This window comes from Phalacrocorax carbo, chromosome 10, assembly GCF_963921805.1.
Source record: "Phalacrocorax carbo chromosome 10, bPhaCar2.1, whole genome shotgun sequence".
NCBI classification, from domain to species: domain Eukaryota; kingdom Metazoa; phylum Chordata; class Aves; order Suliformes; family Phalacrocoracidae; genus Phalacrocorax; species Phalacrocorax carbo.
Window position 1 is genome coordinate 24,326,485 of NC_087522.1, and position 480,297 is coordinate 24,806,781.

The 480,297-nt window shown below is 47.4% G+C and overlaps 12 protein-coding genes and 1 long non-coding RNA gene across 26 annotated transcripts; 7 read left to right on the forward strand and 6 right to left on the reverse strand.

Annotated features, from left to right (window-relative positions):
* Window positions 1–701: 701 nt before the first annotated feature.
* SPINT1 (serine peptidase inhibitor, Kunitz type 1) lies at window positions 702–20,617 on the reverse strand. Its single transcript, XM_064462532.1, has 10 exons — window positions 20,150–20,617; window positions 11,279–11,430; window positions 9,627–9,765; window positions 8,327–8,497; window positions 7,593–7,619; window positions 6,498–6,623; window positions 5,565–5,615; window positions 4,582–4,752; window positions 3,833–3,889; window positions 702–2,689 (listed from the first exon to the last, which is right to left on the reverse strand). The coding sequence occupies exons 1-10, from the start codon at window positions 20,577–20,579 to the stop codon at window positions 2,493–2,495; spliced, it is 1,521 nt and encodes a 506-aa protein (XP_064318602.1). The 5' UTR covers window positions 20,580–20,617; the 3' UTR covers window positions 702–2,492.
* Window positions 20,618–22,574: 1,957 nt separating this feature from the next.
* PPP1R14D (protein phosphatase 1 regulatory inhibitor subunit 14D) lies at window positions 22,575–38,163 on the forward strand. 3 transcript variants are annotated; one of them, XM_064462534.1, is made up of 6 exons: window positions 22,575–25,786; window positions 29,257–29,409; window positions 30,193–30,674; window positions 34,932–35,027; window positions 35,240–35,272; window positions 37,658–38,163. In XM_064462534.1, exons 3-6 carry the CDS (start codon window positions 30,492–30,494, stop codon window positions 37,895–37,897), a joined length of 552 nt encoding a protein of 183 aa, XP_064318604.1. In that variant the 5' UTR covers window positions 22,575–25,786; window positions 29,257–29,409; window positions 30,193–30,491; the 3' UTR covers window positions 37,898–38,163. The 3 variants fall into 3 exon arrangements, with proteins under 3 accessions (XP_064318604.1, XP_064318606.1, XP_064318605.1); XM_064462536.1 differs by having other exon boundaries at window positions 37,321–37,782; XM_064462535.1 differs by having other exon boundaries at window positions 22,575–29,409.
* A 4,306-nt stretch (window positions 38,164–42,469) lies between these two features.
* Window positions 42,470–53,980, reverse strand: ZFYVE19 (zinc finger FYVE-type containing 19). The gene is made up of 11 exons (XM_064462533.1): window positions 53,704–53,980; window positions 53,054–53,175; window positions 51,171–51,224; window positions 50,465–50,625; window positions 49,223–49,368; window positions 48,170–48,284; window positions 47,397–47,606; window positions 46,807–46,886; window positions 45,979–46,089; window positions 44,406–44,548; window positions 42,470–42,991 (listed from the first exon to the last, which is right to left on the reverse strand). The coding sequence occupies exons 1-11, from the start codon at window positions 53,755–53,757 to the stop codon at window positions 42,925–42,927; spliced, it is 1,263 nt and encodes a 420-aa protein (XP_064318603.1). The 5' UTR covers window positions 53,758–53,980; the 3' UTR covers window positions 42,470–42,924.
* A 3,874-nt stretch (window positions 53,981–57,854) lies between these two features.
* LOC135315276 (uncharacterized) lies at window positions 57,855–63,689 on the forward strand. The gene is made up of 2 exons (XR_010374716.1): window positions 57,855–57,927; window positions 63,398–63,689. It is a non-coding gene; the product is annotated as an uncharacterized LOC135315276 (long non-coding RNA).
* On the reverse strand, window positions 60,582–79,116 carry LOC104040875 (embryonic protein UVS.2-like). The gene is made up of 11 exons (XM_064462537.1): window positions 79,048–79,116; window positions 78,867–78,891; window positions 77,805–77,942; window positions 75,672–75,789; window positions 74,952–75,130; window positions 69,472–69,553; window positions 65,256–65,383; window positions 63,368–63,483; window positions 62,705–62,930; window positions 61,480–61,598; window positions 60,582–60,905 (listed from the first exon to the last, which is right to left on the reverse strand). Exons 1-11 carry the CDS (start codon window positions 79,114–79,116, stop codon window positions 60,675–60,677), a joined length of 1,431 nt encoding a protein of 476 aa, XP_064318607.1. The 3' UTR covers window positions 60,582–60,674.
* Window positions 79,117–100,447: 21,331 nt separating this feature from the next.
* Window positions 100,448–314,167, forward strand: LOC135315277 (transmembrane protein 263-like). Of its 3 annotated transcripts, none has more exons than XM_064462539.1 (5): window positions 100,448–100,632; window positions 113,949–114,039; window positions 309,294–309,854; window positions 310,149–310,303; window positions 313,613–314,167. In XM_064462539.1, the coding sequence occupies exons 1-3, from the start codon at window positions 100,468–100,470 to the stop codon at window positions 309,578–309,580; spliced, it is 543 nt and encodes a 180-aa protein (XP_064318609.1). In that variant the 5' UTR covers window positions 100,448–100,467; the 3' UTR covers window positions 309,581–309,854; window positions 310,149–310,303; window positions 313,613–314,167. The 3 variants fall into 3 exon arrangements, with proteins under 3 accessions (XP_064318609.1, XP_064318608.1, XP_064318610.1); XM_064462540.1 differs by adding an exon at window positions 101,074–101,147 and having other exon boundaries at window positions 100,504–100,632; window positions 310,149–314,167; XM_064462538.1 differs by having other exon boundaries at window positions 310,149–314,167.
* A 2,477-nt stretch (window positions 314,168–316,644) lies between these two features.
* Window positions 316,645–326,027, reverse strand: CHST1 (carbohydrate sulfotransferase 1). Its single transcript, XM_064462541.1, has 2 exons — window positions 325,885–326,027; window positions 316,645–318,661 (listed from the first exon to the last, which is right to left on the reverse strand). Exon 2 carries the CDS (start codon window positions 318,615–318,617, stop codon window positions 317,358–317,360), a length of 1,260 nt encoding a protein of 419 aa, XP_064318611.1. The 5' UTR covers window positions 318,618–318,661; window positions 325,885–326,027; the 3' UTR covers window positions 316,645–317,357.
* A 62,952-nt stretch (window positions 326,028–388,979) lies between these two features.
* SLC35C1 (solute carrier family 35 member C1) lies at window positions 388,980–393,555 on the forward strand. Its single transcript, XM_009507772.2, has 2 exons — window positions 388,980–389,668; window positions 391,442–393,555. The coding sequence occupies exons 1-2, from the start codon at window positions 389,119–389,121 to the stop codon at window positions 391,999–392,001; spliced, it is 1,110 nt and encodes a 369-aa protein (XP_009506067.2). The 5' UTR covers window positions 388,980–389,118; the 3' UTR covers window positions 392,002–393,555.
* On the forward strand, window positions 391,463–416,832 carry CRY2 (cryptochrome circadian regulator 2). Of its 2 annotated transcripts, none has more exons than XM_064462543.1 (12): window positions 391,463–391,498; window positions 397,071–397,179; window positions 400,686–400,828; window positions 407,955–408,139; window positions 409,468–409,556; window positions 410,602–410,742; window positions 411,239–411,550; window positions 412,601–412,752; window positions 412,904–413,106; window positions 413,582–413,671; window positions 414,196–414,337; window positions 414,789–416,832. In XM_064462543.1, the coding sequence occupies exons 1-11, from the start codon at window positions 391,491–391,493 to the stop codon at window positions 414,333–414,335; spliced, it is 1,572 nt and encodes a 523-aa protein (XP_064318613.1). In that variant the 5' UTR covers window positions 391,463–391,490; the 3' UTR covers window positions 414,336–414,337; window positions 414,789–416,832. The 2 variants fall into 2 exon arrangements, with proteins under 2 accessions (XP_064318613.1, XP_064318612.1); XM_064462542.1 differs by lacking the exon at window positions 391,463–391,498 and adding an exon at window positions 393,711–393,955.
* Window positions 416,833–422,009: 5,177 nt separating this feature from the next.
* MAPK8IP1 (mitogen-activated protein kinase 8 interacting protein 1) lies at window positions 422,010–445,955 on the forward strand. The gene is made up of 12 exons (XM_064462544.1): window positions 422,010–422,137; window positions 429,104–429,209; window positions 435,828–436,061; window positions 439,718–439,799; window positions 440,020–440,901; window positions 441,552–441,627; window positions 442,090–442,262; window positions 442,554–442,663; window positions 442,807–442,926; window positions 443,934–444,004; window positions 444,366–444,464; window positions 444,914–445,955. Exons 1-12 carry the CDS (start codon window positions 422,052–422,054, stop codon window positions 444,984–444,986), a joined length of 2,112 nt encoding a protein of 703 aa, XP_064318614.1. The 5' UTR covers window positions 422,010–422,051; the 3' UTR covers window positions 444,987–445,955.
* Window positions 445,956–446,065: 110 nt separating this feature from the next.
* FREY1 (Frey regulator of sperm-oocyte fusion 1) lies at window positions 446,066–446,890 on the reverse strand. Its single transcript, XM_009508510.2, has 3 exons — window positions 446,823–446,890; window positions 446,532–446,599; window positions 446,066–446,408 (listed from the first exon to the last, which is right to left on the reverse strand). Exons 1-3 carry the CDS (start codon window positions 446,888–446,890, stop codon window positions 446,272–446,274), a joined length of 273 nt encoding a protein of 90 aa, XP_009506805.2. The 3' UTR covers window positions 446,066–446,271.
* A 1,322-nt stretch (window positions 446,891–448,212) lies between these two features.
* Window positions 448,213–454,516, reverse strand: PEX16 (peroxisomal biogenesis factor 16). 3 transcript variants are annotated; one of them, XM_064462546.1, is made up of 11 exons: window positions 454,316–454,516; window positions 454,108–454,143; window positions 453,836–453,912; window positions 452,450–452,583; window positions 452,039–452,145; window positions 451,460–451,540; window positions 450,854–451,006; window positions 450,443–450,515; window positions 450,020–450,139; window positions 449,746–449,810; window positions 448,213–448,615 (listed from the first exon to the last, which is right to left on the reverse strand). In XM_064462546.1, exons 1-11 carry the CDS (start codon window positions 454,491–454,493, stop codon window positions 448,557–448,559), a joined length of 1,083 nt encoding a protein of 360 aa, XP_064318616.1. In that variant the 5' UTR covers window positions 454,494–454,516; the 3' UTR covers window positions 448,213–448,556. The 3 variants fall into 3 exon arrangements, with proteins under 3 accessions (XP_064318616.1, XP_064318615.1, XP_064318617.1); XM_064462545.1 differs by having other exon boundaries at window positions 454,084–454,143; XM_064462547.1 differs by lacking the exons at window positions 448,213–448,615; window positions 449,746–449,810 and having other exon boundaries at window positions 450,408–450,515; window positions 454,084–454,143.
* A 50-nt stretch (window positions 454,517–454,566) lies between these two features.
* Window positions 454,567–479,522, forward strand: LARGE2 (LARGE xylosyl- and glucuronyltransferase 2). Of its 7 annotated transcripts, XM_064462549.1 has the most exons (17): window positions 454,567–454,696; window positions 458,360–458,458; window positions 460,267–460,427; window positions 472,604–472,777; window positions 473,052–473,308; window positions 473,706–473,788; window positions 474,063–474,179; window positions 474,701–474,879; window positions 475,032–475,136; window positions 475,405–475,517; window positions 475,632–475,757; window positions 475,911–476,066; window positions 476,184–476,347; window positions 476,622–476,900; window positions 477,233–477,379; window positions 477,545–477,740; window positions 477,862–479,522. In XM_064462549.1, the coding sequence occupies exons 4-17, from the start codon at window positions 472,678–472,680 to the stop codon at window positions 478,057–478,059; spliced, it is 2,220 nt and encodes a 739-aa protein (XP_064318619.1). In that variant the 5' UTR covers window positions 454,567–454,696; window positions 458,360–458,458; window positions 460,267–460,427; window positions 472,604–472,677; the 3' UTR covers window positions 478,060–479,522. The 7 variants fall into 7 exon arrangements, with proteins under 7 accessions (XP_064318619.1, XP_064318618.1, XP_064318624.1 ...); XM_064462548.1 differs by lacking the exon at window positions 458,360–458,458; XM_064462554.1 differs by lacking the exon at window positions 458,360–458,458 and having other exon boundaries at window positions 476,283–476,347.
* The last annotated feature ends 775 nt before the right edge of the window (window positions 479,523–480,297 follow it).

Below are 480,297 nucleotides of genomic sequence, written 5' to 3' on the forward strand. Positions count from 1 at the left end.
AGCCGAGCGTGGCCCAGCAGAGACCTGCTCCTGGGGCAGCTCTTCGGGGGGATGGAGGATAACGTGGACGTAAGTAGCTGGAATCAGCAGGATGGGAGAGCTGGTGTAGAGTGGGGGAAGAGAGGTGGAAAACAGAGCAAACCCCGCAGTCCAGAGCAGAGCACAGGGGGAAAGCCTTCCCACTGTGGAGCAGCATTTGGAGACCAGCGCTGCCAGGTCTGTGATGCAGGGGCAGGTTTGCCTGGTTCCCATACATATCCATTGCTGATTAGCCAAATTTACATTTAGCTAACTTTACATTGCAGTGCCTGAGCGATCACCAGCCTGGAGACACAGCTAACTCCTGTTTGAAGAAGAGTGTCTGCTTTTGGTTTCAGACCCAAACCCCAAACCCGTCTGACTAGCTGGAACCCAGTTTCAGGTTACACCCTGCCTTGCTCTCTGGGTGACTTAGTGGGTGATGATCTCACTCCCAGCACACCTCACACGGTAGTTGCCTCTCCAGGTATCCACACACGTTGCATCCCCCATCCCCACACCCTCCCCAAGCCACGGGACTGCTGCTGCAGCAGCAACACCCGAGTGCCCTCCCCTGAGCTACCACAGTCTGGGCAGATGAAAGGGTGCAAGATAGCAGGCATGGGAATGGTACCTGCCCCCTCTGCAGGCCATTGCTTCTCAGACATCACTCCCACATCAGATAAGACAAACAATTCCTTTATTATCAGAGTGAGCGCACAAAAAAAAAAATAAATCAAGATGTTAGGTTTATTGTATAGGACATGACAGGCTGGGGGAAAAACAAAGAGATGGAAGAAATTATGTGAGACAGATCATGAAAAGCTGTAGAGGAATCTGACCAGCCCCAGGGACACCGAGGCAGATGCCCGTGATGTGAGCGGTCAGATTGGCAACAGGCTGCGGGCCATGGTTTCTTCCCTTCCAGCCCAGGCATCAGCCCAATGAGGCAGCTCTCCTGGGGCTGCAATTGAGAGGAGGACCTCAGCCATGCCCTGAGCTGGACAGAAGGCTTCACCAGAGCCTTCCCGAGCCACTCTGCCCTCAGTCCTGAAGGGGCCCAAGCGTTTGAAGTCTGTACGTAGATTTATGCTTCTTACACACACACGCCTGCACGCACACATGCAAACACACACGCACCGATTTCCTCTCTACTCACAGCAAGTTCTCCAAGAGCAGCAGGCGCTGGAAGTGTGGGGATTGGTGCCAATCTCGCAGCTGACAAAACGTACCAGGCACTTCAGAAATAGTAGCTTCTGCCTCAACAGAAGTCCTCAGCTCCCAGAGGCACGAGCCTGGACAACAGAGATGCAGCAGTACAGATCTGGGAAACACCTCACTGCAAACAGCCTGCGGGGAAGCAGGCAGGACCTTGCCGAAGCGGGGATGTCACAGGCTGCCACGGGGCCAGGGATGAGCTCTGGACCTCCTAGGGACTGGGCTCATCTTGCACTGGGGGTACGGGACAGCAGGAACGAGGGAGTCCAGGGACATTAGCTGGTGGGATCCAGCCCTCTCCTGCGTTCTGGGAGATGCCAGGGACTCGGGTCAGGCTGCGTGCTCGGAGGAGAGCGCAATAAAATCAAAGCTGCAGCAAAGGTCCAACTGCGAGGGGGCTCAGTCCTTCCACCCTCCCCTCAACATCAGCAGGAAAAGCAGGGACATTTCCTTTCACTTCATGTGAGAATAAATAGATATTTTCTCAGTGTGTTTCGCTTCAGACTGAAGACTGGAAAATCAAACAGACCAACTCACTGAGAGAAAATGGTAGACACGTACTGTACATAGGAGGCTGTAATATGACAGCCAGGCAGAAAAAAATCTAGGTGTGCTTTTCTGTTAAAAAGCAAAGCCTAGTGATTAAAGCAGGTATTTCTGTTTCCTTCCATCTCAAAAACAGGAACCACTGGAGAGTGTCACAGAGCCCATGGAACAGGTCTGGACAGTTATGTGAATCTCACAGCCCTAAAGAGGCTCACCATGCTGGGGGGGACTGCTGGGAGGCAGGGCCACCTTGCAGAGGACTAGGGGAAAGGGAGGAAAGTATGAGGTTGGGTGGAAGAACATGGCACTGCAAACAAAAATTTGCTGGCTTTGGTGAGCTTGCACCATTCACCGACATGAATGCTACACAGATCCAGTCCCAGGGTCCTTCAGTAAGTTGTGTGGAGTTGTGCTCCGGGTTTGAGCAGGAAGAAAGATGTAATTCAAGGTTTCACTGGATTGTTTGAGGTTAGAAAGGGATAGACATCAGAGAGCATCAAAATGCTCCCAGATCCTCACTTTCCAGAGCAGCCATTTAGCCAAGACAATCACAAACACTAGTACTGCCAAATCATGGCTAGATCTTGGCCTGATGCTACAAATGTCTTCAAAGAGAAGAGTCCTTCATGCACAGGCCTGTATCTAAAAACAGAACCCTGGAAGTTTTGGGGGGTGCCCCAGTGCTGGGCTGGAGAGAGAGAGGCTGTAGGTCAGACTGGTTTGGTGGCACTGCTGTAAAACAGATGCTCAGTGTCTTCTGTGGTGGAGAGGGTTGAGTTGGTAGCAGTGGTCGGCTGACACTGGCGGCTGTTTTTCTTCCTGTTCTTCAGGAAGAAGTAGCCGATGATCGCCAGGACAACCATGATGCAGATCCCGAGAAGCACAGCAATCACTACCTCAAAGGCACCTGTGGGGGATACAGAAACAGGTTAGAAGGGCTGCTCCATGAGCTCTGATGTGCCTGGGGCAGTCAGGAAGAAGCAAGCACAAAAGCCACTGCAGAAGCTCGCTGGCAAAGACAAGAGGTGGGCAATAGCTGGCTTGATAGCAGGGTGCTCACTGCACAACTGGGCAAAGAAGGCGGCAACCACATGGCATAAGGGTATAGCCAGGGTATAGCCAGCCTGTCTCTCCCAAATTACGGTTCCCATAATTTCCCAGATGCACCACGCCATCTAAAGGCTATTCGGTAACTTCAGCAGGCTTGGCCATTTGACCCATGAATATCAAGCCCTTCTGCAATGTTGGCCTTGCTACATGTGTCAACAGGGAGGCCACCAAGGGGTGGTCGAGAAAGCACCTCCTGGTTGGCATAACACTGTCAATGAGCTGTCGTGGATAGGCTGAATTTGAGAGGAAAGAGCTCGTAGCAGTGCTGTGAGCAGGTGGCCTTCTACAGCCAACCAAACTCCTGCATCATCAGTGGAGACAGTCAAACATGATGCATTTGAGAGCTGGTGTGAATATGAACATAAAATCAATCTCTAGAGTGGAAGAACAGAAGCGTATAATTTCAGTTGTCTACTGAAGAAAGAGGCCTTATAGCTCTGTGGCGAAAGGACACCAACTTAACGTGATATTCTTTTAAGAACTCGTAATTCAGTGGCTTTGGTGTACTTCACAATTGTAGAGAGGGTATGTAGGGTCATCAGATTTCCCCACAGTCTAGCACCTAATGTTAATCACATGCCCCCTTGGGCCTTCTTTCTTGCAGAAGTTAGTGGTCCATATGTGAACTTGGCTCTTAGGAAGAATTTTACTTGCCGTTTTCTGATGCTGAACAGCGGAGAATTCATGCAAGTTGATGAAAAGAAAATCAGTAGCCTCTGATATGAACTACTGAGCCACAGACACAGGAGAAATTGGACCACAGATGCACAGTGCACAGAAGCATCTCTTGCCACTGCAAGCATCCCACAAATCCCACATCGCTCCCTCAGCTTCAAAAAGAGGGTGAAAGAGAAGGTTATTATTTGCAAGGAAAGACAAAATATTTTTCAGGACAGTGTAAAAGCAACAAGCAAGATCTGTAGGAAAAACTGTCACTCACTCAAGATAGCACTCTGGGACTCAAATGATTCCCATCTCCGGCCAATGGCATCTGCTTCTGAATTGGGAGCAGAGAGGGAGGGAAAAAAGTTTACAAAGAAGGTTGGGAGCAATGGATAAGGCACATTTCTGAGGAGCATATTTCCAGTGCTCTGAAATGACTGAATGCATATAACGTCCCTCTTGATAGCCATGGTACTGAGCTCTCGGAGCAGGCTGTGAGGCACGATGTGGCTGAGGGTGGCACTTCAGAGAAGCAGTAACAGATACGGCTTGTTTCAGCTGTTGGCCTCCACAGCAACACGTACAAAACTCTACAGTGTAATTCTTTCCCTCTTGTTTGTTTAAAATTTCTGCCTAATATGTGCCATTGAGGATTTCTTAACTTCTTCCCTCCCACTTGGGAAGAACTGGAGCCAAGCTAGAAAGTTAGATTCTCTTTAGAGAGGCCATACCATATCTCTAGTTAGTGTTGACATCCTCTTCTGTCCCTTTTTCACCATCAGCACCCAAAATGCTTTCCAGCTCTGAGAAATGACAGCCTGCATTGCAGAAAGATGCTGCATACACACACAGTTCCCCTTAAGCCATTGGTCACGCTGAAGAACACTGTAAGGCATGGCCAGGGTTTGAGAGCAGAGCTGCTTTGACTGAAAGCTCCCAAGTCACTGTTTCTTTTGGACTACAGGATTTAATCTGGAGTAACTTTCATAGTTTGATCAGTAAAACTCCAGCCTTCACTATACTTACTTGTGATGCCTGAACATGATTTCATGCACTCTTCCTCTTTTTCAAAGTTGTTGTTGTTGCCGCCACAGCCCCCGTAGGTGAAGGGGTCACATTTCTCAGAGAATGGGTTATAGTACCAGCGGGGGATGCTCTCAGTGCACTGTCCAGTATCAGGCAAGTCCACACAGTGACCTGGCAAAGAAAGGGAGAGGTGCTCTAGCCCAGGCGGTGTGTTCCCAGAGCAACAACATTTTCTGCTTACAACAGAAGAGCACAAGTACCATGGCAGAGGGGATCCACGACCAGAGCAGTGGCTCTCAGGTTCCCACTGCCCAGTTGCCAGCTGCTCAAGTTGGCATTGCCAAGGTGAGCTGTCACCTGCCCATAAACCAGACTAGCAGGGAGGAACAAGGAACATCAGAGTGTGCAGTCATGCTAAACCTTGGGTTCAATCCCCTGCAGAAACCACCTGTCCTCCTTGGGAGGCAGAAGGGAACGTGAAGAGCCTGGACACACAGAAACCACGTTTCGGCTCAGGTCTCTACAAGCAAGCTGCGTTGAAAGCTGACTTTGGATAATCGCTTTTAGCCCAGCGATAGTGCCACTGTCTACAGCCGTACAAACATGGCAATGGCACGTGATCGAGCACAGGCATATGATTACTCGTATTATGCCACGGTTGTGTCCCCCACACTGCTTTGGTTTGCACTATTTCCAGAAAAGGGCTGTAGGGTTTCGTACAGGCCAGGTACTGCACCCATCAGGTAATATGCATGAGACCTGCTTGAGTGGAAAAAGTTTAGGCAGGAGAGTGAAAGCCTCCTATAAACAGCTGTTCTCAAGGTCAGAGAACAGGCCCTTGCTCATTTTTAGCACAGGGACATCCCAGACGCTACACCCGTTTTTGGAATTATACAGGGAAGCAGTTTTACCATGGAACAACGGACTGAAGGAAAAACCAGAAGCTGGTAGATGTCAGCTAGGGTGGTCTGGACGGTACCCACCTTGCTTATGTGTGACATTGATTGCCTGCAGTCTGTTGAACTCAAGAGCATCTGCAAAAGAAACATTTCACGTTAAAGCTTTTCTCACCAGTTGAATACAAAAGAAATGCCTCCGTCCCTGTAGACATGGGCCAACAGGGCTTTCCTGCGCATTGCTTCGCTATCACATGCCAGGGAAAGGGAGACATAATTTGACGTTCTTAAATATCTCAAGCTATGAGAGGAACATGGGAAAAATAAAATGTAATATGAGAAACTATTCCAAATTTCTGTTTCATAAATACAGAGGCAAAACTAAGGAAAACAAAGGCTGCTTTCTTAGGTTTTTCCTCCACCAAGAAGTACGGGGAAACTGCTATCACTCCAGGTTTTAAGAAGTGTGAAAGAGCACTCGTGTAGGGTATAAGAGAGGACAAGAAGGATGGATCACATGCCTGCAACCTAAAAAGGCAAAAAACCACCCACATATAGGAAAGAGATTATGGGAATTCTGTCAGAAGAGGAAGGGAGGAGGGATTAGACTTGGGTGACTCGCCAGTGTGCATTTATATTAGCATAATGAGAGGATGTTACGGGAACTGTGACACAGGACAGACCGGGAGAAATCATGGTTTCATTTCCTTTCTCCCAACTCTAGGAGAGCAGGTACGGTCATTCAGTGAGAAAAATATTGGAAGTGGAGAGGAGGAAAGGCTCTGAAGTCTTACAGACAGGTGCAGAGAGTCGAAGAGTATTTACGAGGCAGGAAACATCTCAGAGGGAAGATCTGCAGAGACACAGGAGATGGCAGAACCTGCAAATATAATACGGCAGAAAGAGGTAATGCAGGGTCAGGAGATAAGAACAGAAGGCACTGAAAAGCCCCTGTAACTTAGATAGCACTTTTCCCTGGGCAGATACTAAGCTGTCTAAGCCAGAATTTGAAGTACTTACATTGTTCACAGTACATCTCGTCCGATCCATCAGCACAGTCGAGAGTTTCATCGCACTCCAGATAAGCATCAATGCAGCAGCCATCCTTGCATCTGAAGAAGGGGGACTGACAGTTCCCATTGCACACTGCATCAGAAACAGTTCAGATCGCTCATTAAAATTCATTCTTTCTCCCTGCCACACAGATGCTTTACGAAGGAAGCTGCTTAAGAGCTGCTGATAGGGCTGGCAAACAAGAAACAAGGCATATTGTTTAAGGTCTATCTTGCTGCCTTGGACTCAAAAAAAAAAAAAAAAGAAAAAAAAAAAAGATTTCCTGTTTATGAATGAAACATTGCTCTGGGAACAGCCATGCTTCCTCTCAAAAAAAGAAGTACACAGAAGGTGGAAGCAAGAATGAGCCACTCAGGAAGAATATGGAGACATTGCCCAAGCATGGGGGATTAAATTAGGAAAGCCAAACTGAACCCTGCACACCAGGCCGTGAGAGCAAACGGAGAAGAGTGGTTATTCTGCTCTGCTCCAGAGATGGTCCCAAATGCTGAGTACTGTGCCCAGTTCTGAGCTCCCTAGCGCACAGGAGACATTGGCATAGTGGAGTGAATTCAGCAGGGACTCAGCAAGGGGCTGAAGCACAAGACCTAGCATGAGGTTACGGAAAAGACAGACTCATTTTGGAGGCGCATAGCAATAGGGTGAGCAGCAACAGACACAAGTGGCAACGAGGGAATCTGATTTGGCGTAAGGGGAAAAAATTATAACGAGGGTCATAAAACACTGGCACAGGTTGTCCAGAGAAAGTGTAAAATCTCTTTCATCAGAGATACCCAAAAACTGGACTGGATGCAGTCCTGAGCAACCCAACGTGACTCAGTGTGGCCCTGCTTTGAGTAGTGGGTTGGACCAAATGACCTCCAGAGGCAATTCCCAACCTGAATTATCCTATGACACGGAAGTGAAAGGCTTAATGAAGAAATTAGTCTCCAGTGCCCCACTTCCCACACTGACTGAGTGCTAACCAAAAGCCACAGGAATGGACGTGAGGCACCGAGCCTGAGCTCACAGCAGGATTACACAGGGGTACAGGAGGCTCACCTGGCTGTTGTCGCCCACCAACAGAACCTGAAGAGACAAGGGGAAAACTAAAATAAATTTACCATCGCATCATTTTGTCAGCTCAAGACCAGCTTTATATTGCCTTCGTATCTCACCTAGGAAGCGCATATTTTCTGGAAGCAAGCACTGTAGGGTTTAGGGAGGGGAAACACAGGTATCCACCACCCAGAGACCCCAGATGAGTAGTACGCATGTGAGACAGGCCTGGAGGAGCACAGGGGAACTTCCCACCACTAGCTAGACTGTGCTCAAACAGGCTTTCTTTTCCAAGGCTTTTGCCTCCTCCTTAAGCTGTGGACCGCGAAGGGCCTGGCAGCGGCTCAGCCCATTTATCTGAGGTGGAGCTAAATCATTCTCAGACCTGGCTAAGAGTGCCAAGGGAGAAGGTTAACTGCATTTTGTGAGTGAAGCACTTCTGGCTCCCCCACAGCACAATGCTAACCCTCTGAATTTAGGTTTCAGATGTGACATGAAGATCTGGTGACGGTTTCTGTAGCCAGAGACACACCAGGGACGCTGACAAGGGGAACTGCGCCCCAGGAGCTGGGTCAGATATGTTGGCAGTGTAAGACTAGGACTCCCTGTCCATAATTACCTGGTCTCTTCAGCTTTCTGGGCTCTAACTAGCTGCCGGCCAAGAAGCTGCAGTACCTGCCCGCAGGGTCATCCCAATCCTATGAGAAAGAGGGGGCTGATTTTTGAAGCAGGCTCACCTCTAACATTCTTGCAGGCGAGTTTACACTCCTCTTCCCGTAAGTAGTTGTTCTTGTTGGGTTTGCAGCCACCAAAAATGAACTCCTCACACTGCTGAAGGTTCGGGTTGTAAAACCAACGTGGAAAAGATCCCCGACACCAACCCACCTTCTTAGGAGTCAGACAATGCTCTATCGAGAAAGTCAACATAAAAGACTCTTAGCTTGCTTTGCTTTCACATATACAAAGGAGAAAATCTTCCAAAGGGAAGTTCATCAACAGTGTGGACATCTGTCTGACAGATTTATAAAATCTTGGGTGGCATGGAGAACCTTCTCCCTACTCCCATGGAGTAGGGAGTCAGGGTATATATTTTCTTATATGAACGTCAGGGTCACAAAATCGAATTAGAAGGTGCCACATCCATAAAACGAAAGGAGCTGCTTCTCCACACAGCACATAGTTAAGCTGTGAAACTCCTTGTTTCAGGATGTTGCTGCTGTGCAAAGATTACATGAGGTCAAAACAGATTCATCCATGGCTATTAAACACAAGGACGCCACCTTCTGCTTAAAAAAAAAAATCTCCCAGCTGCAAATTCCTTGGGGACTAGCCAAACATAGTAGGGATTTACTGATAGCATGTCATGTTCTTGTACTCTTTGCAACTCTGGACACTGTTGGATGCCGTGTACCGGATTTTGGACAGACCATTAGAGTCACCCGACATGGTTGGTCTTATATTTTTATGGTGCCTGTGATGGGAGGAGAAATTCCCCGCTTAGCTACTACTCAGCCATTTGCCCAAGAACCCCTTGCTCCTAATGCACTTGTAATGCTGAACATTTTGATCACTAAACAAGGCCATTAAAGTAAAACATATAAATAAACCCAGGGACACTTTGAATGTCGTGCAGATGGCTCCACCTATCCTGCGGCTTAAGGCAATTAGGGCCTTCACAGCAAAACCATGGCGTCAACAAGACCTTTGAGGTGCTCCTGTCTTATACCCTCAGCTGCACCCTGGGCTTCAGCCACTCTGGCATCACCCCGCAGCGGGCAATGGCATGCAGAGAGGATGGGGTTACTGCGGGTCACTTCTTCTGCAAGAGGATGCAAAAACCCTAACACAGACCACTATGAATGCGGAGACCTTCAGCTACTTGTCAGGTGCAGGCTTTTACTGGGAAAATTTGACATGCAAGTCCAGTCTCTTGACTGTGCTCTTTTCCTATCTACCCCTCTGAGAAGAGCACCAGTAATGCCAGAGTAGCACCCAGGCTGGGGGACTCCAGCTGGACATCCGTGGGCTCAGGCTCACCTTCAGTCTGCTCAGAGTTCAGCACCATGATGGTGATGTTGGCGAAGTCTTGCTGTTGTGCAGTGTCCGTGACAGTAAGCTGGAAGACGTAAGTCCCCATCTGTAGGTTGGAGATTTCTACCTGATCTTCTTCATGCTTCTGAGAATGCGAAAGAAAGGCTTATGCAGAAGAAAATACCTCTAATGAAGGAGTGAGTGAAACCATGCCCATTTTCCTGCATTAGGAAGAAAGAAGCTTGGCTGAAACCCCCCAGCACCCCCAACCCCCCTGGCATGAAAGATGTCTCAGTGCTATACAATCTCCCCAGATCCATGGGCTGGTACCCAGCTGGAACAGCAGAGAGAAAGAATACCACAGGCATAATTAGATATTTCATATTTTGGGACATTATGAAGGCACAAGGGGAATAAAAATCTTTGGAGAGCTGAAATACCTGAAGTTTTTATTTTACTTTTTTAAAAATAAGCCCCACTATGAATCATTTACTTGGTACACAAGGAATAAGTTAGGTGTGTTTAAGAAATATATACTCTCTTATTTTGAATAGGACACGTATATTTAGTTTTAGAGATGGAAACAAGTGCCTCCTTCTTTGCCTGCTGAGAGGTTTCTAAAAGACAGTGAATTATTTTGTCAAAATGGAAAGCTGTGATATTATTGGACAAAATTTTTCCCTATATTTGCTAACAAATTGGACCTCCGTTTCCAAGCTATCTCCCTTTTTCATTAGGTTTCAAGAGAACACAGTGTCGGCATATATCATCTTAATGTAGTTAACGCAGCATAATACTGGAGGACTCTTTTTTTTTTTTTCCTTTTCTTCCCCTGAAAGTTGCTTTGGTTGGGCTTGGGGGAAGGGAAAAGGAAGGAAGCACTTCCAGATATCCACAGTCCCCTCAGCACCCTAGAGCCAGCCACATTTCTGGTCTTCAAAATCGGCTGTAGGCCTGATGCTCTTGTTTGCTAATTCTTCCAAAAGGTGCCATGAGGACTTCATTTGAGCTCCAAGGCTTTCCAGAGCATTTTGCAGAAGTTTAGCAGTAATCATTTGCTCTTCTAAAGCCACAATTCACATTTAACTTCTATAAGATAGGCGGTGTTCACACCCCAGAGATCTTGAAGCCAGTCAGGAGACATGACTTCTGCTCCAGCTCAGATAAAATAGGAGTAACCTATGGTCTAAAGAGAGGCAAAGTTCAGGAAAAGCCCCAGAACAGAAGCAGAGCCTAAGACTGGATTATTCAGAGCCAGAGGTGGAGAAGCACCAAAGTGAAGCAGAGAAAAACTAAAGGCAAGCCCCTCACTTAACTACAGGAGCTTGGGAGCAGAGGCAGGTCTTGCACCGAAGCTGCTGCCCTCATGAGTACCTCCACCCAGGCAGACCAGGTGTTGCTCAGGAAGGCTTGAGATGACATCCTGGTGCAGGGAACCCGAGACATGATGAGGCCAAGAGATGCCACGTCCCAGTAGTGTGCAAGAGAGTGGGGGCAACCATGAGGAGTGCTCCGTAGCTTTTGGGAACAGGCTCATGGGTGGACTGCCTCAAGGAGGGAATGACAAGGTGGCCTCTAGGTCAATGACTGTGGGAGCTCAACCTAGTGCAGACTATAGGTGACACTGAGCAAGCTGCTTGCTTTCTGCAGCTCCCTACCTTCATCTCCACAGAGGGGTCGCCGAGGACCTGCTTCCATTCATAGCTGACTATCCCTCGGTCATCCATGCTCTCTGTGCCTCTCAGCATCACTGACTCCCCTGGCTGTACCCTCATGTCCATGCCAGTGCGGGCTATTGGAGGATGGTCATCTACAGAAGAAAAGCAGAAGAAGGCTTGGGTAAGAGGCTGAAGGGTCCAGTCCTTGTCTCCATAATAGGAAGACAAGGGAGGGGGATTCTTCCAGGCTAAATCAATACAGACTTCAACCACTGAAAGGAAAACACTTTTATACATCTGTGCTTCTTGCAGCCTGAGCAAGCAACAGGTAATCAATACCATTATTACTGCCCTCACTAATTTAGTAACTCCGCAACCCACGCTAGCAGTGCCTTTGAGCCCGTTGACTCTCAGGCCACTCGCTGCCCACAAGAACCATCGTAAGAGGGTGTCCTTGTGGCTACAGTCATTGTGCTTCTGACCATCGGACCACATCCTCGCAGAACAGCACAGAGCAATCTCCACCCTCCACTTAGGGAGATGACCTGATGTGGGCGTTGAAGAATGTGGAACCGACTCTCATCATTCCTACAACCACCTGTAAGCACTATGTTAGCACACTTAACCAGAGCTACACAACGCGGGATTTGGATGGAAAATATCGCTCCTCCACCTCCTCTTCCACCCTACTCTCTGACACGCATGCCTTAAAAAAGGCACACAAATGCCATTCATGAGATCATCATTTTTGTGCCATTCCATGGAGTAGCTTACTAGCAGCCTCCATGATCCACTAAACACTTTTCCAGGCTGTAAGTGTAAGAGATGAAAACTGATCCCTGCCTGTGCCAGCGAGAACAGTCTAAACAATGACACAATTGAGCCCGACCCATAACCCCTTCCGGCCCAAACGCCTCTGATCGCAGGCTTCCTGCGGAGCTCGGCCCATAAAACTCCACCTGGTAGTGCCTGTACCAAGTCCAAGGCTCAATGTTCAAGTTCAGACTCCGTCTTTTGTAATGGCATCGATTGTCATTTATAAGCTAGATATAAATCACTCTACCATTACACTGTTCTATCGACTGTGACTGAAGAAGGGGATTAGTGCCCAAACCCCTTAGAAAATTACTCCATCAGCTAATTACTTGCACTGTTGTAGACGTCTAGCACTGCTGACACTTGCTAGAGCCTACTGAAGGGACCTGCAATATAAGGCGTATATACCAACAAACCTGACATTCAAAACAAGATGCTTTTTGGTTCTTTCATCACTAAATTCAGTAGGACAGAGGGTTTTGCAACATGTACTCCAAATCAGCTACCACAAATCTACCCAGAATCTTCTATTTTCTAGTATCTTTGACCAAACGAAGACATATTCATTCTGTCCTGGTCTTACAAATGCTGCTGCCACCAGAAAGTCAGAGGAGAAACAAACCTCCCTTGTTCACACATTCAAGCATCGTACTCAGCCGGTCTGGCTGCAGAATCGGGAAGGGTATGTGTGCACCAGCCCGCTGCGGTTCCCCCTGCAGCTGACCTCCCCCACCACGGGGCTGACGGGGCTGTAGTTTTACTATACGAGAAGAGGTCGGCCGCTTCCAGCTTGTGCAGCTGCAGGGCTTATGGTTACATTTATTGCACCAGACTGCGTGCTCTCTGCAGTCTGTCACTGCTTCGGGACGTGGTTTAGGAGGCCTGGGGGTGTTGGGCTGACAGTTGGGCTTGATGATCCCAGAGGTCTTCTCCAACCTTAATGATTCTATGGCTTTATCTTTTATTCCAGCTTTTCATGTAGGTATTGGGTGGAAACAATAAGGGATCAAGCTTACATTGTTGAGCTTGATCCAGCCACTAACACAGGCAGAGGATACCCAGCTGGACTGAAAGAGGCCAGGAGGACACCACCTGCATCACAAGCAGGGATCCCACCTGGTGTCCCTTCTGCTTTGGGTGAGGCATACCTCCCTGCTGCTTCTTCCTCAGGGCTGCATCCCACAGTGACAGGTCCCGTCTCAATCAGGCACAATGATTCCTTGCTGAAAGACACCAAGCAGGGCCAAGAGAGCCCGGCACCTCTTGGTTTTGAGCAGGGCCAGCAGAACAAATAAATGGAGTTTTGTTTTATTTTCAAGCAGTCTTGCTGCAAGAATATTCATAGGAGAAAGCAATGACTGGGGCTGGCAACACCTTCCAAACTCAACACGGAAAAACAGCCCCACGACCACCTTACACACAGCACTACAAGCCCTAGAAAGGGAGCACATTCCTGCCAGTGCTCCCAGGCAAACACCGCGACCCTGGCGGCAAGAAGGGCAGCCTGCAGCCTGCCACCCCCCCGCCAGGGCGCGCCCAGCAGGTGGATGCGATTGCACAAGGGAAAGACCAGTTCTTCAGCACCGCTGAGGCTCGTCATTAACTCATGACAACTCTAAATCGTGTTTTTTCTTTGTCATTTTTAAGCACGTACACTTTAAAAAAAAATAAATCGCGGGCCACATATTTCTCCACAGGTCAGCTTAGTTACTCTGGGTTGTGGATTGCACAGTGAAGTAAAACGTTGGTTCTGATTAATGGGTCAGCAACCTTTCTGGATCCCATTTCTGGTTAGCCAAATTCCCCAACCCTCCTCACCTCTTTAGCAGCCGCTCCCACTAGAAAGGAAGGATTTCATTTTCAAGTCTCTCCCTTTTCTCCTTAGGAGGCCGGAAAGCTCAGTGACTTTGGAGTATTTCTGCTACTCTGACTACAGGAAGCCTTCCGTGGCGAGGTGACTGTTCTCCACCCAAGCTTCATAACCAAGGGCTGACTGAGCCAGCACGACCGTCAACAAACTGCTCCTAGAATGGAGATTCTCCATTCAGTTCGTTTTGCTCTGAAAGCCTGCTTGAAAAACAAAAGTAACCTTTGCTATAGTGCTCTTTTGACTATGGAAAGTTCCTGCTGTAAAACTCTGTAATTAACAGGGAGAGTAAAGCTTTATGATGCTGTTTGGTGTCGTGCTCTTTACCGTGGAACACGCACTCCTGGAGTCACATCATTAAGTCCTGGAGTCACATTATTAAGTGAAAACTTCCACTTCCATCTATAAAATTCATCAGAAGGTGAAACATCTTTCCTTTATGATCTTGGAGAACAGCTTGATAGAAAAAAATCCAAAATGCTTAAAAACAAATTTACATGGCTCACGGTGTATTCATGCCTCAGTCCCTGTTTTTTGCTTTTTTTAAAATTTAATCTAGTTTTAAGACTTATGCAGTCAGTGGTTTGTCTGGTTTCACCTCCAGCAATGAGTAAACTTGAACCAAAGCTGACGGGGGGGAACAGGAATCTAAAAGACATTAAATTCCTACAAGGGCTGCAAAAGTAAGCATCTAGGAGGGACGAGAGAGCCCACTAGGGACCACTACCCGAACATGCAGGCACCAGTGAAATCCCACAGCAGAAAGCACTTGCAAGGCTCCCAGGTGGGAGATCTTTCTTGTGGAGCTCAAGTATCAGCCCTTGCCCTCGAGACACAGATTCACAGAAAACCAGATTTCCTCCATTCCAGTGCTCATGCAGATGCACCCTGGGTACTTGAGACTATAAAGCAATGCTTGAAAATACCTCAGAATGATTGGAGGTTGCCACTAGAAAGAGCTGGAAAGCTTTTTCGCGGCCTCTGAGGGGCTCTTACAGCCTCCTGCCATTGCAGGAGCAGCGTACAAATGAGACGAGCGTGGCTTGCACTAGGGACGCTGAGGCACTGCAAAGGGAAGGACCTCACTGGGGACAAAAGCCACTGCTGAAAGCCACTGGGCGGCCCAGTAGCAGAGACAGGAGCAGAAATGAGGCCACCCAAATTCCAGCCCCCATGAGACACGCAACCTCAGAGATTTCAAGCGTCAGAAGCCACCTGAGCCTGCCTGCTGCAAAAGCAGGTGGGCAGAGGTGGGCAGCAGCACAGCTCTCCCTGCAAATGCTAAAGCTCTGCTCTCGCGTTGCTTCCAGGGAAGTCATTCAAAAGCGAACAGCTTTCACTGAGGCTTCATTCAAATCTTGCCCATCGACACTAGAAAACTCTCCCTTGTAACAGGCAAAGGTAATGAAGGATGCTGCTGCTGCCACAGCGTTAATTTGCCTGAGGAGGGGGAGAGGGAGAAGGGAACAAGGCAATGCAACATAGTGCCTGGAGGAAGAGAAATACACGCTCTTTCTGTAGGGATTCATCCTGGCTGGGCAGCAAACAGAGTCATGATAAAGCCATATAGCTTTCCAACAACTCATGCAGACTGAAGCAGCTCTCAGCATGAATTTCTAGACGTTTCTATAGTGGTTTGTAAGTGGTTTGCACACAGCAGGTCAATTTAGCCTCTCTAAAATGGTATGGCATGACTGAACGGACTATATTTTCAGAATAATGCAATCTGCTGCTGCCACCAGGCTCCTTCTATCCTTCCTCAGGGTGTGGAAAAGCAGTCTGATCTGCTTTAGCAGGCAGAGGCAAAGACAGTCCCACACGTCTTGGTGCCATTTCAGTAAAGATCGCATTGTTCCTCCAGTCTCCTTAAATAACTCCAGAGACAAGACCTGAGGTAGCCACAAAACGCGGCACATCAGTAAATCCTGTGTGACAAACAGTAATTTTGCAGCGAGTGGAGTGGAAGCTGCTCATCACCTCCCCTGCGCAGGGAGCTGAACTGGCTGGTCTCTGGGGGCCTTTCCAGTATACGTTAGCCTCTGAATCTGCGGTGTGGGTGCTGAACACGCAATTCCCCCTCTGCCGGCCTCAGCTGGACGCTGGAGGATGAGCAGCTGGCTCAGGGCTCAGCAGCATCAGCCAAGGGCAGAGCAGCGACTGGACCTGCCTCAGCCCCAGCCGGGATCCCAGTACCGCTCATGGCAGCTGCGCTGCGCCCGCACAACGGAGACCAGCACGGCAGCAAACGTTTGAAGGGGGATGAACTTCAAACGCGGGGAGCTCTCCTTTTTGAATGCATTACCAAAGTTTTAACCTGCAAATCCCCCTCCACGGTGAGGCAGGGGCAGGCGCATCCCGAACCCTGCAGCTCCCCAGTGCTTCCCGTCTCCCGCTCTCAACATGGAGCAGGAAAGTGTCACCGAGCGTTTCACAACCACTACAAAAGGTTCAGTTCAAGAAACGGACAAAGGTTCAGGGAGGTTATTTTCCAGTTTCACACCCAGAACTGGTTTGCCTAGACCAGAATAAGCTCAGGGTAGTTACTTAAACACTAGGCTCCATTATTACCAATAAAGTGCATGGTGAGCCTGCCCCTCCCAAATGAGCCAGGCAGAAAACTCGCACCAAAGTTCAGGCTGGGGAATCATTTAAGAGGATAGTGCCATTTAACATTAACATCAGAGACTTTGGGCTGTACGTTAGCTGGAACAGGCATGAGACAGAGCCAAGCCGTTGTCACCAGCTTATAAAGGACTCAGAAGCTCTTGTTCTCCTAATTACAGAAAATATGCTTTGATGATCTGCAGAAGCTAGATTTCAGCTGTATTCTCTGTTGCCTTCACCCACAGGTTTTTCTGAAGTCGTAACACTGTAAGTGCAGCCGCAGTGGGTTAGAGCAAGGGTGCCTCTGTCCCTGTGTTCAGTTGCCAGCAGTCTTGCTGGGGATGCTCGAGCAAGAGCAAGAACAGGGAAAGCATACACAGTGCTTCCCCCATAATACTCTCCAAGCTCTCAGCTACTTCCCTCAGGCTCCAGAAACACTCCAAGATTACATTTCCCTATTCAGCAGCCCCCAGCTGTGCTCTCTCTTTCAAGAGTTATCTAGTCCCATCCTGAACACATCTAAACCTCTTAATTCAACAGGTCTGCTCCCTGTAGCAGCAGTGTAGGTCTTGCAACGTGTGTCTTTTTTGTTTAGTGTCACCCACAGGAATCACTAAATATGTATTTCACTGTTCACAGAAAAAGCATGCTTTTAGTCCTCATAATTGCAGAGGATGTCTCAAGATTGCCACATGGGCATACCCTAAAGGCTCCTAGGACACCTGACAGCAGCACATAAAGGAAAGGGATGGATGATAAAGCATCATACAACTTTCCTGCAGACCTTTAGATCCAGTCTCAGGGGGTTGAAGATAACCTGGGCTCCAGAGCAGCCAGAGAGTTTCACATTTTAACAGCGATACCGCACAACAGCAGGAAAACTAGACAATTTTGTTTCCAGTCCAAAACCTGGGCCAAGGTTTTTTCCCTATAAACATTTGGGAGGAAAACCTGACATGCTGAAAACAGCTTCCTTAACATTTGTTTCACCTGGCCTCTTCAGGCATCCTCAAAAGGTCCAGAAGGAAGAATGCTGTAGCGCTTCCTTATGCTGCCAGGTGGACGTGCTCAGTGCCCAGAGGCTCTTTCATTTGGCCTCCTGCACCTTCGCACCCTTCCCCTCTACCCCTTGGTGGCAGCCAGGCACCCGCCTTCCTGCCTAGACTGGCCCCTTCCTCCTGTGTAGACCCAATTCCGGCATCACAGCTGGAGGGGCTTGGGGTTTAGTTTTGGATTTTTTTGTTCGGATCTGAACCAAAATCAAGATCTGCATTCTTAAGTGCCTCATCAACTGCTGTGGAGAGGAGAACCCACTCGTATGGTCTGATTTAGCCCCTGTTACTGTTGGCTATTTCTCCTGTAAAATAACTCCTTCTCAGCTCTGGATTAATAACTTGTGATAGTCCCTCATCTCTCTTCCTGCCAGCCCTTCAATGTCATTCAAGGTGATTCAGAAAGCTTTTGGTATCAGCCAAAGACAATACCTAGATATTCCAGGAGAGGAGGGAAAAGCGTTTCCCATCGAAGCACAGCATGAACGTTGCAGCCTAATCCAAACACGAAGCAGCGAGCTTCCCAGTGTCTTGTCGCCACAGCTGGAGACCTGCCCAGCACCCGGCACCCTCCGAGAGAGCAAACACAGGGTGTGGAAGGGACTGAGCCCTTCCTACACCCGCAGCGGTATCGTGGCAAAGCCCCGTGTAAGCGAGGAGGGGCATGACCGTCTTGGCAGGCAGAGTACCCCTAGCAGCATTTCTGACATGTTTTTCACTTCTCACTGATAAGCCCTCCTGCGTCCTCCTGCTCCACCACAACCATCCCAGCATCTGTGAAAGCAGCATTAGGGATGGTATGCAAGGCAGCGCCTGCGTATCAGTGGCTGGGATGCTCCAGCTGGGTGCCATGGATTGGCAAACACATCACTGCTGGTGGCCGAGACAGCTCAGTGAATCAGGGACGCTTCCTAGAGACCCACACACGCCCGATGCCAGGCCCTGGGAGCAGCCCAGGAAGGAGGGGGTTGCAGTCTCTTCATATGGGGCACTCATCACAGAGGGGAAGAGACTGAATTTCTCAACAGTGCGTTGTATTTTGATCTAATCTTGTGAAATAAGGATGTACTGGAGATGATGCATTCCCTTCTCCTCCTACAATAAAGCGTGGAGGAGTTCAGACAGCTGCCAGCATGCCAACTCCAGCCCTGGTGATGTGGGCTTCCATGGAAAGGACTTTGAGCCTGGACTGGAGATGCATGACAACTACTGCAACACTGAGATAGAGATTTACCAGAAGGCCCTAAAATGCAGTGGGAAGCAACTAGGAGGGACAGAGGACAGGAGGACCACTTCAGCCACATCACTGCCTAAACCAGTGACATCCAAGGGATGCTCCAGAGGAGGTGTGCCCTACTCCAAAAGCCCTGCACCGCTACTTAGGATGGACAAAAGCGGTCAGCGTGGGGTTTGGTGCCATTTCACACCTCCAGCACCTACAAGGCTCACCGGCTGGCACATCCCAGCAGACGATCAACGACCTATTCAGCTCACGTCATCGAGCACAAGCCCATGCGCCCACCTGGACGCTCCCCTTGTCATCTTCACAGCTCCTTTACTTCCCTGCCACGGGTGGGCTGGGAGGGGGTGTGAGGAGGATTACCCTTTGAGTTATCCCCTAACAGCCCTGCCCAGACATCAACATATAATAAACTGGTTAAGGTTGCCAAAGACCCACGCAGACTAGAGATGTCCCAGCCTTATTAGGCTTCCTCCAAAACATGGCAAAGGAGGCAAAATAAGGAATTGCCATGTTTTCAGTATTTCTTAACACACTGCACTTCTTTGGAGACAGCAGAACATGTGGCAGGCAGCCAGCTCCAGATTAGTTTGTTTTCCACCTGGTTTTCTGGGTCCAGGTGCGATCTTTCAGAGCAGGGAACCAGGGACTGGGGGAGAAAAACCCAAGTCCAAAGGGGGAGTTTTCTAATCAGCCTCCCCCAGCTGCTCCTGCTCCCTTCCCCAGCAGCAAGGACCAGCCCCAGAAAGCAGAGGGATACCAAGACACCTCACCATCCAGGCTGCCGCTCGCAAGATTCAGGCTGTAGCAAAATGAAAGGTAAGTAAGTGGATTTCATCCTGCCTCCAGCCCCTGAGCAATTAAAAGATTAATGGAGCCCTTTAAAACATGGTGATGTGTAGATTTTCAGAGGATTTCACTTTCCAACCTCGAAGGCCGGGGGGGGGGGGGGGGGAAGGAGAAGGAAAACAGTATCTTTTTCTCTATATTGTCAGGTATCAAAAACTGAGCCTGCGTTTGGTAAACACTCGCTGCACCCACTTCAAATAGGTTAAAGAATTATTCCCTCTCCGTTTACTAATAGGTAAACTGAGGCACAGGTCTTAAGTGAGTTTACCAAAGTTAGGGAAAACCTTTGCGGCAGAGGGACATGTAGAAAACCCATCTTTAAAACGGCCTTATCCTGACCATTCGGCAGCACGGCTCACAAATGACGGCCGGAGAGGCTGGCACCAGTGGCCACTGGGGCTCTTCCAGCCCCTCTTTGCACAGATCCGTTCCGGGCACCTTACCACTAGATCCATGATCCTGCATTGCCAAGTAGGAATCGTACACGTCCTTCCTTAAGAAGTTAAGAAAGCCGCTCTTCCTGGCAAACCTGCAGACGAAAGCCTGCTCGTAGAGGCAGTTGAGGAGAAAGCAGCCCTGGATCTGGTCTTCCTCCATGCCCGGGACCTGCTCTACGAGAGCCAGGTTACAAGCGGGGTCCTTGCAGCAGGCTCTCACGCAGTCCCTACTCCGACGGACCGTGGGGGACGACAAGAAGGTGGCTCCATTCTGGACAGAGGCATCCGTATCCAGCACCAAATCCGGCATCCCTGCCGTGAAGTCCCCCAGGCACGCTTCGCCGAAGGGTCTGTCCTCCTGCCCCTCGCCGCCGTCCGCCACCAGCGCGGCGCAGACACAGAGCGCGAACCACGGGGCCGGGCTCCCTCTGGCCATCCCGGCACCCCGATCCTCACCGCCTGGAGACCGTGATCCTCTCCCTAAAGGAGGGGGGAAGATAGATGAAGCGACGAGGGCCGGCGTGCGGGCCGAGCGGGGCCGCGCTCCGGCTGCCCGCTCCCCCTGGGGCGGCCGGTGTGCGTGTGTCCCCCCACCCCGCGACTCAGCCCCCCGACGCAGCCCCCCCACCTGGGCGGTGTCCGGCGAAAGCGCTGCTGGGAGCGGGGCGCCCCCCTCGTTCCCCTGCGCGTCCCCCCCCGCCCCACGGTGCGCCTTCGGCCGCCTCCCGCGGAGACAAAGGCACGGGGAGCGCAGGAAGTGAAACCCAGCCCGGGGGGGCCGCGCGTCCCTGCCCTGCGCGCTGGGCTGCGTGGGAGGGAGGGGAGGGGAGGGGAGGGGAGGGGAGGGGAGGGGAGGGGAGGGGAGCGGGGCTGAGTCACCCCCGCGGCCGGACCCGCAGCGCCTGGGGGGGGGGGCGGGGGCGGGGCGGGGGTGCGGGTGCGGGGGGGGCGCGGGGGGGGCGGGCGCGGGTGCGGGGGGGGCGGGTGCGGGTGCGGGGGGTGCGGGTGCGGGGTGCGGGGGGGGTGCGGGTGCGGGGGGGGCGCGGGGGGTGCGGGTGCGGGGGGGGCGCGGGTGCGGGGGGGGGCGCGGGGGGGGCGGGGTGCGGGGGGGGCGGGGGGGTGCGGGTGCGGGGGGGGCGCGGGGGGGGCGGGGTGCGGGGGGGGCGGGTGCGGGGGGTGCGGGTGCGGGGTGCGGGGGGGTGGCGGGTGCGGGTGCGGGGGGGGCGGGGTGCGGGGGGGGCGGGTGCGGGGGGGGCGCGGGGGGGCGGGGTGCGGGGGGGGCGCGGGGGGGCGGGGTGCGGGGGGTGCGGGTGCGGGGGGTGCGGGTGCGGGGTGCGGGGGGGGGCGGGTGCGGGGTGCGGGGCGCGCTCAGTGCGGCTGTCCCGAAGTGGGGACCGCGCCGGCTCCTAGGACGCAGCGTTGCGCTGGAGTGAAAGCCCGCGGTGGCGTGCCCGCAGGCTGACCGTGCGGCGGCGGTGAGAGCGCTCGGTGACCGCCCCAGGCTGATGAGCAGCGTTGCACTGCTCCGCTCAAGCCCGTGTAGCTCAGCCGCGGCCCGCCGAGAGCCCCCGCCCCGCAGGCCGGGGCCGCTCGGGGCCGCGGGAGCACAAAGGCTGCCTGCCGTAGCTCCCGTGTATTTTCTCCCTTCCTGCTTGCAGAGCCCTGATGAAATTCCCGTGCTCGGCGCGTACGGCGGTGTCACCCAGCCCCTCTGCCTGTCACAGTCCTAACGCCCCTGGGTAAACTCCTTATCCCTCTGCCGTCGCCCTTAGCTAAAGCAGGGAGAGCTTGTTAATTCGCTCAAACGTTATTTGCAATGAAATATCGCATCGCTTAAAAGAACAGCAGCAAATGTAAGACGATGTTGAGTGGCGTACCTCTGACGAGGGATGGTGAGCAGCAGCTGTGTATCGAGCAGCAGCCGGCTTTCTGGTTTTGGGGACCGTTCTGGTGTCCAGCATTTCAATTCTTGCTGCTTCTCTCTGTATCCTCATGGGATTTATTGAGAAATGTTAGAGACATGTTTCGTCCCTCGGGCTGTCACAGACAAACGCTATGGGAACACAGTGTTGTGGGAATATTATTTTTCAATACCTGTCACGACATTCTATGGCCTCATGCTGACATTTGTGTATAGTAGTGACTTCTGTTTGCAGAAGGGAATTGCTTTGATCTGGCTATGGTAGGGTATAAAAAAAAAAAATACAGGCAAAGCCTAAACCATGAAAATAGGTGTATAGGGCAGTAGGAAACATGCCTGTCTGCAGAGCAGAGATGTTAGTTTTCCTTATCGCCTCTATGAATCTTTTTCAGCAGAGGCATGGGTGTCTCCCACTCCACACTCAGACCCCAGCTCTATACCAGGTCTTTAGGACCCACCTGTGGCTCACGCGAGCAGTAAAGGCAGAGCTGACCTTGCTGTCCTGCACATCTTCTAAATACGTGCAGGAGAAATAAAAACAACAAGGTTGCCTCCTTCTTTTATTCTGCACTGCCTGAGACACTCTGCTGGGGGCTCCCTCTTGTATTTAACCTGGAGGAGACTTTTTCCCGTATAAATATTTAAAGCCTTCAGTCCAGAGCCAGGTGGGACTCAGTGCAGTCCCCTGACCCAGCGTGCTGCTCAGGGAGCGGCTGGCCCCTTACCCTGGGGCCAAACACTGGTTTGCAAAAACCAGCGACCGGGCTTGGATAGCCACACTGGCAGAACTGCCCCTAAACAGTCTGTTTTGGTATTTTTGACTAACTGGCAACAATCTGATCTGCCTCAGAAGCAGGGTTGTGTTACAAAACCTCTGTCAAGGGTTCCTGCAAACCTGAAGGACATGACGTCTCCTCTGCTGTGCCAGGTAACGTAACTCCTACAAATGCAGAGCTGGGAGGACTCCTTGATTGGCACCTTTAGCCCCGTTTTGGCTTTTGGGGTGTTTTTTGGTTTGTTTTGTTTTTTTTTTTTTTAAATATTTATGAAGGGATGAGCCCTGTCATAAGCTGATCAAGCCTAGCCTTTAGAGTAGGTTGTCCTGCTGCAAGATTTTCTGCTGCTCACCCTAAATGTATTTATAGTTACTTTATATTCCAGTATTCTCAAGCACTATTATCCTTTCAGTTGAAAAAAATCTTATCTCCTTTTGTCTTTTCAGCTGTATTTATTTTAGTGAAATCGTACCCTAACTCAGCCTAATGCAAGCAAGCCAGGATCTTTCAACCACTTCTTTTATGGTACAGTCTCCATTTCCCCTCTCTTGTCCTAACGGCTTTTTTTCTGCACGTTTTCCAAGTTCAGATTTTTTATTATTAAACATCTGTTAGAGAATTCTATGCCACAGTCTAAAGAATGGATCACCGTTGTGAAGTATTTAATCTTCTTTCTCTGTCTGCTGAAGTATGTTGCTGAATAGGTCTTAAGATCATATTGGTATCATTCATAGGCTGACTGCAGAGCCGTCTTATGAACCATATATGTTCTATGGATCTTGTTCTCGCTGCCATTTTCAACTGATCAGCCCCCAGCTGAATTTTTTGGTGACAATTTCCTAAGTGTGTGATCTTACTTTTTATATGCTCTGTGTTCTTAAATTTGATCCATTTTTTTTACTGCTTAGCAGATGGGTCTGGCTTGTTTATTTGACCTTTAAAGGTTACATTTTTGGTCCTCCACTGTGGGAGGGATGCATCCCACCTCTGTGCCAGTAGCACAGTTTCTAAATACGCACAGTTTCTTCTGGAGAGGTTTAGTAATTAAAATTTTAATTGAGATTAGTCCCAAGATCAAGGACTCTTCTAGGAACCTCTTTCTGTTGCAGCAGCTTTCCTTCCAACTTAGTAACTTACTCTTTGCCTTCCCAGCCTAGAAATCCCATCAGAACCCTCATCTTCTGCCAAACAAATAATTTCCCACGACTTCAGCGGAGCCGTGTGTTATTCATATTAGAAGGGCAAGGAGGGTGTGTGATTTTATCACTCAGGAGTGTTTTTAAGGGGTCCTGAAACAGTGAGTCACCGTTGACTCTTGTCCGTCTTTGAGAAATGTCTGTTCTCAGTCTGGCAATAACTATTCAGGAGATGACTTGGGAGGATAAGCCACACCATAGTTTAATATTTGACTAAGATTATATTAGACACGCATGGCTTGTAACAAACGGCGCAGCAGCCTGTGCCACCAGCCTTCTTGTGATTGCTATGGAGACCCCAGCACCCACTGGCAGGAAGGTGCCCACCTTCCAGAAGGAAACGATCCCAACAGGCAGAAAAATAAGGAAGCCTTGGTCCAGGTCCCCTTTGCCCCATGGCATCACCGTCTGCAGTGACTTCCTGACAGCAGCTTGTTCCGCTGGCTTCTGCAGACGAATCCATTCTGCTGAGCTTCACCTGGGAACCGCTCCAATGTATAACTAACACTTGGGAGACAGGTTTGCTTGCTTGCTTGTTTTGTTGTATGTGCCTCAGGTTAAACCTCCTGGGACGGTTTAGGGGTGAGACCCGGATGCAAGTGATGTGGCAAGGGAAGGAGACAGGGAGGGACCTCATAAGGCTGTGACTAACCACTGGTCTGGCAGAACAAAGCAAGGGAAAGGATGACAGGCTGCTGAGTCCTCTTGAGCGCCATTTCCATTGCATCGAGGGTAGCTTTGGGGAAGGGAGTAACAATGAGGGTATATTGTTTCTTTGGGGAAGTTCTTGTCTACAGTCCTGCGTGGCACTGGCTTTTACTTTAATGTTGCTGGTCAAGGTAAACCCCTAAGGGCAGGAGCACTGGGAAAGTAAGAAGGGAAAACAGCGTCAGGACTAGCTACACCGAGAAAGTATCTTCATTTTTGTCTTGTTTGTTCTAGGCTTTTGCAGGGAGACGTGTATGGGAATGTGAAGCAAAGAACCTTCAATTTGCAGGAACTAGAATAAACATTTCCCACTGAAGTCCCCATAGGCAACCTGAGCTGTTTTTTACAGCACCAGTGAGTGGAACAGGGTTGGCCGTGGGGTTCCCCATGGCCTCTCCTTCTCCATCGCTTCCTACAGTGATGGCATCCCTGGGAACCTTCTGACTTTCAACACCTTCAGGCCAGCTGCTAGTGCCTCTGGTGAAAGGCTGCTCTCCCCTGTGTTTGTAGCTGGTGATTTCCCTGCAGCTGTGAGCAGTACAGTCCCCACAAGTGTAATTGCAGCCTTTCAAGGGGATCGTTTCACAATGAACTTCTTGGTGCAAGAACTACACAGGTGGCCTCTGCGAGCCTGAAACGTTGAAGGCAGGCTGGAAAACAAGGAAGATTCCCTTCATCTATTCAGCCAGTGCTTCTCTTGTCTCCAATTCTACCATTCAAGGAGTTGCTGAAACCTCTGTGCTACATGAAAACACTGATAACGCTCTCAGTGCCGCAGGCCCCTTTCTGTAGGGAAACAGCAAAGCAATACAAGAGGGAGGGCAACAAAACAATATGGACAGGTTTTCAAAGATCCCTAAATAATCCATTTGGCATCTAATTCATGTTATCAGCTTCACCTAAGTATTCAAGGCGGGGGGGGGGGCTTTGTGCTCAGTGGAGATACTTACACATCCCACTAGCTATCGGATGTCGAGGACGGACACGGATAGTCAGAATTGCCTAAAGAAGGAGTTTGCTACTCCCCTGGTGTGCCAAAGCAGTAAGTACAACTATTTCTCATTTACCCTTCTCAACTGCTGATAAGCCATTAGCCTTTACCCTTCACTTGACTGTCGGCAGGCAGGCTAGCTTGCGTGGGCTCTTATCTTTATTGCTGAGACCCATCTATTTTCTGAGGTGGTGCCAAATAGTGCAATTTTGGGTTGATCGGTCAAATACTAAGTTGGGCAATGTTTTCCTCTTTCTCTTGGCATTCTTCCTTCTCACTGCCCTCTCAGTGCCTTATGAAAGGTGAGACTGTCAGGGGAAGAGGAGTATGACTGATTACTGATCCCGTGTCTGAATAATATATAGGCTGCTCTCCGCATGCTGGTGGGAAGGCAGCAGTACTGCTCAGATGAGAGGTGGGGACTGTGTGAGCTGGAAAACCCTGGCTGCTTCCTTAAGTCTCCAGGAGTTGAAGACAAAAGCTCTGGGGCAACAGTCCAGCCTTTTCTGTTTCCACACTCCTGTGGAGACACTAGAGGATGAGGGAAGTGGATGATGGGTGTCAAGATGCTGGGTGTACTGGGGCTGCTCACTTGGGGCTCTGGGGTTTTTTTAAGTCGCCACGTCTGGCTACATTTTCTGACCTGCACAACTCTTTTCTATGCCTGTTCCTGCTCCCGGGAGGGTGCAGAACCTCTTTACCTTGTGGTGTCAATGTAGTATTGATACAGTCACCTCTGCTGTCTTCCCTGGTTTAATTTGTGTTAACCATCATGTTCGCAAACACAGGGAAAGTGATTATTTTCTAAAACAGGTGGAGAGTGGCTTCTGGCTGTCTTGAGGGGAAATGTTCCTCTCTAGGCTGGGACTCAAGGGAAAGGGGCCGACCTGGTTCTCTGGAAAGACGAGCTGGGGCCCTGCTGAATTATTGAGCGTGCACCCCAGTCGTCAGCTCGGAGAGAAAGAGAAGCACCAGCTTAGATCACAGGTGTGGGATGGAGGTTGTTAGCTTCAAGAACAGAGGCATGTAACTAGATCTGCCTCGTGCATTTGGTTGCTCTGCTCCCTGGATCAGTGTCACAGCTGCTTGGTACTGCGACGCAGATGCTCAGCTTGGTTTGGTGGCCCTCTCTGGGGCCATAGACAGTCACAAAAGCCCAACTCCACAGTATCAAATACCCCCTTCTTTCAGAGGCAAAGCCTCACTCTTAGGGCAGGCATGGAGGAGCAGCACCTGCAGGTCACACACATGGAAACTGAAGTGTTTCAGTCTAACACTCAAATGTGTTGGCCGCATTTAAACCCCTTTTATTCACCAACATAAATGATACGCAGATTTGCAGAGGACACGATCACCAGCAACTGCAGAAGGAAGTCCACTGGAGCTTACGTGTGCGCAGCACTTGTGAAAAAACAGGTTGCCTGGTTAGATGTCTTAGTTGCCAAAGCGTGTGAGTTCACTTCTGAAATTTTGGTCCAGGTTGTATGCCCAAGGCTATACGGAGAGGTAACTAGGTTGAAAATAAGATCTCATCTCCCAGCAATGCCTGAGGTCTCTGAGATCCCCCCGCTGTCCATGTCCAAATGAAATGGTGAATGTCCTCCTGTCCCTTCGGCCACCTGAATCTGCTGTGAGGTGAGGGAAGGACAGGACGAGGTGCAGCGTTGCGGGAAGAATCACACAGCTGCTTCTTGTCTGGTGGCAGCTGGCGCTTGTCAGTGCTGGCAGGCGGCTGGTGCACCCGGAGGAGATGCTGCCTTGTTCAAATGGGACAATATCACTTACCCTGTGTAAAGGCACTCAATCCTGTGCCTGCAGGAACTTCTAGCACAGCCTCCAGAGTGTTACTGCACACAGTCTTTTTGCTTCTTCCTCTTGCTTTAATGATAGATTAAAATAGTTTATTACCGGAGGAGGCCTACTTTATCTGTAAATATTTATTTCTATATTGCCACCTCCTCATTACAAAGAATTCATGACTAAGCCATATAAGCCAAAGCAGTATGATGACCATCCTGCAATCTGGCTCATTTTGGCTTACGGCTTTCCTAAGAGGGCCTCTGACATCACCCATGAATCTCTTATTCCATTGTAGGGTGACACTGATAGAGCAGCACGAGGCCAGCAGGGTCTGCTTATTACTTTGTCGATAAGAGTATGGACGGTGGGGTGAGCCTGCCTGTGGACCTTTTTCAGATGCGGTATTTCAGGGCATTTCTCATGCTCAAGTGAGGTTACAAGTCAACAGCAGCTCAAGGCATTTGAAGAGCCATTAGGACACGTTACATTCCCCTATTCCTCATCCTCACACCTATCCTGTGACCTACACATCCTGTGCTTCATAAATTCAACTATGCTCACAAAAAATTAACAGGGCAAACCCCACCTTTCATGTAGAGTTGAACTGAACTGCTCAATGAAGAGCACCAGAGTCAGCACAGGAGATGGAGGAAGGGGGCAACTTCCTTGCCGGCCTCTCGGCCGCTGCAGATTTTTGCACTGACTCAGGGATGCCCGGTAGCTTCTCTCATGAGCCTGGTCCTCTTTCTCTGGTCTTAATGCCAGCCTGTCTGGAGTTCCTCGGGACCAAAGAAAATACAGGTTGTTTGCCCCTGTTAAAAAATGTCAGCCCTTGAACGCTAAAATAGAGCACTTCTGTTTGGAGACAGGAACTTGACACCTGGCAGCGTGTCTCCTTTGTTCCAGTTACCCTGTGAAAAATCCGCCTGTGTTGGGCCAGCATATTAACCTTTGAAAAGTCAGTAGTTGCAAACGCATTATAGGATGTTCAATGGGTTTTGCAAGGTTTCTAACAGTTAAGAATCTCTGAAGAACCTGCACTCACTGAACCTCTTACAACAAGGATTTTTCTGGGAAATTTTGGTCTAGATAAGACAATTTTTAGAAGTGAGATTAGAGGGAGGATACAGCAATGCAGTGAGGAAAAATGGGTAACGCTGCTTAAATTAAATGGCTGACAGCTGTCTTCTGAAGAGAAATTTTAGGCTGCCTGAAAAGTAGAGGAGGTGATATCCATTTCAGGTATACTTTAATACCTTAGCCCTCACTGATGTGGAAGCAAGTTTCAGGATCAGCATTTTGTGGAATTTTCCATCAGAAAACGCTTTTATTTTTTTTTGTTCAAATTCAGGATGAAAAGAAGGGCTCTGCCCGTTTTTCTATCGTGCCGTGTACAGGATGTTGCTGGCTGGCTGTACCACCAGGCTGTATCACCTGTGCTCTGGGTACAGGGATGTGTCTTTGGCAGGGGGACTGGGTACAACACCCAGAGGAGACCAGCCCCTGTGCAGACTGCCCCGCGCAGCCCTGCGGCAGCTATTAGTGGGAGAAGGGCTGGTGGCTTTCCCTTCACTTCGTCTAGCTCCTGGTCTCCCAGCGGGAAGTACCTTGGCTGCCAGGAGCAGCAGAGACTGACTTGCTTTCTCCATGTAAATCATAAGACTGGGATTGTTGGACCCGCTTCACGATGGAGGGGCTCAGCCGGTTTGTCCGTTCCACAGGGCATCTCCATTGGCAGGTCACCAGAGGGCTCTGGAGCGTATGAATAAAGAGGTGTGATACAGCGTCTAGAGGGAATGCAGGTGTCCCAGCGCCCTGGCACCCCTTAAACCCAGCCAGCCTGATTTCTGTTCCTCTTAACTGCGCTGCTACATGTATCCTTCTAAATGGCATAGGGCAATAATGCTGCAGACCTTTAACCTGCCTTCCAGTAAGAAAGAGATTGTAAGCCAAGCAATGATAATATATAATATAAAATATGATAGCAGTTTATGATGCTTCAGCAGGTGAACCTGTTTACCGTTGTTCAGTGGGAAAGAGAGAGTGTTACATCCCTAGACAGGCCTTGCCCTGCAGTGTCACTATGTCAAATACTGTGCTTTTTATTTTTTTTAACTAAAAGCACAGATATTTTGTTTTCTCTCAGAAGCACCTTGCTCAAATGATGTCAGATTCAGGCCACTGGGATTTCTACAGAAATTTTTTGAGAAAGTTGGAATAAATTTACAGATTGAAGAACAATGTAAATGGGGCTGTTAAGACCAAGTTTGGCTTGCAGTGTCACTGAGCTGGTATTCTCACTCTTGCAAGATAGTGGATGTAGCCACCCGGCTCCAGACCACTTCTTATCTGCGCTGGGTCCAGTGCTTTAGCTGGAAAATGCCAAATACACATTTCACCAGGAGCAAAACCCTGTAGCTGCAGGCACAGTAGTTTACAGAGGCTCCTGGAGCTTGAACGCAGCAGGATGCAATGCATTATGTATGGGTCGGCCCTCCGGAATTGCACATGCACGTAAGTTATGCCTGTAGGAAAACAGTCATTTAAAACCACCCTTTTCCCCACCTCTTGGAGCCGACTTCTGTTAAATATTAACCAACTTGGTTCGTCAATTCCTTGGTTTGCTTGGCTTCTTTTAACAACAAATGTTATTGCAGCAACTCCTCTGCCTGCCTCCCGGCTCCTCTCAGCGCAGCCGATGGTGAAACCCAAGAATCTGCCGCTGTAACTCTGCCTGCAGGGCCTGGCTGCTGCCCCGGCCGTGTGGTGGTCTCCACCTCCCGCCCTGGCACCGCCGATGCTGCCTGCCCTTGGCACCTGGCAGCACCTCGCGCTGTGAGCCACTAGTTGCAGAGAGGCGTTGGTTAAAGGAAACAGAGAAAAGGAGCGAGGGAGCCTGCAGGAAGGCGAGTTCCCGCTGTTGGAGGAGGAGGAAGCCGAGGAGGAAGCCGTGAGCATGGCCAGCAACTCCAGTGCGCTGCCCCGGGTGACCTTCCAGACACCAGAGAAACCTGGGGAGGAACCATCACCCAGGAAACTGGGCAAGTTAACCATAAAGTACAACCGCAAAGACCTACAGCGCTGGCTAGACCTGGAGGAATGGATCAACACCCAGCTGCAGGAGCTGTACCAATGCCAGGTGAGTAGCTGGGGCAAACGAGCCCCTCGCTCATCAGGTGAATGGGACCAGAGGCCCTGTGTGCAGGGACAGAAGTTTGCTTGCTCTGCCTTACTGGAAATAGCTTGTCATCTTCAGCCTTCGTTAGGTGTCTTATTACCACCTGCTACAGCACTCTCTCTCTGGTGTGTGCTGTCAGAGATGCTTGCACCAATAGGATCCAACTAGCTTTAAACTGCCTGGTCTTGCACCCGCTGGGAGGGCTGTAGCTATTGCTCACCGCGAGCTGCAGAACCTGGAGAGATGTACAAACCCAGGATGCTTCTTACTGCAGAGCCCCATGTGGTGAGTGGCTTTGCTGCAAGCAGTATCTAAGCCAGCTGGGTTGGAGATATCAGTGTATCCTTGTTCCTTTTGGTCACAGGAGTGTAGCTATAGATGCTGTTTGAATGAGATGCTCCGGATAATGCTGTACCTGTAGCTGCAGGGTCTGGACACGCCACTGGCAGCAGGGGAAAAAAGAGAAAAAACCAAACATGCTCAAATGTAGAGATCTTACGCCTTCATCTTCACAAATCCCCAGAGCTGTCTTCCGTGCCTGAGATTCCCCTCGCACCAGGAGCAGTCCCTCTTCAATTCCTCCTGCCTGAGAGCTGTCCCACTAAGAAAGATCCAGGAGTGCCTAGGCCCAGCATGTGAATGGCACCAGGCTTCACTCGAGCTGTTGCAGGGTGCATGACGCTTTTTCTGCAGGGTGGTGTGACATTTAAATCAAGTTCCAGCACTGGCTGGGTACACTGAAATTTTAACCTGGTAGTATTGCTTCGGTTCATATTTTGTGCTTAGATGGATGGCACTTACACTGGGAGCCTTTGGAAGGGTTAGTGCCCTTCCATGCTTGAGATAACTCCTTTGGAGTGTGGTACAGAAAAAGGCGAAAGGATTTCCCACATTGTACATCATCGTCTTAAAGCCATTTAAATAGATTGACTAAGGGTTTTGCTTTTAACTGTAGGACAATGGCTGGTGCAGTAAAGAGAACATAGCTTTCCTGACGCGCAACCCAGTACATCTTCAACAGAAGACATAGACGGGTTTAACAAATTGTGTAAAACGGCTTATTCATGTCCTGGATGTGGACGGACTAAATGAGCTGTCATGCCCTTTCTGCCCTGTTTTATTTGCACCCCAGCACAGTGTTAAGCACATTTTTGAGATACAAGGGAAAAAGAGCTGATGATTGCTTAGAATCTTCCACTCGGAGCATCAGCAGCTTCAAATTGCAATCAGCAGTGGAAGTGGACATATTTAAACAGTCCAGGAAAGGCAATTTTTGTGCTATATGCCATGATGCTACAGAGAAACTCTTGTCTGCCCAGGCTGATTTTCTGCACCTGAGAGCCACAGAATGATGTCAGCTCCACAGCTGACGAGCCAGACTTCAGGAACTGTCTCTGAGGGTGTCTGTATTATTTCTGTTGTTGTTTATTATTATTATCGTAATAATTTTCTATGTGACTGTTTCCTATTTGATATTTGTGGGAACGTACCAGGCTCTCGTGCCATGTTGGGAGAAAAAAATAGTTAATTTCTGGTTTAATTTATGCAGCAGAAAACAAGTATGGAGAAAAAGGTCCTTCTGTTGCAAATGCATGGCTCCTCTGAAAATGAGCATATTACTGCTCCTGTTCTGTTAATTAACATTCTTTGACTTTCCAAACAATTTTATAGCTTGCGTAGTAAAAATGAGAAAGGATAAAGCTCATAATCTCTTCAAGACTTAATTATGAATTTCCAGTTATTTTCTATTGTTTCTCAATTATAGTAATAAATTCTCAGCTGTATCTAAGGCTTCTCGATAATGCATTATGAAACATTATATGGAGCACATAGGAGCAGATGTTATCGCTAGATCGAGTCAGACAGACAAAATGCAGCCCGCCTGCAAAGAGCTGGAGTGGTGGTCCCAGTGAGCGAAGGCTGTCCAGAAGAACAGTGACAGTGACGGTGTCGCTTGCCAACCACGTCTGCACTGGCATTTAGGGGACTGTCCCCGGCCTTGGTAGCTCAGCCTGACTGCTGAGATTTGCCAGAGATGAGCAAGCAGAATGGCTGCTGCTTTGAGTAACAGAGTGTCTTGCCCTTTGGGGAATTATTGCCGTTTTAAAGGGAAGGTTTGGGAAGGTTTTGGTTGTGGATCTGGTGGTTTTTGGTTTTTTTTTTTTTTTTTTTTTTCCCTCAAGACAGATGAGAGGCACTTGGTAGCAGCAGTAACATGACCCAGGATGAGGCTCCCTGTGTGCTACCCTTACTTGCCCAAGTCTACAGATGTACACTTGTAAAGGTGTCAGAAAAACAAGTCAGGTTACATTATCACTTCTGGGTTTCTGAGAATTAGCTGTTTACTGTTATCAGACTGCCTGCCCAAAGGAGATATTTTTTTTTCTCTACTACAAAATCCCAGCAGGCACAAATGAGAAATCCAGCCATGCCCTTACAGGAACAGACTGCCGGTGGATTGACTTTGCTAGCACCTCTCCAGCACAACAGGTTTCCCAATTTCCTGGGCCAACCTAAGAGATTTGCTACCAGGAACTACGTAACATGATGCTGTGCCAGTCTCTGATGAGACTTTTAATAGGATACAACAGGGGGTTAAATAGGATCTTTTCAAATAAATACATGTGCCACAGTAAATTACTTGTAATCACCCAGGTGTCCAGCAGGTCCTCCTGCTCTCTTCTGTGCATCGTAGCAAGACTATTTAGTTAGCCCTGCTAGTCTGGGCTTCCTTGGGTCCATCGACTTCTGTCACATTGTCTCTTTGTCAGCTTCTTCCTTTGCTCCACCTGCCCTTGGCAGCGCAGTGTCCCTCAGTGACTTCCAGAAACCTGTGTGACAGAGTCAGAGCAAGCAGCACTGCAGATTCAAATGCCAGCCAGGTTAGTTCAGACGTCGCCACATGATACAGATAATGTGAATGCTGTGCTATTTACCGTCATTAAGATTTTTGCAACAAAACTAAGACTCAGGTGACAATTTTGATTTTCAGGACGATTCCCTGCACATGGAAGCCAGAACACCATCCATACTAGGACCAGAAAGCCATAGGGAATTCCTACCCTGGCTCATTCTCCTGGCCTATTTAGCTTCCTAGCCAGAGACAGTCAGGATGGATCAACACTTGTTGTCTAAACAGTCACAGGAAAACTATTACTTTTAAGAATAAATGCTGTGTGGGTCACAGTACAATATAGTTAAGCCTGTTTTATTATTGTCAAGTCATCTGCGTAACAAAGCCACACAAAGGTTTCTGTTTCCTCTCTGGCTTGGTATCAGAGGCTGCTCAGGACAAGTTTCTTTTTTTCCTGTAAGTATTGCCTTTATTGTTTAACATTTTACTTACACATCCATAAACGCTACCCAGCAGTCAGGTACTGCACTGTTTACTCAGTATACTTATTCTGCTGATTTTTATGTTAAAATATCACTAGTGTTGTGTTGTCAAAGAGTCATTTTACAAATACGCTGGAAACCGCATCCTGCTTTCCTTACAGTCTTGTAGAGACATGCGGGGCTGAAGTGTGTTTGTGATCAAGTTTACATATGTTTCCAGCTAACACCCCCATGCATTACAAGATTATTACTGCGATCACCAAAGCTTGAGGTGTCCCTCATGTTAAAGGAGACTATTATAACTCTCTCATGTCTGTTAGAAAGCTGGAAAAATAGTTGGGCCTTTCAAAAGCATAACTGTTTTTCTCTCCAATAATGCAAAAAGCCTTGCCGTAAATACCAACTATGTGAATGTCTTTAGCCTAAAAGCCTAAAATCTCCTTGTATTAGTTGTGCCTCTGTAAGATTAAGCCTGCTGGATTTCTGTTTGGTGAATGCTTGCGCACGCTCTTCATAGATGAGCATTGTCCCAGGCTGGCTTACGTTGTATTGCAGTTGGCAGTTGTAGCTGGATACTCTCGAAGGGGTCTTCCCGTGGTGGATGATGATCCCTGAGCAGTGGTATCAAGTGTTGAGGTGGGAAAAGATGAAGAATGTGTACATCAGGGTGTGTGGCTGTAGCAGACACCACAAAGGGGCTGGAATCCTTACCCTCTTTATAAGAACTTCTTTATTTTGAGGTGATTTGTATTTTGACCTCAACTTCACAGCGTAGTTCTATTTAACTAGTTCATTCCCAGCTGCTTAGTTCTTAAAGATGGCCTTTAGAGTTCTTAGAAGTTTGAAGGTTTATTAACTCTGTATTTTTTTTTTACTTTTTAGCTAAGAGAGGAAACAGAGGCAGCAGCTCCTGAACCACACATTGATCTTGAAGATCTTCTGGACGTCCCTAATGAAGAACAGAAATTAAAACTACAGGTCAGAGAGAGGGACTTGGTGACTATAACTTAGGGACTTCCTTCTTAAAGAGAAGTAGTGGCGTGTGGAGTATAGAATATGCGTACACAGTGTTGCACGATGCTTCCCTGTGCCTTAGCCTGTCAAATGTAGTAAGATTATATGCCCTTTTTGTAGGCGGGGGGAGAACAGGTCAACTCATAATACTAAAATGACTCCTCCTTGGTTTTTAGGAAATACTCCATGAGTGCTCCAGCCCAACAGAGGTGAGTGAAGCACCACCAGTGTGCGTGTATATATACGTATCCCTTATACTGTGCTCTAGAGAGTGTGTCTTTGTTGCTGCTTGGCTGAATAGCTAAGATATTACTGTGCCTGCCATGATGCTGCAGATTTGTTTAATTCCCAGTGGGAGGTGTTTGCCACTTTATTCTGCTGTGTTAGAAAAATACACATAAATCCACATGGGTGAGCTGAAGGCAGAGCAGCGGAGCAAAGAAAGGAATTATGCTTTACAACCAAAGAAAGTTCATTCCATGTTTTGGACATCCTAAGTTGACCAGGCTGAGTTGCTATTTGATTCTCAGTGTAGAAAAGCCATAGACAGTGATGTGGCTCACATAAACCATCCTGCACACTGCTAACTAAATGCACTCTTAGCTTAAACCACGCTAGCGTTATGAGTGACAAGGATGTAGGATGGCCCTCAGATGGGATTAGGCAGATAACTGTTGAGCAGTGGCCACCTAAGTTAGTTTTACACGTTTGTTTTTCCATGTGACCTTTACAAGTACTGGTTTTGAGTTAGAGAGTTAAAGATACCGCACAAGCTGTCACAAAGCCCGAAGGAGTGGAGCCCAGTACTTTGCAGTGTAGTGCAGGCACCACACAGCAACTGCCTTCACTGCACAGCCCACCTGTGCACAATGGGGTCCCCCATCACTGCTTCAGTCACATGCATTGCATGTGAACGTTGTGCTTGGACATCATTCATCACTCTCCACCTCTTGCTGAGCCTATGTAGCTGTGCAGTGGTGAACATACAGAAAATGAGGTGGATGCACAACCACCATCGAAATGAAACTCAGCTGTAGCAATCGTTACAGATACTCTCCTAGCAGGGTTCAGCAGACAAGGCTGGCAATAGGGAAATAGTTTTCAGAGTGTCTGAATTTCAGATCTCAGGCAAGAACCCCACATTCCCAGGGAGATAACTGAAAAGAGTTTGCTCTACTGATTCAGGAGCCATGAAAGTGTCTTGCAGACAGCATGGTACTTGCTACCTACAGATACTGCTGCCCCATTGGCAAAAACATGTACTTTCACCCTGGTGATCCTGAATACAGTCCCTTCGAAAGATCACAGCAGCCTCTTTGCAGACAGCAAAGGAAACAAACTGGTTTCCTCTGAAGGGACTGACTTGAAAAGGTATGTATGATCCTAGGCATTCACTTCCAGAGCAAGCTGTGGCAGGCAACCTCTGATCCCCAAAGTGATCCCCAAAGCACAAATGGTAGCAAGCTGCAATACTTCCAGTGACTTTGCCTAATTACAAGGACATGTAGCTACCTCTTTGGGTGAAGAAAGGTTGCACACTCCTTTATGGTGATGTTACTTGTCATGTAGAGGGTAAAGTTTGCACTAGTCACATTGGCTTCTGCTTGGAATAACCAGATGGTCCAGTTTAGTTCATAGTCCTTGGCTGTGTCAGCAAAGTAGTCGGGTTTATCTCCATTAACTGCTCATCTATCTGCTCTGCCTCAACCCCGGCACCAGTTTATCATTAGTCCTGCATGTGTTTTGCTCCACCTCTTCTCTGCCAGCCACTTCCTTGTAGAATTGTCACAGCTCCAAGATGGTTTGCAATCTACAACATGGAGCTTTACAGGTTCAACAAGAGGGACAGCTTGCTTTGCCCTAGATTGTGAGGGCAGCAGAATTGGGCAGGAGGTTATGGTGGCAACAGGAAGCAGTGGAACCTAACAGAGGACAGCAGCATCCTGAGGTCATCTCAAGGTGGAAAAAGCAGGTATCTGGGATGAAGAGGGGCAGACTGGCTCCTGGGGAGAAAGTCAACGTGGCTGCTCCAGAGGAAGACAGGGGAAGGGAAGTAGAGAGGCTTTTAGACCCTTCTCATCCATCAGAAGATCTCCTTTCCTAAGCTAAGAGATAGATTTGCTCAATACGTGTCAAAATTCTGGCTTCTGCTTAACACGAAGGCAAATGTGGGAATAATGCAAGCGCCATAGTACTCTTTGGGCTGGAAAGCACTGGAATTAACATGACATCCTTCTTCGACCAATTCTCATTATAGGACTTCATTACGGAATTGCTTAGTCGATTGAAAGGCCTCCGGAGAGTCACCAATCCTCAGAAGAAATGATCTTGCCTACATGGAACTTTGGTCTCAAGGAAATGTGTATCTTCCCCACATAAACCAGGATCAGCAACATCACTTCAGACTATGTTTAAGACTTGCTATTATTGGGAAACATCAGCAAGTTTGTGAACTTTGTACCAGTGGTTTGAAGTCTTGACTCCGTCCAGGTCTACACATACAGCAGAGAACTAGATCGTACATTTTCCTGATTCTTAAAGGGCATGTTAACCTGGGGAACAGGACAAGATGTCCTTCCTTTTGTTTCTTCTAGGAATTTCCATGCTGGCTGAGGACCACTGAATACAACTCCCAGGAGCTCATCACGACTTCTTTCTTTCTGTCCACTGCAAGGAAAACAAGGCATTGGTTATCACTCATGCATCAACATGGAAGATCAGTTACTGTTAAGCTACATGCTGTTTCACTCTGTCTGGGACCCAGCTGCGATCGCCTGCCTGTTACTGCTGTACCTGACTCTACAGCATTGCATGTACTTCGTAAGTCGTATTAACCCTCTGTTATTCATGAAGGTTGGACAGAAAATATACAGTAGGACGGAAGGAAAATGTTCGAGTGCATCTGGTCTACTTAAGGGGAAGTTAGTGAAACAGCTGCTAAGGCTGATGGAAGAGAGATTGGTTTTCCTTTTTTGTGGAATTTAGGACTTAATGATTTAGAAGTGTCTTCTAAAGGAGCAAGGTCTGGGAATGATTTTTCTCATCGTTTAAAAGCATGTTGGAAAAATGCTTATTTTGTGTATTAAAACAGAGAAAACCAGATGTGCGCTGCTTGCTTTTGCTCTCTTTTTAGACACTAAAGAAAAACTGATGTGAAAAAATACCTGCTCCCAATTTCCCTGCAGGGAGCATCTTGGAGCGAGTCTTTTACAGACAGGTAAGTCTCACAAATAAGAAGTGTAGTAGGACACATTGTTTTGCTGCACAAACTTTTCTGGCTACAACTAACTTGCGGCTGGAAAAATACAGAGGAAACTACATCCAGCCTCTCGGCACGTCAGTAACTTGACACATGTGGCTAGGAAATAAGCAAATAGAGGCTGATTGCTTAGGCAGAGCAGACTCTCACACTATATCCTGCCCCTATGCTCTCATGCCTGCCACTCAGACATGAAGGGATGAGTTGCTGAGTCACATCCAGAGGGTCTCCTATCTACCAGGATGTTCAAGGCTAGCTTTTGAGTATGTGTTCTGTCAGACAGAGACAGAAGGGGCCAACTCTGGAACAAAAGGGACACGCAGGTTAGCTAACAAAGACAAGCAAGAACTCTTGGGCTGGACCAATAATATCTTATATATTAGTGTTTTCATCTTTATCAGTAACAGGGTGACAACCATTACCTTTTGCTTCCTCCTATTTTCCAGTAGAGGTGTCAGTGAACTGTGGTCTGTGCACATCTCTGAGAGGACAAAATCCAAGCTGCAGGAACAACTATGGTGTAAGGGCTTGCTTACCTTCACATGCTGTTCTTGTATGCGACAGCCACCTGCAAGTTAGCAAGCCATGCAGCACATACCGCATCCTAAGGCTGCTCCAAGAGGGTCTAAGCCTCACCCAGTAGGTTGGAGAAATGGTCTTTCTTTAACAGGTCCATATATATTTATGGTAGCCCTAGGGATATGCCATTTTTGGCTTAGGAAGGGGCTAATAGGACACGCCTGCCCTCCTGAAAGCTCAACTTTGTAAGTAAAATAACAGCAAAATTAAATCCAGCGCTGCACTGGCTGTAGATCTGGTATTGCTCATGGATTCACACCTGCTAGGACTTGTGTATCACCCCCACGAGAAAGGAGAGCAGCACACCGACAAAGAACTCGCAGCAGTGTTAAAAAAACAGACTAGGTTCAAACAGAATTTCAGGTGGAAGCTCTAGGTGGACAGGCCATGAGCTAAGCATCCTAAACTAGAGCTGTAATTAGCTGCAGTACAGTAGTGCACAGGAGTCCAGATTAATTATGTACCCTACCAGGAGGGTTTGTTTTATTCAGCTGAGCTGCGACAGCATAAAGACCTGAGACGCCTCTCCTCTGGCCTGAGAGAGAGATTTTCTCCACCCTGGGCATTGTTCTGTATTCCCTCAGTATGGAGTGATGCAAAGAGAATTTTTGTCTACATTTTAAGGCAGATGTTGTTAGAACCCAGGAAAAAGCAGGTTCTCGAAACTCTGCTTGACCGAGTTGTCTTTGTGCTTATTCTGGAAGCAGCAGAAGGCTAAGCTGCAGCCCCTATGACGTGCAGTTGATTCTGATACATAAGGACGTCGCTACCCATATGAGAGCACTTCAAATGAGCACAGTGTGATCATGGGGGCAAGGCAAGATGTAGCCAGTGCTAGATGATTTCTCAACTCACTGGTGCACTCAGAGAACTTCTTTTAGAGAACTTCGTTTTGTTTAGTACTTAATAGTAAATCATACTTGCTTTTATTTACTTTTTGGCTGTTCTCAGCCTAAACCATAAGGCTAGACTAAATTTTTCATTTTGGCTTTTTACAAACAGCTTCCAGTAAACTTTGCTGTTTCTTAACACTGTCACTAGCATAAAGCTGTAATGTTTGGTACGCAGATACATGTAAGAATGTTTCTTCAAAGGAACTTTGCCCTCTTGATTATACCAAGATAACTCAGAATGTATGAAAGTTCACGTGCTTTTCTAACTGAAGGTTTACGAAGGTATATAAAATAACCTTTACTGCATTTTTCCCTTAGTTATGATCAACATTTACACTGCCTTTAAAAATATTCTGGCTGCTACATTTGGACACATGACCATATTACAGGATTTGACAACGTGCATGCTCATGCAGTTTAACTAAGCTGAGACCTTTTTTTGTAAGCTAATCTGAGTTCAGTCTTGTGTTATCGTGATTTCGAATTCTTGTTGGGGTGGAACCTACATTTGACAGTTCACATGCAAAACGTTTTGAGAGGGAAAGAAAATCTTCTTGTGCCTTCATGGCATGCTACAAAGACAGAAGCAAATAAGCTGATTTCTCTCTCTCGAAGGGACCAAGCTCTCCTCAGTCCTTGAATGGCTACGGCTGAAGTTGATCTGGCCTGTCAGGAGCTGATTGTTTACCAGCACCTTTTCAAAGACGAGGACAGGGAGTAAGCAACACGGCTAAAAGCGCACTGCCCAATTAAAGGTCACACAGCATTCCTCTTTCATAACAACAGATTCAGCTAGGTTTGCTTCCTACAGACAGCTGATCTAGATACCCCTTCTACCCCTCCTGCATAGAAGTCACTGAGGCAACAGCTACAGTGGGAATGGCTTTTCAGGAGAAAGTGATTGGGCTGCCACTAAAATGGCCAATTACATGCAGAAAGCTCTGCAGCCACAAAAATGTCCATTAGTGGCGCAGGGAAAGCATCAGCGTGTGTGTGTGTATGACTGAAGAGGCTTCCATGTATGACTAAGTTCAATTTCAGGTATTGGGTTGGGTGCATTTCTGGATTCCTTGGGATGACCCCACAGAAACCAATCTGGGAAACTAAAACCGCTTCCGGCTGTAACCTGTTCCTTTACTACTGATGTGATGTGAACAGGGCAGGGCTTGCAAGACGTAGGCTGCCTAACTGCACAAGGAGCTCAAGGTTTGTTTGTGGCTGATGAAGCATTCAAAATGTTGCAAGTAGCACACCAGCTCACACTAAAATATTTAAAAAGGAAAAAGAAACCAGCTGTAAAGCAAGGATTAAAATGCCTACTAACTGCTTGGAAAGGGCACAGGCTGAAGCCCAAAAGAGTGGCTCAATGTTAGAAAATACATAAGAACAGGTATTTGCATCTTCTGTACATACAAAACACAAAGGATTTAACTTAAGACAGAATTGCCCAGACTAATTACCTGGGTCCAATAGGAATGAAAAAGCGTCATTCCTACAATCACACAGAACCAGAACAGCATTTTGTTTCATTTTTAAGACTGCAAGCTTCTCAGGGCAGTAATTCTCTACTTAAATTTTGTGTAACACAGGGCTCATTGTGAGCTCTTTCATCAGAACAACTCAAGTAGTTTTCCTATCTGCCTGTCCCAAAGAGACAGGCAGTGGTGAAGCAAGGACTGCCAGGAGAAAGAAGATCCTCCACAAAAGTCAGGTTTTGCCACCCTTACCTAACAAAGGGTTTTGATGGCACTGCTGGATACACTTACAATTTTTAGTGTGTTAACCTGCAGTATTACTCTTCTACATTGTCTGATACAGGTTTGTGTTGAAGGGCCTGGTCCAGTCCAGCATCTTAGCACAAACCTGTCTTCAGCTGTAGTTTAATTTATTTGCTGTGCTCTGCCCAGGGGTGGCTGAGGTGCAGGCAAACACTATATTATCAACTCACCTACAGAGGCAGTGACCTTAAGCACAGGGGCAGGGCAGGCAGCTGGGAGTGGCAGTGTCAAACCAGACAGGCAAGATTCATTGGAAACTCCCTGTCAAAGGCAAATCCTTGATTTTTTTGCCATTGGAATTTGTCAACCTTAGAGAGCTGTCTCAGAAGTCACACTATAATCCTGGGAAGAGCTCATCCTGATGGGATTTTAGAGCCAATTTAGGGCAAGTTTAGTGGGGTATTTGAAGCAACTCTAGGTGCTTCGGTCACTGGCAAGTGCCACTTGTGTATGGACTGTCTCCAGGGAGTCATATGACTGTATTAAACTGAGCTTCTCTCATAGCCAGATAAAGAGCATCACACAGGTAACATTTTTATCCTACCAGCAGAGCGAATAATAAACAGCCAAACCCTGCTTTCGGACTAACACACAACTCTTCCAGACTAACACGCTGCTCTTACAGACCACATGGAACCTCAGCACAGCACTGCAGATCACAGCGCTGTGCATCAGTAGCATCACAAAGCATCCTTCGTTTCAAGTACGTGAGCAGTACTGTCGTCATGGCAGAATAGCCCCTGCAGCTTTTCCAGCCACCCCACAGAAACACTTTTGATGACTCATGAACCTTCATTTCTTTCCCTAAGCCACTTACCACTAGACTGATATCATTATAAGAGGGCAACACTTTTAAAGGGTTATCAGGCATTTCCAGGAGAGAATTTAACCGCAGGCCTCCATAAATATTTTTATTACGCTTTGGAAGTTCTCATCATACACATGATCACGACATAGACAGTTTTCTTAGCGCAAAGTGCTTTGCTGCCTGTTGTAAGCTGTTAGCAAAAGCGGGGAGTTACTTATCAGCCAATCAGTACTGCCTTAAACACACATCTTCACTGCTGCCCACATTGCCTTACCGTCTGTATTTACAGACTCATATTCACCTCCTCATATCAAGTCCTCATTTATCCCCAAGCATGCACAGCAAACCCTGCATTTCTGTGGTTGTATTTGTGAGGGCAAAGTCACACGCCCTCCAAGCCTCTCTCAGATTACAGCACATCCTTTAACTGTCCAAAACATCACCCATTTTGGCTGCAAATCCACTCGGACTCTTCCCATATGGCCAACTCCTCTCTTTTCCCATTCTCCATCTTCTTTTCTGCCCATGAAGAGTGTGATCACTTCTACTTGCAAGGAAGATGATAGTGGGAGGTGTGGTGGTCCTTCAGGTCAAACTCATCGTGGCCTTCCCTGAGGAGCAAACACAAAGTGCATTTAGAAGGAAACACCCAGGCAGGGAACTCACCCTTAACCACAGCACAAGATGTCTCTCAGCAGCCCTTAACCAGAAATCTATCCCAAGGGTTAGCTGTAAGGACCCAACTGGCAGCCACATGGACTGACTATTTAAGATATTTACTTGTAACAGAAACCTCTGAGATGCTTTCTGGAAAGGTCTGCTCATCCTCGCCTGCTTGAATGGGAAATCAGAATAGGTCCTTCTGTCTCTTTCCCTCTTTGAGAGATTCATGTAACTTATGGCTCATTTTCAGCACCATGTCTGGGATTCCCAGGCACATTAGCAACTCCTATGACAGCAGTAAAAATGACAGCCTGCTCCACACAACTCTGAAAAAATAACCATTGTGGCTAAAATGCAATGTTTTGGCAGCTGTCTTAACCATGCTTAGGAGCAGGTAATGTTGAGTAAGGCACATGCTTGCATCTGCAGCATGCAACTGACACACACACTCACCTGCCAGACTGCTGCTTCTGCTTTTACTGATGTTTGCTGTCTGATACTTTTGTTTGTTTTGGTTTTAATCATCTAAAGTTGCCATTCATACGTTTTCTTACCATTTTCATATGTTCTCCCCCACTCCATTTCCACCTCTCTACAAAAGCATTTGCAGAAAATGAGAGAATACACACAAAAGCATCTCTTATTATCCCAAGCAGATTCTTAGCATCCTGTTGTCTAAATGTCATCTAGCACTAACCTGAGAACCCAGCTAACTACCCAATACTTTTGAGGCATGAAAAAGAGATGCCACACAAGCTGTGAAGAATATTTTTGTATTCAAAGGAACTAACCCTCCAAATCTGAGACATGCAACTTTTTTGTCAAAAAAAAATCAAGGTACAGATGTTTAAGAACCAAGACTAAAGCTGCTGCAAGGCCTTCCTGAGGAAAAAATGTTTACCCGTACATGTTTCAAAGATTTTTTTTTTTAATATGGCTTAAGACTGCAGAGTCTCAACCTAAGGAAAGCCTCTGGAATTTATACTATCTGATCTCCCCTCTTACGGGAATCCAGCCCAGACCATCCCTCCATGTCATTAACAAGCCAAGTCACTGAACAATGGTCTTGCTTATCCCATCCCACGCAATGCAGCACATCAGCTGCTCCAGAGAACACTGAGACAGTGTGCCCACACATGCACTGGAGCAGTACAGACAGAACATTTCTGCCTAGGACCAGTTTAGTCCCTGAAGCCTGGGGTAAGTACTGATTGCACAAAGTATTTCCATAACAACTCAGACCTGGGTTCTTCAAATCTTCCCTTCTACTGCCTGCTTTTCTGCCCAACAGCAAGAACAAACAAAAGCAGCCAAGCTTACCTGTGATCCGCCTCTCAGACCAAGAGGAATTGCAAAACTTACTGAAAACAGCGCTGGCAGTAGAGGTCCCCATCGCAGCCGTGGCAGCGCAAAGTGGCATCTTCATTGCAGATACAGCACCAGGGTAACTCATCCTCATCGCTGTCGTCTGCCCTGGCAAGAGGTATGCTGGTTGGAGTCTGGCTCTAATTCACAGAGAAAACAGAGACACAGAATTCAAATCCCAGCAGAGACAATCTAGGACTTTCATCATAATGCATCATGGCCACAATGACGTGTCACACGGTTCGTAGTTCACCCTCTGTTGATCCTAAGTCTGTGAGGTTAACTTGCCCAGAGCCCAAGGATAGCCTCCATATGTATCCAGATTGTTAAATAGAAACCCAAGGTACTCCCTATCATTCGCTCGTGAATCTATGTTGCTCGGAAGGTAAACAGGTATTCACCCTCATTTAGTGTCGATAGCAATATACACCAACGTTGTCCATACTGTCTTAAGGGGATGAAGCCCACAGCTTCTGGCAGGCACCAAAACAATACCAAGTGACTGACAATCCCTGCTGCAAAGGCGAGCGATCAAGCAGTTTTACCGAAAGCAGTTATGTGGGAAGGGAAACCGATGTGGAGGTGCAGGGGTTGTTTTCTCCTTGTTACCAAAAAAAAAAAAACTGGGGGACAAAGGAAGTGGTTTGCCAAAAGGCCCCTACTATTGATTTGTACCTGAGCTTGAGCCAAAAAGATATTTTGAAATCATAATCTAAAATCTATCCAAAAAGCCATCTATAGTCTCCTCTTGCTTTACAGAGAACTCTTGTGGAACTTAACAGCCATATACACACTGGGACACTGTGCCCGGACACTGGTAAAGGCAGCTTCCCTAACACAACAGCAGTAAGATGGCACTATCTTTTACACCAGTAATCCCAGAAACGCAAGGTGGCATACCTATGAGATGGATGTTTTCAATAGTGCTTACAATTAAATAATTTCTTCCACTGGGGACAGGCCTGTCAGGTGTCTGTGAGTCACAGGTCCATTTAATTCTCATAATATACATTAGAGAAGGTGTACGTATTTCCATAGTAGGCTGGAATCCATTCTGAGCATAGGATATCTTGTTACTAATTCCTTCCTCTGTCATTATGTGACAACACAGACAGTCAATTACTATCTTGAGGTTCTATTCTGAATGCTGAAAGCAATGGCGAGCCTCCCACTTACTCTGGTTCAGGGTGTATGGTACCAGACTGTGGCCTTCTTGGTCTAATTATATTGGTGAGTTAAAAATCCCTTCTCTAATATCCATCTTGTGAGGTCTACACTAACTTCTCCTGGTTTAGAGGACACCATCCCATTCAGCAGAAAGCCAGCCTGAAAGGAATTGTATTCCAGGGAGCAATTCCTTTTAAAACTACAAGGGTGACACTCAGCTGTGCTCAGGCTTGGTCAGCCTTGCATAAGCCACACAGCTTGTCTGCTCTAGAGAAGCTGGTTGTTTGGTTTTTTTTTTTTCCCCCTGCATCAAGCCTAGGCTACACCAAACTTGCTGCAGAACTGTACTCTCCCAAGACTCTGGAACATGTTCATTTCAAGAGATCCTGAGCAGCTCACTCACCTTTTGCTTTTCTTTCTTAGGCAGGTTCTGTTGTGAGGGTCCTGGCTGGGTGGTCTGATCTGGAGAAATGTTGAATCCAGTTGCTTCATCCAAGGCTGCTTCCTCTGTGAGCTGGTAACAACAGAAAGCAAGACGTCTCTAGTTTCAAACACAGCTGGGAGCTTTATCCTAGGTTCTCAACCTCCTGCCCTTCTCCTCGCTCTTGTGCAGTAACAGGAGAGGACAAGCCTGAATACATCTGGTGTTATCCAGACAGGTGTGAGCTTGCTCTGTCTGCACTCTGAACGCTGCATGTACGTTGTGAACAGCCAGTGTAGCAGCAGGGGCCTTCAGATACCACACTCTGCTTTGCAGCACAGCTATCAGCAGACCCTCAACATCACGCTAATCACGCGCGTGTGATCTGTAATCAGGCAGAAGCTTAAGCACAGAAAGCTTGTGTCTGCCTGCAAGACAATTCATAGACATTTTAGAGAGAAATCTAGGCGCAAGCTGCGCTAAACAGCACACATCTCATCATCTATGTTCTAGCTGAGTGGGGGAAAAAAAATGAAACAAGAAGTAAGGGAGTACCAACAGAGTGGGGCTGGAGAGGAGACACACACCATTAGGCATGAATGAGAAAGCCATGTGACAGAGTAGAAGTAATGTTGTCAATTGCCTGTAGCTGAAAGGCCCATGGGAGCTCCTGTTGGAAAAGCACTCGGAAGGGAAGGAATGAAACTCTACCCAGGAACAACAACACATCATTTGCATGCTCACCAGGTAACACGCATACCGGCAATAACTGAAAGGAAGATAAACAAGACCACAGCTGCCACTTCTGACCTGTTTTAGCACTCTGCGAATGGCTTCCTCCTCAGCCACTTCCTCATCACTGTCAGGGAATTCATAGGTTTCCAGTGTCACTGCAGGAGCAAGAGACGGGAGACTGTAACCCACGCCTGCCTCAAACCTTGTCCCCACTTACGTGCCAGAGACAACCCTTTGTGGAGTGAGCTGGCTTTGAAATTCTGGCTCTGGCACAGACAGATCCTCTTCAGAGGGGGGCCCCTCAGAAAGGGCATTACTGTTTGTTTTTAATATTGGAAGAGGGAAGGAAAAAAATCCCCACCAAAACCAGAGCTTTGCTTTTAAAAGCTTTGTTAACCTCACCAGAGCATGCTAGAATTATCTCAGATAATGGTGCAAGACAAAGCAGTCTGACCTTACAGCTCCGGCATTTACCCTCAACCAAGATCTTTCACACTGATTTCATGGTGAACCAACCCATACGCCTTTAGAGACATAACACAAAATCTCAGTCTGTTTCTTTCAGAACAGAGGAATTAAATGGATTAATGCCTCTCGGAAAAGAAATTAATCTATCACAGGAACTTGGTTCCTCTCTTGGCACTGTACTCTTGTCTGCTACCCACCTTTCTCTGGGTCCTCGCCTCTGAGCACTGCCAGTCTCTTGGCAACTTGTAGGACCTTTTCCTGCCTAGTGTTCTCTTCCCGCAGCTCAGCAGCAGCTTCTGCCAGAAGTTTATTCTTCTCCTCCTCTAGCTGTTTTGGGTCCAGATTTGTAGGGCAAACAGAATCTTCACTTTCCCTATTGAGATCATTCAACCTTTGGCTACTAAGAGCTGCAAACAGACACACAGAACATGCTGGTGACTCAGCAGCAATGTTCCTTGGTCACAGACAACATGACTAAAGCAATGGTACGAGAGCAGCTTGCTGCTCTCCATTAATCTGGAAAATAATGGGAGAAGGCATGCCACAGTAGGATCTGGACTCTTCATGTAGAGAAGAAAGTGAGCTGATCTGTGGTATACAGTGAGATGACAGAGAAAGCACCACAGCTAGTAAGATAATGGTATCCCAGATTCTGATGTTTTGAAAAAGCGCAGGTGTGTTAGGAGTAGCAACAGCTCCTCCCCAGGGAAGGGTCACCTTAGAGAAACAGAGAGGACCAATCTGAATAATACAACCCTGAGAAGAAGGAACCATCTCCCAGGCAAAGACAATGAGACCCAGTATGGAGTCAGATGGCTGCTCTTGGTCAATCTGGGAGTCATAGGGGGACATAAGGACAAACTGGACACCTAGCTCACCTGTAAGCTAGACAGGGAGGCACATATTCCCTTCTCACTATAGCACGTACATTATTAGACAGAAACAGGTCTTTCAAAGCCAAAATAGATACCGTGAGGCTGGACTCTTGGTCTGTAATGTGCATCAATGGCAGCTTCCTCAGACAGTTGAGTTAACAGGTCATCTGTCTGCTGGACCAGACTTCTGGTATCGGGAGGTTGGTGTACCTGAGAAACAAGGAGGGCATGGGAATAGGCAAATGAGAGGGAAGTGGCACACTCAATCAAAGGAAAAGTTTGGTAACCAAGATCACCCTAGGTGGGAGCAGCATAAAATGATGCATCCACTGATCTTGAGAGTCTCATCTTACCATTACCTAGTATCAGACTTTCAGGGCCTTTCTCAGAGGTGCTGAATGTGCACAACTCTAAAAGCAGTCACCCAAACAAGGCAAAGGGGTGCTGAATGTACAGGAGTACATGCTGCTGGTTCCCAACCCCAGCTCTGTCACAACCTCCTATGTAAACAAAGTGCTATTCTCAACAGTGCCAGCCAGTTTCTCTTGTCAGGTGTCACAATCATGATCTTGTCACCTTCCTCAGCCCCGCTGAGGTCTCTGATAACAGCTGGGTGTGCAGCACTGCTGAAAAAGGAGCATGAGGAAATGATTTCTCCGGCACAAGATCACTCATACAGGCTTTGAAGGCATACATCCAACTCATTCCTCTGCAATCTCAGACTAACCACTCTGTGCTTCCATTTCTGGAATAATTAACAGGATTTTGCCCAGCTGGGATGCAGTAACAACTACAAGATACAATTAGAAGGTAGAGCTGATAAGCCCCAAACACAGACAAACAGCTCTGAAAAAATTATCAGACCACTTAGGTATACAAATGGCTTGAGAGGAAAAAACAGAGCATCCATTGTTAAAAATAAATACATTAACTACATTTGACACAAAGGAACATACTGCATTCAGATTGAAGCAGTGAACTGGTAAAGGCTGGCCATTTGCTGCTGGAGCAATGCACTAACAGGAAATGGAAGTTTCTGCAGAGAGGCACCTGGCCGCAAAAAGGCTGAGGAAAAGCTAACATGCTGCAACACCAGTTACTGCGTCGGCTCAGAATACACTGCTGGCTAAAGAGCTGAGGGAGCTTACAGGTCTGGGAACGTGGGAAGCAGGATCTCTCCCCTGCAGGACAGCCAACCGGTCCTCTATTTCCTGTGTGGATGGAACGGGTCTCCAGCATTCCTCCTTCAGGGCAGCCAGCCTAGATTCGATCTCAGCCTGAGTAGGGATGGACTCTGCAATTCAGAATAACCCAAGGGAGGAGATCACTCTGTTATTGAAAACAAAGGCTTCAAAATTTTTTTTCTTAAAATTTTATTTTTCTGGGATCAGACTCCAAATACCTGAGCATAAAACCTCCCTCGGCCCCTGACTTGAGATACTAGGGTCAGGCAGAGAAATAAGTGTCATTTAGGCAGTATGGTCCATTGCTCCCACACCTCCTAATGTAATCCTAGGCATATCAGACTGAAACTGTCCCTGTCACATAACAGGATGAGAGGAAACTGCCTCAAGTTGCACAGGGGAGGTTTAGATTGGATATTAGGGAAAATTTACTCACTGTAAGAGTTATCAAGCACTCGAACAGGCTGCCAGGGAACTGGTTGAATCACCATCCTTGGAGGTATTTAAAAGACGTGTAGATGCAGCACTTAGGGACATGGTCTAGTGGTGGACTTGGCAGTGTTAGGTTTACGGTTGGACCTGATGATCTTGAAGGGCTTTTCCAACCCAAATGATTCTATGATAATTAGGTCACCGCTTTGCAGTGTGTTTTTTCCATTTCAGAGACCACATATCATTTTCTAAATAGTTTATTCTCCCACAGGCACCACAAGGCTGTCCCAAAACCTGACAACTGTGGACTGGGATAAGAGTCCTTTTTTTCTCTGTGAGGCAAGGCTGACCAGAAATTAATCCCACAGAGGCTGGCACTGCTGCTGCCCAGGACAATGACACACAGGAAACCTTCTGCAAAGGTTTGGCCAAAGACCCTTATTTCATTCTGCTTCTATTGGGTTTGACACAGGCTTTTACGCCAAACAATGGAAAATGAGAGTGATTTTACAGGTAAGATACTGCCCCAAAAACTGAGCAGCACTTTCAAGGGAAACCACAAGAAGCAAAAAGAAACTGGAATATTAATCTAAAATCATTGTAGAATCTTGCCATTGTGGCAGCAGGACATGGATGCTCTGTCCAATTTTACCCCTCCAATTCCCTAAAAAGGCAGGCTCTGAAAGCCCAGCACTTCCCTCTCCCTCTAGGTTCCATGTTTCCCAAGTAGCAGTATTCCCACCCAAGGTATCTCTGCTGTCCTCCAAAACTCACTTGGTTTCCTTTCTTCCCTGAGCCTCTCCAGTCTCTCTGCAATAGCTCTATCCTCTTTTGAGAGCCCCTGGTATCTGGAGTCTGCTTGACCTGGGAGTTTTGCAGCTGCCTTCTGTTGTTCTTTCAGCTGGTTTTGCTTAGCTTCAAAAGCTGCCACACGCCTGTGACACGGATGGAAAAAAAGACATGACGGCTGAGAACAGAGTTTTAAACCCTGAGATAAGAAAACAACCTCTGTGAACTCAACAAGGCTATTTGAAGGATGTCAGTGTAGAACAGAACAAAAACCACTCCCTCCTGTATCAGGCTCCCCCATATCAGCACAATGATGTACTCATAAGGGTGATGAAAACCTTAGCTCACAGAAGCAGCACATCTGGCATCATTTGCAAGGAAACAAGGAACATTTCACCACCAGGTTCCTGCTTCCAGGCAACCCTGATCAGTCACAGATAAATGTAGGCATGTGGCTCTTCAGGAGCCTGTTCAAAAGAGCAGACACCCCAAACCCAGCCCCCCCCACCCCCCCAAACAAATGAAAAACCCAAACAACAAAACAAAATCCCCATCCTTAATCTAGCTCTGAACAGGCAAATACCCACATCACAACCCCCGCTTTTGCTGGTCTCTATAGGGGAAGAGGAATGAGGGCCCTAAAGGCTACTCTGCAGCAGAAACAACCGTCTGATTGGCAAGCGCAACTCACTTTTTGTAGTTTTCTGGTGGTGACCATTTTGCCGAACTGCTTTGAGACAGCTCTCTGGAAGACAAAACCAGTGATTTCTCTGAACTCAGCCTGAAATGCTGCAATCATCTAGTCTCTCAACTCAAGAGGAATCAGTACACGTTTCTTGACCTCCTGGTACAGCCCCTTTCATAACCTCATTAATATGGAGAGCGATTGTCTTATGGAAGGGATTAAGACAATATAGCTGCCTGGGACAGCAGGGGACTTCATTTCTAGTCCTTCGGTCCAGTTGTTTTGCACCTGGACAAAACGTGATTTAATATGGTCACCGGTGATCCAAAGGAGGAGGGGCTGAATACCATTGCCTTCCACAGCCTGCACCTCTCCGTTCAGAGAACGGATAGAAAGTAGTTAGGTAAGACTCCCAGTGTAATTAGCTGCCATGCAGCAGAACGCTCTGAAAGGAGCTGCGGCATGCAACAAACACAGAACTACACAATGCACAAGCTAAACAAAACGTTACCAAAATTATTATATAACCACTGGTATCGTAACAAGAATCTTCTAGCACACCTGAACACAGCACAGCACAAACACAACCTGTGTAACTATCCTCTACTTTGCTGTATTCAGGTTGAGCTGCTAAACTGCACACTTACGCAAGGTAGTTTTATTCATAAAATATTAATTTTATTCATTCTTACAAGTCACAGCTACAAGCACATCTGTGCTGTGCTAAGGCCTTTATAGTAATGAAAAAATGCAACATTGTTGGACCACTTTCCGGTTCTAAAGTTTCAGTTCTGAAAGCTATTTGCATGAAGAACAACACCACATGCAGCTTACAGAGCTGCAGCCTACATGTATTAACCACCTGCTATCCAGTCAGGGAGGTTTTTTTTTTTTCTGCTGGAACTCTATAGTACTGATATTAAAGAGATGAGAAAAAACCCCAAAAGAAACATGGAGAAAGGCTGCCCTGTTTTCTTAATGTCTTTGGAATTATAAAGAGAAATCAGAAAATTTCAAAATGGAAAGACTGAATACTGTATTTTCACCGTCAATTGCTCACACTGTTTTCATGAGCCACTGCTTCTGGAATGAAGACCTCTGTTAACAAGAGGCCCTTCTCCTTTAGACACCTGCAGAGGCAGAAAATTCCCCACTCGCTGGTAAAAAATCCTTGCTATAGGAGAGAAGTGAGGAAGAGAGGTAAGAGGAATGCAAGAGAAGGAAAAGGACACAGAAGAATTGGCTGAGAAAGGTTCTGGCATACACTTGTGTTACTTGTTCACGTGTATAACCCATATTGCTACTAATTCTGTTTTTTTGTTTTCAACAGGCAATCTACAGGTTATGTTTGCAATTTTTTTTTTTAAAGCAAACTCGTTTTATGCTACAAAATTTTATGTCTTCAGGATACACATAGCAGAGATCCCTCCTCAGCGAGGGTTTGTGTTGCTGTTTGCCCTCAGAGGCAATAACACTTCAAACACCTTATTCTCAGGCCGTTCAACTACTGCACATCTGAAAAGCCTGCCAGCGCTTTCAAACGGGTGTAGGTTTATGGGCAATAACAGAGGGGCTTAACCTGGTCTCATCTAGCTAAGATATCCACAGGCATTCAGTGTCCATCCGTGAAGATTTAAACCTGGTTCTTCCAGACTACTCTGTCACCATAGAGAACAGCCCCACAAATCCCGATTCCTTTCTTTGGACCGAACTGCTGCTGCGTGAGCTGTGCGGTAACAGCCCAGCTTGACACTCCAGGGTACGGGCAGCACGCGTGCACAGGCGCAAGGCACAGCTCTCATGCAGAAATCTGCAACACAACATGAGGACGCAAAATGAAGAAAGCAAGCAGGGCGCTGTTTTGGGGCAAAGAAACGCTCCCATCTTACCCGGTTAGTTTTCCGTGACACTGCTTGCACACCTTCTGCTGAGCGCTTCCACGGCGGGGAACGGCAGCGCTGAATCTAAGGCAGCCTGAGCAGAACAACCGCCCGCAGCTCCTGCACCCGTGCTGCGAGAGACAGCAGAGAGGGGCACGTCAGGGCTTCCCCCAGGGGCTGCGCAGGCCTCGCCGCTGCTGCTGGCCGCGGGGTCCTCCGGGCAGCGGGAACCACGCCGTGCCAAGGCGCAAGGGGTAACGCTGCGGCTACGCCGGTTTTTTAAGAGAACTGCATCCTTAGCTGCTGCTGAAGATGCGGAGCCTCTCGAGAGCCTTTGAGCACCAACACATAACCCCTGCTAGAAGCAGAGACACCATTTTGTTCTGTAGTATAATAAAGTACAATAAAGTGTGTGTGGGCGGAATTCTCCGAGACAACGACCGAATATTCGATTAGAGAGATGGGATCTAATGAGGACTTTCCTTCTCGCAGTGATGGCACAGATTTAAAAGGCGGAGTCCCCACGAGAGCCCCGGGAGCCGGTACCACAGTGCTGGCGGCGAAGCGTGCCCCGGCGCCGAGCGGGGCAGGACTCCCGGTTCCCTGCTCCGGCCCTGCGGGCTCCGCAGCCGCCCCCGGCCCCCCTCAGCCGGACTTGCCTCTTTCTTGAAGACAGAGAACTTGGACGCGCACCCACAACACCGGCTGTCCATGGCGCTCCCTGAGCCCGACGGCCGCCGGGGCCCTGCCCGGCGCTCAGGCACGGCGCTGCGCCCGGCCTATGCCGAGCCCCATAGGCGTGTGTGTGTGTCCCCCGCTTTCCTCAAGGTCATTCTTAGACCTGGGCGCGGCAGCGAGCCAGGACTAACGGGGAGGCCGCAAAACCGCCCGCTCGCCCCTCACGCCCCGAGCCGGTATGGCACGACGCCCGCACGGCCGCGGCGCACGGCCCGAAGGGAGCTGTAGTCCCCCGCGCGGCCCTCCTCCCGCCCGGCCCCCCGGCGGCCCCCCGGCGGCCCTCCTCCCGCCCGGCCCCCCGGCGGCCCTCCTCCCGCCCGGCCCCCCGGCGGCCCTCCGGCGGCCCTCCTCCCGCCCGGCCCCCCGGCGGCCCCCTGGCGGCCCTCCGGCGGCCCTCCTCCCGCCCGGCCCCCAGGCGGCCCTCCTCCCGCCCGGCCCCCCGGCGGCCCTCCTCCCGCCCGGCCCCCCGGCGGCCCTCCTCCCGCCCGGCCCCCCGGCGGCCCCCTGGCGGCCCTCCTCCCGCCCGGCCCCCCGGCGGCCCTCCTCCCGCCCGGCCCCCCGGCGGCCCTCCTCCCGCCCGGCCCCCCGGCGGCCCTCCTCCCGCCCGGCCCCCCGGCGGCCCTCCGGCGGCCCTCCTCCCGCCCGGCCCCCAGGCGGCCCTCCTCCCGCCCATAAACTACAGTACCCAGGGCTCCGCGCAGCACCCGGCGCCGGGCCGGCCGCGGTGCCTGCTCGGGAACGCGGAACAGCCGGCTCTGCCGCGCGGTGCATCGCGGTACGTGTAGTCCGGTGCCGGGGTCCTGCCCGGGCGGGGGCTGGGGAAGGCTCCGGGCGGGTACGGTTACGGGCGGGGCTCCCCGGGGCTCAGTGCTGGGGCCGGTCTTGTTTAATAACTTTATCACTGATCTGGATGAGGGGATCGAGGGCACCCTCAGTAAGTTTGCAGGTGACACCAAGTTGGGCGGGAGTGTCGATCTGCTGGAGGGCAGGAAGGCTCTGCAGAGGGACCTGGACAGGCTGGATCGATGGGCCAAGGCCAATTGTGTGAGGTTTAACAAGGTCCAGTGCCGGGTCCTGCCCTTGGGTCACACCAACCCCAGGCAGCGCCCCAGGCCTGGGGCAGGAGTGGCTGGAGAGCTGCCCAGTGGAGAAGGCCCTGGGGGTGTTGGTTGACAGATGGCTGAACACGAGCCAGCAGTGCCCAGGTGGCCAAGGCCAACAGCATCCTGGCTTGTATCAGGACTAGTGTGGCCAGCAGGAGCAGGGAGGTGATTGTGCCCCTGTACTCGGCACTGGTGAGGCCCCACCTCGAATATTGTGTTCAGCTTTGGGCCCCTCAGGACAAGAAGGACACTGAGGGGCTGGAGCGTGTCCAGAGAAGGGCAAAGCTGGTGAAGGGTCTGGAGAACAAGTCTGATGAGGAGCGGCTGAGGGGGCTGGGGGGGTTTAGCCTGGAGAAGAGGAGGCTGAGGGGAGCCCTTATCGCTCTCTGCACTACCTGAAAGGAGGCTGTAGTGAGGTGGGTGTTGGTCTCTCCTCCCAGGTCACTAGCGATAGAACAAGAAGAAACAGCTTCAAGCTGCATCAGGAGAGGTTTAGATTGGATATTAGGCAAAATGTCTTTCCTGAGAGAGTGGTCAGGCGTTGGAACAAGCTTCCCAGAGAGGTGGTGGAGTCACCATCCCTGGAGGTATTTAAAGGACGTGTAGATGTGGCACTTCAGGGCATGGTTTAGGAGGCCTGGGGGTGTTGGGTTGGCAGTTGGACTTAATGATTCTAGAGGTCTTTTCCAAGCTTAATGATTCTATAAGACTCCATTTCCTGGCAGGCAGCATGCTGGGCATGCAGGCCGGGAGCCCGGTGGCAGCAGGGCTGAGGTGATGGTCAGCTTCTGGCGGTGGCAGTTGGTCCTGTACCCTGCAGTGGGTCAGGGATGGGGGGTGGCCTGGCAGTGTCTCTCCCCTGCACCCCTCCTCGCCAGAAGGGCACACAGGGCGGCCGGCCCAACACCACAGGGAGGGCACACCTCAACCTTCCCGCCCCTCAGGAGGCACCTTGACCCAGCCTTACTCTTTCTTGGACGTTCACTGTCCCACAGTAATGAAAGGCTTTGGCTCTGTCAAGGTGGGAGAGGGAGGACTAGCAGGCTGTGTACTTTGTTGGTTTCTTGTGATGTAGTTTAGCAATTGCTTACAGCAGTTGCCGTATGACATCACTGCCTGATACACTGATGTGTGCCATGCTCCCAGTACAGCAGACGTTGTTAGCAGGGAGTCACATTTTTGCCCATTAACTGTCGTTGGGTGTTAATAAGGCAAAAAGTGTATTCTCTAATGCTGACAGGGTTGCGCTTGAATTATTCTGGTTGTTTTTGTCTTACACCTTTGATGAGATCCTGGCAGATCTGAAGAGCATGAAAGCAGCTGAACATCAAAACTGCAGTTATCCCCAGCCAATATTTCTGCCAGTGTTTGTTTGCATTCTTTCAGAAGTCAATGTCCTACAGGGCTCATAACAAAAAGTTACTAAGTGTAGTTCTAAGTACCATTTGTTCCCGTGACTGTTAATTCTGTGGGTTTGCAATTACATTTTGCATTCTTCCCACTTTAATAGAAAAGTCCTACATAGATAAAGACCTACATAGTTATATTAGGGAACTGACTGATCTATTCAAGGAACTAATACTCATTAATATTTGAACAAAGCTAAATTCAAACAAAAAAAATTGGGGGTTCCCCTCTCAAGCTTTCAGGTTTCTTTAATGGTAAAGAACATTAGCTAAAGAACTGTATAAATCTTGGAAGCTAAACTTTGCATCTGTCCAGCAATTGTATTAGAGACCACCTGGAAATTCCAGGTACTGCGGGCATAAAGCAGGGAATCGAGACAAATATGAAACAGAATTTATTCAAATGAAAGACTTCATTTGATGTTGTCTTTGCTATTGAGCTGGTCAATGGGAAAATAGGAGCAAGAAATTTTAATCTGACTGTTACTGATTGAGGGGTGTACTTCAGAATGCTGCTCTTTAACACAAAATACGGGCAGAGACCCAAAGAACCTTCCTATCCAGAGCGCACCACCAACAGAGGTGCACGGAAGGGAGCAAGGCAGTTAAAGAAATTGAACTTACCTGTTTAGAAATGCCTTGGTTGAACTTGCCAGAAGGAACTGAGAGTCATGATCAGGGCAGGCGAAGACCTCGCTCTCCCGTGACTGGGGAAGAGGAACAAGGTACATTCACATTCCCCTGCTGGTATCCACCAGAGGGGGCCCGGCTCCCACAGTTCTTCCAACTCCTGCACCAGAAGGCCATCTGCCAGCTGAACAGTAGCAGCTTTTGACTTTTTTCCTCTTGCCTGCAGATATTTCCCATGATAAAGGGAACGCCGATTATTAAGATCCTATGTGATGACTTAGCCCATAAGGTTTTCAATTTCTGTTTAAGTGTAGGAGAGATTAAATGGTCTTTGGTTCATATGTCCTCTCCTCGCCCAACTCAGTTGTTACACAGTAAATTGTCTGTTCTCTGTCCTACATAGAGCTACAAACACTGTGTTCTTCTCTAACTTGCTGTAAAACTGTGCCCCAGTGTATTAGACTTGGCATTGATAGTCTTTGGGCTTGATTATTATAATGGAATGCATCTAGAAGTAAAACTTTTGGTTTGAAAAAGTTCAAGTTAATTCAAAATGGGCCTACTAAGTCTCCCAGGCTGTAATGTTTCTCCTTGCAGTTCAGTGTGATAAAAAGGGCAGATTATCACCACAGTGAAATTGAAAACTGAGTTTCAGTACTGTCTTGCTGTTTCAGTAGGCTCATTTTCTTCCTCTAGACAAGGAACCAACTGTACTATCAGCATGCCAAAAGCTGTCCTTATTTTCTCTCAGGCACTGGGATTCTGGTCATGCAAGCAAGTGTGGTCTCAACCACAGTTATTTACTTATGTAACAGAAATGTGGTTTAAATTAAACACAGAAAAGAGCTATGAGTAGTACATTTTTTGTGTGTGTTTCTGTAGTGTTGTTTTTCCCCTACAGCAGTAATTGACAGATCTCTGTTCCGGTTCTTACAGATTACAAAAGCATACCACTCAAAGGCCCTGATTTGCCTCCCAGACAGGAACCTGGACAGTCCCAAAGCAGGTAAGATTGAAATACATGGACACAAACACTCTTGTCTCTTCCACATAAGCATGCTTCTGGAAGTGTCTCTCTTATCACATATATGTTTTTATAAACAATTAAGGTAATACCTGTTTGTGTCATGAGGTATGTACGTATATGGGAAGACACATATCTATTCATGACTGCTAGATGCCTCTGTTTTTTAAGGTTAAATCCTTACATGTTGGATTTCAAAGATGCGTTAAGTGAATGCCGAACTGTCATTAGAACCTCTCAAAATCCTCCTGCAGTGGTATTGGAATCCTAAACTTGGCTATACTGTCCACTTTGTCTACTGACTGGTCACTCTTAATTTATATATCTCAGAATATGAATGTTATTAGCAAGCTTGTAAATAATTTCTATATATGGGCAATGCTTGTCTGTTAGATGCGAGACCCCTTACATTGTGCAGTTGGGTACACCTAAGCTCTTGCCAGGGTTTGTGAATTCTACAGCTTCTCCATTCAAGATTTGCAACTAACTGTGGGTGAAAATGAGCAGCAGTCATTATAAGAAGGATGCCATTCACCAGGATGTTTTGTATGTGGCATTTTCCTGTTTGGTGGGCCATAGATTTATAGATGAGTAATGTATTACTGAAGTGGAGACTGTTGGCAGGAAACCAGAGATTTTAGCAATAATTAGAGGAAAGCTGAAGGTTTTGATATCTGCAGAGGGTCAGGAGATGATTTGGAGCATATGTGGAAGCTCCAGCTAATGTGCATGTCCCTCAAGGAAAGCGGTTAACAAGGACCCCTACCAGAACTCATGAAAAGCAGAACCTTTAGATCTCAGGCTGAAAAGCCTTTCCTATTAAAGAGTTATCTTATTCATCACATTATATTTCAGCCTGTCCATACATTCAGGAATCTACATCATTACTGTTGAATTCATGTTTTCAAAACAAATGAGATGAGTCTTCAGCCAGGCTGTGTGCCCTTAGGGCTTATGACTTGCCTGCAGGAAGGGCTTGCTTACAAGTAAAGTACCTTGATCAAGTCACATTGCCACGTCTCCGACTCCTACTTAAAACCATATTTCTAATGACAAATTGCAAGACTAATATTCCTAGATGTAGTACATTGCTGTTTCAGCGTGTTGTTCATGCTCCTTTACCAAATACAGGTGAACGTCTAAAGCATCAGACCTATGTAGAGCCCCACATCAGGCAATGGGAACTAAAGGGAAACTAAAGTAGTAAGTTACAAAGCAGTTCAGCACTGCGTATTTATAATAAGGATCCATTCTACTTTGTATACATTAACAGTTGTCACGCAGTTATTACTTTTGCACCTCCATGAAAGTCCTCAGATTTGGAGAGAAGAATTAGCTTTTGTACAGTCTGAAGTTGAGGTTAAAAATAGAAATAGACTTTAATTTTCTCTCATGCTGCTGAAATTATTACATCCTCCAAAAAAGGTGCCAGTCTAAATAGTGAGCCAAAATAAATGAAGGAATACTTTTTATAGCCAGAAGACAGGAGCTTGTAGGAACCACAAATATTTGCATGCACTTTCCCACCATGATGCAAGCAAGCTCTAGACCCTGATATTCACATCTTACCAAATATCGTTCTTCTGAGGATGAAAATTAACCAGTGCTTTAAAAGGAAAACATTAGAGATCCTTAAAAAGCCCCCAAAAGTGACAGCATAATTTAAAATTTCCTTGGCTGCCTTCCTAGCACCAGGAAAGCAAATTGGCATTTTCTACGTGCTTTTCTTCACAAAGGCATAACTGCAGCAAGAACCTTTATTATTTATTAAATTTTGGCATCTTCCAGTTTAGCGCTGGCAGTCAGTTCTGAATACATCAAGTCAAGGCAAAGTGTTAGCTGTCTACAGTGGTGATTTCTTTCTCTTCAGATGTCTCCTCAGAGGTGGAAGATTTCTCTATACAGGCAAGGTACTTCACACCTAATATGTTCTCCAAGGTTATTGGCTCCATTTACATTCGGTGCACTTTGCATTATGTTTTCAGGCATCATTTTTAAAAAATATTTTGGTAATACCCCACGGACAATTTCAGTACCTGACTCGGGCATCAGCAAAGTGGTAACAACCACTTTGTGGTTTCACTCCATTCCCTCTCCCCTCACTGCTTTTTCCTGCCACTCCTAATAATTTCTTCAGTTAAATATGTTCTCTGACCTGGTTCATCTCACAGAAGAGTAGTGCAATTCTTTGAGTTGAGATGCTGTACCTGGTGATTTCCAGGCTAAGCTAAGTTGCCTATACGAACTGTATGAGTGAGCTTGACTTCAAAGCATAAATAAACATGTGTCTGAAGTTTTTTCTGTATGCATACTGGTATGTACATTATGGTTGGATGATAACATTTGCCAGAATACAGATTAAAGTTGCTACATAGCTATATTCTGAAATTTTTATGGGTACAATTTCTAACACTAGAAGTTCTTGAAAATCTGCTTACACAGTTTTTAGTTTTGCAATTTTATTTTTCCATGCAACACCAGCAATGAGAATACTATAACAAAAAGCTTACAGTTTCAGACAAGCTTCCCGTGGGCAGGAACATTTTTGTCCATAATTCACCATGCAACTTACACCACTGTAGATGTAAGACCAAGAGATCAAGCTTCTAGCTTGTTAAAGGTATCAGGGAGCTATATTTTTGCTGAAATTGGTAGCATCTGGACCTTCTCCCATGGCTAGCTAGTCTCTTACTTTTATTCTGTGTTTTCCAACTCCCATACGTATAGTACTACCTACCAAATGTATAACTCATCACGAATCCGGGCAACTCCCAAACTATATCACTGTGAAATTCAACCAGCACGAAGTTCCCAGTGGAAGTAAAGTCTGCAACCTTCTCTGTCCCACAATAAGGGCCAACTGCAGGTGATGTAGGTCGGCTTCCATCGTGTATAAGCAAGTGGTCATAGATGCATTTGTCACTATCTTCCAGCTCAAAGGATAACATTTTGAGAGATATCTGAAGAAAATACAACCAAAGCACTTTGCTTCCAGGTTATACGCCTTTCTCTTACCCTTTGTATGTAGCAAGCACATATACTCTGAAATCCTTATGTGCAGGCACCTTTTTTTATTCTGTGTTTGCACCACATCCTGATCCCGTATTGTAATGTAAATTAGTAGCAAATTATTTGCTCAGTTCATCAGCATTTGGATTGGAAGGAGAAGCAAGGGACAAGATTGATCTTGTACACTCTAATTTCTCTTCTCTAGAGAAATATTAAAAGAGCATCTGTGCAATGTTTTAGTTTTCTAATGGGAACTCTTACCTGGGGGTTATTCTGAACAAAGCCTGATGGTACAAGCTAAATTCATATGAGTTCACATGCAGGTGTAAAGGTTTTCCCTTGCTGAACACCTCAGATACCAAGATCCAGCACAAGTTCTTAAACTGGATTTTTGTGTCCAGATTTTTACTCTGAGAATGCCTGCTCAAAAAGTGACATTACAGCTGTTATTCTCCAAGGCAAGAGAAAAAAGATTCAATTGAAGAACACTGATGAAACCCACAAGTGAGTTCATCTGTGCCTTACCTTGTATCCTACTGGAGAACTGATGACCCAGAAGCATGCTTGGTTTTTGGGGTATTTATTGGGATAGTTTGGAGAGGTGATGACTCCATTTGAGTCTGTGAAAGTATCTCCACAATTCACTGAAGAGTAAAGGAAAAAAACAGAGAAGGGCATATTAACAAGAGTATTTTGGCAGAAGTGAGCTTGCTTACTGTATTCTTTCTTCAAGCCAAGAAAAAATGTGCTACCATGAAAATCTACTGCTGAAATATTTTCTTTCCTTGCTTAGTATTTGTAACAGCAGCTGTACTGAAAGAACTAAAAACATTGCTCCTAATTAACATTTGGAGGACAGGAAAGACCTGCATCTAAAGCTATATCTGTCTTTACAATTGAGTGTTACCATATTGGCATAGCATTCTAATGGTACTAATGTACTGTACTTTCAGAATAGAATTAGCTCAAGTATTCAGGATTGCATTATCAAGCTAGATCTAATGCTATCTAGAAATTACTCCATGAAAACTAATGCAAAAAGAGTAAAAATGACACATTTCTAAGACCTCCTCAATTCATGCTTTAGAAAACTCAGCATTTTGAGTTGAAATCAGGCAATAACAAGTTATTTGGGCTACTGCCTTCTAACTAGAAGCATGTTGCAGCACAACAGAATTTTATCCAGCAGTCCATAATGCATTTGTATGTTTGTAAAAGACACCCCTCAAGCGACTACAGTAAGCTCTGTGTTTCATGTAACATAACAGAAGCCTTTAATTCAGAAAGCGTAAGTTACCCAAGGTTAGTATCTCCCCTGTTGTGTAAAAAGACACAAAACCTTGAATAACATATTGCCTAGATACTGGCTTAACAAGAAATCTCAACAAATGAGATGTAGAGTTCTGCAGTCTTTGTGCTCTTTGGCTGCACTGCTCCTATTAGTTACTGTCGTTGCATTATTTTTAAAGAAATTGTTCTAAAGGTGTGAAGAAGCCTAGAAGAGGCTCTCAGAAGAATGCGAGTGGGTTCTCAGGATTGCTAACATGAGACCCATGCAACATTCCATCTTCTGTTTCCTGCTAACCTTCAGCCCCATCATTGCCTAGCCTTCCTGCATTAGCAAGTGCTATGGAAGTGTAAAGAATAACACAGGAAAAACCTACGCTGGAGTACAGGTTCAAAATTTTCACTTCTTCCAAACAAATACTATTAATGCTATTCTCCAAGCTGTGCAAAGGAGTGATCATACCCCTGTTGTAGGAGGCTTTGAATCCAGTGGCTGTAATGCTCTCATCACTTGCAAACTCTACCAGCATTGTTGATCCAGATGCCACTAAGGAGGGCAGTGGCCCCTTCCCACAGTATCTGTCCAGCAAGATGGGGGAATTCCTGCTGTTTCCGTTGTAAATTTTTATATAGTCAGAAGTACAGTCTGAGGAGGTTTGGAGATCAAAAGTCTCAAACTGCAGGAAAATCTTGAGAAACAAGAAAACAGACATTGTGTTTAATGCTATACACAGGGAAAGATTCAAACCATCTAATTGTTATGAAGTGAACTAAGATTTCATATTCATTTTACTATCCGTGTATCACTGAAATTTTACTCTCTGTATAAAAAGAGCATAAAATTTCACCTAGCTACCCTGTTACTGAGCCCAGTGATTGATGTTTGACTATTGCTTGCCTTTGAAAAGTCATCCAATCTTGACTGGATAAAAATCAAGTTAAATAATGCATCTGATAGTCTTAATAAGTCTTATGAAAATTGTTGAGAACAGTCTTTTCATTCACTGTGTAACGAAATAAATGTCTTGGTCCATGAAAATCACTCCCAGAGGGTAGTCATAATAATGAAATAATGCTGTGTAGCCTTGACACTGTGGTTCAAACCTTTTTTTCCTAATAAAATTACCTTACTTCGACGGATGCGGATCAACCACAGGCAGTTGCTATTGTTCGGGTATGGGGATGGATAATTGACAGAGGAGAATGAGCCTTTGGATTTAGGCAACACAGAGCTACAGCAGTCTGAAGGGAAGAACCAACAACAGTGTTGAAGATAATGAAAACTGCACAAAAATCTTCCAGAAACACCTAACAAGTCTCTCCAACCATTTGCATCAAGTCAAGCTTGTAAAAAAGAAATGAACTATAATGCTTACAATTGCGGTGATGTTGCTAGTCTAAAAGTTATTCAAAACCTGCAAGTGAAATAAAGCTACTTATCTGCTTCAGCTACTGATGTTTTCTTTAAAGACACTAGGGCTTCACTCACATAGTTTAGTTTACTAAAAAAGGCCTGGATCTCTCATGAACTTCCTTAGCCTCAATCACAGAAGTAGTTTCAATGACATCTGAATGTCAATTCCCATCAGCAAATGTGTGTGTATTCCTAAGTGTATGCAAAAATCAAGCTTGAAAACTAGATTCTGTCAAAGCAAAGCAGGGTAGTCACTGTGGGAAAACAGAGAGCACTGAAGTCAAGCTACAGACCTAGTGAGTGGTATACAAACTCTGTTCTGATCTCATCTGCCTTTCGTGTTTCCACATGTAGTCTTCATTTATTGCACTGTGTGTAGCTCCCCAAATTACCAAATATGAATATATGACATCTGAACGTATAATTTTATGATATTTTCCTCTTTCTCCCTACTTTCCCTGAGACAACCAGACTTTTTGTCCTCTTTTTTTTAGTCCATGAGTTTTTCTCCTTTTTTAATTTAGCCCTTTTCCTCAAAAACATACAGATCTAATTATGAAATGACACAATAATGGTACTGAAATGTGATTCATTCCCAGCCCCACTATCAAGACTAAATATTATTAAATACTTGTTATCGCTATATTTGAGACCATGACAGATATTTAAATTGTAAACTTGTGTTATCTGAAGTTAAGAATTTGGGAGGAACCACTCTCAGCAATGATTTCTCTACCTATCCAACTGAAGGAATGCTGATTCCCACTAATTACTGATGTTTATTTAATTAAATTCTAACACAACTCAGAGCAGAATTTGGTTCACTAATGTTTAGGCCATTTTAATGTTTCTTGCTGTTTTGGTGGAAACCAATTGAGTTAGCATCTCAGAAATCAAATACCATATAAACCAATCAGCCTATGTACTGGGAGTTGAGGCAAAAACTGTGTATTGCAGGAGCACACCTGGTGTTTTACCTGTATTTTGCACATCTTAACTGAAGAGTTCCTGCTACAGAAGAATGCTAAATATTTCTAGACCTTAAGATACCACAGTGATGAGTTAAGAAATGGATGGGGCAAGGAAGTAGGTAACTCTACAAAAAGCCCAGGGAATTCCCCTCAAAGAGATGTTCTGATCAGCCTAAATGGCACCCATATTTACAGCCCTGCAGTCGTTTTCTAATTGAAAGAAATCACAAACCTGCTGGCACTACTGATGCACATGACTCTCAGCTATATTTACTCATGGCTAAGGATAGCTTCCATGCTTTGCAACCTTCAGAGCTTTCCTGAAATAAGAAGTTGACAGAGGTAGCAACCGTGATCTTTCTGATGGCTTTCGCTTATGTGAAAGAGCAGGGACTAGGTGAGAATAACTCAGAATGACAGTGAATTACTGAAAGTAAATTGTCCTTTCCAAGAAGGCAGCAGCTTGGCACAGGGACAGGTCTGTTGCCACACACATACCAGCCCTCTTGTAGGGTGAGGGAGATATGTGTTGAAAGGACTGTGGGCTGAGTTTCTTTGGGGAATGTCTGACAATGTCTACAGACCTCAGTTGTATAAGGATTCACATGCCTTCTATATACAGCACTTACTGCACTTGTAAAGCTTGTTGATTTTAGCTACATCCAAGTTACTCAGCCCTTCTCTCTGCCCAATGGGTATAGAGGGGTCAGGAACTGGTACAATAGTTGGTTTCCCTGGAGTGCTGGCGAAATCATACCTGTAGAAACAAGGAAACCACATTTCTAGACCACTTCTCTTAAACAGTAAAGTTCTCTAACTGCATAATCATATTCATAGAATCGTAGAATCGTTAAGGTTGGAAAAGACCCTTAAGATCATCGAGTCCAACCGCTAACCTATCACTGCCAAGTCCACCACTAAGCCATATCCTCAAGGACCACATATACCCTTCTTTTAAATACCTCCAGGGATGGAGACTCCACCACCTCCCTGGGCAGCCTGTTCCAGTGTTTGACAACCCTTTCGGTGAAGACGTTTTTCCTAAAATCCATCTGAAACCTCCCCCAGCGCAGCTTGAGGCCATTTCCTCTCATCCTATCGGTTGTCACCAGGGACAAGAGACCGACCCGCACCTCAAAACCTCCTTTCAGGTAGTGCAGAGAGCAATAACGTCTCCCCTCAGCCTCCTCTTCTCCAGGCTAAACCCCCCCAGCTCCCTCAGCCGCTCCTCATCAGACTTGTTCTCCAGACCCTTCACCAGCTTCGTTGCCCTTCTCTGGACACGCTCCAGCACCTCAGTGTCCTTCTTGTACTGAGGGGCCCAAAGCTGAACACAATATTCAAGGTGCGGCCTCACCAGTGCTGAGTACAGGGGCACAATCACCTCCCTGCTCCTGCTGGCCACACTAGTCCTGATACAAGCCAGGATGCTGTTGGCCTTCTTGGCCACCTGGGCACTGCTGGCTCACGTTCAGCCGGCTGTCAACCAACACCCCCAGGTCCTTCTCCACTGGGCAGCTCTCCAGCCCCTCCTGCCCAAGCCTGGAGCGTTGCAAGGGGTTGTTGTGACCCAAGGGCAGGACCTGGCACTTGGCCTTGTTGAATCTCATACCGTTGGCTCCAGCCCATCGATCCAGCCTGTCCAGGTCCCTCTGTGGGGCCTTCCTGCCCTCCAGCAGATCGACACTCCCGCCCAACTTGGTGTTGTCTGCAAACTTACTGAGGGTGCACTCAATCCCCTCATCCAGATCATCAGTGAAGATATTGAACTGGACCGGCCCCAGCACTGAGCCCTGGGGAACACCACTCGTGACTGGCCACCAACTGGATGTGACTCCATTCACCACCACTCTCTGGGCTCGGCCGCCCAGCCAGCTTTTAACCCAGCACAGAATGCACTTGTCCAAGCCGTGAGCAGCCAGCTTCTCCAGGAGAAAGCTGTGGCAGACAGTGTCAAAGGCCTTACTAAAGTCCAAGTAGATAACGTCCACAGCCTTCCCCTCATCCACTAAGCGGGTCACATTATCATAGAAGGAGACCAGGTTAGTGAGGCAGGACCTCTCTTTCATAAACCCATGCTGGCTGAGCCCAATCCCCTGGTTGTCTCACACGTGCCGCGCAATGGCATTCAAGATGATCTGCTCCATGACCCTTCCCGGCACCGAGGTCAGGCTGACAGGCCCATAGTTCCCCAGAACTTCCTTCCAAGGTTCTTGTAGAGGGGCATCACATTTGCTAGCTTCCAGTCATCTGGGACCTCCCCAGTTAACCAGAACTGCTGATAAATGATGGAGAGTGGCTCAGCGAGCTCCTCTGCCAGCTCCCTCAGTGTCCTTGGTGGATCCCATCCAGCCCCATGGACTTGTGAACATCGAGGTGAAGGAGCAGGTCGGTGACCGCCACCTCTTCAGCAGCTGGGACTTCATTCTGCATAGTAGCTCCATCTCCCAGCACAGGGGCCTGACAACCCCAAGGACGACCAGTCTGACTATTAAAGACTGAGGCAAAGAAAGCATTAAGTACCTCAGCCTTCTCCTCATCTTTCATGGCAAGGTTACCTTCCACATCCAGCAAAGGAGGGAGGTTCTCCCTGGCCCTCCTTTTGTCACAGATGTATTTATAAAAACATTTTTTGTTATCTTTAACAGCAGCGGCCAGTTTGAGTTCCAGCTGGGCCTTCGCCTTCCTAATCTTTTCCCTGCATAACCTCACAACATCCTTGTAGTCCTCCTGAGTCACCTGCCCCTTCTTCCAAAGGCAGTAAGCTCTCCTTTTTTTCTTGAGTCCCAGCCAAAGCTCCCTATTCAGCCAAGCCGTCCTTCTCCCCCGCCTGCTCGACTTACGGCCCATGGGGACGGCCTGCTCCACCACCTTTGAGACTTCCTTCTTTAATAACATCCAGCCTTCCTGGACTCCTTTGCCCTTCAGGACTGCCTCCCAAGGGACACTGTTAACCAGACTCCTTAACAATCCAAAGCCTGCCCTTCTGAAGTTCAGGGTAGCCATTTTGCTGACCCTCTTCCTCACTTCTCCAAGAATCAAGAACTCTGTCATGTCATGGTCGCTGAGCCCTCGACAGCCTCGACCACCCACCTCACCCACCAGGCCGTCTCTGTTCGTAAACAGCAGGTCCAGCGGGGCCCCTCCCCTGGTTGGGTCGCTCACCAGCTGCGTCAGGAAGTTCTCTCCCACACACTCCAGGAACCTCCGAGACTGCTTTCTCTCTGCTGTGATGTATTTCCAGCAGATACATGGCAAGTTGAAGTCTCCCATGAGAACTAGGGCTAGAGATTGTGAGACTTCAGCCAACTGCTGGTAGAGTACTTCGTCTGTCTCCTCATCCTGGCTGGGGGGTCTATAACAGACTCCCACCAGGATGTCTGCCTTACTGGCCTTCCCCCTGATCCTCACCCATAAGCACTCAACCTTATCATTACCGTCGTTGAGTTCTAGACAGCCAAAACACTCTCTAACATACAAGGCTACCCCTCCACCTCTCCTTCCTTGCCTGTCCCTTCTAAAGAGCTTGTAGCCATCCATTGCAGTGCTCCAGCTGTGCGAGACATCCCACCATGTTTCCATGATGGCGACCACATCATAGTTTCCCTGGCACGCAATGGCTTCCAGCTCCTCCTGTTTATCGCCCATGCTGCGTGCATTGGTATAAATGCACTTCAGTTGAGCTATTGATCTCTTCTCCAACACGGGCATGCCACCCCCAGGTTCACTCCTAGCAAGCCTGGTTTTATCCCCTTCCCCCTTCGTATCTAGTTTCAAGACCTCTCAACGAGGCCTGCTAACTCCTGAGCCAGAATCCTTTTCCCCCTTTGCGACAGGTGAGCCCCATCTCTCCATCAGGCCTGGGGCCATGTAAACTGCCCCATGATCAAAAAACCCAAAATTCCACCACTGGCACCAGCCTCTGAGCCATGTGTTAATGAGATGGGAGTTGCTGTTCCTTTCCATATGTCTCCCAGCTACTGATGGGATGGAGGAAAACACTACCTGTACCTGTACCACATGCACAGAATTTCAATGGAAAAGGGCAAGAAGCTTCTCAGGGACCAGTTAGTCTTCCCTGAAGAGGACCAGTATGGTGTGCAGCAGGTGAAAGCATGAGAGCACAAAACAAGAAAAAGTGGCACTGTTCTGAGTGAAGACATCTTTCGCCAATGTCCTGGCAAAATTGCCTGAATCCCACCTTCATTGGTCCAGAGGCAGAGGCACAGGAGTAGTTCTGTATCAGTTACTAATTGTTTATTTGCTATATGCAATTTCCTGCCTCCTACTAGACAAGTTTTATTTCACAGTTTTGTTCAGAAGTTGTTGCTTGCTAGTGGAAATAAAGGAGAAGGTACATGATATGATCTTGTACATTATGGACTAAAATGCAACCTTAGACAGTGTTCCCAGATGAATATGAAGCAGCACACAACATCTTAATGGTATAAAAAAATTCCATCTTTCTTCTCTCTGCACGTAAATATTGTTGTCTCTGATCAGCTGTTACTACATTAAAAAAATCATTCAGACTTCAGAACTGGTTTAGATCAGTGACTCAGTAGAGTTAGACTTTGGACCATAGCCATGTCAAAGGCCTCTAGCAAGAGACAGGAGTACAGTGAAAGAAAACATCCTAATTTTTTCTTCTATCCATATCAACTCTGCTTTCCCGGAATCCTGCTGACAAAGGAAGTGTGCTCACCCTTAATTATGCCCATTCGCTGAATTTTAAGTGAACAGCAAAAGTAATATCCTGCACAGATCAATCCCTTCTTCCTAACCTGAGCAGAAGATCTGAAAGCTGTTTTCTCCTTTGAAAAGACATCTCAGAAAACAACTTACGCGCCATAGTGCATCACAGAAGAGTAGTCATAGGGAAGGCCCAGATTTTTGGAATTCACTTTTGCAAAGTTTCCTTGTTCCCCTGTAAGGTAGGAAAGCAACATTTCAGTCAGAACAATTGTTGCTGCTCTAATAGTACACTGTCTGCTGTCATAATCCTAAGAGTAACTTAGGATACAAATACTTCTTTTCATGAAATCTTGGATCTATCAAAACCACCAGAGCCTTTTGAAGCTCATGGGAACTCATTTTCACTCAGTCTAGTAGGTTTCAGAATATAAACCTAATCAAACAAGTAAAAGTTTTGATACAATCAATGAATCCATTCCACTCTTCAAGTAAAAGTATTCACATGTCCATTTTCATTCGGGTGTCTCCAAATACATTTCAGTGCATTATCTTGAACATTATAAGCATTCAGCCTATGTCCCCAAAGCTGCATCCATACCTTGAAAGGGAAATTTGGCTGGCCAGCTAGATCAAAAATTCAGAGGTATGTGTAGGTGACCACCAACCTGTCTTGCTGAATCCTTTCACCAAAGGATTATAAGACCATAGAAGAAAGGGATACAATTTGCTTGTTACTTGCACCAAAGGACTCGTTATCAGCCCTGTTCTGGCTTTGTCTCTGGTCAAACCTATCAGCAGGGACTACAGTGAAGTGATATGACTTGCATGAAGCAAGGGCACTCAGGAAGATCAGCTAGAAACATTATGTCTGAATATAGCTGCTGAGCATCTCATCACTTTTCAACTGTTTAGCCCTAAAAAGCCCATATGAGGTAAGAAAGCATTACACGATACAGAGCCCAGAGACGCAGACTGGAATTCATGTCATCTAGCTTTAGTTAGGCACTGAAGCTATTCATCAAGGTTCCCAGGACAGACAGAGGAGAGGGAGAGACACAGATGGAGGGAGTTTCATCTGAAGGCACCTATTTCTCTCCATTGACTGGAGAGCATGAGGACAAATTGCACACTGGGTCTTTTGTCCATGGTAAGACAGGCAAGTAAGCAATATCAGAGCAGGGAGCTGAGTGCAGTCAGCCTGGCCTTGAGGCTGATGCCCTAACCACGGAGCACTCCTTTCCAGTTCAACATCTGTACCTTCAAAACTAGTGGTTTGTAAACCACAAACCATCTGGACAAGAGTTCAGCATTGGACGCTTGTCAGAAAAATCTCTGGAGTCTGCACATCTTGGCTGGCAGGCTTGCAATCAGAGCCAGTCTATTCCAGTAATGTCCTTCAGCACTGGTCTAGGGCTAGGAAATGCAAAGAGAAGCTTCAAAATAATGAATTTTAGAAAGTTTGGGGATAAACCTGACTTTGGAGTTTTTCATAGCTTAAAAACTCAGTTAAGGCTCAAACTGGTTCTCAACAGCATTAGCTTTCCTGACTCTGTTAGGTTTTTATCTCAGTTCCTCTTATCTGCTATGCTGACTTGAGAAAGAATTATCAGCAAGTGCACAGCTTCTTTTGAGGGGATGAACAGAGAACACAGTTCAAATGCAGTGAAACATTTAAGCATATGACTACTGTTTGGCACATAAGTGCTTTGCTGAATTGGTTTGCTAAAAAGAAAAAGTCACAGCAGCCTGGCTGGACAGAGGCACTGCCAGAAAACTAGTATCTGCCTCATCACATGCCAGAGAGATTTGGCTGTCTAGACCTGCACACATATGGGGACCTTAACCCATCTTTTCCACTCTTAAAAAAAAAAATCTACCTCTGTCAGAATCTAAGTGTAATGACTCAGAAGAGCTGAAAAGGAAGCTTTGGCTGAAGACTCTGAATACAGTTTTTTTTTCCCCCAAAAGTTTGGGAAAAACAAGCTGAGTTTCAAGTAGCTAAGTGGACAGCAACTGATCAGGCTGCATTTTGTCAAAACAAAGAAGTAGGATGGCTTCCAAGGTAAATTTCTGGGTAAAAACAAAACCCAGCAAACATCCACAGTACTGCAGCCCTGACAAGAGAAAATCAGCTTGTGTGGGAGAGCTGGGAAGTTGCAAAAGGTCTTGAGGTCTGGTTCTGCACCACTGAGGTTGGGGGAGCTCTGCCATCATGCCTGTTAACAGCAGCGTGTTTTTACAGGAGGTGTACACTAAAAATCCTCATGAACATATCTGTGTTTCTTAATTTCATTTTCCCTATGTACATTTGCGTTTTTTCCCTACACTGCTTGCATTGGACACACTTTGCATTCTAACTCCCTTGTCACGCCAAGCTTCTCAGCCTCCACTCTTGGTGAATGCTGTTAATACACTGAAGATATACCCCACCTCCTTTTGCATAGCCTTGTCTTCTTCACTGCATCCCCCTCTTTTATCCTTTCATGATACTGTGCCTGAGTCGGAGCTTGGTTACATCTGTATCTTTTAGGAATGATGACATCTGAACCTGTGGACTTCCCCCTGCAAAACTAGTGTAAGATTTTATGTTTGTCTAGTATCTTTGGTTTCATGTTCTGGCTTCATGTTTTCAATTTCTCCTTCCTAGCACGTCCTTTGCTAGCATTTCAAATATGGCACACCCTTGTACAATGGCAAACAATTCATAGCAAAATTGCACCTTAACTCTACAGCTGAAACCTCAATAAAGAACAGCACAAATGGAATGTACTTAGGCTATCATGGGAATAGCTGAAAAAAGTTTGGAGAACAGTGTGTTAGGAATTTACAATAAAAACAATCAGGTTCCATCTGGAGAAAAAGATATATTTTCAGCTGTGCATGACATTGAAGAGTTGAATATCTTATTTGTTGAAGACCCTTATTAGAATTTGGTATTCAATTGTCCCACATAATTTAGTATTATTTTCTCTAATGAACAAAGTACACTCTTATCTTTTTACAATTGTTGTGGGTTGTCTAGCTCTCATAGCTGTCAGACAAATGATTCCTTGCATCCTTTCTACCCCTACTTGCCTTCTACATACCACTTTCTCACTTTCCCTGGAACCTCCTTCCATTCTCTCTACCCTCCCCTTCCCAGAGCCTGGAGCTCTCTATATGCTCCCGTGTTCCCGCACACAGATCAAGGGCACATGCCCAAACGATTCATATCACAGAATCACAGAATGGCAGGGGTCGGAAGGGACCTCTGGAGATCATCTTGTCCAAACCCCCTGCTTGAGCAGGCACACCCAGAGCAGGGGCACAGGAACACGTCCAGGTGGATTTTTAATGTCTCCAGGGAAGGGACCCCACAGCCTCCCTGGGCAGCCTGTGCCCCTGCTCTGGCACCTGCACAGTAAAGATGTTTTTTCTCATGTTTAGCTGGAACTTCCTGTGTTTCAGTTTGTACCCATTGCCCCTTGGCCTGTCATTGGGCACTACTGAAAAGAGCCTAGTCCCATCGTCCTGACACCCACCCTTTAGATATTTATAGGTATTGATGAAATCCCCCTCAGCCTTCTCTTCTCCAGGCTGAACAAACCCAAGCCTTTCAGCCTTTCCTCATAAGGGAGATGCTCCAGTCCCTCAATCATCTTGGTAGCTCTCCGCTGGACTTGCTCAAGGAGTTCCACACCCTTCTCAAACTGGGGGGCCCAAAACTGGACACAATACTCCAAATGCAGTCTCACTAGGGCAGAGTAGAGGGGGAGGATAACCTCTCTCGACCTGCTGGCCACGCTCCTTTTAATACACCCCAGGATAAAGTTGGACTTCTTGGCCACAAGGGCACATTGCTGGCTCAGGGTCAGCTTGCTGCCCACTAGCACTCCAACGTCCTTCTCAACAGAGCCACTTTCCACTAGTTCAGCCCCCAGCCTGTACCGGTGCATGGGGTTGTTCCTCCCCAGGGGCAGGACCCTGCACTTGCTCTTGTTGAATCCCATGAGGTTCCCCTCGGCCCAGCTCTCCAGCCTGCCCAGGTCCCGCTGGATGGCAGCACAGCCTTCCAGCATATCAGCCGCTCCTCCCAGCTTGGTATCACCAGCCAACTTGCTGAGGTTACGCTCTATCCCATCATCCAGGTCATCGATGAATATATTGAACAGGGCTGGGCCCAGCACAGACGCCTGGGGAACAGCACTAGTTACGGGCCTCCATCCAGACTCTGCCCCGTTGATCACGACCCTCTGAGTTCTGTTGTTGAGCCAGTTCTCTATCCCTCACACTGTCCACTCCTCCAACCCACACTTCCTTAGCTTGTCCATGAGGATGCTATGGGAGACAGAGCCAAATGCCTTGCTGAAGTCGAGATAGACAACACCCACTGCTCTCCCTTTGTCAACCCAGCCAGTCACACCATCGTAGAAGGCTCTCAGGTTGGCTAAGCATGATCTTCCCTTGGTGAATCCATGCTGACTACTTCTGATAGCCTTCTTGTCCTCTACATGCCTAGAGATGACCTCCAGGATGAACTGCTCCATCACCTTTCCAAGGATGGAGGTGAGGCTGACTGGCCTATAGCTTCCCAGGTCCTCCTTCTTGCCCCTTTTTGAAGTTTGGAGTGACATTTGCTTTCCTCCAGTCCTCAGGCACCTCTCCTGTCCTCCACCACCTCTCCTCCACAACCCTTCTTGCTGAGAGTGGCTCAGCAAGAACATCTGCCAGCTCCCTCAGCACTCGTGGGTGCATCCCATCAGGGCCCATGGATTTGCAAGGGTCCAGGTGATCTCTGACGCAATCCTTCTCATCTGACGGTAAGTCTTCCTTTCTCCAGATTTTTTCTCTCTCTTCTGGGGGCTGAGATGCCCGATGGCCAGCCGTAGCAGTAAAGACCAAAGCAAAGGTGGCGTTCAGTAACTCTGCCTTCTCTGCATTCTGCGTTCCTTTCCCTAAATAACATTCACTTGTTTTCCCCCTACAGCTTCACCAGTCCTGATTGTTCCCCATTGCTCCTTCTTTTCATGGCAGTGTATAGTATTCTCTCCTCAAGGAAGAAATAATTGCAGTCTTTCCTCTTACATCATGCCAGGTCCCAGAATTTTGCCCAGCCTAGTGGTTGTATGCGCTTCCATTCTCTCCGCATTGAGTCCCTAGTTCATCTAAATTTTAGGCTATGTGCATTTCATTCACTGCCTACCTGCTGCCTTCCCTATTTCCATGGTTTTCCCCCTGACAGAGTTGCTGTGCAATTCCCCACCATGATCTCTGAATATCATGTTTCTCCCCACCTCAGCTATAAGTCTCACAGTCTTCCCTCCTGGCCAAGACTTTGCTACAACATTTTGCATTCCTGATGAACTTGGTATTTTGGATATAAGGCGAGCCTGGGCTCAAGGTTGCAATAAAAATAAGAACACAGAGCTACTTTTAGGCTGCATCTGTCTTGGAGGACCACACTGACGTTGATGTAGCCACAGAAATTCCCCTAGTACAAACACTGAACAAGAATTTCCATCGTGCTGAATGTGCTGCTGCTGCAATTCAGCCAGCATTAATCATGATTCTTATTTGCATTGCTCTTCACAGAAGAACCATTCTCCTTTATCTGAAAGTATATGTTTTCTCTTAAGATTTAGCAGACATACCTGCCACAATGTGTTCCCACATAATCTTGACAAACCTGTCCCGATCACTCCGTGCCTGTTCATGGATGAAACCCAGTGCGTGGTTGATTTCATGCTGAATCGCTCCTTTATCCATGCAACCATTTTTCACCAGGCCTACTGCTTGACGTCCTCCAATTTTTCCAAAGTAAGACCAGCAGCTAAGAATAGGTGATCAATAACCAAAATGATCACATTCAGCAAATACAAAGAAATAGATGTACTGATTATGCCACCAAGGGCCTCCAGATGTGCAGCCACAGAAGGGGACATGCAAATGGTCACTGGCATGAGATATCTAGGCTTCCAAAAGCTGCCAAACTACATAGAGGGAGAAATAAAGCCTTCATGACGTGGCAAATTTTAAAACAGTAAAATGGCTACATCAAACTAAGATGAAGTTTAAGTAGTTAAGCAAAGAACCTGAAACAATTATACTTCTTCAAATTTTTACAACAATGATGGAAGATATCTCATTTTGAATTATACCCCATTATCTTTAAGTCCACACACACGTTTATTCCTTCAGCCCACTAACTGATGTAACTACCAGTATATCTGAAGAAAAATGAAAAATTGCACCTGCTCTCTGAATCTTGATTCCTAGGATAAAAAAGGGCAATTATTTAAATCCAGATCAAAACAGTAAAGAAGCTGAAAGACCTTTTGAGTGCTTCCGCTCCCAGGAGACAGGAATCTTACCTCTGCCCACGTTCAACATACACATAGTCTGTTTCTGTAGTGCGATTTACAAACTGCACACAAGTCAGCGTGGAGATCTCTTGCAGAGCATCGGCAATCCAAGTCCTCTCTGTCACTGCTAGAAAAAGAAAAGGGCCAGGGGAAATCTTCCTTGGTTAATCAAAACCAAGGCGCATTGATGGGGTGCATTCCTTTAAAACTTCACAGCACTCATTAGCTTTTTATCATACAAGTACAATTAAAAAAGGGCACAAAATCTTCAGAGATCTTCAAGTTGACTGGGCTTTCAAGGGGAGATGTAAAAATTATAGCTGGCCCTTATGCATATTCCATAGGACACAGCTGTTGGGAAGCAAGACTGGCATTGTTTCTTCCATTGGATAGAACAGAAAAAATGAAACAGTTTCAGATATGAATAATTGGATTGAAGTACCCCATACGAGCCACCTGACTGTAGCTAAGCACCAAAACCCTATTTTGTTTATCAGGGATAACAAATATCTGCCATCCCCTTGGGATCACTTGAGACAGCCAGCATTCAGAAGCTCTGAAGATCACAGTGTTTCTATTCAGGTACCAAACAAAGATTGGAGTGTTTATCTACTTCTGAAGATTTTGGCCTAATTTGGCTTCCTTAGTTATGAATCATCTACAACTGATTTGTATCTCAATTTCCTCATCTTTAAAGTTTGGAGGGAGGGAGGTAGATGGAATAACCCTCACATAACCACAAGAGGTCACGCTGCAGTTCTGGAAGCACATGGGCGGGAGGAGCAGCCTCAGTAATGCAAAGACTGGGCTTTCCTCAGGTCAAATGATAACACATATTCCCATTCGCCAGGAAGAGGAATCAGGAACAGGCTGTATTTCACTTCCATTCCATTTTCTCTCAAGGTAAGATCTTTTAAGAGGGGTCTGTATGGAAGCCTCAGACCAGAGAAACCTCAGCAGGAGAGAGATGGAAGATCTGCACAGCCCATATGAAATGTTCTGGAACAAAATTTTTTAGATTAAGTCATTGGTCTTGCAGCCTTTTGCACAGGACAGAGCTGTTGACTGAGGAGAGGGAAATGATAAGGGAAGAAAAATCTCCTAGGATTTTTCCTCCATTTTTGCCTCTACAGGATTTATAGTGCGGGAATATTTCTATGAGAGATTTGAAAGAAAATTATAGTGTTCAAAAAAGTACTCCTAGTGGGAATTTTGACAAAAATACATTCATAATGTGAACAAATTCTATTTCTTCTTCTGTACTTGCTAAATATCAAAGTGCATTTTAGCTAGCAGGAAGGAGCTAATATTTGTAATTAAAATTAATTAGCTGGTATTTATATAAAACTACCGCCCAGGTGTCCTGGTTTCACCTGGGATAGAGTTAAATTTCTTTGTAGTAGCTAGTATCGGGCTACATTTTGGATTTTCACTGGAAACAGCAGTGATAATGCGGGGGTGTTTTGGCTGTTGCTAAGTCGCGCTTACACTGGTCAAGGACTCTCTCAGCTCCCCGTGCTCTGCCGGGGGCACAAGAGGCTGGGAGGGGGCACAGCCGTGACAGCTGACCCCAACTGACCCACGGGATATCCCATACCATATGATGCCATGCTCAGTATATAAAGCTGGGGAAGAAGGAGGAAGGGGGGACGTTTGGAGTGATGGCGTTTGTCTTCCCAAGTCACCGTTACGCGTGATGGAGCCCTGCTCTCCTGGGGATGGCTGAGCACCCGCCTGCCCGTGGGAAGGGGTGAATGAATGCCTTGTTTTGCTTTGCTTCTGTGCGCAGCTTTTGCTTTACCTGTTAAACTGTCTTTGTCTCAACCCATGAGTTGCCTCACGTTTACTCTTCGATTCTCTCCCCCATCCCACCAGGGGGGAGTGAGCGAGCAGCTGCGTGGGGCTGGGTTGCTGACTGGGGCTAAACCACCACACCAAGTAACCCCATATTTTAGTGTCTGTAACTGAAATGTTTGGAGTATCATCCAAACTATCAAACAGATCAGCAAGAGAGACATGTAAATAAATTCTCATTTGGACAAAGATGGCTTTTGCTGCATGCCACAGAAACATAAAATAACAGACAGTATAGGGACTGGAAGATCAATGCTAACTTTACAGCATCCATTTGCATACACTCACAGAAATCAGAAGAGATGTTAACTGGAACCTTGACTAGTCCATCTTGTGACTTGGGCCATAAACAACTCTCACAGTTAATTGCACTGCGTCGTCCTCTTCTCAAGACTATGTCTCCTTCATACACAGCGATTTCACTACCTGGCAGATGAAGACAATAAAGAACATACATAGCACTGACAAGGTGAATAGATGTGCAAAAGGGAGAGGAGAGGTATACACTAACCAAGCTTTTGTACCTTTGAAAATTTCTTTCACTAAATTTAATTTCCTAATAATGAGAAAAAGGATTAGTAAATTAAGATTGAATGAAACTAGCATTCACATTATGCTAAGACTGGTTAGGTCTGCCTTGCTTCCTGGATAGAAAAGATTAATATTAATATAGATGTCATGGTGCAGTGGTAATCAAAGTTATGACTAAATATAGTTTAGCTCAAGAAGCTTTGGGAGTCTTCAGAGTGGAAGTCTAAGTATTATAAGTCATTGTTCTCTTCATTAGAGCTTGTGGAATTAAAGAAAAATCATAACTGACCTCTGTAAAAATGGGGTGAATCATAGAAAAGAAATTACTGTTTTTACCATGCATATTGACCGCATGCAAGCTATTCATTTCCAGGTTAACTGTTAATGAGACATAAGACATTGTGGCATACTCCTCAGTCCTGACTCCAAAATACTTGGAATACATTTCTCCTAGACAAGAGCTATCGGTTATTATGCCAAAAATGTACAATAGTCTTGGGTACAGCAGGCAGGGGAGTGCCTTATATGACAGAGGAAAGAAATCAAAGTGAAAAGTATTCTGATTTGCCGAGGCTACATATGGAAAAGAACATTCCACATAGCAATGGCTCAATAGGTCTTCTTAATTTCTTTATCATGACAGCATAAATAATCACACTGAATGCAACTTTAAAACACATCTGAATTCTGTGAATTGTTTTCCACGATGCTGGAAAATATTTTCAAAGAGAAAAATATAGCAAATAATGAGAACGAGGTATAGAGAAGCAGCCCCACCAAAATCTACAGTTATTTATATAACGATTACAATCAACTCACCTAAGTCACTGTTTCTTGTAACTTTCTGGAAAAAAAAAAGCGTATCTTTTAATACACACTTATCTCCATGGCAGAAAACTTCTATCATGTAAAATCACAGCAGTAAAAGTTTGCAACTAATTTTAAGATAGTCAGAGCAACTCAGCAGCAGCAATGTAAATTCTAAACATCTGAGACACACCTGGACAGGCTTACTTAGTGCAAAGCTATAGAGAAATGCTAAATGAGTTGGCAGAAGAAGGTACTTCATCGTCAAGCTTCTGAGATGATCTGCTCTGCAGCTTAGTTCTCAAAGCTGTGGTTAGTTTACTTGGGGCAAGTTTTATGGGAAAGCTGTGCTGTTGCTAACAAGTGCAACAAAATTAGATAACAAGAAGTATTTTCACAAAACAAAGAAGCTGCAGGACCTCTCAAGAGAATTTCCAGGCTCTCATTTCTTATTTATCTTCAGAAAACAGAGGAAGTGGAGCAATAGGAAAGAAAATCCAGCAACCTTAAAGTGACTCATCTTTAATTCTCAGAAGAACCCATGAGCTGCTGCAGGTCTCCTCGCTACTGACCTGCAGGATATCTGGTAGCCGTCTGTTTACAGCAAAACTCAATGTCAAGGAACTCTTTGATCCATCCACACTTTACTTGTCCTAGAAACTCCTTAGCTTGCTGCCAGGAGCCACCCTGTCCTGCAAAGCCCATCTGTCAGCCTGTCCACTCTGTGCGCAGCTCTCAGCCAGGCATTGCTGGCCGGGAGCACTGGAAATCTGTTGGAGCCAAAGATGAATCTGATTGTTGGTTGAAATTGTTTTCCTAATACCATATCTTGCAATATAATAATCACTGGCAGTGATTGTGTGTCCCTCTGGAGCCTACAAATAAATAAAACCACCACTCCCAGAGTTTTGGCTTCCCACCTTCTGGGAAGCCCTCTTTCCTTTGGTGTCTGTGAATAGAAACAAGCCTAGAAAGGCAGGCTGAATCCTAGAAACCCCACACTGTAGGAGTAAGCCACACAATGGGAATATTCATGTTGAAGCCACATGAACACCACCATAGGCAGGCAGATGTTGCTTTCTCCCCCCAGCTGCAGCCCCTGCACAGATACCTAGGTGTTGTAGAAAATCCTAGGGAATTGCTGCATCAGATCTTTAAGAAACGAGTAAGAAAACCTTTGGAATTGCCTGCAAAGGCAAAATTCAGAGCAATCTATGTGGTTCACAGCAGATCAAGATGGCAGAGGGTGCCTCTCCAGATAAATGCGTGGGCTGGTCCTTTGTTTTTAAGGAGTACTTTGCTAGGAAAATTTTAGTTGATGTATGTAAAGCTTTGCTACTAATATTTTCGTTTTACCTTACTAATAGTTTGTTCCTAAACTTTCTAAAATATTCCACATTTCTATGACTTTCACAATTCATCTACAGTTACAATTTCCTTGTAGATTATACTGCAATAAGAAGGCATAGACATAAAGGACCCCTTTTGCTTTGGACAGTAAGAGGATGAAGTTCTGAAGTCCTCATTAGTTCATTACACCGATAACCAGAGGTCCTACTGCACAGTTCTGAGCAACCTGTTCAAGGTCAGGTTCAAAAGAGAGACAGAGGGAGTCACAGGAGCACATCACAAAATGACAGGGGAGAGAGCAGAACTTATTAGACAAAAAAAGCAAGAGAATAAGACCAGATCACTGTGCAGAGCCTGGCGCTGGGTCACCCCAGGAGTACAGCAAGGAGGGACTGCAGGGCCTTCTGAAGTTGTGCCATGGAGATTTGCATATCCATTCTGCGGAAGGCTGTAATACCTTACTGACTCCAGTTGCAGACCACAGACCAGAGTAACCCTTGAGTCAGGAGATTCATCCCATTGTTTAATTAATTTTCCTGACTGCCAGAACGAATTGGTGATTTTTCAAGGCTAATTAATAGATTAGTCTTATATCACCTGATAACACATTATCAGAAGTTGTCTCGCAGACGCAAATTTCCTTTTTGGTGCTGCTTGTCTACATTCTGCTAGAATATCAAAGCAGACAATGATGTTCAGGTCTCTCTATCCAAATAATTTGATCACACAGCTGTTACTTTCATTCTTTCTCTGTACGCCTTCTCTTATACTGTCTTTTGGCATTTCTCATTCTTAGCCACACTGCCCTTGATCTGCCAGATATTTTATCACTACTGTTTGTTAGTAATTTTAATATGATGTTTACAACATTCTTAGTAATGCTTACTTAGTTTCACCTTCATTCCATGGCAGAGAATGAGCACCTCTTTCACCATTCAATCCAAGTCCCTCTTTGCACAATATTAAATGACAAAGTTAGAAAAACCAAACACCTGTTGGTGTTTAAGCACAGGTTTTTCCTAGCTCTGTATCAGTAACAGGTATCATCAAAGCAACAGGAACAGTAAGTCAAATGATCTTTCCATAACGGGAAAGCACAGAGGGCACTTTCCCTGGCTAAAGCACTAGAGTGTAGGAACCTGTCCGGGTTTCAGCTGGGGTAGAATTAAATTTCTTCATGTAGCTAGCACGGGGCTGTGTTTTAGATTTTTGCTGGAAACAGCGGTGATAATGCGGAGGTGTTTTGGCTGTTGCTAAGTCGCGCTTACACTGGTCAAGGACTCTCTCAGCTCCCCGTGCTCTGCCGGGGGCACAAGAAGCTGGGAGGGGGCACAGCCGGGACAGCTGACCCCAACTGACCCACGGGATATCCCGTACCATATGCCATCATGCTCAGTATATAAAGCTGGGTGAAGAAGAAGGAAGGGGGGACGTTTGGAGTGATGGCGTTTGTCTTCCCAAGTCACCGTTACGCGTGATGGAGCCCTGCTCTCCTGGGGATGGCTGAGCACCCGCCTGCCCGTGGGAAGGGGTGAATGAATGCCTTGGTTTGCTTTGCTTCTGTGCGCAGCTTTTGCTTTACCTGTTAAACTGTCTTTGTCTCAACCCATGAGCTGCCTCACGTTTACTCTTCCGATTCTCTCCCGTCCCACCAGGGGGGAGTGAGCGAGCGGCTGTGTGGGGCTGGGTTGCTGACTGGGGCTAAACCATGACAGAACGTCAAGGGAAACAAAATTCAGGAGTGAAAGGCCACGTGGTTGTCTAAGGAGCCAGTGTAATTAATAAAACTGAGAATAACTCACTTTCCCAGCTATGCACACCAAAGGTTATGCACACAATTGCTGGTGAACAAGCAGTTGGCTTAACTAAGCTTTGTGTTTCTCCTTAAGGAGCTTATTACTTTTCAGGAGGCTTCATGGTATCTCTATATGTTTAAACAGGTCAGTTGTTCTTACTACCTTAAGAGTCCTAATTTTTTATTTAAGTCACAATCATAGAAAGTATTGCCCTTACTAGATGACAATTTTTTAAACCTGTTTTGTGTGACACTGCACTTGGACAGAAATCAGATTCTGCTGACAAGCACTTTTAAATAGCATAATAGTTTCATTTAATGGATACAAAGCTACGACAGGCTAAAAAGAGTTAATCACAAAAACATGCACAAAACTTCCTTTGTGTCCTTCAGGATGCTAGGATTAGTGAAAGCATGCATTCATGTCTCATTATTTACTGATTAGGAGAAGAAAATGAGACTTCCTGCTTTTCAGTTGCCAGTCAGTTAATCAGTTTAGAATAATTAAATCATTGACCTTGATTGAATGCAAAAAAAATGTTTTGGCTTTTGTAGAAAAGGTCACAATCATGACACTAAGATTTTGTAAATCTGGTCCATGGTGCCTAGTCCTTACTTTGTCCCAGTTATCAGCCAGCAAAAGTAAACCTTTCATAGAAAAGGTTACTATAGAGCATAGTATATGCTTGACACAAACACCTGAAAGCTAGTTTTAATAAAATTAGTCAGTGTTAGTGTAGGTCAGTTTCTTATGCCATAGCATATATTGACATATTTCCCCATTTTAGAAACATTTTTATTCAAATGAAAGATTTATTCTTTAAAAGAAAAAAACCTCCAGTGTAAATGCTGAGATGTGTTGAAATTAGTTTGAAACCAATGTGTGTTCAGACTCTGTTCCTCCTAAAACACTCCCACAGCAGTGTGATCTCTGCTATTTTACCACCATTTATCTTCTACCTTTCCAGTGTCAGAATGATACCACGATGTTGGAAAGGAGAGGCACACATCCAAAGGCACAGCACTGGCTCAGCTGTAGGTGTCGGTGAGCCTTGACCTGAGATGACAGCTAGAGACAAGAATCAGATGAAACCGTTACAGCTAACTTGTGGGGTTTTTTATGGTTTGCAGGTAGCTGTAGGCTGAAAAGAACTTTACTATCATTTTTGAACTTGATGCATGGGCAAAGCTGGGATCCTGGAGACAAGCTACAAAGGCTGATTTCAGTATTTGACTATCTAAGTACCCAAGGGCTGAGCCAGATGGAACTGGCTGGCCTGTAGCTTCCCCGGTTCTGATAAAATCTCATCTGAAACAAGCATCCAACTGCAAACATCACCCTAATGCTTTGTTTTATTCACTACTTGTCCAGGCACATAACAGAAGTCCTGATCTAATGCTGCTCTCTAGCGGTTTGTCATTTGTGCAAGTGGAACATGCTTCCAGAAAGTCAGGAACTCCCCATCACCACTCACAGCCCGCTCACTCCTTTGATCCCTGTCTGCAGAGTACCAAATAGTACCTGCTTCCTGCAGAAAATGCTCACAAGCATGAAGAGTCTGTCCTGAAACCCATGCTGAGAAGCGATGCATCAATATTAGCCCAAGCAATCTCAAAACTTTGTTCTAGCATCCACTTCCCTATTCACCCTCTCCAGATACTTACAGATTATACATACAGGTGCCACAATGGATCTCCGAGATGCTCTGGTGGCCCATTAGGAGAATAAGCCATTTACCTGCACCATCTTCCCTAAAGGACTTCTAAATCTTAATATGTATTTTATTGATGAGTCCTCCTAAAAGCTTTTAGAAAGCTTATACTGAAGAACCCAAATGCTCTTCTGGCTCTACCCTAGCTCCACTTTGACTTCACAACATAGGTCACTGCCTCATTCCTTGGTTTGCCCTGAAAGGGGACCAAGACAAATTGGGCAAAGCAGAACAGCAAGGAAGGGGCTGCTCCCTCAGAGCGCGAGTACAGTACCTCAGCACAGCCTGTTGACAAGGTGTTGAATCGTACCCAGAAGCTGAAGGCAGAGACGAGGCTAACAGCAAGGATAAACCACAGGTCCAGCAAGGAGATCAAGACCAGCCTAAGCAGGGAGTAAAGGCTAGGACCAGGGCTTATATGGAGCCCCTGGGCCAATAGACAGAGGCTGTGGGCGGAGGCCCCAGGTGAGGCCAGTTAAAGCCATTAAGGCCTGTTGGCACCCTCCACCCCTAAATGCTACGTGTTCCAACAGCCTTCTTCCCTTCCTATACCCCAGTGTGGACTGCCCAGTGAACACAACTGCAGCTTAGATAACTATATCCACTTGATCACCGACTGGATCATCGCTGCCTTCTTCAGTGACCTCTAGGAGATCGCATTTCAGACTCTGTGAGTGCTATGTTGACTCAGCCCCAACACGATATTTATCCCTGAGTCTACTGCTTCCATTTTTATTACATATTTCTTCCAACCCTGACTACAGAAGAAATACAATCACTCATCCTGGATCTTTTTTAAAGCTTGATTGCACTTTCCCATAGCTCTGGCACTGCGGTGATTTAAGCAGTACTTTGTGAGTTTGCTCAGTGGCTGAGCTGCCTCTGAACTCCTGGGTGAGCGTCACCTGCTCCTAGCGAGATGTTAGTGTCCATTGCACTGATTTGTGCTAAAACCGTTCTTCTAAGCAATGACACTTTCTCTGAGACATTCTTCCTGAACCTGAGATTCCCTCAGATTCAACCCCTGTCAGGAATGATCTGACCAGGAACTTCCTCGTCCCGCTCTGTAGCACAGGTCAAACTAAGAAATGCGCAGTTTTTCTGAAATAACCTTTTCTTCCCTCTTTTATATCTTGCTTATCTACTGATTCCACCAACTCTGATAGACTTCCAATTTAAAAAAAAAATTACCTTTTTACCTGTGATATGTTTCCACTTGTCAGAATTTACACTGCCCTTTATTTTCACCATTCAGATGTGACTACCGCTCTTTATTTCTACTGCTCCACACATCTAAGCATGATTGTTGCCTTCTCACAAAGTCTAGTATACATTTTATTTCTACCTCGGATAATGTTATTTTCTTGCCTTTTCCAAGTTTTTATCCTTTTTATCTAAATTTTTTGCTTTTAGGGAGTTACACTTGTCAGAGCGTTATGTTACAACCGTGCATTTTTCAGCTCTTTCTGTGCAACCAGAACATTGACTTTATACAAACATGTGAACATATGTACTTGTACGTATGCATTTCTACAGCAGCTTTCAGGGAAAGAAACCTGAAGCCTTGCTAAGAAACAAAACTGGTTCCATACACAAGAGACCGCTTTCAGATTAAATTTCTTAATAGCTAAACATCAGGCAACGGGGCAGGAATAAACATTTCTGTCATAAATTGTCAGGATGAAGCTTCAGAAATAGAATAGGTTCAGTTTCTCTGCATGTTTGTAGGGACGGCACATGTCTTGGGAAAATACACCGCTAGGCTAAAATATGACATGAAAAATATACAAGCAGGTAATAACGTTCAGTACTTTCTCAACAAGTCTCATTCGGAGTATTTTGAAAATAAGTTGAAATAGAGTACTGAGAAATGGGATGTTTAGCCACATTTCACAAGTAAAGAAATCCAGATGCAGACTCATGAAAAAGCTTATCCAGCATCTCCCAGTAGCAGAATGAGAACTGGGAGCCAGGAGTCCTACGTAATCTCTCCCTATCTGGATTGCTACACTTTCCTGACAAGTAATATTTGGCAAAGCAACAGAGCCTCCAGCCATCAAGCATTCTCCTGCCAGCGCTTACAAAGTAGCTGGGTGCTGTTACTTCTGTTCTAGACAAGCAATTAGGATCAGGCTTTCAAAGCCGATTGCTAAAGAGAAGCACATTCAGCCACATTTAGGATTTGAAACAGGTGTGCGGGTTCTCAGAAGCACTTAATACCAGTAGCAGTACAGAATTCAGGGACCTACCTTTGGAAAGGTTGTACTGAAGAAGCTATCTAGCTTTATGCAGGAGAAGCTTTCTTAGAGATGGTGTTTCTATGGTTAATCATACTTACTGACGAAGTACTTTGCTTTGAATCCTAAGGATTGCAGGTAGTAGTTGCTGTGGTGCTGGATGGCATACAGCTGACAGCAGGATTTTCCCATGTGATTGGAGAGGGTTGTGCCACCACTGTAAGTGACTAAATAATTTTCATTTTAGTACTGAAAATTCTGTCACGGTGCATGCTTGATGGTATCATGAGTATGATGAAGGCATGAATAAAAGACTACAAGGACTCTTCAAGGCTGCTTAGTCCAGCTCCTGCTAGTCCAGGTATTAATGTCATACGATAGCTTTTGTTTAACTTAAAATTGATTCCAAGGAAACATTACTAATGACCCAAACTATCCTTTGATGTAAAGATTTGTCATGAAGATGGACTCTAATGGGAAGTTCAGCCTGGGGTTAGGTGAGTAGCATATCATTACTACTAAAATAGCTGTATTCTGGTCACCATTGCTGACTTTTAGAGCACTGGTTTACCTGAGGGGATACAACTTTACAATCCTACAGGTCTAAGGTGTTCTTTTCTGAAGTAAGAAAAAAAAAAGTTGAGGGTACTGAGCTGTGAAAGACAGTGTTGAAGAGAGCAGCCCAGACTGTCTTAGGCAAAATTTTTGGCTTTTCAGTTAGAAAATATCAGCTTGTAAGGCCTTTTTTTATGGTCTCTAAGTATTCCTATCTTCCACCTTCCATGGGAAAGTTAAGCCACTTAAATAGAGAGGAGATATGCAGGAAAAAGATGAATAGGCATAAATGGTCAAAGAGCAAAGTGATCTGTGCAAGAGGGATGGGTATTTTCAGGTGTGCTGGAGGAACAGGGAAGTACGGAGACAGAAGACAGTTCATTTGCCCATGGGTAAATTATGACATTCTTTGCAAAAGCAAAGAGGAGAAACTTGGGAATTAGTATAACCATATTATTCTTCCTCAGTTTTGGGATATGCTTTCGACAGCTTAAGACCTGACGTCACATGTTTAAAAAATGTGCTAGGAGAGCTTTCATTAAAATAAATATTTGAGTTCCTAATTTTATCTCTCATCTGAGATGTGGAGTTTCCAGCCAAAAAGTAGTTCAAACACCAAGCTGTGAGTATCAGCTGGTTATAATCCCCAGAAGAAAAAGCAATAAATTCAGAAATCAGCACAGTTTCTTCTATTTATCTTGACTACCTGAAAATGCTTTTATGCAGGTGTTTTCCAGGTTTTTGTTTGCTTTTGAAACCTGGTGGCCTTATAGCACATGCAGCTGATACGCATGTAATAACCTTAATTCTGGAGACTCTCAAGTGTTAGACATGCAGCAGTTCGACTGAGTTTGGCTTATTGTCCTACTGGGATTTGATTTGATACTAGCAGCAATTCAAAGATTAGATTTTTATTATCTCGGACATCTCCAAACTGTGATGTTTTCAGCTGCATGTTATTGGTGAGCCATTCAAAAGCAGTTTCCATGCTGGGGCTGTGTCATGCAAGCAGCCCTATAGCTTGTGCTAGTGGAGAGGAGAATCTCCAGTTGCAGTTTGGAGTCATACTGGATTCAACCTGTACATCTACTGCTACCTGATTTCCTAATAGGTTGCTGGGATTTTTAAAGAGGTTTCATTCTTCCTAGTGTGTTATCCGTGCCTAGATTTCCTCTGCTTTGCCTCTCTGATGTTTATGAACAGCAGCTGATTTCTAGGCTCCTTCTTATCAGTGGAATAGATGAAGTAGGTGGTGGTGGGGAAATAATTGAGGAGGCAAATCTTGAGAGTCTACTGTGGTATCTTAGTGCTGGGTGATATTAAAGTCAGGTATTTCAGATCCCAACATTCTGCAGGAGGGGGAAAAAATATTTCAGTTGGTCACTGCCTTTCATGTGGAGATGGAAAAGGGGCTGAAACAGGTATATAAGGGTACATGGCTGTCTCCATCAGCTGAAGAACTGGATACCTCATCAGCAGGCACATTAAAGCAGTGAAGGGAGGGGAAAAAAAAGAAGCTGACAGTGCTTTGGGAAGGCTGTCTGCCAGAAGTGGGATAACCACGGCATCTTTCGCAGTTCTGCTATGCAACGTTAGTACTTTCCCTGGATGCAGTGGAGAACTGAGGCATTACACCTTAAGCATTTTGCTTTTTAAACAGTTAATGTATTTTTCAACAGTTACTAGATCCATATAGCTTGCCTGTGCCAGAGCTATGCTAATATCCTGACTCCGTGGCAGCTCTACAGCTGGTATGCCCAGCTCACCTTTTTTCTTTCTAGAGCTATAATTATCCAGGCACAACCCATTAGTGGAGAATAATATGAAGTGTATGAAGGAGGTGAAAGTTCCCTTTCTTGGCAGTAGTGATCCTACCACATTTCACTAGAATTAGAAAAAGGAGTAATTGTACATGCTAATCCCCATATGCATGCATAAAAGCATAAGTGCATGCATAAAAGCATAAGTGCATGCATAAAAGCATAAGTGCATGCATAAAAGCATAAGTGCATGCATAAATGCAGAAGCCCAGAGTTTTGCATATGGGCACTGTTAACAAATATTTGCTCTGCAAGGGATTTCTAAGAGTGTATAAGTTCTGTAACAGGCATTTAAACAGTCTGTGCGAAATACTCCTGTGTGTTTGTGTGGTGGTGATAAGGCAGGAATCTCCTTCCCCCATCCCTCCCCCAATTTGCTGCTGTGGATTGGGTCTGAGAGGGAACTGTATTTCTATCAAAAAAGTGGTTATGTATTATATCATCAGCTCTGGGGCATTGCCACCCACTTTGCGTGCAACTTCAATTAATTATTCATAAATATAAAAAGGCACATCCTTTGACTGATGTACTGCCAGGCATTTTTTTAATATGCATGCCGCCATCATTCCTGTTCATGCAGCATCCCCAGTGCACGGTTCAATTCATGGTGAATTATTCCCTCTTTCATGCAGCTTTTGCTCAATGTCGTTATCTGGGGGTCTCTGTTCTCACTAAAGTGAGACCAGCACCTACAGAATAGAGGAAGATCCTCTAGAGTTCATTTATCAAAGACTGGAGCTGGCTCCGAACTTAATCTATAAAAGGGAGTCAGTCACCTATGGCAGCTAGCAATATCTGTTTTGACCATAAACTGCAAAAGCTACATATGGATTGCGTATTACACCGAAAAAGGGAACACATATCCCTGGGATTACAAATAGTTGGTTTGAACCATTCAACACCCTCTGGGACTAGACACCATTCCCGGTGCTGACATCTACCCTAGCCTGAAATAATAGGCAGCTTGATTTTTAGAAATCAAGGCAGACCTGATTTTTAGAAAAATTTTGTCTAGTGATTGCCCTTTCCCATCAATATGTATTGTCAGCTGCTCTCAGTGGTAACTTGTTTTGAGCAGAAGCTGTTGAATGTAGGTAATAATAAAGCTGCACAAAGTGTGCCTGTGTGATGAGCGAAGCATCTCTCCCAGCTATCATAACAACACAGTGACACTGACGTTTCTCTTTTCACTGTTGATTGCCAGGTAGCTGATCTCTGCCTGTTTCACTAAGCAGTTCAACAACACTGCCGCTATTCTAGTGGGTGTGTTGGACCATTAATACAGATCTTATCCAGAGCAGTGGATGCTTTGTGGATCGGTGGTCAGGTTGGAAAGAAGACCGGGGAGAGGTAGTGCGAGGGCACTACTTCAGGACAGGGGTGTGTAGCTAAAGCTGCAGTGGACAAGCAGATCTGGAATTAGCTTACAGCCCCAAGTATACCTGTAGAGATTAGAAGAGTTACCACAGGACCTGGCAGAGAAACAAGATTAGCTTGTTAACTGCTGTTAATCTCTCCTCTCCAGGAGTACCAATTTTTACGCAACTAATTTACTGATCAAAGAGTAATGGGATCAGTGCGTTGGAACCTCCCTGTCATTAGAAGAAGTACTTATGCAGTCCTTTCCTGTTGTGCAGTCTAAAAACCAGATACAAGACAAGATGTCATACTGTGGGATGGTCCCACCAAGCCTAATGCCTTTTTCCTAATGACCTGTGAGAAGAACCCACGGAGAGCACTGCTAACAGCAAATGAATCTCCTCTTTTTGCAGCAGGTACTTGAGGACACCAGTCTACTTTTGCAACAAAGGTTACATAAAGCCATGTGACTGCGCTTAATAAAGATGCATGTTTGCAAATATTAACAAGCACCTTATATGGAGCGGTAGGCACCTATGTGGGTAAGGCCCTCTGTTGGGATGCAATTCAACCCAGCGGAACTGGACTGCAAGACAAAATCCTTGGAATCTCAGGGCACAGATCCTTGATGCAGAAGGAGCTACAGAGGTGGTTACAGAAGCAGCAAAGCTCCACCAACCTTATGTGGAAGCCACACCTAACGTTCCAAGTCTCTCCACTGCCGTGATTCATGATAGTATTTCCTTTGGCTCCCACTACTTAGAGCAAGTAGAGGGAGTGACGCTCCAGTTAATGATTTATAAATGTCCAGTACTGTTTAGCTGTGCACAGGCATCCCTGCAGAGCATGGGCCTGAGACTCGGCAGAGGAACTCTTACCAGTGCAAGGGCACTGGAGAGAGCCTGAGGAATGTCAGTGTATCATCCTTCACTTCTTAACCGCTAGAAAGCTGGGCACATTAGGAAGGCATGTTGGTTGGGCAGCAGCACCCCCTCAGCTACACTATAGGGATGGTTCCAGAGTCCAAATATTCATGTGAGAGCAGGCATGATGAATTCCTGGACTGAATGTCAAGAACAGTATGTGTTGAGAAGGCAAAACAAATGAAGGAGAAAATCCCCTTTCTGCATATTTACCAATGCCAGGAGATAAACTGGGAGAAGGTCTTCTTTAGGAGGTCTCCAAAGGTTCCTGATAGACACGAGCAGGGTGGTATGTGTGATCTAAAAATACTGCATGCTTCATGTCTTATCTACATTTAACCTACTGCTGGCTGGATTGAGGGGCTTTTTTCTCCTTCACTGTGTCAACAATCTCTGTTTTAACAACTGGAAAAGAGGATTTTTGACTCCTATTTTCTTCTCTGTCTTATGGGACAGATTATCCACCTTTTCCCATCTGTCCCCTAGGACAATTTAATTCAGAGAGCTATACATATGCAGATGTGTGCGCAGTGGTAGCAAGATGGGAGAAAGAGCTGAGTGTTTCACAGAAAAGAGGAGAAGGGAAAATTCCACCTACTCCAAAAGCACCTCAAACTCTGCAGAATGTTAACCTGGCCAATATTTAATTCAGCCTTAGTACTGTAAGGTACAATTTATGCTGGAATAAAACTCTATCTTAGTTCAGTGCCACTAATACTCTTTCTGAACCACATATCCTGAGCTTGGAGGCTGCTAGCTGACTTCTCATCCCGGTGTTGTCAATGCTGAGAATAAACTTTACCGTAGGGAAGGGGAGATCACAAAACGGGTGATAGATTCCTTGGAGAATTTTGGCCAGAACAACTGGTTTAAGGAAACACCATAACTTTGCAAGCATTATCATGTCAATGTCTCCTTCCTGTAAAAGAATTTACTGCCTCTGTAGGTGGAAAAAAAATACTTAAGATGAAAAGGTCAAAAATACCCTGAAAAGAGAGACACCCCCATACGAATTCTGTTGTTCGTAATAGGGATTAAATATTATCTAGAGCCTTGTTCTGGCATCTTGAGAACAAATAACTGGCGATTTCAAATGCCAGCAGAACCTACTAGCAGAGCTTTGCTGTCTGTACAGTTCAGAGTCTTTGGCATGAGTTCAAAGTAAAAATGAATTAAAAATTTCTGAAGTCTGGGAAGTCCATATGTGAACCCGGTTACATATCCTGGCATTTTGGCAGAGCCAGTTTTCTACTGCAAGACTTTGAAGCCTCCATAAAAAAATAAATTGCCTTTGTGCTCAATAACTAAAGGCATAGGAAATACAGCAGCTTTTGTTTAAGTGAACCCAAAAGTTCAAACCCACTTATTTTCACTTTTTCCTCATTAAAATGATCAAAACCTGCTTTCATTGCCAAATACAGATCTTTTTATGAAATGCAGCTTCCAGGTGCTTTTAAGGCTGGTGAATATCTGTAGATTTTTCAATTAATCTCATCTGAGTTTTAATTTTGGAACCATATAAGATTAGATGCTTTCACAGTTTATTTGGTATGAGGCCCTTTCAAATCTTGTCAGTTTATTTTTCTCAGTGATGCAAAGCTAGCCATATATTACATGAACAAACTGACTACCTTTATTTAATTTGAAAGTTAAACTAAAGTAGTATCTTCTTCATTCTCAAAGAAGGCAAATTCTAATAAAAAAGAGCAAAAATATGAACTTTGGACAAAATACAATTCTTGACCAGTTTGAGAATTAAACATGCAGGATACCTAACTGAAGGCTATCAAACTGAAGCAAAATACTAGCCCTATGGAAATTAATGGGAATTTTGTACAACTTCAGTGAACGAAAGGATTTTATCCCCTGAATGCTTCTATATCTGTTACCTAATGAGTGGGAGATGCAACTATTATAGTTACGCTTCTCTAATGGCTATTGCTTTGTCATTTATGCCATCCTTCCAGCTGGTGTCATATTCTATCAAGTCTGCACTGTGCTTGCAGGGACGTGCATGATACAAGATGCATTGCAGGTGAAAAGTCAGGATCTAAGCATCCTTGGTTGCCAACAATATGCTCTATCTTATACAACCCATTTTGTAATAATCTCTCTAGAAGATGCCATCATCTGTTGGTGGAAGTGCCTTGGACATATAATCTAAGCACCATGAAATACTGCCTGCCATCGTGTAATAGAAAATCATTCTTTCTTGCTGCTGTGAGAACAAGCAGACCATAGTCATAGTTCAGTGTCTCTTCATATCATCTTTGATATATTTATTTTCTTGCCATGGGACGGTTTGTGAAAGGCTCTGTCACAGGCATTAAACAGCTAGCCTCATTTAACAGTACTCTTTCAAACAACTATAAAGAAACACAACAAAGAACCAAAAATAATGACACAATAAGCCAGGCTGATATTTGGAGTTCAGGATTTTACACAACTGCGCACAAAACATTTGCATTCAGGCAAGTGGGCAGACTGATTACAGTACAGCGTGAGAAGGTAATGGGTAGGTGTTGTATCCCTGGGCAAAAGGGTCTTTAAAAAAGAGATTTGGAATGGATTTTGTATAAGAACTTTCCCAATAAGAGAGGAAAAAAACCCCAGGCTAAAGCTGAAGTACTATTTGTAATCCGAAGCAGCAATATGTACTGAGTTCTTTTCATATATCTACTTGATAGCTAGATGATTTCAGCTTAGTAAGAGGACTGATATATTTTTCTTTCTATTACTGCCATTTTTCAGTATTGTATAAATCACATCTTTATAGGCTTGCTTAGAGCTCCCCTGTAAGAATAATACTTTTACATTTAACATGCCCAAGCCTGTTAGTAATATAACAACACCGAATGAGGGGGAAAGGGGAATTAAAAACATTATGAAAGCAAAGGTCAATCCCAAGTAGTTTTCCACCTTGTTTGTAGCACTTATGGTAAGAAAAGAGAATGTAGTTTTATAGTCATAAATAGTAAAAATTAATTACAAGACACAAATCTGTCAATGGCTTTGCTATTTTGCTCTCCCATCAGCAGGAAGCTTACAGTGACCTGAAGCTGAGATGCAGAATAGGAGAATTAGGTCTATCAAGTCCTGAAGGCTTGCCAGCGGCAGAGTCTACTACCCTGTTCTGCAAATACCTTTTAAACTGTCTTGATACTTCACAGTGGAGCTGCTGCACTGTCTCTTCATGCATGCATTCAGTGTGCCTATAAACAAAAAACTGGGAGAAACAATGAACCCTAGACCAAAAATGACAGATCTCTCAAGCTGTGCCACATCCATGAAGAGAATAGCTTTGAGAGTGCAAACAATTTATTCTTAACAGTTGCTATCTGCAAGGTGGAAAGAAGTTTACTATTTTATGAACATCTTTGAGTGTCTCATCTTTCTACTTTGCCTTTCAGTTCAGATGGTGAAAACAGCTAGTTAAACCTGTGTTTCCCTTGCCAACTTTTCATTCTGTTCTCAGTAAGGCTTAAGACATGCAGATATACCAGGGACGTCATTTGGGCTGTACAGTCCCCATCCTCCCTAATATTACCAAATGACACAGCACCAGTGTTCAGTCATGTTTTAATGCACATTACCCCTACCCTTGTTATGAAGTGTTTTATTAAACAGATCTGTTCTATAGCATAGATATTGAAAAGACATTGGTATAAAAGTATTTCCTTATTTTTAGATTTCAAATCCTCTCAAATCTTGCTGTTGCTTGCAGTAATTTGTGCAGCAGTACTGTTTAAGTATCCATTTTTAATACTCTATGGTCACCAAACCTGCTTTAAACGTAAGGGATGTAATAGATTATTGAGAAATGTTAAAATCTCTTCCTTTCCATCTGCAAGACTCAGAAGTCATATGCACAAAGCTAGGCAATAATTATCAAATCCAGCTATAACTAATTCTAAAAACTATTAATAAATCTCCTATTGTTACCATACGGTATAGTTACCCCTAAAGAGGCATTCAAGAATATGCTGGTCACTTGGCTATACCTGATTCTATTCCCCTTCTTCATACCCCTTGTCTTTCCTGATGAAAAGGACTTCCCTCTACCCAGGGGGAACCATGGCTTACCTTTATTTCATGCAACACCGAGCCACTCTTTTGCTTTTAAACTTACCTCTACACCTTGCACCTAACACTAAAATGCACGTGAAACACTGAAATCCTCACAGAGGAAAAACCCCTATCATATGTGAGCTTTTGGCATTCCAAATTCTTCAGCTTTGGTGCCAGAGGCTCCTCTCAGGAGAGGGCAGGTAGACACCTGTGGACCTCTGAATGCTCCTTTCTACCACTATAGATCGTGGCCTCCAACGACACAGCCGAATCTCCGTATTGTCTGTGCTTTTTTGTTATACCATTAGGATTTATTGATGTTTTAAAATTAATAGGGACAAGTATTTAAAAGGAATCAGTTCATGAATTAGGCTGTTACCAGTCCAGGCTGTAGGAGTCGAAATGATGCTCCTTGCTCCACCACAAATGTTTTCTGTGGCATCTGATACCTTGTTCAGATTCCAATGTACGGTGGTGTTTAGGCAACTGACTGCTGCAGGTATGTAACTTCCCTTGGTTTAGTCACCTTTATGCCTTCAGAAATCAAACCTTCATTCTCAGAGTTTTATGAATTCTTTGCTGGAGTTGGAGTGTTCTCCGATATCCAGTTACCCAAGTACCTCCCTACCCTTCAGGGATGTAGTAAGTGTGAAGTTAGGAAAGAAAGCATCAAATGCTGCTATACTGACAGCTCTATCAGCTTATAAAACATACAGATTCAGAGTAGTTATCTCAATACACAAGTCCTTCACCAAGATAAGTATGAGGAAAGGCTACTGCTTACATTTTGTGTAGCAAAGTTGTGGCTAATTTGTTTGGTGGGTGTTCTTGGGATGCTTGATAAGGCCAGTGGCCAATTTACTTTCTCAAGTAAGGGAGACTTTTTGGATCCAGAACAGAGAGGTCTGGAGGACTTGTAAATGCTACAGTCACTACTAATCAGCAGCTTCATTGTCTGGAGATAATTGCCTTTCTACCAGAACCCTTTAGCACGAGCCAACTACTGCCACCATATTGCGACTACCTGTGACAATGAATTGTTACTGTTGATTGTTTTCCCATCTTATATCACAATGTATTTGCATTCCTTTTATGACGCCTTATCCTTTTTAAGAGCAGGCAATGCGAAGGCTGTTCAAATGTCATGCAGGGCAAGCAGGCAACATAGGAAACTAGGGCTGAAAAGATCATGGAGGCAAACAGGGGTAACAAGACAGGGCAAATCTGCTTTATGATGCCAGTCATAAATGCATGATCCATGCAGGTAGCTAGTATGGAAAGGTGAAGGAGAACCTTGCAGCAGTCTAATCTGGTATCAGTTATCTCTATTTTAATGCTTCAGTCCACCTGAATGCTTCACAATGATCCTTAATTATCTCAATATGTTAGAATATGTCTAAGGGAAAGCTCTGTCATCATAGGGGTGAGATCTGGAATCTCAGTTGTTGATTAGACTCTTATCTCTGAGCCAGTGTCTGGTCATCAGCATAGGCAAAAAGTGCTGGCATCTCATCTCCTAAAGTCAGCACACATTACAGGCAGATGCCGTTATGCCATACTGTACCTGAGGAGTGTGCTTTTTAGTCTACACAGCAAAAATTATGTCCGAATATCACTCTTGCACACACATACTCACCCCTCCACAAAGAATGATAACTTTTATGAAACCATATTTCTTTTTCTTGTAAAAAGTTGTTTAGGAATGTACTGTGACTGTGTCATAGAATCATAGAATCATTAAGGTTGGAAAAGACCTCTAGGATCATCAAGTCCAACTCCCAGCCCAACACCCCCAGGCCTCCTAAACCATGCCCTGAAGTGCCACATCTACACGTTTTTTTGAACACCTCCAGGGATGGTGACTCCCCCACCTCTCTGGGCAGCCTGTTCCAACGCCTGACCACTCTTTCAGGAAAGACATTTTGCCTAATATCCAATCTAAACCTCCCCTGATGCAGCTTGAAGCTGTTACCTCTCATTCTATCGCTAGTGACCTGGGAGGAGAGACCAACACCCACCTCACTACAGCCTCCTTTCAGGCAGCTGCAGAGAGCAATAAGGGCTCCCCTCAGCCTCCTCCAGGCTAAACCCCCCCAGCCCCCTCAGCCGCTCCTCATCAGACTTGTTCTCCAGGCCCTTCACCAGCTTCGTTGCCCTTCTCTGGACACGCTCCAGCCCCTCAGTGTCCTTGTCCTGAGGGGCCCAAAGCTGAACACAATATTCAAGGTGGGGCCTCACCAGTGCCGAGTACAGGGGCACAATCACTGCCCTGCTCCTGCTGGCCACACTAGTCCTGATACAAGCCAGGATGCTGTTGGCCTTCTTGGCCACCTGGGCACTGCTGGCTCATGTTCAGCCATCTGTCACCGGCTGAATCTGAAGGTCAAAATATGAAGGTCAAAATCTTTTTTCACTGGTGAAACCTTGAAGGAAATTATAAGTGAACCATGCTTTAGTCATTTAAGATGTCTGAGATCCTCCGCCTTCACTGAAAATTCCGGGTGGGTAAATCTCTTAGAGGGGTCCATGCTTCAGGAAGGTTGGGACTGGATTTTCTGGCTTGTAAAGACAACACTTAATTTACAAACAATGGAGTTTAACTTTGGAAACATCTACACTAGCCTTTTTGCTTCAATAAAAACACATTTTTGAGGTGCATCTCACCAGAGTAGGCTTGGAGTATGTTAACTGCATTAAATCCTTTTGGATGAAACTAGATTGGAAAGCCTTATTCCAGATGCACGGTTGTTACAGCTGTTATTCAGTCTGAAGTATTAATATATATGTATGAATATAAAATATTTAGTCTAAAGTATTAGAGCTTGTTCAAAGTGATCACCCCCTGCAATATGTATAATAAGGATCTAGCGTCCTTAGCACCAGCTGCGTAACTGAACAAAGTCATACCCTGTGAGCTGCACTACCTGCTAGTGTGTATGTAGCCTGTGTTGTTTAAAGTTTTGTTAGGGAATATTTTTAGTACCTGCTGAAATAGTTTCAGGAATAAAGGACTTTCTGTGCCTAGCATAAAGTAAACAACTTATCATTTCCTATGCTTCCCCCCACCCCATTCGTCTATCATCCAGAATGTTCTGATTTTTCAGCTGGAATATTCTTTGAATGTTCTATAGACATAGCAAACATGACAACTTAATGTTAACTTGGTTAAAATATTGCGCATATTTTATTTTAGGGGTTTAGGAACTTTCTGAGAAATCATGTTATGTTCATCTATAATTTTGAGTTTTAAATGTAGAAAGCTGCATTATTTTGAACTTTGCTAGAATGTCTCATTTTACCTTGATGAAGGAAAAGATAGTTTACTTTTTAACCCTTTATAATTTAGGCAATATTATTTTATTGGGAATCAGGCTATAATTTACATGTTAAACTCGACGCAAACATGATATGAACTTCTTTCTATTCACCATCTGACTAGAACATAAATATGGATTTCTATTATGCAATTAAAAATCTAATTCAATCTATTTCTACAAATACTATTGACTAGATTATTTTACATAAATTTTGTTATATAGTGTGTTCAGGAGAGCATTTATATTTTGGTTGTGTTATTACGGTTAGTATTATATATATAATACATAGGGTAATATCTCATACACACATAGTAGGTGTGCTTATATATGCATACATATATATGTGCTTGTTCGTAGGAATTAGTGTGGTCTGTGAAACCTTCCCTGAATTCATTGGCTTCCACTACTAGTCTTCTGAGAAGATTCACGTGCTTGAAGTGAAGTATGCATATAAGTGCAGAAGAAATTGTAAATTCTGCTATGAGAATCTGTGCCAGGAAAGGGTTACAGGATACTTTCTCTGAGAAGCGATCCAGATAATGATTTAAGGTATGGCTGTGTTTTGAGAAGCAAAAAAAAAAGGGGTCTCTGTAGTTGTCTTCCATGTGGGGCGAGGGAATTACTTTGGTGTCTTTCAAGAGTTCCCTATTTAACTGAAAAATGAATATTAGTCTTGGGGTACCACTCTACCTCTGTTGTCCAAGGACATTCTGCAGATTAGAAAAGACAGAATGAAACAAAAACAAAAATCAGCTGCTTTTCCTCCACTGTGCACCAAGAGAAGGCATTTTCAGCTGTTAAGCTAGCACATTTTTCCTTTTGGGGTTTCTGACTAAATAGGGTCCACTGAACTGAAGAATGATTTAGAAGATATAATTGCCTGCTGTGGGCATATCCTTTGGAGAAAAAAATGCAAAGTTTCTCAGTCAAGGGGTAAAAAAGGGAACAAAAGCAATCTTTCCTCTTTCGGATTCTACCACTTGTCGAGTTGTAGTTAGGTTCTCCACATAATATACTAGCTCAATATTCACCTGTGGAATAATATTAAATCAGAGAAAATTGAACTCTCATCACCATCATTTGCCTAATGTTATCTCCCAGTTCCAGAATCACAGACTGGCAGGGGTTGGAAGGGACCTCTGGAGATCATCTCGTCCAACCCCCCTGCTTGAGCAGGGACACCCAGAGCAGGGGCACAGGACCGCATCCAGGCAGGGTGTGAATGTCTCCAGGGAAGGAGACTCCAACCTCCCTGGGCAGCCTGTGCCCCTGCTCTGGCACCCGCACAGTAAAGAAGCTTTTTCTCATGTTTAGCTGGAACTTCCTGTGTTTCAGTTTGTGCCCATTGCCCCTTGTCCTGTCATTGGGCACTACTGAAAAGAGCCTAGTCCCATCGTCCTGACACCCACCCTTTAGATATTTATAGGTATTGATGAGATTCCCCCCTCAGCCTTCTCTTCTCCAGGCTGAACAAACCCAAGTCTCTCAGCCTTTCCTCATAAGGGAGATGCTCCAGTCCCTCAATCATCTTGGTAGCTCTCCGCTGGACTTGCTCAAGGAGTTCCACACCCTTCTTAAACTGGGGGGCCCAAAACTGGACACAGTACTCCAGATGTGGCCTCACTGGGGCAGAATCATTACTTCAGCCCACCCTTCTTTTTGTTTTGCTTTGTCTGGCTTCCCTCATTGCATTAAACATTTGCTAGCAGATAACACCTTTCTATTCATGTGTGTGATTGTGCCCGATTATACTTTTAAAGCTACACATGAGAAAGAAGCCTTTACATGCCAGGCTATTTCCAAACTCTCTCATATTCACCACCAAGCATGACACCCTCATGTGAAGCAGCAGCCATGGGCAAAGCCCCACCTGCAAGCTGGAGACATGGATAATGTGAGAGAGCCCCAACCTCTCATAGCCACTCAGCACTTGACTAGCAGCAGTTAAGATTGTTACCTGTAATTTAAAATAACTCCCAAAACACACGAAGTACATTTAGAGAGGAGACATTGTTTTATTCTGCAGAGGGTGTCAGCAAGCAGAGCAAAGCCAAAGTCTAGAAACAGGCTCCTCGCCTTAACCAAACACCATTTCGTTGTTTGACTATGTCTGGGTAAATTTATATCCCTTTGCTGCATTCCCATCGGGTATACAATGGAAATTTGAGGTGGTGAATATAATTTTTTAAACACTTTAACATCAAACATCAGGAGGGAGTTTTTTTCACAGCACAGCTGGCAGGGTTTCTTGGCAAATGCTGCCTGGAGGCCTGGCTTTGTTGGAACTTCTGGGCTCTGAGTCTCTCAGAACACTACTGGAAGCCCCGCGCAAGCTCCCTCGGCCGCCTTCCCCGACAAGAGGAGGCCTCGCCGCCACGATCTACCGCAGGGAGAAGAAACGGGAGATGGGAACCGGCTGCCTCCCGCCAAAATGGCGGCCCCGGCGCCTCGCGCTTCCTCTTCCGGCCGGGGTTGCCATGGCGCTGCCCTCCCGGCGCACCCTCCCGCCTGAAGTAAACACACAGCGCGGGAGGAGCCGGAGCCCCAGCGCCGGGGGAGACGGGGACGCTGCCCGCGGCCGCCCGCCCTCCTTCCCTCCCTCCATCCCCGCCGGGCTGTGGTCCGGGAGACGCGGCATGAAGGTGATGCTGGCGGTTGTCACCGGGGTGAAGGCGGCGGGGGGCGATGGGCCGGGGCCGAGGCGGTAACCAGCGGCGGGAGGTGGTGGCCGCTTGCTCTCTTAACGAAGTACAACTTCCAGAAGCTTCTAACTTCGTGGGGATGTGGTGCCGCTTCTTGGAAACATCTTCCGAGAAAGATTTATCCCTCTCACACCGCGTCTCTCCATTAAAACCCGATTGTTCCAGCGGCGCCGTGACGGGCAGGGGCAGCGTGGGAGCCGGGGAAGGCCCGCTCTGGGCTTGGGTCTCTGCAGAGAAATCGTCCTGCTTTCCCTGGCTTTCTTTCCTCATGCTCTTCTAGTCCTGTAGGCGGTTTTACTCCCCCAGCAGCCGTGGGGTTTCGTGCTTTTGGTATGCCACCGGGAGTAGCTCCGGCGCTCACCTGTGCTGCTTCTCTCGCAGGCCCTTCCGAGACCGTGGAGGAGATGGGCACCTTTCTCCTTGGTTCGCTGGATGTGGAAAATTTTGGAAATGTGGTAAACTATTAGGGTAGAAATGGGCTAACCCGAGCCGGCTGGCAGCTTCGGCCGTGGGAGAGGTGGATGCCTCTATGGGCTATAAAAGTAGTAACACACCAGCTCTCAGTTGAGAGGTTGTCTCTTCAGTTGTGTTGGCTAGGAGTCAGCAGTGCTGTGCTATTGGTTTTTTCCCCATTATGTTCTGTTGTATCTGTTTAATTTGCAGGTGTATGACTTTTTTAAAGGGCTCCCTGTCATTACTCAGCCTGAAACGTGAGGTACACCAGGCATTCCCTGTCTCCTCAATTTGTTTAGCAGTAAAAAAATATATTGATCAGCTAGATTGTAAGCTCTTTGAGGCAGAAACTATGGTCTGTACCTATCCTGATGGAGAAATTTGGCGTGGGCCTTCTTCCAAGCCTCTGAGACAAGTAAGTATGTGTTAGAAGTTGCCCAGCTTGTGCAGGTTTTGGGTTCTGGGCAGGGCGCCTGCGTCGGTCTCTCAGGTTAACCATCGACTCCATGCACAAGAGACTCTCAACTGTCAGTGTCTGTGCAGCTAACAGAGGAAAGAAAAGGGGCTGTTTCCAAGTACATGAAATAAATATATACAAAAGAAAGTTTCCTTCTGTGCAGTGCTCTTTATTTGTTTTGCGTTTGTTCAAAACCTCATAGTAAAGAGTAATATTTTTTCTTTCTCTGTGAATGCTGGTTAGTTCAAATAGTGTGGGGTAACAAAAAGAAAAAAATATAAGGCAGTTATTGGTAAACAGTGCTATTGCCCTGGGTGAGTTGTTAACTCATACTGCAAAACAAAAACCTCAGAGAGCTGGCTGAACAGTACATCCAGCTTGAGACCAAAAATGGAAAGATTTCCTTCAGTTTCTGTTTTATTGCATGCAGAGTAAACATCTGATTATTCCTGCTAAGCCCATTGCTTGTGCTAAATTCTTCTTTTGCCCCACTGGAGTGGGAAAGGCTCATGGCTGTTTTAGATGGTCTCATTCAAAGTACAGCAAGATGTGAGCGGAGTCATGTTCTGATTGTAAGGAAAATGTGTGTGTTTGGGGGAGAGTTTTTTATTTTTTTTACCAATCAGTTATAAGCACTTAAGCACTGTCTAGAGCTTTTCCATATAACAGGGTTCAGTTTTCTCTCTGAGTGGGTAATTTCTTTCAGTGTGTGTTTCTTACCATATGTACCACCTTCTGCTGTAGCAGTTGCCAGTTTCCTGTAAGATCATTGCAGATGCATATTTTAAAGTCTTAAGCGAGGGGGGGAGGATAATTATGTTTTTAACTAACAAGTGGAGTGCATCAAAGTGTTTGTGCACAGTCTTTTTACCCCTTAAAAGGGAGAGGAAAGGAGAAGCCGGGTGGAGGGGTGTCTGTGCGGTGTGAGAATGAGATCCGAATCCCTTTTACAGACCTGCTCACACGTACCTCAGTGTGACTTTAAAACAAATCAGAGTTTTAAGTTGTTGATCACTGCAGGGAATACATCAGAGGCAAGCTTTCTGAAAAGTAATCTTGTGCCTGTTTCTCCCCTAATTATTGTTATGTTTTGGGAAATAAATTTGAGTTTGTGTATTTTTAGCAGTATTGGTTTTGAGCCTTTCGCATTGATGCTGGTTAGCAGGCTGCTGAGAAAGCAGGGCTGTCAAAGTAAACCAAGTTAATGCCAGTATGTATAATATAAAGATGGTCTGCCTACTTACAGGAGGGAAGAAGCAGGTGAAGAAAAGTAAGTGGTAACAGGAGGGGAATTCTGCTGTGGAAGGGATCTTTTCAGGATCCATCACTAATGGCTGACTACTGAGGAAGCTGAAGCTTGATGTATTTTTATTTTATGTAACTCAAATAATGTAAGTATCCTATTAAAAAGGTATAGTGAAATAAAGTAGTGTGGCAACGTCATACTTTAAAGCTTGAGGTGTTGAAGCTGGACTGATTTCAAGGTAGTCGATGTACTTTGCTTCTGTTCCTATGTCTTTCAAGCAATGGCAGTGCCAAAAGATGGTATCCCTGGGCCCTTTCAGGCTATGCAAAATATAAAACTGGTTAAGGCCCCTACTTCCTGCACAACAGGACAGGAATGAGAGGCAGTCAGCTTGAAAGTGGACCGTTGCTACATGTAGAAACATTTAAATGATACGTGATTAAAGTGTTTGCTTCCTTCAGGGGGAGAGCATCTTGACGGTATGGAAATAGACTTTTTCAGGCTGCATTAGGAGGCTGGGTACCAGGTCTGTCAGGTGGGGAGGGCAGTTTCATTCATTAAGGAAGTGGAGAATTGTGGGGAGATGACCAAACCTTCACCTGTACATCACACTGTCAGAAAAATAATGTTTTCAGTATTATTCTGTGTGGGTAAGCGCTGGATTTCTCACGACCTAGGCAGCACTGGAGAATGTGCTTGTGCCCTTGTTAACAGAACCTCTTCATGCCTTATCTTCAACCAGTGAATGAATCGAGGTGTTAGGATAGTCCCTGACGGCTACCTGGTACAGTTCCTGCTGCAGTGACTGCATCTAACATTGCTTCTGTCACTGCTCAAACTTAAATCCAAGGTCAGGGGAATGAAAGGCATTGAGAGTGTCAGGTCGTACTGAAGTTCTTGTTTGGGAAGGCAAGCTCAAGATGTGATTTCACTTAAGTAGCTGCTCCACTTTTTATTGAAGTGATTCTCCAAAGTATAATGAGAGCTTGTGGTGCTTTCGCACGTGCTTGCATTTAAGTTATGTATTTTGGGATAAGACAGGTGTCATAAATGTGACATTTTACTTCGAGAAATTTATAGCTATATGTAAGGGAATGAATGGGGAATTACTGCCTGTAATTGTTCTGGTTTTCTGACTGCCTGTGATACTTGATGTTGGCAGATGAATCCTAGAGATCAGATAAAGGCAAGGTATTTGAAGATGAAGCACCAAAAGTTATGGAAAGCCTGAGTAAAAATTTTTCTTGCTTATATTTACAGACAGCTCTGTTCCTGAAGGATGTCATGGATTGTCCTGTCAAAACTTGATGTATATTTAACTTTTTTTTTAACGTGTCTCTGATGCTGTTTAGCAGGGTTCTTGACATTTGAAATGAAAAGTACTTGGGAAAGGAACAGCTTAGAAAGCAATACCTTTCGTCTCTTCTTTTTATATGGAGTATATAGTAATCTTTTTTTTCCTGGCATGTAGTCCTAAATCTGTTATAGGAAGCAGGAGGAGAGTGGAATGTAAGTGATAGAGTAAAAGGGAACATGAACTGCATATTCAGTAGATAATTCTGACTTAACATTTGCCTACACATCCTATTTTCTTTATTGGTGAAGTACCTTACAAACTTCCTGGGGGTTTTCCTTTCCCAGTGTTCCAGCTGAATTTCAGAGAGATGGGATGAGGTTACATGCCTTCAAAGTTCTGGGCAAGACACATGCTTACGTTGGTGAGGGCAGGTGTAGAGGTCTTAAGCAGTTTCTTCAAAAGAAATGTTCCTGCTGGTTGAACTTACTGGAAGTCACAAAAGTGGTTTGTGCTTGTGTTAGCAAATCTTACAGTCTTACCACTTCTGCAGAGCTGCCTAAAGGTCTAGTGCGATTCTTGGGCTTCCTTTCAATCTAAAAAATCATTTTTGGAGAGAGTCTGTGCGCCTTCCAGATCCTCAAACGTAAAGGGCAGCCGTTACCAAAAGCTGTTGCTGCCAGATGAATTTTTACTTTTGTGTTGGTTGCCTTCATAATGATCAAATGTTTTCTCCATCTGATGGCTGTTTAGTTCCTGAGCGAAGTAACTCTGGTTGAAATCCTGTATGCGGCAACTTGTGATCTTACTTACGCTTCTTGCAGTTAGTTTGGAAGAAAATGAGATCTCTATGAAGCCTGAAATAGAAAGGGCATTACTGCTGGCAGTACTTCTGGCTATCAAGTTTAAGGCATGTGGGCTTGAAATTTGAGAGCTTGATAATACCAGATGATGTAGTGTTTGTTCTGTAAAGTAAATATTGTGTTTGAAATCTAGCCTTTAAAACACTACAACAATAAACTCATAGAACAACAAGCAACACTGAGCTCAAAGAGCTCTGATCTGAGTTCAGGACTCATTTGTAAGGAAGGAAATAGACTTTACCTAGCCATCAACAAAATAAATTCAAAAATCGTGTGATAAATACATCATATTATTATGTCCCAGCTGATTTAGAAATGTTTGATGTTTTGCAGAAAATGCATTTTGAATTCCAGATGAAATAAGGAAAGAGAAATAAGTTCTGGATTGAATAAAGTATTTTTAACCTTGATTTCTAGCATTTAAAATGACTTTTGGTCCGTTTGGAACAACTTCTTAACTTCATATGGATTTGCAGCATTATTATTTTTATTGCCTAATTTAAAAAAAAAAATTAAGATTTTGGCAAGACGACTTGTGTTTCAAACTGTTCCGGTGATGCTTCTTGTGACTCTTGGGGGGGAGTGCTTGTATTTTTCCAGTTGGGTACATGCTTATGTACTTTGAATTAAAACTTTATTGTAGAAATTACTATGTTCTAGGTGTAAGATCCCTTGAACAAATTAGTTAAATTTCAACTCATTCAAGCTAAAACAGTAGTTGTGCACTTTTAAGGAAATGAATGCATGATATTCAGGTAATTCAAGCTGGCCATATGAAACCACTGTTATAGAATATTGCTCTAATGCATCCTTCTATGAGTGTTGGTTTTTTGTTTTGCTTTTAAACTGCGACCCTACTGAGGCTAATGGAAAGGATACTATTTTTTTAAGTCTTTAGCATGCTTAAGAAAATCTTAATGACCATCATATAGGCCTATATTATTAAGCAAAGGGCTTCTCATTTTTACTTAAGATAAACTTCTCATGCTGTCTGCAGCTTTCTAGAGTGGTAGTTCCACATCTCATCAGGAAATATTCTTTCTGCAGCATGCATTATCTCCGTTCTTTAGTCTGAGTAAAACTGGCATTAATCGTTAAATCCACCTGTCGAGGATCAGGCTGGAGAAATTACATGTATACATTTATACTACTTTTGTTAATTATAGTTACGTAGAAAGTGCAATAAAACTGTAGGTCATCAAGTCGTCTTATTGCCTGCTTTTGGTTCACCAGCTCAACTGAGTGAATTTTTTTTCCCCTGAAGTCTTTGTTGACAGACAGTGAGTGACTGACAGGATGTAGGAAGGCTTCTTCCCACTGAAATTACCTAAATCAGTGCATGGTCAATTATCAATGTGAGTTAATTGATTTTTTTTTTTGAGATATCGTTATTGATAATTATTTGATTGGTTTGCTCTGATGCAAGGGTCATGCACTGGTCCTGCATCATTCCGTATCGTACTCCTCTCTCAGAGCCTGTCTGGTGTTTCTATAATGAATGTTTTTCATATGTATTAGACTGCTAATATTTGAGTTGTGCTGTGCAATGCCACTTGGCCTTCATGTAACTTTTTTCCAAACAAATGCAATTCAGCACAGTCAGTTTTTGAATATAAATAGTGTTCTGGACAAGGCATACCATTCCTTGTGGAGGTAGTAGTTTAAACTAGCATTGACAGCAAATCGTGCAGCCTCTCTCAGGCTAACTTTTCAGCCTTTACACGGCTATCCGGTATCCTTTTGATAATCACATTGGTGAACCTGCTCAGAGTGAGGAGTGGTCTCTTTGGGCCAGGTCAGTACATGATCGAATGAAGCGTGGTTTGTTTGGTTTGGTTTTAGAAAAACAATCTTAACTTTCTTTCAGTGCTAACATTGCTTTAATAGGTAAAATTCAGATGGAAAATAAATGGTCCATCAAGACAAAATTCAATACAATAATTGGTTCAAAATCCAGAACTGCCTGAACTACCACTGAGCAGACTGTATTGTCTTTTTGCTGTATAAATGGTGTTATCTGCCCCATATAAAGTGTGAATGTAAAAAGTGTAAACCAGGCTGTTTACTGGCTTGCTGAATAGATTGTGGTGTCATTAGTGCTGTTGAAAAGTTATTTATGCCAAGTAAACCCTAATTAGGATTACTCGCAGTACAAAGTTGTTTTATTGCTGTAGAAATAGGATTTGACTTTTCTGCTGAGACCAATAGAACTTGATCTTGGTTTGGAATTTGCAACATTAAAACTTGCTCTCATTGCCTCTCTCCTCCAGTCCTGTTGTCAAGACAAAATTAAGTGTTGTTAAAGTTGTAGCCTCCCTAATGTGTTTGTCCAGATGCAGGGAAGAGTAAGTGATCTAAGCAACTTTTCTAGTTCTTTCTTACAGCGTACTTTGTTCAAAGTGCTATAATTTTACGCGACTGTCATCCTCAGCATTTCTGTTTCTGCACTTTCCTTCAGTGTTCTAGGGGATTTAAAACTGTAACTCAAATTTCCCTTGGGCTGAAACCTGGCACAGAAGCTCTCATTATGAGTGAACCTTGTTTTGCAAAATTAATAGCAAAGAATCCATTAAGAGGCTTTCTTAAACCTACAGGAAAGTGGGGGGAAAAAGTGTTCATGGTTGCAGATAATTTTTTTTTCTCTCTGCAGGAAGCCCAGCTGACTTTAGAAACCCCTAAGGTGTGGGTGTGCAATCAGTAGTGATGACAGAATTCAGTGGAACATTCCTATTACATTTTAAATTTTAAATTAAACTCTTAATTCCCCAATATGCTGAAAATTCATTGCTGAAGTAAAAGCTGCAGTTGCAACAGGCACTTGCCTAACAAAGGTACAGGGATAGTTTTAAACTTGTTTCCAGTGTCTGAGGGTAGTTATCTGAGCAGTAGTGTATAAGGACATGGCTGGGTAGGTATGTGCTTCAGCTGAAGTTAAGTATCTGTAGACCTTCAGCTCCCTGGAAAAGCGAGTCGTCATGTTGAACTACCTACGCAGTGTCTGCTTGTTTAAAATCCTTTTTTTTTTTTTTTTCTTAAAATAAGCAAAGCCTTTGTTTTCTGTAGGAATTGAGGCTTTTATTTAGTTGTGTAGAAGCAGGAAGGACATTCTGAGCAACAAGCCACCTTCAAATACAGAAGATGGAATAATGTAATTTGATTAAACATGAAATATTGAAGATAAGTTCTGAGGAACTTTGTAACAGTGATTGGATAGAAGAGCGATCCCAAATTAACAATGTCATTAATGATGTCATCATAGGGAAGCCTAATGAAGGTCAGCTTCATTATTACTGGATCTGATAAGCCCTTTGGCATCTGCACACATTCAGCCCAGTCTGTGTGTGTATCATCTCTCACCCGTTTGGAGGAAGTGAACCTGGGATGAGAAGAGGTGGGGTTTTTGTGGTTTCAGTAAACTATGCAAATGTGCAGGAAACTATGGGGGTTTTTTTTTGTCCTGTGGGCATGCAATAAGCGTTCTTTAAACATGGTGCAAAAATAGTCAATGCTTTCACTATGATACTTTAAAAATATCACTGTAGTTTCTCAAAGCACTTAAAACTGTCCTATACTTGGGGACTACATCACTTATTTCTTTCCACAGACCCACTGAGCCTTGTAATTCTTTAGGGGTGCACCTGGCCTTTCTAGTTATCAGTTGAGATGTATTTGATGCTATATAAAACAGGTGTTGGACACGTGCTGGGAAAGCTTACGAGAGGAATCACAGATGTGGAGGGGTAAGCCTGTGCTGCCACTAATTTTCCTCTGCTAAATTACTTTATTGGAATTGTGCCTACATAGAATACCAGGTCTGAAAGTCAGTGTCAGGCAGGATGGAGGACGTGATATAGGCTGGCAGTTGAAGATTTGTGTAGAATGAAGTGGGTCTGACCTTGTGGGCTCTTAAGGAGAGGCTTTATGAGGAATGAGGCAGTTTTGAACAGTGAAAGAAGTGAGATTCTAGGCTCAAGTCCAGAATGGAAATAAATGTAAAGATGAATGTCAGAAAGGAAAAACTGGAGTAAAGTGTTCAGGAGCAAGAATGGAAATATGAAGATCTAGGTCAGGAAATAAATAACGTTTTCACCTGAAAACGTGCAGGGAAAGAAATAACTAAAGCTGCAGATTTTAGAATAACTTTCAAAGGGTAGCCTCGGAACTGAGACACTAAACTGCTGCTGAAGTCATGACTGGGCTTTACATTCATTCCTCCAGCTTCTGTTCTGCAAGGGGGAAATGATTACTAATAAAATTCAGTATAATGGAGAAGAGTATTCATGTTGTAGGGTTTTTTTTTGTTGTTTTGTTTGTGTGGTTTGTGTTTTGTGTTTAAGAATACTGTGTTTCTAGGGGTTGAGTAGAAATGGCAAGAAGGAACAGAACTGTAGGGTATGTGCTTCTTGGTTGGGAACAGCAGTAAAATGTCTTTCTATTAGTAATCATAAACTGAAGGAAACTTGAATTTTTTTGGCCCAAACTCATTCAATTTCAGTAATAATTATTCACAGGATGGATTCTTCTTTTTAATCTTTTATTACCTCTGTTTCCCTCCCCACCATTGGCCTCTGTTTTGGGGTTTTATTTTTTGCTGTTCATTAGCCTAATCCTGGCTCAGTGACCAGTCAATTGACAGACTTCAGTTTAAGATTATGTACAGTAATTAATGTAATGTTAAGTACAAAAGTAGAGTCTAAAAGGCCTAAAAGCAGTGGTGGTGGAGGGTAGGGTGTTTTTGGTTGTTTCAAGATGGTCTGTAGGGACTTTTTAGAATGCTTGGCCATTTCCACTGCTGGCTTACCTGTTAGGGCATTTGCAGCGACGGTCTCATGTTGTTATTGACTTACATGAAAAATGGGCTGATAATGGTTGTCTGGTGTTGGGATTGCTCCTGAACTATGTGGGTTTTTTGGTTACTTACTCTGCGGAGAGTGAGATGGTATAGGCAGTCCTTATGATTGACCATACTGAAATAACTTGTTAATACAGATGTAGTGATAAATGCAGCTCTTGGTTTCAGTGTCATAAACGTACCTCAGTCCTTTGTGGAAAATACTGACCTTCTTTCTGTCATGCATGGATTTATCACAGCACTTGTAAAATATACACTCTTTAAATATCCTGAAAATATGAGCAGATCCCGAATTCCTGATCAGAATTATTCTCAAAAGTGTTGTATCCCATGGAAAAGCGTGAGGTGTAGGCTGAAATGCTTGCAGGTGAATTGTCACACTTGTTTAGTTCAGTACTGGAAGTCCTCTCCATCCGTAAAGACATAGCCTTCTATGAAACACAGTATAAGACAGCGAATGAACACTAATTAACCGGGTCACAGCAGCTCATAATATTTGAGTTAAACTGTGCTATACAGCCAGTAGTCACACAGTGTGATCAGAATATAGGATAATATGTTCCTTGGGCAGTTTCTGTGAGAATCCTGGTAGGTTTTTTCTCTTGATCTTTACTATTTGCTGAGTTTATACAAAGCTTTTCAGCTTCCTTGTAGTTCATTGAAACCTTTGGGAGGGTCAGACTGAGCTACCTTTGAATTGGCACATCCATAACTTCAGTTCGGAAGGGTGGGTATTGACTCTGCTTGTGCTGACTTGTGCTGACTTGTTTCTTGTTTTAAAATATAACCTATAAAAATTCCACTAAATCTTAATAGTGCTCATAGTCAGAAACTCGTCAGTTGCTGAAAGGAACTGTAGGATGTGCTTGCTTGTGAGAGCAGGGACCATCTCTGGAGAGCCAAGAGGTTTTTCTTAGTTACATGTTCTTAGGCTCCACACCCTAGTTATCCCTGTAATAATACCTGTTTAAATCTGTGCTTCTCCAATGGCGCTAGTGAGGAATGGAACCACACTGACAATTAAAAAGGCTGTATAAACCCTAAATAATTGAAAGACTATTGTGCAGTTAATAATCTACTGATGTTTCTGAACTGTTGATACATCTTCCAGCATCCTAGATGCTGCTAGAGGGGAGCATCAAAGCAAAAGCAAAACCTGTGCGTTACTTCTGCCATGGCTGCAGCTCAAGACAATTATTCTAGAATTGCTGGACTTTTCATGGCTACTTCTCTGCAAGCCACTAACTTTATACAGTTGAGTGCATCCCATTCCCGTACTCGTCTGTCAAGGATCCTTAAGAATAAAAAAACCCACAAATGTAAGTGATACCTCATTCTTGAAGTAGGAGTGTTATAAAGTTGTTGGTCTCAATTTTTTTTTTAACTTAGTTATAAATTTTTGATTGTTGTGGATTACCGTGCTGCCAGAACTGCAGATATCTTAACTATTGATTGTCAAGCTTGCAGTAGACCTGGCGAATTGAACTTGGCAGATGTAACCAAAAAAGCAGAGGACATGCTAATTTAAGATACAAAGCCATTGTAAAGGGACTTTGTAATCTTGTTAGTAACATCTGTCAGTGTTGGAGCCTTAAGTATTACTTCTAGATTTGGATACAAGAACCTAGGATCTCATCTACTGTTAACTGTTTTACATTCTAATTACTTAGTGAAATTCAGTACCAATACTGTGCACACTTATTCACTGGTCTCGATTAAACTGATATGCTGAAGTCTGATAAACGTAGAAGTTTACGAGACTAATTCTTCTAGAGGCTCCCTATATTATAGGTGATTATATATAGTGATAAGATAGCAATGAGATAAGAACTTGGGTTACTCTTTGAAAACATTTCTAACTTCTTTTTAGGAACTAGGAAATCTCAAGATTTCAAGGTTTCTTGCAAAAAAATTATTGGAAAAGTTAAGTTTATGATTACTTGGCATGCCATGCTTCAGTCTCGACTGTTTTCAATTTTTAATGTTGAATTTCGAAATAAAAAAATTTGTAAATCAGTTGTTTCAGTGTTCTTGGAAGATTCTCAAAAAAATACAGGAAATGTGTACCAAATACAGTTAAAAATATGCTGTGTTGTGATTGTTTCTGAGTAGTGAGAAAAGAAGTCTTCAAAAATTCTGGCCATTTCTGTTAGATATTAAGAATATTCTATAAAAGCAGTAATCTTGGCTTGTGTATTGTTCTTGTTTGGGATTCCAGCAGCAAATGTTATGGTTTTGAATTGGAGGGAAGTAGGTGATGGCAAACAGCATCTCAGCCATGGGCTTCATGGTTGTCTGTAGTGGGCTTTCTTTTCCTCACAGCTGCATTTGTTAATGCTAGCTTAGGGCTAAGGTTGACTTTCAGCTAAGATAAACCTTTATTTCAGGGCAAGTATTGTCAGTGATAACCACCATACTGGAGAGCTGTGTTGTTAATGAACATGGAGAAGTAGTTCATGCATAAGGGGAAAAAAAACCATAATGCCACCACTCGCTTCTGATAGCACTTTACATCCTCTTTGTATTTATGTAGATGACAAAACTGTAACCCAAACGAGTGTCACTGTCATGGACTGTTGTTGGGAGAAGCCACTGAGCAGGTTTGGCTTATGGTAGCAAAGTGAGAATGCTGACTATTTTGAAGAAGGAAAGAATGTTGTTCTTACTGGCTTTCCCTTAGTCCCTAGAGGTCAGATTGTCTCCTTGGGCATCATATAGTTAATAAGGACTTAAACTTTGCCTTGTGCAGATGGTTCTGTTTTATTTTTTCATTTTTCAAAAAAGGTTTTTGGTGTTGCAAACTGGAAAGTGCAGGTAAAGGATTCAAAACAACTCTTAGTTTGGGAGTTCTTGTAGTTGTGGTTCAGAATGTTTGCAAGGCAAATATTGGTACCTCATGTCCCACATGTCTACATCTCTTATATGAAAACAAACATTCTGATTTGTTGTACTAATGTAGCCTTGTCTTCTCCTTTCTCTCTCTGATGCATTAATGGGTAGGAAAGAAACGTATATAAATATATTGCCTGTGGTTGATGTAAAAACTTATTCAAATACATACTCCATAAGCAATTTGTTGCTCCTATCCAGAATTGTTTAGACATTCTTAAAATCTAGATCACCTTATTTAGGTGAAGTGAGGAGATGGTTAGACTTCAGTCTGGATAACTGACTACTGGGTTTGATTTTTAATTGGACTAAGTCAGGCAATTTACTACTTTCTCATGTATACCCTGTGGTAAAATTTTTTTTCCTCTTTTCCATGGTAGCTCCTATAAGCCATCACTTAATGATTGAAGTCTTCATTGACCAAAGCTGGGCAGTATTGATACCGGGTGTTTTTAAATGAGGAGAAATAGGTATATAGCTTAGGTAAAGCTTGCCTAGTCATGGATGGCACAAATCAAGGTTGTGACAGCGACACTAACACAAGAGACTTGTACACTTCACCTGGGCATTCTGTTTTTCCCTGCTGTCAGACTCTCGAAAACAGTGTGGTGGCACTTTTTGTTTCCACGTCCATTTTGTTGAAAAAAATGGGGAACGGATGAAAATGTAAGCTACTATGCAAAGGGAGAAATTTTAAAAGTGTGTTAGTCTTTGCAATGTGCAAAATCAGGAGGTATGAGACCATTTATATAGCCCATATTGATCTCCTTGTGTATTGAACAGGCCACAGACATTTCAGAATCTAATCTTGGTAAGACAAATCAAAGATTGGGTTTTTTCCTGAAAATTCCAAATGATGGTGAACCCTTAGTAAATGGGGATTTGAATTTATTATTGCATTGTGTGTTTTAGAAATAGTAATTTAGAAATTGTGCTTCACTGTTCAGTTCCTGGTTTTTAGTCTACTCAGACCCTTGTAACTTTGCTTGCTAGCTTGCGGAGTCCTTCCTTTTTGTTTTTCTTCCCCCCTTCCTGTAAGTAATTTGACTGCAAACAAATATCCCAGCAGCTTTCTTTTTCATCAGCTAACGTGAGCTCTTTGTGTCCTTACTGTCTGGCGTATTATCTAATCCTGTAATTATTTCTGTGGTTCCTTTCTGAACTTTCTCCAATTTACCTCCTCTTGCTGTTCTGTTCTGCAGGGACCTAGCTTAGAAACGCAGATGGTGGAAGATGAAACTGAGACAACAAATGAAGAACTGCCTCCTCATCTGCGGGAACAGCCTCCCGAAGGTACAGTACTAGCAGTCAATATAAACCTTGTGCATTAAATTGGGGAAGACGTTCTGTCCAAGGAAGTCTTGTCCTGTCTGTCTGTCTATCTGACTTGAGAGCCTACCTCTGCCTGTTTTCTGAGAGGGATAAACCTTTGTCGATGCTGACAGCTGAGCTAACCTCCCAGCCAAAGGTCTAGCCTTTTGCATTTGAAGAAAGCTGCAGCCACAGGGGTGCAGACATTGTGCTGCATTCCCTTTAACAATGCGATTTCTGACTAAAATTGTCCTGCTTGATCATCCTGCCTGGAGGCTTAGGAATAAACGGCCTCCTCTACTGTCTTGTTTGTGATGTTTTGCTCCTCCATTAGGGAAGACTTCCAAAGTAGTCATCTATTCTTTTCTTACCTCTCTGCAGCATCCTGCTATTGAAATTGTCCCCAGCAGAGACTTGTCAAAGTTAGGTATTCTAGCAATTTTGTTTCTTTCTGCCATCACTCTTGGAAGCCAGTTTAGCCATCTGAGGAGGAGGCAGTGAGACACTGTAAGTCAGTAGGAAGCTCAAAAATGCCAATTTTAATTAAAAACATTGTTTGCAATGGCATGCACTGGATTTATACAGGGAACAGATTTTTCCCACTTTGTAAACGTTGCAGACATTGTATATATGGAACAAAATAGGCATTGCTTTCTTTTGTATAGAAGCTGCTAACATTGCTGCAAGTGATGATAAGTTTTGAGCTTTGTCTCTGTTTCATTGACATTTAAAACACACTCACTCATAATTGTTGTGGATGGCTTAACCCAGAGAGTGCTGGGGTTCTTATTAGCAACCTACTGTTAAAATACCATGACGTGTCTCTGGGAAACATAAATGTGTTTTATATTTTTCCTTTAAAAGAATAAGATGCTGATACAGCATTTATACTGACAGCCATTCTTAAAAGGAATATGAACCAAGTAGATGGTTTTAGGAATTTGCTGCTCCATCCCTTCTTGTTGAGCATTCTGTTATAGTTTTCTCAATAAATTTAATTTCTTGTTCCGCCGTTTCGTATACTCTGCGTTGGCAATGACAGTATGTAGAGGTAAGTGAAAGACAGGTTTCTTTTTGCAACTCCTATAAAGCTAGAAGGAAATAAATGTGGAAGATGTTGTGATTACTTACATATATACACACAGAGGATATAATCTTGATTTTTTTTTTTTTTTTTGCCCCCTCTTCTTTGTAAGTAATGCCAAGTCAGCAAGTAATGACAGTGCATTGTTGAAGTAAGAATTCTGGTCACTAGCCTGAACTGGTGATTACATGAGCCTAGAGACTGTATCCTGAAGCATGAAACACAGGAGATAATTTATCTCATCAGTTTATCAGGAATGGCCTTAGATTTTAGACTATGGCTTTGAATTGTGTAATCAGAAGGGTTTTTTGATGTGGCTAAGTATTTTTTGCAAGCCAGGTTTTAGTAATTGAAAGTGTTTGCTTCTGCCTGCATCCCTGCTGGTTTGAGTGATTTTTTGAAAAACATCAGTATTAATATTCCACTTTGACTTCTTGGGTGGTCTGGGAGAAGTATGTGCTCTGGGAATGCCTGCTTGGCTAGGATGAGGAAAAAGAACTGTAACAGTTGAGCTGATTTGGTTAAGCAGCGGTACAGTAGATCCTGTGAGTTCTTTTAAAGCCTGAGCTCGGTATGGACTTTTTAAATTTACAATGACCTTAAGTAGCAAAATAGGAGGGACATTGTGAGCACAACTGAAACTAAAGACTGCTTGGGAGAAGAGGTAGAAAAACTGCTCCTGAAAGAGAACCATCAGGATTATGCTGAAATTATATCTGGCTCTGTGTATTAGTGGAGCTGAGTACCAGGGGTCTTGCCTGAAAGCTGCTGTCTACCAACATAGACCAATCAGAACTACTGTGAAGACCATGTAGTTGCAGGAGTGATTACAAATACTCTGTGGAAGAAATAGATCTCTGAAGTTCTTTTAACATTAAGTGCCATTAAGCACTGTCTTCTTGTTGCTCTTCTGATTTCTGGTTCCTTCTGCTAGCACTTTCCTAGTTAAATCAAATGCTATGCAGTAAGTGAATAAACCAACCGCGTTGTCATGGCTGCTGCACTCCTGTTTCCTGGGATCTACGAGTTGGAGCCTGTGTCTGCTTGCCTTCTGATAATGAGCACATAAGGGATGGAAAGCTCTCCAGAGTCCAGAAGGACATTCTAGCACAATCCATTATTTCACCAGATTGCATCATAGTGACTTTGTTTTCTAGCTTGCACTGCATATTTACTCCCCTCCTGAAACGAGGGGAACTGAAAGCACTGTGCTATATCAATATTGCCGTAAAATAAACGATTACCCTTCAGGGATTGTCATGTTTCTGAACAGTGTTGCAGTATGGCCTTCTGCAAATAAAGGGATGATTTTACCAGTCCATCATGTACATAAGTGTCTTGAATAAGCGTGTGGGTGGGTAACAAGTAGGGTGGTACAGCAAATGTTGCTTTCTGCTGCTGTGTGGCAGCAGCTTGTATTTCAGACAAGAGGAATTTTGTGGTTTAAAAAGGATATTGACCAGGAAATCCCTGAAAGATAACAATCAGAGGTTAGTATTTGTGTGTAACCTGAATCTTTTTTTTTTTTTAAATCTGTCAAAGTTAACTTTTTTGCAGTTAAAACGAGCCAGGGGAGTAAATGAGTAAAAACCACAGTTGGCACAAGATCCTGTAAGCAATATTAGATATCAAAAAGGTCTTTTTGTTTTAGAATGAAGATGTGTTATCATTAATGGCGTTGATACACTGTGCCCTGTCTTGAAATGAAGAGGAGAAAGGAAGATCTGGTCAGTGAGGCCAAGGCTATAGCCACATATGATGAGGTTTTCATGCCTGCGGGATGAAATCTGGTGGGCAGCTGGGAGGGGGTATGCCCGGGGGCGGGCAACATTTCAGAGATCTCTTGCACACATTCCAGTGAACAAGAGAAAGCGTTTAAACCTATTAACTCCTTTCCCATAAGCTACTTTGTGATATTACAGGGGTAGCTTTCCACACTTTCTGCCTCAAGAAGGCTGTTTATCCCCTAATCATATTTTACCTCTTGACTTCATGATCCGTCTGCCCAATTCACATTTCTAATTTTTATTCCACCTTCATCTTGCCTTTCTCTTCGATCTTGTTAACAATTCTTTCCCCCTCAGTTAAAAGGCAAGTGCGGGGGAGCAGTATTAATTAGCATTTGGAGTGCTGCGCAGGCTAGTGTGTTAAACACTTCACAGGGAAGGCTAGGAGTATGGGAGGAGGACTTAGTTTCTGTCACCAAACAGTGAAGGGCAGCAAGCTCTGGAGGGGAGTGAGTTTGTTTTAAATGGTATGAAAAGGCGTTCCTCTTTGCAGGGATTCAGAATGGCTGATCTGTTTTGCCACATGTTTGAGCACTGAGGTACTTTCAGGTAGATTCTGTGTGATCTTCAATGTTTGGTGTTAAATGGCGGTCTGATCATAGTTGAGAGAGCCAGATTTGGTTACCCAAGTACAGCAACACCTGGTTATACCTGTTGCTTCTTTATCCACCATTTCAGAGTTCTGTTGCTGATCACTTAATACTGTGCACTGTTAATTGTTATCATTGCCTTGCTTTTCTGTCTTTTTCCATTAAATTACCCAAGGAAGGTGATGGCCATGAAAACTGATGGTGATTAAATCTTCTGTAACGTGATGAATTTTGAAACAGCAGCCTCTCCTTTGCTGGGTGACTAGGATCTCGATCTCTTCTGTTGATGAATCAGTGACCCTGACCTTATTCCTGCTTCTCCGTGCTGTTCCAAGATTGAGGGAAGTGATACTTCCCTTTTATTCAGCACCGATGAGGCCACACCTGGAGTACTGTGTCCAGTTCTGGGCTCCACGGTACGAGAGAGATGTGAACATATTGGGAAGAGCCCAACAAAGGGACACAAATATGATTAAGGGACTGGAACATCTCTCCTATGAGGAAAGGCTGAGAGAGCTTGGACTGTTCAGCCTGGAGAACAATCGGGGGGAACTTATCAACGTGTACAAATACCTGAAGGGAGGGTGTAAAAAAAGACAGAGCCAGGCTCTTTTCAGTGATGCCCAGTGACAGGATAGGAGGCAGTGGACACAAAGCGAAACATGACTGAACAAAAGGAAACACTTCTCCACTGGGAGGGTGACCAAGCACTGGAATGGGTTACTGAGAGAGGTTGTGGAGTCTCCCACCTTGGAGATATGAACCAGCTGTCTGGATGTGGTCCTGTGCTGTTCTAAGTGACCTTTCTTGAGTGGGGGGTTGGACCAGGTGATCTCCAGAGGTCTTTCCAAACCTCAACCATCCTGTGATGTTCTACCTCGTACACACTATCTCTGTGTGTTCTAAGTCTCTTTCTGAAGTTCCTGCATATACCCCCCATCTATTTTGCTAATTCTTATGGGAAAAGTAGCTTTACTCTGTCAAACTGCTGAATGTTACACATTTTGGGAATGCATCCTTGGTAGCTCCTGCGGTATGGCTGCTGTTTCTTTTGGCCCTACATTGCTAGCTAGTGCTGAGTATAGTAAAGCTTAGCGCAAGGTGGTGTGGTCTGATTGAAAAGAGGTTCCATTAGTTAACAGCAGTAGCCCCTCTTGGGAGTTTATAAACCAGTTCTCTCTTCCATGATCTTGAAATGTTAAGCATTAAAATTTTATCAGCCAACTTACTATGACCAATTTGGCAATTAGCATGAGTCTTGTGTCTGAACTGTCCGCTATCTCTTCTGCAGTTTTCAGGCCTAGCAGAGATGTTCCTTCTTTCTTTCAGACAGATTGGGCCTTGTGGAGTAAAGCTTTATTAAAAGCAATGGGTCTTAGCAGTTATACAGTATGTAACAAATCTTGGGAAATTTACTTTCCAAATAACTGTGGTGTTCCTAATTCAAATTATTTTACACTTTCTGTGGGTAAAGAGTGCACACACATAGTTACTGTAAATCAGATGATTTGCACCAATTTAGAACATAGGATCTTGTGTGAGCCTTATAATCTGTCTCTGTGGAGGTATATAGCCTTTTCTGCTGTTTTTATATCTTCCGCAAGGTAAAAGTATATTGCCTACTTCTGTGAGAAGCTTTAGGACTCCTTATCCACAGTTTGGGCATCTCTGATTCAAAGTACCTGGGAGTTCTGTGGATAACTCATCCAGGATTATCTTTGGATGGAAGTATTTTACATAGCTGTTATCTGTACAGATCTAACTATTTGAAAAAAAAAAAAAGGTTGGTTGTGTTTCAACTGAGGTATTGCCACACATTTGAAACTTCTAAAATTAATTTGACTTTTAACTTTGTACTGGGGTAATGTTGGGGTATTTTCTTAGGAGAAGACAGCAATTTCTTGAAACCGGTAGATGCCAGAAGAACATAGGTGTTCAGGCATCTCATCTGAGATACAAGACATTGAGTCAGGTCCATGATGAAGGTACTTTGAAAAGGTACATTCCTATAAACAGAATTTTCATGAATGTGTGGCACTTTTCCAATTAGTTTGCTTAAAGTATTCTTTACAGAGAATAGTCTTCATCAGAGACAGAGTTTTATTGTTGTAACCAAATGTTTGCTGCAGTAAACGCCATTCCAAGATTTAAGTGCTGCAGACTTGAGCTGCACTGTTTTTTGCATCCTCTTGTTGCAAGTAATGTTTAGTACGTCTCCAAACTGCCTATATCCAAACAACTGCAAAGAAGTCACCTTGGAGAATGGCGTATTAAATAACAACTCTGTTTCCTTTCAGTGTTAAGCTCTGTACTGAAAACTCTTGCTATTTCTGGTTTAAAGTAACTATATTAAGTTGCCTGTGGCACTTAGTGTCATCTGTTATATACATACATATGTATACGTACATATGTATAAGTTCTGTGAAGCTGGCAGTGCATAATTAGGCCATCTGCTGAGGGTCTTCTGCTTTCCCAAGTCAAATCACTCCCTTAGGTGTGCTACCTCTTGAGGTCCAGCAGTCAAATCAGTCTACAGAGGAGCTCTGTAAAGGATCTGCTTTTTTTTCCTTTAATGGCCAGTTGACAACATTCTCAGCTTGGATTCACCTCTGCAGTTCTGTGCTTATATCTAAAGCAAAAGACTGGGAACTGGGACAGCTCTAATCTATTCCTAGCTCTACTGGAGACTTACTCTGCGGCACTAGTCAAGTGGTTTGGCCTTCCTTGAACCATGGTACTCTTTGCGTATGAAACAGAAATGACTGTTCTTACTTATAAATGAGGATGGTGAAAAAACAAATTGTAACTTTTTAAGCTTTTAGAGGTAGAAGATACTTGAATGTTGAAACAGAAAATGTGATCATAATGTATAGATAATACAAAACTTTGCCTGATATATAACTTGTCAGGCTTTTTTTTTTTTGAGTCTTCAAAGAGGTGATTGGACTTGGCAGTTAACTTCAAGTAGAAAGGCAGGTTTCTTAAAAAGCAGAGAAGGAAATTAGCAGTGAGGCTGTCTGTTCTTTGGAGCTGGGACTTTATGTACCTGGCGTGTCCTTTCATCTATAAAAACATTTCCTGAGCTACTTCTGTAAATGGCCTGAGGCTGAAGAGCAACATTTCAGTATCATCTGTTTCCTTTCAAGGCATAGATTCTGTGCAGCCATACTTCTCTGTTGGCCAAAACAGTTCTTGTTTCTGCAAAAAGAAATGACCCGGGGTGTCAGCTCTGTCTTCCACGCAAAGTCTACCTTAGTATTTCTGGTAGAGCTGTAAAACACTTTCACATCTATCCAAGTTTTAATACTGTGTTTGTTTATTTTATTATCATCATTGTTTTAGTAAAAGCTGAAATTCTTCTTTGTTTAAATTCTCCGGTGGCTATATTGGCTTCCTTATGCTTTATTTAATTTTGTGCTCTGTGGGAAATCAGCAGTCTGAAATGGGAATAACACTCAACCAGTGTCTGTGCATACCTCTTTTTTATTTTTTTCTTTCACCCCAACCCTTTTTTTTCCTCTTTCACCTCAACCCTTCTGTATTAGTGCTGCCGTATACCTGCTACTGACAACGGGCGTCTTCCATTCAGCAGCTATGTTACATGGTCTCCTAGAAACAGCAAGAAAGCTATTTAAATTGTTTTTATTGCACTTCTCCCTCTGCCCTATTCTTTTCCTCTTCATGATATTCATACGATCTAATGAGATGTTAGTTTGACAGCTCAACATCCCTTTTCTCTAGCCTTCTCCATGCCCTGCAAATCATTCTGTCACTAAGTGGTGTATGTGTGCACAGCATATGCTGTTAATGGCAGCATAAATAGCCTTCAAGTGCCTGTCGGATTTCAGAAGAAAGGTTATCCTAACTTAAGTGTGGAAAACCTCTTAGCAGTGGATCTTGTGAATACAATAATGTTGTGAAGTGAGTCAATAACCATCTGGTTTTCCCTGAGGGTGTTTGCACATAGGATGGGGCAACAATAGTTTTGCCGTTTGCTTTGGCACAGTAACTGTAAGTAATGTGCATCATCCAAATGTGAAGATATTTCAGGGTGAAGGGCCAGTGGGAAGCCTCTGTCAGAAAATATGTCTTTATGAACTATTAGTGAATATGTTTTATTCTAGCAATAGGGTTTTGAACTGCAGGAGTGACAGAAATCTGTTTAATGAGTGAAAGCAATGTATCTTATTACCTGGCTGAAGTGGCAGACATTTGCCACTGTTTATGTACTAGTTAGAGACGTATGAAATTAAGAATGCAGGAGTATATTCTTTTACAATGTATTTTTCATTCTGAGGGACAAAGTTATTAATATAGAAATGCAGCTAATTGTTTTTCAATAAATCTTTTGGACTTGTGGTTATCAGTCCTGTTCTAAAGGTGAAAAAGAAAGCAGTTCTTGTTCCTAATGGACTAAAAAAATGGGCAAGCAAGTCTCACCTATTCCTACAGTCTGAAGTACTAAATAAGAATGAGCAATGCAGTAAATCCAGATCAGGAGTGAAATTGAGTCGGTGTATCAGTGTGTTAACGATGATATCTTAAACTGCTAAACTATCAGAGTATTATAGCAGGCAATGAAATCATAAGGTTAGTACATGAGGCTGTTAATTTTGCCTCAGAACTGAGTGAAATGCCCAGTTAACGTTTCATAAACATCTGTAGTCTCAACCTGGGTGCATGTCTTGATTTCATCTGTTTGAACAATTTGAGCCACTGCTTTGATTACTAGTATGATTGTACAATTGCACCAATCTGGCCTCTCTGGGACTGATCGTTTTGGATCACAGAAACAATCTTATTCTGAGGAACAGGTTTCTTTTCAAAGCTGTTTATGAACTTGATGGACGAGCTGTAAAAGTGAGGAGTTTTGTGTCAATTTTCTTGCCCTCTGGGATAGTATTCCAGAAAAAAAAATCATCTTCCATCTACTTTGAAATTGGGTAGGACTCCAGAGTAATTTTTATAGAGAGCAGTCTTGCACTAGTATGTGTGTGTGGAATTCTGTCTCTTTTATTTTATTTTTTGATCACAGGGAAGACAAATGCATGTTCCTTATTAATGTGGAGGATTCTCAAGCCATTGTAATATACTTTGTCTGCATACAAAGGGGGTTATGTCCTCTTTCTGTCCAGCTGACACTTGGGTGGTCAGAAGTTTAGCTAAGGTGAATTTTTATTTTTACTCTTGACTTCTTTATTATGCCCTCTCTGTACCACTAACATATTACTGTGTTCATTTTTTTGCCAGAATTCTGCAACATTCAGTAGGATACACATGCTGCAAAAAATTTGAAGTGGCTTTATATTTTTGGGTCTTGTGTTATGAAAAAGTAATGTTTTTTCAGATCATATCAGAAAGGAAATAATAAATATTCTTCACATAAGATACTAAATCCAGTTTGCAAGTAATGCTAAAAAATTGGCCATGATATTTCTGTGTATTGTGAGAGGGTGTTAGTATCTGGGATTGTCAAAAGAATATCTTCAATCAACTTACTTCCCCTGGCTCCGATCCAAGTATCATTAATACGATATGAAATGTTTTGTTGGTATTTGATTAACTGGGAGGCTTGTTCTTGTTTTGTGTGACACATTGTAAGTTAACCACCCGGCATGCTGACATGTGCGATTAAAAACAAGCACTTAAAATTAAATTGAGAAGCCGACTGCCAAGTGTACCGTGGGGAGGAGCCTGAGCAGCCTGAGGGCCTCAGCCGGGGTAGGCCGCACCCACTCGTGTACGGGGCCAGCTTCCGAGTTCAGTACTGTATTCACAGCGGTTCGTTTTTAAACATTTTCTTCAACTGTCTTCTGCACTTAAAACACACTTGACAGAAGCTGGAAATGGCAAATTGGAGTTGTGTGGTTCAAGCGGGCACTGATCGTGACAGCAGGTGTGAGCTGCTCTTCTTTGCTACCTCCCAGCGGCGGGATGCTCCTGCCACCCGGGGTGCAAAGGCTCCTTTATATCCTGATATCTTTATATCCTCCTCCTCAAAAAAGGGATTTTCCACTCTTCTGCCTGCTGGGGGCTGTGATGGCTGTGGTGCTGCTGCAGGCAGCCCAGCAGAGGGCTGCCGAGGCTAGCCGAGACCTCTGCTGCAGCTTCTGGTGACAGGTAGGATAGGAGTAACAGGGCTGCCTTTTTTTAGTACATCACAAGCTTACGTTTGTTCTTTCCATGAGTTTAAATTCCAGGGTATCAAGAATGCGTTTGGGCTTTCTTATTTCATAATTAATTAATTTCACAAATAAAACTTGAAGAGTTAGCAAAGGTTCTTTTCTCTCTAGTTCCCTTCTCATTCTCCTCTTTTACAGTACGATTTTTTTTTTAACCCTCCCTCTTTTGTTGGTGTCCTTGGTGTGGAAACTGTTCCACATTTTTCCAGTCAGCAGCAGGTTGTCTTTAAAGGAAGCGTTACCCAGACAGGGAACTAGGTTTATGGGTAAATATCCAAAGGAGTGAAATCTGTAGCGTGCACAATAGCTGTTGAAGTCTTGGTAACCCTTTGCTTTATTTTCAGACCTGGAAATTTTTCACATTTTCACAGCCTAACAAGAAACCTTTGGCTGATTCAGTGGGAACTTTCAATTCCACTTGAAGCAAAATGTGCCCTCTGACCTGTTTCCAGGCAGATGTGCAATGCTTGTAAAAATACGCAAATCCTTTTGTGTGGAACTGCTGATCTGCATCATGCTGGGTGGCCTCAGAGGGCCTCTGCCCGCTCCTCCTTGAAGGGAGAGCCATGGCGAATGGGTGCTCCTCAGCCCCCTGACGGGGCGAGCCATCGTTGCTCTAGCACTCAGCTCCTGTGGCTGTAGCGGGGCTGTTCTTATTTTGTCAGCTCCTCAGCTGAATGCTTTTTCTGCCAGTTGCCTGCTGATTTATTCCTGAAGGAGAGCAGTTCCTTGATTGATTACTGACTCTGTGAGAATCTGTTAGAAAGTATTCTGGGGAAGGTAAACAGGCACCGTATAAAGCTATCTTGTTCTTTTTGAACACCAGTATCTGCTTTCTTCTCCTTTAAGGCAGGTGCAGGGTGGGGAAAAAAAAGTCTTTACATGTACCTGCTAATTCCCAAGTTGAGATTTTAGTCCCTTTGTCTGGAATGATTTTTTTTTTTTTCCCCAGGGGATCAAATTTTATGCTTGCAGATCATGGACTGTGACTAAAGTAGAGAGAAAGCAGCAGCAGCAAGTGAGCTACTGGGAGGGGACACACACACACATTTTTCTGCTGCTGTCATGAATTACAGTCAGAAAAAAACCTGTAAAGACACTCACAGTATGGGACAGATAAGAGTGTTTCCAAATAGGTTGAGTCTCCATGATGTATCAGCAGTTCTTTTAAATGACCTGTGAATTTATAGTAGCTTCTGGCTAAAAAGTGTTTTCAGAGTAAAAGAACAGAGTGTTTTTTTCACCTGACTTCTCTTCTCCCTGCAGTACAAAACAATTCAGGACTCCAAGTAGAGATAAGGAGAGTCCTGCGAGGACAGCTTGGAAAAAAATATTCTGACAGCCTCCCAGAAGGACCTGCTTGGAGTCCATTAGTAGTCATAGGTTTGATTTGAGATCATAAGAAAGCTTTTAGTTCAGAGATGCCAACCATCCCCTGCCCTCATTTTGTCCTGAACAAGCTTTTGTTCTCAGATAGTCACTTGAGCTAAATTACATCTCTCTGCCACAATGGAAAACGGATCTGTGAGTAATGAGTTGACAGAAAAACAATCTTCAACCCTACTTGGAGCACCTAGGATATATTTGGGCTGTTACAACTGATAAATACGGGAAGGACCGTCTTTGAATTGCACAACAACTTTTAACTGCAGATTTAGCACTTGCTTCTAAAAACTGTGGCCAGATTTTTTCCTTTTACATGTCCAGCCCTTCAGATGTAGGAATCAGTCTCTTGTTGGACTTTTGCACTGTTTAAAGGGTGGGTTTGAGGGGTGAGCCTCATCCCCTGTGTTTTTTCCATTTCCAGTGCTAACTCTGGAAAGGACACTATTTGAACTTCAAGCTGTCTTCATTGTAACATGGCAAGATATCCTACTATGCTAGAGAAAACAATGTGATATTAAAAAGTAAAGCGGTAAATACATGCAAAGCTGAGTGACTTTAGGGAAAGGAGGGATGAAATACAAGAAGGGAAGAAGGATGTAGGTAAACTGACTCTGATCAAGATTTTGACAAGAATATAATAACCTTAAATGAGGTTTGTTCCCAGCAGACACTGAAGACATCCTGACCTTTTTTAACTCTGATTTATTCATCATGGGAATGGATTTTGTACCTCATCCATTCTGTGACGGATAGGCAGGAGTAATTTCTCTCTCAGCACAGATGAGTACACTGTGGTAGACTCCGTTTGCCACACTGACAGTAGCAGAGTGCCATCACCCACAGAGCTAGCTGAAGAAGTATTTTCCTTTTCAGTCTTGTACTCTAATGTGTGCGTGATCTATGTGTAACAGTGGGATGGGGGGAAGGTTACTGGATTGTATGAAACTTGAGTAATGCATTTACTGCCTGAAATTTTCTCAGATCACAAAGAAAAAGGAGTAACTGTGGCTTTGCTTGAAAGAACTTAAAGGGGAGGGGCAGGGGGGAAGCAGTGAAGAGTATTCTCCTCCCACCAATCCCACTCATGCTCTTTTTCCTGTAACACAACTGTATGGATCTTTTGCTTGCAGATACGTTCCTTCTATCTGTAGCTTCTTCAGCTGTCATGATCCTTATATGCTGAATTCGTTTTGTACGACTGTCTTGTCACATAGATGTCCTTGAAGGACTAACAGCCAGTCCTTTAGAAGGAGCAGTTATATTCAGCTTTTGTTTCAAATATAGCAGCCAGATCAGTTTTCACAATCACTCTTTCCTCATGGATGGCTTTGGGGTGAGAGTGGGACTATTCCAGGGTCATCCATTGTGAGCTGTGCTCTCTGTTGGAGCATATAGGCAGGTTTCATGTCAGGACAGATGGTGACACTGCTTCTTTTCTGCAGTTTTTTGCTACTGACCAAAAATGATCTCAGGAAATAACCAAATTATGTGTCAGATATCATAGTGATGGCAGAGCATCCATCAATAAAGGAGGAGAGAAAGGTGAGAAGGACGAGTGAGGATGCTGGCCTCAGTAGAGCAACATGATTTTCCATGCTAACCTTATCACTTACATGCTGAACTGCAGTTCCGGCACACAAATGCTTTGGAAGCTGTCACCCAACCATTTCTGCCAATGCAATCTTGCTGTTCAAGCATTTCTTTCTGCTAGTAGGTGAAGCCCATGTAAAGGTGGGTAGCTGCTATTAGATGCTCTAGGGTTCTTTAGAGGATCCTCTGAAATTCAATGTAATGAAATCCCAGTGAACGGAAAGAGTCTCTAAAACATGGATTCTTTTGCTGGATGAACATTGTTGTGGGCTTTCCAGAGAACTAGTAGCTCAGCTGAGGTAGACTCTGCATCTTTGTGTTGTTTTTATCCAGCTTTATTCAGTAGTGAAGTCCACTACTATGTCTCTTTCTAGATCTTGATCTGTTGAAGATGTTAATTGATGTTAGCTATCAATAGCAGACTGAAGCAAACATTAAATGGTAGAGTATGGGATACCTATTTACTTTATGAGATTCAGGAGCCTGGCTGGAATGTCATTCAAACAAATACCGTGGGGCAGAAAGCTTCAGGAGTTGAGGGGTTTTTAAGAGGCTTGCATAGCTGGGCAGAGAGTCATCGCTTCAGTGATACACTTTGAGTTCTGTTGCTGCCTCATTTGGGATTTGCTTGGTAGCTCAGCTTCTTCATTCAGGAGTCTGTAAAACAGGCAGGTGTAAACCTGTTACACAAAACCTGTGGTATCTGCCAAAGATTGCCTGCTCTTTCTGGAAGGTTGACAAAGTAGAGGCATGTTGATGGTGGTTTAAGAAGCTGAAATAAATAATACGCTGATTTTTTTTTTTTTGGCCTTTTCCAAGGTGGCAAATGGTGATGTCACAGGCCTCTGGCCTGGTTGGTTGCAGAGGAGAGAGACCTCAGTGATCACAATAATATAAGTCAGCGCGGACAAACTGATCAAGTCCTCAGGCAGCTCGAAATAAAATCTGTGTGTTGCCTTTCTCATGTCTAGGGATTTTTCACTAATAACTTATATTTTAAATGTAGCTAGTAATCTCTTTGAAAAAGACCCATCTTGTTGCTCTATTTATCTCACCAAATCAAAACTGGTTTTATGTTAATTTCACAGGACCCCCTAAGTTTCAAATGCATCTTCTGAGACTGGCTGCTCCTATTATTAAAACCAGAAAACTTTAGCATGCTAGGAAATGAATATGGGACATCAAATGACATCAAATATACTGGACTTCGTATCAAAATTAATGGAGTGATTTTTTGGGTAATTTGTATTTAATTAATTATTAATTAAATATTATTAATTATGAGACCTTCCCTTTATTTGTGTAAATATACTGTTACAGAATATGAAGAATCTACCACTGAATTTTGCACTTCCCTATTCCATGATAAACAATATCTTGGTATTTGACAGCTGCATGATAACAGCTTTGGTATTTGCAGGAGAAGAATGAGGATGCTTGGCAGGGTAGGATGGCTTAATTTCATCGCACCACTTGCTGCTACTGGAATTCTGACATTTTTTTCCCCCTTTATCTTCAGTGATTCTTTCCTTCTTTCACTTTCAAAAGGTAATCTACAACTGCCTTTTTGCTTTCATGACTGTTTCCTGCTGACCTTTAACAAGCCCTGCAAATGTTACACTAGGTTGTAGGGTTTGTATACTTTCTAAGAAATAAGGAAGCTATAGAGCTGGTAAATGTTCCAATATCAGTGAAGCTTTTTTAATTGTGTAAAACCAAAAAAGAATGGCTCTAAAGGGACAAAAGGGATAGCCATTACAGACATGTCCTTTGCTGAAGCACTGTTGCCTTGGGTTTCCCTGTAATACCAGTTCTACTTCTCATTTCCCTTTTTCCCCATGAAGTGATGGCTGATATGCTTCATGAACTAGAAAAACTGTGGCACTTTGAATCATTTCCACCAGCTTTAGTCTCCAGACCAGAACTGTTGATCTGGTTTGCATTGATTGCTCTCCCCCATCCATTCACCTTCTTACTCCTGTCTGTATGGAACTCATGATAAAGCTGAGATGTCCTGTGAGATTATAGCCTTCTCTCTCTCTTTTTAATGTTTAGTACATTTGGGTGTTTAATTTCAAGCCTGACACTAAATTTAATAAGTTGAATAATTCTTTAAAGAAATGTCCTTAATTACACAGTTTCACATTGCTATTCAAATGCAGCTTTTCAGTCTCTCTCTGAAGTGTAGCAATGCTGCTTCTTAGCTTGTGTGTTAAAGCCATGATGACCTGTGTGACAGAACAGTTGGACTTGATGATCTTAAAGGTCTTTTCCAACCTAAGTGATTCTATGATTCTATGCTGTGATGTTGCCAAAGCTTAAGATTCATTTCAGTTTGGACTGAATGTTACCCCCCTTCCTCTTCTTTCGCCCAGCTCTATATGCTGAGCATGACGACATATGGTGTGGGACATCCCTTGGGTCAGTTGGGGTCAGCTGTCCCAGCCATGTCCCCTCCCAACTCCTTGTGCGGCCCCAGCCCACTCGCTGGTGGGGTGGGGTGAGAGAGAGAAAAGGCCTTGACTCTGTGTCAGCACTGCTCAGCAGAAACTAAAACATCGCTGTATTAGCAACACTGTTCCCAGCACAAATCCAGAACATCGCCCCACACCAGCTACTAGGAAGAAACATAGCTCTATCCCAGCCAAAACCAGCTCAGAAGGTGAAAATCTGCTTGTAATCAAATGAGTCATTCTGATATTAACAGATGCCAAGTGCTGTAGTATTTCCAGCTGATGGTGGATAAGAAGTGCATTGTTAAGGGAATACTGACACCTCTTCCATGCTTTTCCTTCTCAGAGTGCTTAAATAATCTTTTGAAATCACCTTGGGAATTTTAATCCTTAATAACCGCAGTGTTTCTTTCTTTGGTTTGCCTCTTTCTGCTAACTCTACAGTATGTCTTAGGCATTGCTGCATCAGAGATCATGGCATCTAGATGCCTGAAAGTAATAACCTGGTATTGTTTCTCATTAAAAGAGAAAAAAATCTTGTCTGTGGGGTTCTACAAAAAAACCCCTAAGCACTGGCAGGTACATGAGGGATCCAGCTCAAAAAGACAACTAAAAAGAATTCTTTTTTTATTTTTTTCCCCCTTTTAAAGTGAATGTGCTTAATCTGATGTCTCCTGTAGCCTAAATATTTTGTGGCTTATCTTGTCAAACTGGCTAAAAATTTACCCTTGTAAGAACTGCTTGTCTATGTAGATTAGTTTCCAACCTACCTACCACATTTAAGGAAATGCAAAATAGGTTTTATTGTGTAATGCTTAATGTTTTTAAAGGATTGCTGAAGAGCAACCTCAGTGAAATGAAGGCTTCCTGCTTGCAGCTGATCAGTCAGAACTTTTAACTGGGATATAATGGGCTGGGTCACAGCTGCAGTTTTTGGTGTGGGTGTGTGTTTGCATCACTGGACAGACAGCTTAATTTCCGTTTCTGCCATTCATTCTTCCAGTACCAAACTGCCTCTCTGAATGACCACCTCCTTACGGTAGTGGGCCTGACATTCTTAAACTGGCTTATGCTAAAAAAGAATTATCTAGCTTAATTCTTAACTTGTCAAAGAAATAATCTGGGGGGTTTTATTGTTTTAAATATCTCATAGTTCCCATCAAGCTGTTAGGTTTAAGAGAGGAGCATGTTTAGGTTGATTATAATCTAAAAGATCGTATTTCTAACATGGGCAGCCTGCCCAGTCCTAGAGATAGCAATGTTCATAATTTAACAACCAATCAAAGCCCCAATAATTTTCTGTTATTTAGTAGCCAGTATGCAGTGCAAGTATGTAATAAGTTTTGTATCTTACCTTGTATTATAGAATTTTCTAGTAGGCAAAACTAGTCTAAGAATGTATTAGTCAATAACAAACTCAAAAGGGTAGGTCTAGGTAGGGAAATGTGGACCTTCTAATACATCTGGACACACTGTCTACAGCAGGTCTTTAACTTCCATTTATGAATTTTTATTGCACTTGTAACCTAGTGGGACTGTTTTGATGCAGTCCTTTAATTTTGCCATAAATCATAAGCGGGAAAGTGACTGGAAAAGTTTTCTTTGGCATGTGCTCTTTACTACTGTACCCATCCAGCCTTTTCTGATCCTCCTCAAGAACTCTTGGTATTTCTTGGTTTTGGAAGATGATGTGCTTTCTTACTCTTCGGTGGCAATAAGCAGGTTTAATCTCAAACTGGTCTCATTTCTCCCATGAAAGGTGTGAAATTGTCCTGAGACGATTTTACAACTGATGTTGGAAAGAGGAATTTCTACTTGAGCAATGTGGTTTTTCTGGTGGAGCCCAAGAGGTGTGAATTCTATGGTCAAGGTTGTTTGTCTAATTAGAAAGGTAGTGAACCGGAAGCCTAAGATGCATGACTGTGGTATCTGACCTGAATTTGATCCATGTTTTAGTGTTCTGTGTATGCTCTTTCAGTGTCTGCAACTTTTGATTTAGTAAATGTAACCTAGTGCATATTAAAAAAAAAAACCAAACCACAACCAAACACAAAAAACCCAAAACAACAAAAAACCAAAACAAACCACAAAGCAAACTACTGTGTTGATGTTATATTTTAATTGGACTATTGTATAGCTTAGAGGATGGGCCACAAGGGAACAGCCAATTAGTCTGTGTATCTGTCTGAAAGCCTTTTCATTATAGAATACTGACTAAGATTGTATAGCTTCATATTGTTTCACGGTATTGATTTCCACCGACCCCACGTCGATGGTCTCATTAATTGACAATTACCTTTTTTTCCCTATGGTTCAGAAAACTGACATGAGCAACCTGAGGTGTTAAGTTCAATTTGAACTAGGTATCAGTGCATCTGTTTAATCTTTAACAAGACCCATTAGAGTCCCTGTTTTAATTTTACACAGGCCATAAAAGCATGTCCACAGGGAGGCTATGACCCTCTTGGTATAAGGAGAACAAAGATAGTCTTTAAAGAAATAATAGGGATATCTGTGGTAGGGCTTTTTGCCCATCTGTGCTGACAGGATGAAATTGATATCTTACCTGTCACAGATGCTGGGGTAAAGTTTGGGGCCATTGACATGTACCAGCTTACTTGAGTTGTACCTTTTAATTTGTTTCACTGTACGTGCCTTGCTGGAGTTCTTGCGTACAAGAAGTGAAATCTTTGTCTTGCGTGTCAGAGGTGAGAATGTTTGAAAGCTGAAGCACAGAACTAATTCTTTTGGAGGGAGGAAACTCATGTATAAAATGTGAAGCTGGGGTTTTTGCTTTGTTAAGTAAAGATTGCCTTTGTCTGGGACACTAACTTCCAAAAAATACTTGCTCACGCATCTTATGGAAGGCAGTCAGCCTTTGATTAATGGTATGTTACACCTATCCTTCTAGCAGCTTCCTCTAGCTCTGCTAGCTGCAACTAGGTAGTCCTCCAAATTCCATGTCCCACTAGACATGACAGCACTGTTCTTTAATTTCAGTCATCGTGGAAGTGGCAGTACAGAGCTGGGGGACATCAGCATGCTGATAGTGCAGCCCCATCTTTTCAGGAACTTTCCCAACAGTCCGCAACCACAATGAGCAATGAGGTCCTTTTATATCTTCAGAGGAGATGCGTCAGGGCAAAGAAGCAATTGGCACAGCAGTCCTTTGTGTTTAATCAGAGAAGAAGCAAAAATGGAGCTATTTGAGAGCAGCTCTACCTAGCCCAGCTAAGCAATGTCAGTAGGACTTTATTATAATAAGTGGCATCAAAGGTTTCCTCATTGTACATACTGTTTGTTCAAGCAAAGAGCAAAAACTAACAATGCCACAGTGCTTGATTTTAGTTGGTGTTTCTTGGTCTCATGCAGTGGCACAGGGCTATGAAGATAATCGTATGCAAGGGTTACAAATTTACAGGTCCTCAAACAAATTGTTGTTTCCACAGTCCCTGTCCTCTTGTGCACTTCTGCATCCCACTGTACTCCACTTGCATGCTCTTGAGAAAAGCATAATGAATTGCATTTGTCTCAGAAAGGTTTGTCTTCTGGCTGTCATCTAGACACTGCTGTTTCCCTAACTGCCACACACTGGCAAGAGTAAGCGGGTCCCGCAACCACTCATCAGTGTGAGGTGGAAGGAAACTTCCATGCCAATGTAAATGAACTCGTGTGCAGCATGCAGTGTCATATGCCTGTCATTGCTTTGAAATCTCCTACCTGCTACTGGGCAAATTCAGAAGGCAAAGAGTAACCTACACTTACTTTTGCAAGGCCAAAGGTCAAGTACTTGACTCCAAGTGTAGAAAGAGATGAAAAATCCCATATCATTATTTTCAAAGATTTACCGGGAACTTCGTGCAATTTCTAGTCAGAGACAGCCTCCCAGGGCCCACCCTGACCATTACCACTGTGTGTTGTTTCGCAGATCTTATCTTTCTGCTTTTTCATTGTAGTTCTGTTTCACTGGGTAACCTCAGTGACTCAAAATTAGATGATGATCTTGAGAGAGTTTCTTAGGAAGCTTGTGTTAATTTAGATTAAAGTAGTCTTCAGAATGTCTTGGGTTCTTTCCAAGTAGAGACTATAATCCCTCTTTCCCAAAGGTTATTAATTCATTGATTATTAATTGTATCAATGTTATCCTTGGAGTCCTTGGGACCTAGTCACAAGTTCTTAAGTTCTAGAGTGGTTCCTCTTTGTTCTTCATGCTTACTTCCCATTTTTTTCCTGATGTGGATTTTAATGAAAAATCATTATAATTTTACTTTGAAATAATATTTTGTTATGCTACCGCTAAGTCTGTAACTGTAAATATCTACTGTTCTGTTTTGTTCGGTCAGTGTCTCTAAAGAACAACAGAGATTTATTGTTCAATTACAGACACTTCGGTCTTTAATGAGTTGTGATAGAAGAGATGGTAGCAATCTTCAGTGAGCCAGAATTTGTTACCACACTTTTCCGAAGAAACAGTTGCAGCATTTATTATGCTGATGAGTTTAAATATTCATTTTAGGTCCTCTTCAGGTTAAATAGTGGATCCATTTGGAGTTGATTTTAAAACTTCTGCTGACCTGAAAGGCATCAGAATTTTACCCTCCATTTCCTCTTTCCCATCTTACAGAAACATTACTTCCCCCTCCCTCCCCGCCCCCCCTTTTTTTTTTTTCCATGAGGCAAAAGTATGTTTTTGAAAGAGATTACGGTACCTGCATTGCATACATGCAGTAATATGCCCACGTTGGTTTCCTACAGCATCACTTTTCTTTCTTGTGTTGACCCATTTTAGGGTCGAATCTCTCCTGTGTTTCATTTCAGGATGAGATAATATCAAGGAAGAGGTGGTTGTTTGGGGTTTTTGTTTGTTTGGGAGTTTTAGTGGGTGGCTTGCTTTTGTTTGTTTGGTTTATATATTTTTTTAGAGGGGAAGGATCACTTTTAAAACCCCCTTTTTTTATTTGGTTCCACTTTCTTAGTGGGTTTGGAAGGCTAAAAGGTACAATAAACCTCAAACTTTTTGAGGTTCTAACTGAAAGGATTTGAAGCTTGGTATGCTTGCCTTTTTTTTTTTTTCTTTAAGCCATTGGTACAGGCTGAGTTGATGTGAAGCCTCAGGCCTTCTGCTGCTGAATTTGTCTGGAGCATGAAGAATCTCATTATTACAGAGTGCGCTTGAAGTTTAGAGAGTATGATGACTACGTTGATGGTTAACTTCTGCACTCTGTGAGTCAGTGTCATCTGTGCATTTAATGTCTAGGTTTTTGCCAGCACTCACATGCTTGAGTGATGGCAGATGATAATGACTCATGCTTCATTTACGGGTGTCCTATCACTTTTTCTCTGGCTTCATGGACCTTTTGTTGAAACTCAAAGAGCAATTACTGGGAAAGAATGAAGTATGAATAAGGGTCAGAGAATTCAGAGGGACTCTGAACATTGTTCTACCAAAGCAAACAGAATGTTTTTCTTTAGTTTTCCTGAAATATTGGTTTGTGTCATGTCTTTGGCTTTTATCAGAGTAGTTTTAAGATCCTTTGTTGTAGGTTGAGCCACAGAAATTCAGGTAAAGTGGCTGGGCTCATTTGTCCACTTCTTAACTGAATAGTAGATAAGGTTGCTGTAGTTCAAAATAAACAGAAGCTGTGATGTTTAAATACATTGGACCAAAAGCAGTTCCACGATTTCCATCTATATTGGGAAAATACAGTATTGTACTAGAAAAGAGGTTTTAAGCTCATTATTACTTAGATAATGCTTTAATAAATTAATTTATGAATTATTTATTAATTATATTCAAGACATTTAAATCAGCCTAGAGAAGACTTCTGTCAGATGTCCGGCACTTACCTTCCTTCTTCCTCTCTCTTTCCTGTTGTCTTTCCTGGCAGAAACAATGCAGAAAGGTGTTGTTGGTGGCAGAGCCATGTGAATGTAAAGCAGCCAAACCAGTGCCTGCTCTAAAGCTGCTTCTTGTTGCAACATCACATGGTCTGAAAATCCCAAAGAAGTTGACCACCTTGATGTATTTCTCAATGGGATGTAAAATAAGAGGCATCCACAGCAGTAGAATATGGAAGCTTGCAAAAAGGAAGTTTTAGGTCAGATTCAGAGATCAGAAAATATTTGCTGGCATGACCAGTCAAACATGTGTAAGAGATCTGAGATTTTTGTTTTACTCAAGCCAGATGTGCAGTGTTATGCAAAATCTGTTGTGTGTATGAACAACTGAAATTGTTTTCCCATTTGTGGGACTAAGAACTGTAAACACAGTTATCTGCATGTGGAAGTAAAAAGACGTATTAGAAAATGTTGGTCAGTAGCAGATTTTCAAGGAAACCTAGAGATGTTTTTGTTGCCTGCAGGTCCCTTTCTTCCTCCAATTGAGAAAGAAACTTAGGCCAAAGCAACTTAGAAGGTCTAATGCATGCACTGTAAGGTAGCCTTGCATACAGCCTCAAAACACTTGCAGAGTGGTGGCTGCAGTTCTTCAAAAATAAAGAAGCTGATATAAATAATAGTTCTCAAGCAGTTCTTTTCCCTGTAGAGATATAGGAAAGGAAGGCTTGAGAAACAGCTCCCTGCCACAGCAGCCGAGAACTCCTGCTGTTTTTTACAGAACAAGGATGAAGCTGTACGAGATAGTTGGATCTTATTCTGACCATGAAACTGCTGATATTCCTCAACTGAAGAGTTGAAATCTCTGTTCTAGATGTTGTGCCATATGCTACATATGTTTGCAGTACTGCTAAGGGAATGGTGTGTGTTTATAGCTGATTCAAAAATCCCAGATGAGTAGCTGTACGCATTAGCTGACCGCTCCTGCACAAGGCAGTTTGCCAGTACAGACAGGTGCTTCTAAGGTGGTGCAATGTTTGAAGCATCACAATCCCCGGTACTACTGATAACTTGCTCCAACACCTTGTGATTTAGGGGGAAGTGGTTTGAAATCTGTCCTTTTTAAAATAAAATTTTGGATCAGAACTTAATTACAGCCTAGCAGGTAATGATACCGACTGGTGCAGGAAGACAGTAGCATACCCTTATGCAAGCCTGGGAGATACACTCATGGTATTTCTTAAAGACTAGAGAAATAGATAGGTCAGGTGTAAGCTGGATATGCAATCTTAACTCTGCAGCAAAATAATTGTGTTTTTTCAGTATCTAGGCTACTCAACTGCACTGAGAAGGTAGGAGCTCTGCTCACCACCATTAGGGCTGTGTCCTGACTGAATGCACACAGATGTACTGGGCTCTCTTTCAGACAGTATTTCTAATTCTGCGTGTTGCCTTTGGAACAAGGTACACTTCTTTTTCTCTGACTTTGTTATTTTATACTTTTAGCCATCAATCTTTCTTTGATTTGAAAAAATTATAAGCAATTAAAATTTTAATAAAAGACTGAACATCAGATAAACTTGCTACCCATTAACAAAATCACCGGAAGACAGTGCTTCCTACAGGGAGTTAGAGGGGATGTAAAGAGAGCAGGGTTGGAGTTTCTTCCCTGAATTATCATTATGCTGTGTAATGAAGCAGAAGCTTACACAGCCATGAACTAATTTGTTATGGCTCCTCATGAGGTCTGCAGCCAGCTGGAGAGAGGTAAAGAGATGAGAGTAGTTTGTTAGGAAAGGGAAGGAAGAAGCTTTCTTTAATAACTTATTTGAAATTGTGGATTTTCTAATGCCATCTTTGTTCAAAAGCCATTTGGATTAAATCAGTTATGTCTGATCTATAAATTGCTAGTGCTTACCTTTGGTTTTTTTTTCCCCCCTCTTTCTTTGAACATTGTGAGTGCAAAAGAGAAGGTGACTAAATACTGACAAGTGATCCTGTTCATACACTGTAGCCATCTCTTACCAGCTTTAATGGTAGGATGCTGTTTTGGATCTGTTTAAATGAGAAATATGTTTATCACAATGGTGCTGAGCTGTGCTTCCTTTTTGATTCCTTAATTTTTAATGTGTAGTGATTCTGCTGAAAGCACTTCTCTTCCCATTTTTCTTATGGCACTGCAATGTTCATTAATAAGAGCAGCACTGTTGTAAGGTGCACTGTGTTGCTGCTATATTAAATAATATATATTTGAAAACTGCATTTAAAATGATGTTTTGAAGGTGTGTTTCCCATGAGCAAAACAGAGGAACTGCTACTTTGTCCGTAATTCACCTTGTTACATTACAGACCGCAAGAAATACAAGACCAGAAACAGTTGGAGAAAGTTCTGTTCTGCTTATATTATTCATCCTGTAGCTCAGAAATCTGTTAAACTTTTTTTCTGGAAACGTGAGTAAGGGTTTCATCTTTGAAGCTAACAGCCTGGATGTGGAAGACAGGTCTTTTAAGGTCTTTACACAAGTTTGATTCACCAGCTATGTGAAGTTAGGTTTCCTGCTTGATGGCTCACCATTCTGGTAGATGAGGTCTGTGTGTATATCCCTTTAACAAATGCAATATTTAGCTTTTTACACAGGAAAAGGGTATCTTTATTTTGTTTGTCTTACTCTAAAAGAGAGAGTTCCTTCTTTAGGATTATGGAGTCCTTGACTGAGATTTCAACACCAAAAGAAGCATATGTGGTAGTATGAATCACAATTGCTACCAGCTTTGTTTGCAAGTGGTCCCACAGCGCAGCTCTGTCTCTTACAATCTGGCTTTTCTGGCATCGGGCTCATCTGCTTTCCCTTGATACGCAACAGGGATTTTTCCTGAAGCCCTTCAGCACTCAACACCTTTCCCTCCCCTGCACGAAGTGCAGCAGACCCAAGAGCACAGAGCCAAAGGCTGTCATTTCTCCTTAGCTTCCCAAGGACTTTTTGGAGGGGAAAAAAAAAGCCAGTTCCTGCATTGCAACAAAGGGGATGATATCTGCATGTCTCTGCCAGCCATTCTAGCTCTTAAAATGCCAGTGATACTTAGAAACAGCAGTGGAATACTCCCAACTTTTAGCTATTTTTTGTGTAGCTGGAGAGGGCCACAGAGTTCCTTTGGATGTTCTAGACAACCAGTGTCCTCTTGCTGGAAATAAGTATGCAGAGCATCTGTACTTCCATTTTGATCTCGAGTTTGTCAGAATGAGCTTGGACAAGCTGGCAGCTATGGGATATTTAAACAAGCTATGGGATATTTAAACAGTGGAGCTTTCAACAGAGACACTTGTGAAAAGCCATACGACGTTTGTATGATTTGAATCTGCTGGTGTTCCTTGCCCCTTGCTTATGGGAAAAGATGGTGAAGGACTCTCCTATTTGTGCTGTCTGGGAGGTGTTTAATGCTTAGAGTATATTAGCCAGTGGTTCCAAAAAACTGTGGGATTTTGGGTCATGACCAAAAAAAAAATGCATTCATGTTTCTTCAAGTAAAAAGGCAGTCTCCAAACTGCTGAAGCTGGGCACTGGCAGGAAGACTCTGAATTGATAATTATGAGAAAAATGTAACTAACTTGTGAGATTGCTCACTATGGTGGGTATCCCTTCTTGAGTTTTATAAATTTGGTTGTTCTGAAAGATGGTATTGAGGAGTAGCAGGAAAGAAATGTAATTTGTGAGGAAACCTCTTCTCTACAGTGGACTGCCTTTCTGCTTCACTGGTCCTGTATGAGTGTGTAGACCTTGTATAAGAAGACTCTGTATGCACTGCTAACTACAGATACGTATATTAAAAAAGCGCACATACAGAGTGGTGGAAATAAATGCTTTGCTCAACTAAAATAAAAAATGATCTCATAAGCAAACAAATTATACTAAATGTACATAAAAACAAAGGGTAACAACCATTGCACAGGCAAACGGAAGTGATCTATTTCATTGCCTAAAACTATAATATATGTGGCTGGCAAAAAGGAGAAGGGAAAACCTTTTCCTTCTCTCAAACAATAGCAACCCAGAACAATGATTCTTTTGTATGATTATCTCTGAATGTTGATGCCAGGTTCAAAAGTGGATCCATGTTGTTCCAAGTTGGTAGATATTGCCCCTCCTTGTGCTGTTGGCTGAATGAAATTTCCTCCCTGAGAGCTTGTTTGATAGCTCCTTTGATCACTCCGCATAACAAGGAGGATTCATCTCACGATGTCTGTTTGGTGTTAACATACCATTTTGATTTTAGAGTAGTAAAACAATATGCTATTGGTCAAGCATTGCTAGGCCATTAATATGTACCTTGGATGTGTGAGAAGGGACCTCTTCTTAATTTAAAAGTAAAACTGCACCATGGCTCAGATGTGTTGGACGATAATGGATACAGGCAATGTTTTAATGGCGTTCCAAAGACCATTTTGAGTTATTTTGTTCAGTGTGTGTAAAGTACAGTTTAAATATGTAACTTTTGATTTCTTCCCTTCCAATCAGCCTTCTCAGTGATGCTTATAGAGCAACTCCCTTTAAAATCTAAGCAGGCAGCTGTTAAACTGCCTATTTTAGGCAATTTGCTTAAACTTTAACTAAAGGTTAGGATCTGATGCATTTAGGAACAGCATTTAGAACCAGTTACAGTCATCTGTTTTGCTGTAAGCGACTATCTCTATAGTCCATAACAGAGGGAAGTGCATCCTTTGCTTAGTTGCTTCAGACCAGTCTACTTTGCTGTCTTAAGCTGCAGAAAAAGGTGGGTTTGAGCTGGATTCTGAAATTAAGGTACACACACCAGCTTGGCTCTGTAATGGAGGTTGTGACCTCTGAAAGTGATAACGTTCCCACATCTATTTTCCTGAAGATTTTTTTTTTTTGAAGGTGCAGCACTGCTTTCATAAGTCACCTCATTTGTAGTGTGGCTTTGGGTCGTGGAGTGCGAGGGTCAACTTTAGTAGCCTAAAGACAGGAGGATGTTGGCACACCACTATGTTCTCAAGATAATGCTCTCGAAGATGCATAGCTGAAGGAGTGCGGTATATCAAAAACCTTGCTTTTCTTCACTGATTTGTTAACGGATTTGAAAACTATATTGAAACCTGCTTTCAGGCGATGTTCTTTCTGTTGTGTTAAGGATTCTATTTACGTAGTTAAGCGGGCTCATTGACTGCTTGGCTGCAGTAAGATGCGCGTGTGTATGTGGGTTGTTCTGAAAACTCACAGAATGTTCATCTTCACAGTTCTCAAAACATTACAGTGTAGTCATGGAGCTGTACATTACACTGCAGTTTGGCACCTTCTTCCTCCATAAGGTTTCTTTTGTGAAAGCAACAGATAACAAACTTACATAAATAAATACAATTTATAAGTAATAAATCATATAGTCAGAGTCTCTTGCTTCAATTCTGTTTGTAGCTTGTCCCCAGCCAGCTGTCATGCTAGGGCTCTGCTGACTTGACAGCTGTACTAACTTTTTAACTTCAAATAATATGAAAATACAGCCTGCCGACCCTGCGTTTAAAACCAACCAGTGCAAACAAGAGACACTTGTAATAAGGCAATGTGAGAGCTCTGATGCTTATCTGCCACTTTCTTCCTAACATCTGTCACTTGGCAGTTTCTGTAATTCTGAAGTTTTCTGGAGTTGAATTCTAACACTGTAAGACTTTGTTATGTTGTATTTTGTTTGACTTTATATAGGCTGAAGTAGGGCCTTTTTTCACTGTACTCTGTTGCCTTTCCTCAGACAGCTATTGATACTGAAATCTTGCCCCACTGTGAGAGCAGGAGCGTTGACTGTTTTCCTGTATTATGAGACAGCCAAGCTGAAATCTTTGGTAAAGAGTACTTTATCCTAGCTCATGCTGATTCCGCAGTGCAGGTACTGAATCTGCTCCTTGCTTTGCCAGCTGACATTCTGATCTTTTTTCTTTCTCGTCTCAATCCCCCCTCCAATTTTGAGAAATACTGAGTCAGAACAGCATTTTTCTTCACACTTCTTATCTTTAATGCTGATGAGATAGGTACACTGTATATGTACCATGCACAAAGGCAGATCATGCTGTACAGTTACACTGTGGTCAGTGAACTGAAGTTCCAGATGGAAAGCTTCCAAAGGATGAGCAGCTTTTGCAATTGCTTTCACCACAGCAAGAAGCTTGGGTGTGTTTGGGTCTTCGTTCCAGGGACCATTTGTAACGCTAGTGAATCTGTATGACTGTCTGCAGGGTATGCCATATCTTGGAGTTCAACAACCCTAAACAAGCTTAGTCTGTATTCTTTTTTCCCCTCGAGGCTGTGTTGTTAGATATCACAGGCAGCATATAATTTTAGAAAGTTACCTGTTTTGGCTTTGTTATTGAGTCAAGAAGTATCTGAACTCTTTCATGCTAATATTGAAGATTTTGGGGACTTCCTGAAATTCTTTATATATAGAAACAGTATGTCTGTGATGTTAAGCCATTCACTCGTAGGCAGCTATACAGCTATAGGTGGAGAATTTAGGAGTCACGTTATTTTTCTGCTGCTTTTACAAGTTACCCCTGTCTCTGGAGAAGCATACTATTGATCACACAATCAGTGACATATGTAACAAAACTAGAACATACTCTGGTAGCACAGATACAATAATTAAGATAGTATAGTTTAAAGGGCAGGTCTAAGTAATGTGTAAAGTGGGATAGTTAATATGAGAACAACTGAAAATAGCCTTGGGAGAGGAAAAGTTTGACCAGTAATGGAGGCTGGTTGTACTTTTCTTGTTCTGGTTATCATAAGGTCAAGTTCTGGGAGAATACCAGTGCAGGAAGGCAGTAGCTGTAGTCCATGTTGGGAGAAGAGCATTATTTCTGTTTCCCCTTCATGAATTTTCCTGCTCTCCACAGATTTTGATCTACCTAGGAACCTGTAACTCTCTTTGGGGGACTTTACCTAGGCTGGAAGCTGCAGTACGAAGTGATGGTGAGATGCTCCCTCGCCCTTACCTTCTCAAGGCAGGGAAACCCATTACGTTGGTGTGATTTCCCTCATGCCTTTTCAGGATCAGCAGATACTGCCACCACCCCTTCCCTTGCTCCCCAACCAACCAACAAAACAAACAAAACTGCAACCCAAACCCTCAACAAGTAACTGCTTTCATCTGACATCTGGTGAGGAAGAACTTGGCACCAGCTGGCACTAGAGTATACAGGCTGCAGAGAGGCCAAGGTACTGGTCCAGCAGGCTGTGGAGAAACACAGAAAAGGTGAAAGTGTGAGAGTGTACTAGTACCGATTCCTAGTGTTTTGGGTTTTGTTTGGTTGTGTGTATCTTCAGAGTAACAATATTAATGTTAACTGGTCAAGAAGAAAGTTGAAATAGTGCAACTCCAATTTTGCATGGAGTGAAATTTTTGCATGGAGCGGAATCCTGGCCCTAGTACAGCATTTCATGCTGCATGGTAGTAATTCACTGTACACTTTTCAGCCAAACCTTCCTAACTTCTGAATCTTAAGATGTTCCAGTGTCTCTTCAATAAAGACTGGTTGGACCACTTCTCTGATGCGTTTCCCATATTGCTTTGTTAGAAACTCTTTTGTTTCAGGGAGGTGGACATGACGCTTCAGGAATTCTAGGATGGGGTCGACCTTAACTTAGAGTTGCACTAGGGATGTGCTGCTATGCTTCAGATGCGTTCTGCTCACTGTATTTTAATTTTGGGAAAGTAATTCGTAAATCTGGTTATATAATAGTGAAGCATAACCAACGTGATTTCCTTGCCACCTCATCTTATGACATTGTCTGTGACTAAGTATATGCTTTGAAAGGCAAACAGTCCCCATGACAAGGGAATATGTATCTTACAGACAGATTTAATGCAAGTGGTAACCTGTGCTGGTTTTGGCTGAGAAGGGGTTAATTCTCTTCACTGTAGTGCCTGTGGTGGTCAGGGACCTTTCCAGCTTCCTGTGCTCTGCCACATGGGCAGGAGGCTGGGAGGGGCGGGGCCACGGCCGGGGCAGCTGACCCCGACTGGCCAATGGGACGTTCATTCCATACCATGTGACACCACGACCAGTATATATATTAACAGTGACAATTGGCACACAGGGGGCAGTTGTGGCTCGGGGACTGGCGGCGTTGGGTCGGCGGGTGGTGAGCGGCTGCGTCACGTGCAGTTTGTTTTGGTGGTTCATTCCCCTTCCCCCACCCCCACCCCCACCCCTGGCTTTTGCACCTCTCATTGTTTTCCTTTCCATTGCATTTTTGTTGTTGTTGTTTTACTTCAATTATTAGACCGTTCTTAACCGTGAGCGTTACCCTTCTGATTCTCCTGATTCTCTCCCCGATCTCACCGGTGGGGGAGTGCGTGAGCGGCTGTGTGGGGCTCATTTGCCGGCTAAACCACAGCAGTATTTTTTTGGCACCCAGTGTGGGGCACGAGGGTTGGAGATAATAACAGCTGCTGGTCACAGCACCATGTTCTCGTTTTTGCAGTTGGTGTTAAAGATTGGTGTTGGTTTGATTAGTCTGCTGTGTTCTGCTGTGATAAGTAACGTTTTGCCTAAGAGATCTGTTATGCAAACACTGGTTTTCAGTTTTACCTGGTATTTGGGGTTTTTGCTGAAACCGTAATTGTTGAGGCAATTAGCAATTATACCTCCTCTGAGAGATTTTATATGGAGGAAATACAGAATGGTATTTTTGCAACTTACTTCTATGATATCTCTGCCTTTATTACAACAACCTTTTTGTATCTTGAACATCCTTGGGTGGTTAAGGTGCACTTATTGTTAGTTTTTGGGCATGTTGTTTTGGTTTTGACTAGGCAACTTGAGAATATCACCCAGAACTCTACCCCAAGGCTTGATAGTTACGAGTGGCAGGGCATGTGGGATAGCACGGGCGAATACCTAGGGCAGTGGGCACCCCCAGTGTTTTGGAGTTTCACTCCTGAACAAGTGCAGAATCCTGAAAAACTACTAGAATATGTGGAGAAAGTATGTTGTTATGCTGGGAACTCCAGAGAGACACAGATAACTGCAACATGTTGGGGCCTGGCCCATCCCTATCGAGCCCTGCTCAACAGGATTCAGTGCTCCCAAGGGGACGAGAAGGTCTCTGGATTGAAAGGCAAAATGACAGGCACTGCAGCCACTCAAACCCCCATGACAGGTACTGGAGCTGACTCAGACAATCAACCCATGCCAGTATCAGTTGCCCCCATACACAAGAAGAAATACTGGAAGAGAAACTCAACTTATTTAGAACGGCATGATGAAGAAGCAGGGCCATCACAAGGAGAGGAAGAAGTAGTAATAAATGAAACAGAGACTACCCAATCCCTGTCCTTGAGTGAATTGCGGGATATAGGAAAAGATTTTGGCAGTCGTTCAGGTGAGCACATTATCACCTGGCTGCTCCGATGCTGGGATAACGGGGCCAGTAGCCTGGATTTAGAGGGAAAAGAAGCCAAACAACTGCGATCCCTTTCTGGGGAAGGGGACATAGACAAAGCAATTGGAAAAAGAACAAAAGCCCTCAGCCTCTGGAGGCGACTCCTGCCCGGAGTGAAGGAATGGTATCCCTTCAAAGAAGATACTGTATTTTGCCTAGGGAAATGGATGACCGTGGAGAAAGGTATCTGGTATCTAAGGGAACTAGCCATGCTTGAGGTGATTTATGGTGACCTGGACGATCAACAGTCATCCAAAGATCCAGATGAAGCTGAGTGCACATGACCCATGTGGAGGCAGTTTGTACAGAGCGCACCATCCTTGTATGCAAACTCATTGGCAGTGATGTCCTGGAGAGAGGCCGAGGCACCAACAGTGGCGGAGGTGATTGATAGACTCTGGGATTATGAACCAAGTCTCTCTTCCTCGCTCATCTCTGCTGTGGAGAAACTATCCCAAGAGGTCCAGCAACTCAAGGAAGATAGGTCCTGCTCCCCACCTGTAAGGAGTGGTGTCTCAGCCATTAGGAGTAAGCGTCCCTTTGCCCAAGAGAAAGGATACACATGACTGGCCACCCTGTGGTTCTACCCCGTGACCATGGATTGGACATGAGGAGGTGGCATGGCAAGCCTACCTCGACCCTAGAGGCATGGGTACGGGACCTGCAAGGGAAAACAATTGCTCAGGGGAGTTTCTCCAGTAGAGCTGCTACTCCAGTTTCCTGTAAGCAATTCCCCAGACAGAGGAGCAGAAGCATTGATTTTCTTCCTGATATTAATAGAGACACTTGTGATTCATATGTAAAGGAAGTGAGTGATGAATACTATGATCAGGACTAGAGGGGCCCTGCCTCCAGCCAGGTGGAGGAAAGGGATGACCAGGTTTATTGGACTCTGGATCTGATGGCCTGGCACATCCAACCCACAGGAGTATAAAGCTTTCGTGGACACTGGTGCACAGTGCACCTTGATGCCATCGAACTATATAGGGGCAGAACCCATCAGCATTGCTGGAGTGACAGGGGGATCCCAAGAGCTAACTGTATTGGAGACCGAAGTGAGCCTAACTGGGAAGGAGTGGCAGAAGCACCCCATTGTGACTGGCCCAGAGGCTCCGTGCATCCTTGGCATAGACTATCTCAGGAGAGGGTATTTTACGGACCCAAAAGGGTACAGGTGGGCTTTTGGAGTATCTGCCTTGGAGACAGAGGAAATTAAACAGCTGTCTACCTTGCCTGTCCTCCTGAAGGACTCTTCTGTGGGGTTGCTGAGTGTCAAAGAACAACAGGTGCCGATCGCCGCCACAACAGTGCACCAACTGGCGGCAATATCGCACCAACCGAGACTCCCTGATTCCCATCCATGAGCTCATTTGTGAACTGGAGAGCCAGGGAGTCATCAGTAAGACCCACTCACCCTTTAACAGTCCCATATGACCAGTGCAGAAGTCTAATGGAGAGTGGAGGCTAACGGTAGACTATTGTGGCTTGAATAGAAGTCACTCCGCCACTGAGTGCTGCTGTGCCAGACATGCTAGAACTTCAATACGAACTGGAGTCAAAGGCAGCCAAGTGGTATGCCACAACTGATATTGCTAATGCAGTCTTCTCAATCCCTCTGGCAGCAGAGTGCAGGCCAGAGTTTGCTTTTACTTGGAGGGACGCCCGGTACACCTGGATTTAACTGCCCCAGGAGTGGAAACACAGTGCTACCATTTGCCATGGACTGATTCAGACTGTACTGGAACAGAGGGAAGCTCCCGAACATCTTCAGTACATCGATGACATCATCATGTGGGGCAACACAGCGGAAGAAGTTTTTGAGAAAGGAAAGAAAATAGTCCAAATCCTTCTGAAGGCCGGTTTTGCCATAAACCAAAGTAAAGTTAAGGGACCCGCACAAGAAATCCAGTTCTTAGGAATCAAATGGCAAGATGGTTGTCGTCAGATCCCGATAGATGTGATCAACAAAATAGCAGCCATGTCTCCACCAACTAGGAAAAAGGAAACACAAGCGTTTTTGGGCATTGTGGGTTTTTGGAGAATGCATATTCCAAATTACAGTCTGATCGTAAGCCCTCTCTATCAAGTGACCTTGAAGGAGAATGATTTCAAATGGGGCCCTGAGCAGCAACAAGCCTTTGAACAGATTAAACAGGAGATAGTTCATGCAGTAGCTCTTGGGCAGGACAAGATGTAAAAAATGGGCTCTACACCGTGTCTGGGGAGAGCGGTCCTACCTGGAGCCTCTGGCAGAAAGCACCAGGGGAGACCCGAGGCCGACCCCTAGGGTTCTGGAGTTGGGGATACAGAGGGTCTGAAGCCCCCTATACTCCAACTGAGAAAGAGATATTGGCAGCATATGAAGGGGTTCGAGCTGCTTCAGAAGTGGTTGGTACTGAAGCACAGCTGCTCCTGGCTCCCCGACTGCCAGTGCTGGGCTGGATGTTCAAAGGAAACATCCCCTCTACACACCATGCAACTGATGCTACGTGGAGTAAATGGGTTGCACTGATCACCCAGCGGGCTCGAGTAGGAAACCCCAGTCGCCCAGGAATCTTGGAATTGATTATGGACTGGCCAGAAGGCAAAGGCTTCGGAATATCACCAGAGGAGGAGGTGACACGTGCTGAAGAAGCAAGGGGTGGACTTGACCATGGATGCTATTGCGCAGGTTACCCAAAAATGTGAAATGTGCACTGCAATCAAGCAAGCGAAGCGGGTAAGGCCTCTGTGGTGTGGGGGACGATGGCTGAAATATAAATATGGGGAGGCCTGGCAGATTGACTATATCACACTCCCACAGACCCGCCAAGGCAAGCACCACGTGCTTACAATGGTGGAAGCAACCACCGGCTGGCTGGAAACTTATCCTGTCCCCCATGCCACTCTCCAGAACACTATCCTGGGTCTCGAAAAACAAGTCCTGTGGCGACATGGCACCCCAGAGAGAACTGAGTCAGACAACGGGACTCATTTCCGAAACTCATAGACACCTGGGCCAAAGAACACAGCATTGAGTGGGTGTATCATGTCCCCTATCAAGCACCAGCCTCTGGGAAAATCGAAAGATACGATCAACTATTAAAGACTACACTGGGAGCAATGCGGGGTGGAACATCCAAGCACTGGGACACACATTTAGCAAAGGCCACCTGGTTAGTCAACACGAGGGGATCTGCCAGGCGAGCTGGCCCTGCCCAGTCAGAGCCCTTACGTACTGTGGACGGGGATAGAGTCCCTGTAGTGCACGTGAAAAATATGTTGGGGAAAACTGTCTGGGTACTTCCTGCCTTCGGTAAAGGCAAACCCATTCATGGGATTGCTTTTGCTCGAGGACCTGGGTACACTTGGTGGGTGATGCGGGAGGATGGAGGAGTCCAGTGTATACCTCAAGGAGATTTGATTTTGGGTGAAAACAGCCCGTGAACTGAACAGCATAATGCAAAATGCTATATAATATTGTATGTCGTCTCTATGTTGTATCAATGATATCATAGTACAAACCTCCCAATCCACGGAAGATGAACTTTGACCCAAGCCAAGTGCAGCAGTGACGGAACGATGACTGATTTGGTATGCAGCAACCCAATGCCACACACACACCATCTCCCCTGCCCTGAAAGACTGATATGACAGAGGGAGCCCAGAGTCATGGACCGGGTGAACTCAATGGACATTTTTATGGACATTTTACAGTGAAGGTCCGTAGACTAAGGGAATGATGTCTGTGTATTATGTTAAAGGATGGGAAGGGGAGCGGTGGTGGTTGGTGAAGTTGTCTTGGATCGTACGGGACCTGGGCATGGTGTAAATGGTATGGAATAAGGGATCGAGAATGTGCTGGTTTTGGCTGAGAAGGGGTTAATTCTCTTCACTGTAGTGCCTGTGGTGGTCAGGGACCTTTCCAGCTTCCTGTGCTCTGCCACATGGGCAGGAGGCTGGGAGGGGCGGGGCCACGGCCGGGGCAGCTGACCCCGACTGGCCAATGGGACGTTCATTCCATACCATGTGACACCACGACCAGTATATATATTAACAGTGACAATTGGCACACAGGGGGCAGTTGTGGCTCGGGGACTGGCGGCGTTGGGTCGGCGGGTGGTGAGCGGCTGCGTCACGTGCAGTTTGTTTTGGTGGTTCATTCCCCTTCCCCCACCCCCACCCCCGGCTTTTGCACCTCTCATTGTTTTCCTTTCCATTGCATTTTTGTTGTTGTTTTACTTCAATTATTAGACCGTTCTTAACCGTGAGCGTTACCCTTCTGATTCTCCTGATTCTCTCCCCGATCCCACCGGTGGGGGAGTGCGTGAGCGGCTGTGTGGGGCTCATTTGCCGGCTAAACCACAACACAACCTCACAGAGCTAGTTTGCAAGTCCAAGGCTGCTGTTTGATTCTGTAACTTTATTAAAAGAGGGTTAAAGGTGGAAATGACCTAGAAGTCATACTGTCCATCCCTCAGTTGATGCTTGGTCATGAAGCATTAGACCCTTGTGGCATTCATTAATGCAGCAGCATGAGATTGTCCAGACTGATTTGTTCATCCACCTATCATCATCTTGGCTTAGAAAATATTGTCAGATATGATCCTCATTCTTGTGCTTTGCACTGGCAAATTATTATTGCTGGTTTCAGCTACCGTTGCATCAGGCAAAGAAAATAGACCTTTTCCTCCCTCTCAAATTCAATTACAGCTTTGGTTGTGGATATCAAATACATTCATGATATTTCATAGTATCAAAGAACGAAAATAGTCCAAAGATGTTTGTCATAGCCATAGGCTGCAATATTATACTGACTCATTTCTGTGTACAGTAAAGTAATAGGGAGGGAGGAAAAGGGGGAGATGAAGCAGTGTGCAGATGCTGTGCAAGGCCATGTAATGAGTAGTTTCTGTGGGGCCAGGCCTTTTCTCATAGGAAACCTTGAATTTACAGATTTGTTCAAAGTGATTTGATCTGTACCATTTCCTGTCGCACAATGTGCTGTGTTCAGATATTGCAATGCATCTGTTATGACAGATATGGAAGATTTGGGGAGTCATATGAACAGAGAAGTGAGGAAGCAGAGCTATTCATAATTCTCTTTCAGGATGGCTACCAGAACACAGCCACTTAATTTTGGGGTTGGTGTCTATTAACTCAGTTTATCTATTAAGCAGAAAAGAAGTACTGTAGCACTCTGTATGTTAACCTTTGCTGAAAACTCGCCTAGTATTGTTGCTGCTGCTCTCCGTTGTCTTTCTGTCTGGGTCGTTATTGCTTTTTTGTTGTACTGTATCTGTAAATGTTTTCTGTGTTCCTTGAGACAGGAAGCATGGCTGTCTCTTTCGGTCAACTTTTAGAGGCTTTTTGAGTGCTTCTTCAGGAAGAAAAGGTGAAATAAAAATGTGCCTGCCAACTAGCAGAGAGGCTGCTTCCCTGTTTATCGATACCCTGTGCAAACGGGAATGGATCGGGGGAGAACTCTGTGTAAAATTCCTCCTTTGCCACACCTCTTGCTGCTGTACAGACCTTGTTAGAGTAAGCCATGACTGAATTAGCATTTCTGAGATGGTGCAGTGTCTCAGATGGTTTTTGGTTTTGTATTTTGTGTGTAGGTTTTCTTTCCCTCCTACCCTTCTCCTGTTAATTAGTCAGTGTCGTGGAAAATCTGATCTGCTTGCTGATTGTTGTCTTCGTTATTGAGTTGTAGCACTAAAGCAGTGTCATTATCCCATGAAACTACTTTTATGTCTTTAATAAATTCACTCTTACTACTTTATAACAGGGTGTTAGATTGATGGAAAAAGCTCAAGATGAGAGAGCAAGTTCCCTCAGTGTGTTGCGCTAATGTTCTGTCTCCTTTGAGCTGCTGATCCTTGAGCCATAAGCATGAGGAGCACAATCATTTAAATCGTGGCTTTTCAGTGAAAAGATGGCAGTGTGTTACAGTGGGTACCTCATCATTGCAGAGTGGAATGAATGTGTTCATTATAATCATAAAGCTTGATAAATACACAGATGGATTTTTTCTCCTTGAAATGATGTGTATTTATGTTCATGTTGTACGTGTATGTGTTCCCAGTGTCAGAAATAAAATGGGAGAGTTCCTTCCCCAAAGGCTTTTCTCTCTTTCTTTCGTTTCTAGTTGTCATGCAATCTGATTATGCCTTTGTGCATTGAATGGCTTCTACCACTAGGAGAAAATAAATAAAGGCCTTGGAAGACTTTCTTAAAATAGTCTAGAAAGTAAAAGCTGAAGTTGAAAGAAGTCTTGTATATTAATTTTCTCTTTTTTTAAACCTTACTTCTCAATCTTAGCGCACAGTCTTAAACTGAATCACAGCTTGGCCAATACAGTAAGTTTAGCGAGTGAGTTGCTGCTTGTTTCCAGTTCTATTTAGACCACACATAGTAGAAATTAATTTCCTGAGTAGTTGGGCTCTAGGGCAAACCTTACTTGCGTGCTCACAGTAAGAATGACCACTCAATCCAGAATGACAGAGCAGCAAAACTAGTGGTGAGTGTGTAAGGTTGTGCCATCAGAAGAGCGAGCTGTGTGCCTGTTCTGACAAAACAGGGATACAATATTAATGTTTATCCGTCTGCTGGACATTAAACCTGCATAACCCTGGGTACCTCATACCTCACTGATATTGTGTGATAGAGTTTGGACCCCCATCTTCATGTTTATTACGTGTTTCAGCATGGGCACAGGCAGAACAGTGGCAGCTAACCTGGCATAATTGTGTTCTCTTAAAGCATTGCATTGTTTATCAGGATTAGCAGACTGTTTTCTTTTGTAGCTATACTGCTTGACTACCTCTATCCTTCATGAGACCACTTCCTTCTCAGTGAAAGATGGCTATTTTTGTCTAAGTAAAACCGATAACTTGTGATTACTCATGTGGAGGATGAACTTCCGTAAGTGAGAAAGACTTGTAAAATCCTTTCCTCAGGTATAAGTATTGTGATTCTTCCTTGTGACAGGTGACCTCATCTGTTCAAGTACACGCTGCCTAAGTAAGGGCATGCCCTTCAAAGCCCATCTTTCATCTCCTTTTCAAACCAGAATTTATTTCTGGCATGTCAGTCACCTCCATGGATCGTGTCATTGTCACTATAGGTTTAATTGGATTATTAATTTATTAATCTTTCTAGAGTAACATTTGGGCATATATTCAGAATTAATATAGCTATAGAAATCTGTAGTAGATGGAGTTGCATATAGGCAGAAAAGCTGCTGTATTTTGGCTGAAGCTGTTTAGAACAGCAATGTCTCTAGTGGTACGAGCAAAGTGGAAGCAGGAACAAGTTGGTTGGCTGCTTCTCTCAAGTAATTGTCTAATTTTCCTTCCTTTGGCATCCTCTATGAACTTAGCAGACTGTGTGGAGATCTTAAGACTGACACAAAGGAAATGTTCACAGTATAAAGATGGACCTGTGTCAGCGACAAGGTACCCTGTAGATTGTCTTATCAGCCACAGCGGATGGGGAAGTTGCCGTGGCATGTTAGTTGTTTGTTTTTGAATAAACTCTCCATTTACAAACTCTTAAGGGTAGAGTTAAATTCATTCTTTTTCCTGGTAATAAACTTCCCATGGAGAATTCTGGAAACTGTGTGTAGTGAAACTGACACTTCTGATGGCAAGAGCCGAGGTGTTAGCTTCTTCCTGTGCGCAGCAGAGCGACGCGGGGTACGGCTGTCACAGTTCTTTGTGTCCCACCTCTCCCTTCCTCCTGCTTAGTCTAAAGCACACAAGCTGAAGGAGGAAGAGTCTTTAGAAGAAGGAAGATATGGCCATTTCTCTCTGCTTTGCTAAAGCGTCATTGCAAGTCTTCACTGAGTATTGATTCATGTGACTTTTGAGAAGGGAAATGCAGTTAATCCTACTTCATGGGTGAGGAGACTGAATAAAAAGCTTAGAGATGTCCAAAACTACACACCAAGAGAGTGGAGAAGGCAGGGAATTCCTGATACTCTACTCGCCTACTTTGACAACTTACTCTCTCACTGGCCACAGCAGCATTTATAACCTTAAAATTGTGAAGCATGCGTTCTGCTTTGCATGAAGTATGGCTTCACTCAGCTCCCTAGGTTAGACTAAATAAGGGTTGTAGCCCATTTTTGTTAATGGCTTTGCTTATTTCCCAGTGTGCTGCAGTGCTTCTAGTACACACTCGAGTCCTGTTGGGTGCGCAAGCGGAGTGGCACCACTCTGCCTCCTGCTGAGAGCAGCCTTTATGAAGCAGTGAAAGTTTGAAGCAGAAGGCTTGGGGTGGTGGGGTAAATCAGCACTTTAAAAGGAGCGCAGTGCAGTTGTGGTGGGATTTGTATTCTCAGGTTTATCATAGCTTTGCCACTGTTGTTCAGAATAAACAGTAGCTCTGATTTACTGTTGAAAATAAGTTTTGTTTTGGAGATTGTTCTCATGGAATGGGCTCTTTAATGTTTTTTCTGTTCCTGCAAGGACACAGGAGTAGCTTTTCTGTCTAATGAAGGAGAACTCTTTATTAAGTGGCAAATTAATGCAGGGTATTTAAAGCTCTCAAGTGACTCTCTGGCTATGGTGAAAGTACTTTTTCTCTTAATGCTTTACTGTGGGCGTTGTATTTTTTTTCCTCTAAACTTTAGTAATGATCCTTGCAAGCTAAGCTGTTCCTCCCATGTGCTGCTTTTGTGAGAAAGCTTAGCCTTGTATAGTTACAGGTACATCTTGAATGTAACTTACTGTATCGTCTCTTTACAGTCTTCATAGAAGACCTTGTCTGAAGATGGAAGTATCAACCAGCAGGACTGCTATGTAGTACTTTTGGCTCAGCCTTTCCGTTAGAGATCTCCTCTGTGAGTGGCTTATCCTCTAGCTCAGATGTTTGAAGTGCTTTCAGGCTGAAACTAAATGTATGAGTTCTCTGCCTAGAAGCAATCCCCACCCTAACGTTCCCTTAAAAGCAGGTTAGCTGCAGAGAGTGTAATGTAATCCTCTCTGCCTTCAGCTCTTTCCAGCTGAAAGTGTCTAAACACTTTCTAAACATTAAATTAATACTGGGAGCACTTCTGTCAAATCAGTGGCTTGATGCTAAGGATAAGTGAATCAATTTTATACATATGAAAACAGAAGCAAAGCGCAGAATTGCATACAGAAGGTCATGATTGCAGAGCTGGGAATACTAGAGCCTAGTGCCACAGATTCCAGCCTGTTTTAAGAATGAGAGTCCTCAAAACAGCTAATGAGTTGTTATTTTGTTTCTTTTGTCTAATTCTGTGTGGCAGTGCTAAGTCTAGTTTTTTAATGTAGTTATATGGCTCTTCACTAACCCAGTCAACCTCTTGATAGGGGTTTATAAAAATAGCCTTAGTAAAATAATAAATGATATTAAGATTCTGTAACAAATTATCTAATTATGTAGCACCATAAGAGGAAATAGTGCTTTAGAGCTTCCCAGCACCTGCTTTCAAAAACTTTTAAAATGGGTTGCATACAGGGGTGTATACTTCAGTTGAGCAAAATAAAGATAAACATTACCTTGCATTTATGCTAAGAAACATCACACTGAGGGTGGACTCTTTTGTTTAAACTTGACAGAATTATGCAAGTTTCCCTCAGGGAGACAAAAGCCTGTGCTGTCAGTGCTGCTGTACTTGTAGGGTGCAGCATGATTGTTGGAATACATTTTAGTAATAGTTTAACTAAAGAAGGAAACTTATAATCTATGTAAATTGGATGGATAAGTTTTTTGCTTTGGTTTCTGCCCTTTCCCCCTTTCTCTGTATTCTTCTCTTTCATTTTTGTACCTGCCAAAACTAAAAAATAAGATTTTGATTTGACCTTTGGATGTGATGTGAGTTGTCTCTATCTTCTCAGCAAGTATGCCCTCATGACATGTCTTAGCCTCAGTGATTTCCTCAGGCTGTTGTTCTTATTTACTTGCCTCTGGACAGTAGTTGGCCTCTTCATTGTTTGAATGCTCTTCCAAAAATGTCTTCCTGAAGCAGTTGGTCACTGTATATATCTCTAGCTATTTCCTAGTCCAACGACCTAGTCAAAAACTAGCAACTGTGAAGTCAGCTGTTTGGCATGGATATCTGGTGAACTGTGGGAGGCCTGGGTGTACAGAAGCCTTGACAGATGCTTGAGGCAGTCATCTTGCTTGTCTAACTGGAAATCTCTCATTTGGGAGAAGAAGTTATATTACAGCATGAAACAAGCCATTTTCCAAAATGTTTAAATGGATAAAAGAAAGGAATGGTGAGTTTAGGCTTCTGCACAGTCTTTGACTCAGCCTCTTGCGTCTACCTGTTAAACAACTCTTCGCTATGCAGCAACACAAATAACTGAGTTTCTATGCTGTCTTTGCTTTAAGACCAAATGGCAGCATTTATATATTTGTGTTTAATAATATAGAATTGAGTACAATTCTTTAGTTCCCTGCAGAGACAGAAGTTGAAACCTGTGAAGTCTACACAAAGGAATCAAGGATTTAAAGATTGACTTACTTTATGAATTCCAGTAGGTCTCTGTTTGCTATTGCATGCTAATAGGAAGATGAAGGAGGGAGGTGATAAAGACACAGCGTGTGTGGAAGTAGAGATTCCATTAACCTGAGACCCTGTTGCCTCTGATGCTTGAGCCTCACTCAGGGTGCATCAGCTCTCCAGACCTAGTTACTTCAGGGCACAACTTTATGTGTACTGACTAAGGGATCCAAAGGTGATTTTCCATGTCTGTGTAGGGACAGATGATTGCAGTGACTTGAGCAATTGCATAATGGCCTCCCACATCTCACGCTTGTTGCTGTGACTTAAATAGGGAGGTTACCAAAAGCCCAAGGAGATCTGAAGTAAAGAGTTTAAAGGAGGCAGTATAACCAGAGATGGTACTGCTGAAGACTGGGGAGGGTGCAGAGAGGGAGAAAGAAAACAAGCTGTCCAACAACTGTTTCAAGTTCAAAACGCACTGGGAAAGTAATCTGTAGGATTTTGATTTATGTGCTGCATTTTAATTTTTCTTCCTCCATGAACAAGCAAATTAGGGACAGCTTTCAAAGGAGAGTTTACAATCTTTTCTTCTCCTGTAATCTGCAGCTCTGTTTCTCTTGTAGAATTATCTGCATTCATGTAGCCTCTAGATCATTGTTGCTGCTAGCTGTAGGAACTCACATTAAAAAAAAAAAAAAAATCTGTATACTGGGTGCAGCCTTCCTCTTCACACCTGTTTCCAGAGGTGCTTACCCACAAGCGAAGGCTGTACACAGGTGACACTGTGCTCCATTGCTCTGGCTTATCCATGAAGTGCTGGTGAGCGTCAGGTGATACTTAAGTCCTGTGGAACACATTGCAACCAAACTGTATTTGTTGCATCGCAGCATTTTAGTCAGTAGACTGAACCTAGAGAAGCCTTTTTTCTTTTTTCTTTTTTTTTTTTAAATTTTGTAAAAACAAGTGTTTTTCTTCAAAGTCAAAAATATGTGATTTTGATGCTTTTGCTGAACAGCCTTGTTGGGTCTCTTGAAGTCTCTGGCACATGTTGGGGCAGATGTATGATTCAGTGATGAGTACATATAAATTTTAATTTGTATCCCTTTTAAAAATTCCCTTGACATAGAACCTGCTGTGAGCTGAACTAGAGCGGATTAGCTTCCTGTGCCCCAGCTCTCTGCAGGGGCAAGGCTGCAGCCACCTGACAGGGCTCTATTAAAAACTCTTTATGTAGTTCTGCTTTATGAGATCGTGTGCATGTGAGTACCTGTAAAAGCATTTTCTGCAGTTGTCTTGAAGAGTAGCGGGTCATAGCAATACCTAGCACAACAGTTGACACTGGCTTTTGTATTGCATATAGGCTTACAGATTTGCTTTACTGCATTGTTAGAAATCAAAAATAGAAGTTCATGGTTGTATTTATTTTTCTTTTATAAACTGTAATTTGTTCCTTGCTTACATATTATTCTTGCTTCCCTTACTGATACCTGTAAGAGCTTTAGCAAACATTCAAGGCTCTACTTCTCGCTTTGCATCCTACCATGAAGTGTGTCCTCATTTGCTTATCTGCTACCTGTGCTCATCTGAACATTGGGTTGGCTTTTTTGGGGGGGGGGGGTGTGTACCTAGACTGAAGGACATCATGCTACCATATTGACACAATACTGTAGTGTTGGGAGATCTGTGAGTAGGGGAAAGGAAAACACATTATAATCAGTCTGTTGATGTTATTCATTCTGACTTTTATGCAGATAATTGTTCATTAATTTTTTCGAATTAGCCACAAAAATAGGTAGCTGCCAGTTACAATACCGAGCATTGGTTCACCAGTCAGATTCAAGTTATTGCTCCTGGCAGCCAAACCACAGAACGGGATAGTATCTTTGTGGTCAAATATGAAAGACCTTTCACCCAAGAGGTAGTCCAAGCTCCTCCCATAGGAGGAATATCAGATGCAATGGTAAACTTTGATTCTGAATGTCACTGCTTCTCTGTAAGTAGCAAATCACTGAACCAGGAGAATATGGCCAAGTACACACTGACTTTTCACAGCTACTTGATGCTTCTATGTGCCGTGCTGTTCTCTGGAGACTTGTCATGACAGCATGGTCTCTGGCTGCCAAAATATAAGGTTGTCCTCCCTACTGAGGAAAGTCCACGTGTTCTGAGCAGCTGTGATGCAGGTAAAAATGAACAAATTAATTAAAGATGGGAAAACAAAGGCTTCCTTTGTCTTAGTTTTGCCTAACTCCTCAAGCTGTGGCCCCCTCTAATTTATATGTGTTGTTACACAGGGGTGTCTCTCAAATTCTACCAATGTATGCCTATCCTGATGTTTTGGTATTTGGCAAGGAAGTGATTTAAGATATAACTTTATCTTCTTAAGTAACAAATCAGTGTTCTTGTCTTTGTGCTACCTTATTTCCTTTGACTCTGTACAGTCAGTGGAGGGAGAGGGGATGGTTTTCTCAAGGGATGTAACTGTTCTGGACTCTGTCTCCTAGAAGACTCTTCATCTCCATGTGTTGACGACATAGGGATGTTGTACTGCTGCAGATCTACAACCTACAGTTATGCATTATCAACAGTCCCCAGTATTTTTAACCAGTGTTCACAGAAGTGGTTTGATTTAGTAAGCTCATGAATGTTGGTTTCATAATGATACCACTTATAAACTAGATGGTCTCACTAAGGGTTAACTTGTAATGATCTTGATAACATTAAAAGTAGATTTGATATTGTCTTCCTTTGCTCAAAGGCTACAATCTACACTTGTGAGTTTTCAGTCTTTTGTTACTGACTGAAGTTCCCAAGAGCTTTTTTGCCATCTTCCTTTCCCCTGATCTGGGAGTCTCTATTGCATAGGATCTCTTGATGTTCAGTTACATGTATACTCAGATTCTAAAGTTCTTCAAGTTGTGTCTTATCTGAAAATCAACCTTACCAACAGTGGTACATTTCTATCAAAATTAAGTCTTATCTGGACTCTTGCAGAAGCAGTGATTAAATAACCCAATTTAAAATCAATGGTTTTCAGGGGAAAAAATCTTTTTTACCTTTTCCAAGATTCCAACTGCATGCAGGTGTCCAGTCACAACCTGATCTTTAGTCACGTAATGCTTTCTCTGTAATAAGCATCAATACAAAGCAAGAATGTATTGTATTGTCACTCTGCAGGTAGGATATAAATAGAGTTTTAACGGATTCCATATAGCTTGCAAGGTTCCTGCTGCTCACTGGTGGTGGTGATGCCTTGAGATGTTCATTAGAATGACTTGAAGTGTTGTTTAAGCAGTGTCTCGTGCAGTCAGCTAAGTTGGCTGCTGTTTTCAATTTACAGTATCAATCAGGACTTCAAGTCTCTACATTTTAATTTCTTTTGTGTCAGAATCAACTTCGGCTCATTTGTGCACCTCAGTTGCATAAATTGCCTCCTCAGCTGTCAAAAGTAGGTAATGGACTGCTTTTGTAAAGAGCCCACACTCTGAGGATTCTGGAAAGTGTTTTTAGAGTTCAAACTTATGAAAAACAGTCTTCCGAAGTTTAAATATTACAACATAGGCACTGCCTAGTATTTTTAATAGCTGATGGTTCAGCGATAGAACCTACTACCTGCTAAATGCTGACATGCACTGTTAAACACTGAACGTGTAGATGTTTGGCAGGATTTTAGGATTCTGACCAAGCACACAGAAGAGTGCTGATGAGTGTCCAGAGCTCAAGTGATTTTTTTTTTTTTTTTCTTTAAACCTGAAATACTGAAAATCTAGGCTTTTGCCTTCCAGATTAATTCTCTCTCTGCCTTAGGGAAGCAGTAGGAAAGAGAATTTTGAAAGCAGTGGTGCTGGCCTACCATAACTATGAACTTTCACTTAGTAGCTCTTGCATTTGATACAGACACTTTGTTTTAACTCATCTGTAATATTCCCATTGTAAAACCATAAAATTGATGAATGTCTTAGTATTTTTACAATCTGAAACTTGTGAACAGCCTTCAGAAGAAGCCTTGCTTCTTCTAGCTCTTCCTAAAAATGCATATGGCTGAGTTTTTGTCCTGTATCTCTATCCTGTGTCATAACGTGCAAGTCTGGTACCTTGTTTGTATCACGCAGGGCCTTTTAACCTTCTATATAAAATGATGAGAGGGCCTCTTGAGGCTAGTTAAATTATTGGTCCTTGGAGTAAGCATTTCCTCTTGCAGTTAGAAATGTCTTAACCCCTTTTCTAAAAGGGCAGTAAAGCATGTCAGCAGTTCGGATCCTTGAGACTGTAAAGAGATTAGTCACAACTTTATTCTCAAGCTTCAGGACTGGCCCTCTTTGATGAATGCAATCCCTGGCTTAGGTGCTAAAAATTAAAACATTGTATATTTTGTTTGCATATTCTCTCTCTTTTTTTCTTCTGTGACCAGTGGATTTATATAGTAATCGAAATCCTATTGTTTTCCTCTTCCTCAGTATAATCAGTGTTTGATGAAATGATTATTTTGTGATTTCAAGCTTCTGTTTTCTTATTAGAAAATATTCTGGCTCTGTTACTTTTGTCATAGCCTTGGAAAAGCAAGCTGTCAGGATAACTCTTTGGGGACAGTCAGTTCTATCTCTGTTTTCCCTTAAGATGAGACTGAAGTGAGCTTGGCAGTTGTTGGAATTTGAATTTCTGATGACTGTCAGAAGAAAAGGGTCTCTGCGTTAATGACTATTCATGATACTTTAAAAATTCCCACAAACTTTCAGTGGCTATATCCAAGCTTAAAGGGTAGCAATTGTGGATAGTGACACGCTGGTAGTAGATGGTAATTTGAAATTTTTTTTGTGGAAAAACTCCCGTGCCTGAGTATTTTAGCTAATAATAATAAAACAAGTCTTTAAATAGTTGAAATATGCGCTAGTGTGAGACTAAGTAGGTCAGTGTTCTGTAGAAGTCGGTTACAATCTTCATTGTCCGACATTTGATCCTGCAGAAGAGCTGTTGGAGTAGCTCATTGTATTAACTACCTTATTTCAGCTTGGTTGGGGCAGAAAATGGTCTAGCGATACGGCAAGAATCCTCAGCCCAAACCATGGCAGGATGTGTTGCATCTAAGAAAAACGGCAACGTATTTCACACTGAGCCACAAGATCAGTGCAGCTGGCCGTGAGTTTACAGCAGCAACAAGAATACTGTGGGTCTGAAAAGTTCACATCCATGGTATTTGTTTTGTAATTGTCCTGAAACTGTGTTCCTCTAGTAACAGCAGAAATTTGAACCCCAAACTACGGTGAAGTTATGTCCAGTTTATGCATGCGTGCACCCCCACCCTCAAATTTTCACTTTCTTGTAGCCATTTTCTCAGCAGTGTGTTAGAAGTGCAGCATCCGCTATGAAATGCTTTTTTTTTTTTCCCCCAACTGAAATGCAATTGGTGATTCTAGATGAGGTCTTAATTGCTTTTGGTTGACAACATACTCTGTGTTGCTAGGTTGTATGTAGCTCAGCACTACATCAGTCTGCTGAAATGAGTCTCAGGAGAGGAATAACAGGATTGGGGAGCTTGCAAATTAGCTGTGATGTACAATGTCAAAGAAGTAGTGGAGGAGTGGACTAGAATTGGCCTTCAATGCCTTTTCCTAAAACAAGGAAATGCCTAGTCCAAAAATAAGAGGAACTGGCACAGGGATACATTTAACCCAGTGGGTCAGAACTGCAGTAGCTGTTTGGGCTGCAGGTCAGAGCTGAGGGATGCATCAGACCTCTGAAGGTTTTAACAGCATCTGCCTTCTCTCTGCTTGACTTGTAGTATATGAGCTTGCTTTCATGGGTGCTAAAATACGCTTGTATAAAAATATCCATTGTATACTATGTGTAAAGGCTTTCTATAGATTACTCAAGAGAAGTGAGAAGAATATAGACTCTTCTTGCCTTGTGTGTTTGGAGATGGCAAGTCAGCTTTGTTAGCTCTGATGGTTTCCTTGAAAGGGCATGCTCTAAAGACAGTGAAGAACAAAGCACTGAGAAGAGAAAGTTATAAAAAGGGCACATACTAGATGCATAAATTGCTGACAGCCCCATTGTATTTATAATAATCCATCACAAAAAGAAAAACTTCTAGTGCACAGACTTGAATTTATTTTAAATCTATCATGTTTTGCAGTCCTGGCACTGTCTCCAATTCAGATTTTTTGTAGTCTTCATCTCTCAGGTAAATTAAATACTATTGAAGCAGCTGTGTGTTGCCTCTGAGAGCATTCCTTCGGTGTCAAAGACAGCAGTTTTCCATAGGACAGAAATTAGATAGGTTCCTCTGGGGACAAATATTTGTAAGTCTAAATGCCAGCCAGTTGAGTACAGCACCCGTATTCTTACAGAATCACAGAATCATTAAGGTTGGAAAAGACCTCTAGGATCATTAAGTCCAACCGCCAACCCAACACCCCCAGGCCTCCTAAACCATGCCCTGAAAGTGCCACGTCTACACGTCCATTAAATACCTCCAGGGATGGTGACTCCCCCACCTCTCTGAGAAGCTTGTTCCAATGCCTGACCACTCTTTCAGGAAAGACATTTTGCCTAATATCCAATCTAAACCTCCCCTGATGCAGCTTGAAGCTGTTTCCTCTTGTTCTATCGCTAGTGACCTGGGAGGAGAGACCAACACCCACCTCACTACAGCCTCCTTTCAGGCAGCTGCAGAGAGCGATAAGGGCTCCCCTCAGCCTCCTCTTCTCCAGGCTAAACCCTCCCAGCCCCCTCAGCCGCTCCTCATCAGACTTGTTCTCCAGACCCTTCACCAGCTTCGTTGCCCTTCTCTGGACACGCTCCAGCCCCTCAGTGTCCTTCTTGTCCTGAGGGGCCCAAAGCTGAACACAGGACTCGAGGTGGGGCCTCACCAGTGCTGAGTACAGGGGCACAATCACCACCCTGCTCCTGCTGGCCACACTAGTCCTGATACAAGCCAGGATGCTGTTGGCCTTCTTGGCCACCTGGGCACTGCTGGCTCGTGTTCAGCCATCTGTCGACCAACACCCCCAGGTCCTTCTCCACTGGGCAGCTCTCCAGCCCCTCCTGCCCAAGCCTGTAGCGTTGCCTGGGGTTGGTGCGACCCAAGGGCAGGACCCGGCACTTGGCCGTGTTAAACCTCACACAGTTGGCCTCAGCCCATCGATCCAGCCTGCCCAGGTCCCTCTGCAGAGCCCTCCTGCCCTCCAGCAGATCAACACTCCCGCCCAACTCGGTGTTGTCTGCAAATTTAGGGTGCACTCAATCCCCTCATCCAAATCATTGATAAAGATATTAAACAAGACTGGCCCCAGCACTGAGCCCTGGGGAACCCCGCTTGTGACCAGCTGCCAACTGGATTTAGCTCCGTTCCCCACAGCTCTCTGGGCTCGGCCGTCCAGCCGGGTTTTTTATCTAGTGAAGAGTCCACCCATCCAAGCCATGAGCCACCAGCTTCTGTAGGAGGGTACTGTGGGAGACAGTATCAAAGGCTTTACTCATGTTTTTCAGTGTTGATCTCTGCTTTTACTGCTGAAAAGGTGTCCCAATACAACACAGGCAAGGGAGAAAACTGTTTTTCCTCATATAAGTGTGCTTCTGTTACAGAACTACACGGAGACTCTGTCCCAGTGACACTGCTAAGGCTATCTCTGAGCCTATAGAAAACAGAGGCCCAACTGAGGTTGGGGGAGAACATATGCAAATATGTCTTCATAAAATGGATGTTCCGTGGCAGGCTATATGGAGGTAATGATAAACCTCTTTTGCAGGATTTCCTTTCCTTTTTCTGTTGCCCAATATCATGTGTGACAAGGTAGTTCCTGTGTAGTCCAGTTTTGTTCCTTTTCTGCCAGGGGAGTTATTGCATTGATATTTTTGGCACATAGGAAGGAGCAGTTGTAATGTAGAAGTCTGAAATGCTCTGTTTAGTTATCCTTAGGTTAAATTAATTTTTCTTTGAAGTAATGGAAAAGTGTTGTCTTTCCATCTTGGATAAAATTGTTGGAAGGAGTTAGATTTTTATGTTCTGATGTGCTAGAATATCTTTTTGGTAAATAAAATTGATGTTCTATACTATATCTGCATGCAGAAAAAGTTAGGTTTTTTCTATATTTAACCCCTCTTATGTCACTAGCTCCCAACTGAGTTTATTCAAACACTTGAGATTATTTAAAAAAAAAAAAAAAATCAAATGGGTACTCAAGTGATGCAGGCAGATAATTCTAAATTCAAAAATTTTTGAGGTGTAAAAAAAGTGCATCAAAGTGCTCTGTCCAAGGGTAGAAGAGTGCTGCATAAACAAACGGAACCGGACAGCCCTCACTTCCCATTCAGTAGGAGCCAGAAAAGAATGTGAAGTCAGCTGGGAGTTGTGTAGTTGTCTTTATGGTGAGATTCGTAGGCTGAGTCCCAAACGCATGGCACCAATCTTGCGTGCTTTTAACATGAGAATTAGCTCAGAAGTCTGTAGCTGTTGTGTGCTGAAGCACAGGATGCGTGAGTTTACTTGCCAGGCTTTAGATTTTTAGCTGGAGTTTTGCTCAAACTGGAAAATCAAGGTCTTGTGTAAAACCAGCCAGATTGGCAAGAACAGACAGACATGAAAAGTATTGAGTTGGAACAGACCCATCTGCACTGCTGAATGCATAAGAGAGCTTCAGGTCAACTGATCAGGACCAGTATATAACACTGTGAAATGTATTAGGAGCCCTTTTGCCCTAAGAAACTACAGTATTTTAAAGGTGCCTTGTCTCCACCAGCACAAAGCTGTGCTAGCTGAAGCCGGTTGTTTACAACACTGACTTCAGCAGTGCATGCAGCCTCTGGGCATCCTTTGTGAAATGTACCTTTGCCAGTTTACAGCTAAGGCAGATCTCTGAGAAACTGTTTTTTCTTCTTTTCTATTTTATAGTATAATCCTCTCTAAAGGAAAGGCAGTGCCACCAAGGAACAGACTGTAGCTGCAGACAGTTGCTTCTGTAGTTCCCGTTTTGATCCAGAAATACAACAAAGTTAATGCTAGTTTAGAATTTCCAAAGTGACTCTTTGGAGGGGTGAGGGTGGTGTGTGAATGAGTATGAAAGGGAGGGTGTGAAAGGTTCTTAATGGTAGGATAAAAGAAAAGTTCGGTCATAACCTAAACATTAAACAAAGTGACAAAGCTCATATTCAGATTGAGAATCTGGGACACTGGCTGCTGTTCAGATTGGTAACATGTGGCATGTCCAGTGTCTCTTGGGCAACTTGAGGAGACCAAGGTCTGGAACCAAAGTTTTTCATGCTTCTGTGAGCGACTTGCTGTCTGAACCATCCTTTCCCAGATCTAGTTACGAATTACTGGGGTCACCCAGCATTAGTCATCCAGCTTGTTAACAGCACCACCTGCAGCAGGGCTATATGAGAAAGTAAGCTGAATTTTAGTCCTGAAGTACTGTTCTTTGTTTACTACCTAAGGTTAGCATAGCTCCTGTCCATATTGCATCTCATCTGTGGATAAACAGAGGACATGTTTTAGAGCCATCTGACCTTTTACTGATCCAGGGAGGTTTTTTTGTATTGGTGCTGGAATAATTCCAAAGATGTCTCTACTTCAGCTCTGGTTAGATTTTTTTTCCCAGATTAATTCAATCATAGATATAAGAAGTTGTGAAGGCATGGCCTGTCATCTACTCTCTCCTGAGTCCCTGTGGTATGCAAGGTTGTCCCTACTGAATATTTATGCAGGCTTATCTCTCTCATTTCTGAATATTTACCCAAGAGTAGGTGCTTGAAGTATTGCCTTGAAGAGCACGCCATATTCTCATTCTTCCGACTGTGGATGCTTCTCATAGTGGCAAGACTCTCTTATCTCTGGAGTTACGTTCTTGCCAACATCTTGAATAGTGTATTTTACTGACTCTCCAAAGACACTTTGAAGGTATTGGCAGGCCTATCTTGGCATCTAATATCTTTTACCTTCAAAACTACAAATGTTTTTCTGTCTTCATGTGTCTGTTTCTGTGTGGTTTTTATGTTATTCATGGCTGCTTCTTTCCATTTTGCTTCCTTTTATCTGAAGTTTTACGACTTTGGGGAAAGGGTTATTTAGGCCATTACATGCTGAGCCAGCAGATGCATTAATGGAACAATTTAGGGAGCCTGTATTGCCTACGGCACTGATTCCTCCCTCTCACCCACCTTCAGTTGACTAACTCAATTGATTTCCACCTGGTGAGGTCTCAGGGGTATCATTTATAGTTGGAGTAGATAGATGGAATTTAGACACATTTTGTTAGCCGTTGGGATTTGGGCTTGGTTTGGGGTTTTTTTTTTGTTTTGTTTTTTAAGTCTTCATGGTAACCAAGCATTGCCATGCTGGTAGCTGGTACTGATCCCTTGTGCCTTTGCATCACACAGACCATGTATATTGTAGAGGCAGAGGATTTGGTGCTAGAGCATGAGCAGAATATAGATGATGTTCGTGGTTCCAGTTGGGAGGTTGTGATTTGGGCACCAGAGTGAGGTTTGAGGACTTGTTCTCAAAACCCCTCTCTGTCATTAGGTTTTGGACAAGTATATCCAAGTATATTTCTTACCTCTGCTATTCTACCTTTCAATTAAAAAAAAAAAAACACAACACAAAAAAACCCAAAAAAACTGCCACCACCAAAAAACCCAAAACACCCTAGCTGCCTAAATTCCGTAAGACATTACAGAGTTTTCCCATGCATTTATAAACGTAAGTTGCAATGAACATGAAAAGCGCTGTACGTTGTTAATTGTAACTTCACAGCATGCGCTTTCATTTTCATGACAAAGGATTGGCTTTGACCATTGAAATGGGTCAGGTTTCTCTGAGGCCTTTGAAAAGAAATACTAGCTAGTGCAGCTTCTAGTGAAAGGTGTTTGCATGCTTTCCTCACGAGTACTGTTTTTTTTGTAAAGGAACCCAGGCTTTCTCCCGAGTTACTGATTTCAGCCAAAGACTTTGCCTGCTGTTCCTGTGGAAGGACGGAGATGTCTTCTAGCTGCCTGCAGAAAGGAGGGGTCCTGGGGAGCTGTTGTGGTTCAGTCTCAGTCGGCAACTGAACACCACGCAGCCGCTCGCTCACCCCCCCACCCCTGTGGGATGGGGAAGAGAATTGGAAGAGCAAAAGACCTTGTGTGTTGACATAAGCACAGTTTAATAATTACCATAAAAATAATAATGGTTATAATGATAATGACAATAACGATAATAAAATGGAAAAGGAAAAAAACCAGAAACACAAACGACACAACTGCTCACCACCTGCCAACTGATGCTGCCCATCCCCGAGCTGCGATTGCTGCCTCCCTACCCTGCCAGCCCCTCCCAGTTAACACACTGGGCATGACGTTACATGATATAGAATATCCCTTTGGTCAGTTTGATTCTGCTCTCTTGGCTGTGCCCCCTCCCCTCCCGGCTTCTTGTGCCCCCGGCAGAGCCTGGGAAGCTGGAAATGTCCTTGACTAGTGTAAGCACTGCCCAGCAACAGCCCAAACATCTGTGTGTTATCTCAACTTTGTTTTCATGCTAAGTCCAAAGCACAGCACTGTGCCAGCTGTAGTGAAGAAAATTAACTCTATCCCAGCTAAAACCATGACAGGAGCTTCCAGGCAGCTGTACAAACCACATTTTTTAGTTCCCAGGGGAAGAGCGTAAGACCCTCTCAGGCAATGCTTCTGTAAAGCAGTGCTTTACAGGAAGAAGAGGAGAGAGGAGGAATGATCCAGAAGGCTTCCTCAAAGGCGTGCTGTGCAGATAACGACCCATGGCTTGTTAAAGCTAAGCTATCCCTATTGTGTAAGTCATAAAAATCTTCACTGGTTGGAAACACCATGTTTAAGTGAAAGCTGGGAAAAGTAGTAAATAGGAAATTAAATGTCATTTCTGTATCTATTTCTTAACTGAATTCTCCAGTGCTTCCTGTAAAATTGTTCCAGTTCAGTCATTGATGTGGATATTCAGTTCCCATTTGGACAACACAGGGAAATGGTCAGCTGCCGTCTGCTAACAGAAGTACCAGCCCTCCCTGCAGTGTACGCAGATGTGGCTGGAAGATCCCGCTAAACAGCCAGATATTGCATGTGTGAACTTGAAATAAAATTGGTGAGTGCCCTGGGAGCGTTGCTTTCTGGGAGTCATGCCTGTCACCAAGCTGATTGCATCCATGTGCTTCAGTGCTGTATGGCTTTTGAAAGAAATCTGAAGGATTGCTTTTGAATATCTCTAATAGAGGAGGATGTGACTTGAAAGGCACTTCTAAAACTATCTAGGTAAAAATAAGTTAAATATGCTGAATAATGAAAAGCCTTTGAACTCCAGTGATGTCTTGAGAGTGGTAATGTTCCCTGCTTGTTTTTATCATCTTATGAAATGTATAGTAGCACTTAAATTGTTTTGCATTAACACCTCTACATAGCACATGCTGTAAAAAAGAAGGGTTGACTTCACAGTAGCTGTTAGCAAGGGACTCTCAAGTCACACAGCATTATCACTGTTGTTTTATATTCGTATGAGTATACAGCTAGGAGGGACCGTTGGGTCATTGAGTGTGCTCCTCCATAACAGCAACAACTGTGTTAAGCTTAGAAGTAATCACCAGATTTGAAGTCCATGTATTATGGGTGACGGTGTGCTTCTTAACAATGTAGTATGGTTTGATAGCCTGTAATAAAAGATCAGATGGCACAACTATAATGTGCCGTAAAGCCCAGCAGGGGCGTTTGAGGGTATCACTAGTGTCTTAGGCCTACGCATTTGCATAGTATTTATTAGATAAAATTTGTAGATTATAATGATGTATACAGACTAATTCCTAGGTTAAAGGATGGCAAAAACCAAAGCAAAAAACCCCTCCTGCCATTCCGACTGGCATATGAGGCAGTGGCACGGTATAGAGTTTCCTTCCACTCCAAATTTTCATAAATGATTTAACATAAAACACAAGCAGGTCACATCACTTTGGCTGCTGCCCATATAATTACACTAAGAACAGCAACACATCGTACACAAATTTCTGCCCAACTGTGGCCACTCTCTAGGGCTTTGAAAGAGAAGAAAGCATGGACTGGGAGGAGGAAGGCTTCTGTTTTGAGTTTTCCAAATGACTCGTGAAGATCTGAACCTGGTATTTGTAGAAAATAAAAACACTGGAAAAAAACCTGGTCCAGTCCTGTTTCAAGCCTTCTTTGGAGAGCCAGTCACTTACAATGTTTCTTCCATCAGTGTTTCAGGATGTCTTCAAACACCACAAGTGATTATTGCTCCCTCTCCACCTCCTGAATATGGGAAAACTGTTCTAGAGCTTCATTCTAGATTCTACGTTCGTTCTGACTTCCAGCCTGATGCAACCATTTTATAACTACTTGGTTCCCCGCTGAAACATTGTCCTTTGACTGAAACAGTTCGTAGTTCTTCCTTGCCTGCTTCTCCATCTGCCTACCCTTCCCATATTTGAAAAGAGTAATTGTAATTTCTTGTGATTTCTCTCTCTTTAAAAGACTCGATTTCTCTAATCATTCTTGTAACCTTTCTTTGCAACTCTCCCAGCTGAAGCTCCTCTTTGTTGAACGTGGATGACTGGGGTGGTGGTACAATATTTCAAATGAGGCTTTACAGTTGCCCGGAACAATATTCGCAAATGATTGGCTGCAATACATAAGGCATTTGAGAGCTGGGAAGTGAGAAGCCAGCAGTTCCCCTGGAGCACTTGCCCAAGCTCTCTCCCTGCGGGGAGGCCAGTCTGTAAGGGACACTTTCCCTAGTGCCTTGCAGCCTCATCTGCACCGTTACTCTACACACGTGCTCAAGCTCACGCCCTCCTGCTCCCTGGGAGGAAGGGGAGGCCGGAACAGAAAACAGAATTTTATCTTACTCTCAAACAGGTTCGCTTTCAAAAACAAGAGGACATTTGGAAAAGTGGTTGGCAGTGGTCCTTTTTCAGTCCCAGGTTTGAAAGGGTCAGCGAATTTAGGCTGGAGTTGTCTGTCCTCAGCTCCCACCATTCCTGAGCTCTTACAGCCAGCTAGTCTCTATCTCTCTCTGCAGCTGTTTGAGTAACTTTTCTTAACTGATTTGCTCATATCTTTTTGCTGCTTTTGTACTGCATATCTGCCCTGAAAACAGGCTGGTGTCTTACCTTCCCATCTTCTTGCTTTAGTAATCAGCGTGTAGTCGGTGGTGAGCAGAGAGCGAGAGTCCGGAGTGGGAGGCTTGTGATGACAGCAAATCAAGTCCTCTCACACACTGGAGTAAATGCGAGGTCGTTTTTGCTTGGGGTCTGCATAGGTGCTACCAAGGTCAAAACGCTGTTCATTTGCAAATCTGTCCTGAAGCACACACGGATGCTACTGAGCACCCAAATCATATGGAGCTGAAATGGAAACAAATCTGCTTCGTAGCTTCTCAAACTTAAAATTAGCAGATGCGTGTTTGTTTCTTCCTCACGCTGCAAAATCCCTTATGTTAGTGCTCAGGACAGAGTTACAGGTATTTGCTGTCTTTTGAAATTGGTCTTTGTTTCCTCCTTGCTTTCGAACTGATTCTGTGTTGGTATTTTTCACCTACTGCATGAGAAAGGGACAAGAAAAGTTATTTTCTTCATCTTTGTCTTAGAAGTGTGACAGATGGGGTTCTTGAGCCTATAACCAGCTGCACCATTGCTGAATTATGATACATTATTGCTTCCATTTCCTTGCTTTCTCATTCCGCCACTGGAAGTATAGGGAGGTTAGGAGGAAACAAAGGAGCAGATTGCTTTCAGAGGTGGGAAACCTGAGGAAGGAAGACCGTAAGAATCAGCAGTAAGAAAAAGGACACATTGTGAAGGAAAAGGAAGGGGTGCCTAGCAGAGGTTAGGTATGGGGGTGTGGAGCAGCAGTCGAAGCAGTGGGAGTGTAAACTCTAAAGCAGCGCTGGAAGGACGGTTAGGATATGTTTGGAGCTTATCCTGGAGGCACAGGCTAGCTTACAAATCATGTTGAAGTGGTCACGCAGCAGGGACAAGTTTAACCTTGGCACATACTGAAGCATTTTCTTAAAGCGTTCAGATTTCAAACTGATGTCCATTTACTGCGTAGAGAACAACATGTGTGTACAATAAACCTCTTCCAAGCCAGAGAGCTGACACGTAAATATTTTGTTCTTTTACCTTTGGTGGTATGGAGGCATTTGCCACGACTTCCATAAAGCTGCGGGACGTGTGATCTTCTCACTGGCGGCCCCATGTGTGGTGGGGTTTCTCAGCACCTGATACCGATGGAGGCTGTGCGGGCGTGCTGCCTTATGCCTGCTCCCCCAGCTCGAGTTCTCAGTCGTGACTGAAACAAATGGTTGGATGTCTTGCTAATACACATGCTTTTTCCAGGCTGTGGAATTTAAACGAAGCTAATGGTAAAGCCTAATGGTAAATGCCAGGATAATAAATAACAAATGATTGACTCTCTATAAAAATTTTTTTAAAGTCTTATATCTATATAAAGAGAAGGCGTTATCGTCATGGGGAAGGGGGCGGTCGTAATGTACTTTATTTTTTTTCTGCTGGAAATTAGGCTAAGAGTTTTGCTGTAACTTTTCTGAGCAGGAGCAGCTGTTGATTGATTGTTTTTCTAATTAGGCTCAGTAACAGGTACATGCGGTGGATGCACATCTCTGAAAACTTTGCCCTAAATGAACTCAGTAGTAGAAAGACTTTTTTTTTTAGTTCAGTTAACAAAACCAACAAAACCCCAAAGAGAAAAATGCCCTTAACCCTCTTTCATTTGTGGACAATTTAATTCTGATTTTAGCAATGTTACTTAAATTCTAATCTCATCTTCTGGTGTGGTATATAAGCACCTTTTAATTGTTGGGTCACCTCAGCAATGATTTAGGAAAGCAGACCTGCTAACTGGATGCTTCAGACAGCCTTTAAATCCAGTTAAAGTTGGGGCATCTTGGGCACATGTTGTTTGTAAGGCATGAATTTGACTGCTTTGCTGAATAAGAGTTGAGCATGGGCTTTAGAGTACCCATTATTCCTCAGTGAAGCAGAAAAGGCAACAACACACTTACTTTAGTTGAATAAGGTATTAAAAACAGAACACTTACCTTAGTTGAATAAGGTATTAAGTTGTTTACTGAACCTTTTGGAAATTATTTTCACTCTTTTCAACACTGGAAAATAAAAAAGGTGACTTATTTTCATTTTGGAGAGATTTATAGTTTTAATAATGCAGCACTCCCCCAATAATACTGCCTTCCTATTTTATTCCCTCCAAAGATGATTTGGAAATTAAAACATAAATCTCTATTTTTTAAAATAAATCTGATGATGCTAAATTGAACAGCAGTAGTTTTAACACGAGCTGTGGTATAGCCCATTAAAGTAGACATGAAGAGGTTTTTTGAGTATTTTTTTCTTTCATCTTTCTTCAGAGATGAAGAAGTTAAAGCTTGTCAAGCTGTGGAATTCGTGTCTGAATTTAAAGAAGTAGGCTAAAAATTGGAGAACATTCTGCAGAAGATATTTTAAATGTAAATAATTACTTCAAGATTTTACATTAAAATTATGCTGAAAAACTGAAGCTTTGAGCTTTCGGGGCAGCTGTAGCTCTCAGGCTGTCAGCTTACATGTTCTTTGCCTTCCTTATGGTAATAACAGTGAGGAGGAGTGGCTGTTGAGATGGGGGTGATCTTGCAGGATGCTGGGTGAGTTTCTTATTTGAACCTGTCTAGCAAGCCAGTCTGGAAGCTTGCATGTGGTTTGTCAGATGGTGTGTTAGTATCCATAACATTTTGCTTATGATGAATTGACTTCAAATTTAGACGGTCCTAAAACCTAGTCCTTTATATTTGTATTGGGTGTAAACAGAGCAAGGGATGTGTTGGTAATGGAGAGAGAATAGCTTTCAGTGACTGTTTAGGTTTATGAGAACCTGCTGTGTTTAACAGTGGCACTGGATAGAGTCTTTCAGAATTTGAATATTTTATTAGTTTGGGAAAACAATAAGTGGTTTGTTTTTCTGCTTTTATGACCTGCAGTTAAAATGGAAAGGTGTAATCCCTCTCCCTCTTCCTGACCCTGCCCTTTGACAGAAAGGTCAATATATGTTTGTGATCTCCTGTGTAATTTTTATCTAAACTCAGCTGGCCTACTCTGTTGACCTGTTGTAAATTCGTAATGCATCACAAGTTCGTAAATGACAACTGCAGCACAACATGGGGTAGAGACCTAAATGCAAAGGGATTTTGCGATGACAGCTTTATTAACATGTAAGCTTCTCTATTATATTTCTGGTAACTTATATTGCATCTCTTCCCAATTTTTCGATTCTCATCGACAGGAAGTGTAGCTTGTGACTTTTATCTGATTAAGTATTTTGATTATAAATGATGAAACAATTAATTTCTAGTGACTGTTACGGGGGAAGTCATATTTCCAATGTATTGGACCTTGAAAGCAAAAGCCCCTTCCTTGATGGTTCCAGTTTTATTAGTTGGTTAAAAACAAACTTCTACAATATACAATTCTCCTTTAGAAAAGTTATTTTTCACCTAGATGTAGCTTGTGGAGGTAGACAGAAGGCTTTGAGATGGTGGATTAAAGATTATTTGGAGACCTGACTCAATGTATTCTAACTTTCTGAGATGTAAAACTCTTTCAAGAATAGAAAATAAATGACTTTTCAGAGGTTGAATGGGAACTAATTCCATATGTTGCTCTGGGTAGTAAACATTGATTTCCTCTTTGATTCAAGAAGCTTAGAATGAGTGAAATCCTCTTTAAGGCAAAGAGCTCCCAGTGCATCAGTAGGGCCAGATTTTGCTGCAGTGAACTGCAGTTTACTGCAATGCTTATACTGTTGTGAATTTAGCAAGGACTTTCTTTTAGTTTTTCTCAGTACATAAATTTGCAGAGACTAAGCTGGGAAGCAAAAGGTCTTCCTTGTGATACACTTGTGGAAGGTGTTCTGCTTATGGCTATTTTCCAATTTTATTCTTAACTTTAAAATCAATAGAAGCTTATGGCCATAAACTTCGCTTGTAAAAAGATTAATTGATGGTCAGTTACTGAGAGCAAATTACAGCAATACTGTATTGGGTTTCTAAGGGATAGGTGTCCGTCTAATATTTTTATTGCCATTCTATTTTAGCAGATGTCTCTTCTTCCTCTGTCTGTCACTATACTGAAAAATATATAGGGTTAGTAATTCTAAATGAGCTAGATGCATTCCTGAGTTTAAAAACAAAAAATTTTATAAGTTTTAGAATTCCAGAACAAATAAAATGACTTTTTTCCTTCATAACAGTGTGACCTAAAGTCTTAACTTTAACTGCAGTTGGTATCCCAAGTTCTCTGTTTGGTTCTGCCATTGGCAGTCACCAAACTGTCTGCTTTAGCAGAATTTACCAAGGAATTGCCTCACTAAAGCACTATCATTCGTTAATATACTTCCATTTTCTCAATTTCTCTAAAGTCAGATAATATCAAAACAGGAGCTGTAGTAATGATGGATGCATGTATAATATTTATTTGACATTTCTTTGATGAAGCCTCACAAAATACTTAATCTCTATGGACGTAATCAAATGCCTGGGTTCACCTGAGGCATAGAGAAACCAAAGCCAAGCTTGTCCTCCTCTCTCAAGGAACGGAAAAGTTAATGTACAATGAACATAGTGCAATTGTATTCATAATCGCTGGTTTTGCAGGTTATAGAAAGATTAAAGCACTGGATTTTTTGCTGTCTGTCAAAATTTCCAACACTTGCATTTGTTAATAGCATGTTCATTTTAACTGCCTTGTATGTGAGGATGCATCTGCTCATATATAAACATACATTCTCAGATAAAGCTTGAGACAGGTCCTCCGGTGAGAAGTTGGTAGATTACTCCACTTGTCTCTGCCAATATAAATTTCAATAACATGTTTAATAGTATCTGGGTATTATTTTGGGAGCGGTTTGAGTGTCTGTTATAGATCTGTTTTGGGAAATAAAATAGAAGATTCTTGATGTAGTATTTATACCTAGAAGAGAGCTGAGCCTCCAGTATGAAGAGTGCAAAAGAGGTCCACTGGCTGTACTTGTTGGCTGACACTTAGATGGGGGGAGACAGCAATCTGCAAGGTCAGTTCTGCACCAGTAACACTCAGCGCTTTCTTTAGTGCTCTCCATTCTCTTATCTGGATTATAGTTATTAAATTTGCAAATGATACGAAATTGGGAGGGACTGCAAATATGTTGAAGGACACAGTCAGAATTGAGTATAATCTTGACAGGTTGGAGAAGTGGTTTGGGAGGAAGGTGGAATGGCACCGTGTAAGGAAATGTGCAGTTTCCTAGGCTTTGGGATAATAAGGTGGATAAAATGCATGAAAACAGAGTTGAGAATACTTGGCTAGTCGGTAGTTTTGTAGAAAAAAGATCTGATGTTAGTGTTTAGCCTGTGATCCGCCTAAGTCAAAGTGTTAGACTTACAAAAAAGGATGTCAGAGGGTTTATACAAAAAGGCTCATTGAACAGTCACTAAGACCGTAACTGGAGTACGGTGGTTGGTTCTGGGCATGTTCCAGGGAGGAGGTGAAGAAGTGCAGGAGAGTGCAGAGGAGAGCAACGAGGATGATCAGCCTTGGATAACTTGGTGTTTGAAGGAGAACTGAAAGATCTGGGCTGGTTAATCTAAAGAGGAGAAGATGGGAGAGGGGATTTTAAGAATCATCTTCAAACATTTAAAAGGCTTCTGAAGAAAGAAAAGGAACATGAACTCTGTACACATAGTGGCCAGAAGAAGTGGTAAAGAGCTCTAAACTGCTCTATTAAGGTAGACTCGAGTTGGTATTAAGGTAGACTTCTAACAGGAAGAACTCTCAAGTAGTAGACTAGGTTGGGATCCTATGGAGTCTTCATTGCTGGATGTCTTTCACACATGTTGTTGGGGTTTTTTCAGGAAGTCCATAACCCTTGATTCTTCTGTGGACAATGGGTGGACTAGATGACTCTTTAAGATTCCTTGTAGCCCTTTGGAGTTTTTTATTTCCTTTTTGTAATTTATATTGGACTGCAGATGTTTCTCAAGTGCTTTTAAAGATGAGACATCCTGTAAACAGTATATGTCTTTTCAACTCAATAAACTAGTATAAATTGTCCTACTGGTTCTAAATTTCTCTCTACAATTCTGTACAAGACCTAGTAGCAAAAATACTCTTACAAAGTGTACCAACTTTTAGAGGCTATCAAAAATGGGTAATTTTCCTCTGTGATGATTTGAGAATTATGGCTTGGGGTCACATCAAAAACTGCAAGCAAATTTGAGAGTGAAATTGTTTCATTGTCCCTCTTCCTTTCCATTTTATCAAACTGACAATAATGGAAAGGAGTTTTAATTTTTCATATTTTACTTTTAAATTTGATCTATTAAATGAATTTTAAATACAACTAGCTTCTTGCACTTTCTTTAAGACCCTTTTACAATCTGAATATCTCGGCACATTTAATGTAAGCGGAAAACTGTATAGAAATTGCCTTAACATCTATTCTATGTTGCTTTTTACTGCCAACCTCATCATTCAAATGCACATAGCACATGCCCAGCTGGTATAACTTAATTACGTTCAATTTATGTAACTTAATTATTAAAGACCAGTTTTTAGAGAGTTGATTTTGCTTCATCCAGCACTGTTGCTGGGTTAAAGGAACAGCTGTATAGAAAAACACATTATCAAGAAGACAAGCTTTAAAAATTACACATTTATTTTTACTATCTTTTTCCCTCTTTCAGGAATCCTGTTCTTTCCAAATTTCAATTAGGTCAGTAAAGTACTACTTTAAAAACAAAACAACCTAACTTATGCAGTCAGGTACTGAAGCTAAAGGTGTAGTTTGTCTAAAATTAATTTGAAATAGTGTCAGAAATTAGATCTTGAGTTGGTTAGGAAATCTGACAATATAATAGCAGGACAATTTTTTTTTCCTGCTTCTCAGCAGAGACTGTATTGAATGGTTGTCTGAACATAGCATTGTGAGTGTCAGGCTGAAAAGTTCGCTGCTAACACGGGAAGATCACAGATCGCCTGTTGTATGGCTCAATGGACAAGAAGTTTTGTGGGATGGAGTTAGGTTGCCTGGAAGAGAAAGGGAGCTGGAGAACTGAGTGGCCTGTACATGTAGACATCGCTCTGATGTAAACCTCCATCATTCTGTGCCTTCTGCAGTCAGTGAGGCATTTCATGAGGGTGATTTGGAACTTGGGGTGAATCATCTTTTGGAGCTCTTGTTTGTGTAGGAAGATTAGGAAAACTGGGCCTTTCATTTAGGGCTGGAGTCAGCTACTTAAAACTAGGCTGGATGGATCTGAGCCAAGGTCTCTGCATCTTTGAAAAGTAAAAATTAAAGAACAAATGAGAAATCCTATTAGTATTAGCTGCTTCAGTCTGTTAAATGTGCTTCATTCAGAGATGACCTTTTAAGCATGAGTTATCAGCGTACTGAGACCCCTGTCCCATTCTGCTTGCGCTCTTGGCAATGGCATGGCCTTGTTCCAGGCTTTAGGTGGGCATACCAGTTTGCACATGAGAACCTAGAATGGTTCAGAAGTCCCAGCTGTGACACTGATTCACAGTAAGTCTTACTATAATAAAATAAATAAATGCACACACACACTCTGTTTCTGGAATTTCACCGGGGACAGGAGAACCATTCTCCCACTCTTGGAGCAGGAGAACAGTTCTGACCATCACTGTGGTATGTTACGAGGCCATAAATTTTGTACCATGGTGGCAGAGTTGGTTTGGACCAAATAAAGTGTCCCTAAAACCCTGTGATGTGAGCCTCATTAAGTTCACCAAACTTCTTAATGTAGACACTAGGATTGTCCACATACTAAATTTGGTGACTGAACTGAAAACAAACAGAATTAACCAAAACCATTTCGTTTGACACAGAAAATGGTTTTGAGCCAGTATTTTTTAATATTTATTTTTAGACCATGTGCCATTTTAAAGCAAAGAGGCCACAGTGAAAATTTTGATAATTTTTGTAAAATTGTTTTGCTGAGCAGTTGGTTTTATTCCAGGAGGAAAGATCATTTCAGATGTTGGGTTTTTTTTTTTCTATCCATTCATGAACCAAAGCAAAAATATTTGCCCTGCTTTGCTAGGTGTGTCCGTTTGGACTGCATCTTATGGGCTGTGTTTGGACTAAATTTAGAGGGAGCTTCACCATTTGTTGCAGCCCTCTAATTATAACTGCAACAGCCATGAAATTGATCCAAACTAAATTAAAAACCAAACTGCTGCTGTTGCTCTGAACGTTCGGATCACCTGAATTTTAATTCAGCTAGTGATACTACTGAAATTGGAGAGGTTTTTGGTTTTTGAAGAAGGCGGAAAAAAATAGCCCAGCTGAGCTTTGACATCAGACACTTCTCTTGGCCCAATTTCTGACGATTTTTAAAATTTTCTTTAAAAGCGGCTCATGAACCCCCGTGGCAAAGTGCACTAGCCCTGCTGAAGATGTCAATAATTCAGATCGCATTATGCTGGCAATTCAATCAAATACAGAGTTACCTACGTTTCAGAAACATTTAGAATTCCTAGGTATGTTGGAAGTTAATTTGAAAAACCAGCTGAATGCTTCCTGGAAAATGCTGAGAATTTCTCTTTAGTACCCATTCTGCTTGCTTGCTGTTATCGTATATTTTCTGCATTTCTCTAACCTTGTTCTTGATGACAAAAGACATTTGCATGAAAACAGGATCTTTGTTTCTTAAGTGTTCATCTGTTCCTGCTGTTTATGTCCCACCTAAAGTCATAATCCTCTGTTTGTGGCATCACAATTGGTTGCAGTGGAAATTATTATGTCGTCACGAACGGAGGATTATGACTTCAGGTGGGGAGATAAGCAGCAGGAACAGATGAACTCTTAAAAGCAAAAATGCTGTTTCATGTAAATGTCCTTGGTAATAAAGAAGAAAGGGAAGCAAAATACAGAGAAACAGAAAATTGGTATGAGCAGACTTGTGCCTGAACAGTAGGGCAGCAGATTTTCCTTCAGGCAGGAGCAGCTATTTTAAATTAGGGACACATCCATCTAGAATTTATGCTTTTAAATATTTTTTCCCCTCAATTAAAAATAAATATAAATACTGATGTTGCTACTCAGTTCGGGGCGGAATTTTTCATCTTTGTCAAGCATTCTTTTATTCCTTTGTGTATGTGTTTGTCAAGTCACTTTTAATCTTAAGGGACTTTCCCTTTTTGTGCCTTCTGATCGCTTTTTCAAGCTCAAACCCCACCATTTGGAATGGAGCATCTGCCCTGTGTAAAGCAGGATGACCGTGCTGGAAGCTCCTCTAAACCACACTGCTGAGCCAATCAGCCGAATGCTTTTCACAGACTGCTTCCATTTAAAACCACAAGCAGCAAGCTGACATTTCTCTTCAGCATCATAAGATGGAAAGCTCTGATATACCCAGTAGCAATCTCAGCTTGTGCCTTATTTGGGTTTTATCCGAGTTCCCTGCCCCCCCACCATGTTGCAGCTGCTGTGTTCTTTAGCAACAGGCAGTTAAAAAAAATTATGGGTGCAAACCAAAAGGTTTATAAGAACAGAAACTAAAATCCTGAATAGAAATGAGGGTAGGGAAATTACAAAGCCTATTGTGTGCTTCCTGTGGTAGCAGCCAATCTGACATGCTCTCATTAAAATTCTCCTTGTTAGCACGGGTGATGTGTTGGGGTGATGGACTATTTGATGTCTGTGAAGTAGTGAGAAGTTAGCTGTCTAATGATGGACTAATTAGAAAGCCCATCCTAGCAGGATCCATGGAAATTGATTTGCACAGTGCCATTTTTGCTAATGAGAGCCATGAATACATGTTTGCAATCCTTTACTCTTCCTACCCACAGCTAATGAAAGAGAAGCAATCATTAAGAGCTCAGCTACAATCTATCCAGCATTTCCTTTGCCTTGTAGGAATAGCTATACTTTTAAGAACTTCAGTGTTAAATACTAATCTTCATGGAGAAGCAAGGTCCACATGTCTGCCTCCTGTAAAATGAGTGTGTTTTCTAATGCATCTCTTCTCAAGAGTTACCGTCACTGAATAGGGAGTCCCCATCTTCTCTGTGCAGTTTACAGAACATTACCATTACAGCATTGCTGGAAGAAACCATAAATATGTAGTCTGAGTAAAATTAAAATTAATGAGGTGATTTTTTCATACAAGGCAATAACATGTCCATCCACAACTAGGTCAAACATTCTTAATAGTTATGTATCTAAGGCAAGCAAAAAACGTGTAGTATCTCATCCTATGATTTTATTTGAATTCACATTTAGCCATTTGCTTTCAGATGCCTTTAATCTGCCGAGGGAATATATGCCCAGCCAGGCCCATATGGCCCAGAGGAGAATATCCACAAAATTAGATTTTTTTGCAAAAAGATCTCCTAAATAAAATATGGTGTTGGTCAATGCAGTGTAGCTACCCGTAAGCACGTCCTCCATTGTCCCTAGGGCTCAAGCCTCCTGTCATCTCCCAAGCTTCTCAAGGCCTTCTCTGGCTAATAATGATCTGGCACTGCATTGCTTTTCTCTTTCACCTGCATATGTTCCTGTGAATTCTACCGTAAAGAAAACTATAGCCCTATTCAGTTATCCCTTAGCTCTTTTAGATGCGTTTTGACTGATGTAACCAATAGCTGGGGATATATCATTAGGCTCTAGGAGCCAGCTGTAGTGCAGTTCTAATATACTTTCGGTGAAGTAGATGTCTTATAAATGCCACCAGGCAAAGGTGGAGTTGAAGACACAGAAGCTAAAAGTGTAAGCTGACAGGCAACTGCGGGTTGAAAGTAAGAGGGCGAGCAAGGGAATGGTGAACAGTCTTTGTAGGCAGCAACGAAGGAGTCGGAGCCTGAGGTTGTGTAGGGAAGACTCGTAACAAGGGGAATGGTTTGCTTGAAGCTATTATTACCTGGATGGATTAGAAGAAGGGATAGCAGAGGAATCTGAGTTATCGGAAGGGAAAATAAGACTGGAAAAGGAAGGAGGAAGGTTCGAGGGACTGTATCTGAGTTTTGTAGGTTTCTTCTTAGTTAAAAGGTAAAGAAAGGAAAAAGGAATTCTTAAGGACTCAGAGATAGCAAGCAGGTGGGGAAACTTTCAAATCTTCACAGAGGTTCTAGGAACAGGACAGTAATTTGCTCCTGAACAGGAAGATTATGTGTAGATAGTATCACAAAATAACGTGATATTGGGGTCGAACTCTGATTTAAATGTGTATGAGGCAAGTCCAATTTATTGTAATGAAACTGAGTTACCTTGACATAACCAGGAAGAAAAAGATCTTCCATCTTGCCGCAAAGGAATTTAGGTGAGGTCAGCACTTTGCCTCTGAGGTTGAGCCTACCCAGTTTATCTTGTGTTTGCCTTCACTGTTCTACTTCGAGGAAGTTCCTGTGCATTAGTTCCCTGAAGTAAAAGCCTTTCCTGATTTTAGAAGTGAAAACAACTGTAAGTGTATTCATCTAATGTCTTGCTTTTTCCCCTGAAAGAAGAGATTTTCTAATTAAAAATTTACTTGTAACTCCTCCGTTCATGTTTTGTGATGTAGCATCTGTAAAACATACATGCATGTGTATATTCCATATGTATATATGAAAAGCATCTAGATAAGGTAGGTACAAGATTTTTAATTTCTTTGCTGTTCCATGTTACCTCCCAGCGTTAGCCACTTGTTAGTTTTGTGGAGTTTTTAATATGTATTCCTTTTTGTTCTTGTGGAACCTACATAAGAGATTGAGAAGAAATGTCAAACCCTTATGTACTTTCTGCACTGTTATTGGAGTGGGTTTTCAGTCATATTATAATGCATACCATTCAAGATCTAAATGTGCTAAGATGTGAAGAGAAAAAAAATATAACACTTTCTTTAAATTAATCTTTTTGGACTTTTTTTGGTGTGCAAAATCTATTTTAAAATGAAAATGAACCTGCAAAAGCACTTGGATGGATGCATAACTCAGATAAAGATATTCCAAGACTACAATCAAGGAAGATGATGCAGGACAGCAGACTAGAGAAGGTTTATTTGCAGGCCATATTAAGTCCTTCAGAACTAATATTTCTTTAGAAAAATAAATAATGAAAGTATGGGTTTACACTAGCATCATGTAACATACAATATTGATGACTGATTATCTTTCTGAAGAAATGTTGCTTTATACGGCTCAAATATTTGGGTTTAATGTAAAGTTCAGGTCATATAACTGTTTATTTATAAATAAATAGTCAGATTAATGACTTGGTTTTGTCCCCAGCAGACCAACAAGATGTTGACATGGGAAAGTGGTTTGTAGTGTCATTTACTCTTGTATGATTCTGATAAATGTATTAATTAACTGTAGTATGTTGTATAACACAAATAGAAATACTGGGTGATAGGATTTTTCTAAGACGACATTAAGGTTGGTCAGGTAGCTAAGGATCCAGGCACTGCACTGAAGTCTGCTGTGTTCTTTCTGTACAGAAAACATCCATGCACCAGAAGATCTGCTGTCTTCTAGCAGATTTGATAGCTGTTAAAAATAAATGTAATGGTGAGTAGGCAGCCACTGGACAGTGAATTCACTGCAGTAATTATGGAACACTCTATGAAAAAGCTTTTACCCTTCCAGCGTTGAGGTCAGAGGCGTAGTCTTCATAGGCACAGAACAACTTGGCTGCAGTGAACCAAAACAATAAAGGAAAGGCTACATTAATGAAAAAGCAATGAGTGATGTTAGAAACCTAAGACACTGTTAGAAAACCAGTAATGGTCTACCTAGCTGGTATCTGGTGTCCTGTAGTGTAAAAAGAAATCACCTACACAGCTCTGTTCTCACCTAGATGCAGCCTTAGTCTCCCCCTTCACTAGTGTTTCCCAACTTTCTTCCCTTAGTGTGCCCTTTCCATTTCATTTTCCCAGTGGAATTGCCCTCCCTCCTATGCAGGCTCCTTTTCCTGCTGTGGAGAACTTCATATCCTTTCTTCCCTTTCTTCCTTGGTATATTGTATTTACTTGCCACTAGAATTCGCTTTTCTGAGCTACAGTATTCTTGCTTTGCTTCAACTGTATCTTAAGAGGGGAAGAATTTGGTTTCATTTTATGGTTGTCAGTCTTGCAGGGTGGATGCGTACCACGGAACTTGGGTAGCTCTCCGCGGGGAGTTTTCCTTAAGCAGAGCCAGTGGCCTTGCGAAGCACAAAGGTTAGATGATCGCTGTCACTTCTCCTTGCTTAAGTTGGAGATCGTTGCAGTCCTCCTGCTGAAATGCCCAAAGATATCTTGCTTTTTGTATCATGCTTTATTGGGCAACTGTTTTTACAAGGTGTTTGGATTCACTTTTTTAAATTTAAAAATATTTTTATTGTCCTTGTCATCTTCCGTTCACTTCAGTTTACTGTAGTCACAGAGTAGTGGCAAAAGCCTAGACAACAAGCTAGCTTTGGGTAAACTTTAATGCCAGGAGCTCCTCCTGGGCTGCCACTGCTTGTATTATGAATCTTTTCTGAGTTTTGCTCCAGGTTTTACTTTCCTTTAAGATGGTGTTAAAATGTAGCACTTCACAACCAGGGAAATCAAAGCAGTTGGTAAACGTTTACATTTTGGAAAGTCTGTCCTGGATTTCATAATTTATTTAAGACTGGTGAAGTACTGGAAGTATCTTCATTGTTTGCTGAAGTGTAGTTGGAGGAAGCATTTACAGAAAGTCTTTTGTGCGTTTTCAGTGGGATGGTTAGGAGTCCTAGTCCGGGAACAGAGAAAGCCTTTGGAATTAAGGTGATGAATCACAACGTTAAAGTTCAGCAGCAATGATTATTAGAATATTTTTTGAGGAACTTACTGACTGAATTATGTTTTTAATAGTAATACTTCATGTTACACACTTAAAAAATTGAAACCTTCAGAATTTTTGTAGTGTAAGGGATCCATATAAAGAATAGATAAGCTATCTTGGTTTATGGACTGTAGTCACCTATTTAGAAGACAGATGAGTAAATGACTTACCTGTTCATGAGTCATGTAAATTTGCTGCATAGTCTGATTTCATCAGAGAGAAGTTTGTTTATCCCTGGGGAATTGGAACAACGAGCTTGTGAAACATCCTGCACTTGGGTAGCCCTCCTGATCTACCCTGATCTAACCTGTCCTAGCAAACCCAAAACCTAACCTGCTTTGCACTGTTCCCTACCACCCCCCATGTATCCTCGACTGAGTGGAGTCTGTTGTCTCTGGGGTTTAATAAACCAGGTGAGGTGAGGAAGAGGACCCCACCAGATTTTCTTGCTCACTGCGTTGAGGAGCAGCTTGGCTTATGCACATTGCCTACCCATAGCTGTGATTTGATTTTCCTCTTTTATTCCCTTCACAGCTGGGTAGCATCATTTATAAAAAAAAAAAAAACCAAAATCCTCACAACAACTTTGAAAATCTGCAATAAACAACAGGGTCCATAGCTTTATTCAAAACTTGAGACAGAATTAAAAAGGCTTGTTTATAGGAATCTCTACTGACGTTTTTCAGTCCATGCTAAAAAGAAATAATGACACTTGCCTAGAGAAACATCTTGGAGAAAAGAGTCAGGGAAAAAAATGGTTTTGTTAACTAATTTTTTTATTCATTTCCTAGTTTCTGCATCTACCCTACAGCCTGAAGTTCCCCAGAGTATTATCATTGCATAGAAGTGGTCATGGGTCATAGAATACCGGGTTTTTCAGTGTATTTTTGATAGGATTAAGTCTTTGTTTCACGAACTCCCAGAAGTTCAATACCCCAAAAGATCAGTGTATGAAAGCCAAAGAACAGATGCAATAATGTGATGATCAGTGAAAGCATCGTTGAGTATTACACTTTGCTCCTGTACTCGCGCTCGCTTTGTCCAAACGGCTGAACAGCACAAAAAGAGGAATTCTGAAAACTGCAGCTCGGATATGAAACATCTGTTAACACCAAACAATTAATTAATGTAGCAACAATTGTGGTTGGTTTCCCATGGTTAATATGCACTACTTATACAGGCATTGTAGGCATTGTCTTTGCAGTGTAAGAATTTAATTCTTAAAGGTAGGCACGATTCCATTTAATTTTGACACATACATTTTCATCCAAATTTCGTTGTGCAGAGTAGCCCCTTAATTGAAAGGAATTTAATTTTGAAAGTCTTAGCCCTACCTAAGAGACCCACTGCAGGTATTTTCCCCAGGACCTCACCTGTCTGGAGTTCCAGTACACAAATTCTAGGCCACTGGCACAGCAGACAAAGCAGTGCTGTAGCATTTGCTTACTCTCCAGAAAACGTGCTTATCACCTTGCAGACACTGGCTGTTATTGACACACTGTGCGAGTATGTAGGCAGTTTGCTTGTTTCTGAGACTTCAGTGAAGGAACTGATGCTTGTACCCTTGTCCCAGCTGCTCCTGCGCCTGCCAGTAGCTTATTCCAATTTACCACGTGACTTAAAAATTTTTCCAAACACGCTGGCTTTCATGAAAGCCAGGTTTCATTCCCACGTGTCTAAAAACTGGGACACTCTCCTAAAGCTATAGAACATCTCTGGGCTGCAACGAATTGTGACAAAACGAGAAGAGGAGCACACAGTAATTGTTACTGAACACGGCATCCAGCTTGCTATGACAGGCAAAATTTTTAGTTAGCACAGGTATGTTTTCCACTGTATTATGGATGCAAAGAAAGATATGGGTGTAGAGAGAACAGTCGAAATACATTATTGTATTTTGCATCTGCTTGAAATATTTAGAAGTTGTTAGAACTGGGTAGCATGCTTGCAGAATTGTATGGTTTGGCCAATATTCAAAGCAACAGGTGCATTCAAACTAGGTCAATGCATTTCTCTCTAAATAAATTTTTAAAATGAGGCTATTTCGCCCTTTTGCCCTGTAATTATGTATTTCTAACATGTAAGGGGTATCTTCTCGGTTCAGTACTTCTCAAACTATTCTCTGCAGGTCAGTCATTCCTGGAGTAAGACCATTTTCTGTCACTGGAAGAAGAGAGTAACAGATTTATATTGACTGACTAATGGCCCATCCAATGGTTAAAGTTGCTGGTTCTTCTGAAATTATTGGCTACTAGCAGGAGAAACCAAAAGTGAGAGGAAGTGAAGGACTAAGCTAGGAGAAATACCTCTGTTGACAGTAAAAATATAGACGTAATATTCTCACTTTACTAATGGATTTTTTTTAATTTTAATTTCTCTTTGTGAGAAGGGCCAGGCAGTAGACATCCATGCCTGATGCTATTGCAAAAATATGTTTTCATTTATATTAATTTATTGATAATATTGATTTATATTCGTGTAAGCAAGTAGAATGGGGATAGTCTACTTTATTGACTTGGAACGATATACTGCAATATTATTTTCACCTGTCTGCTATGTTAGACAGCAGGCCAAGTGTGAGACAATCAAGAATATACCATGAAGTATTTTTATTAGACAGCTTTACTCACAGGTGCATGTTGGGATGTAGCATGATATACAGTGTTGTAACTCTCAGAGTATTTGGGTGCACGTGATGCTACTTCAAATCTGCAGAGAACAGTAGGGAGAGGGAAGGGGGGATGAATGTCTGTCCTTCAAGTTCTTCTGTCAAGAATTTTAGCTGTACTTTTATATCAAGAGATTCTGGAATTATGCATAGATGTGTTCAGAACGAAGTCGTGTGTACTTTAATTTAATAAGCTGGCTTTGTTGCAGCAGTGTTAAGCTAATCTTGTGAAAAAAGTCTGCCTTCACAAGATTTTAGGTCTGTCTCTGCAAGCCTAGAGACCTATGAAAGAGACCAGGGGAAAAATGGAGACTTACATGGGCTAAAGCTCCAAATATTTGAGTTTTTCGTAGGTAGAAATGGAAGGATCAATAAGGTGAGGGTTCAGAGCAAGATTCTTTACTGCTGTGTTGTGAGTCAGAGCAATGTGAGAAATGCTTATTCTTTCCAACAGTAGAAGTAGGTGAAGTAGTTAGGTGAAATAGCAAGGAATCGTTAATGGCAGGTGTTATGTTGGTGCACAGTCTCAACCTGAAAGTATTGGGGTGGAAAAATTAGATGAGAAGAAACACTTCACAATATTGCTTCCATTGGAGCTCTGTAGAGGTGGATAGGTAGCTGGGACCACAATGAAGAAGTGTCAGATGAAATGAAGAGCTGTAAACCAGCATCTGCTGCAGACAGTGGTGAGAATAGAGATTACTGAACACATCAGCAGAGCTCTCTAGTAGATCTGCTGCTGAGGACTAAGGCCTTCTTATGAAGACAGGCTGTAAAAAGTGCCGTGGTTTTAGCAGAGTGAGCCTTAGGGCTACAGTACACAGTCTAATCAAGGTAGGCAGCTTTGGAGCAGAGATGTCCCTCCCTTTCTGGATGTGTCTCAAAAGGCCACCAGTAGCCTGTGCAATTTGCGGAAGCGCTTACTTCTCTCAAGTGACTAATTACCATCATTGACACCCAGGGTGTCGCACCTAGGATGTCTGTCAGGCACTGGAGAGAATATAGGCAGGTGGATCGATCCAGGTTCACCCATCCTCCCCCAAGGGACTTTACAACAAGGTTTTTTTCAGATAGAAAAAGGATAAATACTAACAAATTGCTCTTAGGTATATTACATTTGAACATAAGGTAATAAGTTATACTCACTGGTGAAATTAAGAAAATCCTGGCTGAAGTTAACGGCCGTCAAAATTGACCTTAGGAAGAACTGGGCAGAAAGAAGTTTGCTGAGGCTCAGGTCCTTGTAATAAGATTTGAGACAAGGCTTTCTATTTTTTATGAATATAAATAGTATTCAAAATTGCCACTAAATAGGCTTCAAATACCAAAGTTCGTGGTAGGAATGTTAGTTACTGTTAGGAGAGGAACAGAGAATACAACTGAAGACATCATTATAGCACTGAATAACTTAATGGAGCATCCACATCTCCAATTTTTTGTGTGATTTGGGTTCCTTCGTCCCTCACATCATCACTCCCTCCACCTCAGAGAAAAAAAAAAAGATGGAAAGACTGGAAAAGATGCAGAGAAGGGTGGCAAATATAATTCAACGTTTACAACATTTTCCGTATTGAGGAACGACTGTAGACTGGATCTCTACACTGTGGGAGAGAAACCACAGGGATGAAATCTGGGATACAGGCCTCTTAAATCATGAATATCAAAACAGGGAATAGTTGTTCACTGTTTCTCCTTGTACAAGAACTGGAGATCATTAATGAAGTTGTTAGCTGGCAGGCTCAAAACAAATGAAAGTCAATATTTCTTTTCACAGCGCCTGTAAACTGGGATCTTAGTGCCTCGGGTTGTTTTGGTGCAAAAGTTTACATGGGTTTCAAAGTAAGAGGAGAAAAATTTGACGAAGAAAAATCCATCAGGACCTTTTAAACACAAGGTTACTAGGTATAGCTGAGTTCAAATGCCTTAGCTGTAAATAGCTGGAAAGTAGGAAAGCATATAGAGGAAGGAAGTATTCATTATAAATTTGCCTTGTTCTTCCCTTCTTTTGTGCCCAGGTGTTGTTACCAAGAGAGGCGGCTACTGAGCATGCTGGGGTTTTGATCTGATACGGTTTTCAGTGATCCTTACTTTAAAAAAAAAAAATAAATAAGTAAAATCCAAGGTTCTTGCTTTGATGTTTCCGTTAGGCTAGTTAATTCCTGTATGTGCTTTTCAGAATCTGCCTGTGGAAGATCTGACGGTCATTGCTGTGAGAAGTAGTCACGCTGAATCGTACCCGTTGTCCGTTTCAGCCGGTGTATTGTATCTCACTGTGCCTATGCATTCCGATATAAGTTTATTTTTTTAATATAGAATACTTCATAGCTGTGGTGTTCAGTGCAGCTGTGGGAGGTGATGGAATTATTAAAAGGACACTGTGAATTCTGAAATCATACAGGTGCTTAGAGACACTGGCGATATGGTAATTAGGCATACTTTACTGATAGTGTTTAGATTCTTCTATCTTTTCTTTACTGACACCTTTAATGTAATATTGAAATCTAGAGCTACAAATGTTACGTTAGTGTTACCTAATGCCTTATGTTGACTACGAAAGTTCAGATCCTAACCCCACGTTTGCTCTCTTTGTACTACTCAGGAAGATCAAATGAAGCACAAATACAAATACACCCAAGCATGGGAACACCTCCAAGGACATGTACCAGCACATCTGTATTTTGGTCGTAAAAACAGCAGCCGTGTATTGTACATGCGGCAAGTAACAACATGTACAAGCCCGCTTTGAACTCCAGCTGCTGTGGGCATCCTACAGTCAAACCAGCTAGCTTAAAGATGTCCCTTCAGATGGCCCTAAGCAGATCTGCGCTACGTCCTGCAGACCTCTCTCTGTCTAGCATTTCCACCGCCCCAGCTGTTAGGTAGCCTGTAGGAGAAGATGCCAGCCTGCTGATTTACATCATCCTCAGGTTGCTTTGAGTTACTGATGTTTCATGGTCTCTTATTATTCAGTGTAAAGCATTTTACAGAACTGTAGGTAAGCAGGTACTCAGTTAAAGGAGATTCTTCTGCCTTCCCCTGCTGCCTCCGCTTACATGCACCTCCTTAACCTCGGTTACGATACGGTAAGCAATCTCCTTGCGTAGCTCTCTACTCCCTAGTGTCTGGCTGCATGGAATAGAGTATCTAAGTCCCTGTCGCGGACTGTTTTGCACGCATGGGTGCAAAAAGGCAGGTTGGTGGGAGGTACGCGGAATTGGTGACATACGGAATTACTGAACAAATATTGGTTGCTTCAAGGCTGCAGAAGGCAACACGTACACATGTTAATTCACGATGTTGACATGAATGCCCTCCTCTTCAGAGAAGCCTTGGGATGCCCTTAGCCATGTGGTTGTCATGTAACAACACATGGCCCTTTTAATCTTCTTCATTAGTACTACAGTTAATTTGCAGAGTTGGAGAATACCTTGCTTGAGTTTCAGACATGTATTCCTTTCCTCTGTTTTTCATTTAAATAGTTTCTGACTGTCTCACTAAGACCATTCCTGATAATGTAGTTCTTGCTTTTGTGATTTTTAATCCCTTTGTAGAAGTTGCCACAATGAGACTTTTGTTCTGTCATTGGAGAATTTCTTATTATCATAGTAACTAAATATGAGTAATGCAGCTATTAGTATTTTGAGATACAGATGGGTAACTGTCACAGTTGAAGGAAAACTAATGCTTTTCACCACAATTTGAGGGACAACATATTTGGTAAGATGGTATTCATCTCGTCATCTGTTTGGAAAGGGAAAGGAGAGTTTGTTTTTTCAAAACTGAAATGAGTTGGTTATGTCTTAGCCTGATCCGCACCAGGTAGTCTGCTAGGTGATGAAACCTAGAGTTTTTGGAGTCAGAGGAGGGGAGATGAGATCGGTGGCATCTAGGACAACAGTGAGTACCTACTGCTACTGGAGAGCAGATAGTGTTGCCAACAAGGACCAGTGGAGAGCAGCATGGATGGCCCAGGCCAGCCCAAGGATATTGAGGTGGTTGTTTGGCAAGGACAGAGGGGCGTTGGCATGCTGGGCTATACTTGCCTTGGGTCAGTCTTACTGCCTTCTTTACTTGAGCTCAGATTTAGCTCTAAATTTGTCTATATTTAAAAACAAAATGCAGAACTGCTTAGCTTATTGTTTATTTTAACATGGCTATCTTTGTTGCTCTTCTTTTCTGAAAGTGAACAAAACCGGGTGTGGTTAAAATTGAGTTGCTAGCTTACTTATTTGGGATTGTTCTTTTCATTGCAAGCTCAGGGGAGAAAAAAAAAAGGCATGTTTGGAAACTGTTCTGAGCTGTCAGCTCAGATCGAGTATGGTCTGTGCAGCTCAGTGCAGCATGCAGTGTTTACTGCAGACAAAAGAGAGGGAAGTATTGTTAATTCTTGCTACACTGTTTTCTGTGAAACCTGAAGAGAATGCTGGGAGGATTTTGATTTTGTTTCTGTTTTGGTAAAAGACATTTCATGTTTCCCAGGGTGATGTTCACAGGAAGTCAGATGTCCGCAGAACCCAGACTAGACTCAGCCCTGCTTTCCCCAACACCTTGCAGTGCACTAGGAGCCTGGCAGGAAAGTCTCAGTCATCCATCCTTATCCCATCCTATTTTGCCTAAACAGTAACCCAGCAAAGTCCTGCCCCATGCTGGTCTCGGCTGCAGGCTTTTCAGTCAGCACCAATAATTAGACTTTGAGACAAGCCATCTGCTTGCTGGCCCCCGGTGGTCTGTGGGCTTGGCACCGAGCTGGAGAAGCCAGCAACAGGTCTGCTGCAGGAGAGGCCTGGCAGTGACACAGCAGCTGCTCACCGAGATACTGAGCGCTCTTGCAATTGAGCATCTACGTGCTGGGGGTTTTAAAATGTCACTGGCCAGGAGAAGCAAACAGCACTCCCATAAACAGCATTTTCTGTCTCTCCGAAGCATTGGAGAGTAAAGGGAAGGGAATGGTCTGCACTAATGAAGGAAAGTCAGGGTGGGAGGGCAAGGAGGGCTGAATTCAGTAACAAATTCATTATTTCATTGTGCTTTTGAGCATCTGGGCAGGGAAGGGAAGGCATGTTTTGCCCAAGTTAATTCTAGCTGATTATAAATGGAGGGCAGGGAAAAACCTGTCTCTTAGATGTTGTTTGTTCTGTGGTTTTGGCAGTCTTGTCCCTGTCATACAGATCAGCAATACATGAAGCTGTGTTTGCAATGGGATAGGTAGCTCAAATTAACATCTTATTAGAGGTTTAAAAGTATTATACATCTATATCGGGCTCTATACTGTGATTGAGAGACCTGCTTACCCCTACACTCACTTCCAGTTCTTCCTTTTGTTTCTTTTCTCACCCCATCATTTGGCTAGAAATCCCTTCCTTATTGCAGGCTCCTTTCTGCTATGACTGACATTGGAGTACAAAAGCTTCATCATCATTATTATTATTCATTATTATTAAAGCCCCAATCTAGTCCAGTTCTTATTGGTGAACAAATAGGCTGGTTTTTAACTTTTTCCTGTTGTGCAGCAAGCATCTTGTGTGAACAGAGGGGGATAAATGTTTGGTTTCTCTCCATTTCTTCTTTCTTTCCAAAAGTGAGTGGAAGCTTAGCTCAAATCAGTCTCTTTCCGCCTGGCTAGATTAACAGCAGGATAGCTGCAATTTTTGTTTTATTAGGCAGGAAACTACTTACTTATAGCAGTAATCCCATGAATTCCAGCTCTGTGGGTCCGCTGGCTCCAAGGACATACTAGAGGGTGTAATGGCCTCATTCTGGACCTAGGAAGAAATGGACAGAAGCTTAAATCCTAGTATTTCCATTTACTTTTCCAGTGATGAGGTAAAATTGTCAACAATTGCAAAGAGTGCCCACCTCTCCCTTCAAAAAAAGGAAACCGAAGCATTGGTATTTTAATTACTTGAGAGGTACTTCCAGTTGTGCAGTGATGGAAGCTGTGAGAATGCCCGCGTTCAATAGCAGATGCAGCAGGGACTGCCAGATGCAGCGTGGGGGCAGTGTGGCGTGAGCAAGTGCCGATCCATTGATTTAATTACAGCTGGGGCCTGATATCCCAGGCAGCAGCTTGCCTTTCTGCCTTCCCTGCTGGATGAGATGACACTGGTAGGAAGAGAGGAGAGAGGGACTTGGGAATAAGCAAAGGATAACAGGGCAAAGAAAAAGAATGGTTTATCAGTGGAAACCACATCAGATTAACAAACTTTAATTACATTTCGTTTCAATCCTTAACATTTATCTAAAAGGTGATTGAGGGAAGGTTTATTAGGATTCTGTATCCCTATAGCCCTACTTTGAAAGAACACTGAACAAGATGATTGCTTGTGTCTCTAATTAGAAGTTTTTCCCCTCTTGATCACCTAAAGTTAAATTCATTTACTCTGCTTGAAACAAGGATTTAATTTATTTTTTTTTTCATTCAAAGATGTCTCAAACTTGATACAGAACCACAGCCTGCTAATCAAGACAGAACCCATTACCAGCCCAGTTTTATGAATATTCACATCAGAGGGCAGCACCAGCCTCATTAGGAAGGGTGTTGCAATCATTATTAAACCCTTGGAGTCCATTATGATTCAGAGTGCTCTAATGATGACTGATACCGACTGAGGGCAGCTGAGAAGAATACCAGAACATAATGACCTCACTTCTTTTTACATAAGCCTATAGGGCTTTTAAAGGCTTTCAGCTTATTTAGTTTGTATTATTTTCATCAAGTGCGTGAAAGTGGTCTCACTATCCCTGATTCTCTTGCATAAGTGGTGTGAAGAGGAGCACAGGAGCAATTAGGGAACCTGGAGGTTATGTTTGGGTGATGTGGTGAGTCAGTAATACCACTAATTCTTTCAGATATTAGGTCTCCATTAATGAATTGTTTCTCGTCAGTTAGACCACAAGCTCAAAATTTGTCAGCTGGATCAAGCCCTTTCTGTTCCTTCCGTGTAAAGTGAGAAGATGGTACTGCTGTTAAACCTGAGCTTGGTCATTCGGGCAGCAGAACTACTGTAGTTAATGGACTATCAGTACTGTCAGCATAAACCCTTTCTCCACTCTCCTGCTTTCCTGCTCTGAGAATAAAATCCACTTGAGGTTAAACGTTACTACAAACAATTTGCTACCCCTGTCTTGCTTTCTTTGGATCCCTGCTTTATTCAGGCACAGTGAAAGGAGGTTAGCCTGATCTCTCCAGCTCCAATTCCAATCCTGCCTTGGTTATATTAACATAAATTAATTTTCTGGAAATTAGCAAAGTATTGGTCAAGATTTTGGTTGGTTTTTTTTTTTTTTTCCATTGACAATAATCTGAAGGATGGGTGTAGCTGTTAGTATACATTTTGAGCTCAGAAAGAGGCTTCTTATCTCAGCCTTCACGTAATGATGAAGTAACTATACCTAGCCAAAGAAATTTGTATGATTCTTGCAGTCCCCAGTAGCTGAGAGAGAAGCTTTATTGTGTCCTCAAGACAATTTGCTGTCTTCTTTCAGTGATTCTCCTCTGTTCTCCGTGCATCCTAGAGATCATCTTTCAACCCAGAAAGAAGCTTTTTTCAGAGTCCTTTGAGATCTCTCTTTTTTCAGCACCCTTCACGGCTGAGCAAGTTGTGGAGGCTGCATGTGCCACCTCCATTTCTCCTGCAGGTTGGGACTGGAACCTGGCTGCCTGTTGTAGCACTGTGGTCTCAGTGCATCTGTTCTAATGTGGTTTTAGTTGATGTTTCGTGCTACAATGTTCTTTTTATAAACTTGCAAGAGACTGGTAATGCAACTAGTGAGGCCGATTGTAAATTATTCTGTGATAATGACGCTATAAAAAGCAGGCGTTATGGGAAACTAACTGTAGAGTTCAAGCAGGACAGCAATGTGCCACCGAAGAGCATCTCTTTCTTTGTTCTTCCAACTTGGCTTTGGCACTAACTTGTGTGAGATCGCTCTAACTTGAGAGCTCTCGCTTCTTCGGCTACCGTCTTGTGAAATGTGAGCGAACGTGTCCCAGCTGGTTGAAGCATAATTGTTATAGCTGTTCACAGCAGAAGTAACATTGGCCTTTGTAGGATAGAAATGGAAGGAGCTTCAACCAACTACAGTGTTAATTAAATGTAGTGAGGGGAGTGGAAATATAAGGGGTCTTGTAATAAGCAGGGCAGAATCCGTCTTTGATTAATGATATTGCCAAGTGGATTAATTAGAAGATTAACTCAAATACTACCTAGAGGGGTCCGTGGAGAAGAATGTCTAGCATTTCAACACGGGAAACTGCAGTAGGCATCTTAAATATTGGGACACATCTCCTTTACAGTCATTTGGCAGAAATACCAAGTTGTGAAGCAGCCTGCCTCTGGCAGCAGAGAACATTTCCTAATTAGACTGTTCGCACAACACTTGTTGGCAGGAGAGCATATCTTATTTAGGATCTTTGGGGACATCCCTCAAGTAAACCTTTCCAACATGAGTATTTAGACTAAGCCATTACATTTTCGTTATATCCTGATTCACCCTGGTTTCTAGATTTTATTGCTGGTAGCATCTAGTGTTTTCCAGTAACACTTAGGTTCAGCAAGGTGGTCTCTGTTCTGAAGTAAACGTGGACCTTGTGGGAGGCAGATTTTTGGCAAACCATCACTGAATGACACAACGATTGTCACTGCTTCCCATGTGAAACTTCATAATTTGTTGAATGATGCAAGGTCACTTTCTCAGGTTGATGTATTCCTTCATTATATGTGGCAATAAGCAACAAGTTCAGGCCTTCCATTTATTTTATAAATAGTTACAATTTACTTCTAAAACAAGTGTGGAAGGCTCATCAGAACATGGTTTGAGAAACAACAGATTCTTTAAACAGGGAATTTCCCTTGCCCTGGATTACATTGCATGTGTCCTTTTAAACAGCTCTATTTCAAATAAGTCTATCTTAATTGATCTCCTGAGAGCCTCTGAGAGGTTCCCTGCTGCACCAGCTCTTGCTCATTAATGCATTTTACTATTAATGAGGATATGTAAATACCAAGTTGTTAAAAAAGGGCTTCACCTCCATTACTGCACAATAGGCCTGCCATTGTGAACAACAATGCCTGTTCTTAACGATCTTCTTGCCCTGCAAAATAACTTGGGATGCTTTGTGTGGAACTGAATGAGAAGCAATAAATCATCTCTGGTAGCGATATCCAGTGCATCAAGGGAAAACTGAGCTCGCTGTTCCCTCAAGGCTCAAATTTTCAGAAGACGTGAAAGATCCTAGCTTCCTACCTGCATTGACTTTTGATAGTATTTGAGTACCTGACTCTCATTTTCCTTTAAAAATCTCCACTTAGGCGATTTGCGCAATCCTGAAATTGTTAGAGAAATTTTGTCCTTATACACCTCTGAAACTTGAATTACTGACCTTTTCTGGTCACTCTGAGTACAGCTGTCATTTATAGTGCTCATTTTGTTTGGCCATTGACAGAACCATATAAACCCCTAGCCAGAAGAGTGAGGAAAGGTAGAGGAAATGCGCCTACCTTCTGAGAGATTATAATTGTATGCAAGACAAATGATAGAAGGGTCTTTGAAAGCAGGGGGAATTAAAGCACTGACACAGTAAGTAGAAAGACTGAAACAGCTTTGTTAACATCCATTCGGTTTCCATCACAATGGTCCTTCTTGCAGCTTGTCCAGTTTTCTCTTTGTTAGGCATCAGAGGTTGACTAATAGGCTCCTATTCAGAAAAATGAGGCTTTTATTGGCAGTAGTCATATTATGCTATTTTTAAATAATAACGTGTATTTTGCACATAAAACTGTGCTGATTTCACTGTACCTTTTTTATTATTTTCCACAGAAAGAACAGTAGCCTTATTCCTCCTCTGACTGTTGGTTTTAAGTTATTGTTGCTCCACTGATATCTATTTTTCAGGAGCATGAGACATCCATTTCTCATACTGGTTTTAGTGGGATCTATTCTGTGCTTGTGAGGAATGGACCGCTTTAGGTGTCCAAACGTATAGCATGGAGCTCAGCTTTTGGCACCTAGCTTTGGCGGTTGTTACGATCTCCTGAAACTTACGGCGAAAAGTTTGTCCGTACTTAAACAAACAACTATTTAGCCGGGAATTTTCAAGGGGCTTGGTTATTTCCAAAAACTGCGGGGGTGATGGGAGTGCCACTCTGCCTGTCCCCTTCAACCGATCGCAAGGATTCTGTGACAGCTGGGATTTGGGACCATGTGTCCCTGAAGCACTCAGAAAAAACATCCAGTGCATTGCCCATCTCCTGTTTCCCCTACCGAAGAAATGAATCTTCTTTGGGATTTCACAAGCAGGTGTTCAGAAAATGGACTCTAGAAATGGGCCGTGTTTTCCTTTGCTTCTCTCTATGAAGTGGCCACACTTTCAGCTCGTGTGTAAACCCGGCTGAGTAGGAGGAGGCGGTTTTGTGGTATCCTCTCATGTTTACAGGCTCTTCAAGTGATTTGTCACTGGACAATTACTTTTGGACAGGTATTGGCTTTTCGGTGTTGCCTTAGATTGAAACAGTAGTTTTTACATGTGCAACTTCAACATAACTGCTGGAAAATCTGTTTCTGACATGTTCTTTTTGATAAATCCCTTCATATTAATTGTCTTCGGGGGTAGGACACGTTCCCCACATATAATTAGCCTGTCTCACTTCAGGCTTCACAAGAAGACAAAATGAATACTTTTCCATCATATTGAAGTCATCCTCTTGCTTCCAACCCACACTCCAATTTCATATGTCAGGCTTCCTCTGTGAAGCCAAAGCTGTTCTCAGAGAATAGAAAGGAAGCGCGTAATGAATCAAGAATAGGTTCATTTTATATTGTCTTATGTTGAAATGCACAGCTGGGTGTGTTGTTTTAGTACTTGTGTGTATATGTTTAATGTTTGTGTTACGTGTAACAGCCTCCCCTCTGTTGAGCAGTGTCTGAATCCTTTACCAGAGTGAAGATCTCTAAGGCATGGCACAGAGGAAACTTCAACCGGCTGGAACTGAGTACGTTCCTACCTGTGAAAAGGGGAATGGCACTCGTTTTTGCCTATCTGTTATATGGATCTTTACATGTGCATATTTGACATACACATGTGGTGTCAGTTCCTTTAGGATCTAAGTTACCTAAGCGTTCTCAGTTTAATAACCTGCTTAATTTTGCTTACATTGTTGGCCTTGGCATCAAATTCTTGGGCTTCCTCTCCACCAAAGGTAGATATTTCTGAGAAATCTCAAGGGGACTTCTCTGAGGATAAGAGGGGTGAATTAAATGTCTGAAGACAGTGTATAGGGTCTTTCAAAGCTATGTAGTATCAGTAGGATTCCACGAGTAAGAAGCTGAAATTTATCATGGAAGCAATTCCATGACAAGAAGCGATTTTGCATCCTCCGATGAAGACTGGCCTGGTGTTTACAATAAGACTCCTTGAAGAACTTTTACCTGTTTTATTGTATGACCTCTGCAAGAAAAGGTGTCCAGCTTTGAAAAAACATGCAAGACAAATACTTTTGGTTTGTAGTCTTTACAGTTCAGTAGAAAAAGGGCCCTCTGGACCTTGGTGTTATATATGGAGTTTTCTTTCTAGCACTTCGTTCTACGGTCTGAGCATGGAATGTGAAAAAAAGCCCAAGAATGCTGTTCTCCACACATATTTATGCTCAAAATTCAGGCAATAACAGCACTAGTGCTGCATACACAGCCTTATTTCTTTTTCTTTATGTGAGTGTGCTTATGCATACTATAATCTAATAGCCGTGTTGATAATGCCTCTCAGACATGTGCATTCTTGTACAAGCCTTAGATGCCTTGGACAGTACCTTTTACAGTCCTTTAATCTTGTCTGTTTTCTGCTCCTCTCACTATTGTTATGGTTTAGAATCTTTATAGGCTTTGGTTTGTTTGGGTTTTTTTGTCTGTGACTCATCTTGGCACCAAATTCACTATATGCAGAAAGGGTGACATGTAGAGAGTAGTAATTAAGTGAACGTGATTCTTCAGAGGCACAAGTATTTGCCCAAGTGGTTACAACTGTGTAGGGTTGGGCATTTGGACCATAAGTAGGAGTTGCATGCTTCTTTTTGACATAATAAACTTACCTTCATTAGGTAATTTTCAAAATTACAAGGGCTACAAAAAGGCAGTTTTATTGGAAAAATAATGTTGCCAGAATACACACATTTGCTTCTAATCCTGGAAAGTGCCAACATATCTGGAATTCTAATAAACCACCATTTTTATATGTTTAAGAACTATTTTGGGGATGTTACAGGTTTTGAAATATAGCAGTTATAATTTCCCTTTGCTTCTAGGGCATGCACAGTTGGACTTAGAGTATTAAGGTGACCTGGTTTATTGGCCATATGGAAAATAGTATCAATAAAATACCTCAGAACTCTTTAAAACAGCCTAAAATAGAGCAGCATGGTGGATAGTATGAAAATTTTATTTCTATTCTGTTTGAGATGACCAGTATAATTCGTTTGCCACCTATTTAAGTCTTTTCATCCTACCACACTACCTTGTATTTGTTTGGTTCAAAACTTAGAAATTCCTGGCTTGAATGCAAGCACTAGATAGTAAAGAGAGATTATGGGTAATGAATGGATTGAGAGCAGCCCTGCGGAGAAGGACTTGGGGATGTTGGTAGGTGAAAAATTATATATGAGCCAGCAATGTGCACTTGCAGCCCAGAAACCTGATCGTATCCCGTGCTGCGTCAAGAGGAGCATGGCCAGGAGGTCAAGAGAGGTGATTCTGCCACTCTGCTCTCGTAAGACCCCACCTGGAGTGCTGCATCCAGCTCTGGGGTCCCAACATAAGAAGGACATGGAAATGTTGGAGGAGGTCCAGAGGAGGGCCATGAAAATGAGCTGAAGGCTGGAGCACCTCTCCTAGGAAAAAGGCTGAGAGAGTTGGAGTTGTTCAGCCTAGAGAACAGATGGCTGCGGGGAGACCTTATTGAGGCTTTTCAGTACTTAAAGGGGGCTTATAAGAAAGACGGAGAGAGACTTTTTACCAAGGTCTGTAGTGACGGGACAAGAGGCAACAGTTTCAAACTGGGAGAGAGTAGATTTGATTAGGTATAAAGAAGAAATTCTTTACAATGAAGGTGGTGAGGCGCTGGAGCAGGTTGCCCAGAGAAGTTGGGGATGCCCCATCCCTGGAAGTGTTCAAAGTCAAGTTGCACAGGGCTTTCAGCTACCTGATCTAGTGAAAGATGTTCCTGCCCATGGCAGGAGGGGTAGACTAAATGATCTTTGAAGGTCCCTTCCCACCCAAACCTTGCTGTGATTACACCCAGGGCTCCACCATGCGATTAGTTAAACATCATCTGCATTCACTGAAGACAGAGAAGGGGCAGCCGGGCAGTTAGGACTGCTATTCTTGGGAGCTGTGCTTTTTAAGATTAAAGTCTTTCAGAGACATTGCGTCACGGTGAGATATGTACCTTTAGGGATTGTCTTATAGATTATTCAGTTTAGTTACAACTGGCTGGAGTAACTGCCTGGAGAGCAGCTCTGTGGAAAGGGGCCTGGTGGACAGAAAGCTCAACATGAGCGAGCAGTGGCTGCTGCGGCCAAGAAGGCCAACAGGGTGCTGGGTTGCATTAAAAAGGGCATCGCCAGCAGAGAGAAAGAAGTCATCATCCCGCTCTACTCAGCACTTGTCAGGCCACCCCTGGAGCGCTGTGTGCAGTTCTGGTCCCCGCTGTACAAAAAGGATGTGGCCAGGCTGGAAGGGGTCCAGAGAAGGGCCACCAGGATGGTCAGAGGACTGGGAAGCTGCCATACGAGGATAGGCTGGGAGAGCTGGGTTTGTTCAGCCTTGAGAAAAGGAGGCTCAGAGGGGATCTCATCTCCGTGTACCAGTACTTAAGGGGTAGCTACAAAGATGATGGAGACTCCCTTTTTACACGGAGTCCCATGGAGAGGACAAGGGGGATGGACACAAGTTGCTCTTGGGGAGATTCCGATTGGACATGAGAGGGAAGTGTTTCACAGTGAGGACAGTCACCGTTGGAATAATCTCCCCAGGGAAGGGGTTGACTCAGCCACGCTGGACACCTTCAAGAGTCGCCTGGACAGGGCGCTGGGCCATCTTGTCTAGGCTGGGCTCTTCCCAGAAAGGTTGGACTAGATGATCCCTGAGGTCCCTTCCAACCTGGGATTCTGTGATTCTGTGAGTAATGCCTGAGTTGGGATAATGCAAGCAATGGTGACACAGTGCCCTTCTGGAGTAGTGTGACGTGACAGGAGAACAGCCAGCTGTTGGATAGGTGTTTCTAACTGATGTGTACCTCAATAGCAAAAACTTCTCAGTCCCTTCAATGAAGGGTAAGCCCTGATGATGAGCTCATATATTTTGTTTGTGAAGAGGGGAAAATCTGAAAACAGTTCAAATCTTGTTTAATATTGACAGTGAAGGAAAACCATGCTAGTGCCAAACACAACCTAAAATTCCACCAATTTAAAAAATAAAGGTATCGTTTCCTCACGTGGTTTTTCACTCCTCTTTTTACTAGAGAATATAGGGGAGGTGGAAGGTGCCAGGTTTTAGCTGACACATTGGCCATCATCTAATACACTCAGTTGCAGTGAGAGAAACGTTGAGCTGACTGGGAACCTGTCTTTTGCATCATTAAATGTACGCAGGTGTGTGCGTGGGAGGTTATGGCTCTTATTATTTGCTCTATTAGTAAAGCTCCAACAGTCCAGTTGGTTTTGCATCTCATAATTCGGGCACTAAACTGATTTCCAGTAGTAGTGGGATTTCAAATTAGAACATGAGCAAGTGAAAGGGACAAGTCATTAGGCTTTTATGTAGTTGAATAGCTTAGCTTCTCTTGCAGAGCACTTCTGCTGGGGCAATCTGTCTAGTAGATGTATACCCACAGAAGTGTCCTGTGTAAGGTTATAAAAGGATGTGTGAGCCTGCTATGACACATCTGGTTTTGTTTTCTTTAACTCAAGTGTTGTGCGGATAGTTTAGTCAGCTGGAGAAGATGAATCTAAAGAGGCCACTTACCTCAGTAAGACCAGTTATCTCAGGAACAGAGGGTTCATGTGAAAAACTCATATTTATTGTGCATGTTAACCTGAAAAGAATGAGATATAAAGGTAACTTTTCCAACAAATCTTGAAGTCCCAGTCTAAAATAATGGATCAGATTAGCAAACATGGCTGCCCATACAGTAACTAAAATAAGCGGGTGTGAAGGGTGACAAATTGGATTAAAATGCAGAAAATTTTAAGTGTAACTGATAACCTTATTGGTACACACGCCCTTGCACTTCATGCAGATAACGGGAAGCCTAATTGTCATTCAGAGTGGGAATTTGCATGGGGAGAGAAAGGCTGGCAGATGGTTTGGGATTTTTTAAAGGAATACACCAGAAGGATGCGTGTCTACCAAGTGCCTATCTGTTTCTAGCGGATTTTGTAGAAACCCAGTGTGCTACATCAAAGATGACTGGACGGGTGGCCTGGAGAGGTTGTCTTCCTGGTAGTGCTGGCTTTTTATGACATTTAGCTACAGCAAAAAACAGATCACAGAGCAGAGAGGAAACAGCCTAATGAGAGTATTCGGAGGTGTTGAAATAAAGATAATATTGTCTAGGTGGTGACATAAAAGACAACTTTGTGTCTAGAATAGTAATGAGGATGCTCCCACCTTTTGGGCTCCTGACAGACTTTGAAGTAATGAGGGGAAGAAATAACAGAGGAAAAGGAAGAGTCAGTGGTGGCCAGAAGATAGGGTTGGAGAGATCATAAAATGCTGGCAGAGAGAGCTACCAGCAAATGCTGGAAATGCACCCATCCTGTGCCTTGCCATATATTGTAAAAAATAATAAATGGTAAAGCCACAGTTCTACCATCTGGCTGGTGTTATTCCTAAATGAGTGTAGTCTAAATAAAGATCTTAAAGAAACAGGCTACAGAAAGCCTTTTATCAACACCCCTGGCAGACCTTTCCCAGCACTGTTGCAGTGGATCTGCGAGCACCGTCACGTGCACTGTGATGTTTGTAGTTCTCTACAGGCATTTCCACCCTGGGTCCCAGTGCCTGCTGAGAATTTGGCCAGCAGCAGGGCAGGTTTTGTCCTCCCCTGAGATCCTGCCCATCTGACCTCTCCTGCCTTGATGACTTATCTCACCATCTTGCAGTGCTTCACTTGCAGCCTTCCATGTCTCTCCCTTGCAGCCATCTTTTGAACATGCCCTTCTATACGGTAAGTTTGCAAAAGCTGTGGTTGACTCATAGCACACGATTGATTGGAAGCTGTGGTAAATCCCCTCTTTTGGTTAGCAGAATGAAACCTGGTAGCTTGACCTAGAAATTCAAAGAAAAGAGACAGAAGGAAAAGGAGAGTTTATGGATTAACTTCACAAAGTAGCTTAGATAAAGGCTCCGTGTTTCATTCTGCTCCTGTTTCAACAAAGAGACGGTTTTCTTTCAGTGTCTGCTTTAACCCATGTGGATGGGTCTCTGCTAGTTGGTGACCCAGGAGAGCAAAGAACATTCATCTGTACCAAAGAAGTACACAGGTCCTTTTTCTTCACTTAGAAACACATTTCAAAAATACAGTTCTGTTTTATTTAGTCAGAATAATGAAATGCAGAAGGTGAGAGGTTAAGAAGACAGAGGTGAACAACAGGGAAAATGTTTTCTGGTTAGCCTAATGGAGAACATACTTGGAATAGATGTTGCACATGCCAGGGGCTGCGAGGGGAGACGCCTCTGCACCGTAGAAAAAACTGATGCCCAATGAGCTATTGAATGACCCAATCTTAAAGATATCTTTTTGGAATAAAAAGTACAATTATTACTTGGATTCTGAAGGTACTTGAGGCTTCTGTGTATTCTGTGGGAGGCTTGTGTTTGGGTCATGAGTGGTCTAATCTCCATATTATTCTGAAGTATTTGAAATAAATAAATAAATACCACCCCCACCCCCCCCCACCCCCCCAGTATTTATTTACAGCCTTGCAGGTGGCAATGGTCAGCAAATTTCCTCCAGACAAGCCTGTCTCCTATTAAGAAGATGCTGATCATTGACATTTAACATCTGTGCCCAATAGAGAGCACATAGTTCTCTGAGGGAACTTAGGTTTGGGAAGGAGGCAGGGATCTAAAATTTGTTTGGGCTCCACTGAGACATTCATATTTACTGATGTCTGAGAGATGCTTAAAGGGGTTGCCTGATAAATTATTCTACTGTCTTGCTTGACTCTGTGGCTGAATATTGGAAAGATAGCATTTTGCTGTTAAATGAAAAATACAAGACAAAAGGGACAAGAAGATGCCCATCTCCTTGGTCTGCCTATGTGATGGCTTCGCTGGCTCCATCCATCTTGCAAAGCAGCATACTTGTTTGTGACCTAAGAGATAAACCCTGTGCCACAGAGTGTACCCTGCTCCTGTCCAGCTGTAAAATGGTCACTAACAGAGCTCTGACATTTCGGCTTCTTTCTTTATGTTGTGTATGCTGTGGTCTAACAGCAGTAAAGTAACAGCCGTGGAGTCGGGAGCTTCCCAAATGATTTTTTTTCCCCTTCATTGAGAAACACCACTCCCCTGCCAAGAAGCTCACAAGACAGTTTGTAATACGCTTTACTTACAATTCTGTATTCCTTAAAAATTCAGCAGTTTCTCTTTGCTAGTGTTTTGACACATTCAGATCCATGAGATATGGTTATTTTTTATTAATCTTTTTTTCCTTTTACTTCCAGAAATTTAAAACTGTAATTTGGTTATTTTGCAACATACAAACATGGAATTATTTTTTTTTAGAACCTTTTTATTCTACCTGTATATTTTTACTTTTTTCATGTCAAAGGGCGGTTCAGATACCTGCTTTTTCTTTGCATTTAAGTGCTGTTTGAGGTGCAGATCTGCTATTTATCAGAGAGCTGAGATGTGGCACCCCAGCTACTTGGCCCTGCAAGTAATACTGATTACCTAGACTCAGATGTTTTAGCTCCCTTGCCTCCCTTAGCAAGCATTTCAGTGAGGGTCTTCCACTTACGGTTTCATTTCTGAATCGAGGAGGGTCATCCTGGCTGTCATCCTGGAGTGGGCGCCCTTACATTGTCAATGACCAGTTAACAGAAGGTTTTTACATTTCAATAATCTTCTATTTGCAGAAATGCACATTAGGTAAAGAGCTACATTATCATCCATCCATCCATCCATCCATCCATCCATCCATCCATACATTATCGTCTATGCAGCTAAACAGATCACCTAGTAAGGGATGATCGTAGGAGGAATACAAAGGGAAGAAGTGCCGCCTGAAAGAGGGTGCAAACGAGTCGTACATTCAAAACCGGAGGTTTTAGCCTGACACATGTATGGAGATGATCTTCAGGACTGTGGGTGATTCTTTATCTGTACACTGGCAGATTTTCCAAGTCATGACCTAGCTTAAGCTGGGACTTTTCATTTTTCTTGTGCCACAATGTGTTGCACTACACTTGTCAAGCAGAATATAAAAACTCAGAATATTAGAGTACAGACGTGGAGAAATTAAATAATACATTTATAATCTTATCCCATGTCGTAATACCCAGTGTCCGTATTGCACGCTTTGAGATAGGCTTATGACTGAAAAATAAATTTCGCAGTTCAGTTGGCCGATGATGCATGCTTCTTGATCCTGAAGTAAGAGGGAAGGCTTGAGGCAAAATATATCTGTTTTGTAATAGTATTTAAAATACATATACACCTAAAGAACTTCAGTCACGCATTTGAGACCCTCACTTTTGGTCTGTGGACAGGACAGAGTCTCACCATGAAAAGAAATGAGATTCAGGAATGTCAGACCCCAGACATGGGTGGGAATGAAATCTATTTGTTGTAGGCTTTGCACACATATTCTGAGGTTGCCATAATAATGAGATGATACAATTGCAAATCTTACATAAATATTAAAAAATAAGAATGTATATCATTTACAGTTTTGTTCTTAATGATCACACACTCAAGCTGTTTGCTTATTTATACTCCAGATGACATTCTCCTCTCATCGCTTAACTCTGGGAGCTTAAGCTTTATTCATAATGTTAATATTGCAAGCTTTGTGACAAGATTCAAAATATTGGCAATGTTACAGGTAGAAAATTAAGTTGCTTCAGATTATAAACGTAATGAATTTGCAAGACCTGTGGTGGTTTTCAAGTAATCTTTTGTTGTTCTGGTTTATTGACGGAGGTGTATGAAAATGAACTGAGAGCAAACAGCATGGAGAATGGCACAGGAGGGAGTTTTTCATTACTGTTGTATTTATCACTTAGCACAACCCCGAGCTCCGTCAGAATTAAATGGCAAGCTCATTGTTAATTTCAAAGTTCAAAGTGTTCTTTAATCTTTCTCTTATTTTGCTCGCTCATAAATAGCATTATGGTTTTCAGTGCCTGATTCCTGGGTTCTCACCAGTATTATCAGGTTGTCATTGATAGGTGGGAAAATCTGTCTCGCTAGAGGAGCCATGATTCAAGAGGTCAGAGCATTGTCTGTCTCTGGAAACAAAGCCCATAAAATACTGCTTAACAAAGGGTCTATTTGAAATGTTGAGCCTCAACATATATCTGGTAAGTGCCTGGACATCAGAGCTGAACAAAGGAAGAAATGAAAATAAAGAAAATAAATACCTAGCACTACTAAACACTTGCCAGTACACTGAGGAGAAGAAAGCAAGCCGTAAAAGGAGCCACTTTTTATTAAGGAGTTTTCTTAACGAGGATTATATCTTACTTTTTGAAATGTGCTCATGGTGTTTTCACTTTCTAGCTAAATGGAAAGAGGAACATTTTGAGAGAGGCTCTTGCATTCATCCCTCCTTCCCCTACAGCTTTCATGCTAACAAGCTGCACAGATCCCAGAAGCAGTTTTCTGTGTGGCTGTGGCAGGTCTGTTAGTAGATTAAATGGTCAAGGTGGGTTTACAAAGGGATTTAGTATGTTTGGAGATTTTGAGTTTAAAGCCCACTAAGGTTGATTATTCCCAGGAGAGATAAAGGTTTGGCAAAAATGAAGATTTCCCTTTCTAAACTACCCATCTTGATCCCTCAAAATCTAATACAGGTGGAATAGAAAGGTAATAATGACCTTTCCAATCCTGAAAATGCAATCAGGTTGGCTAGCTTTGGTGATAATTCAGCAATTCTGCCTAGGAAGTATGTCTAGAGCCCCGACTCCACGTAGACCTATGAATGTTTCACTGGATTCCAGTCTAAATTGTATTCAGATTGGTAAACTAGAAATAAAAATTTCCATTGCTAATATGCTGAGCTGGCCAGCTCCCTTTATTATATTGTTTAATGGTGTGCTGCCCTATTGACCAAGTCCATGTCAAACTTGAATGAATGCTCACAAAAGATGTTATGTCACCCTCTTCTTAGAAGCCGCTGGGATTTCGTGATGCGTGTCTGTCTTACAACTGATATTCTTACTCTGCCACACAGACATTTGCAGTGTATAATCTCTTTGTCCTTGTACTAAAAAAAATATTGAAGTAGTTTTAATGATTTTCTGCTTCGTGTTGTTTGTATGAGACACGCATTTTATACATGGGGACCATAGAACTGAAACTCTATTGTCTTCTTCATGGGATCTGTATAGGTTGCTATTGTTGGAGCTCTCTCACAAATGCATTTTTTGTGAACTTTGGTTTATTTTTTGTTAATGCACAGTACCAAAATGTAAAGGTAGCTCCTCAGCAGTAGATAATTCTAACTTTTAAGGGCACAGGGAAGATAATACTGAGCACAGTCATTGTGCTCCTCTTCAGCAGTGGTGGTTCAGTTCCCTGCTACTCAGAACCGTGCCTCCTGAAGGCAGGAGAACCAAATAAACCCACGTATTGTGGACTTGCCACCACTGGGGCAGAATGTCAGCCTCGGAAGACCGTTGATCAAATAACTGATTTAATCCATCAGTTATTCAGTTATTCAATCAGTATTTAAACTGATTTAATTACCAGTTATTCGGCAAGGAACGCCGAATTATTGATTCCCATCGAAAGTTGTCTATTCTGCCTTTACATGAGCAGCGACAATCAGCAGCATAACAGCTTGTTTAAAAGAGGCAATGTTAGAAAAGTGAGATTCCCCTGACAATGCATCTGTGGCAGGGTCACATGTACTGGAAGGCACAGTGGGGCTGAAGAGATCTTCTCAACCTTCTGAAAGATGAAACAGCATTAATTTAGTCTGTTGTTATGTATGATGTACCACTCTATGTAAGCAGATGCAGGTAGAGTCACTGCTGAAGATAATCACTGATAAAACACTCAGCATTTTTTCATGTGTCAAAATTGTTTTTTGCAAATGGCATTTACTTCCCGTGTCCATGTGGCCTGGCCCATATTCCCAGGCTCATAGGGCCATTTAAGGCCACTTTCCTCAGAGCCTTTGTGCTTTAGGAGTCCCAGGGAATGGAACAGCTCTTTTAGCCGTTTATCTTTCTGCTGTATCAGCAGCTTTTCAGCCCACTTGTATCCCAGCTCCCTCACCTGTTTTGTGCTGCCCACCTGCATGGTACAGCACAGGGGGGAACGCAATGGGAACCAAGGGGAAAGGGGGCAAGCAAACAGGTTCCATCAGGAAAGTGCAGAAGAAGGCATGGTACTTTTGATGGAGTAAAACAACACTTTCCACAAAAGAATTGCTAAATTAGGTAGGTTTTTTATTAAGTGGTTGACATTTAAGGAGCCTGTGGGGCCACACAGAGTTCTCAGGAGCACTGTTTGGTCTCTGCAGAAGGTTGGCCTTGGGGCAGTTAGACTGGTTTGCCGCTTTTAGGCTGTCTTTTTGTTGATAAAGCCTATGTGGTTTTTTTCCTAATCCTGTGATTCTACAGAAGATCGTTCGTCTCATCTATGTATGTAGCTGGCTTCTACTTTGATTAATTGTCCTTTGAGGAGGGGGCTGAATTGTTACCCTCTGGAGGTCCCTTCCACCCTGAGCGACTGTCTGGTTCCATGGTTCCGTGGTGCAGGCTGCCAGTTCAGCTCCAGCCTTGCCTCTCCTTGCAGTCAGCAGCGTTAACTTGCTTGTGCTGTCTGGGGGCACCTGCTGGAGTAATTTGGAAACACTGTCTTTATGAAATAAGTCACGAGGTGGTTTGTTTCTTAGCATGAATTTAGTTTTCGGGGCAGTGGCCATTTCCAAAATGATGTCAGTTTGTCTTTCACAGAGAATTCTCCTTCGCCTGAGACTTCATATGCTTTACGAAGATTATTTCTGGGTTTGGAAGTTACAGTTCTATCAGTTCTTCAGGGCAACGCTAGCTTTGCTCTTGCATAAATTTTGTGGTGCTTTTTGTTTGTCTGTTTGAAAGAAATTTTCCTAAATTCTTGGGCTTCCATGTTGTGACAAAATATAATTGTTTTCAAAAGCACATATTATATCGTGGAAAAGAAGCCAATTCCTGAGAATGCTTTTAGTTGAAAGTCAATTCATACTGCCGCCTGTAATCTTGTCTTGATTTACATAAGGTTGCTGATCTATCAGTACATGCTGCAGTACCCTCCCACAAACTCAGATGATTTAGTTTATATGAAATGGAGCAGGTTTTATTTGTTATTGTTGATGGGTTTGGGGCTTTTGCATTTTTGTTTGTGGCTTTGTTTTAAGTAAACACATCATACAGACGGCAAACTGGGTTTACAGTGTTTTCTTACTAAGGACAGCTATACTGCCGTCTGTTCTCAGCTCTTATGTTAAATACACTGACAAATGTGAAGCAGATTCCCTTTTTCCAGGAGGGTGAAGCTCAGCTGTGGGCTGTACTAGAACCGGCCTGGTTAGGACTACTATGTAAGTATGTAATTATACGTATACAGTTATGCATGTGCATTGCTGTTTATAACCAGAACAGGTCTCATATGAGGAAAGGTTTGCTGATGCAACTGCTTTCAGAAGGAGCCCAAAGAATTTCTGCTTTCTGTGATAACGCAATTCCTAAACTTCACCCAGTATTTTAGCAGTGATTTGACTCCAGTAAGATAATGTCTCCCATCAGCTTTGCCTCTGACAGAAGTAATTTCTGCCCCCAGCCATTTGTTCCCTCACTCATCTCTTTTGTCAGCGTAAACATTTGTGCAGCTTTATGCTAAATCAGACTGGGGAGCTGACATGGGGTTTTTAGCTGGGGCAGCCTAAAGGTGATAAGAAGAGGCTGGGGCAGGAAGGGTAGGACTGCTTTCAGCAGCAACGTCAGCTTATGGCAGCTTTACCCATTAGTGATACTGGGGCCTCTGGGAATTGTTTAGAAAGGAAGCATTAGTTGTTTCCTGAAATCAAGTTTTGCAAACCAGTATAGACTCAATGTGATGTGTGTTGGATAACAAAACTTATCCAAATCCAAGGAAACAGTTTCCACTTGATAATACCCTGGATGGATTAAATGCATGTTTGACCTTTTAAATTGTCCTGTGCGCGTTTGCCTTTGGTGTGTGTGTGCGCCTGCTTCAACACCAAGAGATTATAAACTTAGCTCATTTCAGGCTCCTTAGTTCTGCTCTGAATCATGTCATCCATGAACGTGACAGAGCTGTGATTCAGTTGCTGGGTGAAGAATATCGAGCCGTTTGCTCAGGGAGAGTCCCCACATTTACTAGTCAGCTGTCAGGTAACCCATCTGGGAGGGACTGGGGAACCATGTCCTGGCAATTGCTTGTTACGAGGATAATGATTGTGTTTGAGAGAATAAAATGTACGTAAAATGACAGAGAGAGAACTCTTTCAGCTTAACTTGTAAAGTTGTTGGGTTGCAGCTGGAAGTAAGTGATAAGGAACATAGCAGAACTGGAAATGAGCAGTGACCCTCTTGCCTTCTTTCAAGTGTGTTGTGCCTCTTGGGATATCAGGGAGCTTTCTGGTTTGTAAAGGCCAGTAAATGGCTAATTAGTGAACAGAAAGGAGCTGTAAATCCTTCCAAAAACATACTGTGCATTTTTATTAAGTAAAAAGTCCCAATGAATGATGTATGATCAAATGTTTTTGTATTTCCTATCAACTAAGCTAATTGATACAACAACTCACTGTACAGAAAAGCTTCTCTCCTGCATTTCATTGCTTCATCTTAGTCTATATTAGCTAGAAAACAGATCCTTCTTATAGAGACTGGCAGTGACCTTCAGGGCCAATAAATGAGGTAAGTTTTTAAGCAGAAATAAGTGTGTCATTTCGTTCTCTGCCCTTTTCCCACAGCAGATCTAGATGCCCTCTAGTGCTGCCCACCAATATAGCGTGGTGCATTTACTTGTTCAGTGTTTTTGAAGTGCAGAAAGCCTTAAAAAGCCAGCTTAGTTTCATTCTGTGCGAGCTGTCAATACAATCATGAACAAGGTCACCAAAAATAGTGAGTATAGCAGAAACAGGGCGCAGCCGTAGATGACCACCAGTGCCTTCACAACAGCTCTTTGTGCTATCAGCTTAGTTTGAGGTGGGGGAATAAACTGGACTGGAATTCCAGTGCTACCAGGGGAACCTGAAGCAAAATCTGTGGAGAAGTGGCCCTGACTGACTGCGGGACTGTGCTGACCTGCCCTTCCTCTTCTTCACTGTGAATGGTTTTGACAACCTTCCCCATCTTCAAGCAAAATAATGTAACCAGCTAAAGAGCAATCAGTCTGGATCCAGGCTTTCCTTACATGGTTGCCTTAACAAAATGTATATTTTCATTAATCAAATTACAGTTGTAATTAATTTTATTTAATAACTTCAGTTGAAATAAAGACAGGCTTGTGGGGAAAATACATGGCACTAATGAACCTGATTTTTTAAGCATCTGGAGTTGAGGTAATTTTTAGTTTCAGTGCATAGAACAAAAATAATTTGAGTTCACTTAATTTTCTGTTTTCCAGACTGTACCTTTAAAATTCTTAGCAGCTGGTAAAAGAGAAGAATACTTGATGGCCTCATCTTTCCTTTTGCTTTCTCTGCTTTAGCTGAATTTGGGAGAGCGAGGCTTGCTCCAGTGGGAAGTGATTAGCTTGTCCCTGTGCTTTTTTTTATCATTACTCGCCTGTCGTTTTCAATCCTCTTCCCTAATTCTTCTCTATATAACATCTCATCTGCATTTCTGTCATCTGGGCATCCTATGTCTCTCCTCCTCTTTGCTTACCAATTCCTTTGCTTTTCTTTCGAGTGTGCTTATTATTAGCCTGTGCTGACTGGAGTCATAAGTGTTTGTATTGCTTAGTTTTCCATGGCTTAGAGAGACTTGGCTAGTACCTTATTAAATAGTCTGTGACTATGCCTTGCAGACAGACCACATACCTGTGTAAACCTGAGCTGCTCTTTAAACTGAATCACTGAATCACAGCAAATGGTTTTTGCTGTGCCAAAAAGCTGTGTATCTAGGTCTTGTTTTGGTTTTTTTTTCCCCCCTTTTTTCAATCCATGGCACAGCAGGTAGGATACCCTATTTGCTTTACTTTCTCAAGACAGAAGTATGTGCAACCAACCCCCTGAGACAAGATGCTAGATCCTACATTGCTTTGGAGTAATCCTTATTTTCAGTTTCAAAAGCACCAGGGCTGTAAATCTAATAACCAGCACTGCTCTGTTATACCAACTGTGCTCTTCCCCAAAGAAAAGGAGAAGAGAATGGAGGCAAGGGAAGGGAAGCCATAGACCTTTCCAGCAATAAAATGATACTGTTCATCTTGGGTTTAATGCTCTGTTAAAGAAAAGATCTGATGATAGTGCTGCTTTTGGAGATTTGAATCTGGTAGTCCCTAGGACAGATGAAGCTTCACTTGCATTTTTTGGCAGCATGCTTCAGATGTGACGCATCTGTTTCTTTGATGAACAGACAAGAATAATCACCGGAAAGGGAGTAAGAAAATGGAGAATGTTATTTGGAAGGGCGATATACAAGGTGCAGAAGAGGACCACAACTCCGTGATTCAGTAGAAATGCATCATTAAGCAATGTATCTGTGTCATCAGACAGGATCTTCACCGGGTACTGGAGATTATTGATAATTTTACTTTGCTGTGTTGAGGTTGACTAGAACTTACGAAAAGCCCTTTACTGAAGAGAGCTGATATAGCATTTCAGTGTGATTTGTACCATGTGATATTCTCTTTTCGGTCCCAGGAAATCCCCAAAAGGTTATAAGACTCAAGGAGATATTTTATTTCACTGAACTTTCACAAGTCTGAGATTATAGGAACTCTTGCAGTAGGCTGCTGAGGCAGTGGAAAATCTCATTTACCTTAATACAGGTAAGAAACCCCTCCCTTTTCCTTCCTTCTGCTAAGGTTTGGAAGAAAAGGATGAGCTACAGTGAGGGGTGTTGCATTCAGAAAGTTTATTCTTAGAATATGTTGTGTTATATCTGTTTAAGCATTTACAGAAAACACGGTTAAAGCTTCTGTGTGTGTTTTGCATACCTTCACTGCAGGGCTAGAGTGCTGTGGTACTACAACCATAGGTAACGGCCTTGAGTGTGGATATTAGCCCTGAAAATTTGTCCTGTCAAAGTGGTGTGGTTGGAGTGGTTTGGGCTGGGGAAGCTTAATACATGTGAGACCGAGGGTGAGAATGAGCCTGGCCCTGGGCGCAGGCAGAAAGTCTGAGACTCAAACCTCAGGTTCTTGATAAGATCTATGAAGTGTGTTTCTCCAGTAATAATTTTTATAGACTGCCCGTGCAGCTGAGTGGAAAATCAGAGCACGAGTGCCAGGCGTTAGTTCTGGAGGATTTTGTTACAGGAGAAAAACAGCGTGGTTCAGGTGGCATCTCATCTGTTTCTTCTGCTGACTGAGAAGGAAATAGTTTCCGAGATGGATCCACTCAGTTGTTCTCTACACATTTTAAAGTCTCTCTCAGGCTCTTGTCAGCAAACTCCAATAGGGAGAGCTACTTTAATACAGAATCAGAATGACAACGCCTTGCAGGGGTTTGGTTAATAATAAAAAATAAATTTAGTATGTCAGAATTCCTTAAATACTTCAGTGTTGTCTTTATTCTGGATATGCACGGATGTCCATTTGTAAGAAGAAATAAATCAATGAGGTAATTTTTTTTGCATCCTCTAGATTTCTCTGTATTTGCTTGAGGTACTTTAGACTTGACCTGGAAAGAGGGAGTGAAACCATTTGATCCCATGTCTGTTCCAGTTTTGGTCTTTTTGCTGACACAGCTAAGAGGAGAGAGTTGGGAATTGGCTGCTGAGGCTTCATAAATTGGAAGTCAAAGACACACTATGAAGAGATTATGTTACAATGTCCTGGTATGTACCGAAGAGGTGGTCCTGCCGTACATTACTTCCTCTTTTAGAGTGCTGCCTGGGTTGTGGGCAAGAACCTGTAATCTCCGGCAGTCAATTCTTTATCTTAAAGACTGTGGGGCACAGTGCAACCAGAAAACAGGCCTAGTGAACGGAGCACGGGACTTCTTGTCAAGCGATCTAATCCCATTTCCAGCTCTGCTACTGATTCTTTGTACACTTTGGCACATCACTTAATTTTTGTGCCTCAGATTTAAATGCCACCGGTCCCTAGAAACAACTCTGGAATAAAAATGTTTACTGCTTTCTCACAAGGGAATCTCCAGGTCATAGCTGTATGAGACCTAGTTTTTATGGCTGCTACACATCTGTATGAGAGCCCCTGCATTACAGAAACTAAATTTAACAACTGCTGAGTGCTCCTTTGGAGGTCATCCTGTCCTAAATATTCACCGGGTTCTGTTACATTTTATGTCTGTCAAGAAATCTCCTGACTCCTATTGCTCTGTAACCAGCATTCTGAGAACTAGAGGGTTTTTTTTTAAGTGCTCAGCCTCCTGTGCTACCTGGTCTCCCTCTCCATGCACTTCAGATTCCTGTCTCCCTTGCTCTTGGCCTCTGTGCATCTGGTATTACTAGCTGCATCTTGCACAGCCTTCTCTTCATCCCTTCTAACTCTTATTAAATGCAGTTTATCTGTCTGCTATTAAGTAGTCTATTGATTCACTTTAGGGTTTATTAGATTATCGCTGTCTGGGTTTTGAAATTTTTTTAAGTGGTTTTTCAGACGCGTGTGTGTGCACGTATGAAAATAAATCAATGAGCAGGGACAACGCACAATTATTTACATGACTATAGCCGCCGCTCTAATGTAATATTACCATTTAAATGCTTGCCGAGTATTCAGACAGTGAAGGTCTGTACTGCATGCTCTGCAGTGCTGGAGCCCTGGGGTAATGTTTTTCATAGCTGTTTATTCCTAAATACTCTTGATGGAAATACAAATGCCACCAAAGCTCAATATGCGGTTTCAAGTACTGGGAAAAGGAGGAATGGAGGGGTCTGTATTGTTTCAAAAATGGCACTGAAACTTTAAAACGCATCTGAAAGAGAAACCGAGACGCAGTGGGTCTGTTTGAGAGGAAGAGAGTGATAAAACCAAGTAGAAAATTGATCTGCAAACGCTGCAAGTTTACTTGTAAAATTCCCCTCCAGCAGAAGCTTAGACACTTGAATGAAAATATGCTGCCAGTGCTGACATTAACCCTTAGCAGCCCGGAATAGTTTTCATCATCTGTGCCTTCCTAGGGAGACCTTTACTGTTACCTTTGCAGGATTTCTCTGGCCAGTGAAGGCAAACAATTTATCTCAGCACTGCCTTACAGATGTACCTCTGAAATGGTTTGCATTTGTTTCAATTTACAAGTGCACTGCGCTGTTTTTATATTGTGCTGGAGCTGAGTCATGCCCAGCTGTGTTATATTTGTCATTGTGCTGGCAGGGATCAGACTTCCTCTGCTGGATGGGTTTCAGTTGCACCAGCTGGTGGGAATAGCGACAGGAGTTTGGGGATTACAGATGCTCATGCAGCCAAAAAGGAAACAAGCCAAGTTTAAAGGGACATTGTTAAGTTCTATCCCAGGGGCCTGGCTTTTATTTTCCTGAAGATATTAAGACCTCAAAATACTTTTTAGTGTCATAGTTCATCACTCCCCCCGTTCTTGGTAATCTATCCTCCATTAGGAAAGTGTTAATCTAAAAATCTTGAGCTCACCAAAAGGACATAGTTGCACCAGAAAAGACTCCATCTTTTCATGTAAAACCTGCAGTTTGCTGTGGATGCGTTTGTACAGGCACAAGCCTCAATTTAGCAGAACCCGTAAACACATACCAAAACCCTGCTGATGCTGATTGAACAACAAAGTGCTTTACACTGGGGGTCACACTCTGTATGGAGAAAAATACATCAGTCTACGCGTATGCTCGAAAGAAGAGATTTCTTACCTAGTGTTAAAACTGACCCAGAGCCACTGATGTGGGCTCATAGTTTATTTGTAAGGTAAAGTCTCTTTCAAAGAGCTTTTTGTTTGTCACCTTATTTTTTAACTGATTTTTCTTTCTTCACTGAACTATTCCTTTTTCAGTTCCCATTTCAGTAGGGTTTTTTCTTTCTGTGGCACAGCCATTGGTGAGGTGCCTCTGTTCCATTCTTCTGCTAAAGGCTACTTCCAGCCTGGCTTTATTTTATCCTCAAAGGCTGCTGAAAAGAAACTCTGTTGTTTTCCTGCTTATTTTAGACAAGCTCCACTGTAAAGTTAACATTAGCTGAGTTGGAGGAAAAAACACCTAGGCCCATTCTATACCAGATTTTCTCTACTGCCATATATACCAGTGTGTATTGTTTTATTTTAGTATGGTTCTGCAGCTAGCGGTCTCCCACACAGCCTCAGGTTTTCATTTCATTCTCTCTTGTCTGTGATTTTGTTGATATAAAACCAAGGGCAAATTGCTGATGTTATCCAAAATAGATTGCCTTGCTGGAGGTGCGCGGGTTTAATTTTGGGTGTTAAGAATTCCTATTCCATGTGCCACGTGTCTTTCTGCTGCTCCCCTTTTCTGCACCTGCTTTGCTGGTGTAGTTTCCATAGCAATAACCTCTTCAAGTTTTCCAGAAGTGTTACAGGAATTATTTTCTATTTCCTCCTCCTCAACAGCTCAGGAAAATGGAGCTTATTAGAGATACTTTCTTGTCCTCTGTGCCTTGATGGGAGCCCAGCAGGGCCACTCTGCAATCCCAGGTCCCATGTAAAGCTGTCTGCATGGTACAACTGCTCTTCCGTGATGAGGACCCCAGCCAGGTTGCCCACTGCTGCAATTTGCTTGACCTAATATAGGCTGTCTTCCCTTCTCTCTTGACTCAGGCAACAGTATTTTTATGCCGCTCCGACTTCTAAGAAGAACAAGCAGGACAAATATAAAAGAATAAAGTATTCTGAAAATGAGGGAAAACTATTTTATATCCTGAAGACTGAGAGCCAATAATTCAAGTTTCCATCACGTTTCTTTCTTCTGACAGGCATGTGAGGTACTACACAACAGTTCGACTTGCAGCTCAGTAGCATATGGGAGAATATAAATCCCTGGAGAAGGAAAGCATTAAGCAGCTGCCTGGAAACCCTCAGGATCCTGACAAAAGGGGAGGTGAATGTTAGCATGGGACAGTTGTTATCTTAAAAAAGTAATGCATTCAGGAGCAGAGACGACGTTGTGGTTTGAAAGTGAGATGTAGGTGATGGGATCTGTAGCAACGTGGCAAATCCTTACTTGGTGACATACGAGCCCGGAGCAGAATGACCTGATGAATGCAGGTGTCCATGCTAATGATGGCCAAGCAGCGGTCCTGCGATACGGCCTGGACGTACGGCGCCAGGGCTGGGCATTAGGATACTATCATTTCCCAATTGATGAGCAAGGTACTGCACCAAAAATGTTATCAGTTAGAAATATGTTGAAAGCAGTTTTTAGACAAAGCTACGAAGTCTTCTAGGGTGACACATGCAAAAATAGCTCCCAAGCATGACAGGGCTGAGTTCATTTAAAACTAGGTTTGCCTGACAGGGACCTTGGAAACAGCTGACTTTGTCTGAAGCAGTGTCTGAGACAAGAGTCTGTATGGCTCATTCTTCACGTTCACACATGGAATTGAAATAGTAGGACATAAATTAGCTTTATTCTTGCATTCTCCCTCCGGATTTGTGACCAGACAGCAGCAAAGTTGTGAAATTCATGGGAAAAGCCACTTTCTTTGGACACAGGAGATAAGCCCCATCCTAATGTTAAGATCCTTTATGATCTCCCTGTACCCTTCGGGTTTTACTCCATATCTGAAGTCTGCCAGACCCCTCACTGTGTAAGCTTTCTGTTTCACCATTTGTTTCAACCTTGAAAAGACCTTTTTGAATATTTTAAAATAACCATGTTGCCATTTCTTAGTCAAAAAAGAGCTTTTCTTCCCTCTGTTTTTCCCCCCTTCAACCTCAGTTATTCAGACTTTTTAATAATTCATATCCCTTTTGACTTCACACACTTGCTTGAGCTACCTGTGGTGCTCAGCGAGAAACGTGCTTTTTGCAGAGCTTGAAAGATCGACTGAGAAATTAGTTAAAATGAAGTAGGTGGAGGGTTCTGTTTCACCTACTAATTGAAGTACTAAACCGACAGGTGTTAGGGCTCCTGCAGCAGCCTGGCCAAAATGAGAGTGCTAAGTTTATCAGTGGCTGGTTTCTCCCACAAGCGTGGATGCTGGCTTCATAGAAGTGAGTTGTTGCTGAAGAAACCGTATATTGGAAATTCCCTCTCTCTGTGCGTTACGTTTCTGCTGCAACATTGTGCTGTTGTGTTTTGCACACAGTTACATGCACAGACCGGCAGAGGAAAGGTTGAAGAACTTTACTAGTCTTTCATCCCTTTTGCAGTTTCTTTAAACTTCCTTTCCTTGGAAATCCCAGGTGTTGTGCTCTCCTGCTGACTTAAACAATATCATTTTGACAACCTAATCTTGCAAAAAGACAAAGTCAGGAGTCTTTCTTCAGGAAAATGTCGTAGCCACATACATACAAGATTTGGTTTTTAGTTATTGCTACACCCTCTAGCTATAATAAAAGACCTGTCAGTGTATTCATGCTGTCCGTATTCATATTCAGAGGGTTCGAAAGTAGAGGTTTAGATTCATTCTGGATTGAGGTTAGACAAGCAAGGATTTTTCTTTGGCATAATGACTTTCAACTCAGTTTGGTGACTGATCAGTTCAGTTGTCTGAATTTTGTATGCGCAAAGGAGGCTGGGTTGTGCTTTTGCATACATTCAGTTTTCATATTTATAAATCAGAATCTGCCTCCAATTGGAAAATGAAGTGTCATTGCCTTCAGCGTATAAAAAGCAGCTGCCACCGCCATTAAAACTTCGAAATGTTCCCTTGAGAACTCTGAGAGTGCATCTGCCTGAGCCTCGTAGTGGTCTGAGCTTACAAGTGGGAGCAAAGTGTCCCTTATTACTCGAGAGTTTGGACAATAGATCAAAGACTTGAGGTTTAAGCACCTATCTTTCTTGGATGAGCCTGTCTGCAAGGGTAGTGGCAAAGTTCCAGTTGAAAAGGATAGTCTTGCTGCTGCCAAACTTAGGCAGAGCTCTGCTGTTGACTTCTTTAGAAGTAACACTGGGTCCTAAGCTAGCAAAACACTTCACTGGTGTAAGAAAGACCTCTGGCAGCTTTTGGCAGAAAGCTATTTTGCACTGATCCAATGGCCTGACTTCAGGAGCTCTGCAGGTCTGGGCTTTTGCTTTGCTTCAGAGGTGGTCTGCAGAGTAAAACTCTCCTAAATATTTCAAAGAGCGCATCCACACCTTATGATATGAAAACTTGTGAGGTGTCTGTGGGTGGGTTTGCTCCAAAACTGGAAGCAATTGAGCTACAGCGGCATAGTGTGGGTGAGACACAGGGCTGATGAGCTCAGGCTCATCTCACTGACATGGCTGTGCTCCTGTCAGGACTTATGCTGGTATTTCCATATGGCGTTGCACTGCACAGGCTGGGGTTTATGAGGGAAAGGAGGAAATGTAAGAGGTCATTGCTGTGTCCGTTGGGCTTAGCATCCTTAGCTTGCTCCTACATGACTTTGGCACCACGGGTGTTGCTACGCTGTGGCTGCAGTGGTGCCGGCAGCGCGAGGGGTGAGCGGGAGGGGGAAAAAGCTAAGGTCTCTTCCCAGGGCCTGTGGTCTGTTGGGACTGTGCTGTCTCTAAAGCAGTCTGGGCGTGCCAGAATGCGTTTGCCTCCCCATGGTTGTTGGCAAAGCTCTGCCGTGGCCATGCTGCAATGCAGAGGCTGCTTTCTGAGCACCTTTTCCCACCAGGTCTCTGCTGTGCACATCGCCCAAGGAGGAAGCCTTAGCTCTGCTCACACAGACATTGTTTGCCATGGCTGCGCTGTTAAGGACACAGCTGTGCACTTGGAACTAGCTTGGAAGCACTACACTCACCCTTAAATATTCAGCAAATCAGTAAGAAGTGTAGTTCCATACAGTAATATCACTATGTGGCAGTTTCTGCAACTCTGAAATGGTGCCCACACATCAGGGATCTTCAAAAAGTAATTTGTAACTACGTCTTCCTTAGCTTTGCTACATCTTACTGTTGCCTTTATCTCTTGTCTTGCGGGTCCCTGTCACAAACACCCTCTTGTGCTCCAGGTTTGAGTTAATCAAATTAGTTCTAAAGGCGTCTTCCTCTGGGCTTTGTGCGCAGAATATAAGAAGGACTAGAAGAGCTAAAGTTGTCTACTTGTGTAATTGATGTCTTTTGGCTTTCTGGGTTTCACATCTAATTTATGAACTCCCTTGGCATCTCTGTAGGTTGTACAGCTCTGAGCTCATAATTGGCACCTTCCAAATGATGACTGTAAAATGTTCTGAAGAAAGTGGTAGGGGTTGGGTGTGTTTGGGTTTTTTTACAAGCAAGGTCATCTAGATTTTCTTCCTTCTTACATCTTTTTCTCATTCTTTTGTTTCTTTCCTTCTTTACTTTTGAAGGTCTTCTCAAAGAGTAGCATGTGACAAAGAAACATGGCGAGTGTCGGTGCTTCCTCTGCACCAGGCATTTGGCCCTCATGGAGCGGTACAGCCCTTGTGTTGAGCCATTTTAGCTTAGGAATAGGGTTACCGTTGTGCAGTTTGACCCCCAGTGCCAGAGAATGATCAGTGACACTTACCTGAGCCCACACTCTCATTTCGTCTCTGAATCATGCCAGCTAAAGCAGGACAGTATTGTTAAGTGGGTAGGTTTTGGCCTTCCATGCCACAGTTACTCTTGTGAGGCTGGCGGCTTCACGTACAGTAAACAGCTCGACTTAATACTATGTGTTTGGCCGGATAAGTAGGATATAAAATAAGCGTAAGCTCAGACTGAGAGTTTTGGCCGTGACATCAGCTGATTTCACCTTGTGGATTGATGAATGTTATCTGGAGCTTGGCAGCCGAGGTGAGGTGATGGCCGCACTGCCTGCGTATGAGCTCCAAGCTCCTTGCGCAGCAGTGTCCCAGAGGCTGAGGGAGGACAGAGCAGCCCACAGGGCATGCACGAAGATGTTTTGACTCAGGGGATCAGTGTCAAGCCTGCAGACCTTCCAAGTTCAAGTGTTTGACTGCACTTGAATTCTCTTCCCCCAGGGGAGAAGAAAAAGCTTTAATTTATGAAGTGTCGCAACACATTACAGCACATCACATCCCAACACGTCGCTGCACGGAGCTCACATTTGTTTGCTTTAATTCCTCAAAATAGCTTTTATTTAGAGCAAATGTTCCCTGTTAATTCAAACAGTTCTCATTTTCCTGTGCTCAGTACTTGCCAGTTCCCATGGGGACAGTTGCTCCTGCAGTGTTTTGCCCTGTGTTGGTGAGCTCTCAGGCCTTGTCAAGGGTTGAGTTATTTTTCTTGTTAGTAATGGAGAACAACTCTGTTACCTCTCAACCCAAATACTCACTAGACAGGGTGCAGTGATGCTTATATTTTTTAATTTTAGTACTCTGACATACTAAGTGCTTTGCAATCCTGCAAGGAACAGGGGTGTTTTTTGGCAGCGGAGCAGGCTCCAGGTGTTTGCTAGTCACCTTACGGGCTGAGGCAATGGAAGCCAACATGGGGCCCAAGCGCTGTTGTAGATGAGCTTGCTGTAGGGGCTGGCTGTGGCAGAAGCCACCTACAGAAGGTCTGTCTGCAGACTCGGGGTGCTGTGGAAGCTGCTTTGCTTGCCAGGCAACAGCTACTTCCCCGAAGGAGGATACAGCTTCCCCGAGGTCAGCCAGCACATCGGCCTGAGCGGCACTCCTGTCATGCAGGGCAGCCTCCTGCCGAGCTCCCTAGGATGAATGGGCGGTTTGCTCTCCTCAAGCTGTCATTTGATGGGGCTCTGACAAGCTGAAGTTTGTCAGCAAAAAAGCGAAGCCTCAGGCCTAATTAGGATCGATATACTGTTGTGGTGGCACACCCGAGGCACCTTCACCTGTAGTGAAAAACTAGAGAAGATTGCAACTTGTGTATTGAGCAAGAAGTTTTCACCTGTTTTGTGTACATGTTTTGTGGGAGGGTGGTGAGTTGTTCCTCCCTGAGAACAGCACGTACTGCATGTCGTGTGAAAGGCTGAAAAGAAATGAGAAGGGAAGTTCAGCCACCTATATCCTAGTGTGCAGTACATCTTTTGCCTCCTGTGTGAGCAACGTCTTTAGAGGTACAATATTCCAAATCTCTGGGATTTGTCATTTAATGAATTCTGGAATGGCCAATTTAACACTTATACCACATCTAACTTTACCTAGAGGTTCATTGTGACTTTTGCTTTCCAAGTGATGGAAAGACCAAGGTGGTGACCAAAAGATGGGCAATACCTATTTTGGATGTGTTTCTCTTCTTCAGGAAGATACTTACCTAGTCTATTTGGCAATTAGTTGCTGGACCGTTTTCACAGGTGTATGTGGACTCTTTTTAACAATTTGTAATATTTGGGAAAGTTCTTGGAGCAGGAATGTTCTTCCATCTTTCTTTAATTTGAATAAGCAGTCAGGTCAGGTGATTGTCAATGGTATTGCTGTTTGTTTTCTTGAAATCTTTTTCCTTTTCACCCAGTCTCCTTCACTGTCCTCCATCTTGCTGTATCTCATGTGAGGAGAGAGCCAGAGCTGCCTGGGCTTAACAAGGATTTCTGCGGTGACTTCTCCAAGTGATTCAATGCACTAGCAAATCCCAGGTCTATGCTACACCAAGCCTTATGTCACACTGCTTCTACTGGAAACTGCTGCTGTCAGAAAGCGTAACTACAAGTAAGGCGAGAAGGACACTAAATAAGCAGTGGAAAGCACTAAAATTTGTGATCCTTCCTGCTCTGTGTGCATTCCTGGAAACTTTTCTGCTGTTTTCTTTCTTGATACTCTACTTGGAGCCATACTCACCTCTAGCTAGGTACTGCAAAAGCAAAATGGAAACATTTCATTATAACCAGTAAGTTTCAATGGGTAAGCATAATACATGAAAGAGTCTCCATGAAGAGCTTGTGTCTCTGGTTCCTCCTTAGATTACTGTATCCTGGGCTTTGGAAATCACAAATAAATTAGCCCTTCTGCAAACCACGCATCCTGCAAACAAATCTGCCTTGACGACTTCTGACCATATTTGAATAGTCTTCTTTGGATGGAGCAGTGGCTTGGGCATTTGGGAAAAGCAAGAACTTAAGAATAAAGTCAAAACTGGTTTATTTTCAGAAACATTTTCCCTTATGGTTGAAAAAGCTACATGAGTAAGGAAGGCTGTTTTGGAAGAGAGAATGAGTGGGGGAACGCTGTGAAGCAGGAGGGAATAAGTGATCAGGCAAGTTGGTCTCTTGATAGGGTAGTCTCAGCACAATCAAAAGCACTGTTTATGTAATTTAATATCAGAGTGTGCCTCTTCCTTTCCTTTTCCTCACCTCAAAATTGCTTTATTCTATTATGTTGTAAAGTAACCTGCATACAGTTAATCGCAGGTGACTGTGATTTTTGTTTCCCGTAGTGTCTCCAGATGTCTATGTAGGACTTGGCTTCACTCCTGAAGTGAAGAACAAGGCTGCAAGGAGACTCTGAAGCGTGGTGGCCTGAGCTTTGAGCATTTGGAGCAGTCCTTTCTGTAGCTGAGGGATCAGCTAGAGCTACTGTCGCTCTAAAGTTATCAAAACGGCAATGAATGCTCACGGTGGGTAGAAGGCCCAGTTGCATCAGGTGTCTTCCTCCCAGGCGCTAACATCACAATGGTAGAGTGCCTTTAAGTAGAGGCTAAGGGATTGTTCAGATACAAATACCTATAAAACTTATGTGTGGTATTTTTTCCCCCTACATAGAATCATAGACTATTTAAGGTTGGAAAAGACCTCTAGGATCATCAAGTCCAGCCGCCAATCCAACACCCCCAGGCCTCCTAAACCATGCCCTGAAGTGCAACATCTACACGTCCTTTACATACCCCCAGGGATGGTGACTCCCCCACCTCTCTGGGCAGCCTGTTCCAACGCCTGACCACTCTTTCAGGAAAGACATTTTGCCTAATATCCAATCTAAACCTCTCCTGGTGCAGCTTGAAGCTGTTTCCACTTGTTCTGTCGCTAGTGACCTGGGAGAAGAGACCAACACCCACCTCACTACGACCTCATTTCAGGCAGCTGCAGAGAGCAATAATGTCTCCCCTCAGCCTCCTCCTCTCCAGGCTAAACAGCACATTACTTCATTGCTTCATAACAGCATATTATTTCCCCACTGTCTGTCAGCATTTCTGTGGAGCTGCTCTTGTTCAACCAAATAGCATCCTCTTTCTCTGGGCAGAAACCCAACTCGCTTTCCTCCTTCCCCTTTCCTTTGTTTCTGTCCCTCAATATTCTTAATATCCAGTGGTAGATAAATAATAACTTCTATAGGAACCGCAACTGCCCAGTTTATTCCATGCTGCTTTGTGCTTTCTTTTCTTCTCATCATGGTGGTATTTTTTTCTGGATTATTATTTATGAGTTAAAACTCAGCAGAAAGCTTTTCCAAGTGCAAAGAATGGCAGACTTTTCCCTGCTTTGGGCATGGAAGCTTTGAAAAGTTTTAACAAATTTAATTTAGTACACAAAAAACCCTCCTCTCAGTTCATGGGAAACAGTTACTATTCTGTATCTGGGAGACCACTGTGTTACTGATTCTCCCAAACCCAAGAGCCATGGGGTGAACCTCAAACAGTGTTGATTTTCTGTCTGCAAGGATTGTGTGTGAAACTGCTTTTGACCATGGTGTTCCTTGGCTGAGACACATGTTCCCTTGAAGAAATTTGACCCTTCTGTCCCATGCCTTCCTTGCTTTCCTTGTGTAATTTAAGGTGTTGGCTTTAACCTTTAAAGCTTGACATAGGATGAATGGTGTGTGGTATAGCTCAGGTGCATCTGCTGATTTCCCATCGCGCTGACAGTTGGTTTAAGGAATCACAGAATCCCGGGTTGGAAGGGACCTCAGGGATCGTCTAGTCCAACCTTTCTAGGAAGAGCACAGTCTAGACAAGATGGCCCAGCACCCTGTCCAGGCGACTCTTGAAGGTGTCCGACGTGGCCGAGTCAACCATGTCCCTGGGGAGATTGTTCCAGTGGTGACTGTCCTCACTGTGAAAAATTTCCCTCTGGTGTCCAGTTGGAGTCTCCCCAAGAGCAACTTGTGTCCATCCCCCCTTGTCCTCTCCATGGGACTCCGTGTAAAAAGGGAGTCTCCATCATCTTTGTAGCTGCCCCTTAAGTAATGGTACATGGGGATGAGATCCCCTCTGTGCCTCCTTTTCTCAAGGCTGAACAAACCCAGCTCTCCCAGCCTGTCCTCATATGGCAGCTTCCCAGTCCTCTGACCATCCTGGTGGCCCCTCTCTGGACCCCTTCCAGCCTGGCCACATCCTGTTTGTACAGCGGGGACCAGAACTGCACACAGTGCTCCAGGTGTGGCCTGACCAGCGCTGAGTAGAGCGGGATGATGACTTCTTTCTCTCTGCTGGCGATGCCCTTTTTGATGCAACCCAGCACCCTGTTGGCCTTCTTGGCCGCAGCAGCCACTGTTCGCTCATGTTGAGCTTTCTGTCCACCAGGCCCCCCAGGTCCCTTTCCACAGAGCTGCTCTCCAGGCTGGTGGATCCCAGTCTGTGCTGCACTCCCAGATTATGTTTTCCCAGGTGCAGGACCTTACACTTCCCCTTGTTGAACTTCATAAGGTTCTTGCTGGCCCACTCCTCCAGCCTATCCAGATCTCCCTGCAGAGCAGCTCTCCCTTCTGGAGTGCCTACTTCCTCACTCAACTTGGTGTCATCTGCAAACTTCATCAGGCTATACTGGATGCCACTATCCAGATCACTTACAAAGATGTTGAATAACATTGGCCCAATATCGATCCCTGGGGGACCCCACTAGTGACAGGTTGCCACTTGGAAAAGGAGCTATTTACCACCCCCCTTTGGGTGCGGCCTGTCAGCCAGTTCCCCACCCACTGTACAGAGCACTTGTCTAGGCCATAACGCATCAATTTCTCCAGGAGGAGGCTGTGGGGGACCGTATCAAAGGCCTTGGAGAAGTCCAGGTAGACAATGTCCACTGCCTGCCCCACGTCAACCAGGCAAGTCACTTTGTCATAGGAGGCCACCAGGTTTGTCAAGCACGATCTGCCTTTAGTGAAGCCATGTTGGCTTTTCCCAATCATGTGCTTCATTTGACTTGTGATGGCCCCCAGGAGGATTCGTTCCAAAACTTTCCCAGGGATTGAAGTAAGGCTGATGGGCCTATAGTTACCCGGATCCTCCCTCGAGCCCTTCTTGTAGATAGGGGTAACATTTGCCTTCCTCCCGTCCTCTGGGACATCCCTTGTTCTCCACGACTTCTCGAAGATTACGGAGAGTGCCCTTGCAATGATGTCAGCCAGCTCTCTCACCGCCCTCGGGTCGATGCCGTCAGGGCCCATCGATTTGTGGGGGTCAAGCTCCTGCAGTAATTCATGTACTAACTCTTCCTTCACCGATGGTGGGTCGGTGTCTGGATCAATCAGCAATTTTGCTCCCAAAGCCTGGGACCTGGGAGTGTTGATAAAGACAGAGGTGAGGAGGGTGTTAAGGATCTCTGCCTTTTCAGCATCATTGGTGATTGACTCTCCTTTTCCATTTAACGGTGGGCCTATGTTTACCTTCTTTTTCTGCTTATGGTTGACATGTCTGAAGAAACCTTTCTTGTTATTTTTCACGTCTACAGCCAGTTTCAATTCAAGTTAGGCTTTTGCTTTTCTACCTGCGTCTCTGCACTCTCTGGCAATGCCCTTGTAGCTCTCAGCAGATAATCCTCCACTTCTCCATCTCTGGTGTGCTTCCCTTTTGGATTTGAGTAGACCCAGGAGGTCATGGTTGAGCCATGGGGGCCTCTTGCTCTGCTTAATTCCCTTTCCTTTGTAGGGGATAAATTGGCTTTGTGCTTCCAGTAGAGAGTTCTTGAAGAACTCCCAGCTCTCACCAGCTCCTTTGTCTTCCATGGAAGCTTCCCATCAAATCCCTCCCAGCTGAGCCCTGAGTGCACTGAAGTTTGCTCTTCTAAAATCCAGAACCCTTGTCTTAGAGCTGACCTTCAGCACACTCAGCAGGATCCCGAACTCCACAACATTGTGGTCACTGCAGCCAAGGCTGTCACTAACCGAGATATTACAAAGCAGGCTTTCTCGGTTTGTGAACAGCAAGTCCAGCAGCGCCTCATTCCTGGCTGGCACATCTAACGTGTGCATCAGGAAACAGTCCTCTACGCCCTCCAGGAACTTGGTGGATGACATGCCAGCTGCCGTGTTGTTCTTCCAGCAGATGTCTGGGTAGTTCAAGTCACCCATCAGGACCAGGTTCCGTTGGCCAGAAGCTTGCTTTAGTGCCCCAAATATCGCTTCGTTGGCTTTGTCACCGTGGTTAGGAGGTCGATAGCAGATGCCCACTGTGAGGTCCCGCTTGGAGACGACCCCTTTGACTTTAACCCAGAGGCATTCGATAGAGCAGTCGCAGTCACCATAGCTGACTTTGATACGTTCAAGGTGTTCCTTAATGCAGAGTGCAACTCCTCCACCTCTTCTACCCTGCCTGCCCCTACGAAAGAGCCTGTACCCGTCCATTGTGATCCCCCAGCCATTTGAGGTGTCCCACCGTGTTTCAGTTACTCCTATGATGTCGTGCCCTTCTGGGTGGGCACGGAGCTCCAGCTCCTCCTGTTTGTTACCTAGGCTGCGTGCATTCGTGTACATACACTTGAGGTGATTGCTCCTCTGTTTCACCTCTTGGGAGACGGCTAAGGAACCTTTGTCACCACACTGCTTGGCCTGACTTACTCCCCCGTTGGATGTGCTGGTGTGAGCGTTTTTGCCACGGATCCCACCCCCCAAGTCCTTCAGTTTAAAGCCCACCTCACCAAGTCAGCCAGCCTACTGCTGAAGATTCCCTCACCCGTTAGACAGATGGATTCCATCCCTCCCTAGCATGCTGTCGTCATGGAAGAACTCCCCATTGTCATAAAAGCCAAACCCCCCACAAGTGACACCAGCCACGTAGCCAGGAGTTGATATACATTATACGCCTGTTTCTGGCTGCTCCCTTCCCTCAAACTAGAGGGACAGTTTAACTTGAGGCCTTTGGTTCTCTGACACCTTTCATGTGTTGTCTTGCCAGTGTCTGTATGTGTCATGCTTTAAGGTGAACGATGGATTCTCCTGTGTGTTGGGTGTGGAAGACAAAGGAGCGTTGGCTGGGGTCCCTTATTCCACAGAGCCCTCTGGGAATGTGTAGGTGCAGGCATTCTGTGTACGTGTCTCCTGATGTTATACAGCATAAGATAAGCAAAATCGTAAAAGCTGTGAAATAAATTAGTAAAATTGAGGATGAAGGGAAAAATGTATGGAATCTTCCTCTGACAGGTCAAATGAACACGCCCTGGTCATGGTGAAGCATACGATGCTTTGTGCAGCTGCCTCTCCCTTTCCTATTTTCACTTTCGCAGGAAAGGGTTGGAGCCAGACAGCAGGTTCCCTTGGCTGCTGAGCTCAAGGTCAGTTAGTCAGAGCCCATGGATTCACTTAATTTTGTATCCTCTGACCTGTTCCAGGATCTGTACTTCATTCTGTCCTACCCCTTGCTACCTATTGTAAGGGATAATGTGAACTTTCTGGGAAGCTTTCTCTTTAAGTGACATTTATTTGTATTGCCTAGTGCCTTAATGCATTGCTTTGCCTTCAGTGAAAGGAAAAGGTACTTGAATGAAAAGAAAGGGGTAATAGCAGTGAGAGAAGAGGGTTGTTATATATCATAATGTTAGCATTCTTTGGAGAGATGCTACTGTAGTTGAGGAACTAATCTTTGCTTGCATAAGTAGGCAGAAACGCTGGCAATTTACAGCATCTGCTCATACCCGGATGTCAACTCACATTTCCAAAGAGAATCATCAAGTCAGGAGATAAACGGCTGGTACAGGCAAAAGGAAAATAAGCTTGTAAGTGTTTAAAGAAAAAAAAAGTGTTAATTTTTTATGAGTGTAGTGTGCTGGCATCTAAACAAATGAAAGTTAACAGCCAAAAGCAGGGAAGTGAAAGGGCTTCTTTTTGTTTTGAACATCTGAGAATTAAAGTCTCGGTTCCTCCCATGGCAGCTTCAGAGCACCTCTGTGTTTTTGTATGAAGTTCCTTCTAGTACAGCTTCATGTATGCCAGTGACAAAGACAGCTAGCGTTGATGGGGGTTCGGACATTCGCACAGCCCTGTCTTCATGTGCTTTAGACTGGTCCAAGCATCAGAGTATGGCCACACGTGCCTCTAATTTTAGATTTTAACCTGACACACACATGTCTCGCGATCGGAGAGGCTGCCTCAGTGGCTTCAGGGGCACTGATGGCCAAGAGGCAAGGTAGGCCTTGGAGACAAGGTTTGGATGGCAGATATAGTGTGCTCATAACTAGAGTCCCGTTCTTCCAGAGAAGTGAGGCATTTGCCTAAACCTGTAAGTATTAATCTCTAGATAATTATTAAAGAGTTATTTGTAAAATCAAAGAGTTTCTGTGGTCAACAGGCATAGAATCATATCTGCAGGGAAAGTCTGCTGGGATTATTGCTGAAAGAGCATCTAATAGAGAATGCTGACTTGCAGCATCCTTTGCAGGGAATGAGAAACAGCAGGTCTGCTGCTGGCCTGCGGATGTCTTTCTGTACAGGCAGGAGACAGGTTTGCATCCTAGTTGGGTTGATAACAAAGCAGAGGAAACAAGTCTTAAAAAGAAAAAACAAAACCAAACTAAAAACCAAACTATAAATTCTCTCCTCCTTGAAGAAAGATAAAGTGCAGACTATTTATTGTCTTCCTCCCTCCCTCCCTCCTGTTCTTTCTCAATCCAGTCTTCTAATGCTCACAGGGCCTAGCAGGGTTTTATGTGGAAATCATTGGGATTATCTCCCAATTTTTTCTCAGATAATTCAGTTGAGAGGTTATACAGAGCTGAACAGTTTGGAGACTGGGAATCACTAAGCTGGAGGCTTTAAGATGCTTGCAGGCTCCTAGCTGGACAGAACAGTTCGATATTTATTGGATGTGCTACTAATTGGCTGAAAAATCCATCTTTCCTACTTTTTTTTTTTCTTCTCAAGGTCATTTTCTGAGGTTTGGGAAGGACAGGAGGGTAGGTAAGCGTCCCAGCTTTCTGGGATCTCAACCCAGCAGAGTGTACTGAAAATTGCTATGGCAACTTGCGATTTATACTACGTGTTTCCATGTGGTGCTTCCCAAGTGAATGGGCTTGCTGGCAATCTGCATACTGTCCTGGGATGGGAATCCTGTGGTGTTGCTTAGCCCATGCAGTGCCTCCGAGTCGGTTGTCTATCAGAGTAGGTGACAGTGCATGCAGAAAGCCAGCCAACACAGCTTGGAGAGCAGACCCAGAGACGTATGTATGTGTGTGTGTTATTTGGAGGTCTCCTGGTTAACAGGCACAAAAGGTGCTAGTACAGCTTCCCTGCTGTAGCTCACCCCCAACATCCGTGCCTACGGCAGCAGACCCCTGCAGCACTTCCATCCCCCCCCCTCCTCCAGTAACAGAACCTGCAGCTGCCAGCCCTCCCCTACACTGGTATTCGAAACAAATAAATTGTAATGAGATAAGCTGTCTTAGCAGTTACAGTATTTACAGGATAAATAGTTTCCACTTCACAGCCATCAATACCTCCACCCTTTAAATCCATTAACTTCCTGACTGCTATATGGTGCCTTAGTAATGGGCTGACACTTGATTTAAGGCTAGAAAAACCCAGTTTAGAGCTCTGCATTAGGGAGGGTGAATGTAAATTGTGACCACACCATTTGGCCTGGGACTAAATATGTCTGCAAAACTGACACATTTCAAACAGGGCATTGGGTTGAAACAGCAGTGGTGCAGAATGTTCTTTTAGTCTTAGTTGGTGGATTAGCAGGAAACATGGAAATTAGAAGTGCCGGCTTTTCTGAGAGTCTGTAATCTTAAAACTAGAGAAATATGGCTGGTGTGGACTGCTCTGTAGCCTCATCTAAAACCTAGCTCTACCGGGGACCATCATGCTTGCAGATGTTGGTGATGCTGACTCCCAGCACCAGTGACAGTCTTCCAGAAAGATAAATACTTTGTTTGAGCCATGTTCAGTTTCTCTCTTGGACCTGTCATGGTAGCATCAAATGGTTACTACTTTTAATCTTTTGTAGCTGATTGTTTTAGAGCAATTGAAGCAGACTTCACTTACTTATTGATGGCTGGAAACGAATACCCTTCAGCCTCCCTCTTGCATTCCTAGTGTGACCGAGAGAGAAGAGGTGTAGAATTGGAATAGAAGATCTATCAAATTCAGCCTGCAAGGCTATTATTTGAGCTGTCTCAGAAATGTTTTAAGTTTTTTGCTGTTGTGTTAAAGCATTGGCAGTTGGATTTTGTTAAAGATGACACAAGTGGAGAGGTTTTATTTGAATCCCACCCACATGATCTTCAGGGATTTATATGCAACAGAATATGAAGCTCCTCATTTTTATATATCGCAGATTGGCCTTCTTATCTTGTGATGCAGGGAGTGTATGTATTTCAGAGCCTGGGAGGGAGAAGAGGAGAAGGAAAAAGAAAAAAAAGGAGAGGTGTGTCCTTTTTATCTTCCCCTGGTATATTTTAGGCATGTTGATTAGAGCCTCTACAGCCAGATCCAGCTGGACATTGAGCGATGTAGGCTGTGCAAGGACAGTTCAGCTGTGTACAGGCTAGTGATAGGATGCCATTTCAAACCCTCGCTGGTCTCTCCACAGCGAGAGATTCTGTGTCATGCTATATCCATGGGCAGCGATTTTGCAGGTGGAAGCGTATAACCCCGAACAGCTCTACTGGCTTCATCCCGCATGAGCAATCAGCACTGAGCCTGTCTTCTCCAAAGGCACAAACCTCATGTAATTTTGCTGTTGATGTCTTTCTCATGAACCTTTCCGCTCCTGCTTAGATTGTTTTGGCCGAGGATATTGGACAGGCAGTGAGAATACGATTTCTGGCGCTGTATCCTGCAGTACACAGTGAGGACCAGTCCGAGTGTCTTTTTTTCAACTTGTTTCCTTCCCTTTATAGTCCTGATAGGTGATTGCCAGTCTCCATCAGAAATAAGCCTCCTGATGCCATTTGAGGGAGGACTGTGCAGAGGAAAGGTATGGCAAGAACTCGTGAGACGCAGCCTGCCACTTCCAGGAGGTGAAGAATAAGAGGGCAGGTTGCCCTGCAATCTGCCACCAAGTTCATTTGTGTGTGTGCTTCCAGAGTGAACGAGGGGAGGAGGTTTCCTATGGGGCTATTTGTGCATAAAGCAGCCGAGCGGCATTGAGCATCTGTTTCATTATTAAACCATTATCATTAGCTAATTTCTCAAAGCCCAGTCAGAGGAAGAGGGAAGCATCGCGCTTTTCGCTGTCTGTGTATACCTGCAGGTTACTTGATTTTCTTTTTGGATATGATTAGTCTATTTGATGGTCATTAGCTGAAAAACAGTAAAGTCATTAAAGGGCCATAGGTGCCCTCTGGAGCCACTTGCTGTATGTTGCTAAGGGAAAATGGCAGTGTAATGTAAAATATAATCTGATCACCGCATCTAATTACAGACAAGAGTAAGCTGCTAAAGAATGGTTCTTTAAGAATATTATAATTGTGTTCATACAGCATTTCCAACTTGAAAGCTGTGAGCAAATATCGACTAATCCTCTCAACAGGCCCTGAGGGTGGGAAGGTAAATCTATTACTGTTTATTAAGTACTTGTTTCAATTAACTTTAACCACTGTTAAAATAACAATGAATTGCTGAAAAAAATTAACAGCACTTGCCTTGCAACAATTTTGATTGTCTTGGATGTCCCAATACTGAGCAGCATTTCTGGTATCTCAAGTAGAAGGGCATCATTTGACTGGAGTTAATGTTTGGAAGCATCAGAAAAATGACTACTACTTTTTATTTCCATTAATTTTTAGTATCTTATTAAATGCTAAATATCTTTGTTTGGTAAATATTTAACAAGCTCTCTGGGGCTTTGCAGAATTTATTGTTTTCAATAAACTTACACAGCACCGTATTACTATTATTATTACTATTATTATAATTTGAGGAGATATTTTTCTGTGCAGCATAAAAGTGTAGATGCAACTACTAAAGTCTCTTTCTACACTGCGATTTTGCTTCTTTAACTGGTAACATTCTCTTCCAGCCCCAGGCTAGGGGACTGGGGTGGGAATTATACATAAAATCACTAAGCGTAGCCTAGGCACCTGCATAGCACGAAATGGACAAAACGTTGTTTTGGCTGCTTCTGGTTTTGGTGTTCGAGATGGTAGTGGTCAGCACTGATCATCTGGCTGATGGCCCCTACAGATTTCCACGGCTGTCACGTTGAGCTATGGGTGCTCAAACCTTCTACTAGAGGAGTGGCATTTCCTATGAAAGGCTGCTCTTGGAAATGCAGTAGTCTTAAACTTTTTCCTCATCTTAGAGACCAAAGAATCCATGTTTGGTTTTATAATGTGCGTGTCTCAATGGCAGGTCAAAGATGGGGAGTCATTCCATAACCTTTGCTTAAGTTTTTGTTGGCTTTTTTTGGCAATGGTTGAAGCTTTATTCCGGATCTATACCTAGGCTAAAAAGTTGAATACTCTCTGCTTGCAGGGTAAAATGGAACATTTTCATTAGTTGCATGAGAACTTGGCTGAGCTTAAGCCTGCCAGGCTTCTGATGATTTATGCCCTGGGCAATCTCTCTCAAAAAAAAAAAAAAAAAAAAGAAAAAGAAGCCATAGTTTGGCTTTTTTATTATTTATGTATATTATCATGCATCTTTATCATCTTTTTGGAACTATCCCCTCCATGCAGAAACATGCTGCAAAGCGGTAGAGTGTGTATTGTGCAGCTTTCTCAGTGAATGTTTTCTGTGTCATTTTTTTATATAAAACTCCTGGATTTGACTCAATGCTTAAATAGTTGTCAGGTGCTTGCAATAGATGGCTGAGTGCCTCATGCCCCCTTTTTTGCTCATGTATGCTGAACGAAAAGCTGCTGTTTGTCGCTTGTTTGGCAGACTCTCAGTGCCCATACGTGGCCTGCATTAATGTTAATGGGAGCTGTATACACACTAAAGAGCCACGTTCCTCCTTAATCTACACTGTCAGATAGTGAATACCTTGTCATAGTAGCCAAGGTGGCCTTTTGCTGCCCTGAAACTCAGTCTACCGTGCCCTTATTGCTTAAACTGCATCTAGAAGCTAATCGGATTCCTCCCAGTTCTGACAGGTGAAATATGGGGTAGTGCAGGAAAGACAAAGCTTGAACGAGCAGTAACAATCGAGTAGGCAAATGGTGCGTGCAGGAGATCACTAGATCTTTCTTCTGCTGGCACTGGAAATCACTGGATTCGAGTAGGTACTGGGAAAACATCAACCTGGTGCAGTTTTTGGGAAGCCTTCCTTCTTGTTTGTTCCTCTTCAAATGTAGCTCCTCGCCCTTCTGCTTTTGTCTGTAGCTGCTGTGCTGGCTACCTGGCACCTGCAGCAAACAGTCTGTCCAGGGAGGCTTAATGAGAGAAGATCAAAGGTGAAGGGTGAGCAAGCAGCTGATTCTTCAGCAGCACTGTGCTTTCCTGAACTTCTCTCGCTTTCTCGCTTCTTGATCTTCTCTTCTTTCAAGGTCCCCTATTACTGTACATCTGATAGTTAAGAATTGCCTTTTCTTCTTCCATGTCTCGCAATAAAATGCCAGGAATTGGGACTAGGTAGACATTCTACCAGAAGCTGCTTGGAAGCAGAGTCAGCGCTTCTCACCTGAGTGGTTCTTTTCCAATTGTGTTTCCCCTACCAGCTTCCCTCTGAAACATCCCCTCCCGCCTCGATGCAGTACAGTGTTTTGAAGTTTGGTCATTTTTGTACTTCTCCTGGATTTCCTTTTTATGACAATAGCAGCTCTCAAGAGCAAATTAAAGCAATTGGGCTTTTTGGTGGCTTTTATTTTTTATTACTTTGTCTTTTGAGGCATTGATTGAGACTCCCAGCTGAGACTCTAGGCATGCTTTGTGTGCTGCCTGCTCCTATTCTTTTCTTGTGTTGATGTGTTCTTGCTGCTCTCGAATGCCTGAGCAGCCCTAGGGTTGCTTTTTCCTTAGCCAGAGTGGATTACAGTGATTTTGAGACAGGAGAGTCTATTTTATTGCCCCTCAGCCAGCCTGACCGTAGTCCTCCCAGCAGAGCTGCTGACCTGCTTTGCATGGACTGGGTGGCCGGGGCAGCAGCTGTGGGTCTTCATTGGTTGTCATGCACATTTTACAGATGAACCTCTGCTCTCTTCCTATGACATTATTTTTGTAGGCATGTTGACAAGCTGCTTTAATAATGAGTGGGTGTGTATTAACTGGGAAACTGCTTTGGCTCACCTTCGCTCCTTGTACGAGCCAATTAGGCAGCTGCCTTCCTGTTGTAACTGGAATCTGCGTGAATAAAGCCGATGGTTAACTATAGGTGGCAGCAGCTTTCTAATGCTGTTATTACGTGCGCATGTTGTTCAGTTTCTCCAGGGCGAAGGTGATGCTTCATTCAGACCTCGGCTCCTATTCTTCATTGTTTAGCTGAAGCTTTTTTAGCTTAAGCTTTCATAGGAAAAAAACCTAGCTAGCTCAACAAATCATTACTATTCTGAGAATTTTCCATCTGCAGAACGGGATGTGCTCTAATTGTCACACTCCTTGATATTTATTAATTTGTAACTTATACCTGTTTCCAGAACTGCAATTCCGGAACTACAATGTTTAAGATTTCTGGCTGCCTTCTCTGCCATGCTCTCACAGTTTTTCTTGAACTCAGTAGAGATGTATAGCTTCCTACACTGGCATCATCCTCGTGTTGCGTTCGCTGTAGTCATCCCTTGAACGGCCTTGCTATGGCAGAGCAGCAGCTTCCAAGCTGCAATCAGCAGGCCCTTGGGGACCTGTGTGCTACTTCAGGGGTAGGGGGATCTGTTAAAAGCAACTGAGAAAAATCAGTTGTCTATTGACTTAGGCTTGCTTACAAGGTTCTGCACCCTCCCTGGAAAATGCCTTCAGGGGTCTGTAAATTGCAAAAGGCTGAAAAACACTGAGTAATACACTGTAAAGAAAAACAAATCTGTGCACTAGGAAGCACCGTTAAATCTGTCAGTATTAATGCTATAAATAGGGACATTTTGGGCAGTGAAGCACAAGCACTTCTCTTAACTGTGCTGTAATACATTGGATTGTGAGAGTTGTGGCAAATGTGGTGATAGATATTCTGCTGAAACAGAAGAAACATGCATCTCTTAAATCCCTTGAATTGAAAACCAAATTAACTTCCAGTTTTATTTCCTAGATCAAAACTTGGCCTTGTCCTCACACCTGATTTTTCTTAGGCTTGCTGCAGGCTGCTTCTCAGTCTGGCAGGCAGGATTCCCCAAGCAATGTGGCACTGAGAGTGAAACAGGGACTGCAGCAGGACACTTCAAAAGTCTCATACCTGAGGCTACCTGAAGGCATTTTGAGGAAAACTAAATACTTAGGAAATGACGGTTTGTCAAAAGAGAATGGTTTGGAGTATGGAAACCTTCGTGGGAAAAGTATCCTGTTTCCAGGAAGGTATTTCAAGTGAAACTCGAGAAGGTGCCTTCCATGTTCAGTACTGTTACTTGAGATGTAAGAGATCGGACTTCAGCTTCTTCCTCTCCTTCAATTAAGGCCAGGGCTTGAACTTCATTTTTCCCACATGAGGTGAGAGTCCTGGCTGATGACTTGGCAGCTCTTAGATGCAGGCTTACTCCCTTGGTCTCTCTCGGAGCAAAGTCTGAAAAGCCTCTTGGTTTCATTGAGAGAGGGAACGGGAGAACATATGAAGTCGTGGAGTGGCATGAGATGAATAAACCATTGCCACTCACTTGTAGATGTGACACGTGTTGCCACCTGGACATCTGTTGACTTCTGTAGGCTTTCCTTCAGTATTCTGGCGGGTGAGCATATGCTTGTTCTGCACAGTGAATAGGCAAATTTCCCCATAAGGACCTTGGTGTTAAATATAGCTGCACAGCTCTTAATATGTAGGATAACTGGTTAAAGCTAGTTGAGCTGTCACCTCTGCATAGTACCGATTGGGGTACTGAGAAATTAAATCAAACCATTCTTGTACAGCTGAGAGGGTAATGCTTCCCATGCCAAGGGGCTGCGTCTTTCCTTGAGTTCCCAACAACACTTTCCTATCCCTTTAAGGCCCATATTGCTCTTTTCACACCCAGTGAACTGATCTTCGTCCTGCGGTCAATTAAAAAAGAAGAGTACTTGGTTTCCTGAGAGTTCAGTGTGTTCATGCAAAAGCCCTTTAGCATTAGTCTGTGAATGAAACCATCGGGCGGTAGATGTGTCTCTCTTGCCCTTAGGCATGTACTCTGCAGCTGTCCACCAACCAGGAAAAAGCAGCAGCAGCTCTCACCCATAATACTTCCAGTTGCTGCTGTTGCCTAATGAAATGCTTCAAAAATAATGTTTTGGTTTGTAGTCCAGGCTCAGGAAGTGGTGGCTGTGACTGAGACTGAGTTCATAAGCTAATAATTTTGTCTACTGGAAGAAATTACAAAGCTCCAGAACTGCTCATTTATTTTTTGCAGTTGTTCCCTCTTTCTGTTTGTTTGCTATGTACTTTTGAGTGGAGACCGTAGTTGGACAGTGGATGAATGTAACCATTAAATTTTGCTGGAAATGATGAAATGAAAGTGCATATTATATTCATACCCAGTGCATCATTCTCCCGCCTCTACCTTCCGGCCCATCACATTCCAGTCTATTTCAGAGACTTAGATGCATTTATGTCAGATATCCCATTCCAGAATACAATCTACATCCAATTATCAACCCTTAGGGATACATTAGATGTATCGCTATTACATCTTCTTCTGTCAATAAAATTATAATAACGGAATGCACAAATGTCCTACTTTGGTTTCTAAAAGCATCATGGAAAAGAATGAGATTAAATGAAAGGGTCGTTATGCTGCATCTTACACATGCTTATGTGCAGAAGATTGCCAAAATCTCGAGCTGAGGTATGTATCTCCTCTCTCTGTCTGCTGCTGACAAATACTCAGCCCTGAACAAGCAAGTGCCTGCGTGAGATCTGACAAAATCAGACGCAAAGATGAATTGGGTTTTTCCTCCATTTGTTCATGTGCCATGTCCAGGTGAATCACGAGGGCCTGAGTGACTTGTAGAGCCTCAGTCAGGACCATCACATGCAGATTTTACAGGCCTGTCTACACAGAAATACTCAGTTAAGTGAAACCAAGTTGATGAAAGCGATGAATTTCAGATATATTAGAGCTCACTAAACCCCTTCAACGCTCTCCTCAAGAAATAAATTGCTCTGACTTCTCATTAGCTTGCTCAGACCCTTTTTACTTCTCACTGAAAACATCTGTACAGGGATTCCTTAGTTAATGCACCTTAAACTTACACCTGTACTTAATTTGGCTTAACTTGCCTAAGTTTCTTTTAATTGCAGATATACCCTACGTGAAACAAGCCATATTTAATTAGCTCAGCCGTGTCTAGAGAGCAGTAGTCACTCTTTATCAGATAAAAGTCCTGTTCTCCCTTTCAGGCAGGCATGGTTAGTTACCTGTGCTCATGAAACAATCATCTCTGATTGTAAAGAAAGAATGTAATCTCCTTAAGAAAACTGCACCACTTGAACTTAAAGAATTTATTCTGTGTGCAGATTATTCTGTAATAGTCTGCCCCAGTGTGGTTTTGCACCTTTATTTAAAATTTCAGGTATTGACTACTGTTAGAGATGGAAGAGACGGCTAGATGATCCTCTGCTGATTTAGGAACACGGGAATTCCCATACTCTGAGCTAAGCCCCTGTGGCAGGGCTGCAGGCAGGACTAACAGCATCTCTTTCAGCCAGTGCATGAAACAGAATTTCATTTTCTAATACTTCTAACCTAAACATTTCAACAGCCAAAAATACTAATTTGAAATACTGGTATCTGGCAATTCGATTTTAATTCTCAGTTTTTAAGCTGGAGCTGTTACCTGAATGCCAAGAAAATGGGAAAAGGAGGATGTCCTAAACTGCAGAAATACCTGAAGGCACAATGGCTTGGTTAAGGATTTGGCAATCACTACCAGTAAAGGAAAAATACATGGGCTGAGTTTAAAAACAACACCAACCAAACAAAACAAAACCAACCAAACCAAACAAAACAGCAACGAAACACAAAGTTCCGTTTCCCTGGAAAGTGATAAAGGTTTGGGCACCCCCCCACCCTCCAAGAGGAAAGCTCTCTTGTCCATGTATCAACTTAACAGCTCACACCTTGGCACAAGTGAAAGGAGGTGATAACAGTTGCTCTACTGTGTAATATCCAGGAGAAAAGTTGACCTAGATTCAGAAACATATTGGGCTGCCGGTGGGATCTCTGCAATAGCTCATGCATAGGCTGAGTGGAAGAGATGAGATTTTAGGAGGGATCGGGAGTACAAATGTGGTGGTTAACGTTTTAGGAGCATAGACTTTAGTGGGTAGTCAGATCTTCAGTTCAGTTTTCCCATGGGATTATGTTCGCCAGAAATTTTGCTGAGAGGTATCATGGTGAGCACGTGTAACTCGGACGTCTTTTGATACAATCAACAAACTCGCAAGGATTGAGCAATACTAAATTTCATCCTTGTCTGTTGTATCTTAAAGGCTTTGTTATGGGTAAACCAGGTACAGATTAGGACTAGACAGAGGAAGTTTTAAGATGAGGAGACTTCCATCTTTTGTTTTTCCAAATTGTCCTGTTGCTGTCCACTATGGCCATATTGAAGTGGAGGACCTATCGCTATCAGGAACTGGGTGCATATCCTTCCAGTTTACACCATTACACCCTTTGAAGGTACTGCTGTTTCTAAATCACCAACATTTCTGTAAGATGAAGGTTAGTTGTGTGTTTACTTAAAACTTCCTTGTAGAAATTGTTTTCCCTTGTCTGTGTATACATGCACGTGCATGCGTGTCCGCACACCGGTATGTTATATAAAATAACTGGCTGCCTTGGAAGGGCACTCTTTTTTTATCCTTTTTCTTTTCTGTGACTCTAATTTACTGTGTACTATGGGCTGTTTGTGCTTGAGTAGATGACTGCAATATAATTTCAGGAAGAAAACAAATGAGACTTGGACACAGCAAAACACATCCGGTTGCAGGAGGATGGGTAACAAAGGAAATGTGCTGAAAAAATACTCTCCTGCTTTCCGCCCTTGGAGGTCTATATAATTTATAACTGTTCTCTCCAAAGTGTCTGAGTCAGTGCCAGGTGGTGGGGAGTTAAATTAACCCCTGCGGCATGTAGTTATCGGCAGAGGCCAGGCCTGTGGATCAATACCTTGGTGCATTGAGTCACCGTGTCAGCTGGGGAAAGAGAATCTGTAAGCTCCTTATTTCTCCATTCTTTTAATCGCGGGGCTGTGTCTGGCAGTGATGAAGATGGAGCAGACACAAATGTCTGATGCTTGAAGCTCTTTGATTTCTGAGTTGATGGGGTGAAGCCAATGAAAAGCTGTGAAAGACTTAGAGAGCTGATGGTGTATTGCCTTTTTCCAAGCCTCGTCAGTCCCCGTTCTCCTTTTTCTTCCCTCCTTCCCCACAGATCTGGTTACATTTAGTAGCTGCGTGGTCTGTGCTTTGCTTGACCAATAGAGATAATTTCTAGCATCGCTACTTAAGCCTATTTTTTATTATCATTAATAGTAAAGGCTGTTTTAGTCTCACTTAAATGGATTAGCCTTGCTCCTGCCTTCTTTGTAATTGTTTTTGCTGCTGGGGGCTCACTTTTCCTGTGAGAGTTCTTGCAGAAAGAGTTATTGACAAGCTGGTCCATCAGTGAGGCATACCTAATATGGATCAGTCTGGGGGCAAGTGTAATTGGGTTTTCGGAGGGCTACCACACCAGAAGAACATGTCTCACTCCAAGAATGAGAATTTTCTTTGTAGCTATGGAAGATACTTGCACAGCAGCTGAGTCGGCCGCCTCCATTCATGTGCCCTCAAAGCTTGTAGGCACACCAATTTTCTGCATGCAACCCCCTGAATTTGTGCCTGTTGACAGCTGAGTCTTCATGCTTCTCTGAAGACCGTGTGTGTCTTCCAAATCTATTACCACCCCCTCCACCTCCCTCTTTAAAAAAAAAAATTAAAATAAATAAGTTACATTCTTCTCTGTAAATTTTTTCTAAACTCAGAGTTACCCATTAGTTGCCTGTGTAGAGTGCACTGGTAAATCAAGTGACGTGTTGCTCTTCCCTAGCTGTACCCACTCACTAGAGGATTGGAAGTTTGGCGTCTGTAGCCATCACCTAACAGAAAAATAAACGGGATCGAACATCTGCAACGAGTTTCTTACAAAGCCAAGTGTAACATGCCCATCAAAACCAACTCCCCTTTCTTCCTCTCACAATAAGTGAATTATTTTTGCCTTTTGAACAATGACAGGGGTCACTGGCCTTAAAGCTGAGACATGAAGCAGTTACAGGATAAGCTAGCCTTTTAGTTGAACGGCGGTAGCTGTGGGTCGGCACATTGGGTGATTGGTTTCCATGATTAATGAAGGCTGAATTTACAGTGGCTCCACAGCTTAACAGCTGAGCTTTCTCGCTATTGTTCTAAATATTCTGCTGTCCCTCAGCTTACGTTCTGACTTCTAACCTTGCTTTCTAGTTCAGTTCCTGTCCTTGTTCTGCATCCAGTTGCAGACATTGATCCTAACCATTGTGCATAACTGTTCATGCCCTGGTCTCTCTGTTAAAAAGTCATCTGAGCCAGGACTGAGCTTTCCGGGTTTCCTGCTGCCTTATTCTCAATCCATTGTCATCCTTTCCCAGCCGTGGAGAGTAAATACATATGTGCATTTTTCTGCATCACTGTTCCTAGCATAGCCGGGGACATTCCTGCATATCAATGGGAGGTATTATTTATCTCGCTGTGCAGACCGTGTTGTCCCTATCTGTCTTCTCCCCAGCTTCTTGCACACGGTCAATTCTTTATCCCTCAGCTGTCTTCCTTTTTATCATATATGAAGGCACATTTTAATACTTAATTCAAGTCAAATAAAAAACCGGCTCTTATGCTGAAATAAGAATGTCTAGAGAGGGATTTTCACCCCTTAGAACATCGGACGAGGCCTTCACTAGGCAAGTACGTGTTGGTTTTAGATATTTTGATTGGAAAATGTCTGTATGAGATTGAACAGAAATAACCACTTTTAATTCTTACAAATTTTACTTCAGTGCAAGTTTGTTTACGGTCCCAAGACACTGGGTGAGGCTCATGTGAAAGACTCTCAGGGTGAGTTTGTGGGTCGTTGAGCTCTGATGACGCCACCATGCTTCATCTCAGCCCTAACAGAAAAGTAACTGTGATCATAAGAATTGTGTCAGCCACAGGCAAGGGCTAATGTTGCAGCAGAACTACATTAAAGATGTTTTCTTTGGCTCACTGGCACTTGAGGAGGGATTGTAAACAAGCCACTGCAAGGAAGCCAGTGCACAAACAGGTAGACAGTATCTGATATTGTCTGGATCCTGCAGATGAGAAGTTAGTGGTTTTACTGCTGTACTTCTGACTTGGAACTCATTATGCTTTGTGCATCAGCACAAAGATTCTTGCAGAGGAGGAGTGACTGAGACTGAAAAGGTATTGATATGAAATAACGGGAGCAGAATCAGGTGCAGAAAAGGGGGAGGAAGGATCAGTGTTCCTTTTCTTCATTCCAGCATGATCTGTGTTTGGAGGACTGTCAGGACAGCTTCCACAGACTGACTCCAACTGGTTAGGTGAGGTCACTGGGCTTTTGAAATATTTGAGGTAGTGGTTTTAAACAAGTGACTACCTCAACACAAACAGGAATAAAACAATCTTGTATAGTCTTGGTCATACAGTGACCACTTTGTTCTGCCTTCACTCCTCACAGTGAAATGACTTGGCTCATTAAATTGGGGACTTTGCATCCCTTCCCGGTCATCTACCCCCGTCTGAAGTCTGCCTGAGTCTGCATTGCAGATACTCTGTGCTTCTGCTCTTCCAGAACTGAATTCATATTTTCTGTTCTTAAAGTATTGAAGCTGTGGTGAAAATAAATAGCTGGAATCGGAAAATTCTTTTGATTTAACCCTGACCCTGCCAGCATGGATCCAATACAGGTGACTGAGGGCAAACTCCCCGCATCCCAGTTGATGCAGAACGAGCCAGCAGCTGGGGAGCTTGCTGAAACTGGATGCCTTGTGGTAGCACTGCCATGGTTACAGCTATACGCTGGAAGGAGTTTTAATTGGGGCGTATTTTTTCCCTTCTGAAAGAAGGTGGCTAGCTAGGGACAGAATACACACAGATTTAGTTCTTGTGTCCTCAAATGTTTCTCTGTAATTGCTGGTTGGCTCTTTTTGTTATAAAAGTTTAATATGAAGTCACTGAGTTTGGGTTAAGGCTGAATTATGTATTTCTTGGCAGTCCTGGTTCTCATTGTTGACCAGAGAACTTAAAAAGATGCATTGCTTACGCCTGTGAGGATCCCTCAGAAGTGCGTCTTGAGTAAATTGGCCATAGTGTATATATTTTTAATTTTTTTTAATGCTGGACTTAGGATCATCTTTTGTTTGTGTGCATTGTACATAAGCCTAAGTGCTGGAGGGTTGGGAACAGACAAGATTGAATGGGTCAGTTGTATGACTTGGCAGACACAAGATTTCCTCCTTCACACTCTATGCTTCTCTGTTAAATGTTTTGCTATAACAAAGAAAGATTAAATGTTTGGTCTCTGTGGTGTGTGGACGCTTTCTCAGAGGCTAAGCTCTTCAAATAAGTAAACAAAGCAGAAGTTTCAAGTACAGGCCTTACTTGTGAAACCGAATGATGCTACACACGGATATAAAACAAGCCTGCAAAACCAAGGAAACGAAAAGCTGAGTCCTTGTTAGGTGGGTAAATAGTACCTTTCCAATAGTGGATCAGAGCCCTTTGCCATCACTGTATTCCTGGTGGATTATACTGGAGGTGGGGTACACTCACTGAATCCAACTGTTTCAAAACAGGTTTGGGTTTTCTTTTTTCGTTGTAACAGGAGCAAAAAGGGGGAAACCCCATCTTTTACCAACTCTTTCATGCAAAGAACTGCCTGAAAGTTTCAAACATTGCTTTCATTTTCCCCTCTTTCTGATCTCTCCCTTCCTGCTTCATATTTGACTTGCAGAGAGGCAGGGTCAGTCAGAGCCATCGCTTTCCCCCCAAGAAATATGGTATCTCTGTGGTGCAGAGGTGAGCTGCTTGAGCAAGGGGAAAGCTGTGGCCCCAGCTCTGCATGCCCATTTCTGTCTGTCAACAAGCTCCAAGAGGAGGGCGTTAGTCATACTTCTGCCAGGAATACATGCTTTTTCCCTTGGGGACCATGCCCTGAATCACCACAACAGCTCCACACTGCCCTAGACCTGCCTCAGAAGGATACCGCTGCGCTTTGGAGCAAGGCCACAGTCTTGCTGGCTTTGTGCGAGCTGAGTTTCCCACTGCTGAAGTATAGCTGCCTTTCAAGAGGAACACAGCAGCTGTTTTATGATAGTACTATTCGACAATACTACTTTTGCTAACGGTGAAGGATTGCGTTTCAGCGTAGTGTTAGTATTTCTTCCCAAAAATGAAATGGAAGTACAGACTATATATCTCCTTGGTACTAATGAGAGAATAACTCACATGGACTAACTTTCTGCACTGAAGAACACTGGCAACGGGTTGTGAAATAAAGGCAGTTTTGGGGTTGTGCAGCTCAAAGTAATGTACTTCGTAGTAGGGCGCATAGTGTCTCTGGGAGTTGTGCAGCACTGCATGGACCAAAAGTATATTCACGGACACCTTGTGGGCAGCATCATTCCTTCCACATCATGCACTGTTCTGTCTTCCCCCTGCAAATAAGCTTTTTAGCCTTCATGGCTTTGAGTATGAGGTAGTTTGAGATTACTTATCTGCAGCTGGCACTGTTTTGTTGGCAACCTACATCAGGCATCTTGTCAGAGAGCAGCTGTTCTTTTCTCCCCTCGCCATCCTATCCCAACCCACTTGCATGTCAACTGCAGTGTACTGTTGTCTTATCAATCATCTTGGAGAAGGGGCCGTTTGAATTATTTCCACAAGGAGCATTGTGCCTGCTACAGTTTTCAGTGAGAAAAATGTTCGTAATTCCCTCATAGATGGAAAAAGGTGCTGCCTTCTCCCTTGCAATGTCCAGTAGCAGCAAAACACTTCAGATTATATTTTCTCTACCCTTCCACCTCAGAGGCTGGCTGGCTGATTTGTCGAGTTGTGTAAAAAGACAAGGTGATCACCAGGTGCCTGCACTGTTCTCTCCTGACTGTTTCCATTCCTTTTGTTCTAAGGACTGAATTTGCATACAGCTCGGCATGCAGGTTATTTCCTGCTTCCCGCAGGCGTGAGCCCAGCAGAATAATATGCATGACCCAGGTGCCTGGATACCCTGGTAACAGGACCTAGACGGGTGGGTTGTATGCTGGATGTCCCAAAATTTCACATAGCTGATCTGGTAATTTGTGAAATGCCCATGACTCCTGAGTCTGTGAGACGTGAGCTTTATGAGGTGATAGTGTTCACCAGCGAGTAGCTTACAAAAGGATGAGAGCTTTCTCTGAGAGAAGACATTGGGAAAGGAGCGTGTGCAGTATCTTATCATGCTCAGTAGGAGCACAGATTTTCTGGACATTTGAGCTAAGTAGAGCTAGAAGTCAGTTGTGTTAAGTCATCCAAACAGGGTTATGCCACCTGGTTGGGGATCTTAAGATAAGCTGAGCCACATGGATTTTTTTTAACTCATCACAAGGATCAGGACTTACACTTTAATAAATAACTTGCCAATTTCTTGCTTTTTATTACAGGTGTTACTTTTTCCCACCTTTGAGGTCAGCAGGGGCTAGGAAGAAAAGGGTATAAAATGGAGGGACTTGGAGCAGTAGATTGAGTCAAACATAACATAGGTAGGTAGTGTGCCATATTTAGAAATCAGGGTGTTCTTAAGCCGCAGACCACAGCAGTCCCCCTATTGCCAGTTCTAGGCTTCTCTTGAACATACTGCCGGATAATCAGTTAATGCCAGCAGAGAGCTTAGAGCCTGACTTGAGGGCTGAACACTGTGATGAGGCTGGTATGCATCATGCTGTCTGCTGGTAGGAAGACATTATGGTGTAGAGTGATCCCAATTACTCCTCCTCCCTTGCTGCCCTACTTCTCCAATTAAAGGCTGCTTCTCTAATCCGCAGTTCACTCTGATTCTTCTCCATGTGGATTTCAGGGCATTCACGTATAATTGTAAAGTAAGGTTTTATCTCATGCCAGCCGCCTGCATTATCCCACTGAAATGTGAGCATCACCAGTGAAAACCACCAGTTGGACAAAACCTCAGCAGACAGCGGCACTCCTGCCGCTCTGTTCAGGCAAGCCCAGGGAGCGCACAGGCGGGAATGTCATCTGCCATCATCATCTTCGCTCTTGTTTCTCATGACGCTGTTAGTTATGGGGCTATGCAGCAACGCTGAATCCCTCAGGAAAACCAGAAGTTTTTAGACAAGTTTTCAGTGGAATGATAGAGGTTTGACTCAGCTGGTATTCAAATGGCTTGTCCTCCTTCCCTTGCACCTCAAGGGTTTCCTTGCTTTGTGATATGAGACAGCTGGGCTTGCAGTTAATCCCAGGGTCTGGGGCTTTGAGGGCTTTTTCTTCCCCTGGCAAACTTGTGAGGAAAGATTCTTCAGAAATATTACCCATTGGCTGTCACTTGTTAGAAACGATAACACTTGGTGGTGGTAATAGCATTGGTTTGAAACTAGCAGGGAAACACAGGTCTAGCATACGGACTGCTAAAATCCATGGAGTGATGGAGCTGAGGAACACGAGATGTTCAACTAGCTTTTGAGTTGAAGGCTGGACTTTCAGGTTTTACAGCATCAAGCTGTCTCGGAATTTGGCTGCAGTAAGCAGTTAGTGCTTCAATGGAGAAATTTCCAGCTAATCTTTTTTCTTGCGTTTGCTGGGCAGACTGCACTGAGTCAGCTCAGCCCGGTCCCCGCTGTGCAGTGGCTGCAGCCAGTCTCACTCCATCACTTTTAATGAAACTGAGTCTCTGTGGTTTTCACTAATTTACTCATACGCAAGAGAAATGAGGAAGTATTTTCCTGTCTGTCTCCAGTAATGAATGAGATATGAAAGAGCTTCATGGCCAGTAAGCACCCTGGAGGGACTTGAGTTTGTCAAAACGTGCAAGGCATCTTCATCAAAGTAACAAAATAATTTTCTTTCCCCCTGCTCTATGAAGTGAAAATTCACATGGCAGCAGCCAGAAACGTACCCAGTTTTGCTTAGACAATGGAATTGACTTTGAAAAACCAAACATGTGGCAAAACTGACAACATCTTTTGCATCAGTATTTTTCAGAGCTGTATCATGCAATAATAAATGGTTGCCTGAGGCAGACTTTAATGTGGGGCTTCTGCTGTAGTCTGGCTTAGTGTCTGCACCGTGAGCCCCCGCTTGCCCAGTACAGTGTGTTCCTCTTGGAGCACAGTGTGGGCAATAAATATGTTTCCTTCAAGGGATGTGTTGAATTTTATTTACCAAGAATTCCCATTTCTGTTTGCTGCCCTCCTCGAATGTACTTTGTATGCATCAGAAGGACAGACATAAGAGTTTACAGAAGATTAAGCAGGCACAATCACATTAAGAGAGACAGTAAGGGATGTAAATTGTTAAACAAAAATATTAAAGTCCACTTCAGATGTCTTCAGGGCTTTTCAGTACCCAAGCTTAATAAAATTAACCAACTATTGCAGCTTAGCTCCTGTGCTTAGCATTGCTATCAGAAGCAATCAATAGGAAATCTAGCTTTATATGGTATGGTTTTGGGGTACAAATTGTAGGTTCTGCTCTGAAATGGAGAACAACTGCCCACGAATATTGTGAGCTGTGCAATTTCAACAAGGTAACTTGTCACAGTGCTCTTTAGTGCATTCCTGTCCTTCAGCCCTTTTTAAAACGCAGTCCCCTTTGAACTGTTACTCCAGTTTCATATGTAAAACAGACAGTGCTTGTAGGAAACACAGACCTTGAAAAGTCAGCTGAACACTTGTTAGTCCAAGGATTAAATTAGCTGGCCAAGAGAGAATTATCGCCTACAAACCTCCAGTTGAAATCTAGAGGGGTACAAATGTTTTTTGCCATTTCGTCTGAGCATATGGTTATTCAGTGGTGGCAAATATTCACTGAATCTAGTATTTAAATAATATTGCATATTAGTTTAATATAGTGTCTGTAGCTTGCAATTTGAGCGTCGCTCAGTAGTCCTCTCTCTTGTATTTGCTACTTCACCTTGATTTCAGCATTTCCTGGGCTCTTTAGCATTTGTCATGTATCACTTCCCTTGGAGTTCCCAACTTTTCATCCCCGCAAGGAGCCTATGCATGTTTGACTGTGGTGGAAAAGGGGAATATCTTGGTCCTGAGGTCTTTTTGTTCTGGGTGTATGCTCGATGCTGATTGGGTGTGATAGTATTTCAGATTTGTCCAATTTTTGTGATTTTATTGCTTGTATCAGGTAGAACCTGGAGGCTCCAAGACATTCAGGAGCCTGTTGTGGTGCATGCTTTGTGCACTTATGACTAGGCACAGTTTCTGGTCCAAAGAGCTTGTTTGTGTTCTAAGATGAAACCCATCAAGTGGATGCAACAAGGAAGCAGAGGAGAAAAATCAAGATAAACCTGACAGAAACACCTCAGTATGCGGATTGTCTTCCTGCATTTTTTGCCAGTTCAAAATCCATTTTTTAAATGATTAAACTATTAATAACATTCAACCCTGTTAGCAAAGAGGAGAGTGTCTCCAATGCCTTCTGTATGTGCAACAATTAGTGTCACAGCAATTAGCGTCCCGCAGCCTGTGGCTTGTCCCTCTAGGACGGAGTGTACAGCGCAAGCTTTTCTGAGGAGAACTGAGTAACGCCGGGTAACACGAAGGAAGCTCCATTGCTCCTGCAATTTATTAGCGTTCACCTTAACCTAGATTCATCCTAAAATGCAGGTCTGAGGAAGTGGCTCCTTTGAGGCCATTTGGGCTCTTGTGTGCTGAGTTGTGGTTGTGCCGGCACATCTCCCCGGCTGATGGCTTTTGTGAGGGATGGCTGAACAGCAGGAGGATTTATCGCAACAGCCCCCTGCCAGCACAGCATGATCCCTGCTGTTGCTGAAGGCAACTCTAAGGCGCTCTGAGGAAAGACATGGGCTGGCACATACATATATATGACCTTCTTCTGGACGGACCCAAGTGTGGGGGAGGCTTTTGGCCTGCATTGACAGCCTGATGCTCCCTGGACATCTGTGCCCTATCAGTACACATCAGCAGACTGAACAGACTTGCAGCTGGTGACCTTTAAGAAGTGGTCTCTGAGGTGGTATTTCCCTCACAGCCAGATCCCAAGCAATAGCCCTGCGATACCTGTTGCAAAGCTGTGTCGGTAAGAGTTTGGATTTCAGGCGTTCCAGTGCTCTACACAATATCTCTAATTCATTGCTCCCTGTAAGGAAAAGTTTGCACAGTTCTTGTGCCGACTGAAATTCTGTGTTAATCAGGAGCATGAAATATATCTCACCTATCGAGAGAGAAGCTCCTCCAGATAAGTATTCAAGTCATTAAGAATGCATTACATGGAGCAGAAGCTTGAAACACAGTTTCCACTGCTGTGGGTCCTTTACCAGCAGAAAGAATGATTCTAAAAATCTATTTAAAATTAACAAAAAGAATCATTAAGCAGAGTAAGATTTTTAAAAATGCACTTTCAAGCTGGGAAACCACCTCATTTAGTATAATGAGCGAGCAGATCCTTGGGCCCTGAAGAGAAGCAAATTGAAACAAAATGGCTCCAACACTGACTTGCATAATGATGGACTGAGCACGTGTCCTGGCATGTAATGATCCCATCTTTCCCACGGGGCTTCAGAAAACAACATTTATTGTGACAGAAGGCTCTAGCTGGAACACTGTTTCCATCAGGAAAAAGAAAAGGGCCAGTAACAGTATGAATATGGAGTGAAAGAAGAGGAGGAGAAAAGTTAGTGAAATTTAAGGTCACAAGCATTGGAGAAGAGAATAGCAATAATGTTCACATAAGTAGAGTAGGAGGCAAGAAAAGGGGTAGGACTCGAGGGACAGCACATTTGGGAGGAAAGATGAGTTGGGGCGGTTGAAAGATGCTTCCAAAGAGCTGCTGGTTAACTGGGTTAAGAATGAATGAGCAATCCCTGGTGGGATAACTCTCACATGATCCCTTGCCGGTCCTAAAAACTTCTCACCATCTCATCTTTCCAAAGCCGCACAAGGGTTTTTTGAGAGAGAAGGAACCGACCTGCCAAAAGTGTAGAGGTGCAGCACCGATAGCAGCAGTGCACCCAGCAGGTGCAGGTACTTGTACCAGCCCCGTGCTCTCCTGCCTTTCCTGCGTAGTGAAGGGTTTCCTCAAGCAGGAGAAAGAGTAGGCCCATTTCATCTCTGGCCCTTCTCCTGAAATGTCAGCTAAAAGAGTGTTGGATGACCACGTGAGATAAAGAGTGATGAGATGTGGATGCCATCTCCTGAGAACTGGACTGGATCTCTCAACCGCTATATCATATTTCTATGCTACTTCATGAAGTTACTGGGCAGCTGTGAAACGTAAATGGAGCAGTGGATCTTGGTGACAGACGCTAGGATTTTCCTCTGCCACCCCCGAAGTCCTTGGAGGTCTTGCTCCATTTGTAAGTTATTGCTACTTACTCTGTTCTGGCTAAGCAGGTGTAGTGGGTCACTGGGATGAACATTGCCCTGCAGCAAAATCCCTTGTTCGCTTTGCAGGTGCAGTCTGGAGGGTGGAAGATCCTTAAGTAATGACCCACTTTGTGAGGGAGGCCGTGGGATTTCTTCCTCCAGAACGTCAGCCGGCCTAAATGACATAGCAGTCACAGCATAGATAATCTAAAGCTAGATTGCCACCCTTACAGTAGCATCAGAAAAAGTGCAACTGTCCTCATCTGTGCTAGCTAAGAATTCAGGAAAATCATGGGACTGATGTAGCAACTGCATGCGTACTCCTCAAAAGTTGGTAGTCCCAGCGGAACGAGGCTGTGCACTGTCTGTTCTGCCTGCAGCCTGCCTGCTGCCTGATCCGTCACCCATTCGCTTCCACCCGTCATTGCGCATGGGAAGCAGGGAGGCTCTTGCTCCTCTGTCTGTGGCTTCTGCCATTTTTTATTATTGCACACTGTCAAAATGGTGTCTCTCCCCACACCTCCCTTTTGCCTGTCTCTCTTTGGAATTTGTGCTGAGCGATGAAATCAAAACCATCTTTTCTTGGCTACCAAAAAGGCAGAAGGTTCATTCTGACGTGTGCGTGGCCTGTGGAGACAGAGATCACGCTGGGGATGAAGAGGAGACCGTTTGGGTGGAGAGAGGCCATCTGTTTCTCTGGCTAGAGCACAGCCTACCTTCTTGTGGGCTCTGGGAGGTTTACTTACTGAAAAAGCACCTATCGTCTTGTTTACCTAAGCCTCAACTCTGCCACTTGAATGCATCTGTGATCCAGTCCAGCACAATATCACCAGGCACCACCTCAACTTCATCTGTAGATAAGGACACCTAGATCTGTTTCATACTCCTGCGAATCTCCACTGACTTCAAGCCTGTCCTGCCCCCTAGCTAAAGCCTTTCCTAGGAAGGCAGGCACGCATGAGTGTCTGCCCCTGCATTTGCACTGAGTGCAGCGTTTAGAGCCAGCTTTCTTTACAGAGTCTCATTTCCGATGCAGAGGCTCCTCCAAAATCAAAGAGGAGGTGGGGCTGTGGTGTTCGGGGTGAGGGCCCCTGGAAGAACCAACAGGCTCTTCAGCTGTTTGAGGGTAATGCTGGGAACTGCAAGAGAAACTGCGGTCTCTGGAAATATTGCTCTTTCTGGCAACTTTGCAAATTAACAAGATTTTGGGTGGGCAGTTGTCTTCATCTCTGATCCAAAATGAGATTTTTGTGTCCCCTCACACGTGCCACCAACCCTGCTGCCCTAAGCAAGAGCTGTGTTGATGAAGAACTTGTTAAGAAATAAAATCTCTAATGTGACCTTTGAAATCTGGCCATGCTCCCTTGGCCTTTTTCCTTTTTCCTTGTCTTTTTTTTTTTTTCTTTTTAAACTCTCTGCCTTGTTTATATTTTCAGTAATTGTTAGAAAACTTGTGTCCCTCCATGTTTAAATACATTAGGCTGGGCTGTGAGGGAAGGGACTGAAATAGCATTAGTGCCACATTGATGTTGCAAAGCACCTGAATGTAGTAGATACGGTTTCAGCTTTCCAGCACTCTTCTGCCGCCGCGAGCTTTGCTACTGGAGAGGGATATATAGCTGTGGCTTCAGATGTAAGGATATTGCTAGAAGTCCAGTGTTACTATTTGGGATTCCTCGTGCCTCTACATCCAAACCTAATAATCCTAAATCATCCTAAATCTGGTTGAATCCTGAGGTCCTCTCAGACATTCAGGTCTCTTTTCAAAAAAGCTGAACTGTCAAAACCTGGCGCTTTGGCTGGATTCAGCGCGTGCAGTTCAGAGAGCATGTACCTCTGCGGCTTCAGCTGGATTCTCTCATCTTTGCTTCCTTTCTTAGATGTCGTGTAATGGTGTTATGTCTGTTCCCTCACACATCAGAGACCGCTGGAATTTAGGGTTTATAAATTGCTCTTTTTTTCGAGTACTGACTGTATTCATTGCAGTTCAGATTTTGTCATTTGAATGTCTTTAGAAGGCCGTTACATTTGTGGGGAGGAGGGTTTTATAGTCAGTTCTTAGTTACTCCAGTACCATTAGCATAAGTCATGGAAAGTATTGATGTCCCAAAGATTCGCTGCAGCCTTAGGAAGAGAACAATAACCATCCCACCATGCATGTCCGAGCGGTTCATCTGCAGTGTAAACTGTCGGCAGCCCACAGTGTGATCCCAGGCCAGCCCCAACGCTGACCTCCTGCAAAAAAGGTTGCTGGCAGCCAGCGTAGCAGGGCGGAATTAGAAGAGGAGGAGTGGATTATGTGAGTATAGGCTAAAGGTCATTGATAAGCAGCAACAAAATGCCTGAGCTTGGAGGAAGGGTGAGCAGTTCTAAAACAGTTTTCCCTGTTTCCTTAGCAGGTATGGATCTTCAGTTATTCTGCAGGCATACTCCTGGCTCCCATTTAAAGACAGTGAGATATTCTGTTTGTTATCCTTGCTATTTGGGAAATCAAAGGTTTATCACTGTCCTTGAAAGTAAGAATTAATGCAGTTGCTTCTATGGCACCAATTAAATCCTCTGTTTAATTCTGGGAGCCAGCTGGAGATATTTGTGACTACAACCTTAGATGTACTCGTCTTAATGCATCTATCTCAGGTGCTGTTGGTGTTTTCCCTCTTTCTGGTGCCTTATATCCCAGGACAGCTGCTGCTGAGGATGTTAGCACTTCCTAATCCCCCATGTTCGTGGCCTTGTTTTTCAACCCCTCTCATTGATCGTGGACCAAAAACTCCATTTAGTTGTCTAAATATCATGAAGCCCAGGGTGGTCTCATCCTTACATATGGAGGTGAACAGTTAAGAGCTAGTTTAAAACTACCCAACTGAACAGAAAGTTAACTCTGGTTGAAAGAGGGTTACTGTTTCTTCAAGCAAATCATATTTTGTGTGCAGGGGCAACAGTTAGATGTGAGAGTTGTTTGTTAGTCTAGGAATTCTGTATGTTGCCTGATGCTTCTTGTAAAGCTTGCTGTTCCACACAAGGCTTCTGATGCGATTGCTGGTCTGGGATCTGCCCTTTCCCTGCATCGGTAGTCTTGTCAAGCTTTAAGGAAAGCCTTTGGCCAGTGATGGGGTGGGGAGAGCTACTAGCGTTTGGGTTTCTTCATTTAATGCAAATTATGTTTTTTCCTGCTGCAGGAGCATCTTTCCTGCTTCTTGCCACAGCAGCAGGCCAGGACAGGTGGGCAAAGGCTAGCATCCAGGGAGCAACGTTAAAGTCAAACCAAGGGCTCTGATTCATGATCTCAAGCTCATTTGTGTCCACCAAACTGGAGTAGCTTCTTATATGTGTATTCTTATCCAACATGAGGTAATTTGATTGATTTCACTTTCCAGTGAAAGAGGAGGATTACCAGATTTGTGTTACCTCACTTTGCTTTTTCCGCTGATAACCAGCGCCCACAAAGCAGACTTCGATAGTCACTGGTTACTGAACCACGGTACCTTGTGAGTCTGCAATACCGTATGTTTACAAATCTTGAAACTTTGCAATGACCAAATGATAATTTAGCAAATGAGGGTGATTTTTTTTATTCCTTTCTCTCTAAGTTAATCTCTGTTTAAAACTTAGTGAGCCTTTTCTGTCTGTAGCTTTGAAGAGCTTTGCAGACTTAGTTAACTGTTACTGTATTCAGGAATATTGTTATGATGACAGCTCATTCCTTGAGCAATGTGATTTTCATCCGGCTGCTTGCTCTTCTTGCAGAGCTCCAAGGTGATCCGTAGCTGTGAGTGCAGAAGCCTCATCAGTGACACTTTCCAAAGAACCCATCCAGGACTGTCTGGACAGAACCGAATGCCCTTTATTTAGCACTTTGCATAGCAACAGAAAAAATGCATAAAAGGAAAGCTAGTCCTGGCATGTTCTCTGGCAGTCAGCTGAGTCAGAGTAGCCTGCACTGTCAGCGCACATCATGGAGCAGCGAGAAGTTAGCTCTCTCTAATCACTTGACTAGTGTTCAGACTTCCACTTTTCACTTAGACTTGACTCATTGGATTACTTGCCAGCTGGCCTAGCTAGCTTGTCATGTTATCTCTGTGTCTCTTCGACCGTTCTGTCTCCTTTGCATGAATGACAACTCTTTAATTAGGATATTATACGAGGATGGACCTGGCTGCAGGTCTCTAGAAGCATCACCACCCATTCTCAAGATGAACAGCTGCATTGCCTTATTTCCCAAGAGCTCCTGTAACAGGAGATAACTTTTCCAATGAGACTTTTATTTTTTTATGAAGAAAACAATCTTTTCTTTTTTTTCTTTTATTTCCCCCCCCGGGGTTATTCAGCTGTCTGTCTCATTTCTTAACATGCAATTTGTCAGGAAGTGAGTTTCCATTAAATTCTTGATAATTAGCATACTTGGACTTTGATAGACATTTTTCTTTTTTGCAACAATATTTTTTTTCTTAGCTCATTATCTGCATGCAAGATCAGTCAGCTAAATTCCTGTCTATCAGACATCTCTGTCTTGGCTCATTTTTAACCAGTTTGAGGTCCGTAAGTGTTGCAATGAATTACTGCACTGGATCTCTGATTTCACGTGGGTCACAGGTGAAATGAGTTAGGAAAACTCCACCTAGAACATGCTAAATGCTTTTTCCTTCCATGCTACCTATTTTGAAATTACACTTTTTCCTGTTTTCTGTGCTAAAAAGGGGAGCAGGAATTGAGGATGGGTCAGCAGTGGCGGGGTGTCTAGAGAGCCCTAACCCTTTAAAACGAGGTATTTAGTATTCCCTAACCCTTCTGGAAGGGACTGGTGGGACTTAAGGCAGCCTCTCTATGTTCGTTATGCTTAGGTCTAGCTAGGCTTATTGAGCTCATCACTATCACAGGCACTGGATTCAACTAATCTTGTATTATTCATCACAATGTGTTCTTTGACTAAATTGAGTTTTCCATTGCTGTTGCAGCTGCTTTCTCAAAAGAGCTGGTTATAAATGCACAGTCTCTTTTTCTGAGCATACTGCTTAAGAAGCACATGGACATGGTTGTATTAACATAAAAATCTCTTCTTGCTTAGTTACTCATCCATTGGCCTTTTCTCCTGTGGGTGGCTGTTGTAAAAGAGCTCTTGAAAGTGCAACACTGCTGCAAGTTCTCAAGTAGTTCTGTCCAGCAGCTTGTCAAGATGTCAGAGGAGAAGGAAGACAGCTGCAGCAAAAATCCAAGCCTTTACCCCAGATGACATTCATGGCAATGTACAGTAAATTTTGCCCAAGGGAAATGCTAAAGTAAACTATATTTTAAAAATGAGGTAGGGAAAGTAGCAAAGAGGTAACTAATCCCACTAAGCCATCGGCTGGAGGAAGCTTTCGGCCACGAGCAGGGAGTGAATCAATCACAGCTGGCCACAATGGGGTGTCCGGTCACATTAACTTCAAAGGGGTTCTCAGCAGCTATGGGTTCTCTTAGGCATACTAATACCATCCAGAAGCAGAGAGAGCAGGAAAGGACACTCAAGGGGGACAGACTGCGTTGCCCACTTGACAGTTAGTAGAAGGAGATTAAGGGAAAAGTAGGAATTGTCATGGTTCTGCATAAACACATTCCTCCGTGAAAGGGCATGGAGGCTCTGGGGTGCTCTCACATTGAGGCAGGAAGCATGAAGAGCAAATGACATGAAAAGCTCTTCTAAAATTATTTTTCTAATCAGTCCTCCCTGTGCATGTGTGCTGTGGTCCCAGTGCTTGGTGTCAGATTCTGTGTAGCTCCCACCTTGAAACCAGGGCAGACAGGGAAATGGCATATGGAAAGTGAGCCAGGCTCTGCATGGCCTGCTTTCCATCCCTTCAGTCTGGAGTGCAGATGGAAGCATGAGCCACCTCTTCGGACTTTCCTGCCCCGGAGCAGCATGGCTGTTGATGGGCCTCAGGACCCCTATTTGTAACTGATTTGAATCTTGTGCAATTCAAAAGTACTGCCTGCAAAAGATAATCCCTAGCTATGCATCAGCCCATGGCTTCTGGCAGTCTGACCTTAATAGAGGTAGAGCAAACTTGGAAAATAATACCAGCAGATTTTAGTTCCTATCCCTCTTTCCTATACCGAAACCCTGCTCATACCGCTGCCTAGTTGGTGTTGAGAGAAACAAAGCATATGGAAATCAATCTAGAAGTTGAATGTAAGCTAAAAAACAGATTCACACCATGACCTGACCATAATTCCAGGACTCCCCCTCCTTTGGGAGCCCCTATTCTCCTGTATGGGCTATTTGGACAACAGGGCAAGGAGAAGAACATAGATTAACATGGTTTGAGCGTTTGCTGTTGAATTATTCTCTTTGATACAAATATTGGAGCAGGACAGTGGCTGAGGCTGTTGGACTTCTGGTTCAGGTTAGGTGAGTCACTTAAAAGCTACGTGACTGCAGCACAGACCGGGACCCACCTGGCTGGAGAGCAGCTCTGTGGGAAGGGACCTGGGGGTCCTGGTGGACAGAAAGCTCAGTATGAGCGAACAGTGGCTGCTGCGGCCAAGAAGGCCAACAGGATGCTGGGTTGCATCAAAAAGGGCATCGCCAGCAGAGAGAAAGAAGTCATTATCCCACTCTACTCAGCGCTTGTCAGGCTGCACCTGGAGCGCTGTGTGCAGTTCTGGTCCCCACTGTACAAAAAGGATGTGGCCAGGCTGGAAGGGGTCCAGAGAAGGGCCACCAGGATGGTCAGAGGACTGGGAAGCTGCCATACGAGGACAGGCTGGGAGAGCTGGGTTTGTTCAGACTTGAGAAAAGGAGGCTCAGAGGGGATCTCATCCCCATGTACCAGTACTTGAGGGGCAGCTACAAAGGAGATGGAGACTCCCTTTTTACACGGAGTCCCATGGAGAGGACAAGGGGGAATGGACACAGGTTGCTCTTGGGGAGATTCCGACTGGACATGAGAGGGAAGTGTTTCACAGTGAGGACAGTCACCATTGGAATAATCTCCCCAGGGAAGGGGTTGACTCGGCCACATTGGACACCTTCAAGAGTCGCCTGGACAGGGCGCTGGGCCATCTTGTCTAAACTGTGCTCTTCCTAGAAAGGTTGGACTAGATGATCCCTGAGGTCCCTTCCAACCTGGGATTCTGTGAAAACCATGACGTGCATTCAGGCTTATGGCTTCCCTGGAATCCCTTATTTCAGAGTTTAGCTGTCAGTCTGCTCCTATCCTGCTCACCAGCATCAGATGTTTATTCCTGTATACAGAGCTACCCATTGTGGTCCAGTCACATGGCTTGTAAATAATCTTGATGCATCTTTTTTGGTATTGGGTCCAATAAGCAAGCTCGATTGTTGCACATTATGAGGCAACACGAAACGTCTTTTGTATCTATATCTGTTTATAGGTTCATAGTGAAAACTCCATGCAGAGAAGCAGCAGTGATGATTAAAGAGTGTGTGGGAGTGACTTAGAAGAGTAGACACTGAAAAACTAAATAGGTGTAATTTGACTACAAAGCAATTTATAAGACTGTATGAATTTATGTTATGTATGTATGTAACTATTTAGAGCTTGAAAGTAACAGGAAGAGGGGTGATTGTTTAGGGTGATCTAACAGGGTTTCACTTAAAGTGAAGGATAAGTATCAGAATTCTTTGTGATAGAGATATATAAAATCTTCACTCTGACTAAAAAGAGACTCTATCACCTTCCTTGTACAAAGCAGAAAGTAGTCTTAATGTATAGAACAACCCTCCATAACACAAGAGGTGTGTTTAACCCTTATAAATTGGGTATTGTTCTTGACACTGAGTTGTGAAGCAACTTCAATTTCTAGAAGTCCAAGCTCCAAAGGACGACTCCGGAGCACGCCAAGGGTTCTTATTGTGACTAATAATTTTCAAAAGAATCTGAAGGAGCTAAACAGCAAACTCTTACTGAAACTTAGTACGCAACTTGGGAAAGCCAGAATTTTAAGCAGTATGGTTTGTATTGGAATGAAGGTTGACATGAATCTGAGAACTCTTTATCTTCAGTTACCTGACAGTGGCCTGAAGCAACACAGTATGAAAAGAGGAGAATAGTAAAGGTCCATAAAAATTTGCTATTCTTAAGACCACATGCATTACTGTAGTGGGCCAGTCCTGCGCGGGAGCGTCTCTCTTCACTGAGAGCCGTGAGACCAGAAAAGTCAATCCATGTGAAAATAAGTAACACAGTTTGGAGGCAGCCTGCATTTCTAGAGGTGAAACCTTGAAAAGCCAAGGATCGCATAAAATGTCTTCATCATGTATTCATTCTCTTCATCTGGAAGAAGGAAAAGTTTCATAGCTGAGAGCTAGACTAGGGAATCCAATCCCTCTAGCTACTACAGAGAGAGAAGGCTGTGGAATATCAATGCATTTTGAAATTGGTATCCTGGTAGACCCTGGTGTATTTGTGATGATTTGCAAGTAACCTGACAGTGCATGAAATAATTGTCTTTGTAGATATGAAACAACATTGACATCGACTTTGAAATTTAAATGAAACACAGTAGAATTCTTTTAGATGCATAACCTTGGTGCATTGACTTATTTTTTTCTTTATAATAGGTTAATTAGTTGAACAGGTATTCATTAAAGAGATTTCTATTTTATTATGAAGCAGAAACAACCATGTAAGGATCTGTGTTATTGAACAGTTACAGTATATTACTCCCCACCCTGTATATAAATATGACCCAGAACAAAGTGATTTAATTGTCTGGGAGTAAATCATTGTTATTCAGGAAATACTTTGTTTGGCCTGTCCTGTTGCCACTGTGAAATGCAGCACACAAAGCAAATAGCAATGTAGTCTCCTTTGTTTGTGTGCTGCGTGTGGTACACACAGCAAACGCACAAGCAGCAGCTTTGATAGCCAGTTTGCAAGCTCCACTGGTGTCCAGTGTCTTTAATGTAAGTTCTTAGCAACAAGTGATTGCATTTGAGCAGAAGCGTTCATTGAATAGTTTGTCCTTTTCAGCATCTCGGGTTCGCTATTGTAGGGCATCTGCAGATGAGTAGGGAGTTAATATTAATATGTTTATTTTATCGGGTAAAGTGTTTATTAAAGAGAGTTCCCTAGTATATGATAAAATCTTTATTCAAAGCTATGAAATAGTGATAGAATTTTATGATCTTTCTAATACATTCAGTACAAAACCATTTTACATTTCCAACAAAGACCATTGCTGCCCTAATTACAAACTGTTACACTCTAAATAGTAGAATTTAATCTTGTCCAGTCTCAATATCAGCATTTGCTTTATCAGTCTTGTCAGGTGGCATTTATGGGGGGCATTCAATTTCATGCCATTTTAAGCAATTTCACTGGTAAAGCACATAGATTAACAATGTGTTTAAATGGAAAATGGAAATTCTCAGTAAAAACTTGTTAAAATCTCATCTGTGTTAGTGTATAGTCCTCTGTGGGACCTGAGTCAGCGTATCATCCTAGCCCTTTCTGTAGTAGCGTCCTTCAGCACTCTCTTCTGAGTTGCTTTGTGGAAGAATATTGAGTTTAGTTTCACATTCAGCACCCAAGTTCCTCATTTTATAATGGAAGTGAATTCATGGTGTAAATACACAAAACTGAGAACGTCAAGGCAAACCTGGGTGCCAGGTGAGCTCTAGCTGTTAGCTGGAGCTAATGAGCAGTGCGCTGTGTTGCAGGTAGTTTAAAATCTGTTGTTTTCCAGAAATCCAATACAACAGTGCCACAGTCGGGGTGATTTTTTGCGGAGGCAGAGGACCAGTTGCATTGCATTCCAGGGCTTTGCCTAGATCAGGATGTGTGCAGAATCCAAGTGCTGGCCAGGGAAAAAATATTTTCAAGGCTTGACAACAGTGTATGTGTGAGCATATGCATGATGGAGTAAATTAGCTCTTCTACTATAAAACGTGGTAGGTTCCCACTGGAGGAATGCGCTCTGGTAGGAGATTGAGCGGTACAGAGAGGTATTTCTCCCATGAGCCCAAATTTTCAGGTAATCTGCCTGCTTTCCTTTTGTTCTTAAAGCCAGCTGACCACAGCTGTGGCAAACGTGTTTGGTATTCTCCGTGATGCAGATGTGATGAGTGCATGTGAGCTGTGGAGGGATATTTGCTTACCAGGATTTCTTACTTTCCCTCCCTTCCTTCTGTTTCTTTCCCCACCTGCAGCATAAGGAATCAGTAATAAGGGAGAAAATACTCCTTGGGTTTATTGTTTAATTCCCTCAGTGCTTGGTTTCTGGAGAACATAGGTTTAGTTTAAAGCAGTCCTTAAGCAACAAGCTGGCTATAATGCATGCCTCCTTTTCTTACCAAGATGTAGGAAGCCCTAAGCCTTCACAGAAGTGCCTCTTTCTGAGATAGAGACTATATCCTTGTTGCTGTGTGCCCAGGAGGTTTTGTCATCCTGGACAATATTCACCTCTTGCTAATGGGAACCTGACTTCCAGAAAAATCACATTTGGCTTGAAGTCGGTCTTTTGGGCCAGTTGGTTTTTTTTTTAAGTTATCAATGTGAGGGCCATGTCCAGCTCTCACTGAGAGTCTGGCTATTTCTCTTCAGTGCCTCCATGGGAAATAAAATATTTTGAAAATCTGGCTCCAGCCTGTGCTTGATGAGCAGGCAGAACATACTTCTGAGATTGCTGTTCAGACATCTCATTTCATGTCTTACTGTAGAAATCACTGAAATCAGGAGAGGCAGGAATGCAGCTGGTAATTTGCGCTAGCCAGTCTTTTTAGCTCTCTGGACTTGATGAAAGCACCATCTCAATTTGGTAATACTAACAGCCAGGCCTGGTTTCATTACTGCTTGCACAGACTTTTGTGTAAAAGAGATCAGAAAAATAGCTGGAATCATAACTGCGCACCAGCAAAGGAAGTCAGAGCAGGAAATGGGCTTGTCATGTCCCATCATTTGCCAGTGCATCTTAGTCCTCCATTACTGTAAACTTCATATTCTATTTCTGTTTATCCATCCTTTTCTCCAAGGCTGCAAACTCAGAATAGCTTTGCTTGTGATATCCCCATCTGTCCCAGCTGTGTGCTATTTCTGAGCAGATGATGCCATTTGCAGCGTGTTGCCATACTGTGTAACTTTTGCAATGGGCAAATATCCACCAAGGGCTGTGTGGGCAGCACCTAAATTTATTACCCTGGTGACCTCGCTCAGCTCTCCACGGGTTGAAGGGTAGTGCTTTAGTTTATGGTATCGGTCTACCTTCTGCTGCGGTACTGTTTCAAAATACCTTCTGCGTTTCAGGGAATGGTTTGAGTTCAGTACATTTAAATCACTTTTTTATGATTTTAGGTTCAATAAGGTAAATTTCTTGCCAATATAAAATGTCTTTAAGTATTTCGGGAAAAAGGGTGTGTTTGAACTGTTCATTATGGGAATATTAATGGGGCCACTGATCCCGTTAATTTGTTACTGACCCTTAACTTCCTGTAATAGGTCAGGCATCCCTACTTTTAGCGTCAGGACAAGTTTACCCAGTGAGCAAATTCTCATCTTGTACAATATCTTTCTTCAGAAAAGTTCCATTCATCTTTAGCATCTGGTTTTAATAGGGTCCCTGCTTTATATCCAGTCCTACATCTGTGCAACCTGAGCTGCAGAGACAGGTTACACAACTTGGGCAGGGTCCCGCAGCACATCCTGGTGCCTCCCCAGTACTGTAATGTAACTGCAAAGAGATCTGCACTTGTGGAGTCATAGATAACACCTTTTTCAAAATGAATCCGTCTTGGGTCATAGCTTTTCTAGTCCATCTGTACATCTGGAGACATATATGAAATATTTTTCAGAATCTTTCAGAACAGCCCAGCCTGCCTCCATGAAAGACAGACCCAAGGAGAGATAGCATTTCTCTAGAAGTGCTTGTGTCATGGAAACACCAGAAGTCAAGCTCAGTCGGTGGCACGCGCAGAGGTGCAACTCGCTTCAGCCCACGGTGAAAATGGGTTACGCTGTGTTTGTAGCAGTTAAAGCTGCTGTGCCGGCACCGGCGTCTCATTAAACTGCAGCAACAGAATTGGGAATATAAGCCCTTAAACATGTAGTTCTGGCAGCAGTCTCACTGTGAAAGGGAGGTGTTTCTGTTCAGGTGTTGTGACAATAAAAGAATTGCTTGGTTTTCAGTAATGCATTTCTTCACCTTTCTGGTTTCTGTGTCCTCCTGTGACAAGCAGACCCTGCATGTCTTCCCTTATGAGAGAAGCTTTTCAGGAAGAACCTCTTCTGACAGCTGAGAAGAGCTCTGGGTGCTGCAACAGTGCCATGTCAATCAGGGTGGCTTTTTGTCGGGTGTCCGCTGTCTCCGCAGGCAGTTTTTCAGTCTGTCTGGCCTCTCTGGTTGTCAGCGTGGCAGCCAGAGCGCTGGTGAGAGGGACAGTACGGCTGTGCTTCTCCATGTCTGGTTGTAACATTCCCAGCCCAGGGTACAGTGTCTCGTCACCTCTGCCACAATGGAGAGAGTATCAGAATTTGGAGGGAGGGAAGAAGTGAGTGAGGAAATAAATGGATTTTTTTTTTCTTAAAGCTTTATGATAATTTGTCTTTAATCTCCAGACAAACTGTGCCCTTCCTTGATGACTGGTGCATCTTCAGGAAGTCGTGGGTGTCAATCATGAGCCTGGTTCAGAGTGGGAACCTGAGCTATCTTCTCCCCCACCTCCCTGAAAGCACGGTAGGTTTCCTGCAGTGTCCTGCCCAAGGCTGAGGCGCAGTCCCACAAAAGCAGGTGCTGTACGACAGCCAAGGTACAACAGCCTACTTCCCTGGTTTTGTGAATAAAAGCAAAGGGTGCCTTCATGCACACTCCCCCATAGATCTGTCATCCCTTTACCAGACATTTTGTGCGCCCCATCTGTGCACCCTACCAGCGTACTGCATCCCCCCATGCTCTCTTGTCTGCAGGCCCCGCAGGCAGGCAACGCTGTGCTTGTGTTCAACAGCTCAGTGCTGGCTTCTGTTCTTGGTGGTTTGTTGAACTGCTGCTGTCCCATCACGCAAAGTGCCTTCTGTCTTGATTCTCCTCTTGTCAGACTGGAACGTTATCTGCTATGTGGGAAACGTTGCCACCCTCATCTGGCTGTTGGTCTTTTGGTCTTTTGCCATGCTAGTTACACTTCTAAAGGCCCAGGATTTCTATTAAGCTCTTTTTCTAATAAATTAATCTCTAAGTTTGTGTTTTCTCATGGGCCTTTTTTATTAAGGAATGTTATTTATACACAAACATACAGTAAAAATATGAGAAAGATGTACCTTGCTGAAAGCATACTGACTGGAACCTAAAAGGCTTTTTTTAAGCCTCTATTCTAGTCTCTGTATGTTTTTTATCTCTTGCACTACAGAGAACAATTTCTTCTGATGCCTTCTGCTTTGAGGAAGTCCTCTAATGTAACTTCTGGTTTCCAACATCCTCCTGTGTCTTTTATCTCATGTCTCATAATTTTAAAGTATTTCGTTAGCCACTTTAAGGACATTGCTTTACATAGTATCTACCTTACTCTGTAAAGCCTTTTAAAAATTTTTTAAAGCCCAGTATTTCTTATGCTGGCTTTTATAAGAGCTGTATTTGGCACTTGAACCAAAAATACTAGCCTTGCCAGAGTCAACATCTTCCCTATGACTCTTTGAGTGAAAAGTATTTGCAGGGTTTCCAGGTTTCACCTAGGTCTCTTTTCTGAGCACCTTCACAGCTCCTTCACTCATACCCACAGGTCTGGACCTCCTCTCTTGCCCATGCTCTCCAGGGAGCTCTTGCCATGCTCCCTGTGCCATGCTCTCTTTGGAGTCTGGCCCCAGGCCTGATGGAGAGATGGGGCTCACCTGTCGCAAAGGGGGAAAAGGATTCTGGCTCAGGAGTTAGCAGGCCTCGTTGAGAGGTCTTGAAACTAGATACGAAGGGGGAAGGGGATAAAACCAGGCTTGCTAGGAGTGAACCTGGGGGTGGCATGCCCGTGTTGGAGAAGAGATCAATAGCTCAACTGAAGTGCATTTATACCAATGCACGCAGCATGGGCAATAAACAGGAGGAGCTGGAAGCCATTGCGTGCCAGGGAAACTATGATGTGGTCGCCATCACGGAAACATGGTGGGATGTCTCGCACAGCTGGAGCACTGCAATGGATGGCTACAGGCTCTTTAGAAGGGACAGGCAAGGAAGGAGAGGTGGAGGGGTAGCCTTGTATGTTAGAGAGTGTTTTGGCTGTCTAGAACTCAACGACGGTAATGATAAGGTTGAGTGCTTATGGGTGAGGATCAGGGGGAAGGCCAGTAAGGCAGACATCCTGGTGGGAGTCTGTTATAGACCCCCCAGCCAGGATGAGGAGACAGACGAAGTACTCTACCAGCAGTTGGCTGAAGTCTCACAATCTCTAGCCCTAGTTCTCATGGGAGACTTCAACTTGCCATGTATCTGCTGGAAATACATCACAGCAGAGAGAAAGCAGTCTCGGAGGTTCCTGGAGTGTGTGGGAGAGAACTTCCTGACGCAGCTGGTGAGCGACCCAACCAGGGGAGGGGCCCCGCTGGACCTGCTGTTTACGAACAGAGACGGCCTGGTGGGTGAGGTGGGTGGTCGAGGCTGTCGAGGGCTCAGCGACCATGACATGACAGAGTTCTTGATTCTTGGAGAAGTGAGGAAGAGGGTCAGCAAAACGGCTACCCTGAACTTCAGAAGGGCAGGCTTTGGATTGTTAAGGAGCCTGGTTAACAGAGTCCCTTGGGAGGCAGTCCTGAAGGGCAAAGGAGTCCAGGAAGGCTGGATGTTATTAAAGAAGGAAGTCTCAAAGGTGGTGGAGCAGGCCGTCCCCATGGGCCGTAAGTCGAGCAGGCGGGGGAGAAGGCCGGCTTGGCTGAATAGGGAGCTTTGGCTGGGACTCAAGAAAAAAAGGAGAGCTTACTGCCTTTGGAAGAAGGGGCAGGTGACTCAGGAGGACTACAAGGGTGTTGTGAGGTTATGCAGGGAAAAGATTAGGAAGACAAAGGCCCAGATGGAACTTAAACTGGCCACCACCATTAAAGATAACAAAAAATGTTTTTATAAATATATCAGTGACAAAAGGAGGGCCAGCGAGAATCTCCCTCCTTTGCTGGATGTGGAAGGTAACCTTGCCATGAAAGATGAGGAGAAGGCTGAGGTACTTAGTGCTTTCTTTGCCTCAGTCTTCAATAGTCAGACTGGTCATCCTTGGGGTTGTCAGGCCCCTGTGCTGGGAGATGGAGCTACTATGCAGAATGAAGTCCCAGCTGCTGAAGAGGTGGCGGTCACTGACCTGCTCCTTCACCTCGATGCTCACAAGTCCATGGGGCTGGATGGGATCCACCAAGGACACTGAGGGAGCTGGCAGAGGAGCTCGCTGAGTCACTCTCCATCATTTATCAGCAGCCCTGGTCAACTGGGGAGGTCCCAGATGACTGGAAGCTAGCGAATGTGACGCCCATCTACAAGGAGGGTCGGAAGGAGGATCCGGGGAACTACGGGCCTGTCAGCCTGACCTCGGTGCCGGGAAGGGTCATGGAGCAGATCATCTTGAATGCCATTACGCGGCACAGGCGGGACAACCAGGGGATCGGGCTCAGCCAGCATGGGTTTATGAAAGGGAGGTCCTGCCTCACTAACCTGGTCTCCTATGATAACGTGACCCGCTTAGTGGATGAGGGGAAGGCTGTGGACGTTGTCTGCTTGGACTTTAGTAAGGCCTTTGACACTGTCTGCCACAGCTTTCTCCTGGAGAAGCTGGCTGCTCACGGCTTGGACAAGTGCACTCTGCGCTGGGTTAAAAGCTGGCTGGGCGGCCGAGCCCAGAGAGTGGTGGTGAATGGAGTCACATCCAGTTGGTGGCCGGTCACGAGTGGTGTTCCCCAGGGCTCAGTGCTGGGGCCGGTCCTGTTCAATATCTTCGTTGATGATCTGGATGAGGGGATCGAGGGCACCCTCAGTAAGTTTGCAGAGGACACCAAGTTGGGCGGGAGTGTCGATCTGCTGCAGGGCAGGAAGGCCCCACAGAGGGACCTGGACAGGCTGGATCGATGGGCTGGAGGCTGAAAGGTTAGCCAAGGATAAGAACAAGCTACTTTCACCCCTGAGGTGGCTGCAAGCCACCATACATAGGCGTAAGGTTTCAGGCAACTTGTAGGTGTGCTGCTGAGGGAGCTGACTCACAGCTGCTAGCTCATCAAAGTCAACGCCCCTCCCTTCTCTCCTTCAGAAGGGTACCCTGTCCTCATTTTAAGCTGCTGCAAGCTGAGTGGCTGCTTTTAATAGAGTGTGCGCAGAAGACGGTTGTAGGCAATTGAATTAGGGTTGCGTTATTAGTCCATCTGCGCAATATGCTCTGTTTATTGACAATCTGGTTAGAGTGGCTGGAGCTTGTGAAAGGTAAAGTGTTTCCTATTGTTGAATTTTGGGAGTTGTCCGCCTGTTAAGAGAAAGCAGCACTGGAGCAAGGGGTCTCTCTAGACTGAAAAGGGGCTTGGTGTGAACTGTCTGGAAGCTTCTTTGCTGTTTTTTCTGGCTTTCTGGAAGGGAGAAGGGTTGCATGGGAAAAGACCATCAGATAGTAGCAGGATTTTGCTCTGCAGTTCGTTGTGATGTGCACACTCCCATCCATCCACTTGCGGCAAGGGGCAGCTGTTGGCATGTGGGATTGTATGCAGGGCTCTGGGGAGAGCTCTCCTTTGCTCACATTTCTAAAGGTTGCCTGGTAGGATCTGATCTGCGGCAACCATAAGCCAAAGTCAGTCTCTGAATGTCATCTGTCCGTGAGGTATCTTTGTGAATGAAAGTTGTGTGCATCAGAGGGGAGAAGCGTGTGCTGCATCGTTGGTTGAGGAAGGTGTGGCACGCCGTTTTGCAGCAGCTTTTATGTGCATGTGTTAAGCACTTGCCTGTAACAGTAGCCTGAGATCGAAAACTTATGTTTAAAGATGACCATTAGGAGCGTAGGGAACAAATACAGCAATTGCTTATGCAACAAGTACATTGCTTTTTGAAGACAGCAGGTGCTTACTGTTGCCTGGGAAAAATGGCCAGAATCATAACTCTTTACCAAAACAAGTCAAATGAAGCCCGTGACTGGGAAAAGCCAACATGGCTTCACTAAGGGCAGATCGTGCTTGACTAACCTGGTGGCCTTCTATGACAAAGTGACTTGCCTGGTTGACATGGGGCGGGCGGTGGACATTGTCTACCTGGACTTCTCCAAGGCCTTTGATACGGTCCCCCACAGCCTCCTCCTGGAGAAATTGATGCGTTATGGCCTAGACAAGGGGTCTGTGCAGTGGGTGGGGAACTGGCTGACAGGCCGCACCCAAAGGGGGGTGGTAAATAGCTCCTTTTCCAAGTGGCAACCTGTCACTAGTGGGGTCCCCCAGGGATCGATATTGGGCCCAATGTTATTCAACATCTTTGTAAGTGATCTGGATAGCAGCATCAGGTGTAGCCTGATGAAGTTTGCAGATGACACCAAGTTGAGTGGGGAAGTAGACACTCCAGAAGGGAGAGCTGCTCTGCAGGGAGATCTGGACAGGCTGGAAGAGTGGGCCAGCAAGACCCTTATGAAGGTCAACAAGGGGAAGTGTAAGGTCATGCACCTGGGAAAACAATCCGGGAGCCAACGGTATGAGATTCAACAAGGCCAAGTGCCAAGTCCTGCACTTGGGTCACAGCAACCCCAGGCAACGCTACAGGCTTGGGGAAGAGTGACTGGAAAGCTGCCCAGTGGAGAAGGACCTGGGGGTGTTGGTTGACAGATGGCTGAACACGAGCCAGCAGTGCCCAGGTGGCCAAGGCGGCCAACAGCATCCTGGCTTGTATCAGGACTAGTGTGGCCAGCAGGAGCAGGGCAGTGATTGTGCCCCTGTACTGGGCACTGGTGAGGCCGCACCTTGCATCCTGTGTTCAGCTTTGGGCCCCTCAGGACAAGAAGGACACTGAGGTGCTGGAGCGTGTCCAGAGAAGGGCAACAAAGCTGGTGAAGGGTCTGGAGAACAAGTCTGATGAGGAGCGGCTGAGGGAGCTGGGGGGGTTTAGCCTGGAGAGGAGGAGGCGGAGGGGAGACCTTATCGCTGTCTGCAACTACCTGAAAGGAGGTTGTAGCGAGGCGGGGGTCAGTCTCTTCTCCCTAGTAACAAGCGATAGGACGAGAGGAAATGTCCTCAAGCTGCGCCAGGGGAAGTTTAGTTTGGACATTAGAAAAAACTTCTTCACCGAAAGGGCTGTCAGGCCCTGGCACAGGCTGCCCAGGGCAGTGGCTGAGTCTCCATCCCTGGAGGTATTTAAAAGAAGGGTAGACGTGGTGCTTGAGGATATGGTTTAGTGGTGGACTTGGCAGTGATAGGTTAGCGGTTGGACTCGATGATCTTAAGGGTCTTTTCCAACCTTAACGATTCTATGATTCTGAAAAGGAGAAGATGGTCCCAGCTGGGGGCTTCTCCGTCGTGTTGTCTGGGTTTCTTCTGCCTCTTAGCTGGAATCGCTACCTCCAAAGCAAATACAGTTACAGGACCAAATTTTCCAGGTGTCTTCTTTCTAAATTTAGGATCTTCTGTTCCTGCGTAACTTCTCCAGAAGCTATGCTTTCACTAATACTGCTTAACTGCAGATTAATAATGATCTCCTAGCCCCATGCTTCTTATTAAATATTTATATTATGGCAGCACATAAAGGCTGTATATGGGATCTAATTGTGTTGATTTATTCAGACCAGTTCTGAGACCTTTGCTACCACTAACTCTGCAGCTAACAACCCTCCTACATGTCCTTGTCCTTCACTGTCATTTTCATTGGTCAGGTCAGCACACGAAATGGATCCCTGATTCCCTGGTGTGGAAACTGAACGGCCAAAAACTGCAGTGCGCTGACAGCTCTGTGCACTTGTGCTCTCTTCATCCCTTCTTTGATTTATTCTTGGATATTTCAAAAAGAAGGGGACAGGGGAGCCTGTCTTCTGAATTCCCCTGCAAATTTTTGCCCTCATCAGTGTATCCTTTATATGTCTGTTGATTATAAAGATCGTGAGGCAGCCCAGGTGCCTCATTCCAGAAGCCTTCTTCCCTCACACACATAATGCAGATTGCTTCTCAGCTCAAACTACATAACTCAGCTGCTGCTGATGCCTTACACATGTTGAAAAATCTTAATATCTTTCCCATTTCTTAAAAATTAATCTCCTTTAATCCTGGCAGCACTGTAAGGTTCAAAGATGTTTTACATTATGTACAGGTAGGATTATGGCTTATTCGTTAGTAGAAGGGAAAGATTGATTTTTTTTTTCATTGCATCACTGGTAGTTTTTTCTTTGCTGAAATCCTAGTTGATGCTTTTTTTTTCTCTGCTCAGCCTGACTCTGCAGAAGGTGAAGATACAACCTTCAATATGAAAAGGAAAAACCATGAGTCCCATTGAAAGCAGCAAACTAGCGTCACTCTTTCCGTGACAGAGATGTAGTATTCTGAATTAAGTTACACAAGGTGGTCTGCCCTTACACCCTCCACTCTCCTGTTAGCCACTGTGTTATCATCTTCAGTTTTCATTGTTTTAATGGTTGCTCTGGTCTGGAATGAAGAGAATTTCGGATCCACAGGAAGACACAAGCTTATCAATAAATATCCCCTTCCCGCTTTAGGATTTCCTGAAACTCATAGGTCCAGTTGTCAATGCAAATCTGTCGTATCTTAGGCAGAAAATCCCTGTAAGGCAAAGCAGAAGAAATTCTCAGCTTGAAGTGCCCCCAAACCCTTCTTATAGCAACAGGGACACTGCAAGATGTGTTTCGCCTCTTCTCCCTGGGTGATTGAAAATGGAGCTTTGCTGACAAGCCACAGACCAGTTGTTTATTTTAAGAAACTGGGACAGAATACATTGGTGTGTTACAGAGCAAAGTCATCTAGAAGAAGTAATGAAGGCAATTCTGAAATAACATGGTTGTTTTTAACTTTACCTTTTTTCTTTCTTTCTTTTTTTGTCTTCATCATAGCTGGAGGTCTTTATTAGGACTGTGCTGAAGGTTGGAATCTTTCGTTCATGTCCGCATGTCTTGTAAGCGCTAAGCAGCACAAAAGACAAGTGAGCTTTGAAGTAACAGGTCCTTATAGGTCCAGTGATTTCTTTTGCACAGGTTCATAATCAGTTGTACAACTCTATTTCTGTATATCAAAGATGCCTTTAGGGATAAAAATCATTTGGCTCCCAGTCACAGCTCACTTAAGTCCTGTTTAAAGAACACGATTGCTAAGATCTGAGATGGGACCAAGAGTTTCAAGAATTGAAGGGGTTCGTTCTAGATTCTAAAGGGGATGTAAACTATTGGTATAAGGAGAACACAGAGCCGAATCTGGATGCTCGAAAATTTGGAAAAGACACATATAGGAGGCCTGGTGCAACAATTAAGATCTCCAGAATGTACACAATTAGTATGGTAAATGGGGAATTATGAACATGAGAAAAGAGTAAGCAGTACAAAAATAAACCTTTCAGCAGTTCAGTCTGGGAAGACCTCTGGCATGATTCAGTGACTAGTGATTAATAAACAAGAAAGATCTGGAGAAAGACAGGAAATCTTAAAAAAAAAAAAAAAAGCTAATAAACACTAAATAAATTAAATTATGAGGATTCTCCATCCAGAAAGAGGATTTAATGAAACCTCCGATGTAACCAAAAACTGAGTTTGAAAATGGGGTATACTAAGATTAGGACATGGTCATAGAGGTCTCAGCTATTCTGAGTCTCGCTTTATGCAGCATCTGGAGTTCACAAAAACAGTCTGTGTAACACAAAAGCATCTGCAGAATGAGGTGGAGGTTGTGCCTGGGCTGAGCAGGAGTACTTGTGGCTTGTGCTGGATGCCTCCAAATAGCTCTGCCTTGTGCTGTGGGTGATCCAAATGTTGTAAAACTTAGTTCCTGGTGTCCTGTTTTTAGACTGACTGCTAGAATGCCCCACAAAGCCACTATTGACACTGATGCCAGCCCAACATTGAAGTTTACAAGAAGGAGCAGAAGGGACACAGGCCAGTTACCTAAGCTGTAGCCACAAATATGAAAGATGGGGATTTCAGACTCCTAAAGTAAACTGGAGGAACATTCTTTTCCTTTCTGAAGAATTCCCATCGGTTAGGTATGAGGTAAGCTTCTGTTCTGGCCATTATCATGTTCGTGCCCTCAATACCTTACTCCTAAAGACTTTCATGACAGCTTTGTACAGTTAAACAGTTCTGCTTTGTAACTGTGATCAAGTGCATTGTTCATCAAACAAACCAGTCTAAAATGCACAGAGTGCTTTTCGTGCCAGTGGGTTTTATCCAAGTTGTGCAGGAACCAAAGACTGAGATGATCGTTCCGTCCTCCATGTGTCTCTGGTGAGACTGCCAAGAATAAGGCACCCAATTAGCATCTGCAGTATTTAGATTTTAATTGTGGAGAGTCTTGCCTAACGAGGAGCTGGTCTCAATAAAGCCAATTCCAGGTAAAGCTCTGAAGTTTTGTATCTTCCTCCTGTTTTCCTGAGCCATTCAGTTTCCCTTTACACATTATTTCAAATAAAGAACCTGTTAAGTAAGAAATGTACAGAGAGCCAAAAGGACCCATGCAGCCAGGGTCTGCGGAGGTGAGACAGCCGTGCCACTTCAAGAAGGGGGAACGCAAAGTCTTGCTTCCCACTCTCCCCCAGTCTTTTCTAGGCTGCCACCTTCTTTCCCCTACGTACAGTATCTGCTGTCTGTGTGAGTGTAATTTAGTGCTAATTAAGAAGTGAGTGGGAGCCATAAGCTCATTTCATTTAGAACCTGGAAATGGCCTCCTGAGAGCCCAGAGAGGGTACCGGCTGCTTTCTCGCCACAAAAGCTTCTCCACCCCATTGCTGTAATTCTAACCACCAAGCTCCAGATCTCAAAATTCAACGCCAGCTCAGATTTATGGAGCATTAAGCGACTGAATTAAATCCTCAGCATTCACTCGGCGTCAGCCTGACTGAGTAAAGGATTTCATGGGCTGGGGTGCTCTGCAAGGCCATAATTTATAACATTATGCAGAAGCTGCTCCTCTGAGTTTTGTTTTGGCTTGCCGCAATTTCTTTTTATTAAGGCCCCGATAGTATTTGTTGTTTTTCTGTTTGCTTTGATGTGGGAGTTTTAGATTAAATCTAAATAAGTAAACGAGGTTTAAAATTAAATTAGGTTTCATTTGCATGAGTTGGGGAGTGAAGTGCATCTTTCTTTCACCATATAAAACCTAACAGACCGATTGCCAGTCACAGAGCCCTCAGTTGCTCCTGAAGAAAAAATGACATTTCCCTCTGTGTAGAAAATACTTAAAAGTCCCAAGAATAGATTTATAGGAATATTTTAACCTTTTCTTTGATCCTTGAAATGTCATTGTTCTGTAGGATACATTGCAAAACGTGACCTTTTATAGGAACCATGGGATGGATTTGATCTTTGGAAGACGTTCTAGAGATAATGCGCTACAGGGTGCAAAGAACGTTCATTCCTGAAACGGAGCTGAAAATGGTTTTGTCTGTGGATATTTGTGTTTGTGGTATACCTGGAGGACAAAAAGGTTGTTTATCGTGATGCTTGTACTCCAGGGACAACAATGAAGGAAATAATAAAAGAGCACGGAATCTTCTTTTGTTTTAATGCGCAACAGTTTTATTTGCATTACGTTTAAAAGAAGAGTTTAAGTCACAGAAATTGTTCACATGGGAGATGCAGTGAACATGTTTGAAACGTAAGTTTTTTGTAAGCGCTAGCTGTTTGATTTTCAGAGTGCACCTTGACTTGTTGACTGGCAAAACTCAAAGCTGAGCAGGTCAGGAAGGAAAAGGAAAAGAGCCGACCCTCTGCTTCAGATTTATGTTTGCTCTGTAGTGTCCCCTTTCACGGTTCTGCAGCCCGTCTCTCTCGAGCCATTTCTCTAGCTGTCTTACACCCAGCATTCTCCATGCCACCCACAGCATGAATTCTCCAGCAAGAGATCTCGGTGTGAAAACACCTCACCTGTTTTGACGTCTGCATGACGACTGCGAAAAGCTTGTGAGCCAAGGCAGATGCAAGTCCGTGGATTCACACTGTGTGAGCGCTCTCTCTTTGCTTTGCTGGTAACTGTTCGAAATCAGATCTTTCTGAAAGATGCCACAGCTCTTATCACCAAATATTGTAAGGTTGTACCTAATTCTGTACCTCTTGCGTGTGCAGATTTTTCACAGAAACCTATTGTTGCTGGCAAAATGTATTAGATTTTCCCCAGAATGTAAGAGATGTCGTTTCTGTCCCAATAGAGATTGCAGTCCACGCAGAGGGGAAACCTATCCAGTGAGAATGCAGTGAGGAAGAGAGTGGGTGAGAGAACAAGGATCATTGTAGGTTGGCATCCTAATTGTTGTTTATCCAAGTTTAGGATGAAGTAAAAAGTGCAAAAGCACCAGACAAATTCTGAGCCACGTCAATATTCAAAGAGTTCCTGGCACGGGCTCTTCAGGTTTCTGGCTGCTGAACTGCTTGCCCCCTGGTGAGACTGTGCTGGATCCCAATCACTCTGGAGCTTGAAATGCAGATATATACCCAAGAATTTACCAATACCCTAAGAAATCAGAGAGTAGAACACTGAAGGGTAGGAAAGAGTTACTGGCCTGGAGGAGATGAGGCTCTAGATGGCAATGAACCTGCCTTGTAGAGACTGAGAACTGTGACGTGGCACAGAGTCCTAGGGGCTTTTCAGGGAAGTCATGGAGACTTGAACAACATTGCCTTTGTAGACACTGGGCCTGAAAGGATTTTATACATACCTAATGTGCCGGAAAAAAAATTAGTGTCTGGGAGTCGTTGGCCTTTTTCAGTGTGACATGACTATCGGGAAGTGATAGCTGGTGACATTTTGAATGTAGGAAGTGAAATGAGCAAAATAAGGCTATCTCAATGGCAAGTTGTAGCAGGAAATGATGCACATGTTGTACCTTAAGTAAAAATATAGTAGGTAAGACCCAGTTTCCTCGCTTTGCTCAAATAATTGAGCTGTTACTCTGATGCTTTACACAGATGACTTTTTATGGGGTTGCCCCTCCATTGGACAAGCAGGGCTTAAACAGGTTCTGCATGGGACAGAAACCCCATTTCTTAAACTGCCTTGTGTCTTCTCTGTGTATCATGTTTGGTCTCTGTGTGCTGCCAGAGCTGAGCTGAAAATCAGAAGTGTGATAAGATGTTACATGAACTTTTTTCTGAATCTATGATAGTAGTGGTGAAACACTTAAGTGTAATGGTCAACCCCAAAATGCTTTGAACAGCTGAGAAAAACTTCCAGATGAGCATGGGATGTTGCACTTGTAGGGCAGGAAAATGGTGATTATGTATAAACCTACTGTTGTCAAATGAGGCATCAGCAATATTGATGTGATATGTAGCATCTGGTTGCATCTTGCACCCTGTTAGAGGCGTGGTTGTCTCTGACACCCAAAGGTCAATTAGTCCTCAGATGAATTTAGGGTTGTTTCCTTTGCCTTCTTCCCGTATGTCACTTAACTCTGGACGCAGGAAAGTCTATTTACCTGTATTGAAGAGTGGGTGAGGAGTAGGGAAGGCAATATCAGATGTCTTTGATATCATCTGGTGTCCTTGCCCTGAGAGAAAACCAATTCTAGGCATTTAGCGAGACTGTACTTTTAAGTAATTATTTGAATACATGGGACACTGTATCGCATTGTGAATTCAAGCCCTCCGTCCCCATGCCCAGGAAGCATCTCCGACTCAGTTCTCCGAAATAATACTCAATAGTGAAATGTCACTGGACTTGTCCTCCGCACCTTAATGTGAAAGGAAGCATTGGATGGAATCCAGAGTAGAAACTCGGAACTGAGTTTCAAGTAGATATTAATTCACTTTGTTATTGTCCTCATTTCCCCAAAAGACTGAGAGTCATCACACAAAACAGACACTCCCAAGATTCAAGGAGGTGATGAAAGTCTACAGCAGAGCTCCATCAGAAATACTGCACCTGTTTTTCTTCTCAATTGTATAATCCAAATAATTGCCTTTGTTCTGTAATACAGTAAAATTGATTTATCCTCTCCTTAAATCTCTGTTAGGTGACACTCTCAAGGTGATCTGTGATACTAAGCATGCCATTCCACAGGCCCCGATGAATCTGCCTGGGGTCGTGGTCACCCCTGCCTTCTGAGTGAGACATTTTTGAAGCTTTTAAGTGTTAGCATGTGCTCCCCACTCCACTGCTAGAGCAGGTCTGGGGTGATTCTTCCCCAGTATATCTCTCTAGCTTCTAGCAGTCTGCGTTTTAGGCACTTCCTGAGCCAAAGACTCCATCTGAACCATCATGTTTGATGGCCACTGATAGACCTGTCTTCCGTGAATTTATCTAACCACTTCTGGAGCCATTTATACTTTTGACCTCCACAGAAACCCATGGCAGTTTAATTTCACAATTCAAGTGTGTGTTATCTGAAAAATTCGTTTCTATCATTTGTTTTAAACCTGCTGCTTGATCATTTTACTGGCTGCCTCCTAGTTTGTGTGGTATAAAAAATAATGAATAATCATCCCCTATTCAAATTCTGTATGCCATTCATGGTTTATAGATTTTTATCATATTCATCCTTAGTCATATCTTTTCCAAGCTGCAGACATCTAAAATATTTCTTTCTTTCTCTTCTGGAAGCTGCTTAATACCTCTCAACCATCAGCACTGCAACATTATTGACATTGTCTCTAGTTCTATTATGTCCTTTTCAAGGTGGAAAAACTATAATTGTGCCTAGTATTCTAGATGTGCACTCTCCATTGATTTATACAGTAGCATAATTAGGACTTCTTAATTCCTTCTTGATCATAGTTCCTTCATGATAGCTACATCCCTGGTTTAATTTCACAGCAGAAGAATACAGAGGGATGTAATTAGAAAGTTGTGGTCTAACACAATCCGTGTTCCCCAGAATTGCAGATCTATAGCTCAAATCATGATTTATCATTTTGTTTGCTACAGTCTCCATCCATCACCCTTCATTTCACATTCTAATGCTCTCGTTTCTTCAGTCTCATGAATTGCTCATCTAGAAAACTTACTAATGGAAGGTGTCAGAAATGTAGGTGGATTCTGCTTCTCTGTTACTTACAGAAATTAACTCCTGGGTGCCTTGCATTTCTGAGCTGTTTCACTTAGGATGCTGTGTTTTCAAAGTTATTGCTTAATAATACTAAGTTGCTCTAAGATAGAAGGCCAAGTGCCTAGGATTTGCTTTATCATATGAATTTAGTGCAATCCCCATCTCCTCATAAAAGACCACTTTCCTCCCTTTTTAAGATGTACCAAGCAGGGAGCATGAGAAAAATTCCATTCCTGCGTTATTGTGTGGCATGAGCCACATGGCATGAGCGCACATTCTAATTCAAATGCAATTTTGTCATTCCCATTAGCACTTGGAGGGTTTCAGAGCACTCAAGCTTTGCCAGCCCTCCAACCCACAAGAGGTAATGTTTGAGTTGAATGTTCGAGGAGCGTGAGTTTTGAACTGTGCATTGAATTGCTAAGTTCAGAATGTTATTCATTTTCATATTGGAAATTGCATCTACATCCAAAACCTTTTTTTTTGTCTGCCACTTCCTCCCCCACCCCAAACTCCACGTCCTGCTGAACTGGTTGATAATCACCTGTGCCACTGCTCTCAGCTTGGGAAAACATCATCTTGGGGAATGTCTTCTGAAGAAGACGTCGTTGGGAACCTGCTGCAGAAGCACAGCAGGAGAGATGTGCGTGCGAGGGGGTGGGTGTGTCAGGGGCAGCCCAAGGACTGCACAGTTGCAGCTGTTTAAGTCTTAAACTCCAGCTAACAGAAAAGTGAACTCAGAAAACAGAAAGTAAAGCTTCCCGGAAAAGCAAAGACAAGGTGCTGTGTCTTGGACAATTATTATTATGGTTGAATCTTGTTCTGGAGCTATTGCAAGAAGTTGTGGCCCAGTTCTGCTACTCCTGAAAGCCATGAGTTCCTTTTTCTCTTCTCTGTGCTATCTGCCTTCCTCCCACAGACCTCTTCATGCCAGCTCTGTTTCTCCATCCCTGTTCCCAAACCAGCCCCATCTTTTCACTGCATCCCCCTTCTGCTGCCAGTGACTCTAGAGATGCACAGTCACAAGACAAATGACCCATCCTTCTCTGCAGGGATACAGTCTGAAACCCACCACACTGGCACAGTGCTTGCATGTAGAGCAAGAACAGGATGTGGAAAGCATTCACAACTACTTTAAAGTAGGTCAAGATTTTTTCAACCAGCCTCCTCACAACTTGTACTTGGAGGAAAAAGGAGGAAAACCAGATGTATCAAATTATGGGCTGAAAGTTCTTTGCATAGGTCTGCTCAAGATTTGCTGTCACCCAGTGCAAAGACATGATGCCTGGCCGGGGATCACAACAGTGGGTCTGCAGGATGTTTTTAGTCCTCGGTGGTGTAATGTCATCTGCAGCGCTGAAAGAAAACCTGGCTGCCTGTGTAAAGAGACAGCTGAACTTTTTGTCACCTTGAATACTGTGCTTATACTATCCTTTCTCTTCCCTCCTGAGCCCTCCTCTGTGCTGAGGTTCTTAGAGCAACACTTTTTCCAGGGGTTTGGGAAAGCGTTTTGACCCAAGGACCTGTATGTGCTGTTGTACAATATAGCTCTATGATGCATGTGTTAGAATATCTCCACCTTCTTCACTTCACAAGGCCCAAATGCATTAACTCTTTGCACTTACTTTCTTCCTCTCCCCCTCCTAATGCTGACGGCAATGCACAAGTGATGCATTAGCAATGCTTCTGCACTCTTGAGTCGTGGCTGTCTGAGATCTCAGCCCTTATGAGAGACAACAGACCGTGGAAGCCACAATTTTTTATTGTGCCCTAAGGTTGTTGCAAGTGAATCATCGAAACAGTATGATTCACTTGTAGCCATAATGTCATTTTTTCTCTGGTGCCATGGGTGTGGAAATGCAGAATTGATATGCTCAGAGTTCTGGTCGCAGGTGCTGCCTCATCCCTTTAATGCACAAACTATAATGGTTCTTATTTCTAGTGGATCTAATCCCTAGTACATGACTCTTCTTCTCAGGCTAGGCTTAATTTGGGGACATAGTAGTATAAGGATTTTGCTCGTCTGTCTGGGTCTGTCTCTTATTCAGATGCTCCTCTCCCCCATGCCCCCATGCTTTTCTAGATCTTTCCTATCAGAACACATATGAAGCCTAATGCAGAAGCATTGGGAAGTCTGTATTGCCATGTCACGCAGCTGTCTCTGACACAGATACAACCAAATGCATTCAGACAGCCCATGCTGCAGGATTTTTGCTTGTCTTGTTTCAAAATTACTATCACCTGTGCTTCACCAGTGTGGGCCCCACGACTGCAACCACATAAACAAACTGCGGCAGGGAAGAGGAGGTGCCTGACACAGGTGCTGGTTAAGATGAAGGACTAGGCGGTTCTGAAAACTTCATTTCTTGGTGTAGCTCAGGTTAGGTTTGTCAGATTGTCAATCTGCATAGCGTGATTCACTCATGAGATGTTAATCCTGTGTCTGGCTCACAGGCTAACGGCGTACTTGCCTCAGTTCTTACCATGATGACAAACTATCTTCCCTTCCTGTTCCTACTTATAAAATGTGTTGAACTTGTCAAATTATGGAATTAAACCCTCCATTTCAAACCAGACAGTAGCTACAAAAAACCTGAGGAAACGTCTATGGGGAATTTTTTTTCCCCTTCTGGATTTTCTTTATGTGGTTTCTTTTTTCTTTCTTCCTTGCTCCCTTCTCCTTTGTAACTTCTGAGAGCAAGACAGTACCTCTGTGGGCATGTTTCAAACCAGTGAAGAGGCTTCTTCTCAGGGCTCCTGTGCTTTCCACACAGTTCTGGATTCTTGTCTTCAGACCTGGGCTTACACAATAATTGTATGAACCTTCTGCTCTGCGCCTCCTGCCATGAATCAGCTTTAGTACTGTTCATTATTTCTGTGACTGTCAGAAAGCTAGGTGGAAGTCAACTCTTCTCTTTCCCTCTCCCAGTATTGGACATGACAAATAAATGAAGATCTCTGGTCTAGAAAGTTTACGGGTGGCCAGAGGAAGTGAGATGCTGTGCAAGGCGATAATTTCCATGATTTAGCTGGCTAGAGGGCTCATTCTTTCCCTTTCTTTAGGTGGTGGTGTATTGGGCAGGAATTGCCCACAGTACCCATGGGAGCAGGTCTTCATGGAGAGCTGTCATGGAGCAGGGACAGGTGAAATGAAGCAGGAGGTAGAGCAAAAGGAGAGAAAATCTTCAGAGTAAACTCTGGGAAAAGCTGAAGATAGAAATGGCATTAGCAAGTCTCCAGCATATGGGTTTGTTCAACTAGCTCTTGCTTACCATCTCTCCATCGCTTCCCTGAAGTCATACAGCTAGAGAGCAAGGGTAGGACCGTGTAGACCTTGACAGCCATGTAACTGATGGGGGAAGTAGAATCATTTGTCTGCTGTCCACTGATTTCCAAATGTCATTAAAGAACCTTCATTTTTCTTCTACATTTCATGGTTCTTGCCCTTCCTGCTACTCCTTTACAAAGAAGTAACCAGACAAAATCCCATTTTTTACCGAAGTCTGTATAAAATCCTCTATGAGTTGCTTGATATTGTAGTGCATTTTTCATAGTGCTCCCACTCCTTAATGCCCAACTTTTGTGTTTGGTCTTACATCATTCCTTTCAAAAACATCCTGAGGACAAAATCTAATGGCCGGCTTCTTCTAAAAGATTGCTCTAAGCCTGGCAGGACCGCAGCTCATGGAGTAGAATAGCACATCAGTGTAACACAATGTTATCGTGGAGGTGCACAAAGTCAAATTAGACAGGTGATGTAACCTAAAATAAGATCCGTTCTAACCAAAAGTGCTCTGATACTCCAACGAACATTTGTAAGCCACAGGTCCAGGATGGGAAAGGGAATTAATACTATACAACTGACTTAAGAATTCTTAAGCTTTAGAATGATGACTCAAGATGCTCAATCACTCACCTAATAAGGTTGAGGGCACTCAACCTTGAGGAGTTACCTTGGGCAGCATCCCAACCCAACGGGAGAGTCCCCAACAGCAGACCCGCTGCTCCAAGGAGGACTGACTCCATTCACCCCCCGGCAGGACCCCATTTATAACCTAGCTGAACCTGACCTGTGGTCATAGATGGCCATATCAGTTCCTATTGCCCGAGGGCTCAATCTACCAGCAACTGTATATGTGCCAACAGTCACAGTAAGGGTGTGAGAGTGCGAAAAGTAAAAGGGTGCAAAAAGAATTAGTAGTCGCTATGTTTCAATGGTCAGAAGGTCCTGGTCTTTATCAGGGCAGGTGTACCTGCCACAAATGCCTGGGCAGTACTTACAGGGCAAGCAATTAAAATACAACAACAGTGACCCCTGAAATGCAATATCCTGGTGTACAGTAAATGGTTTTATGTTAAAGGTTTGTATTGCTTCCTTAGGAACTGGTTTAGGAGTTTTTTCACATCAGAGTCTGGATGTACTTGGTGCATGCTGCAGATTTATTCCTGACAGTTCAAATAACCAGTATATTTTGTTGCTAAATTGAGTGGGGCTTTTATTTTCTCAAATTATATTTCTATCAAATATTCATTTGTCTGTTTCACGGTCCGCAGAGGATTTGGACCGTTTGGTGCTTGCAGCACCATTGGATTTACGCAGTGGGTTTGCTCTTCCTCAGGCTGCTTCTTTAGCCAACAGCTGTTGCCAGTGGAGGAGTGGTTTGAGTGTAGGCATTAGTGTTTCATTCATCTAGCCGTAGCTTTTCCTCCCTGGGATGAAAATGCATTAGGAACCATAGAATCATAGAATGGTTTGGGTTGGAAGGGACCTTAAAGATCATCTAGTTCCAACCCTCCTGCCATGGGCAAGGACAGCTTCCACTAGACCAGGTTGCTCAAAGCCCCATCCAGCCTGACCCTGAACACTTCCAGGGATGGGGCATCCGCAGCTTCTCTGGGCAAGCTGTTCCACTGGCTCACCACCCTCATAGTGAAGAAAATAGCCATCTCAGCAGATGGCTTGGAAGCTCTTAATATTGTAGCAGTCTGGGGTCTAGCAGCAGTTCCTTTATTTGCTGTGTTTTCAAAGAGTTGTAGGCTTCTGGTGTGAGCAGTTTAGATTGAACTTGAACTTGGTAGGCTGTGTCTTACCATGGGTCAATAGAGAGTGCAGGACTGTATACAGCTGAAGAGGAATTATCCTCTAGGAGAACTTTAAGGATGCAAGGGGAGGTGTGCAAAAATAAGAAAATGTGTATCATCGGTTTTCGCAGAGAAATCCTACCTCTGCTTTTTGCTGCATTTGCATTACAATATTATGTTGAATAATACTATGACAATAGTTCTCAAATAATGCACTGTAATGGGATGTGATAATTTGTATGCAAGTTTAGAAACATTCATAGGATTTTAATTTTCTTGCTCTAGGTTTCCCTGTTTTCATTATCACAGTGCATCTGAATTAGACCTCTTAGAGACGTTCTCAGTAAATCATTTACACCAATAATTTTGCAAATAACCTTATTAGACATGTTCTTTCCTGGAGCTGAGGCAGCTAATGATGAACCTGACTTGACCATTTGTACATATGCCGAATGCAGTACTCCTTAGCTGTAATTTAGGGACTAAGGTAAATAAATAGGGATCTAAATTATCTGCAATCTTGCATTAATCCTATGTGTGATTCCACTGTCCCTCTTCCCTGGGAAATAAAGTGGAGCTGTGGTCTGTTAAGGTCAGTCTCCTTATACTAAAATTATTCTTTAACTGCAGTTACTTTTCATACATAGTTGAGCTTGGCAACATTTTTTATAATGTAAATATGTTTGGGGAGAGGGATGGGTGATAATTACTTAACCATTTGCTTTTAAACCCACGTTTTCTAGTAAGTCAGTGAGGAAGGGGGGAGGGCAGAGATATCAAAAGAAATTATCATCTTGATCATATCCTACCTATCTAAGACTCTAGCTTAAGCACTCATGGAGAAAACAGGAGAAACAGATGCAAATCTGTCCTTTCAGGTCAAAAGGCTTTCCATCCCTTAAGAAAGCTCCTTTTCCAAAAAGCTCGAGTGTGTTTTGAGGCCGATGTTCTTAGTTGTGCTTCTCGCAGTCTTCTGAAGGTCCTGATGGAAATCCTGAGCCTGATGTGAGAATGCTGAGCTGGCAGGGAGACTGCTTTAACTCCACTTCTCGCTCCACTGCATGGTTAATTATTTTTGCATAGAAGAAAACACTAAAAGAAGTCCATCCCAAAATACAGAATAGCCTGTGTATGCAGTACTCTGCAAGCAATTTGGAGGTAAAAATTTGAATCTTTAGGGCCATTGAACCTAGGTTTTCTATCCTTGGTGAATGCTCTCACCGCTGAGCTGTTACATAAAGGCAAAATGAACCACCAGTTTTGTGAATCCAACCATTCATTTTCATAACTTTTTTTTCTCTTCTAACAAGCACTATAAAGGGCATGTGTTATTCTGGATAAACTAGAATGTTTCCTGTTGAGCAAAGCGATGGTTTCTGGTTGCCTCTTCTCTGTGCTGAAGAATTGTAAATTGAGTTTGATTTGAAGCAGATCTTTATCTCAGTTTAATATGTTCTCATTAAATGTCCATTTCAACACACTTGGGGGTGGGTGGTGTTGTCATCATTGTTGTTATTATTATTATCATGGATTTGACTGAATAGTTTGGGACCAGTTCTACTACATGTCCTGGCCCAGTGCCTTTCAGCCTGTGACACCAGAACAGTTGGGAGACTCTGGATTACTTTGGATGGGTTGTGGGTTAAGACAACTATAGTAAATCTGCAACATTTCTGAGAGATCAGGATCTCTGTAAGACAGCCATTCTGGGACCACAGATTGAATTCATGGAAAACCACAGCTCAAGTCTGATCCAGCAAAGCACATAGGCACTTGCTTAATTTTAAGGAATATGCAGAGTCCTGTGGACTTTTATGAGTCTCATGGTTTTATGAAGCATTTTTCAGGACTGAGGTAGAACATTTGGTGCAAGACAAAATCAACTCCTTAATGAGCTTACCAGAAAACCCCCCAGGCATACTCAGCATGTGCTTTTTAAACATGTATAATTGGGTCAAATGAAAACTAATTCCCATTGGAGTCAGGCCATGCCCAAGGAACCCTTCCGGGATTATTCTTCAAAATCCTTCAGGCAGAAATATTTCTGTGCCAATTTTGACTTCAAAACCTTTTGACTGTAGAGCTGTTCAAGAATAGGCTCACAAGAATTCTTCTATGAGAATTTTTCCTATTCTCCACATCCCTGCCCTACTATTCTTCTCCCTCTTGCTTTCCCCACTGCATCTCAGCATACTAGAAAAGGTTAGAAGCAATTTGATCAAATGTCCTAAGAAACAACTGTCTTTGAAGAGAGTGCAGGCCTATGGAATTTGAATGTGAGAGGTTAATATTTTGAGGAATTGTTAGGTCCTGGAAATAGAGCTTTATAATATATAGAGCTTTGAACCTTACATCTAGCTATTTTAGTTAAAGAAAAATAAGTCTTTTCATCAGGGAAGAAGAGGCTTCCTACCAAAGGTATCTTCTCCCACCCTTTGCTGCCTAGGAAATATATTTGGGCTGCTTTTTCATCCCTTGATACATACTCTGCAGACACCGTGAAATCTAGGGAAGAAACAAATGAATTAACAGACCCGGAGGGCTGTCAAAATGCAAAAAGTTATAAATTAAAGACAGATTTAGCCTAAGTTGGTGCGTCTGAATTCGCGAATGAAATGGCACATGGCTGTTCTTGTTTTCTGAAGCAAGACCTGCTGAATCTCTACAGCTACTAACCTTACCCTGCCTTACCTGTTTTTTTTTTCTTTAATTGTGCATAATAGATGCAGTATTGCTGTTAAAGTGTACCTCATTCTTATCCGCTGGTAAGACTTGCAAAGCTGTTTGGCTGTTTGCTTATCGATATAACCTGAGACTTCACTGCTTCCCTCGCGCATATTAACATATGATTTCTCCTTGATATCCCAGTTGGATTTGTCTACATTGGAGACTGAGCATCTTTACTTCTGCTATAGCTCACTTAAAAATGTGCAGGATGTCAAGCTGCAAAGCAACTAGTTAGCTTTGTAAGTGGAGGGGAAGCTTACGCATCCCAGCGCTGTACCTTAAATCTGGAAGTGAGCCATTCTGACTTGGCTTATGCATTTCACTGTCAGGTGTTGGCCTTTTCAGAAGCAGCAGCATTCCTCCTCTTAGCTGAGAGATGCAAGCTGAGAAACCCTCCAGCACTTAGAGATAGGCTTTAACTCCAAGTGTTGGTGCATTTCATTTTGATCTTGTCTCTCTGATTTCCAAAAGTTCCACTTTACTTTGAGATCTTTCAGTTGTTTAAGAGCTGACACAGGATGTGATACTTCTCGTAGAAAATTAGGGAGCACTTACCAGAGCACGATGTCAACCCTCTCCAGTATGAGTGCTTTAATGTGTAGTCTCTGCTAAATGGATTCTCTGATCTTCTATGGGATGCTTTTCAGTCTTGGCAGTGAAAACAGAAAATCTGTTGGGAACAAAGGGGAATCATTTCTCACTTTTTGGAAGGGACGTCTGTCTTCAGTTTAGGACTGATGTGCAGAACAGCTCACCTCTGGCTGAACTCCTGTCTTCACACTCCTGTAGGGATACCTGCAGGCAAGGAGGGTTTAACTTCCAGCCATTGACAGGAGAGGAGCTAATGTCATAAACCTTCTCTAGCTGTAGCTTCTCTCTTCTCCCTTCCTCATGTAATATATAGCTTCCTCTTCGTCTACACCGGACTGTGCCAGCAGGGGACTGCTAATAACGTCCAGCAAAGGGTACAAAAATGATGATACCATCTTTATTTTGAATGAAGTAGTTTAGGCTTTCTGGATTGCCTGTTGTTTTGGTTGGTTTTTTTTTCACGTAGGAGAATATTTTACTGCTTCTGTAAGGAAAAATAAGTGCTCAGGGTGGCAGCTGCAGGGAGCGGATCAGTCCCCATGCTCCAAGCAACCCCTTGGAGCTGAATTCTGCCGCAGGGGCAGGCTCCTGCTCGTGCAGAGCCCATTAGCAGGGAGCGGGGCCTCCCGAGCTGGCATAGCCAGGGGCAGGGTTTGGCCCGCAGCACGCAAGCAGGCTGCTGGGGAGTGCAGATCTTGGGATTTTCCCATCAGGCAGCAGCCCCGATGTCTGGTGGATTTGTAGGTGAGGTAGACTGAGGTTTAGCCTAATGCACGCTGGTGCTTTAGAGGTTTGCTGCATTTAAACAAATTAACATAGACGTGGTAGCAAATGGCTGTGATTTTCCCTGAAGATGAACAAACTGTGGGTCTAATGGGGACCTGCTATTTCTCAGAAATTTCACAACGCTGCTTCCCTAAATGAGACCAGGGAGGATTTTTCGTACTCAAACTGGCCTCAGTTCAGGCGCTGCGGAAAGGTCAGCCCTCCAATCCTTTTTTTAGATTTTTTTCTTGTCACAGTGAATAAGTCTTATCCCAGACAACTAGTAACACCTAAGAATGATGGTTTTTCTGCTTGTTATCCAGCACAGCTAAACTGGAAGTCAGCCCTGGGAGATCTGTATGTACCTGGTGTAGTGTTTGTGGAGTTCATCAGAACAAACCAGAATTGACGACATCTTTAGGGAGGGAAAAAAAGAAAAAAGGAAATCAATTGGTGCCGGTGTCAGAGCTGATCAGATGTAGAAAGAAGGAAAGCATTGCCAGACAGTATCTGGAGCTGGGTAATTCACATCAAAATACTCCCTGTGTCAGAATCAAATAGTCTCTGTGATAAGAAAATAATTTTTCCCCCAGTTCAGAGGATATTGAGTATCAAGAGTTTTACATCCTCTTAGAAACGTGAAAACAGCCTTTTTGTCCTTATCAGTGCTGGTTGTTTTTTTTTTTTCTGCTGGAAAAACATTGATTTTTCTTGCTGCCAAGCTCTGCATTTCTAATGGAGCTTGAAATTAACATGATTTTTTTTGTGGTTGTTGTTGTTTACCTCCTTGTTTGCGCACCAACAACCTAAACGATGTTGGCACAGCTTGAAGACGGAGGTTTCTTAAAGTTTTAGTTGAATGCAGCAGGGAAAGCACAATGCATCTTTTTCTCCAGTCACTACACAAGTAATGACCACCACATGGTATCAAGGGGTGTTTTATGTATCTGTGACACTGATGGAAAGGCTTGGGAAAGTTTGCATTTGTTTAAGATATTTGGAATCCAGAGGGCATTTTTTATCATACTCTGCGGGGATGATGATTTCAGTGTGCTGCACACACAGCCTTGAGGTAGCCGCTGATGCGGTGGCCTGTAATTTTGCTCCAGAGGTGCAGAAAGTTTTCCTGTGTTTTGGAGAAACCTTTTGCGAGGTCTGCAAATTAATCAGAGATATCTTGACTCAGAGAAAGTGGCCATTAAGAGGAGAGAAAAACAATGTTCCTAAAACCTTACATATCAGAATCCACTGTCCTGCCTGACCTTATAAATTGGGATGCTGAATTGGGGTGCTACCCTTGTACAAAGCCTCAGTCAACGTGATAATCTGCTCTTGTCTGGCTAACTTTAGCAGTTTCCACTGGCTATAAATTACAGCATGCACCTTTTACCATCATTTGAAAATCTAAATGTCTGAGTGCTCTTTGGAAACTTTGCAGCTATCCTTTGGTCCCAGTGCCAGTTCCCCTTAATCCTATCAAATACGCTTGGAAGAATCCCTGTAGTCAGAGATAATGGTCTTACGATATGGCTGAATTTCCTTGCTGTAGGTATGAATAGATAATAAAAACAACAGATTTCTCCTTTCCTTTGATGTTTGCGCAACAGGTTAAAAAAAAAGGAAAATTTTAAAGCCCTGTAATTAGAAATAACTAAAGATAAGATACTCCTGAGTCCTTGCACTCAGGACCTTTTGGTAATGCAGTGGTTTGAGAGCTTTTTACCTCTCCATGATGAGAAGGGCTATGATTAAATCCCAACTCTGCTCTCAGTAATTTGGATCCATATGGGCCTACTCTCATTTTCCCAACCATCTGCCAAGAATAAGATGTGATCTTTGGCAGGAGTTCACGCTCCTGTGTATTGAGAGCAGGAGATATATACCACAGAACCATTCCGTATCAAACCTGACTGGCACAGTGTCCTGAATATTAGGCCAGCAATTTTCCATCAAATTGCTATCAGTTATTGTTGATGCAGAATGAAGGTCATTAATTAAGCAGGAAGGATTTGGGCAGTTCAGTGTCAAGACTTGAGCAGCTCTTGTTCAGTGAATAAGAGCCTGATATCAATGTCCTTGTTAGCTATTGCAGCTGGAAATTCTTTTAAAATTAATGTGTTAATGTACTGTTCTACTTAGGAAAACGACCGAGTGGGAATGTGATGCTGTGCGTGTTGTATTTATTTTCACTCGCTGAGTTACAAACGAAAATCTGTTCACTTTCCAGCTCCAGCAATGATTTTTCTTTCTGCCAGAGGCACAGACTTCACCTGGTATCTTGAAAAATGACTCTATGTCATCTTTATCAACAGTGATGATGTATGGAGCAGACATAAGGCAGGACTCAAGGCACATGTCCTAGAAGTGCGGAGCATCCTTGTTGGTGCTGCGCTCCAGTCTCCATCGCTCTCTTTCTCCTTCTTGGCTCTGCGAAACCGAGAGTTGAAAATTCATGCACGCTGGTCAAGTCATTAGTTTAAAAAGTGAGGAGGGGCAGGGAGCAGAGACGGTGGATAAGGTCACCACTGCTCAGCACTCCCTCTTCTTACTAATTCCACTCAGTTTTGTCTGTACAAAGCCCCCAGGAATGAAGTGCACCAGGATAGCACCACTGTCATGTGGGAGAAAGCCGTGAGATTTGTACTTTAGCACTGAATGTTTGGAGGAACTCATCTGGGGGTAAGTCAGCAGCCCTCCATCAGTGAGATAAAGGTGTTAATGAACCAGGACCTTTGTTCAGTCAGGCTTATTGCAAGCCATGATTAGAAACTTTCTTTCAAGGTCTTTTGCATTGCTTGGCTGTGATGCTGTGGGGCTTGACTCAGCAGCATTCAGTAGCGTTCCCTGCTCTGTGTTTTACTCTTGTTTGTTTCTGCTCTTAAGATTGAAATATCGTATTAGATTAGGAGCCTTGTAGACGTCAACAGTGTGAAAGGCTTCCCTTTCACTTTAGCAGGAGTGGGGACTGTGGTACGGCGTTGCTGAGGGCAGCTGAATGAGTTTTGCTAATAAGATCTGATTTCATGAGGTTTGTGTCCTGTTTAATGCAAGTAGGGCTCAGGCCTGTGAGCACGATAGAAAAGTACAAACACAATAGAAAGGCTGTTATGAATATTAATAGGCCATGAAACAATACAAGGCGAAAATGGTGATGAGGTGGGGGGGTAAGGAACTGCTATCTGATGTAGCACGATGGCCTCCCTTTCACCTTGCTTCCCCCGCCATCTGCCTGCGGTCTGTCACTCAAAAATCCTGATGGATTCAGGGATGCAGCTCAGGAATCTGATAGCTTCCCTGAACTGGATTTAGCTCCTCAGCATGGGGCCTCTGTGTAGGTACGAGTGTAACCGAAGTATCTGATCCCTGTGCACCAGTTGTCAAGCTTCCCTAGCAGCCCTGCCCAGGTGGAAGCCAAGATCAGCCCTCCAAATGTCCAGAGAGTTGTTTTTATAAAGGTAGCTTGACTTATCCTTAATAATCCCCTTCATGGGTGAGATATCATCCATGTCAATGATCTATATGCATCTTTAACCTCAGTATAAAACATCAGCCAGTAAAGCTCCTGTATTTCCCTGCAGTTCTAGGATCGGCTCATGGCCATGGCTCTGGCTCCATCCTCGTGGATCACTTCGTCTGCTGTAGCTCAGGAAATTGCTGGCCATGTTTTGCATGATCTGTCCTATGATGCACCAGCTTTGGTGCTTTCCTGCAGTACTTTCATGGAGGAGTCATCAATTCATGCCTGTCTGTTATCATCCACTGTAGTTTTCTCTTCTTACCTGCCTAGCAAACAGTTGCCCTCCTCTGTGCATCTTGTGCTTTTGAAATTATATGCAAACATAAACTATCCCAGCATCCCACAACGGACCTGCCCTTAGCCCCATTTTATGGACCGAGAAACAGAAGCAAAGGAAATTAACATCAACAAACAGGTTGGCCAAGTTGGGATTAAATCTTCTGCTTCCATAAGTGCGCTCCCGTGAGCGGCCTTTCGGCACACCCCCGCGCAGCCGCCGCCAGCTCCTCTTTCTTCGTGCAGCACGTGCGAGTTGCCAGGCCCCTGGACTCCAGGAATTCATGGCATGTACTGGTCTTCTGGTTTGTTCGCATTTCATTTCTTACAGTGCTCAACTCTCTACAGAAGTGTTCGAAGATCCCCAAGACTGTCTTTCTTTACACACATTTCTTTATTAATCGAATTATCTAATAAAGAGGTATGTTCATATTTTATAATTTGAGGCGTAATCCCACTCCTTTTCCCTTAGTACTTGCTTGAAGAAAACATTTCCTTCTGTCTTGCTTTGGTTTGTTTTCCTTTCATTCATCCCTGAACCTCTAAGCACTTCATTGCTTTTTTTTTTTGGTGGGAGGAAACTGAGTCATGGAGGTTTAAGTGATTTGCTGCCATTCATAGAAGGGAGCAGCAGTCGGTGAGAAACAACATCTAGATATCACGCCTGGTAGTCTGGTGCCGGCCACACGGAAATGATATCGGGCAACGCATGGGCCAGTAGTGCTGTCCTTCCATTTGTTAGCAAACTGCCCATGGCGGAGCTTTTTTTTAAGCAGGCCCTACCTAAAGTGGTATTTCCAGTTGGTCAGTAATGGTTTCACGGTTTGAATTAATTTTCCTCACTGTTTTCTTTCATTGTCTTTGCTGTTGCGTTTAGTTGCTTTCTGCCTTGGTTTCCCATCTGTTAGCTGGGGCTAGCTGCATCAGCTCGTTTCACAGCAAAGGTGGATACGTCAGAGCCTTAAAGGGTTCCGACACCGTGAGAACTGTAGAAGCCGGTAAACCAAGGTAGCCCTCTTCAGGAATACGGCTTTGTGTTAATAGCCTGGAGAAAAGCTCCCTAGGAAAATGGGGCCTGGGAGGGTTTGACTGAGGCACCTAAAGCTTGTTAAAGAAGTGAGTAATGGTAACTTAATTACACTGCCCTCCTCTTTGTTTTTCTGCTCTTTGGCAGAGAAGCGAGGAGCCAAGTCCCACTGCTGTGCTGTTGTCTCTGCCCCTGGTTGGTGAGAGAGGTGTTTTATGCTTGGCCTCTTCAGGGAAAGGCTGCTTGTTTGCATTGTATTTGTGGCATAATTACTAATGGTACAGATCATTTTTATTAGCCAAGCTGTCTGCATTAAAATGATAGATTTTTTTGTATTATTAAGAACATCCAAGGGAGTCTCTGCAGCAGCAGAAGAAAGATGATAATTTTTCGTTTAGCTTAAAAGCAGATGGTTACAGAAACATTCTACGTAAATAAATTAAGGAGAAGCCACCCTCACTAATAGTTAAGTAAACAGGTTTGGAAACAGCCGGCTCCGGACCAGACTTTTCTGTTCTCTTCCATTCCCACAAGAGCTTCGTTCTGCTCTTCGGCATACAGCCCCATATGGATAGGGTGTTAATTAAACCAATTTGCTTTTGGCCCAAAGTCATCTACAACAACTTGAGTCCTGCTAGAGCAAGACTCACAGGCAGCTTTCGTGAGCACTAGAGAGTGCTTACCTAGCCTAAGCATCTGGGCTGTAATCAATGTTATTGATAAGCATTTCCAAACATCTTTTGTTGTGGTAGCGAGGCAGCGAGCGATCTGAGAGAGGTATTACTAACGGCGTTGTATTTTATAGCTGCATTCTGCAGTCTCTGATGAGCGCTGTAGTCACAATGCCATGCTGCCCTCGAGAATTCCGACTCAACAAAACAAGTAAATTAGAAGTGGAGAAATGAGAGGTAATTAGGGGAGGGAAGTCAGATTCTGTGGCACAAGGGCTGCAAAAGCCTCAGCTGTGGTAGCTGAAGGAGAAAGTAGTGCTTCTCTTCCTACCATCCAAAAGTGAGCAAGAGATGTCAGAAAGAGGAAATTGTGAAAGCCTAGTCCTCAATGGGTTCACGAAATGAAAAGCTGCAAGAGCCTTGAGGACAGAGAAAGTTATGCTTCATCTTCTTTGAGCGGTTCTCTCCTGCCCACCTGAGTTAGAACAGGAAGGTAGGCTGGTACACAAGAAAACGCTCTTGCACAGGACAGTCCCCTCTTCTGTCCTCGCAACCGGATCAGTGCAAAAATACCACCTGGGTGACTGGCTTCTTCCCAAGGTCGCCAGCCACACAGCCAGGATTCAGCACGCTTGCAAGAGGGTTTGGAGTCTCAGGCAGTAGCAGAGCGTGATCTGTGCCGTGTATCAGGAGGAGATCAAATGCAGATCAAGTGGTGCTTTTCTCAGTTGATGGTGGCTGGAGCTGAAGGAGAACCATTCCTCTTCCTAGTCTGAACAGATACTTGCCTGGGATGACTTGAGCAGTTTCTAGATTCCAGCGTAGATTTTCTGTTGCGGGTGGACATATGAAAAAGCATGATACGAAGCAATTAGCGGATTACTATTACTGGTAGCAATGCTTGGATATCGTATGGCAAAAACTGATGACCAATGAGCAGAATGGTATCTATGTAACAATTCTTAACAGTACCAAAAAAAAGACTATGCACCTGATAACGAGAATGTCTGGTGTAAGCTGAGAGCTCATTAGGGGGCGGAGGGAAGAGGAGGGTTAGAGTATGTTAGTTAATGAAAGGGATTACTGTACCCTATCGAGATACTGAAAACCAAATGCCATGCTACAGCAAGCTGTCCCTTCACGGAGGAGGTAGTGTACATGGCTTTGTCAGTTCTCTGCACACTACCAAACACCCATGTGCAAAAAAAAAGAGACATGAGGCTGGCATACAGGTAGAGAGAAAGGCTTCTGGGGTGATAGGGCCAATGGAGAATCCATCACACACATGAGGACTAGGAGCGTGTGGCTTATTTACTCTAGCAAAACAGAGGCTGGGAGGAGATATGGATGCCCTCTATAAATCCATCAGAGGAGCAAACACCAGGGAGGGAGAAGAGCAATTTAAACTAAAAGACAACATTGGCACAAGAGAAAATGGGTATAAATGCCCCATGAATAAATTTAGGCTGCAAATTAAGTTTCTAAGCAAAAGACCAGTAAGATTTTAGATGTCCAAGTAAGAGTACTAGGGCAAATAACCTATCTGTTTCTAAGATGGGATTTGGTTACTCATATGAGAATTAAATAATGTGCTTAGATGGGGTAAGCTGTGGCACCACCTTAGCTAACAGTGGAGGACTATGATTATCCTCTTGTTTTATATTCATACCCAGGGAAAGATGATCCTGGAAAAAGCAGTCTCCATATTTGATATCTCCAGAGTCTACCATATGTGTAGCCTGTGTGCTTCATGATTATTTCTGCTACTTAATTCTTCATTATTAAAAGGAGTTCCTAAGTAAATGGCCAGCCTCTCAGAAATACGAACTTAAAGTAAAACTTGTATTTGCCTAATCACCTATGATAGGGTCCTAATTTATGAGAGCAGCCGGTTTTCTCAGGGCCTAGGACTGCTTAAAAGCTTGGAAATGCTCAGACGCAGGCGTTAACAGCTCTAACGTCAAGACTGAAATTGTCATGAGTGCACAGTGAAAAATTCCCAGCCAACCTTAACTGCTGCTGATGCTTCACCACCCAAAGACAGTGACAGGCCTCTTCTCAAGTAACCTATATCTTCACTGCATCAGTGACTCTGGAAATTGAGAAGTGATCTGTGTGTGGTCTACCTTTCTCTTGTTTGATAGACCAATATTTTTTTCTCCCCTACTGTAGCATTTAAACCCAAGTCTGTGTGTCTCAAAGCAGCAAGCTACTTTAAAAGAAGTAGTTTGCAGTGAGGAAAATTCTGTTGTTCGCTAGAAGTAGCCACACCATGAACTCCATTGACCAGAATAAAAAGTATGTATGGTTTTGGTATATGCCATACACTTCAGTGGATGACAGAAGTATGAACTCAGGTGATGTTTATGCCAACAAGAGTGTTTTGTCTACACAAACAACATTCATATACTACAGATTTAAGATTTTAACGGCTGCAGACAGGTAATGCCTTACATTTCTTCTCTAAGCCTCCTTTGTAACAAGTCCTTATCCAAGCGTTGTAGGGTAGGAACGAAGGCAGAAGGTTGTAAGGAGGTGGAGCAGAGTAAAATTAAGAAGCCTTTCAAAGCTTCCTATTCCTTGGCTTTCTAGCGTGTAGGGCAGTTGGGAATTAAGTGACTGAGCTGCGAATTTGCAGCCTTTTCCTGGCTGGATTTGCAGAACTGAAGGTTTTTTTGCTTTGATTAACAGGATAATTACAGTTGTATTGTAAGCATAAGCTTCACTGAGCTTTGCAAGTACTCATTTCTTACCTTGACCTCAGAGACTCACCACGACCCTTAATGCTGTGCAGAGCAGACCCAGGGTGTCTATTTAAAGACCTCCTGTGCACTTCGCCAGTGCCTCTTTTTCTGCCCTGCGTTAAGCTCCCCTTTGGCAACGGTGCAGTTTCATAGCTCCTGGCTGTTTTTTTTCCCAGGTTGCTGTCAGTCAGCTTAAAAAAATCTCACTGAGGTCATTAATGCAGTGAAATCATGTGAGCTGTGAGGGCCAGGGTCAGGAAGCCGTGAGCCTCCCTGGCACCGGGGGACAGAGTAGAGGAGACCGACAGCATTACAATGGGGCTGCTTGGATGCTGCTCCCTGTGCTGATCTGACGTCAGTCCCGTATCTTTATCTTCCTGTTCCCTCTGCTCCTCCTCTCACAGTGGAAATCAGTCCCACCAAGCGAGTCTAACTTGCAATAAAGTCTTCATAGTTAAGCTGCTGACTCCAGGGAAAAACAGAAATCCTCATCAATCATTTTGCCTATATATATTTCTCTCAATAGGCAGATTTTCTGCTGGCAGCATCCACTGTTGTTACTCTTGAATCTTTTTGCAAAGTGCCCATTTGGTAGCTCCAACGTATACACTAAACGTGAGAGAATTCGGAGTCTCACGTCAGGCATCTGTGCCGTTCTGAGTTTCCAAACTAAATGAAGTACTGCATAAGTAACAAACTGATCAACCGTGATCCTTGAGCAGGAAAGGTGGGCCCAGGAGGTGTTGGACTTTGCTAGCTAAGTAGCTAAGCAGGCTCAGACGTGAACTGGAGGATCTCCCAGAAAATTAAATAGGTGGCACAACACAGCTTGTTTAGCCTAAATCAATGTTAAATCAGCCAACATGAAATCAGTGCTGATTCTGCTTTTGCAGGTCCTGCATTGTAATTAAACATGAACTTAAGATGCTGAACCTGAAAGTTTACAACTGGTGTTGAGATGTTAAAGTAACGGACGCCTTCTGAAGTTTGTCAGGATATATGACATTTCATCCAGGTGGTTCTGCCTGCTCAGAGAGAACTGAGTATGTTGAAAACTTACAATGTTTTCTGAGATCAGGCTCAGTCTTTCTAGCTAAATTTTAGTATTTCCAGACCTAACCACTGCTTTTCCATTTCCCACTCTTTATGGATGGAAAGTTTGGTGTTCCAGAATCTATCATCTCAATGGAAGTTAATTCCCAGACAAGCTTCATTTTCCATGGAGACCCTCAATGGGTTGTGGGGCAGAGGAGGCAGGTGAAGGTAGAAGCAAGTGGATTCCAGTGCTGCGTCTGTGCAGTGGTTCAGTGGCTTTCCTGGGAATCAAGACCAGCTGGACTGAATACCTAGAAGTGCTCTTCCACACACGCCAGCTCTGTCTCAGTGCACTGGCTCCTGGGAAGCTCTGGTATGCAGAATCCAACCGTCATCGGGGCTTGCCGTAAGGATAAATTTGCAAGCGGACCATTTTTGGCTCTTGCTGTAGCAGTCTGTGAAAAGAGCCCTTCTTTCTGTCTTTCCTCCACCTCCCTTCCAGAGACATGACCAATGTTTTCCACAAATGGAGAAGTTTACAGTTCCCCACACATCACAGTCCCTGCCAGAAATTTTGTTTTAGTTGCCACAGCAACAACCTAACGAATTTTTAAAGCCCCTGCCGCTGGCCGTGCCTCTGCCCTGTTTGTTTTTCCTGTGCATTTCCCCAGCACTGCGTGAGGCTGCAGAGGCAGTGACTGAGAGCTCTAATAACCCCAGTAATGGATCCAATTATGGCCTTTAGTGCTCCTGTTGAGAATATGTGAATAAGTAAATCTGTGCTTAAGGATGAAAGAGTGTGTTTTTAAAGCAGCCTGAGTAGCCTCTCGGAGTAGTGGCCACGTCACTCTTGCCAAGTCCTGGTGGAGGACGGCAGCTGAGGGCTCAGCAGCTGCTCAGCTCCCCTCCAGGCCTTGCAGCCCCCCATGCTCCCTGTGTGGGTTATGTGGTCACTAGCTGGTGGCCGTTGGCTTACAGGCATGGCCTCACACCACAAGCGTGCGTTTGTGCGTGTGGCAGTTGCACTTCAGGTGCCTCTGTGGGGCAGCTGGGTGTCTGCTGACAGAGCCTCTCTGTTGATGGCAGCCACATACACAATGAATAGCGCTCCACTTTCATTAGAAAGTTTCACCATGTTCGCATGGGTATGGGGGTTGTGGCTGGGAAGGGACTGGGCAGGACAGAAAAAGCACAGGCAAACTTTTGCAGGAAATGTTCCACTCTTTGAGTGCTGTTCCATCAATGCAGGATGGTCCTTGCATCCTCTCCACGCCACCAGAAAATCTGTTACTTCCCCTGACTATCACTGGGTCTGCCTTCACCACGTACTAATAGCACAGAGGCATCCATCCTCACCTGGCTCTCACCCATGGTGGCACACATGTGTGGTCTTCTGTCATCCAGCTGTTGATCAGACGGGGAAAGGTGCCCTCTTTTGTCCCTGATGGTTTCCTTCCTTGTCTGCCTTTTCCTAGCTGATGGGGTGGTAGGAGAATAAATGTATTTTGGACAGCATATGGCAGATTTTGAGGAGGGGGTTGTGAATGTCAGATGTCCCACTGCTGGCTCCTCAGATGTCGGAAGGGAGCTGGAGGGGCAGGCATCTGAGCAGGAGAGGTTGGCTGCAGAAGACCTTCCAGCAAGCAGTGCCCTGTTCCTTCCCCTGTTCCCTGCATATCTGTGGCAGCAGGAGACAGCCACACTCCAAGATTCAGGCAGTGAGCTCATTGCACTCGAAGTCCTTTGTAGGCATCAACTCCTAACATGCATAACCAATCAGTAATCCTTATGCTCGTTCGAGCCGCTCTTCCCCGTCCCGTGTCACTGTCCGTTTGTCCCAGAACCCCACGGTTGCGCAGCTACACTGCCTTGGTTTATTTTTCTGGTGCTCTCAGGGTGTCTCTGTTGGACTGAGACAGACAGGCTGCCCAAGACCATGGTGTTAATTCCCCAAAACCGGACTCCGTGCTTTATGAAGTAGGGGTTGGTGAATCTCTTGAGAAAATTATGTCCTATAAGATACCTAGTGGCCCTCGTGAGCCTGTGAGCGCAAGGCTGATGGTGTCCCATTAGCATTCAGAAGACAAGGAAGAGCTGTGAAAGGGAAGCAGCATTAGGTTTTTCTGAATTGAAACTACTATCCTCAGATGAGTTGTTGGAGGGCTCCTTCACAAATGAACCTGCAAGGAGTAGACTGGGAAAGGCTGACAATACGTCTGTTCTTGGACATAGATGTCCCCTTGAAACCCGAGATTCATTTCTGCACACTGCATGCCGCATCTATATAGCCTTTCTTTCTGACGTGAGCTCTCATTTTCCTGCCCTACAAGGGTTTGCAGGATTGGCCTGCTCTTGTAAATGGCTGGAAACCTGAAATGCTAGGGTAGGAATTACAGTTTGGAAAAGGTCCCTGAAAGCAGTTTCCCCCTGAAAGCAGTTTCCGGAGAGTAAGACCGTTTTACGTGTAGATCTGCCCACATGATCTGGGTCCCAAGAAAAGTTTAAAGTACTCTGCAAAATAAGATGTTCTTTGTCATCTTCCAGACATCAGGGGAGGCTGAGAAGTGAGTTAAGGGAAGGCTCGTCTCCTCCCTGCTCAGCTGATACCTCCAGGAAAAAGGAGTGATTCTTTTCCCCCTCACCTGGCCTCACCTAGCTGTGTCACAGGAGAGTTCTTTTCTGTTATGCAACATTAATCTGAGTTTCTAATAGCAGTAAAAGACTCTGAACTTGGCCGACAGAGAAGTTAACAACCAGTTTGCTGGAGTCCTAACGGTTGATCACTTAGCCTTGGTTATTAACTGCAGGCAAAGACGAGTTTCTGAGAGATAATTGGGGTCATAAACAATAGCTGTATAATGGAGACTATGCCTTAGTAGAGGGACTAAACATATTCAGCTGCAAGAAAGTTAGTGCCTTTGGATGGCATCCAGGTGCTGCCATCAGCCAGCTAGAGTTCAGACAGCCAAGTTGTTTCTGCAGGGGAAGAGAGGCCTTCAGCACTCGGCAGACAGCATCTATCTGTGCTCAGGGTGGCGCCTAGCTGGAAAGGTGCTTGAATGCTACCACGGGAGGCTTGATAAAACTTCTTAAGCAGAAATCTGGAAGGTGCAGATCGGAGGGCATGTGTCTTTGAGTCCGTTTCAGAAACAGGGCTCAGCATTTAGGAATGGTAAGTTCTGCAGCCTAGGTTAGGGTTGGTGGTGTCAGCTGGATTTTCCAAGTTGAAGGCATCTGAGGGTTGAAGTGGCCCCCTTACGTTGTTCTGGCTGAATGGTGAGCAGGACCACAAATGTCCTGCTGCCACAGCTTTCGCCTGAACAGATGTGTGCTTGTGCACAGCAGGCATGAAATGTGCGTGCAGGGTCTCCTAGGCCATTTGGGCTCAGCTGTAGCATTGTTGGAGGATTAAGATTTGTCTCCCTGGAATTCCTTAATACAGAGTTGGTTTGTTGCTAGGAAAAAAAAAGTCCAGAAAAGCACCATTAAGAGCTAGGAGAGTATTTAAGTAGAAAGGATTTTTGTTTGTGCTTTCCAAAATAAAACCTAGTTTCTAACTACCGAGCCCATTAAGAATCCCTGCTGGGGACACAATGTAGACAGGGGTTCTCCAGGCCATGACAAGTTGTTTTGTTTCAGTGGAGGGCCTGTTGGGACTAGAAGATAGCTTGATGGGATTTCTGATGTGGCATCAGCCTCTGATTAGATTCATGTCACTCCAGTCATTCCCTGTATGTATCTGATTGGAAGCAAAGGGAGGAAAATAAAGGTGCAAATGAGTTTCTATAATGATTACACTAGCCAAGCTAGACTGTGGCACGTTGGGATCTGGCGTTTCTGAAGGTTTTGTCCTGTCAAGAATGAGGGTGGCATGTGCATGCATGTGGACCACAAGCTCAGCTGGGCACCCTGATGTGAAAACTGGGAAGGTACCTGCCACACTGATCCTGCAGCTCTGTACTGTGGTACTTGAAAGCATCCTTGGATACTTCCTTATTTCTAAAGGAACCAATCGTTCTGCCCTGTTGCCTCCCATGTGTACAAAACTGCAGGAGACAATTTAAGGGGACTCTGTGGAGGAGGGTAATGTTGCACTTCGTTTCTCACTAGCAGAAGTATGACAGCATTGCCAGGCTGGGCTACATTACAGAATCAAGACAGTAAATGTTGTCTTAATGTGGAGACCTGAAAGGCTGCTGTAGGTGTGCAGCTGAATTTTTCCACTGAGCCCTTTGCTCTGACAGCAAAGTCTGGCTTTGCTTGGCTTTGATTCAAAACAGGTGGGTAGTGGAAAGGACAGTGATTCCAGAGGGGTCTCAGGTTCTCCAGGCTCTCAGCCTTCCCAAGCATATCACTATCTCAGCCAGGCATATGGGAGGATTTTCAGCAGCTGGTAAAATGAATGAGAGAAGAAGTATTAGCCATATTTCTGATACTGTTCTCACATGAAATCCTGGATGGGAACTGGGATCACCAGGCTGAAGGGACGTCTTTGATTTAAGGAAGGTCCTGCTGAAACTGGTGGGAGGTTGTTTGATGTCTCTCCTCCTGGTGCCACAGAGATGCACTGCAGGCCAGAAGCTCCTCCGGAGAACTAGAAACAGAGCAGGGACGGAATCAGGCTCTCTGCCTGCACGCACTACAATTCTGGTGCTTTGTGGTCAGCCGGTCTCCTCCAGGCAGTGGCAGGGGACACCCCGAGCTGGAGTCAAGACTAACTCAGGAGAAAGCCAAGAAGTGATGGGGACTCCTCCCTTTCAGATAAAGCAGAGCCTTTTTATCACTGCTTGCCAGTGGGGGAAAGACTTCCCAAGACCTCCCGAGAGAAGCTGAGAGTGTAGGGCTGAACTGGTGGCTGCACCGAGGAGGTGGGCAGGAGTCTCTGTTATTCCAGATATTCCTCCAACTATGTGAAGCACTAATCTTAAAGGGGGGCATAGATATCTCAGCATTTCTGAGAGCCAAACTAGACCCTGGCTCCATGGCAGTCCTGCCTCAGTGTCAAAGGAGAAATCCAGTTCACCTGCAGCACCAGGCAGAGCCCTTCAGTAACCACTGGGAATCCGACTGGGAATCCTTGCTGTGCCATGCTGAAATCTGCCCCGGAAAGAGCAAAAGCATGAACATGGAAGGAAGCAAAGGGAACTGTCACACTCGCAGCTTCACGTTCCTAAGCAGCAGCTCTTTGTGCAGCAGAGGGGGAGGTTTGATGTCTCCTTGGGCAGTGTCAATTCTACCTCTAATTTATGCATTCAGGGCTGAGATTTCCAGGTGGCAGGCTCACTAGGAACACAACGGGTAGGACTGGCTGGCTCACTTCAGAGTGACAGAGGCGAGGGGACATGAGAGAGGTTTGGGCATAGAGCTGGGGTGTGATTTTTGCACTGGAATAGATCTGATCGTCTGAGGGACCGATGGGTCCTGTCGTTCCCAGGCAGGCTGGTTGTGGGGGAGGGATGCTTTGCCTGTTCATCTGCTCCCAGAGTCAGCATACCTGCCCACTCATGACTGCAGCACTCTCCCCTTGACAGCTGAGATGGGAAACAAGTTTTTGAGACTGTGCCATTGAACACCTACCACTAGCAGAATAACAAAAGCCCTATCCTGCACGTTGCTGGCATGCTGAAGTGTGAGCAGGCAAGCATATTCATGCCTCCCCAGTAAATCCCCAGCTCAGCTGCTTCTGTAGCACACAGCTTTTAGCTTAACTGCCTTGTTATCCTTTAGACAGACAGAAAGACTCCTGGATAGCCTCTGGGATGAATGGGTCATTTCTCTGCGTTAAAAAATCTTCACTCAGACTATAGGTCAGTTAAAATTTGTGGCTTTGCCTTTTGAGCTGCCATCCATTTTTTCTTCAGTTCCTCCATGTGCCTTGGCAAGGGGTGGGGAGAACATAATCAGAAAAAATGGGGAATTTCTGGATTTCTCACTGGTGCCAGCCACCCTTCTGGAAAACATCAGCATCCCTTGCTCAGCTGCTCCAGGAGTGGGAAGAGGAAATGCCTGAACCTGGGTCCTCCCCTATTAGCAAGGCAGGATATGTTCCCAACTTCACTGGAAGTATTTTTGGACAAATTCTTGGATACCTCAGCTGTAAAACGCTTGAGCAACAACTGTGTTTCCATAAGGTAGAGAGATTTAGCCTTTAGTATTAAGGTGGCAAAGTACACAAAATTTTCAGGACAGCTGATGAACAAGCAGGGCAGACACTTGATGTCTGATCTTGGCAGCTTGGAGCACCTTCCTACTGGTTAGATCTGACGGTCTTTCACTCCCATGCCCCTTCCCAAACTGCTGCTGGGACCAAACTTCAGGCACTTTTTGATAAACTGTGAGTTAGCCATATTGTCGTGAGAAGGACTTCCAGCCTCACCGGACAGAGGAGGCTTAGCTGAGTCTGCCCTTGTTTAAAATCCACTGGGTAGCACCAGAGCATGGAAGAAAAGTAATTTCTTACGTAAGCTTGGATTATGTTATTTACTCTCCAGTGTTTGTAAGGGCCTCATAGAACTATGAAAATGACCTTTATTTTTCTGTGGATTTTGTCCTTGTTCATTTTACAAATATTGATTATTTTTTTCTCCTCTGTCTTTATCAGAGCTCAATTAACAAGGCTGTTTAGCAGAAGACTTATTCATTTGGGGTCTTTTTGTGCCAGGTACTATCACAAGCAGCTGAAAGCAGCTCCGTGAAGAATGTGCAACCACTGTTACAGAATTGACAGAGTAGGTGATGTGCCCTGACAAGAGCTGAGCTAGCATGGGTCAAAGAGCAGGCTTAAAAACATGGTCTCTGCAGCCTGGGCACAAATGCTAGGAAGGGGTTTTTGTAAGGAATAAAATTTTATGTCTGAAAGCTCTCCTCCTCAGACCATTAAAGCTTGAGGAAAATCGTTGAGTCTATGGGATTGTTCCAGCTCCACCCACAGATCCCCAACTGAGATCAAGAGCCCATATTCACAGCAAAAGGTTATTCCAGTCCTATTTTGTGATCCAAAATCTCAGTGTCTCAGAGACCCCAATAGGAAAAGAAGCCATTGGTGCAGCTTTATTTGCTCTTTCTTGCCAGGCTTTTAAGCAAGCCTCTTGACGGATCCAAGAGCTTATAGGTGGAGCAAAGAGTGGAAGCCGAAGGCAGGCAGGGACATAAAGTTCAAATAAACTAAGTCTCATAGCCACTTTTGATGCTTTTAACACAAGTGAAAGGGAAGGTATCGCCCAGCTGATAGCCGTCCCTTGCTGTTTGTACCTACCATGATGCGCCATCGTGGTTTCTCGCGCAGGACCCAGAGGTTGGTGAGGTTGGGGATGAAGCAGCCGCTGCATACAGTTGTCTGGGGCAAGCTGAAATCTCATGCCTTTTGGGATCATCTCTGCACTCCGTCCGTGGCCTTGAGACATCCTACAGGGATTTTAGTGCCCTGTCTGGCCAGTAGCAGAAGCCTGACCTTCTGCATATATTCCACATTAAGAAAAAGAGATGTTGCGGTGGAAATAGAAATGGTATGTCCAGATTTCTTTCTTCCCAGGTAGGCAATGCCACTGTAGCTTTGCTCTAGGACTCTCCTGTGGGCTTTTCTTTCTTACAACCTATGCACTGTTGTGGGAGATGACATTTGCTTCAAACAAGGCAAGGGTCTCCTTAAGCCAGCTATTGTATAAGCCTATAAAAAGGGCAAGTCCTCCTCCTTAAACACTTACGATCTATATCAGAGGATGGCAACCTTTCAAGGGGTTTGTCCCAGTGTGCACTTTTTTCTCTCTGAGATGAGAGGTTAAGTATGCCAGAGGGAGCTGGGAGATTGCCTCTAAGAAGCACCATGAGGCCAATCAGTTAATGCTCATTAGTTTCCCCTCTGCAAAGGGTGGACTCCTGCCTTTCCCAGCTAGCTGGGCTTGGCAGAGCTGGGAGTCACTCCTGCCTCCCAGCCTGCGCCAGCCCGCTCTGCTGCAGGCTGTGTGGGATCCCCAGCATGCTGCCTGGGCAGTCACACCACCTGTGGCTGAAACAGGCTGGTGGGGTGGAGGGGAAGCTGAGGAGATGTAGTCATTGCCCAACAGGTCATCAATAATGCTGAGAACAGAGCTGGATCTCCAGGCTCCTGCCTGATCCATGTCCTTTCTAGTAGACAATGCTGTCTGTCCTGCAACTCACGTCTTTCTAGAGCAGAAGGAGCATTACCTCTGGGCTGTGGGCCCTCCTGGTCTTTAGCATCGTTAAAGACCATGTCTACACGACCAGAGTAGCTGAAGTCTTGTAAACCTAGAGAGGAAATAAAGAATTAAGAATCAAAAGTGTCCCAGGCAATCCTGTTTGAAGGGGACTCTGGCCATTCCTTGCAGGCCATTACAGCTGTATAAAAGAGATATTTCTGAAGCAAGAAAACTGTCATCTTCTGCAGGAGAGCAAAGCAAAGGAACTGCTCATTTTTTTCAAGAATAAGAGACCTGTCTCAGGATAGATCTTGGCTCTGAAATTGAAGGCCTTTGGGAAAGTGAGAGGACAAGTTTATATTCCTCCTCCAATTAATATCCAATAAAAAGTGAAACAATTTAACAAAAAGAGTGAAAATGGGATTCAGCTGCTGCGTGGGCCATTAAGTGGGGGGTGTGAGGCTGGAGAGCATCCTTGGGCAGACTCAAGGCTGGTCAAATGTTTTAACCACTGGGTTGTTGGCTGCTTTGAGGCTCATCTCCCTGAATTCTCTTTTTGGTGGAAGTTTCAACTATACCACCATGTCTTTACAAACAATTTCTGTTTTGGTGACACGAAACGGAACTTTTTGTTGCTTCCCAACAAAAAGTGTCAGAAAACTCCCTACCAACTCTTAAGCCTCACACTTCCAGAGTCAGAGATTTGGCTGCTTCTCCCCGGAGGCTCAGCCGGGGAAAACAAGCCACTGTGTATCACTGTTCATTTACTCTCCTGAACCCTGTCTCTCAGTGCTTCAAGGTAGATGCTTCAGCAGTTAATACTGCTCCTGGGGCATGTGCAAGGAACAATTAAAGCTCATCGTGCCAGTGAAGAGCCCTGGGGAGAGCAGGGCTGTGGTGACAGCTGCCCTTGTTCTGCTGCGTGCAGCAGCTTCCTGAGCTGCCCTGCTGCAGAGAGAGGCGAGTATGTCTTGCTGATTGCAGAGCTAAAGTTTAAAACTCAAGGGCTAAACTCCGTGTGGCATTTCTAGGCTCTTTGCTGGTGGCAACCGTCTTGGTTTGTAGCATCCAGCGCCTGGGCAAAGCAGGGCAGGTGCTGAGCCTGGGAAGCCACTTCCAACCAGAGGCAGCATGGGACTGCTGGCAGGAGTGAAGCATGAGTGTTTAAAGAACAAATGTTTTGTAGTGCTCCCTTTAACGCTTTGCTTGTGATGCTGCAGGATCTAGATCTGATCCTAAAATGATAGAAAGGACATGAACAGCAGTCCCTTCATCTCAGGCATAAATGCTCGGTACAGCTGTGCCCCGCAAGGGTCAGCTAAGCCTTGTCCAGCTGCATGCAGGAGGCTTGGAAGAAGGCAGTGTCGCCATTCCCTGGATAAGGGCTCTGCTACAAGGTGTACAGCAAGATTTCATTTGTGCCCAGCAGTCAGAGTGGTCTCTACCTATTTCAGCTGCTTGTGCTGGGAGAGGAGTGTATTGCCCAAATGGAAACTCTCAGCTACAGGATAAACTTGCGCGGCTCCGCGACAGCAGGCTGGTGTGCATGAGGAGGAGGCAAGCTTTTGTCTTGCCTTTGTGACTTGTCTGGGAACTGGAAACCTCTCCAGAGATAAATTGGAAGTTGTCATTGGCATCTCTACTGAGAATGTCAACAGGAATCTGTCAGCGCCAGTCATGATGATACAAACACAATTTCCCCGTTTAAAGCACCGCACCAACTGTACCTAATTAACCTTCATGACAGCACAGCAATACAAGGAAATAGGGATCATTAACTTCAGCTTCGCTTTACAGAAGGGGAAGGGAAGCGTCAGTGCCAGCCCCACACGTTTCAAATTGAGGCAGGCTTGGAAAAATCACAAGGTTAAAAATAACAATAATCCATTTGGGGTTCGCAGAGCCTTAAGAGTACACTTGAATCAAACTTTCAGGTTTTTCTTCAGGAAATCAGGACAGGAAACTTCTCTCCCGTGCATGCTTTTTTGTGACTCAACAACCAAGGCTTTTAGAAAATCACACATTCTCAATCATGGTGCAGAGGCAATAAAGGTCAGACTGATTTGCTCAGCATTGCATAAAAATCAGCTGGGCGAAGCTGGGACTAGACTGCGTGAGTAGCTGACCCTCCACCCCTTGCTTGTTCCTCCAGACCAAACATTTTTCCAGTTAGGGGAACCTGCCTAAATCCACCAGTGGTGGCTTAATAGCTGCCAGAGGCATAATTCAGGCTTGAACTAGTGACTTCATCCCTTCCTCTCACGTCTGCTGAGGGACAGACTGATGACATTGGCTGTTTACATTTTGGTCTCTGAGCCAGCCCAGCTCCTTCGCCTGGGGCCCAGCAGGGATGGAAGTGTCCTGAAGATGCAAAACCATACATGCCACTCCCTGACATGGCTTTCCTGGCTTGGGGCTGTTTCTATAAGGCAGTAGGAAGGAGCAACTTGTACAAGTCTTTCCTAAAGTAGAGAGTCCTCCCTGCCTGTTGTGTCACCTGCTGGCAGGGGCTGAGGGGAAGAATAATGCCATTAGTAGTGGGCACCAGCGGAGGCTTGCCCTGGAGAGAGAGGTTTTCTCTCACCAATAAACACAATGGAAAGCCCTGAGGAGTCACCACGGCAGCTTTGAAAGTTTTATCTGTTATTACTAACAACCCAATCTTACTTCTGCCCCGAGTCATAGAAGCTGTCAGGATCAGAGGAGAAAACGCAGGTTTGTCTGGAGCCCCTGGAGGCAGGACCCCTACCCCGGAGAGAAGCCGGTGGGGACTGCGGAGGACTGTGGCCAAAAAGGAGGGTGCCAACCGCGGCCCAGAGAGCCGGCGTTCATACAGGAGTGCATTTCATTCATCTCTTTTTTCTCCTTCTGTTTTAAGCTGCCGTAGGGTTAAGTGAAGCTGAAGGGACCCTTGAAAAGGCCAGGTCATTGATGGAAAGGAAAAAGGGCTTGGCAGATGGTGAAGAGCTTTCATGAGCAGCTTGGGCTGCAGCAGGGTCCAGGGAACAGAATTGTTCCCCTGCTCAGGCTGTGCGTCTGTCTCTCTGATTATTTTGTGTATTTCATCTCTGCTGTCTGTCTCACCCTTAATATGCACTCCTCTGTGCCAACAAAATGCTTAGCTCACTCCATTGTCTGAGAGACTAATTTGCTCTGTAAATCTGATGCTTATCTTACATGACAGCTTACTGTGGGGTATATTGCAGTCCTGAAGACAAACTAACCTGGGATGGCTAGAAAGCTTTCAACACCTCATCTGGAATGTGGAACAAATACGACCTATTTCAGCTTGCTGCCAGGTTAGGATGTGGCCCCTTGTGGTTGGGGTCACAAGGGATTTCTTTCTCTTTTCAGATCTATTCAAACCTGAGTTTGCTTGGCCTTTTTTTATGGTACAGCTTCTGTTCTGTGCTGGAGCTGTTGGAATACTTCTGGAACAGCCTCCCACCCTCCTAGGGCCAGGTCCTCCATCACTCCTCCCTGCTACCTGTGGAGTTTTAAGGACCATGAGGGTGGCTGCAGACTGGGTGCAGGCCACATGCGGGCATTGGTGCTCCAGTGTGCTTGCAGCTTCATTGTCTCTGCATAGCTTAATCAGATAGAACCTTTGTCCTCATCTTTCTTCATTAGTATTTCCTGACACTTTCTCCAATGTTTTCGCTCTTTGCTGGCAGAGTTACATCCCCTCTCAATGTCATCTGCAGTTGCTTCCTTCCCTCTGCTCCCTGGGCTATCCACCTGCATCCAGCTATCATCCAAGAGATTTTCACGCTAGGGGTTGTTCAGATAGCTGGGCAGCTCCAGCGGCCTCAGGTCAATTGAAATGCGGGCAGAGGCCTAAATCTTCCTAGAGAGGGTTCCAGGTAGCCTCAGACACAGTTTTACCTGGGAAAAGGCAGGAAGATTATTGCTGCATTGATACAGCTTTTGGTTCTGCAGCTGAGCATCGTGGTAGGTGTTTAATGCCCTGAGCTTCTGCATTGCAGTCTTCTGATGGGACACAAAGGATCCTGCTTCCCCGGACAGGGGAGCAGGAGCACAAGACCTGCCATCCTCTGAGGATGGGGTTCGTTTGGAGGACTGGTCTGATTTTTGCTGAGTAGAGTCCTGCTTTAAAGTCTCATGAATTTCTGGATCCCTCTGTTCTTCCCACCCTCGGTCTGAAGGCAAAACGCTCAAAAGGCTGTATGGGATGAGCTGTGTACAGCAGCTGGGAGGCTGGCAGCTGAACTGGAGATGGAGCCAAGGGGTCTCAGTAGCATTAATGGAGAGGAAAAAGATAAACACATAGAGAAACTGTTGAGGAATAGGCAAGCAATATGTTACAGAACTGTAGCTGCTTAGGCTAGGCTACACCAGAAACTCTGTACTGGCCCCTCTCAGACTCCATTTTGCTGCCCAGATTATCAGACAGGTGTGTAACCTAAGGCTTATTCCAAGTCATCAGAGCTGGTGAACACCAGACTTCTCACAGGTTCTGTCCTGACACCTGCCCGAGGGAGAGCTCTGTAGTCTGCTACAGGCAGGCTTGAGCCTGGGTCAAGCTTGGGGAACCTAGACCTGCCTAGTCTAGGTTAGGGTACTGCATGCAGCCTCCTCTGAAGAATCCCTCTTCTCTTCCCTCGCTAGAAGTGGAGCCAGAGGAATGAAATCCCCCAACTTAAACTCCTATGTTAAGTGCCTAAAAGTTAGCAATTTAAATCTGAAGACATCTTAATCTGTTTCCTAAGAGTCCTGGAAAATCCCCCTTTCCCACAGATGACACAGTGCAATCCAATAGTCCCTGGTGTGACCAACTGGCCTCCCGTCCGCCCAAGTGCTTGTAGCGCAGGCAGCAGCTCTGATCCATTTGGCAAGGTCGGGTTGTCCCTTCACCTGTGTGCATCCAGCACGCCAGGGCAGCTGGTGCTTCCAGGGATAAAATCCATGCCCTGCTGCTGCTGCTGAGTGGTTTCTGTCAGGCTTCTGGTTGGTTTGTTTAAAAAAATGAAAAAAAGAAAAGAAAAAGGCTTGGTTTTGAGCAGCACTTGGAGACCCTACTGTGTTGTATGACACATGGACAATGGGAAGACGGTCTCTGCTCCGAAGGATTCACAGGAGAACTTGGCAGAAGTACACTCCATAGCAGATGCAGTGAAGACACAGCATGAGTCAAGTGAGTAGCAGTAAGACGAAGATGTTTGCTTACACTGACTAGGTCTGACATCTCCATCAACCAGGGCGTGCAGCATGCAAAGGCCCCACAACTTGATGAGCGGTTGGGCCAGCCTCCCAGCACTCCCAAGGTCTTTTCTTGCTGGCAAAGGAAATCCACTGCCTACATCAGTGTTGGCTCTAATCTGCCTGGAAATGAAAGTGGGTGGAGACCTCCAAGGGGGATTTCCAGGTGGAGTTTTCTGCTGCCTGCAATGTCATTAACAATCAAGGGAAGAAGCTGCTGCCTGGCTGGAAAAACAAGGGGACGTTCTTCTTGGGGAGCATTAGAGAAAGGGCGTAAGGGGACCTGAGAGCGCTGGATAGTGCAGTGGAAGGGCTGGGATCTCAAAAGAGAAAGTGTATTCAGCCAGCAATTCTCGCCTACCTGCCATTAGCTGTATTAAGCTTGTCCACCTGCCTAGGTTAGTGGTGAGTCCATTTATGCAGCCCAGACCGGGCAGGTGACTGAACTGGGATGCTGCAGCCAGGGTGTCTCCCTCTTTGGTCCCAGGGACAGATCCAGGCCTGTCCCCACACCCGTGCCGGCTCCTTTCTTGGCATGCTGGTGGAGCCTCAGTAGGCTGGTGCTGACACGGCCCCTGTCCATGTTTTTATGCAGGCTTTCAGAAAGCCACTTCCATCCCTGTCATTTCCCCACTTTTCAGGAAATGGGGCGCCCATTTAGCAGGGGGCTAAAGACCTCCCGCTGCATCAGCCTCTCTTCTGAGTAGGTAATGGGTCAGAAGGGCTGCTGCTGCTCCAGGGATCCTGCATGCCCAGCTGGCACTTGTGGGTTTTTTCCTGCCAGGATTGCTTTATTTTATTTTTGCAATTATTAGTAACTCAACTTGCGTACAGAACTGGCAGTGAATCAGAATTCAGAGTATCCAAACTATCTCACCCCACAAAAAGAGCAGCTCCTCCTTTGCTGCCTGCGTGCAGCATTGTTAGCTGACGCAAAGGGAGAGGATTGTGTGGAGGCCGGCAGGAAAGCTGTCAGGTTTGAATCCCGTGAGTAGCAGCTCCGAGTCAGCCCTTTCCTGAGAAGTGGTGAGCTGTGAACATTAACGTCTGCAGTGTTGTGGGCAGGTGCGATGGCAGCTTGGGATGGTATATCATGCTGGCCTTAATCCAGTTGGCACAGGTAAACCAGCAGTGACATAGTGTAGCAACTTAAGCACTGTCTTAACACTATTAAATACGTAGCTGAGATCTCTGGAGAGCTTATACAACCTGAAGTGTCGTCCATGTCACTGTATCTTTACTGCAGTTTGCTATCTATGCTAGCTCAATTACAGTTCTCGCAGATAGGTCTGTGCTGTGCCTCAGACCTGCATCTGACATTAGCGCAGACCTGCCTCCAAACAGATGCTTCTGGGGACCTGCAGGCCATGCAAATGTGGGCCGTTGCTGTCTGCAATTCATGCCTCCTATGCTGGCATTAGTCTTTGTGATTTACTGGTGTCAACCCACACGCAGAGGAGGGGAATTACATCTCCCATTAGTGGGATTTGGTTCACGTTGCAGCACTGAGGCTGAGTTTGGGGCTGTAGCTGAGCCACCTTCTTCCCTTCTGTGTCACATGGGCAACTCTGCTCCCACTCCCTACCTTCCCAAAGTCCTCTCCTGCCATGCTAGAAGCCTGGGATTGCCCTGGTTCCTCCCTCAGGCCCCAAGAAGAGTGGGACTGCAAGGCACTGCACATACGGGAGGGTGTGCCGTGGTGGACAGCCCTCCTGGGCTGGAAGAGGTGCCCAGGAATAACATCTTCAGTGTGGACACTTCTGACTTTCCCTTTCTCTGTCTCCCCACAGATGCCAGCAAGGACCATCCACAGCAGCAGGCAGGAGTGATCTGGAGAGTGACGGGCGGCCTGTTCAGTATCACCCGGGGAGCTGTGGGGGCCACGCTGGGAGGAGTTGCCTGGGTGGGCAGCAAGAGCCTGGAGCTCACCAAAACAGCTGTGACCAGCGTCCCTGCTGCTGGCGTTGGACTGGTGAAGGGCAGCGTCTCAGCAGTGACCGGCGGTGTCGGAGCTGTGGGCAGTGCGGTCGCCAGCAAAGTCCCTTTCACTGCAAAGAAGAAGGACAAGGCTGACTAATCCCCATTACAGCTCCTTTCCAGAAGATAAATCTGCCCATACTCTCCCCCTACACAGCACCTCTTTGAGTTGGAACCAGGCGCTTCAGGGAGGGTCGAGCACCCGAGCAGACTCTGGCTGCAGCCTGCTCAGCACTGCCTGCCTGGCTCAGAGTTCACAGAGCCGCTGTTAATGCCTTTCACTCTCATCACCCACCGGGAACCATCTCTATTCCGAGGGCTTTAAAGGCACCATTGTCTCTGTCTTGCAGTTCCCTTCCTCCCTTCTTGCTCTTGTAAGCGCAGAGGGGTGGGAGCAGGTGTCAGGCTCCATCTCCCTGGAGGTGGGGCAAGTAAGAGGGGAGGGGGAGGAAATAGTTCCTTGCCTGAAGTGTCGGTTATGTAGTCAAATTCAACCTAAGCTGGGAACACAGGCTCTGAAACACCCGTTCCCTTGGCTCTGGGAGGTGCTTTTGGGGGGTCTGCCTGGGGGAGGACCGTAGAAGAAAGTCCCACTGACAAAAAGGAGAGATACTGTGAAGAGGGAGAAGCCTTCCTCCTGCCTTGCACCTCTTGCCTTTTCTTTGCAGGGCCCATCCCACAAGCTGCTCCCAATCACTTACTCCCTGGCTGAATTGCACCCTTCAGAGAAGGAACCCCCAAGCTCAGCAGAGCATCTCCAGGAATGATGCCACACAAGAGTACCTTACGTCCTGGGCCATCAACTTCTGCACTGATTTTCTTGGTGAGAGGCAAGAGGAAGAAAGCTGATGTATGTTCCCGTTCCCAGCTGACAGTGGCATCTGCCACTATATCTGTGATATAGCAAGCACAGGTAGTGGTGGTCCACAGGGATACAAACTGGGGCCTTGGGTTTGACCCTTGAAATCCTGGCAGCATCCCCATCTGCAAAAGGGGCATTCTGACTCTAGGCCGCACTCTCACTCCACAGACACCATTAGTAACCACAAGCAAGCGTGTTCCCAAATGCCACCCAAGTTCTGCTGCAGGGTGGGAGGGGAGGCTCTCTCTGTGACCCCGGGGGCAGTGGCCTGGCTGGAAGTGGGCTGCACTGCGTTAGAGAATGCTTCCCCAAGGGGCTCCAGCAGCAGCTAGCCTGCGTGGGGCACCAGCAACTCCTCCTTCACATGCTGCTCCTGGGGCTCCAGCCCAGCTCCTCTAAATGACCATGTTGCACTAAACAGCCCACCCACACTCGTAGTGCTGCAGAAACCCAGACACCTGCATTCCTCTGGGAGTCACAGCTATCCTCAGCCTGGCCCATGATGCTGAAGGGGCCATGTGGCATCCTGCACATACACACACGCACGCACACTCACTCCAAGGTCCCCTGTAATTCTCGATGAGGAAAGCCACAGGTTCCACAATTAACTCTGCCACTCCTGGCTTTGGCAGGTGGTTAGCCTAGGTCGTTAGGTGTTGGATGCATAGGCAAGTGAAGCAGTGCTTGTGCTGTATTTTATCAATATGCATCTGTGTTAGCATCTGTGTACGTGTCAGTCCACAGGCATGTCTTCAGCCAGGTAAACAAAACTGTGCCACTGCTGCGGAGGAGTTTACGTAGTCATCTCCGGCACTTCCAGCGTATAGTTTTTAGATAGGGTCCTGGTCAAAATAAAAATCACGTTTTAGAGGATATTTCCCACTCTGTTGCCCAAAAGCATAGTTTATTGAAACCAAAGGAATGTGAAAAATCCCCTTTCTGCTGTCTATGTGGTTTACTTTCTGCCCTATCTTTTGGACACTGAAGCCAGCTTCCTTGATCTTCATTTCCCATTGGAGTTTGCTGCACTTCCTGGCTGCTTTCTTGTGCTTAGGACTTGGGCATCAGGGAATATTTAAGTACAACCCCCTGCCACCATTTTAGCTGAATGTTCATGGGCTTGTGAAACAGTTTTCATTCAGACCTTTATTAAATCCATGTTCTGGGCCTGGCTTAAGTTGCTGTGTCCCGCTGCTAGTCATGCTGATGTTAGTCTCCCTCCATACCCTTTGCTGGGTAGTCCCTGCTGTTTGCAGGGGCAAGAAGTTGCTGATCTCCACAGTGTGTTACCCTTGATAGCATGAGAGTGGTTTAACCTACATCTTTGGTTTTGAAGAGGAAACAGCCTTTGGTATGTGTGTGCATTTCCTCACTTTGTCTCCTTTGTTCTGGTGAAGGCCAAGTTGACCCAGACGTGTTGGTTTTGTCTCTGAAGGCAGCGGCTTCACAGAAAGATCAGGCCTTGATGTGTGCCTGCACTTTGTTGGGATGCTCATGGCAGTTGGCAAGGCCAGAATAAGTCTTGTCTGTTCTTCCTTTGTCTCAAATGCCCTGCAAAGCAGGAGGGCAGGTTGCACTGCATGGATCTCTGCTCACCGCTCTCCCTGAGCACATCTCATTTCTTATTGCAGATCACAGACTACTCCTGAAGCCAGCTTTAACCCCAAAGCTAAAAGCTGCTTGTGCAGAACTAGCTGTGCTGTCACCAACCCTCTTAGAAAGATACAGCTTCTTGCCAATTGGGCAGAATACAGTCTTCTTCCTAACTGCCTCCCTGAGGCCTTGGACGGGAGAAGATAGTATCTAAGGAGCTTTACTTACCAGCCACCCCTGGGCAGGTGATGGGAAGCTCATCATGCTTTTGGCTAACCGGTATCCCACATGGGCTGTTGCTGGAGGAAGCAGTAGGTCCTTCCCAAGCCGTTGTCTGCAGGCACCATGTGTGCAGAGCAGTCATGGAACATGGGATAAAGGTGTGTTAAGGAAGGCCTTAGGGGTCCTGAGGGTTTCCCATCTTTTGATTTCTGCTCTTCTGTGCGTCCTTGCAGTAAACAGAGTAGAGGTCTCCATTTGTCTGGAACTGCCATTTGCTTGTGGGATGGCCTGGGGAAGAGGTGTGAGGGGAACTCACAGCCTAAATTGCTGTTCTTGGAGCTCAGCTAACAGAGAACTCATGGACCATAAATAGCAGACAAAGGTAAACTAGCAGGTATGGCTAGAAGATTAAATCTGCTCCACAGCCAGGGCCTCACACCACTTAATGGGCATTTAGGAATATATAACTCTGCAGGACGCAGAAGGCCTCTGGAAAGTATGTCTCTGCTAGCGTGCTGGGCCTGCTCAGTTCACCCATGTGACCCAGCCCCAGGCTGCTTTTTGGGGCACTCTCAGTGCCAGAGCAGAAGGAAAACGGTCGGTGTTCCCAGCCTGAGAGCAAAGGCACCTCCTGACAGCTTTGGTTGCAGAACAGTAGGATCTGGATTGGATGGGGAAGCTCTTGGCTCATGACGGATGCCCCGTCTTTCCTCTTCCCCCACTACAGAGACTTCAGCCTGCTCAGAGTCCACCTTGGTCACTGGTACAGCCCTTCTCCCACTGCCCCTTCATGATAAGCGGGGCAAAAACTACATTGAGCATGAATCCCATTGATACTGGGGGGGGACTCGGTACAAAATGGGGAGCACCACCGAGGGAAGGACGAAGGGAGCTAGTACAAGGATCACCAGTTTTTGGGTGACAGTAAGAAGATGAGGAGGGACTGGTGACAGGAGGAGGTGAGGGGAGAGTAGGAGTAAGGGGGCGAGACAAGGGGGAGCGTGGGGGGAATTTGTGTCTTATGACAGGCTCTGAATCAGAGGAGAAACGTGATGGAGTTCATCCTAGGGAAGAGCGTGGAAAGGAAAGTGGACAAATGTGGCTTTTGGTGTGTGGTGGTGGTCCACACCTGGCTGGCGCCCTGCTTCCGTAGTAGTGATGATAGGTGTTTCCATTTAGCTAGATCAATGTGCCCAACGGATGGTCCAAGTGCCAGATCCGCTCCCTCCTTCTCCCCTGCCTTCCCAGATTTCCCCCAGGCTGTCACCGTGATCTCCTCATGGTGGAGGTGGGATGTGGCCCTCCATGCAGCCCTGTGCCCCAGCACAGCTGGGTGTTCCTCATGCCCAAGGAATGTGCCCCAGCTGAGAGGAGAGCCCACAGGGGCATCCTCTTCTCCCTTTTCCCTTTAGCTCATCTCATAATGCTTTGCTTTCTTTTTTATCCCTCCCTTAGCTTTTTGTCTTGCCCCTGGCTAGAGCTCTCCGAAGCTCTCATCGAGACCCTCATTAAACACCCACGCTCGTATTGGCTGGGAAGGCAGAGAGGGTGACTCTGCCCCACAGCTCCCCTGGCTGGGAGAGAAGTGCATGTCTTCCACCCCTCTCTGTCCCCTTGTATTTTGTGTATTTTCCTTTGGGTTCTCTTGTTGGCTCTTATCCCTGTGGGTGGGTCATTTCTATGTCTCCATTGCACTCATCCTTGTAAAAACAACAGCGTGAGTGGGGACATGGAGATGGCTAGAGAGCCACAGAGCTGCTAGGATGGATGCCAGGGCCCGACTCTGCTTCTCTAGGAGCCGAGGAGCCCTTTGGCAACCCAAAACCATCGCTGTGGCCACGCAGTCCTGTGCACGGCACTGGGCTCCAGAGAGCACTGCTGTTCCTTTATCATTTCATTGTCTGTAATTGGTTTCCTACTGAATTTGTTTGCTTGGTTTGTTTTGCAGTGTGTTTCTGGGAATATTCTGCATCTCTGTATTTTAAATACAGTAAAATTTGAGGATAAAAACCTTGGTTATGCTGGCTCTTGTTTCCAGTGGGGGGAAATGAGAAGAGAAAGAGCAGTTGGAGGAAGATGTTAGAGATTCCTTGGGAAATCAGATTTCTCCCCTAAGGGCTCTACATGAGGCACCAAGCAGGGCTGAACCTCTGTCCCTGCTTAAACTAGGACATGGCTTTCAACCACGAGTCAGAAGCCATTTTGCTGCAGGCACATTTCCTGATTGGAATGGTAAGAACAGCTTAGATAAGGCTTTTTAAATTCAATTTCTTGTGTTGGTTTAAAGACCAGTGCACAAGAGGACTTTCGGGCTAGGGATAGCAGGCCTAGCCCCGAAAGTGGGATCTCAGCAGCCGAGGATGAGAAATTTTGCCTCTACAGCCACTGTTCCTTCCTGCAGGTTTGCATACCCACTTTTCCCAGCTGAGGCAGCAAGGGAAACTCCTCATTCCCCCTGCAGCAGCCTGCCCTTTTTTGCAGGAGAAGGTGGTTTGACATCCGTCCCAGATCTGCAGGGGAGCCCTGTGGGGCAGCCAGACCCTCTCCCTTTGCTCGGCTGCTGGCCAGCAGCATGGGCGCTGGGGAGGGCACAGCCAGCCACGCTAGCCGCCTCCCCTGCTCCACAGTGGGCACTTACCCAGGGCAGAGCCTCCTGATGCTCCCGGGGATGCACAGCCCTCATGCAGGGGGGGCTGCAGCTTGGCAGCGGGGCTGTGCTGGGTCGGGCCCCAGACAGGGTGTCCCTTTGCTCAGTCGAGGCCAGGAGCCAACAGCTCGGCATTTGTTAAGTGCTGACAAAAGGATTAATTTATTAACTAATAACAGGGCAATCAAGCCGTTTACTTCGTTGACGTTTTCCTGCCAGCTGTTCAATAAGAGCAGCGAGCTGATGAGGCTGGCTGCAGCCACCTCTGCTCCCTCCTCCATCCTCGCCTGCAGACACAGTCAGGCCAGCAGGACTTGGGAGGCACTGGGCCAGCGGCAGGAGCAGGTTTGGCGGTAGAGGTGACAGAGTGAAGGCGCTCATTGCTCCTGCCCCCACGTGAAGGCTCCTGGGGCGGGGGGGTTCTCCTAGGAGATGGAAGAAGCCCATCCCGCAGCACATGCACACCATTCCCCGATTCTTCCTCATCGGGCTGGGTCCTGCCACGTCACCTTGCAGACAGCACAGCTGAAGTACAAGTGCTCCATCTGCAAGCCCTGAGGAGAGGCCATCAGATACATCACCCCTGCTCAGCTTTTCTGCAGCCTAGCTGGAGCAGGTTATCATGTTAAGCCAGGTTGCAAAACGCCACTAACAAGCTGCCCCTGCAGAGGACTTTAAAGGGGGGGAAGGACACTGGAAAATCACATATAGTAACAGCTTCCCCCTGCCTTACCCCAGCAGTGGGTGTGCAGGCAGCGTGTCCTTGCTCCCGGTGTATAACTGCGGCACAGTCTCACCCTCTCCCAAGTAAGCGCTCAGCCTGGGACCTGGTGGGTAGCAGATGTCTGAAGACACCTTCTGAGAGGGGCCCTACCCAGGTAGGTGGGCTGTGGGTGGCTCAAATGTGCCTGTACCAGAAGCGGGGCCAGCACTGGGAGTGTGTAGCTGTAGGTGGATGTGACCAGCTGCGGTCACAGCTCTCTGTGGGTCCCTGCCCTGCCTGGCTCCATGAGCAACAGAGACGGGAAACTGCTGGGTGTTGTTGTCCTCTGTCTGCTGGGGACCGGCCATGGTGGCTTCCCATCTGCAGCTGTCTGTGGTCTGTGGGACGTGCCTTGAGGGCTGGGCTGTTTGGAGGACCCTGTCCCAGCGGGGACAAAGGAGCTGGTCAGCTGTTCCAGCAGGCAGAGATCAAAATAGACCAGCAATGTCTTGGGTCAGGCTCTCAGGCCAGTGCTGTATTGCCCCCACCTGTTGTGCCTGGCTTCCCCATCCAGCTACCTGCTGCCCTTGAGGGCCCTGCCTCCGCAGGCAGGGCATGAAGAACAACTCGTGGCTTGCCAGAACCATCTCCTTGTTCGCTCAGGTTCGTTCTGGCGGTTTTATGACTTGAACTCAAGCACTTTTCCCTGGTCCCAGGGCAGGGCATGCCAACACTGGCATCAACAGTGACAGACGTGGGCGGTGGGCGAGGGGCAGCCTGATGGTGCCAAGCTCACCGCGCTGGTGCTGTGAGCACTCTGTGGCCAGGCACTGCGGCAAGTCCTGTGCCCCCAGGCAGGCCAACAAGCTCTCAGCTCTGTAAATAACCACAGGTTCTCACTTTTTGGCTTAACTACTTGCATTTTGACACACTTCGGATGCAAACGTTCACATGCCAAAGGAGGTGACTGCAGTTCCCTGCCACCCTGGGCAGCTGTGGTGCAGCTCCCCCCAGCCTTGCCCCCACCTGCTTCCTGCCTTGTAGCAGCTGGGCGGACCAGGAGATGCTGCTCTTCGCTTGTTAGCGCACCTACCCCAGCTCAGTCACTGAGGTCTTTCAGTTGAAGTTCACCCCAGGTCAGTTTTATTGCACTTTTATTTACAGAAAACACAGAAATAAAGCATTAAATGTGTTGGGCTTTTACCAAACTACCTAATCACCTTTCCGCCCCCCCCCCCCCCCGCCCCCCCCCATTTTTCCCTTTAGTGAGTTTTTGGCACAAAGAAGTATCACAGGTGTTACCAAACAACCATGTATGAGCAGCTCACCCACTGCCGAGCCCAGAACCAGGACTTAAATAGACAGACATGTTGCACTGAGATCAAAAATGAGGAGGTTGTTCCACATTCAGCTTCCAGTCTAACCAGCTCATCGGGGCAAGGGGAGTTATTCTGGAGGGGACAACACCATTCATAAATTATATTTATATTTACCTCTTACATTGTAAAAGTAAACAGTGCAAAAGTACAGTACCCCAGGTACCCTTCGGTTTGGAAAGCTTGAAGGTTGCTTTACATATTTTGTGTGTTTTGTAAACATTGTTACCCATCCACAGTTCTAGCTCTTGCTTGGAGAGACCCGACTTCTCTTGCGTCCGAAACGTGTTGAGGGGCAGCAATTGCTTCCCCTTGGACTCTGTTGAGATTCCCACTCAAGGTTTAGTGCAAATTTTGGAGATAAAAAGACAAGAGAGAGAAAGAGGGGGGAAACAAAACAAAACAAAACAAAAAACCCATAAGGCAACAGTTAGAAACAGTCTGTATCAAAACCAGGCCCCCCCCGGGGCTTCCTTAGGAGAAGGGCAGGAAGTCTCTCTCCTCCACCAAGCTCATGGAGAGATTCTTCAGCTCCTCCTCAGAGCCGGCGGTTTTGTAGCCGAGCTGCGCCAGCACCTGCTGGCAGGCGTGCTGGGTGAACGCCACGATTTCGTAGGACAACCGGAACCGCCACTTCTCCGCCGTCGCTGCCGAGTTGCGCACCGTCCCGTACTTGTGTTTGGAGGAGGACCTGTCTCCTCGGGTGTTGTTCTGTATCCAGCGCTCAACATTGCTGTCCATGGGGATGCCCAGGAAATCGTAGATCTCCTCGGTCTTTTTCATGGGATTCCTGGCCAGGTCTTCGTACCGCACCAGCATGTACTTGCCCTTGAGCCATGGTGGCCGGTTGAGGCCAGTGGACACGGAGTTCCAGAAGTCCTCGCACACCGTAGTGAGCTGGGTCACGTCCAGGTTGTATGGCTTCCTGCCAGTGCCATCCCAGATTCTCCACAGCCGGTAGGTGTCCCGGAAAGTCTCACTCCGGGATGCCAGGATCCCCCGCGGGTCCCTCACCAGCTGGATAACCTTCAAGTTCAGCCGTGGATCCTCCACCAGGGCCCGGAGGTCGCTAACCTCGGGCACCCGCACGGTTTTGATGGCCACATGCCCATGCTCTTTGCAGGACTCAGTGGCCAGTGTCAGGTTCAAGGTACCGCACTTCTTCACACAGTCTCCCTCCTCCAGGTGGAGGTCAATGGCTCCCAGGGACTCGCAAACAGGCGGCGAGCACAGGGCCTTGCTGGCTCCCCTGCGGAAGAGGCGGTCGGTGGTGTGGTTGACTGGCTGCGGTTTGATGTAGTTCTCCAAGAAGTAGAGGTCGCAGTCATAGAGGCTCCTCAGCAGGTCTCGGCTGGCCCCCAGCATGACCCGCCTGTCTGTTGTACTCTTGCTCTGGGTCAGCTTTGGGATCAGGGTGTACTGGACATGGTAGAGGGGCTCAAATAAATAGAAGACATCAAAGTGCTGGTTAAACAGCTGCCCAACAAATGAGGAGCCACTGCGGGTTGTAGCGAGGATGAGGACATGTGTCTTCCTGGAGAGGTTATACGCAAAAGTGGGGCTCTCGTCACACAGCCTGTCGGCCGCATCGCTGTCCTGGCTCAGGCTGCAGTTCATGGGGTTGGGGATGGGGCAGCTGTGGAAGGACTTGGCGGTGAAGGTCCGGATTGCCGTGTACTGGATCGCAATGGATGCCAAGGCTAGTAGGAGGACAGCCTTCCAGGAACATTGCATGGCTGGTCACCTTCATGGAGTGTCTTCACAGATCGTCTCAGTATCTGCAACCCAACAGAGAAGTCATGGGTTGAGCAAGGACTGCTAAGGAGGACCCAATTACCCTACTGCTGGGTGTACCAGCAAGCACCCTCCCACAGCGCCTGTACTTCAGCCATAACCACGTGGACCCCAGTCATGTGCTGCAGAGCCCCATTTCAGAAGAAAGGAGGACCAGCCAGAGGCTGGCAAGCCTGGAGAGACACTTCCAGCCAGGACTTAAGCCCCAGGGACTGCTTCCTTCCAGGCTGGGGGTGTATGCAAATCCTGTGCCCCACAGATCACCCCAGACCCTGTGACCCAGGCAAGGGGGTGTTAGAGCCCAGTGGCCACCCAGTCTGTGTATCTCCAACCAGCTGCTGCAAACCCTCCTCCCCAGCTGCCCTGGGAGTCACTTGTCACCCCATCAGCCAGTGCCTTCGACACCCAGTGCAGGGAAGGGGCAGGGGATGGTGCCTGGAGAGGCTCGTCTCCAGCCTTCCCAGCCAGCTGGCAGGACAAGGCATGGCCCATCCAGGCCAACAACCTCCTGCTTGGGAGAACAGCAATGGCTCTCCTGGAGCTGCAAACCGCTTTGCTTACAGGTCCACCAGCCAGGCCAGCTCAGTCAGCCACCCTCCAGGGATGAGCAGCAGCCTGAGCTCTGCAGCTGGAGTCAGAGCTACGTCCCAGCTGCCAGCCCCGTGTGCCCTCAGCGCTGAGCTCTGGTGCTGGCCAAATCCTGCTCAGCTCTGGGATTCAGCCCCCTCCCTGCTGTTCTGAGCACCAGTTAGTAACACTACAAAGGAGGAGGCATGAGAAACTGCATCCTCTCCGTGTTCTGTTGGCAACGGTGCCGTGGCAGGAGCCCTGGGCAGCAGAGATGGGTGCAGGGAAGAGCAGGGCTGCAACTGCACACGCCAGCTTTAGTCTAGTGGTGCTAACCCCGGCCTTTCTGCTGCCCGCACGTGAGTGAGGGTAGGGAATGCTCGGATGGGGTGCTCAGGGACGGTTACGTGAAGAGCCCCCCTGCCATGCCTAGGGAGCTGCGGCATTGCTGGGAGGGGATATAACCATGCTGGTGCTTCAACATCTACCCCCGTTCACTAACCAAATACCATTCACAGGCTACCCTGCTGCTCTCCAAAGCACAGGGCTTCACATCCATGTGCTATTGCTCCCCAAGGCCAGTGGGGCGGGGAGGGGGGGGGGAAAGCAGGAGATAGCAGACTCATCCCAGAAACCCCAAACGAGCCAAAACCCCTGTGCAGGGAAGACACCCCAGTATTAGCAATGACTTTGAAGCTCCCCTACACTCACGTTCCCTTGCCCATCTTCCTCCATGTCCCCTACCCTGGTGTGGTGCATTCACCTGTACACGCCTCTCCAGCCACCTGCCCACCCTCCTCAGGCAAAACCAAGGGCACAGACACAAATATCTCTGCTTCGCACCCAGCAAAGCCCTTCCCAGAGCATCATCGCCACCGTTGCTTCTTCTTCTCCACTCCTCTCACACTCCCTGTGTGTCCCCAGGAGAGCACCAAGCCAGCCCCAAGGCGGCTGCGGGTGGGACCAGCAGAGCCGCTGCTGAGGTCTCTGAAGGGGCCAAAGGACCAGCAATGGATTTCAGCACGTGAGGCCTGTTCAAGCCCAGACCACACTGAAATCCCTGTCAGGCCTGGGATGGTGCAACTCTCCTGGCGTGCACTCCCTGCAGAGCCCGTGACAGCTGGCACGGCATGTTGTTCCCGTCTCCTCAAATAGCCCTGCTCCCCAGAGAGACCCTGGCACCCCGTGAGTGATGCTGGGAGCCAGGAGGGCTGCTCAGACCTGCAAGTGAGTTGAAAAACCTCCTTCCTTTTTTTTTTTGTTATTATTATTTTTATTATTTACCAGTTGCCCCAGCTGCTCAGTGCAGGCAGGAGGCTGCAGGGACTACCAACTCCAGGGACCAATTGCCAGGAACGGGGTTTTTTCCACCCCACTATTCAGAGCAGGACCTCAGCATGGGGCCTCTGGCACAGCTGCTGCGGGCCACCTCCCGCCAGCCAGTGCCATGTCTGTGCACGAAAAGCCATGTTTTAGACCCAAAATGGTGCTTCGATTAAGGCTTGCTTTCCCCTGGGCTGCCGCCTGCCAGGGATGCGGCACGTGGCTAGGGACAGAGGTTGCAGATGCTTGGCTATTGCTGCTCCTGACCCAGGGCTACCTACCCTGCAGCAGGGAGACCTGGCCCCAGTGTCCACATGGGATGTTCTATCCCTTGGATAAAGTGTTTTTTACAGGTCTGTTAAGTCAGGGCAGGGCAGAGGGTCCCCGCTGGCCCAGGTGGCTCAGGTATGCTCTCTGGGTGGGAGCCGCAGTGGGAACGCTTTCCTGCTCTCTAGTGATGACCAGCCACACTGCATCATTCACACACAACCTCAACTTCTATTCCTTGCTTGCTGGACACTGGAGCAGATGTGACTTGGATCGTCCCAGGATGTGGCAGAAACCCGCTGCCGGCTCGCCTGCAGAAGGTGACCAGAGCCAGTGTGCCTCCTTGCTCCCAATTCCTGCCGCATCGCTGGCTGTGAGAATTTCAGGTTCTCCACCCACCCAGACCTGCTCCCCTTTGCAACGCACCAAGCTGCGGAGGGGAGGAAATGGGGTGTTGATTCACCTCCTTGTCAGAGCAGGTGCAAAACTAGAGCCCAGCTTCGGCCTCGGCTGACCCTCATCACCCTTCACATGTGCCCTGCCTGTCTGCTGAGCGCAGCCAGGGAGGGGCAGGTTTTGGGCGAAGGCTTCCCTCCCTGATGTCTCATCCATGGCCTTTAAAGCCAGCCAGAGCCTCCCCTCGACCCCCACCTGGCTCTCCCACCTCCTCCCATCACTGCCTGTCTCCCAGGGGACACGGTTCCCACTCAGCCCAGCCCTGGGCTAGAGAGGCAGCAGCGACTGGCAGCTGGGTGCTCTCAGGGGGCTCCTGGGGCAGCGCAAGTGCACGGCCCCCCGGAGCTGCCGGCACAGCTGAGGATTACTTTGTCTCACACTCCCCCTTTCTCATCGTTTGGACACAGCCAGGCTGGTGTGAAACACCTGCCGAGGAGAAGCTGCGTGTGGCTCCGCACGGCTCGGGGCAGGCTGGCTGAGCAGCGGCTGCAGTGGACGCGCTGCAGGAGGATGTCTCCCATGCACACGCACAGCAGGGTAGCTGCTTGCTCTCCCATCCCTCCTTCTTAAATTGGCCTGTTCCTCTTCAGGAACCGATACTGGGGCCAGCAGTCCAGCTCAGCAGCTGGAATGAGGGCCATGCCCATGTGGGGCTGTGTGTGAGAGCCCTGTGTGAGGCATGTACTGGTTTGGCTACTCAGCCCTAGACTGTGGGATGCTGCGACCACAGGAGTCATCCGAAATGCTGGCCTCGCAGCTGTTTCCATGCTATAAAGTGTTCCCAGCCGAAATCGCCCTCTGCCCTCACTCCAGCTCAGCTCCACCAAAGACGAGAAAATGCAGCTGAGGGTGGGAGCTGCATCTAGTAGGTCAGCCCCAGGCAGCTGGGGCTACGCAATGGAGAGCTGGGGTAGAGGTAAATCACTGGTAACTTCCAGCTCCCAGCACTGCTGGCACTGCAAAGGGCCTGCAAGAAGGCATGTGGGCTCTTTTTTCGGCACTGTACTGGGATGAGCACTGCCCCTTCCCTGACCCTAACCCCTCGCTGGTCACAGCATGCCAGACTGCGCTCCACTGCCTTGTCCGCATCTCTGTCCGGCTGCCTGCAGTTGCATCAGGACGAGGCTGTCCACGAGGGATGCACGGCATCCAGCAACCGGCTCTGAGCGCTGCAGGAGGCTGCCTTGTGCCTGGCACGGGGACAGGAACATTGTCTGTGGGAAGAGGAAGGTGCCGAGCCTTTCCTCTCCCCTGCCCCGTTTCCTGCAGCCTTGAGCCCGGAGGAAGGGAGAGGATGGGTGCAGGCAGTACAGCCTCCCCCACCCCACACACCCACGAAATGGCAGTGGGTGCATAATCACCTGCCTTCCTCCTCCTCCTCCTCCCCTGACTCCCAGCACCACTCCAGGGAGGATGAGCGGGCAAGAAGCCAGCAAGACAGCCCAGGAGCACCAGGAAGAACGGAGGCAATGAATTAAGCTGAATGGCATTCATGAGTCACCGGCACAGGGAGCAGCGAGCGTGGCCGGCCAGCTGCAGCACAGCAGAGGCCCAGGAGGAGATGCTGAGCAGCGGACTCCTGCTTCGGGGATGGCCTTCCCAGGCTTGATGGGAATGACCTGCTTTTAGAGCCACGCAGCAGGACCACGGCACCAGAGGCTGCGCTGGCAGCTGAGCTCAGGCACTAGGCAGGCTGGACTCGGCGGGTCTGCTGCAGGGATTGGTGCGACTCCATGTCTTCTCCCCTCCAAAAGCTGCCAGGTGCTACACAGGGTAGTGCCCTGGACTTGCCAAAGCTTGTTCTCATGGGGGGCTCCCACAGCACCTCAAGGAGCGCGGCTGCCCTGCCTCCTGCACCCAGCCTTCCTTGCAGATTTCCCTTGCTGCTCCCTGGAGGTGACCGTGTTTGGGCAACCTGGGGGTGATGGCAGCTTTAGGCAGGAAACCTTGCAGTAGCTGATACTGTCACTGCTCTGTTTCCAAGGCTCTCTCACAGGGCAGTCAAAAAACCCCTGCTCTTTTCAGCTGCCTTCCAGGCTGTCCCCCTCCCTCGACAGCTCCCCAGAAGTTGTGCCCTCAGCCCAGCTGGGCTCATCCTGGGCACCCTCACCACTGCTAGGGAAACCCCTCTGCGTTTCCCCATGGCAGGGAGGAAGGAAAAAGGGAGTGGAAGGTGTCAGGGTCTGTGCAATGCAGGTGCCTGCCCCAGCCCCGGCACAAGCCCAGCGAAGCAGTGCCTGTGCCCCACAAGCCCTCCCCGGGGCCTGCCTGGTCTCAGGTCCCGCAACCGGCACCCTCTACCCCAACACCAATTCCCGCCAGCAAGGCTGTTTCCATGGAAACGGCAGAGTGACTCAGGACTTTAGGACCAGCTGGAAAACAGAACTGCGAGCGACAAATGATCGGGGAGGTGGCGGGGTCTCGGTGGGAGGGTGGGTGAGCGTACGGACCAGGCAGGGCTGCCTGCGAGCTGGGGCACGCTTGCGCCGGTGCAGCGGGGCGTGCGGGCACACCCCGCGCGAGGGGGTGAAGCCCACGACGGGAGTTGTAAGGCAAAACCCCTCTCTTGACACAAGTGCGACTGCAGCACTTGGAAGGCATCACTGCAGCATGCTTGTTGAGGGACACATCCCAAAAATGTGCTTCATCGCAGACAGCCCCGCAGCCGCCCGCAGGAGAAAGACCCACCCGTGCACAGTCACCCACAGCACCAACTTCAGCAGCCGCTCAGCCCCACACCCCTGTCCCCCACCCGGCAAGCAACACCCCTGGGTGCCCAGGAGGCTGGTCAGGGAGCAAGGAGCTGCAGCCAGCGGCCGCCGGTGCCTCCCTGCCCAGCCAGCCTGGCTCCTGCCGCCCCGCTACCCCCCCACCTCGCCGCCCAGGCACAGAAATTAAGTCGCAGGATTGTAAAACAACTCTCAGCCAGGGACCCACTGGCACGGGCCCTGCCGCTTCCCAGTGTCCTCCCACCGAGCAAAGAGTTTATCTCTTAAAACAACACGTTGTAGCCGCTGAGGCGGGGAAGACAGGCTCCTGTCAGGGTTTCACGATGAGCATCCCACTTGGTCGCCGTGGCTTAGTCATGCTGGTGGCTCTGCAAATCCAGGCAGGCGCTGGATCCACGCCTGTGGCCCTGCCACCCCGAGCACAGGAAAAGCAGCACCCCGCTGCTCCCCAGGGGGAAGGAGGACCACGGAGAAAAGCAGCGCCGAGAAGCCCCCTTTCCCCCTCACCACAGGTGCTACCTGATTTTGGGTACCGCAACAGACAGGAGAGCAGGGCCAGTTCCTGTCCCCAAGCCTCTGCCCCAGCAAGGCCCACCAACATGAGATCCTGCCACAGTAGGAGCGAGCCTTCAGCCTCGCCTCCTCTTCAGCCACACAGCACTAGAGCTTCCTTACAGCTTTGAATGCCAGCTGGGGACTCATGCCCGCCACCCTCCTCGGGTTAGCACCACACCATACACCAAGTGGAGGTGCTTTGTGCCTGTAAAGACCCAGACTTGCTCTGCTCTCCGGTGTATCACCTCCTGGGGCACTTTTCTAATGATACGGCCAGGAGACCAGCGCCCAAAGCCAGTCCTGGCATTGCTCTCCCGTTCCCCTATCTCTGCATTTCAGAGGGTCTGAGAGATCCTTTGCCACCAGAAGATTACTGCCCACTTTAACCAGCACTTGAATTATCACAGAGCATTCAATGGGTATTTCAGTTTTTCTCTACTGACACTCAGCATACACATTTTGAGTTACTTAATCACTATGAAGTAATGCCAGCCCCTGTCGCTCCCAGAGTTCTCTTAACACAACATCCACCTGTGCCTGTTTATCCCTTATCTGCCGAACTGCATCTGTCTCTTCCCGAGGATGCCTGCGTAAAGCCAAGACAAATTTTTTTTGTGCCCTCCACCTTCCACTGAACCATCCACCAGCCTGTTTGTGTGCGTTCACTCCCTCCTGGAGCACTCCCCTGCCAGGAGCTGGGAGGCTTTTTCGGGATGAAGGCGCTCATTCACCACCTCAAACCACTCTCTTTGCAACATACCCAGCCCACGGCCGCGTCAGGAGTCCAAACCTTGAACCATGCAGCTTTCCTGTAGGACTGCTCCATGCCATGGCATGCTTCGACCCTGCTCTGAGGAGTCTTCTCGCCAGCCTGCATCCTCACGGCAGGTTTTTCAGCCCACTTTAAGGTCTGACAGCAAATGCTGGGGCATTTGCTCCGCCGGCTGGCAGGGCTCACGCAACCGGACGAGGCATCTGGCCTCCCCTGTGCCACCGGGGACTCACTCACTTGTTCCAGCCGGCAGCTCCTCACCCAACAGTAGCCCAAGTTTCACCGCAGCTCCTTCCCCCGCACCGGGTCTCGGGGTGCAGGGCTGCCGCCCTCCGCTCAGGCAGCCCCGGGCCGGGGCTGAGCCAGGCTCCCGCAGCCCGGGACGTGCTCCCCACCGCACCGGCGCTGGCAGCCGGCGAGGAAAAGTCCCTCCCGTCGCTGCGGGGGGGTGTCTCGCTTCCCTGGAAAGTTGGTGGCGCGGAAAGGGTTACGGGAAAGCCCCGACACCCCCTCCCCCCCGCCCCCAAGCGCCCCTTACCTGGCGGAGCGCCGCGGCGGGGTCCACCCCGCATCCCCGCCGCGGCTCCTGGGGCGGGAGACGCCGAGCCCGGCCCAGCCCAGCCCGGCCCGGCCCAGCCCAGCTCGGCTGGCGGCGGCGCTCAGCGGGCCCCGCCGCGGGGGCTCATCCCTGCCCCGTCCGCCCTGCCTGCACGCCGGCGGCGCGGGGAGGGCGGGCAGGGGAGGGGGCTGCGGCCGCTCTCCCCTCCCTCCTTCCCTCCCGCCCGGCAGCCCGCACAGGCAGAGCCTCCGCCCCGCACCGCCCCGCACCGCCCCGCGCCGCCCGCCCGCTGCGCTCCTCGCTCTTCCCCAGCAGAAAACTCTCCCTTCTTTCCTTTAGTATTTTTTTTCCTCGCCGGCCCGAGCGGGCAGAGCGCCTCCTGTCGCGGGGGGACGCCCCGGTGGGGCTCCCCCCCGCCTCGGTCCGTGTCGTCGTCGTGTCCCTCCCCCCTCCACTCCCTCCCCGCTGGGTGCTGGCAGGGGACACGGGAATCCCTGGGAACCGGGTCAGGCCACCCTCCAGAGGGGTTCCGCCCACCCTCCCCACGCCCCAGTGCTGGGGTGCGAGCAGCCTCCCACCCCAGGGCCCACCCGGGTTTGGTAGCAATGGCAGTGTGCATTTATTCCCTCATTTTCCGGTGGCCTTTGCTCACCAGGAAAAATATTGTCATAATATAAAATAAAACTGGTTTTCCAGTGCCAGGAATCATCCCTGTGCTGCCGCCACGGCCAGGGCTCGCCACCACGGGCAGGGACCAAAGCCATCCTCGGTAGTGTGGGAATACTGACGGATGAGGTGGGAAGGTGCCACCCTGACTGCCTGGGAAAGTGGGATGGGGCAGAAGGGAACAAAACACAGGAGACCATCGGGGCTGTTGAGGCAGCTGCGGTCTGATGGCCATGTTCCTCTTGGGTTCTGCTTCTGTTCAGCCCCTCAAAACAGGTCAGACATTTACTTTTGAACGTTTCTCTTTTGTCCAGCACTTGCCAACTAAGCTGCATTTTTAGCACTTTAACTGCACCTCTGCTGAAATGGCAGCTGCCAGCGAGAGCCAGCTTATGATTCTGGAGACGCTACAATGGCTATTCATTTTTTATACCCCTATTTTACTTTGTCCATGTTTGGTGCTGCCTGGGCAGCGTAAGGAATCACAGCAGTCTTTTTACGTTCCTGTGAGCAACATCCAGCTCCTGACAATCCCCTGAGCTCTGCAAGGCCTCCCCAGCTCAGGGATTTCCAAATCTTCAGCTCCAACTCTAGGATTCGCAAACTGTAACTGCGGGGTCACGGTACCGGCCTGTTCAGCAGCAGCTCGGAACAGCTTTGCTCAGCGGCGAGCAGGCTGTGAGAAACAGCAGAACCCGGGTCCCTGCGCTGCAACTGTGGCGAAAGAAAAAGAAATCCCTGGGAACGCTGGTCTTGCCTCCGCTCTCAGAAGCCTGCCAAGCTGCGACAGCAAGTTCAGGGCTATGAGGTTGCCTTTAAATCTCAGGAAGCACAACAGCAGAGTCGACACTTTTGATATTTAGCATTTTGGACTTGCACTTGCCATTTTAGGAGTCCCCAGATCTTGTGTGTCCAAAAATACTGGTATTTCTCAAGTCTTTTACAATATCCTGACAGGCCTAGCCCCCTGAATCTAATTTTAGAAAAGTTTGTAGGGATTATATATTTATAAACAGTTGGTGCTTAAATATTATTTCCCTCACCATAGCAACAGCTCTCCATCGTAGCATTCATTATACAGTGCTATTGCATTGGTGTATCCCTGTTTTGAGTGAGAAAGCCCTTAAGCCACTCTCTCTCATGCCTGTTTTCCTACACCTTGCGAAGGACAAGGACTGAGGCTCCTGCCCGTCCTGACTCTCTTACCGGAGCTGGGGAAGAGCCGTACTGCTGGCTGGGAATGCCCTGGTGGCCCTGGGGTTTCCGTCATGGGTGCTCCTCGGGTGATGTGCCCACCCAGGCCATCCCCTTCCATGGACATAAGCTGCTGGCTCATCTGCTGTGGATTAGCCGACCTCGGACCTACGGACCTGTAGTACCTCTGCAATAGCCCCAGGTGCCACCCGCATATGGCACACAGGCTTTCAGTGGCTCTGGGTGTCAATGATGCGCACCTGACGTATGCTCTCACTCGCTCAGCACCTCCAGCAAGCAGTGGGGAGGAGCTGGGAGTGGGCATCCAGCTGGCCTGCAGCCATGGCCATGCTCCACTCCCACTGGGGGCCAAGGCACTGGAAGTGCGGGAATGGCAGGATTTCAAGGAGTTTGGCCAAGCGGGGCATAAACTGGGCCAGCGACTGGTGCCAGGAGGAAATCAAGGGGCTCATGGTAAGAATACGAGAGCAGACGGGGACCTGCATGCTTCCCAGTCTTTCCAAAAATTCATTCCTCTCTTATACACCAGCCCAGAAAGAGTCTGGGCCCTGAGACACCTCCAAAGTCCATCCGCAAAAATCCAGGGTGTCCCAGAACTTGGAGCAACCCTGGAGCTACTTGGACACATACCTCCTGGTGCTGGGGTCTCTCTCCCCGCCTGCAGGACCGGCGGGGGTGCCTGGAGAACTTCCAAACACCAGCAATGCGCATTGAATGTCTGTGCAACACCTGGGCTTAAAATGGTGATGTTGAACCCAGGGCAGTCAAGGTAACGTGGCCGTAGAGGCTGTCTCGAGCAAAGGAAAGAACTTTGAGAGAACAATGCAAAAAAAGAAGAATAAAAGCGGGGTTGAAGGACAACCAGATGCTTCTGACAATTTCATCTGGGCATGATCACATTTTCTGATGCTCCCTGGTATTTTAAGCGTTAATCTAGATGCTGTTGGTTTGAAAGTTTACATATTATAGCTCTGTATCTCTGACTGGTGAGTATTAAAATATTAATTAGGCTCCGTGGTGTGTGTTTGTGGTCAGTGTGCCTTTCAGAGGGAAGGACTGCTGTGGCTGTGCCTCGCCCTCATCAAGAAAATTTGCCTCTGTTTAAAAGGCATAGCTTTTCCCTTGCGTGGCTCTAGGCGGGAGAGAAGAGAGGCTGCTGGTGACTTGGAAAGTCAAAAAAGCTCACCTTTCAAAATTTTTATCTGAGCCTAAATGCAGTTTGAAAGCATCCGATTTCCACGCTCTCCAGCAACAGATTTCTGTGAAGGCTTTGTATTTTCTCCCCTTGAGTTATGGTTCAAAAAATCTGCCTTAACAATATAATCTGCTTGGGAATATATGTAATAAAATACCAAGGTGGCTGTTAAGGTGATATGAAGGTTACTGTTCTAATCACTCAAAATGCAGTCGGGAGCAAAGTTACGATTCTCACCGTAATCTGGCCACGTTACATCTTGTGAAACACCGTTAACATAAAGAGCAATGTATTAAGGCACATAAATTTAAAGGCAAATTAATAGAAAATACTGTTTGTGTGGTTAAACGCAGCACTTCGAAAGCCTGTGTCGGGTCGTACTGTAGCATTTGTAAACCCGCCTGCACGCTGTGTTTTTTTCTGCTGGAGGAGAGGAGGCTCTCCCCGGGCTGCAGTGCTGGCGTGCTGCTCCGGCTGGCTCCCCATGGCAGCGGCGGTCCCCTCCCTGCCTGGCCCAGACCTTCCGTGCTGTGAGGAAGCACCGCTCAAGGGCCAAGGTGATAAAAACTTGGCGGCTGCCCCACAGGCCAAGTATGCGCAGAGGATCGCGAGGTATGTCGCAGAGAAAGAGCTGCTGTTCGTCTCGCTGGCGGCTGCTCAGCAGCAGCTCGGCTATGGTAGAGGCATTGCAGCGGGGGGGGCTGTGCCGAAGGGGGGGCCGCCGCCACCTCTCCCCTGCCCCGTGGATCCCTCTGCAGGGTTGTGGGGTGTAAGGAGTTTCTAAAGTCTGATGGAGCTGGCTGGTGCACAGGGCTGGCAAGATTGCAGAAATCATTCCTAAACCCTGTAGGAGTGCCGGACGAGATCTCTCACAGAGTGATTTTTGGATACCTTGACCTTAAGGGACAGAGTCTGGAGTGTTATGGGGATGCTTGATTTTCAGCAAATGTTCTCGCTTTCATTGGCCGTCATGTAGAAGCTTTAACAAAAGACTTTAGACTTGACGTCCTTCTGTAGTTCAGAAGCAGTGATAAACAGCTCATGCTATAATCCCTTCTCGAGGAGCTTATAAACTCCCTGTGTGCAAGACTGGTAACATAGCCAAGGATGTGTTTATTTACCCCAGCCTTTCACTCTTTTTCGGTTTTCCTTCCAATAAGCCACAACAATATAACGCATAATATAAATGAAATTAATGAGGGCAAAAGTAGCCATCTCAATGTTACGCTGTTACTTTGATATACTTACTGCATCGTGGCTACAGATTAGTTTTAAATCACAGGGGCAGAAGGGAGATTGTCCTCCTCTATACAAAAATAAACACGATCAGCTATCTGTTTGTAAAATCCCAGATTTTAAGGGGCAAATAGTCCTTGCAACTGTTCAGCCTTGCCCCTGTAGGTGACAGGCTACCTACCGCCTTGTACCCAATAATTCCTGCATCAGAGCCAACGGCGGGGCGCAGGAGAGATGCCATCACTGCTGTGGGTGAGTTGTTCCAGAGCTTGATGCACCTGATGGTGAAACATGCCCCTTATTTCTAGTCTGGAGGCATCAAGTTTTGGCTTCCAGCCACTGGATTGCATTATGCCTTTGCCTATTAGATTAAAGAGCTATCTACTACCTGAACTATTTCTCCTGTGTACGCATTAATAGATCATGATCAAGGCACCTCTTAACCTTCTCTCTAAGAAGTTAAGTAGACTAAACTTCTTTGTCTCTCACAACAAAGCAGGGGTTTCTGGGCTTTTCATCATCCTTGCCAGTCTCTCTGGCCTGCCCAATGTCTGCTTGGAAACATAGACCCACAAGTCAGAGAACATCCCAGGACTACCACAGGAGGTCGTACCTTGGCTCAGCACACCTACGAGCAATTAGCCCACCATGCTCCCCACACCCTTGTCACCAGCCTGGGCTGATGGCTATCTTAGCATCCTGCCTTACTCCCGAGAAAACCCCCAGGAAAAGGTCAAACCTTGCAAGATCCTGGGGTCTGTGTTACTCCCAGCACAGAAAACAACATAAATTGAGATGCAGTGCAGTTCTCCTCCAGTCTTGCTGCTCAACCTCCAGGCATGTTCTTCCCTCCCAGGCTCATTTCCACCACCCCTGAGGTGAGGCCTCAGGAAAATCACCTGCTGATGGAGACCCAAAGCCAGTATCAAAAGCCATACGGGACTTTCACATATCATTGTACTTTTGTTTTCTTCTCTAAAGGTGTACATCAGGCTTCACGGTGTTAAACGTGCCCCATAAATCACACTGTAGCCAAGTCATCACTTTTATGCGGCCTTTATCTTTCATAGTCCCATTTTCTTGGGAGTTCAAAATACAGGAGTAACTTTAACACTGACTCTGGTATTTTTAATAAAAATCATTCACATATTGTGAATTTACAGAGCGGTTGGGTGGATAATTACTAAAAGATTCCATGATTCAGTGGAGTGAAAAAAGGGAGGTTTGTGAAAGTGCCAGTAAAAAAATGGAGATTAAAAGTCTGGTTAAATAGCAGTCTGCCTTTGGGGCAACCCCTTGACAAGTCCCGTGCCACTGCCTGCCCTGCCGGTCCCAGCCAGCCACCCCAGCTGGCTCAGGCAGGCTGGAAAACCCTCAGGAAACTATTTCTCAGGGCTGCTTGGTGTCATCAGGTACGTGGTTGCTTTGATCCCATAATGAATGACAGGGCCATCAGAGCCTGCCATGTGCGCCACCTCCGTGCCGTGCCATGCCAGGGTAAGGCGCTCTGTGTTCATACACCTGTGTGTCTTGAAAACTTCTGTAAGTGCCTGAAGAGTGGGGTTTTTATAACCATGGTGTAGCAAAGTGAGATCTTGGGGAAGGGGAAGGTGACTTTATTGTACAAAATCTGTAAGGAAGTTGGTTTTACCCATTCATGCTCCCATATGTGCAAACACCAAGATGCATGTCCCCCAGGGATCTCCGGGATCTCTCTCCCATGACCCACAGGACAGGAGATGCTGGTCACTGGATCCTCTCTGTGTCTCCTGTGTTCCTCTTTCTGGGCAAGGGTGAATTAGGTTTTTTTGACTGATCTTTTCTGTCTGTTTGAAGTCATCTTTTGCAGCTATGTTCCTGCTGGGTTAACAGAAAGTAATAGCACTTTGGTGTCTTCTGCTAACACTGCATCTGTGCTGGGGCTTATCAGACCTGGGATTGGTGGTGCTCAGCTTCATTAACTAGAAACACATCCTTAGTTATGAATACAGCCCTTCTTTTAGCCCCCGTTCTGCTGTCCCCCCCAGTGCATACACACATGAGCTTGCATTTGTCCATCATTCATACCAGTCTTAATATTTTCATTAAAAGCCTCTGAAAGGGCTTAGGGGGGAGCAGCCTGCCACCTGCTAGGCCTGGATGCCAGGGGTCCTGCCTGTAGGGGGAAATGAGAACCCCTTCTCGCTAGCTGCCCAAGGCTGGGATCACAGGCACAGAGGCACAGGCTCTGCTGGGCCTCAGAGCAGGTCTGTCCCAGTACCCTGGGGTTTTGGGTCAAGTTAATTTCCCATTTTGGAAAAAGAAGGATGCAAGGTGTTAATGTTTGTGTGGTGCTGTTACTTGCAAAGTTCTGGGGTTTTTTTTAAGTTGTTCTGTGTTCAGCCACCACATCTGATTGGGATCCCCTCAGAGCAGGGGGACCCTGGGAGGAACTGGCCAGTCCCCAGGGAAGATGGGGAGGCTGCTGGATCACGTTTGCAGTGCTTGAGACTAGATAAAACTCTGTCCAGAGGGCTGTAGTGCTGTCCCAAAATAGCTGTCTCTACCCCAACACACAGCGAGGGGCATGGCTGCCAAAGGGGTGTCAGGGAGCGGGGGGCTCGCACAGGAAGGGGTCACCTGCCTGGCCACGGAGTGTCAGGAGGCAACAGAACCCGCTATGCCTCCAGTCCTGACCCAAATAGGCAAAAGCTGCGGTGGGGGGCCCAGGGCAGTGGTCCTCTGGAGCCGTGCCTCTGCTGGAGAGCCAGGCGTGACCCACACCAATGGCAAGCACAGCACCCGCTGCGCCTCCCCAGCCCTTTTGATGTGGGCGTTATGCTTCTGTGGTGCCTCGAATTAGCCCTCATTAAGTCCCTAAGGAAGCAGGAGGCATTAGTGGAGTCTCTCATTTCATCTTAAATTGCCCAAAGTTCATGAGGTCTCCACAGGAGCCCGCAAGCACCCGGGATGTATGTGAGTTAGTGCCATTCACACTGCACGCCCAGAAAGCATCCCAAACCACCACAGTGGCCATTAGATGGGGAAATGGCTGCCCCACGGCGGGCACACACCCCTCCTTGCCAGTGTTCAGGGCCACCCCGGGAGGGAAGGGGGTGAGCCTACTTCCCACCAGGTCTGTGCTGGCAAGGGTGAGGAGCTCCTGCTTCATCCTGCCCACACTGCATGAGGTTGGCAAAAACCTCCTGGCTCCATGGTTGGGAGAGAAAAGGTTGTTCGCTGTCTCACAGGTTACACTGCCAGGTCACTAAGGAAGTAGTTTTATCTTTTATGCACCTCTTGGGTGCTGTGGGCCAGAAGAGGTTGGGAGGCTTTGCCTCCAGCACACCGCTGTCCCTTGCAGGGTAGGGCCCAGCCTGGGGTGGCTGGCCCTGCACAGCTGCAGCTGCTGGCTGCTCTCACCAGGTGTCTTGGGGCCAGCTTCCCCAGCCAGGCATCCTTCCTTCCTCTGTTTGCCTGTTTACTGGTGGCTGTGGGAGCTTAATTTGGAGGGCCAGGCAGTGCTGGAGTCCTGCCACTGCTCCCTTCCCAGCTGGGCTGGGTCCCGTTCAGCTCTGTCCCAAGGACAGGGAGAGCAGAGAGCACAGAAAGTGCCCAGCAGCTGCTTTGAGGAGGATTGGGGTGGTTGTGGCCATCCTGAGCAGAGCTGCGGCATTGTGCCAAGAGGCTGGGGCGGGGCTTGCATGAGAAAGTCAGGTTTGGGGAGCCCAAACACATGCAAGGCTGTGCCGGGGCGATGAGGCAGGGTGAGAAGTGGGTAAGAGGGTAAGTGCAGAGGTCTTTCATTTTTGGGGAGCTCCAGAAGCGCATGCGGAGTCCCTCATCCTCCTGCCGCTCCTGGCTGTGGGCAGCGTTACAAACCAGGCTTTTCATGGGGACCTGGGAGGTCAGGGCTGCCAGCGGCCAGGCGTGGGGCACCCGCTGCCCTCAATGCTGCCTGTGTCCCTGCCTCCGCTGCTGCCAACAATGAGCCTTTTCAGGGAGCCAGGAGCAGCGCAGCCATGGCAGCCCTGCCTGCTAGCACAGGCAGCGGGGATAAGCGGGCTGCAGGCAGCCTGCTCCGGGTCCCTGGGAGTCATGGTCCCCTCCTACAAACCTGGGGGCATCTCCCACCTGGGCCCTGCCAGCTCGGTGTTGCACCTCCCTCCTGGGCATGCAGGTTGCTCGGTATCCGTGGCCTTCCCCTGCAAACCGGGCTGGGGAGGAGCGTGGAGGGTGAGGGCTTTGGCTGAAATGCCAGTAGGGAGTCCAAGATAGTCCCGTGGGCACATGAGGGCCGTGTGAGAGCTGGAGGTAGGCACCAGGCAACTGAAGAGCCCACAGCACCGTGGCGTGGGGCTGAGGCACGCCAGCTGGGGTGCACTGGGTACCTGTGGCTGCTGCTATTGGTATCTGGGCATCAAAATCCCGGATTGGCTCTGTGACACAGATTCAACAGATGCCTTCCAAGGTCAACCAGCTCCCTGATCACTCCTGCCCAACTTCTGCTTCCCCGGCCCCTGCTCAGGGCTTGCCCACACTTCTGCCTGCAGCTTTTCAGCCTCCAGCACTGGCTGCTCTGACAGCCCTGCGAGAGAGAGGACAGGGGAGCAGCCCTTGTCCCTATGGGGCACCTTTTCTGCTGAGCCTGCATGTCGGTGCTGCTTCTCCTTCAGGCGTAATGCTGGAGCTGATCCCCAGGCTGCTGATCCAGCATGCGGACAGGAGCAGGCAAGGACACTGGCTGGGGCAGGGATGCTGGCTGGTCTCCCCAGAGGAGAGCGAGAAGATGCCCTGGAGCCTCTCAGGCCAGAAGCAGTGAGCAGGCAGGGTCTCCAGGCCAGGACCCTTGCACTCCACACAGGCACTACCTGGCTCCCCTGCGAGATGGCCACTGGAAGGGTTCATGGGCTGCACAGAGTGAATGCTGGTATAGATTCGTGTTTGTGCACTGTTCGCACAGCACCCAGCTGCACATCTTGGGACTGTCTCAGGACACACTTCCCTGAGGAGTATGGTTAGGTGTAACGCAGTGGAGCCAGAAAGAAGAGAGGGTCACAGATGGAGAAGGGGTTGGCGTTGCGAGAGGTCAGCTGGGGCACCGGGGGCCTTGCTGGCTCCCCAGAGAGGCTTGGACTCTGCATCAGAACACCATGCAGACTTGATACTGGAAGCTTTGTGTCTTGAGCTCTTTTGTAGCCCCACATATTTCAGGCTCTGATGCTATCCTTGTTCTTCCTCAGTGGCTTCTCCTGCCGTCCCAGGCAGCTGTCAAGCTCCTTGCTTGCACCTTCTGGTTTGATTTTGGTGGGCCACTTGCTTTTTCCTCTTGTTCTTTTGTCGTGCCTGTTTTAGAGCTGTATTGATATCTCTTTTTGCATGATTTCCACAAAAGCCACTCTTTGCTTTCAGCCAGGGATGCTGCTTTTTGCCATCCCTTTGCTTTCCTTTGAAAGCTCTCGCCCTGCTAACCCCTGCAAGCAAGTAGACACCTCAAACCCCTGAGTACAGACAGATGAAAGCCTGGAGGTAGTCCCCAGTGTAAACTACAGCACTTCTTGGCCTGTTGTAGTTTAAACAGCATCCTCTGAGCTCCCTTATCTACAATCCACCCCCTTCCCACTAGAGCTGCTCCAGAACTGGCAGCAATTTCCTGGGAGCCGAGTGGGTGATGTTTTGGGTTTGATGAAACCGCCCTTTCCCAAAGAGTGCACTGGATGGCGTCCTGTTCTGCTATAGCTTTTACCTGCCCATGTGCTACTGTGGGACCAGAGACCCTCCTGCAACCTCCTGGGGATGGAATTGGAGACCACCATGGTGCCTGCAGAGTCAGTGTTTCTGCTGACCTCCTGTAGCCTTCCGGGGAGGCAGAAGGGAGCCAGGCATGGATTTGATTTCAGGCACTCACAGGGACGGACTGTAGCCACCATTTTTGCCAGACAAAGAGGTGGAACTGGAAGCCGACGCACTCTGCGAAGGATCGTGCCTGTGGCTCCCAAGGGAAAGGACAGAACCAGGTGTCTGGCTGGAGATGCCAGTGCTGCAGAAGAGCATGTGGATTGCCCAGTGCCCACGGGAAACACGTCCCCTCTTACTCCTCCCATGAAGGAGAAGCCCCCTGAAGCCCTGGGGGTGGCAGGCAAGAAAACTTAGTGCTTTCCCCCCGAGCTGAGGCAGCCTGAGCCTCCTGACAGGGGGGTTTCATCCAACATGCACAGGCATCATCTGCTCCAGTGCAACGTCATCTGTCCATGCTGCCCCTCCGCTCTTCCCTCTCCTTCCTGCGCTGCCTCCTCCAGCAGCGCTCCAAGCAGAGCAAACAAGCCCGGCACGTTAAAAGCTTAATGCAAAACTAATTTGTCAGACGTAAGCAAGTGGCAAAGGCTTTAGTGCATTTTCCACCCATTTTATTCGGCTCCCCTGGCGGAGGGTATGTGCCTCCCCTCTCTGCCGAACGAGTTCTGGCTCATCAGCACCATGATCAGAGCGTGGCTCTGGTGGGGCAAGAGGGGCTTCCCCGTCGAGGTGGTAAGGGGGAAGGTTGGGCGGGGGGGTCTGCAATGGAGGGCGCCCCTGCACACACCCCATGAGCGGGCCAAGGCATGCAAGAGGGAGGCTGGCACAAGTGGCTGCTTCTGACTGTGAGAGGAAACCTTCAAAGAATATGCCCCCACCAACCTGAGCCCAGGCAGAGTTTGGCTCAGGAAAGGCCTGGGGCCACCCCCAAAGTGCGTGTGTAGAGCAGGGGGTCAGGGCGACAGGAAAACTCGGGCTGGAGGAGGCACCTCAGGGGGTCTTTAGTCCAATCTCCTGCTTAAAGCAGGGTCAGATGTGGAGTCAGACCATGTTGCCCAGGACTTTATCCAGTCAGGTCTTGCAAAACTGCAGGGACGGAGGATGCCACAACATCTCTGGGCTTTTTCTTTTCTAATAGTGCCACCAGGCCCAGTTCCCAGGACTGTGAACTGTGTAGGGAAAGTGGGCCTCTTGCTGCCAAAGGAAGAGTAGGATGAGGCATGGGAAGGGACAAGCATGGTGGTGGCCATGTTTCATGTCTTGCTCGGGAGCAGGGTTAGAAGGATAGTGGGTCCCTACAGCTGCACGTTGAAACTGAGAGCAGGATTTAAGCTTGGTCATGTCCTTGGTGTGGCTGAGGTAATGGATGGGCAATATGTGCCTCTGGAGAGCCCCGCCAGTATCCTGTGGCACTGCATCCAGCCTAGGGTGGGTTTCCAGAGAGACTAGGCCAGCTGGTAGAAAAACATGACAACAGGCTGGAAAGCTTGTGTGTGAAGTAAGACTAAAAGAGCCTCATGCCTGGCTTGGCTAGATGGAGACAGGGAGGCAGAGTGCAAATACCCAGGGCAGCAGGAGGAAGAGGGGTGAAGCTAGAAAGGGGTGGAAGTGGGTGGGAAGCTGCCTCATAATCCCAGGTCTGAGGCTGCAGAGTTGTCCCTAGGAAGGAAGTAGAAAGCTTTCACATCAGCCTGGGCAAAGCTCCTGGGGGAATCAAGTGCCAGCAAGCTGCTGGGGAGCTGCATGCCGCAGGTGGGGGACGTGGTGTGGCCTCTCCCCAGGCTGCTGCGGGCAAAGCAGCAGAAAGGACCGGGTAACATCTCTAGAGGACTCTGCTCTTCACATGACACCAGTGACTCACACCTCGGAGCCAAGTGGCAGCCAGGACATACTGGCTGAGAGGGCTGTCCCCAGAAGAGCGCTGTTCAGAGGGGATGTGGGTGAGCCAGTCCCTTGGGAGGCACCACAGGGGCAGCAGAGCTCCACTCCCGCTCTGCTCAGCCCTGGGGAGCAGATGAGAGCCTTCTGCACTGGTGGATGGTGTCAAGTCACCCCAAAAAGCATCATCTGAGAGCCAAGACTGTTTATCCTTTCCTGCTCTTCCAAAAGAGCAGGACCCACGAACAGGAGCCTGCAGGGCCTGACCGCCACTTAGCCCTCTGGTCATCAGATGCTTCTTCAAAAATACTGCTTTAGGGGAATTTAAAGCTCTAGAACAGCATTGACATCTGAATATCTGCTTATATGTACACAGTCAACATGCAGATGCACATTTAATATTAGCATGCACATAGAAATGCAGCAATTCATTATAAACTAAATACCGACGCGTTATACTAAGTGTGTATTAGTCCAAAGTGCTTCGTATTTCTGCATAGCTATGTACTGAGTGTGTGGTGAGGTATTTAAATTTGTAGCACCTATTACTACTGGCTCATGTTAAACAATATATTTATCAGAATTGGGTTTTTGACATATGTAATACACCACAAGAAGCCTTCCAAAATCTTTTTTCCCCTAGTTAACAACCCGTGATACCACGTCAGCATGGGTCAAATGTTTAGCATGTCCTGTGCCTGCACTGAACACCCAAAGAGAAGACCTTTATTTTTGGCATGGTGTCAGATTAGGGCCACTTGATAACAGTCGTCAAAAGAGCAAGGATGGATGTCACTGACACGGGTGAGGTTCTGAAATAGCAATGCCACCTCCTCCCCCCGGGCACATCCTTTCCACAGCACTGGCACAGGAGGTGTTCTCATGGAAATCTCAGAGGTGGAAGTACTGGGATTTCCCTGCTGTCATTTTTATGCTGGATCAATCAGAGTAAATGCTGTTGTAATTATTTCTTTACTGTACTCATGTGGCAGAACAGCGTGTGTTTGCCTGCTTCTCCCCCCAGAGCATGCATCTATCAACACAGGGGACAGCAGGGACTAGAGCTGCTCTGGGGGATCTGGTGGCTGGGGAAGGAGGGATTGGTGAGTGGGGCTGCAGGCACAGGGGCTCGGGAGGGCAGCTCCAGCACTGACCTCGCTGCAGGAGGTCTGTACAGCAAAGCCATGCCTTGCCTGGCTGCCAGGCAGGGTTTGCAGGGGACCAGCACTGGGAGCGCAGGTAGTGCCGAGCCTCATTGCCCCAGGGGCTGCAGGGATCCTGTGGGTGAAAGTCCCTGTCTCAAGGAATGGAAACAAGGAGTCAGAGAGAAACTCAAAAGAAGTAGCATCTGGGAAAAGTCCCAGAGTAAGGAATAGGCTTCAACCTCAAAAACTTTATGGTCTTGGGCAAAACCACTCAAGTGCTGGGCAAAAAATATCCCCATCCCCTCTTACACGCCTGTGCACCTGTGCCAGGCTGCTGGGCACTCCCAGCCTCCCTGTTGCCCTTGAGCAAATATGGGGCACCACACTTCCTCCTGGCACTTTTTAACCCATACTGCAGCCCTGGGGGTGCAGGCCAGGGCACCGCCACGAGGATGGATTTAGCTGCCTGTGGTCCAGCATGGTGGTATTCAGACTGTACCATCTGCCACAGCTTTTATCCCCAAGGATCCCAGGTGGTGCTCGCAATGCAAGGCAGCTCCGCAGACCTTGTCGGTCTTAGGGAAGTGTGAATCAGCAAAGCTCTAGCCCCACAGCGCAGTCACGCAGAGCCAAGGTGTGAGCACATCTGGGATTCAGCAGAGTAACTGCTTTGTCCCAGCTGCCTTCCTCAACTGCTGTCTGGGGAAGTGAAGGATAATGTACTCAGGCAGTCGGTGATGGATGGCAGGGCGAGTCCCACGATGAGGAGATGGATGGTACGCTTGCAGGAGGAGCAGGAGGGAGGCTGAAGGGCAGGGGCAGCCCATGGTCATTGGAGCCACGCAGAACTGCTGACGTGGGGGTTCCAGGCACTTGGCATTGCAGCAAGGTCCCAGGAGGCTGGAGTGCAGGGGAGAGGCATGGCTATGGGGTGGGGAGGAGGTGGAGAGGCAGAGCTGCTTGGGTTAAGTTGCCTTTGCACCTTCCACCCTGTCCTGAGAGGGCAGGATGGGGTGGGAGAGGAAACAATACAACTGTCCTGTCCCTGGGAGCAGTAGAAATATCTGAGAGGCTGCTTAGACCCCACTCCCAGTATCTTCTCGCTGCAGGTGCTGGATGTATGGGAGACACAGGGGTCAGGGTCTCCCACAGTGCTGAGCTGCTCTGGCATTCCCCATTTCAGCTGCAGAGAGCAACCTCCTGCCACCGAAGGGCCTCCCCACCAGGCTACAGAAACACCACTGGCTTTGAAACAGGGGGAGAAAAAGGGAAGAGGTGGGAGCCTGAACCACCTTCTTGGGCAAGCAGCAACTAAAGCCTGTCCCAGGAGGGCAGGGAGAGGCTTTATGTAGCTTCCCATGTAGCACACCTTTAGTTGTGAGTGGGGCCTTGCTTTTATTTTGATGGGAAAAAAAAGGAGCAGCATCTTTCCAAAGTGTGCAGGCAGCTCCTGAGCCTGCCTCCCACCTGCAAGCTCTCCCTTTTCCACAGCCTTACAAATCAGACAGTGCTTGTCTGCTCGTAGGGTGCAAAGAGAGACAGCAAGTCCATTACTGTCCACAGGGCACCTGCTGTGTCTGTCATTTCTAGCCACCCCCGTGAGAGAAGTGAGGGGGAGAGTCTCATTTCTGCAGTAATCCCTGTTTCCCAACAGCAAAGACAAATGCAGGTGTATCCAAAAAAATGGCAGGGGAAAAAGCCCAATGTGTCTGTCTAGCTAAGGGCTGTGCTATATCTCAAAGCAACTCCCTTCTCAGCCGTGGGGGATCTGTGAAAGGAGACGGGATGCCCAAAATATGCCCAAACCCACCCAAGAGCAAACTGCTATCCTCCCCTCTCTGGTTCAACAAGGAGGGAGGAAAGCCCTGTGCTGGGACCTGGAGTTTCCATTAGCCACATCCTCTACTAGAGAGTCACAGCTGAAGTTTTAGTCTGGCAAAGTGGGGAGAGGCAGCCCCTGGGAGTGACAGCAGCCAGCACACCTTCTCAGGTTAAACACAAATCCACCTAAGACAGCAAGTGGGTCAGGGTGGTCTCCACTCGGCTCACTAACAGGTTAATTTGATTCCTCATTTAGTGGGAGCAGAAGGAAACTGTGGGTTCCATTTCTCACCCTTTCCTTTGATCTGTCATGACTGCTGCAGGTGCTTGCTTCTTTCCACAAGGACTGGATTCAGAGCCCCAAAAAGCTGCTGGTTGTTTGCAAGACGAAATTCCGGAGCAGGGCAAGAGGCAGTTTGGGGAAGGGCCTGGGAGATCCCCTTCCCTTGGTGGGAGACGAATCCCATTTTTGTGAGCAAGCAGGGCATCCTTGCCCACCTGACTCCCATTCAGCTTGTCTCTCCCTCCCCAAAAGTCTCATCAAGGCCAAAGGACCAGCTTGTTTTGCATGCCACCCCTGATAGCCTTGCAGCAACTCCTCTCTAGGGTTCACTGTCAAGGGCACATTGCCACTTCTGCCCTCCCTGCAAAGTGCTGTGATGGATCCAGGTCTCCCTCTCCCTCAGAAAGCAGAAGCACCATGAAGGTCAGTGCTAAAATAACCTGTTCCCATCTCCGCTTCCAGCAGTGAGCATCAAGGCAGGGGCTGGGGAAGAGGAAAGAAAAGACATCCCTCCATGGACTGACGGAAAGGGGTCTCTCCTGCCTACCTGGAGCCCAGGAAAGGTTGAGCAAAGACCAGCATGGTGCTGGCAGGTGGCACCAGTGCCTTTGCAGCCCAAGAGCTGTGCGTTTGTCCCCCAGCTGTCCTCAACCTGGCCGATCCCAAAGTAGGCACCGTAGCCTGGCTGCAGCTTTTGCCACTGCAGGTCATGGCTGCACAGGAGCTGTGGCGTTCACCTGCCCAAGCACTGGGCAGCATGGGTCCACCTGTCCATCTGTCCTGCTGCCTTCAGAGCCTTGCTGCACATGCTTTGGGGGGGGTGGGGGGTGGCCATCTGAGTGTTGTTGCTTTACTTTGCAGGCAATGATGATAATTTTCTGCCTGCTGCACACTCTTTAATTAACAGCTCAGAGGATGTGGGACAAGAGGTGTAATGAACACTCCGTTTGCATATCAAAAGGCAGCATCATTAATATCCCTGTGCTCACAAGAGCTCTCAGAAGGCGGGCGGATCGCAGGCAGGGACGCCGGTGGTGGCTGACAGCTCTGTTCAGTGTGCGAGGGGCCCCTGTGCTGGTGGGCACTTGGGCTGTGTGGGTGGGTGGAGGGCAGGGAGCAGGCAGCCACAGCCTCCTGTCCTGGGGTGGCAAGCAGAAGGGTTTTGCCAAGGGGGCTGCATAACAGGCCAGTTTCTAGGTATGGGGGGAGCTCGCTGAGTATTTTTAGCCAAGTTGCCCACATCCAGCAAAATCCCGGGCCGCTCTGCAGCAGCTCCTTTTCTTCGCTCTCTTGCTGGGCTGGAGGAGTTGTCCCCAGGTGACCCCTTGCTGGCTGGTGTCAGTGGCCCTGGAAGGCTGCACTGAAGTGGCTGATTGTTCAGATAAAGCTTATCCTGTTACCCAGGCTGTTTGTCGTTGTACGGCATTTGCACAGAGAAGTCCCTGTAGATCTCAATTTGGCCATGCTCAGTCAGCAGGATTAAATGTTCCTTTGCTTCTGTCTCCTGCATGGAGGAAATCAGCTACCCGGGTGATGGTTTACTCCTACAAATGCACTCCTCTTTCTTTCCTTAACTCTCTTCAACATAAAAGTTTCCCAGGGGAATGGGCGAGACAGCACGCCAGGCAAAGCCATCTTTGACTCCCCCTGCAAGTCCAGCCGTAGCGTGCTCCCCTGGCAGTCCACCCTTGCCAGGCTCCCAAGGCTTTTTGTCAGCAACAGGCTTGTTTTGGGCACTCAGGTTAGCTCATCCACTTGCCCGCAGCCGGAGGCTGAGCAGGCAGGCACAGGTGGGACTGGTCTAGCAGGCACTTGGTTTCCCCAGAGCAAAGCTGGGGGAAGCCTCTGTGGGCTTTGCAAAGTCCTGGGATGAGGAATGTGATGCCCAGGATTTCTTCCGCTCTGCTCCTGCTTTCTCTCAGCTGCTTCTGCTTTTGCGCAGGCCATGTTTGTGTGGGTAGCTTCACCCAGGTGCCCTCAAGGAGACAACAATTTGCAGCCTCTGGAGGAAGGGGCTGAAAGACATTCCAGAGCCTGATTTTCTTCCTTAGCATCCAGTTAGACAGGGCATGCCAGACACTGAGAGATACTGTAAGGAGCAGGTTTTGTAGGGGACAGGAGTGCTGGTTTGGTGCAGAGCACATCAACAAAGGTGCTCTTCCCCCCAAGTTCATTAGCCATGCTGCAAATTCAACAGAATACACTGATTTCTGTGTTCTGCCTCACAAATCTAGTACAAAGGCCAACCGAGCAAATGAACGCTTAAGTCAAGCACGTTGCAGGGCAAATTTACTACCAGATTCCTCTAAGCCAGTTAGAGGTTGAACAACACAATGATCAAATTAAGGGCACAATTAAGAATAAATTGATAGGTCTGAATGTTCAAGTGCCAAGTGAACACAGCAGGTAATCACATCAAACACTGAGGCTGATATTAGAAAGAATGACATGGTATTCATCTTCCTTGCGCCATGAGAGTCAGAGGAACAGCTGAATCATTTTCAGGAGGGTCTCCAGCCAGTATTGCATGGAGACAGAGCCAGGGAAGGAGCTGTGGGACACACAGGTACCTAAGATCAAGGACCCGCTGCTAAGGGAAATCCTGGTACCAGTCCTTCTTGAAGCCCTGGCTACCCAGGGTGGGGTGGCACAGTGGTGCCATCAGACCATGTGCCTCTTGGGTTTGGCTGTTGAAAGGACACACATAGGAGAGCAAAATTAAGGTTAAATGAGTATGAGTTTGAAGAGTTGTTGATTGGGGCCACAAAACACTTCCTTGGATTGACAGGTCTTTACAACGTGTTGTGTACTGACATTGCACACTTGAATTTTAGCGTTTTCATCCTGTCTAGCGAGCCAGATACATACTTCCTGGCACACTGCCTTCCTCGTTTGCCTGGGATCGGGGAAAAAGCCCATGTAAACAAACTTTCCTGTCACCCCAAAAGATCTCACTTCCCTCTCTAGAGGGTTTGTTTGGGTTCTTCTGTTTCTTTTTGGTTTGTTTCTTCCAGCAACGCTTCTCTGTCCGTAGCTCTTTTTCTTGGGAAGGAAAAGAGCTGCTGCCCATAAACCACCACAGGAAGGATGCATAGCTTGCACAGGGCCTGCGGTAGTTTGTGATTCACAGCATGCATTGCTTTGGTGAGCAGATGTCTGGGAGGACGAGGAGGCCAGGCGCTTCCTTCACTTGAATAGCAAGGTCTTGGTACACCTCCTGTTTTGGAGATCGCCTTCCTGAGGAGCACTTGGCAACATGTTTGTGCAGCAGGAGTAAGGATTAACCATGAGCATCATCACTGGCGTGTCTGACCAAAACCGAGGGACTCTCAATATTCAAACTCAAAAGGAGGAGCCATTACAGTGTGTGTCCCCACACGGATCTGGGTGCTCCTTAGTGCTGTCCCTCATCGTTATTTACCTCTGCTGCTGCAGTACCCTGTTCCCTCTCCAGTCCCCACTTTCCCATGGGAGTCAAGGGCAGCCAGCCATGCCCGTCAGCAGTGGCTGGCACACACACGCATGGCATTAGGTAGGAGAAGAGGCTCCTTCCCCAGACAGAGGGGACACAGCTCCATGGCATGCCCGCAGGTGACATGGCAGCCCAGGCATTGCACACCCAGTGGTCAGGGCAGCCAGCACAGCATCGTTGTTCGGGGAGAAATCCTGACCATCCTTGGTTTTTTGCCAGAACAGTTTAATTGAGTTTCCTAGGGGAGAAGCGTTTCCATCTAATTCAGCTTGCTCTTGACCCCATGCACCCCCAAAGAGGCTCTGCAACCACTTGTAAATTAAATATGAAAAGCATTATTTATCTAGGAATAGCAGCCTAATGGCTGCAGCACTGACGTTTATAGTTGCTAATGATGATGGATCTGGAAGACAGAAGTTGGGAAGAGAGTAGGGGGGAAGAGTTGCTTCTCTCTTAAAAGATAGACACAGATGTGTAGGGGCCATGTTCCGGGGGCATAAGTGGACTCTTTCTTCCATCGATTAAAAATGAATGCAAAAGCAGCCCAGGGAGGCTGGAGGAGTGTATTCCCAGTGTTGTAATAACCTGCATCCTGTACTGTGTTTGGCAAGGTGAGCTGTGGGGCTAGTGTTGCTAGGCTTGTGGGAAAAAGTTGAATCCACTTGCTGCAATGGGAAATAATTTTCTGGCTGATAGGAGCCAAAGAGAAATGCTAGCAGCCTTTCGACCTTTCCCAAGGAAAGGGGGAAGAGTGAAGGGGCCAAGGGCTGATGCTCTCACCTCTCACCCCTGCTAGCCCATCTCCGAGCCTGGGTTTCACCCCCGGCAGGGCGACTGCAGGGTTCACTTGTTTAATGCAAGCTCTGTTTATCAGCATCAAAAAAACCCCACGTCCACGAGCAGAGCCACCTCCCAGGTAGCTCAGAGAGAGAGAAGAACCAGGAGAGCAGCAGGTCAGGGCTGGGACGTGTGTGGGTTGGCTGGGGAGCAGCCGGCACAGCTGAGGGGCTGGGGTGCCAGGGCTGCTTGTGAGCTGGCTGCGGCTGGAGCAGCCCTGGGAGCCTCTGGCTTGGCGTTTCCTTAAAGATTTCCACTTCCTATTTTGTCTCAGCTTGAAGGTTTTGTCCCATTCCATGAAGCTGCCAGCCTTTTTAGCACGCACGAGGGCTGAAGCCAGCTGCCTGCCTTCTCACGCGGGGAGGTTTCCTCCCAGCACAGATGGAGGATATTCCCAGTGTGGCATTCCCCCGGGGCTCAGCATGACTGGCGCTGCCAGGAGCACTGGCAGGTACGCAGCCGTCACTCGACCCTGGATGGAGGTGGGATAGTGCGGATGCGGTGACACAGGCAAAGTTTGGGGCAGTTTCCCTGCTATGGGATGCTCTGTGCTGAGAAGACTCTCGAAGGTTTGCAGGCACAGAGTGCCATGGAGGAGAGTTTCTGCTCCTAAGAGCTTTTGTCATGCCTCACTCCCATCAGGCATTTACCAACCTGTTCAGCAGAGCAAAATTAACTCTTGCTAGCAAGGCCCAGACAGGTAGGAACAGCCTCTACTGCCTCTGGGTGGATGCAGTCCCCCCCTGCAGGAGCTGGAGCAGGGTAAGGGGCAAGGCACAGCAGGCACGGGGTGACCCCCCGGGGGTCTGGCAGACATGGGATAGCCAGAGCCCCCAGAACAAGGTTTCCCATCCCCATCACAAAACGCTATCAGTAATAGTGATGCTCTGGGTTTTGTTGATATCTGTGTGTATATCTAATCCAGCATTGAATCTCATTGAGTTTCTGGTCTCAAACAGCTATTTCCTGGGGGAAAACCACCATCATTTAATCTCACGTCGGGTGAAGTGGTGTTTTCCTGCCTTGTCCCTCCATCTTACTGACCAGTCTCCTGCTCTCCTGCTAGGCAACCTCTCTGCCACTGTTATTTTCTAAGTCTTCATTGTGCCTCCCCTCCCCAGCGGTTATGGTTGCCGTCCCTTGGGCTCCCAGCTTGTTTTGGTGGCCCCCTGCAACCCAGCCACACTTTCCCTGCGGCATCGTGCTCGTCCCTGCACTACTCACCATGCATTGCCCAATCCATCTTGGCTGCATAGAGGCTTCACCAGTCACTGCTGCACCTCAGGCAGGGAGTGTGGACCAAGCTGTTCCCAGGGCAGCCCTGGCCCTCTCTGGGGATGGTACAGAAACCCTCCCAGGTTTACTAAAATTGCACGTTTTATGCTGCAAAGTGCATTTCTTTGCATTTATCAGCATCAATATAATTTGTCACTCAGTACCCATCCATTCAGTACCTTTGGGACTCTCTGAAGTTCCTTGCTGTTTTCCATGCTCATGAATCACCTGAATAAGTTTGCACTTGCTCCTGTCTCCTGCTTCTGCTCCTCCATCCAGACCATTAATAATATCCCTGCACAGCAGGAGGCCTAGCATGCATCCCGACTTCACTGCTGCTAATCTTTTGCTATTATAAACCCCAACTATTAATCCTCTCTGCTTTGGGACTCCTTGCCAGTTGCCCATGCAGGAAGAGATGGTGCCTTTTGGCCCCCAACTAATTTGCTTTTTTAGCAGCTGTCTGGACAATCTTTTGTCAGAGCAACTCTAAATAAATAGCCACTTCGTTGTTCTGCATCCACTGCTGGGCTGATATGTTCAAGGAAATCTGGGACATTAGTGAGACATGATTTTCCTCCAAGACATGTACATTGGGCTGTATTATGAGATGTTCTGTTTTTAATTATCATTCCAATCAATTTGGTGCACACAGATGTGCAATTTACTGATCTGTAATTCCCCAAATTACCCCTGGAGGCTTCATTTTTATTGTCAGTGTAACATTTGCTACCAACTATCTGTTGTTTGTTTTTTGGGGGAAGGTTTTCTTCTTGTTGTTTTTTGTTTTTTTACGCCTTTAGCCATCTGCTCTCCAGAAATCCATTTTGGCTCATTTTTTCCTTTCTTGTTACCTGTTGTAATTTCTTGTTGCCAGGCGAGGTTTCGATTTCCCCATTTGGGGAGTACCCCTCTGTGCTACAACCAAGCTGCAGGAGCCTGGACTGTTCCGGGCTCTGCAGTGATTTGCTTTGTGGTCAAAACCTTTCTGCTGTAACCCCATCTGGGTTTCCCTGCCATAGCAGGCAGACGCAGATCCCACTGCAGCTCCAGGTATACAGCTTAATTAATTAGTGCTTGTAGAGCACAGTCAGGAGGTGCTGGGGAAGATGAACATCTCATAAGTGCCCTCTTTACAGAGATAGGCAATCAACCCTTTTGAGGAGCTGCCAGCATGGGGTGGAGGCAGCTCGCAGGGCTCGAACAGTGAGACCTTCTGCAGGGAGGATGGCAGGTCGGCAGCATCTCCTCGAAGAGACAGTTTCCTTTTGGGAAATGGGAGAGTAAAGCCAAGAAACACAGCAGGATGGGGGAGTTTACATCCAGCCAGAGAGCCTGCTCTGCCACCTGGGGCACATCCCCTAAGGGGCTGGGTCCCAGCCTGGCCGACCCCTCTCCTGTCCATCCCTGGACCTAGCCGCCCCCCAGGAAAGGCCTCTCTGTGTCCCAGCTCTGCATCTGTGTCCCCAGGGCATCCCGCCCCAGGGCGCTCTCCCTGTAGCCCACCGCTGCGTGGCTCACTGGCCACACGGTCAGCGCTGCTGTCCTCCAGGATGTGCTGCATCGCGCGTTCCTGGGATGCCCCGGGTCCCACAGGGTGCTGCAATCCAACTCTGCTTTACTCTGTGGGAGATAATCATTAAAAACAAATCCTTCCAGCCCCACTCTGACGTACGGAGTGGCAAATAAGCCCCTTGGGTCCTCCTTATGGGGCCAAGGCGAGGGATGGCGGGGGCCTTTAAATCCAGTCCTTGTGATGATGCGGGACCGGGGCTGCCAGCACTGCTAGGGGTTGCCAGAGAGGGAGATTTAACAAGCACAGCGACCTGGCCCTGGCAGTGCATGCGAGCCTGGAGATAATTTCCATTTACTTCTTTTCCTGATAATCCAGTCTTGGATGTGGTCCCATGCTCCCTGACCCCTTAATCCTATTGCCACGGAGCCTATCTAATGGGGAATATGGTGTGGGCTCCCATGAAATGGCTTGGGGCATCCCCTGGCCCCTGGCTCTTTGTCTACCCTTCTTGCCTCCCCCATTCCTGCCTGGCATGGATCTGGCACTGAAATTCCTCATTTCTCCCTGTGTGGCCCCTTCCCAGCTCTCCTTCCTCCCGTCTGGCTGAGTGAGACCCTCAGCTGCCCATCAATGGGGAGCAGGCAGGGAAGGGGGATCCAGCTGACAGACACGCTTACCGGGCAGCTGTGAGGTGATCTATCTGGCAACACAAGCTAGATGCCGGTTTTTCAAGCCTTGCTCTGCATTGGAAAGCAGCAGCCGCAACGGGCACAGTGGGGAGCGGGAGAGCAGAGCAGCCCTCCCTCACACCCCAGCTTTTGGGTGGGAAGCTGGCGCACAGGGAAGCACCTGGACAGCAATGGTAAGGAAAATGCTGGGAGGAAATTGGTGTTATAAAACTTAAAGTAAGATCTGATGGAAGGGGAGGTGGTTTTATAACACGGAATCTCTTAGCAGTTGATTTGCCATGCTCGGCCTCCCCAACTCTCAGACACCCCAGGATGGGTCCCTAGGTGATCCCCAGGGTCCATATGGAGGATAGGGGATGCTAGACACCGAGCCCTTGTGTGTCCGGGGTTTCTCTGGATGAGTGATTAAAGCCAGTTTTCAGACAGATCTTTTCTCTCTGTTAGGAGTAGTCTCTTGCTTTTACCTTCCTGTAGGGCAAACAGAAACTGTGCTGCAACTCTGCTACCATCCTCCCTGCTAGCAAGCAAGTCACCTGTCCTGGGGCCAGAGCAGAGCACGGCCACCTCAGCTGGGTCCTCCCCTCTTTGGTTAACTGGAAATTCAACCATCCCTCCAGCCCTTCCTCGCAGTTCCTGCTGGTGCTTACACACGTGTTTGAATTTGTATTTCCAGGGGAGCAGGTTTAGAAACATTGACCCTGAGGGTGCAGATACACGTTCATGCTACTGAGGGTTGCTTGAACAGTTTCCCTGGGTGCCCAGTGAGCTCTCTGCAGCTCGAAACTTTCCTCAGGGATGGGTTATTTCTGTGTGAGGGATTTGCATTAGGTCGACTGGGCAGTGCTGGCCGTGTCTCCCGGTGACTTGCCAGGGCTCGCTGGGTCACTGCCAGCACGTGGAGGACTCTGATCCTCCTTTGCGGCCATAAAAGCTATTTGATCAAGAACAAGTTGCCCCTGGGAGGCACGCAGTGAAGCAGTGTGGTCTCAGGGCGACCCATGCCAGACTGACAGCCTGCACTCCCTTGTTGGCTTCCCACCATCCTCCTCTGAAAGGCCAGTGGGGCTTGGATGCTGCTGTGCCCCACAGGTTCCCAGCAGGGGCATTTACCCCCTGCTGAATTTGGGAGTGAAGGTGCAGATGTTCAGCTCCTTGGAGTCAGACAACAGGGAAACAACCTGTTCCTGTTCCTCTTCATGCTTTACTGAGCTGACACTAAGGGCAGATTCAATCGTTTTGGGCCTGGGTAGGAAGCAAAAAGGTTAAGTGTCATGAATTGCCTGGGAAGAGCCATGCCTTTTCTGCATTGCTGATTACCCTGCGTCCCATGCTGCGTGGGCGCAAGACCATAGAGGAGTCGGGGCCACAGAGCAGTGGGTTCAGTGCAGGCTCTGAGTGGCTCCTGAGATGCTTTTTTCTCATCGGCTTTTCCTGCAGTGCCTCTCCTCAGTTTTCCAGCAGCACCTGCAGAGCTGGAGCCCTACAGAGTTGGTGGGTGGCTCTGCATCTTTTGAACCTGAAGTTTTGCAGGGAGACACTTCATCTGTCACTCTTTCGCTCTCGCATGCATATTCAGCCAGAGAAGGTGCTGTTCCCCTAAGGTAAAATGCTAGGATATTAATTTTCTGAAGTTCTCGATAAGCTATTGAAGATTAATTTTAGGGAAAGCCGGAGGATATGATGGGCTGGAGCCCAAGCCTGCTTAAATATGCAATATTAAAAATTGATCATCGTCCCTCCTTGTCATACACCCTGCCCTGGTGTCTGGGGCAATCCCACAGTCTGACAAAAAGCCAGGAAAACGCTCAATAAGCCCTGTGCCAAGCTAAGTGCAGATTTTAATAACTTGGGTTGCCATTATTATTTCTAAGATCACTTTTATGAGTTTCTCTTTTGTTTAGTGCCTGGCTCTGATGTGTGGATTGGCAGCCGGGAGCTTGGGAATCCTCCTCCACCTGTCAGGCTGAGAGATACCACTGTCCAGCACAAGCTGCTTCCCTGCCCTCCCTGCCGTGGGAATGACCCTCCAGGGGGCCGTAGCCCCATGGCGAGGGCAGGCTGGGCTGGGGAGGCTTGGCCAGGGATGCCAGCAGATGCAGCGAGCTGGTTCAGCCTGCAAGGCATCCAGACACCATGCAACGTTGTTCGTGCTTTAGAGGCTTGCCCTGACCTTGACTGCAGTGGGCAGCACTCGGCGCACAGAGAAGTTGCACCTCTTGGTTTCACCTTGTTCCGCAGCGGCTCTGGGGTGATGAAACCCTTTGCTTCAACACAGCATTGCAAGCATTGCCTCTGATGTTTTTCACTTGCAGAGAGACAAAATCTTGCCAAAATGTTGAGTTCATCAAAGCAGTGATGAACTCTTACCGGTATTTTTGAGGCTGGCTGCGAAGTTAGGGTCCCTCTGCAGTGTAAGACCCAAGATGACTCTATCAGGGCACTTAGCAAGGAGAAAACTCTGTGGGATTTCTCTTTGTACCTGTCTGGCCGAGGGGAGTCCAGGCAAAGTCCACCTGATCCACTCTGGTCAGAAAGCTGCTGACATTTTTTTCCTCCTTGCAGTTAATTCCTGCAGGAGCAGGGATTTGCTGGTATTTGCACTTCACAGTGAGCTGCGAGGGGAGAAAGCGGGTCCCCCAGAGAGTGCAGGGAGAACAGGAGGCTTGGTGTAATCTGGCATCAGGCTTTTCTAGCCAAGTTCTCTTTTCTACTAGATATGCAGCGCAGTGATACTGAGATACTGCAGTGACTGATGGGACGTAATGATCTTCAGGGCCAGTTTGACCACTGGCCACTCCTTTGCTGTCCGTTGGTGCAGCTGGACTGCAGAGGCGTGTGTGCAGGGCTTTAAGGGGTGTCAGTGTGACCCCTTTTGCTGTGCATCCCCTGTGACGGGGTTAGCACAAGGAGCCACAGTTGAAAACAGAAGAGTAGCACACTTGAGCAAAAAGCTATTATTTGCCAAAGGTCCAATCTTCCCTGATTTGCGCTTGGGCTGTAGTAGCACTTGTCCTAATGATTCATCCATGCTCTTCATTGCAGCAGATTGACAGTGAGGAATGAGTGTGTTTTTGCAGCTCCCAGGGGTCTGCAGGCTGTGCTGAGTGCTGTGCCCCTCATTAACAGCCCCTGCAAAGGGATGTGTCCAAAACAGCTGCCTGGCCAGTCTGAAATTGATGCCACCTGGACTCCACGGCTGTGCTGAGTGGTGGCCACCCCATCCACCTCCAGAGAACCAGGAATGGGGAGACCCAGTAGAAAGCCACAACCAGGGGAAGAGCATACCAGCAGCAAGCCCTAGCTTGAATGGGCAATCAAAAAAAATTATCACAGGTGGTGACACACTGGCCTCTGTGCAAGGGAACAGTGACATGTTCCCTGCTACTGACACCTGCTGGGATGTGACGGTGCAGGTGGCTCACACGGTCACCGCTGTTGGTTTTGCCACACTCTACTTGAAGCTTGGGGTACCATGGTGGTGGCCGCATCTGCAGCGTGTAACCCACAGTGATGCTCGCTGCTGGTTTTGCTAGGTCCAAGATGTGTGACCCAGAGGAGCGGGCGGGATCTGAGTATTTCTCAAAACCCTTTGAGAGGGACTTACAGATGCCCAAATGCGCAAGGACCACCTCCTGCCCTCACCAAGGTCTTCTCAGAGAGTTTTGGAGACCTATTGGCATGCCTGTGCACCACACATGTGGGTCAGCTACCTGTACAGGACTGGTTAGTCCCCACACAAATCTGAATTTGCACCCAAAATGTGCCAGCTGCCTTGAAGCAAGTACTGAAGAACAGTGCTAGGCACAGGTGTTACAGGGGCAGTGGTTCCAGGTCACTTTGGATGCTACTAGTTCAGGAAACAGCATTTTTATTATTACATTTAATGACATAACAGAGCACAATGCTCTGCAGTGTGACCTCCTCGCTAACCAGCAAGTTGGGCAGGTGTGCTAATAATATGCCCTTGCACAGATAAAACCACCTGCGAGCAATCCTGCAGAAATATCAACTCCATCCTCCCATTAGCAGCCATGGGACTGACTGCAATGCTGCTTCCCACTGTTGGCAAGGCTAGGGAAAGGAAGAAAGACAAGAGGAAGGGGTGAGGAGTGGGGTTGGTTTTTTTTTCTCCACCAAATGCGGTTTTATTTCTGCATTAAAAATTTATGGAGCCCTTCATTTAATATTTATACAGTGAGTGTCTTGGTGATAAATTACTAAGGAACACAACAGGTCAGCCTTCCTGTGCATGTAGGAGTGCCTGATGGGGACTGGGAGCTCCCCCTGGATCCAGTCTGCCTGTGCCCTTCGTCCAGCATCCGTAGGTGTAGCTGGGTTTGTGGGTCTGATAGGGCTGCAGGGCTGCGAAGGAGGCTCCCCACTTCCCCCAGCCAAACTTCAGGGAGCCTGGACTGAGCTGGTGTCTGAGCTGGGCATCTCCAAATGGGATTGAACTGGGAGTCCACAGAGTGACACCTGAAAGGGCTGCATGCCAGATGGCACTAACAAACTTGGTACCAAAAAGGGGATGCAGCAAGAAAGGGAGCCTGTGGCTTCCAGGTCCCAGCCCTCGCCTCGGTGCAGTGGTGCTGGGCTGGAAGCAGCCTCTGGATATCCTGTATGCAAACTAAATGCCAGTAATGATCCTGCTCCCTCAGCTGGCTGCCCTAGTCAGTGGAGGCTCTCACTAGTCAGGTAACCTGCCTCCTGGGCTTTGGCATCTCTGCAGATGGGAATCAACCTTGGGCTCCACGCTCAGGGTCTCGTTGCTGAGACCTAGAGTTCAGCAGCATGAGATTGTGTCATCGCTGGCTACAATGTCCTGCATGGAAATGCTGCTACAGACCAGCACCTGCCATCTCCAGTACAGACCCTGCTTTCTCCCCTCCATTCACAGCCATCAGAGAGGGGCTGACCTCTCACTGTCCACTGTGAGCCACGAAGTGCTGTGAGAGACCCCGGACTGGGATTGCAAGGGCTTTGCAGGCATTCTGCAGCACCTGCTGGGGACAGGGAAAGTAGGGGTCCAGGTGAGACTGGAGAGCAATCATGAGGGGCTCTGGCTGGAGAGAGTCTGGGCTGCCGTGGGCTAAAACAATTAGCATTTCAAGGTGACCCAAGCATCCTTTGAAAACTGGGCTGGATCAATGCAGTTGATCCGTCTAATCATTTCCTCTCTGTTAAAGCATGGAGCAAAAGCCCTGAGCTCACAGGCAGCCCATTGGTCTCATGCCACAGTGTCCCAGGGAAGAGCCAGGAGCCCAGGGACGTCCATTTGAGATAAGGGAGCCCTTCCCAACGGATGGAGACCTCTGGGTCCCCTCTGCCTCCTTGCTGGTGTGCCAGAGCTTGCATCCCAGGGGGAAGGGGCACAGGGCAATGTGGGGTGGCTTCTCTTGGCATTGAGGAAAGCACATCCCTTCCCCCATCCCCCAGATGGGTTTCCTAGCCTGGGTTTCCTGGCAGGGGAAGGCAGTGGCCATGATATGTTACCTGAGTTCTGTCCCAGACCTCACACATTGCAGCCTCCCATCCCTAAATTTTCATCCTGCTCCTGCAGGGGTAACACCCCCAGCCAGCGCAATGGTGAAAGCACCGGTGTAGGCAAAATATCAGAAACTACCTGCATTTCAGCTATATAGTCGATGGCTGTTCTGGACAGGGTTAAATGACACTTCCCCAGGGCGTTTCAGGATCATTTGCTCCCTCGCTCAAGCTCCCTAACTAGGCCCAAGGAGGCAGCGAAGGAGCGGACAAGGTGGCCAAAAGCAATTTCAGCCCTTCGAAAGAAATAACTGGCATGTAACAGTGACAGGAAATTGTGCAATTAGTACAACAGGGCAATGTCAACAAGCTCTTAACGCCAGTTGTTATGGCAACACCAGGGAAAGCGATGTCGGTGCTGGGAAAAAACGAGAGACTGAGAAATAACAACAGCAACAGCAACAGCCAGGATGGCTCTGGCTTTTCTTGCGTGGGTCTGGGGCACAGCAGCATCCCAGCAGTGCTGCAGGGCCACAGCCACCGCCTCGTGGCCAGCCCCAGCCCCGTGCTGGGGAGGGGATGGGCAAAGGTAGGGGACCTGGTCCAGCAAGCAAGAAACAGGAGCTATCGGGAGGAACCGGGAAATGCTTTCCCACCTGGAGCCCCACAGAGCTCTTCCTGGCGGCACTGCCCTGCAGGAATGGCAGCCGGGGCAGCCTGCGTCATCCCTGGACACGGCGTAGAGCATCAAATGGCTGTGAGCTGGCAGCCCCGGCTCTGCTTGTCATGCTAATAAAGTAGCATTGAGTGAATTGCAGGAAAGAGAACATTGAGCGGTTTTGTGCTAGCAAAATTATGGTGCTTTGTGTCTGGCACTGTTTTCACTAATCCTGGGCAAACATATGGATCGGCATGTTGACAAGGTGGGTCTCATGTGGCTTTGCAGGCAGCTGGCTCCTTAGCATACGCGCTGGGCATGGCTGGGCCTTTGTAGTCCCCCCACATGCCCCCACTTCAGCTGGCCACTTCGCCGGCCGTGGCCATGGCACTGGCACAGGGGAGAGGATGGAGGCAGAGGGCTGCCCGGGAAGCAGCTCAGCCCTCACTCCCTGTCCAAGCTGTGCCAGCCTATGCACCCTGACCCACTGGCTTGACTTTCCAGCTTGAGCCTGGACTTACCTGGTGATGGCTGGGCTGAGGTTGTCCCCACTTGGTGTCACTGGCCTGGCTCTGAGCCCCTGGCTCATCTATGGTGGAGTGCTCAGCCATCTGGAGGGGCTGTGATTTCTGGGGTGCACATGGAGGGGGTCTGTGGTACCGTGAGAGCCATTAATACTGGAGCTCACAGCATATGCAAGCCTCTGCAATGCTCACCAGTAGAAAGATGGGGAATTTCTCGACACGTACAAAATGTGCCTCTTGTACCCTGTCCCAAATATGTCAAAATGGAAAGGGTTTGACTTCAGCTTTCTGAGGTGTACAGTAGCTCCCGCTCTCCCTGTGCTCCTGCCTGCCAGGGCGAGTCCCTGCAGCAGCGCTCCCCCAAGAGGCATCCAGAATCCTCTATGGTTGTGTTCTCTGGTTTACCCCAGCATATTCTCCCTTCTCAGCATCAGTATAGCCCTCTTGGTACCAAATTTGGTGCCTACAAAGCTAAGCAAAGGATTCAGGTTACTCTGAGCTCCCTTTTGTGTAACGTTAGATCTTTTCTGGGAAAAAAAAAGCCTTTGCAGTAGGAGCAGGAGAGACCGTGCAATGCTTTCAGAGAAAGCCATGGCTCCCAGAGTCACAGGGAGCATCACCCCTTGCAGCTCGGCTGTGTTGTTACAGGGCTCACAGGTCTGCTCCAAGGCTTCAGAAGCCAGAGGGGCAACAGAGACCCTGACAGAGTAGAAGGATGCTGATCCAGGAGAAGCTGCTGCAGCATACCCATGAAAGCTAAAAGCATATGGCTTCAAAGAGAGAAACATCCTGAGCCCCTTGGAAAGAGCTGAGTGATGGGAGGATCAAAGTACTAGAGAGAATTGTGTTTTGTTTAAACCTGAGGTCTTACGGCAGCTTTTGAGTGAATCTTAAGGAAATGTAATGGGATCTCTTAGAAAACAGCGATGCGAGCTTTGCAGCTGGTATAATGAAGAAGAGCGAAGACCTCTGTGTGTTATTCACAAAATGTTATTGCCCTTGTAGCAATAGTTGAGTTAGTCGTTCAAGTAAGTTAGGATGTTGGTGACTGAGTTTTTGAATGTAAGGGGGTGCTTTTCTGCCAGCTGAGTGCTCTGTGTTGTGCTTCCATCTGGCAAGATGGTAACACCTTTCCTCATTCCACAAAGCATCTTGCCACGGGAATGCTCTTATTGATTTTGCTGGAGCAGTTTGCAGAGCAAACACTGTAACATGTCTGTAAGCAGGCACAACTGAGTCTGCAGTGAGGAGGAAGCTTCTGTAAAGCTAATGAGCTCCTAATGAATGTGGCTGATTACCTGATGCTCTTGCCTATAAATGTAATAACAGCATGTGTGCAACAGTAAATGCCTATAGCATCGCTTTGGAAAACCTCTAGCATTAATCCTTCCCAAAGACGGCAGAACCATCAGGTCTCCACACTTCTGGGCCTGGTGGGTACAGCATGGTCCATTGGTCCACTGTGCAAGTTAGAGCCAGGTGATGGAGCATGATGGTACAGTGCAGGCAGGTGGGGAAGGAGTTGTGCTGCCTCTGCGCCTCTCTGCAGCTGCCTTGTGCATTTCAGAAAGAAGAAACAATCCCAGGGAGGTAATGGGGAGCTTTGATGGGCCGATTTCCCACCCCATCCCACCTGCTAGGAAACATCGGGAGAGCTGCGGCATGACTTTCCCTCCTGCCTGGCTGGCTGATTCCTTGCTGGGGACCAGAGTGAGCATCCCATGTTACCTGTGGCTGTTTGGTCTCTCACTGGTCTCTTGCCTGGGATCAGAAGCGAGGCAGAAGTGATCCCATGTCTCACCCTGACCCCCAGCTCCATCTCATCTTTGCCTTCTTCTTTCTCTTCATCTGTTTGCACCTTGATCCTGAGTTATCTGCTGGGGTTATTTAGCACTGAGAGAGGGAGGCTTTCCATCCCTCCCGGTGAGCGGCGCCACTCTCCAGCCAATGCTGGGCAGCAGTGGGCAGGAGACTCTGCAGCCACTCCAGGAGAGGAGATCCAGCCTGTTAACCCATTTTTCTCATCCTCAATCCTAGTGAGGCACTGAGGAGAGCAAGTCTCTGATGCTGTAAGCTGCCCTGGCAGACCTAGCCCAACCTGTGGGAAATAGGTCCCACCATCTTCCTCCTGAGGACACCAGGAATGTCTTGCTTCCTTACATCTGTACCAACTCTCTAGTCCACATAAATAGTGTAAAGAAACTGGCGGTTCTAGAGCATAGCTTGTCTGACTTTCTGAGATGTCTACCTTGGGGTGACCTCAGGCTTCTCTGGTGGGAATAAAGTAAGATGAGTGGGCTGGAGAACATGCATGACAGAAACGTGGGCAGGAGGATGGCACAACGCAGGAGGCAGGAGTTCTCCAGCAGTGATCACAAGTTCACCTAGCTGCTGGCACGCTTGGGCTCACTGCAGAAAGGAAAGGAGAAAAAACATTTATCAAGGTGGTTAATAAGAATTAACCCCCAAAAAAACCCCTGGCTTCTGTTGCCTTGCCTGCATTCCTCCTCTCAAAGAGAGAAACTCAGTCAGTTCTCTTAGTGTGCTGCGGGGACACACGGATGCTGAAGGTGAGTGTGGCACAAGGCTTGGCTCAAACATCTGATGCCTCTTTGTGTTTGAGTCTAAGCCCGGGGGAGGTCAGAAGCATGGGGAACCTGGAACATCGGAAAGGACTTGCTTTTCTGGCAGAAAAATCTCAGCAAGAGCTTTGGAATATGAACAGTTACTGTTTGGACAGAGGACGAATGTACAGAGAGCACCAGAAATAGGATATAAGGCAGGGCTGGTTGCCCTGGGTATTTTGCAGGGTGATTTTGCACCCTTGTGTGAAGCTGTCCAGAGGCTGCAGTAAATCTGCGGATCGGGGGAATGATGTCCCTGAATCACTGTCTTCTCAAGGGCAAGGTTTCTGATGTCCTGGCTTCCCCTCTTGCTTCCAGCTCAGTTATCCAAGTCCTTTCATCAGCCATGGCTGACCTCACCTCTTCCTCCTTTCTTTGGGTTACCTGGATGATACCTGCAGGCAGCAGAGAGAAGGCATGCCTTCCCCCAGCCCTGTTCCTGAGCGGTGTAAGTTTAGCTCCCTTGGCTTCCCCTTGCAGTCTTCTTGCTTCCTGGACATACTGAATATGTAGCATTTCTGTCCTTTGATTTCTACAGGGGAAGCCTTTGCCAGCAGTGAATGTGTCTGATTTTTCTCACTCCACTGCAGCAGCTTTGGAGCCGTCAAGATCCCTGGAGACTCAGTGAGTCTTCAGTCAGAGGAGCTGACACCCAGTCTCCCGAGACATCTGAGTACAGCGCAGCATCAGCTTTTTAATACAATGCTATGAAGACATTTCTCTGTATTTCCTTTTTTGCAAATCAATAGAATGGAGCTGGCTTCCTTCCTGCTGTTGTTGGGGGCTGTTGGAGAAGGAGGTGTTTTCATTTCAGCTCTTGAGTCAAAGAATAAAGGAGGAGGAGAAGGTGGGGGAGAGGAGGCAGGAAAGAAGTATCAGAGAGGACAATAAGGGAGAGCTCGTGGCTCACAGCTTTCCATAGGGCTGGCTCTCTGGACTGCAGGAGGAGGCAATCAAAGGGTGTTTGCCTGACAAATGAGCTGGTGCTGGGATGCAAAGGCTGACTGCCTGGAGGTGAGCAATAGAGAACAGGAGGTGAAGAGAGGGGGCAGAGGGGCTGCAGGGGGCTGCGACACACTAGGGAGCTGAGTGGGGGCCTTTGTGCCAACGGACAGCAGGCCTGGGCAGGATGGGGCTGAAGGAGCTGGCTGGCTTTGCCAAGCTGCCAGCCCGATGCCTTCACCCTTCAGCCAATAAATTGGTTGTGGCACAATGAGTAAGTAAAAAAAACAACTGATTTCCACCTTCCACCAATGCAGGTGAGGTACTGGCTTTTCCCCCCTCCCAGCTCTGGTGGGGGGCACACCTTGCTGCACTTGTAATGCCATGCAAAGCCACCTGCAGAGTTTCTCACCAGGCTACAGGCTCCTGACTTGGGGTCCCGTGCTCTGTCCTGCCACCCCAGCCCACCTGCTGGGGACCCCTGCTCCCTTGGCATGGGGAGCCACCTCTTCCCAGGTCCCATCCCTGCTCCTGCCCTGGAGTGCTCTCCACTCAAGACTGCCATGGGGATCGAATCATTCAGAAATGGGGATGCTCTAGGTTGTCTGAACGAACACATGCATTGGCCCCAGATAGTACCTGCCAAGCAGTTGGGCCTGGAGCAGGGTCTAGCCCCATGCTGCCTTGAGTTACAAGGCCAATGTATTATTCCTAATCACCATCGAGCTCTTTCTTTGGGTTTGGCCTGTGATCATTAGTATAAAAAATACCCTTGGCACACAGTACCCTCGGCAGAAATAATTCTTCCCCCCCCACTTGGTCCAGCTCCGAGCTGCTGCCCCACCAGAAGTCCCAGAGCCTTCTGCAGGAATCTGGTTTGTCCCAGTTCTGCTTTGCTTGATGTAATCTCTGCCCCAATAAAAGCACCTTGAAATCAGAGCCTTGCTGAAGCCCTCCAGGGGTACTTTGTGTCCATACAGGCACTCCCTATTTGCTCCCCTGGCGTGTCCTTGGACACCAGTGGGACACAGGATTTTCAGCCCGTCTGCTGCTGATCCTGTGGGGCACCTGAGCAGGGACCTCACCTTCTCTTGCAGCTGTCTGGAAATATGGTGCTACCCATAACGGGTCCTCAAAGACTTGCTGTGTGCAGGGTGCATGTCTATGCTGCCCATACCTCTTCCCTGCTTCTGTATGCATACTTGGGGTCCCAGACCCTCCTGCTTCATCCCCCCATGTGAGGGAAGAGAGTGATGAAGGATGCTGGTGCTTCCCTTCCCACCCCTCTGCACTTGATCCCAGCATCTTGGGAGCAGATCTCTCCCTCACTTTCCCCACAGAGGGTCTAAGAGGCTTTTAAGCCCCCACTCACGCATGCACACACTCAACTCTCCACTAATCTGTGGTGCCATTTAATAGCAGACCTAGCGAGGGCTGGGCGAAACCTTGAGTTATTAATTCAGCTGGAAGGATGAGCTAATGAGAGGAACCTTGCAAAGCTTCCCTCCCCACTCCTGGTTGCTTGGTGCATATTAATCTTCCCCAGCGCATGTGCCAGCACCATCCCCCCCCAGCAGCTGAGCACACTGCTGCATGTTTGCTTTATGGGCCGTTGTTCCCTGTGCCCAAGACCTCTGCTTGACTTGCTATAGTTCTTCCCAGTGAATTTGTTCCAAACCAGATGATTTAGTGGCACACGGGAGGTTTGGAGATGGCAGGGGGAGGCCGTGCACATTAATGACTAACAAAATAGTACTCACGTGCTGTCACCTGGGCAGGGGCACAGCTAAGTACTCAACTCCTCTTTTCCTGGTGGGACTGCACGCGGTCCTTCCTGCAGATGGTGAGGGGCTCTGGGGTAGGGATTTGTCCAGCCGGGCTGGAAGATGGCAATTCAGCTCCTATGGGGCAATGCTAGCATCGCTGAAATGTAATTAATTCTGTGCACTACCCAGGGGATGAAAGGGAGTTTGAATATAGAGGCTGTAAAACTCTCCCAGGTGAATGCATCCATCCTGGTTTGAGCTTCGTGAGCTTTCCCTGTTGCATACCTCCTAAAAATATTCCCATGGAGCCACAAATTCCTGTAGAGTAACTGTAAGATTGCTGGCAAGAGGCTCACTTTTCTTAGTTATGCTTAGAAATAGCCCACGGCACCCCCGGGATTCATTGACCCCTGCTGTAAACCACTGACCTGCAGCTTGTAGAGGAGAAAAATGAAAGGGCAGTGCCATGATTTCCACCCAGACAAAGCCATGCACACTGAAGGTGCCAGGGCAGTCTATTAGTTTAAAAACTACTGCCTGCTGTTATAAACCTGGCACCATCAGGCCAAGTGATGCCTGGTCTCTGGGATACAGAGAGCATCCTAAGGGGGAAGAGGCAGCTGTCCCATCCCCATCGGGCTCCAGCATGGGATGAGGCTCTTCATGTGGTGTGTTACACATGCACATTGTCTACAGCATGGTTTTCAGTTTATCTTCTCACTGTAAATGTTTGATTTCTCTTTAAAGTAAAATTTCAGAGGGCTCGGCCAGTGGCTGTCGCTGCTGGAAGGACAATTGCTGGGTTGCAGCCTGGGCCAGGGGGCAGAAGTGAGTGCAGTTTGATGCCGCCAAGCAGCAACCCAGTTTTAGGTTTGAGCGTGGGAGGACTCTCCTTCTTCCTCAAGCTCAGATGGCTGCTGTTGCCTGAACCCTAGAAGCAGGATATATTTAAATATTACTGCTAATTGAGAGTATTTTAGGTCTGTATTTCTCCTAAAACTTAACTCTCTTGATTTGATACTTGAAGTCGAGGCATAAAATTAGTGTAGGTTGGTAAACCCCATGTAAATGTAAGTACTCACAAAACGCATGTTTGTTGCTCAAAAGTTAATGCTAAGCCAATAACTCAGGAGGCACCCAAAATCTGGAATGAAATGCAAAACCAGAATTTGGCAACAGCAATGGGCTCTGTAAGTCCGGTGGAAGGACCGTCTTTGGCTCAAGGATGAGCTCGGTCAAATCTGAGAAGCTGCAAACCCCAAAAAGCAGAAAGGCTCATTTTCCACCCTTGTCCTAGCAGCGACATCTGCAAGGCTGAAATCTATACCGCTGAAAATCCTCAAGGACCCCAGAGCCAGAAACCAAGCTGAATTTATTAACTACCTCTAATACTGCCTTTAATATATTGTGTGGCTTTTAAATACAAATGTATTTTGAGGCCTTTTTTGTCCTGTATCTAGGACAGGTAAGGCAGGCTCATAAAACCAAGTGTAGGCTCTGAGTTTGCACATGTTTCAGTTAATGACTATCCAAATTAAAGCTTATTCAACTGATGAATTAAAAAAAAAAATCAGCTAGTGAATAAATGTAATATTAAGCCTTTCAACACAAAATGAAAAAAAATCCAAATAAATGCTAATTACATAATAGCTCTGAAAGGCTGGTTTAACTACAATGGAAGGTGGTGAAAAACAAGTAGTGGGTTTTGCAGACCAGCGCTAGTCTGCTTGCTTTAGGAAAACAGCAATATAGTTCAAATGTGCTACATTTTGTGCATTTTTTGATGAAACAAGATTAGAGTGGATTATTTAAAGGCCTCCTGTTTACAGATTTAGTCAACTTGATTTGAAATCAATTCATCCTTCCTGCCTGGAAGGAGTTTGCTCAGGAAGATGATGATGGCAGCGGATCAGGGATTGTGGCAGGTGTGATCCCCCTTATTCCCTCTTCATCTCTCTCCGTAGAGCAGTGTTTCACATAGTTTATATTAAAACAAACAAACAAAAAAACCCCAGACTATGAGATGAGTGGATCATCTATCAGAATTTCTGTGAAGGAGAGATTATTTAGCAGGGCACTTCCATTTAACGGAGGAAGCCATAGCAGCTGGATCATGCCACAGAGCCACATCGCTGGTGGTACCCTTTCACCGGGGATGCTGGGTGGGTGAAGGTGGTCACCTCCTTCACAGGGAGGGAAGCAGGGTACTGGGCATGCCACTGTCCCTGTGTGCACCAAAGCAAAGCAGCGAGACCCTCGTACCTCTGCATGCCCAGCCAGGTAAGAGCCCCCTCCTCGCTGCCCCGCCTCGCAGCACTGCTGCAGATGGGGCTGGTTTGACGGACAAATCCCCGGTGCCCTGGCCATGCCAGATGCCTGGCACATCAGTGTTGCTAAGCGAGAAGTTTTAACGCTTTGATTAATGCCCTGACTCTGGGTGAGTAATTAGAATTAATGTGGGATATCAAATCAGGAAATCAGGCATTATTAGGAGGAGTTAGTGATTTATTTTCATTTTATGCCTGGCTCACCCCAATCCCCCACCACAGACGGGGGATTTGGCAAGAGACAAAGCTCCTTACTTACAGCACGAGGAGGGAGAAGTGGAGATGGGAGGAAGAGGAAGGAAGGGGAGAGCACAGTTCCTGCATGATTAATCACAAAGTTGCATCGCAGCCTGCAATTGCTGTGAGTGAGGTGCAGAGAGCAGCAGCAGCTGCCCCTCCGCGTTCCAGATGGCCATGGCTGGAGGGACAGCACAAGCCCAGCAGCCACTTAAGCAGGTAAGTGCCATCCTGGCACAAACCCTGGTTTGCTGGAAGTGCCCTCCTGGTACAAACCCTGCCACTTCCCTGCTGTGATTTGCTTTTGCTTATATAGACCATGGATGGGAAGAATGTGCCAGCGGAAAATCCACTCACCTACAACAGGGACATGGCAGCAGGGCAAGACAAGGGTGACTCTCACTGGTGCTAATGCTGGAGGAGGTCTTGCTCCTCAGAGGGGTCCTGCTCTGGCACAGCAATGGGGACAGAGCAGTTTCAAGCCACGCCAGGCTGCCAAGCCTTTGCCGAAGCAGCCTGACACATCACAGCTGGTTGCTCCAAGGCAGCCGTCAGAGTGTGGTTGCAAGCCAGCACGTGTGGTTGACAAATGGTTTGCGGCAGACAGCTTCCCAAGCCACCATGGGGTGAGGGTAGGCTGGAAATCCTGAGCCTGCCGCCTGCCTTTACTGGTGCAAGGGAAACAAAAGGGCAAGGGGAGTGAAACAGTGTAATTTGGGACCCTGGTGTCCAAGAGGCTTGAGAGCAGTTGCTCTGAAAGGGGGGAAGCGGACCAAAGGATGGAGTTAAAGGACCCCATTGGACCCCACAGCCAGCCTGCGTCAGCCCACCATACAGTGGCTACTGGGACTGCCATGGCAGCACCCCTGCTGGGAGGGCAGTTATTGCGAGGGCACCCTGGAGGCAGAGACAGGGTGGGAGCCCTCCCAGACACAATGGGTTCTTCAATCACACAAATAAGAAGATGGTGTTTCTCCGTGGCTCATTGGTTGTGTTTGAGAATTAATTTTAATTACACTGCCCAGCCTCAGTAAATCACAGGGGCAATTAAAACCACCATTTGCACTGACTAATTGCTCCAGAGCATGGATTGTGGTAAGATGTTAAGCTGCTTAGCCATGGTACAAGGCAGAGATGCAAAGGAGCAGGGTGGATTTGAAAGGGAGCAGGGAAGGGGGATGTGGGCAGAGGTAATGGAGCCAACTCATCTTCCTCAGTCCCCATCCCACATTCTTGGCTGGCTGTGCAATTTGATGGCCAGTTAGAAAAAAAAAAACAACAAGGAAACCTCTGCAGGTGGCAGGGCCTTTGATGTGCTTGGCTCATGTGTACTGGCAATATAAACCCAGTGCCCTGGGGCACCTTCTGCCCACACCTCTCTGTACATCCCTTGCAGCTCCAGCAAGCTCATCCCTTCTCCTGGGAGTTTGGCGCAAGTTGCCCCAGCCACTGGCTGGCTGGCAGAGGTGTGTGCTCCCTCCTGCCTGGCTTACTGCTCTCCCCCTGCACCAGCAGCACCACTCTCCCAGCCCTGGCATGGAGAGGAGAGTGCGAGGCAGGGGAAGGGGCTCACCAGGGGTCATTGCTGCTGAGACCCAGCTGCTGTGTAGGCTGGGAGCAGGGGAAACAGGCAACAGTTTTGCACCGCCAGAAAGGACAGTGAGACCTTGGGAGAGAGGACCCTCCTGAGCAACGCTCCTGTGCAGGACCCCGAGCCCATGGGTTTGCTGCTGGCCAAGCCCAGGAAGCCATGGAGGAATTCACAAGGTTGCATGGGAATGCAAAGGCAACAGTTCCTGCAGAACTCAGCGTATGATGTTTAGTGCTCTGCCCCATGTGTCATTACAGCAGATGAAGCTCTGATTTGCTGTAGCCCTGTAGGGTGCCTCCCTCCAAGGAGCTTAAGGAGGTCTTGGCCCGGTAAGGATGTAAAATGGCCTTTGTTTTGCTATGATGGGGAGGTGGGAGGGACCCGGGGAGCAGGGAAACACACAACCTCCCAGATTGCACAGAGGGCCTGTGTCATAGCTGGGACATGCCAACACAGCCTCCTAGGAGCAGGACATGGCCTGGAGCAGGACATGCTTCCTTGGCAGAGCAGCAATGACACTGTCTCAGATGGCTTCAGCATCTCCAAATGGGGGTCCCTTTCCAGTTTGCGTGACCTCAGGGTTTAACTGCAGTTAAACCTCATTTAATGGGGACCTAACTGGGCTGCTCCTGTTGCAGAAACCAAGGTAAAGCTTCATTACAGGTTTGGCTCATGGTCCCTCTGCCTGTGCCCCGTGGGTGGGAGGTGAGGTGGCTGTACTGGCTCCGTTCTTGCCCTGCCCTGGCAAATCTCTCCAGGAGCTGTGAAGATCAGCACTGCTGTTACACCCAGGAGCATCTTCCATGTGTCTCTCTCCTCCTAGATGCCTTCTGCTGCAGAGCCACTGCCGCAACAGGTTGAGCCCCAGATGGAGAAGCCAGCACATGGCTCATGATCAAAACCTCCAAGATGGTGCAGACAGATGGAAACTTCCCCCAGTTCCTCATTGCTGGGGAAAAAACAGGGTAAAAGGAAGAAAAGTCTTTCTCTCCCAGGATGGGGGTTATGGGCCCGACACCTCAATACAGCAACACAGCCACTAAGGATGATCATCCCTCTTGCGCTTTTGCATCTTAGTGCTGGTTTGAGGGAGGGCAGAAGGCCCGGTGGGCTGGTAGCAGCAGCCAGCTCAGCCTTTCTTCGCATGGAAGATTGGGGACCCAGCCAGAGAGGACGTGGGTTCAATGCCTGGGAAAGCTGAGCGCTGCACTGGAGCCTAGGCAAGGGGCACAGCCAAGGGCAGCGGCTCTGGCCGTGGAGGGCTTTCCCACCCTGGCATTCCCCCACAACACCCTCAGCACAGCCCTTCTTGCTTGTCCTCAGGGAGTGCCTGGGCAAAGCCAGAGTCCTTCGTGCCCAGGGCTGTATGGCATGGAAAAGGATGGAGGTGAGCAAGCAGGATGAATCCACAGCTGTTCAAGCCCTCCACATCTTTGCAGGGACATGTAGTGGAACACAGGCTGCAAGGCCAGGGGAAGTGCACTGAGCACCATCACCTTGGCCCACCAAGGGCTGCAATGGGCACAGAGCTAACAAAGTACAGTGATGGGAGTGATGGAGTGACCGGGAATGCTTGGAGTGGCGTGGCAGGAGGTAAGGAGCTAGCTGCTGTCCTCCGCCACAGGGGGCTGAGCAGGGATGAGCAGCAGCAGCAGCACTCCACCAGCCTTTCATTGTCCAAGCTCTGTATTTGTAGGGAGAGTTTAAATGCTAACAAGCCCCAAGCTGGTGGTGGAGTAGGAGACCCAGGCCAGTGCTGGAGGAGGCCCAGTGGGAAGGGAAGAAGATTGGAGTGTCCTCAGGTGGCAGTGCCCCAAAGACCTCCCCTTTGTGATCAGACCTATTTGCAAATTCATCTTCTCAGGCAGGAATTTTAAGCAGCATTTTTTTCACTCTTTTTTTCCCCAAAATGAAAATGTCATTGGTATAGTTCATAGTACCCCCTATAACATCTCAGCCTCAAAGTAATCTCAATTACTTTGAGTCTATAAACTCTCTCTCTCTCCTTTCTGTTCATTCACCAGAGAAGAGAGGAAAGCAAATAAGCATAATAAGAGACGCAGAGACTGGGTGGCACAGTCATGCTATGTAGTGCAAAAAATGGGTGCTGTTCTGGAGTGCCTGGGCACAGCTCAGCTTTTACCTCGTACGAGGGGTTTTTGTCCCAGCTGAAGAGGAAGTCGATCTCCTGCTCTCAGACAAGGCAAAAGCAAGTCTCAGTCAATGAGATGCCCAGAGAAACCAGCCTCTGCCCTGGCACACAGTCCTGCGTAGAGAGACAAGGAGGAAGAGCTGTGTTTGGCAGCGTATGAAGACAGCAAGAGTGCTGTCTTCCAAGCAGGAGGGCTTGGGAGGTTTCAGCCCCCATTAAGGTTCTTTGACCATGGAGCCGACGCTCTCTGGGGAGGCATAAGAGACTGCAGAGCTGACTGCTAAAATGCAGCCTGCTGTGAAGCATCACACAGATTTACATGTAGATTTTCATCAGAATTGAGATGTATTTGTTTAATTAGCACCACTGTAACACAAGCTTGGCTGGAAAAGCTTCACTGGGGCGTCAGGTTAATGCAGAGCTGGACTCCAGGCACCCCAGGAGAACAGGCTGCAGCCAAAGACACTGCTACACTGGGACGGCTTGATCGCTCCTGCACAAGCAGCCAGGAGAGGATTTCCAATGTTGTACCTAGCAGGGCAAGCAGCTCTTGGCTTGGATAGAAGATGCTTTAGCCTGAGGAAGAAAAGCTAAGGGCCATTGTGGCAGTCTGCAATCCCAGCTCAAGTGTGGCAGAAAACAGAGGGTTTTTACCAAAAGCAACATATGTCACTCATTTGAGTTAAAATAGGATTAAAAAAAAAAAAAACAACTCAAAGAGAAAAGAACAACATGTCTTAAGACTAGTCTGCTCTCCCAGATGGTGTCTGGGACGTTTCACCTCTGCCTGAAGACACCCCAGCCAAACCAGGAGCAGGAGCAAAGGGGTGAGTGCCCTGGCGTTGATGTGCCAGCCGTCACCCGCCAGCCCGAGCACCATGGAATACCCTCCAGAGCGAAACCAGGACCTGCCACACTCCATCTGAAGGGGCAGGGTCATCCAGCTGGGGTTGCAACATGCTTCCAGCAGCTCTGAAGCGGCACAGACAGCCCCGTTACGCAGTCGCACTTGTCAGCCATACCACCAACAAACGGACATGAAGATACCATAAAAAACTCACAGATGCCTGCGTGTAAATATTTACCACATCAGGTGTTTCCAGCCTTGCAGAAGGAAAGAGGGCATCTGCTCTGACCTGCTGGCAGAGCAGTGGGATGCCTGGGGCCTGGGCACAGCTGGTGAGGGACACTGGTGGCAAGGAGCACAGCCAAGGCTGGGGAAAGGGAGGGAGGCAGTCCCATATGGAGGGGAAAGCCCAGCGCGGGAGGATGTGAAAGGACCGGTGGGACAGGGTGGAGGGCAAAGAACAGCAGTGCTCTCCTGGCTGGTGGGTGCTAGTCCTGGCTCTGGGACAGGCACCGAGTCCTCCTCCAGCCGTTTACAGGGAACAGCAGGGGGGCAGTGACTTTCCCTCGCTACCTGGGAGGGAGGACTTGGGTTTCTGCAGGTGCTTGGCTTTGGTGCTGACTCCTCTAAAGGGCAGGAGCATGCAGCAGACAGGTTGTCTTGCCCTGAGGGTTTTAAGTAATGAGGCAAGATACGGCCTGTGAACTCCGTGATGGATAGAGAGTGGCATTAAATGGGACTCGGTGCCTGTGTCTTGTCTCTAGCCATCACGAAGAGGGGTGAGCTAAATGCTGAGCACTGAGGCTTTGGGAGCTGCTTCCTTCTGCTGGCCTGGGGGCAGGCAGCACCAGCAGCAGAGCACAGGAGGGGTGGGTGTGTCGCAGATCCTACAGCCCTCTTTGTTCCACGGTGCTCTGGATGCTTCCTCCTGAAATGAAATTTATTTGGCAGTCTTGTTTGCTCAGGCTTGCTAAAGTCTGAATCACGGGTCTTCCTATGCACACCCAGAATCCATCAAAAATTCAAAAGAATTTGTGGAAGCACAAGGCAAATCAAACCTGGCTTCTTTTATCTGAGGTATTCTACCTCATTACATGGGACTAAAAGAGGTGTCACCTGCCACTAATGTCCCCGTGACCCCCTCCCTATGGTGCTCTCAGCCCCGATGCCATGGGGATGGGCTTGGCTTACCCTGTCTGGGGCAGTAGCTCCTCTCGGGGCAGTAGCTCCTCTCAGGGCAGCACTCCAGGCGGACCCCAGCATGGCAGAGGGTGGACAGGGCAACCTCCAGTGTAATCCTAAATGCCAGCCCTAATGCTGGGCTCTGCAAAGCTCATCTTGGGGGCTGCCATCCCGCCTGGCCCTTAGGCTGCCGTGCTGCCTGCCACTGTGCCCCTCTGCTCCTCCTCGTCCGGGTGCTGGGATGGATTTGCCTGCTGTCAGACACCAGTGCCCCTCTCCTCTTGTGTCCTGGGACCTGCAGGGCACACTTCTGCAAGCCCAAAGCAGGGGCCTGCTGAAACGAAGCCCTAAGGAAAGGAGCAGCAAACACCATGAGGGGACAAGTGAGGGACTAGCACAAGCACAGAGGTCCCCGGCGGGATCCCAATGCCTTGCTGCTCCCCCAGCCCCAGGATGGAGCCCTACACCAGCTCCCTCCTGTGCCAGCACGGCGGGGGACAAGGCACCGCAGCACTCTGGCCGCAGGCAGGAGGCTGCAGGCAGGCTTTGGCACCGGCAGTGGCAGGCACGCAGACAAGGCTGGGCTCCACTGTGGCAGATTGATAGGTGTCGGGCAGAAAACGTCCTGCTGATAGCCCGAGAACAAAACGCAAACAGGGAGAAATGACAGCTGTTCCTGTAGCTTTTCCATCATCTCAGCTGATAGCAGCCGCGGTGCCTGCAGCTCCGCGATTGATGCATCTCTGGGGACACTGGGACCGTGGATGCCACAATCGGGAAGAATAAAAGAATTGCTGCTGGAACCCAGAGGAGACTTCGGATCCTTAGCAGGAACAAAAAGGATATCAATCTGGTGCCAGCACAGGCCTGTCAGACATAACCGCACACTCAGCAGCCAGCTGGCAAGGCACAGCTGTCACCTTTGGGCCCTCCTCCCCACCCAGGGTAGCTCTGTTTCACCCAGGCAGTGCCAGGCACTGCCAGGCAACAGCCTTGCCCGGGGCTGTGGCATGGAAACCCAGCCACTGCTTGCCCAAGAAGTGGCCAAGAAAATCCTTGGCAGGAAAGATGTGGAAAATAGAGCAGGAGATGAGCCTCTTTGGGGTCCCGGCTTGCTCTGGCACAGCTGGTCCTGCAGCCTCACACAGCTCAAGAGCCTAGCTGGCTACTCTGCCTTCCTGCACCAGGTGAGCCCCAGCCTAAGCTGCCATGTCTCGTGGTTGGTCCCCTGCTATCTGGCCCACTGCAATTCCAGTACCCAAAATATATGGGACTACTCTATACAGCACTGGCAGACATAAGCACCAACCCCCTTGGAGACAGAAGAAGCCGGTATTTCCCTTCTTCTTGACGTGCAAGGGGTAGGGATGAGGCACATAGTGCTGCTGGTTGGAAAGCACCTGGGTGCTTGCGTAAACTGGTCTTCTGGGGCTTCCAGCCAAACGTGGCTGCGGGAAGCCCAGCTGCTGCACCTCTGACCTGTGTGGGGGCCTGGTACTCACACATTACAGCAAATGCACGCAGCCCCCTTTCAGCTGCTGCCCTCTCCAGCTTCTTCTGGGGCAGAGCACACCAGCCACTTGACAACCACTCTGCTCCAAACATGTAGAGGTTAAAGACAGCCTCACAGCATGGTCTGTCCCCTCGGCATGGCCAGGTCCCAGGCTGGCACAGGTACCTCTGACATGGGTGGCCAGGACCGCTGGGCTTGTGGGAACTGGTGATGGCCACAGGATGGGGGCTGCCAGCACTGTCTCTAAGGGTGCTTTCTGCAGCATCTGTGCCTCCGGCAGAGATCTCCCATCCCCAGAGCCAGGCATGGAGCTTCTCTGCTTGCCGGTGGGCCATGACAGGGCTGAGGAGAGCACAGGTGCTTGCAGGGCCATGCAGAGGCCCATCACCCACTGTCCTCTGCCTTGAAGGAGGTGCATGCCACCAGGACCACCATCCCCATAAAGCCAAGGAGAGTGGACAGGCATCGCCATTCAAAGAGTTATTGCCTAATGGTCCTATGACAGCTTTCTGTGAAAATGAAGCTGTTTCTTAAAGTGTTCCCTGCCTGGCAGGGGGACTAGAAAAACACGTCAGCAGCCTGCTCTCAGCTGCTCCCCAGCCTGCAGGCTGGCTCAGGGACCATGAAATGCTGCAGCATAGGATGTGCAGGTACTGCAAACTTCTTATTTAAAGTTTGCTGGTCATGGCAATCAGTAGCAAAATCGTAAGACTTGGATAGCAATAAGGACCTCTGATTTTTAGCAACAAAGGTGTTTTGTTTGGCTCCGTGGACATGCATACGTACACACAGTCTTCATGCATGCATGCACAGCTGATCGAGTTAAGTGTGGCAAGACCCTGCTACAGTGCAGAGCAAATACTAATGCCTTGTAAAGAGCTCTAATTAGTTTAGAAGTGAAGCTTGGTAAGTTTTCAGCATCTTGAGGAAACTGCATTGTGGCTGTTTAAACCTCCACAGCTGCTGCCCTCTGGAGAAGGCTGGCAATGTTTCTCCCTCTCCTAGAATAATATTTGTGTCTGTGACTCTATTTTCTGTGACTACTTCAGCTGACGCAGGGCTACTTGAGAGCTGAGCTCCAGGCAAAGAAGGGTTTTCGGGCTGGGCTTGGTGTGCTGCAGCTCACGCAGGGCCACACAGGGCAAGTCACAGTGGGGAAGGAAGGCTGTAGGAGATATTTGGAGGATTTTGGGACAAGACCTCGAGGCTTGCAGCAAAATGGGGACCTGCAAAGGGTGGGTCTGGCCAGAGCTGACGTCTTACATGTATGCGTACCCCCAGTGCTGGCCTTTCTCAGGACTTGCTGTTGCTACTGCAAGCCCAGCTCCTGATGGCAGGAGATGCTTGGCTTGCTTTTCTCTCTCCTCCACCTCCCTTCACTTTTAAATAAGAGTCTATCCCTCACTGCTCAAAGGAACACTTTGAACACCTGATGCCACTGCACCCTAAAAGCTCAGAAAGCAGCAAGTAAATAAAAAGAGCGCTTTCTCTTCTGACTTAAAAAAAAATCACATTTAAGAAAAAAACCCAACAATCTCCTAACCCTTTTTGCCCTGATTCAGGGGAAAAATTTTTCCTCTCTTCTTTTCAGGCTGGTACCTCTGGAAGATTTAGGATTGCAGTGCTAGCGGAGAAGAAGGCACTGTGGCCCCTGTGCTCCTTCTTGAGAGTGCTGGGTTGCTCCCAGCGGCTGGCTTGTGCTGTCACCCACCACCCAGTGCTTGGTGGTTGGTGGGGGACCATAGCACTGCTCTCACTGGCGTCCTTTCCTGATGGAGAGCTTCACCATGAGCATGGGACACAGCCACAGAAGCTGTGCCTGTGCCATGGGCCTTGCCACCCTTCTCTCAGGGTGAGTTTTTTCCTTGGAGCCATTAGCCAGGGGCTAATGCACTCACCTTGAGCTTTACAGTGGCCAGCTGGTCCCAGTCCTAATGCTGGGTGCCTGTCCTGGGCATGCAGGTGTGTCTGGCAGAGAGGGCATCCAGCCCTCAGGGCATCCAGCATCCAGGCAAGGCAGAATGAAGGTGCCCTCCATGTCTGCTCCCCACTATGCTCATCAGCTGTAAATGCTGGCAAGAGGGCTGTAAGCCACTGGCAGGTAATTGCTAGAGCAAGCAGGGCTGCATTAATTGAGATGACAGCAGCCAGCAATGTGCTCTTGGTTAGTCTTGGCTCTGCAGCAGCTGGTGGGGAAGCAGAAAACCCAGGGGGATGGGAGTCAGCATCCGTTTTCCTACAGTGATGCTCCAGGCAAGGCCCTGTGAGGGGGCAGGAGGGAAACCTGCCTTTCCCCTCACCAGTGCTCTGAGCACTCATACCTCTGCCATTCACTGGGGCTCCGCACCCCCACACAGGCTTTGCCGTGTCCAGCACTGGAACTGGTTTTGCAGATGTGAGCTGGGGGATCCCTGCCCTGTGGACTGTCCTGCCAAAGAGATGCAAGAGCCTGACGCAGCCGCAGGGTGGGAGGCAGGCAGCCATCTGTTACAGGCATGTGCATGCCCAGCAGGGAGGTGGGAAAGGAGCTGCAGCCCCCCCTTTTCACCCCCTCTCTTCCCACCCGTGCTAGAATCTTGCCTGGGGGTACTGCAGGCCCTGGAGCGGTATGCAGCACCCTGCCCCCAAACAGCTCATTGCTGCAAAGGGAAGATGTTACTTGGGCAACCCATAAGAGTCGGAGAAGAGCGGGGTGATGCAGGCAAGGAGTGAGGGGCATTAGCGGAGATGAGCAGGGAGCCCTGGAGCTGCCAAGGCAGAAACCTGGCCCTCCGGAGCTGGGGGGGCTACAGACCTGGCTAGCTAAAGGCACAGCGTGACGGAGGAGTGCAGAACAGCTAGATGTGGTCCAGGTCCTGCTTTCTGTCACTTCACAGACTTCTCCCTGTGACCCCAGATCCTGCCTGGAGCTAGCCAGGCAAGCTGCAAGAGCAGGGACAATGCCACTCCCTTCACCATCTCAAGCCACCACTGGTAAGCTTGGGCTTGCCAGCTCAGACACCCAAGCCTGCCAGGGCAGGATTCAAAGTGTAGTCCAAGACTGCTCAGCTGCTGGGGAGGAACCAGGAGCTGCGGCCACAGCAGCTGCTGGCTGCAAATTGGAACAAAACAGGTTAGTTGCCGTGGTTTGCCTGCAGCAGCAATGAGATGGGCAGGGCTGCTGCAGGGTGCCCAGAGGGTGGGCAGCAGCGAGCAACCACCTGTATCACCCTCCCTGCCGGGTGTCATGGGCTAGGGTGCCCTGGAGGTGGGTGCACAGAGCAAGTGCACCACTGCCCAGGGAAGGCTGGCACTGAGGCAAGGGACCCTGACCTCTGTGGGGACCAGAAAATAGTCCGGCTATCCAACACTGGAAGCCACAGAGATCAAAGCCACCCTAAATTGTAGATGTTCCTTTGAGTTCAGCCACGATGCTGCCCACTGAGCTGTAGGGGAATTGTTGAGTCAAGGGCTTTAGGATAAATGGTGCAGAAAGCCACCTGGTGTCATCACCATGGGGCTTGAGGGCCAGGGACAAGGGCAGAGCCCCTCTTATGTGTAAGCAAGGGGCTTGCAGGCAGCAACATGGCCCAGAGATGCTCTTCTAGCCCGCTACCTCTTCCACACCCCACACATATGGGCACAAAGAGGTATTCCAACCACCTGCAGGAGTACAGGCACCTCCTCTGGCCCTGACCGTGGGAGGCTTAGGGACCCCAAAAGCAGAACCCCACTGCATCCTGCAGTGGGGCAGCCAGCAGGGAGAAGGGAGGAGTCAGATATGGCTGTTATGGCAACAGAAGCTCTCAAGATGAAGGGAAGGGAAAAGGCACTCTTTAAAGCATGTTTCCATGGCAACAAGCATCTTCAAAGGCCTCTATAAAAAAATGACATTTAAAAAAAAAAGAGGAAGTTTCCATAGAGGGGGGCACTTCTGTGAGCTGAGCTGCCGCAGGTGCTTTAGGAGTTAAACGAAGAGCCTGGGCCCTCCTGGGAGGGGATGGGGCCAGCCCTGCAAGGCAGGAGTGTGGGGAGCAGAGTTTTGCAGCTCAGGGGCTGTGTCATGCTTCCTTCCTCTCCCACATAATTTTTTTTGCCAGCTGAGCCTTTGCTGCATAAGGTGGCCAAGTCCAGAAAAGAGGGCAGGGAACAATAGCCTAGTGGCAGCCAAAGGGCAAAGAAATGCCTGTGCTCTTGTTCTGGCTCTTCCAGACTTGCTTTCCCTATGAAAGGGAGGACAGCCCTGCAACATCCCTACTGCAAGGGCTTGTCAGTCCCACACCTCCTAGGGATGGGAGGCTGTAGGCAATGAGCTCTGGGTCATTGCCACAGCTGGGAGCGTGCAGCATGACTGCCTGCTGGGGACAGGGATGTAGCAGCATGGCCATGGCTGATGTGACAGCAAAGGGCCAGGTGCCCGTGGGAGCAGCAGCAACAGCCTGTTCTGCCTGGGAGTGGTGTGGGATGGGATGGGACAGAGCCAGCATGGTCAGGCACCAGCTCCATCCTGCTTCATGCTGAATCTGCTCTGGGCCACACGTGCTCTGGTGTTACAGGATCTCTGCAAGGATGATCCAAAAGGCTTTTCTTTCTTCTCAGCACATGCCCCTTGACTAGAGAAGCATCATATGTTGCTGGAGGGGCACAAGATGCTGACAAAGGCTGTGGTCAGCACTGGCCCCAGCTGCATTTTGTGCCGGGGGTATGGGCTAAGCTGGACTGGGCACCACAGCAAAATGCTCTCAGAAGGGGGCTTCAGCCTGCTTTGCCTTCTTTCCCCCCTCTCCCCACCTTTCTCCACTGTGCGATCACAAGCCTTGGGCTCACTTACCTCCTTCCCCGGGGGTGCTGCGTGGTCTGCAGCAGGGGCTGACTCACTGCCACATGCAGAAAGAGGCATCGCACGGGGCTTCACGAGTCGTGAAGCTCATTAGAAGACACTGAGCTGCAGCCCTTCTCTCTGCTTTTACATGGTCTAGAGCTCTAACCACTGCCCTCACAACCTCATTACTAGGGATGCCAGGCATCACTTGGCTGTCCCACCCTAAAAATGAAGCCTCGTTTGGCTCACTCAGCGATGGTGAGCACTGACTTTTCTTTACTTTGGGATGGGGGGGCAGAAGGGTGGTGGGTAGCAGAAGTGCCCTGATGCTGAACAGATCTTGGCTGGAGGAGTTTTTGAGACTGTGGAAAACCACCAGGGAGCCAAATCTCTAACAGGTGTTCAATAAAACAGATTAAAATACTCATTCCAGATGGCCTATCCATCCTGGATATCTTCAGTGTCAGATACACCTAATTTTAGTTTATATGATTTCATCTGCAGGCATTCTTTGCTTCGAACAAAAGAGCTCACAATTAAAAGGAGGGACAATGCTAGTTGCCAGAGCCCCGGCCCTGTGACTGTTACTGGTTTTTATCGGAGTACTCCCTGAGAGGTGATCAACCACCCTACAGTGCCTGGCTCCACATCAGCGGGGGGCTTGATTGCTCTGCTCCCCCAGCCCCAGTCCAGCCCCTTCTCTGCAGAGATCTGGACTTCCGTGCCTTATTTTAAGGCTGCTGCTCAGCTTGATGACTAACAAACTCTACACTCAAATGATTCTGCTGCAGAGTAATGCTCCTGATCCTTTGTATGCTGGAGAACAAGCACTTCCCCAAACCCACGGGCCCTGCGATCACATACCTCCAGGTTATGCCTGATGCAATAACCCTGCATCTGCCCTGGTCTCCTGTTTTATCAATGGATTTTGAGACGTAACCTTACCTGGAGAATCCTTTGAGTGGCTTCTCTATCTAATTGTCTGCAACAACACATATTGTTGGCAAGTGGTGCAGGACAGTTTAGCCTCACACAGCATAACTGGCTACAGGTAAATTGAAAAGGACAAATAATAAAGCAGAAGTGCATTAAAGGGCCTCCTTCAAGTGTATGAGTGAAAGAAGGATTCTCCATGACCAAAAAGATGCAGGTTAAAGGACTGTATGAGCTGGCTGGATACAGCAGGGCTGTGCGGCAGAGCATTTCCCTAGATCAGAGGCGGGAGTATGGGTGCAACCCAGAGCACGGCACTGACTGCCCAGGAGCCCTGGACATCAGAGCAAGGGCAGGAGGCACCACAGCTGCACTTCAGCACCGTTATCTCCCACCACCAGCTCCATGTAGTAACACCAGGGTAAGCCAGAGGCTTCAATTACATTTATCAGGCAATCAGAGTCACAGCAGCCCTGTTAGCACAAAACGAGCACTGGGGGACCATGTGCTGGGGAATGCGGAGCTCAGCCTTTGGGGGTGTGTAACAAGGGGCACAGCTGGAGATGCTGCAGGGGTTCAGGTGATGCCATTCCCTATGCACTGGGAAACCCTGGCAGGGGATGAGCAGGGGACAACATCAACAGGCGTTGTTCCTCTCCCTCCTGGCCCACAGCCACCTGCAGCAGGACCAGTTAATGTGGAACATGTTATTGCAGGACCGGCTGTGCCCGTGAGATGATTCCCCTTCAGTCTTTGGTATTTGCTTTTCTCCAGCCTGTCTGCCCCATCTGGCAACCTGGGGGCTCAGAGTGAACTGAGGTGGGGGCTCAGGGCAGAAGTTATGCGAGTGCTTGTGTCCAGTGAGCTGCTGGGAAGGAATACCTGCTTGTTATACCCTGTGAGGAATAAGTGGAAGCAAGGAAGGGATGCCTGCTGAGGAGGGGGAGTTCTTCTTACCAGAAAGGACACATGTATAGGTTTTTTTAAAGAAAAAGAACACTTGGTTCTGACTATAGGGACCCTGTGCTAACCCACGCAGAACAGGGCAGCAGGGATGCGATGCCCCAAGATGTGCCTCGGCCGTCACCAGGGCTGCTCCAAGGAGCCCTGCAGCTCCTGGGTTATGTTACAGCAGGCAACAGCTCCTCTGTGAGGCATAACCTGGCCATTCTCTGCTGTCCTCCATGGCATGGTTTGCAGGGTACAACCTGCTCCATGCATTGGAGCTCTGCCAGCAGCCCTCTTGCTGCTTGGATTCTGCATTGTTGATCGCCACAGCAAGATGAAAGGGATTGCCTTGATTGCTCCGCAGAAGGAGCAGTGAGGCACATTCCCAGCCCCATGCCTGGCCTGAGCCTGCTTCTCAGCCTTGCACGTGCTTCTCCTCCTTGGCTGCCCCAGGCTCACGTTTGGACGCAGAGCAGCAGCTCCCGGCTGTGAGCAGGCTTCACCTGTTTTTTGGGAGGTCAGGGCTCCCCATCCCATTTCCTCCTGCTCATTCACAGGTGCCAGGCTTCTGTGTGTCCTGCAATCCCCTTGTTAATCCTCCAGGTATGAGAGCATTCAGCATCGTGCAAACAGGAGCCAGAGGCTAAGAAGTACAAATATAATTATGGTGATAATGCTCCTGTGCAGCCAGTTGGAATGGCAGGGGAGGAGGTGGCTAGAGAGGGCTTTGCTGTCAGCCTCCTTTCTGCCCTGGCCTCCTCTGACGGGGTATTTTTCGTCTCTGCTTCGGGTAATGCCTCCTCAGTACCAAGATCCCAGACCACAGGGAGGCTGAGGCCAAAACTTATTAGTTTTGGGAGACACGACTCACAAGAACATTTATTCCCCCATGCTCCATGCCAGCTCCCGTCCCCGCTCCATCGCTTACATCCTTTAGGTGCAACAAAGTTGGGTGCTGGCTTAAAAGTACCCACTCTTGCGTTTGCAATGTGGTCTTCATGTTAACCATATTCGTTTAATAATAGCCAAGGTCCCGTGTATTCCCTGGCAAGCTTGACCTAAATTCGGCAGCAAGGTTTATTCTGCAGCTTGCGCTGCAGTGGATAGGAGAGTCAGCAGCAGCTGGGGGAAAAAAAACAAACCTCAAAATGGGGAAGCTTGGATTGAATTAAATCTGAATCAGATCACAGCCATCTCCACTGTGTTTCTTTAATTGGAAGTTCAAATTCAGTTTATTGTTCCCAGCCTCATCATTTTTAGTTTCCAATGTGCTGCAGGATTTGCGATCTCAAATGGCTGTGATTGTTGTGCAGGGAAATTTTGGCTGCTGTGGTTGCTAGAAATTAGGCAAGGGCTGTGGTGTAGTTTGGATGATGGTTTATTAGGTTTCAGAGTTAGTTCTGAGTGGAAGGTAATGCCTCTCTGGGAGGCATTACTGGCTGTTTCCTTCATCACCTGTGGAAGGTATTCACTGGGCTGATTTATTTTGTGTTATTACAATGACACTCAGGCATAAAGGGCCTAAAGATGTAGCTTCAGCAAACTCCCTTCTTGGGGAACAAGAAAATACCCAGGGCTGGATAATGACAAACTAAACAGGTCTCATGCAGGTGCCTTTAACCACTGTAACCTCAGGAGGATTAGAGAAACGATATGCTTAATTCTGGCTGTTTGGCCAACTCTTAACTTTGTTAGTCAGCTCCCTGGAGGAGAGACAAAGCTGCTCACGTATGTACAGCTCTAAGCCATTGGCCATGCTCCAGAAAACAGTCCTCTCTGCTGCTGGAGAAGGATCCTTACCAAAGCTTTGCTTGTGTTCATTCAGGCACATCCCCTGAAGGGATTAACGCTCAGCAGACGCCACCTGAAACACGCAGAGAAAGGGAAATGCCCCTTTTCCCTGGAGACTGGCAACAGGTACACTGTTGGCTTCAGGTGTGGACAGGTACCAATGCTGGGAGCCTTCTGGTACTGGCTGGTGCTCCTGGGCAAGCCTGGGCTCTGGCACCTTCCTCAGCAAGGTCTAAGGCCCTCCTCCATCACCTGCCCAAGCAGGCAGCTCAGCACTGTTGTTACGAGACTGGGAATGAAGCTAGATGGAGGAGGATGAGGAGGATGGCTGGTCTCATATTGCCTGATCAGAGCTTTGCCCCAGCCTCAGTGTAGGTGTTTTGTCACCATCCTGTCACAACCCTCCTGCTCAGCCTTTGGGAAATGCCTCTTCCGTGAGGGACACACTGCTCCTGCTCCACCACCCCTGCCTCACCACGCTGCCCGATCCCTGGCAGCAACGACTGCACACTGTTGGCTTAAAAAACCCAAAGCCATCAATCCCCATTAGGCAGCCCCCTGCTTTGCCATCCAGTGCCTCACACCAGCCGAACACTGAAGAGCTGAGCCCCAACTGCACCACAAGCACCCGGGACCTGGCGCCTTGGGCTGCTGGGTCACCCCGCTTCAGTGTGCGGGATGGGGGACCTGCACCTCCCACTGCCCCAAGGATGGCTCCAAACATCCTCCCTTCTTCCTGGGCATCACTCGGAGTGCTTTGGGAGAATGGGCTTTTTTTGTTTCATTCGCATCGCCAGGAAGGAGGAGGGATATGCAGCTCCTCTGCTCTTCTCTGAGCCCAGGTGAGTTAGCCTCCTTGCCTCCCATTATCCTCCCAAGGGGTAGGGGTTAACGCCCTGCTCCTCACAGGGACAAGGGCAGGTCCTATGGAGGTTTGGACCCTTCGTCTTCATCAGGAGGGAGGACAGACAGCACTGGGGACCCTCTGCTCCCCACCAATGCAGCCCAGATGTGCCCTGGGCCCTGACAGGCTGTAGGAAATGGCACCTCTGGTAGGGAAAATTGGATCCTCCTCCATAAATAACCTGTGTTTTGGCTGGAGAGGCAGAAAGGGCAGGATGGCCTGGCATGATGCTGTGAGGGGGGCAGTGGGTGCTGGATGGAGGCTTCCCGCTATGGTGGCAGCCCTGTCCCAGGGAAGCCAGCTGCTCCTGCACTTGTAGGCCGCAGTGGGGAGGGAGGGAGCATGCTGATGGGGCATTCAACAGAGGTACCCCAGCTAGACCTCCCCAAAAGCACATCAGGGCAAACCGAGCACCTTGAGGAGCCAGGTGGGGGGCTTCAGAGCCTGTTTGGGGCTGACACTCTGCCCACTTGGCCACCAAAACAGGGGGACATCCCTGCCACACCAGATCCATCTCTTGCCGGAAAAGCCAACTTCAGCCCAATCACGGAGAGGAAGCCAGAGCAAAGTGAAAGAAGTCACCCTTTGGTTTCTCCACCTGACCTAGCCTTAAAAACTCAATTTGAAGGTGGCGTTAGGGAAGTAAGATATCGTTTATCAGGAGCAACATATCCAATCTATAAATTAACATGCTCAGCCTGGGAGTCAGGAGGCAGAGATATCCATCAATTCCTCCCCAGCAGGCTGACACAGGCACACAAATTTGGCCAATTCCCCAGAGGAACATCTGGTCTCCAGCAGGTCTGAGGACCCAGAAATCCTGTGGGGACAGAGCCAGCAACGGTGAAATTATATGGGAGATCCCTGGAAAAAAAAAAAAAGCTCCCACCTCTACCCTGCCCTGTCCTCTGTGGCATGGGGACAAGAGGGCCCTCCAGAAAATGGGGTTCTCGTCTCAGTCCAATGGTATAATATATTTTTAATTGCACCATCAAGGCATTCAATATACGACAAGTTGTAAATGGCTGCAGTTCTTTAGGGAAAAGCTGGCATTTTAAAATACATCTACACAGTTTGCCTCCACCCTCCAAAAAGAAAGAATAAATCATGGAAATAGTATTTGCTTTTTACGTCAGACATACACAAACATAACTTTACATGTATACAAACTACTGGCTCTGTACTTACTAAATCTGGGGTCTTAAGGCTGCTCACCTCCCAGCCCTGGGAGGTGCCAGGTGACTTTTGGTGATGTCTGGCATGACTCTGCTGTAAAGGACAAGCAAACAAGGACATTCGCAAGCTTGTCACAAGATGTTTGTCTCGCTGAATCCCTTTTCTACATAAAACCAGAGAGGCTGGGCCAAATGGTGGAAATGGGTTCAATCAGGACCCCCGGCACGGCCTCGCTCCCACCCCAGGTAGCCGGGTCTCTGCATCAGCTGCTCCCCATGGGGAGGAATGGCTGAGGGGATAGCTCCCTCTGAGGGACATGGAAATGAAATGATCAGGGGGCTCAGACGGTGCAGCCAGGAAGCCTGTTAAAGGCATCGTAAATAAGAGTCCATGTAGACAGCAGGTACTGCGGGGCTTTATAGGCCTATAAAACACCCTGAGCTGCCACCGAGGCTGGAAGGGATGGGTAGGGAATCTAATTTCACAGGATTTAAAGCAGGTGAGAGAGATATAAATGTGTGTTTTTAATAGTAATTAATGCTGCCATTCAGAAGCACTTAAGCACTGGGTTCGAAGAGTTTCCAAGGGCTTGTCTCATAAATCACAGCCCGCTACCTGCCCGCCCTGCTCCTGCGAAGCTGGGCTGCTGCTCCCTTCCCTGACCCGGCCACAGCAGCAGGGCCATTTCCAGCCCCAGGTAGAGAGCTCAGCATCGCTGCAGCCAAGCTGCTCCCAAGCCATGGCAAGCAGAGCCATCCCCAGCCATCTCTCTGAACTGGGGGCCACCCTGAGATGGGCACAGGAATGCCTTCCGTCAAGTTATCCCCTTTTCTGCAGAGCCAGAGGGACTAAGCAGCAGCTTCCCCGCGTCTAGCTAACTGCTCACTTCTCTGCCACGGGCTGCTAGTTTTCACCCTGCCTTCTTGAGTCCTTTCTGCTGTGCAGGTGGTCAGGTCCCAGCCAGCTCCCTCTGCCTGGCGTGGGTGGGGAGCAGAGGCTGCCACAGCCCACAAGGATGAGGTGGACAGTTGGGGATGCATGGGAAATGCACTGGAACCACGCAGTGGTTATATTATATATTATATATAATTATATATATATATTATATATTATATATATTATATATATATATTATATATAATCCGTGCTGTTCTGTGTGCTGCTGTGATTTCTAAACTGCCGCCAGGACCCTCGGGGTCTAATTTCATATGATTTCTGGATGGTGACAGAGGCCAAGTGCTTAGCAGAGAAGCCCAGCATGGGCAGCTGAAGATGCACCCCATGCCTTAGCATCCCCACGCACCCCAGAAAGCTGTTGCAGAGCTCATGGCCTTTGCTGCACGGTGTGCACCCACTCCTGCCTCTCACGGCTGCAAGCGGGCAGGTGAAATGGGACAGCAGGCCAGGGCTCCCCCTCCACCCCCGCCCCAGTCCTGCCCTAGCCTCACCCCACTCCTGTCCACCTCTACCCCAGTCTCCCACCAGTCCAGCCCCAGACTTGCCCCAGCCCTGCCTGGGAAGGTTCCAACCGTGTGCCAGCCCTGCCCTCTAGTGTCATTTCTGCCACAACCACACTTTATAATGCAGCTCATTCCCCTGGCACCTCTGGTGCAGATGTTCAGTCCGGTCTAAGGTGTGACTGTTCCAGGCAGAGCTTGACTTTCAGGCCAGGGGATCAGGGCAGGGGAACGATCCATGCTCAGAGATTTGCCAGATAGTGATGCTGTAATCTGGGGGTCGAAGGAACTTCCTGCTGCCTTCACCACGGGTCTCTGCCCACGGTCAAAGCAGGTCCCTGCCATTTCCCCGGTCAAGGCAGGAGTCCTAAGGAAGCCAGGAAAGAACAAGAAGCTGGGATAAACCTTCATTAATTATTTCCTACACATTATTCTTCCACATAAATGCAGTCAGATTATCCAGGTTGGGGATTAAGCATGCCCCAGATGCAGAGACAATCTGAGATGTGGCCAAGTTTAATAGCTAATGGGGCACCTGTACTGCTTTCAGAAACAGCTTGGGTCTTCAAATCCCACAGCTGCTTTGTCATGGCACAGAGCCCATGTAGAGGTCCTGCTGAACCCCATTGCCTTCATAAAGAGCTGAGTCAGCATGACTGCACCAGGGCCCTGGCACCAGATATGCAGAGGCTGAAGAGCCCAGGCAGTGCTGGTTTTGATCCAGTTACAGAGCTGGTTTGGATCCAAATGGGAGTTAGCTCCTTCTGGGCTGAGCTCCAGAAGACTCTGCACAAGTCCCCCATGTCCCAGAGTCCAGGAAGGTGTCTGAGCTTGGTGCAGCTGGATCCAAGCACTCTCCAGCTGGTGCCACCAAGCTGCTGGAGGATGGCATGTGGGGCAGGCACTGAAGCATCTTTGCAGCAGTTGCCTGGGCCAACAAGGCTGGCACAAATCCACAGCTAATAAATCCACCTGGACCAAATCTGTTCCCATTTTGCAGTGACACGAGGCTGCCTCTGCACTGGACTCCCCAGGTGCTCCATGAGACTGCAGAGACATCTATTATCTTGCATGACAAAGAGCTATGGCAGCACTACCCTGCCACGGCCATTTCTCCTATGAACCACAGAGAGTCTGGAAAGATGCTGTATTGTAATGGGAAACGCTGATGCTAGAAACAGGTGTTGTTGGGGGTGATACTAAAAGGTTTTCTGTTTTCCCACCCTGATTCATACTTACCACCTAGCAGAGAAAGACCCGATCTGGCTGTTCTGACCTGATAAACCAGGCTTGGATTTTGCACTGGCCTCCTTCTTCTGTATTAACTGTCAGCAAATACAAAATAACGGTGTGACAGCTGAGACCTGTTGTTACCAGGCAATATCTTCAGTTCACGCTTGAAACCTTGAAGGCTCAAGCTAATTTTGCTGAGGTACAGAGCAACCCAGAGGAATTATCAGTAGGTCCGGTAAAGTAATATTTCTGTCATGTGTGAACCCTGCTGGGTTGTTGGTCCCTGCTTGGATGCCATTGTGGGTGTCACACTGGCTATATACAGGCTGAGCATACACACACACACACATATATGTACAGGTATACATATGTTTACATATATGTTTGTATATACATGTGTACCTCTGTTAATACATATATAAAACTAGATTGATGCCTTGACTTGTTAGCCCCACGCGTTATAAACATCTGCATCAGGGATGCTGGAAATCAGCTCCCCGTACACACAGGAACAATAAATCCTTAAATACACTCAAATGACCTCACTGCTGAGCTGGTTTCTTCCCATTTTCCATTCCAGGTAGTGGAGTAAGCCCTATTTATAACCTGAAAGGGGTCTTCCTGAAGAACCAGAAATACTAAAAACTGGTGGTGCTTTCTGCTGCTTTGTTTGCTACTCTACATGACTTACAAAGGGCCTATTCCCACACTACCATGCTGGTCAGTACGTCCAGGTTTCCTGTGTGACCAGGAAATGCAATTTATGCTGTCTCACCACTGGGTTTGACCTACATCCCAAAGCCTATCGCTATTTTATCAGCCAGGCCGCTGGTTATCAGCTGATTTGCTTGCTTTCAAGTAGGTCACATAATCTAAGGAGAAAGGGGAGCGCTCCCCTCAGGTGAGAGGAGATATTTTAAAAGGTTTTCTGTTCACATAGGAAAGGTTGAAATAATATGCAGGAGTGCATGCATGTGTGTGTGCATGCCAGCAGGCAGGCAGGCATGCCAGCCACCAGCAGAAGCACAGGCATCTTGCAGGACCTGGGAACAAGGACACTACCAAGGCAGCCAGATTTACAAACATGCAGAAACCACCAAAGCTGCTTATTTTCCAGCCTCAGACCTCCACTAGCGATAATTGTTTATTTTGAAAGCACTCAGGGAACATGAAGTGGCACACTCTGAAGACAGAAATAATCCTGTACTGGCTCTTCATATATGTGCTATCATGTTATATAGAACCAGGAAGCAGGGCAGGAAAATATCTAGGTCTTGTCTGCATAAGGAAGTGAATTGCTGCTGCTATGGCATAATAAACATATTCTGTAAGGAAGTTAAATGTATTTATCTTCTCAAAAACTAGGTTAAAGAGGTAACCTCATCTGCCTGTAAGTGCTTGCTTGTAAAAAAAAAATTAGCAAAGCTGTAACAAGATCCAGAGGTTGAAATCTTGAACCAGGCAATTCCAAGCATGAAAGAGTGCACATTATTTAGTGGGATATAATCAGCCATCATAATAATGTTGCTAGTGTCCTGCTGAATTCAGTATCACTGGAAGTATTTTTACTCGATTTTTTTTTTTCCCTAAAAGATCAGCTTTAATTCAAGCAGGAATCAATTCAGGTAAGCCCAAGGCTGGTGCTATGCAGGAGACCAGGCTACATTGTCACAATGGCTCCGATGAGCATTATAACCTGTTCATTACCACCTTTGCTCTGAAATTTCTAAATCACCTACAACTTTAGGTCACCTTCCCCCCAAAACAGAGCATCCCCATGAGGCAGGTAGGGAGGCACGGCTATGGCAGAGTAAGACTGACGGCCAGTTTTTGCACCTGGGCAAGCCTTTATTCAAAGCATTTGTCAGAACCATTGCCATGCTGTAGATAAGCTCTGCCTAAGGAGATTGACCAGCACAACTATCACAGAACTACTTGATTATTCAAGAATAAATCACTTGTATTTTGGAATACACTGTCAACACTGGGGAGTTATATTGGCAGAGCTGAGAGAGCTATTCTGGTCAATCCTCCCATGCAGACGTGCCATACATGTGTGATAAGACTGGAGAATAAACTCCCAGGAGGAGCAATGAACATTTTATTGATTGGGATATTTCAAACTTGTGCAGGACAAAGCTATCTCTGTGGGCTGAATGAGTGGGCAAGTTGGAACTGAGGGTTGGGGTTTTTTCCATCTCTAATTTCTGTGTTTAGTTTAAAGAAGACATTTTGACCAACACTAGCATGTGGCGGGGGGGGGTGGGGTGGGTGGTGAGATCTTTGTCTGGCTGTGATTCTGCCAGAGACGCTGTCATACTTGTAACATTACTGGTAGGATAAGTCACTTTCTTGAAATTCAAGACAAACGTGTGATGCTGAAGCCACAGGTATGTGTAACAGGCCACGGGCACCTCTAGAACCAACCTAGTACCCCGCACCCAGGCTGTTTTCTTTTTCTTACCTGACCTATGCCATTTATGGGAGAAGCACTGGGCCAGGCACTGGAAGGAGGTGGATGGGAAGGTATGCAGGATAGGAAGCTTGCAATGAGTGAGTGCTACCTGCACTTCTAGCAGCATGATCAAAGCATGACTGAGCTAGAAGAGACACCAGTCGGTGATTTCCAGCACATCAATAGCAAATTTCCCTGCCTTGATGCCAGGCCCTCTGCAGAGTCATGATCTCTGCTGTTTCCAGGCTGCATCTGCCTGCTTTCACACCCCACATGTGCTCAGCCGAACACCATGCACCACTGCAGCTCTCCCAGTGGCCCACACAGGCAGGCAGAGTGGGGAGGTCAGTGAGGCAAGGAGGCAAAATTCACTTGGGGTTCCAAGGGCTCTACCAGGCTGGCGAGGTGCCTGATGGCCCATCACAAGGCACAGGGGTGAGAGCTGGTGCTCGGCACATACCCAGAGCTCTCCATCACCCTGTGGGGCGCTTGGGCAGTCCAGAGCAAACACCCAGGCACCAACTTTCTCTGTCCAGAGGGAACACGATTTCCACCAGCACCCAGGTGCTGTTTACGGGTGAAGGGCTTTGAGGAAAGGCGACATCTTTTACTAAACCAACTGATGCAGCTGGGGGGAAAAAAAACATCAAGTGCAATTTCAGAGATTTGAGAAAAGCACATTATGTCTGAAACATTTACCAGCTGCATCAACTGGTCTAATGAAATACATCATTTCTCTCCCCACAACCCCTGCTACGCTTCTGTCCTTCACAACTGCAAGAGCATAGCTGCTATGAGGGCAATTAGCACAACTGGCCTTGCCTCCAAAATCCCCTTAATTGTGTCCTCTGAGAATTGCTGGGCCCCAGGACATTGCAGAGCAGATATTTTGCAGCAGTCTCAACTGAAATAAGGAGTGCGGGATCACACTGAGCGATGACACTGAGCTCAATTCTGCCTCCCCCGCCATGTGGAATCTGGTGTAAATCTTAATTTATTTCATCCTGTCTAGCAGTTTGAATTCACAACGTGCTGGACTTTGGTATTGAAAAGGCTCCTTTGTTATAAAGCACCATTAAGAGAAGGTGGGACCTTTTGGCATGTGAGTATGGGCAGATGGGTCTTTTATACCTGGAATGATGATTTGGGACTGTGGGATAACTGCTTTAGGAGAAGAGCGTGCGCAGCTTACCCCAACACCCAGGCTACCTTGAAAGTAGTTAGCTCCTGTATTGCTTGCTATGTAGCAGGGTGGTGCAGAGTCCAGCACAGGCTGCACATCAGTACCAGAGTAGTTAATGGCATCGGCAGCGATATTCTCCTGGTTAGATTTCAAAGCTAATGTTGCAGGAAGGGGACTGTTGTGGTTTAGACCCAGTCAGCATCTAAGCACCACGCAGCTCACTCCCCCCACCCCAGTGGGATGGGGGAGAGAATTGGAAGGGCAAAAGCATGAAACCTTGTGGGTTGAGATAAAAACAGTTTAATAATTAAAATAAAATAGTAATAGTGATAATGGTAATGATGGTAATAATAATAAAGTGAAAAGGAAAATAAGAAGAGAGAAATGCAACCCGGGGGAAAAAAAACCCCAAGTGATGCAACCACTCACCACCCGCCAACCAACGCTGCCGGTCCCCGAGCTGCGATCGCTGCTTCCCCGGGCCAGCTCCCCCGTTATTATACTGGGCACGACGTTACACGATATGGAATATCCCTGTGGCCAGTCCGGATCAGCTGTCTTGGCTGTGCCCCCTCCCCTCCCGGCTTCTTGTGCCGCCGGCAGAGCCTGGGAAGCTGGAAATGTCCTTTACTAGTGTAAGCACTGCCCAGCAACAGCTAAAATATCAGTGTGTTATCAATATTATTTTCATACTAAATCCAAAGCACAGCACTATAGCAGCTACAGTGAAGAAAATTAACTCTATCCCAGCTAAAACCATGAGTATGGCAGCCAACACTTCCCCATACTGTCTCCATGAGCTCTTTGCAGGCGTCACCATGTCTACTTCATTCAGGCCGTATCGGGAAGGTTTTATTTACATCTGCAAAAGCACAAACTTTATTTCTGTAAATAAGGCCCAGGCAGCAGAGCACAGGCCTGTGCTTCATGGCGGGCTGGGGCAAAATCCCTGTTAGAAAACCACTGGCTGTACAAGAGCCGGATCACATTTGCTCCAACCAGCACATAAAGGACACCGGTACGAGCGGGCGGAGCGGGTGTCGTTCGTGACACGGGGGCTGAACCGGTCGCCTCCCTCACACCCCGGCCCTGCGGCCCACGGCCACAGCGCCAGCCACCGCCTACAGGTGTGAACGACCATGAACTCCCGCAACGCCGCAGCGCTTCCCCAGCGGCACCCGCAGCACGCCTTTCATTTCTGGCTGCAGGGGGGTGGGCGAGGAAGAGTGTTTACCGAGCCTTCCTCGCTACTTCACCCCGGCCGTTAATCCCCGCGCTGCCCCGCCAGCCGCGGCCGGGCCCGGGGCGGGGCCACGGGGCTGGGCCGGGCCCTCCCCCGACATGGCGGCGCGGCCCGGGGAGGCGCCCGCGGGGCGTGAATAAAGGGCGGCGGGGCGGGGAGGGACGAGGCGGCGGCGCTCCGGGAAGCGGCGGTGCTCCGGGGAGCGGGGCCGGCGGCGGGGGAACCGGGCCGCCGCCGCCATGACCAGGGCGCAGCTGACTCGGACGGGGATCCTGCGGATGGCGCTGGGCGGTGATGGCGGCGCCGCCGACCCGCTGCTGCCGGCGGAGGGCGGCGGGGTCCGGCGGGCCCCCTTTCTGCTGCGGGCCTTGCGCATCGCCGTGGTGGTTTGCCTCTACTGGTTCACCTCCATCGCCATGGTCTTCCTCAACAAGTACTTGCTGGACAGCCCCTCGCTGCGTCTCGATGCCCCGGTCTTCGTCACCTTCTTCCAGTGTGCCCTTACGGCCGCCCTCTGCCTTGGCCTCAGCCTGGGGGCCGCCTGCGGGTCCCCCTGCCCCGGCCTGCCAGCCCTCCGCCTCGACCTCAAGGTGTGCCGCAGCGTCCTGCCCCTCTCTGCTGTCTTCATTGGCATGGTCACCTCCAACAACCTCTGCCTCAAGCATGTCGGTGTGGCTTTCTACAACGTGGGGCGCTCCCTCACCACTGTCTTCAATGTGCTGCTCTCCTACCTGCTCCTCAAGCAGACTACCTCCATCTACGCCCTCCTGGCTTGTGGAGTCATCATAGGTGAGGGGGAGTGGGAGGTGGCTGCTCCCACCCCGTGGCTGGCCCTGTAACCTTGGGGAGCCAGAGGTGGGGTGTCTTCCCCTTGCGATATCATCTCCGCCTGCACGGCAGCTCCATGGTGAGGTGGGGTAGCTCAGGGCTTGTGCCTTGCTTCACCTTGGGCAACCTGCTTTGCATGGCTGGAGCACGTAGGTAACCGTTTTAAGAAAGGAAGTTACTCTTACTTGACCCTTTTTCCTAAAGTCTGTCTATTCTCTAATGAAGCTTAACTCGCCTTACCTTGCCTCTGCCCTCCATCCCCAAAGGGCATAAAACAGCAGGTGGCTTTCTCCCTGTTCTCACGTGCTTGTTGATTATTAACTTTGGTAACAATAACAGTATTTATGTCAGCACCATTGGGACCGCACAATGGAACTAGCCAATTCAGACAGGCTGAATGCATGTGATGAAGGGTTAGCCGATCAAGCCAAGCATAAAACACCGCCAGCAGATCTGGTTATGTGGTTATGATGTAGGGCAGGGCATTGACTGGCTTAACAGGAATTGATTAAAGCCTTTCATTCCAAAGGCATTGGTAATGCCAAAGGCTACCTTCCACTCGAACGCCATTTAGATGCCAAGAATGGTAAAAAGTTGACTTTGGTCTGGTTTCAGTTGGATGTGTGTTCACTTTGGTGCTTAGACAAGCAGATGGACTCAGATGAAAATGAGACAAGCAATGGAAGAGGTGAACAGGAACAGAACTACTGTTTTTTCCACCCAAGTGATGCAAGTGATAGCCTTCAGCTAGCCTTGTGTTTGGATATTGCCCAGGGCTATGGCGTCTGCCAGCCTTGCAGGGTTTCTCTTAAGACTTTTTCCCCCTGGGCTCCATCTTCTTTTGCTGTGGGAGCATTGCCTGTACACCTGTAGCAGTGTAGCTGAGCATCCTCTGTGGAGTGGTGCAAAGCCTTTCCTGTCTGTGCGTTGAAGCCATTTGTATTTTACCTTAGTTTAAAGCACATTAACCGCTTTGCAGGCAACTTCCTGTTGGCCTCCAACATGAAGCAGCTAATGGAGAGGCGGTGCAGTGCTTCTTCCGTAGCTCATCTCCCCTTTTATGTTTTGTTTATGAGCTGGATGGGGAGAGGTCTCCCTCTCTGCCCTGGAGACGCAAAGCCTGTAGCTCCTGTTCTAGAGGTGATTAAAGAGTGCATTTTACCCATCAAAGAAGTTTAACGTGTTGAAGATACTGCACTCCGTTTCTGCCTTGTGATCTCTTTTGATCAAGCTTCTTAATATTACATCCATGTGTTTACTATCTTTTATCTTCTTTTCTGGCCTATCTTTCCCTTCCTGTTAACAGTGCAGCAAAGCCTGTGAGGCTTTTTTCTTTAAACCTTGAGGAATATTTCTTGCTACCTGTGTGTCAGTTTGCTGTCTCTTCAAATAAAAAAGTCATATGATCTCCTGAAAATGACCTATACAAAAAGAGTCACTTCAACTTCAGTTCATGGCTCCCTGGAATAATAATTTCTAAACTCATGCTGCCTGCTCAGTGTGGGAATCTATCATCTGAGATTGAATGATAGCACAGTGAAATACCTGCACTCCCAAAATAAATCTTCCCAGAACGCTAGTCATGACACTTTGTGGGTTCACTTAATAGAAAGGGGAAGCCCTGAAGCCTGTCTGTACCTTAGACTGAACAACCACAAGCAGAGATGAATTGCTGATTGTATGTTTTGAGTCTTTCAGCAGTTGGTCAATGATGTCCAATCTGTTTGGTTGCAGGTGGCTTCTGGCTGGGTGTTGACCAGGAAGGAGCAGAGGGCACTCTGTCATGGACAGGTATATTCTTTGGGATATTAGCAAGCCTGTGTGTCTCGCTCAATGCCATCTACACCAAGAAGGTGCTGCCTGTGGTGGATGGTAGCATCTGGCGCCTGACCTTCTACAACAACGTCAATGCTTGTGTCCTGTTCTTCCCGCTCATGATGCTGCTGGGCGAGTTCCGCACCCTCTACCACTTTGACAAGCTGGGAAGCCCCAGTTTTTGGGGTATGATGACCCTGGGGGGAGTGTTTGGCTTTGCCATTGGGTATGTGGCTGGACTTCAGATTAAGTTCACTAGCCCACTCACCCACAATGTGTCTGGGACAGCCAAGGCCTGTGCTCAAACAGTGCTAGCTGTTATCTACTTTGAGGAGACAAAGAGCTTCTTGTGGTGGACGAGTAACTTGATGGTTCTGGGGGGCTCCTTTGCCTACACATGGGTGAAAGGGCTGGAGATGAGAAAGGTGCAAGAGGATCCTAATGTCAAAAGCAGCGAAAGAAACGAGACTGGTGTGTAGGCAGCTCCTGCCCCTCTGTTTCTGTGCCTGGGGAGTTAGCCTTCAGTGCGCCTTTCCTCCTGGGGAGAAGAAGAGCAAGAAGCAGGAAAAATTTCACCTGCAAAGTATATGGGGAACTGTCAGTAACCAGAGCCAAAGACCTGACTGGATTGTGTTTTATCCACTGGATCTCACCCTGTATTGGAGTTGAGGAGAGCATGTGTTATGGAGAGCGATAATTTTTTTTGTCACCGTTTTTTAAAATGGATGTTGATATTGACCTAATGTGAGCAATTTGCATCTCTGTGGGGGTGGGCTCGTAGCAAACAGACTGGGATGGGAGCTTTGTGTAGTTAGGGATCTGGAATTAACTGAATGAACGCAATCTGAAGTTATAAAATCCTGAACCTCCATGTAAGGAAGGGGCAGGTAGCCAGGCTGTTGGGGACAGACTCCAGTAAACTGTTCTGCTGTAAAAGGCTTGGCAACAGCCATTCTTTCTATTGCCCTGTTCAATGCAAAGGATGGAAAATTCCCTCCCTTCTGGTTCTGCTTAAGCCTAAGCAGCAGCAGTGCCTCCAAATCTCCTTTCTGAGTCAGTATCGCATCCTGCTGAGGTCTCTTTTCTATTTTTCTCCACCTGGTTTGGGAAAATAATGCCAAGAAGCAGGAATGAAACTTCTCATTCCCTCTGTGCGGTGTCCTGCGGAGGGAGAGCATGTGCTCTCAAGTGGCCTTTCTCAGGGAGGTGTGAGCTTGGCCTCCGCCTCCCTTGGCGATGAGCAGGAGGGAAGAGTTACTCTGAAGCGCTTGCTTCTGTAGGGTGGAGATCCCAGTTCATGGGGTTCACAGCACGTGTCCTTTTTACCCTCTGCATAGGTAGTTTGCATTTGAAAGTGGGATTCTTGCTAGTTAGGCTTGTTTGGGGGGGACTTATTCCACACCTACTATGCATCTCCTGTGGTGTTTGCAGTTTGTCTTTTGGTTTGTTCCTTTTAAACACTCCACTGTGGCCAGCTCAGTGACTCCTTTACACATACCCCTGAAATCCTAGTTTTGCTTAGCTGCATCAATCCCTTTACCTGAAACTTGCTGCTGAACAGTTAGTTCTGTAGAAATCTCTGCCCCTCCATCTGCTCTCATGCAAATGCCACTTGAGGGTGCTCTACAGCTGTGACTTCTGATTCCAGGGGTCAGGAGCAACACGCTGTAGTGCGCTGTGATGTTGCACCAGCTTTCTAAACCCCTGGCCCCTTTAAAGGGTCGGTTGAAGAGATGCTGGGCGGTTGATGTGATGGCTTTGTACCCTGACCCACCGGTCCTATGTGATGTACCCTGCTCCCATGTGTGATGTCTGGACGCTCCATTTCTGCCTGAAATATGTTCCTATCTAATTTTGGGGGCTCCTGCTCCAGGTTTCACGACCACAGGTACCTTTTCCCCTTTTCAGTGCAGGGTGCCACCTGGCGTCCCTGAATTATTTTTTTTTTTTTTTAAATGGGAACTGACGTTTTTAATGCCGCACTTACTGACTTGTAACGGCCAAATCTGCTGAATAAAGTCGGGAGGTGGCTATCTGGGTCTGATGGGAGGTGGGAGCGGCGGGGGGGGTGGGACGCGGCGGCGCTCCCGCTGCGCCCAGCTCCGGGCGCCGTCGCTGGGGGGCGGTAGAGCGCCTTTGGCTCCGCGCGCCTCCCGCCCCGCCGCGCTGATTGGCTGCCGCCGTGTACGCGGCGGGGCGGAAGCGGGGGCAGTTCGCGGCGGTGATGGCGGCGGCGGCGGGCGCGATGGCGGCGGCCCCGGCCCCGGCCCCGCTTTCGCTTTGCCGCTCGGTGCATTGGTTCCGCCGCGGGTTGCGTCTCCACGACAATCCGGCTCTACAGGAAGCGTTACGTGATGCCGTGTCAGTCCGTTGTATCTATATCCTGGACCCCTGGTTCGCCGCCTCCTCCGCCGTGGGTATCAACCGCTGGCGGTGAGTGCGCTGAGGAGGCGCCGGGGAGCGGGCAGGCCTCGGGACGCGCTCGGTGCGGGCGGGAGCGAGGGGACCGGCGGTGGGGGGGGGCTCTCGGGGCGCCGCAGCCCCCGGAGCGGCACATGCCGTCTCGTCCCGCCCGGTCCCCTCCGTGCAGGAGGGAGGTCGCCTTCCCGGGTTGATCTCGCCACAGTTTTCACAGCGGTGTTGCCCTGTGACCGTGTGGGAGGGAGCCTCCAACTTTATGTAACGTCATTAGACTTTCTCCTTACCAGCTTTCCAAATGAATGAGAGCAGCGACCGCTGGGCGTTTCGCTTTAGGTAACACTCTTTTTTTCCCTGAATTCAGAGACATTCAGCACAAAGAACCCTCAGCTGCATGACCACACCACGCCTTCCCTCTTTCTTCGCCTGCCGAGTGCGCACAGGGATGTGCGCACACCTGCCTTCTTCCCACCTCCCAAATTTTTATGGAAATAAACCTTGGCTGCTGCTAGGAAGGTAGAAATTAACCTATGTGGGCTTTTCCCTGGGTGAGTCATGTCCATGCAGAGAGCGAGACCTTATGTACCCATAGCCGGTAACATTACATAATGCTATTCTGTCAGATCTCAGCTGCCTGAACATTTGGAAACCCCATCCAGGTAGGGATTCTTCTCTGCAAGACTCCCCTGCATACAAGTGAAGCAGGTCTCCTGCCCTCACACTATGCCATCAAGGAGGTTCTGGACAGGACAGCTACTTGGGCAAAAATCCTTTAAGTGCTCTTTGAAATGTCACGTGGCTGTGTGTAAGGTTTGGGAAACTCTTGCTGCAACCTATGGCCTCTGCTGTGCACCATGGCTTCATCATAGAGGAACGGGCTAGTGTGGGTGATTCCTAAGCATTTCTAGAGCCCACATCAGAGGATGGCTTAAACAGCGTAAATGTGCAGAAATTACCCCAGTATCAATGTTCAAGTTACAAAAAAAAAAGTGGATTCTGTTACTGCTTAATATTTTAGGAGCCTGAAGAGATCTTTCCATAGACCAGACTTTCTACAGGCAGCAGCCGACAGAAATGCTTTTCACGTGCTGCTGTTGTTACTAACTGTCCTCATTTGGAAGAACAAATGCAGTGCCCCCAAAAGATTAATTCCTGATCCATTTAATCCTTGTTTGTTTCTGCCAACATTGTGGAGGGAGGGAAGCAGGTAGTGGTTTTATTGATGTTGTAGTCATGGAATATATGAGCAGGTGAAGCTTTTAAAAATAATGTTTTCTTGGCAGTGTGTAGCTGCTGAGAGGAAATGACCTCAAGCTGCATCAGGGGAGGTTTAGATTGGGTATTAGGGAAAATTTCTTTCCTGAAGGAGTGGTCAGGCACTGGAACAGGCTGCCCAGGGAGGTGGTGGTGTCACCATCCCTGGGGGTGTTTAAAACACATGTAGACATGGCACCTGGGGACATGGTTTAGGAGGCACAGTGGTTTTGGGTTGGTGGTTGAACTTGATGATCCTAAAGGTCTTTTCCAACCTTAATGCTTCTATGTGATTCTCTGATACTGCAGATGTCAGAAATTAACACCACTGGCTGTTAGGCAAAAATGTATTAGGAAGTTACGTGTACTTACCGGAGTTCCATTGGTTCCCACTGGGAGCCTTGGCTTTGTTTTGCTGGGTTGGGTTTTTTGGGTTTTTTTTTGTGTACGATTATTTGTATTCAGAGTTCTGTGCTCCAAAAGCAAATGTTTGTGTTTTTACCTAGCTGCCAGAAATTTATTGTGTTGAAAAATTCTTATTGGTTAACTGCACAGCATGGGTGAGCTATATAGGACTAACTCTTGTTTAATTTTTAGAACAGCTTGGAAAGTTGATATTCCTATTTAATAGAGGGGAAGTGGGCTGTGGGTAGGGGAGTGGTTTGTTTAGGTTACGCAGACCTGGGTCCAGGTCTTCTGTATTGTGATGCTTGGCCCTTGTTTCCATGAATCCTGGGTCCCTTTCTCCCTCAGGAAGTGCAGAGGGAGCTTGTTCTATCTCAAAGCTTGCAGTTCACATTATGGGCAGTGCAACTGGGGAGAGAGGAAGTACCCTGTTTGCCAGGCAATTGTAGCTTAGCTTTCCTATTAGCTGTGTGTGATCTTAAGGGAGCTGGTGCATGTCTTGCAGGTCACGCTGCAGGGTGGGCGTGTAGGAATGAGGGAGAGGTAGAGGTTGGTAGACTTGCTTACAAAGGGCTATGAGCTTGCCAGCAGTGCTGTGTGCTGTTGCAGAGTTTAAAGTTTTAAAGCTTGTGTCTTTTTGAGATGAAGTTATGATGTCAATGGGGTGATGTGTGGCTGTGAAAGCAAAGAGGGTACGTTTGATGTTTTATAACATAGTGGGGGATCAGTAAGACACACCATTAAATGCAAAAAGCATGTAAATGCTTTTTTACACTTTTGGGGTGGGAAGAAATAGATAAATGTCTTGGCGTGCTCTAATCTTTATGTTTTTGTGGTGGAAGATAAATTGCAGTTCTGTTTTCAACTATTCTAAGTACAGCTAATTCTTGCCTTGGAAGATCTTGGTGCTCAGTGTCATGCTACTGATGAGCTAGGAATGTACATTTCTCTGCTGTGACATTGCCTGTTTGTATCCAGAACTGTAAAATTTGCACAGTTCTTGTAGTAATTCATTACTTTCCTTGGAGTAGTATGTCGATATCTTTCTATTTCATATGCAAAATCCCTCCTGCCCCTAGACCCATGAAAGAATATACTGTAGTGAATTACATGGTTTATGCTTTTTTCCATGTTGTAATGTGGAGAGAGCCAGCTGGCAGGGGGGTGCTGCCAGCTCTGAGAGAGAACATGGGAAGGGAGTTGCAGGAAGAAAAAAAATCCTGGAAACCTCTTGCATTTGGACGTGCAGAACATGCATATGAATGGCTGGGAGCTGGCTGGTGCTGCAGTCTCATAGCGGTTGGTAGACAGACCAGGGATGAATGTGAATTCTTGTTTTCTGGTTTTCGTCCTAACTTTCAGTTTGATTTGGTGACGCAGGTTTGCTGGAGTTCTGTGGAAATTCCCCTGGTTTGCCTTTTAGCTGTAACTGGACTGACTGACAGTAACTGCTGTTGTTTCTTCTCTGCAGATTTCTGCTCCAATCTCTGGAAGATCTGGACAACAGTTTAAGGAAACTCAACTCTCGCTTGTTTGTTGTGCGAGGGCAGCCAACAGATGTCTTCCCAAGACTCTTTAAAGTAAGAGAATAAAGTAATTTTCTGGACCATAGTGAAGAAAAACTGATGTCTTAGTGCTATCCTTGTTCTCACTCACTAATCTGCTAGTTGTTGGAGATCCCCTCAGCTTCTCTGTAACTATAACTAATTCTTCACTATAACAAACTCTTCTCTTTACAACTAACTTTAACTACTCTCCATAAGGGCCAGCTTGGGAGCCAAATACTCTTGAGCCCAGCCTTGCAAAGCAATGTAGTAGTAGGATGTAACCTAGTACCAGGATGCTTGAGCTTCTCTTTTTGCGTGGTGGTCTTTGCCTTTGTTTCTGTAAGTCAGGTCTCGCAGGTTTGCACTGCAACATGCTGCATCCTCTGTGTTGAGATCTTTTCCCCTACTGGCCATTTTCTTCCAGCAGCTTTTACTTGGGAAGACTTCTATGTCTATACAGCTTTATAGATAACTGAAAAAGCATATTGATCTGTGTGTGAATTGCTAAGAGGTCTTTGTGTTAAAATTTCAAAATTCAAAAGCTTTTATGTTAGCTGACTGCTTTTCTCCTTCTGTTCAAGGCTGCAGTTTAGTCAGCTGAGCAGCAGCTTGGTCCAAGCTTCCTGCTGATGTACCATTGAGGACGGTGGAATATGCATTGACCTAGGTGGTCAATGATGGATTAGTGGGATACATTTCTAAAGTGATATGTCAGTGCTGTAGATTGTGAGAGGATCAGGGCTAGCAAGAGCATCTGCTTGAATACCATGGTTCCTCAAGCAATTGTCATTCTTCTCTGTCCTGCTCTAAGATTGCATTTCCTGTTGTCTTTGCAGCTTTTTGATGGTGTCTTTGCTAGAGTGACAAAGCTAAAGGAAAAAAACATGGTTCACAATAGTCTTATGAGTTGGGTTTGTCACGTGGACTGTACCTTACCTATGTTTGACAGAACTAGTGTCCCCAAAACCTGCTAGAGACCAGCTGCTGAGAAGGAGAGGTAAATGTGAATCTAAACCCTCCTGCTGTAAATGGTTCTGGTGCGTATTTTGTGGAGAAGGGCAGTACTGGGGCGGAGAATCAGACCATGCAGGTCCAAAGGGGCACTGACTTATTTGGCTTCTGCATCTTAACACGTGACACAAACTACGTGCTGCTTATAGCCTTTTCAGAGCCTGGGTTATTTTTATCTTTTTATCTCAAATAAGTTCTGGCTAGTAGTGGTCCATGCCCTCCTTTTTTTAGGTCAAGGTATTCACAAGGTAATTAACACTTTGTTGGAGAAAAATGCCTACTTTTGTCAAAGAACAAAAAGTACTTGGCAGAGTGTGAGGTTTGAGAGATGGTTGTGGAATCAGCCAGACATGCTTTTTGCTGCGGTCTGTTTTGCCTGGGCAGGTGAGTTGATGAATATCTTAGATGTGGTGTTACAGAGCAGAAAAGAATGTGTGGGGGGGTTTATAGTATTATACGGTAAATGTATGGCTTTCACAATAATTCAGGCCTCTCCAGAGCTGCTGCACTGAACAGTGAGTTCAGCTCATGCCTTGCTGTCAGCTGTTGCAGAGAGGAGAGTTATGTCATGTGTGGTAATGCAACACTGAGACCTAACACAATTTCTGCTCTTGCTGCAGGGAGCTGAGCTATGTTGTTGGTAGCAGTCACTGCAAAGGCACTATTATGCATGGATACTGTGAGAAGTGTACTTGTCAGCTCTGTGTTAACCTTTGCAGAGGTTTTGTGTCTCACTGCCTCTGAAATAACATCTGTAATTTTACCTCTTCTATGAAGGAAAAGTATGTCATTTATTCACTGAAGTCTGTTCACAGTCCCTTCAGTGTGGCTATTTTACCCCTACAGTTTTTCCATGCCATAGGCTAGGTAAGAAGAGACCAGTCAGTCATGACTTTTCTTTTGTGTATCTGCAGCGATTTATTGTTATACACTTTACTGTCTTCTGGTTGGTTGTACTATGTAACACATAGAGAGGCGGTCTTCTCAGAACTGTAGGAAATACCTGAATTTGAAGGCTTGTGTACTTCCCTAAAATCTGTTAGCCTTAAATGTTTGGGGGTTTTTTTATTATTCCATTTCTTTCTTTCAAGGCAATAATGTGTGTTTCTTCAAGACCAAAGCCATGTTTTCCTAGCCTTCTAGCTGATACTGTGTTTCTTATAAAAGAAAGAAAAGTTTAAAATGAAGCTGTTGGATCACATTTAATCGCTGGGCAGGGCCTGGAACATGTCTGTTTCACCCCTGTTCTGAGTTATTGATACTGTCATATTCTTATTTTGAAAAAGGAGCGAAGTGCCTCTCTGAGATGTGCATTCAGTGGTACATAACTGTTTTAGTTCTCTGTCCTTCCTAATAATTTTAAGATTGAATCTGAAAGTTTAGGGGGGTTATACAGTTGTTTTCTGCTTCTAAATTCCCTTTCCTGTCTTTGGCATGATTTTGTAATGGTATTTAGAGAACTAATAACATCTGTCTTTTGTGCTTTGTTTCTGGTTTCAAGGCATAAAAGACTGTCCTTGTATATACAGAGGTGACTTAGACTGTCTCGCTTTGAGAATGTGGTCCACAGCTTAGTTGTGTGAGGGGTTTTTTAAGTGCTTCTGTAGATTTCTGTCTGTGTTTGACTAAAATGTTTGCTAAATAAATCTGTGGGCTGCTGCTCTGCTGGATGGATGTCTCAGGAGGGTCACTGTGGAAACCATGAAACCTCTTCTCATATGATTAATTTGCTGATGAAAATAAGGCCATAGTCTTTGAGAGCAAGCTGTGCTCTGGAAAAGCCTGGAAGAGGCTGAGTGCTATTTCATAAGGTCTATTCCATGTAATCTGTGAATGATCTGTTAAAGATGTGAAGATAAAGAATAGGTGCATGGCATGACTACTGTGAAATAACTCCCCAAAAGGAGGACTTTAATTTAAATCTCAATTACAGGATCATACTGTACTGTGCTGACCAGAAAGGTTTGCTTAGTTGCCATCCTTTGTCCTGCATTCCCCACTACCCTGGTTTTTGCACTTTGGGTTGGACATTGGTCCTCTATTATGTGATGGCCTTAAAGAGACATTGGAAAAAACTTAGAGTGTATTGGTTTCACTTATTGATAGTCTCCACATAAAAGTATGAGATTTTGAGCAGAACTTGTATTGAAAGAGTTCTCTGAAATGCTTTCTCTGCAAATGCTGGAACAGGATGGTAGGTTACTTTTGGACATCATGTGCAACAAAAAAAAAGATGATGTTAGGCTTGGGGACTGAGCTGTAATGTAAGAGCATTAATGAAGAACTCGGACCTCTTATGTGTTTTAAACCTGACCTATAGGAAATTGCATAGCAGGTGTGATGTTTGCTAGAGCTGATAAAATTGTTGATTCTTTGGTTATCTTGAGTCCAGACTGCCCCTTAGACAGGAACCCTCTCTAAGCTTCCAGGACTTAACACTGGCCAGGAATTCTGACATCCTTGTTCGTAACTGTGTTGGTTAGAGAGAGTCTTCTGTTTGACAGTTGTGTGTATTGTGTTTTTTGCAGGAATGGGGAGTCACTCGTCTCACCTTTGAATACGACTCAGAGCCATTTGGTAAGGAGAGAGATGCAGCTATCATCAAACTAGCCAAGGAGGCTGGTGTGGATGTGGTGATAGAGAACTCCCACACCCTCTATGACCTGGACAGGTACGGGGAGAGCAAGGGCAGAAGGTGCTGCCTGGGCTAGGCTGGGATTGTCGTGTCTGGGAAGACTTTGGTCTCCTCCATTACGCTGATCACCATACGTTGATCGCTGTCATCCTATGTGAGCCTGGAAGGCGTCAGCAGGATTACTCTGCGTGTTCGCACTTTCGATAAGAGCACGTCAAAGTGCTGACAGTGACCTGAACGTACAGAAAGGTGTTGCCTCAAGCTTATTAAACTGTACTTGACAGTCATTTAAGTTGCTCAGCTGTGTCCTATTGATTGCTCTCCTTGAGCATGTCCTCACTGCGTGGGCTGCTTTTTTTGCGTCGTTGTAATAAAGATAGCTGAGCTGTTGTCTCAAACAGGTTATGAAGGCAGGGCTTTTGACTGACGGATGAGCCAGGACAGCTGGAAGAAGTAGAACAAGGTAGATTGGGGCAAATTTACTGTATTGTAAAACCTGAATGCCTTGTCTTTGTTGTGTGTTTGCTATGGGGGAGCCTTGCCTTTATGTTGAGTTTTATCTATTTACTTGTCTGTATAACCTCTGTATAATTATGACCTCCTTAAACAGTGGAGACAGTCTTTCAGCTAAGACTCTACAGTATGCTTGGTTTCAACCATGTTTCGGTACTATTCTTACAGGTTGCTTGCTTTTTTTTTCCTTTGGATGACTTGCACCAGTAATGATGAATGAATGTAGACTTCCTCCTATAAATCTTTAGCATCCATAATTTCCTATGGGAAGGAGCTCTGCACTAGCACATGCTGTGTGGGAATGTTTGTCTTCAGAGTGACGGGGTTTCTTCTTGAACCTGTCTTGTTAGTAGACACTGCTTTCTAGTTTTTGCATTAGAAGAGACCATGAATGCATTTTACATCCTCACCCCTTCAATGTCGGGGCCCCTCACATCCTTCCTCATGTCATCTTTGTCTTTTCCAAGGTGGAGAGTCCTTCTTTACTTAAGTTTTCTGGTGGAATCTGTTCCATATCTCTTCTAAGCTTTGTCACCTCTCTTTATACTTCTGGGTGTTTCTAGAGATGGAGAACAGTAGTGAAAACTGTAGCTAGTGTTCAAAATGTAGGAGCAAGTTCGATTTATATAGTGCTGTAATGTCTCCTGTCTTCTAATAGTTGCTAGCATTCTTTTTGCTTTTTCTAAGTGCTGCTAAACACTCAACTGATGTCTCAGGGCTTCCTTCCAGAGAGGTCATAGCAGTTTGAGAGGCTGCTACTATTTAAGTTTAAGATTGCATAGCCATGCATGTGGAGAAACAACATAACCAACACCGCATTTTGTCTGATATTTTTGTCAGCTGCTCATGTGGTGTATAGGGCAATTTCTTAATTGCCTTTCATTTTTAGGTATCCCAGATAGCTTCTTGTATCATGCTGTTTTTTGTCCCTTTGCAGATAATTCATGAATAATGTTGAGCAGCACAAGCCCTAGCTCAGCTCTGCATAGGATTTCTCTTCCTCTTGGAAAAATGGATTCTGACCCTATCCTGTATTTCAGAATTTTCTGTCTGCAGGGACATTACCCTTTATCCCAATTTATCTTGTTTTCTTTCAAAATTTTCAGCCAGATGGCTTCTGAAAATCCAAGTCGGGTATATTAACTGAGTCTCCCTTGCCCCAGGCTCAAATGTCACTAATAGATTTTGAGGCACAACTTCCCTTTACCAAAGCCAAATTAACCCTCCAACATATTGCATATTCCCATGCATTCACTGATTCTATCAGTATTTTCTACCCATCTGCCTAATACACATATCTGACTTTCTATTCTGTTATTTCTCTGATGCCCTTGAAATGCTTTTTAAATCTGGAGTCATACTTACTTCATAACCTCATAGTATTCAGACAGTTTTAAGGCAAGTGTTACATGCAGTATCTATTAGTTTGGTACTTTATAAATTCTGGGTGGACACTTGCTGGTCCTGGTAAGCTGTTGCTGTTCAAGCATATCTTTGTTTTGTGGCGTTTCTTCCTGACTTCCCAGTCTGTGATGTCTCCTGATACATTTCTTTAAAGAGATTCAGAGTGGCAGCCTCCCTGAATACCTCTGTGGTATGTGCAAAACTAAATGCATGGGGTTTTGCTGTGGTGTTAGTCTCTAGGGTTTTTTGATGACTTGATCACCTCTTGGCCCTGTAAATATCCTGGAGTGTCTATAAAGGGATTTATGTATTTATTACTATTTATGTTTTTTTAAAAAAAAGCTTTCTCAAACTTTCATTTGGATTGGGAGGTGCTGAGAGGCTGCTTTTGTGGCTTTTAATTTAATCTACCAGTTTGGTTTTTTCTGTCTTTTTCGGCCTTCATTTTTCTGAAGGATTTTGCCTTCTGTTATCTTTGATAATGCTATTCTTCCATTGTTTTGACTTCTGTGATCTTTCTGAAATCTTTTTTGAAGGTTTGTGCATTTGTTGAATATTTTTTCCCCAACTTCATCTTCAAATCATCTGTCTTGCCTGTCGGTGTTTTACGTCTCAGCTTGTTCTTTTTGCTCAGCACATTTCCTTATTTTCATGTGTTTCTCTTCTTGAAATAAAAGCCGTTATGGTGGTGTTGCTCCTGGAAGGAAGTTAAATTGATGTATGCCAAAGTCATGGTTAGAGCAGGCAAGTGATAACTAACATTTTCAGCTATACCTTAGTGCTGCCTAAGACCAAACCATGCATAGCCTTTCCTTGTGGGTTTCTGATTAATTGTTCCGTGGAGCAGTCATTTGTGGCAACTAGAAAATTATTTTTTGGCAGGCGGCAGGATGTGACAGCTACCCGGCCTGTGTGGAGGCAGTTAAAGTCTCCAGTTACTCTGACATTTCCTGGTTCTTGGCATCTCTGAGATTTGTCAGCAGGTGGTAATACAGTTCTAATATTGCATTTCTCCTGGAAGCTTCTCTGAGTGTGTCGCCCTCCAGTTGTGTTAACCAGTCTTTTAGCTCATGGTATGTGTTGTCCCTCTGCTCAGCCTACTGTTTTTCCTGCATAATTAGTAACCTTGGTGGTAGCATCCTACTTCAGATCTTTCTTTAATCAAGCTTCCAACAAGATTGTCAGGCCTGGTTTTCAACGATTTAGACTAATCTTTCACTTCCACATAAATGATTCCAGCAGTCCTTCTCTTGTCCCCTGCAGCGTATTCCTGGTACCACCACTACCAGCTCCTTTCAAACACTTACAAAGAGCCTGTTCAGTTAACTTGTGAATTGGACCAGTTCTGCCCAGTAGGAAGATTACAATATGCTCCTTGTTGGCACTGCCAGCATAGCTGTGTGATTATCAGAGCATCTTTCCTCTTCCCCAAAACAAGGAGAGGGCTGTAGAAAATCAGCATCAGTGCTGGAAAAGCTAGGAATTCCCAGTCAAGATTAGTGATGTTCAGATTGTAAAAGTCAGACAGAAAAAATAATCTCTTGGGTATCAGCTTAGCCTGCTCAAAACCTTTACTTGACAATTATTCTGTCTGACAACTTCCAGCTGACAGGTTGTTTTGTCCCTTCTCTGGACCTGCCTGTTTTCTCCTCCTTAGGATCTAAATCCTCTGTAGTCTGCTTGCTGACAGTCAGCATTGTGGTTTCCATAATCCCAGGCAGGCCTGGGTTGTTCAGGGGGAGCAGTTTAGGTCAGAAAAGAGCACTGTGAGCTTGTATGTTTGTAGCATGCATCAGGTGCAGCTTTGCCTCAAATATTCTAGCCTAAGGCTGAAATTATAGTTAAATGTGCTTTATTAAGAGCATGTACTAACTTAAAAGAACCAAGCACTGGGGAAGCGTGCATACCTTGGTGGCTCTGCAATGCCAAAAAAGCGGTTTTATTTCCATCTAAGAAGGTTAAATCAAACTTCTGCCAGCCAGATCTTGTTATCCTTGTCATGGTGCTCTGGTGTCAGGTGTTTCCCCCTGCGCTGATACTTAGCCTGTCATCAAGTCACTTCTTGCTCTTTCATATGCTCATGTGTGTGATTCTGCAGAAGTTGAATTGTTCATCCTTTGTCCAGCATCTGCTGAGTTGGAATATCTGTTTGTTTTCTTTCCATCTCCTCTTTGGATCTGTAGACATAGCCCTCATCTTATGTACGTGTAGCCCTACATGAGCTCTCTGGAGGGAGGATTTAGATCAGAGCAATTGCATAAGCTGGCGAGGCTAACTAAATAGCCTGTGTCACTTAGTAGTGCGTTGTTAAGCAGCCTGCTTGCTGAGTGCTGGCAGCCAGCTCTTCCTCACGCGAGGAAGCAGGGGAGAGCACATTCAGTCCCTTGCCAGAACTGGGTCCTGTCATTTGCAAGTGAGCTGAGGTCTCGTGTTTTTGAGGCAAGCAGCTTTCCCTAGCCCAGTAGCCATCCTGCTGGGACACTGTTGTGGAAATGTGAGTCAGAAGCTGACACCTGTGGGGGTGTGCATTTAAAATCTGCAAACGCTCTGCTGTCACAGGTGACTGACTGTAGAATACCTTATAACCCTACCAGCACCAGAACTGTTTGGCCAGGTTTTGGTTACCTGCTTTCTTGAGGTCAAGTGTGACTGTGACCGACAGTCAGAAAGACCCTCATAACTTCTGGCACCCAGGTACTACTGTCAGGTAGCACTGGGCAGTAGTCTGGTAGGGCAGCCATTTTTATGTATGCTCACTAACACCAGAAAGGTTAGGTTTTGTATGATGAATACACTGATTCTGCTCTTCTCTGTTCCAGTTCAAGAAAACTAAAAGAAAAACGCTACATGTAGTCTGAGAGTTGTGCTGAGGGGGACGGATGAAAAGGGAGTATTAAATCATGGGGAGGGTCCTCCTTTTTTCTGTCATCAGGGAAGGTCCTGTGAGATTGTACTGCCTGGGTTAGAAGGACAATAGGAAGAAGGAGGGGACTCCTGCTTGGGGAGCTTCCTGGACAAATCTATGTACAGAAGGCTGAACAGCACTACAGTACCCAGTACGTATTGTATAATATCCAATATTGTACAATACCCCATATTTGATACTTCTTTTCATGGCAGTATTGTGGAAGGTTCAAATTTTGTTGCATAATGCCAGTGTCAGGTGCTGTGAAATGTGCAAATTGTCCTAGTCCTGCCTCTTAAAGATTTGTGTCCCAGATCTAATAACTGTCTGTTTAGGAGCCAAGGAGCTGTACTAGGTAACTTCACTCGTATTCACATTCTTGAGGATGTCAAATACAGACACTGGCATCCACCTGCAAGTCACAACAATTTACTCCGAGTAGCTGTCCGTTCACAAAAGCTTTATCTGTGGATCTCGGACATGGTATAATAGTGTGGATCTCAGACTGAGCTGCAGCCTCAGCAGATCTGTGGGAGAGGACTGAAAAAAGAGGCAGTGTTGAACAAGGGGCTTCCCTGCCCCCAACCCAAGCACCTCAGGGCAAACACTATGCAGCTTTGTCACATTTTTGCTTCCAAGCACTGAACTTACTCTGGAAATGAGAAAGCCTCTCTAGAGTGCTGTAACTGGAAATGCCTCGCTTCTCCTCCAGCGGCAATGCGCATTTTTCTGGGGGTTTCTGTGAACTGATGGGCTTGTTTGGGGACCCCAGTGCTCAGAGCAAGCTGCAGAGAAGACTGTGGTGGGTAGTAGTCATGAGAGTTTACGATCTCTTACTATCTCTAGGGTGGTACACAGAGACAGCCAGCTGAAAAGTGCATGTGTGAAAGGAGAGGAGATGCTCTCAGGTACGAAGGTATGGGGCAGACCAGGTTGCCTGTGAGGCTCCCCTCAGTACACTTTCTTGGAGGGGTGGCAGAGTGCTGTAATCATGCCGTGATCATGTTTATAGCCTTGCACTAAAAGTGTACAGTGCTTTGCACTCTGTGCACATCCTGGTTGCCTGCCCTCCCTCCCCTATCCTGTTCATCAGTGTCTTTTTCTTCCAACATTTATAACTTATAGGTAGAAAGCAGGAAGGAAACTGCAGGAGGCTTCATTTTTAACATTTACAGCTGCGCTGCCTGCTTTGAAGGTTCCCCTTCTTCCCTCAGTCAGCAGTGCATAGGAGGCCCGGGCTCCTGGTCTCTCTTGGCCCAGATGAAGGTGGCTCAGTGGGCGGTAGGGCACGGGGCTGACTTCCCATGTTGCCGCTGCTCAGCAGCGCAGGGAAGCTGGGTCACTGCGGAGCACACGTGAGGAAGGGCTCAGGGCTGGGGAAGGCCCTGGGCTGGCATGTCGCTCCTCCTCGCTACACGTGCGGCTTCAGGGGGAAGGGAAGGGAAGGCACATGGCGTTGCCCGAAGTGCTCGGCTTTAAGCCCAGCCCCTTGCATAAGCTGTTGACTGTAATGGGTGGGGAAAGCTGCTCTGCTGCAGCTCCTGTGTGAGCTGTGGCATTGGCTGCCTCAACCTTATGTAATGCCGGCGATCCTTGTGCTGCCTGCTTTGCTGTTAACTCCTTCTCCCTGCAGGATAGGGGGTTAAAAATGGCATCTTTCACCCTGGGGAAGCTTACCTGGCCTGAGGAGCTTCTCAAAGCTCTCTGTCCCAGGAAGAATACGACTGCATGGCTGTAACAGGCTGTGGATCTTAGTGAAGTAGGGGAATAGGGTACCATGGCTGTCTTTTCTGTAGCATGATCTGACAGAGGTGAATATCATGAGACACATCTACTCATGACTTTATGGCATGGGAGAGGATGGTGATTTCTCTAATCACAGGGAGAGAGGAATGATGCAAACTGGAATTTTTCTCATCTGAGATACGTGGAGGAGGGGCCACCGACAGGCTGGGACTTTTTGTGTCAGCTGGGGAGGGAGTAAGGTCAGAATCGGGTTAGGATATCACAAGGTGTCAGGGGAATAGATGCAGGTCTGGGATTTGCCATCTTGGGGACACAGAAAGGCAGTAATCAGATTGAGATTTTGTACAGGGGTCTGATGAAGAACTCTGGCAGAGAGATGTGCTGCTAAACCTGATTCAGCTGGAGTTGTTTGGGTTGTTTTTGCCATAGGGATGAATTAGTATGTGGGGGTTTGTTTTCTGGTGTGTTTTGGTGTTCTGCTCGTTTTTAATATCCCTTTGAGGGATGCATCAAGTGGAAGGTAGGTCTATAATTTCCTTGTGTCTTCTGTGGTAGCGAGACTCTGTTGTTTCACCTTGCATATTTTGTTTCCAGAATAATTGAGCTGAATGGCCACAAGCCACCCCTCACCTACAAGCGCTTCCAGGCCATCATTAGCCGTATGGAGCTCCCAAAGAAGCCGGTGAGCACTGTAATGAGCCAGCAGATGGAGACATGTAGAGTGGATATCCAGGAAAACCATGACGACGTGTATGGGGTCCCATCCCTGGAAGAGCTGGGTATGTGTCTAGAGTGAAGACATGGGTTAACTGCCAGCCGAAACAGGATCTAGTGAAAGTGTTTCTGATGGCTGGCATGTGCTGAGGCCAACCCCAGTGTTCTTGTCTGACCTGAGCTGTAGAAGCAGCCTAATGTTTTCAGCGAGTGCTGGACCTCATGAAAATAGACTGCTGTCCCTTGCACTACTGCCAATGCACAGCATCCCCTTTAGCATTGCTCTGAAACACTCTGCATCTGTCCTTATATTGTCTGCTATGGTGAGCTTGTAACCACTGTATCAGCGTCTCATGTCCTTGCCAGTTGCTTTTCTCCTGCTGCCGTCTCTGACACGTTGTGTAACAGACCTGAAGAGGTAAACTGTGTACCAGGCTTAGACCATTTCATTCAGTTATTGCTAAGCAGCATGAATCTGGGAGCTTAGCAAGACAAAGATATTACAGGAACTTCTTTCACTCATCCTGCTATGCCTAATGGTGCTGTATTTTTCATGGAGAAGGAGGATGAATAGAGAGCTTAGGTGTGACGAATGCAAGGCCTACATCAGGGAAGTGAATCTAAATGCAAGGGAAGGAAGGATTAATGCAGAATACTGTCTGCGTGTTTGTGACTGGAGGCTCTGTACCCACTTGAGAGGCATATCACCTGGTACCTTAAGGCACAGTTTCAGCAATGATGTAAAAGTGGAGGGCTTCATGACAGCAGCATCCTAAGGGTTGCAGTCCTGGGTAGATCTGCTTCCTTTATTGTTTGGTCTGCGTGAGACTGCCTGCAACCTTACTCTGCTCTGCTTGCTGCCAGGGGAGGCTCTTCTGTCAGCCCAGAGCAGTGCAGGGCAACTGCTTTATTACTTCCCTGTTTGCGTCAGTTCTTCAGCACTAACCCAGTGCCTTCCCCAGTGCCTGCTTTTAGCAGAACAGGAGGAGCCTCGCAAGGAGCAGCCAGGCTCTCTAGTGAGCTGCTGGTATCCATGGCAAGGTATTTTGTAAGGCAGAGCTGTGGACCAAATGTTCCTTTGCCAGCTACTCTGGCCGTTGGAGCAGAGCCCTGTGGGTAGTGCTGATACACAAGAGACTGCTGGCATATGAGCAATGGGAAAAGTCCCCAGAAGGCTGCCTGAAGCATTGCAGGGAGAGGCCCTTGTAGTGCAGCGTCATGAGCAGGCTCTCCCCATGTTCCACAGGATTTGCCTGCTGTAGAAGGAGTAGAGCAGCAAGTAAGCCATGTTAGGCAGCTGCAGTATGTAGTGTCTTGCTGCTATTAACGCTTAATGTCATCTGTACCTTTTGTCTAGGCGTGGCTTCAAATCTTACAGAGTTCTTTCCTTCAGGCTTTCCTACAGATGGTCTTGTCCCTGCAGTTTGGCAAGGAGGGGAGACGGAAGCCTTGGCACGGCTGGACAAACATTTGGAAAGAAAGGTAGCCCCTGTTAATGATTTCCTGCAGTCTCCAAGCAAAAAATGTTGAGCATTGGCCATTGCTCTCTTTCCTGCTCTTCCTAGCAGCAATCACAGCATTCACCTCTGGAAGGGGTATTTGCTATTGTTGGAGTACCCCTGTGATCTTGTGTTATGTGTGGATTAGGGAGCTCCTGGGCTTCCTCGGACCCAAAGAAGTAGAGCTGTATATTAATTATGCTGCTCTTTGAAGCACATAGGATTTTTTGTCCTTGTTTCTACTCCCTTAGAGGAGTGCAAGCTTGGAAACTGTCGCGTAAGTTGCTCAGTCCTTCCTGCACGCTACACACTGTCTCGTTTTGTCTTTAGCTGAGGTACTGGTGCTAGTACATGCTGATAAAAGAATGCCTTCCCCTCTTACATCAGCCTGTTAATGTGTTGTCCCACTGGCAGGCATTCCTTGAGCTCCTTCCTGAAATACTCAGATTTTTTCTGTGGGGCATGTGGTGTTCTTATAGTGCACAAGGCAAACAATGTTAGCATAATGAAAGATGACCCAGTTGCCGTGGCATGACTCAATTGTAACCAGTTTGTATCTTTTTAATGCTGGGTGGCTTGGTGGCTGTTGTAGAGATGAAAGTGTAAGTTCTTGGGCTGAAGGGGGAATAAACTGTCAACAAAATACTCCACAAAAAGGTCTGAATTTCCCCAATTTTCTTGTTTAGCGTGTGAAATGAGATAGACGTACCTGGACATAAACAGTTGCGTTAGCTTGTGTTCCTAGGAGCTCTCAGGGTTATTAGCTCCAGCATGCAAAGCAAATTCAGTCCCTTTCTTGGCCAAAATAGCTAACTGGTTTAAATCCTGGCACAAAGGTTTTGCATTTCTTGAATGGGATGTGGGAGTTGGGATTGCCCACTTGAGATCATTCCCAGCGGTAGTTGGAGGTGAATAGAAGGGACTCTTCTGTCAGACAGAGTGGCCTCACCATGTGCACAGAGGCCTGTGCTTAGCAGCATCCCACAAATTTGGGGTGGTTTTGGCTCATTTCTCCTGACTGTGTCTAGGCATGGGTTGCAAATTACGAAAGACCAAGGATGAATGCCAATTCCTTGCTGGCCAGCCCTACAGGACTCAGTCCCTACCTGCGTTTTGGCTGCTTGTCCTGCCGCTTGTTTTACTATCGTCTCTGGGAGCTGTATAAGAAGGTAAGACAAAAGGTTCTTCTAGAGAGCAGGCTGATTTGGGGCATAGTGTGATGCTGGTTCCCAGACAGTGTGCCAGAACAGCTGCAGAAGTTACTGTTGCCTCACTTGTGTTTGACTGATGGGCTAAGGTTGTTGCTACTACAGGAGAGGCTCTTGGGTGAGGAAGAGTGATTCTCCTGCATATAGCTGAGCAAACCTTAAATCTGCCTGTACTCCATTCTTCAACCTGGACTCCTGTGTCATGAGCCATGTAAAGCTTTTTTGCTGTTAGTCTGGGGTGGTTGAAGTCCCTTGTCAGTGTACTGAGTGAGCTAAAAGCAGCATTAACTTTACTACCTGGGGTTTCTAGTGAAGGGTGATCTGGAACTGAGCTCCTTTATGGCAGTTGTCAGTAACTGACTTGGGAATTGTGTATAAATGTATGGGTGGCTTACAGCTCAGCTGAATGAAGCAGGTCCTCCCCTGCTTGTGAATACACGTCTTTTTTCCTTCACAGGTAAAGCGGAACAGCACGCCCCCCCCCTCTCTCTATGGACAGCTTCTGTGGCGGGAATTTTTCTACACAGCAGCCACGAACAACCCAAAGTTTGATCGTATGGAGGGGAATCCCATCTGCATCCAAATCCCCTGGGACAGGAATCCTGAAGCCTTGGCAAAGTGGGCAGAGGGCAAGACGGGCTTCCCCTGGATCGATGCAATCATGACCCAACTGAGACAGGAAGGGTGGATTCACCATCTGGCCAGGCACGCGGTGGCCTGCTTCCTGACCAGGGGTGACCTCTGGATCAGCTGGGAGTCAGGAGTCAGGGTGAGTCTGACATTTCCAGAGGCTTGCAGGAGCCCATAAGGAAAACAGTATCCCTGGCACTCACTGCAAGGATGAGCACACAGGTATGGCTTTTGCTTCGCATGTAAAAGTTGCATGGAAGAAAGGATTTGCTAGTGGGCTCTTGGCCTGCCAGCGGCCTGACTTCTTTCTGCCTTCTACCATGAGGCTCTGACAGTATCAAGAGTCTCCAGTAACCATAACTAAATGTTAGTGGGACCCACTGGTAAATACAGACTGGGGGTTTGGGGGCTTTTTAAATTTTTTGTAAAAGTTCTCTCAGTCCGTCTGTTTTCTTTGCAAGTTCAATGTCGCTTTATAACTGGACCTTTTTCCTTATTGTATAATCCATCACCATGCTGGTCAGGGAGCACTCTGTGACTGTGAAATCTGAGTCTAGAGTCTCTCGAGGAAAGAGGTAAAAGACCCTCCTCTTGGGCCATCTGAAGGGACAGAGCTTGAACCTATCCAGTGTAAATATCACCCCACTCAAAAAGCGGAGGCAGGGGCATCTTGTCACAAAGCTGAGTGCATCATAGGGTCAAGTGCTAAAAGCACAGCATCTGCACGGGTATGAGCGAGTTACTGCTGAAACCTGTCCACCTCTCAGTGGCAGTGTGCTCTGGGACCTTCAGAGGGGTTCTTCCTTCTTGCTTTCATGCTTGTTCTGTACAGCATCTGCCTTGCTTCCCATGGTTGGTGCTTTGCACTTGTTACGCCTCCTGGGTTAGGATCAATACCCAAGGCTTGCTGCAACACTAGGTAGTGACTTAGTCTGTAGCTTCATGAGAGATAAGGCAGCACTTTATCAGCATGAGCAGACAGTGCCTCCCTATGTGAAAGCATCAGGAAACGAGATATATTGACCAGCCAACTAGCTTCAGTCAGCTGATCACCTCTTTGCTGCTGCTCTGGTTACTAGGAGTTGTTCTCACAGCTCAGTGCCTGCTATTTGAAATAGCACCTTGGGTCCTGATGCCACATAGTCCTGCCTGGGGAAGCCCTCACTGCCCTTTCCTCCAATTGCTGCAGGTATTTGATGAACTGTTGCTGGATGCAGATTTCAGCGTAAATGCAGGCAGCTGGATGTGGCTTTCATGCAGTGCGTTCTTCCAGCAGTTCTTCCACTGTTACTGCCCTGTAGGCTTTGGACGTCGCACAGACCCCAGTGGTGACTACGTTAAGTAAGTGGTGTGACTGGAGATTCTCTCTTGCTTGATCTGTGAGCCGAAGTCGTTCAGTAGCCGACAGGCGCGTGGCGCTTTCTGCGCGTTGTGAATGCTGCGTTGCTGTACTCGTAAGTGGTGTTTGCGCATCTTTTTACTTGTTTTGCAGGAGGTATCTGCCCAAACTAAAGGGCTTCCCCTCACGATACATCTACGAACCATGGAATGCCCCAGAGTCAGTGCAGAAGGCAGCCAAGTGTATCATCGGGGTGGACTACCCCAAACCCATGGTGAACCATGCGGAGACCAGCCGACTGAACATCGAACGCATGAAGCAGATCTACCAGCAGCTGTCACGCTACAGGGGACTCTGTAAGTACCAACAATCGCAAAAGATTGTGTCTTTAACAGGAGATAAAATGGTGGGAGGAGTGGTCGTGGTTTAAAATAGATAGGACTTGTCTCTCTGGCCAGTCCTTGCAAGACGAAGCAGTCCCTGCCAAAGCTGCTGAATCAGTTTCCAGGGGAAGCACCATGGAGCTCTTGGACAGCTGAGAGTGGAGTTTGATTAGTCTTGAGAGCTGGTGGTGGCACGGCAACATCCGTATGCCACTAATGGTCCAGTTTCACTTTGGGGAGAAAACCTAAGCAGAGCATCCTAAATAAATATGCTGCTAGATCACAGCATCTGTCTGTGGCCTGTGCTGGGTGAGCACAGCTCTGAACTCATCCTGCTTTGGGGTATGGATGTGCTGGTTGGTGATCAGTAAGGTTTTTCCATGTGAAAGGCTTCTCCCTGCCCAGGTGGTTTTTGTTTCTTAACTACGGTCCTCTTGCCTTTCTCTAGGTTTACTGGCATCAGTCCCTTCATGTGTAGAAGATCTCAGCAGCCCAGTCACAGACTCAGCTTCAGGGCAGGGCTGCAGCACCAGTACAGGTAAGTTGGGGCTATTTGTGTGCTTCCGAGATAGTTTCATATTGGCTTCAAGGCTACAGGCAGGAGAGAGAGAGATCCTTTTTTAACAAGAGGAAGGTGTGTAGCTAGGACAACATAGATCACATTCACCTTCCTTTAGGCTTTTTTCAGAAGTCCCCAGTAAGCCTTCATTCCTAAAAGGGCTGAGGAATGGGAGTTCATGAAAGTGAATCTTTTATGGCTTGTATGGGATCATATGCAGCCACTTAAGAAAGAAGCACAGATCATTGTAGAGCTAACCAGGTATAGTTAAGCTGTCCTCCATCAAAAGAGGATACTTCCATGCTTGTTCTGGGGAACTTAATTATTCTGCTTTTAACAAAGTTTTTTTCAAAGGTTTTCAAGGAGGCTGTGGGAACACCTCTTTGTGCTTGTGCACTGCATGTTCTTCTTTCTCCCAGCTCTGTAGTGGGTTAGGCTAGGGTGCAGTTACGAGGAGATCTAGAGGCATGGGAAAGGTCACAGTGACTATTCTTCCTCTACAGCAATAAGGCTGTCACAAGCAGACCAGGCTTCTCCAAAGCGCAAACATGAGGGAGCAGAAGAGCTGTGCACTGAAGAACTGTACAAACGAGCCAAAGTGACATGTCTACCCACTCCAGAGATACCTGGCAAGAGTTTATGATTGTGAGTAGTCCCTAGTGTGATCTGGCCAAAACTACCTTGTTCTGGCAGCTAGCAAGGCTCAATCTTTTACTCCCTGCATTTTAATGAACAAAATGGACTTGCTTGTGGAGGGAGGTGACTGTAATGCCATAGCCCTGTAATTTGGCAGCGGTCTGCTCTCTGGTTGTTTTGCTTTTGCTTGACAAGCTGTTAACTCGGTTGTCCAGCAGAGAGCAGTACCCTGCTACTAAAGAATCAGAGCACAATTGTTCCATAGGTTTGCTTTAGTGAGGCTGCTTCTCCTTCCACAAAGCGGGTTTGCCCATGTGGTGAGGGCATGGGCTAGAGGAAGGAAGCAAGCAGGTCCAGTCATCTGCCTGAAATGCTCCAGATCCCAGGAGGGAGGAGCTGGTGCCAACTTTTCAGTAAGAGGGGGAGGTCAAGGCGAATTCTCTTTTGCTTTCTCCTACAGCCATCGACGAGCACCTTGCAAATGAAGAGTCAGAGTGCTGAAGAGGTGACCAGAGGAAGAGGGACTGCTGCCACAGAGGGGCTGGAATTTGCGATCTGCAACAGAAAATCTGGGGTCTCGTCTAAATGTGTCATTCCAATAGCTGCCACAAAAGAGCACTGCATTACTTATGCTTGGGAATATTTGGCTTTCTGGTCTCCAAAGAGCCCAATATGTCTATTCTCAGCCATGCCCAAAATCTGCACACATTTAAGGGCGCAAGAGCCTTCTGTCAACTTCTTCAGTCCCAGGTGTATGTTTCTTCTCTGACAATGGCTCAGTGCATGTGACTTGATGGAAAAATGTAGGAAGCAGCATCTGTGCATCTCAGAAATAGTGAACTTCCTTTCTCATCATTAGTACTAGGTAGTGAGATGCACTGATTGCTTCAAATTATAGTAGGAGTTGAGAAGGAAGCTGCTACAGTGTCAAAAATAGAGTATCCATCCTACGAGGGAACAGGAAAATCTCAGTATTTCTTTCGTTAGCCTAGACTGACGCAGATGTAAATTATTTCTGAGGAAATTAAGGTGGTACTCATGTGGGATGGAAACAAAATGAAGGATGACTGTAGCACAAGAACAAAGAGATACAAACTATCTCTACACTTGAAAGGCACTTAAAACTTGCCCTGCAGAAGAATCTCGCTGCTGCCAGGTGAGCTATAGTGCTGTTGGCTGGAACAGGCAGCTTCAGAGCAGCTTGACTTCTGGTGGTGGTGGTGGACTCTAAGAGAAGGAGAAATTCTTCAGAGAGTAAGATCATGCCTTGGTTATGAGTAAAGCAGTCTCCCAGAAGCTTGCTGGTCCAAATGGTAAGGGAGCTACATGCTACACCTGGGCCCTGCACTCTACAGCATTTAGTTTCCTGAGTGAGAGTTTTCTCAAATGGAGTGACGGGTGTCTGGCGTGTAGCCTGTGGAGTGCCTCATGCTGATAGGGGATGTATTACACATCAGCTCCTCTCTAGTAAGTGAGCTGTACTCGGGCTCAGTCCGGTGTCCGTTCTGTGTGGATGTTTGCTCTTTCCTGTATTGGCATCTGTGTTTTGAGTTTCCACAGTATACTCCTGTACCTCGTACCCTGCACACTGCTCCTTCTTGCCATTTGCATTCACGCTGGTGCTTCATAGACTAGCAGGACAATTGTGCAGCTTTCCTGGCTCTTAACTGTACGCTCCTTGGCCTGCTCCTGTTACATGTCATTTCAACACGGTGCTGGCAGAGCGCCTCTGCTTGCCTTCCCACCTCAGAGGGCAAGGGAGGGTGGTGCTGCAGAAGAGCCTTTCTTTTGGCAGTTTTCAAGAGGGATTAGATCAAGTAGCTAATCCTGTGCAACGGGCTGCTGTTGGCACTGTTTTCATTTGCTGTCCAAAACCTTTCATCCCCACCTGGCACAGATAGTGTGGGGCTGTATGTGAGCTTATGCAACTAACAGCTTGGGGGAGCACAGGAGTTGTCTCCCACTCCGACTGGGATACTTTGATTCTGTTTTGGAGCCCACGTTGGAACCCAGGGTAATGGGGCTACAAATAGTGACTGACTCAAATGTATCAGGGAAACCTGGAGTGGTTAAATTGGGTCTGTGAGCTAATTTATTGAATAGCCGAATAACCTTTTCCTTCCCGGGCATCGACCCTAGATACCTTTTTTTTCCAAGGGACCGTATTGGGCAGACCAACCAAGTAAACAAAAGAGTCAGTGTTCTTGCCCTTACTTTCTTCTAAACGATTATTCATAGAGCCTGCCTGGTGGATAACCCAGTAATCAACAGGTTTTGTCTCCTTCAGTCTTACCCAGACCTTACTCCCATTGTCTTGAGGGTAGAAGGGTATAAAGAAAGAGACCCTCTCCCCCATCTTCTGCTGTAGAGAGAAGAAAGGGGAAAGACATGCACTTTGTACACTTAGATTACAGAAATTGTGATTTCTGTCATTTGGAGAGTTTCCTGTTTAGGCAATGGTCTGTAAATACAACTTTTTTTTTTAATAAATGTCTTTAACCCTCTCTCTGCTGTCATCCAAATTATTTTGTTTGGTAAGTGCCATTTTTGGGGCTCAATCGTGGGGCAAGGAGCCAAAGGGAGGAGAGGCAAAAATCTCCTAAGTAATCTCTTAGAAGACTTTGTGGGTGAGGAGGAAGCCACATTTGCAAGGTTTCTGTCAGCACCTGGAAGAGCTGCAGTTTGGGTAGTAGACTGGGAAGAACACAGAGAAACACAAGGCCAGTCAAAGATACAGGAAAAACTTCCTGCAAGAAACCTGTTACGTAGGCTGAGATTCGTTCACTCTGAAACCTTTTCCCAGCTGAAACGATAAAGGTGTGTGAAACTGTGTGTCAAAGATGAAAAGTAGGGGGTGATTGTTCACTGTTTTCTTTAGGTTTCTTAAAGGAAATTCAAGTTTAGGATTGGGCATGTTCAAATGAATGCCCAGAAGATGGCAGATTGAACAAGGCTGCGCCTTCCTTAGTTTTTTGTGGTAAGCTCTTAGCTGTGGGTGCCAACAGTTTGAGTTCAAAAAGGCTCGGCCGGTTCATGGGGAAAGAAAAAGCCATCAATAACCATCTTGTTTCAGGAAGGAGTGGAGGATTGCTGGAGGCTGAGATAAAGGAAACGTGAAATGGATGCCAGCTTGGGGATTTCCATTTCCTGGGATAACGCTCTTTTCTGCGTCTCAGAGCTAGGTAGCAATATCTGACCTGGTACAGGCTCCGCTAAAGCAGGCACAGTGTGAGCTCTGCCTGGGAGGAGGGAGCAGTTTGGGTTTGATGCTGTGAGAGCAGCAGCTTTCAGGATGTTCCATGGGCTGATGTGGAGGTTCCTTTCAACCAAGAGGGTGGGCGCTGGGGCAGAGAAGTGCTACGGAGCTCTGAACAATGTGAGTGTTGTTCAACATGGGTCTCCTGTCGGTGACTGAGCCTTTTCTCTGTCGTTTCTTCAGTCAAGTCATGAACTGATACTAAATACACCACGACTTACCAGCCTAGTAACTAGCTAGGCCACAGCTGGAGTGAAGTTCACAGAATCCCGGGTTGGAAGGGACCTCAGGGAACATCTAGTCCAACCTTTCTGGGAAGAGCCCAGCCTAGACAAGACGGCCCAGCACCCTGTCCAGGCGACTCTTGAAGGTGTCCAGTGTGGCCAAGTCAACCCCTTCCCTGGGGAGATTATTCCAACGGTGACTGTCCTCACTGTGAAAAATTTCCCCCTGGTGGCCAATCAGAATCTCCCCAAGAGCAACTTGTGTCCATCCCCCCTTGTCCTCTCCATGGGACTCCGTGTAAAAAGGGAGTCTCCATCTTCTTTGTAGCTGCCCCTTAAGTACTGGTACACGGTGATGAGATCCCCTCTGAGCCTCCTTTTCTCAAGGCTGAACAAACCCAGCTCTCCCAGCCTGTCCTTGTATGGCAGCTTCCCAGTCCTCTGACCATCCTGGTGGCCCTTCTCTGGACCCCTTCCAGCCTGGCCACATCCTTTTTGTACAGCGGGGACCAGAACTGCACACAGCGCTCCAGGTGTGGCCTGACCAGCGCTGAGTAGAGTGTTCTGCTCTGCTCTGCACAAGTTCTGCTTGTGCATTATGCCATTGTCCTTAGTGCTCCTGTGTAGACCCAATTACTGGAACTTTAAAAAAAAAGAGTTTTGGAGAATTACATGAGGTATGTTACTTTCTTAGTAACCAGCAAGACTTTAGGAATCGCAAGTACCCATGAAATTTCTCATCCAGGTTTGGCAATGGGGCTGATCTAGAACAGAAGTTGCTAGACCCTTAGCCTCAGTTAGTTATGTTCAGATACCACCAGTCTGAACTCCAGCTAAGTGTTTATTATAAACAATCCAACAAAGTCAAGACACAATTTTAAATCATTTTGCTTATATAAGCATTTCAAGTTTGCAGCCTAAGTTGTTTGGCAAGTTTGAAACACAAAAGGCAGTTTTTGAAGATGCTTAGGATGTTTCAAGGAGCACTGGTGTCCTGGTTTCAGCTGGGATAGAGTTAAATCTCTTCGTAGTAGCTAGCATGGGGGTGTGTTTTGGATTTGTGCTGGAAACAGCGGTGATAATGCGGAGGTGTTTTGGCTGTTGCTAAGTTGCGCTTACACTGGTCAAGGACTCTCTCAGCTCCCCGTGCTCTGCCGGGGGCACAAGAAGCTGGGGGGGGGCACAGCCGGGACAGCTGACCCCAGCTGACCCACGGGATATCCCGTACCATATGATGTCATGCTCAGGATATAAAGCTGGGGAAGAAGGAGGAAGGGGGGACGTTTGGAGTGATGGCGTTTGTCTTCCCAAGTCACCGTTACGCGTGATGGAGCCCTGCTGTCCTGGGGATGGCTGAGCGCCCGCCTGCCTGTGGGAAGGGGTGAATGAATGCCTTGGTTTGCTTTGCTTCCGCGCGCAGCTTTTGCTTTACCTGTTAAACTGTCTTTGTCTCAACCCATGAGTTGCCTCACGTTTACTCTTCGATTCTCTCCCCCGTCCCACCAGGGGGGAGCGAGCGAGCGGCTGCGTGGGGCTGGGTTGCTGACTGGGGCTAAACCACGACAGCTGGAGATAAAAGGGCACGTCTGGTCTTACAGGGAAGGCAACTCATACAGTGTGTTGGTTAACTGACTAGGGTGTGGGCAAGGTTCATGCTGTTGCTGAGTTCTCTTGTCTCCAGCAACAACCTCGTGGGCTTGACGAAGTAACACTTCAATGCTTGAAGTGGCTCATGTGTGACAAAAACCTTTTGAAAATAGCAGCCTGTGCCTTAGAAGAGCCAGGATGACAGCAAGTTCCATCCAACTTTCTCTACCCTGAGTGTAATAATGTAAGTTACACCTGGAGAGGTCAGGTTTGAGGCTCCTCTGTGCTGGCTGGAACATCTCTTCTCCCTGTCAAAGGAACGATGGTGATGGGGCAAAGGATGGAAACTGGCTAACCTTGGATTTCTAGCAGAGGGTGATCGCCTGCTCATTGTGCTGGTGGTTGGGGAAATTCACTCCCCCCATGTCTCTTCTGTCTGCACAAAGAAGGAGCTGGAGTGGCTTCAGGCAGGGCTGGCTGAAAGGTTTGAACATAGAAAACACACCTGGATAGGAAGGGATGGGAGCCAGAGCTGTGGCCATTGGGGCAGAGCGGAGGCTGGAGCAGTGAGAAGGATGGCTGATGGAAAGTGAGCAGAGTGCTAGGCTGGTATCACAACTGCATCTAGGGGGAGATCAGGTGGTTCATCTGGGGGAGAGAAGCAGGAAAAGCTCTCTCAGCACCTAACCTTTCCTCAGGTTTAACTTAAGGCTGAGAACAGTCGCTCTGAAGTCAACCTGATGGTCAATGGGACAATTTGAAAGAGACAAAAATGGCAGTAGGTGCCTTGTGAGTGGAGACACTGGCTAGGAAGAAGCGTAGTCTCTGTTTTGCAGGACATCTATGTGCAAATCTCTCTGGGAGCCCTCTCCCGGAGGCCGTGGGCTCTACCATGCAGATAAGGAGATAAAACGACCAGCAGTAGCACAGCCAGAAAGACCAAAGTGGGTCTCCTGCCAGGCCAACCTGAGCCAGGGCTGGGGCAAAGGGCCTGATGGCCAGACTGGAGGGGAGCTCTTGGTGCTTGGCTTCCCAGAACGAGATGAGACATGCTGGCAGCGATCTGGCTGCAGGAGGAGGAGGCAGCCTTACCTTCTGCCCCAGGTCAGAGGCCAAACCACAGCCATGCTGCAGAGGAATCATGTTTTGGTAGTTGGGGTTTATGCTTTAAGATGGAGCTGTATCAAAGCTCCCCCAGTCTCTGAATGAATGCTGGTGAGTCTCTCAGGTCCTTCGTGTAAGATCATTCAGTCTGTGCATCCAAACTGTGAAAGGGACACCTAGCCCCCCTTGGGAGGCTGCTCTGGAGGTACCTGTGCGTGGTGACCCTGTGGGTGTGTGCTTGTTTCCATGCTGGCTCAGAAGTACATCTCTTTTAAGTTTGTCTGGCAGGAGATCAAGACTCCTGAGTGAGAGCAGGGCTGTGTGCCTTGGAGGGCTCTGCTCACTCTTCTCTGGAGGAGCAGCTGACATCCTGGGTCTTGGCCAAGAACTAGTACCATTGCCTCAATGACAGTCCGCTCCATGGTTTGAGAAATGCTGATGGCACCTGCTGTATCTGTAAAGTTTGAACTGCTAAAGCTGTGCCACCCACCCCTTCCAGGAATGTCAGGGACAGTAACTGGGAGCACGGTGGGCATGCAGGTAATACAAAAAGTTCTCCAGTTCAGGTACAGAAGTGGCCTTGGGACCTAAAAATACGGATGTTGTCCACTTCTGTGCACAGGACAACCTGCACGGTTTTATGAGACAGACTGCAAAGCATGGGGAGGAGAGGCAGGGGAGAGGAGCCTGCTACTTGGGCTGGTGGGTAAGGGTAGCAGTGAAGGGCATTCACCCAAGACAAGATGCACCCTGGGACACAGCTGGATCAAGACTGGGTCTGACTGTCCTAGCGAGAGACCTGCAAACCTCGAGATGCATTTTTCTCCCCTGTGCCTGTGGAGTGCATGTATAAGCTGCTTATTTAATTCCCCTTGCTGTACTTGCAGCCCAGACACGCTTCAATAGGGACAGGGTTTGTGCTGGGGCTGCCAGACCTGTTGCCAGCCAGGTGCTACAAAACTGTGATGGGTGGGAAAATGCAGCCTGATTTAAGCTGATTTTAGGTCCTGCTGCCTCCAGGCATGCCCCTCCTGGGGAGGAGACCCCCCCTCCTTGCAAGTGGCCCTGTGTGTCCAGCCCCTTCCCCTGGGCTGCTGCCTGCCCGCTCTGCCCCGGGGTTGCTCCCCCGGGCCTGGCGGAGACCTGGCGCACCGGGGGGGGGGGGCTCTGGGGCTGCTGCCAGCTACAGCACACCTGCCCGGGGTGGGGGGGGACTGCCTCCAGCTGCGGGCACAGCTGGGAGGAGGGGGGGCGATCCAGCTGCAGTCACATCTGCCCCGCCGGGGCTGGCGTTTCCCAAGGCCCGGGTGATGCGGCTGGGGACGGGGTGACGGGTGTCGCCTTTAGCTGCGGCCACATCTGTCCTGCAGCTGCCGTCGGGACCGCGGGAAGGAGCCCCCGGGCTGCTCCCCCCGCCCTCCCCCCCCCCCGGCGGCAGGTATGTCCCTCCCCGCTGGCACGGCCAGCATCCCCCTCCCTCCCTCCCTCCATCTCTCCTTCCCTGCCTCCCTCCCTCCCGCCCGCCTTCCGCCTGCATGGAGAGAGCCACAGAATGGCGGAGCGAGAGAAAGGAGCCGCATCCCCTCCCGCCTCCTCCCCCTTCCTGGGGCTGCACCTCGCCTCGCCCCCCAATTTCAGGTACCGGCCGTTCACACCCCCCCTCCCCCAGCCCCGGGATCCCCGCGGGGCTGCCCCTGCCCCCCGCCCCGCGCTGCGCTCCCCATCCCCTGCCACCCGCCTCCTCCCCGCGCATCCTTTCGCCTCCCCTCGACACCCCTTCGGCCCCCCCACCCCAGGCACCCCTGAACCCCCACCCCACACATCACTCCACCCCCCCAACACTGCTTCAGCCCTTCCCCCCCAAGCCCACGTCGGCCCTCACCCCATATGCCATATCAGTTCCTGCCAGGCCCCCGCTTGGCCCCATGTCCCCTTCCAACCCCCCCCAGCCTCCTTACCTGCCTTATCTCCTCTTCAAACACCTCTTCCTCATTTTAAAAAAAAAAAAAAAAAAAAAGCTTCATTTCTTTCTCCACCACCAGGAAAGCCTTTTTCTAGCCCTTTCCTAGAAATCCCAGATGCTCCCACTTCCTTCCCAGCCCTGTGAAACTAACCCCAAGTGAGGTGGTGGGAGAGTGCCAGAATTGATCCTTTCAGCAGCACAGAGTGCTTCCATTGATTTGGGATGCAGGGGGCTGTCTCTCCTCCGAAACCCAGCGAGGCTGCTCATGGGGACTTCCCATGGCGTGGGCCAGGCCAGGGATGGCTGGAGGTGCTGACCTGTGGGAGTGAGGGGCTTCGGACCCTCTGGTGCCTCCCGAGGGCAGCTCTGGAGTGGGGATGCGCTGGGCAGGTAAGGGACGTCTGCCACTGCCCACGGGTGCGGTTCCTGGCTTTGCTTGCTTGCCATCCGGGGGAGGCTTGATGCTTCTGGCAGCTGTGCCATCATCAGCCATTGCACTCTGCTCGCCTCTGGCACCCAGGGGTGCTGCAGGGGAGTTGGCTGGGAAGGAGGGATCAGTACCGGCTGCTTTGTGTGGTGAGATTTTGGGGAGGAAGAGGAGGGGCTGGTCCACACTTGGGGCCGTCGCTGAGCTCATGTCTGCCTCTGGCAGGCCCCAGGCCCTGAGGCGAGGAAGCAGGCAGGTGCAGTTGAGCTATGGGGATGTTCAGGCAATTTACCCCTGAAGAACTCGTCTGCTCCTGAAGCCCCTTTGCCAAGCGGTGCCAGGGCTTCAGCAGCTGCTTCCTATTGCAGCGCTGCCTGCGAGAGCTGCTGGGAGCTGTTGCAACATTGCACAATTAAATGGTGCCTCTGGAAATGTCCACCATGGAGAAGGGGCTTGGCCACCGAGGGGGGCCAGAGATTGAGCCACCAAGAAGCTCCAGGCCCATGAGAGGGTCAGGCTTGCAACGCTGTGCTGTCTGGATGCAGCGGCTGTCCCCTGGGCACCCTCCTGCTCCCCAGCAAACAGTAACACCTTGGGAGAAGAATGAGGTGCTGTTTCTTGCTGTGCCTCTGACCTTCAGAAAGGGAGCCTAGCACCCTGGTAGCCTGCCCTGGGGAAGAATCAACCTCCGTGTCTGTGCAGCTGGGTGGAGAGATGGGGAGTTGGGGCAGGAGCTCGAGATCTTCCCTGGGCACTGAGCTCAGGGTGTGAGATATGAAGCAGAAGGAGATGACGGTGATGTCCCTGAGCCTGGGGCAGGGTCTGGCAGACCAGAGGCAACACTGTGGCAGGGAGTTGCATGCGAGGAGGGAGCCCTGCTTGCACAACATTTGCAAGCTGAGTTACATCGCACAGCTTGGGCTGTGCATGTCCCAGGACCTGCATCCCCACCGTGGGGGCTCAGTGATGGGCCATCCCCTGTGGCCGAGCTGGAGCTGGCAACGATGAGCATGATATAGGATGAGGGATCAGCCCGCAGCTGGCGGTGAGGCCCCAGGTGAGCACTGCCCTCTCCCCCAGCTTGCTGCTTGCCAGATGAGGTATTTCAGCCCTCTGGTACGCATGCCTGCCCTTCCAGCTCCCTGAGCGGCAATGCGCTGGCCTAAGTGTTAGTTGACTGGGGTGGCTTGAATTGAGCGGTGACTTGGTCCTGGCCAGCAAGTGGCCTGATGGGCTGGGGTCTGAAGTTCTGGTGGCCAGAGACGGTGCTCTGGCAGGTCCTCATTGCCAGCAATGGTTTGGTGCTGTCTGAGAAGAGGTGGGAGGAGAAGCATGGTGAGGTGAGCCCTCCTTTAGCCAGGACAACCTCCAGAGATGGATGCTTACCATGACAAGAGCAGCAGCATTTTAGGAGACAGCAGTAAAAAAGTTCTTCTCATCCAGTGTCCCTGTTGTCCTTAAGCCTCCCAAAGCCGTGCGGTCAGGGCTGCGCCCTGCTGAGGCTCCTCGGCATCTTTGGGACACCATGTTGCTGCTCCTCACCCTGTCAAGAAGCTTTGCCAGTGCTTCGGGCCAAGCTTTTCTGCGAGGGGCCCTCTGGGGTCTCTCCGGGAGTGGTGGTCCCTCTTGCCAATACAAGGGAGGCAGGAAGGACTGGCACAACTGGGGTGCAGCTGGGTGCAGGGCTCTGCAGCTCTCGCCCTGCTCCACTGCCTACCGGAGCATGGCTCTCATGTTTCTGGGGCCTGGGGAGGGGATCAGCAACCGATCTCCTCTATCTCCCTCTGGTTTCCACAATCCACCTAGCTGCTGGGGCAGGAAGGCTCCTAGGGAAGGAAACCCTTGGGGAGTTACTTGCATGGATCAGGAGAGAGGGGAGAAACTACCCCACTCCTCAAGGAGCTCTGTGGGAAAACACAGCCCTTTCCTATGTCATTGCTGGGGCCTTGGGAAGGGTGGGTGTCTCCGGGGAAGGAGACCTCCCCATCTCCTCAGGAAGTTCAAGGAAACACCTTCAGGCTGAGGCAAAAATCAGTCCCAGCAGTATGGGTTGTTTAATGTGTCTGCTGCGCTCATGTGGAGCCATCAGAGGAGCCTGTTTGGAGGCAATGAGCTGGGTCTCAGTGTGGGGCTACCTGTCTTGTGAGGGGAGATGAAAGGGCTGTCTTCTTCTGATGGAGAGAGAGAGGAGCCTTCTCCTTGGTTCAAATAAAAGAGTCTCTGTGGCTCTTGCAATGGAAGAAAAAACCTGGTGCCAGCCAAATGTGGGATAGTACTTTCCTTCCCACTGATGCTGGTTACAGGACTCCCACGCAGCGCTGCCTGGGAGCAGAGTACCAGAGCCTAGCCCAGCCAGCCAGGCTTGTTGGAGCCCCCAGCTCCATCGTGCCATGTTGCCCTGGCCAAGTCCCCGAGTGGAAAATCCTGTGCAGTGGCAGTGGGCTGGGGAGGAGCTGGAAATACTTTTTTCCCTGGCAGGGGATGGAGTGGAGGGAGGCACAGAAGCCAGGCTTGATTATAAGGCAGTTGTCAGGACTGTGATCAAGCTGCTTCTGCTAAGGCCAGGTAACGGCTGCCTGTGCTCACACGGACACGTGTGCTCCGTCACTCACAGTTCCTGGGTGTCCTGAGTTTATCAGTTCTCATGCATTCGGCAAGTCTGCCATCCTCCACCAGCCTCTCGGCACAGCTTTCAGGAGAGCACCCATAACCTCTGCAGATGCAGGGCTTGCCCACCCTCACGTCTGGGGGGCAACCTCCCACATACCTGCGACACCATGGTGCCCGTCTGCAGTGGCACACCAGTGACACCCGTGCCTCCGCTGCTGCCACTGGGGAGGGAAGTTGGCCAAAATACCCATGTAGGTCCTGCTCAGACTTTTACTGCCAATGATGGAGCTAAGGAGAGTCAGAGCTGTTTCATTTTGCTGGTATTTTTAAGCTCTTTGAGAAGCAAGAGAGAAAGGCTGGGGTGTTTCCAGCACAGGGAATGGGGCGGGGGAAACAGATAGCCTTCCTTGTATCTCCTAGGAAGTCCTGGAGCATCCATGTGAGAAAAGTGTGGGAACGATATGGAGATAGAGATTTCTTTATTCATTGCATTAAGCGAGGAGGTTTCAAGCAGAAAAAGTGCCTCTAGGCAGAGCTGATGATAGGGAAGATGGAGCCCTGGATACTGTTATCAGGGAGCTGAGAGACAACGAACACGGTATCACAAGTGACATTCACCGTTGGCATGGCACTGGTGCAGTGGCAGGTTAGCTCAGCGGAGTGGTCCAGGCCACCAGGTGAACCGGACTTCTGCTAACATCACCCAGCTTAACCCAGCTGGGGGCAAAGCTGGGTCCCAAGGACCTGGCAGTGCCGGTCGGGCTGGTGGGAGATACACCCATCACTCACAGACCGTATTTCCTTCAGCAGCAGATGAGGGGTGGGAGCTCGCAGAGCAGCTCTCAAGTATCTCTCTTGGGATAGAAGGGGTTAGAGATTGGGGGAGCTCAGAGGTGGCCCTGCCCGAGGCGGGAGCAGGGCTGGGGTTTAGGTGGGGCAGACAGGGAAGGGGCTGCACTCCTGGCACTGCTCTGTGGCAGCTGGGCTTGCCCCTTGGTGAAGGTGCTCCTCTTGCTTGCCTCTGCTCAGGGAATGCAGCTGGCTGCGATGCTGGCCCCACTGTGCTGGAAACGCTCGGGCCTTTGCGTCAGTGAGCCGGCCCCGCTCTACTTGGTGAGAAGCCGGATGAATGCTCCCTCCTCCTGCAGGAAGGGATCCCATCGCTGCCGCGGGGCAGAGAAGGGCAGAGCCCCTTGTCCCTGGCTCAGCCAGGGGTGCTGCAAAGGCAGGAGGAGGCTGGGTGGTGTGGGCACCCGTGCCGGGGTAAGCAGATCCCCTGTGCCCGCTGCAGGTGCTGGGGAACAGGCGCTGGAGCAGGACCAGGAGCCGGGCTGGCTGGCTGGCAGGCGGAGGCAGTCAGCATCCCCGACAGAGTGCAGGGACTTGGCACTGGCTCAGCTGGGGAGGTTATTTTTTTTTTCCCCCCTCCAGGACAGCTGATTCCATCTATTTTTAATGAGCTTCCCCAAGTTGCGCAGTGAGGAGACAGAGCAGCGCCAGCAGCCACGGACTGCGCTGGGGCAGGCAGAGGGACAGCGGGTGCCTGGGGCTCTGCCGTCACCTCCCTCATCCCTCCTCACCCTGGGCCTTGGGGTCTTCTTTGGGGTGAGAGTGTGTCCCCCAGGTAAGGGGGGTCCTCATCAATGCAGCTGCCCTTGAAAATGGAGTCGAGCACCGAGGAGGAGAGTTGGCTGGAAGATCAGTGGGAGAAATGGTAGGGGATCCGCCGGGCCTCGGGGAGGGGGGGGGCTGTCCCCGTGGGCAGGCACAGGGACGAGGGGCAGCCCCTCACCCCTGGGTGCATTGCCCTTCTCCATGAGCCGCAGGACAGGAGCAAACTTGTCACTCAGCTGAGCCCAAAGTTTTCCCAGCTGCGCAGGGGGCTGCATGGCAGCCAGGCACTGGAGCGGCAAAGGCGGTTCACCGCATCCTGCCATGCACCGGCATCTCCGCGCAGGGCCTGCGCATCACCTCCCCATCCCTGAGAGTGCGAGCAGGGCTGGCTGTCCCCATCCCGAGAACGGGTATCACAGAGCCAGGGAGCCCCTCGGTAATGTGCCTCTTGCCAGATGCTGCAGTGCCCACCGCACTCCCATGCCGGGGCGGGTGGAGGCACCGAGCATTAGCAGCTGATGGTGTCCCACCCTGGCGACCCATGTAACCAGAGAAGAAATCGATTTGTGCTTTGAAGGCTCCTCATGAGCCTCCCCCCAGCTCTTCGTTTTCTCCCTCAGGGCAGGGGCGGGTCTGGAGCAGGGGCTGTGTCCCTGCCCACCCCCCCAATGCATGTCCTGGGGGCTGTCCCCATGGGCACAGCTCTTCCTGGCCACTTTCACCTCAGGAGCCCACTGGGGAGTTCCTCAGAAACATGGAGGGGAGATGCTGCTTCCCCCATGGGCTTCTCCTGTTCCTTTCCCAGCTCTGGGGGCTGGAACAAGGGAGTTGTTACCCCTCCATGGCACCAGCTTGATGCTGCTGCAGCGGGGGAGCCCCAAGGTGTGGGAGCTCTGCAGGTCACCCTTCCTTCTCCACCTGTGACAGCCAAGCTAGAGAGGGGTGCCTGGCTTGGCATGGTTCTTCCACCAAGTACCTCCCAGCCTGAGGAGCTGGGAGCAAATGGAAATGATGGCACACAAAGCAGCACCCATGGCTGCTCCAGACAAACTCAGGGGACTGAGCTGGTTGGCAGAGGGCTTTCAATCTGGGCTCTTTTATTTACCCCCGCGGTAATGAATAAGCAAGAAGAGCATTGCGGTACCATGACAGAGAAATGTTTTAATGTACAGAAGCCAGGAGCGCCTCACTGTCCCCCCAGGGATGCAAGCAAGCATGCGAAGAGCCTGCCCATCAGCACATTTCCAGCCACTAAAAGGATATCTCTGCAAACTTTTCAATGGGGTGTAATGAGCCTGTGGGGCTGACATCCATAAGGGACCCCTGAGGCCACACAGGTGGGCTCAGCAGGGTGGGCTTGGCAGCACCAATGGCTGCAGGGATGCCCGCAGCCGCCCTGGGGAGTAATTTTGGCACAGAGGAAAATTGCTGCCCTCTCTTACTGCAGGCAGCTGGGCTGGGACATGCCATGGCCGGTAGGTTTACAGTGCTTGCAAGGTCTGGGGGTCTTGATATGGTCGCCCATCCCAGGGGGTCCATCCTGCAGCTGTGCCCTGCCAGGACCCCCATCCCTTCTCCTTCCTGTAACCCTGGCCTTTGCCTGCTGGGTGTCTGTGCCCACCTGGGACAATCCCAGAATCTGTCTGGGCTGGTGGAAGCCAAACCTCCTGGGAACACCTGGATGTGCCATCTGTCCTGTCCTCTCCCAACTTGCACATCCCTGCTGGCTTCGGTCAGGCAGGAGCTGGTTTGAGGCAAGCTCCTCCTGCCTCCCCACAGACACCGACCATGCCAAGCCCAGCTGTCTGGTGGCGAAAGACCCATCCCCTCCAGAAGGAGCCCACTTCCCAGTCTTTCTACCCAGTAAAGACTGGGAGAACCTCTCCCACCATGGGCGATGCTGCTCCCTGCCCGCAGGCAGAACGCTGCCCTGCACCCTGCTGCCCGCCGCCTGCGCAGTGGGTGACCACCCTGGCTCTGTTCCCTCCAGGCTCACCCATGACATCAGCCTCGAGGAGTTCGACGATGAAGACCTCTCTGAGATCACTGACGAGTGTGGAATCAGCCTGCACTGCAAGGAGAGCCTGGCCACCCGAGTAAGCATGATGGGGATGGGGAGGGAGACTGGGTAGGCAGAGCATGCTGGTGGGGCTGGCAGGGCCAGCAGCCCCTGTGCAGGGCCACCAGATCCCCAGGCCAGTGATGCTTCCTTACTTCCACAACCCCAACCCCCTCTGCTTGGCAGTGCCCCCTCCTCATCGCGGCACAGCACAGACCCTTTTTGACCCAGCTAAACCCAGGGGACAAAAAAGCATCTCAAAGCCAGTACCTTTTGGTCCCCACTGTGCTGGAGGGTCTTGAGTTCATTCCTCGGGGATGAGCCTAAGGGTTTGGGTGTGACTGAGGGCGTGCCCCCGATTTGAGTGGGATGGCCAGCGAGCCTCTGGCACCCAACGGGCATCCTCAGGAAGCAGGAACACATGTAAGGTGGCACCAAGGGCCCTGCACAGGCTGTACCTCTTGCCCCTCTGTGCATCCCTGGACCTGCAGATGCAGCTGAGCTGGCATGGTGAGAGCCTTCCTCCGCTCACCTGAGGCATTACTTCTGCCTGCCTTTAGCAGGAACCATTGTCAGGTGTTTTGGAAGTGGGAGACCTGGCGTGACAGTGAAACGGGGATGGAGGAAGTGGCTCCAACCCCAGCAGGCAGCAGGTGAAATAAATAAAGGGAGGTGTGAAACTGCAGGTCGGTCTCCCATCCACCTTAAGCATGCTGGGGCACACTGTGGAGACCCCAGCAAGGTTAACACCACTATTTGAACTGCCTGAGAAGGCCATGGGAGCAGAGACATGGAGATAAATTGAGAATTACATTGGGTTTGGAAACATGCAGAGATTCTAGATTTTGCCAATGTGTTTCATGCTAAAGAGATGCAAATACTGGAGAAGCAACCAAATGGTTTGAGAATCATTTCATCCCTCAGGAAGAATATTTCCTCTGCAAAACTGGTGAAGACCCAGCATGGAGGGGAAAGGCAGAGGAATGTTTTGCAGATTTAAAATTAGACAGTGAATTTGTGGTGTTGGGAATCCCTTGTTGCAGGCAGGAGGGTACAGGCAGATCTCCTCCCTGGGAGGTGCAGGTGTCCTGCTGTGCTCCCTGGCCTAATTTGGGACCTTCCCAGCAGAAATTCGGCTGCTCCTGGAGATAGGGCTGCTGCTCCACACCTCTGCTCCAGCCACAGCTGCCTCCTGCTCTAGGACGTTATGGCCAGGGAAGGACACGGAGAGCCTGGGGCTCGTGGGCTGTGTACGCTGAAGGAAGGAGGGCTAACGCTGGAGGCAAAACCAAAGGCAAACCTTTGTGCTGGGTGTCCGTGAGGGCACAGCATCGGGAAGATCCTCCTGCCTGCAATAGGTGAGGCAGCCAGGGGCTGTGAGTGTGTTGCTGGATGCTTCCCCTTAGCCATCCCAATTCTCCGCTGCTGATAGCACCGCTGGGCTATCAGGACAGGATTTGCCTTTCCTTTTTGGACTGCCAGCCCTTGGCTGAGGTTTGGCAGGGAGGATAAGGGGTGTGAGGCGATTTGCAGCTCAACTGCTGCAGCCCTTCCTTGAGGGTGAGGAAAAATATACTGTTTCATCCATTTAAAAGAGTTTACTGAAGGGTTTCTGTGTCCCTGCACTGCGATGCAGAGACCTGACGCTCAGTAGAGCTCACACTCCAGCAGTGAGCCCCACGTCTTCCCTGGGGATGGCTTGGAGCTGCTTTGCATAAATGCCTGGGTGCACTGAGAGTCTGCTAGGGTGGAAGGGGGATGCGAGGCTTCTCCCAGGGAAGCAATGAACTATTCATAAACACAGCAAAGAAAGAAGCCTATCACGCTCAAAAAAAAAAAAAATGCTTGCTAAAAGTATATCCAATGGTTTATATGGAACACAGAGGATTGCCTAAGGAACAGAACCAAAAGCGGTGACAGCAACAGCGGTGAGAGGGGCTTTTCAATCCCAAACACTGAAGGCGAAAGCCAGGGAGCTTTCCAACCCAGCTGCCGTCCGGAGTGAGCTCGGAGTGCCAGGGTTGCAGGAACTGCTTGATGGAGGCAGCCAGGCCCAGAGGGAGCGGCTTGGCTGGGTCTGCGTGCCACACAGGGGCCAGCAAATCAGTAATGACCCACGGCCAGCATCAGCCAGCTAATTGCATCACGTGGGGACGGCTGACTTGGCAAGTCAGCCCAATGCTGGGGCTGGGGCCAGGGGGGCCCCACGCTGATCCACTGCCTGCATCGAGCTCCTGGTGCTGGTGCCGCAGAGCACCCGTGGTATGTAGGGTGGAGGGTTGGTGCCTGTCGTCCCTGCAGCGACCGGCGGCTGGCAAAAGCCCGGTGATGGAGCGAGGGATGCAGGGTGAGAGCAAGCTGCCAGCTTGCCAGATCACACCAGAGCAGAGAGCAAAGGGAAAGGGGGAAATAGAGGCTCTGGGGAGCGCAGTGAGCCATGGGGCTGGGGGCGTACAGCCACTCTGAGCTTCCCAACCCAGAGGCAAGTCTCTGGAGAGATGGGCAAGTGCAGGAAGTGCCCCAGTAGCAGGCAGAAAAGCACACAGACAGAGCAAGGTGACAAACCCTGCCAGAAGGCTGGGCAGGCGGCTGCTGGAATGGGATGACCAGTGACCTTGGCAAGCTGGGTGTCTGGGCAGAGCCGCTTGGAGGCAAAGCCCAGTGGCAGGAATAGGCGGTTTGTGTGGAGTTCAACACCCAAACAGAGGTGGGGGTTTGGGGATTTTTTTGGTCCTGGAAAAACAAAGATGACTTCATCATCAGCTATTTTAGCAGCTTGCTAGAAATAGTGGTTTGAACACACAGAAACTGCAAGGAGGCATAGACTGATGTTTGTGCAAAAAGGAATTCTATACGACGACAAGGACCACACCTCATGGACAGGAGACCACGTACTAAGAATGAGGAATATTCCCAAACACGGCTGAAATACCCCTTAATTTCCACAAGAAATCCTGGGTGAATGAAAGCCTGGAGCAAAGCGAGGGGTGGGCTGCGGAGAATGCTCAGTGGAGGAGCAGAGCTGCCTTTAGGGCAGTTGAACGGCAGGGCAGGAGGCTGGCTGGAGAGGAACGGGGGCCACCAGGGTGAGGGACGCCACCCCCACCTACCAAATGGCAGCCAGCTCCTGCGGGGCACTCGTGCACGGTTGCAAGAGAAGCACCAGGCCTTTGTCTCGGGTTTGGCCGCTCTTTGGTGGCTTGGAAATCTGGGGTGACTGTCCCTGGTTTCAGCAAGATGGATCGCAGCAAACAACCAAGCTATAGTAAAGGCTCAGTGCCACATCTGTATTTGAGGAGCTGCAGAAAACAGTTAACGCAATATTGAAAAAAAAAAAAGAAAAGAAAAAAAGAAAAATTAATACCCTTCCTGGAAATAACTGTGACCATGAGAACAAGTGCCCAAAGGATAAGAGCCAATATAGGGCTGTGCTGAGCCTTCATGGTCTGCATGAAGAGGCCTGAGCCAGCCATGAAGATACAGATACGTGGAGAAAAAAACCCAAAACACTTTGGGTTTCCAGCATAATAAGATGGCTGGAAATGCCAGGCTTCCTTCTGATGTTCACCGTCACTGATCCAGCATGCCTCTGGCAGCGACTGCCCCTGGAAGGCCAGTGGGACCCACTGCAAAGGGGGAAGCAGCTGCCGTGAGCCAGCTAACCTGCTGACCGGGGACTGGCGGGGAGCTGGCTGCGTGGGCTGGGAGTAAGTGGTGCAGCAGCAAGGTAGCTGCTCACTCCAGGCCGCTTTTCAAAGGCTGTCCCATGAAGCTGCCTCTGTGATCCGTTGCCAGCTGCGGCTGAGCCAGGCTGGGGGCAGAGAGGCTTCTCCTGGTGCTTTGAAGGCAGAGCAAAGAAGTCACAGCTGGGTGGTAGGGAGAGGGGACACGGCTGTCCCCTCTGCTCAGCAAGTCCCCCTTCCTTCCCCATACTCATAAACTGCTTTTCCCAGCTGAAGGTTTTGTCATTCCTCCTCTGACCGGGAAGAGTGCAGGGGCGGGGGAGCAGGGAAGAGCCTTTCGCCTGCTTGACAGTAGCGGGTACAGACCAGGGTCACTCAATATCTCGCATATCACCCCTCTCCCCTTGCAAGAGCCTTTAATTCCTTGGGAAGTGAGCAGCATCCATCCCTTCCTGGAGCCAACAGCACCCCCCATGCAGGTGGTTCCCCTGGATGGACCAGTGCTCCCAGCATCTCGCAATTGCAGCAGCGCTCGAGCTGCCCCGGCACGCCTGGGGCCCATGGACCACAGCGTCAGGGCCATCAGAGACTGGTTGCTGGCCACGGGGACTTCTTACCGTTGGGATGGCACTGTGTGTGTGGCAGGTAGCAGCAGCAGGAGCACGCTAGTGTCACGACCATCTCCAGGACGGATCTGTAATGGAGGTGAGATCCTCCCTTGTAACTGCATTGGGGTCCAGGTATGCATCTTGTGTAGATCCTACCTCAGGATTCAGGCACTGGTGCCCACAGACTGAAGGGACTTTGGGACGTCACCTCATCATTGTGTCTGTGCTGAGGCATGAGTGTACTCAGGCTGGCCTTAGGTTACACGAGCTTGTTCCTAGAGGGCTGCTGAAGCAACCTGTTCTGGTGGGGCAGTGTCCTTCCAGTTAGAAAGGCTTCCCAACTTCTAGTCCCTGCCCTCACTTTGCAGATCACCGCAGGTCCCGCTCAGATGGTAAGGTGATCTGTTGCTGAGTGGTTTCAAAATCACTTTGTTGTGCTACAGTCCATTAATAAGTGGTAGCTTCCTCCTAGCTATTGAACCTGGAATGGTGCATCCCTCCTAAGCGTACTTGTCTTCAAAACAGGTAGTGTTTTGTTTTTCTGCATCCTTCTGGGACTTCCCCTCCTCTGTGAGTTTTCTGAGTGATTCCTTCAGCTACAGGCTTACTGAGGCAGCATCATGAGCAGTCTAGTCTGAACATCACCAGCTAACTCAAACACACCGACCTTAGCTAGGTATGATCTATTTAGCTCTGCCACGGAAACACAGAACTTTTTGTGAAGGCAGACATTAAAAACAAAGGAGTTAAACGTTTAAAGCCTTGAGAGGATGGTTTTTGGTGGCAGTGCTCTACCAGGTGCTCACCAGGTACCTGCCAGGGCTGCAGCAGGGAAACTGGGGTGAAATGGCCCCCATGAGAGGGGTCATACTGTGCCTGCAGCAGGCAGAGCCCTGCCTGTGCTGCCTTTAGTCCAACATTTTAGAAGCTGGTAGCAGCAAGAGCTGTCAGAGGGGCTGCCACAGCTGCTGGGGCCGTTTCTTCTGCCACTGCTCAAAGGGCATCCTCTATGCAGCTGGAGACACAGATAGCATTACCTGAAAAAAAATGCTCTTCTCCACCTCTGCCCGCTGATGAGTTTCCAGTCACCACAAACAGCTGATAACACAGGGAATTCAACTCACTAGTGCCAAGTTGCAGTCGTCATTGCTGGCTGCAGCAACCTGTGCACGTGCAAGCTCCTGTAACTGCAAGGAAGATAGCTCGGGAAGGAAACCGCTGACCTTTAAACACCTGGGGGGACATCAGTGCCTTTTTACCCAGAAATGCAGCCATGAGGGCATCCTCTCTACGTAGCTCTCATGGGTCATGGTGGCCACCTTGCTCTGAGGGGGCAAGGAGAAAGAGTGGGGCTGCTCCTGGCCAAAGCCCGCGGGTGACTGGAAAGCTAACACCAGGCTGCCGGCTTGTCGGGCATCCCTTCTTGTCGGGCATCCCTTCTGCGCAGCTTCACATCCCGATGTGTACAAATGCAGGGTGTATGAGAAGAGGCGTGTCCAAGATGGGGAGGCCAAGGAGGGGCGTAACTGCTGTTGCCAGCTGCCTAGTGGGCGTTACAGGGAAGAAGGAGCCTGACTCCTCTCAGAGATGTACAGTGAAAATGTCAACCCTATAGAGAGAAAAAGTAGTAGTAGTACAGCAGTGGCACTGTTCCAGGTTCTCTGTCCATGAGGATATTCAGGCGTGATGGGCAAGGCCCTGAGCAACCTGCTTCAGGCAGGGGTTGGGCCAAACCTCCAACCAAAGCAATTGTGCTCTTGGATGAGCCCCAGTGGCCAGGACAGGAACCAAGAAAGGGCATGGTCTGCATTGGGAGGAAGAATCATAGGACAGCCCAAGCTGGAAGGGACCTTGAAAGATCACCTAGTCCAACCTTTTGTGGGAAAGGGAGCCTAGGTGGGATTATGTAGCACCCTGTCCAGTCGCGCCTTGAAAACCTCCCACGACAAGGAACTCTGGGGAGGTAGTTTCAGTGAATGATTGCTCTCACTGTAAAAAAAAAAAAGCCCTGTTTGTGTCGAGGCAAAACCTGGGCGTGCACATTTGTGCACTTTGGCGCGATGGTTACACGTACCCGCAGGCACCTGCCAGGAATGCGGTGATGGAGGGGTGTCCCCTCACCGGGGGACAGGGAACGAGGGTGGGTGTAGCTTGGGGAGGCGGGGACGGGGCTCGCTGGCTTCGGGAATAACATCCCTGCTCCTTTAAAAGGAAGAGGCCGCTGGGTGCTGATGCTGCACGGGCTCCCTCCCCCGCCCCATTCCCCGGCCCTGGCGGGAGGCGCGGCGGCTGCCAGCCCGTCTGTCCGTCTGTCCGTCCGTCCCTCCCTCCCGGTGGCCTGATCGCGGCTGCTAATCCCGGCAGGGCCATGTGAGCCGGCCGGGCGGCGGGGCCCGGGCGGCGGGCGGCGGGGAGGCCGGCCGGCTGCAGGCGGAGATGCTCCAGCTCGACCTCATCGACGCGGCGGGGGAGGCGCCGGCCGAGGAGCAGGCGGCACCTGAACCCCTGCAGACGGAACCCCCGGCCGGCACGACGGACGTTTATAAGCCGAAGAGACCCACAACTCTCAACCTCTTCCCGCAGGTGCCTCGCAGCCAGGTGAGGCCGGGATGGCGGGGTGGCGAGCGAGCATGGGGGGGCTACGGGGAGGCGGAGGGGCAGGGATGCTCCCGCCGCCGGGGGATTTTGTCTTGGAGGGACGAAGGGAGGGGGGGGATGGCGGCGAGAGGCTCCACTGCTCCTACCCGCGACGCCCGGTGGGGCCGCGACCCCCCGGGAGGTCCCTGCCCGTCACCCCCCTCATCCCCGGGCTGGGCCCAGCGCAGGCTCTGTCCCTGCCGCTGAGCCGGAGGGAGCGGTCTGGGGGCCCCAGCCCCTGCAGGCTGTGCCCCCTCCCCCGCACGGCCCCTGCCCGGACACCACAGGGGGTGGATGGGGGGGTTTAGGGGCTGGGGGGGCTCCTTCTTCCACCCCCGAAGTGGGGAGGAAACCTGCCAGGACGGGGCATCTGTGTGGCAGGGCTGAGCTGTGCCCCCAGCAGAGCCTGTGGGACAAGGGCCAGGTGGGAGCAGGGACAAGTCCCTGTGGGGATGGAGAGGAAGCGAGGTGTGGCATGGCAAACGCATGAATGAGCCATCGCCCTGGGACAGGGCACCACGCCGCGGGGCCGGTGAGCCCAGGCTGGCACCGCTGGCCAACAGCTGGCTGGGCTCCAGCCCCTGTGACAGAATAGCGACACCAGCTGCCCTGCGTCCAGCGGTGGGGACTCGGTGGCCTCTGCATCTCAGCAGCGGTGCCTGGCAAAAGAAGCATTAATGTCAGCACCCCATGCGAAAATTAGAGACAGAATGGCAATGGTCAAAATGGTGGCTGGGAGGATGAGGACATTCTGTTGGCTCCCTTGCTCTCAGATTTTGCACAAGGTTTTGGATGGGTTTCCCCAAGACTGCCCACCCCACGCAGCCTTGGCATTGCTGTTGTACCCGAGCAGGCGGTGTTTTGGTGGCCACACACTGACCCTCTGTGTGGCAGCCGGAATCCCTTTGCCCCATCTCTCCTGCAAACTTCACGAACCCATGCAAGATGCATGGCACACAGGGCTATTTTTGCTACCCTCCTGCGTTCAGCCGTGCCTTCTGCCAAGTAGGAGGATTTTCATCGTGGTGACGCTCGGTTGAGGAGCATGAAGCGAGAGGCAGGTGTCCCTGTGGGTGACAGATGGGGAGTAGTTGGAGCTGAGTGTCACCAGCCCGGCACCAGCAGCTGATGCCAGCTCTCTGCCTGAGGCCACGGGTGGGAGGAGGAGGAGGAAGAAGGCACAGAGCCAGGATGAGTGCCCTCAGGGCACCTGGCACTGGCGACAAAGGCAACAGGGCTGGGGAGGGGGGCAGTCCCACTGAGCATAATGGACAAAGGAACAGCAGCAGCCTTGTCCCACCCTATGCAGCGCCCTGAGGAGCAAGTGGCACGTGGCAGCCACATCCAGCTGGGGGTGGGTGGGGGGGGACGACACGGGCAGGGGGATGGGGCGATGGACGGGACAGCAAGGCCCCTTCCTGGGCAGCTGTTCCCAACCAGTGTCCAGGGATGGCAGCAGGCCTGCAACGGGAGGTGGGGGCTTTGCTGTGGCTGTCAGCGGGAGTCTGGAGCCAATGGGGATGGGGGCACATGGCTGGGGCATGGCTGGCCGGGGAGGGCAGCGCTGTCGGTGGCATCTAGCAAGAAGCAGAAGTGCCGGAGGCAGGCTGGCTGTAAGATTCTTGGGGTGCCTGTTCTGGATGGCTACCTCTGGCCATAGGCAGATACTGCTGCCCACATGTGTGGTGCCCTAAGGAGAGGACAGGGTGCAGGGCATCCCTTGGGGACCGGCCTGAAATCTGCTTCCACCTGTGCCAGACCCTCCTGCACCCTTCTGGCTTGCCCAGCTCCCTCCTCCTGCAGGTAGTCAGAAGAGGGACTGTGGCCACGTATCCTCTCTTGAATGCCCAGCCAGGGCACTGAGCTGCCCTCCTGTGTCTCCAGCCTCCTCGTTCTGGGCAGGGTGTGCATGGGCAGGGCACCATCCCACCCTCTGCTCCAGCATCTCCTTTCGGGGCCGGGAGCTGGCTGTCTTGGTTGCTGCTGGACTCTCTGTGAGAGTCATCCAAGACAAGTGGCCTGGGATGAGAGAAGCATCCCCAACTTCCCAGGAGGGGGAAAACAGCTGCTGGGACTGGCTGTGTTCATCCTCTAAGATTTTGTGAGCACCTCTCTGCCCTGGCTGTGCGTTACATATCCCAGAGTGCCCTGGTCCTGCAGGATGGGTGGACTCTGGGTTCTGCCTGCTCGGTTGCTGCCTCCTGTCCTTGTCTGGGTAGCTGGGCTGGCTTGTGCACTGGCCCTGTGGAACTTTACACACAGAGGCCATCTCTGCGGCAGCTCACCTGGCCCGCGTCCCAGCCCATTGTGTCCCTGGGAAAGGCAAGAGGGGACATGCCGTTATTTGCCTTGGCACAGGAAGGGCTTGCAGAGGCCGTGCTGAGAGGTCACTGAAGTCCTGTAGCAGAGGTCTCTCCCCTTCCCGCGTGGAGGCAGGGATCTGGCAGCTGTGCTTCAGCAGTGTGCAACTCGGTGGAGTTTCAGGGCAAAGGCTTACTTCGTTTTGGTGGGGAAGCAAACTAAGTACAAGGCAGCTCCTGCGCTGCTGGTAATAACTGCAGTCTGGTGATAAGGCTGTGAGAAAATCCAGGCAGTCCCAGCAGGGCTTAGTACTTGAGCAAGAATTAACTGTGTGGAAAATGGCACTGCTGCAGCCGGGGGAGAAACACCCTTGCAGAAATGAGCAGGGAGGACTTGGCCCCCATTAGCAGGAGGGCTCTTGTTAGAGGGACACCTTCGGGACCAGGGAGGGTTCTTCTCCCAGCCCTGCAGACACAAGACCGCTGTGGTTCCCTGTCCCCAGGTCTCACAGTGAGGCTGAGCGTGTGTTCCCCGGTGCGCACACATGTGTGCTCACACATGGCCATCCACCCAGGGCAAGGCAGGCAGGGCACAGCACCCAAAGAAACTTGCCTGAGCATGGGCAGCACGGGTGGCCCAATCCTGCCTCACCTCTCCAGCTCATCAGGATTGACATTGCTAGTAGACTATGTATGTATATAAGTGCATCTGCATGTATAGATAGGTATCTGTATATGTGTGTGGTGCATGTATACACACATATCTGTGTGTCTGCGTATTTATACCCCTATATACATGCAATATGGATGACTCCAGTAGCAGGTATCAGTCTATCCAGTAGCTGGCTCCCAGCTGGGCAGCAGCACAACCCCTGGCCTTTGGGACTTCCCCCATTTAATAACGTTGAGTGGCTTGAAGGCAGGCAGGGCCTGAAGGATGGGAGCATATCATGCCTGCCCAGCCCAGTCAGGCGCCAGGCAGGCTCAGGTCTTGAATTTCTGACTTGTGACCGTCCACCCATGGGTTCCTGTATCTGAGTCTCTCCCAGGCAGACAAGCACACCCATCCGGGCCAGGCCATCTGCCTCCCAGCTGGCTCCTTGCCTGCCCTGCTTTGGCTGCCGTGCCAGCTCTCCCAGCAGTGGTGTGGCAAGATGTGGGGCTGACTGGGGGGTCCCCCCAAGCACCTCATGCGCCTGTGTGCCCAGGCAAGGGGGCAGCTGAGCAGGGCGCTGCAGACCCGGGGAGGGATGGGCGCTGCTGTGCCACGTGCTGTTTACTGTTTGGGCTACAAGGCGGCTTTGTTCTTCTCCTCAGGACACTCTGAATAACAACTCTCTGGGGAAAAAGCACAGTTGGCAGGAGCGGGTGTCCCGGTCATCGTCCCCTCTGAAAACAGGTGAGTTCTTGGGCTGTTGGCCAGGGGCAGCTCCTTGCACCCTTTCGTAGCTGTCAGGAGCCTGGGGCAAATGGTGGTGGAGCAGGAGGTTGGGGAAAACATCCCACATGGATGCAGGGTGCATGTCCATCTTGAGTCTGGGTGGCATCCCTGGTCACCTTCCCTGGCAGGGAGTGTCACCCTCTGCAGGGCTGTCAATGCTGATCTCCTCCCCCTCTAGGTGAGCAGACCCCTCCCCATGACCACATTTGCCTGAGTGATGAGGTCAATCACCAAAACAGCACAACCTCCACCAAAGACCGGGGCACGTCCACGGAGAGCCCGTGCCGGCGCACAGCGGCCACCCAGATGGCACCCACCTGTGTCGCTTTGTCCCGGCCACCCGAGAAGCACCAGGCCACCAGCCGGCCCCCACCGCATGGTGCCAGCGTGGTGGTGGTGACAACAAGGGGCCCCGAGGCCCACCGGGACCGCATCCACTACCAGACGGACGTGAGGTTGGAGGCCACAGAGGAGATCTACCTGACACCCGTGCAGAAGAATTCAGACCCCCTGGAGACTGACAAGCCATTCCTGTCTCAGTCCAGTGAGAACCGCATGTCCCTCAGTTCCGACATCGACACCTCTGGCTATTCGGCCCTAGCAGGGAAAACCAACCCCTCCATCAGTGAGGAGGACGAGGTGCTGGACTACATGTCCTCCCCTGACAAGACAAACCTGCCCAGGGCTTCCTGTGGTGGTGGGAGCGGGGGCTCCCGGCCAGGGCACAACCTTCAGAGAGCCTCGGTGAGTTCGGACACCAGTGCCCTCTCCTACGACTCGGTCAAGTACACACTGGTGGTTGATGAGAACGTGCAGCTGGAGCTGGTCAGCCTCAAGCAGTGCTACTCGGGCTATAGTGACGAGAGCGACTCGGCCACCGTCTATGACAATTGTGTCTCCTCGCCCTACGAGTCGGCCATTGGCGATGAGTATGAGGAGGACGCAGACGCACTGAAGCGTGACTCAGTCTGCCTCTCTGAGGACTCCACCCCCGAGGCAGACATCCACTTCTCCAAGAAGTTCCTCAACGTCTTCATGAGTGGCCGGGCGCGCTCCTCCAGTGAGTGCTGGGCACCGGGGGGAGGTGGGCTGGTGAATGCCTGCCCAGGCAGCCCTGCTTGTTCCTGGTATGAGGCTGAGGGCACACTCAGGGCCCCACAGCAAGGTGGGGGGGCAGGGCAACCAGCAGGCACCAGCCCCAGCTCCGCTAGTTGCAGCCTGTGGCTTCATCCCTGGTGGCTTGGGAATTGGGGGGGGGGGGGGGGGGGGGGCTTGGAAAAGCCTTGCGACCTGCGGGTGGGGGTGGCCAGGGGTGTTTCAGGCTGCTATTTTGGCTAGCCTGAGGTATGGCTGTGCTGAGGGTAAGGCTGGGGGTCTCACAGAGGGACAGCATCCCTCCTGGAGTGTCCCCCTCCTCCCTGAGCCTGGAGGAGCACTGGGGCTGATGGCATGCCCCAGTGGGCAGGGCTTCCTGCAGTGTGGCTGGTCCCACACTGCTGGTGACACCAGCGGTCACAGCTGTGCAGGGTGGCACAGGGAGGTTGTGGTCCCAGCAGGGGACCAGCTCTAGTCGTGCCTTTCTTTCACGTGGCACCACGTGGCTTCATCTCAGCCCAGGAGCATCAGCGGCCGGTTTGCCTTGATGTCCATCCTTTGGTTGTGGTGCTGACCCCCCAACGCTGAGCTGTCCCCCTCTGCCTTTGTCCCCAGGTGCCGAGTCATTTGGGTTGTTCTCCTGCATGATCAACGGGGAGGAGCAGGAGCAGACCCACCGCGCTGTCTTTAGGTGAGCTTGCAGGCGTGAGCAGTGTCCCCAGCCTCTCATGGGGCAAAGCTGGTGCCACCGTGCCACCGTGGTGGGACCAGCCCAAAACCCAGTGTTTCCAGCTTTTGGGAAGCCCGGGGGACCAAACCACTGCCCATAGCTCGTCTCCTGCCCTGGGGAAACACCTGCCCAGGCTGCTGCAGGGACAAGACCTCTGAGGGCAGCCGGGACCTTTGGGGAGCAGCACGGGTGACGCCATGGGCATACCCTTGCCTTAGGTGCCAGGCTGCTGCCACCTTCTGAGCCTAAACCTGCCTAGATGCTTTATTCAGCATCCCAGGTCCCCATGGCTAATTACACCTGCCAGCGTGCTGCCTGCCTGGGCTGGTGGTCGGTTTTGTGTTGTCCCTGGCCCCAGCAGTGTGCCAGTGAGAAGGCCACCAGCGCTGCTGGCTGGCTGGGTGCTAGTGCCTCCCTGCCCAGGTTTGTGCCTCGCCACGCGGATGAGCTGGAGCTGGAGGTGGACGATCCTTTGCTGGTGGAGGTGCAGGCAGAAGATTATTGGTACGAGGCCTACAACATGCGGACGGGTGACCGGGGCATTTTTCCTGCCTACTATGCTATCGAAGTCACCAAGGACCCAGACCATGTATCAGGTACCAAGCCTCCATGCACAGCCTGCTGACATCCCCCATCTTCTGTCCCCCTCCTCTCTGCTGAGCAGACCCTGGTGCTGAGCAGTGGGATGGAGGGAGGACCAAGCTGGGCACCCAGCAGGCAGCGATGGGCAGCTTCTGGTGCAATGCTGGAAGCTGGCACCTGGTGCCGCAGGAAGCCTTCCCTGGGCAGGGAAACATGCAGGTGTGGGAATATGGAGCAGTGAGGTGGGTCTCGTCCCACATCCTTGGTCACCAGAGACGATCCCTGCTGTGTGCTCTCTCTTCCAGCTCTGGCCAAGAGCAGCGACTGGGTGGACCAGTTTCGAGTGAAGTTCCTTGGCTCGGTGCAGGTTCCCTATCATAAGGGCAATGATGTGCTGTGTGCGGCCATGCAGAAGGTAGTGTCCCACCCCGTGCCTGGGAGCAGGAGCACCTGCTCCTCCTGGCAGCAGGGCAGAGCCTCAGTTGGGAAGGGAAGGGAAAGCCGTCATCACTGCTCACAAGTGCCAGGGCTTTCTCTTTGTGTCTTCTCCCCCACCAGATTGCCACCACGCGCCGCCTCACTGTGCACTTTAACCCACCCTCCAGCTGTGTCCTGGAGATCAGCGTGCGCGGGGTCAAGATTGCTGTGAAAGCTGATGACTCCAAGGAGCACAGCAAGGTAGTGCCCAGCTCCCCGCTCTTCTCGTGCCTTCCCTGACTGCTGGCTCATGTCCCCTGTGCTACACGTCATGTTTGCGTACGAAAATGGAGGATTTCCACCTGTCTAAGGGTGTGAGAAACACCATCAGCAGGGTTGTAGGCCCACCTCAGGGTCCCTCACAACCCACAGGCTCCCAGCTTTGGGCCATACGACCAGCTGATGCCCTCACAGCTGCCAAGAACGTTGCTGCACTGGGATGCTGCGAGTTGAGCCATGCCAGTAATCTTTCAGCTGCTCCTAAACCTTTCTGCGGCTATTTTGAGTGGTGTCCTCCAGACCTGCCCTGTAATCTCTTTAGCTGGCTTTGGCAGGCTGCTGATTAGCGCTCTGCGTAAGTAGCCTAGCAAAGCACGGCAAGATGCTGGGCAGAGGCAAGTGAGGGCTTTGCAGCAAGCCTTTGGAAAACCTCCCCTACAGCTGACGGGTGAGAGTACGTCATGGCTGTGGATGCTGTGGCAGGGTGCTGGGCTGGGGTTTCTACAAGCCCTGCCTGTATCCAGAGGATGCCATCAACTTGGTTGCTCTTTAAACTTGTATAAGTTCTCATTTCTGGCTGAAACTCTTTGAATACCCAGCCTTGAATGACATATTTAGTTCTAAGTTATCCATTCACCTTCTATCTGCTGGTGTTTCTGAGAGCCTTTTTAAGTGAGGGAGAAGGGCTGTGTGCACTGGGCAAACAGCAGCACTGACCCTAGCCTGAGTACAGCCTAACCAAGGGCCTCAGCCCCGTGGGAGCTGCTGGAGGTAGAGGTAGCCGGGGTGGGAGCCAGCAGGGCTGCCTGGAAGAGCACCCTGTGTGCAGGTGCTTGGGGCCATCCTGAAAGTGCTGCTGGGAGCAGCCCAGGATCAGGCTCCAATTCATTTTGCTGCTCAAAGTGTGTATTTCCAGGGGCCAGAGACCGGCTGCCCCACAGGGTGGTAGGGAGGACAGCTTTCACAGCTCGTTTCTCTCTCCCTCCCAGGTAAACAAGTGTAGCCATTTTTTCCAGCTGAAGAACATTTCCTTTTGTGGGTACCATCCAAAGAACAACAAGTGAGTAATAAGGAGGTGTGGAGTGGCTCTCAATGTCAGCAGCTCAGCACAGAGGCTTTGCTGTCTTCCTGATCCCTGGGGGCAGCACAACTGGGGCTGGGAAGGGGAGGGTTCCCAGTGCCCCAGTCCTGAGGGCTCCTCTTCCCCACTGAGTCCAGCACTGCAGCTTCATGAAAAAGCCTTTGGGTGGGAATTACATCCCAGCTCTCGGCATGGGCCATGGCAGCTGGTGGCTACTAGGGTTTGGTGGGGGTGCAGATCCCAAACCCCTATGCTCAAGGGTGGGTACACCTCAGGGATGCTGGGGTCCCTGTACCTGCTTGTCTGCTGGTCCAGTCACACCCACTCTCTCTACCCTCAGATATTTTGGGTTCATCACCAAGCACCCTGCTGACCACAGATTTGCCTGTCATGTCTTTGTCTCGGAGGAGTCCACAAAGCCACTGGCGGAGTCTGTAGGGTGAGTCCTGGCTGGGCAGGGAGAGAGGGGCTTGCTTGCTCCCGAAGGGCAGGAGGAGTGAGGCAGCCAGGCTGAATCCTGCCATCTCCCCATATATGTGGGGTTTGGACCTGGCCCCAGGCTGGCACCTCTTCCCTCAAGTGAGAGGCTTGGGGTGAGAGCCAGGGCTGACAGGGCTATGGGCAGCATATTCCTGACAGCACTGGAACAAGTCCCAGCGCAAGGCTTTGCAGGCAGATAACTGAAAGTCATGCGCTGTGCAGGCGATCAGCGTGAGGATGGAGACCCTGCAGCTCTGATGGCAGCTCTGGGTGCTAATGCAGGAGGGGCCAGGGGCTGGAGGGTCAAACCGGCTGCAGGGTAGGGAGGAAGGGTGAGAAGGAGAGTGAGGCTCTGTAAATGCCTCGTGAGGAGGATGCTGCTCAGCTTTGCTCGGTGCTGTGTTTCAGGAGGGCTTTTCAGCAATTCTACACGGAGTATGTGGAGTACACGTGCCCCACGGAGGACATCTACCTGGAGTAGGAGCTGGCACAAGCACCTCCTGCACAGCCAGGGCTGCAATCTCGCCCCTTCCCCGTGTCATGCATGGACAAGAGCTGCTTTGAGCCTGGAGGAGGAGTGGGCCTGTGGCAGGGCTCCCCGGGGCATGGAGCGCCACCTCTTTTTCATGACTCCCCTTCCTCAGGCTGGGGGGAGACGGGAGGGGGGAGGGCTGGACAAATTGTGTTTATTGTACAAAATACTCTTAGTTTATTCTATTGGAGAAGCACCCGCTGGGTGCTCTGCCTGTGAGCAGCGGAGGGGTGGGCAGCAGCGTGCTTGGGCCCTGTCCTGCTGCAAGCTGGGGTGACAGCATCTCCTCCTTGTGGCTGTGGCCCAGCTTCCCGTCACGCCCCTCTGGGGTGATCTTTTTTAATGCAGTGGTAGGGGATTCAGACTCTCACGGTACGAAGACACAGCAGCTATAGCAAACAAGACCCATGTGTTGACTCATGCCTGGGTGATTGGCTTGCCCTGGATGTGCATCACCACCCTGGGGTCAAGGCTGCTGGGTAGGGGTGACAGAGGAAGGCCTGGTGCCTCCTCTGCCAGAGGCGTGGTAGCACCAGGATGAGCTGAGACAGCTCACCCCTACCTCTGCCCCCCCCACCCATCCCTCCCCTATTGTATCTGTGCCCTGGGGAGAGAGAAAAGTGTCCCCAAATACCTCCCTGCAGTAACTACACCCCTGGGAGGGGGGACTTTCTCTGCCCCTTTCCCCCTCTCCCTCCAGCTGCAGGTGGCAGAGGCATTGTCAGGGCTGGGCCGCCCCAGGGTGGTGGGGCTCAGTCCCTGCCAGAAGCGGGCCAGGGAAGGGCTAAAGCCTGCAGGGTGCCACGTGAAGCACCTGGGAGGTAGAAAGAGCACTCCTGGTCCCTGCAGCCATCAGTCTCTGTGCTTCAGCTGGATCTGCTGCGATGGCAACAACTATTAAATATGATGGTTCCTGGAGTAGGGCTGCCGTGCTGTTTGTGTCCCACCATAGTGGGTTTGGGCTCTGGCTCGTTCCTTCCCTTAGGACCCCAAGAGGAGGTGGAGCTTCTCAGAGTTGGTCCGAGAGCCCCAGCTGCAACCCTTGGAGGCCAGAGATCATTGTATGATGGTTGAAGAGGCCTCTGGAGGTCATCCTCTCCGGTCCTCACTCAAAGCAGGGCATATCCTTAACCCCACCACTTTCCTACAGTCCACACCTACCCTGTCCTGCAGCAGCGGAGGGCAGGAAGGCAGCTCGTGGAGGCTGGGCTGCAGCAGGCAGAGGCACACTGGCTCACAGATGGGCATCGTAGTAGTACTCCAGCAAGTCAAGCTCATCACGCTTGCTTTTGCCAGCTCTATGCAGCCCCACTGGCCTCTCCTGGGCCACCCGGCTCCTAATGTGAGGCTGCTTGGGTTTGATGCCGTAATCTGTAGGTAGAGCAGAGAGGCTGGGCTCAGTCCTGGGGCTGCTCATGGGGCTGAGGACAACTACCCACCCAGAGGGCTGAGTGCATGGAAAAGGGGTTTGGAGTGGCAAGGCGAGCACTGTACCATCCACCAGGCCAAAGTGCTGCTGTGGAAGCTCCAGCGGAGCAGAGAAGTCCTCAGGGACCGAGTAGCTGACCCTGCGGAGGATAACCAGGGACAGGAGTGAGCCAAGACCCTATGGTGCTCACCCACACTGGCACAAGAGCTCCCACGTGCCACTTGTCTTCACCCAGGCTGGCCAGCTCTCAAGGGCTTTGTGCCACAGGTACCAGCCCACACCTGGGCCAGGAGCTCCTGGGGTACTTCTGCAAGGTACCAGGGCAGGGAGGAGGAGAAATGGGGAAGTGCCATCACCTCTGGCGCAGGGGCCACGGGAAGGCAGCCACCAGCAGCAGGGCGAGCAGCAGGAGCCAGCACAGCATGGCACACCCCGACGCTGGCTCCACAGCGAGGTCACAGAAGAACCACCCCGGTGGCCCTGGGACACCAGTTGGGTTGGGCAGGAAGCAGGCCCCTGCCCAGGCATTGCTGCCTTCCCACTCTGGGTATGTGAGGTCCTGGGCTGCCTGGTCCTGCCCAGGCCATGCCAGCTCCTCACAGCCCTCCCCATGCTCGTCCCCTCCATGCAGCCTCAGCTCTGGGGCTGCTTCCCCATCCCTCACCACCACCCTCTGCCTCCCTCTCAACCCCTCTAAGAGCAAACCCCTTCTTGGTGCCTCCCTGCTCCAAGGAGTGCTTTGCAGTCTTCACCGTCTTCCTCTACTAAAAGCCCAAACAAAAGGAGCACAGCCCCGCACTCATGGCTTTTCCACGCTGCCGCATTACAGGGCATTGCTGCCAGTTGAGGTGGCAACACCTGCTGCCAAAGCCCCACGGTCCCCAACTGTGGTGGCCATTAGGGATGTGCAGCGGCAGGGGTTATATCCCTTATTTCAGGTGCTGAGGCAAGAAGGCTGCAAGCCCTGCAGCCCCAGAATCCCTCAAGGATCAGTCAGGTACGAATGCTCCCGTCATGCACTTGAGGCCAACGCACCTGGCAGTTTCCAGCTCCCAAGCCCTGCACAGGGTGGGCAGCTGCCTCAGGCAGTCCAGTGCCACCAGCTGGCTGCCCCTTTGTCCTGGCCCAGGGAGCCTCCACAGCAGCTTGCTGAGCACACTGACGCATCAACTGTCCACCAGTTAGCAGAGCAAATACAAAAGGATGGCCCAGGCCTCTCCTGTGTCCTTTATTAAGTGTGGCACAGTAGCATTTGCTGAATTAAATATCTTCATTTCTCCTCTGTCCTTGGCCAAGACCCCAAGGCTGGCAGTGGCTGGCTGCCATTCTGCCAAACCCTTTTAGCACATTAGGTGCTGGGAAAGCAGCCTGCAAACTGCAGTCCTCCATAGCCCCAGGGGTACCCCAGAAAACTGGGGACTGAACCAGGCACCTAGAGTTACAGAGGCTACGGTTATCACCTGAGCAACGTGCAGGGCCCTGCCTGACACACGCTGGAGCAAAAGGCTTCTAAAGGACAGCGTATCCCAGGGTAAACAACTACAAAAGCTGCTCTTTCTTATAGAGACCTGCTGCCAACCAGATACAAGGGGATCCTATGCAAACGGGAGAGGTCAGTTCTCTCAGTTCTTTCCGCTCAGTCAGTTTATTTGACAGACAAGCCCGCTCCAAGCAGATCAGCCAGGCATGGCCAACACAGGTAGGTGGCATGTCAATCTCAGCGCCACGAGGTGGGAGACAATGCTCTCCAAAAATCACTATGCTGCTTGGCTTTATTATAGCTCAACCGTACAAAAGGCGAAAAATCAATTGTGCTTAAAAAAACAGAGGTTGTCCCATCACCATCGCTGCAGCCACAGAATGGTCCAGAGAAAGAGGTGGCCAGGGTCTCTCCACCCACGTAGGGTCCATCACTCACAGCTAGATCCGTTAAAAAAATTACATACAACCCCCTCCCCACCCTGAAGAACAGGAGCTTCTCATTGATGGTTTAACTGAAAATTAGACATTATCAGCATCCCTCCCCCAGCCTGCTTGCCCTCCTTAGAAACGTCCAGCCATAATCTTAGCAGAGAATAATCATCTTCTCATCAGCCCCAGTTATAGAAATAGATTTTCTGCCAAGCAGGCAAGTAATCCATCAGTGGCCCTGAAACAAGAGAACAGAGGGATCACACGCATAGAAAAGCAAGAATTTGAAGCTGTATGTATACAGGGTACCCCCCCTCCTTCTTGTTATGACACTCAACAATCCCAAATCACCACTTATACAACTCAGATGAACCCATGAACAGAACAATTGCAAAGACTGGAGACAACTTTGGGATGCAGTGATGCAGTGCCAGAGATAAGGGCAGGACCAAGCAGGGGGTGAAACAGCATAGCTGTAGTGTGGGACACGACTCCCTCAGAGCTGACACATCCAAGCTCCAGCGGGAAGGGAATTCTGCAATATGCAAGGGGAAAACCCGCATGAAGCAAGTCAGGAGGACACTGCTGTGGCACAGGGAAGAGGGAAGACAACTCAGCAATAGCAAGCAGGTGCAGAAACAGAAGCAACTGCTGTAAAGTGAAAATGCTTATGTAGCACACGGCTTAAAGCAGGCTCCAAAGCCTCTCTGGAATCACTAACTGGATGAAGCGGCTCCCGAGCTAGCCAGCTTTGTGAGCTCCCCAGAGGAATGACAATCCCACAATCCTAGGCTGACCTAATGCCACATCACTGCCATGAATCACTCCCCAAAAGGCTTCACATCAGCAGGGAGGAGGCAGAGGTGGAATTCTGGCCCATAATAAAGGGATCCTCTGGTGAAGGACTAGGAGAAGACAGACCCACTTTGGCCCTTTGATTTACAGTTGGCTCCTGACTGGGTCAATACCTCTAGGCACCCTTGTGTCTGCACTGCAGGCTGGGGAATCAAGGAAAAGAGCTCAAAAACAGGCACTGCAAAGCAGGGTTCTAGTGCACCAGCTGAGGTGTAGAAAGGGAGACCAGAACAGGCTTAGGTTGCAGAGACTGAGCTCTGCAGCCTGGAAGGGCACAGGGAGGTTTACCACTGTGGTTGAGCACAGGTCCCTAACAGCCAGGAAGCAATTAATCCTTTCCTGTTCCAGTTTAAAAAAACACAAGCATCAATGCAGGGTGCACTGGTGCTAACCAGTCTAGGGACTTCCCATTTCCTTCCCCAGGTTGGAAACCAATTGACTAATGTTCTGCCTAACTCCCTTGATTTTCCTCCACCCAACAGAAAGAGGGAAATAGCCGCAGGGCTCACTTACGTGTAACAAAGCCAACTCCAGGCACATAGTCAGCCAACAAGCGCAGAAGGAGGAGGATCCTGCCCCTAGAAAGGGAGAAAGTACAAATAAATCCAGTGGGACACCTCCTGCTCCAGCTGTTGAATGCACAAACAGCAATAGCAGCTGTAATGCAAGGGCTCAGATTAACCTGGTCACAGGCACCCGGATCCCTTCAGATCTACTCACCCAGTCCCCTGATGCTATTCCTGTTAAAAGGGAAATTTTCAGCAAAAGCCCAGCAGGGGCCCCTTACTCTGAATATCGGTCATAGAAAGGAGATCTCAGCAGGTAGTACAGCAGTAGGATGGTTCGTCGCCTCAGCTCTGCTCGCTCTCGCCTGTTCAGGTCTTTCAGATCACTCAGCAAACTCAGACTGGAAGTAAAAGGGCAGACAGCTAACTCACAGCAACAGCAGCCAGCAGGGAAAAGAAAGTGGGTTTCTAAATGCCCCCTGTTCTCAGCTCCACACAGAGCAGGCCGCATCAGCTCAGAACAGAGAGCACTGTAAGCACTGCAGAAGATACCTAAATGTGTCAATCTCCCAGCTAAAGACCAGGCCCAACCCCTGCACATATTTCTCTCAGTAGGGCCTGCCCTGGATTGGGGAACAGGGGGAAGTGTGATGCTCGGCTACCACCAACCTCAAGCACCTGCAAAGACTCTTCCTCAGACTGACCTAGAGATGTCCAGGACTGCTGAGAGGAGCCACGGTTTCCATGATCTCTGGCCCCACATGCCTAAACTCAATACTAACAACACACAGTCAAGGAATGGAAAGAACCAGAGATACCTAATGAGGCATGTGGCCAAGCGATCCCCTGGGTACCAGCAAAGAGAATACACTCTAAGGCAGTGCTGGGAGGGCCCAGGGAAGGGTCTGGAGGATTTGCACCAGCAACTCAAGTGGCTGAGGCTAGCCATCAAGGCGTAGGAGAAGGGAGGAGTCCCGAGGTCCCTGCCTAAGCAGAGCAGCGGCAGGGAGAGAGAAGCCTAGCATGGCACTGCCCTGCGCCAGGGCTGAGGCCACAGCACCCTCTGCCGGCACCGGGGGTACGGCGTGAGTCCGCACGCAGCCAGGGCAGGATACGGTGGAGCAAAGGGCGGGTAACGTAGATGGATTCTGCAATGGTTTCTTGGAGACCCAGAGGGGTAGGAGGCTGGTTCACCTCTTCCGCTCTTCGGCTCTGCGACTCCTCCCTCTGTTGGGGGGACCCCCAGTGCCGGGACTGCAGGGATGGGGCTGAAACAAGCAGATCAGGTCACTAACGCAAATAAAACCTTCCTACTATGCTGCCCCGCACCACCACCCCACTGCTTTCTGCACCGTCAATGTGTGACACTGGAAAGCTTGAAAAGCTGTGCGCCCAGCGACTGCTGCAGCTCAGAGCTTGCCTCCAGAGGGGACAGAGCAGGGAGAGGCACTTGGTAAGGTCCACGCTCCTCAAAGTGTAACCACGTTGAAGGGTTCTCTGTTGCACCACTCGCTTGGGAAAATACAATTTAAGTGCTAGCCTTGCAGCATGTGCCTGAATCCCCGTTGCTTTGATATCCCCCCCATCCACAGGGCCCAGTGACTGGCAGAATATGCTCCAATACAAGGTTCTGCTCTTTACTGCCTACACTCAGGTTATACATAAAGGGCACAGAGCAAAAATGGCTCAGTCAAGGACAGAAAACAAGTTCAGCTACTTACTGCTCTGGAGAGAGCGCATAACACGGCTGGAACGCCTGCCAACGTAGGTCTGATCCTTCCCTGAGGAGTTGTCTCCCATGTCTGTAGAAGAAAACAACCACAGGGGTCAGGCTCCAAAGGAACACACCTCACCGCAGCGCTGGCAGATCTCTTCCCTACACTGCCATCAAGACAACTAGACTGAAAATCTCATCTAGTGTAAGTGGGACCATCCTGAAGCAGCTTATATTGCACATAGCTGTCAGAAGGTGAAAAGGTAAATCTGGCTGATATTGCCTAGGCCTAGGACCTCTTTCCTCACTGTCAGACCACAAAACACGCAGCTTGATTCACAGTTCAGCCAGTGCTTCCAGGCTTAGACTCTTCCACCCCCTCCTTCCACACTGTAGAACAACCCCACCGCTAAGCTAACTCAGGCTCTGCAGAGGGTGGAAAGTTCAACACAGCTCATCTTTGCATACTGAGGCCTTACAGTTCCCTGTGCCACCCAAGCCGCTGCTCTGTTGAGTAACTCCTAGCAGGACGAGACATGCAGCCTGGCAAGGCGCCAAGCCAACAATGACAGCACTGTGGACTCACCTTGGGGGTGGAGAGGCTGCTGCTGCTCCCTTTTCAGCGGCACAATGGGAGGAGATGTCTGGATGCCAGCTTTGTACCACAGCAGGAGCAGGAGACGAAGGACAGCTCTGTGAGAAGACACATGGAAGCCTTCAATACCAGGCTACGGAGCTGGGTCCCTGCTTTGCTGAAAAGGTGGCTTCCACAGAAGGAGGAAACACTCAGGTCTGCTCAGGGCATTGGGCAAGGCAAGAGGGTTAAGTGCCCCTTCTGTGGCACAGTGCCCAGTACACCATGGGGCTCCAAATTCCCCCAGGCTCAGGGATAAGCCACTCAGCCCTGCTTGGGCTTTTTCCTGGGGTACTGCTGAGCCCCCTTCAGATCCCCATTCTGAGTGCACGCTGCCCTTTCCCCTCCGCCCACGGCACTTACTTAGCCAGCTGGATGAGGACAATGATGGTCCACCGGCCCATCTCCCCCCACACCCTGGCTGTCCCCATCTCTGCAAAGACCTCCACGCATTCTAGCACACTCAGCCAGGTCAGCAACTTCTGCTGGGGCAGTGACTGCAAAACACAGAGGGGAGGAGGGGGAGAGGATGCAGGTTCTGCTTGGGAGTTAAACAGGGCAGAAGCACAGCCCAGTCTGGTGGGACTCTCAGAAAAAAGCACCAGATGGCCCGAGAAACAAAAAGTGGTGCCTCCACTGCAGCCAGACTCTACACACAAGCCCACTTCTCCACCTCCAAGCAGGGGCAGACCAAGACATCACAGTATCACACAGACCTGCTACCCCAGAAACAGGGAGAACATCACAGCTGTGTCTCAGATTGCCTTCTACCCCAACTGACCCAGCAGGACAGTCTCGTGGGTTGCAGCACTATGCCTGAACTCCATGGCAAAACTCTCTCCTCCTCCTTGTCCCAGAACTGGGATATACAACGAACCTCCTCCCTGGTTAGAGCTGACAAAGGAGTAAGCTTGGAGTAGAGGGAAGGGGACCCAGAGTCCACAGTCACACCAGAGCAAATGAATCCAGCCTGCTGAATACAGCATCAGCCTAGATTCCAGCCATGAACCCCAAGAGAGCAGGTGCTCTTCCAGCTCCCCACACAGGAACTCCCTGGTGCTGTCAACTGCAGGATTTAAACCCATCAAAAAGCATCGATAAAGAAAATGCAGCTGAAATTCACTTCAGCCTTCAATAACCAGGGAAGCAAGTCTTCTGCATTTCTATTCGTTGCACACAGGCACTGCAGCCAGAGAGCCGCCTACACCCAAACCCACACAGTGGGCAGGCTTGCAACAGGAGACGCCTGCCTAGAAAAAAACATCCTCCTCCTCATTCCCCAAAGCCTCTAACAAGTTCTGGGAGCCAGCCTGGGGCTCTTGCAAGAGAGAAAAAGAAGTAAGGTGCTTATGTCTGTTTTGCTCAATAGTATATGCAAAGGAAGAGTCTGAGGGACAGAATGAGAGCTTCAGTGCTCCAGAGCCACTGCTCTGCAAAGAGTGATGGTTATTCTGCAATACCTTCACTCAAGTTCTGAGCTTCTCAAAAAAACGGTGGAGCTCCTGGTGCAAGTCGGGGCCTAATTTCTGTGGTCCAGTGAATGCTCTGGCCACTCCTCCAAACCAGAAGCTATGGGGCAGGCCTGTTGTTGACTTGCATTCAGAGATTGCCTCTGGCCTCTACATACCTGACAGCAAAGAGAGGCCACAGCAGTGACCTGTTAGTTTCTACAGATACTCCCTAAAAGCTTCTGCAAGGAAGAAAGCATGTGTCCCAAATGCTCCTCCCCCACACACACACCAGCCTTACCACGGGCAGACTTTGCTGCAGCTCCTTCCTGAGAATCCAGTCATTTAATAGTACTAGGAGGTTGGAAGCAGAGTACACTAGAAAAGGCAGAGAACACTGCGATTATGGGACGTACAGAAAGTAAACCAAAGAGGGTTGCTGCCTCTTCCCCCGGGAGGGGGTGGGGGAAGAAGGGCAGCAAGATGTGCAGATTCCTCCTAAAAGCTGCCGGGGGATGCAGCCAGGCGTGAAGGAAAGGCAAGGCCTACCCCTCGCCCCCCGCTCCCTCCTACCCAGTTCCGACAGCGCATGGGAGTCCGAGAAGCGACCTGCGAAGGGAGGAGAGCGGCTACCAGCCAGCGCCCGGCGGGAGGGGGAGGCCCCACTCCCCGCCGGGCCCCACGCCCCGCAACCCCACAGGCAGATGCCAGGGGAGCCCGGCCCAAGCCTAGGCCCGGGCCCAGGCAGGAGGGACGGGGCCCGGCCACCCCACTCCCGCACCTGGCAGCAGGTAGGAGAGGCCCCTGACGGTGCCCTCCAGCTGGGCGGTGGCGGCCGGGTGTCGCCTCACGTATTCCTGGTAGCGCTGGCAGAGCAGGCGCAGCCGCCCGGCCGGGCCGCCGCCGCCGCGGGCAGGGGCAGGGGCAGGGACCGAGGCCGAGGCCGCCGCCGCCGCCATGGCTCCCGCACTTCCGGAGCCGCCACCGCGCCTGCGCGCCCAGCCCAGCCCAGCCCAGCCCAGCCCAGCCCAGCCCAGCCGAGCGGGAGGAGCGGAGCGGGACAGACGTGGCAGCCGAGCGCCGAGCAGCCGATTGGGCGGTGTTTTAAAGGACAGGGATCGGGACCTAGACCCGAACCCGGAGCGGGAGCCGAGCTGGGCAGGTACGGGTGGGCTGGGGCTGCTGGCTTTTGTGGGGGCTGAGAGGGGTCTGTGAGAGGCCGTAGGTGTCCCGAGGAGGGAGGCGTTTGCGTGCTAGGGCGTACGGGTCAGTTTTGGGGGTCCCCGTGAGGGAAGCGTTCCTCAGGCACTGGCCGCAGCGGGGCGGGGGGGTCGGTCCACGCGTGAATCTGGCGCTCCGTGGGCAGGGGCCTGAGGCCCCCCCCCCCCCTCCCTGAGTGGGGATGTCTGATGGACCCCCCGGGTTCGTGGGCGGTCCCCTCTTCGGTGGAGTCCCCTCTTTGAACCCCTTGAGGGATTTATTTTGGGACGAGCAAGGTGTGACCGAGGGGGCAGGGGTAGCCCCCCTCCCCTGCTCTTTCCAAAGGTTGAAGGGGGGAGGAGGAGGAGGTGCTGCCCCAAGGGGCTGCAAACTGTGGGTGGGACTGGAAGAGGTTTGGGGGGGCCTTGGGTATGGGGGACTGCCAATCTCGTGCTGTTTTTTTTATCGTGTGTGGCAGTGCTTCTTCTTTCGCGGGATCTGGGGCTGGGTTGGAGGAGGTTTTGGAGGGGAGGGAATGGGGGAGCACTGAGCGAGGAGGAGAGGTGCAGAAGGGAGGTCGTCAGGGCTGTGCAGTCAGTGCTTCCTGGCTCTTTTCCAGAGCCCGCGCAGGACTTACACAGCCACAGTCACGGTCTAGTCTTTACTGCACTTAAGCACTAGCCCCCATTTTATAGGCAGGAGGCAGAGGCATGGGACCTGCCTGGCTGCAGACTGTTGCAAAAGAGGGCTCAAACCTGCGTTTGGTCCTGCAGACCCTCCCTGCTATGCCAAGTGGTGCTGGGCTGCACAGATTCTGCTCCAGCTCTGTCTCCCACTCAGCCAGGGGCAGAGTTACTCTGCACTGAGGATGCCTGGCCATCCTCTCCCTGCTGCGCCCTAAGCTGGGCCTAGCCCTTGGCACACCTTGTGGTGCAAAGATCGGCAGGGGTGCATGGGGGTACAGCTGCGTGCCTCCCTGCTGAACCTTTGAGGGTGCGCAGGTTGGGTGAGGAGCGTGTTTTGTGGCTTCTCGCAGGTTTCCCGTGTGCAAACAGAGCTCTGCCAAGCTGCCCCTCCTTCCTCCTCTCCAGTTACCTCCACACAATGGATGCAGTGTGTGGCTGCAGCTTCCTCTGCAAGAATTACAGTTGCATGGGCAGGCACTTTATCCTTTCTGATCTTTCCGCTTCTCCCCCTTTCCCCCTGAGGGTTTGTTTTCCAGCAGGCTGAGTTCAAAAAGGGCACGAGATACTGCTGGCAAACAGGCTGGTGCTAAACAAACCTTTTTAGTCAGAATCACATGGATTAGACCCAACTTTCCATTCACATGCAGTGCTACCTGTGAGCTTCTCTGCATTTCCCGGTGGCCAAGCTGCTAGTGTAAGTACCAAGGCAGGTGAGATAGCACCTGAAGCCTCTGACAGAGGTTTGGAGCACAGCTCACTGCGGGTAGGTGTGCGCTGATGGTGACTCTAGGGGTATATCCAGTGCAGGCTGCCGGGGCTGCTGTCCTTCAGGTGGAAGCTCTGGCTCTGCCAGTCTGCAATCTGAGAGCTGACTGCCTAGGAGACTGCCAAAGACACCTTGTCTTCAGCCAGAGGTGAAGCTTGATATACAAAGTCCTTGGGCTACTCCGAACGGCATAGCTAGATAGTGTGGTTCTGTCCCTGAGCGAGGTTTTTTGGCAGATGCTTCCTCTTCATCCCTTGCCTCTCTCCAACCCGCTGTCTGTCCTGTCCCCTTTCTGTTCAGCTCCGTCTTGCAGTGAGCCAGTTTGGAGGACTGTTTGAGTAGCATCATGCTGCCTTTTTATGGTAAATATGCTGCAAGTGAGTGCTGTAGGGGAGGGGGTGGCTTCTCAGAGCAGCAGTGAGCCCATGAGGCTGGACAAGACTTATATTGCCTTGGCTTATGGCCCCCACAGTGTTGGGGGGCACGAGGTAAAAGGCTGGGCTGAGGGGCTAATTCCTCTCTCGACTGTACCTGGAAAGATCTCTGAGCAGCTTCTTTCTTAGCACGTACTGTCAGTCTGGGTGCCAAGGGCTCATGATTACTGGAAATCCACTGGCTGTAACTGAGGCCAAATAGTTCCTATGCTGTGATGACGAGGGGTGCAGGCTCAGCACTAACGGTAGAAAAAGAAGCAAACCAAAAAAAGGAAACACTCTGCCAGCCCATCAGTGGGTACAGTGCTGAAGTCCAGCTTGCTTGGCTGCGAGTGTCTCACTCTTTGCTCGGGTCCACAAGACCGCACCGTTTCTGGGGATCCTGACCCTCGATGGAGCGCTGCCATGTATCTGAGACTGCTCATCCTAACTAATTCTTGCTCAAAACATACTGTGCAGGGTGCTGGGATAGGTGAGAATGTTTTCTTAGAGAGCCTGCCAGCGTTAGAGCTGGGGAGCGGGATGTGGGAGAATAGGCTCAGCATATCAGTGCTTGGCTCTGTCTTGGGAGGTTGGTAGTTGTGGGGGAAGTGGGTATTCTCCCCAACCATGTTTTCCTGCCATCTTCCACCACGAGGAGGGAAGGAATATGGCAGTGTGAGGTCAGGGATGTGGATCTTTCTGGCTGTGGTTGGAAGGGAGCAGTCCTGGTGTGGGATGAGAGGGCCTTTCTGGCCCTGCTCCTTGGGGCATCCCTTCCTGCCCTGCTCAACTCCCACACTGTGGTGTGGCCATCTATTTTCTTTGCTTCTGGATGAGCTCAGCCAGTACTTTGGGATAGCTAGGGATAAATTGTGACTTGCTCCAAATAACCTGTAGACAGAGGCATGCCTTGGGAGTATTTTAGTCCCTGACACATGAGCCCTGCCTAGAATGGAAGGCCTGATTCACTCATGGTATCTCTGGAGGCCAGCACCTTTCAGGAGAGCTCCAAATCTCTGTCTAAATGAGGAGACGAGGGCAATGAAGCACACCAGGCTCTGAGCAAGGCATTGCTGGTAGTGGCAGCTTGCACCTCTGATCTTCAACGTCCCTCCTGGGGCCTGGAAAGGCAGCAGCTGGCAGGGGTGTTGGTGGTGTAGTCCTTGAGTTCCTGAAGTGTTGCTGACAGGTCTATTGCTTGAAGCGGTAGTCTGAGGGGAAGGGAAACCCAGGTCAAACAAGCTTAAGGGGCCTTTTAATGTGTGTTTTGACTTGGAGGCATTATGTTGCTGTTCTCTCTCAGGGTGCCTCTGCCCTTCCCAGCTTAGCTGAGACTTGGCATCTCAGGAGAGAGGCTTTTTGGCTTCCCAGGAGGAGCAACATGTCTGGCAATGTGTGCAGAGCCCTGCTGTGGGATAGTGACCGCCTCCCGCCTCCAGATGCCCTTTCCAGAAAGCCATTTAGAGCCCCAGGCTGTTACTTGGATAACTCCCTTCCCCGATTCATTAGCAATGTGCAATCTCTCCTGTAATATCCCAAATCTGCCTGTGCTAAAGGCTGAGAGGGAGAGGCCATATCTTTTAATAAACATGTGATGCTGTTGGAAAAAACTTCTGGACATGCAGTTCTCTGGTGGCCTAAGTGAATGGAAACACTCCAACGGAGAGGTGCAGCTGGGCCCTGAGGGAGAGTGTGCTGCAACTGCTTTTGGGTGAGGGGAGCAACTGCGTGTGGTTTCTGATCTGCCTTCCCCCCAGACTCACCCAAGCTCCCCTGAGCCCACCTGGAGAAGGCAGCAGACCTGGAGATTGGTCCTGCCACGCTGCAGGTCTTGCAGGTCCCTTTCACGGTGCTGTGTAAGTAACTGCTGGCCGCTGGGTTGCAGCTGTTGGATGTGGGCTTCACCCTGGAGGTGCAGCTCTTGCCATGTGCACATGGGAAGTCTGCTTTGTGGCCATGCTGTGGCGGGTCCCGCTGGGCAGCGCTACCATGTGTGACAGGCACGTGCCTGGCTCTCCCCACTCAGTATTAGCTCTGCTGAAGGTGCCTTTGCTTTTCCAGCTCTTTGCTATTAACTACTCTGTCTTGTTGCCGGCAGCTTCTGCTTCCTATCCCAGGTGGGTGCCAGGGGCTTGGCTCTTGCCTGCCAAACTGCTCCCTGGAGATGCAGGGCTCTAGTAGCACTAGGAGGGCTGTGGCTGCAAAAGGGCTGTGTGCTAGGCAAATTTGGTACCCCAGTTCATATCCTGTTCCCCTTGCTCCTTAAGTATCTGTCTTCAAGGTTCTCCCCTTTGGTCTGAGGCAGGAGCTGGCAGATCAGGACAAGCCGAGTGGGGATGATGGAGGTGATAAATGTCTGTTTACAGATGTGCGCCATAGTGTCTGTACATGTCCTCTTTCACTGGCTGCCCCTTGTAGGCAGATACGGAGGGCGACTTGCAAAGCAGAGGTAGCGTCAGGCTTTGTTGCTGAAGGAGGGTTTTGCTGAGCAGTTGTGGTGCTGTACTTCTTCACTGGAATTCCTGGGTTTCACTCTTCAGGTAGAAGCTGTTGTAAATTATTTATTATTTCCAGGTCTTGTTGGGATTGATGTTGCTTCCCTTTGTTTCATATTGTGCTGTGCCAGGCTGACCTGGGGTTTGCTGTGGCTAGAGGTGTGCAACAGGGCTGGTGCCCAGCACACTGTACGTTTGCTTCTCTGTTTGGGGCTTAAAAACAGGTGGGACAGACCAGAAAGATGGGTTTGGTAGGATTTACCTGCTTTGAAGGTCCTGTTCCTCCTGCATCTCGGAGCAGTGATGTGTGGATAGAGGGGCTTTAAATCAAAACTCCCGAGTCCTCTCTAATTCCTTTACCCCAACTTATTTGCATGGTTCTGTGCTTTTGATTTGGGCTGTCTCCCAATAAGGAGGTGATAATCTCTGTAGCCTCCTGGGAGAAGGGCTTGTCCATTCCAGCCTGACTTGTAGGATATGGGTGCCCATGGGAGCTGGAGGAAAGGGGTCCGCTGGTAAGGTCCCAGCAGAGGAGGAGGATCCCTTCTTCCTCTGAGGAGGAGTGACATGTGCAGGCTGCTCCACTCTGCAGTGCAACTTGCATGGTGGTTTTTGCCTGCCTTCTCTCCTCTGCCTTTATCCCTTCTCTCTCCCTGTTGTGCATCTATCTAGATCGACTCTCTTGACTGCCCTCCTGGCGCTGCCCAGGGTATGTCGCAGGGGCAGGTTACTGGACATGATAATTAATCTCTTCATTGCCTTACAAGCAAAACACTGCTGCTATCATGTTTGGGAGGGGGCCAGGGAACTTGCATGCCTCCCCCAGCTCCTTGTCCTACTGAAGAGTCGGTGCAAGGACTCGTGTGTTGCGACGGAGCACAGTGGCTGTGGCTTCGCCAGCACTTATGCGGACACATGTACAGTCCTCCTTGCATGGGTGGGGAACGTGCTATGGGACAGTGCAGTGATCTGGGACTAGGAACATACAGCGCACACACATTCTCCCATGGGCTGTCTGGGTAGCCTTGGGAGACACTGAGCTGTGCTTTGTAACAGGCTGGAGGAAAGGCACAGGCAGGACCAAGGTGTTGGGTGCTGCTGATGCTGTGCGGGGGCCCCAGAGCTTTCTTATGCAGTAGCTCTTCACGTGACTGTCTTTTGGGTTTCAGGTGACAGCAAGCTCCAAAAACTTCTAGTACAGCTGAGATGTGTTGTCTGCCCTTCACGCTGAGAACCCCTGGTTAAAGGGTGGTCCTCTCAGCCACCACCAGGCCCTTCCAGCATCTCCAGCTGTTCCCAAGTACCCCTGCAACATTGGCAGCTTCCAAAGGTTAGTTATCTTGCTTGTTAAGTAGACGGCATACATGTGTTCACTCCTTTTCTGTCGCAGTGCTTCTGTACCCAAACTGATAAACTGGGGACAACTGCATGGCAGAAGGTCGTGGCTCTGTGGGTTTCCTCTCTACTGGGCATGTGGGTATTTGGGACCTGTGGGGAGGTTCTGGAGACAACACTGGTACTTGTTGGACCCCCATGGCCCAGTTCTCTGGAGGGAAAGACCAGATTCTCCCTGTGAATCCTTGGAACAAGTGTGGTCCCATCTCCGTGGCTGTTTTCAGTTGAACTTCCCTTGAAAATGCACATCTGGATCCTTCTCCCCAAACACTATTGCTTATTTCTAGTGTGGGCAGTAGGTGACTGGGACCTGGGCTGAGGAGCTGGAACAAGCTCCCTGGGCCAGGGGAAATGGAAAGACCCCCTTCTGAAGGCTGGGAGCTTGTGTTGCTATTGTTCTGCCCTAGCAGCTTCTTTTCCCTCTGTCCCTTACACCAAGTGTTTCTTTGGGGCCACTGTTCTCAGTGGCCACCTCTCTCTCCTCTACCCCTCATTAGTGCAGGGCTTGGCATGCCAGCAGGAGGGAGCCTCGGTGTGTCTGCGCCTTGATTGGATTTGTCAGGGCTCCTTCCCTTTTCTTCCTGTTCATTGAGGGCTGAAACAAAGCAAATAGAAGAGAGGAATTCCAAAGAATAGGAGAGAGGGACTGCTGGAGTGACAGGCTGCCCCTGTGCACACGCATTCCCCCCTCCTTGGTCTGACGGCAGAGCATTTTGGGAGGTGAGGTCCGTTCCCGGCACTCCTGTTCCCAGCTGCCACCAGCTGCCTGGCTCCGCATGGTGTGGGGCCGTGGCATGGTGTGCTGCAGCCCAGATTTCTCCTGTCCCCACTGCTTAGGTGGTTTCCCTGGTGAGGCTGTCCCTGCTGCATGCTGAAGGGCCAGCAGCAAGGAACGGAGGCTCGGGCTTGCTGTCTCCTCTTGGCGCAGGCATGGGGCCTGAACACAGATTGAGGGAAACGGGCTGTTACTTGAACTGCTTTTTTTTGTCGTCAGCTGTGGTAAAAGGTTTCCCTCTTTACCTGTGACAGGACAGTTTCCCTTGTCAGGCAGCTCCAAGTGAGCCTGGCACAGAGCTGAGTGTCCTGCCTGGGTACCAGGGCAGCAAGGCACCGGCCCCTCCCTAGCCTGGAGCCAGATTAGCACTTGAACCCTTGTTCAACCCTTCTGTGCAGACAGGTCTGTGAAGTGGAGACAAATGTGGTCTGGTGCTTGTATTGTTTCTCAGAAGGCAGGGGACTTGGGAGGGGAGTCATGGCTGGCCAGGCAAGGCTGCCGCAATTGAAGCTTTGTCCAGTCTGATGGAGCCCATCGCTCCCTCCTCCACCATCCCCAGGCCATTGTGCAGGTTCCCCTTCATCCTGCCCTCAGCCCTGCTATGGATTGGATCAGAGGAGGGAACAGGATGCTCAGCAGCCCTTGCATAAAGTACTTGAGGAGAAATACATCCCTACCAGTAACCCCCCCCCCCCCCTTGCACTTAAGCCACAAGGAACAGCCTTTAAGCCACAGCCTCCGTTTCCTTCTTCCTCCTTGTTCTCTGCCTTCTGACAATCTCTGCACTCTGTGGTTTAATCAGAGAGTGGAGTAAAGTGCTTAGACTCCAAAATGTGCAGATTAGGGGGTTACTAATCCTCTTCCTCAACGGGTGCTCACATCCTGCCCAGACTGTTATCGAGCTTCTGTCCCCAGAGTGGAAACTCAGCCAAACTCAAGACCTCTACTTCTCCTCTTGCTTGCTGCGGAGGGGAGGAAGGGCGAGGGGTGACAGGAGAGTTGTGGGGGAGGAGGGAAGTGAGCTGTGGGCTTCCAAAATTTGCAAGGCGGGTTTGTAGTCAGCGCTGGCTGTCTTTGCTTCTTGTGCCCCACCTGGTTTTAGTGCTCCAGGAGCAATAAAGTAAGGGTTTGGTGTTCTGGTTTTGGGGTTTTCTGAGTGCTGTCTTCCTGTTTTGACAAAAAAAAACCTTGTCAGAGGAAGCAACTGCTTCCCTATATGTGTGTGTGCGTGTGCATTTATTTATGTGCTGGGTGACCCGGTTCAGGTCTTGTTCCTTCCCTGTGCGTACACACCTCTCCCCCTATTCCCAGCTGTCTCTTTTGTACTCTTATTCCCACGGTACACCTGAAGGAGTCATGCTGCAACACTGCTGAAAGCACAGGGCTCCCCACCGAGAGCAGGAGTGCCTGGCAGTGCTGCATGAGGCTGGTCATATCCTCATCTGTGGAGGCTAAAATCCCTTTATAGGACATACGCTGTCAGCATGAAGGAGAAGGCAGAGTATTTGCTGTTCCAGATGGAGGCACCAGCAAGGAAGAGGGTGTAGGGAGGACAAATGTGGTGGGAAGGATAAGACACTTCCTGGATCTAGGAGGGAAACTTGACCCTAAGGGTCACAGGATGGGCTGAGCTCTTATACCTGTCCCACTCCTGGGGCAGGGTGGGGTCTGCAGAGTTTGCTATGGGTTGCAGAAGAAGTGAGCTTTTGTCCTGAGCCACTCATCTGCTGCTTGGTTGAGTTGAGATATGCTGTTTCTTCCCAGCCTTTGTCCTTTGGTGTGTGAGTTCAGGGTTTAGCTCAGCAGTGTGAGAAGCCCCAGGGATGGGAATGCATGGAGCAGCAGGAGAGGAGTGCTGGGAATGGTCAGTTAGGAGTTTGTGTCAGGAGCATACTCCTTTCTACTGCCTGGCTTTGGGAACTGCCTTCCCCCTGGGATCCACTTCCCCTCCTTTTCTTGTCCCCATCAGTCACTAACTCATTTCCAGTTTGCAAAATGTCCCATATGCTTTTTTGCAGATAAGTTTGCAGTCCCTTAGCCCAGCCAGCAGCTCTTCCTCCACAGTGTTGTCAGAGCCTATTTGTAACGTGTACGTCTCTCTGCAGCTCAGGTATCACTTCAGGTCTTACAAAATACCCAGGACACCCTGACTGGATGGCAATATTGCTGCTTGGGTTTTTTAAAGCCTGCCCTGCACCATCCTGGTCTGCTATTTATAGTACAGTTGTTCCATTCCTCTGTGGATGAGCTCTGCTTTCAGCCTTTCTTGGGCACTGAGGGCACCAGTGCCAGGAATAGCTCTGTCAAGGAAGACATGGGAGCAGCTGCTTGGGCACAGCTCCCAGTTTGGCCCAGTCCCTGGTGGAAGAGGCACCAGGTTGCATCCGTGAGCTCTGACTCTTGGTGAGCATCAGCCTCCTGCCTCACAGATGCTTTTCATGCAGGGGAAGTGAAGGGATTGCCTTTCCTTGTCAGGTGCCCTATGTGTATCCCTGGCTCCCCTGTGCTGCTGAGGCTGCCAGAGTAGAGTTTGGCACTGGGAGAGGTGGCGCCTGGAAGAGTTGTTCCAGCGCCAGATACCAGCAGTGAAGGACCTTGGCGTGATGTGCTTGCACTGTGGAGGGCAACGTGCACAGGAAGCCCTGTTCCCAGCATGTCCTTCAAGCAGTGGCTGTGCCCTCTTGGTTGTATATCCTGAACCGCTGCCCACTAGGGTGGGTGGATGCCTTTTCAGTGGGCACCTGCCATTGCTCGCACAGGGCCCTGCCTGCCTTCCCCCACAAGGCTGCTTGCCGGCCTCGAGGGAGCTCGAGCTGAGGTCTGAAAGGAGCATGCAGCGCAGAAAACACCAACACCCTCCTCAGCAATGCTGCTTGGATAGAGCTGCTCCATCCCTTTGGCTCATGGTGCTTGCAGCTTGTCTGGAGAGCAGAGCTGAACAAATAATTAATGGCTTGATTTAGTGCCCAAAATTAAAAGCTGGAGGAGAAAAACCCAACACAGCCAAGTTTGAGAGACCCTTTATCTTTTCTTTTAAATGTAATGCAGCTCACTTTCAAACAAAACAATGCAAAATGATACTACTTTTTCTTGGAAAACAAAGCATTTTGTTCTTGTCCAAAACTTGTTGTGAAGTAGCAAATAGTTCTGAGCTGTCTGGAAACTGCAGTTTTTAATCAATAGCTAACTATTCAGCCAAGAACACTTACCCAGCTCTGTCAGTGATAGTGCCTGGCAGGCACCTGGGGGGCCTAGCTGTGTCCCTGGCACCTTCCCAGAGGTGGCAGGGGAGGATGGTGTCATGTCTCTTGTGGACTTTTCCAGGCAGAGTGCTGGTCTGGGGTTGTTAGAGTCCCTTTGGCTCCTTTTTTTCCTGTAATTAACCTAATTTTGTATGAGATGGTGCAGACTCCACAAGCTTGTTAGGGCTGGTCAGATGTACTGGGATATGGTCTCCCTTGTTCCCCCAGGGAGCAGCTCCCGGTGCAGGTTGTTCAAGAGCGTTTCAAGGTGGTGGGGAGATTTGGAGCAGGGGGAATCTCCTGTCATTCCCTACCCATGGGCACTGCTACCTGGAAACTTAAGACATCAGTAGTTCACAGGGTGAAATTCCTACCCCTTTGCTGTATGGGGGGTGATGCCGGCCAGGTGCTCCAGCTGCGCTGATGGCAGAGCTGGGGCTGGTAGAGGGCTTGCTGCGGAATATCTTGGCTAGGAGTGGGAGCTCCTGGCTGCTGACCCTGCTTGGCTGCTGACCCTGCTTAGCTCTGACCCCAGAGCTGTCTGCTGCAAGCCCGTGGCAGTGGAAATGTCAGGAAATGGTAGGGGTGAACAGGTATTGATGCCCAGAGCACATCCGGAGAACAGGACACAGTGAACCTAATGGATTCAGAACTGGCCATTAACTGCAGCACAGATGTCAGCAAAAATACAGATATTGGAAACCTAATCCCAGCAGAGGGAAGGGAGCTGGAGATCAGCTCAAATGTTGTTCCTCTTCTGTTTCAAGAGGCAGGCAGGGCCCTCCTGCACAGTGCCTAAGCTTGGTCCCTCCTGTGCCTAGCTGTGCTGGCCAGGGGGCATGTGGAAGAGATTTGATCCAGTGCTCTGTAGCCTCTGTGTTGGTGTCAGAGCAGCTGTCCTGAGTCAGCCTTACCATTCCGTCAGGCCCAGAAAAAGGCCAGTCAGTACTGATAATTCACCAGCCGAGTATCCTCCCATCATCAAACAACTTGTGGTCCAGGGAGGGAAAGCTGGAAGCAGTGTGCTGAGCAGATGGCTCCTCCATGAGCTCGTTGGGGGTATCAGTAGCACATTGGCAGGGGCTTACAAGGGGATGAGGCACTGGGGTCACCTCCAGATGCCAGTTTGGAGCGGGGCTGGTGTACCCCACCAGGCTGTGCAGGAAACGGGCTTGGTGGGAAAGCCACGACTGGCATGGGCATGTGGGGCGCTCCCTTGCGCTGAGCCTGGCACTGTGGGCACGGGGCTGGCTGAGTGGTGGGGGAAGGTGGTCTGTTCCAGAGCCATGCTGGAGGGTTTGACTACCCTTGGATGAGGAGCTTCCTGCTGGCAGGGAGTGACTTGGTCCCTGAGAGGTGATCCTTACTTCTAGCCTGGGTTGAGACCCAGACGGTGGCATTGGCATGTCTGGGCGGGTGTCCTGGGCAGCACGCCTGGTGTGCTACAGCTCTGCTCACATACAAGCTTTCAGAATCTATCTTGCTGGTCCCCTGCTGCAGTGAGGGACAAATGCAGGACATGCAGAGGAGCGCAAGCCGGCACCCTGCTTTCTGCTGCCCTGGTGTCCCCACAGATGTGGTTGAAGGCTATTGCCAGGTGGATCCTTCCAGCTTCTTCTTGGGCCTAACAGGAGCGAGCGCACTTAGGGACCATGTTTCTAGCTGGGTGGTCCCTTCTTGCCTTGCAGCTGCCCGACTTGTAAGTGTTGCAGAATGTCTGGTGGACTTAAGCCTCCTACACAACACTTGCATGCTCTGCTGTGATGCCCAACTCCCCACACCTGCCTTGCATAGCCCTGTCTCCAGCTGGGGCTCTGCTGGGCAGCTGAATCCAGCGCCTGGTTGCAGACATGGAGATTGGCTGCAGCGCTGCAAAAGCAGACTGTGTCTAGCAGGCCCTCATGATCGGAGTCCCTGCCAAGAGGAGTTGCTCTCTGATGCATTCCTGGGGTTTCAGACATGGAGAGGTAAGCAGCGAGGCATGTTCCTGTGTCAGACCCAGCCTGAACTTGCTTGTTTCCTCTGGAAGCAAGGAAACAGTCTGGTGACAGAAGTCCCTGCTTCAGCCAAGCTTGGAGCTTCAACTAACACCCTTCAGAGCGACTGTTAGCTCTTCTTCCCCAAGTGTTATGCTTCTGTCAGAGGAGAGAAAGTGGCTTTTCAGTGTGACCTTTGGAGAATAAAAAGCTGAACCCTTAGAGCAGCAGAATTGTGTGTGGTGATAATCTTTTGGGCCTGAGGAGAGCTTGATGCATGAGAATGAGCCATAACTGAAGCATAGATGACTGCTGTCCCAGGAAAATCTTCACCCTTCTGGGATTTTTTCTGCAGCTTGGTAGTGTTGAGGGCAGTGGGGAGACAGGGCACTTTCTTCTTTTACAACTCATGTGCTGATATTCGACTCTGGCTGCTGCTCAATCTTATCTCTAGAATATGGTGGCTGTTTTGCCACCAGGTTGCTCTTGCCAGGGAAATACAAAGGTGAACTTCTCATTTCAGTTTCACTTATCATAAGACTGGGGAGGGAGGGACGGCATAATCCAGAGCATGGGGTTTTAATCCTGTTCTCCTGGCCGAATTCCTTTCCGCCTCTGTAAATTCCTGCAGCTGCCCCGCTCTGTGCTGCCTGTGTGATATCCGCTGGCTGGCACAGCTCCCCTCGAGCAGCAGCATTTCAGCTACAGGGAGGGGGACAGGGAGGTGACCTGGAATCATGAGGCACTTTGTCAGATGGGTGCTGCAGTATGTGCTTTAAAGGTGACCTGCTGAACAAGGAACTGGCCTGTCCCCTCCCATCTCCTTTCGTAAGAGGAAAAGAGATAGTCCCCCGTTGCCTCTCTTCAAAGCATGGTGCCTTTTCTCAGTTGCCAGTCTTGCTGCGCAGCTCTCAATGTGGCGCTTGGGCCCTTTCTCACCTCCTGCGAGCCCGGGAAGCTGCTGTGTTGTGCTCCTGCTGAGGCCGTCTAAGCAGGTAAGCTAAATTGTTGATGTTCTCCCAGCTCCAAAAATGAGACCTGGGAGAAGGATTTGCAGTTTCTGTCACCTACAGCGAGGTAAAACAACAGGCAGCATAGCTCTCCGAGATCACTCCTCTCCTGATGCCGTGCAGCTCTTTACCAGGAACAGCCAGGCCACTTCTTCACTTGTAATGCCTGGGGGGGACATCGTAGGGGTGCAGCAAGCCTGGGGCTGTTCCTGTGCCCCTCAGGGCTGCTGCCCTGTGACCTGCAGACAGTCTTGCTGTGCCTCAGCATCCCCTCTGTTGGTGCACGTTAGCTCTAGGAGAGGCAACAGGCTAAGATGCCCACCCGGCTGTGGGCCTTGTTGCCAGCTACGGTGCTGTGGAAAAACAGGGCTGCTCACCTCTGTGCTTGTGGGGCTGGGGGAAACATGCTGATGCAATGGGAAAGCTCCCACTGCTTAGCTCTCCCTAAACATTAACTGCTCACTTGATAGTCACTGAGCCAGAGAGAGCGAAGGCCAGTCAGGCTGAGCTGTGCCCCTACAAAAAGAGGGGATCTTGGAGGAGTGGGGTGCCAGCACATGGGCAGCTCTGAGGGGGGAGCCTGGGGCAAGCAAGGTGGGTGCACCATCTTGGGAGCAAAGGCTGCTTGTGCATGGAGGGGTGGCCTATGGGCAGCCCCCACCTCAGGTTGGGGTGAGCATGCACCCAGTGTTTGTGCAGCTGCCTGGCTCTGCTGGCTCGACAGTCCCTGTCCCCTGGCTATCACCCTGTTGTCACTGGAGGCAGGGATGTCCAGGCATGAGGCAAAACCAGGGTCACACCTGCCCCTTCCCCAGCATCCACTGCCAGCCTCTCCTAGCAAGACCAGCAAGAAAGAGGACCTGAGTGCCTCTTTCTGTCCCGTTTGCCACATTCCTGATCCCTGCTGATGCAGGAGCTGCCCTGCTCCCTGTGAGGACATGGGGGGAGGGAGGATAACCTGCTGCGAACAGCACTTTTGCCCTGCATCCTCATGCTGGGGTGGGAAACTGGCAGTATTGGGAAACCTCTCATCTTACTGCTGGCTGTGCTTGTCTGGTGAGAGCAAGGAGACTGAGGAGGGAGGGTGGAGAGGCAAGTGTTGTGGCTGCAGGGACGGGTAGAGTTGGGATGCTTGCGTGCTGTGCCGTGGCTGCTGGTACCCGCTGTGCCCCTTGCCTGGGAGCTGCTCCCAGCCTTGCCTTCCACTTGCTGTGCCTTTAACGTTTCATGGGGGAGGAGAGGCTGTGTAGCTGCCTCCCTGCTTGCCATCTCCTCCCCACCGCCATAAACATCCTAAAACACTTCCACCTCGCCTGTAATCCCCAGCAGCCTGCCCTGGCTAGTGAGGGCCTGGCTGGGTCTTGCTGCTGGGCAGCGAGCTGGGCTTGTGGGAGCAAGATAGGGAGGTCAGGAGAAGCATGCAGAGAGGAGGCAGTGGTCAGCCGGAGCAGGAGGCAGTTTCATCCCTTGGAGCAGTGCTACTGTCAGGAGGTTGCAGGAGGTCTGGGCTTCTCCCAGGAGCGTGGGTAAGCCTTGTGTGGCTGCTGCCTCCAATGCCTCAGCTGGAGCACTTGTTACTTGATGGATACCACAGGGCAGGGACAGTACAGTCCTGGGGGGCTGAGCTCCATGTACCCTGGGCCAAGCATGGGGGCAAAGGGGACTCGGAGTAGCGGGGCAACCTGGGGTTTTCCTGTCCCTGCCTGGGCTGGGCTGGGCTGGGCAGAAGGGGGCTTGTTGGGACTGCCTGTTCTAATGGAGCTCTGCAAGGGCAAGCAAGAGCTGCCTGAGCGGGAGGTAAATGTGCCTCCTGGACCAGCGATTTCAGCGCTGCCTGGGTGGAGACCCAGCCTGCCCCTGCCCTGGGGCTCGAGGGCTGCCTTTGCAGGCGCTGCTCTGGCTGTGCAAGGCAGGCTGAGTCTTGCTGCCGCAGCTTGCCTTTCAGTTACGGGGTGGGGGGCAATTTACCTTTCATCTAAATTACTATGAAGGCAGTTTGCATCCTAATCCCTTTGCCTGCTGCTGGTGGTGGCCTCCTCCCACCACACCCTGCCTTCTCCAGGCTCCTGCCAAGGCAGGCAGGAGGGCAGGGGGCTCCTCCTTCTGCTCTGGCCCCGGGCAGGAGCCTGCTGTCTTTCCCCAGCCCTGGGGCTAGGTGTGGGGGGTGGGAGTTGCAGGTAGAGCCGGTCTCTGCATAGTTAGCATTCCCAGCCTCCTGTTCCTCATGCTGCCATCCTGCTAGCTCCCAGTGTGCTGGGCAGGTCTGGGGGACGCTGCACTCTCTGGGGAGCCCCGCTCTCCTGGGGTGGTGGGGCTGGAGCAAGCCTGGGCAACTGGGGGGCAGCTCTTGTTTCCCTTTCAAACCTACAGTGGTGTTTGCCCTGTCCAGGTGAGGGTCTAGTGCTTGGATGGCAGCTGATACCTCTTCTCTCTGGTAGCGAGCACTGCACCCCACCCATGCCATACTTGCACCCCAGGCTGGCCGTGCAGCCCCTCTGTGCCAGCCAAGGGGCGATGGGGCGAGCTCTGCTGCCTTCCAAAGTCCCCACCCTGCAAGTATCCCTCTTTGTGGGTGAAGGCCCCCACACCTGCCTCACAAAAGGAGGCAAGTGCTGGGTAGGGGGTAAATAATCCCGATACTTCCCTTATCTCAGCAAAGGAGGGATATTTGAGGCCTGGGAGCGGGAAGGGGGCTGGAGGGAGGGCGGGTTCTTCCCAGTTACTTTGGACAACTCCGTGCCCCTGGCGCTGGGGGCTCTTGAGTAGAAAGAAAATTTAATCTCTTGTTTTGTTTGTTCTTTCTTCCTCCGAAAGGGGGGCCAGCGTGGGGCTTGCAGGGGGGAGCTTGGGTTTGAGAGCGGGGGTGGGGGTGGGAAGTGTCAGATCTGAAAGGGAGGAGTAAAGGGAGGACTGGGAGCAGCAGCAGCGGGCTGCCAGCCGGCTGGAGAGGCGCCCAGGGAGGAGGAGGAGAAGGGGAAAGGCAGGTAAGGAAATCGCCTCCTGGGGGACAGGCAAGTAGCCAGGTGAGGAGGGGGAGAGGGGATGGCAGGAGGGATGGGGATGCTACTGTGGGGATGGATGGAGTCCTTGGGTGCCTCTGGGAGGGTCTTTGGCAGCTGGCCTGCTGCAGGTCCCATCCTGTGCCCCAAAGCTGCTGTCCCGGTAGCATGTTCACGTGCAGGCTGGGGACAGAGTGCTGCTCCCTGCAGTGAGGCCTCCCCAGCGGGGCCATGGGGGCAAGTGGGAGTAGGAGGGGTGCTGCTGTGTGTCCCCACCTTCTCTCTCCTTCGTTTGTGCTAAAGTCACTTTCCCATCCCTCAGTTTCCCAGACTGCTTGATGCTGGCTGACCACCCTCATCTTGCCTTGTTTCCCCATGCCTCTCATGCCGTCAGCCCAACACAAAGTGTGGGGGATGCCCAGACCAGGCAGGAGGGGTGGAGATCAGCTTGTGGGATGGGAGACAGGCTGGCAGCAGCATGCAGAGACCTTGCCAGATGCAGCATGGCTCACGGCTGTGGTAGGGAGAAGGAGTGCCTGGGCCTGGAGTGCTCCGTGCATCAGCTACCTCTTCCGTGCCATGCCTGCAGTTGGTCTTTTCTATAGAGCAAAAAGAGCAGGGCAATGCTGGGCCCTGCTTGCAGGGAGCTGTGGTGCCAGCAGGACCCCTTCTCGGCCAGGAAAAGGGTTGCAGCCCTCAGGTGCCATGCCTGCTGCCGCAGGGTCTCGGAGCGGGTTAGGGTGGCCATGCTCCCTCTGGCTGGCCTTGCCCCAGCCCTTGCAGAGCCTGAGCCTGTTGCTGCCTGTCGCTTGCTCCTGGTGAACTTGCCATCTACCCTCAGCAGGGTAGGCAGGCATTTGCATGCTGGCCCCAGGGTTGCTTAGGGTGGTGTTTTCCCAGGCTGCCTCTTTCGGCCCCCTGGGTACTGCTGGCCCCATGGGCATCTGCACATCAATGGTCTCCAGTGGGGTGCATGAAGGGGAGCAGGCGTTAATCCGGCCCATTCATTCCTAAGGCAGCTTTTGTTGAGCCTCCAGATGTTGTGTGGAAGGCAGGGCCTCGGTCTGGAGCTGCAGCAGGCAGGCAGGGGTACGCAGCAAGGCCAGCCTGCCAGCCAGGGAGAGGTTGGTGTTCCCTTGCTTTGTGTGTCTTTGTCTGTCCTGGGCACCTGGCTCTTCGGGATCTCTGGGCAGGGGTCTCTGGAGGTGGGCTTTCTGTCCCATTGTTGAGCTTGGGCACAGGAGCGTGGCGGTCTGCCCGGTCGGGGAGCGTCTCACCACCAAGGAATGAAGGCACAGCACGCGTGGCTGGAGCTGCCGCCGTGGGGCCATGGGGGTCCCCTGGTGTGCTCCGTTGAGCCAGCAGTACCGGGAAGTGAGTTTGGGAATTTTCCACGTAACTTCGTTGGGGCAGGTAGCTGTGAGTTGAGGGGGAGGCATTTGGGCTGCGGCCGGCCTCAGTATGGAGTGCTGCGGGAGTTCCCCTGAGCCTGCCGGTGGGAGGGCTGGGAAGGAGCCAGCGTGCCCAGCTGGGCTCCTCGCCTGTCTCCGTGTGGGCTGCGCCCCACCCAGCCTGGCATGTCCTTCAGGCAGTGTCTCAAGAGCAGTGGTGGCCCCTCCAGCCTCTGGAGGTGGTGGGGGAGGGACCTGCGCTCCCTCTCAAGGGCAGGCTCCATTAACCGTCCTGTGACTGGCCACCCGGATCGGTGAGGACCTCTCCAGCACAGCCTCTCTCCTCCCCTGGGAGCCCGTCATTCTTTCCCCTTGCCTGTGGGATGGCAAGGAACAGAGCTGGAGTGAAATCACTTGGAGGACTCCTTCCCTCCTCCCATGTTTGAGGTCCCCCCGGGAACCGTGCAGCCGCAGCAGGCACCACTGTGGGGCAGGTGCCAGGGGGTCAAGATGCCCAAGCATGGGCAAGAGGGTGCCAGCTGGGAGAGGCTGTCACCGGAGCAGCAAAGGGCATCTCTCTTGCCACTGTGCTCGTCCAGGCGATGTCCTGGAGGGAGCAGGAGGCAGGGGACATGCTGCTGGGGGATGTCAAGGCTCCTGGGTGTGGGCTGCAGGGCTGCTGTTGACACCATTTTCTCTGCTCCCCTGCCCCTCACAGCCTCTAGGATGCCGGGGCTGGCCAGGCTCGGGCTGCCCACCTGATCCTTGCCACTCCTGTCCTGCTGGCACACCATGTTGCGCTCCTGGCGCGTGAAGCTGAAGCTGCTGCTCGCCACGGTGACCCTGGCCGTCCTCCTCTCCTGGCTCTACCTCTTTGTGGGCAGCCTTGAATGTGAGTTGGGGGGCCCTCTTTGGATCAAGGGATGGTCCCCAGCAGAGGGTGGGGCAGGGGAGGCCAAGGCCTTGGGGCGATTGCTCTGTGGCCATGCAAATCGCTGCAGGTGTATCCGAGCTCTGCATTTCCAGGGGCATCCCTGGGGATCGGGGAGCAGAGCTGTGAGACTGGCTGGGCACACGCCGGGCTTTGCCCCACCTTCCGCACCCAGTCCCTCTCGGCTGAGCTCTGCCTTCCCGTGCCCATCGCATGCCCCGTGTCTCCTCTGCAGATGGCCGCTTCCTCTTGCTGCCGCCCTGCCTGGGCGAGCAGCCCAGCCGGGATGTGGAGCGGGAGGCACTGGCTTCGCGGGTGCGCAGGGTGGAGGAGGAGAACCAGCAGCTGCGCCTACAGCTCAGCCAGGCGCAGGCGGAGGGCAGTGACAGCAGCCCGCAGTGGGGGGCCTCCGCCAATGACGGGGAACCCCCCAGGGGCGAGCGGAGCAACCGCACGGCCTGTCCCAAACAGCGGGTGGTGCACAAGTGTGAGGTGGGTGGCACTGGCGCGGTGGATAGGGGGTGTCTGATGGGCGGCTGGGACCCTGGCTGAGTGTGGATGGATGTGCAACCTGCCTGGCACTGCTCTCCCCGTGCTCTGGCCGTGCTGGGGCCTCATTCTGGCTCTCCGTGGTGCTCAGCAGGCCACAGCCAGTGGGTGAGGGTGTCTTGCCTCTCCAGAGAGACAGGCCAGGCAGGAGGAGTGGCAGTCAGACTCCTGGTCCCTGCTTCTGAGCCGAGGGACTCCCACCTCCCTCTGGGGCTCCCTCCCCAGGAGAAGGCCTGGGTTACGGAGTCTGACCCCATAGCACGGCCCCAGGGAGGAGGGGATGGGCCCCGGCAGGGGTGGGCTGTCCAATCTCAAAAAGGCGCCGTTTGTCTCTGGGCAGCTCCTGCACGTTGCGATTGTGTGCGCCGGGCACAACGCGAGCCGGGATGTGGTCACCCTGGTGAAATCCATCCTTTTCCACAGGTAATGGGGAGGTGCCATGCCAGGTGCCCGCTGGTTTGGGGTTCCCAGATGAGCTGCTGCAGGGGGGACAGTGCTGTGGGAGAGGAGCTCTAGGGCTTTCCTCTACCCCCTGTGCCATTCCTTAGAGGACCAGAGGGGTATTTGTTTCCCCCGGATGGTTGATTTTTCTTTATCTGCACCCTCAGCTGATCTCCATCCCCTGGCAGGGGTGGGAGGAATGGGGACCACATCCTCTTCCTCCCGCTGTGGTGCTGAGTGCGCTTGCCCTTGGCAGGAAAAACCCCCTCCACTTTCACTTCATCACGGACTCCGTGGCCCACCAGATCCTCCAGACGCTCTTCCAGTCCTGGATGGTGCCGTCTGTCCACGTCAGCTTCTACAACGCCGATGACTTGAAGGCAGGCACTTGCACCTCCTTTGCCCTGTCCCAAACCAGTGCTTGGAGGGCTGAGGGGAGCAGCAGAAAGGGGCAAGCAGGAGGGGGTTTATTAACTGTTTTGCTGCTGGCCCCTTGGTTGGTTGCTCCCTTTTCTGGACTTGTTGCTGGTCCAGCTGAGAAGGGGTCACAGGGCTGGTGCTGGCGGGGTGGGGAGGCCCCTGGGGGTAGCGTTGCCTCTGCAGTGGAGCTGGGTCCCCCACTGAGCACTGAAACACTGGGGTTCAGGTGGGGTTTCTGGTGGCTGGAGGAAGAGCAAGGCCAGGGTGAGAGCAGAGGAGATGCAGCCAGTGAGCGCTTGGGGAGAGAGGTGTGTGGCTGCTGGTGGTGCAGCTAGAGTTGATGCTGCAGGCTTGGCTGGCTCCACGGCTCCTGAGCCCCTCTGCTAGCCTCTTGCATGGGGTGCCGGGCACACAGAGCCATCCTGTCCAGGCAGGGGAAGGGCATGGCCATGCCCAGCCCTGAGGCTGTGTCACCTTGCAGCCGGAGGTGTCGTGGATCCCCAACAAGCACTACTCCGGCATCTATGGGCTGATGAAACTGACGCTTGCCAAGGCACTGCCTTCCAACCTCTCCAAGGTCATAGTATTGGACACTGACATCACCTTTGCCACCGACATAGCTGAGCTCTGGGCTGTCTTTGGGAAGTTTTCTGGTGAGGACAGTGTGCTGCTGGGACCTTGACAGGGCCCTAGGTGCTGGGCTCAGGGTGGCAGTCCTCATCTGCCATGGCACCGGCACCGGTTTGCTTGGGCCCTCTGAATCTACAAGAAGACCAGCTGCATCCACATCCCTCTCTTTCCTCAGACAAGCAGGTGATTGGGCTGGTGGAGAACCAAAGTGACTGGTATCTGGGCAACCTGTGGAAAAATCACAAACCATGGCCAGCCCTGGGACGTGGCTTCAACACGGGTGAGTGTGGGCTGCCAGGGTGGGCCCTGCAGCTGGATGGTGCATCCAGCTGAGGTGACACTTAGCACGGGGAGTCTGGGGAAGGCTGAGGTGAGGCTGGAGAGTCTGGTGGGCACAAGGGAGCTGCTACAGTGTCCTGGGGTTGTTTGGCTGGGAGCAGAGAAACAGCACGTCCCAGGGGCCAAAGGCCTGCAGGCTGCTGTGCTCCAGCTCTGTAATGGCTGGGTGCTCCCTCTGTGACCCCAGTGCCTTCCTCCTCGGCACCCAGGGGTGATCCTGCTCCTGCTTGACCGCCTGCGTCGCTTGGGCTGGGAGCAGGTGTGGCGGCTGACGGCAGAGCGGGAGCTCATGAGCATGCTCTCCACCTCACTGGCCGATCAGGTAATGGTCCCAGCTCCGGAGTGGTTGGCCCTGCCGCATTCCTGTAGCTCTGCTGGCCCAGGGGGACCATGCTGTCTTCCTGTCCACCTGTGCGCTCGCCTTTCTCCCTCCTAGGACATCTTTAACGCAGTGATCAAGCAGGACCCGACCCTGGTGTACCGGCTCCCCTGCTTCTGGAACGTGCAGCTCTCTGATCACACCCGCTCAGAGCAGTGCTACACCGAGGTCTCGGATCTCAAGGTGGGTGGGTTTAGTTGCCTTTGAGACCGGGGAGGACCTGAAGGGCAGCGTGTGTGCTGGAGGTCTGTGGGACTCAGCATGGGGTCTGCGGGTTTGAGGAGCACTGGGTGCTGCTGACTTCCCCTCCATGGCATGACACACCACTGCCCTCAGGTGATCCACTGGAACTCGCCCAAGAAGCTGCGAGTAAAGAACAAGCATGTGGAGTTCTTCCGCAACCTCTACCTGACCTTCCTGGAGTACGACGGGAACCTGCTGCGCAGGGAGCTCTTCGGCTGTGCCAGTCTCCCCAGCCCGCCCAGCGACCAGGTGAGGGCAATTGCAACCCTGCCCCTGACCCCAGAGGGTGGGGTGGGCAGAGGCCCCACGCAGCCACCCCAGCTCCCAGGGAGGCTCCTGCTGACCCTCACCTTCATGGCATTGCAGCTGCAGCAGGCACTGGAGGAGTTGGACGAGGACGATCCCTGCTATGATTTCCGCCGGCAGCACCTAATGCAGCACCGCGTCCACCTGTTCTTCTTGCAGTACGAGTTCCTGGCCCTCCCCAACCCCACCGATGTCACCCTCGTGGCCCAGCTCTCCATGGACAGGTACTTGCTGGTGGGAGGACCGAACCCACCTCCAGTGTTCTGGGGTGGCTCCACAGCTTGGGATATACCAGGGACCTCAAAACGTGGGTTCTTTGCCCTCAGACCAGTGCTTTGCAGTGAGGAGCAACACCCAAAGCTGCGAGCAGCAATTCTTCGTGCCCCCCCCGAACTGGGTGCTGGGCTGGCACACGTTACTGGCAGGCACTCCCTTCTGGGTTTGGCCAAGCTGCTGCGGGGCAGGGCTCCTGCTCACACAGTGCCCTCTGCTTCACAGGTTGCAGATGTTGGAGGCCATCTGCAAACACTGGGCAGGCCCCATCAGCCTGGCGCTGTACATGTCGGATGCGGAGGCTCAGCAGTTCCTGCGCTACGCCCAGGCCTCAGAGGTGCTGAGCGCCCGCCGCAACGTCGCCTACCACATCGTCTACAAGGAGGGGCAGTTCTACCCCATCAACCTCCTGCGTAACGTGGCCTTAGCCAACACACAGACGCCATATGTCTTTCTGACGGACATTGACTTCCTGCCTATGTATGGCCTCTACGATTACCTCAGGTAAGGCTTTCTCCAGCCAGGGCTTCCTCAGCCTGCTGGGCTCCCCAGGCACGGGCGTCTGCAGGAAACGCCTTGGGCAGCAGTTCTCAACAAGCAGAAACTGTTTCTTTTGTGTTCAGCATTGGGACCCTGCCCTTGTTTTTTGTCAGACACCAGCAGAGGAGGAAGCAGCCATGGCTGTGAGGGCTGCCCTGTTTCTCCAGCCTCTGCCATGGCACCACTATAAAGTGTCTAAACTCATTAATAACCTGGGCAGCCTGGAGGGGCTGAGGAAGGAGGCTGTGGCCATGGCTCACAGCCAGGGAGACCTCACACCCTTCCTACCACCGTAGGAACTCCATCCAGCAGCTGGAGCTGCCCCAGAGGAAGGCAGCTCTCATCGTGCCGGCATTCGAGACCTTGCACTACCGCTTGACCTTCCCCAGATCCAAAGCAGAGCTGCTCTCCATGCTGGACATGGGCTCCCTCTACACCTTCAGGTAGGGACATGAGGTGCCCTGCTGTCCAATGGGGCCGTCATACCCAGCAGAAGCCAGTTTTGTACCCTTGTGCCTGCGGGGCAGCTGGTTCAGAGGACCACCTGTATCTTCTGCCTGTCTTGGGGAGCTGCGAGTTTTGCCTGGTCTCTCCATCTCTCCCCGCAGATACCACGTGTGGCCAAAAGGCCATGCCCCAACTGACTATGCCAAGTGGCGGGTGGCCACCGTGCCGTACCGCGTGGCGTGGCAGCCAGACTTCGAGCCTTACGTTGTAGTGAGGCGAGACTGCCCCAGGTACGACCAGAGGTTCGTGGGCTTCGGCTGGAACAAGGTGTCCCACATCATGGAGCTGGATGCGCAGGTGGGTGAGGGGCTGCTCCTGGCACCATGGAGGCGCTGGGAGGTGGGGGTCTTGGCCAGGCAGTGACATGTTGGTATCACTAAGCTGATGCTAACAGTAAGGGCTGCTGCTCTGCCCGCAGGAGTATGAGCTGCTGGTCCTGCCCAATGCCTTCATGATCCACATGCCCCATGCTCCCAGCTTTGACATCTCCAAGTTTCGCCTAAGCGCAGGGTACCGGGGCTGCCTCCAGATGCTGCGGGAGGAGTTCCACCAGGACCTGTCACGGCGGTATGGGGCTGCCGCGCTTAAATACCTCACCGCCGAGAGAAGCCTGTGATGCCTGGGGACAGCAGGTGCGGGGTGCTAGCAGCGTGCTGGAGAGGGAAGGGTACAGGGCCTTCCTCCTGTCCTGGCCCACTGCAGCAGCCTGGCCCAAGGGAACCGAGCTGCCAGCACAGCCTCTCCAGCCCAGCAAAGGCGTGCCCGTAGGTAAGATGGAAGACGCTGGCTGCAAGAACAGGCAGTGCCTGCAGGTCAAGCTGCTGCAGCGTGGCCAAGGTGTTTTGTTTCTTTTTTCAGAGCAGCAGCCTTCCTGTGTTACAGGGGAACCTCCCCATGCCAAGGGCCAGGGGAAGGGGTCTCCTCCTTCCCGTTTTAGTAGGTGTGGATTCTCAGCCTTCCTTAGCTCACCTCAGCCTGGGGCACGTGGCTCCGTGAGAAGCCTGGGAGCTGTATCTTACCCTGCTCTGCCTCTGCTTTGTGGGCCCAAGTCCCAGTGCTCCGCATACCCCTCTGAGGCTTTGGTGAGTGGGAGATAAGGATGTAGGGCATCTTTTTGCATCCTTTGTGGAGCAGGCTCAGAGAAAGCCTCCCAGCATCCTGGGAGGGGGGGGCCAGGGAGGACCCGGAGGTGTGGAGGCCTGGTTCAAACCCAGACCAAGGCTGGCAGGTTAACAGGGCAAAATATTGTTACTCCCCATTCATGTGGATGCAAAGTCTCTAGCGGGGCTGGCCCGATGCTGGTGCTGTTGGAGTCGCCTAGAGCAGGATGGGCTGTCTGCCTTCCCCAGCAGTGAGTGCCTGGAGCGGGTTCGTGTCTCCCAGCTGGAAGCAGCAGTGCCAGTGACAGGCACGCGTCCTGGGGCCATGAACCACACCTGGAAGCCACTGCGATAGGAAAACAGCAGCTGTGGGGGCCAGCACATGCTTAGAGAAATTTCTGGCAGGGGACCACCGCATTCCTCCCCAGCCCTTGGCAGCACAGATGTTGCCATCAGCAATCAGGGATGTGGCTGACACTGGGATAAGACCATAGCTGAGCACTGTGGTGAGAGGCCTGTGCTGGTAGCAGCTTGGTCAGGCACTGTGCCACTGCTATCACACACTGGAGCATAGAGGATGCACTGCTTTCCTCACGCTATTTAAATTATTTAATACTTTCTCATAAAAATGAAATGATGAGGGTGTCTTGGTTGTGTTTTGATTTTGGGTTTTTTGTTGTTGTGGTTTTTTTTGGTTTTTTTTTTTTTTTTTTTTAATCCTTTCTTCCTCCTGGATGATTTTGCTGGTGGCCCTGGAGGCTCTCCAGGCCAGTTGCTGCTGCAGTCTCCACTGTTCTCTCCTTAGCATTACTCTGGGCTGCAAGAGCCAGCTCCGTGCAGGTATAGGATTTCCGTCCATGGTGGGAGCGGCTAGGAGGAGCCATACAAAGCACGGGGGTCTGGAAAGGGCACAAGCACCTCTTGCTTATACTGTCTTTTTAATTTAATTTTTTAATTAAAGCTTTTTTATTCTTTTTCACATCTTTGGACCTGCCTGGTTATTTTTATTCCTGCTGCAAGCCTGTGCCTGTCCTCTGGAGGGAAGGCAGCGAGATGAGCGCAATGCAGGAGTAGCCTGAGCTGTGGTTGGAGAAAATCATCGCTGGGCTTACTCTACCTGGTGCATTTGAAGCCTTTCCCTTTCTTGTGGGCACAGTGGGAGGGTTGGGGAGCAGGGAGCAACAGCAGGCAAAAGCAATGCCTGTATCACCAAGGGGCAGGCATGCCAGTTCCCTGCCAGCTCTGAAATGGGTGGTGGTCGCTGACTGTGGGAGGATCAAGTCCTGGGGCTTCATGGCTTAGCCACATACTCTGTTTAAATCACAGTCATCTACTTTATGCAAGTAGAAGAGCTGTGGTTTCTTCTTCTGGGAGTGCTGCAGCTCATCCCTCAGACCCGCATGTCAAGCGGGCTCGTGTGCCATGACCCGCAGGACCTTGGCCCTTCCCGTCACCCACTGAGTGTGGGCACCCAGCTCTGGCCACAACATATGCCGCAGGACTGACCGGGGCCCTCCTGCTGAGTGGCCTTGGCTTTACAGGACTATTGGGAATAAGAACTTAGGCGGTAAGAGCTGCTTGCCTTGCAGCTGCAGCGGGGGGAGGACAGGGATGGCCTGCCAGGAGCAAGCTGTTGAGGCTTGATGTGGGAAAGGGCAGGAAACACGTTGCACAGCTCCAACTGCCTGAGCTCTTGTTTAATACAGCCAAAGCTCACTGATATTGCGCTGCTTCTGCACTAAGCAACAACACAG

Excerpts from the sequence above, each read along its gene's own strand:
- SPINT1 (XM_064462532.1), bottom strand. The coding sequence starts at position 20,579 with ATGGCCAGAGGGAGCCCGGCCCCGTGGTTCGCGCTCTGTGTCTGCGCC. Across the intron at positions 6,624-7,592 it reads TGGTGGGCGACAACAGCCAG|TGTGCAATGGGAACTGTCAG; the intron begins GTGAGCCTCCTG and ends TTTCTGATGCAG. Across the intron at positions 5,616-6,497 it reads CGAGATGTACTGTGAACAAT|ATGCTCTTGAGTTCAACAGA; the intron begins GTAAGTACTTCA and ends TTTCTTTTGCAG.
- PPP1R14D (XM_064462535.1), top strand. The coding sequence starts at position 30,492 with ATGGCCAGCAACTCCAGTGCGCTGCCCCGGGTGACCTTCCAGACACCA. Across the intron at positions 30,675-34,931 it reads AGGAGCTGTACCAATGCCAG|CTAAGAGAGGAAACAGAGGC; the intron begins GTGAGTAGCTGG and ends TTTACTTTTTAG. Across the intron at positions 35,273-37,657 it reads AGTGCTCCAGCCCAACAGAG|GAATTTCCATGCTGGCTGAG; the intron begins GTGAGTGAAGCA and ends TGTTTCTTCTAG.
- ZFYVE19 (XM_064462533.1), bottom strand. The coding sequence starts at position 53,757 with ATGGACAGCCGGTGTTGTGGGTGCGCGTCCAAGTTCTCTGTCTTCAAG. Across the intron at positions 53,176-53,703 it reads TCTCTGTCTTCAAGAAAGAG|CACGGGTGCAGGAGCTGCGG; the intron begins GCAAGTCCGGCT and ends TGTCTCTCGCAG. Across the intron at positions 48,285-49,222 it reads CTTCCCACGTTCCCAGACCT|GTACACCAACCTCCCGATAC; the intron begins GTAAGCTCCCTC and ends CTTGTTTCTCAG.
- LOC104040875 (XM_064462537.1), bottom strand. The coding sequence starts at position 79,116 with ATGAAGTACCTTCTTCTGCCAACTCATTTAGCATTTCTCTATAGCTTT. Across the intron at positions 75,790-77,804 it reads TAACATCTCTTCTGATTTCT|CAGTGACAGAGAGGACTTGG; the intron begins GTGAGTGTATGC and ends TTCTTTTTCTAG. Across the intron at positions 61,599-62,704 it reads CAAAGCCTCCTACAACAGGG|TGAATTGTGGAGATACTTTC; the intron begins GTATGATCACTC and ends TTTACTCTTCAG.
- LOC135315277 (XM_064462538.1), top strand. The coding sequence starts at position 100,468 with ATGGCGCTGCCCTCCCGGCGCACCCTCCCGCCTGAAGTAAACACACAG. Across the intron at positions 100,633-113,948 it reads CCGGGAGACGCGGCATGAAG|GGACCTAGCTTAGAAACGCA; the intron begins GTGATGCTGGCG and ends TCTGTTCTGCAG. Across the intron at positions 114,040-309,293 it reads GCGGGAACAGCCTCCCGAAG|ATGCCAGCAAGGACCATCCA; the intron begins GTACAGTACTAG and ends GTCTCCCCACAG.
- CHST1 (XM_064462541.1), bottom strand. The coding sequence starts at position 318,617 with ATGCAATGTTCCTGGAAGGCTGTCCTCCTACTAGCCTTGGCATCCATT.
- SLC35C1 (XM_009507772.2), top strand. The coding sequence starts at position 389,119 with ATGACCAGGGCGCAGCTGACTCGGACGGGGATCCTGCGGATGGCGCTG. Across the intron at positions 389,669-391,441 it reads GGCTTGTGGAGTCATCATAG|GTGGCTTCTGGCTGGGTGTT; the intron begins GTGAGGGGGAGT and ends GTTTGGTTGCAG.
- CRY2 (XM_064462542.1), top strand. The coding sequence starts at position 393,747 with ATGGCGGCGGCGGCGGGCGCGATGGCGGCGGCCCCGGCCCCGGCCCCG. Across the intron at positions 409,557-410,601 it reads ACAAACATTTGGAAAGAAAG|GCATGGGTTGCAAATTACGA; the intron begins GTAGCCCCTGTT and ends GACTGTGTCTAG. Across the intron at positions 410,743-411,238 it reads TCTGGGAGCTGTATAAGAAG|GTAAAGCGGAACAGCACGCC; the intron begins GTAAGACAAAAG and ends TTTCCTTCACAG.
- MAPK8IP1 (XM_064462544.1), top strand. The coding sequence starts at position 422,052 with ATGGCGGAGCGAGAGAAAGGAGCCGCATCCCCTCCCGCCTCCTCCCCC. Across the intron at positions 436,062-439,717 it reads CGCAGGTGCCTCGCAGCCAG|GACACTCTGAATAACAACTC; the intron begins GTGAGGCCGGGA and ends TCTTCTCCTCAG. Across the intron at positions 444,465-444,913 it reads CCACTGGCGGAGTCTGTAGG|GAGGGCTTTTCAGCAATTCT; the intron begins GTGAGTCCTGGC and ends GCTGTGTTTCAG.
- FREY1 (XM_009508510.2), bottom strand. The coding sequence starts at position 446,890 with ATGCTGTGCTGGCTCCTGCTGCTCGCCCTGCTGCTGGTGGCTGCCTTC. Across the intron at positions 446,600-446,822 it reads CCGTGGCCCCTGCGCCAGAG|CTACTCGGTCCCTGAGGACT; the intron begins GTGATGGCACTT and ends CCGCAGGGTCAG. Across the intron at positions 446,409-446,531 it reads GCACTTTGGCCTGGTGGATG|ATTACGGCATCAAACCCAAG; the intron begins GTACAGTGCTCG and ends CTCTACCTACAG.
- PEX16 (XM_064462545.1), bottom strand. The coding sequence starts at position 454,493 with ATGGCGGCGGCGGCGGCCTCGGCCTCGGTCCCTGCCCCTGCCCCTGCC. Across the intron at positions 452,584-453,835 it reads TGCAGCAAAGTCTGCCCGTG|TCACTGCCCCAGCAGAAGTT; the intron begins GTAAGGCTGGTG and ends TGTGTTTTGCAG. Across the intron at positions 449,811-450,019 it reads TTCTATGACCGATATTCAGA|GGGCAGGATCCTCCTCCTTC; the intron begins GTAAGGGGCCCC and ends CTCCCTTTCTAG.
- LARGE2 (XM_064462549.1), top strand. The coding sequence starts at position 472,678 with ATGTTGCGCTCCTGGCGCGTGAAGCTGAAGCTGCTGCTCGCCACGGTG. Across the intron at positions 474,180-474,700 it reads AGCTTCTACAACGCCGATGA|CTTGCAGCCGGAGGTGTCGT; the intron begins CTTGAAGGCAGG and ends AGGCTGTGTCAC. Across the intron at positions 474,880-475,031 it reads TGTCTTTGGGAAGTTTTCTG|ACAAGCAGGTGATTGGGCTG; the intron begins GTGAGGACAGTG and ends CTCTTTCCTCAG.